The sequence below is a fragment of the Cervus elaphus genome, chromosome 15, assembly GCF_910594005.1.
Source record: "Cervus elaphus chromosome 15, mCerEla1.1, whole genome shotgun sequence".
Taxonomy (NCBI): Eukaryota; Metazoa; Chordata; class Mammalia; order Artiodactyla; family Cervidae; genus Cervus; species Cervus elaphus.
Window position 1 is genome coordinate 86417014 of NC_057829.1, and position 576716 is coordinate 86993729.

At 45.9% G+C, this 576716-nt stretch overlaps 3 protein-coding genes, 1 long non-coding RNA gene, 1 other non-coding gene and 1 pseudogene across 13 annotated transcripts; 3 read left to right on the top strand and 3 right to left on the bottom strand.

The window, feature by feature from the left end:
• The first annotated feature begins 2764 nt into the window (after positions 1 to 2764).
• On the top strand, positions 2765 to 75252 carry ZRANB1 (zinc finger RANBP2-type containing 1). 5 transcript variants are annotated; one of them, XM_043926087.1, is made up of 11 exons: positions 2765 to 3130; positions 5708 to 5852; positions 29697 to 30547; positions 52793 to 52980; positions 57575 to 57728; positions 60064 to 60135; positions 62950 to 63148; positions 68600 to 68720; positions 70482 to 70611; positions 70717 to 70946; positions 72064 to 75252. In XM_043926087.1, the coding sequence occupies exons 2-11, from the start codon at positions 5770 to 5772 to the stop codon at positions 72280 to 72282; spliced, it is 2247 nt and encodes a 748-aa protein (XP_043782022.1). In that variant the 5' UTR covers positions 2765 to 3130; positions 5708 to 5769; the 3' UTR covers positions 72283 to 75252. The 5 variants fall into 5 exon arrangements, with proteins under 5 accessions (XP_043782022.1, XP_043782026.1, XP_043782025.1 ...); XM_043926091.1 differs by having other exon boundaries at positions 72068 to 72204; XM_043926090.1 differs by lacking the exon at positions 5708 to 5852.
• LOC122709041 lies at positions 9463 to 9629 on the bottom strand (annotated as a pseudogene).
• Positions 75253 to 75490: 238 nt separating the features above from the next.
• On the bottom strand, positions 75491 to 246308 carry CTBP2 (C-terminal binding protein 2). Of its 5 annotated transcripts, XM_043926095.1 has the most exons (12): positions 246004 to 246308; positions 193447 to 193551; positions 124092 to 124251; positions 87817 to 87971; positions 87339 to 87483; positions 83377 to 83583; positions 79914 to 80128; positions 79605 to 79735; positions 78934 to 79061; positions 78295 to 78412; positions 76692 to 76888; positions 75491 to 76574 (listed from the first exon to the last, which is right to left on the bottom strand). In XM_043926095.1, exons 3-11 carry the CDS (start codon positions 124147 to 124149, stop codon positions 76708 to 76710), a joined length of 1338 nt encoding a protein of 445 aa, XP_043782030.1. In that variant the 5' UTR covers positions 124150 to 124251; positions 193447 to 193551; positions 246004 to 246308; the 3' UTR covers positions 75491 to 76574; positions 76692 to 76707. The 5 variants fall into 5 exon arrangements, with proteins under 5 accessions (XP_043782030.1, XP_043782028.1, XP_043782029.1 ...); XM_043926093.1 differs by having other exon boundaries at positions 75491 to 76888; positions 246004 to 246307; XM_043926094.1 differs by lacking the exon at positions 246004 to 246308 and adding an exon at positions 245523 to 245600 and having other exon boundaries at positions 75491 to 76888.
• Positions 191062 to 191168, top strand: LOC122709672. The gene has a single exon (XR_006345647.1). It is a non-coding gene; the product is annotated as a U6 spliceosomal RNA (small nuclear RNA).
• On the bottom strand, positions 237482 to 247848 carry LOC122708563 (collagen alpha-1(I) chain-like). Its single transcript, XM_043924774.1, has 10 exons — positions 247707 to 247848; positions 246923 to 247390; positions 246394 to 246545; positions 245669 to 246220; positions 245286 to 245551; positions 244525 to 245211; positions 238514 to 238568; positions 237990 to 238263; positions 237742 to 237797; positions 237482 to 237637 (listed from the first exon to the last, which is right to left on the bottom strand). The coding sequence occupies exons 1-10, from the start codon at positions 247846 to 247848 to the stop codon at positions 237482 to 237484; spliced, it is 2808 nt and encodes a 935-aa protein (XP_043780709.1).
• A 45239-nt stretch (positions 247849 to 293087) lies between these two features.
• Positions 293088 to 315430, top strand: LOC122709125. Its single transcript, XR_006345419.1, has 4 exons — positions 293088 to 293422; positions 313071 to 313135; positions 314229 to 314313; positions 314406 to 315430. It is a non-coding gene; the product is annotated as an uncharacterized LOC122709125 (long non-coding RNA).
• Positions 315431 to 576716: the final 261286 nt, after the last annotated feature.

Here is a 576716-nt window from a genome sequence, read left to right on the forward strand (position 1 = left end):
GGTTTACAACTTTTAAAGACTTGCTGTGTTTTTATGGTCATTCAAATTCTTGAAATACAATCTGAAGGAGAGAAAGCATAAGGTGAAGTCTCATTGAAAAAAGCAAATGGGGGAGACCTGGGTTCGATCCCTGGGTTGGGAAGATCCCCTGGAGAAGGGAAAGGCCACCCACTCCGGTATTCTGGCCTGGAGAATTCCATGGGCTCTATAGTCCATGGGATCGCAAAGAGGTGGACACGACTGAGAGACTCACTTTTCCAGCCAGAAAAATATGATATACTCATTGGGTTTTAGTAAATGACTAAATGACTTAGGCTATTTGACTACATTTACAGTAAAAGAGGAAAAGCTATGACAAATCTAGATGGTGTATTACAAAAGCAGAGACATCACTTTGCCGATAAAGATCCGTATAGTCAAAGCTATGGTTTTTCCAGTATTCCTGTATGGATGAGAGAGTTGGACCATAAAGAAGACTGAGCACCAAAGAATTGATGCTTTCGAACTGTGGTGCTGGAAAATACTCTTGAGAGTCCCTTGTACATCAAGGAGATCAGGTCAGTCAGTCCTAAAGGAAATCAACTCTGAACATTCATTGGAAGGACTAATGCTGAATCTGAATCTCCAATACTCTGGCCACCTGACGAGAAGAGCCGCCTCACTGGAAAAGACCCTTATTCTGGGAAAGATTGAGGTCAGGGGGAGAAGGGGGAGACAGAGAATGAGATGGTTGGATGACATCACCGACTCAATGGAAATGAGTTTGAGTCAACTCCAGGAGATAGTGAAGGACAGGGAAGCCTGGTGAGCTGCAGTGGGTGGGGTTGCAGAATCGGACACAACTTAGTGACTGAACAACAACAACAGTAAAAAAAAGAGAAAGAAAGATAGAAAGAAATATACAAAACACCACCATATAACATATTCTCTTTAGAACTTGGGTTCCTTACAACTTACAGAAAAGGCAGCCATTAGAAAATTAGGTTTTCCCCAAACTAGAGCTAGGAAGTAGAAGACAGCGAGAAGCAAACTCTCTATGGCTTTTTTTAAAAATTAATTTTGAGACATAATTGGCATATAAATCCATGCCTTCTCATCATGTATATATGTATGTACCTGAGTGATACACACTATAAATTTACACATACACAAATATAAATGGATAGCTGCCTGGAAGGCAGGGTGAAATGAAAATATCCCCTGCCATGTTAATCAGGAAGAATTATCACAGCCATCAGCTTTTCTGGCTTCCAAACGTGAAAGAGGGCTCCCAAAACTGAGATCCAGCAGATGCTGCCACCGCCACTGTGATTGCTGAGGAGCTGGGGGAATGCAAGCAGCAGCCACCTGCCACTCCCTAAGGTGAACAAGGAAACAGGATTGGCCCCAAACAGCTGAGGTACACAAGAAAGGAATGAAGTCAGGGAGCCCAGGGGCTGGCATTTTCTTGTACATAGAATGCTAAATTCCTTAACTTGGTACTTGATCTTTGATGTTCAGACTGCCTGCTCCCTTTGCTGCAAACTTGTATATAGCCTGACTTCCTCCCTGCCTCCTTGGAGCAGTTTTTTCAGAGTTACTGAGAAGAAAAGTTATGACCAACCTAGACAGCATACTAAAAAGCAGAGACATTACTTTGCCAACAAAGGTCCGTCTAGTCAAAGCTATGGTTTTTCCAGTGGTCATGTATGGATGTGAGAGTTCAACCACAAAGAAAACTGAGTGTTGAAAAATTGATGCTTTTGAACTGTGGTGTTGGAGAAGACTCTTGAGAGTCCCTTGGACTGTAAGGAGATTAAACTATTCCACCCTACAGGAAATCAGTCCTGAATGTTCATTGGAAGGACTGATGTTGAAGCTGAAACTCCAATACTTTGGCCACCTGATGCGAAGAGCTGACTCACTGGAAAAGACCCTGATGCTGGGAAAGATTGAAGGCAGGAGGAGAAGGGGATGACAGAGGATGAGATGGTTGGATGGCATCACCAAGTCAATGGACATCAGTTTGAGTAAACTCCGGGAGATGGAGATGGACAGGGAGGCCTGGCATGCTTCAGTCCATGGGGTCGCGAAGAGTCTGACAGGACTGAGCGATTGAACAGATGACTGAACTAAGACGCTCTCTCCCAGGCTCGGAGTGCTAAACATTCCCACCAAATAAAACAACTCTATCCTTTCAGATTGTGACATTTTTTTAGTCAGTAGCAGGAATAAAAATGGACGTGGTAAAAAGTAGCTACATAAAAATTAAATTACCTCAACCTAAACATTTATATATCAAGAATCTGAAACTGTGTTAATAAAAAGTGATGGCAGAATTGTTACTAAGAAGTTCACTTGGAGAGACGTGGGGGTTGACTTAAGACTACTGACGCGTCAGAGCACAGAGGCGACAGGAGGAGTTAAGCAGCCAGGAGAACCCCTCCCGGTCGCCCCGTCTGCGTCTCAGTATCCCGCACGGTCGCCTCTCTGCGTCCCGCTCCCGTCGCCGAGTTTCCGCAGCCCCGAGGCGGGCGGCCGCCGCAAAGTGGGCGGGGCTTGGGGGGGGTTGGTGCGCGCCGCTGCCTCACAATCGGGTCCGGCGCCTGCGTGACGTCAGCTCTCCACCGCCCGCCTCCCGCGCCTGGAAAGAGGCGGCCGCCCATTGGCTGCGCCGCTGGCGGCCTCGGGGCCAATGACAGAGCGACGAGCTGCGGGGTCCAGCCTTGACGTTGTGCGGCTACCCGCGGGGTTTATTTGGCTCCGGGGCCTCTCACCGCCGCCATTAAGAGCCCGCTGCGTCCGAGGCCGCCCCCCCTCCTCGCTCCCCCCTCCCCTCGGCGTCCCCCCGCCTCCGCGCCTGCTCTCCGCCCCTCTGCCCCCGCCTCCGGCTGCGGGAGCCGCGCGCGGGCCCGTGGAGACCATGTCCTGACTGTGGGGAGAGGGCGGAGGCGGCAGCAGCGGGGCGGGCGGAGGCGCGGAGGGAGGCGGAGAGGGGCCGGGCTCGGCTCGTCGCCGCGGGCTGCTCTGGGGGGAGTCGCCGCCGCCGCCGCCGCCGCCGCCGCCGCCGCCGCCGCCGCCGCCGCGGCTGCCGGGCGCCGAGCGTCGGACGGGGAGGAGGAGCAGGAGCTGGAGGAGGAGCCGCCGCCAGGTAACCGGGGCCCCCGGGGAGGGCGCCCTGCCTCAGGCCCCTGGCTGCCCCGCCGCGCGGCCTGGCCGGCCCCTCGCTCCCTCACAGCACCCTGGCCGCTGGGTCTCCTGGGCCGCCCCCCCTGCATCTACCACCACCCCACCCCCGGGGGCAGCGTCGCCGGCGAGGAGAGGGGAGGGGGGCACGGGCTGGCCTCGCCGCGCTTCCATCTTGGGCTTTCCTAGTGAGGGGACAGGCCCGGGGCTGTGAGAGGGTGTGGGTCCGCCCGGCTTGTTTACCGACCATCGGTCCGCCGCCTGGACGCGCTGCCTGCCCTGCCGCCTGTCTTCCGCCAGATTCCCGCACCCCCCCCCCCCCCACCTCATTCTCCACCCCCACCCCCAACTTCTTTTCCTGCCAGCTACGGGCTGGTCTCTGCAATAGGGCCCTCAATACTTGGGTCCGTCGCCACAAGTTGGTGCCGGTCCCCCCAAACTTGTATTTCAGCACCCCCCCCCCCCCCCCCGGCCCCCGGCGGCTTCCTCTCCGCCTCCCGCGATGGCCTCCCGTTGTTTCCCTTTTTCTCACAAAATAAAGGTGGGGGCCGACAGGGGTGGGCTGAGGGGCGGGGGGTGGTGGTTGCGGGGGAGAAGGTGGAACTAGTGCAAAGATTGTCTGGCACTCTAGCTCGCAATAAACGATGGTTCCATGCACGCTTACCTTGTTATTCCCTCGGCTGTGGCTTGGTGTATGGGGTCATTCCACAGACAAAAGGACCGTAATGAATACTTGCATGTTAAGCTCGAGGGGCCTGCAGTTGAGGTTCAGCCTGGAAGTTTGAGCCGACCCCATTTATCTTTGAGATAACCCTGGTGTTTGGAAACTTCTGGCAGAGAATTTGGTGTTTGTCAATTGATTCCGTAACTCCGTAGACTTGTATCAGGTTAAACGCCGTCCCCTTCCACCCAAGTATTGTGGTCTATGTGTTCCCCTTATGATGTTATGTTGTTGTCAATAAATTTAATGTACAAAAATGTTTTGGGAATCCAGTTGAAGAGAAATCTTTCCCTCTTGGAAACGTTATATAATGAGTGTTTTTTTTCTATCTGAGGTCTCTTTTTTTTAGTTGACTTTATCACTTGTGCGACCTCAAGGGTACCCATGTTTTGATCAAGCATGGATGACTCAGTGTTCAAACCATAAGCCAGGGGAAACCATGAGGAATTTTGATCTTGGCTTGTGCCAGGGGCCTTAGGAAAGTCATCTAAACTACGTTTGTGAAAAATAAAGCTGGATCTCTACTCCTGGTTATGAGTATTAATTAAATGAGGCAATTATAAAGAAATTTAGAACCCTGCTTCCCTGTTTGATTTTTAGCTCTTGACAAGATATGCAGTCACCTTCTTATGCTAAAATTTCATAACTTTTTTTTTTTTATAGGGCTGTTAGTGGCACTAAGAGGACAGTAATGGCATATTTTAATCTTTGAGGAGGATCCTATTTGAATGTCATGAGGGAATTTTATTTCTGTTGTTGTTTCAACCCCTTTTATTAATGCTTGGGAGCATTGAGACACCCATTTATTTACTTTTAAAATGTGCTTGGGTTAGTGGGGTGAACTCTTTCATGGTAGTGTATTTTAAAGCTTGTGGCCTTGATTCGGTTCTGTATGCTGATAAAGGTTTTGGCATATTACATTTCAAATCTGAGGGGCAGCATAGGTTTGGAACTCAGGACCCAGCTGTAGGGTATTTGAGGTAAGTTTCCTCCTGTGTGTAATTGATACAGTGAGAGCTGTTCCGTGTGCTTTTATACTTACCTTGCTTTTATAATAGGTGGAAACTTGAAACAAATGGGAATGGCAAAGGTAGACCTCTGTAGCTTTTTGTTTAACTTGGGTCAGTGTCATTATTTGCGCACTGCTGCTCACTCCCCTCCTTCCCCCAAAATAAGCTCTTGTACCCGGACTTTGAATACATGCTTCTCCTGGTGATGTGTTTCACCTGGAATATTTGTGCTTCACTAAAGCTTTGAGTAAATAATACCTTGCACATGTTAACACTCACCTTCTCACATGACAACATAAAAACTTACAGAAACTCCCTGTTACATGCAAAGTAAGGTTTTAACTCCTCCCTGTGGTTTTCAGGTTTCTCTATAATCTGGCCCTGATCCATTCTTCAGTCTTAACTCTTATTTCTTCCCTTTGTGAATCTTTAGTTCCAGCCAAACTAACTTGTGTGTTGTTCCTTTGAAATCCCTCCTCTTGGCCTTTCTTTGTGCCTTTGTTTCTGTTTGAAACACTCTTCTTGTGTTCATGGATATTCCCTTTATTCTGGCCTTGAGAAGCCTTTTTGGCTACTTCAACCCCAAGAGGTCTGTTCTCACCTCTGCTGTGTGAGACTGTTTTCCTTGTCTTTTTTTTTCTCCTCCTTAGAATATGCTGGCCTGGATTTCAGTTTATCTTTTTATTCTACTTCCCAATTAGATTTTTAAGATCTTTGAGAATTGGGTATGAACCCTAAGCCCTACATCTGTGCACCATATATTACGCTCTGAAAATATGGATACATGGTCTGACAGTGTTTTTGGTTTTAGAGATGTTCTAGAATATGAAGTTTGTACTTCTCTAAGTATTGGAGTTGCTGGAATTTTGATTTATGAGGCAAAATACTGGAAACTATCGGTTCAGTCACTCAGCTGTGTTCGACTCTTTGCGACCTCGTGGACTGCAGCACTCAAGGTAAGTCTGGCGTGCTGCAGTCTATTGGAAACTATGACAATCTCTAAAAATTTTTTTTTGGCTAGTATGTTTATATCTAAATGGCGTGGTGGTTTTGAAGAAAAAAAAAAAACAACCCCTCCTGCCAATGAGGAGACGTGGGTTCTATCCCTGGGTTGGGACGATTCCCTGGAGAAGGAAATGGCAACCCACTTCAGTATTCTTGCCTGGAGAATCCCATGGACAGAGGAGCCTGGTGGGCTACAGTCCATGAGGTCACACAAAGTTGGACACAGTTTAGAGACTAAGCAACATTATCAGCATAATTCTTTCTATAGAGGATACTTAACATTTTAATAATGATCATTGTGTTATTCAAATAAAAAAAAGCCTGTGATTTATTTCATCTTTGAGCCTGGGCCAGTTAACTTGGGTTTGAATTTGGCACCAGTGACACTAAGGGTTAGTCGTTGCATATCTGTATTGTTGTTGATGTTTAGTTGCTAAGTCGAGTCTGACTTTTTGTGACCCCATGGACTGTAGCCTACCAGGCTTCTCTGCCCATGAGATTTCTCAGGCAAGAATACTGGAGTGGGTTGCCATTTCCTTCTCCAGAAGATCTTCCCGATCCAGGGATTGAACCTATGTCAGCTGCATTGCAGGCGGGGTCTTTCCCGCTGAGCCACCGGGGAAGTAGATAGGTAGCATTTAGCATCCTGGGAGGGGAAGTTCACCTGTAGTATCAGTCTGCATCTTTAACCTCAGCTGTTGGCCGCATGTGTCACTGATCATGAGGCAGGTGAGGCTCAGGAGAGTGTGATTCACTGCTACCTGTCAACACTGTTGGAAGAAAAACACCAACAAACTGGTCCATAGTAGTTTTGTTTACCAAGAATAATATGTGTAATTATGCGGTACATGGGTGGTTGCTGATGCAGTTGGAAAATAGGTGTGTATGTTCCTGTTGTGTTGGGTGTGTGAGTGGGAGGCCTGATGGTTTGTGGATAGAGTCTCCTAGCAGTAAATCATCTTGATTTATCCACTGCATCTATATGGAAACTTGTGCTCCTCCTCCAGTTCATCAAAATACTTTTTTTCCCCTTAAAATTGATTGGTTTTTAGAAACTAGTTTACATAAAAACTTTTTTTAAGCTTCAGAAACCTTTTTAGCATAATTGAAGCTAAAATTAGTCTGTTAACTTTCCAGAAACACTAAGCATTTTTACTTAGGCTACTTCCATTTGTAAAAGGGACTTTCATAGAATTACATCAGTAGTTTCAGCACTTGAGAAGTCTGGATCAGTAAGCATTTTTTGCTCTCTGGTATTTTGGTTTGACAAGAGTCATTAGTTTGAATTTTAAAATGGACTTGGTTAGGTAAATTGAACATAAAATTAATAATTTTTCAGGTGCCTAATGAATTGAACTTTTTAGTAATGAAAACAAACACTGATTTCCTTTATTTTTATGGGTAATTTATTGAAGGCAGACTCCCCCACTCCCTCTCAAGCAACACAATGCAATTTTGGTTTTTTATTTTGTACTGTTTGGCAGATTTTTATGTGGACTGAATTTACATGAGTAAAAACTATTGAAATGGATAATAGCATTGTTGGAAATCAGTTGCACATCTCCAGGTGTTTCTTAATTTTAAAAAATATCAGCTTAGGGTATTCCCTGGCGGTCCAGAGATTAAGATTTAGCTTTCCAATGCATGGGGTCCAGGTTCGATCCCTGGTCAGGGAACTATAAGATCCCACATACCTTGTGGCAAAAAAACGAAAACATAAAGCAGACAGTGTTGTAACAAACTCAATAAAGACTTCAACAATGGTCCAAATTTAAAAAATCTTAAACAGCTTAAATTGAAGTTTAGTTCATATAATGTAAAATTCACCCTTTTAAAGTATTCATTAGTTTTTAGTGTATTCACAAAGTTATATAACCATCACCACTATTCAGAACATTTCTCTCACCCTCCAAAGAGACCCTGTACTCATTTGCAGTTATCTCTCTTTTCTCCAATTCCTGGCAACTGGAAATCTGCTTTCTCTGTGGATTTGCCTGTTCTATATAAATTGATGGTGGTTGACTCAGTCGTGTCCGACTCTTTGGAACCCTGTGGACTTGAAGCATGCCTGATTTCCCCGTCAGAGTTTGTTCAAACTCATGTGCATTGAGTCGATGATGCCATCTGACCGTCTCATCCACTGTTGTCCCCTTCTCTTCTTACCCTCAGTCTTTCCTAGCATCAGTCTTTTCCAACGAGTTGGTTGTATCAGGTGGCCAAAGTATTGGAATATCAGCATCAGTCCTTCCAGTGAATATTCAGAGTTGATTTCCTTTAGGATTGACTGATTTGGTCTCCTTGATGTCTAAGGGGGCTCTCAAGAGTCTTCTCCAGCACCTCAGTTCAAAAGCATTAATCTTCGATGCTCAGCCTTTTTATGGGCCAACTCTCCCATCATAAATGACTACTGGAAAAATCATAGCTTTGACTATACAGACCTTTGTTGGCAAAGTGATGTCTTTGATTTTTAATACGCGGTCTAGGTTTGTCATGGCTTTTCTTCCAAGGAGCAAGAGTCTTTTAATTTCATGGCTGCAGTCACTATCTCCAGTGATTTTGAAGCCCAAGAAAATAAAGTCTGTCACTGTTTCCATTTTCTGCCCATTTATTTGCCATGAAGGAATCATACAATATGGTTGTCCCTCAGTATCCATGGGGGATTTGTTCCAGGATCCCCCTCGAATATCAAAATCCAGGGGTACCCAGTTCCCTTATATGAAATAACCAAGTATTTTAGGTTTCTCGAGGTCGTAGGTTTATGCACATCCTTCTATACACTCTAAGTCATCTCTAGATTACTTATAAAACCTAATATAATATAAATGCTATGTAACTAGTTGTCAATGTGTGTAAATTCAAGTTTTGTTTTTTGGAACTTTCTGTGTCTGACCTTTTTTGTCTGGCTTTGTTCACTTAGCTTGATGTTTTAATGTTTATCCATCTTGTAGCATATATTAGTACTTCACTCCTTTTTACGGCTGAATAATGAATATTCCATATATGGGTATATATCACATTTTGTTTATATTTATCTATCTGAGGGGACATTTAGGTTTTTTCTATGTTTTGGCTTTTATGAAATAATGCTGCTATGAACATTGTGTACAAGCTTTTGTGTGGACATAAGTTTTCATTTTTCTTGGGTATATACCTAGGAGTGGAATTGCTGGGTTATATGGTGACTCAGTGCTTAACCTTTGAGGGACTTTGTGACTGTTCTCTTCCAGCAGTGCATTATGAGGATTCCATTTCTCTGCAGGCTCATTAACACTTGTTGTCTTTTTTTTTTTTTTTTTACAAAGCTACTTTTAATACTTTGGGGTGAGCCCCACAGGAATAAAAAACGCTGGGAGGGGGTAACCCCCTCACCCCCAGGCGAGGCCCAGCGGGAGAGAGGCTACCTGAGGGGCGGGAAGCACAGACGGGACCCGCGCAGACGCGGGGCGAAGGGCGTGCCCTCGGAGCCGGACCGTGAGCCCACAGGAGAGACCCGCGAGCGTGGTGGGGCTGGCTCCAGGCACACGGGCGAAGGGCGAGAGGGTTGGACACGAAGCCGCAAAGCTACTTGGGTTCCTCCTCCTCCTCGTTTGCCTTTTTCTTCTGCTGCTGCATGATCTCCGAGTCCCTCTGCTTCCGGGCGCAGCAGAAAGCCCGTCATCTCGGCGCTTTCCCTTAACCGAGTCGCCCTGCTTTTTCATATTCTTCTGGCGGGCGAGCTCGCGCTGGTTACCGCGGTCACCGCCTCCGTCGCGTCCCCTCGTCTAGTACTTGCTGTCTTTTATTATAGCCATCTGACTAAAGTGGCGTCTCCTGGTTTTTACTTGGGTTTCTCTAACGGCTGATGGTATTGAGTATGTTTTCACGTTCTTATTGGGCATTTGTGTAGCTTTAGAGAAGTGTTTATTCCAGTCCTTTGCCCGTTTTTCAATTGGATTATTTGTCTTTTTATTGTTGGGTTGTGAGAGTTCTTTATATATCCTGGATAGACGTCAGATGATTTGCAAGTGGTTTGCAAATACTTTCTCTTATTCCATAATTATCTCTTCACTTTCTTGGTGGCGTTCTTTCAAGTATAAAGATTTTAATTTTGATGTCCAGTTTATCTGTTTTCTTTTGTCATTTATGCTTTTGGTGTTATCTCTAAGAAGCCATTGTCTAATCCAAGGTCAAGAAGATTTGCATTTCTTATACAGATTTTACAGTTTTTGCTCTTACATTTAGCTCTTTGATAATTCTGAGTTTTGTATATAGTATGAGATAGAGATCCAACTTTACTCTTTTTGCAGATGGCTGTCTAGTAGTCCCAGCATCATTTGCTGAAATTCAGTTAGCTTTAGTAACATAATTTTTCTCAACTAAAATTGATTATTGCAAGACAGCATTCCCTGGGTGTCTGAAGAAATTATCCTGACGTTGCAGATAGAGAAACGGAGTTCTAGTGAGGGTTGCAGCAGTATCCTTGTGATTGGAGTTCTGAGGGCAAGACATCATTTCTGTAACTTTTAACAAGTCACTTTTAAATCCTTTTCTGATTGGGGTGGGTAATTTCATTTTTTGGTATTTAATGACACTAAAGTTTGTTTTTAAACTTGGGAATGATAACAATTTGCAGAACTTTTAACTAATCTTTGTTTGAAATACTATCCTTTGATACCAGTAGAATATTGAATTGCTTTTTGTTGACTAAATGATCAGTGAGTGGCTGTTTTATAGCAAACTCTGTTTATAGAGACATAAAAATGAGTTTTTTTTTGTTTTTTTTTTTTTGTCGTTATAAACAAACCTTAATCCACTAAACAAAGTACTGTGAAGTGGTAAAGAAATGACTAAATTAGCACAAGATTATGATTGGATCAAGAAGGGTTGTACAGGAGTGGAAACAGTTAAGCTAGGCTTTGAAGAAGGAGTAACAGATTTCTAGGTGTGTGTGTGTATGCATGTATGTGTGTATATATATATATATATATATACACGTCTGCACACACACACAAGCAGGTAAGAACGCAAGTGGGATGGGAGAACGTTGTGTGCAGAAGCAACCATATATAGTGAAGGGGTGGAGACGCGACAATTACATGTCACATATAAGGGCTAGCACAGGGTATAGTGTGGCTTAAGCACGTGGTTGAGGTTGGAGTATCGCTCCTAACACCTGGATGTGAGTGCCTTATTCTGCTCCAGTCCCTACTCCTCATTTTCCCTTAGAGCTAGTATTGTTGAGGAGCTGGAGAATAGAAAGGAGAAATGATCCTCTTCAGTGTAGATCGTCTTTACAGGTAGCAAGAAGGAAGGGTTGCCTCTGTGTGGGGAGGGGATATGATGAGGCTGTTTGTTGTATTAAGTTTAAAATCTTTATTTACATTCTAGTAAAGAGAGAAAGCAAACAAGGAAAAGACAGAAGCAAACAACCAGATACCCCAACCAAAGCCAGGTGGTGATGAGCGCTCTGCCAGTACTGTAATGAAAGTAGGATAATGTGGTAGAGAAGGACATCAGTGTGGTGAGGGGAGATTTTTGAGTAGGTGATATTTAAATCTAGTTTTTGATGACAAGAGCTGGCCGTATGAAAATCTAGGGAGAGAGAATTCTAGGCGGAGGAGATTGCTCCTAGAAAACTCTTACGGCGAGACTGAGCTTGCTTGTAAAAGGAACAGAACAAAATCCGCTTTTATGTAAAGATTTGCAAGAAAGACTGGAGAATTTTAATTTTATTCTTAGTGAGTAGGGTTTAAGACCTTGTGTGGTAACCTGGTTTACGTTTCTAAGGGATCCATCTGGCTTCTATGCGAGGATGGTGGTTAGAATAGAAGCAACAAGATTAGTGGGGAGGTTATGTAGTAATCCATGTGAGAGTTGGTGGTGGCTTGGAAGAGGGGCATGATAGGGTAATCTGGAGAAAAACTCAGATTTGGGGACTTGTTTGGAGGTAGTACCAATGCCTTGTAGTGGCCAGACACAGTGACTATACAGTCAGTCCGTCTTGTAATCTAATAGTCATGTTTTGTTCTGGGAAAATGTTTTTGTAACCCTGGAAGGCTGTCGTGTGTTAGTTAGGGAAAATAGGAGTCAGAATTTGGGCTTCACTTCCTGAAGTTTCGTAACCATGGACTAGTTCATTTTACCTTTCCTGAAGCCACAGATTTCTTGTCATTAAAATGAAGATACTTGTACCTCTGAGGGATTCTGTACCTGAGGGTTTGGAAAGTACCCGAGGGTTCTGAAGATGAAGAGAAAAAATATAAGTGTTCTGTGACCTGAAGCTTCTTGTAAAATCGAAGGTGTGTTACTTCAAACTGACATTTGTTCATATTATTTATAGAATGTAGATCTTGAGATTATTGGTTATTAGCCCCCAAGTAAAGGCAGATAAGGCATCATAATTTTTTCAGGTGAAGAGCCTTGGGTCTTAAGGATTTGGCAAAATCCCCGACTCAGTAACAGGTGGAGAGGGACATGAACTCACATCTAAGAAGTGCAGTACATTCTTCTCTATGTGAAATATCGAGAGATGGAACTCATCTTCCCAAAGTAAAGTACAGTACATTTTCCCTTAATAATGCTTTGGTGAAAGGCAGTAAATCACTGAAGGAAAATACTTCAGGATATTTTTGACGCACACGTGTTTGTGTTTGGAAGGATCTTTTATGTTCTTTTTAAGACTTTTAACTTTAGTAGGGTGTTGACATTTTTAAAGTTGCTGAATAGCAACACCAGATTTTTTTTGAACAGATTACTTTGGTGGAGATGTGAAGTATGAAGGTAGGAAGACCAGTTAAAATAATAGAATAGTTGAGAGAAATAATGAACTAAGACTTGGTGGAAGCGGTAGAAAGAGCTGACAGTTCTTGAGAGATATTTGGGATATAGGAGGCCACATTTGCTCTCATATAAAAGGACTGTTGTGTACCTGTTTCGTGGACTTCCCAGGTGGCTCAGTGGTAAAGACTCTGCTTGCCAATGCAGGAGACAAGAGATGTAAGTTTGATCACTGATCAGGAGGACTCCCTGGAGGAGGAAATGGTAACTCACTCCAGTATTCTTGCCTGGAAAACCCCATAGACAGAGGAGCCTGGTACGCTACAGTCCATGGGGTCGCAAAGAGTAGGATGCATGCACATGGACATATATAAATACAAGTATATTTTCCCACCAGAACTGTCTGAAAGTAAATTGCAGGCTTGGTATCCTTTAATCTCTAAATATTTCAGTGTATATTTTCTAAAAAAAAAAAAAAAAAAAAGTCTTTCTCCTATGTAACCACAATAGAGGTATCAAAGTCAGGAAATTAACATTGTGTGATTAATTCTTAAGAATAAGATTCTATAAGTCTTACTTAAATGTTGCCAATTGTTAATGTTTTTTATAAAGACAAAAGAAAATCTGAGGTCATGTGTTGCAGTCTGTTGCCATGTTTTTTATAAACTCCTTTAATTGGAACAATAAAGTCCTTGTTTTTCATGACACCTTTTGAAGAATATAGAACTAATAATTTTGTAGTTAGGGCTTCCGAAGTGGCACTAGTGGTAAAGAACCCGCCTGCCAATGCCGGAGACATAAGAGATGCGGATATTTGATCCTTGGGTCAGGAAGATCCCCTGGAGGAGGGCATGGTAACCCATTCTAGTATCCTTGCCTGGAGAATCCTGTGGACAGAGGAGCTTGACGGACTATAGTCCACAGGGTCACAAAGAACTGGACACGACTGAAGTGACTTAGCACACTCACGCAATTTTGTACAAAGTCGCTTCATACGATATTTCTGATGTTTTCTCATGATTGTAGTCAGAGGATGTACTTTTTGGCAAGAATACCACACAGTTTTGTTCTTAGTACAATATAACAAAAGGCAAATGATGTTTTTCCTGGTGTGGTTAACTTTGATGATTTGGTTAAGGTGTCTGCTGGCTTTGTAACATAACCAGTTATGATTTTGGGGAAATACTTGGAGACTATTTAAATATCCTGTTAATTCTCAAATTTTCACCCACTAGTTTTAATGTTCACTTGTGATCGTGTTTTGATTCTAGTGGGAAGATTGCCAAATGGTGAACTTTTAATCCAGTTTAGTCATTTTGCATTTATTTGATTTCTGTTGTAAGGAAGAACTTTTCTTCTCCATTATTTATTTGTTAGTTTGGAGACTTACGGAGTTTTCTTTTAGTCAGTACTTCAAAAGTCTTTTCCTATTTTTATGTGGATGCTTGAGTTGATTCACATTTAGCTAGTAGGAGCCCTTCATGCTAATTTCAGTATCTTTTTAAAATTTAAAATGATGGGTGTGAACGTATTTCAGATTTCATTTTTTATTTTTTTTTTTTTACAATTTTATTTATTTATCTTTGGCTGCACTGGGTTTTGGTTGCTTTGTGAGGGCTGCTCTCGGGTTGCAGTGTGCAGGTTTCTCATTCTGCTGGCTTCCCTTGCTGTGGATGGATCTCTAGGGCTCGAGGGCTGAGAGTTGGGGGGCGCATGGGCTCAGTTGCTCTGAGGTATGTGGTCTCTTTCCAGACTCGGGATCCAACCCGTGGCTCCTGCATTGCAAGGTGGACTCTGAACCACAGGGCTACCAGGGAAACCTAGATTTTATTTTTTAGAGCAGTTTTATTAATACGTTCACACCAAAAGTTACATAGTTTTTAAAACTTCCTGTCATTCTGAGGACTTTTTTTTTTTTTTTTTTTAAGAAAATGTTTCCTGGATATTCGTGACTAAAAACATTGTTAAGAAGTAGATTTTTAAAACAATATTTTTTAGAGCAATTTAGGTTCACTACAGAATTGAGCAGAAAGTAGTTTTTATACTCCTCACTCTACACATGCATAACCTCTTTTATTGTCAGCATCCTTCACCTGAGTGGTGCATTTGTTATGTTGATGAGTCTACTGTGATGCATAATTACCAATCAGAGTACATAGCTTTACATTAAGGTTCACTTTTGGTGTGTACATTTTATGGGTTTTGACAAATGTATATATATACATGTATATATATCCACCATTATAGTGTCATACAGAATAGTTTCATTGCCCTAAAAATCCTCTGTGTTCTCTCTGTTCATCCCTCTCTCTCACCAACCTCTGATCTTTTTTTAAAATCTCCATAGTTTTGCCTTTTCCAGAATATTATGTACTTGGAATCAAACAGAATATAGCCATTTCAGACTGGCTTCTTTCACTTAGTAATATGCCTTTAAGGTTCCTCCATGTTTTTTCATTGCTTGTTAGTTCATTTTTCTTTAGTGCTAAATATTTTCTTGTCTGGATGTACTACAGTTTATCCATTCACCTTCTGAACTTTGGTTGCTTGCAAGTTTTGGCAGTTATGAATAAAGCTGCTATAAACATCCATGTGCAGGTTTTTGTATGGACATATAATTTCAACTCCTTGGAACAAATTCCAAGATGCATAATTGCTCAGTCATATGGTAAGAGAGCCCCCTTGTTAGAAAAGACCCCGATGCTGGGCAAGACGGAGGGCAGAAGAAGGGGGTGACAAAGGACGAGAAGATAGGATGGCATCATCGCCTCAGTGGACATGAGTTTGAGCAAACTCTGGGAGATGGTGAAGGACAGGAGAGCCTGGCTTGCTGTAGTCCGTGCGGTTGCAAAGAGTTGGACACGACTTAGCGACTGAACAACAGCAATGTGGCGAGAATAGGGGCTTCCCTGGTGGCTCAAAGGTAAATGACCTGTGTGCCAGTGCAGAAAATGTGGGTCCATTCCCCGGGTCGGGAAGCTCCCCTGGAGAAGGATGTGGCAACCCACTCCAGTGTTCTTCCCTGGGAAATCGGACAGAGCAGTCTATTGGACTATAGTCCATTGGGTTGCAGAGAGTCAGACACAACTTAGTGACTAAACAACAATGAAACACCGGTGGTGGTTTAGTCGCTAAGTTGTGTCTGACCCTTGGGGCCCCATGAACTGTAGCCCACCAGGGTCCTCTGTCCATGGGATTTTCCAGGCAAAAATACTGGAGTGGGTTGACATTTCCTTCTCCAGGGGATCTTCCCAACCCAGGGCTCGAAACCCCGTCTCTTGCAATGCAGGTGGATTCTTTTTCTTTTCTTTCTTTTTTTTGGGGGGGTGGGGATAAGGACTTAAGGAAGGGTAAGTGACTTAGGCAACCATAGAGTGGAAAGGAAAAGAGCATAAAAGAGGGAAAAATAATACTTCCCTTTTCTTTACCGACTGAGCTACAAGAAAAGAAATTGCCAAACTCTTACTAACTTGGTTGTATCACTTTGCGTTCAGTCAGCAATGGATGAGAGTTCCTGTTGCTCTGTATCCTTTCTAGCATTTGTTGTTAGTGTTCTAAATTTTGGTCATTCTAAGAGCTGTGTAGTCGTATCTCGTTGCAGTCTTAATTTGCAATTCTCTAATGAGATATAACGTTGACTATCTTTTCATATGCTTGTTTGCCATATATATCTTCTTTGATGAAGTGTTTGTTCAGGTCTTTGCCCTTGTTTTAATTAGGGTGTTTTATGATTATTGAGTTTCAAGAGCTCTTTATAGTTTAGATAACAGTCTTTATCAGATATGTCTTTTGCAAATATTGTTTGCTGTTTTTTGGTTTATCTTGTCATTCTCTTGCTCATGTCTTTTGTAGAGCAGAAATTTTCAATTTTAATAAATCCAGTTTATCAAGTATATCTTTCATGGATTGTGTCTTTATCTGAAAAGTCATTGGCATAGTCAAGGTCATCTAGGTTTCCTTTCATATTATCTTCTGGGAATTTTATAGCTCTGCATTTAGTGAAGAGGACCTAAGAGCCTCATGATGAAGGTGAAAGAGGAGAGAGGAAAAAGCTAGCTTAAAACTCAGCATTCAAAAAACTAAGATCATGGCATCTGGTCCTACCACTTCATGGCAAATAGATGGGGAAAATGTGGAAAGTGTTAGATTTCATTTTCCTGGGCCCCAAAATCACTGCAGATGGTGACTGCAGCCCCGAAATTAAAAGACCCTTGCTCCTTGGAAGAATAGCTATAACAAACCTAAGTGGTGTATTAAAAAGCAGAGACATCACTCTGCCGATAAAGGTCTATATAGTCAAAGCTATGGTTTTTCCAGTAGTCATGTATGGATATGAGAGTTGGACTGTAAAGAAAGCTGAGCACAGAAGAATTGATGCTTTTGAACTGTCGTGTTGGAGAAGACTCTTGAGAGTTCCTTGGACTGCAAGGAGATCCAACTGGTCCATCCTAAAGATCAGTCCTGGGTGTTCATTGGAAGGACTGATGTTGAAGCTGAAGCTCCAATACTTTGGCCACCTGAAGAGCTGACTTATTTGAAAAGACCCTGATGCTGGGAAAGATTGAGGGCAGGAAGAGAAGGGGACGACAGAGGATGAGATGGTCAGATGGCATCACCGACTCAATGGACATGGGTTTGGGTAGACTCCGGCAGTTGGTGATGGATAGGGAGGCCTGGCGTACTGCGATTCATGGGGTTGCAAAGAGTCAGATATGCCTGGGCAACTGAACAACAACAACAATTTAACATTTGGTCTGTGATCCATTTTGAGGCAATTTTTGTGAGGGGTGTGAGGTCTCTGAGCTATTTTTGTTTTTGCATGTGGATGTCCAGTGGTTTCAGCACAATTTTTTGAAAAGATTTTTTTCTCCATTGTATTGCCTTTCCTTATTCAAGTCAAATATCAGTTGACTGTATATGTGTGGGTCAATTTCTGGGTTCTTTATTCTATTCCGTTGAGCTATTCTTTCACCAGTACCAGTGTTTTGATTACTGTAACTGTATGAAAGTGAAAGTTGCTTAGTCGTGTCCGACTCTGTGACCCCATGGACTGTAGCCTGCCAGGCTTCTCTGTCCATGGAGTTCTCTAGGCAAGAATACTGGGGTGGGTTGCCATTCCCTTCTCCAGGGGATCTTCCCAACCCAGAGATTGTTGAACCCAGGTCTCTTGCATTGTAGACGGATTCTTTACCATCTGAACCACCAGGGAAACCCAGTGTAGCTGTATAGTAAGTCAAGAAGTCAGAATACTAAGTTCTCTGACTTTAAGTAATCCGTTTTTGAGGGTGCTAATGTAAATGGTGATGTGTTTTGAATTTCAAATTCCATTTGTTTATTGCTGGTATATAGGAAAGCAACTGACTGACTTAACCTTTATCCTTCAACCCTGTTATAATCCTATAGTAGCTGTAGTTTTGTTGATTCTTTTTTGGATTTTCTTTGTAGACAATCCTGTCATCTGTGAATATAAATAATTTTATGTCTTATTTCCCAATCTGTACCCTTTTTATTTTCTTTTCTTATTTTACAATACTCACAGGAATTTCCAGTTTGACATTGAAAAGGAGTGGTGAGAGGGGACGACCTTGCTCTAATATGGCTATTAGCTGAAAAGTTTCTAGTTTATCAAGTATAAAGTTGATGTGCAGATTTATTGTACATGCTCTTTATTGCATTGAGAAGGTTCCCCTGAAATCTGCCGTTTGATTTTTTTAAATCATGTTGGGTTTTGTCAAGTACTTTTTCTGCATGTATGTATGTGGTCATGTGATTTTTTTTTTTAGCCTGTTGATATGATGTGTTATGTGTATTTATTTTTGAACATTGAACTAAGCTTGTATATCTGGAATAAACCCCACTTAGTTCTGATGTAGAATTCTTTTTATACATTGTTGGATTTGATTTGCTACTGTTTTGTTGAGAATTTTTGCCTGGGTTCTTAAGAGAAGACAGATTTTTGTCACTCCAATTTAAGTCTGTCTTGGTTTTCTGAAATGTGGTACTCAGAGTCTCCAAGTTTAGCATGAAAGAAGCTGGTTCATATTTTGATATGTTTTCTCTCTTTAATGAACCATACCTGTGAGTTGTAAAAAGATAAGTTTTTCAAATGTTTTAGCATTGCATCTCAAACACATGCTCAGATGTTTTACTAGTATTTTCAGCAATCATAAAATTATTCTTTAAAATTGCTAGTAAAATTACTCATTTTCTCTATGGACTAGTAAATTTGTACTAGACTACAGTTTGTAGAATATCTCAGGATCCTGGACCAAGTTTTGAGTAACAGTCTTAACAATATACAATATACTGCTTCTTGCTCCTTTTCTCGTCTTAGCAATCTAGTCTTAGAATTAAAGGCTTGATTCTTAGTCTGTAATAGCATTTGTTACCTTCTTGATAGATTTTAAAAACTTTTCATTGTGAAAAATTTCAAACAAATACATACAGAGAGACTGGGAGAATGAATTCTCATGTAAATCCATCACCCGGTTAGCAACACATGTCCAGTCTTGTTTCATTTATATTCTTCTTGCTTCTTCCCAGTGGATTATTTTAAAGCAAATTCGAGACATAATACTGTAAATAACTCAGCGTGTGTCTCTTAAGAGAGAAGTACTTCTTTAGAAACATAGATACTATACTGTTAATCACACCGTAAAAGTTTAATAACTTCTTAATATCAGTTCAGTGTTTAATTTTTAGCATGTATTTAAGTTTTTTTTTCTTTTTTTTTTTCATTTTTTTCATTTATTTTTATTAGTTGGAGGCCAATTACTTTACAGTATTGTAGTGGTTTTTATCATACATTGACATTAATCAGCCATGGATTTACATGTATTCCCCATCCCGATCCCCCCTCCCACCTCCCTCTCCACCCGATCCCTCTGGGTCTTCCCAGTGCACCAGGCCCGAGCACTTGTCTCATGCACCCAACCTGGACTGGTGATCTGTTTCACTAAGTTTTAATATGGGCTCCTCAGGTGGCTTAGATGGTAAAGAATCCGCTTGCAGTGTGGGAGACCTGGGTTCGATTCCTGGGTTGGGAAGATCCCCTGGAGGAGGGCATGGCAACCCTCTCCAGTATTCTTGCCTGGAGGATCCCCAGGACAGAGGAGCCTGGCGGGCTGCAGTCCATGGGGTCACAGAGAGTCAGACATGACTGAGCAACTAAGCACAAGTTTAATATACACATACCTATAGGAATTTACTGATTGCATCTCCATGGAATCAGTTTGAGTCTCTATCCCCTATGATCCTATAAACTGGTAGTTATATCTCAAAGCTCAGTCACATTAAGATTTGATAACTTATTATTTGGCACAAATAATTCATTCATGGTGTCGTGTATGGATGTATTGATATAGCTTTGTTTCAGAAGTAGAGTTTTGATACTGTTTAGGTATATTAAGTGATCATTAACTTAATATTAAGTACATATTTTAAAATTTGGGCTTGACTGTTGAAGTTTGTCACAGGTGGAGCAGGGAAAAGTTTAAAAGTTTTTATTTGCAAAATGAGTAAGATTTCAGAGTGAGTCTTTTTATTGGAGTGCAGTTGATTTTCAGTGTTGGTGCCAGGTGTACAGCAAAAGGAGGCAGTTACACGTATGCCCACTGCTTTTTAGATTCTTTCCCCATATGTACCATTAGAGATTAAAGATAGAGATGCAGTTCCATCCCTGGGTTGGGAAGATCCCCTGGAGACGGAAATGGCAACCCACTCCAGTATTCTTGCCGGAGAATCCCATGGACAGAGGAGCCTGGTGGGCTACAGTCCATGGGGTCCCAAAGAGTCGTACATGACTGAGCACACAGCATACCGTTAGAGAGTCCTGAATAGAGTTCCCTGTGCTGTAGAGTAATGGGTCCTCATTAGCTAGCTGTTTTATATATAGTAGTGTGCATATGTCTATCCCAAGCTCCCATTTTATCTCTCCCCCCTAAAGTGAGTCTCTACGTAGAAGAATGTGAGACTCTGCAAGTTAGGGTTTACACACTCTGCTGTATTTATTTATTTTTGGCAATGCTGGGTCTTCAATGCTGCATGGGGTTTTCTCTAGTTGCAGACAGCGAGGGCTGCTCTTGTTGCGGTGCATGGGCTGTACGGTGTGAGGGCTTTGGGAGTTGTGGCACAGGGCCTCATTGGTTGTGGCTCACGGACTCCAGAACATGGACTCAGTAGTTGTGGCATGTGGGCTTAGTTGCTCCGTGGCATGTGGAATTTTCCCGGATGAGGGGTCGAACCTATGTCCCCTGCATTGGCAGGCAGATTCTTAGCACTGTGCCACCAAGGGAGTCCCTGGAGAACATCTTAAGTCATTTTTTCACAGATGAGGAAACTAAGGCTCTTAGCAATAAAAATGATTTATTTACTGTCTCACAGGTAGTCATTCTTTGGTCTAATACAAGGCCATGGATAGGTAGTGAAATTCACACATGGCTGTCATTTGGGGAGACTTTTCCCTTTTTCAGTTGTCTCAATGAAAATGGAAGGTTTTCTGTTGTACTTTTAATTGAGGTACTTTGATTTCTTTAGTAGTTTGGATTAGTGTATTGGTTTAAGATGAGTCAAGCTGAGTTTTATATTTTCTCCATGGATTGCCTCCAGAATAAAAAATACTTAAAAAGCATTTTATAGTTGAAAATCATGATGTATATATCAGGTGTTTTTTTTTTTTTTTTTCTTTTCCCCACTCAGTTTTACATGAAAAACTTAGTGTTATCTTGTTTTTAGAAATAACTTTTTATGTCTTGCTTAGTTAACTTTTTAGGCATTTTTGCAGTAGTTCAATCTAGATAAGCTTTGGGAAGATTCTGTGTAACATTAAATTAAAAAGCTAGTAAAATTTGACCAAGTGTGTGTTTTCAAGTTTAGTTTGCTTGTTTAGAGATTGTCATAATGTTATTAGTTATCTAGGAAAGGTGTTTAGTGAGTCACTCAGTACAGTTTATTAGTTGTCCACATCCTGGATAACGGGAATAAGGGACTGTGGGCTGCAGTGTAAGTGTATCCTTATTACTTTGTCTGTTTGGTAGAGACTTGGAGTCAGAATGCCCAAGTTCAAATCCTGGCTCTGCCGCACAGCAGCTTTGTCACTTCCGGCAAGTTATTCAGCTTTCGTTTTCCTGTTTCCAGTCTTTAAAATGGGAGATTATATTAACAGTAGGGCTTGTTTGATAGAGTTCTGAGGATTAGTTAATAATATGTATGGTACTTAGAACAGTATCTGGCATATAGTAAATGCTTAAGTGTTAGCTGTTTTCTTTTCTTAGTTGGACAAGGCTGACCCTGGCAAAATTGTGAAATAGACAGAGTTGGCCTGTGCACTCATTCACCTCTAATAGTTGGGTAAGCAGTCCTTTTTCAGGCTGCTGCTGTCTTTGACATTCCTCCCCAGGTTGTCCTTTGCTAAACTTTTGTGTACTTGTTCTCCCGGCCTAAGCAATGAAAATGCAACTCACAAAATCCCCACCCTATTTTCCTGTTATTCATTATAGTAGGAATTGTGAGAAAAGTAATCTAATTGAATGACTTCACACTATTAATAAATAACGTTTGTTAATAACTTGTCTTTGTAATAGCTCTGAGTTGGTTTTGCCCTGGAATATTTCATTCATTTGCTTCTGCCTGATTTTCAACTTTTATATCAGAACTCAGTGGTTATTTAAAAATTTCTACACTTTCTTTCTCTGTCACACAGATAACACAGTGTTTGGTTAAAAAGATGACCTTTAGTTGGGCTAGGTTTGGTCGTGACTTTTGGTTCCTATCTGGGCTTCCCTGGTAGCTCAGACGGTAAAGAATCTACCCACAATGCAGGAGACCCAGGTTCAATCCCTGGGTTGGGAGGATCCCTTGGAGAAGGAAATGGCAGTCCACTCCAGTATTCTTGCCTGGAGAACCCCATGGATAGATATTGTTAATTGGGACTGATCTGTTCATTGTGAACAGAGAATGAATAGGATGATAGAAACCAAATTCTGAGTGAAGTAACATGTTCATAGCTTTTGTGAAAGTTGTTTTACTGTATTTTAAATGCTGGCTTGATGTGCACTCTTGAAGATAATCTCCCCACTTCTGTGTGCATTTAAGAAAGCCGTAGTCATCTTTTATCTAGTTAAATTGCAAGTGTCCTGAGCATAAGGACAGTATTTAATAGGTACATCTTTCCACATTTCCGAGTGTGTAGTAGACCTTCAGTAACTTGTCTTAGGTTGTTACATTAAATTAGTTTTGTTTATAAGGACTATAATTTGCGATCCATGATTGACCTGTGATGTGTCTGAAACTGTGTATAGGAAGCATGCTAAGATGGGTTCTACAGTAGCTCAAGATCAACCTGTGTGTCCATCTATCATTGTATTTATCACTTCTCCTCTCTTTTTTGTTACTGAGAACTGGAGAATACAGAGGAAGTTGGTGAAATTACAGATAAAGCCCTAGTATGTAAATAGAATTTCCCCTGAAATGACTGATACAGATTTTAAAAAGGAGCCTTACTATTGTTTGAGATTTGACATACCATAAATTAACCTTGTGTTTATGTATCAGTGGGGTACTAGTTATCTGGCGGTTTAAGAGAAACCATTAACATTATAGCTTTTATTAATTTTCCTAATTAACACAGTGTTGACTTACTGAAATGTAAACTTTATATTCTTTGTTATATTTTAAGGACTTGGGTTTGTTAGAATGAAGTTACATGTACTGGTTGTACGGGTAAGTGCCTTAGTTAATTAAGGCCTGGTGCCAGTAAGGCCAGAGTCACCATGACAGTGTTATTTGATTACTATTTTTAACTATTATTTTAACCAAAGTAATTTTGTCCAACTTATCCACACATTGCTTGGAAGGGATCTTCTTAGCAAATATGTTTAGTATACAGATGAGATAGAGAACAGTGATCTCTGAAGGAGGGGACGGTCAGCATATTTTTTGGGTCTCACTGACGCTTAATCATCTATACATGATCTGACACAGATTTAGGACTTTCAGAGGATGTTTAATGATCAGAAAAGTCTATGCACTTGTGCCCTTGCCACCTCAGGACTTGAATTCTTAACCAGCTCATGTGTGCCTTTGGCTTGGTACCTAATTGATAGTGGTAGGCATGTCTACTGAGGTCTTGCTGCAGGAGTGGATCCCATCCTCTAGAATCTCCTGTTTTTCCTGAAATTGCTCAAAAGCTCTGCTCATTTCTCTGTTCAGGTCACTCAACATGGTCTCCTCTCTGGATTTTTCTAGACATAGGACTGGTCCCCATTCCATACCATTAGAATCTCTGAGCCAGTTCTTGACAGCTTGGCTATACTGTGCACACTCACTCATGTCTCTTTGCAATACCGTGGACTGTACCCCGCCAGGCTCCTCTGTCTATGGGGTTTTCCAGGCAAGAGTACTGGAGCTGGTTGCCATTTCCTACTCGATGGGATCTTCCTAACCCAAGGATGGAACCAAAGTCCCAGGCGTCTCCTGCATTGGCAGGTGGATTCTTTACCACTAGTGCCACCTGGGAAGCTCTGATTGAAAACTTGAGTGTAGGAAATGATACGACACGATCAGTGTTCCACAAATCAGTATTCCAGAAACTAGACCTAAAGAAGACATACAGTAGGTGCCAAATGGGGATAGAAGTGTTGTGGTTGCTTGGAATGTATATACTTGAAATGATTTGAAAAACTTTATGAGAGAGATGAGATTTGAACTGAGCTTTAAAGGATGGGTAAGATTTGCCAGAACTGAGTGTTAAGTCTGTTGTGCTTGTTTTCCTCAGGTAATGTCTTCATGGCATGTTGTGGAGGGTGGTAGTACATGAGTGGGTCTGGGGTGTGTGCTGTGTTTGTGTGTTGGGAAGGAGCTGAGAGTGTGTACTGTTACAGAAGAGTTTCAGAAAGAGGGCCCTGTTATTAGGATTATTTTGGCAATGGTGAGCTGGATGGATTTAGAAAGGGAAGGCGCTTAGGAGGCTATTAGAGTAGTTCTGACCTGAACTGAAAAAGGGTTGATGGGCTCTGAAATAGAAAGAAAACTGATTGTACAGAAACCACTAGAAAAAATCTATGGGGTGAAGGCAGAATTCAAGATGAGTCTGCTGTGCTGGGTCCAGTAGTATCAGTGGCGTCCTTAATGGAAACTGGGGAGCGAAGTCAGGCTGGGGTTTGTTGCAGGTGGACGATAAGAGGTTTAATGTGGAATGCAGCAAGCTGTTGGAGTCCTGAAATGAGGTGAGATTTGTAGACAGAGGGTCCGCCGTATCGTGAAACTTTAGGATCTTGCTCAAGACCAGTTGTTTTTTCTGTTGACTGTTATGAGGAAGACAGTGATGTAGAAAGATGCTGAGGAGAAAAGAGGAAGTGACTATGTGGAATTTGGAGCTCAGGAGTTAAGGATAGTACTTTTTAAAAATATAAATATTGCCATTCAGAATTATCTTGCGCTAATATTTTAATAGAACCTGAAAATTTATCATGCTTGGAGTATCCTAGTTTTAGCTTTCATCGTTATTCCCCTAAAATAATTTCTGAGCATTTGTGAATCTCCACAGGTTTATGTTAATTAATATTTACATTAACAATTTACATTAAAAATCAATATTTGCATTACTGAATATAGGCTCACTAATAAAGCTAATATAAAACTTATATCTTAGACCTTCCTTTGGATAACTGCTTGTCATTTGACGCTAACTGGCAGTTAAGTTTCCGTCAGCTTGTTTCTCAAGGAGTTTGTGTTTGGTTAGGACCATTTCACTTCTCTCGTTCTTCAGAGGGTTTTAGTAGGTGGTTGGGGGAATTTGTAGTGTATTTACAATTTCGAGTAATTGACCTCAAAATATATATGTTTCTTCTGTAGTGTTTAGTAATGCTTTACAAGTACGGTCTAATTCGCTGCTAAGCATGACAGCATAAAAAATGTTTAGTTAGGAGCCCCTCCCTTTTGCTAGCCACTGACTCATGCATCATACTACTCACAGTTTTATTAGTGTTTGAACTTGGAAGTATATCAAAAGCAGTTGTGAATTTGATACTAGAAAATGGTTAATACACTTGGAGACATTATTCAGTCTGCAGGTAGGGTTTGATGTATAGATTCGAGGACTCTTTGGGCCACAAGATGGGAACTGCTGGTATTGCATTTCAATCAAGGAATATTTAAGAGTATTAGTTGTGGCTCATGCCCCTTGAAGGAGCACTTATTATATAGATTTTATTGTTACTTTGTGTATCAGTTAGCTGAAGTATGATTTACTGGATAGAATTTGGAAAGCTGTGTTTTATGCAAAAATAGGCTTGTAAGTTAAATTTATTTGGGTATATGAATATATGATTACTTGAAAGGTATTTAATAATGGTTTTATTTCAGTGTGCAGTATTAAATCTTAGAGCTGGTTGCTGTTAAAAATAATTTCATGTTCTTTTTGGGATTTTTTGACTTTGGTAGAACAAGTGTACTCAGTATTAATTTCATCTCAGTAATGCGAAATCACGTAGTTGAACTGATGTTATTTTTACTCTTCCATTCCATTTACTGTTACCACAGGAACAAATGATGCTCTCAGATAATTCTCTCCAGGATTTTAACTTTATAAAAAAGTTTTGTAGTATTAAATTCAAAACTGCTTTTTTTTTTTTTTTCAAAACTGCTTTTAATTATATACTTCCAAGTTCAAACACTAATAAAACTATGTATTATGATGCTTGGGTCAGTGGTTAGCGAAAAGGAGGGGCTCATAAGTAAACATTTTTTATACTGTCATGTTTAATAGTGAACTAGACCGTACTTGTGAAGCATTACTAAACACTACAGAAGAAATATATCTATTTTGAGGTCAATTACTCAAAATTGTAAATACACTACAAATTCCCCTGTAGTTAAAACTGAATTTTAACTTTCAGTTATGAAAAAACTATCTTACAACGTCTCAGTAGAGTGTATACTATATGTATCATTGTCTAATATAATGCACTTACCTCAGAATTCTTGAGCTTGGTTTTGATATTGCTTAGTTACGTGAATTTTGAGGAGGGGTGGGCTATGTACCGGGCTTCCTTGGCGGCTCCCACGGTAAAGAATCTGCCTGCGTTTGGGAGACCTGGGTTCAGTCCCTGGGTTGGGAAGACCCCCTGGAGGAGGGCATGGCAACCCACTCCAGTATTCTTGCCTGGAGCATGCCCATGGACAGAGGACCTGGCGGGCTACAGTCTATGAGGTCACAAAGAGTTGGCCATGACTGAGCGACTAAGCACGTAGCACATACAGGCTATTTACCAGGCTTACATGACGATTTTTTATTTTTTAATGGCAGGGTCTTTTGTTTGTATTTTGTGAGACATGGACATTTAAGTTATGCTGGCACAGTATTAATTCCATGAAGATTAGCTAAGGTAACGTAAGGCCATAAACTGTTTAGTTGAGACTATATCAAAGTAATACTTAACAAAGCAAGCGTGAATTTTTGAAGTGAATGTTTTAAATGAAATATTGAGATTATGTATCCTTGGATATGTACATTATGCCATTTGTTCTTGTCATGTTAAGTTTCTATTTGCTCATTTTAGTTTCCAGTAGCATGAGCAAGTAATTTATTTATATTTCATTCCTGAGAAACCAAAGGAAGAAACTGCCTAATGAATATGAAAGTTGCCATTAAATCTCGATTGTCCATTTTATGAATGCTTTTATGATTTTAGCCTTCGCCCTTCAACGCATTTTTGGATTGCTGTCAGATTGTGTATAATCAGTAGGTGCAAACTAAATTTAAAAATCTAAGTGCTGCTGCTAAGTCTCTTTAGTCGTGTCTGACTCTGTGCGACCCCATAGACGGCAACCCACCAGGCTCCACCGTCCCTGGGATTCTCCAGGCAAGAACACTGGAGTGGGTTGCCATTGCCTTCTCAGAAAAATCTTAAGTAGATAAATATAAATTACCTGGGTTTGAGAAAAACAAAGTTGCTGAACGAGAAAAGGATTTCAAAGTTAAATATAAGAGATATATATATATATATATATATACACACACACACATATATATTTGCTTTGTTCTGTTAACTTGGTTTATACCATCTTTCCCTCTTCAATAATAATAAGTAATACAGGTAGGAATTGACTTATTAGTACTGCCAACTTAAATTGTAAGTCACTCAGTTGTGTCTGACTCTTTGCGACCCCATGGACCCCAGTCCATGGAATTCTCCAGGCCAGAATACTGGAGTGGGTAGCCTTTCCTTTCTCCAGGGGATCTTCCCGACCCAGGAATCGAACCAGGGTCTCCTGCATTGCAGGCAGATTCTTTACCAACTGAGCTATGAGGGAAGCCCTACTACCAACTTAAGATGAATGATAATAATGCATACACACATAAGTTTAAGGTTGTAGGGGAAAAATATCTTTCCTGTACCTAATTTGACTGACCAACCCAATCAGCTGACCTTTTGCTGTATTAAAATTCTAAAGATCAGAGTCCATTATTAAAATAAATGAGTAGGATTAGAATAGAGAATTTATAAAAATAAAGCCTTTTTAAAACAATAAATACTTTTGGATAAAGTAGCAGGCTTCAAGTGAAATTCAGTTTTGGTCTCCTTTACAGGAATAGCTATTCACAATTCTGCAGAACCACTTACCACATTTTGCAGTGTCTCCTGAGGAAGTCAGAATCTGAGCCACCATGACGACTGAGTCTTGTCTTTGTTCTGATTTGTAAACTGTGCTTTCATTCTGACCATGTACAAGGTGGAGGTTATAGCATGGAAACTAAAATCTTAGTAAGTGTGATTTTTATTTTAGCTATTAAATAGTAGGCTCTCTTATAGTGAAATTGTCCTCTTAACAAAGTTTACGCTATTAAAAGAAGTGAGGACTTGGCAAGCAGGGACGTAATAATACACTTGTAAAATGAAAGATTTTGCTTTCCAGGTTCAAAAGGAAAAATCCTTGAGAAAGAGAAGGAAAAGCTTCTGTTACTTTTCCTAGATTTCTTTCACTTTTCTGGTTTCACATAGGTAGCAGGATGATACAAATTTAGTTGAGAAAGGGATTTAAGAAAAGGGAAAGGCTGGCTTTTGTGGCCAATGTCTAAATTCAAGCCATTAAAAAAATCTTTACATTTGCTGTGCAAGTTGCTTCATTTAAAAATTGGTTGTCATTAAATAATAAAGTCTTCATAGTATTGTAGTGTTAGTAAGTCCAGTGTAGACTCCTAGGAGCCTTTTAAATAGTTAATGTAATTGAGTGCATTTTAAATATTGAATATTTTGAGTATAAATATTCAGAATTATATTGGAGTGATTATGCTAGTGGTTATCTCAGGGATGTTTTGTCGATTGGTTGTCCCGAGAGTAGGTAATGTGCAGTTTTTATTTTTTGCACTCTAGACAGAGCAAGATTTTGAGGATATAGGTATCAAGGAACATTATTTTGTTTCACATAGTTATTTTGTTAATTGTATGCATTACTCCTCAACATCTTTTCTACCTGTGCTTATTAAGAGCAGTGGGTAATTAGCATATTTAGGCTGCTTTTCTCCCTTAGGAAGAACAATAGAGTTGAATGTTTGATCTTCTGAATTCTTTAGTGAAACAAACATTGTGGTCCTATGCCTCAGTAGCATAATAGTCTGTTGCTCATAATTTGAGAATGTTATGTGTTTAAGATACATGGTTTGTGTTCTATCCCTTACCTTTGAATCTTTTAACTACTGGTTATTTTTCTAAATTGATGGTGATGACCTGGCTGAGATGAAACGTTTCTGTGAGAGGCTTCCTGCTTTAACCTCCTTCCCTCTTAGAACAAACTTCCCTTTGCCTGTCTCTCTTGCATTCCAAAGTACATTTTCATTAAATCCCCAGGTCTAAGATTTTTCTTTGGGAACTATCTCTAGTGTCTGGGGGGAAAAAAAAAATTTAAGTATGCAATGTTACATGCATATCTTGAGAAATTGATGTTTTATAAGTTGAAGGTTACTTTTATATTTTGGGCATGTGTTCAGGGGTGGAATTATGTAGGTATTGTTTTAATAACCATATCCTAATTATTTATAGCTTCCTGCCTGACTTAACTCACTTCAAGAAGTGCACAATGTCAGAACGTGGAATTAAGTGGGCTTGTGAATACTGTACGTATGAAAACTGGCCATCTGCAATCAAGTGTACTATGTGTCGTGCCCAGAGACCTAGTGGAACAATTATTACAGAAGATCCATTTAAAAGTGGTTCAAGTGATGTTGGTAGAGATTGGGATCCTTCCAGCACCGAAGGAGGAAGTAGTCCTTTGATCTGTCCAGACTCTAGCGCAAGACCAAGGGTTAAATCTTCATATAGCATGGAAAATGCCAATAAATGGTCATGCCACATGTGCACATATTTGAATTGGCCAAGAGCAATCAGATGCACTCAGTGCTTATCCCAGCGTAGGACCAGGAGTCCCACAGAATCTCCTCAATCCTCAGGATCTGGCTCAAGACCAGTTGCTTTTTCTGTTGATCCTTGTGAGGAATACAATGATAGAAATAAACTGAACACAAGGACCCAGCATTGGACTTGTTCTATTTGCACATATGAAAACTGGGCCAAGGCTAAAAAATGTGTTGTTTGTGATCATCCCAGACCTAATAATATTGAAGCAATCGAGTTGGCAGAGACTGAAGAGGCTTCTTCAATAATTAATGAGCAAGACAGAGCTCGATGGAGAGGAAGCTGTAGCAGTGGCAACAGCCAGAGAAGATCACCGCCGACTATGAAACGGGACTCAGAGGTGAAAATGGATTTCCAGAGGATTGAGCTGGCTGGTGCTGTCGGCAGCAAGGAGGAACTTGAAGTGGACTTCAAAAAACTAAAGCAAATTAAAAACAGGATGAAAAAGACTGACTGGCTGTTCCTCAATGCTTGTGTGGGTAAGTTTCTGCGTTTTTTGAATGGGTTGGGAAAAGATATTAAAAGTAACATGAAAGATATAAGGAAGGTCAACATTATTTAGCATTTAGTTCATTCAGCATGATAGCTACACTCGCAGTATGCATGCATAAGAACCTCTGAATTTGTTTTTTTTTTTTTTTTAAGAACCTCTGAATTTGTGATCTTGTCGTAACATTGTCCTTTATTGCCTCCCATTTCATTGTGCATTCCATCTTTAGAAAAATGGAAAGTTATATAGCAGAGTTTTTTACATATCTGTAGTAAAATATATACCTGCAGTTTAGAACTGCTACTCTGCTTATTGTAATAAGATGTGACTGAGGAGCGCCAGCTGCAGCTTTGGAGTGTCTGTAAACAGTGTGAGCGTCTTGTGATGGTAGAAGCTTCAGTCAGATGTTAAAAATATCACAAAAATGTGTGACTCCAAGAAGTTGAACAGACATAATACTGACCTTGAAAATGCTGATGTTAATTTTTTGTGATGTCTTGTAGTGAATATTTGCAAACTTGGTGAAACTGATTTCATGTGGCCAGCTGATTCTGTAGTTCAAATTATGGTTTGTGTGTTTTGTGTTTTAGTACTTTCCTAAGGAAATGCTGGATATTAGTCTCAGTTACTGGCTCAGAGCTGTTAAGTGACAGAGACATGTTGTGAGAGTAGGATTTTCTCCAGTTACTGATCTTGTGAGTTTATTATTTATGATGTAAATTCACAAAAGCAGTTATTTCACTCCTCTGTATGCCCCCCACTGCTTTTGAGTAGATTAGCTATTTGAATTATATAAATTTAAATGATTTGGATTGGGTGCTTACTTTGACATTCAGTTTTGTAAAGAAAATTTTGAGTGACTGTTAAAGTTAAATCTTGTGTAGAATAATAGCTATGCCTTAAACATGGCTTAGGGGTGTGTGCGTGGGGGGTGTGGGGGGTGTGTGTGTGTGTATTTCCCAGTACCAGTTAATTTTGTTTATCCTCCTGAATATGGAGTACATAACTTACGAACCTACAAGTCCAAAGAGTGGATTTCAAGAAATCTGTTTCTTTGTTTTAGTTTGTCCTGGCCCCCCAAGAGCGCCCCAGCAGATGAGCCCTTGTGAACACCGGGCACAGCCAGCACTTGGTCACTGTTAGCCCCGTTTCCCCCTGTCCCGAGGACGAGGAGGGAAAGCACACTGAGCTGTCTGCAGCCATCTGTGCTGTCCCGTTGCCGCCCGCTGATTCTTCTCTCCCCAAATTGAGGTGCCACATATGGTGTGAATGTTTTTTTTTTTGAAACCCCGAGCTAAAAAAGGGTTTTATTTATTATGAATGTTTAAAAATTGAGGTCAAATTCACATAACATAAAACTCATCATTTTGAAAGTGAACAATTTGGTGGTATTTAGCACATCCACAGTGTTGTGAACCCACACCATCACCTGTATCTAGTCCTGAAACATTTTCATCATCCTGGAAGAAACCCATTACCCATTTAAGCAGTTGTTCCACACCTCCCAAGTCCCTGGGAATCAGCAGTCTGCTTTCTGTTTCAGTGACTATTATTGTGAATATTCCATACAAATGGAATCTTATGTGATCTTTTGTATCTATGTGTGATTGTCCTTTAATTACCCATCTGCCTTTTGGAACACTGTTAAGATTATTTTTGCAGGCAATAGTGTAATATGTTGGAGAAGGCAATGGCAGTCCACTCCAGTGCTCTTGCCTGGAGAATCCCATGGACGGAGGAGCCTGGTAGGCTGCAGTCCCTGGGGTCGAGAAGAGTTGGACATGACTGAGTGACTTCACTCTCACTTTTCACTTTCCTGCATTGGAGAAGGAAATGGCAACCCACTCCAGTGTTCTTGCCTGGAGAATCCCAAGGACGGGGGAGCCTGGTGGGCTGCCGTCTGTGGGGTCACACAGAGTCGGACACGACTGAAGCGACTTAGCAGCAGCAGCAGCAGCAGTATAATATGTTAATATTAACTGTAAGGTGGTGTTATAGTACCTGTACATTTATAGAAGGTAAGAAACTAGATTGCAGTGATTTTTTTTAATGTCTTTGGGGTCGGGTCACTGTTTCTTCAAGTTAGTGGATCTAATGATAAGAACTGCTTTGAAATATTTTTTCCCCTTGACATGCATAAGTTAGACCTGTCAGTATATCTCCGTCTTTATGGCTGTTATTTCTTGCATTTCTGACTACTGTGTCTTCTTGATGTTTGTCTTTCTTTCCATATATTGAGTTTTTTTGGATAACCATCTTTTTTGCCTCTTTGAATTCTTAGCAATTCTTAGCAAACTGAGCAAAGCCAAGTCCCCATTCCTACATACTCCAGAGTTTCTGGGTTCTTAGGGCTAGGAATTGATTGGTTCTTGGTACTGTGGATTCTCTTTCCTACCAGAAAGTATTTTTGAGTTTTCATTGTATAATACGGTTCTAAACAGTTGTATGAAAGATTTTGGTCCTGTCTTTGTTGGATAATCATATACTGATTTGTAAATATCATTGAAATATGTTAAAAAAAAGAACTTTTAGTTGTTTACATTGTGTTGGGTTAGCAGAAGTCCACATGTATTGAAAATTAATCTTCTCCTTTTCTGTCTGCCTTCTGCTTTCCAGATTTCATTAGATATGGTATATTATGGCTTACTGATTTAGACATTTAATAAAGCCATCTTAGTACTTGCTTTGGCAGCATATATACTAAAAATAAATCATCTCCAAAGTATGTACACTAAGTATAAAGTGTATGCTATGCATACTATGCAAGAGCACTGGAGTGGACTGCCATTGCCTTCTCCAACATATTACACTATTGCCGGCAAAAATGTGAGGCTTTCCATTTTAAATTGAAATAAAAAATCTCAACCTCAGGCCAGCATTTTAAAATGGGAATGAAGATTCAGTATTGAGAATGCCAAAGCTGAAGTTTCCACAGTATTAAGAAAGTATCTTTTATGTGACTATTGGGTATAAATTTCACCTCAGTATATTGTCTTGTGTGGTGAGGGGACGTGGGGGACAGCAGTGCCAAAGCCAGAAGAAAAGAAATCTGGGAGTGGGTGCTGAAATGGTAGAGGCAGAGATGTGGTTTAAATGTGCGCCTGTCTCTGGAACGTCTGCAGTTTAGTGCCAGGTTATCTTCTGGGAGCTCTGTCAGTTCTAATCATGGCCTACCTTTCCCACTGGATAGGTGATGATGTCCCTAGAATTAAGGCAGCACCACATAACACATTATTTTAGTGTTGCTCTTCTACCGAATCAGCTGCCCTTCAGAAGAACAACAAGGGACCCCCAGGTTGATCCCTTGAAAAGACCCAGGGTCAGATAAGAACCTCAGGTTGAATCTGTACGATAACTTCTTGTATGCCTGAGCCTTAGACTCTCTTACCCAGCTGCTGCCTCTGCAGCATTTTCCCTTGAATATGTAGTATTTCAAACTCAGTGAGGCTAAAACTGAGCCAGCCTCTCAAATCTGTTCTCTCACTCTCCCATGTTGGTTGATGACTCTGGACCCAGCAAGTTGATTATATTTGCTGTGTCCAAAGCTTTGGTCATCCTTGGTTTTCTCCTTTTTCTCTTATACTTTGTTCTCACTGGCTCTGTCTTCAAAGTATATCCAGAATCTGGCCACCTGTCATTACCCTGATCCAAGCCGTGATTCTCTTTGTTTGTATCCTTTACAAATTGTTCTCTGAAGAGGCGCTACTCCACTCAGAACCCTCCAGTGATTCCCTGTGAGCTCAGAGTAAAAGCCAGTTTTATAGGCCTCTCTTCTCTCTTATCCCACACCTGCTTCCCCCATTTTTAGACACATTTTCTTTCTCTCTTCCTCTCTCACTCCAGCAACTCTTGCAACCTTTCTTATCTGCAAATAAACCTCAAGCCTCTGCAGTATCTATTTCCTCTTCCTGAATTACTGTCTCTAGATTGCAGGATTAGCGAATGTACCTCCTGCAGGTATTTTCTCACATGTCATCTTCTCTGGGAGGCCTCCCTGACTGCTGCATCTGAAATTTCAGTCCTCTTGTATATCCTTTTCCCTCAACTTTCATTTTCTTCACAACACTTGTTAACCTCCAGTATACTTATTAGAAATCACCTCTTTTGTCTCTTTCTTAAAACTTTTTAAGCAAATTTATTTTTAACTGGAGGATAATTGCTTTACAATCTTCTGTTGGTCTCTACTGTACAACAGTGTGAATCAGCTGTAAGTATACGAGAACTTAAGCTTTATGACAACCAGGAATTTTTTCTGTTTTGTTCCCAGCTGTTTCCTAGTACCTTAAATGGTGCCTGATACATAGCAGACATTGAAATTTTTGTTAATCAGTGAATAAACTTTTGTGGAAACTGGGATCTGGACAAGTAGACCTTTCAGAGGCAAACGTTTTTTCTTCTCTCCTAAATTTCTCCATTCTTTGCTTTCTCCCCTCCTTTTTGTACTTTTCACCTTTTCACCTACTCTTGACCAACTTGGTTTCTTGTCAGGTTAAGACAGAGCAAGTAAGTTCCATGAATCTTATTTGAAGATGTCTCAGTTTATCACTGGGTGGTCTATGGATATGGAAGGTCAGATTTCTTTACATTTAATTTCTCCATCTTCCTGATGAGTATTTGATAGCTTGATGAATATATAAGGGAAAAAATTATTGTATGTGTTTTCTATACCTTGAGTCCTAAATCAAAGTTTTTTTCTTGAAAAGTTTTTATTCAGTTGCCATTGGACGTGTTGCTTCCTGTTTTGCATTTTGCCTTAAGCAGCTGCATATTTCTTACATTTAATTTGTCTAGTGGCCCTGCTAATGAAGATGGAAAGGATTTGATATTGGAGGACAGTGAGAAGGAGTGCTGTTGAAGGCGTAGGAGGAAGAGAATTGTGCTTGGCAATGGCATTAAAGAGAACATATGCGTTAGTAACATCTCTGTTGCCCCTAGGCTTTGGTGTGACCTACAGTATGTACTGGTGTGCCCCTGTTCTGTTGAGAATTAGACTTATGAGCTAACCCAGAATCTCATTATCATGGAGTATGTTGAAATGGAGTCACGAGGATTGTAATCTTATTACTGAGCAAAATTCTGATGTGTCTAAACATTGATGATTCTTAAAACATAGGAGATATATTAGATTTAATTTTTTCTTACATAGTGTAAACATTTTGTTGTATTTGATGGAATGTTTTTCCCGTTCTCATAACTTCTGTTGAAAAGTAATATTCGTGGCAGTTATATTCTGTGTTTATGCCGATTATATTTTGGCCCCCTTACTATATACAGTGTTACATGCATCTGTCCACTCCAGAGTGTTAGATGTTAACTGTAGAGTGTAGAAATGTCTAAAACTTGTGTGTTGTTAAACATGTCAGAATGTATTGCTTTCGTTAACACTTTTTTCATTTTAACAATAATTAGTGTATAGGCCTTTTGCATTTTAAAATGGTCTTTTCAATTTATTTTGGTACTGGTATTAAAAATCATGTGTATGATGGTTTTTCTCAAGGAAGTGAATTACTAAGGTTTTATTGGTGGTGTTTTCTTCCTTTTATGTAAAGCGTTTCAATTCCAACGTGTGTCTGTATTGGGGAGCTTCCTCATGTCTCAACAGGTAATTCTCAAAACACCAGCAGGGTGCCTGAGAGGTCAACTGAATTCTGATACTGTCTACCCTGTAGGATTTGCAGGTTGAATCAAATCCTGTAGGTGAAGGAGTCAGTCCCAGAAGACCTCCCTCCACTTCAGATGCCAGAAGTCAGCCCCAAGCCCAGGTTGTTAATCTGTACTTCTGACTGGCTATAAATCAGAGGTTCCCATGACACTCCCACCCTCACGCACCCTGGGTTTGATAAATTTGTTAGAATACCTCACATAGCTCAGAGAAGCAGTTTACTTACCGGGTCACTGGTTTATTATAAAAGGATATGATAAGGGATACAGATGAACATCTAGATGTAAGAGATGTGTAGAGAGTAAGGTTTGGAGAAGGGGCATGGAACTTCCATGATGCTCTTTCCAAGTATGCCACTCTACTCAAATCTCTGTGTGGTCACCAGTCTGGAGACTCTTGAAACCCTGGCCTTTTGGGGTTTTATGGAGGCCTTATTACATAGACATGGTTAATTAAATCATTGGTCACTGGGAGTCTCCCGCTTCTCTTCCCTCTCCCCTCTCTGGAGGTCAGGGTGGTATAGTGGGTGGAGCTGAACGTCACAACCCTCTGATCACATGGCTAGTTCCCCTGGCAGCCAGCTCCTACCTTGGGTGGGATCCAAAAGTCACCTACCCTGATGTGTTTTCAGGAGCTGAGGAAAAGAGACCAAATATTATTTCATTGCTTTATCACTCAGGAAGTTTAAGGGTTTGGGGAAGCTGTGAGCCAGGAACAGTGGATGAAGGTCCAATATATATGTTTATACATATATCAGTTCAGTTCAGTTGCTTAGTCATGCCAACACTCTGCGACCCCATGGACTGTAGCACGCCAGTCTTTGCTGTCCTTCACCAACTCCTGGAGCTTACTCAAGCTTGTGTCCATCGAGTTGGTGATGTCATCCCACCATCTCATCCTCTCTTGTCCCCTTCTCCTCCTGCCTTCAATCTTTCCCAGCATCAGGGTCTTTTCCAAGGAGTCAGTTCTTTGCATCAGGTCCCAAAGTATTGGAGATTCAGCATCAGTCCTTCCAATGAATATTCAGGACTGATGTTCTTTAGGATTGACTGGATAGATCTCCTTGCAGTCCAAGGGACTCTCAAGAGTCTTCTCCAACACCACAGTTCAAAAGCATCAATTCTTTGGCACTCAGCTTTCTTTGTGATCCAACTCTCAAATCCGTACATGACTACTGGAAAAACCATAGCTTTGACTAGATGGACCTTTGTTGGCAAAATAATGTCTCTGCTTTTTAATACGCTGTCTAGGTTTGTCATAGTTTTTCTTCCAAGGAGCAAGTGTCTTTTCATATTTCATGGCTGCAGTCACCATCTGCCATGATTTTGGAGCCCCCAAAATAGTCTCTCATTATTTCCATTGTTTCTCCGTCTGTTTGCCATGAAGTTCTGGGACCGGATGCCATGATCTTCGTTTTTTGAATGTTGAGTTTTAAGCCAACTTTTTCACTATCCTCTTTCACTTGCATCAAGAGGCTCTTGAGTTCTTCTTCGCTTTCTGCCCTAAAGGTGGTGTCGTCTGCATATCTGAGGTTATTGATACTTCTGGCAGTCTTGATTCCAGCTTGTGCTTCATCCAGCCCAGCATTTTCCACGATGTACTCTGCAAGTAAGTTAAATAAGCAGGGCGACAATAGACAGCTTTGACATACTCCTTTCCCAATTTGGAGCCAGTCCATTGTTCCATGTCTGGTTCTAACTGTTGCTTCTTGACCTGCATACAGTTTGCTCAGGAGGCAGGTCAGGTGGTCTGGTATTCCTGTATCTTGAAGGATTTTCCACTTTGTTGTGATCCACACAGTGAAATCTATGGCGTAGTCAATAAAACAGAAGTAGATGTTTTTCTGGAACTCTCTTCCTTTTTCCATGATCCAGTGGATGTTGGCAGTTTGATTCCTCTGCCTTTTCTAAATCCAACTTGAACATCTGGAAGTTCACAGTTCACGTATTGTTGAATCCTGGCTTGGAGAATTTTGAGCATTACTTTGCTAGCATGTGAGATGAGTGCAGTTGCGTGGTAGTTTGAACATTTTTTGACATTGCCTTTCTTTGGGATTGGAATGAAAACTGACTTTTTCCAGTCCTGTGGCCACTGTTGAGTTTCCCAAATTTGCTGGCATATTGAGTGCAGCACTTTCACAGCATCATCTTTTAGCATTCGATATAGCTCAACTGGAATTTCATCACCTCCACTAGCTTTGTTTGTAGTGATGCTTCCTAAGGCCCACTTGACTTCGCATTCTAGGATGTCTGGCTCTAGGTGAGTGATCACACCATTGTGATTTTTTTTGTAACAGTTCTTCTGTGTATTCTTGCCACCTCTTCTTAATATCTTCTGCTTCTGTTAGGTCCATACCATTTCTGTCCTTTTTCGAGCCCATCTTTGCATGAAATGTTCTCTTGGTATCTCTAATTTTCTTGAAGAGATCTTTAGCCTTTCCTGTTCTGTTGTTTTCCTCTATTTCTTTGCATTGATCAGTTAGGAAGGCTTTCTTATCTCTTTGCTATTCTTTGGAACTCGGCATTCAGATGGGTATATCTTTCCCTTTATCCTTTGCCTTTAAGCTTCTCTTTTTTTCTCAGCTATTTGTGAGGCCTCCTCAGACAGCCGTTTTGCCTTTTGCGTTTCTTTTTCTTGGGGATGGTCTTGCTCCCTGCCTCCTGTACAGCGTCACGGACCTCTGGTCCGTAGTACTTCAGGCTCTCTGACTGTCAGAGCTTGTCCCTTGAATCTATTTGTCACTTCCATTGTATCATCGTAAGGGGTTTGATTTAGGTCATACCTAATGGTTTAGTGGTTCTCCCTAATTTCTTCAATTTAAGTCTGAATTTTGCATATATATATGTATGTATATGGCATCTGAATGATTATTTTTTCCCTATAAATCACAGTGTTGCATCCAGAAATACCTGTTGCTATGTGTAATTTTCTATAATGACTTTTTCAATTCCTAATTTTGATGTACAGTGTCTGGTCAAATGGAAGGAGTGTTGTGTAATAAGCCAAACAAAATTAACTTCAATGGAAGAAAAAGTCATGTATTAGTTTTTGAGAGATGGTAGTGTTGTGTACTGGAATGGATTTATACTAATAAAATTACAACAGCAAAAGAGAAAAGGAAATTCCTGACATAACAGACCACAATGATTTTATCCATTTATTCAGACACCTCAGTGACTGACTTTTTAACTTTAGAGGTAATTCAGGGTGTATGTTATTGTAAACAAGAAAAATAGAAACTTGTGTTTTCTAGTTCAGTAAGTACTCCTTTAGCCTTAAAAATTATTAATTTACTCTACCGAGGTATTTTACTGATGAATTGTCTGAAAACACAGAACATTAGGTATCTTGGAAAAATACAATATTAATGATGAGTTAGTGTCCAAATTTGTATTTTTTACTTGCCTGATACTTGACTTACTTGTAGGCACTTACCCCAGCCCTCTGGGTTTTCTCTGATGTACATGATTGAGTTAAAAAGTTTGGCAGGCAGAACAATATCCTCAAGCCCTCCAAAAGGCCTAAATCCTAGTCCGCAGGATCTATGAATACGCTGCTTTACTTGGCAAAAGATGTAGTTCAAGGGCCTTGAGATGGAGAGATCATCCCAGATGATCCTGGCAAGCCCAGTGTAATATGGGTCCTTAACCAGTGAAGGAGAGAGATGGGAGAATGAGATGAGGTTGGGCAGTAGCAGAGGTTTTAAGTGGTGCAGGGCTCTTGGCTAAGGAATGCTGGCAGCCTCTAGAAGATGGAAAAGGCACAGCTACCCCAGATTCTCCCTGTGAAGTGCACCTTGATTTTAGCCCAGTGAGACCCCTGTGGTACTTCTGACCTCTCCTAAATTTTAAGATAAAAAATTTGTATTAAGTCACTAGTGAAATTCCCTCAGTTATGTCTGACTCTTTGTGACCGCATGGATAGTCCATGGAATCCTCCAGGCTAGAATACTGGAGTGGGTAGCCTTTCCCTTCTCCAGGGGATCTTCCCAAACCCAGGGATCGAACCCAGGTCTCCTGCATTGCATGTGGATTCTTTACCAGCTGAGCTAAGTCACTAAATTTATAGCGGTTTGTTAGAAGCAGCAATAGGAAATTAACACAAAGGACATTTAAAATGGTTTTCCATTGGTATGCCACTTCTATAGACACTGGGCACAAAGTTCAGAGTCTGTTGGGAGGGTGACCATGCGTGTAGCCTCATGTTCACAGCCTGGCCTAAGACAGAGTCCAGCTCGGTCGGTTTCCTCCTTCAGCACAGAGAGGCTTACTGACTCGCCAGATGTGATGTCGCTACCTTGTTATCCTTTTCTAGACAAAGGTAGCATATAGGTGTGTTTGTAAGAAAAAATTCACTTGTATGTATCTGTAACCTTAGGTTACATTTGTAGCATTAATGGCTACCAGATGTATATGGGGGGGTGGGGTGTGTGTGTGTGTGTGTGTGGTGTGTGTGGTGTGTGTGTGTTGTGTGATGGTGGAGGTGCAGCGGCAGATTTCCCAAGCCAGTCTGTTGTTCCATGTCCGATTCTAACTGTGGCTTCTTGACCTGCATACAGTTTGCTCAGGAAGCAGGTCAGGTGGTCTGGTATTCCCATCTCTTGAAGAATTTGCCACAGTTTATTGTGACCCACACAATCATAGGCTTTGGCTTGGTCAATAAAGCAGAACTAGATGTTTTTCTGAAACTCTTGCTTTTTTTCTGTGATCCAGCAGATATTAGCAATTTGATCTCTGACTCCTGTGCCATTTCTAAATCCAGCTTGAACATCTGGAAGTTCTCAGTTCATATACTGTTGAAGCCTGGCTTGGAGAATTTTGAGCATTACTTTGCTAGCACGCAGAATGAGTACAGTTGTGCAGTAGTTTGAGCATTCTTTGGCATTGCCTTTCTTTGGGAATGAAATGGACCTTGGAATGAAAACTGACCTTTTCCAGTCCTGTGGCCACTGTTGAGTTTTCCAAATTTGCTGGCCTATTGGGTGCAGCACTTTTACAGCATTATCTTTTAGGATTTGAAATAGCTCAACTGGAATTCCATCACCTCCACTAGCTTCGTATGTAGTGATGCTTTCTAAGGGCTACTTGACTTCTCACTTTAGGATGTCTGGCTCTAGGTGAGTGATCACACCATTGTGGCTGTCTGGGTCATTAAGATCTTTTCTGTATAGTTCTTCTGTGTATTCTTGCCACCTCTTAATATCTTCTGCTCTGTTAGGTCCATACCAGCTCTGTCCTTTACTGAGCCCATCTTTGCATGAAATGTTCCCTTTGTATCTCTAATTTTCTTGAAGAGATCTCTGGTCTTTCCCATTGTATTGTTTTCCTCTATTTCTTTGCATTGTTCACTGAGAAAGGCTTTCTTATCTCTTTGCTATTCTTTGGAACTCTACATTCAGATGAGTATATCTTTTCTTTTGTCCTTTGCATTTAGCTTCTCTTCTTTGCTCAGCTATTTATAAGGCCTCCTCAGACAGCCATTTTGCTTTTTTGCATTTCTTTTTCTTGTGGATGTCTACCTGGAAATAGCCTCAGATCCCACAGTTTAAGGGCTCAGTCCCACCAGATTGTCTCTCTTCTTTCCTTACCCCCTTCAGATGCCAGTACTAATCCAGGTTGTCACCTGTGTTTCTGACTGTAGACTATAAATCCTAGGTTTTGACAGTCACCTCCTTGAGTTCAATTTGTCGGAATGGCTTACAGAACTGGGGGGAAAATAGTTTACTTACTAGATTGCTGGTTTATTATAAAAAATATATGATTCAGGAATAGCCAGGTGGAGTAGATGCATATGGCATGGAATGGGAAGGGATTCTCACAGCACCTCCACAGGTTCACCAGCTTAGAAGCTCTCCAAACCCAGCACCAGGAATTTTTACGGAGGCACGATGGATTAAATCAACGGACACTGGTGATGGTTTCAACCTTCAGCCCATTCTCCGCCACCCCCCCCCCGCCCCGCCCCCAGGAGGTGGTAGTGGGGTGGGGCTGAACATTCCAACCTTCCTGTCACTGGGTTGGTTCCCCTGGCAACCAGCCTCCATCCTTAGGGGCTTTCCTAAAAGTCACCTTATTAACATAAGCTCAGAGGTGTTTGAAAGGGCTTGCTATATGAGTAACAAAAGACTCCTATTTATTTCATCTTTATCATTCTGGAACTATTTAGGAACTGAGAACAAAACTAAGGACTGTAACAAAAGATGCCCTTATGGCTCTTAATAGGAAATTACAAGGGTTTTAGGAGTTATATGCCAGGAGTAGTAGATGAAGACCATATACTTCTTATTCACAGTGTGGTGGTGTTTTTTGTTTTTTTTTCCCCCTTGATTTGGTTGAAAGAAATGCTGTTACTGGGACTTTTGAATGGCGTTTGATGCCAATGAATATTAATGTTTTCAGTCTTCTTTTTTGAGTCAGCTAAATAAGTATGCCTAAGTGAAGTTTTTTGCCGTTTCCTAATACTATCACTTGGTAGTATTTCTCAGCATTCCATAGCTAGGGCACATTATTTGAGCTTGATTTTTAGTATGGTATTTCACTAGTATTTGTTCTGTTTGCTTTGCTGTGTTTGCTTATGTCTGATAAACTGCAGCTATTTCCATCTTTAGAATTTTTCCTGCCCTGTGGAATTGCTTAATTTTAAGCTATGGTTATTCTTTAACTGCTGGACCATTTTATTTGCTTGTGAGGTTGCTTTTATTTTGATGCCAAGCTGTCCTCCTGAAAGATACTCTTATTTAGTATCCCTTTTTCCTTAATACATTGCTTTATGTATGAATGAATATGGAGCCTGCAAAAAAGGTCTTCTTAGTCTTTGGCATTCAAAACCATCACACTTTTTAAAAACATTAAAAAAATGATTTGAGTTGCAATATTCTATTAAAAGCTTTTAATAGAATCCAGAATATATGCAGACTCCTGCAGCAGATCTTTGGCACTACATCCTTAAAAGGAAAGCAGGCTGCTGCGATGCTGGCAGTGCCTTGTATGTCCTTGGTTAACTCTCTGTGATACTCTTAGTGTGAGATGTGTGTGTATCTATAAGGATGGTGGTGTCTTTTCACTTCATACACATTTTTGGTAGTGGATCTCCTTCCTGTCCTAGGTAGTTGATGTTACAGGTAATGGAATTCTTTTTGGCACTGTGAAAGTAGTATTGTCTTCAGCTAGTTCTGTCTTATTTTTCTTAAAGTTTCAAAGGATTTACTTTTGTGCTTTTGGAACTCTTATTTTAAAATAACATTTTAAGTCATGGTTTTTAAGTGAATCTTGGTAATTCTCCAATGTAAGATTGTAGTCTGGAGGGAATACACACTCATTTTAAGTATTTCCCCTGGCCAGTTCAGTGTGGCTTTTCATAGTGCTTCCTGACACCTGGGATAAGAAAGAAGCTTCCAGGAATGCGTGTGTCAAGGCAGATGGACGACAATGGCAGAAACAGAGCCCTGGCTGACTTTAGTCCCTGAGACGTGATTCTTGGCTTTTAGAAGTGATTGATTACACAGGCCTGCCAGCTAATAATGTGCCTCCTAATGGTGAGAAAGGGAATATGTCTAATGATTCTTGGTTGTATGATACTGACATTCGAATACGCGTCACTGATTTAGCAAAGGCTTTCTTTCTTTAAAAACATTATATTAAATGAACACATTGAACTATGAAATCCAAAAGTAGCATTTAAATATTAAGTATGAAAAGATATATTTAGACTCCAGGGAACTTTATTATTTACCATAAAATGACTTTAACTGTAAACAGTTAATAAGCTATGCACAGAGTTACAAAAATCAAGCAGTTATAGAAAGAATTTATAAAGAAAAGCAAATTTCCTTTTCTCCACTTTCAGTTCTTTGTGGAGATAACCACACTTTCGCCCATCAGTGTTTCATTCTGAGAAATTTCAAAACCAGTAGATAAGTTACAAATATAATACATTGAACACCAAATGCTTTTGAAATAGGTTTTCCAGTTCTTAGTACTTTGCCACATTTTGAGCTTTCTTTCTTTCTTTTTTTTTTGTCTCCGTCTCTCTGTATGACTTTTTCCTGAACAACTTGAGAGTGCTCCAGATGTCATGACATTTGCCCCTAAATATTTCAGCATTGTATGTTTTAAGAACACATTTCTCCTATATAGTCACACAATATAATAAGCCAGAAATTTTAATATTTGAAGTCCATATTCAGCTTCACCATTAGTTTCACTGATAACTTTTGTTCCAACTCCACTCAGTCAAGGTTATTTAGTTGTTTTATTGCCTGTAATCTAAACAGTGCCTCAGGTGGTTTTTATTTTTGTTTTTTGTTTACTCATGTCATTACCATTTTCAAAGACCAGACCATTTGTTTTACAGAATGAGCCTCAGTTTGATGTGATTAGGTGAAATATAAACATTTATCTTTTGAGAAGGAGGGAGGAACACTACATAGGTGATTTTTGAAGCAGGACCTCTAATATGTCTGAATATTGTCCTTCTGTTATTTTTTCTTTAAAAAAAATTTAATTGTGAAATATACATAATAAAATTTGCCGTCTTCACTGCCACTCTCCTGTCGCTGTGAATTGGACTACTCTGGGTGCCTCCTAGAGGTGGAGTCATATGCTGTTTGTCCATTTGTGACTGGTTTATTTCATTTAGTGTAATGTCTTCAAGATTTATCCATGTTGTAACATGTGTCAGAATTTCCTTTTTTTTTAAGTTGGAATAATTCCATTTTATTTATATGCCTCACTTTGTCTATTCATTTGTGGATGGACGTAGCAGTATCTTCTTGTTTTATCAAACTTGGCATTATATACTGACTTCCCTTATGAATTTAATTCATTTTTAAATAATAAAAGCAGAGCATCCTCATTGTAGAATATGTCAGAGGTAAGAGAAGCTGTGAAGAAAATACAGTTTATGCTATCTCTGTATAGAGGAAATCTTTCATGTATGTGTATTTTGTGCATCTTGAGTATTTTCAATTTTTAATATTTTTATGTAAATGAAATAGTGTACATTCTTTTGTTGAATTTTACACTTTGAAGTAATTAAAATATTTTCATCTTTAAAAAAATGAATGTGTGCTATGACTTTGAGTTGCCGTACTTTGTTAACCTAGCTCTTATTACTGGTCTTTTATTTATTTGGAAATTTTTTATTATAATGTTTGGAGGAATAAAATTGCCAGCATTTCTGATGCTTTTCTTAGGTTCCCAGGAATGGGATAATAGGATCAAATGATGTAGATGTGTCAAAGGTATTTTATGCATATTAGTAAATTGCTTCCTGGAAGGACTGAACTGATTATATTCTCATCACTGTAAGAGACTGCTTGTATAGCTGTACCTTTGCTGATGTTTGTTATTAAAAGAAGCAAGCTATCTCATGTAGTCATTTGTATTTTTTTTTTAATTAATTAATTAATTTTTTGTCATACATTGATATGAATCAGCCATAGGTCATTTGTATTTTTTTCTGTGAATTGATTTGTCTTTTGTCTATTTTTCTTTGTGATTTTATTAAGTAGTAAGAAGTCTTTGTGAATATAAATAATGTTTATATTACAGATATGATACCAGTTATATTTGTTGAACATTTTCTTTACCTTTTTTTGTGGGGAGAGTGACAACATTTTGTCTTTTCACTGTCTTTATTTTTTAAACAGGATTAAAATATTTCTTTCAAGTAATTTCCATTTTGATTTATTAAATTCTGCTTTGATTTGGGTGGTTCTGTCTTACATAAAATAGTTCGGCATTTGTTTTGAGGCTCTTTATTTTGATTTTTGTTTTTTATATCAGTATCGCACTTCTGCTTAAACAATTATGGCTTTATTAGGTATCTTAAAATCTCAAAGGCAAATGTCCAACCTGTTCCACCCTCCCATTGCTTTTCAGAGTTGTCTTAATTTTCACCTTTTCTTTGTCCATTCATTTACACATTCAGATGATCATTGAGTATGCTCCTAAGCACTCAGAAAGAAGTCAGGGCTCTCAGTAAGTTTGTGGTCTGGTCAGTGTAGTGTGATAATTTCAGGAGAGGAAATGAAGGAGGCTAGAGCAGTAAGTATGTACCCTAATCTCATTGGGAAATTTGGAGAGGACTTTCAGGAAGAGATGACATCTAAGCCAGAACCTTAGAAGAAGGAAAAAAGTGTTTCTGTTAGAGGGAATTGCTTTTGTTAATACCCCAGAGGCTAGAGAGCATGGGCCATCCATTCGGTTGAAGTCTGCAGGTTGGAGTGTAGAATGAGAGCTGTGAGAGAGATGGCTGCAGGGTAATGCTGGACCTTTCAAGGCCTTTTAATCTGGTTAAAGATTTTAGCTCTAAGTGTAAGGGCAGTGGTAAACATTTGGAAGGGGACTGCCTTCATCTGCTGTGTGGTTGGGAAGCTCATTCCAGTCATTGTCTAGAGACTAGATTGGGAGGGGGCAGCACTGGAGGCAGGCAGATCATTTAGAAGGAAATTATGGCAGTCCAGATAAGAAAGAGTGCAGGCTTGACATGAGGTTGAGACAGTGGTGGATGGAATAAGGGGGGTATATTTGAGAGGGACTTTAAAAAGGTAGGATGGATAAAACTTCAAAGAATTGATATTGGAGTTGAGGTGAGAACTAAGAAAGATACTCCGGTTTTTGGCTTGGGCACTTGGGTTGGCTATCAGTATCATTTTTCTGAGACATCGAAGACATGAAGTTCTGTTTTAGGCGTGCTGTAGTGAGGATGTCTAATGAGTTGTTGGACATATGGGCTTGAAACTTTGGGGGAAAATTTACCACTCAGTTTTATGTGGATTTTTCTGTGGATTGTTGTGGGGCCCTGAGTGTTCACTGAAGCTGTAGAACCTTCTCTTGCAGTAGCAAATTATAGCAACTTCCTTGTTTTGTGCCTCTTTCTGAGGACCTTATCAGGATGAAATGAAACCTTTTCCAATTTGATCATTCTGTTCTTAATTCTATCAATATTTTGGCTAGAAGAAGAGTTATGTGGACATAATCTGAAAAGTATAAAGTTATGCCATGAGAGCTTTTCTTTTTATCTGTCTGCCCCTTTTAAAATGCTTGTTTACCTGCTCATTTTCTCACTTGTAAAAGAGAGTAGCCAGATTGTTCAGTTCCTCTTAGAAGGCTGATCTAAAATGGTATAACTTTAAACATCTAATGATTAGTTTTAAATTTGGCCAGGATAGTTTGACAGTAGAGCAGATGAAATTTTTTCTTGAAGAACTTTAATATCCCTTCAGTTGACTTTTTGACAACATTTTAAGTAACCTTTCTAATTTGAACTCACATTCATCTTTAACCCATTAACGTTGATTCTCATCTCTGATCGCCTTCCCAAAATAACTTTGTGACATGTTCCTTTCTACCCTTCCATTGTGCTTTTAGCAGTAATTTCTTCCTGCATGGCAAGATCTTCTTTCTTATGTAGGTATCTGTCAACTTCAGGTATTCTTTATGGTGACTGTGGGGATTTATATTTCCACAGCAGTTAACAATGATCAAAGATGTAAGGGGGTAAAAGCTCGAAAGTGTAAACTGCATTTATCATCACTTGTGATTAATAATAGAACATTTAAAGGAGTTCCTTAGATATTATTTTGACTTCCCTATCATTTGAATTTATTTTTCTAAAGAGGATGTTTCTGGGAGTTCCCTGGTTAGTGATTAGGATTCTCAGTCTTCACTGCTATAGCCCGGGTTCAATCCTTGATTGGGAAATGGAGCCCACAGGCCACACGACGCAGACAAACGTAAATAGAGAGGATCTTTTCATAATGAAGTAAGTTTATTGAATGAATTGAATAGAAACTCATCTTGATACAGTGTAGGTTCAATTAAGAATTTGTTTCCAATTTATGATTTTCACATCTTGGTTTTTTGAAAAGGTATTATTGTTTATTAGCATTCTAGGAATAGAAATGGTAGATTTTAACTTGTTGCCATTGGTTATTATGCATTGGTGAAAAATGCATCTAGAAGGTGATTTCTTTGGTCTGCTCAAACTGTTTTTGGGATTGCCATGAGCTTGCATGTACTTAAGATACACCTAAAAATATTGAGGTCATTTTATTTAAAAAACAGCTTCTATTTGAGTATTGAAAGCGATGGCTGTGTCTGTCTTAAGTTCATCTTTGAACTGTAGCCAAATGGTTAGGAGTCTGTGAAGAACTGGGTGGTCAAGTTTCCTTTTTAGTATGCAAAGACAGTTAAGGGAATTAGACTCGGAGTAGAGGAAAACTGTCCAGACATTGTAGCCACCAACATCTGCACCTTTCTACTGACCAGAGTAACCGGCATTCTGAACATTACCACTTAAAACTAACTTTTCTCTTTAAGGGCTCCTGAAATTGTGCCAGCTGACTCCAAGTCCACCCTGACCCCACAGCATAAAGCATGCTGTGATGTCACAGCTACCATAGAACTCCAGGGTAGTGTTGAGCTGGCCCATGTGGGCTCAGGTAAGTCCTGGCTTTTTTTTTACCATTTGGCATTCTTTTCAAAGTTAGTTACCATTATGATTTTATGTCAAAAGAAACAAGGCAAAACTTTGAAAACTGTGCCATATATGGGGGAAAAAATAAGTCTGTTTTCTAAATATCTATGAGCCAGCTCCATATTCTAACCAACGGAGTTCCATAGTAGCTGTGAAGTCCTCCGTGAGTTGTGACCTGTGACTTCAAAATATGTTAAATTCTTCTCCTGGCCCACCTTATGGAACAGTATGAGGTTTTTTTTTTTTTTTTTTCTTTTTTTCATTTCACTTTTTCCAAGGTCTTTGTTTTTAAAAGTATTTTAACTTTATCAGTAACTGCACCACCACTTAGCTAGTTGTGTGTTTCAATCAATTTTGAATGCATAATGGTACAGCCGATTAGTTTTATAAAGTTAATCTTCTCAGAGTGCCTTCAGCTGTCTTTTTAATGGGTTTTCATAACATGGGCTTCCCTGGTGGCTCAGAAGGTAAAGAATCTGCCTGCAGTGCAGGAGATCTGGGTTCAGTCCCTGGGTTGGAAAGATCTCCTGGTGGAGGAGTGATTACCCACTCCAGTACTCTTGCCTGGAGAATTTTATGGACAGAGGAGCCTGGTGGGCTACAGTCCATGACGTCACAGAGTCAGACACGACTGAGTGACTAATGCTTTCACTTTCACTTGGAGTAGGAGGGGACAGAGCATGTAATATGTGTTCGTTAAATTTTCAGATCAACATATTACAGAGAAAGAAGCTTCCGTTAACTGTTGGAGTTAATGTGAGATGTCAGTAGCCTAGAAAGCTTGTATATGTTACCTCTTTCTCTTCTGCTGGAACTTTCCCATTTTTTCCAGGTCTTTGTTGCATTAAGTGAGGTTTTACCACTTAGATTTATTTACTGTATTTTCCTACCTACCACTTCTTTTACCTTTTTCCTGCTTTCCTTTTATTCCCTAATGTTAAAAGGTGGTAAAAATGTTATCTGAAGGACTCAAAGACATTTTCTTAGTTACTTTGCATATAATCTGATGCTTTTTTCTCCCTAAGAAAATATGTGGTAGCTAAAACTTAAATTATATCAGTATAGGCCAGATCCTTTAGACACCACGTTTACAGTGAAAACCCATCTGTGAAGAAACTTTCATCACTAGCTCCTCTTGAGCAGTGTGTAAGTGATACACAACAAACATTTGGACAGTTCATTGACATTCTCGTGAAATTTGATTTGTAATAAATTTACTGATCTTTTGGGGCCCAGAATTTACCAGTAACTGAAACTGTGAACTCTTAATTATGGTTAATGAAAAGAATGGAATTATGTATTCCTAAAATATTAGACAGTGAAGTATTTTTCTTTTAAATATTATTTTGTCCCTGTAGTTGAATTTGTGTTTTTCGTGTTCTGAAAAGTTTGGAGATTTATTTTATGCTGTGAAGAATAGAGAACAAGATCTCTGTTCACCTTCATTTTCTGCCCTCCTGTGTATGTTCCGTACTAAGGGCAGCAGCATTTCCTATTTGCAGTTTAATGCAGAGCTTGTGGTCAGGGGAAGTAATTGTTTTTGAGATCTTGGATTAGGCCAAATAGAAATTCGGTTTTTATGTATATATGTCAGCTTTATTGAGATGCAATTCACATACCATGCAGTTCATCATTTGAAGTCCTGTTTTTGATAAAATACACGAAGTTTGAAGGCAGACTGTAAGTCATAATTCCAAAGCACAACTGCTGAGTTTGTTGTGCTGTTTGGACTGTACCCCTCCCCACCTTTGACTGGCTAGTTAGTTTCTAGTTACAGAAATCCCTCAGAAACATTAGAGAGGAAATGAATTCTTGAGCAAGTATTTCTGAGGTGAGATCCTTCCAAACATCAGCTGTGTGATGAATTAACTAAAAATAGCGAAGACAGCAATTCTTCTTCAACCAAAAAAGCATAGTTTCTGTGCTTTTTTGGCCTTTACTTTTAGATTACCTCATCTTTGGGAAACAAAAAAATATGTGTGTATATATACACACACACACTATCTCTTATGCATATGTGTGTATGGTCTAGGTCTTCCTCTTTTATCTTTTCAGGTAAATCGATCAGACTTTTTGGTCCTTTTGCTGCTTTTCAAAGTGCTTAGAACATTTTTTATATCATACAAAATTTTATAGATGCATATAATTTTAGGTTGAAGCTAAAAACTAAAAGGTACAGTGATACTGCACCTTGGAGTAGTTAATAGCTTTGCTAGAGCTGAAGTGAAAAGTTGTTGCCTTCGTAAGGAAGTAGTGTATACATGAAAAGAAATGGAACAGGGCATGTTCAGTTTTTTAAAAAGCTGCATAAAAATTATTCGAAATGTTATGAACCCTACTAGATTATTCTCATCTGTTCATTAAAACAGGTAGATATTAGATTTCTGTGTCTGATCTCCAGGCTTGTGCTTTTGAGAAGTCCACCTCCTTTTATCTCATGCCAGCTACATTACGTTTCAGTTCTGATGACGTCTCCAAGGCGCTGTGCCTCATAAGGTTTTGTTGAAGTCCTTTATGTATTGCAGTGGGAGCTACAGCTGTCCTGAGGTGTTTATGTCGAGGAATGTATTAACTTATATTGCTGTGAAATAAAAATTTAGGAAGGTATTATCATTTGAAACCATGGGTTCTTAACCTGAAAAATGTTGTGTTTCACGGGTTGGGGTCATCTTTCTGGGGAGAGGATCTAGTTTTGCAGAAGGGATCTTTGGTCCCAGAGTTGCAAAACTTTGAAGCTGGCTTTTCATGGCTCACAAATATGATGAAGGGCTGTTTTGAGTATAGGAATCAGGTTTTTACATTTCTCACATTGCCTGGCATATTGCTCTGTGTGTCATGGGCATTCAGTGAATGTGGGAAATATCATTTTAAAGCTTTGTTATTTTCAATAACGGGAGATTGTTGCATTGAACCAGTCTATTACACTTTAAGGAATGTCTTATTTATTTTATTCCTAATTCAAGATAGCAGTTTAAAATGCAAGTATACTAAGAATATTTTTAGCTAGTAGTAGCATTTTATGTAACAAATTTCTCTTGATATAATTTAGGAAACAGTTATCTAGTCCTGCGGTCTTGGGGTGTGTGTATGTGTGTGTGTACCACGATTTGTGGTAAATGTGACGCTAACCTGCACCTTCATTTTTTTGCCAAGGTTATTTGCTTATTATTCACTGATGTACTGTACTTACTAAATAAGATTTCTGTTATTACCTAACATTAATTTGTGTTAAGAATAATAACATGGTTTAATGGGAACAGAAAGTTCTTTATGGATTTGGAAAAATTGGAAACTTGTTTTGTACCTCTACCCCCAACTGGCTTATCGCATTTTGTTTTAGCATATTTCTATTCAAAATTACCTAGCTCAAGTTTTGCTGTATTAATAATTTAATAATTCTTAATGGGTATAGGGAAGACTTGACTGTGAGAAATTCTGAAATCAGAGTATTGCTAACTTTTACTTACATTAAACATTTATTTTAACTGCTCTTAATTGTCTCAGTTAACAGCAATGTGGAAGGAAGGCTCAGCATTTACTTTGATTCAACTTTAAAAATGCAGCATAGGGACACCCCTGGTGGTCCAGTGGTTAGGATTTGGTGCTTTTACGGCCATGGACCGGGGTTTGATCCCTGGAGAGGAACTAAGGTCCTGCAAAGCCACTCGGTGCAGCCATAAAAAGGGAGGGGGCAGAATAAAGGGCAGAACTTGCCCAACAGCGGCAGCAGGCTCATCCTTGTCTCCTTGGTTTCTGCAGAACCAGGACTAGCAAACAGGGGCTTTAATGTCTTCACAGTAGATGGTTGATCTTTGATCCTCTTAATATATTCTAATAATTTCTCTGAACTTTACCAGAGCATGGAGCCAACACTAATGGGATGGTAAGTGTCCAGCTAGGCAGTTTAGTTCTGGAAGGAAATGAAAGGGAGAGGAATACACTGTAATTTTCTTTGTATTCTTTAGGACATTTGAATGATGCCCTGGGATCCAGGAAGCACAGAGAATCAGAGTTTTGAGTGACTGCTACAGGCTTGTGCTTTTTGAAGAAAAATAGAATTAAACTTGTTTTCTGTCCTGATGCTTGTTTTAGGTGTTGTAGAAGGTGATTTAGCTGCTATTGAAGCTTACAAATCGTCGGGAGGGGACATCGCCCGCCAGCTCACTGCAGATGAAGTCCGCTTGCTGAATCGCCCTTCTGCTTTCGATGTTGGCTATACTCTGGTACATCTGGCTATACGTTTTCAGAGGCAGGATATGCTAGCAATATTGCTTACAGAGGTGAGTGTGGCATTCTGATTAAATATTCTTTTATATGAAGGAAATGTGTTCTTTAGTTTTCATTTTTGATGTTTTAATATTTCTCAGTTCTTAAATGTTTTAGATTTGATCAGCCCTCTTTTAAAAATGACATTTAAAATTAAGAGACTAACAAGGGATTTGTGTTTTTTAAAACAGGACATTTTGCCACAATGATTGAGTCATATGTTTGATTTTGAAAAAACCGAAATGTATTAGTAATTCATTCAGCTAACATATTTATTGAGTACCTACCATGTTGAAGGCACTGGGCATAAAGAGGTGTAATGGTGAAGACATTGGCTCCTCCATCAGTGAATCTCCAGTTACAGTGATTCGGTACAGAGTGCAGTTTCATAGATGTAAGTGCCAGATGCTGTGGGGAGGACTTGAGAAAGTGTTTTGCGGTATCTTACTTACCTTCTTACCCACAGCAGGTAACGTTTTAGCTGAGATCTGAAGGAGTAGGATGAGTTAGCTTCAGAATAGGTAGAGATGAGAACGGCATTGAGGAAGCTATTCAGAGGCAGGGGTGGTGGTGTTTGTGTTGAATTCAGAGCTGGTGGGTAGCTCAGTGTGGTTGTATGGCGGATGGGAAGTGAGAGACAAGTAGGGGATGCAGTGTGAAAGATCTTCTAGGCCAAAGAATTGGAAGGTTTTTCTGAGGGCAGTTAAAGGCTTTGAACAGGGTTAGGCAGAGGGGCAGCAGAGTGACAAGGCCAGAGTGTTTTGGCTGCTGGAATTAGAGAGGGGCAGACCTGGTTAGGACGCTGCAGTGATGCTGGCAGGGATTCTGTTGGGACAGTAATGGCAGTGGCTGGTGTGAGGGAGATGCTGAAGATGCTAGCAGAATTACGTGGATGGATTGGCTGTGGGGAGTAACGGTGGGTAGGGGTCAAAGTGGCATCTGGGTTTTTAGAGTAGATAACCTGGTAGATGTTACAAGTAACAGGTTGGAGTGAATAATTAGAATGTGACTGTATCATCCAGGTAATTTTTTTTTTTTAATAAGAGAAATAGGGTAAAAGTGCAGAGCGCTCGATTAGTTGTGGATTCAAATCCATTATGGTCAGTATATGCCTTCTGTGTGTGCTTGTTTGCATATTTGAACTCTCCAGTATCTGGAAAATTTTATGCACAAAGCATAAAGTGGGAGGAGTGGTTAAGAAATATGAATGTTAGGTAGAAGCATGATTGAGACGGCTTGCCATTGTGTTTAGTTTGCCTAAGAGTCCAGTTAAACCAGGGGCAAGATAGGGCTTGAGAGACAGTCTTGGCTGAAAACAAAGGGCAGGCTTACTGAAGATAGGGCTTCCCTGGTGGCTCAGATGGTAAAGAATCTGCCTTTAATGCAGGAGACCTGACTTCGATCCCCAGGTTGGGAAGACTCCCTGGAGAAGGGCATGGCAACCCACTCCAGTATTCTTGCTTGGAGAATCCCATGGACAGAGGATCCTGGCGGGCTATAGTCCATGGGGTCACAGACAGTCAGACACGACTTAGTGACTAACACGCTACGGAGGATAAGGGAGAAGGGGACTGTTTGAAAGGCGGCTCTGTGATTAGAGAGACTAGTGTTCTGGAACATGGGATGGAACAGTTCGAGGTAGTTTCTGTAGTGTCTTGAGGCCTGGCTACACTTGTGTTGTGACACCCGGTTTTGTATCAGACGGGACGGTGTGTGGAGTTACAGTCGCTGGTGGTGGCTGGAGGCAAGAAGAAGGCAGCTGTGAACCAAGATGCAAGTCTTCAGTGGTGTGCTTCCTGGGTGGCTCAGTGGTGAAGAATCCGCCTGCCAATGCAGGAAACGTGGATTTGAGCCCTGGGTTGGGAAGATCCCCTGGAGAAGGAAATGGCAACTCCAGTATTCTTGCCTGAGGAATCCCATGGACAGAGGAGCCTGGCGGGCTACAGTCCGTGGGTTCCCAAGAAGCCGGACACAGCTTGGCGAGTAAGCAGCAACAGCAGCGGGTTGCACTCCGGCTGGCAGAGGTCTCTGAGGAGGCTCTGGGGGGCTGGTGCAAGCCATCAGCCTCCTGACAGCATTCTGAGGACTAACAGTGGGAAGACAGTAGGACCCCAGTGTATTTATTTACAACTGGGTAACAAATCCTCTCAAAGCTTAGCAGCTTACGACAACAAACACTAGTTATCACAGTTTCTGAGAGTAAGGAATCCAGGAGCAGCTTAGCTGAATGATTTTGGCTCAAGGTCTCATGAGGTTCCAGACTGCCAGGGCTGCCATTGTCAAGAGGCTCGACTGGGGCTAGAGGCTGTGGTTCTGAGTACACTCACATGGGTGTTGGCAGGAGGCTTCAGGGCCTTGTCCCGGGGGCCTGTCCACAGGGCTGCGTCTCATGTGCTGGCTGGTCTCTCCTTGCGCAAGTGAGCCGAGAGAGTGTGAGAGACTGAGTGAGGTGGAAACCACAGTGTCTTTTCTGTGTAGCCTAATGTAGGAAGTGATACTCCATCATTTCTGCCCTATTCTGCGGTGCACATGGACCAGCCCTGGCACACACCACGAGGGAGGTGGAAAGGACGCGTGTTCTAGGGAAAGAACAGAATCGGTGGTGGGATTTAGTCTCCGTGGTGTGGGCACTCCACAGGACAGAATCCAAGGGGCCAGAAGGGAGAGCATGAGTCTGGGCTGAGGGCTGTGTCTGCAGACAGGGCACAGAGCCAGCCAAGGACTTCAGGGATGAGACCAGGAGAGTGTTACATTTTGGGAACATGTGTCTGGGGCTGGGGGCTACTTAATTGGACTTTAAACCATGATCCCTGTATGTAGTCTGGTGGAATAAATGGACTTCTTTTCAAACTGTTGTTTTTAAATATATAAAATAGAAAGCAGGTTTGCAAAGGAAATTAGTTACATTGAAATATGTAGTTGTTAGAATATTAAATTTGTGATGTATAAGAACATGCATTTTAAATGCAGGCAAGTGAAATGAAAGATTTAAATTTAATTGAACTTCCTGTTCTAGTTCATGGACCCTTCCCAAGTTCATGGGCCCTAAATTAGCTAGTAGGCTAAGGAGCTGACAGAGAGTCATGAGGCCAAAGAGGCTAGGAGATGAGGGGCAGGCTTCAGGGGCGTGTGCTTAAGGATGGTGGCGGGAGGAGAAGGTTAGCAGTGAGTCACTAGCTGTAAGGTTTCTTTTGGGGTGTTCAGTGTTCAAAATCTCCCTGGGATTTTGCAAAGCGGCTGAGGGTTAGCAGTTTTGAAAAAGCTATTTTTTAGTTTACTTTTGAGATCTACTTTAATGCTGTTACTTGAGAAATAGTTATATTCTGAAAATACTTCATACTTTTCCACAGTTTGTTGCTTAGGTTGGGCTCGTGGAGTTCAGGTGTGGTGTCAACTTCACTGTCAGTGTTATTCCTGGCCAGTAACATTTAGAACTGAATTTTCATGCAGGCATTTTCCAAAGGGGATGTCTGATGGTTGTAATGGGTATGCAGGGTGTTCGCAACACTGTTTACTTACCTAAGTAGTAATTACAATTAAGTGTGTCCATGTATGTTATGTAGATGACAGTAGCATAAAACTGTGTGTGTGGCTTTACTGGAAGACCTGCTGCTCCAAGCCCCACCTGTGACTGACGTCTGCTCAGGAAGGTGGCCCAGGTTAGTGGCTGCTGCTGCAGTGACAGAGTGGAGGGTCACAGCACACTCATTTCCTCTCGAGTAGGTGGCCGCTCGCCGTGGGTTTCATAATTCTCTGTGTATAGATTTCTTGAACGCCACAGAGGAATACAACTTAAATGTAAGATGATGCCTTTTCATCCTTTGCTGTTGTTCATCGTTTAAAAGGACAGGAGAGTCCCTGCTCAGGTTTCTCCCTGTTGAATTCTACTACTACAGAGCTTTGTTGTCCGCTCCACACTTGGGGAAGCCAGATGCTTCTAAAAAAGTACAAAATTACAGGGACTGCCCTGGGGGTCCAGTGGCTGAGACACTTTGACTGCAAGCGCTGTGAGTTTGATCCCTGGTTGGGGAACTAAGATCCCGAATGCAGCTTGGAATGGCCAAAAAATAGAAGAAGAAAAAAAGACTTATAGCAAGTGGCGAGGGATTTAAGGTGATTGGGAACTAATCCTTTAAAAATGTCATGCTTTCTTTAAGTCCACGTACTTGAAGTAACTTCTTACACAGCAGGAGTTTCTACTTCCCTCTGTCTCGGTGAGCCGGAAGTCCCTGTTTAAGGATGTTTTTGTCAGGGTCCTGACGGTTATTCTTACTTTGTTTTCTGTCCTCATTCCCCCTCCGGTGGTGAACCTTTGTGAACAACTCTGTTTCACATACATTTTTATATGCTTGTTTGTTATTTCCTTGGGATAAACGCCACTAAAAAGTAGAATTACTGAATCGAGAGGGTAAAGCATTTTTATCACTTTTCCAGGAAAGTTGTACCGATATAGACTCCTACTGTTGAGGACATAACGCCAATATTTCATATATTTAAAACAAAAACACCTTAAGTTACTGGAAAGTTTTGGTAATTTCTTTTTAATGCTGTTGATTTCTGCTTCCAATGGTGAATGAGATGTAGAGGAAAGTTTCTTTTGTATTTAAGGTGTCTCAACAAGCTGCAAAGTGTATTCCCGCAATGGTGTGTCCTGAACTGACAGAGCAGATCCGTCGTGAGATCGCTGCCTCTCTTCACCAGAGAAAGGGGGACTTTGCTTGCTATTTCCTAACTGACCTTGTTACATTTACATTGCCAGCAGGTAACTCCACATCTCTTTGTGAAAACAAATTTCCACTTTATTATATTCTTTCAATGTCTGAATGAAAATGATTGTTAGAAAACAGATAGCCACAATTAGTAGATAGTAGCTATCTTACAGATATAACAGTATCCTATTTTACTGAAAGTAATCAATATATAGTCTGTTTATAAACTAATGCTATAGAGTTGAGAGGAAGACAGCAGCTGGTAATAACTGACTTCATTGTGGGCCTCAGCTATTTTTAAAAATCTGTTTATCCATTTCTTTTTCTCTTTGTTTGAGAGTGTTATGAATCAGCTTTTTTCTTTTTCTTTTCACTTGTGTTTATTATTTTTAAATTAGATAACTATTGGTTACCTGATACTAGGAGACAAGATCAGAACATGGGTTTTTGATGGGTAGATACAAATTATTTGAATCAAAGATACCGGCATTCTTTTGGAAGTGTCATTACTGTACTTCACTCATTATGTTAATTTCTACTATATTTGTGAAGCAACTTTTTATTTTCCAGTTCCATGACAAGTGGAAATGTTTTCCAGGTTGTTTTTCCTCAATTGACACTGAATAAATACACTGAACACTTAAAGTTTCTAAGTAAAACTTATATTTTGTTTTGGGTATTCCTAGCTTTCTATTTTAAGCTTATATTAAGATGTGAGCAGAGATATTTACAAAATCAGACAAATTTCATTTCAAATGCACTCTATATATTTAAACTTACTACACTGAGTGATTAGATTTTATTTTGAATTGAAAATAGTTCTGTAGTTTAAAAAAATGTTGTAAGGGTAATCATGCTTTTTATTGTAGACTACTCAATTAGTAAACCAAATAGAGCATAGAGAATTTCAGGAAGGTGAGAAAAACAGAAATTTGTGTGCCAAAATGAATGGTACATTGACTATCATAAGAAGATTCTTAAGTCTGCAAAAACAGTTCTGAGCAGAGATTGAGTGTTGGGGGGCGGGGGTGGGCAGAAAATAGACAAAATTTGTTTGTTGTTATTTTGAGTATCAGAGACTTCGGTTCTGTTTTTTTTTTTTTTTCTTTTCCTCCTTTTTCAGCTTTATTAAATTGTCATTAACATAGAAAATTGTAAGATTTTTAAGATACACATTGTGGTGATTTGGGGCTTCCCTGATAGCTCAGTTGGGAAAGACTCTGCCTGCAATGCAGGAGACCCCAGTCCGATTCCTGGGTTGGGAAGATCCCCTGGAGAAGGGATAGGTTACCCACTCCAGTATTCTTGGGCTTCCCTTGTGGCTTGGCTGGTAAAGAATCTGCCTGCAGTGTGGGAGATCTAGTTTGATCCCCTGGAGAAGGGAAAGGCTGCCCACTCCAGTATTCTGGCCTGGAGAATTCCATGGTGATTTGATTCACACATAAATTGTGAAAGGATTCCCCCCCCCCCCCCCCCCCCCCCCCCTGTTAGTTAACACACTTATTACCTCACACTGTATTTATCTGTTTATATTTTGGGTGAAAACATTTATGTTTTGTTCTCTTAGAGAATTTCAAGTGTACAATACAGTGTCACTGATTATCATCACTATGCTTTACATTAATTCCTATCCTTGTTCATCTTATGACTTATAGTTTGTACTTTTCACCAGTTTCTCCCTATCTTTTTTTTCTTTTTAAGATCCATATATAAGTGATGCTAAGCAGTATTTGTCTTCCTCTGTCGAACTTATTTCGCTTAGCATAACATCTCCCGAGGCCCTTCTATATATTGCAAATGGCACGATTTTTTCTTTCTCATGGCTTAGTAACCCATCTACTTTATATTTATTCACCCATTGATAGACACTTAGGTTGTTTTCATATGTTGGCTATTTTGAGTAACACTGCAGCTAGCATGGGGGTGGGTACAGGTTTGTCATTTCCGTTGTCTGTATACCCAGAAGTGAGTTTGCTGGATCATATGATAGTTTTATGTTTTTGAGGATCCTCCATAACATTTTCCATAGTGGCTTCTCCAGTTTACATTCCCACCAGTGGTGTGCAGGGGTTCCCCTTTCTCTGCATTCTTGTCAGTATTTTTTATCTCTTGTCTTTTTGATAATAGCTGATTATTATTACTGGTTCAGATGCTTTTCTTACTGTTTGTAGATAGATCACTGTTTTGATAATGAAGTACAGAAAGGAAATATTCTGCACCTCATATACACAACTCATGAGATACATGCATATTTTTTAAAGGATGCTACTTGACAGTCTTCAGTGGAAAGGGAGTTATTTTAGAGGAAGTTACTGTTCGATATTGGCATCAAGTTTTTTAAGTTATGAGGCATTTAAAGATTTTTTTAAATAAGGGTTTTCTTTGTAGATATTGAAGACTTGCCTCCAACAGTCCAAGAGAAATTATTTGATGAGGTGCTTGATAGAGATGTTCAGAAAGGTAAGCATGAAACTAATGAGTATAATTTAATTTTTAGTGATTTCAATAAATGTTTTGCTCTGCTCTGTAAGCTTTGTAGTAGTTTGGTGTATAGTCATCATATTTTATTTCTACTTTAAACTGAAAATGTATAAAGTCCTTAAGAACAGTATTGTATTATGCTGTTAAAACAGCTCATTCATTCACAGCTCATAATTGTGGTAGAGTGAATAAAGGTATGAAAGTTTTAAAATCTTGGTTTTGTGTTTCCTATTCTAGGATGAGTATTTTTTCATAGTAAACATTTTAAGAAAATAAATTATAAAGAATTTAAAAATTAAATAAGTTATTCTAGGGCCTCAAGATGTTTCCATTACTTAAAAGGTTTATGTTTCAATTGATCAAAATTTCTAGCTGTTATTAGTATATTGCATATACATTTTTTAACACTTTAGAGAATAGTTTTTCTTCCAAGGGCTTCCCTGGTGGCTCAGATGGTAAAGCGTCTGCCTGCAGTGTGGGAGACCCGGGTTCAATCCCTGGGTCGGGAAGATCCCCTGGAGAATGAAATGGCAACCCACTCCAGTATTCTTGCCTGGAAAATTCCGTGGTCTGAGGAGCCTGGTAGGCTACAGTCCATGGGGTCGCAAAGAGTTGGACATGACTGACTGACTTCACTTTCTTTCTTCCAAATAGAATATTTCTAAATTGCAGAAGAATGAAACTGAACATGTTACATTTATTTACTTACTTGTGTATTTATTTATATTGAAGTATAGTTGATTTACAATATTGTGTTAATTTCTGCTATATAGGGAAGTGATTCTATTATACTTCAACATATGTTCTTTTTTATATTCTTTTCCGTTATGGTTTATCACAAGATAATTGAATAAGTTCCCTATGCTATATAATGGGATCTTGTTTATCTGTTCTATATATACTAGTTCCCATCTGCTAACCCCAAACTTCCACTCTATCCCCCAACCAATCTTGGCAACCACAAGTCTATTCTCTGTCTGTGAATCTGTTTCCTGAATAATTTCATTTGTGTCATATTTTAGATTCTGCATTCTAAGTGATATCAAATGGTATTTGTCTTTCTGACTTCACTTAGTATGATAATCTCTAGGCCATCCATGTAGCGGCAAATGGCATTATTTCATTCTTTTTTATGACTAAGTAGTATTCCATTGTATATGTGTACCACATGTTTTTATCCATTCATCTGTCAATGGACATTTAGGTTGTTTTCATGTCTTGGCTATTGTGAATAGTGTTGCTATGAACATAGGAGGAGCATTTGTTTATTTGAATTACAGTTTTGTCCAGGTATATGCCCAGGAGTGGGATTGCTGAATCATATGGCAGCTCTGTTTTTTTTTAGTTTTTTCAAGAACCTCCATACTGTTTTCCATAGTGGCTGCACCAGTAGTGCACGAGGGTGTTCCCTTTTCTCCACACCCTCTCCAGCATTTGTATTTGTATACTTTTTAATGATTGTCACTCTGACCAATGTGAGGTGGTATCTCATTGTAGTTTTGATTTGCATAATTCTAGTAATTAGCGTTGTTAAGCATCTTTTCATGTGCCTTTTGGACATCTGTATGTCTTTGGAGAAATGCCTGGCTAGGTCTTTTTGCCCATTTTTCGGTTGGGTGGTTTTTCTGTGCTTGTGTTACATGAGAGCTGTTTGTATATTTTAGAAGTTAAGCCCTTTTTTGGTTGCATTGTTTGCAGATATTTTCTCCCTTCCGTACATTGTCATCTCTTTTTGTTTATGGTGTCCTTTGCTGTGCAAAAGCTTTTAAGTTTTATTAGGCCCCATTTGTTTATTTTGCTTTTTTCTATTGCCTTGGAAGACTGACCTAAGAAAACATTAGTATATGTTTATGTCAGAGAATGTTTTGCCTTTGTTCTTCTCTAGGAGTTTTCTGATGTCATGTATTTAAGTCTTTAAGTCATTTTGAGCATATTTTTGTATTTGGTGTGAAGATGTGTTCTAACTTCATTGATTGACATGAAGCTGTCCAACACCGCTTGTTGAAGAGGCTTTTTTCCCATTGTATATTCTTACTTCCTTTGTTGAAGATTAATTGACCGTAGGTGTGTGAGTTTATTTCTGGGCTCTCTGTTTTGTTCCATTGAGCCATGTGTCTTTTTTTGTGTGAATACCATGCTGTTTTGATTACTGTAGCTGTATAGTCTTAACTGAAGTTTGGGAGGGTTGGACCTCCTACTTTGTTCTTCTTTAAAATTTTATTTCTTTTTTTCTTTCTTGGCTGTGCTGAGTCTTGGTTGCTGTGCAGGCTTTTCTCTGTTGGAGAGCAGGGCTACTCTAGTTGTGGTGTGTGGACTTGTTGTGGTGCTTGCTCTGGTTGTGGCACGTGGGCTCAGTAGTTGTGGCTCCTGGTCTTTAGGGCACAGACTCGCTCGGTAGTTGTGGTGCATGGACTTAGTTGCTCCGTGGCGTGTGGGATCTTACAGATCAGCTCGAACCCACGTCTCCTGCACTGGCAGGCAGATTCTTTACCACTGAGACACCAAGGAAGCCCCTGCTTTGTTCTTTTTTCTCAGGAGTGCCTTGGCAATTCTGGATCTTTTATGGTTCCATATAAATTTTAGTTAGGATCATTTATTCTAGTTCTGTGAAAGATGTCTTGGGTAATTTCATAGGAATTGCCTTAAATCTGTAGGTTGCTTTATGTAGTGTGGCCATTTTAAGAATATTAATTCTTCGAGTCTTAAGAGCATGGGATATCTTTCCATTTCTTTGAATCATCTTCAGATTCCTGTATTTATGTTTTATATCAATATGTTAAATTCCTCATATAGAGTTAGAAGAAGAATCTCCAATTATAAACTGGTCATTGGAATTGGCTACACGTTTGGACAGTCGACTGTATGCACTTTGGAACCGGACTGCAGGAGACTGCTTACTTGATTCAGTGCTGCAAGCTACCTGGGGCATTTACGACAAGGACTCGGTGCTTCGGAAAGCCCTGCACGACAGCCTGCACGACTGTTCACATTGGTGAGCTGACATCCTTCCCTTTTGAAATCCAGAGAACACTTGCTGAAACCTGTCCTTAACAATGGTTGGATGCTTTTTGTCTGTTGTTTTTTTTTTTATGGAAACTGGCGGAGGGGGAACTTACATTTTAGACATTGAGACACTTTGAACATTGCAGTGGTTTTTATATGTTTTGCTAAGCTTTAAAATAGAAACATTTGAATTTTTGGTAGTGGTCTTATTAAATATAGGAAAGTCTTTGCTCATAAATTAAAGTAGCTATTATTTCGTGTTTTTGTTCAACTTTAAGATGTTATATTGATTATGTATTACGCGTTTTTCTTCCTGTGACAAATACTCTTAAGACCACATTTTTGTAATTCTGCAAATTTTCAAATCCACAGAAAAGTTAAATCAGTCTGGTGGACCCCAGCATCTTCTTCACTGGCTTGATCAGTTGTTGATGGTTAACATTTTCCTGTATGTGCTCCATCTCTATATATTAATATAGAAACAATTTGTTTTAGACACCATGATGCTTTCTCCTTCAGTGTTTTATCCTGTCTCTTTTAAGAACAAGGATGTTCTAGTATCCAATCACATCCTCATTACCACATGTAAGAAAGTCAACATTGACTCAGTTATCTGATGGTTTAGTCAGTTAACCTTTGTCCAGTGGAGAGAACTTTGCGCCCTTTAGTGGAGGGAAACTGCTGTGGATTGATTTGGTACTGTGGGGAATACCATTCCTTTTGTGGTGTGGACTCATCAGGCCAGGTAAGCCTGATGCCATTAAGTGTTGCCATTAAGTGTCCATCCTGTCTTACCTCTCTGGACTGGGTGGTGTGCTCATCAGACAACATCCTCGTGCTTTGCCTGTTTATGTGGGCCTGCCCACCCTGAGAGGTGATAATTGTTTGGGGTATTGTGGTTTTATAGGTCTGCCTTGTAGGTTTGATTAATGTGTCTCTGCCTTGGAAAGATGGATCTGTTCTTTGGGCGTGCTCAGTCTGGAAGCTAGATCTGGATTTTGGTAAATCTACCATTTTGCAAGTCCTTTAAAACAGGCAACCCTAGAGTCTTTCCTCTGGTGGTAATATCTTGCCTTTGTTGTAAGGTTGAAAGTGTACTGTAAATTTCAGCAGTGGTAACTAATGTTAGGACTGAAATTTCAGTTTTGAGTCATTTGAAGTCTCAAAAGTTTAATGTGAAAGTAGATGAGTGCCATAATCTTAGGTAGAAAATGGGTTCGATGGCTTGGTAGAGTGGGGAAGACCTGGGTCTTATGAGTGCAGCCATGGTAAGTGCTGTTGCAACAGATCTTTCAGGAATGGAGGCCTTAATTCTAAAAGGATATTTCAGCCAGCATATGAGCAGGCTTCTGAAAAGAATGTTTCTCTTGGTACCACCTCTTCCAGTCCTGGCCATATGGGGTCTTCACCTGATGTTTTACAGTTAAGGTGTAGGAAGCTGCAAGGGTTATAGTGATCACACAGACGACTTTTTCAGTATCTTAAGGTGGAGATAGGATGGAGAGGGAATGAAGATTATCGGATGGGGAGGGAGGACATGTTGCCATAGATTGAGAGCTTCAGTGACGTGGGTCAAATTTATTAGCCTTACTGAATAAGCATTACAATGGTGACTATTTTGAGTTGTGACGGGTTTGTTGATTGGGGTCTTATATGGCTATTACTATTAGAAGGTAGGATGACAAGGCCAACATGTCACTTGTGCAGTCCCCTTTTAAATCAGTTTTTTTTTTGCTAGGATTTCCTTTGCTTATAATCCAAATCAGGTGGGATGAGACATTCTCTTACATCATATAAAATATCTAAATGAGAATGAAGAAAGTAATTTTATTTAAACCCCTCCCCCATCGCTTCAAGATAGGCCATTTTTTTGGTAGTAGTAGCTGTGCTTTTCTGTTGAGTGCCTGTGATTTGAACTGACTCAGGTGCTCAAGATATGGAACATGGTACTTGTCTTTGATTGACATGTCAGTCCAAATAGAGAGCCAAGTGGGAGTAATACAAATGGGAAAAATCAGTTATTTTAGAAATATGATTTGTAGTTTAGTATTGTGCCTCTCTATAGATCAAGTTTTATACTTAATATATTGTTGCTGTTATTTTGAATAGACTAATATCTGTTAGATCAATTAAGAGTAAAAAATAAAATGTTTTAATTTTATCTTCAGTTTATTTCTTGATCAAGACCTTTATGTAGTTCAAAATTTCTGATTTGTGTTAACTTTCCTTCTTTCTAAAGAACTTCTTCGAGTATTTATGAAGCAGGTCTCTGGCAACAAGTTGCCTCCGTTTTTGTCTGAAAAAGGATGTATTTCTATTTTAGGTTTTTTTTTTTTAATAAAAATGATTTTATTTATTTTTGGCTGTCCTGGGTCTCTGTAGCTACATGCGGGCTTTCTCTGGCTGTGGCGAGAGGGGCCGCCTCCTCGTTGTGGTGGCCTCTCTTGCTGTGGAGCGCAGGCTCTGGGAGCAGGGGCCTCTGGTTGTGGCAGGCGGCTCTGGAGCACAGGCTCAGCTGCCCTGCGGCGTGTGGGGTCTTCCCCTACCAGGGGTCAGACCTGTGTCTCCTGCGGTGGCAGGTGGATTCTTATCTGCTGTGTCACGAGAGAAGTCCTCTCATTTACTTTTGAAGGATAATTTCACAGGGTATAGAATTCTAGGTTGCTGTTTTTCTTCTTTTTTCTCTCAACTTTAAAAAATATTTCACTTTATTCTCTTCTTTTATGCATGGTTTCCAAGAAGTTGTTTATACTTCTTTTATTTTTCTGTAGGTAGGTGTTTTTTATACTCTGTCTTCTTTCAGGACTTTTTTCTTTAATTTTCTGTCATTTGAATATGATATGCCTGCTGCTGCTGCTGCTGCCAGTCACTTCAGTTGTGTCCGACTCTGTGCGACCCCATAGATGGCAGCCCACCAGGCTCCCCCGTCCCTGGGATTCTCCAGGCAAGAACACTGGAGTGGGTTGCCATTTCCTCCTCCAATGCATGAAAGTGAAAAGTGAAAGTGAAGTCGCTCAGTCGTGTCCAACTTGTAGCGACCCCATGGACTGCACCTACCAGGCTCCTTCGTCCATGGGATTTTCCAGGCAAGAGTACTGGAGTGGGGTGCCATTGCCTTCTCCGATGATACGCCTAGGTGTGGTTTTTCTGGCGATTTTCCTTCTTGGTTTTCTCTGAGCTTCCTGGATCTGTGGTGTGGTGTCTGACATTAATTTGTGAAATTCTCAGTCCTTACTGTTCCAGGTATCTCTTCCTGTTACTTTTCCTCCCTCTTTACTGTCTGTGACGTCATATGTTGTGCCTTCTGTAGTTGTCCCACAGTTATTCTTCTGTTTTTTTGTCCATGTTATCTTCTCTTTTTAGATTTGAAGTTTTGTATTGATGTATCTTTAAGAGGTTCTTTCTTTAGCCAAGTCCAGTTTACTAATAAAGCTGTCAAAGATACTTTCATTTCTGTTAGTGCTTTTGCTCTCTGGAATTTCATTGTGGTTCTGTCTTAGGATTTCCATCTCTCTGTCTAAATTGCCCATCTGTTCTTGCATGCTGTCTTTTTCTACTAGAGAGCCCTTAACATATTATAGTTATTAACAGTTTTTAAATTTATTTTATTTTTTTCCATTCAAGTACTCAGTACTTTTGTTGAAAAATATTTTCATAAAATAAAGGTTTGTTTTTGGACTCTTGTTTTTTCCTGTTGATCTATATGTCTGTCTTTATGCCAGTGTTAGACTATCTTGATGATTATAGTTTTGTGTGGTAGGTTTTGAAATCAGGAGTATTAAGTCTTCCAACTTTATCCTTCTTTTCTTGAGATTCTTTTTGCTATTCTGAAGCCTTTGGACTTCTAGGTAAATTTTAGGTTCTAGCTTCTGCAGAAAAGCTCTCTGAGATTTTGATAGAAATTGCACTGAATGTGGAGATTAATTTGGGGAGTATTATCAAATAGATTGTTGAGTCTTATCATCCATGATCCTGAAGTTGACTTTTGAATGTTAAGCCAAACTTGTATTGCTGTCTCACTTAGTCTCATGTTCCTGGATTTGTGTGCATGTCTGAGCCAGGTAGATTGACAGTTTAGGTCTTTGTGTGGTGGGTATGATTTTAAAATATATTTTTGAACCCCTTTATTCTGCATCTTCTTTAGTTTGAGTGCAGTCATCATTTCTGGCAAACTTAGTTGTCTCAATATTAAAATGATTTTAGGAACTAACCAAGAAATTTCTTATCACATACATCTTTCAGTTTGTAATAACTTTCTGTTTCACAATAATTCTCCCGAACTGATATCAAAACAATGTATTTTGTCATTTTGTGCATTAAAATATATTTCTGTATATCTTAGGTATTTTAAAAGAGGGATATCCATATTTTATTTTTAAACATTTGGCATTGAAATTTACATTCCTGACTTATACAGAAAAAAACCTGTGGTTACTGGAAATAGAAAAAAGTTTTTTTCTAATCAAGAGTTAAGCCTCTAACATTCTATTTTAAATCTAAAATAACATTAATTTACTTTTTACAAAACCTTGCATTAAGTTAAAGAAACATGTGACACTAAGACATTTAATACCTTAACTTTTCAACAATAGCAAGAGAATGTTTTCTGATGTTTTGATTCTTTCACCTAGATTTCAAGTACAAAGAAGTATTGGGGATTTATAGTTCATTACATGTGAGAGGATTGTAATGTTACAAACTGGTAACAGTTTGTAATCTGTTACTGGTTAATCTGTCTTCAGAGGCTTTTGCTGGCTTGTTTGTAAGACAGTGGATCATAGTTTTCAATGTAATTATATCTGGCTTTATTTAATTGTATACTTGATGTTATAAAGAAAAAGAATGTTTTGTTTTAGTAATTCAGTCTACCAGTGGCCTAGTTTGATTTTTAATCTTCATGATTTATTAGGCTGAAGTATTAAAGAGGTATTAAGCATAAAGAGGGGATTATTTTTGTAGTTGCATTTTTTTATTATGTGATATTTGAATAATTTTATGTAATGAAATCTCAAGGAAGTGATTTTGATATTCTCGTAAACACATGGGCTATTTCTAAGTCTGTGACCAAGTAGTGGATACTATTCATTAATGGAGTAAAGTGTCTTTGATTTTATCCAAACTCTCAGATGATTTTGAGTGTTTTTCTTTTTCTTTTGTAAACCAGTAGTATACAGTTGAAATCAGCAGTTCTTGTCATTAGTGTTTGAAGTTCTGATGAAAGTTTGGTGGGTGGTGAATCAGATTATGTCTGAAGATATGTTAAAAAATGTCTGCTAGCAGAATGGAGGCATTTTTAATTTGAAAATTTTACTTCAAGCCAGGTAAAATGAATTATTAAATCTCTGCTTATGAAGTGCTTAAAGACTATGTTAAATAAATGATTAGAACATTAAATGAACTGTTTATAGAAAGGCTTCTTTTTTACTGTGTTGCTTTTTAGGTTTTACACACGTTGGAAAGATTGGGAGTCCTGGTATTCTCAGAGCTTTGGTTTACATTTTTCCTTGAGAGAAGAACAGTGGCAAGAAGACTGGGCATTTATACTGTCTCTTGCTAGTCAGGTAAGAATGCTTCCAGGCATGTTGCTTCTCTGAAGAAAGTGAGGCAGCTGCTCTGCATGCCGTGGTTTTACAGTGAGACCACGTCAGAGCAGGGTGTACAGAGGAGAGTCGTGGACTTGGCATCAGGTGACTCGGCTTCCACTGACTGCTGTTTATTAGCTCTGTGACCATAGGCCTCACTGCTGAACAGGGAGGGCAGTATGTTTTTATATTAAGTGATTAAAAAACTGTCAAAATGAAAGTTTTACTTGGTGATTCTAACCTCTTAACTATTTCCTCAGATTGCTCTTCAGTTATGTTGTCCTCACGGAGAGGTAGCTTTTGGGGATTGACATATACGCACTGCTACATATAAAATAGATAACTAAAGACCGACTGTATAGCATGGGGAACTCTGTAATGATCTTTATAGGAAAAGAATCTAAGAAAGAGTAGATGTATGTGTATGTATAAATGATTTCACTTTACCGCAGAAACTAGCACAACATTGTAAATAAACTATACTCAAATAAAAATTTAAAAAATGGCGGCTTTATGCCTGCTTTACCCACCTATGGTCAGTTCCCGTTCCATGTCAAGATCACTCACTGAAAATGGGCACTCCTGTGCTGATGGGGCTTTCTCAGGCCCCTGAGGATCAAGCTGTGGTCTTCGTAGGGCTCCCGCACTGATGCTCTGTCCACGTGAGGAAGGCCAAGGAGAAGGTTCCGTGGACAGAAGTGATTTGGAATGAACTTGTATAGATGTGTTGAGTTGTCCTCAGACTCATGCTAGTTTTGTGAAGTGTTATTAATATACTTCCCTCATAGCTCAATTGGTAAAGAATCTGCCTGCAATTCGGGAGACCCCAGTTTGACTCCTGGGTCGGGAAGATCCGCTGCAGAAGGGATAGGCTACCCACTCCAGTGTTCTTGGGCTTCCCTGGTGGCTTAGCTGGTGAAGAATCCACCTGCAGTGCGGGAGACCTGGGTTTGATCCCTAGGTTGGGAAGATCCCCTGGAGAAGGGAAAGGCTACCCACTCAAGTATTCTGGCCTGGAGAATTCGATGGACTATATATATATAGTCCATGGGGTCTCAAAGAGTTGGACACAACTGATCGACTTTCACTTTCATTAATATACTAAACTGTAAAGTTCATGTATATGCACAACAAATCACTTCTTTTCTTTGCAGAAAACACCATAATTCATTAGTACCATGTGAGGGAAGTCCCTTCTGTCTTTGGGCCATTTGGGCGGGGTTCACCCTTTGGTACATGTCTCAGACATGTACCTGCTATAAAGGTGCTGTCAGAACCCTTGCTGAGGGAAGGAGACCAGTTGAGTATTCTTGTGTTAGGTGATGTGGCCATTTGCAAGCTGTTTGTATTCCTGTGAGACAATCAAGCTCATCTTTTCACTTCCGGAGGTCCCTGTTGTAGGTAGTACTTTCATGAGGAACTTAACCGGAAGGCAGTTATATAAATAAAACTTCCTTTGCTGTCTTAATCTCTTATTCCTCAGATCAATATTTAACCAAATCTGTTCTTGAGTTTTGGATAGCAAAGGATATCTGTATATAAACTTTGCAGATTTCTTTTATTGGACTTTTCCTATTTGAGGAATCACTCTTCAGCTTGACAGTAGTATTATTGTATTTTTTTTTTTTAATGAATGGAGATAGTGTGCTGAAGGAGGGCAGCATTTTATACATGTCAGTTTTCCAGGGTGGTAGTGGATGTTTTAAAGAGAAATTCTTTCTTTTGTTTTGTTCTGTACAGCCTGGAGCAAGTTTGGAGCAGACCCACATTTTTGTACTTGCACATATTCTTAGACGACCAATTATAGTTTATGGAGTAAAATATTATAAAAGTTTTCGGGGAGAAACGTTAGGATATACTCGGTTTCAAGGTAAACCATTATCATTAGTATTTTGGAACTTTCTTGTTTATTATTTTAAGGCACATTGCAGTCACATCCTGAAAATCCCATTGTGATTTTCTTCCCTCTCTCCAGGTGTGTATTTGCCTTTGTTGTGGGAACAGAGTTTTTGTTGGAAAAGTCCGATTGCTCTGGGCTATACAAGGGGCCACTTCTCTGCTTTGGTTGCCATGGAAAATGATGGCTATGGTAACCGAGGTGCTGGTGCTAACCTGAACACCGATGATGATGTCACCATCACATTTCTGCCTCTGGTTGACAGTGAGAGGAAGTTACTCCATGTGCACTTCCTTTCTGCTCAGGAGGTAAGACACCTGTTTCTCGAATTAACTACTTAAAGTAGCAGCACTGTGCCAGAACCCGGCCTTGTGTGTCTTTCGGGTGCGGTGTTATCTGTACTACCACTTCAGTTTTGAATTTGAATTTGGCCATCACTTTCTGTAAATACTGGTCAGACAGACTGAAATGTACCTTTTCAGAACAGCTGTGTAGGGTGTGTTGTGTGGAGATAAAGCAGTGAAGATACAAGTCTATGCCTTCAGGTAGTGATGAGTGCTGAGGAGAAGGAAAAGATGGGGTGAGGGGGAAGGGAGGGATGGGGTGCAGGGTGTCTGTGCCTGTACTGGCTGGGGGTAAGGTAAGGTGTCCCTGAGGAGGTGGCACCTGAATTGAGACTTCAAGAGAAAGGAGTCTTGCAAAAACTGGGGGAGGAGAATTGTAGCAGAGGGAATTGAAAGGCCAGTGTGGCTTGTGGGGACTGGGCGAAGGGGGGGGAGAGGAGGCTGAGGCCATGGGGCGGCCGTCAGCAGTCTCTTAAATCTTTCTGACTTTTACTCTGGATGCTCAGGTGAGACTAGGTACCTGGGCAGTGGTGGAAGTGGCAGGTGGGAGCTCCCTGGAGCCGCAGGGAAGTGGTGAGGTGTGAAAGAACACTCGCAGAAAACCTATTTTCTTATAAAAAGCATTGCTCTTTTATTTAATATACTGGTAATTATTATAAAACTTTTATAAGCATTACATTAAGAAAAAAATTCATAGATAATTTCTGTAACTTCACCCTATACATAACTTTCTGAGCAAACTTACCTTGTTCTTTTTGAAGCTGCAGCTTTTCTTTCTAGTCTTTTCTTTGCCAGAATCAATTTATTGGATAACACTTGCTTTTTGCCGTTATATCAAAGGAACTTATCACTAGGCTGTTCTTCCCTCTAGGTTTGTCTGTGAATTTTCAAGTTGATATTTTTTTCCTGTTTAACCGTAAGGTTTTAAACATAAAATTGATGAGGGTAGAAACCATGTCGAAATACTTCGTTGCTCCGGCCCTTTGATTAATCATACCAGCTGTAGGTCTCTCTGAAGTTGTTGCTGCCAGGCCTCTGATCTGCCTCATTCCTTTCCCTTCTCTTCGCGTCCCCCTCAAAGCTAGGTAACGAGGAGCAGCAAGAGAAGCTGCTCCGGGAGTGGCTGGACTGCTGTGTGACGGAGGGGGGCGTTCTCGTGGCCATGCAGAAGAGCGCTCGGCGGCGGAGTCACCCCCTGGTCACGCAGATGGTGGAGAAGTGGCTTGACCGCTACCGGCAGATCCGGCCCTGTACATCCCTGTCTGATGGAGAGGAAGACGAAGATGATGAAGATGAATGAAAAAAAAAATCTGAGAACAGAAGACCAGGGTATCCGCTCTGTGGGGGACCCCACTTGAGTGTGTTGCTCCAAGCAGAGCACACAGCGTGGAGTGAAGCGAACCTGGCATCTGCTTGGAAGGGTTTCCTCTGATCCACACCCAACAGAGCCGATGTGTCTGCTGCAGAGGAGACAGAGAGCTTTGGACTACAGTTTGTAAAAAAGAAAAAAACTAATTTTATTAAGACAGAACTTTTTTCCTTTCAGATTGTAAATCTGTCTGTAAATGTAACGCATGTGGTTGTGTAAGAAGTTGTGTAATAGGACAAGTTGTACCAGCATCTTCATATTATTGAGAAGTTTTTCCAGCATGGGCACCTCCAAAAGCACATGGCAGGTCACTCTTTGTTCCTTTGAGATAATTCTTTTTAAAGTAGAACCTGGCATTCTACTTCCATCTTAAAAGATCCATTTTACATTCTGTCTCACTAGAGCTCATTAGAGATTTGGAAACTTTTTGTACAAATTATCCATAGCAAAACATAAAAATAAAAACAAGCTTTTATTTTTTATTAGTAATTTAGCTCCTGTTGTGCCCAATAAAATCAAATCTTTAAGGAACAAACTGTAAGGAAAGTCAGAATTTTTTATTGAGTGAACTTCATGTAGACATCGTTCCCTTGTTTGGAAAAGGGTTTTGGTTTCTCTTATTTTGTCTCTTTCAGTTTCTGATAAGCCGCCTTTCAGTATTTAGGTATTTATTTGTTTGGAAGAGTGCTCTTAAATTGAGGCTTCCTCCACCAGACTCTGGGCAGCAGTCTCCTTGTGAGTAGTTACCCCGTGGATGTACATTAGGGCAGCAGTTGGGGAGCTGGCCCACTCGAACTGAATGAATTATGTGAAATCTGCTCACTTGCCTCTGTGGACATTAGACTCCCAAGTTGCTGTGCAGAGGGTCTTTGGATTCTTTATCATCAACTCTGCTTTAAGCAAATTGTGTTAGAAAGGCATGCCTTTGCTTGGGCTAATTGCGAATTTCCGTTCAGAATAGAATAAAGATTTTAAGAATGCAGTAAGGTGGTTAAATGCATTGTATAATGAATTTCTCAGTGACTAGTCTGAGAATTTTTGCATGTTGGTTAATTGTGGCCATTCTTATTTAAAGTTATAACTATAATCTTAGGTAGAAAAACTTTCTATGAAAAGTATTATTTGACCACTTCAGGTATACATTCAATACTGGGTAAAAATTTCAGACTTATCTCAGGAACACAGAAAGACTTAGTGTCCTGATAAGCACTTTGTAGAGTATTGATGTGGCAAGGAATTTCAAACACACATACACACACACTCTTTCCCTTTGATAAAAAGGCTGTGAAAACCTTTAAATATTTGCTTCTTGTTTTCTTCTAAGTTCTATTTAGATGGTATTGAAATGTGCACAACCTCAGATTTGATGCTGAAATACTAAAACTAGTAAAATACCTGTGAGATGTCATTTCTTTAGTTCTTTCTTCCCTCCTTGAAAGGCGTTCCCAGGATGAAAGAATCGCTGCTGCTGCATGCTAAAACTTGCAGGAAAAATATTTGCATTTGGATTCCATATAAATGAATTTTGATATAATATTGGTATGTTACTGTTTCAAGGGGCCGATGTTTTCTTACAAAATTGACATTCTGGTTTGCTTTCGTTTTGGACAGTAATTAAGCAAGGATTTAGAAGGCTGCCATTCTGACTACTTAGCATAGCATCCCTATGAACTTTTTTTCATATATAGGGAGAATTCTGTAGTGGCCAGACAACCCATTCCGGTTGCGGTTAAGCCAGTTGAAGAAGCCAAAGAGAAAGGTCTGAGGGAGAAGCGTCTGGTGGCTAGGGTCTCCAGGACAGTCAGTGCTGTTCGGGGAGCTGCAGCTTGGGCTCCGGCCTCCGTGTGCTGTGTCTGCTGAGCGGTGTGTCCCCCGAGGTGCCTCTTTATTTATTTATTTATTTATAGACCAGGGACCCTGGCCATGTCTAGCCTAACAGGTACAGCATTCTTCCCTGTGGGAAAGAACTATATATGTGTGTGTGTGTGTGTATGTATGACTCCAGTTCCTAGGCTCCAGACGGGGTGGAGCTTTAAATGGTTTTCACAGCAGATTGGCTGGTAAAGGCTAACATTTTGGTGAGTCAGCGCTGTGCTAAGCTCTTGAACTATCAGCCATAACTATGGTCCCAAGACAGAATTTGCAGTCCTTTCTCAGATTCCATGTGGCGGGGTGACAGATGACTCTGGACAGTAACACCTTAACCGTATGGACTTGACTTTACGGTTCCTCTTCTTGGGAGAATGCAGTGTGGTGGTTTCTGTTCTAATTCAAAGCCATGGATTTGGACCTGCCTTTCCATGTTTTTGGCTCTTAGGCTCATCCTGTGACAGACTAGTCTGTGTTAAGGGAATACTGCTGTGCGTAGGCAGTTGGGGTCTCCTTGGTGTGCAAATGTCATCCCTGCACAGATTACCCGTTTGACAAGTGGTTATGAAGATGACAGTGAACCGCCGCTCCACTCCCTGGAGTGATGATATAGGTCAGTAACTATGCGCTCCACCTTGATCCACGTCAGTCAGGTGGTTTTAATGTAATTTTTCATGGGAGAGTTGGGATGGGACCACCACCTTAAAATGAGTGAGGAGGTTGATGTTTTCAGTTGCCATGACTTTTTTTTAATGGAAAGAGGCGGGGCAGTTGTAAAGGTGTTTGATATCTGGACTTGTTGGACTTAACCAGCATTTACAAAAGGGATTTAATGCTATTTAAGAAAGGAAGATTCATTAAATCAACTGAAAGTTCTTAACACATGAAAATGACTGATGTTAATTATTTTGCAACATTTCTTTGTAAATATCATTTACAAACAATTTTTTGAGATTCACCTCCCTTCCTGCATTAATGCTTGGGTCAGGTAATTTTACTTTTGGGTAAATTAAAATCAAAACTAAAACTTGACCAGTTTTGTTTCTTGAATTGACTTAGTTCTAACCCACCCATTTCTTCCTAAGGATGGACATGTGTGAAGTTTTGGTTTATCACATGAAGTAATTACCAGCATTCTTGAGTCTGGTTATGAAATAGATAGGAAAGTATTGTTAATCTTTGAACCTGGGAATAACGAGTTGGGAAGGGGCTAATTGAAAATGCAGTTAACATCTCGAGAGAACTTTTACATTAGTGAGATGTACTTGAATTTCAAAGCTTAACAGAAATTTTTATTACTTTTTATTGAAAACTGCACTGAACGCTAAATGTCCACCTTTACAATAAACAAATACAGTAACGGTAACTCACACTAAAACAAAACATATTTCTGATAGCCATTATTTTTCTGTTTGGGACAGTTTTAAAGGTTTTTTTTTTTTGTCACAAAAACAGGAATGTACCTATACAAAGGCTCAAAATAGGCCATCTTTTAAACAAAAAGGCGATGATTCACAAAAGACTATGAATATAACATGTAACTAGTTGATACAAATCTAATAGGATTTGTTAAAATCAGTCACATCTAATAACACACCTGAAGTGTTCTTGTATAAAATATCACGTGAAGAAAAGAAGACTTTATCAATGTCTAAAAAAGTGGGTTTGTTCATAGACAATCTGACAAGTTACCATAAAAAGTGTTTCCTGAGACATAAGGAAATGCAACATTATTCTTCTTGAACCCTTTCAGTTCAAGACTTTCCACTCAATAAAATAGCTGAGGATCTGAAACTGAGAAAATATATTTGAGTACAAACAGCTTGTGAAACTTAATACTTTTTTCTTTTTTTGCATCATCAGAGGGTTCTACTGAACTCACAATCAACGTGCCCGCTCAGTATGCAGTTCAGATGGGAGAGAATCCTCTGCACAGGAGCCTGTACTGTCTTCAATCCTGTGCTTGCGGTGTCTAACACAGGCAGACAGCTTCCTCCCCATTCTGCAGTAATTTAATCTTCCTATTAGCAAAAGAGGTAACCAGCCCCGTGGACCGAAGGGACTAGAGTCATAGGGTGGGGATTTCCTCTTAATATTTTATTTTGATGTTTGGAACTCTTGATGCAACATTCTAGAGCAAGGTGTTCAGGACCTCCTGTGCCCAAGGGACTGATAAAGGAAAAAGATCTATTTATTCTTTGTGATTTGATGCACAGATGAAAAACTTAACACACAATAACAGAAGTTGGTCGTTAATAAATCACGTCCTAGTCTCTTTCAGCGCTTCCGCAAGCAGACGACGACATCTTCAGTTTTCCCACGTCTCGGCTTCTAGCTCTTTTGTGGTTGTAACACTGCAACGTCAATGATGCATATGTCCAGAATCAGTTAAAAAGACTGTCAAAATTCCTTTTCTCTTAGTTCATTTATTTTTCACTGTCTCTTGGTCCCAGGTGTATCTGAATGATTACCTTTCGTCACTCGCTGCTATTGCTCGTTGGGGTGCTCTCGATTGTCCCCGTGTTTCGTGGGCTGGTTGGGAGAGGGAGCTTGGGAGGGATGTGCCACTGTGGGGAGGTTGTGGGTCACCGGGATGCCTCCGGGGATGATCCCTTCCATGGCAGCAGGAAGTCCTCCCGGAGCCACGCCCACGATGCCTGGCGGGTATCTGAGGAGCACACGAGAGAAAGGGCTGGTTAAGTTCAGGGTCAGGAAGCTGCCGACCTCTTGGGCTCTGCCTTTTTTATGGAATATATATCTATAAATATAATAATTTACCTCCAAAGCAAGGAGAAATCCACACAGATGTCAGTGTTTAAATTTCCTAATTCATAAACAGTGAAACACTAATTTTGTAGCTTTTAGACGACATAACCCATACTAACTGTTTTTGGGCAAACTGGGTTGCATTGGGTAAGCATTTTTGTATGAAACAGACTCGAGTTCTCGGGGTCTATTGTTATCAATGGATCTAATGATTTCCTAACAGCATGGGCTTCCCTTGTGGCTCAGCTGGTAGAGAATCTGCCTGCAATGCGGGAGACCTGGGTTCAATCCCTGGGTTGGGACAATCCTCGGGAGAAGGGAAAGGCCAACCACTCCAGTGTTCTGGCCTGGAGAATTCCATGGACTGTTTGACTATACAGAGTCAGACACCACTGAGCGACTTCCACTTCACTAACAGCATGAAGTACACTTACTAGGTGGGACGGTTGGTCATGTGTTCCTGGTAACCTGAGATGCGGAAGGGTAGCAGGGGAGATGGTGAGCTGGCCGTGGGCTGGAGGCCTGCCCCCCTGAAGGTAACCTGGAGGGCAGCTGAAGGTGGGTTCGTCTTATACTGCAGGCACAAGGATGGCTGTGTGTGTAAGCGGTGCACAAACGTGGCTCAGTACATTCACATTTTTTCAGGACAGAATGTACTTATGAGGCAGGGGCTTTAGTATTATCTGAGTAACGCAACCCTTCACACTTGGGGTGAAGGGGATGGTGTTTCCCTCTGGAAGCTATGCTACCCCTCATCTTATGGCCTGTGACAGTGACTCTGGTCATGGACCACCCAAGGGGACTCTTGACAGACAGGATCCCTGTGAGCTGCAAGCCCCTCCAGCACAAGCAGTTTTCCTAGGGGCCAAGGAGCCTTGCTGTGTCCAGAGGAATGATTAGGATGTGACCCTTAAAGGGTACTGGGGAATCCAATCTGGGGCTGGGCTCAAGTGAGGCTTGAAAATGCTTATGAGGATAAAACACAAGTGCGACTTTAATAGAACCTGTGAAATGTAAATAAAGCCATGGGGCCTGGGAAGAAATAGCTCCACCTGCCCAGAGCAGGAGCTTTCATGTACAGGTCCTGTTACACACACTAAATATTTAATCACATCCTGGCAGTGGTTCAAAGTCTGGATCCTTTAAAATAGGAATTCCAATTCTAGGCTCTGCCCCAAAATTTAAATTTGCTCCACAGAAACCAGGGATGAGGGGAAGGGACGGGGACCGGATTTCCCGCCAGTGCTTGGCTTTCTGCCCCCGATCCCCACCCCTGGGGAGCAGGGATCTGGCCATTCCTCTCCTCACCTGTATGTGGCACCATTGAGCTCTGGATGAATTGCTTGCTGATCTATTACTGACCAGGGAGCTGTTGTGACAAAGAATTCCTTGTTCACACAGTTTCTTAAGCTCTCTGGGATGCGACCTGGAATAAGATGATTGAAATTAATCATACAATGAAGTTTAAATATTATACTTAGCTGTTTTGGGGGAACAACTACCATGCTAGTCTCTCTACTTTTAAAAAAGACTTCGTGATGTGGACCATTTTAAAGGTCTTGGTTACAATACTGTGTATGTTTTGGTTTTCTGGCCACAAGGCACACGGGAATCTTTGCTCCCGACCAGGGATCAAACCCGCACACCCTACACTGGAAGGCAAAGTCTCAACCACTAAGTTTCTGACTCATTAATAGGCAGGGCTGGCTCTTAAAATTTCCCAACATATGACCTGTTCCAGGGTCTGAGCCATATGGGTCCCTCAGCCTAATAGAAGGGCGGCTTCCCCTCCAGGCCCGCAAAACTTCACATTGGCTAATACAAAAGGGGATTGGTTTCCTCTGAAAGAAGCACGGCCCAGTTCATTCACATTTTTTCGACTTGACCCCTAAAAGCAATTCCTGCCCACAGCAAGCCCTCTCACCCCTGCGTCTGAGGCCTGCTCACCTGTGATGGCCCGGCGGATCTCGGTGGCGGCTGCCTCCCGCATCTCCAGTGAGGCTTGCTCACTATACCAGGCTGTGTGGGGAGTACAGATGAGATTCGGTGCATCTTTCAAGGGACCCTGAGCAAAGCTGGGTGAAGGTACAAAAACACAGGAAATAAGATGAGTGCACATCACTCCCTGTCCGACTGGTCAAAAGGGAGCTTTTTGGCCATGGGGGATGTTAGCTAATGCAGATAAAACAGGGATTCTGCAGTCTGTTTTCTAGGGGTTTGGGACTTCCAGAACACACTCATACAACTGCTTTGTAATTACACTGTCAGGAGTACTCGGGAAGAGGAAACAGTGCTATGGAGGACTGGCCGGCCTGCCTCTCACCAGGACGGTCGGGCTGTGGACACAGCCTGCTCTCCATCACTCTTTTTCTGCCTGCCCCCTTTCTGGTGATCTTTGGGGAGAACTTCCAGCCCTTTTACCCTTAGTGAGAATACAGCACAGCCCTTAGAAGAACGGAGTCCTTTAGCCTCCGGTTAAAGCCTCCTCCCCAGGACGTGTCTGGGCAGCTGCCCCAAGTTCACAGCGAGGAGTCGGGTGAGGACCTGGGTCCTACAAGTCCGTGTGTGTGAGTCCTGAGGTCCAGCTGCAAACATCTCCACAGTCTCCCCAAACCAACCTGAAAGGCTCCGACTCGTGCACATCGAGGGCCGCCCCTCGTATCCTGCCTTCTTTGAGGGCTTGGGCTAAGGCTTTCTCATCCACCAGTCCGCCGCGGGCCGCGTTCACTAGGAAGGCGCCTTGCCTCATCTGGGGGGTGGGGGGGGGCGGGAGAGAAGCTGGTGAGCAGATGCTGCCCCCTCGGGAGGTGCCGGTACCGAGGTTTCAGGAGGAAAGTGGGGCTGCAGTGGAGGCTGGTGGGTCCAAGGACATTTCCCATTTCCCCTTTCATCCTGAGAGAAGTTCTCCAGTGTCTGTCCCCATTTACCTGCTTTATGGTGAAGTCATTGATGAGGTGGTGGTTATGTTCATTGAGATTGCAGTGCAGGGAGACGCAGTCGCTCTGGTACAGTAAGTCCTGCAGGGTATAGACCCTCTGCACGCCCAGGGACCGCTCCGTCCCATCCTGCAAGTAGGGGTCATAAAATAGGACGCTGAATCCAAAGGCCTTGGCTCGAACGGCAACCGCCTGCCCTGTGCGACCTGTGCGGAAAGAGAGCGTCCCGGTGAGTGAGGCTGGCCCCTCCTGCCGCTCCTCGTCGCCAGACTGGGGGGCCTTGCGGGGTGCGCCCCATCTCTGCTGCCTGCATTATTTCTGGGACCGGGAACCAGGGCTGGCCGTGCCTGCTGGCAGTGGGACCCAAGCAGTGGTGGCTGCTGGAGGAATCGAACACCCAAGGTTTGGCAGTGCCACGCCAGCACTTCTTCCTGGGTCACTTGGGCAGAAGCCCGGCCAGCTCCTTGGGTGAGCAATGCAATGCTTATCAACTGGGCTTACTCACAGATGTTGCTTTTTTTCAAAAGTCATTATTATGCACATTTTCAAACATAAACATAAGCAGAGCTAACAACCTAGTGGCCCCCACGTGCCTGTCTCCTGCCTCCCAACCACCAGCATCCTCTCCCCTTGTGTTTATCTTTCCCTCCTCGTTTGCTTACGCAGCAGCTTTCTTAAGCTGAGCGTCATCTCCTCATCGCTGTGTGTCACACGGGGACTGTTTTATGTAATTACCACTAGGTGTGTTTGCTCATGAAGGGGGTTAAAATGAGACTGATCACTGCACTCTGGCCTGAGTGCTCATCGCCATGGGGAACCGGTCTGGTGGGGCTGAGAGCTTGTGAGGAGCGCAGGCCGGACCCTCTGGCAAGTCAGCGACATCACCTAACAGGACGCGAAGGCTTCCCTGACTCCCACTGACCCCCCAGGGATGGAGCTTCTTTACTTCCCAGAGCAGTTTTCAGCTTAAACAAAACGGTGTGAATGACGCTTGAAGGGGCTGACGGTTCGGGGACAGCACAGAAGAGATCCTGGTGGGAAGACCACCGCTCCACTGTGCAGGGGGGTAAGGGGACAGGGAGGGCCCCCCCCAGAGGGCGGTGGGCGGTGGACTGGCTCCCCCTCCAGCGGGACCGTCGTCTCAACGGGCAGCACTGGGAACAGCGGCCGTGCTTTGGAGGCGAAGCTTTCAGAAGGTCCTTCAAGAGGGACAGCCGCAGGGGTCACCAGGATACCCCCATGTCAGCCCTCCCCAGGGTCACCACTTACGCTGAAGCAGGAACTACAGCCACACGCGGCAGAGGAGCTGGCGTGACAGGCCGGGAAGAACAAGGGTGACCTAAAGACTCTCCCCTGATGAACCTGATGCACGGACACCGACCCACCACGCGGCTGCCGGGAGCTCACACCCAGCCCTGCTTCGTGGATCCTCGGCCGCCACCCCCCCTCCCCGCCCCGCGTCCTGACGCTTTAAGGGGAGATGGGGTCTGGGTGGCGGCTCCAGGGGCTGAGGGTCACGGCCAGTTTCACCGTTACGTCTCACGGCTCTGCCGCTTGCAAATTCACAGACCCTCATCTTTCCACCGGGGGTTTTCCTGACTAAACTGTACAATACCTGATGATGAATTCTCTGACTGACTTGGTCAAAACCCAGTCTCAGAGAGAGCCCAACTGTCTTGGCCTTAGTGTGCACGTGTACACACACACACACACACGCTGTCACCGACGGCAGGCTTTCCCTCAGACGTTCATGCTCGTCCCCAACCTGGAGGCTGGCCTTGAGCACCGTCCTCAGGCCAGCCCGGGCCGGGGTCAAGCTCGGGACAGCCCGTCCAGGCCCCCACGTGGTGGCATGAACTGTGTTTGGCGGCACCCGCTCCACACTCGGGGGCCTGCTGCCGCAGCTGGGCAGAGTCTTAGGCAAGTGGGTGCTTCCAGCCCCAGACAGCGGGCAGCAGGGGGGCGAGGCTGCCCATGACCAAGTCCCCTCCTGTCTCGAGCCCGCCTGCAGTTCTGGGAAGCTACAGAGACCAGCAGAGTCAGCAGGGAGAAACAGTGTGTATGGGCCACTATGACCGGCAGGGGGGCTTGGTTTACAGCCTGGAGCAGGCGGGCTGGCATCACAAGACTGGCCTTCAGAAGGCTGATGGGGAAGGATACAGCGTGAGAAACAACCCCTCTAAAAACCTGCTGTGATGCCTGGAGTCAGAAGCCATGGAAACAAGTGTTCTTCCACGTGGCCGGGCCACTCACATGGTGAGGCTCTTAATGGTGGCCAGAGCCCACCCGGGGCCCATTCACCCGCTTGAGAACGCATGATGGTCTAAGAACCAGCTCCAAGACCCACCTCCTAGAGCGGCAGGAAGCCCTGCGGCACAAGCAGAGGGTGCTGCGGCTCAGCGCCAGCATTTCTTAGCCCTTTTCTGTCTTCCACTCAAGAAAAAATGAAGCTGGGCTCTTGTAACAAGTTTACCTCCTGAGAGAGTGGTCGATCACCCCTGACACCTGGGCTCTTAGACTCAAGACCCGGGTGCAGGATTCCTGGAAGATGCTCTCTCTCCCTGTTGAAGCTGGCACCATGGCCATCCCAGGGGTCCTGTTATTCAGACACACACAGCCTTCAGGGCTGAGGGTCAGCTTGGGGGAACCTTCTGGAAGCCAAGCCCTGCAGTCAGGACCGACCGCACGGGCTTCTCATGCCTCCTTTGAGTTCTAAGGGGGAGCTGCTGTATATCACTCATCCCCAGTGTACAGATGGGAAGACTGAGGCAGAGAGAGGTCCAGTCCTGGAAGATCTTTGAGACAGAGTTCTTGACCTTCCCTCCAAGGTCACAGAACCAGAAGGAGTAGGGTTGACGAGCAGCAGCAGCAAGCCAGAGCCCCCTCCTGTTTGACTTGGGCCCCTGTGCTGCCTACAGCCAGGCAGTCCGGCTGCTCTCCACCCAATGTGCCCCCCGCCCCCAGCTTCCCACCCGGCTAACCCACCCCAGGCCCGCCCAGAGCGGCCACCTGGGTCTCACGGTTCCCCTGGTGAGTCTTCCAAGCTGATGATCTGACCTGGCTGGAAATCCTTCAGAGACTCCTTGCTCCCACCCCCGCCTGGCACCTCTGGGTGCCCAGCCCACTGCCTAGGTTTCCACCTGGGCACCAGCTGCCATGCGTTCCCCTGCCCTTCACCCTCTGCTCCCTGGGGCGGTCAGGGAGCACGGCCCCTCCCTGGGGACGCCCTCCTGCCGCCTCCTCCCTTTCCCCACACCCATTAGGCGCCATCTTCCAGAAGCAGCCCCCCATCTTCCCTGGGAGTCAGCTCCTGAGCCAGCCTTGACCGCTGACCTCCCAGCCCGGGCAGCCACGGCCCTCCTCTGGCCCAAGAGGGCCTCCTACAGCTGCGGTGAAGCCTCCCAGAGGGTCCCTGCGGCAGCCCCTCCCCGGGCGGTGGGCGGGGCGCACGTACCGAAGCCAATGAGGCCCAGCGTCTCCCCGCGGATGCGCGCGGCCCCCGAGGCGACCTCCCGGATCTGCTCGACGCTCTGCACCCGCGTGCCTTCCCGCAGCGCCTGGTACAGCCAGGTGTTCCGCCGGTACAGGTTAAGGATGTGGCAGATGGTCGAGTCCGCCGTCTCCTCCACCGCCGCGGACGGGATGTTGCACACGGCGATCCCTGGGAAAGAGAAGGCCAGGCGCGCGGATCAGAGCCCTGCGTTCCGTGGGGAAGCGCCAGGGCTCCCAAGCCACCCAGGGTGGCAGCATCGGCCAGTGCAAGCCACTCAGTGCGCGTGTCGTCCCCGCGGGTCAGGTTCTCCAAGAAGACACAGACCCTCTGGCTCTGAGGCCCAGGGGTCTCCAGCCGAACGGTCATCCCAGGAAGATTGCTGTCCAGGGCCTGGCTCACCACCTCCCGCCCACCCAGTGCTTCCAGACCCACCTCTCTGCAGAGTGAGCAGCTGGCCAGCTCTGACCACCCCCCACGTCCAGTGCCACGAAGCCAGCACTGAGGGCCCGCTCCTGACAGGCTGCGGGGCCTGGAGACCCAGAGAGGTTCCTTGCCACGCACGAACTCCTAGATCCTGCTCTCGAGGTGAGGCTGGGATCATGGAGACTGGCCTTTTGTTAAAAATTGTGCTCTAAGAGTCTAAAGTCACGAATGTTTTATTACTTGTTTTTTTAAAACAGGCAAAACGGAAAGGAACACCTTCAAGGCCCGTGGGCTGATCTGTGGTCCAGCCCCACCTTTGTCCTGTGGACCCCAACCCCGTCCCACTCGGGCAGAAAGACCAAGCGACAGGTGCCCCCCGGCTTTTTCAAAGCGTTGCAGGGCAGAGAGCTGCGGCGGAAGACTGAGCCCTCCGGTCTGCGTGAGGCGCAGACGAAGGCCAGGGTCTGCCAGCACTGGGGGGCCTTCGGGGAGGCCTACCCCAGGTCTCAGGCGGGAAGGGCCTGGGCACTGACCTTCCTCACTGGCGGGAGAAGGAGAGGTCAGGTGGGGGAGGGACAGCCCCTCCAGCTGCCCAGCAGGCCTGCGACGACCCCCCGACCCCGTCCCAACAAAGGCCAGAGGCGGCCTCTTAAGCAGCTTTCCAGGAGGGACGCAGGTGTCCAAACGGCCCAGCATGGCGGCCTGGCTGCAAAGGTCCGCCCTGAATCCCAGGCGCAGGAACCCAGGAAACACCAGGGCTACGGCACCGGGCCCCTGCCCGCCTCTGTCTCCCTGGTCAGGGGTGGGGGCACAGGGCACCTGCAGCTGTCCTGCAGAAACAGGACGCGGGACCCACTCTGCGGAGCACCCCCTTCTGTGTCATCACCCCGAGAGGGCTGCCCCGAGCTCCAGGGTCTCGGTGACCCCCCTCCAGGAGGAGCTGCTTTTGCTCTTTGCTCTCACCTGCTGACCTGGGCTAGACTGGACACCAGATCAGCGAGCTTGCCAGAAAGGCTCAGAGGGATGGTGCGCGGTCTGGGCCCGGGCTCTCGCCAGCCGCCGTCCGCCTCATCCTGCTCCTTCCCGGACCCTGGGGTGACACGCCCACTATCTGCCCCAGCCCTAGGGCGCACTCGAGGGGAGCTGCCCTCCTGGGAACACACACCAGGAACCCGCGGCATCGTCTGGAGGGGCAGACCTGGGCCACCTGCTCTTCTGTCCTCATTACAGGTCAGCTGACCGAACAAGTGGCGAAGGGCACGTGGAGACAAAGGCTGGCTGGATGGAGGCCCGGGCTCCTTCTGCAGATTCCACATTTGAAAACGCCCCTTTTCCAACAGCCCAGCAGATGTCCCTGAAGCCGCGCTCTTATCAGATCGAAGAGGGGTCAGTGAAAACTCCACGGACAGGCAGTTTACATCCTCCAACCCAACATCACTGGCCCCTGGCTGGCCTCTGCGGTGGGGGTGGGGTAAGGGCCACGGAGCCCCACTCGAGCATAGCCCCTGCGACTGGCAGGTACCTCCCCCATCCAGCCCACCCCCACCCCAGAGGGATGGCCGGGTCCCGGCAAGGAAGCCCGATGGCACACACGTGCGGGTTGCCGCGCCACGAAGGGCCACGCCGTGGAGACGGGAGGAGGGGGCGCAGGGAAGGGTGCAGAACCCTCGGGGAGTTAGGCCCCACTTTCTCAGTCGCTGCTCAAACTTGGGATCTCAGCTCCATCCAGAGCACAAAGAACGTTTGTTTTCAAACAAAAACATTCTTCTGGCACCAGGGGAAAACGGAAAATTTTAGTTTACATTAGACATGCTTCTGGAGGCTCACGTCCTCCCCAAGCTTCTCTGTGGCGACAAAGAGGAGCTGAGAGTGACTCGGGGCGGACGTGGGAGCCCCCTAGGCCAGACCCCTATCGTGACCTTTCTCCCCTGTCAAGTGAACCCCAGCGAAGAGGGTTGAGATGCTGGAGACTTGCCAGGGGGCACCCAGAAAAAACCAAGATCGATCTTCTGAGCCACCTGCCACGAGGCACCCCACTCGGGATGGGGGAGGGGAGGAACAGAACCTGTGGGGCAGGGACCACCTCCTGCTTTTTCCTCGGGGGTCACCTGGGCGGCCAGTCCAACCTGCTGGGGCCCAAACTCCCAGACCACCTGCCAGGTCGCACAACAGGCCGGTGCCCTCATGAAGAATCAAATCAGACTCAGCACCACTCAGAACAGGCGCCCCTGGGGCCAGGTTTCCCGCTTCCTGCTCGTGCCCATAAAACTCCTCCTGCGGCTTAGGAACTGGGTGCGGCCCCGATGCACGCAGGGGAACTCACCGCTGGAACTAACCCGAGCCTGGGGCCTCATCGGGGAGCTGCAGCCCACTGGGTGCGCCCAGGTGAAGAGGCAGCAGGTGGGTGTCAGCGGGCTGCGGCCAGAGCCACCAGGTCCCATGTGTGTAGGTGGTCACATGCAGGTGTGATGCTGAGCTGACCGAGCCAGGCACCGCGTGTACCCTCCTGCCTGTTGCTGCAGCAGGCAGGGGCTCAGAGGCCTGGGTTCCTGGCCACTGCGGGGTTCCTGGCCACTGGGAGGTCCCTGCCTCAGCCTCATGGTCACAGAGCACCAGGCAGATCACAGCCTGCATGCTAGGTGCCGGGCTGACATGCTTCAAGACAGCAAGGACGCTGACTTCAGAAGGGCTTGTCCAGCAGGACCTTCCCGGCTCCTCCAGAGAACCCCGGGGACCCCTGTGATCAAAGCTTGGGCCCCTTGGTGGTGGTGATGATGATGGTGGTGGACGTGATGGAATTGCAGCTGAGCTATTTCAAATCCTAAAAGATGATGCTGTTCAGAATGCTGCACTCAATGTGCCAGCAAATCTGGAGACCTCAGCAGTGGCCATGGGACCTGAAAAGGTCAGTTTTCATTCCAATCCCAAAGAAGGGCAATGCTAAAGAATGTTCAAACTGGGCCCCTGAATCTCTGCCAATGCTCCAACATGCTTAGCGCCCACATCAGGTGCCAGGCCACCATGCCAATGCCCTCCCTCGGGGAGTGTGCAGCCAGCGGACTGGAAAGCAGCCGGGAGCCCCGCCTTCAGGTGCCCATCTGCTGCATGGGCAGGGGGACGCTGGGCAGTGGTCCCCCTGCACTGCCCTGACCCGGGAAGGTTCCCGTGCAGACAGCCGCCCTGGGGAGATGGCTCCACCCCAGGACTGGAGGAGACCTGGAAAAGGGTGCCCCCAACCCCAGGAACACCAAGCTGTGAGTCCAGCGAGAGTAACCTCAGGTTGGTGGGTCCTGGCCAGCGGGCACAGGGCTGTGGCCGCTCACACAGTCCCCTCTGCGGGGAAGGCTTGTGGCTTTGTTTGGCTCACGTCCTTCCCGAGTGAGACAACCTAGTACAGCCCCCAGGCCCCTCGATGGGGCCTCTGACCCCAGCAGGGAGCCGTCTCAGTTCTGGCCTTGTCTGCTCCAGTGGGCACCCGGCAGGCACTGCCGGGCACTTACCGAGTTCGCCCGCAGCCTTGATGTCGACGTTGTCGTAGCCGCTGCCTATCCGCACGATCACCCTCAGGGCCTTGAACTTCTCCAGGTCTTCCCTGGTGAGCGTGATGGTGTGATACATCATGGCGCCGACCGCCTCGTTTAAAACCTGTGATGGGGCAAGCAGGGTGCGGGTTGGAGGCCCCCATCACCCTTGAATTCTGGCAGGAAGATGACCAGCGAGGATGCGGCCTGGGTGTTCACAGCATCCCCCTCTAAGGGAGAGGGTCCTGGTGGGGCTCTGGGGGCCTGCTAATGACTCTGAGTGATGCCAGGGAGTGGGTGCAGGGGGCATGCTTAGGGAGGCGGTGTGAGGGACGGGCCAGCAGAAACCAGTGTGGAAAGAAGGGGAACTGGCAGGGGTGTTTGCTGAGTGCCAGCTGCTGCCACCTGATCTGGGGGGGGGGGCCCAGCTAGGCGGGCAGGATGGGGAGGGGCCCACCTTCTCGTGGATCTCCTGGGTGGACTGTGCGTCGCAGAAGGCCACGGTGGCCAGGTCCTTCAGGATGGGCATCTCCACGGTGCAGTCTCTGCCGTCGAGCAGCGCCACCAGGGGGCGGGGGTGCAGGGGGCCGTTCATGATCTGGGGGCGGATACCTGGGAGGAGGGAGGGGACAGGGTGTGTGTGCCAAGTGGCCGGGGCTCCCCCAGCTGTGGTGGGGGCGCCCAGGGAGGTGCCTCCCTCCTGGGAGGATTCTGGGACCAGCCCAGGAGACAGAGAAGGAACATCTGTGCAGCTTGTTTTGACAGAGGAGCTAAGATGCCCTCATAGGGGACCACATGTGGCCAACCCTACCACCATGTGGAACTGGGTCAAGTCCACACCTGCTGCTGCCACCAGGGACAGCCCGGCTGACCCTAAACCTCCAAGACCCAGAGACCTTCGGGACATCCAGGGGTCTAGCCCACGGCTCCTGAGGTACAGCAGACTTCACTTGGCTCCTCTGCCCTTCTAAACACGTGCGACATGCGCTGAAGTGAAACAAGAGGGGCACGTTCGAGTGCCAGCATCCTGTGGGATGAAGCTGAAGGTCCAATCCTTTGGTCACCTGATGCGGAGAGCCGACTCATTGGAAAAGAGCCTGATGCTGGTAAAGACTGAAGGCAGGAGGAGAAGGGGATGACAGAGGATGAGATGGTTGGATGGCATCACTGACTCGATGGACATGAACCTGAACAAACTCTGGGAGACAGCGGAGGACAGAGGAGCCTGGTGTGCTGCAGTCCATGGGGTTGCAAAGAGTTGGACACAACTGAGTGACTGAACAACATCCTGTAAGCGCTTCCTGGAGGAAACTGTGGGAGACATGCCGCCTGTGCCCATAGACCCTCTCACCTGGCCCAGGTGAGGAGAGGATGCCAGTCTGAGGGGGTGGGGAAGTGTGTGTGTGTGTAGGGGTGTGTGTGTGTGTGTGTATGGGTGTGTGTGTAGGGGTATGCCTGTGTATGTGTTGGGGTGGGTGTGTGTGTAGCGGTGTGCGTGTGTGTTGGGGTGTGTGAGGAGGGGATGCCAGTCTGAGAGGGTGGGGAAGTGTGTGTGTGTGTAGCGGTGTGTGTGTGTGTAGGGGTGTGTGTGTGTGTAGCGGTGTGTGTGTGTGTGTGTGTGTGTAGGGGTGTGTGTGTGTTGGGGTGGGGGTGGGGTGGTGTGCAGATGACCTGCTGGGGACTTGACGAATGAATCTTCCCAAAGGACCATAGTGCAAATCAGCTGCCTAGACCAGCCAGAGCTGTTTTCATGTGCCAATGCTTCCAATGGAGACAAAGGATGCTGGACCCCGCAGCTGGTGAGGGGAGCAGGCCTGCCTGCACGCTGCCTACGCCCACATTCTCCAGGGGCGCCATGCCTCCAACCCAAACGACAGAGGACTGCTCTGCCCTCCGCAGTGGGGCCCCAGCATCAGGGGCACACACACCAGCTCAGGGCAATTCATCCTCTCTCTATGACCAAACCGTTCCCTTCACTGGAAGGTCCTGGATTTTTGGCTTCCATGTTAAATCACCTTCTTGGGCTTCCCTGACAGCTCAGTTGGTAAAGAATCCACCTGCAATGCAGGAGACCCTGGTTCCATTCCTGGGTTGGGGAAGATCCTCTAGAGAAGGGATAGGCTACCCACTCCAGGATTCTTCGGCTTCCCTGGTGGCTCAGCTGGTAAAGGATCTGCCCACAATGCGGGACACCTGAGTTCGATCCCTGGGTTGGGAAGATCCCCTGGAGAAGGGAAAGGTACCCACTCCTGTGTTCTGGCCTGGAGAATTCCATGGACTGTTTAGTCCATGGGGTTGGAGACAGTCGGACATGACTGAGCGACCTTCACTATGTTAAATCACCATGACCCATCCCTGGGCTTCAGGAGGAACTGCAGCACCAGGTGGCCAGGACAGGGCCACTCCTGTTTTCTTACCAAATCACAAGTGTGTGTGTGTGTGTGGGGGGGGGGGGGTGTGGTGGTGCGGGGCGCAGGTGGCCTGCCAGGGACTTGACGAATGAATCTTCTCAAAGGACCACAGTGCAAGTCAGCTGGTGTCACAGATTACAAGTCACAAGACAGCTTTCCACACATCTGAGGTTCTCAGATGTTCAGATAAACTGACGATGGCCACTGCACCAGGGCCAGGCTGAGCACAGAGTTTACTTATCCTCTTCAGCACTGGGCTTGCTCAGGCTCCCGAAGGCCGAAGCAGGAGCCACTGACGTGCTCACCCACAGGGCCTCAGCCTCCCGGCAGCCATGAGACGGCCACGGGTGGGGCCTCTCCTCGGCCACCAGGGCTCAGGATCCGGCAGGCCACGTGCCCCTCAGCGATGTGAAGGGTGGGGGAGGGCGGCCCCCCAGCGCCCGAACGACCTGGACTTGTCCCGGACGGCGCTCCCACGCCACAGCTGCAGCCTCGGGGGACAATCGTCTCTTTGAACTCGACCAGACAAAAGCCTTTTGTTCTGGCCTGGGGAGAACAAGCCAGGGTGGCCGGGGGTGGGGGGAGCGGGCCACCTCTGGGCAGTGCTGGGCTGGGGCTCACGAATGATCAAGGTCCCTCCTGGCCCACAAGTGGCAGCCATACCCCTACCGCCTCCTGGGGACATGTACCCCTGAAGTGGGGCGGCCAAGTGAAGCTGAGTTCCCGAGTGGGGACAGGGTCCCCAGCTCTCAACCTGCAGCACTGAGGCCGGCCGCCTGTTGGGGGGGGTGGCACACGTCCCACGAACTTTGCCCAACAGAAGGGTCTGTTGGAGTCGAGGTGCTGTGTGCAGACGGGGAGAACACACCCCAAAGACCAAGAGTGACATCTGCAGACAGGACTCCTGGACACCCCACAGAGGGAGAAGTGGGAGCAGGGATGTCATCGGGTGCCCCACACCTTCTCCTTTCACCCTTGAGACGGCACCTGTCTCCTGTCTGCAGACCAGGAAACAGAACAAGATGCAAGCTGCTGAAAGCGGGGGGGGGGGGGGGGGGGGGCCGGTGCAAACATGGGGTCCACACCCACCCTGAGAGTGAGACGGCGAGACAAGCAAGTCCGAAAGGACCCATTCTCTTCCTCCAGCTTCTCCCCACCCCCAACACCTCCTACGAAGCCCAAGGTTGGGCTCCTGGAGGACCTCGTGGGCAAACGTGCTCACTTGGCCCAGGCTGTTCCCTCCCACTGGGTGAAGAAACACCCCAACTTCACTCCGGGGTGGGGGGTGCTGTCAGGAGGGTTAACCAGACAACATTTGTAAAGTTCACGATCATGACTAGAGATCCAAGCGGTTAATTAAAAAGTCATCACATGGGAAAACGACAGCGGGCACCAGGCAGGCATCTGGAGAGGCTGAGGGGCCATTGCCGCAACGTGTCCATCCGCAGCATCAGTGCATGCATCCCGTTACCTGGGAAACAAACTCCGGGTTGCCTAGCGATTGCCTCCCTCCCTGACTTGGGTCGTCTTTCTCTTTGGTGAAACCCACCCTTTGCCCTTGTTCAGGCTGGGCATGCAGAACGCACAAGACCCATGGGCTTCCTGAAGCCTGAGGCTCGGATACCGGCTTCAAGCTCTCTATGGTAAGGCAAGAGTCAGAGATGCAAGGGGGACCACAAGGCTCAGGTGCAAAGGCTGGGGAAGGATGCTGAGGGGGGCTGGCTGGCTGGCAGGTGGGAGTGGGCGAGATTCACAGATGTTCTGGATGAAGTGCAGGGGCCACACGAGGCCCCCAGCACTGAGAACAAGATGGCTTATCCAGGTCACTGCCAAGGTCGGCTTCTACAAAGGGGCCGCGCTGGATAGACAATGCTCCTTCAGTTCCAGATGGGACTCATCAAGCCGCATGACTCAGAATCCAGTTAATTTCAAGCCACTGTGCCCAGAACCCACTGTCCCTACAGTCTTGCTGAGGTACCCAAGAAGAACCCAAGAAATGCCTGGAAGATGAAGTTGCAATTAGACTTTACATCTCACCTCACATTAACTGAGACATTTCTCCAGTGCTTCTGGCAACCTGAAACATTTTTAACTGTATGAAATTAAAAGATGCTTACTCCTTGGAAGAAAAGTTATGACCAATCTAGACAGCATATTAAAAAGCAGAGATGTTACTTTGCCAACAAAGGTCCATCTAGTCAAGGCTATGGTTTTTCCAGTAGTCATGTATGGATGTGAGAGTTGGACTGTAAAGAAAGCTGAGTGCCAAAGAATTGATGCTTTTGAACTGTGGTGTTGAAGAAGACCCTTGAGAGTCCCTTGGAGTGCAAGGAGATCCAACCCATCCATCCTAAAGGAAATGAGTCCTGAATATTCATTGGAAGGACTGATGCTGAAGCTGAAACTCCAATACTTTGGCCACCTGATGCGAAGAACTGAATCATCTGAAAAGACCCTGATGCTGGGAGAGAGTGAAGATGGGAGGAGAAGGGGATGACAGAGGATGAGATGGTTGGATGGCATCACCGACTCAATGGACATGACTTCTGTGGAAAATGGGGTACCGACTCGGGCTGGCTCAGAGGCTGGAGGGAGGAAGGAGCCCTATTCCTGCTACCGTCAGGGGAACTGAGGGGAGAAATGCAAGGCACAATGTTTAATGAGAAGTCAATAAAGACAGGCTTGTGATTTAAAATCAAAATGGGCTGCCAACTAAGATTCACTGCTGAAACCCCACAAATTCCAAGACTGACAGGAATCATTCAGTGTTGATCTTATCCCTACTTTATAGCCAAGGAGATGAGCTAAGGGAATGATAAGGGGCGCTTCACATGGCACCAAAGAACCAGCAGAGGCCAAGAAGCACCTGAAGATGAGGATCAGAGGGTCCTGACAGCCCTCAAGTCAGACTGACCATTGCCCTTCTCCAGTCTCCCTTCCCGTTGATGAACTCACTCCACCCATTTCAGAATAATTCCAGCTGCACCTGGACACACCTCGGAAAGCGTATCAGTGCACTTTCAACAGCTCGTCCAGCATTAAGACTGCAGGGCAGAGAGAGCTCAGCCGACTCCCCTGGTGTCAATTACTTGCTGGTTTCAGGCTTGCTTCCTCACAAGCAGGGACGCAGCGCCCCAGCTCGAGGCTGCCTCTGACGTCCGCCCCTGGGCCTGGTGTTGCTTCGAGCTGCAGCTGCACACAAATGATTGTGCAATTAGACACACTTAGTGGAAAACAAAGACCACACCAGGCTGAGTTGCCGGAGGTTGGTTAAGAGTGACCAGCGGTCCAGTGAATGCCGAGTTCAAAGGACTCTGTGAATTCCAAGGTGGAAAGGGGAGGGCCCCAGGGAGACGTCAGTAAACTCCGGGCCCCCAGCCTTGATGCCACCTTATCTGGATAACAGCACCAGCTCCTTCCCCCAGGCGACAAGCTGATGGGGCTGCAGTCGAAGAAACGGGAAGACGTGCTCATGCCATACAGAGTGGCCCTGTGGTGTATTTCCTGGCCTTTCTGGACACCAAGTGAGTTCAGTGGACATCCTTCCTATAGGACCTTGCATCATTTTCTAAAGGTTGGCTTCTGTCGCTTGCAACTCAAGAACCAAACTGTCTGAGACGTGATTTTGCAGCTTTTGGGCTTTAGTTGGGCAATTTTACCCTAAAGATAGTGGCTGTAATAATCGTGTTTGACCTAGCAGGCAGAGAGGCCTCTTTTAACAATGGACCAGATTTTAGGACGTGTTCCCATACCGCAGCAACCTCAGAGGCCCCAAAGCCAGGCTGGCCAGGATAACGGATGACGATCACGGTGTGTGAACGGCCACACCTGTGCAGGGTCACCTCTCTGCTCACGGACGGGGTTGGGCAGGTACAGCGAGGCTGCCGTTTGAGGCCCCACAGGACGCACAGGTGGGGCTGGGATCCCTGAGGGAAGAGGACCTGCCAGGCATGCCAAGCCCATCCTAAGATCTCCCTTGCTGCCTGGGATTCTCTGCGCAGTACCACTGGTCTTGACAGCTGACACCTGAGCAAGCACCTGGAAAGGCTAGCCGACGGAGACCTGTGCGGGGCCGCAGAAAGACCCGAGACAAAACCCACTGCTCTGCCCAACTCATCAAGAGGATGGGGAGACGATCAACAAAGCTGGTCATCGGCTCCCAGGACCTCCATGGGTCCCGGAAGGTAGAGGGCAGCTCCCATCCTCAAGCGCAAGTGGCCCTGGGGAGAACGGGGAGAGGTGGCCACGCAGAGCCCAGAGGTCTGCAGCGGGCGGGGAGGGACACGTCAGGCCCACACCTGCAGCCCTGTAGCACAGACCAATTTGCAAGGATCTGATCGCGTCTCCCCTCCATCCCTTAAATGCAGCTGCTCCCCAATTAAAAGGCCACATCCCGCAACCCAGCACAGCCCAATCCTTCTTGGCTGGGCTCATCAGTTCCGAACCTCAGAAGGCCAGACCCAGAATCAGACCGCAGGTCTGACAAGCAGCATGTTTCACAGGCCAGCATTTCCATGACCCAGAGGTGCAGCTCCTGATTCATGGGACCAAGCAGGAACCAGATGCTGACCCTGGGACAGAAACGAGCCCTTATCCGAGATTCGGCTTTCAACTTGGAAACGTGGCTATGTCGAGGGGTCTACTTGTCTACCCGCGGCCTGGGGCAGCAGACTCCTCCTGCCTGGGGAAGAAGGCTGTGGAGCCTCGTGGGGGGCGGGCCTCCCTTGCTTTGTAAACATGTTTATCCACGTTACGAAAACTGTTCTACACTGTTAACAAATGTTCTTCAGTTGGCTGGAGCTTACCCAGAAAGCAGATCTGGAAAGCGAGTGAAGGCAGTGACTGTCCCCAACACCCCAGGAAGGTGCCTGCCCTGCACGAGCACCCCTCGCCTTTCATGGGAGGGACCACGGCCACAGGAGATGGTGACGGGGGGTTCAGAGAGCGGCTGCAAGGCAGAGATTTGCAGAACGATGTGTGTTGCTAAGTGTGGTGCTATTTTAAGGTTAAAAAAGAGTGCGGTTACTTTTGGAAATCTCATCTTTGTTCCCACACTGCTATCTGCCTTTTCATTTGGTAAAAGTGCTTTTCTCTGCGGTGTCCCTGGGCAGCTCTCCCAGGCCCAGGAAGCCGCGTCCGCTTTCTCCGGGCCTGTCTGAGATGCGGCCAGGCTGCAGTTTGATTTTGAAAACTTGGTCAAGTGCAGACATGCTCTCCCAGCACGGCGGAGAACCCAGTTTTTCTTTGGCGGCCTTGCTTTTCACGCCTAGTTTTTCATTGCAACACCACCCGATCCAGCACTCAGCCTCCATCCTGCGCCCTACCTGGCCCAAGTGGCAGTGAGCCCTTTCTCACTGGCCCGGGATCCCGAGCAGGAATGTCCTGGGATGGAGGCGATGACCAAGGAACGGTGCACCTACAGCTTGAGGGCTGAGAGCAATTTTGGGACCTGCTCGAACCACAGTGTCAGAAGCAAAGGGCAGTTACTGGAGTGGACACTGGTCCACAGGCTTCTGGCTGCCGTCGCCAAAGTGGACCTTCAGATCCAATCCATCCCCGCTCCTTCCTGATTCCTCACCTCCAAGCTCTGCCATGTGAGAGCCTGGCCTGGTTCTAGGGACCCAGTGAGGATGCAGGCATGGATGCTTTCCTCAGGGAACTCTACATGCACAGAGAATCTGAATTATAGGAGAAATAGCCTTCCTCAAGATACTTCAAAATCCAGAACAGGGGGGAATTCCCTGGCAGTCCAGTGGCTAGGACTCTGCAATTCCACTGCTGGGAGAGGACCCAGTGTTCAATCCCAGGTGGGGGAACCAAGATGCCACAAGCCATGTGGCACAGCCAAAAAATAAAATAAGAATGAAAACAAAATCAGAAACACGAAATCAGTTTCAATCTGGGCCTAGATGTGGAAGTCCAGTCGTCTAATACAGGGCAAGCAAGATCGGAACATCTTGCAATTCGATGCAGGCTGGAGCTGAATGGCCGTGTGCTCAGGGCTGAAGGAGAGGAAAGCAGACCTGGACAACAAATGCAGATACACAACCACTGCGCTCACGGCAGGCATGGCTAATCAATCCCAGCAGTCTTGGTCTCAGACTCCCTGCTGACCCCCGTGGGCCGCCCTGCAAGGCTAGCTGACATCTGCGGCCATGCCAAGTGCACCCAGGCCCCCTGTTGGATTGGGTTAGGAAAGTGAAGGTCAGTGTTCTACACGTGACACCACCACTGTGAGTGTGGAAAGAAGTAGGGAGACGTAGGGAGGCCCCAGGGGAAGGATGCAAAGGCCCCCCAGTGAGGCACAGCCCTCCACAGTCACTCTGGGACGGGCCTCTGTTCTGCTGGGGGCGGGGAGGGGCTTCTGGAGAGGAAGGGGAGAGACCCGCCCCCCAGGGTGGGGCTGGGCTCTGCTGCAGGTGCCTGGGTTTGCACCCAACTCCTTGCAGCAGGACCTCAGCTGTGCCTGGTACTGTTCCCGGTGGCCTCTGACACCCGCCCCATCCCAGGGTAACTCTGTCGCTCCCCCTCAATCCCAAGACGGGGAGTCCACATCCCCACTCCCGGGAAGTGGGTTGGCCTTGAACTTCAGTCTGAACCCCCCAGAGTGACAGAGGGGCTGCTGCACCGATTCCAAGCTGGGCCTCTGGGGTGGGCACCACGCCTTCCAAATTCACAGTGAAACAGACCAGCCATGAGCTGGGAAGCACTGGGAGGCAGGACCACATGTCCAGGGTCCAGCCATCCAGGCTGAGGAGGGGAGGGGTGCCCAGGCCATCCACCTCCGGCAGAGCCCCGCTGCCTGCAAGCCAGAAGTTCTGGGGTGATCGGCCACCCAGAGACAGCAAACCGACGTTTTCAGCAAGACAAGGCCAAGGCAGAGAGAGCCCATGTGTCCTCTGACCGGCAGGAACCCCCGGAGGCCATCCCCAGGCCAGATCAAGGCAAGAGATCTTGTGGAGGATGGACTTCCCCAGGTTAGGCGCCCCAAGCAGTATTCTTGCCTGGAAAATCCCATGGATGGAGGAGCCTGGCGGGCTACAGTCCCCGGGGTTGCAAAGAGTCGGACACGACTGAGCAACTTCACTTTCTTCTTTCTTTTCTTCGAAAACAGAGTGGGTTGCCGTTTCCTTCTCCAGGGGATCTTCCCAACACAGGGACTGAACCCCTGTGTCCTGCATTGCAGGTGGATTCTTTATCGACTAAGCCACCAGGGAACACCCTGGGAAACCAGAGAATCCGTGTAGATTGGGAGTTTGGGATGGACACGCATACACGGTAACCAACAAGGACCTACTGAAAAGCACGGGAACTCTGCTCGATATTGTGCAATAAGCTGAATGGGAAAAGAACTTGAAAAAGAATAGGTACATGGGTATGTATAACTGAACCATGGGTATGTACCCCTGAAACTAACACAACATTGTTAATCAACTGTATTCCAACATGAACTAGCTTTATTTGTGATGCTTTACTGGGGTGGTCGGGCACAGAACCCAAGTCATCTCTGAAGTATCCCTGTGTGGACACCGCCCACAGGTTGCCCTGGGATGAGCAGTACCATCGGGCAGGCAGGAAGCCCAGTGGTCACTGCATACACAGCCTTTTCCTGAAAGACCATCAGCAGCCTGGATGCCACTTGGTCTTCCAAAGCCAGGTTCCTCTACGCAGCTGTGAATACACTATAGTAACCAGCGCCCTGGCTTTGGAAAAGCCACAAGCATGGGGAATCTGGCCCTCCAAGTCCTCAGGAGCGGTGCTGTTGGGGGTGAACCGCACTAAGGGGCTCCCCAGAAGGCTGAGCGTGCTCCATGATGCAGGGGGGAGCTGGTTTGCAGACACTCCTCAGTCCTGATTTTAGTGATCTCTATAAAGGTAGCTGTAGGCTCGGTCCAGATGGCTACAGAGTGGCCCTATAAGTAGATTAGCTTCTTAAATAAAACATGGATCTTAATGAGTCATGGCCTCTGAGGGAGACGCTCTCAGGCCATCTCGCCTTAGCTCAGGTTAACAGCTGGACAGAGAGCTGGCAAGCTGGAGGCTCACAGGCTCTCCAGGGCCTCCACCACTGCCCACACCCCGCCCAAGGCTCACTGGGCAGACAGGCGAACCCAGGGTGCACACAAGGGTAGCTTCTGGAAGCAGAGGTCTCGACTTGTGGGAAGCACACCATCTAGTTTAAAAAACAGTACAACCTGGGACTTCCCTGGGGGTGCAGTGGTTAAGAACCTACCTTGCAGGGGACATGGGTTCGATCCCTGGTCAGGGAACTAAGATCCCACATGCCACGGAGCAGCCAAGCCCGCGCGCCCTGACTACCAAAGCCCACACACTCGGGAGTCCATGTGCCACAATCAAAGGTCCCACAGGACACAACGAGGTCCGGTGTGCCACGACTGAGACCCAATGCAGCCAGCTTCTGCACCTCCAGAAAGACCAGCACCGCTGGCGCTTTAAGTGACCCCTTACAGCCACCCGGGTGAACCGTCCTGGCAGCCCGAACTGTGCAGCGTCCACACCACACCGGGGAACTGTAGCTGAGAAAAAGAAGTGACAGACACTTCCGCTTTGCCCAACAGAGCTGAAGAACAAACCCGGGCCCATTTTGCACTTTCTTAGACACGCACACACGGGCCGGGCAAGCTGTCTGGCATCTAGATGCCCCAGGTCTTCAGGGTTCCCCCCAGTCCCCAGGGAGCCTCCTGTGGGCCTGGTGAACCCCACCGCCCAGAAACTGCACCTGATGCTCTGCTGGGAACCTACTGCTTTCGGTGGGGGAGGGGCAGACACCACCCACTTAGAGCACAAGAGACCCTCCCAGCTGACTGGTCCAGAGGAAACCACTCTGAGCGCCACCGAGGAGCAAACCCGCCGCCAAGAAACACGTCTGAAGCAGCCAAGGACGTGCGGCTCTGCTTCTGACTTCGGTCAAATGATCTAATGGTCTGTTTGTCCCCTGAAGGCTCAGTCTCACGTGGGTGGTCCCGCAGTGTCCGGGATGTGGCGTGGGGGCAGGGCTGCAGGCTCTGGGCTTGGGGAACAGCAGGTCTCCGGGTGCGAGGACCCACTGGCTCCCAGTCCAGGTGCCCCCAACATGGGGGAAGAGTCCCTGGAGGGGCAAGTGACCGGGTAGCTTACGCCTGGGGCGGGGATGACCTCAGTTGCCCCTTCAGGCTGGGAGCATATACACGCCACACCTCCTTTTCAATCAACGGCGTCTGTGGGAGCCTCTGGAGCCCCTGCTCTTAGTGTGGGGGATGCCACGGGTCCGAAGGCCGCCCCCCCCCCTTCCTGATGGCAGCTCCTCCAAGCCTCTGTCAAGGAGATGCGCCCACAGGGGGACCTTCTCAAGGACAAAAGGGGCTCCCAGGCCACAAGTGACAGTGACCCCGGTGAACTCACGCCACGTGTCTCAGCAGCCGGGCTCACCCACCGCTCCTCGCTCAGGGCCTGGCTTCCCTTCCCCGGGACCAGGGCTCCCGCAGCAGGAGGTGGGCGCTGGCTGAGAGGTGGGCATCCAGGGGCTGCTCCCCTGCGTGGTGCCAGCTGCCACTCTCTGGTCCCGGATCACAAGCTGGGGTGTTCAGGAACCCGTCGCCCACTCCTTGTCCCACCCTGCCTGGAGCCTCAACCCCGGGCGGGGGAAGCCGAATAGCCCAGGTTGGTGGTCTCCTCTTGGCTGGGGGCTGAGCCCCTGAGCCGTGGAGACTTCTAGGAAGGCTCTGCCCACGGCATGGGGCGGGGACCGCCCGTGGAAGCCACTCACTGTATATTTCACTTGAGTATTTCTCAAGGTCTAAAAATGTGCCCATAGCCATGACACAAGAGAGAAACACAAGTGAAGTAAAGATGAGAAAAGAACCGACAGGTGCCAGGAGTCTGGCAGAGGCAAGCGCTGCGCACCCATGCCCCAGCCCGAGCGCCGCCCGCCTCTGACGGGCTCGCGTGGGGCTGCCGGGACCCCGGGGGCAGGAAGACCCTCAGAGGGGTCCCCACCAGGCCGAGGACACCCCAGTCTTCTCGATTCCGGAAGGGCCACTCCTCCCAAAGCACAGGAAACAGCAGTGGAACAAGCCGGCTCTGCGAGCCCCCCAGTCAAGGTCAGGGGTCACAGCGGACACACCACGAGGAGGGCAGGGCTGCCTAGGGGTGCTGCCCGCCCGGGTCGCTGCCCCTGTGGTTGACTCGTCCCCTCTGATCAGAAGGACTGGCTTCACCAGGGCCCCTGAGGGACAGACAACGTGCCCTTCTCCCTAAAGGTCCCTGGAAGAGCCTGGCAGACTCGGGCTTATTTTTCTAACTGCACTGCCTGAGCCGAGGGCCCATAAAAACAAAACACCGCCCTGCTTCTTAGCCGTGGCAGCCACTAAGGCAAGGAAGGAGACAGAACAGGGACAAGGCTTTCAGTTTATTGCAGTTTTTCACGGGGCTCTAAAACCCGAAAGGAAAGTGATTCTTAAGCATCCTTTCACAGGCTTGTTGTCCGGTGGGCTGGAGGCCAAGCGAGCTGCCCTCGGGCCCCAGAGCAGCCAGGAAGTTCATTTTCCCAAGTGCGACAGCTGGCTGGACGTCCCCACCCTGCTCTTTTCCGCTATAATTTTTTTCTTAAAACTTAATGATGTCTTAAGCAATCCAGGCTCAAAGCCCAGTTCACAGGAAAACACTAGAACCCATCACAAAGCCATATTTATCCCTTCAAATAAAAAGCATCTCACAGAAAGCTCTCCAGCAGGGAAGCCGGTGGGGTGAAGAGGGGAGGTTGTAAGGACTGTGGCTGGAGGGGAAGGGACAGGCCCGGGCCGGGCTGCTGACGACAACATTCACCCCACCCCAGCCCCAGGCAGAGCACCCCCTCAAACGAGCAGAACCGCCCCTTCCCCTTGGCGATGCCAACCGAGGGCTGGATGAAGGAAGCAGCGGACACCCTGGGGAGGAAGCCAGCCACCGAAGCAGCCCAGCCAGGCCCCAAACCTGCGCCTGTGAGCTCAGCATTTTCGACTGGACGAGGCCCTGGGACAGATTTTGTCTGCAGTTTTAGAGAGGCAGGAAGCAGTCACAAGGCAGGACAGCCTGTCAATGGGAGGGTGCAGGCTGGGGCAGGCTGGGGAGAGGACGCCGCACAGATCGAGCCAGTGCTGACTTCTTTGGACATGTGGTGGAGGGCAGCAGAAATTCAGCCCTCGATTGCTCAGAGAAAGGTGCTTTGGAGCGATGGACTCGGTGGTCCCATCTTACGCACAACGTGAACCTTACAGCGATCTCATTTCCCTCTTTACTGTGGTGGCTAGGAAGCTCAGCATGCAATCCTTTCCTGTCCTTTGGGCACAGGACCATGGGGAGTCCTCTCTGAGTTCTGGCCTTACCCTCCAGCTTCATCTTCTCCTGCCCCTATTATTTCTCCATCTACTCAATTTTACCCTTGTGTGTGTGTGTCAGAGCCCTCTGAGAGCCAAGCTTAAATCCTCTTAGGACCATGGAACATTTGACACTCCATTTAATCACGCCGAAGAATTAATTTCGGTGACTCCCCTGGAAGGGAGCACAGTACGGAGGAGAGGGGCTTGGCTCAGCAGCAGAGATGTGCGGGTCCCAGAGCAGCTTGCGGGGCACCAGCAGGGAACAGGCAAGAGCCTGCAGGTGCCCTGGGAGCCACTCAGCACCGAGCTTCTGCTGTCCAAAGCCCGGGCCCGTCCACGTGACGGGGTCCCCAGAAGGCTGGGGAGGGGGGGCCCCAACTTGCCCTCAATGTCGCACCTGGGGAGGTGAACCTCATAGCACCTTGGGGCTCATGCTCCAGAATCACCCTCCTGACCACCTCTTGCTGGCGTGGACCCTGGCTTCCAGCACTGGGTGGGAGTTCCCGTACCCCAGTTCACAGTGCTACTGAATTCCCGCGCTGTGACGGGTGCTTCCTCCTGACACAGTGACCAACCACAGGCGGAGTCAGACAGGCTGGCCCAAGGTCCTTGTCCTGCTGTGCAACCTGGGGAAGAATCAAGCCTCTCTGAGCCTCAGATTTTTCATTTTAAAAGGGGAAATTGTCGAGCGTCTTCCTGGCAATCAGATGCGATCACTGCGCTCAGATGCTGCAGGAGGGTGGCAATGATGGGCTGGGTAGGTCCGGGAGGCACTCAGAGCTGGCTTCTCTGACCCCAGTCCTGGAGAGGGCAAGAGGTCTATCAGGGGAACGTGGGACCAGGAGGGCCCCCTGAGCCCTGCAGGGGGCTATGAGTTCTGATCAAGTCAGTATTGGGATGATTCGCTCCCCACGGGCCTCGCCAGCACTTCACAGGCGTCAGACATAGAGCCCCGACTCCCCTCCCGGCCCATCCAGAGACCTCGCTCGCGAGGACAAACTCAGCACCAGGGCTTTCTCACCTAGCTCTCCCATGGTTAAACAGTTGTTCCGCTCACATCTGCAAACCCTTCCTGGGATCAATTCTCAACTGAGCTTGGGAAAACACATCCCCAGGAGTCACCCAGCCCTCGGTGGGGACAAGTGTTTACAGGTTTGATTTTATGCTCTCCTAACAATTTGGCAAAGGGAGTTTTGTTCAGACGCTGAGCACCACCGTTGGGCTAAATTTAACTGCCTGTTAAATTGTCCCTGTTAAAGCTGTCCCTTCCTGTTCCTTGAGCAAGAGGGAGCAAGGAGAAGTCAACAGTCTTGTTTTTTCCCCCTTTACATGAAAAACAACTAAAAACGTCCTTTGTGTATAAGCCAGCTTCAGAGGAGGGTGAAACACACCTAAAAGCAGTACATTAAGTACATGTAGGTTCTATGTTGCTAATGTGGGCTATGTTATGGGTGAAAGCATTATTTCCCTTTCATAAACTAAAAAAAAAATAACCCCATGTACCAGCAAAGAACCTATGAAATGGCTTTAGAATTCTTGCCTTGTATAATCGTGGGGACAAAAAAAATAGGTTCCAAACACCTGAAAATCTTCCATGTTAAGGTATGTTGATTTTTCTCGTTTAAAAAATGGTGCTTGGGGCTTCCCTGGTAGCACGATGGTAAAGGCTCCACCTGCCAATGCAGGAGACGTGGGTTCGATTCCTGATCCAGGAAGATCCCACACGCCATGGAGCAACTAAGCCTGTGTGTCACAGCTACTGAGCCAAGGAGCCACAACGCCCGAGGCCCACGCGCCACAGCAAGAGAAGCCAGCGTGATGAGAAGCTCGCACACCACCACGAGAGAGCAGCCCCCATCCCCGCACCAGGGAAAAGCCCGCAGACAGCGACGAAGACCCAGCACGGCCAAAAGTAAACAATAGGATAAATAAAGTAGAAATGGTGCTTGGACAACCGGGTATGCACCAGCAAAATAACGCAGAGGAACCCCCACCTCCCTCTATATTCAAGTCAACTCAGCATGCTTCAAGGACTTAAATGGAAGAGCTAACACTCCAGACTTTTTAGGAAGAAAACACAGGCACAAAGCTTCATGACCTTGGATGTTGACACCAAACCCACAAGCAACCAGAGGGGAAAGAAATAAACTGGACTTTATCAAAATGAAGCCTTCTGTGCTTCAAGGTATCAAGAGAGTGAGTGGCAAGGCAACTGCACGATGGGAGAAAATGTTTGCCGATCAGGTGTCTGGTACCAAAAGCCAGTGAGGACTCTGGGTTTTGCTTCCTGGCCTACCCAGGTCCACCCAGAAGAACGTGAACTGGAGAAGCCCTGTGTGGACACTGGACACTCAAGGGCAAAGGTCACGTGAGGAAGTAACGTGGTGAGGGGGTGTGCTGGCTTTCTCTTCTCGGGCAGATAAACTCACCACGGCTCGCCCCGTCTTGGGGCTCATGTCCCTGGCAAAGTCTAACTGCTGCTCTGGACGAGACTCCCACTTCTCCAAGTTGCAGAGAGGAGTTGGGGGTTGGAAAGAGATGCTAACACACAAAACTGTTATCTGCAGACCAGAGCCACATGCGACAGGCTGCTTCCTGAAGGCAGTGGTTCTGGTGCACGGGCCCTACTCTTTTTACTCAGACCTCCTTTCCAGAACTGGAAGAGAAAATGCCTGAGACGAGGAGGCTCGGCCACCCTGTGCGGGGCAGCCTAGGCCACAAAAGAGGGCCTGGTGACGGGAACGCGGGCAGAGCTGGCTGGTGTCCAGCCATAGATCTGGCCCCACCTTCCCCTGTGAGAACACGGATCGATCCCTTTAAACTGAATGGCAGGAAAGCGCAGCAAGAATAACTTCATTAATCACGTTCTCTGTGTCCCCAAGCATGCCAGGTTAAAAAGCTATTAAACAAGGACCTCAGAGCCCTTCAAGCAGCCAGGGGCCCGCTCCCCCCACCCCTTATTGGATGGAGCATATTAGACAGTCCACTCCCACGTCCCCACATGGGATCTCCCTGGTGGCCCAGTGCTCCCAATGCAGGGGGCATGGGTTTGATCCCTGGTCAGGGAACTAAGATCCCACATGCTGCAGCCAAATAAAATAAATGTTTAAAAAAAACCACAAAAAACCCAAAGCCCAAGTCCCCACAGACACCACACTTCATACTATCACGGATATACACCCCTGGTGGGGCGTGGGGTGGGTCAGGGCTGACAGAGCTGGGAGTGGAACGCCGCAGAAGAGATGAATTGACAGAAGTGTCCAGAGACTTGGTTCTCTGAAAGGCCCGTTCAGCTCATCCTCACCCAGGCCTGGCAGCATCGCCCTCTGCCCCCTGCGTGGACAGCAACTGGAACACCGCCAGGCCATAGCTCACCTAGATGCCGTCCTCCATGGACAGAAGGACTCAGTCCACACCCGAGAAGTCAGAGTGGGCCATTCTGAAGGACAGAGAGCTCGGGATAAGGCCAGTCTCTGAGCCGAATGCCCCATGGCCAGACTCCCACCTCCGGCCTGGGAAGTGGCCCAGGACAATGACAATGACCAGAGCAGGCCTGGCTGATGGGGCACCCTGCGGGAGGAAGAAGAGTGAACCAAAGGGGGAGCTGGGACTCTCAACCCAGGTGCAAGTGGCCAGCCCCCCCAAAAGTCTCAAAGCGAAGTCACTCAGTCGTGTCCGACTCTTTGCGACCCCACAGACTGCAGCCCACCAGGCTCCTCCGTCCATGGGCTTCTCCAGGCACGAGGACTGGAGTGGCTGCCATTGCCTTCTCCATCTTTCCTTCTGCCAGCCCCAAACACCTACCAAATACAAAAGCAAAACAAAGCCTGTTGATTTCACTGACCTGGGACTTGTGTCAGTGTTCTCCTTGGAATGGCCTGCCAGCACCTTCAAAGCACACAGCTCCTTCCCGAGAGATCGATTCGGAAGTGACTGCTGGGGAAAAGAAGGGCTTTGGACGAACCCCCTTCCAGCTGAACTGAGGCTAGGATTTCCTGATCATGGAAGCTGATCAGCAGCTTCCACCTCCAAGGAAAGCCTGGCGATGCCCCAGGGAGCCCCAGGCAGCAGCCAGGACCTTAACAGCCTTCAAGGGGCTGCAAATACTGACACACACACAACCGCCCTCACGCTGGTCTGCACAGTGACCTCTCCCTCGGCCTGACCACCACGGCTGCAGTCTGACGGTCATCCTGGAGTCAGAGCCCTGCGCTCAGCGCCCCCTGCTAGCGCACAGGCTCTTCAGCGATGCATTCCAAGTGCTGCAGGCTCCCCACGTGCGTCCTGATCGCATTATGGTGACTGTCTTTTATTTACTAACTGGGTGGGCGGTGGTGGGAATGCCCCAGAAGCCCAGGCTGGGGTGCACCCTTGTCTCAGTGCCCAACACCTGACCCCAGGTCTGGAACACAGAGCGGGCTGGGGCAGTGCTGAGGGATCCAGCCCCGAGCTCTGGCCCTGCCCTGCTCAGCCAGGGCTCTGGGCTCAGGAACCCTCCCTGGCCCACAGCCCAAAGAGGCCTGCTCCCTTCACACATCTCCTGGGGTTAGGATGTAGGGTCTTAACAATCGAAGAGCCGGGGTCAGCATCCCACTGCTCTCTGCAGGGCCAGCTAGCTCCCAGGCTCGGTCCCCACACCCAGTCCCCAAGTATGGACATAAGGGGGGCTGGCTGAGCCCACCCTTCCTGGTCCAGCTCTGCTTTGAGGTTGGGGAGTGGGTGTGATCAGCTGGCTTGGTGGGGGATGTCTTTGGGGGTCTCATGGCACCCCTCTCCAGGCTGATGGTTTCCGGATCATCACTCTCAGAACCAGTGAATCATTTGGACCCCACTCTCCAGCACAGATCTTCCTGTGCAGAGGGAGCTTCAAACAAAGGCAGGGGCATGGGAGGAGTCACCAGGTGTGCGAGGGCTGGACAAGAACAAACCTCTACTCAGATCCAGTGGGACTTCCCACCCAGGGGACCCGGCATGCAAGCCTACGGTGCTAGAGACCACTGCTACGACGTGAGCAGTGAAGCAAGAGTAACCAGTTCCTGTTGACCTAACACTGCGACACCACCAGCCTCCCCCATGGCCCCCGTGTAAACGGGCTGCAGACACCCCTGTCCTGTCCTGAAGGGTCTCTGGGCAGTGTCCCCAGGAACTAGATGGGGATTACAGATGCACTTCATCAATTGAGCTCTATCTAGAAAAATGCCTGGACGAAAACCAAAAGGGGCCAGAAAAAGGTCGGGCTGGGGCTGTGCTTCTCACACTGGAGGCTCTGTGGCCCCTGCAGCCCACATGCGTGGCTGTGTTCAGGGGGACAAACCCGTGAAGATGGCTGCGGAGCTGCTGTTTACGCGATGCGTCCGGCTGCACCAGCTCAGGGAGGGCTCGGGCGACAGCAAATCCTTGGCTGCAGTCAATGCCACGTGAGACGGGGGAGGGGGCAGCGCTGGGTGACGGCCACTGCCAGAAGGTTCCGCGGCCTGTGCCCCAGTCGAGCAGGTCAGCGTGTAAACAGCAGCAGAAGCAGGTACCGCCACTCACGTGGGTCTGACACGTAGCCCCAGTAATCCCGCATCACAGGAGCTGGGGGCTGCTCTGGGGGCCTGTCCTCACCTGGCCACCCTCCACTGCCCAATCCACAGGAGCCAGTTATTTATACCAACAAAGCCAACCAAGATGGAGCAGGTAGTACACGGACGGAGAAAAGCAAATACCAATTAAAATATGTACTCAGGGATGTGCCGTACAACACGGGGAATATAGCCAATACTTTGTAATAACTGCAAAGGGAAAGTCACTTGGAAAAACATACAAAAGATGAAAAAGATGAAAATACCCAAAGCACATAAAACAAAACCAAGTGCTCAGAAACAAGCCACCCACTGCAAGCATTCGGATCACCACCCCGGAGGGAGAGAGGAGAGAGGCCTCCTCCCGGCACCCCTGCCCCGCCAGATCAGAAGCAAATGTGTGAATTAGACGAAAACCAGAATGAAGATTTATTCATGCTGGTTGTGCCGCAAAGGACTGAGGCGGCGGGATCTGGATTGAAAGATCGCCGGCTCCCGTTTCAGCTCAGGGCGGTGGGGCTGCCCCCGTGAGCATCAGGTTTCCGGACCTGAGGTCTGCGGTGCATCCCTGAAACGTCAGTGTTATCCTCCCCCGGGGGGCAGAGTGACCACCTGGCGTAGCACTGCAGGCTCCAACAGATCTGCTATTGCCTTTAGGAAACCTGCCTCACAAAATGTCTCGTATCCAGGCTCAACGCTCCCGGGGCCAGCCAAGCGCCTACCCCCACCCCACTCCCCGTCCTTGACACACCGCTTTTGGGGGAGGGCCATGATGACACAGTCAACATTCGAGAAGGAATGAGAGGAAACACTGCTACGGGACAGATCATCTGACAGAGAAATTTATTTCCTGGCAGACTTCCGACTGCAGGCTTCTTGGCACAGGCTTGCTGCCATGCAAATGAAACAAAAATCAATATCCCCAGGTCTGCAAAACCACGTGTTAACAATCGCACTCCAAACAACTTAAATAAGATCCCTAGCCCCGTCCCCAAATAACAGCGACTGTTTTTGTTAGAAGGCAGTGCAAAATAAACAGAAATGAAAAGAAGAAAAGAAGGCAATTTAACAGGTCCTCCTTCAGCAAAACCTTTCCAGGACTTCAGCATGCAGATAATCTTTCTGTGATTATGACCAAACCCTCCCGTTGCTTAGCAACACATAATTAAGGAATATGTTTTCAGATCCGCTTTGCAAGCCCAGCCATTATCAGATGAAATTACTGAAGCAACAAATGTCATCGCCATGCAAATTAGTTGGTTGCAAAGAAAGAATGTTTGACGGTGAGGGGGAAGACGCAGGCCCTGGGAAACATTATCTGACTTTTCTCCTGCCACACACCGATTTTAAAAAGTCAAATAAATTTTATGATAGGACTGAAAAAGAAAATCTATACACGAGGCAAAACTAGAATGTATAGAGGGAGACAACAGAGAAATTCAACCAGTGCTTGTCTGGAAATAAGAAAGAAACAAGTGTGAAGGTCAACTTGTAAAGCAACAGTCCCACTTCAGTCTACAAGTAGCCTAACCATCACCAGCTTCACCAACACAGCAGATAAACCTAATGCTTATCTCAGGGCTATCACATTAGGCTCCCAGGCCCCATCCACAGCTATTTAAGAGGTATTTTCAAAAAGGTCTCTCACTTTTACCACAATTCTCATCCCACTATATCCACCCTATAATGCTAGTAATTCATTAAAATAAAAAAAGTCATTGAAAAAAGATGCAGTTTCCTAAACTATGTTGAGGGCAACAGGGAAAGAAAAGAAGAAAGTTGATTTACAGCTTAAATGGTCAGTAAGGATTCTAGGGTCGAAATGACAATTCTGAAGTGTGGCTCTCAGGGTGTCCACCTGGAACTCTATCCAGGTGCCCAGGGACACACACACACACTCAATTCCACTTGGCTTGTGATGAAAACGAGCTAGGATCATTCTCTCTTTCCTCCACATGGAAATACATTCTTCCCTACAAGCAAGCAGAATCCCCAACTGTGTTTTCCAACATGCGAGACTGAGTCTGTTTTTGAAACAGGGAGTTCTAACGGATTTCAACATCTTTGTTTAACACACAAGTCTGGAAGCACACCCGTTTTTAGCTCACCAGTGATTAACCCTACCTCTGATACTGTGTAGACCCTTCAGAGGGGCGTTTCCACACGGGAAAGCACTTCTGATGGCAAGTGAACGCTGCCCACTGTACGGGGAGACGCTGGACAAACACCCAGCCTTTTCCAAAGCCACTGAACGTGAGCTGGAGAAAATGCCACTGCCCGTGAGCTGAGGGCTGCATCCAGTTCTGAATGATTTCTGTTTTTTTTTCCCCCCTCATAAACAGTTGTGCTTCCTCCCCATAAAGGGAAACCCACAAATCAGCTTGAGCTCAACCGGAGAAAAATGAAGGTAATGCCATTCTCAGGGGGTCAGCCCAAACCACACACACCAGTTTCACCCAGGAGAACCCTCCTGTGTGTTGGCCAGCTGGCTGGGGTGCCCTGTTTGGATGAGGGGGTGTATACGTGGGTCTGAGTTGGGGGTGGGTTGGTCTCTCCAGGTCTGGCCGGAGAGCAACAGGAACCCAACGGGCCCGCTGTCCCGAGTTCAGACCTCGGGCCCCACCGTCCGTCCCCTCAATGTCCCCCGCGAGGAAAAGGCAAGGAGGGGTGAATTACTTGGTTCCGGGGCCAGCATGGTGGACACGATGATGGGGGCCCCTGTCCGCCGGGCCACCTTCTGGTAGGGCGAGTGAGGCGTGTGGAGGCTCTGGCTGGCTGGCGGCAGGGCAGGGGGCTCCAGGGGTGCGCCAGGCTTCCGCAGGAGCTGGGGGCTGCCGTGGGGGCTGGGCACGGGGGAGGCCGCCGCGCCCCGCTCCCGTTTCAGCAGTTCCATTGGTACCGTGTACGCCGTCGAGTAGGCAGTCCTGGGGCCCGGGTGAGTCAAGGGCACGCCAGCCTGCAGCGGGTATGCGGGGCCCAGGCGCGCGGTCAGGGCGCAAGGGGTCGGGGAGCTGTACCCCGAGTTGGACGGGAAGTGGGCGGCTTGGGCGCCTACCCCGGGGGCAGAGTAGGTAGCGGCGGTCTCCAGGAGGTGCTGGGAAGGTGCGCTGGAGGGGCGGCGGTGAGCAGGGTCTGCAGCCCGAGGGGACGCCGTCTGCAGGGGCCCCGCTTGGGGCTGGGGCTGCAGGATTGCGGCGCCCAGGCTGGCCGGGTCGCCCTGGAGCTCGCTGCGGTGGCTGAAGCTGCTGGAGCGCGTGCGGGGCAGGGACGCCCCCCGGCCCTGCCTGCGCAGCTGCATCTCCGTCCGGCAGCCGCTGGCCAGGCGGCTCAGCACGCGGGCCTGGCCCAGGTTGGGCGCCACGCACTTGATGTCCGCGTCCTCCATGGTGGCCAGGACCGCCGGGGAGTCGAAGCCTTGTTGTAACAGGGCCACCAGCGTGGCCTCCGCCACGCCTTCCGCCCGCAGGAGGGCCAGGAACTCCGGCATCACGCTCCTCTTGCTGCCCCCAGGCCCCTGGAAGGCGGGCGGGTCGGCTTCACACCTCTCGTAAGCCATCCTGGGGTGAACGCCTTCGCGGGCCGGCCCGTAGCCTCGGGGTGGGGCGCCAGGGGCGGTCCCCATGCCGATCCCAGAGGCAGCTGCCGCTCCCGGTTCCACAACCAGGCACGTGGGTGCCGCCTGCCTGGAGGTGGCGGAATCCACCGGCCTCTCGCTCGCATCGTTGTAGACCTGACTGGTGGGGTAAGCGGGCGCCTCTGCCCCGTACCTGCTGTCGGCCGGCTCCCCGACATACCGCACGGGCGAAGCGGCCCTGCTGTGTGATCGCTGCCCCTGGGGGATCATTTTACCTCCAGGGTCCCGGTACAGGTGACCGGTGTCCTGCAGGACAGGGCCCCGGCCTGCCACTGGCTCCCACGTCATCCTGCTGCCCGGCGCTCCGTAACCGGGCAGCGGCTGGCCAGCTCCCGGGTGGCGATGGTGTGGAGGCTCACCGGGCGCCCGGGCGGCTCCAGCCGGGTCACTGTAGTAATCTCCCGGCAGCAGGGCCCCACGGGCCGACATCACCGCCTGTCTGCTGTCGTAAAAGGCGAAGTCGGGGACGGAGCTCTTCCTTCCGGCCGCCGTGCTGTAGAAGGCCTCCCGGTAGAGGCAGGGCTCAGCTGCCCCGGGCATAGCGACATCCCGCAGCCCAGGGTACCAAGGGCCCTCTCCGCCTCCGTCCGTCAGAGAGCTTCTCCTCCCGGGAGCCTCAGCGACCTCCCAGGGGCCCTCGTACCACCCGGCTGCATCCCAGCTCTGAGATCGACCAATATTTATATGCCTGCTGGGAACCGGCATTGGAAAAGGAAAAAAAAAAAAAGACTGCGGCCAGAGGCAGAGGAGGAAGGCTTTCTTTATAAATCTTCAATTACATGCATCCAAACCAGACCTGGCTGTATTCTAACCCTTCCGAGATGGCAAGAAGGACCAACTGGGGGTTTTCGATTTCAAAGTACGGACTGAATTATTAATTCTCCGAAACCTTAGTAGACAAAACACTCACGGTAACTTTGCCTCACTCTCCAACGGTAGCACCAGAGGTCTTTTCTTTACCGCTCAGTCCCAGAAAGGAGGCTGCAGCCAGCCAGCCGGGCACCCCCGCCCCCCTTCCTGGCTGGAGCACTCACATGGACCTCTGCTCTCTCAGCCTGCCGATTAGGAGCTAAATAAAACCCCTAAAGCTTTTGTTCCATGTGACATCTCGTTAGACCGATGAAACCGGCTGCGGGCTCCATCCAGGCCTCCCGACCTGCAACTGGGAATTCTTTTCACGCTGAAACCCTGGCTTATCTCCCCCGTCCTCACCAGGGCACTTTTTGGATGAGCCTGCCTCCCCCTCCTGAAGGTGCGCCCCCCCACCCGCCCAGATCAGGATCACCTAAAAGTGACAGGAGGAAAATAGAAAAAGACTGCTTTAATGTCGATGCAATCTTAATCCACCCTGATGAAATGTTAATCCATTGCATACGGCTAAGAACAAATTAAATGTGAACAGGCGGGCGGGATAAGAAAGAAAAAGCCTCACGCGTAGTTCTAGAGCAGGAGGTGCCAGAGAGATGGGCCAGGTCTGCCACCCGACGCTTTGCCAATATTGAAATCTGGCTCCGAGATGACTCTGGTTACAAATCAAACGAGTTATTAACATTGCTTAAGCCCAAATGGATTCTTTCCCGTATTCTCACACAACACAGACCCTTTCATACTGCCTGGAAAAACCACAGCGACAGAAATACAGCCCACGCGTGTAGCCTAGAATTGAACATTTTAAGAGGGCAACAGAGGTCAGCGACTAAACCCCAATGTTATGAAGCAGAGCCGGGAGGGGGGAGGCTGCGTCTGAGGCATGTTTGCCTTTAAATCTGTTTGCAAAGGAAGCATTAATTCTAGCAGGCTTGGCCTGGCTCAGATCTCTTGGATCATCTCCCATATTCCCATGGATTAAGATTTTACGGAGCCCACCAGGGACATGAGGTATATTAACGCAGAGAATGGCAGTTACCTGCATGCAGGAAAGCCCCACAGAAGAGCATTAAAACATTTCCTCAAACGTACAGACAGGGCCCTGGGAAGTGCCACCACAGACGGAACCAGGGTCCTCCAACTGTAGGTTCCAAGACACAGAATTCACAGTGAAACCGAAAGCTGGGAATCCCATGCTTACAAGGGCTGTGTGTAGTCAAAACATATAAAAACGAGACAATATACATATTTGCAGCCATTAAACTTAACAAGGTTTAGTCTTCACCCAATGTACCTTAACTGAAGATTCCATTAGAATCTCTAAAGATAATTACCAGTTAAAAAAAAATTTTTTTTGGAATGAGAAATACTGAAAACATAAGAGAGAAGGAAAGTGAGTGCAAATTCCTGTGCAGAAACTGGAGACAGAGGGAAACACGAGGGCAGCGCCCCCTCGTCCTGACCAGTACTTATTAAACTTTGGGACAAGCTCTGTTGAAACCAACATGACTCCCCAAACAGGGCTTGGTCCCCCAAAGCCAAAACTCTGGGAAAAGCCTGACTGACTACAGAGGAACTGAGCCAAAAGCACTGCCTGGGGGCACAGCCCTGGGACCCCAGGCTGTGACTTAAACACCACTTCTGACCAAAATGCCAGTAAGGCCTCAAGTTAACTGGGAAAAAGCCCTGGCAGATGGCAAAGCAATTGTGATCCTCCCCCAATCCCCTCCACCTCTTAGGATGCATGACAGAGAGGGGGAAAAAAAAAAGAAAAAGCCACACTGTAAAATGCTGGGTTTCCATCTATGAAAGCAGCCTGCTGGCGCCAATTTTTCTCATTTCTCTTCTGGCACACTCACCGTCATGGGCTCAAAGGCCTGGGCAGGGGAGACAGAGACAACGGGCCTGGCCACACACAAGACAATATTTACACATCTCGCCAACAGCCCGAGGATGTGTTCACTTCGAAGATACATCAAAAAGGACAGGAAAACGTTAGAGCCCCAAACTAAACGGAAACAGCACTATCTGGATGCAGCAGATCGTCTCCCAGCTCTGCGGGGCAGGCGAGCCCAATTTCCGCAGGTCTTCTCTTTGGAACGTCCTTCCCTCCGGAAAGGAGAGGGCAGGGAAGCGTGGGGCGGTTTCATGGTAAGAAGGACCGCAAGGACACGGAACTGTGAAAACGGGCCTGCTGTATCTAACAGGACACATCCTCACCCCGGAAAGGATGCTAACCTGAGGACCTCGGGCAGCCCCAGCCCACCCAAACCTGTCACCCCCTTCTCCCAGTCTTGGCTCTTTTGGCCAAGAGGGGCCTTTGTGGCCTCCCAGCGGGGGTCCCCGCCCCCCACTGCCACTGTCGCCCCTGCCACCTCCATCCTTCCCCCACTGGTCAGAGGACACTGGCTGGCTGAGTGAGAAGGGTTGCAATGGTCCTGGTGACCCTTCAGTGTAACCATAAACAGGGCAGCGTTGACATCATGTTTTTCTTCCAGGATCCTCATTACAGGGGCCTCAACATGTGTTCAACGTCTGCACCAGGCCTTGCTCTGGGTGTTCGCCCATCCCCCAGATGTGGGGATGGAGAAGTTGGGTACCAAGATGCACAGGACCCAGGTCAAACTCCAAGAGCCAGCGCCCTGCTTTCTGGAATTCCCTGTGTCGACCTGGGGAAACTAACAGCCCTGCTGAAACGGCAAAAGGGGAACCTCTTTAACAAAGTAATCCTGTTATTTTCTTAAGGTTTCCCCAAACCCCAAATATAATATGCATCACTTACAAAAATCAGCCACTTGAGTATCCAACAGTAATTCCTGAACAGATGATTGCTCCAGCTCCTTGAAACAAGGTGCAGTGGGCCCCTGTCAGAGCCAGGGCCCCCAGCCTTCAGCGAACGGACTGCACCAGCCCAAGGCATCAATATTATGCCATCTCACTGTTTCCTTTCCCTTCCTTCCTGTCGTAAAGAAAAACTTAACAAACATGAACGTGGTGTTGATGCTGCAAAACTCTACTTGTGGTGCAGTCACTCCCTTCAGAGACACATATATGAGCTTTGTACCAAATCTTTTTGCAGTGGGGTGGCTGGCGGTAACTCACCCAGCTTACAAATAACTGGTCTTCGGTTGGGTCCTCTACTTCGGCAGGACCACCTAGGACCACACGTGCTCCACAGCCCTGGTTTATTAGGTGCGAAGGTGTAATGCCAGGAGCAGGTCAGCAGTGGGCAGGAGAGCTTCAGGGAGGCTTCACGCTACGCCCCAGAATGAGGAGGCCCAGATTTGTCTCCATCAATTTCTGACCCATTCTGCTTGGAAGCCACCCAAACTCACGCAGCCTCAGCTCTGCAACCTGCCAAATATTATGACAGATGTTTTCCTGTGTTAGGTAAAAACACCTGTAACTGGACTTGCACTTTTCTGAACACCCTGGAAGATTAAACAACAACAACAAAACTCTCTGCAGTCTTTAGACTGCAAGGGGGGATTTTTCTGAAAAAAATCTCATGTTAACTAAATAAAGTGAGACGGGACCAATTTCTGAAAGATTACTAAGTCTTGCAGACTTCATTTTTAATCCTGCAAAGAATCTCTCACTACAGAAAATTGCATAAAGGAAAAAGCCATCTTCTGAAAAGTGAGAAGAATCAGGCAAGCCAAATCCTCCTGCAGACAAAACAAACCCAAAAGAAAGCTGACCCTGCAGCATCATCTGAATGGGAACCTCCACATTATACACGACATTCCCCCAGAGCCAAGGCTTCAATTCCCTATGCAACGTAAGGCATCAGCTGGAAACTGTAGAGACCTGAAAATTGAGATGATTTAGACAGTGCAGAAGAGCAGGGAAAAAACGGAGGCGGACAAGCAGAGGGACGACCAACGATCCCCTCCACGGAGCAGTCCTCGGACAGATCTCCTACAAGTGTTTTCTGCTTTCATCAACACAATGACTTGGGAAACTGCCTGAAAAGAATGGGAAACAGAAGTACTGCTCTGGGTATAGTCCTCACATTTTTCTTTTTTTAAATTTGTTTATCTATTTGGCTGCTGTCAGTCTTAGTTGCATCATGCGGGATCCTTCACTGTGGCATGCCCGCTTCTCCAGCTGTGGTGCAGGGACTAAGTTAGTTGTCCCTTGACATGTGGGATCTTACTCAGTTCCCCAACCAGGGATTGAACTACATCCCATGCATTGCAAGGCAGATTCTTAACTACTGGGCCACCAGTGAAGTCCCTTCATGCCTTTAAAAAAATTTCAGGTATATGGTGGACTGTGTGAATCTAAAGACTGGATTTGCATGAAGCTCGCTGGGTTGGGCAGTCCCCCTGAGAGCTGTGCTGTTTCTGCCGAACTGGCCTCAAGGGATGCTCACTCCTTTCTCGGGAGGAGACTCTGGAGCATCGGTCACCTTGGCTGGCCTTCGTCCCTGTGCTGGACCAGCACTAGCCTGGGCTTTCCATCTCCTGGGACTCCCTTGGTGGCTCAGATGGCCAAGAACCCATCTGTAATGCAGGACACCCAGGTTTTCATTCCTGGGTCGGGAGGATTCCCCTGGAAGACGAAATGGCAACCCATTCTCGTATTCTTGTCTGGGAAACCCCATGGACAGAGTAGCCTGGCGGACTACAATCCATGGGGTTGCAAAGAGTTGGAAACAACTGAGTGACTTTTTCCCCCATCTCCTGGTTCTCCAGTCCTTGGGGCCAGGAGCCCAAGGCAGCTCTGAAAGCCAAGGTGGAAATCAGAAGTCCCCGGAGACGCTTCCCTGCGCCTGCTGTTGGCCAGAAAGAGGCCACAGCATTGCCCTTGCCCCCATGTCTCCCACGGGCACTGCAGGGGTTAGCGGGTCACACTTGTTTCCGGCAGCGACAGCTAAAAATAGGCCTGTGACATCCCACTTCCTACTTTTTAAATGTGTACAGGCTGTGTTGGGTTGTTGCTTGTTTCTGTCACATGTTTGAAAATATATGTTTAAAAACAGCTGTCTTTAAAAGTTTTTTTTTTCTTTCTTTCTGTCTCCAAAGTATCCCCTACCAAAGCGACTGACTTGACTAATCTAAATCAGAGAGGGGGAAATAAACCTCATATACACTAGAAAAACAGCAAACAGGGTCTGGCAGGGCTTTAAGACCGCCTTCGTCGAAGTGACAAAGTACAGAGACAAAATGAGCAGAACCGACCAGACGTCTCGGTCATCCCAGGATGGACGCAGCCCCAGAGGCCCCTGGAGGCAGGCTCTGGGCTCCTGCCTCCCAACCTGGAGCTGGAGGCTTTGTCATCAGCACAACTCTCCAGAGAAAACCCAGGACCCGAGGTGGAGCCTTGCAAACAAATCAGCTGCCCGCTGACCAGTCCCAGGTTGCCCGCAACTTACGATTTAGCCATTTAAATGAAAACTGAGGCTTGGGCATGGCTCCTGACTCAATTTCTCAACTAGATGATGATACAGCTTAACGAGAGCCATGTTATGAAAATTAAGACTTGACTCCCACAGGTTATGGGATTAAAAAGTCTCTTTTATGGCATATTTTGGCTGTGCCAGTTAAGCAGGAAACATGAGCTGGGACCGCACCTCACATGCAGGGCCTGCGAAAAGCACGGGGCAGAATCTACTTGGAAAGACCTGGCTGGATCCCTGACACAAGGTCTGTAGGTGCTCAGAGAACTCTGCCTCCTTCCTCTCCATAAAATCCTCCAATAACAGCCGTTCCTGCAAAGTACATCCCAGGGTCTCAGGTGACGCCCACTCATCTCGACGCCGCGACCCTCACCCCGACACACTCCCGTGTTACGTCTCCTCCTCATTGGTTTTATCAGGAGTGGGTTCACGCCCCCTTGGCTGATCATCTCCAAATCCTCTCCACCTGCCTGGCTCCAGCTCAAATAACCCACCTCCAAGAAGCGTCCTCAATCCCCCTCTGTCACGTGTTCCCAGTCCAAAGAAACCTGCCAGCTCTCGAGGTGAGAACACATCATACACGATCACATCCATCTGCAATCCCCTGGAAACAGAGACATCCCCTGGTTTCCTTGGGAAGGTGACAGCGGCCCCTCCCTCCAGACATGCCCTTCCTCCCTTCGTCACGTGCTCGCTGGCTGGACACACACAGGTTGTAAAAATGAACCCGTAGAACAAGACTCTGCATGAGAAACAAGACTTTGTGGCAACAGTCTTTGCTCTCAAGGAGAGTATGTTGTGATGGGGAAATAGGACAGAGGTGCACATGATCACCAGGAGCTGTGACCGACGGTGCCCTGCTCTCCGAGCCCAGGTCCAAGCTAAAGCAAGCGCAGTCCCTCACTTGCAAGGCCCCGGGCACAGTGGGCATCAAACGAAGGTGGCAGAGGAATTCGACTGCTCGCAGCACCTGAGCCTGCCGGCGGGGACCCAGCTGTCCCGGCTGCTCCCACGTGAGACCGGGCTCTCGGGTAAGAGGAAGGGCCATAAAGAACCTTCTGCAGGCAAGAGAGGACTGACCACCATCACACTCGCTTCACTCCCTGCAGGGTGCGGACCAGAAGGGGACACCCTCTAGGCACATTGCTGTCATTGTTTAATCGCTAACTTGTGTCCAACTCTCTTGCCACCCCATGGACTGCAGCCCGTCAGGCTCCTCTGTCCATGGGATGCTCCAGGCAACAATACCCTAGTGGGTTGCCATCCCCTCCTCCAGGGGATCTTTCTGACCCAGGGATTGAACCTGCCTCTCCTGCTTGCCAGGTGAATTCTTTACCACTGAGTCCACAGGGAAGCCCCCTCCAGGCACATACATCTCTCCAACCAGAACCCAGGAAGCAAGCTGGTGGATGTTCCAGGCCCTCTGATGCCCGTGCAAGGAACACAGGCAGTGTGGAGCCGGTGGTGAGCAGGCCCGTGGCCATGTCCAGAATGCTCCCCCGGCCGCTGCACAGCCCTGCTGCCGCCACCCCTGAGCCAGGTTCCAGCCCAGACCTGAAGGAGAACCGGCATCTCAGAAAGCCTCTGGGGAGACCGAGAGTCTGCCTGCGCTCTGGAACCAGGGAATCAACCAATGTCCAGGATGCTCATCAAATAGTAATGGTTTGATGCAATGAGTGTAAGTCAGTTGGGACTTACTCCCACATGTCTTTTGGGAGGAAGTCTTACTCCACCCAAACGTGTCATTTGTAAAAGGAATCAGAGGGTGGGAGGCAGGCAGCAGAGCCCTGTATCTTGGGGTGCTGGTAGCAGGGTTGTCCCAGACACTGGTGATCAGGTTGAGCTGTGTGGGACAAGATGCTCCAAGTTTGTAGGGGGCCCCGTCTGCAGGCCTCCAGCCTTGCAAAGCCAGGCAACCCTACTGTCCTCAGGCCTGCTCTGACCAAGGAGGCCTGGCCTGACGTGTGGGAACCCTGCTTCCTGGGAGGAGTTCACTGGGCCTGGAGCAGACACTCTTCCTTCAAAGGTGCCACTGACCAAAATGAAACACACCCAGGGCAAAGCAGGCTGGGAAGATGAGGCAGGCGGCTCAGGCCTAGGAGGTGTGACCCCAAACCCCAGAGACAGGTGCTGCCCACCTCGGCGGGGAGCGTGACCCGTCGTGGTGGGGGTGAGAGGCGGAGCAGCAGTCACAAGACAATACCCAGACGCTGATCAACAGCCACACCCGGCCATGGACTAAAGTCACCACACCCAAACCCCAAAATGGAAGCAGCCCTAACACGCTGCTTTTAGAAATGTGGGGAGTTTAAAAAAAGTCTGCCAGGCCTGGTGAGAGTACATCAACAAACGCAGAGAGTAGCTTGGGTCTGCATTTCATAGATGAGAGACAACTGAAAAATAATAACAACGCTGAACCCGGTTTTCATCTGCAGTAAGTGGGGGCCTGAGTGCGGGCAGTTCTACAAACCCAATCCCTAAGTGACAGGGGGCATCCCAGGGGAGGGGCCGCTGCTCCAAACATATCTTCGAACCATTTATCCCGGGGACATTTATCCTTCGCAAACAAAGCTGCAACTTGACCATTCTCCCCCTTCCTCTCCTGATCCTTTACCTGAGTACCATGTTGCTTCATTCTATTCATTTATACTAGAGTTTTAAGTCATGTCTGGTTGACTATTGTATATTTACATACCTAATGTAATTATCACTAATCACATAATTACTGGAAATGTACATAATTGCCTGATCCAAACATATAATTATAATGTATAGCAACATTATGAATCCTATTTTTAAGGTCTACATTTTGGGGCTATTTAAAGATATTTATTAGAAATGATTGTGGACCAACATAGGTGGCCAGTTTTGACACAGCTTCTTGATAAGGTGCTTCCAAGTGCTTTATAAAACAAAACAATAATTCTACAATGCCTTTTCTTAAAAGAGGTCAAAGAAAAAGCATACACACGAAAGATAAAATGACTCGGGTCCGAGTCTACAGATGAGGCTCTTCCTGTGGGGGAATACAGGTCAATCCTTCTGCTCTGTGGGCACTGAAGGGTGTGAGCCAGGCAATGAGATGCTCCCCCGTCCTCCCTGCTGGGGGCTCTCCCCTGGCCCAGACACCCTCACCACTTCTGCCACCTCGAAGACGAAGAAGCTCTTAAGACAATGTTTTTGCTCCTTGAACACTCTGGGACCATGAATGAGCTTCCCTGGGGGAACGGTCCACGGAGACCTGCTTTCATAATGGCAAGCTCATCCAATTAAGAAGAGCATGACAGAGGTGAAACAGTCTTCCTCACTTCATCCCTATAGTATTCTCTCTCTCTGACTTTTCTTGTGCTCCTCAGGGACAAGGTTGATCTAGATCAAGATTTCCAAGATGTATAACTAACTATATGTTCAACGGACACCGGATGACCTTTGTCTCCTTCTCCATGTCCACCCAACCAACCTGCCCATCTTCCTCACTGCCTTCTATTCCCTGTTTCCATGAGAGCATCCCAGAGGTGAAACAGAAGTGTTAGTCACTAAGTCGTGTTTGACTTTTGCGACCCTGTGGACTATATAGCCCACCAGGCTGCTCTGTCAATAGAATTCTTCAGGCAAGAATACTGGAGTGGGTTGCCATGCCCTTTCTCCAGGGGATCTTCCTGAAGCAGGGATCGAATCTGGGTCTCCTGCATTGCAGACAGATTCTTTACCAATTGAGACACCAGGGAAGCTAACTCAGGGGTAAGGAATGTTGAATTCGATTGTTTATATAATAGGAGGTCCCTAACATTTCTTTTTCTCCTGTAGAGGAAAGGAGAAGTCTTCTCCTGAATTATGTTATGAAGGCGACTTAGTTCAGCTGATATAATCCTCAGGACCATTTTTCCACATGTATAAGACATTCAAACAAAATGAAGTAAAATGAAATATCTACTTTTCCCCAAATTACATTTTCAACAGCCACAGGAAAGGATGGTGTTTAGTGATTTATTGTACCATAACCCACAATAAGATGTTCTAACAAAAAGTCATCAGCAAGGCCATTGTGGTATATTACAGTTCTATAGACCCAGGGCCCCAGAAAATGCTCTTCTGGGTTACTTCTGCCATAATAAGGGACGGCAAGCTCTCTTCTCTGGCCAACAAATACCTGGGGCAAATCAAACTAGTTCTGCCACGATGCCATTAGGTCCCAAAACACTCTGAATGGTGCAATTCACAAACGCAATGTGTCAATTAAGCCAGAAAGGAAAATCCAGACCTATACCATACACCAAGAGGAGGAGACTGCAATCTGGTCGATCTGTTCACAGACCCTGCTCCACACAACGCGTACACAACAGCACTCCAGGAGTATTTGAGAGCAGGCGTCGAGGAAGAGCAGAGAATAAATGACAAATATCAAAACAGAAGAATAGCTTTCTGGAAAAAAAAAAAAGAAAGAAAACCTGGCTTTTAAGTCAGCTTGAAAGACCATTATTCTCTAATGGATTTTGATGGAGCCCCCAAGACAGGAGGAGAAGGGGACGACAGAGGATGAGATGGTTGGATGGCATCACCGACTCAATGGACATGAGTCTGAGTTGGTGATGGACGGGGAGGCGTGGCATGCTGCAGTCCGTGGGGTCGCCAAGAGTAGGACACGACTGAGCGACTGAACTGAACTGAACCCGAGACTCTGGGTGGTGAGACGCAAAGCCGTGCTCTGTACTTGGCTCAATCTCGAGCAGGAACATCCCCTTTGAGGCGCACAGGTGCAGATTCTGGGCGCATGAGGGTCGACAGCGAGGTCCCAAAGGGACTGCGGCTCAGGAGGAAGAGACCCCAAGGTCCGGTGTGAAAGGTTTCAGGGAGAAACGGGCTGGGCTCTGGGAGGAAGAGACAGAATGTGGGAGAAGTACGTTTGCAGAGGTGATTCCCCCCCAGTCGGGCTCGGCTGGAGAAAAGGGGCTCACTGCGGAAGGTGGAGGGCTGGGAGGGACCCTTGGGGCCATCTGAAGGCTTGTCTGGCTTGGGGTTGGCAGCAGGTTGGAGGGAAGAATTGGAAGGAATGTGTGTTCCCAGACACCCAGTAAGAAAACAACGTTCCTACGAGTGAGCGCAGAGCAGGGCAGCTTCACGCTTTAAATCATAAAACAATGAGAGATACTGGAAGTCCTCGGGGGTAGGGAGGGGCAGTGGGAAGGAGAGAATCATTTGCTGGACTTCCAAGGAGAACATTCGAACGGTTAGTTTAGGTTTCCAGAACAGAGCCTGGTGAGAATCCAAAGCCAGGGATGGAGATGTCAGGAGGAAGAAAGTTCAGAATCCCCAGGGCTGACTGGAGGGCAAGGCCAAATGCAGAACAGTAGACGACCTGGGTGCCCAAGCTGCTCACCGACTGCCCTGTACCACGCCAGCAGCACCTGGGAAACGGGGACCCCCAGTCCCTGACCTTTAAAGGCACTGCAACAGCTTGTAAATGCAAGGAGCACCAATGAAGCATCTTGAAACAGCTCGGATACTTCATGGGACACCACATGAATGTGAGGGATCATGGATTATAAATTACACCTGGGTAGCTTCACGTCAAGCATCTACCTTGACAATGGATAGTGAAAAATTAAAACAAACCATTGCAACTGTCTCCTGGCGTGCGGCAGTCCAAGGGGTCGCAAAGAGTCGGACTGAAAGACTGAACTGAACTGTCTCAGGAACACTGTTCATGAATAAAGGAGATGCTGGAATTTGTTATTAAAAAAAAAAAAAAAACAGCTTGGGGACTGGTGGACTATGACTGAGAAAGAGGGTTTGAAAGAAACTTCAATGGTTTTTTTGCTGCCACCGCTGCCCTGCACACGGAGAGGAAAGGCCACTGGCGCTTCGATCCCATTCTGCTCTCCCATGTGGTATCTCGAGATGAACACTGGGGCTCAGGGGGTGCAATCAGCCCGCAGACATTCCTGATAACCAACCTTAGAAAGCTGATCCACCGGGGCTTTCTGGAATGGGGACTCGGTACCAAAAACGAAGGACCGAAGTAAAACTTTAAAATCCCCCAAACAACCAGGTGAACCTAGACGGTGAGACGTTGTACAAACCTACTGGCTTGGGTTCTGGAATGATGTCAAGGTTTCTGAAAGTCGAAAGGCCAGGGAATTATTTTCAACTAAGAAGACCAAAGAGATGTGACAACTAAACGCCACGTATGTCCATTCATTGATTTCTGCACAGAGGCAAACAAACCAGCTAAAACAGATGTGTGGGGGAGACACGACCACACCATCTAGGTCAGATAAGGGTGCAATGAGCTCCAGTTCCCTGGGGGTGATGGTGGTGGTGTGTTTATGTAGGAAAGGAGACTATCATACCTGCCGCCAAAGGTACTTAAGAATAAACTGGAGCATCTGCAACTGTCTCTCAGATAGTTCTGGAACAGTCCACCCATCCATCCTCCATTCATTCATTCATTCTCTCTCTTACACACACACACACGCATCTCTATCTATATACCTCGGTATATAAGGAAGCAAGTGATAATGAATGCTACTGACTGGTGAATATAGTTGAAGGGCATTATCAGTGTCCATCGTACTGGATCCATCTTTCTGTAGGTTTGAAAAATTATATTTAAAAATATCCCTAAATCCCCAAACCTCTTTATACCCAGGGGTGTGGGGGACAGCGGGTGCTTTTCAGTTCTTTCAGGTGGGAGCCATTGCGGGGCAGAGAGTCCCAGAGCAGAACACGACGTCTAAGGCCTCCACACCACCAGCTTGAGCCACATCTACAGGCAATTCCACGCAGACAGCTGTGGGAGGCATATTCCTGGGCCCGAGTCGGCTGGCCAACTAGTGCGCTAGCACGTTTGGGGGCTGCTGAGCCCACCCTGCCCAGGGGCTCCCCTCCATGGCCCCTGAGAGAAACCCTGCACCGAAGTCACCAGTGACCACACCAAGCCAAACCACCCAGCCCGGCAGTGTGGAAGCAGCTGGCAAGGGACACTTCACACACAGCCCAGGCCTACTCCCTAGACTTACCACTTCCTCAAGGAGAGGATGGTCCTTAACCCACATTTGAGAGGTCTGTCCCTTGTTTCCATAAGATTTGAATTCTGTTCACTTTCCTTTCATGACCAGAACAACTTCCAGAACATTTTCAAAGATAACCAGGGACATGAACGTATCATGAGGGGCTACGCTGGGCTCTGGGTATTTGTGGAGGCAACTGTTTCCATTTCAAGTGGAGAAAAGTCCAGAAATTTCAGGAAGTAGGTTGTCTTTCATATGCAAAATGATTTTGGGACCACAGACCCCCCACCAGCTGCCCTCCTAGCACCACCCCTGCCCTTGAGCCCCCTTCAGCCTACTCGAAGGGCAGGCCAAGGTCACTGCAGACAGAGGCGCCTCGGACTGCCGGTGGGGATGGGACAACAGCCTGGCTGGGAGACCGGGTCCAGGATTCCAGGGCCAGTCTGCACATCTGTTTAAAAACCGCCAACCACGCTGGCTCTTACCTTCGCAAATTCTGTCCAATCGCTGTCGCTTGACTTTGTGCTTATCCACAAGGGCCATTCTTTATCGAACTTTGCACCTCTCTGATTCAAAAGGCAAAGCGGTCCTCTAAGAACTTAGGGGCCCTCGCAGGAGTCTGCGGGCATTACGCCACTACGCGCCCTGAAACGAGGAGAAAAGAAGCCTTACTCTCTGGACACCCTGGGGGCAAGGACAACCGGTCATTCAGGCTTGGCTGCCACTTGTGACAAGGGGACCTGCCCTGGGGGACTTGTTCTCCTCCAAGGCTGGAGACAGGGTTTGCTGTCCCTGGACAGTCTCCTGCCTCCATGAGAAGCGGGTGGACAAAAGGTCATCGGTTCCTGAAAGCGGTCAGCGGCACCATCTGTGGCTCTTGCTATTGATGGCCAGCGCCAAATCACTGACCAGCCTGGGACCGGCGACTTCGTCCTCCAGTGCCAGAAACCGAGTGACAGGCAGTGGCGCTGCTCTGCAACCTCTGAAGCTGCAAAGGGACAGAGGCAGAGAGCAGCAGGACTGCCTGGGAGCCCACCCCCGCGTCTGGAGAGACGCAGGCACCCAGCTGGGGCTGCTCTCCCACCGCCACCCCCCAGGCGGTTTCCAAAACTGCCCTTTGGCCACCGCTCAGCCCCTTTCAACCCTTCCCCCACTGCCCAAGGAAGGGGCAGGAATGGATGCCCCACCTAACCAAGGCTTGCCCAATTCCACCTTCCGAAGTCTTGCTGGCTTCCAGGGGGGCCGCCACTGGGGTCCGCAGCCTGTGGCTGTCCCACTCCCGTGGTGTTTCAAGCAGGTGAGGCAGAGGAGGAGGGGTCTCCCATTTGGGTTGGGTTATTTGGGCCACTCGGAGGAGGCAATGGCAGCCCACTCCAGTACTCTTGTCTGGAGAATCCCATGGATGGAGGAGCCTGGTAGGCTGCAGTCCATGGGGTCATGGAGAGTTGGACATGCCTGGGCAACTTCACTTTCACTTTTCACTTTCATGCATTGGAGAAGGAAATGGCAACCCACTCCAGTGTTCTTGCCTGGAGAATCCCAGGGACAGGGGAGCCTGGTGGGCTGCTGTCTATGGGGTCGCACAGAGTCAGACACGACTGAAGCGACTTAGCAGCAGCAGCATTTGAGCTGCTCCCGAGGCACCCCACTGCCCAGTTTGTGGAGAAGAGTCAGGGCTGCCTGTTTGGGGAGGCCCTGACCTTCATCCCCTGCTCAGCCAACCTGCCAGTTGAGGCCATAAATCATCATCTGTAACCTCCAAAGCCCTAGAGCTTCTGATTCATTGCTGTGGTTATCCTAATACCACCACCAACTGCAACACACACACACACACAACACCACCAGCTGTAACACACACCCCCCACCCCCCAGTTATCCAGCAAATGAGGAGGGGGCAGGAGACAAACACCAGGCTCCAGGGTTAATAATGAGCATTTTTATGGGTGGTCATCAATTATGCAGAATGCTGGGAGTTACTTTATCAAAGGTCAGAAAATGCAGGTCTGACTATGAAAAGGTAGGTGACTTCCTGGAAGTTAATGGCTACTTTCTCAGCAATGAGGCTGAAAAGGCACCCCAAAGATTTATGGCAATAATTATGTGATTTAAAAAAAAAAGCACAAGGAAACAAAAAAGCACAAGGGGGAAAAAAAAAAAGCACAACTTCTAATCACATAAATAATTAAGGCAACATCCAAGAGATACTAAATCCTTTCCCAACCTAGGATGACCCTGTTGGACAGGCAAGGAGATGAAGGTGGTCCTGAAGTAAGCCAGGGCATTGCTGGAAACACCTGGGTAAACGGAGATGGAGAAGACAGATTTCTAAAATCCTCGGGACTCCCCTGGTGGTCCAGTGGTTAAGACTCCGTGCCTCCAATGCAGGGGGCGCAGGTTTGATCCCTGGTCAGGGAATTAAGATCCCTCATACCATGAATTCAAAAAAGTGTCTTCACTTTTGCTGGGCTTTGTGAAAGGTAATTATGCAAAGTGGGGAAGGTGGTTCCTTACTGGCCAACTTGAGACAGACAGACGAGGGAGCCGGAACTCTGGAGCAAGGGTCTGTGCCTGAGAGAGGCCAGCTGGCAATTTTCATCTGCTTGGGTCCTGGGGTCTGATCAAGAGATGGCCCTTCCTCCCTCAGCTCCGGAGACACACCCCAAGTTAGCCGTGACATCCAGGGGTGGGAGAATTAATTAGTTAATATTTGTGAAGTGCCGTGGAGATGAGAAATGACAGCATTATCATCCCAGGCAAGACGGGTTTCACACCCTCCTCCTCCTCCTCCAATTCCCCGAGTGAGGCATAATCATTCTTTTTGCTTTCCTTTGAATTTTAATTTGTATAATTAGATGGCTTCCTGAAAAATTGATAAGTAGAATCTCGATTATGCAATCAAAGGAAAGATCAGGCATCAGCTTACACAAATTGTGTGCGTCCTAGTATTATTATTAAAAAAAAAAAGAGGCAACTGACTTCTGCATCTTGCTAGGGGGGGAGGGTGGGGTGGGGGTACTCAGACCAGCTCTTGCATGGGGTTCCCTCCAGGTCTGGTACCTCTCATGACCCAGACTGGCCCTGCTGATAGAGAATTCAGTCGTGGGGCCACCAGGAGGAGGCGGGACACCATGGCAGTGACCACTGCTTCCGGGAGCCTCTACCCCCGCCCCCCAGGACTCCCCTCTCCCCAGTATTTCTTTTGAAGCAAGGTTGTATGCAATGTGACATTTTCCCCCTTCACCCTCTGAAGGAGTGAGCTATTTATGCGGACTTAATGAGCACGACCCTCTTCCTAATGACAGGGACAGGCCCTGCTCAGAACTGGGCTGTAAGCAGTGGTCCCCAGCTGGTGTCCCCTGCAAGCCAACCTCTGCCTTTACCGTACGCCAGTCTGCGGTCTCCACACATACATCACAAACTCTGGGCCACTGAGGTTATTAGTACTATCACCAATTGACACCATTTGATCAATATTTAACTACCAATAGATAAAAGGTCCACATAGGGAAGAAAAACCAAAAGGAGGATGTATTACGTTGCCCACTTTGAAATGATAAACCTTCAAACCATGGTGGTGTGGGTGGAAAGAGAGTTCTAGAACCCACTTGCAAAATGACTGTGAACGAGCCAGCTCCATGCTTGCACAACAGGGATGAGTGTTGCAAAGAAGCTGTGAGGATCAGACGAGAACACGGAGGAAAACATCTGGAGCCCAAGGGCAGGCCTCTAAGAACGGCTCGCGACTTCCTCTGGCGAGAGAGAGGCCTACTTGGACAAGGGCCGCGGTCACACTGGATCACCCGCCTCCTGGCGAGCTGGAGATAAATCCCAGCGAAACTTAAGAAAGGTCAAGAGGAAATTCAGGTCTTTTCACAAGTAGGAGGGGCACACTGCTCACAAGCCTTACAAGAAAAAAACACTGCCTCTTCCCCCACCCCAACGGGAAAAGATCTGCCTAAAGTCTCTTAGCTTGAGATGAGGGGTGTGATCGGGAAGCTGAAAGATGCTTGCATGAGAAAGCTACTTGGGGGAATTCCCTGGAGATCCACAGGTTAGGACTCCCTATACTCTCACTGCCAAGGGCTGGGGTTCGATACCTGGCCAGGGAACTATGATTCCACAGTCTGCATAGCGCACACCCCCACCCCCCCAAATATAAAAAAATACATTGACTAAATAAGGAAAGAAAGCTACATGGAGATTCTAGAAGGAAGCTACAGGCACGGGAGATTTGTCAAGACAAACCTGAGTTAGCAAAAGGGAGAAAAGTAAGGAAGGCATCCCTTTACACACAAATGCGAAACACCCAAAATTGAGACCCAGGAAAAGAAAAGGTTCCCCACTCACCCCTCCGGGACTAAAATCTGGGCGGATTAACTAAATGACCACAAGCAGCCCTGCTGGTCAGGACCGAACCACCATAACGACCAAAACCTAGCCATCACTAATTGGCATTCTCAACATCTCAAATAAGTTTCTAAGACCCCCTCAGTTTCTTTCTTCCAGTTTCAAGTCTTCTTAAAGAACAGGCAGAGGAAGGAATTTATCTTCAATGATGTCTCTGAAAATGAAAAGTCCTCTAAAACCAGTTAAAGGTGATGGCAGCCTTCAATTCTTTTAAGGAAATCTACGTAAACATTACACTAATAAAGAGAGACCAAATTTTACAATTTGTGAACCCCTGGAGTCTGCAGAATGCATTCCACTGTTAAATCTGCAACCTGAACAGATCTGCAGGGGTGGGTGGCAGGGATTTGAAGTCTGAGAGGCCGGACTTCCCTGGTGGCAGCGCTGTGGATAAGAACCCATCTGCCAATGCAGGTATGATGCCTGGTCCTGAAAGATTCCACATGCCCAGGGGCAACTAAGCCCACGTGCCACAACTACTGAAGTTTGCACACTCGAGGGTCCGAAAGCCGTAAGTAATGAGCCCCTGTGTTGCAACTAGAGCCAGCCATGTGCCCTAGAGCCAGCAAGCCACAACTGAGCCTGCGTGCTGGAACTACTGAAGCCCATACACCACAGCCTGTGCTCTGCAACAAGAGAAGTCACCGCAATGAGAAGCCCTTGCCCTGCAACTAGAGAGTAGCTTCTACTCTCTGCAACTCTCTGAAAAGCCCAATGCAGCAACAACAACCAAGCGCAGCCAAAAATAGTCTGAGAGCTTGCCCTGATCCAAGCAGAAGAGACGCCTGCGGCCCCAGCAGCATTGGTTCATGAGGTCTCTTGCCTTTCTGAGCCTGGGATCCCTAAAGGAATGACACCACTCCTTGGGTCTCCTTTATCGTGGCCAACAAGGGTCCCCTGAAGTGGCAACAGGGTCATCTCACCAACTTGTGCATGACCAGCAAGTCGGCACCATCCAGGTAAAGGCAACACCAATGACCAAAAAACCCTCTGCTTCTTCAGTTCAGTTCAGTCGCTCAGTCGTGTCCGACTCTTTGCGACCCCGTGAATCGCAGCACGCCAGGCCTCCCTGTCCATCACAAACTCCCGGAGTTTACTCAAACTCATGTCCATTAACTCGGTGATGCCATCCAGCCATCTCATCCTCTGTCGTCCCCTTCTCCTCCTGCCCCCAATCCCTCCCAGCATCAGGGTCTTTTCCAATGAGTCAACTCTTCGAATGAGGTGGCCAAAGTATTGGAGTTTGAGCTTCAGCATCAGTCCTTCCAATGAACACCCAGGACTGATCTCCTTCAGGATGGACTGGTTGGATCTCCTTGCAGTCCAAGGGACTCTCAAGAGTCTTCTCCAACACCACAGTTCAAAAGCATCAATTTTTCAACGCTCAGCTTTCTTCACAGTCCAACTCTTACATCCACACATGACCACTGGAAAAACCAAAGCCCTGACCAGACGGACCTTTGTTGGCAAAGTAATGTCTCTGCTTTTTAATGTGCTATCTAGGTTGGTCATAACTTTCCTTCCAAGGAGTAAGTGTCTTTTAATTTCATGGCTGCAGTCACCATCAGCAGTGATTTTGGAGCCCCCAAAATAAAGTCTGACCCTGTTTCTACTGTCTCCCCATCTATTTCCCATGAGGTGATGGGACCAGATGCCATGATATTAGTTTTCTGAATGTTGAGCTTTAAGCCAACTTTTTCACTCTCCTCTTTCACTTTCATCAAGAGGCTTTTTAGTTCCTCTTCACTTTCTGCCATAAGGGTGGTATCATCTGCATATCTGAGGTTATTGATATTTCTCCTGGCAATCTTAATTCCAGCTTGTGCTTCTTCCAGCCCAGCGTTTCTCATGATGTACCCTGCATATAAGTTAAATAAGCAGGGTGACAATATACAGCCTTGATGTACTCCTTTTCCTATTTGGAACCAGTCTGTTGTTCCATGTCCAGTTCTAACTGTTGCTTCCTCACCTGCATACATACAGGCTTCTCAAGAGGCAGGTCAGGTGGTCTGGTATTCCCATCTCCTGCAGAATTTTCCACAGTTTATTGTGATCCACACAGTCGAAGGCTTTGGCGCAGTCAATAAAGCAGAAATAGATGTTTTTCTGGAACTCTCTTGCTTTTTCGATGATTCAGCGGATATTGGCAATTTGATCTCTGGTTCCTCTGCCTTTTCTAAAACCAGCTTGAACATCTGGAAGTTCTCGATTCACGTATTGCTGAAGCCTGGCTTGGAGAATTTTGAGCATTATTTTGCTAGCATGTGAGATGAGTGCAATTGTGTGGCAGTTTGAGCATTCTTTGGGATTGGAATGAAAACTGACCTTTTCCAGTTCTGTGGCCACTGCTGAGTTTTCCAAATTTGCTGGCATATTGAGTGCAGTACTTTCACAGCATCATCTTTCAGGATTTGAAATAGCTCAATTGGAATTCCATCACATCCACTAGCTTTGTTTGTAGTGATGCTTTCTAAGGCCCACTTGACTTCATATTCCAGGATGTCTGGCTCTAGGTGAGTCTGCTTCTTCACATTGTACCAAATAAAGCCAAGGGCTTCAGGTTACCTTGAAAAAAATCCTCTTCCAAAATCTTTAGAAGCCAAACAAACATGAACAGTAGATGGTAAGCTGGGTAGAATCCTTGGGGCTTTCCAGGTGGTGCTAGTGGTAAAGAATCTGCCTGCCAATGCAGGAGTAGTAAGAGACTCAGGTTCGATCCCTGGGTTGGGAAGATTCCTTGGAGAAAGGCACAGCAACCCACTCCAGTATTCTTGCCTGGAGAATTCCATGGACAGAGGAGCCTGGGGGGCTAAAGTCCATAGAATCACAAAGAGTTGGACACAACTGAAGCAACTTAGCATGCAAGAATCCTCATAACAGGCTGATGTGGGTTTTGTCAACTATGCCTGAAGGACCAGTTAAAATCCAGATAGAACAAAAGAAACTTCCTACAGGAGTGAGAACTGACTCACTGGAAAAGACCCTGATGCTGGGAAAGATGGAAGGTGGGAGGAGAAGGGGACGACAGAGGACGAGATGGTCGGATGGCATCACCGACTCGATGGACATGAGTTTGAGCAAGCTTCAGGTGTTGGTGATGGACAGGGAAGCCTGGGGTGCTGCAGTCCGTGGGTTCCCAAGAGTCGGACACAACTGAGAGACTGAACTAAACTGAACTGACAGGAGTGAGGAATCAGTGGGAAAAACACTGGCTTAGCCTTTGGTCAAATGGTTGACATAATACCCCAGTTAATAACAAAAATGACTAAAATTGCACTTTATTCAACAAAATAACCTATGGCTAGAATCTAAAAGAGTGGATATGTGTATACATATGACTACTGATTCACTTTGCTGTATACTGGAAACTAACACAACATTGCAAATTAACTAGACTCCAATAAAATGTAATAAATAAATACATGTTAAAAAAACAAAACAAAACAATGCACTTTAAGAAAGAAAAAGCAGCTTTGGGGGAAGTTCAGTTGTGGGAAATGAGTTTATTGAAGTCAGTTTTATCCATGTCCAAAAACTACTGCTGCTCCCTGATTATTACTTAGTAGCTTTGGGGCATATTTGGGTTTTGAGGGAAAGAGGGGAAAGCATCGTTCAAACATCTAGTAGCAATGAAAGTCCTCAGGGACACTGACTCTCCACCGCCCCCCCACCCCAGGAGTAACCAGAAAGACCCTTCAATACCCACTGAGGCTTCATCTGATTCCTGGAGTCTCCCACACTGGGCAAGTTAGTGTTAGTCGCTCACTCGTGTCTGACTCTCTGCAACTCCTTGGACTGTGGCTAGCCTGCCGGGCTCCTCTGTCCATGGGATTCTCCAGGCAAGAAGGCTGGAGCAGGTTGCCACGCTCTTCTCTGGGTTATCTTCCCTACTCAGGGATTGAACTGGGGTGTCCTGCGTTGCAGGTGGTTGCTTTAAGGTCTCAGCCACCAGGGAAGAGCTAGGTGGTTTGTATTTCCCCAGGGAATGCAGGGCTGCCCAAACCCAGGGTGACAAGGTCACACCCTGGTCACATGCCCGCCATCTGATCCATGGGCCCCACCGCTGAGGCCTGGGGCTGACGCAACACCAGTGTCCCAGAGAGAACTGCAGGTGACTCCAGAGCTGTGAGCAGAGGGCCACCACCCTCTCCAACACCGGAGGCCAGGCAGGGTTCAGAATCCAGATGGGATTTTAAAAAGGCAATCAGTGCTTCTGCCTTGTTATCACAGACCCCCAAAACAGGCACTAACATTTCTACGCTAGGACACAGGAACACGCTTATGCAACTGGATTAACAGAATATACAAAAATATCCCCTCAACAATTCAGGCCAGGTCAAAATCTGCCACCGAATGAGTTACAAAGAATTTAAGTTATGGGTTACAAAGAATTTAAGTTTTCAGAGCTTTTTACAATCTGGATGTGAGGTTAAGGAATTGTGGGTCTATGATCCCCCACCCCGCACCCCACCATCTAAACTCCACCAAACCATTTTCTGGGGCTTTGAAGGAGAAAAAGAGAGTCTATGATCTATGTCAGGTGTGTGACAGCAGAGAAACATAGAAAGTGACTCTTTTAGCAGGGGGAATGCCAGCGCGTCCTGTGAGGGCTGAGGCTGCCCATGTGAAAACCACACTTCCGCTGAGACAACCTCCTTGGCCAGCAAGTAATTTCTGAATGCATCCTTTTGCCTGGTTTAGATTTAGAACACATTATCTCCTGGTGCTCAACGTAAAACTCAAGAATTCTAAATATTTTCACTTGCTAAAAAGCTTTCATCAAGAACAGAGGACTGGAGCAAAAACAATTCATGATTTTCCTAATTGGTTGTTTTATTTGTGTCATGATGAAAATTAAGTGTTGGTGAAGAAAATGAGACATTTCTCTGTTAAGAATTTTCACACATTTTTAAAGCACCTGACTGGACAAATATGCTCAATATAAACATATTCGTTCTAATACTAGAGAATTCTTTAAAAAACAAAATGAAACCGAAAGGGTAAAGGCAATTAAGCAAACTTTCACCCAGATTGGGAAGAGTCAAATGACACCTTTTATTTCCATTGTATTGAGACTGGGGAAATCATAAGACACACAAGTGAATATTCCCGTTCCATCTTTCTGACCCCTTCCTCCTTTGGCAGTTTTGATTGATCGCTGAGAGTCTAGCTGAGCACGGTGAAGGGATGAGCACCCTCAATTTCTCCGTGGACAGAGGAAGCCCCATCCTGACTGGAGGACTGATCCTTTTTCACTTATTACATGCAAGAAATTATTGAAACAAGTTTATATCTGAGCGAGTAAAAGTGAACAGAGGAAGAAGCTAGAACGTTGGAAAGTTTGGAAAGGTCTCACGAAATGCCTGCAGAGGAACCTTGGCCATGGTGCAGCTTTTGGGGTGGCCCCTCTGTGCCCCGAAGAATGCCTGAAGGTGATGCCTACAGGCTATGAAGGAACTGGGCGCCCATGTTCACTTGCTGTGGTCCAGTGCGGAGTAAAAGCATGGATAACTGACGTCCACTGGGGCTTGGGCCTGGGGGGCCGCCGAGGCAGGAGCCACCTGGAGACAGCTAATGGGAGGTCATATGATAAACTCGTGCTAGACTTTAAAAACAGACTATAGAAGGGAGCTGGAGGTGCCAGGTGGGGAGTAAAGAAGATCTAACCTTTGAAAGGCAACTCTGCGGAGTATTTGGTTTATTCTAACATACATGAGTTGCACTTGCATTTACAGCAATTCATTGGTTATCAAATAGCAATGATGAGATCTTAAATGTTTAAAAAGCTTGATGGGAGATTTTGCAAACGTCTGCTTCTTGATTTCTTGCCACTGGGAGGCCCCAGAACCTAGACTGGCTTCGCTGCGTCCAGCTTCCATCGGGGACACAACTGCTTTGCTGCCCTTGTGAGGTCCCAGTCCACGTGTTCGTGACACTGTGCAGTCTGGAAACAACGTACATGGGGAGGAGGTCTGCATTCTCAAAGCCGATGGAAACACCAGGAGGTCCGACCTCCTGTTCTGGTCCTTCTTGGAGCAGGCCCACCCAGAGGAGGCCGGGCGCCCAGCAGTGGGGCCCTTCGGCCAGCAGAGGGCGCTGCACACCCTGCAGGGCCTTTCCGAGGCGGCAGAGGCCAGAGCTGCTTTGCTGGGACTCATCCTGGCTCCTTTCAATCCTAACTTGGACTCTGTGAGAATCTGGAGAAAGTGAGACCTGACACCTCCAAAAGGGAAAGTCTGAGATGGCTTCAGGATGACGCGCTGCACGTCCCCTCAATCTCAGGATGCAAAAGGGACAGAAGAGGCCTCCAATCTCCCTTTGAGCAACAGGTGTTAGCCTTTAGGAAACACGACCAGCCAGGGGACAGGAACGGCGTAAGGATCAACCACCCCACCCCGCGCCAAGCTCTCCCCTGGGCTGGTAGCCAAGGTTTCCCTTTGAGGGCTGAGGGAGCTGGAGAGGCGGTGCTCAAGGCCCTGGGCTTGGGGGTCCTGATCCAAGGAAGGCCATGGACCACCCCGAAGCATGCCCTTCCATTCTATCCGTGCTTCTCGTGTAAAGACAGCAGTACGTCAACAAGGAAGGAGCCACGGTGGTGAACGATGAAGACAAATCAGAGACTTAATTCATAACGAGTGGCAAGGACTGAGGTGGGCCTGGGCAAAGGGCACCAGGGTTTCCATTACAAACCACAGCTCCTGGGGCACCCGCACGCCCGCTTAGCTGGAGGCTGCTCCACTGTCCCCAACCCCCGGATCCGTTTGTTGTGAAACACGGATGACTTCAGGACACGTGACTTTTTTAGTAGATGGTAATTTGGAAAGGAAGGTGGAAAAAGGGGGATTTTTCCAACCTTATTCAGGAAATGATTTTGGCTAGAGGCACCAGCTGGGAGGTGGGGGCCTTCGCTCTGGGCCCCTGAATCCGAAAGCGGCAAGCTTTATGGATGCGGACTTCTACTTGCCAGGCTGATCACCACGTTCTAAAAAAGCTGACATTCGGATGCAGGAAAGCAGCTCCCTTCTCTGTACCTGCAGGGCACCCAGATGGTTCCTGCTGGAGAAGCAAAGGAGAGGCTGGGGTGGTCCATCAGTGCTGAAGCAGGGGGACACACACCCCACCCACCCCCTGCACCTCTGTAGGACCAGCATCCTTTCTCACCACCCCTTCAAAGCCAATGTTGCCATAGCAACAGATGCCACTGGACAACGCGGCTTAGTCTTGGCCTGACTTGGCAAGTGACACCTTTGGAAGGACTACACACAGATCCTGGGGGATTCTGTTGGCTCCAGGAAGCCCCCGCATAAGCCTCTCTGCCCTTCTTCTCGCCCTGCCTCTGACACCACAACCCAGTCCCCAGCTTGTTCCAAAGCCACATTAAGTGGGATTCTCGCTGACCTCGTGGAGGAGAGTAATCTGTACAGCCCACTTCAAGGTGGACAAAACTGAGGCATGTGAGCTACCTCATGGCTGAGGAAAGGCTGAGAGAGGCCAACAGGTGAGGCCCAGGTCAGGGTCACAGGAGAGATGGGGGTTCAAGCTGCTCCAGTAGAGATGAGGTTATCATCCATGTGAAAGATGGATGGCTGGCGTTCTTTGTCCCTGTTCAGAAACCAAGTGTCCGGAAAGATCATCTCAAAAACAAACAGCAGAGCTTTCTCCAAAAGTGAAGGAGTCAGGACCCACCTTCCCAAGTTCGGTGCCGGATAGATCACAGGGTCACCAGTCAAGAACCAAAGGCAAGCAAGGCTTTTGAGCAGCCCTGCTCCGCAAGCCTGCAGCCTGGACTAAGGCGCGCAGGTTGGGAGGAGCGCTTCTGGGGACCCGGGCTTAACTCCCACGCAGCTCAGCTCACCCCATCCCAGGTCATCACTCAAGGGTATGGCCAGGGCAGGAGCGCTCCACGTGCCTGGGGCCAGCCCATCCTTTATTGCAAAGGATGCGCTGCTTGCGCAAAGGCAGACATGCAGGAAAGCCAACTCAGGCCTTGGGATCAGAGTAAGAACCCTGTATCATGACAGATACTCTGCGTCTGGATCTTTACAAATATCCAAACCCCATCGTCAGGTTGCTCTACAAGGAAAGGCACCAGGCTGCAGCTGGGAGGCACGGGGAAGCCCACACGACACCGTGTTCTGAAGCAAGCATTTTTTAGAAATGTTAGCAGCGAATCAGACATGTCGAATCCCAGAGAGTCTTTGCAATAGAAAGGTTCTTCCCAGACCTTATCTTTTCAACCTGAGTCACAGAAGGGAAAATCTTTATCTTCTATGTAGCTATTTAACAACATGAAATAAAACAGCTTGGGGCTATTTATTTTGCTTCGCACGGTTTTAAGGTGGAGGAGGGGGTGTAACGGCCCCCGGGGATGGGAAGGGTGGGGGTGAGGCCAGCTTTGTTCGTATCCACGACAGAGGGGGAGAGGCAGTAAGAGGTTGGGGGTGGGGGGGAGCAGGTTACACTCGTGTGTCACATGAATCCATCTTTGCTTATCAAATTGAGAAAAAAGAAGGGAGTCCCTAACTAGCTGCTTTTGTTTTGCTGTTCATTTCAGGGTATTCCTGAGGTTAACCAGTCTTCTTGGATTTTTTTCACTCTGCGGACTCCTGGCTGGCTTCCACGGCTTTGGGGGTAAACGATGCCATTTCTGCACTGTGTGAAGCTCCGCATCTTCTGGGCTGTGGCTAAAATGTCACTTGGTATTTGAGTGGTTGCTGGGAATGGGGAGAGGAGGTGGCCGCAAGGTTCCCCCCTCCCCAGGAATTTTCTAGGTGTGAATCCTTGTCACGATCAGTTGGGTTCTTCGCAGACAGGGTGAACGCTGGGCTGGTTCAAATGGGCTGGTGGGGAAGGATGGGCGACTGAGTAGAGGCGCCCGTTTATACAATTACGGCTGACAGTGTGCTTAACACCCAAGGAGCCTCATTTCACATGAAATCCTACCAAAGAAGTCTTGACAAGGTGATGGCCATTTAAAAGTCTGCTGGGCTAATGTACGCGGGTGCTCTACAAGGACAGGGGAAGGAGCCTCCAAGGGGCTGGACATCTGGACACCACGTTCATGTCCCCAGACCAGACAACCCATAGGGATGACAAGATGATCTTCTGGGGGAAGGCAGGCTCCTGAGTACCCACTCCTGGCAGCACTGGGCCTCCTGCCTGAGAAGCCCAGACTGCTCAGCTGTGGGCTGAGTATATGGACCCCCAAAGGCTTAACACAGTTCCTACTAACTGCCCACAGCCATACCACCCTGTCGTGGACTGAGTTATGCACTTATCACCATTTATGTTGAAGTCCCAAGCCTTAATACCTCAGTGGCTTTTTATTCGGAGATAGTCTTTACAGAGGTAGTGAAGTTAAACTAAGGCCCTAATCAGAGGATGGCATCGTCTAATCCAAGGTGATGGACGGCACCACCGACTCAACGGACAAGAGCTTGAGCAAACTTCGGGAGATGGTGAAGGACAGGGAAGCCTGGCGAGCTGCAGTCCAGGGGGTCGTAAAGAGTCAGGTGTGACTTACTCAGTGACTGAACAACAATAACCCAAGGTGAGTGAGGATCCTTCTAAAAGGGGAAATTTGGACACAGAGACATGAAGAGAAGACCACATGATGCAAAGGATGAGGACGGCTATTTACAAACCAAGAAAAGAAACATGGAATAGAGCCTCCTTCCCAGCCCATATGGTGTACTCTGAATATTCACTGCAAGGACTGATGTGGAAACTGAAGCTCCAATACCTTGGCCACCTGATGCGAAGAGCCGACTCGACTGGAAAAGACCCTGATGCTGGGAAAGATTGAGGGCAGGAGGAGAAGGGGACAAGAGAAGATGAGATGGTTGGGCGGTATCACCGACTCAATGGACATGAGTTTGAGCAAGCTCAGGGAGATGGTGATGGACAGGGAAGCCTGGTGCGCTGCAGTTGATGGGGTCACAGAGTCAGCCACAATTTAGCGACTGAACAACACTGCAGTCCTCAGAAGAAGCCCGCCTGACACCCTGCTCTCAGGTCTCTGCCTCCAGAACCGTGTGACAATATGTTTCTGCTGTTTAAATGGCCTGCAGTAGTGCTCTGTCATGGCAGCCCTAGCAAATCACGCCTAGGGATGATATTGGGGTGACTGCCCCCTGAAACCTGTCTGGGGCTGAGGGAAGTGCGGGACCAGCTTGGTGGGAAGCCTGGCTGTAGTGAAGAGGCAGCCTCTACAGGTCCTGGCCACACTGCAGACTGCCACGGCAAACCACGTCCAGCCATGACTTTGAACGCACAACTGATATGACATGCCCGTGGCTGTGCCCCAGGGGCTGTTCTGCCAGGCAGCGGGGTCTGGCTGGGGGCCCGAGGGGCTGTGGGCCCAACACAAACTCCCATAGCCCTTGAGACCAGCCTCCTGCAAGACACACCAGTGTTTCCAAGGGAGACACACAAACGGTGCCAACCTTACTTCACTTTCAACTGTGTTCTGCTTCCCAAATCCAAAGTCCCTTCTGAACACCCTGGCTCTGTGTCCCTGCATTAGCAGCAGGTGGACATGCCCAGCCGGGTGCCAGGGGCGGGGAAGGGTGTCCCACACCACTGCCCTGTCCCTTCTCCTCGGTCCCGCACAGGCGGACCTTGTTTCCGAGACGGCAGGAATCTGCCCAGGGTCTGCATGGCCCCTCGAGGTGCCAGCAAGCAGATGACTCGGCTGTGTCTTGCACACCAGGGTATGGGTGGTAACAGTCTGGAGCCAGGTTCCGTGAGGGATCTGCATTCTGTACACAGTGACGAGATGTTGCTTCTGCTTTGGAGCCAGGGTTCCCAGGCTCAGGGTGAACACTGAGGCTCCAATTGCCTCCATTAACACGCCATCAGGGCAGCTCGGACATCTCCACGCTCCCAAACTTCCTGGGAAATTCTGAATGGAAGTCACTTCTGACTCTATGAACACACACCCCCCAGCACACAATTGGCAGGTGCTGGCCAGGGCCGCCCTTCACGCCCAACGACACGATGAGCCAAAGAGCCAGCACAGGACGTGCTGCTGCCCGGGACTCCGAAGAAGGTGGCAGGGACAGGTCGGTGTGATCTACCCCGCTCCCTCAGGGGCTGCCTGGACCCAGAACCCCAGTGACGTGGCAGCTTTGCACGGCCCCCTGCTGCTGGCATAGAGGTGCCCAGGGAACAGTGAGGAAGGGGCGTGAGCTGTCAGGGGACCGTGGAGGATTTTCAGACCCTTCTTAAGAGGTTGATGACCTTCCCCCTTCTCTGCTCGGGATAGACTCCATCTTTGCCATGGAGACCAGAAAAATAAACACGCATGGCCCCCAGTGACCCCACCTCCTGTCTAATCTCTGCTGCTAAAGAACAGACTTGATAACAGCAACGGGCAGGTGGGTGGGATGCATTGCTGAGACCCTGCCATCTTGGGCATCTTCTCTTGCCCTCCCCTGCCCTCCCTCTCCCCACTTCTTTCTCTCCCTCCTGGGAATCCAGCTGCCAAGTTGTGAGCTGCTTTATGGAGCTTCCCAAATACCCAAGGTGGCCAGTGAGGAACCAAAACCCACTAACTAGCACCCAAAAGGCCTCCCCTGGTCGAGCCTGCAGATGAGGTGGTAACTCGGGTGGACACGCTGCTGGCAATTAGCATGAGACCGCGGTCAGGGCACCCAGCTGAGCTGCGTTGGATTCCTGACCTGAGAAGACGCCAAGGTAAGGTTTCGCTGTTTTAAGACTCGTAAGTTTTGAGGCAGTCTGTCGCAGAGCCATAGACAACTAATACAACACTCTGTGGTGGGATGGCATCGCTGACTCAATGGACAGACACGAGTTTGGAAAAAGCTCCGGGAGTTGGTGTTGGACAGGGAGGCCTGGCGTGCTGCAGTCCCTGGGGTCGCAAAGAGTCGGACACGACTGAGCGACTGAACCGAACGGAACCACATCTGTCAAACTCACCAGTACGGTCGTTCAACACAAAGACAAAAGCAGTAATACATCTGTACCACAAAGGCGCCAAGTTTCTATTACCTACAGGACAGAGAATGCTAACAAGAGGCCAGCCGGCTGCTGTAAATCCCCGGCTGCCCACGCTGACACGAGGGGTGTCTGTGATATATCCGGCTATGTAAACCCTAGGCGAGCCCTGTTCTGTGCACATCCGCGATGCCCACAGGCCTGCAGAACGGGGCGGCTCGCGGTGTTTTCACTTACCCCAGATGCGTCCATCAATTCCAGGCCTGCGCTCAATGTGCACAGAGTTAACTTGAGCACCGTGGGGTCTCCACTCTGACGCATACGCACCCATAAATCTGGGACATTAAAAAGATCTCCCCAGGACGGGGCCCCACATTAAGAATGCAGCCTTGGAGGCCACCCCTCTGCATGGGAATGCACTGGATAAACAGGCCCTCATGCTTTCTAATTCTTAGAAGAAGTCCTTGAACTGCAACTGCTATTTAAGCGCAGAGCAAAAAGGAGGCAGGTGAGATGAAAGGCAATCAGCAGAGTGTTTCTGAGTTTCCCGCATGCGAAAGGGCAGAGGGGAGCTTAAGATACCAGCAAGCCTGCCCGGAACCCGAGGGGCAAAAAAAGGGGGCATGGAGTGTAACACACAATCGTCCACGTATGCTCACATGGTCCTTGGTGATTTCTTGGAACCATGGCATTTCTGGAACATTCTTTGGCCCTCACAGAGAGAGACTCAGCCCCTAGCTCGTATTTCTGTTCACCCCCTGCAACTCCCCAGTCACCCCAGCTTCAGTTAGCCACTGCCCCAGTCCTAAACTCTATCTAACATGACTCCCTGCCGTGGGAGAGCTAGCTCCCAGACCCTGAGGGAGGGAGCAGCCATAGCAGGAAGCCAAGAGCCAGATCAGCAAAAGGGAAAAACTGGTCTGTAAACACAGTAAGCCAAGTCCAGACGGAAGGGACCCAGCCCCCAGAAGGGCTCCTCGGGGGAGTGGGACCGTGCGGGAGGAAGGCCTCCCACAGTACAGTTTGCACCCACACCTGTTGATTTAACCACAGCAACCACTCAGGGAGGATTTAGTATGCTGCAGGCTCGGCTCCAAGCGCTTGGGGAGGGTTAACTCAAGCACACAGATAGCCCGAAAACTCCCTGCAGCACTGAATTCAACACTGAAGGTGTCTAGCAGCACAGAACACGCCCCACACAATCACCCACTTTGGTTACCACATGGCCTCTGGGTGAGGCTTTAGGCAAGTCCCCGACACCCCAGGTGTCAAGGGCAGAGGTGCCACCCCGACCCCAGGCACTTTCAGAATAGTGAGCCCAGAGGAAGCCTAAATCCTTCCAGATAAAGTCACAACCCGGGGCCCCACGACGGCTGGAAACACCTTCTCAGGATCTGCTGGTCTCTAAGCTATTGTGTAAAACCCGAAACAGCAGCATCACCTTCCAGCCTCCAGAACAGACCTGGCCTCCGGTCAGATGGTGGTGGGCTGTTCTCCCGGAGGAGGGGTGTCAGTTCCAGAAACTTCCACGGGCCTGGGACCCCAGCTTGATCCCTCCCAGCCCCACCACAGGGAAGGGCTTGTCCGAGTCCCATAGGTGAGGTGCACCTACTGGGGACCTGCCTCCCGGTCACCCTGTGCCCCCAGGGATTGATGAGCTGTGATCACACCCAGACCCACATACAAAGCCAGCAGATCCTAGAACGTTCCCTCACAGTGAGATGGTTGGGTCCTTCAGTGCAATCTTGGGTTATTAGTCTTCATTATACCTCTCTTTTTCAAGGTTTTTTTTTTTTTTTTAAAATGTGGACCATTTATAAAGTCTTTACTAAATTTTCTTTTTTACAATACTTCTTTTTAAAATGAATACTTCGCCATACATCAACATGAATCAGCCACAGGTATACATTCCAATGTCCCTTCTTAAACCCCCTTCCACTTCCCACCCCATCCCACCCACCCAGGTTGTCACAAGCCCTGGATTTGAGCTCCCTGAAGCATACAGCAAATTTCCACTGCCTATCTGATTCTACATGTGGTAGCGTGTATGTTTCAATGCTACTCTCTCAATTCGTCCACCCTCTCCTTCCCTCACTGTGTCCCCAAGTCTGTTGCTATATCTGTGTCTCTGCTCCTGCCCTGCAAACAGGTTCATCTGTTTTATGTTTTGTCCCCAAGAGGCAAGTGAATCTTAGCTCCCTGATGAGGATCGGACCCACCACACCCCCTGCATTGGAAGGCAAAGCCTTGACCACTGGACGCCAGGAAAAGGCCCTACATTACACCTCAAGGTGGAAGCCGTAGCTCGCCAGGGTGGATCTACCCAGCTCTATGGGACCCAGGGTGGGCTCAGCTCCCCCCGACTAGGTCTGGGGGTAGAAGAGAGACCTGCTGAAACAGGAGGCAGTGCTCTTATTCTCAGAGGGGAACTCAGCAAGGGTTAAATGAAATTTTAGCAACAAAACTTATGAAAACAGGCCCAATACAATTTGATGAGGTCAGCGAGTAGAGAGGCCTAATGACACTTGTAAGAAAAAACATCTGTCGGTGTCGAAAGGTCGGCAGGAAGTGAGTGGAACTGACGCGGCTCTGATTGGCCAGACCTACACTCCTAGAAAGAGAGAGACACATGGCTTAACTTAGCCCAGAGGAACAAAAAGCCCCTTTCAATTGTCCTTGGACCAACCCCGCCCCCCCGCTAAACAAGAGGCCAGCCCCTGAGCTAAGAAATCAGTCCAGGACCCTGACTGGCAATTAGGTCTTTGTTCACCCGCTGGCTGATCAGCCAGAGAGGCCAAAATATTCCTGAAGGAGCAGTCATCTTTAAAGGGAATGGGGTTCTTACAAAATCCCCAGTTTTACTTTTTGGTTGGAAAACAACAGGGGTCAGTCGAATAGCAAATATTTCGATAATCCATCACTGTGAAAACAAGGGGTTTTGGAAAACAGGAAATCTTGGTACATAACACGGCTTAAACTAGGCCCCAAATCATCTGTTGACAAAACCTCATCCTCCCAAGCCTCTTGGCCTGATCCATCCAGATTGAGTGTACCCCCTAAGCCTCCTCAGGACCCTGTCCTATTCCCTTGGGTGACAGGCTGGCCTGGCCTTTGTCCCTCTGACTCAGGACACAGGGCTGGGCGGCCTGTTTCCTGTCCACAAGCTCAGAGGAGGGTCTCGGGAGGAGCTGGCCCCCTGCCCTGCCACTGCAGGAACCAGGCCTGGGGCTTTTCACGAACCGGGGCCCTTTCAGGCGTCTCACTGGAGTCACATAAAACGAGGAGGCCTTCTGGAATTAGTGTTCTGTTTATCCTTTGTAGACAGTCAGCAGAGCTGGGTTACACAGAAGCCCGGACTCTTGAGCAGACAGCCCACGGGTATTACCTGAACTCAAACCCCTGTGCAGCCCGCAAAGTCTGTACCCGGCTCCATCCACGTCCAGAAGACCGAGCCTCCTTCCTCCTACCAGGCAGGAGAGGAGTCAGGAATTTACAGTTTCCAATCTTCCCAAAGACATCTACTTTCAAGAGGACAGGCACAAGGAAAGTTTCAAAGAAAAGTACTAAAAGTTCTTCAGTTGACAGGTAAAGCTAACCCTCCACCGCCAACTCCACTCCATTCCCACGAATTTCTGTCTTGTCTTTACTAGCCACCAAACACCAGGAGGATGGTGTGAGCTCATATCATAGCCTTACGTTTGTTAAAACGTGAAACCACACACTGTACGCTGAAAGATCACAGAATCGAGTCAGCCAGATTGAGATACCTCACCACCACCGAACTCCATTTCCCAGGGCACGCTGATTTTCTAGGACCTGCAAAATGTCTCTTTATCAATAGGAAAGACAGAAGCAGGTTTCTGTATTCTAATGATATAAAAACGGTCTGGTATGTTGCATTACATAACTTTTCTACACAGTTGGTAACCCAAAGGAGAATTTTTCTAAAAGTCCAGACTTAAGTAGAAAATGCTAGCTGTTTCAGGATTCCAGTGGGTTTTGTTGGTTTATGGAGAAGAAAATCACCTGCAGCTCTGTGAAGAGTTAACAGTCATGCAATCTCATGTAAGAAATGAGAACTTAAAATTCAGCCCCTAAGTTTGTTCCTTGGGAGGAAAACTATATGACAAACCTAGACAGCGTATTAAAAAGCAGAGATATCACTCTGCCGACAATGGTCCACCTAGAGAAAGTTATAGTTTCTCCAGTAGGCATGTACGTATGTAAGAGCTGGACCATAAAGAAAGCTGAGCACCAAAGAACTGATGCTTTCAAACCGTGGTGCTGGAGGACTCCTGAGAGTCCTTTGGACAGCAAGATCGAACCAGTCAATCCTAAAAGGAAATCAACCCAGAATATCCATTGGAAGGACTGATGCGAACGCTCCAATTCTTTGGTTACCTGATATGAAGAGCCAACTCACTGGAAAAGACCTTGATGCTGGGAAAGATTGAAGGCAAAAGGAGAAGGGGAAGGCAGAGGATGAGCTGGTTGGATGGCATCACCGATTCAATGGACCTGAGTTTGAGCAAGCTCCGGGAGTCAGTGAAGGACAGGGGAGCCTGGTGTGCTGCGGTCCATGGGGTCCCAAAGAGTTGGACATGACTTAGTCACTGAACAACAATAACAACTCTAATATGTGGCCAACTGTAGTGGAAAATTGGGGGAAACAGAATTCACGAAACTTTGAACAATAATGGGATATAGATAAAATTTCGTTTGGGGCCGAGACTTGCCTGATTCACAGATTCCTGAACCCTAAGAAGGGCTCCGGGCTTCCCTCGTGGCTCAGAGGTTAAAGTGTCTGCCTGCAATGCAGGAGACCCGGGTTCGATCCCTGGGTCAGGAAGATCCCCTGGAGAAGGAAATGGCAACCCACTCCAGTATTCTTGCCTGGAGAATCCCATGGACGGAGGAGCCTGGTAGGCTACAGTCCACAGGGTTGCCTAGAGTAGGAACGACTGAGCGACTTCACTCACTCACTCAAGAAGGGCTCCAGCCTGAGGCCAGTATGCTGTGCCAGCTGACCATCCCCCAGGGCACCGAGGCTGGAGGGAACCCTGCAAGGGAGGGGCCTGGCTACCGGCTTGAGACACGCTTCCAGGGCTTAGAGAATCTACCAGCCTCTGGGCTCATCGGGGAAGGATGAGCCCACGTGGGGTCTGACTGAGCTGCTCTCTTGGGGGAGACCCTTAGGATGAGATGGTGTTTGGGTCCTAAGCAGCTCACCCAGGCCTCACAAGTGAACCGCAAGACTGTCACCCCGCTGAACACAGACCCCTGCCCGGACGGAAACCCTCAGGTCCTTCCTGCCCCGGGGCCACAGGCAGGGAGGTCTCTTCCCCAGAACCAGACTGTTGGCAGAGGGCGGCCGCTGCGAACCACGTCGCCAAGTCACTCTCTGGAGTGAACAGTATGGAGAATTTGAACATATGTGACAGCACGCAGCTGACGCACACAGGCATTCCACGCAGCCTTTATTTCAGGGCCTCGTGAGCTATTTTTATTCTCCATCGAAACACTGCCAAGGGGATCCACAAAGGAAAACGGGTACACGAGAGAGCCGGTCTGGCTACTCTGGCCGCACACGGTTACAAAAGGAACCAGCGCTAGGCACACGGTCTGCTGCCTTTCCTGAGACAAAGGTCATCAAACAAATCACTCGAAATTATTTGAGTTCAAGCACTTTTTAAATAAAAAAGAAAAGGACACAAGTGGCCTTTAAATGGAAATGCAATTTTCTTACTCACCTCTCCTGACTGTGATATTCTGCAACCCTTGTGTGTGTGTGTCACAGCCCACCTGCAATACTGATTCTGAGCAAGTAACCTGCTTGAAACTCCACCTTGGAAAGAAGTGGTCATGCTTAAGGAAAAGTGAAAGTTCTGGAGCCACAATCTCTGCTTGCAATTACGTGCTGGGCAGTCATGCAAAAGATCGCATGTGTCCTGTGTAGGCAGAGCCGTGACCAAGGAGGGCGAGGAAGCCAGGAGAGATTTCAGATGGATAAAGGAGTTTCTCACAGTTAAGGACGGGCTGTTTGTGGATGTGAGCCAGACGCCCCCCTCCCTCAACCTAAGGGGCACAGTCCAGTCAGGAGACCCCCTCGAGCAATGCGGCACAGGGGCGCTAAAAGGTGAAGGCGGGGGGAGGGACATTCGGTCTCAAACCTGTAGATGCTTTTCCCCTGCTCTAGAACCTTCTGGCCTGCCCCAGAGGTGTGCCCCTAGGATAGCCCACCTCCAGCCCCTACTGGCCCCAGGTTGCCTGAGGCCCTCGTAATTCTGAACTGTCACGGGATTCCTGCGGAGGGAAACAGCCCTGGTATGATCCACTTTATTTTCACTCAAAACATCCTTCCTGGGACCATCCCAATAAGCTGAGCATACTATTTTCAACTGAGGCCTTGGCATTGTTTAGGAATGTTTTCAGGACTAAGTAAATTGCTAAAGCAAACATCTTATTTTTGTCTCCTAGGACAGCCAAGCTGGGTAAAAATATTTCCTGCCGGGACTTCCAGTGGAACGGCCCCCTCTGCTGGAACCGTCTAAGCAGACATTCTGATCAGGGAAAAAGGCTCTCACTCTGGACACGGGGGTGCAGGACACCATGTTCCCTGGGGGTGCTGTCTGCTTCTGGTGTGCACCCTCACCCCCCACCCCCGCCCCAGGAGCTTGATCCCTCTCCTGCCAGCAACCTGCTCCGAGGCACAGCCAATGTGTGAAACCAGAAACCAACTCTCTTGCTCTCTGCTGGAGAAGACAGACCCCAGGCCTTTATCAGGGCAGCCTGGGACTCAGCTCCACAGTGACCGGGATGTGGGAGAGGAGAAAAGGGTCCAGAGAAGCAGAGCGGTGAGACCGGACACTCCCCAACCAGGGCCAACGGCACCGAGGCTGGCACTCTGGGGCCTGACGCACGCCGAAGCCGGGCCCAGCCGCTCGGGCCACGGGAATGTGGGCAGCAATACTGGGAGCAGAGCTGCAGCGGAACCAGCATCCCCCGTCCAAGCACCGTTCTCGGCGTTTGCGGCATCACCTCCTCCTTTTTCACAGTCTTGGGAAATAGGTTATTAGCATCAGGGTCCCCACTCCCTACACGTTATGGCAATGTAGTCCCCACACTGGCCTCTGCGGCAGAGACAAAGCTCACGGGCGTCTGTTAGTATTTTCAAAGGGCTGGATGGGGTGGTGGTGAGAGGGGTGGGGGTGTGCCGCTGAGGCCTGCAGTCTACACCCCCCAGCTGTGGATAATCAGAGAGAAGGTGGCCCTGAACTGGAAGTGGGGGCGCCGCAGGAGTGACTCAATCAAGGTCGAAAACTTGAATTTTCTTTAGGTGCCCTAATGCAATAGCTACATTTTAAAATGAAGGGGTCCTTATCATTTAGGAATATAAACCGAACATGTTTATTGATGCCAGGAAATAATGGCAAGGCTTTCTTTAACGTGGCCTGCATAGGAAATGGGACTGGCCCTTCATGGACGATATGGATGTCTGGTACAAATTTTCTCTGCTTTTGTATATGTGAGGTCCTCCATCTGTAACATGCAAGGGCTTCCCCTGCTGGCTCAGATGCTAAAGAATCCGCCTGCAGTATGGGAGACCCAGGTTCGATACCTGGGTCGGGAAGATCCCGTGGAGAAGGGAATAGCTACCCATCCCAGTATTCTTGCCTGGAGAATTCTACGGACAGAGGAGCCTGGCGGACTACGGGTCTGTGGAGTCGCAAAGAGTCGGACAAGACTGAGCAACTACCACCTTCACTGCCATCTGTAAAATGGGGACAGTGTCATCCACTTTGCGGAGAACTGGTTGGTGAAGCAAATTCTTAGCACACGGGGGAGCTCCTGCCGAGTGACGTCTCAGACGGAGCACCCTCAGGGCAGAGGTGGGCCGCCAGCTGGGCTCCAGAGAGCAGGCCAGCACCCTGGAGAGAAGGACGCCGCCCGCCGCAGTGTTGAGCACCCCACATCGTATCAGATGCACCCGGACTTCACCACCACAGACTGTGCTCAACAGACAAGATGGCCTGACCCAAGATGCAACACACCATCCTCCGCCGTGGGACGAGGTCTGGAAAGCTGATCACGTGTTATTCCAAGCACATCTCTGACACGGAACGAGGGTGGGAGACTGATCTACTGGGCCGAAACATCCCATCTAGGAAATTCATGTGATCTCCTCCTCCGTAAGCCTTCTGTAGGCCCAGCACACACACATCGTGAGGCCCAGCACACCCAAATGGAGTGGCCATTTGCTCACGGGCCTGACTCTGGCCACACAAGAACCCATAAGAGGCAGCAAGGGCCTCAACATGGACACCCTCTGGGCGGTCCTCAAATGGAATCCTTTCTCACGGTGGCGACCCCTTTAAGTTCTTCTCAATACACACAAAAACTGGGGTTAAAAAATCTAGGCCCTTGGCTCCCCGCCAGTAGTAAAAAAATTAATTGCCACATAAAATTGCTGATTCCTACCAAATGAAGCTCTACAATTTATCAACTCCTGGATGGCACAAACTCGATAGTGGTTTAACTACATCACCTAAGTTATTGCTGTGTTTTGTATCAGCGACAGCTTTACTGGGAATGAAAGTTTCGCAAATTCATTCTCGCAGGACAAACTTCGAAAGTAAACAAAGGCGTTAAGCAGATCCAGGTCCCCTCACCCCCTGCAGCTGTTGTCACACAGATCCTCAAAGCCAGAGGGTGTCTGGAAGGACAAGCTTTTCCTAGCACCGGCCTGGGGTGGGGACTCACGAAGCTCACTTGCACCAGAATCACCCCCTATCCCCTCCCAGGGGAGCGGCCCTCTGACTTTTAGAACCCATTGTAATATTTCAATTGCGCCTACCTGTAGGAACTCCAGAATTAAAAATTCATGGAAATAAATCATTGCTGATTTTATTTTCAGCCGGGACAATAAATCTATAAATAGCGTATCTGCTGCATCAGACAATTAGGTGAAGACCAAGACTGGGGCTTCCCAGGTGGCACTAGTGATAAAGAATCTGTCTGCCAATGCAGGAGACCCAGGTTGGATTCCTGGGTTGGGAAGATCTCCTGGAGAAAGGCATGGCAACCCACTCCAGTGTTCTTGCCTGGGAAATCCCATGGAGAGAGGAGCCTGGTGGGCTACAGTCCAGGGGGGTCACAAAAAGTCAGACATGACGGAGCACACGAGCAATGCAACACTGTGAAAATCAAATGACAGCAATGCCAGGCTCTTCAAGACACTTTGCTCCAGTTACTTCCCACCACTTCATGGGTTACTATTACTGCCTTCCTCACCTGATACCATACTTGTTGGACTGAAATGGGCTGATCCTTTTCGGATTTGAATCAGGCCAGAGACACAAACAGGTAAAGTACTTTCCTGTTTATCCACAATCGGTGGAACATGCAAGTTTCACTGAAGTTTCAAGTTTAGTTCCTCCCAACTCCTGAAAATGAGGTCTTTGGAGGAAAAAAATCTTTCCTTTTTTTGGGGGCGGGGGGAGGGGGCAAACTTGGGGTAGGGGGTTCTTAAGGAAAATTCTGTTACAGTCACTGATACTTCTTCACAGCCTTCACTCTCAGAAGAGAAGCTTCCCAAATTAAATTCAAGAATTCGAATTACATTAAAAACACACCAGAATTGGGACTTCCCTGGCAGTACAGTGGTTAAGACTCTGCCTTCCAATGCAGGGTGTGCACGTTTCATCCCCGGTTGGAGAACTAGGATCCCACATGCTACAAGGCATGGTCCAAAAAACCCAGACAACAAACAAGAAACACCAGTGTCACAACCCGCTGTATAGATGGGCTTTATTTTCTATCTGTATATTCAGAACAGAGGCTCTGAATCCATTTTAGAATCTTATTCTTAGGGAAACTGTGAAATACAAAGCAGAGGCTGGTTTCTCAAAAAAAAAAAAAAATTCAGAGAAGTTACTAGTGTCCAGGCTGTTGATTTTTCCCACTTCTGGCCACACTCCAATTTGTCCCTTTGTCACCCTCAGCCCCTCCCTGCCCAGGGACTGAGGAAGCATTGGGGGGCGGGTGGTGGTGTTGGGGGGGGGGGGTAGGCGCAGAGATACAGCCTGGGTTTGTGGTCAAGGTCACAGGAAGAAGAAAGAATGAAAACTTTCTGGTTTGGTCACTTGGCTCAAAGCTGGTTTTGTTCTTTTCTTCTTTCTTGGCCAAGTTTTGCATATTTCGGGTTTTAGTTTCACAACCTTCCCTTCCTCACTGGTTTTACTACTAAGCAGAGAACACTCTCTAATGATGATCTTCAAACACCCCCACAGGTAACCACAGCTGTTTCATGTGTCAACGCAAGACGCTCGGAGGACGCGAGCTGTCTGAGTGGTGATGCAGTGTTCACCACGAGAAATACACGAGTCATCCCCAGTGTCACAGGGGCTGGACGCCGCTCGCTACATAAACTGCAGATCAATCAGGAGGCGCTTCAGAGAACACCCGGGTCCGGCGGCTGGGAGGGGAAACCAGGTCTTGGGAGAACACAAACAAAATGCCCATGAATATCCGCTCTCCCTGCCACGAGCTACAATCTGGAATGTTCTCTGACCCTGGCGTCTGATCCTTCCAGGAAGGCCAAGCCATCCTGAGAGCCCAGATGGAAATCCTGCAACCTCAGGGCTATGCTGAGCTCATGACCCTGCAGGGCTTGCATTAAATGCAGCAGCTGGACACAGCTGGCTGCCCCTCTGCCAGGCCATGGCCAAGACCCTCTCTCAGCAGAAAGGACCAGTGCAACAGTCTGCAAAACCTCTAGTCCAGAATGATCTCTGCCTCCTCAATTGTTAGGTACATGCATGGGGCTGGGTGGTACCAGACAGACACACCAGGCAAGGAAGCAGGGCTCCCTGTCCTTGGGGAGAAGTCCAAGGGGGAGGCAGATACACGAAGAGGCTGTAAGAGTGGGGGTGAGGAACTTCCCTGGTGGTCCAGGGGCTAAGACTCCATGCTCCCAATGCAGGGGGCTGAGGTTTGATTCCTGGTCAGGGAACTAGATCCCACATGCCACAATTAAGCCCTAGAACAGCCAAATAAACAAATTAAAAAAAAAAAAACAAAAAACCCACAGTGTGGTGATGCTGCTAAGCGTGGGGGCTAGTGACACAGCCTGGGGACAGGCTTTGGGGCAGTCCCACTGCTGGAGGTGTGAACAGTGGGGAAGGGTGACCCCTGAGGACAGAGGGCTGACTCTCGTCCCTTACGGACAAGCTATGAGACTCCTCGGCCCTCCACACCTCGATTCCTCATCCATCAAAGGAGGCACCTCTCTGGGATTTCAACAACAGAATGAGGAAGGGTCCAGGATGTGGCGGCCCTCAGTAACACTTCATTTATGCCTCAGGGTGACCTGAGGGGATTCCAGAAGCTTCCAGAAGAGACCACTCTGTGCCTGTGAACGTCCATGGTCAGTGAGCAGTGACTGCCTCTAACTCCCTGGATGGTCTTCCCAGCTCCATGGAAAAGTCTGTGGTGAACAGAACGCCAGCAGAGCCCGAGACTCTTGTGAGGTCAGACCCAGTCAACGCCGAGGTCTGAGGGACAGAACTGTGTACCCAAGTACACCAACTCCATGGGGTGGCTTGTCACTTGCTGGCCAAGTTTCACCTTTAAAGCATCTTTCGTTTTAAAAAGCCCACAAGAAATGGCTCCCACACAATCTATAACCCCGTCTACTCATGAGGAAACCATCAGACAAACCACAACAGAGGGACAAAAAACACATGACTGAATACTTCAAGACTGCCGTGGTCATCAAAAACACGGCAAGTCTGAGACTGTCACAGCCAAGAGGGGCTGTGAAGAAGCCACAAGGAATAAATGTCATGTGGTGTCCCAGATAGGGGCTCTGGGACAGAAGGACATCAGGTAACCTGGACATAAGATGGACCTCAGAGAGTAACACGTCGACACTGGCTCGTTTGCTGGAATAAATGCACGGCAGTAACATAAGGCGCGTTAGGAACAGGGAAATGGGGTGGGAACTCTATGCCAATCCCCACCTTCTCTAAAAGTGTTCTAGAAAACAATGAGCATTTAAAAAGGAAAAAAAAAAAATCGCTCCTGTATGTGCCCTTTCTCACCATGTCAACAACTGCCTCTCACCATCTCGGTAACTGTGTTTCAGCCACCAAAACGTGGTGCGTGCGTCCTAAAACCTGGGGCGCACCCGCCCAGGTCACCCTAGCCCTACCTGGGAAGCCACCAGGCGCGGGGTCAGCCCCCAGGAGCCGGAGAGCTGCAGGCCCCTCAGTATCTGACGGGTGCCTGGTCAGGCCTCGCAGCGCCCACTCGCTCAGAACCCACATCTCAGCAACATCAGGCGACCCCCAACATCTGGGTGCGTCTCACCTCGGCCGGCGTGTCCAACGGGGCAGCAACCCCAAGGATGAGACTCCAGATGGTCTGGGGCGAGGGTCCTGCCCCAGCGACCTTCCTGCCATGTGGACAAGTCCTGTCCACCAACGTCCCCAGAGCCTCTGCTGGGCAGAGGGCAAGTGCCACAGAACGACCCTCCCAGTTCAGGCATCCAAACTTACATCTGCACTTTTTACCACCAAAATAAAAATAATGTACAGAGGGAACAACAGAAAATAAAGGAAACAGTTAATCTGCAGTTATAATCCCACCATCCTGTTTCTCTCAAAGCAATAAGGTGCTTTAGCAAGCAAAGAAAATGGTATGTATACTCTAAATGGGCTTCCCAAGTGGCTCAGATGGTAAAGAATCTGCCTGCCAGTGCAGGAGACTCAGGTTCAGCCCCTGGGTCGGGAAGATCCCCTGGAGAAGGAAACAGCAACCCACTCCAGTATTCTTGTCTGGTGGGCTACGGCCCAAAGGATCTCAAAAGAGGCGGACAGGACTGAAGGAATGAACCACAACATTTTAAATAACTAAGCTTTAGTGATCAATGAAAAAGAAAACTTTCCTCCTAGAAGAGAGTCTATAAGCCCTGACGGCTCATGACGCACAGTGGAAGGAAGATCAGAGTCACAGGCTCATCTCAGGGGGGCGCTGAGAACGGCCAGCCTCTTGGACAGAGGAGTGGGGGGCTCCCAGGGCCCTGGGGTCCTGGCCCAGACAGCTGCCCTGGTTCCTCAGACCGGCTGGAAGAGTCCCCTGTGCCCACCCCCGACACAGAGGGCTTTCTGAGCCATCACTCTCGGCCCCGAGGGAGTCTGAGATGCTCAGGGTTTCAGGGAGGCATCCATCGCGTCACCAAGTCTCTCGCAACCTGGAGGCTGGGCTGTCTTGGCCCCCAGGGGAGGCCCAGGGCCTGCCCGTCCCTGTGACCCCAGCTCCCCCTCAGCAAACACTCCAGGCCCATCTCTTTCTGCGTGAGGCTCAGGTTCCCTCTGGGCTCCCAAGGCTTGACCTTGGACTGTGCACTTCATCTCTGTTCCTTCAGCTCCTGATCAGCGAGATAAGCCCCCAAGGATGAAATGGAGTGATGCCCACGAAGAGCCTGGGCAATGTGGGTACCTACCACCCTCCCAGCAAATGGATGCCAGGGCGGCCGCTTCCACTCAACCGTGCCACGGCTGAGGCTCCCTGGTCCCCTGCCTCGTCACCGAGTGAAGGCCTCCTCCAGGAGCTCCAACAGTGGGGGCCCTCCGGCTGGCAACACCGGCCCCGCAGAGCAACGGCATCCCAGTTCTGGAAGGTTTTAAATTCCAGAATCAGGGTAAGTCTAATCTACAGAACATCGACAACAATGAGTTTCACCCAGCACGTACTTGCTCAAAGTTTCCATGTAGGCGATTCTATTTTCCAGTATTAAATTCCTAAGCTACGACACGGTCACTTCTGTTTGTTTTGCTATTTAATCAGGAAATGGAGACTTTTGCTGACTAAACCTCCTTTTTAATGGAGGTTTTACACAGAATATTTTGTTTGCCTGCCCCTCTGACACTCGCCCCAAAATTGAACAGAAACCGAAGATGTGTAATTATTTCCTTTACTGCATCATTTCAAAAAGACAAAAACAGAACACTAAAAAGAAATTGAGTGCTGTAGAAAGATAAAAGAAGTTAACCATTTCTAAATTAACTATGGAGAAATCTATCAGTATTGGTTCATTAATTGTAAAAATCACACTAACGTCAGGTGTGAATGATAGGGAAAACTGGGTACAGGGCATATGGCACTCTTTGTATTATCTTCTCAACTTTTCTGTAAAACTTTAAAAAAAATACATAAACGTAAAATTGACTGAAAAATATTAAATCAAAGAAAAAAAGTTACCCATCCTTTACCCTGACGCTGCATTCCTGTAAAGAATAATCCCACATTGGCAGGGATCACCTGCTTTCTACCCTCCTGAGCACACATGCTCTGTGGGTTAAAGCACTGTTCCATCAGCGTCCAGAAGATTCTATGGACGGAGCTGGGGGTGGGGAGGAGGGGGGAGGCATGGTCAGGGTAGCAGCAGGCAGGCTGGCAGAAACCAGGTGATGGGGGAGGGTGTCCACAAACCTCAGAGCTTGTTGGAGGCTGACAGACTTTGGCATCGGACTAGAGGGGCCAACCAGGGATTCGGGGGAAAAACGAGGAAATACATGCAGAACGCCACCGACGGAGGAAGTGGAGAAGCCTGCTAACAAATGGGTCATTTATGTAGTAAGCGTGAGCCGGTGTGGGGCAGGAAATTAATCCAACATGCTGAAGACTCGCGTTTCAATTTCTGGAACAAGGCAGGAGGAACCCACCCACCCCCAAAAGTGAAGTCAGACCAGAAAGATGGCAGTAAAAACTTACAAGACTCAAATTGAAACAGAGCTAATGGTGATGACAGCCGGCCAAGGAGCCAGAGAAGGGACCCGTCAAGCCAGGTTTTTAAGAGCCCTTCAGAGCAGCCAGGCTAACAGGAACAGCAAAACAAAAACCCTTAACAGATCAGACAATAAATCTCTGAAACCAGAGCAAGCGCTCCAACATTTTCCCCTCAACAAGAAAACCATCAGCAGAAAGCGACTCCCTAGAAACGGACACCGCGCTGTCCACTGCTCCCCACAACAGATACCACACCTTCCCAAAGATGTCCACCGACGCTGCGACTTCAGAATGAGAGCAGGAAACGGAATCTGGCAACATTTATGGGGAGAAGGAGCCAAAACAGTCGGCTGCGTACAGATGTAGAAGCTGGAGCACTTGGGAGAAGGAAGACGGGCGGTCAGGACCGGCGCCTCCCCTCAAAGCTGCGAGGGTGGCCAGGCCAGGCCATGCCCACAATGCATAGCTGCCTCGGGGCTGGGCACTGGCTTTTATAGCCAGATGCTGGACACCAGGACAGAACCTGGGCCTGGCGAGAAAAGGCCCCAGGAGAAAAGCTCAGGAAGTAATAGATGCCAATTCCTGGGCCCGTAACACACCAGCCTCCCTCTCCCCATGGTAAGTGGGGAGGGCCCACCAACACCGCCCACCAGTAGGGGCCGGGTGACCATCTGGGACTCTCAGAGGGACATGCAAAACAGACTGGGGGTGACAGGTCTCCCCACCTGGCCTTGAAGGGCCTGAAAGCTCAAATCATTAAAAAGCTGCTCTCAGAGCTTTGGTGTATTCCCCTTGATAGGTGCTTCAGGACCAAATATTTTATAAGCAAGGCCCCCAGTCATGAGCAGAATCGCTGCCTGCAGTTTTGGCAATCACTACCAAAGCCATTACTTAAACTGTTGGATGCAATAAATAGAGTCAGGACAGAACAGCGAGCCACCGAGATCCACCTCCGGAGCCCAAGAACACTGCGTCAGAAAAGGAACATGGCACCGCTGGCTCCAAACGAGCTGGCCAGGTCTTCAGTCAAACCCCACCTGAGAAATCACCCTGAAGACTCCATCCCATGTTTGCATTTATGGGGGCCACTGCAGTTAAATTTTGATATTGTTTTTTTCCTTAATCTCAAGTTGATGATACCCCCTTAGAAGCTCCAGAGCATCACATTTCTCCAATGGCTTCCGCATCGCTTTCAAATTGGCACTTTTCCATAAAGTAAACGTATTGATGGGATTGGAAACCAATCTTTACACGGGCAACAATTTTCATGTGGCAAGCCAAACGTCTTGATTCCTACATTTGTGTGTGTGTGCTAAGTTGCTTTGTGCACATGTGCGTGATCGCTCAGTGTTCAACTCGAGGCAACCTCATGGAGCTGCTCTTTCCGTGGGATTATCTAGGCAAGAATAGTGGGTTGCCATTTCCTCCTCCGGGGGTCTTCCCAACCCAAGGATCAAACCTAGGTCTCGTGTCTCCTGAGTCGCTTCAGTCATGGCCAACTCTTTCCAACACTATGGACTGTGGCCCGCCAGGCTCCTCTGTCCATGGGATTCTCCAGGAAAGAGTAATACTAGAGCGGGTTGCCACGTCTTCCTTCAGGAGCCCTTCCAGAACAGGGAATGGAAGCCAAGTCTCTCAGGTCTCCTGCACTGGCGGGCGGGTTCTCACCACTAGTGCTATCTGGGAAGCCCTTGATTCCTATAGGGGTTACCTAATATTACGGCGACCACAGATTTTTTTCCCCCCCAAAGAAAGATAAAATTAAGTTTCTTTTAGAATACAGGTTCAGTACAACTTGCAATCCGCAACAGGCTTGCTGGCGTGGACACGAGTGACCCAAGAGAGAACATTTCCCCCAGCCAGGGCCAGGTGCTGGGCTGGGAGGCTGGGAAATGCCCTCTCACCCAGGCCACAGGACGCTCTGTTCTTGACCACAGGCCACACATGGGTTCTCAGGGACTTGCCCAAGTCCAGCCTCCAGCCCGAGTCTCCTGGACCCTGATCCTGAAACGTGTCCAACAACATAGGATGCTGAGTGTCACCCGGGCATCTTCAGGCTTCCCCAACCCTGGCACTGTTCACATTCGGCCGGGGAATCCTTTCCTGTGGCGGGCTGGTCTGCACATCATTGTATGTTTAGCCGCATTCCTGACTCTAAGTATCCGTAGCACCGCTCCGGGCATCGAATCAGTACCAGGGGGGACAACACTGTCAGCCTTGAGAAATTCTGTGATGGAGGTGAGCCCAGACTTTCTCACCAGGGCACGTGGCTGTGGTCAGAGGGCGACAGGCAAAATGCCAGTTTACCTGTGGCCTCTCTGTGGGGCCAGCAAGGACCCTGCAAGGCTAAGTGGGACCACCCCCCTCCCCGCCCCCGTTCTGAGACCCTCTGGCTCTGCAGGGCTCCCACGACCACCAGGCCCTTGGGGCAGGCGTGCTGATGACGCTGCAGTGGGAGGGCACCCAGCTGGAAACAGGGTCACCTCCTCATTATCGCTATATTTAGACTACAGAAAATTCTGACCCTGTGTGATCATCATTTGTCTCAGGAGGCATTCCGTAAGAAGCTACACACGTATTTTCAGTGCTGAGGGTCTAGAGATACCTTCTACTCTGCGGAACTTTCTGGCAAGACGATGGATCTTTCTTTCCAACAGAATTTCCTTTTAACTTCAGGAATTTCCCTGGTGTTCCAGTGGTTAAGAGTCCACCTTGCAATGCAAGGGATGTCGGTTAGATCCCCGGTCTGGGAAGATTCTACATGGCGCAGAGCAGCTAAGCCAGTGGAATGCAACTACTGAGCCCACACTGCTTTAACTACTGAAGCCTGGGGACCCAGAGCCCACGCTCCTCTGCGATGAGGAGCCCTCTCACTGCAACTGGAGACTAGCCCCCGCTCGCCGCAACGAGAGAAAGCCCACTGTGCAGCAAGGAAGACCCACGACAGCCAAAAAACAAAAATAAAGAAATCTTAAAAAACAAGAACAACCTCAACACTGTTCATGGGACTGAGGGGCCAATGTACAAATCACCACCTTGGCCCAAGCTGAGGAAAACAAAGTCTTGGACCGCTGATTCCCGGGGGCATGTAGCATCACCTAAGCATCAGGGTGGGGTGGGTCACCCTGTATCACTCGCTACCATGGTGACTGAGGGGAGGAGCTGGGCCCGGATTTTCAGGTGTGGTCTTGAGGACAGGCTGTCCATTTGGGAGAATGAGCCTCCAATTCACAGTGGAATCACTCCTTTCCACTCCTCACTCCCCTAAAAGGAAACTTGGAAGGTAACTGTTCTCCCCAAAATTCCCCTCCCAATACCTCCCTGAGAATCTTAATGAAAAGGCTCAGCAATCTAAAGCAATCTAAAGCCACATAAAGAGTGCAGATGCTTTTCTCTCCCTGGAAATAGGCATTTCAGGCCTCATTTCTCATCTGAAAAAGAAAGCTAACCAGTGGCCTCCAAAAGGTTCCATCCAAGCCTTGCATGTTGTGACTTTAAGCCTGTGGGTCACTTTGCAATTCTGAATGAGAGGAATACAGCCAGAATCGCTAAAAGAACAAGCCTAAAGCACCCGCAAACAATTTCATGGGACAATATTCTGTATAACTCAGATCCTGCTCAGGATAAATAATGGAGAGAGGGGGAACGTTCTTAGGCTGTAATGGTCATGAGCCAAAGTAACTGCCAGCAAACACACTGATCATAAAGCAGCAGTGTTTTCGTTAGGAAAACAGTGACTACAGGGAGGAGCACAGTGGAACAGCCCAGGGAGAGGAGGGGGTCCGTATGGTTGGCCGCAAGGGGGACATGGGGTCTCGTTGGCGAGTTCATGGCGAGCACTGCCCTTTGGACACTGACGTCAGGGGGGCCCAGGGGTACGTTCTGAAACACACAGCACTTGCTCATGCTAGTTCTCCCGTGGTTTTTTCTGTGCCTTGAAGCACTTATGTACCTCCTCATTGCCCTGACCCTTTCTATATATTAACCAGCTTAAATCCCCATCACCCAGGGGCAGCTCCTCCTCATGGGCTACAGGTTCACAGAGGCAGAGAAGGCTAACCAGGTGAGCTGCCTGAACCAGAGAGGCCTCTCACGCCCGGGACAGCCCGAGGCTGTATAAAGCCCCAGATGTCCGGCAGCAGTAAGACGCATATAGTCACTGACGTCTGTTCACACAGTGGAGTATTACCGAGCAGTGGGTAAAACAAACTACTGCCTATACGAAACACAGATGAATCTCACAGACGGAACACAAAAATACAGAGCACAAACCGATCCCATTGTAAGTCAAAAACAAAGCTAATATAAGTTGGAAGAGTAACTTTGGGGAGAGAGAGACGTGGCTTGCTGGGGCAGGGGGGGCGGTCTTCAAAAGAGACCTCTGAGGGACTTGCCCTAGGTGGGGGTTAAACAGTATATTTGCTGTGTAACCTCATCAAGTTGTACACTTCAATTTGTCCACTCTTTGCATAGTCTGTCTTCCTGAAAAATTTACAGATGTATAAGCAGTCGAGTCCCTTCACGTATCCTAGACCTTCCTTTCCTCCCCGCAATGAACATCTGCCTTCTTTCTCAAGCTCCAAATTCCCATAACCCAGACGCTACATCCCAACACCAGAGGGAGGACCCACTTCTGGGCCGCGTCCCACTGCCCCAGTCCCAAGGGTGATGATCCTGAGCCAGTGTGTCGAGGACTCAGCCATGTGGCTTCCACTCAGGGGACCGGAGTCCCATGTTCCCCGGAGGGTGGTATAGGTAGAATTCACGGGGTCCAGCCCCACCTCCACAGCCCCCTGGCGGATGCCCTCACCAAATCCACCCCGCCTTGCTCAGCTCACACACCATGGGCAGCTTAACCCGGAGGAAGAAGAGTTAACCTTTCTTCCAGGTCTGGAAGCTTCCGCCCTGCCCAGGATCGCCGTCATGATGCTGCCCAAGTCCCAGGACCTCTGCCTCCCTCCTGTCTTTACGCATCCACATCCTTCAGCTCTCTCCAGTCCTCGCCAAGGGAAACCCGGGGAACTGAGAGGCAAGAACCTCTCTGCGAAGCGCCAGCTCATTTTTACAAGCTCCCCCCCGCCAACGACTGCACGTAAAAGGCATATTTAAGCACAGACAAGCCTCACAAAACCAAATGCCAGCCAGGTCAGTGCGGCTCTGAGAAGACAGAAGGAAGAGAAATTGAGTTGTAGCAGGGGTTAAGAATCTGACATCTCTGCTGGCCAGAGGCAGCTCATTTCTCAGGACTGTCTGCGCATTTCCAGATTTCTTCCCATGAGAGTTTGAACATCCAGAAAGGTTTCCTCCTTCCCAGACCCTCTTCTCATCCTTCCCCCTTTAAAGGATCACTTCTGCCAAGAATCATCTGTCTCGCTACTTCCTGCTGCTCCATTAATTACAATAACAAGAAATAACCCTGCAGTGATGTCATCCAAACTTTTACTTCCTGAAGTGAACCAACAGGTCAGCTCAGAGGCCAGCTGCATCACGCCTCCATTTTGCAAACAACAAAATTATGACTCTTGCCCTCCATGAAAGCTTGTATGTTTTTAGAGGCACTCACCCCCAAAGGTTTTACAAGTTAAATAAAAATCAAACGGGTGTCAGGCGCTGCTACCACCAAAATGTAGCTATTGTAAGGGGGACAACAAGCTATCGATTGCGTAAAGCTGTGAATGTAGGTTTACACACATACAGAAAAGCCACATTTTCGAGACACGTGGAATGAGAGGGCGGGCACAGAAACATTCAGTGATTCCAGCATGAGCGGAGAAGAGGTGGCGGTCTTAGATTCCGGCATCTGCAGGGACATGAAGGCACCTGTGGGTGACGTGGACACCCGTGGGGCAGGAAATGCTTCCTCGATGGTTTTGGTTAGACTGACAGGACAGCACTGGAGAGCAGGAAGGAAGGATCAGCTTGCCGTTCACTCCAAGCTCCCCAATTTCAGAGAACAGAGTGACCTGCCTCCTTCACAAGGACTGGCAGCCAACACTGACAGCCATTCTTTTTTTTTTTTTTATTTTTGGTTGTGCTTGGGTCTTCACTGCTGTGGGGGCTTCTCCCTGTGGCGGTTTCTCTCGTTGCAGAAAACAGGCTCTTGGGCACATGGGCTCCAGTAGTCTCAGCCAGAGGATGAGATGGTTGGATGGCATCACCGACTCGATGGGCATGAGTTGGTGACGGACAGGGAAGCCTGGCGCGCTGCAGTCCATGGGGTCACAGAGTCGGACATGACTGTGTGACTGAACTGAACTGGGCTCTGGAGCACAAGCTCAGAAATCGTGTGACACAATCTTAGTTGCTCTGTGGCACGTGGGATCTTCCCAGATCACGGATGGAACCCGTGTCTCCTGCACTGGCAGGAGGATTCTTTACCACCGAGCCACCAGAGAAGCCCTGACAGGCATTTCTAATTTTCCGAAGGGATCAAAGACTAAAGCTGTGGCCCAATGGCACATGGTGGAAAAGTTCTGTGCTTGGGATTTCTTAGGAAAAGGGTTCTCTGGGGCAGACAAGTGGGAAACTCCCTGGAAGAAAGGAACCCAGGTGAGCTGCAGAAATCACCCCTGAAATAGCTGTGTCCAAGTTAACTGCATTCCACAGGCTCAGTATCACTTTGAACACTGCATCATCCGCCTCATCCGCTCTGCACCATCCTGTCTAAATGGGGCCACCACCTGGAGTCTCTCCTGTGACTTCTGTGACTTCAACATTTGGTTACCTTGGGTTACTGCTTCAAGGGCCAAGTCTGAATCCAGACACAGGCGACATCCCTGGATGTAACGTCGGGGGAGGCAGTGGAGGAAACTTACTCTGACTTCATCGTCACATTGCCTGTAAGAACCAAAACAGAGCCCTTCTCATGGGAGGTCACTCCTGCGCGCTGAAATCAACAATCAAGGCAACACCTAGGGCTCATTTCCTGGGGCAAGGACAGCACTGTGTATCACAAGAGGAGAGTTACTTTTTGTCCCTAGCAACTGAAAGTAAGGTCTTATTATCAAATATATAAATTATTTGGAGCTGAACCTGTTGTGGTCCACAGGGACACTCTGTTACTAACAATTAGATATTCTAGAGGCAGAGGATGAGATGGTTGGATGGCATCACCGACTCGATGGACATGAGTTTGAGCAAACTCCGGAGGATAGGGGAGGACACAGGAGTCTGGAGTGCTGCAGTCCATGGGGTCTCAAAGAGTCGGACATGACCTAGTGACTGAACAGTAACAGAAGAACCGATCCACGAGTCTTCAATTTCTGCAGCTGTTTTAATCCAAAGTGCCTTGGACAGGTCTTCATAAGCTCCACCAGGATCAATCCCAAGTCTGTGGGGAAAGTGTTAAGGAGACATGGGGGCAGAGGCAGGTTGGACTGTAAAGGTGAAGCCTGGGCAGGAGGCAGGTGGGGGGAGTCCGTCTTTATTGGAGGCAACTCTGGAGCTGCAGCCAGTGTTAGTTCATATGGGGGCACCCAGGAGCATTTTTTTTTTAATATACCGGGGAGCAAGCCCCACAACTCAATTTGACCCATACCAGTGATAACATTTCTTTTTTTTTTTTTTTGCCTTATCTCGAGGCTTATGGGATCTCAGTTCCCTAACTAGGGATTAAATTCACACCCCCTGAAGTGGAACTGTGGGGTCTTACCACTATGCTTCCCTATAGCTCAGACGGTAAAAAAAATCTGCCCGCGATGCAGGAGACCCAGGTTCCATCCCCAGGCAGGGAAGATCCTCTGGAGAAGGTAATGGCAACCCACTCCGGTACTCTTGCCTGGAGAATCCCATGGACAGAGGAGCCTGGAGGGCTACAGTCCACGGGGTCAGAGAGAGTCAGACATGACTGAGCGACTAACGCCACATTACCACTGGACAGTCAGTAAAGAATCTGCCCGCGATGCAGGAGACCAGGGTTCAATCCCTGGGTCGGAAAGATCCCCTGGAGAAGGAAATAGCAACCCACTCCAGTATTCTTGCCTGGGAAATCCCATGGACAGAGGAGCCTGGCGGGCTACTCCATGGGTCGCCCAGAATCGGATATGACTTAGCAACTAAACCACCACCACCACCAACCACTGGACCACTGGGGAAGTCCCTATAACGTTCTTTCTTGAATTCTGTCTTCCTACTGTGGATCATGGCCAGGAAATTTCTTCCAGGCCAACCAGAAAACTGGGGGAAGAGCATCCCAACCTTCAACCCAAGTGGGTCAATTTTCCCCACCCTCCACCCAGAGTCCAGAAGCTGCGGGCGGGGCTCCTGGCTTGTGGAGTCCCCCGGTCCCTTGTAGGCGGAAGACTGGAGGAGCAGCACCTTCCACGGTGGATGCTGCCTCTGACATCGGCCGGCATCCCCCACAGGGCCAGGCACCCTCGGGGAGTCTTGATTGATCCAAACTTGGAGGGGGGCATGCTCAGTTTCGTGGGTGCCACACCCTCCGGGCTCTCCTCCCACATCAAACAGTGGACTGGTTTCAATAAGATGTGAAGAAACAATGAGGAAAGACTATTTTTAAACAGCCTATTATACACAGAAAATTAAAGCAGGCCCTGACTCCAAACAGAAGGGTGGGCCGCGCACTAGCAGGCGTTAATTATTAATTCTCCAGAGCATCCCAGTGTGAGCCCAGGGGCCCGTTCCCAGAGGGCAACGCTCTCATTGACAGAAGAAGACTGGAATACCTCTTACGGGCGTCAATCTGAATAGGGTCAGTTCCAAAATAAGGAGGAGCAATTACTTCAATGGTGAGTTTATTTACAGGGCATTTTCTCCAATGAAACCAGGGAGACTGATTTTGGAAACCACAGCCTTTCTCCCGTGACAAAAACCACTTCCGGTATTAAGTGCTCTGCGGAGAAGTACTGACTTACATTCTTTCCCTTGGATTTTGAATATTTTAGGCAGAAGTTTAAAATCCCAGTAACTGTGCTAAAAGGTTTCAATGGTGTACCTGAGCATCTGAGTGATCCTGTCAAATAAAATGTTCTTCCGAGTTAACTGTGCTGTATATTTATGCATTTAATATCACGGCTTACTGCAAAGTGCACAAATCATTTTAACAGAGCGTAAATTTAACTACCATGAAGGCATTTTATCCTCCGCTTAACTTCTCTGAGGGGCCCATATTTTTTGGAGCAGATAAATCAAGCTTCCATATAACTCTACTTAAGGGAACAGCAGTCAAAACTTCTAAAGAGAAATATACCCCTCAAGGCTCCTTGGCTTCAGGGGTAAACACACACACAAGTCTACACCCTCAGTCAAGTCGCCTACTTCTGGCCCCTGCCTCCTTTTCTTACCAAGGACCAGTGGCCAGCAGCACACCTGGGTCCGGCAGGTGTGGGGAAGCGACAGGCTGGCTTGTCAGGGCGCAGCCTGCTCCTTGCCTCTGGTCACTCTCCCCTGACCATTCTGGAAGGACAGGGATTGACCCCTGTTGACTGGAGAACACCCCTAACATCATGGGGCTGCCATCTGTGCCACATTGACTGTCGTCATTAGAAACACGATCTCTTAGGGATCCTTTCTCAAATGAACTCCAAGCCCCAACACCACAAAGGTCTCCAGATGCACGGAAGAAATAAACAAGGGGTCCAAAAAAAGAAATCCATGCCTATGGCAGCTGAAGTCGTAAATTATTTACCGAATGGAGGGAACCCTAGCCATGGTCCATCTGGGAGGGCCAGACTTGGGTCTCAAAAGGTCGACACTGAGAGACTCTGCCAGCCCCAGGGAAGCCTGAGGCAGCAGCCTCTGAACTCACGGGCACAGAAGTGCACTTCTATGCTCCGAGTGTGCAGTCACAGACGTGTCCTACTCACAAACTAGAAATACTCAACACTGCCTTCCTAACCCCACCCAGTTCATACCCACACATGGTACGTAGGAGAAAGATACACAAAATCATGTGTAGGATGACATGGGGGAGAAAAGGAGGTTGAGTCAGAAAGAATGGAAATGCTCCAAGAAATAAAGAGACACTTCAAAAATACGAGATAATATTGCAGCCAGCCGGACACCCACTGGCCGAATCTGAAGCGATTCGAACATCACAATGAATGACAATCATAATCCATTAGGTGAAATAAGAACTTGAGGCTTTACATATACACAAATAAAGTACTTTATCTTATTATACATAAGGGAAAGGGGGAAGCGTCTTTTTAAAAAAGTAGAACATAAACAAATAAGTGTATGTAGAAGAAAGGATGGAGTTGGAAAATTGTAACCTGGCAACCATCATAATAATTCATTTGGGTGAGAATCATCAATGGACATTGAGATCAGTGACTGAGAAAGTGTGACGATCAAACAGCATATCTCCATAGACCCAAAATATCTCCCCACAACGTGCTTATTAATCACAAAGCGAAAGAGGAGAGCTTAACAGTGGGGAAAGGAGAAACAGTACTGAAACTCAGTGTTTGAAGTTAACCTCGCCAGGGATGCGATATACTGACTCCTGAGTCAGATAAACTCCTGAGAGCAGGCGGAGAAACACATCACACCTCAAGTAGTCCTGCCCAAAGCACATAAGCTGACTTTAATAAGGAGAAAACCTGAGACAGAACCAGATGGAGGACATACAACATGACTGGTCTGTTCTTGTTTAAGAAAAAAAATAAATAAATAAATACTATGGACCAAAGGCAGATTAGGGATCACTCCGGGATTAAAGATGACCAAGGTGACTTTCACTTTCTTTCTCTTTCTTTCAAGGAGACACAGCAACTAAACTTTCTTCAGCCATAAAAAACATTGTTGTGACAATTGGCAAAATCTATATACATACTCTAAAGACTAGATAATATTATCATCAGTGTTAATTTACTGATTTTGATACTTGGTGTTGTAAAAGAATGTGCTGGGATTTAGGAAAAACTTTTTTTAAAATCCTTAAACATATCTGAATTAGGTATTTAGAATCTCAGAGAGTTCAAGAAAAATAATGCTTCTGTGTCTGTATGTATGAAAGAAGAACTGAGCAAATATGGTAAACTATTATTTGGGGGTGTCTCGGTAATTAGAAATTCTTTGTCTCATTCTTGCAACTCTTCTGTAAGCCTGAAGTTATATCGACTATAAAACTGAAGGGGAAAAAAAAAAAAAAGAAATGAGCATAAATATCCACAGCAGTTGTGACCAAGTTGAAGGATTATCTGCTATTTCAGGGTTATCCTGACGGCTCAGTGGTAAAGAATCTGCCTGCCAGTGCCGGAGACACAGGTTGGATCCCTGGGCCGGTAAGATCCCACATGCTACCATGCAAGTAAGCCCCTATGCCAAAACTACGGAGCCTGCGCTCCAGAACCCGGGAACTGCATTTACTGGGCCCACGTGCCGCCACTACTGAAGCCCGCACGCCGGGGAGGACGCGAGTCACAGTGAGAAGCCAGTGCAGTGAGAAGCCTGAGCACCATAACCAGAGAGTAAGCCCCACGCACAGCAACCAGAGAAAAGCCCGCACCGCAGCGAAGACCCAGGGCAGCCAAAAATAAATAAATTATGGAAAAAAAGGGAAAAACTGTTGATTGACATTCCAACACAGGACCCAAATCATTGCAATGTGATTTTGTGACTCCTGAAGGTAAAACGATCAAAAAAAAAAAAAAAGCACGATTCACATGTCAGGAGCCCTGGGTGACAGGCAGACAGAGGGGCCAAGGAGGACTCTAGGGTCCCGTTCTCCACCTGCCCCACGGTGGGCTAAGGGGGAGCTAAGACAAGGGCAGATGAGGCCTCCCCACTCTGCCCTCAAACAAACCGCAGAGCTCTAGAAAGGCAGGAGAGACCAAGCGGAAAAGAGGGCTTTCTGACCCTTCCCTGCCTGTCTTCTATCTGCGCAGGGGCAGCTCCGAGTGAAGAACCGGACGTTGAAACACCAAGCCCAGGCCTGCACGGCCCCTCAGGCGTCTCTGGACCCACAACCACTTCCTGTCTCTGGCTTCAGCTCAAGGCCCCCGGCGTGAGAAGGATCAAGCGTTCACACACCCCTCCCTGTTCTCAAACTCCACCGGACAGGGATGACTTAGGCAGCAATGGCAAGGACCCCCCGCGGCAGGACGTGGGGTCCTCACTCGTCCTTTCTGGTGGCCCAGGGGCCAGGCCTGCCCGGGGTCCCCGCCAGAGCCGGGTGGGCTGACCGTGGTAGCTGTTCATGGGCCCCGGGGCAAGGCCGCCTCTTCAAAACCCCGTGTTCCTCACAGTTAAAACAGACTTCCTCCCCATGGAAACACAGCCTGACCCGTCAGTCTCTCTAGAGAAAGCAGAAGACTGTCAGGAGCTTCCACAAAAAAATTTTTTTCTGTAACTCCTCTCGACTTTTTCCATCATTCATCAATCCTTATAAAAATTTCCTATCCCTCTTGCCTCAGGTAAGGTTTTCAGCTAAATTTCCCTCTCCCCTGCGACTCGATTGCCGCGGCCGGTGCAGACAGCCACGCTCATCCTCCTCTGGCCTGTTTTCAAAGGACAAGGCCAGCCAGCTTCAGCACTACCTTCCACTCTTCACGTGCTTGCTGCTAGAAAATTCAGTTCTGGAAGCGCCTTCTCCAGGAGAGGGCTTCCAGGAGCCCAGAACACAGGATTTATGTGTTCCTGCCTCTGAGCCACAGGGAGCGGGGCCTGCCTGGGACCCAGGGGCAGAGCCCATCTCCCTGGGTGGCCGTCCCCACCATCCTCTGAGGATGTGATCCAGGAGGACAGGGACAGTGGTTGGCTAAAGCCCGCGCCAACAAAGTCAGACCCCAAAGCCGTGGCCGGGTGTGAGACCGCCGGGGCTGGCTAGCACACAGTCCCAACAGAGTTCCCCAAACGGGAGCAAAGCACCGCCAGGTCCCTAGGGAAAAGCTCTTGATCTGATGGGAGACTGAGCTCCCTCAGTGCGGAAGGTGAGGAGGACGGCCGGGGCCGGCACAGAGGAGGACCATGCCCTCTAGGTTCGCAGTCCAAACTGGTACTGAGCCAGAAGCCAGGATGCCCCGGCGGCTCCTTCGCAGCAGGGATCGAGGTGGCCTGTGACCCTGCCCTGGCCCACAGCACAGGAGGCCACGGCAGGGAAGGCCAGCCCAGGGTCCTTCTAGTAGGAGCCCAGGGCAGCTGGGCAGGGAAAGGCAACTAAGGAATAAGAGCCTGGCCTGCGGGTGTGTTCCTACAGCCCTACTTGCCACACACCCTGCCCTGCCCCATACCCTGCCCCTCCCTGCCCCTCCCTGCCCCTCCGGGCGGGGTACCCTCCCCAGGCTCTTGTCTTGGCATCCCTCGCTGGTGGCCCCAGTCTGGCAGGATTTCTCAGGCCACTGGGATTCTCAGAAGCGCCCACAAGCCTCTCTCCTTCCATCCTGGGTTCCTTGGCAGAGAGGGTGGGCCTTCGGATCACAGGGCAGGTTGTGACCGCCCCACCCAGGAAGCAAGGTCACAGGCTTCCCGCTCCCTGTTACCTTCCCTCCTTCAGCCTGGCCTTGCTGACCATCAGGGCCTCCTTTCCGCCCAGGCTCCTCGTGATCCCTGAAACCCTGCCCCGCTGCTGACCCCGGACACGCCAGCTTCTCCACCTGACAGTGGGTGCTTGACACACGAGCCCAGAAAGCGCTGCCTCCGACAAGTCGGCCAATCTGCAAATCTTCACTAAAGTGCACTTGTCCTTGAACATCCCCTAGGCTCCATAAAACAAAGCCCTCTCCTTAGCAACAGCTCTGGGGGCAAAACCCCAAAGCAACCTAACCTGAAGCTGCCCCGGCAACCCGGGCTCCTGGCCACCAGGACGGCAGTCACCTTCCACCCCCTGCGCCCCCATCGCCTGAGCCGGGACACCGATACATCCCGAGGAAACAGGAGGCAGGGTGTGCCCAGCTCCAGGATAAAGTTTCGTTTTAGTGGCTAAGAGGGAAAGTGGAGAAAAGGCGCCAAAATTTTTACTAGCAGCATAATTATATCAGAGAAAACCCCCCTCCTTGTCTAAGATTCCTACAGGCAGGCTCTGACAGCAATTTAAGCAGCTGAGAAAAGACGGTGAAGACAAAGTCCTTACAGCAGGATCTCGTCTCTTTCTGACACACACGTCTGACGCTTTTTAATGACAATGAAAGCAAGCTCTGAGGACATATGGCAGGATCGCTACCCCGTGTGCACTGGCAGTTTCAGAAAGTGTTCAAATGGGGGATTCTGCTGTTTTAAAGGTGTGTGTGTGTGTGTGTGTGTGTGTGTGTGGACTCCATTGTGTCTGACTCTGCAACCCCATGTACTGTAGCCTGCTGTTTTAAAGGTGTGTGTGTGTGTGTGTGTGGACTCCATTGTGTCTGACTCTGCAACCCCATGTACTGTAGCCTGCCAGGCTCCGTCCATGGAATTCTCCAGGCAAGAGCACTGGAGTGGGTTGCCATTCCCTTCTTCAGGGGATCTTCCCCACCCACGAATCAATCTTGGGTCTCTTGTACTGTGGGCGGATTCTTTACCATCTGAGCCACCAGGGAAACCCGAGGATCCCATGGACCAGAAACAACTCCATCTCAGACTCCAGGCAGAGCTGTGAGCTTTACTTCTGAGATCGGGGTGGGGGTGGGGGGATCTCAAAAGTTATTCTGGGGGCATGCTACCATCCAGCAGGAAACTTTCGGGAACCTACTCCGGTTGATTTCAAACTCACCACACCTCCAAGTTAACTCAGACATTCTTGGCTAAAGTATGAGTAATCTTAATAGATATATGGACCACGATCTTTACAGGCCCACTTAAATGGTCTCCATCTATTCTGGCCTCTTTTGAAACCATCTTCCAGAGACACCAAGGGGTCTCAGTTTTTTTGGCTTAAGGGGGTAGGACTTTTTCCAAAACTTAAATCTGACCACACCACGCTGTCCTTGAAATCACAGCTCTCACTGCCGTGATGGTCACGAGCAGGACTCTGACGGCCGGGCCTCCCCTGCTGCGCCCTCTTGTGCAGCCCCAGACACGCTGGCTGTTGTCCTGCGCACACTGTGCAGAGGCCCTTCCCCAGATCTCCACCACCCTAACCTCGGCTCCATCCCGGGGGGCCTGCTCTCTACACTCCCGCTGAAGTGGCTACTCTGTCCAAGACAGACTGTATTCCCAGTCTGACACTCACACACCTCGCAGGAAGACCATCAGCAGGGGCTTATTATCCTCTAGAACACAAGCTCTGTGTCAGCTTGTCGGCGGTACACACAAGTCCTAGGACAGCCTTTGGCATGTACACGCACACGATGTTTTAAGTGTGAACTGACACACATGATTTTTGAACGGATGTGTGGTTGAGTCTGTAGGGAGCACAGGCTGACCAGCCTCCACCTCCATCCTGCAAAGAGGGGCATGGGTCGCTTTCTTGCTATGGACAGAAGCATCTGTGAGGGTCAGTTGGTCAAATGAAAGCAAGCCCTGGGGATGGACTATCCACTCATTCACACCAGAGCACATCCTGCCAGCCCCTAGAGGGTGAGGTCTGTCTGCTAAAGGAGCCCAGCCTTCCAGCGCTGCAAAGCTACTGACCCATCACCCCACATCTTGCATCTCTCTTTGCATCTGTTTTCTCTTGGAGTTCTTCTGTTGGCTGACAAGCAAGAACCCCCTCCCACGGCCCCCCGCCCCTGGTCTAGAAGGGTGTGGGCCTCTCCCATGTGTTGCCTCTAGGGTATCTTTGGGAGGCAGATGCTCTTGACATGCAGTGACCCTGCAGGCTTGAACAGATGGCCTGTCAGGCAGTCCACCACTCTGACTCATGACTGGACAATGTGTTAATCTTAAGAATTCCTTAGGTTTAGGGACTTCCTGGTGGCCAAGTGGTTAGAACTCTGCCAAGGGCCCTGGGTTTAATCCCTGGTTGGGGAACTAAGGATCTGAAAGTGAAGTGAAGTAACTCAGTCGTGTCCGACTCTTTGCAACCCCGTGGGCTGTAGCCTGCCAGGCTCCTCCATCCATTGGATTCTCCAGGCAAGAATACTGGAGTGGGCTGCCGTTTCCTTCTCCAGGGGATCTTCCCGACCCAGGGATTGAACCGAGAGGTCTCCCATGTTGCAGGCAGACCCCTTAATGTCTGAGCCACCAGGGAAGGGATCCCAAGGGCGAGGCCAAAAAAGAAACATTCCTTTGGGTTTAAAAGACCTAGACTTCCCGCCTCCCCGCCCAGCTCTGCCCTCTGGGCCTGGTGGCCTCCTCCCTTGAGGAGGTAACACTCCTGCTCCAGAGCCCAGTTCCTAGGCTCAACTTGCTTCTGTCAGCTCTGCAAGGGGTGGAGGTGCGGCCGCACCCAGCCCTGGAATCTGACCCCAGCACCCCAGGCTGCGGGCCTGCTGGGGACACACCCCGCACTCTCCTTCTGCACCCCCACTCCTTCTGCCTGCTGGGTCTAAAGGTCACACGCATTCCTGGGCAGACAAACGTCATGGGCACCTCCCGGGGTCAAGTGCGTACCGCAGGATCCCTCACGCTGCTCCCGGAATCGGGCAGCAGGCAGTGAGTAATGAAACCAAAGTCAGCAAAGCAGGCAGCTGGCAAGGGGCACCGGTTTCCTTGTTACAGGGGAGGAACTGGGATGGGGGCGGGGACAACAAGGGATACCAGGGCTGGTCATGAGCCACCACCCAAAGGGAAGTTATAAACCATTCCCTCTCCACCAACGGCTGCAAGCATCCACGCTGCCGTCTAGTAACCTTCCATGCCCTTTAAGGTTCCACCTGGATAGTGTTGGATAGGCTTCCCAGGTGGCTCAGCGGTAAAGAGTCCGCCTGCCAAGGCAGGAGACCTGGGGTTTGATCCCTGGGGTCGGGAAGAAGGAAACGGCAACCCACTCCAGTACTCTTGCCTGGAGAATTCCATGGACAGAGGAGCCTGGCGGGCTACAGTCCATGGGGTCGCGAAGAGACACAACTGAGCACACAGTCATTCAAGACATTCATTTGACGGTGCCCGCCACTCGGCCATGGCCAAAGAACCCGAGCAGTGTTGGCACGCCAGCACCATTCTCAGCGGACACAGTGGAAAAGCCCACACCCTTGATGACCTCTGCATTTCCTCTGGCGCCGTTATCTTCTGGACTGTGCGGTGTGGGTATGACTCAAAGGCATGTGAGGATGTCTCTTTCCTGGGAATTACTTACTGTTTCCAATTGTTGGAAAACAAGGGTCCTGCCTAAGGTGTGTAAGAGTGTTGATTTTCCTTAAAATACACGCCAGGGGCTGCATCCGTTGCAGGGGGCACAGGTCGATCCCTGCTCTGGGAATTAAGTTCACACCAAGTCGCGTAGTACACTCCCCACCAAAATTAACATACCCACCAAAAGAAGGAGCACATAATATCACATCACCCTTAATTCTGCTTCTGACCATTGTGCAAACCTACCTTAAAGAAACGCTCCAAAAAGGAGATCTAGTTGGAAGGGAGATAAATATCGAGTGTCAGCTCTGCCCAAACCCCGTGATTCAGTGATGAATTCTACCAAGCAAATCAATCAAGACAAGATAAAATATCAAACCGAACCATTTAAATTTTGTAGCCTATCAGATGTGCCTTCTACTCTAGCTGGGACTCATCAATTTGGTTCCTGAGATGTAAAATTGGTATCAGAGACCCAAAGGCCAGATTCTAATTTCTTCCCCCAAATAAGCAGTAAAATATGAGTAAGAGTTCTCACAGAGCACATTTCTCATGTGTGTCCCCCAAAGCAGAGGATACTCCTGAGCCTGATAACATGATGCAAAACATTCTCTCTTTAACTTTCAGATATTTGCTCTTGGCAACAGATTTTAGACGAAGAATAAAAACTGTTTTCCCTTTCAACATTCTTGTGAAAAAGCAAACACAACTAAAGAGATTTCTGACGTAGGAGCAGGTTGATGCAAAAAAACAATTTTAAGTAGGGGCAACAAAATTACCTGATGGAAAATCAGTGAAATTATTCTTCAAAAAGCTGAGCACAGAGGTGAAGTAGAGAAGAAACAGCCTGAGCAGGGAGAGCCTGACTCCAGGAGGACGCGTCATCCCGGGGTTACTGAATGACAGCTTTAATTCTGTCCACCGAGGGAGGTGGGGGGGGGGCGGGAATCGGGATGGGGAACACATGTACACCCACGGCTGATTCATGTCACTGTATGGCAAAAACCACCACAATATTGTAAAGTAATTAGCCTCCAATTAAAATAAATAAATTTAAAAAAAATAAAAAGGAGAAATCAAACAAATGAAAAGAAAAAAATGTTGTCCACCGAAAGCCCCAGGAGCCAGCACACAGGTCTCAGGACCTGTCCCATCCTGGATGGACTCAACTGGTAGGAGGATTCCCACCTTGGCCGCCGCTGGTTGTTCTCACACACCCCTGCCCTGGTCACCCCCATAAGTCAGCGGTCATTTTTTTGTCCCTGGAAACACTTTTCCAGCCGGGTCCACCCCTGAATTTCTCCTGGTTCCAGGAGGCAGCTCCAATGCCACAGTTCTCGGAGACCACGACCCAAACGTGCTTGCTCCAGACAGATAACGTCTGCTTGTGGCGGGGAGGGGAAGGAACAGGAGTAACCCAGGAAGGATTTTCCTTTAAACACAGAACCTGTAAAAGCCTCTGAGGAGAGGGATAGAGTTTGGCCGCTCTATTAGGGCCGTTAAATGCAAAGGACGTGTGTTACGAACTGAGTTCTGTGCTTTTTAAAGTGTTACGTGTGTGTGATTACAAATATGGGGAGGATGTGAACTAATGCAGGTTGTTAAAAACACTGGGAAACAACACTGTAAATCAACTATACGCCAATAAAAATTAAAACCAACCAACACTGGGAAGATGAGAGTTGCACCAACCAAGACAGCAGGCTGGTACTGGGACCAAGCTCTAGAGTCAGGGGTAGTTCACCCGGCGGACAAACGCCGACTCGTTGAGTCCTTCCAGTCCTGTCGGACAGGCACTCCTGCCCCTGTTTTTAAGGAGGAAACTGAGGCACAAGGAAGCACGAACCATTTCCCCAAAGTCACATAGTGAGCAAAGGGCAGCTGGATACCAGCGCACGTGGCTCCGCCAAGAAAGACAAAGACGGCAGGGCTGGGTGGTGTTGCAAAAACCTGAAGACAAAGCAAGCACACAGACCCACTGACATAGAGCACCCTGTGTCCACTCATGTGACCAAAGACAATCACAGGGAAATTCGGGGATGGCTGGGTGCTTTGGATAAGTCAACAGAAACCCTTGTGTTTATACACACTTTATACAGAACTTCAGGAAAAGCCCGGAGAAAAAACCCTGACATTTTATCTTGAGTTGGAACAACTGACTTTGCTTTTATAAATCTTGTATTGCCTTTCTTCCCTCTTCATTAAGCATATGACCCTTCTGGAAACATCAAGATGACCAGCAAATTTTTTCCCTACTTAAAAACAAAACAAAACAAAAAAGACAACATATATTCATTCGAGAACACTGACTGGAATGAGAAGAGAGTGGGGGGAGAAAACACACACCCAAATTCTACCAGCTAAAGATAAGCACTATAAAATATTCATCATCAGATTTCCCCTGTGAGTATTTCTCTGGCTTTATTCATAAATGTACATTCAATATTGGATCTTTCCACTTCAAGACAAGCCTTCTACTTATGTTATTTCAAACTGTGAAAGCATCATTTTAAAACGAACGAGCTATTCTCCCAGTGTCGGCTGCTTGAGGCAATCTGTCTTTTTGCCATCAAATAACACCATCTTAGTGTATGAAAGCTTTCCTGGCAATGGGTGGGGAAGGGAGAATTAGGAGGTCAAAGGGCACACATGGCCATTTTTGGTGGCAACACTGGTTTCCACGTCTGAAGAGTCTGACTCATCACTTTATACTCACAATCTCTGAGAGTGTCTTACTAACCTTCCTCCCTCAGATACATGGACACGGACGGCCCCCGCCCGCCAGGAAGGACAGACGGACGGACACACAGGACAGAGTCTCGTTCCACTGGGTTTAATTCTGAAGCAGAGGGCAAAGGTGGCGACACCGCCAGCAGGTGCCAGCCTCCAACGAGCCCGCATCGGAACACACTGGAGCCGACCGCTCTCCCCCATCGAGCGCTGGGCTATGTTTAGGAGCCAGCATGCTCGAAAAACGCCCCCACGCACGCACTGGAGTGACATTCGGTGAGATGCTCGGCAAACCAGCGGCCACAGGGACACAGCCCACCTTCTGCAGGGGCAGCCCCCACTCCTGGAGCTTAAGGGCGGCCCACGGCCCAGCTGGGACAGCTGGGTGGGGCATGACCAGCGCCCACAGCTGGGCGACGCTGCATGGACCCAGCAGCCGGGGACTCAGGGCCCCAGCTGGCGAGGCTCTGTCCTGCCTTGGTGTCCCGGCTCCTGCCTTTTCCTGGAAAAACCTGCAAGTCAGAGTCATCGTCACCTGGCCTGCTTTCTCAGTAAGCATCTGACACCCCGAGTACTGGGTTAAAAACACCCTCCAGAAACAAGGGATTCCCTGGGAGCTCAGCTGGTAAAGAATCCGCCTGCAATGCAAGAGACTTATTCTATTCCTGGGTCGGGAAGATCCCCTGGAGAAGCGACAGGCTACCCCACTCCAGTATTCATGGACTTCCCTGGAGGCTCAGACGGTAAAGAATCCGCCTGCAATGCAGGAGACCTGGGTTCGATCCCTGGGTTGGGAAGATCCCCTGGAGAAGGAAATGGCAACCCTCTCCAGGAAAACAGCTTCCCGGTGTCCTGTGACCTGAAGCCAGGTCCATGGGCACCCTGGGGCCCCCGAGGAAAACCAGCTCGGTCACCGAGTTCTCGCCAAAAACAGGCAGACCCCAGTGCCCGCCGTCACCCCCGTGCTGCGCTGGTCCCAGTGTCTGATCCAGCCTCTGTGGACAATCACGGCAGTAGGTCCTATTTTAGGCAGATTTTCCACATTAGAAAGCAAATTGGTTAAAGTGATTGTCCGACACACCTTCCACTCGTGACGCTTTGTTTAATTCCCAAATAGCAGAGCAGGAGGGGGGCCTGTTTCGCCCATTTATAGATTTACAAACGGCCTTCCTGACCAGCACCCAGGCCGCCCCTCCCCCTCCCCGCCTTTCAGACACACAGCTGGGTAGGAATTCACTGACCTAATATTACTGGACAGATAATTCCTCGCCTGGGGAAAGACTGGCAAAGCCCATGGCATCTGCCATTTCCAATCTTTGTTTTGAGATGGTAAACAGGGGCTCGTGCCAGGCGGCGGGGGGAGCGGCGGGCAGGGAAGGTGCTCCTCTGCTAAGTGACAGCCGGGAGCACCCCCCGACCGCCTCGGTGGTGTCCCTGCTCTGCGCTGGAAAACCAGGAGTCCGGCTCCACTAAATCATCTCCAAGCCAGCGCTGGGGAAAATAATTGAATTAAAGAGTTGCCGTGACTCATTCAAGTGAGATAACAACCATCATCCAGGGGGAAGCAGAGACAGGGCTGTTCAAACCCGCCGTCTTCTGGAGATAGCGCGGAGAAGGCAATAGAACGCGGTTCAAAGGACAGATGGGACTTCCCTAATTGTCCCCAGATTCCTAGCAGCAGGGGTGGTAACTAAACGGCTTCAATTAAAAGTTAAAGAAACAGGGAAAAGCAGGCAGTAAGTTATGCCTGGCGCTGAGAAGGCTCCTCCAGTTCAGACTGAGGGATGCCGAGGCCCAGCGTCCGAGGGCCGGGGGCCCATCCCGACAGATCACGGTGACAAGGTGACAGCTCTTGTCTGCCGGCTGTACTGTCGGGGTGTTGAGTCTGCGGGGTGAGCGGGGGGAGGGCCGCATCTCAGAGTGGGGCCTCCTCCTCCACCGGACCACCGCGCAAGCCGCCAACACAGGCGCGCAGGCCGTGTGTTCCCAGAGACGCAGAACCAGCTAGAAGGTGATACCCCGACAGGCATGGAGCAGACATCAGCCCGGGAAGATGAGTGATCTCGGTGGGGACACCTATACCTAAGGCACCCCGGGTGATGTGTCTGGACACCGGCTGCCGGAAAGCAGATAGGAAGGGCGAGCCTGGCACTTGGTGGGTGGGGCCAGGACTCACAGGACAGCTCCCCAGCAGGGACTCAGTAGGGGTCCCAAATAGCAACAGCCCTGAGCTGAAAAGAATCCTACATTGAAGCTTCTGAAGCTTCAAAGGAACTGGAACGTTTAAAAATGGCCAGGGTCGAGTCACAAGTTAATTTTCCACCGACGTGGGACAGAAGAGACATCACTGATGTGACATCATGGGAGACGACCTGACCGTGTCCAACCCACAGCTGCGTGCGGTGGAAGCAGAAGCCGGGAGCGCAAAGGGCACATGTGGGGACCAGAAGATGAAAGCAGACTCCCAGGGCGAGTCTCTCAATGGGCTCCAAGTTCACGTTCCATTTCCCAGCTGAGCCACTGACTGCTCTGGAAGCCAAAGCTGGACACACACCTACCAACCCATCTCAGGAAAAAAGACCAAACACCTAAATGTTAGAAGGTCCCTATACCGACAAAGGTAAAGAGGGGGATGGAAGGATTCAGAAAGCCTACTTTAACAGGTAAGAGCCTCAGACCCGATAAACAGAATCCATAAGACCACTCTCAGGACATAACCACATCTGGGCCCAGTGGTCACTGACTGAGTAGGGGGTGGAGTGGAAGGCAGCGGTCCCTGTGTGCCCCTGGCAGCTGAAAGTCTTGGGACTTCCCTGATGCTTCTGTGGTTAAAACTCTGCACTCCCAGTGCAAGGATGCAGGAGCTACGGGTTTGATCCCTGGTTGAGGAGCTCAGATCCCACATGCTTCGTGGCAAAGCCCTCTCTCCACCCGTAAAAAATCAGTCTTCCCAGGTCTTCACTTCCCCAGCCCTAATGGAGTCCTTTCTAGGAAGCCCTCTGAACACGGCATCCACCGTGGATGGCAAACCAGGAAAACGGAGAGGAGGGTGGAGTCATCTTTTCCCTCCCTTTTTATGAACACTTTGGTTTGTTTTCTGTCCTCATTGTAAAACAAACAAATCAAAACCCAAAGCAAAACAACAGCCACACTCAAAAACAAATACATGCAAAAAAACTGGGAATAAATATGAAGATTTGAATACCCCTTAATTACAGAGCATGACTATTACTCGATTTTCTGTTTGCTGTTGTTTAGTCACTAAGTCATGTCCAGCTCTTTTTTGAGACCCCATGGACTGTAGGCTGCCAGGCTCCTCTGTCCACAGGATCTCCCAGGCAAGAATACTGGAGTGGATTGCCACTTCCTTCTCCAGGGGATCTTCCCAACCCAAGGATGGAACCCCACATCTCCTACATTGCAGTTGGATTCTTTTACCACTGAACCACTTGGAAAGCCCAAATTTTTGTTACTATAGTTAATACTTCCTACTCACTTTTTCTGAGAATAGGTTAAAGAGTAAGAAAAGACACTGAATTCAGTTTTGAATCAGCTCCATGGGAATAAAAAGCCCAGCATTACAAAAAGTGAAAAAGAAAACAAAAACGCAAAAAAAACATGGTGATGATGAAAAATTCCTGCATGATTTGAGACAAAGCCTCAGGAATTAAATACGGTCTGATCAAGTTTTCTTACTTTCCAGCTCAAAAACAGGGACAATACACCTACTCAGCCAAAACCACAGTCAAACAAAAAGCAAAGCAAAGCAAAGTTATTAGTCACTGAAATACAGAACGTCATGTTCACGAATCTCCATGTAGGGGGATCCTCCACTGAGACAAATAATGTAGATACAGCTCTGCCCAACAAATTCTCTCATTTAAGACGATCAAGTATGTAACGGTTTAAAAAAAACGAAAGTAAGCTAACTCAGGTAGGAAATACAAAAGTCTATGTAGCATGAAATATCTCCAGGAGACTTGTTTAGTGAAATTAACTAGCGGTTTAATAGGGGGGAAAGCCTGATATACAAGGGTGCCCCAATTTCTTCAGAGGAATTAACATTTCAATCCTGTTTTTATCTAGAAGTCATTAAACTGTGCAACATGAATTATTGGAACTGTAGCAAAGAATTAACTCTATTCATCAACTAAGTCCAAACACTTTCGAGTGCATCTGTAATGAAAAAATAGCTCTACATTTCTATCTCTTCTCATTAAAGTAAACCGGTTTTCCCCCTCTCAGTATATAAAACTGTCTTCTCTTCATATAATTTATATTACCATAAGCTGGCTCACACTCTAAACTATTACACGCCTCCAATTAATTTTTGCAGCTTTTGCCTGAAAATTTAATGAGATAGTAGTGTATGAACCTGCTGACTCTAGATTACGTGTGTGCGCCCAATATTAATGTTGGCATAATAAAATCATCTGATCCATACGCGAGGAGAGGCTCCGGTGGCCACAGTGGGAAAGCTAACGTGCCAGCCAGGGCGACGCAGCTTCCTCTTTTAAATCCATTATAACGTTTACTAGTCTCAGATGAAATTGCCCCTACGCATCAAGCTGGGAAAGATGGAGAAAGAAGCTGCAGCATCTAATTACCCCCAACTCCACTTCTATAAACATTTCAGCCAACAGTGTAGATAGATGACTTTGTCTAAGACCTCTGCTCGCCACCATGGAAGCAGAGAGCCTGTACGCGTTTGAGCCGAACCCAAGAGTCAGCCACAGCGAGCACCCAGGGATGGGCCTGAGAAGCCCCTCCATCATGGGGTACACCACAAGAGGGCCACACCCCATGTGTGCATGTAGGAGTGTGTCCACATGTGTGTGCATGTGAGTGTGCGTGTGTATCTGAATGTGTGCAGTTGTGTGTACATCTAAGTGCACCTGAATGGACAAGCTCAGCCAGAAATGAATAGGTCACGGGTGCTGGTAACTCAGCGGTCTCAAGGACAACCCCTCTGCAGTGATTTTGCCAAAGGATCTAGGTTCAAACAAGAGAAAAGAAGGACTTCCCTGGTGGTCCGGGGGCTAAGACTCTGCACTCCAGTGCGGGGAGCCCGGGTTCAACCCCTGCTTGGGACCCTACATCCCACGCGCCACAACTAAAGATGCTACATGTGGCATCTAAAACACCCTGCAAGCTGCAACGAAGATCGAAGATTCCGTGTGCTGTACTAAGACCCAGTGCAGCCAAATGGCTTTTTAAAATATTTTTTTAAAAAAGAAGCCAACAGTAAAGTCACTAACCACCCTCGTGAAGGCCGTACTATGCACTGCGACTTCTCAGCTGCCAGTCCCTGGGCAGGTGTGAAGTAGGAAGTGTTCAGCCCAGGGAACGGACTGTAGGGTCTTGGACAGAAACCCTCAGATGGCACAGCCCATTTCCCTACCTGTGCTGGAAATGACGACACCTACGCACCATCACAGGTGGCTGAGCATCAGGGCTCACAGGAGGATACACTGCACTGAGCAGTGCCCAGCACATGGCAGCCCTTAATACATCACTTGGCTGGAGTCTCTGTGGTCAGCAGCCCGCAGGAAGACAAGGACCTGCGGGTGAGAGGGCCAGGCTTCCGGGGAGGGGGCGAGAAGACCTGCTGTTCATCCCTCTCCCCGGCCCGGCCCCCACCCCAGCTACATCTTCAAAGTGCCAGCGTGGCGGCACGGGGGCTGCTTCCGCTAAACAGAGAGATAAAAACAGCAGGGACAGACCCTCTGAGGTTAGAGCGCCCCTCCCTGCACTGGTCCAGCCCGGGGGCTTGACTACTGCGAAGTCTGAGGGGCTTGTCCTGGTCTGGGGCCACCCCCAGCCAGGTTGGGTCCTCGGAGCTCTGGATCCCAAACAGAATGCAACAAGTGCGGCTGTCTGGGGAGCATTTCGGTCAAGAAGCCCCTGATCAGAGGTTGTCTGCAAACAAACTTGGGAATCTGCAGTGAGAGGACAGCCATCAGATCAGCTGGCCAGGTACACTCAACATCAAGCCCTTTACACCCAGTGTCCAAAGGCTTCTGGGAGATGGTGATGGGGCACAATAGGCTGTCTGTGCAGGTAGAACCCAGACCTGGGTTCAAACCCCACCTCTGCTCCTGCCAGAAGCCAAAAGCAGGCAACTCACCTCCATTTATCCACTACAGGGAAAGTGAAAGATGCTCAGTCGTGTCCGCCTCTTTGTGACCCCGTGGACTTACAGTCCATGGAATTCTCCAGGCCAGAACACTGAAGTGAGTAGCCTTTCCGTCCTCCAGGGGATCTTCCCAACCCAGGGGTCAAACCCAGGTCTCCTGCACTGCAGGCGGATTCTTTGCCAGCTGAGTCACAAGGGAAGCCCAAGAATACTGGAGTGGGTAGCCTATCCCTTCTCCAAGGGATTACCCCAGCCCAGGAATCGAACCAAGGTCTCCTGCATTGCAGGCGGATTCTTTACCAACTGAGCTATCAGGGAAGCCCCTAAGATAATAAGAACAAAGATTCCCTGTTCCCCAACGTCACAGGGCCAGCCACATGCATAAGACCTAATGAGGCTGAGAGCCCAGGAGGGACAGGCTTGCTCAGAACACTGGACTCAACCTACCTCCTTTTGCGGGCAAGTGCTGAATCACTTCAAGCCTCCAAATACAAGTGCCCCTTCAACTCTGTGCTCCGTGGCCAAGACAGGCCTGCAACACAAGCCCCAGTGCCCAGGCACACTGGAGGGACGCCTCCCCTGCCCAACCTGGTGCATCTGCCACCAACTGCTGGAGAAACTCTCCTTTTCCAGGAGGCAGCATTTATAGGGTGCAGCTCCTCACACCCAGCAGGAAGAGACAGGACACTTCCTAGCTACCGGTTTGTAAGAAAAAAAAAACCTAACATTTTTGAGTTGCCAAAACCACTGCCTAAGGGAAAATACAAGGGTACCCAGCGACCAGAGAAGGTGGCATCTCCAAGGAGGACAGAAAGGTTCTGAGGGCTGCCCAAGCCCAAGGTCACTTGCTCCAAATGCATCCCTCCAGCCAGTCTGGCCTAGGCTGGGGTGTGGGGTGAGGACACAAGACTATAGCTGTCTGTCCTCTTTATCAGGGGTCCCCAACCTCCAGGCCACAGACCAGTACCTCCTGTCGGATCAGCGGTGGCATTAGATTACGAATAAAAGTGCACAACGTGGGACTTCCCTGGTGGCGCGGTGGGTAAGAATCCCCACCTGCCAATGCAGGGGACTTGGGTTCGAACCCTGGTCCAGGAAGATCCCACATGCTGCGGAGTGACCAAGCTGAGCTCAGCTGTTGAGCCCGCGCGTGGAGAGCCCGCACTCTGCAAAGAGAAGTCACTGCAGTGAGAAGCCCGAGCAGCATAACCAGGAGGAGCCCCTGCTCGCTGCAACTAAAGAAATCCTGAGCAAAGCCATGAAAACCCAACAAGGCTCCAAAAAAAAAAAAAAAAACAGTACCAAATAAATGTAACACGCTTGAATCATGCCAAAACCACTACCACTCCTTCCTGGTCTGTGGAAAAATCATCTTCCATGAAACCTGTCTTTGGTGCCAAAAAGGTTGGGGACCGCTGCCATGGTCTCAGGCCCCAGATTCCACAGGGCCAAGCCCTGGGGAGGACACAGTATGTCTCAGCGAGGTCGCATACGGTGAGAACCTTTTCTTCTGTGGAAGATCGGAAGCTATTAACTGTGTTACTGGCAAGCACAGATGTTGTCTATATCTGAAAACTCCCAAATAGATCAATTAGCATATTATAAAGAATTTACTTTCATTTTCCCTTGACAGGGCATAAAAGCCAAAACACAACTCTCAGTTTGAAACTGACACGTGCGTATAGCAGGAGATGCTCTGTTAAATGGAGACAACAGCAAAAGAAAATGGTATTTATAATGATTAGCCACCTAATTAATTCTAAGAGTAGAATGTCAAAAGCTATAAATCCATTTCTTTGGTAACTGAAGCTCAACATCAAATACATCGCTCTTGCACTTGGAAGGGAAGCCCTCGTCTCTTCCTGACATCTGCACCCGGCAATATGGCTGTTCTATTCGTTTTCCAGGTAACGAGCTTTAAATGCATGTGGAAAAAAGCCATGGAAGGACAGAACTCAGTGGGAATAAAAACACATGCACACACACAGAATTAGAAGCAATACATCCTAGAAAGAAATTAGGTTAACCAGAGTTCTTGGATATGTGTTCACTTCCTGTGAATCAGTTCAAGCCTCTGCCCTCTGATGAAATCTGTGGGCCTTTTGTGTTTCTTCAACTTGTGGTGGGATGTGTATGGAGGAAAATTCTAAGGAAGACAAAGATATTACAACGTTATTATCCTTTGAAACTTTATGCACTTTCCTAAACTTGTATGTTTACAGATTACCCTTTGGGTTAGAAGGTAAGGGCGAAAAAGGCAGAGAGCTACATGAAACCGGAATTGATTTAATAGATGCAGAGTTGTCCTTCTTCCCATACTTCTCTTCCTAGATTGCAAATCAAATCTGCATTTAAATAGAGTATTTTTAATGTAAAAAAAGGAAGCCCTAGGGTACAGAGGTATTACCTTCAGTATCTAAGGGCACAACATTGCATTTTAAATGAGATGTGGCATCTTGAAATTTACCGAATAGATTACACATTCCAAATGGTCTCATTATTACTACTATTTTTACTAAATTCTCCTGTCCTAATAGCTGTGTTTCTTTTATGACCAGGACTGTTAATAAAAGTAATGTGATATTACATCATGCTATCAATTGAATCTTGAGAAAAGATTACACCGATCCAAGGATCTCATAAGCCCCCGGCTCTGATAATTCCAGCCATTATTCAGTGTGAAATTCAAACAGTCTGAATTCATTAACGTTGGTTGTTACAAATCTGCATTTTTAGACTTTGCCATAAAACGCAGGAGTCCAAACCCGGTGACCTGAATCTAACAGCCTTTCATGTGAAGTGGCCGTGCTAACCAGCCTCTCCCGGCTCCTCTCAGGATAAAGCCCCGTGTGCTGGGCCCTCTCCACGGCTGACCGGGTCACCGCTGGGGAGAGACCAGGGCCCAGTCGGCCTCAGCCCTGCTGGTCACACTCAATGTTCGGGCAAACTGCAGAGACCCGAGCCTCTGACAGGAGAGTGGGGGACCGCTCCCAGGACACGCATCATCAGACAGGTATCCAGGCACGCCTGGGCGCAGTTCCCAGCCGCCAGCACCTCGCCTCTGCTATGGCTGCAATCAGCTCCTCCTCATGAAAATAAAAGCTCAAACTCAATGTGCAACACGTGGGGAATGCCTCAGGGAACCCTACATTACAAGGTTGGTGGGAAGGGGGGCTGCATTCCACTTCAACATCCCAGGAGGAAAGCCAGACAGAGCTGCCATGAACAAGGGCGTCTATGGAGTTCACCTCAATGCTCACATCACCCAGAGCACGTGTGTTGCCTTCAAGGGGCGCCCTAGGCTCTGTGCTCCTCCAGCCGTGGGCGGGTCACCGGGGCTCCCCTCCAAGCTGAGGGACCATCTCATTTGCAGATTCTGCTAATGACGACGACAACGGTGATGACAACAGTCATTCTCTATGAAGCCCTCACGATGCACCTCACGATGCATCACCTCCTCGATGATGTTTCACTGAACCCCCATAACTCTGATTTAGTACTGACTCACCCGCATTTCTAGAGAAGGCAATGGCACCCCACTCCAGTACTCTAGCCGGGAAAATCCCATGGACGGAGGAGCCTGGTAGGCTGCAGTCCACAGAGTCGCGCAGAGTCAGACACGACTGAGTGACTTCACTTTCACGCATTGGAGAAGGAAATGGCAACCCACTCCAGTGTTCTTGCCTGGAGAATCCCAGGGATGGCGGAGCCTGGTGGGCTGCCGTCTGTGGGGACGCACAGAGTCGGACACGACTGAAGCGACTTAGCAGCAGCAGCAGCAGCACCTGCATTTGGCAGAGAGATCCCGAGGCACTGAGTAAAGAGGGGTTTAGTCTGCCCAAGGCTGACGCCACTGGCGGTGGTCCAGGGCACCCTGCATCTCCTGGCTTCGCCTTCAGGACCCTGCCCCCCACCATCACCAAGGCCTTGGCCACTGCGATCGATCTTAACCTTCCCCATGGAAACCCAAGGAGGAGGTGCCAGGGCCGTGAGTGAGGATTGCCCCCTGCTCACGCAGTCCCAGACTAAAGAGCTGGGCAGCTTTCCGGCCAAGCCTAAGGCCACAACCCTCTGCCTCGTTTAGACACGCCAGCAGAAGTCTCTCCAGCCTTAAACAGGCCTCTGCGGAGCTGCCAGTGGAGCCCGTGGGGGATCCGAGTACCAGTCAATAAGGACCCTCTTTCGAGAGGAAGTTCAACCCTGCGTGGCGGTTTGGAGGTCCTCTTCTGCTGTAATTAGGAAGTGGCGGTGAGCCTGACTGAATTATGAAAAGTCAGGAGCACTGGATTCTCGAAGTTCGGGTTTTTAACAAACAAGATCCACATGCACAGAATCCCAGCCTCCAGATCTCCAAAGGCGGGCGGGGCAGGCCGCTGCCACAGTGTCCATGAAGGAATCGGATACGCACACCATCTGTCCTTCGGCCCCAAGGGACCTGGGGCGACGTCCGGGTCCTCGTAATCCCAGCTCAGACGCAATCAAGGCGGCTGAATCACAACCCCCTCCTGCCCACGAAGCACAGGCCCAGCACAGCTGGGTCCCCCAGACACGCAGAATTCAAACTCCCTGCCCTACGCATGCCCACCTGCACGCAGGGAGGCACAGACATGCTCTCCTGCTGCGGAAAGTTCAGGAACGCGGATTTATCATTTCAGGGCACACACACACCTCCTCCAAACAGGTAGCGGAGCACATGCTGGTTTGCCTTCTGCCAGCAGAAAACACTCCTGACGCAGTCAACCCTTCCTTTGGGACAGATGCTGGGATGGGCCGACTCCAGCATGGGCTCAGCCACCCCGCACCTCCCTGGTCTCTCCACAGCCTGGGATTCATTTATTCAAAAAGCAGTCCTGGGACGTCCCTGGTGGTCCAGGGGCTAAGACTCCATGCTCTCAATTGCAGGAGGCATGAGTTCAAGCCCTGGTCAGTGAAGCGGATCCTGCATGCCACAAGTAAGACCTGGTGCACCCAAATAAATAGTTTAAAAAAAAAAAAGTAGTCCTGTGGCATCTGTAACGTGTGGACCACGTACAGAAAATCAAAGAGATCATGAGGGCATCATTGGATGTGGCCTCTGCTTCGGAAAGCTTGCAGAAATCACTCTGGAAGGTTCTATGCTAACAGAGCGCCTCTTCCGAATCTGAGTCTCTTACAAAATCTTTGTCTCCTCTCGCCTGATGGCGTCAGAAGAGACTCAAGTTCTGGGTTTCTACGTTAACAATGACTGGGCAACTCTCCAGCACCCAGGAAACACAAGTGACGACCCACATGAGCTGGGGCGGCGATGGGCGTCCAGAAAAGGTTATCAATATTCATCAAGAGACGCAGATGGGGCCAAGGGCAACCTGAGTCAATACCTCGCAGGACGCAGAACCCACCTTCCCATGGAGCTTCTTCCCACATGTCCGTTCCTGAGTTGTGGACACCTGTCCGCAGTATGCAGAGGGGCTGGCACGCAGGTGGTCATGACCTGATGAACCAGGGGCACCCCATAAACCTGCATCGCAAGGCCTGTTCTGAGGCTCCAATACCTGGAATGAAAGCCCCACCCAGCCAACAACAGCCTCACTCTGGACCCCACGAACCCAAGTGCTGCCCTGTACTGCTTCAGCTGAATTTTTCAAGGAGTTGCAGGTTACACCCTGCTCTGGCCAACAAAGGTTTCCTTTGAGTTCAAAAACGTACACGATGAACCGGAAAAGGGGAGGCGACCACAGACCAGGTGTTGAGTTACAAGACACAGGAACCAGATATCTTTGCACCTAGACTCATTTTCTGCAAACTGCCTATACTAAAGGACAGCACAATACTGTCCGACAAATCAAGGCTGCCCTAAGCAGATCTGAGGAAGCTCACGAGGACATCTGATCCATCCGTCAGCCTGCAGAAAGGCTGGAAAGCGGGTCCCGGGTGGGAGCCACCGCGGCCGATCGGTAGACGCATGAAGAGATGGAAATTAAATACCAGGATCTAAGGCTCGGAAATGCTCCTTGCCCATGGTCTGTTTTTTAACCCCGTATATTCACATTTTTCTCTGAACATTCTATCTTTTTGACAAATATAATTAATTTTAACAGCTTCTGTAACTTACCCCACAGGTTGCTGCTGTTGCCTTTAAACAGTAGACTGCTGAGAAATTGATTTGTTTGAGCCCTCTGCTTAAAGAAACCACGTTATAAAATATGTATAAATGTCACTGTTCGGGCTGCTGCTTCAGAGAAGTACAGAAAAATGTTGCATTTTACCCCCTTTCACAAGAGTCCACTCACAGCGGACATTCTCAAGTATTACCCATCTGCTCGCACACACAAACCGACGGATTACAAGGCATTTTCTTTTAAAACCTCCTATTTATTTTTAACTGGTACAGAGTCTAAGGGAATTATCTTAATTGCTACGTGGAAGAATGAATTGCAAATGCCTTTAGTTAACCAGAAAGACTATTTTTAACAGCACGGGGCCAGGTGGGAGTTGCCAAGTTTGCCAAAAATAAAAGAATCAACCGTCAATAAAGCAAATGTGTTCGGCCACGTGTTAAGATAGCAGGGAGAGCAGGGGGAAGCCACTTCCACCTCGGCCAACTGAAGTCCAGCCATTTCCTAAAGCCTTACTTCAGAAAGTATACGGTGTCCTGGATCTTTCCGCGTCATGTGGACTGGTTCTTGGGCTGTGGAGTATTTCCTTGGCGTTTACAGCTGAGAAGCTGAAAGCAGGGCCAGATGTACACTTGAACCTGGGGAGGTGCTGTGTGTTCCTCCACAAAGATCTAGATGGAATGACCACCAAAGGGGCCCAAAACTAAGACTGTATTTTAAAAAGATGTTTAACAATGCATTCTAGAAATAGTTACAGCAGCAGTGGTAACATAAATGCTCGACAAAAATATCTATACAAAGAAATAACCTCTTCCTCTCCGATTGATCACAACACAAAATGCTTGCCTGAGACCCAAACAAGTTTATACGAGAAAGTCCATTTCCCCACCCATTCACATATTGACATGCACCCACTCAACCTGAAACTTACAGTCAACATGAAGTATTTCCATCAGCGGGCCTGGCCTTAACCCTGTCGCAAGTCCTTACCTCCATCCACTTTTCCCTCCCACACACATCTGGCTCCCAGTTCCAGAATGATAAGGATCAGACCCATGACCACTGCTGGCGGTCCCAAAACCTGGGGCTGCTACTCCTGTCTATCAGGGAGGCCAGGGGCAGGAATCCCCGTGTGCGGGCTTGTCCAGATCCCCATCACGGCTGTCCTCATAGGGGTTTTCCCCGCACACAGTCACGCCCCTGGGGACAGCCAGCCAGCCCACGGTCAGCCCCCGCTTCCCAGGGACCAAGTGCCTGGGGCAGGAACAGACTCCAGCATGCACATGAGAACATGAACTTCCCAGAGAGCCACGGACCCCAGGAGCGATCCTGACAGAGTCATCGCTACAGAGGGATCCTGTATGCTGGGAGGGAGCAGGTCACAGGACTCAAGTGTTTCAGCAGGGACCTAGGGAACCCTGAATCGGGGTTACACCATCGGAGTCTGAGCACCAGGTCTACTCGTGGGTGCCACGTGCTGGCGTACCATCTCAGCATCACTTAACAAATTAATACTATTATTACTCACTAATAAAATAAGGATCTCAGCCAAGGCCACAGGGTCTTGGGAAGAGAGGGCCAATACCTAGCCTGTCCCTGCATAACACTGGATAGCGTGCCTGGTGATGACCCAACCCGTGTCCCTCCCAGGACAGAGGGCTGCAAGAAGCAGTCTCTCCCAGCCAGGCCCTACCCCGTTCCCCCCTCTGCCCGGCAGAACAGCCCAGGAGAGTCCCTCCCCGGCCGGGAACCCCAGGAAGTGCAGGAGGCAGACTGCCTATATTCCAGACACACGGATGCCAAAGTTCCATGCCTCCCTGGCTGGGGAAGAGACTTGGATTAGAACCAGCCATCAATCCGGAGGGGTGGGAGGTGGGGAACAGCACCAACAGAGCAGAGAAATTACCTACTAGAACGAGAGGGCCGGGGACTTGACCCCGTGTGAGCAGGACATGGACAGTCTTTGAAAACAGAACAAGGGGACTGGCTGGCTGATCTCCCCGGGGCTGCCCAAGAAGCCTTGCAGGAATCTGGAAATTTTAGGAGGAAAGGACAAGGGCTGAGCCAACACCTTCCAGAGAAGGCCCCTCAGGAGCTTGGATCCGCGGCTCAGGAAGAAACACAGACAAGAAGCAGGAACCCAGAGCTCCAGCGGGGCCCTCCCCTCTCTCCACGGAGAGCGGGCTGCAGTTCCATCGGCATCATCCCCGCTGCCCGATCGCAGCCTCCTGGCTGTTTCTCATCTTAGAGTCCCCGGAGATGAAAGGCCCAGCGAATCTTGCTCTGGTTTGTGGTTTCCGATGTTGGCAGCCGTGCCTCTAGCCTAGAAGTTGGAGGAGGATCACACGCCCCTTGTGCAGACCCAGAGCTCAAGGGGGACCCTGGAGGCCATGACCGAAGACCAGCGTGACCAGAGCCGGGTCCCTCCAGTGCCCCAGGGAAGCAGCAGTCAGGGTGGCTGTAGGGCGGAGGCATTTGCTTCTGGGGTAAGGCAGTCCTTTCCCCTTCTGTCGGGGGAGAGGGAAGCTGTGTTGGCAGAAACGGGGCAGAGACCCTAACGACTGGGGACGACGTCACTGAAGCCGCACTTGGGTCAGAGCTGCCTGGTCCCCAGGGCAGAGCTCGCGAGGCCCTCCCCTCTGAGTCACCAGCGCCTGGAGAACCTCAGATCACCTTTCCCTGGGGCTTTGTGAGGCCGGTCAAGCTTCTCCTACCGCATTATCCCAATCTGTCAAAATAAAGCAGCGCACGCGCCTCTCTGGGTGCAGGCAGCCGGATACCCCGCCGTGTCTGCCAAACCACAGCCACCACTACCCCACCATCACTTTACAGAATAAAAGCTGAGGGCTGTGATTTGTGTTTCCACTTGGTTGTAGACATTTGACAACAAGCACTTATTTCTTTCCCCGACACTTTTGTTGAAATTACAAGGTTACCTGGCACCACTACAAATATTAACGCTTAATGACAAAATGGCACAAGAAGAAACAACGGACCCATCCGAACCACGGGAGAACTAACGCTGGTTCCAGAAATCAGCAAACTGAGGGCATGTGGGGTTTTCACCGAAACAAGCAACAACTGCAGGCTGGATAGTAAAAGCAGGACAAAGTACAACACATCTCAATGTAGTGGGGAGTTGTTCATTACGGATGACAGAGGAGCCTCTTTGGGGAGAAAGTGGAAATGTCTGGTTTGAAGTTAGGAAAAGAAAAATCCACAAGAGCCAGAGTAGCAAGTCTAGAAATATTAAGAGAAATATTAATGCTCTTACATGAGAACACGCACAAATGTACCAAGAAGACAAGAAAGACCTACAAAGGGTTCTAGCACCACACAGATTGGCCATTCCAAGACGGGCTTTCTATGAACTGTGTTCTTCATCTATTTCCTTCTCCCCTTCCCACATAAAAAAAGACATGTCTAGAAGGAGATCTCAACAGGTAAGCTCTCAGGTTGAAATCGACATGGGGTCCCTTTCTCGGCTGCAATTCAAGATGCTGCCCCAAATGGGCTACAGGTGGGACTGAGTACATAACCGCCCGAAAAGTGGGGTACAGTGTACTGGGCGCAGGAATGAGCCGGAGAGAAAAGAGCCCAGAGCTAACACATGCTTCTGGGACAGGGACGAACCCCACCCTGCGGAGTGGTCGGGGGCAAAGGTTAATCCGCTGGCAGGGTGCCCAGTGCTGGGGAGGAGCCAGGCCGACAGGGCCACAGTTGCCATGGGTGAGGTCGTGGACACCATGGGGCATCCTCTAGGCATGGTGGCCATGCGCCAATTAGGGCCAACTCCAGGGTCACCCTGAGCTTCTTGAGCTTTTCCAGAGTGCTGCCAAAAACCTGTTCCCCCAAATTATGCTAAAAACATGTAAGTCGAGAACCATCATATGAGGAGGACTGTCTGAGCATGCTAGGTGCCCAGGAAAAGTTTGTTATCAGGAAGTGTGTTGCCATCTCATTCTAACATTGGATGCATTTATCCCATGTTAATATTCCTCAATGGTTGGATGGCATCACCGACTCAATGGACATGGGTTTGGGTGGACTCCGGGAGTTGGTGATGGAGAGGGAGGCATGGTGTGCTGCGGTTCATGGGGTCACAGAGTCGGACACGACTGAGCGATTGAACTGAACTGAGTGTTCCTCTCTCCGACATAGAGATCATGGATCAACAGGATCCCACAGCGGTACAATTATTAGGTTGAGTCAAATTAAAACGCTGTTACTGTGCTCGCTTCGGCAGCACATATACTAAAATTGGAACGATACAGAGAAGATTAGCATGGCCCCTGCGCAAGGATGACACGCAAATTCGTGAAGCGTTCCATATTTTTAAAAAAAAAACAAAAACAAACAAAAAAAAAATAAATAAAACGCTGTTACTTAACCATTTTTTTGATGTTTGGGTTGGGTGCTGCCCATGCTTGGATGTGGAACTGGACGTGCGTGGGAGCCTGAAGGATTTCCATTGCTGTGAGCCGCTGAACACATCTTCAGCCCCAGAGCCCTGTCTTGGAACTTTCCCAGGTCCACAAAGAATGTGTGCAATGACGTCCCTGCCCGAGAACCCGGGGCAGATTACAGCACATGGGGTCTTTAAAACAAAGGCTTCTTTGAGAAGAATGAGTGGTGGCCAGAAAAGAAAGAAATATTGGCTTTAAAAGGCAAAATTGAGCGTATATGGTTGAGAGAGGCCTCCATGACTAAAACAGACACACTCGTGGTCCCACTGTCCCAAAGGAGGCTCACCAATTATTTCTAGCTTCTCATCCCCTCAATACAAAGACTCAGACTTGTTCAAAGATTAAGGAGCCCTCTCTGCTAAGTCACCCTCTGTCACTCTGCTATGACCTTCAGCCGGGCAGCCTCCTCAGACGACTCTTGGCAAAGGTTTCTGGATGTCTATTGGGTTGGTCAAAAAGTGCGTTCGGATATTTCCATAAGATGTTATGGAAGAATATCCGAACAAACGTTCCGACCAACCCAATACAAGGCGGGGGCTCACGGGGACCACTGCAGTAGAACTACTCATTTCACAAATAAAGGCCTTTAAGAGGGACCTGCTGGGGAGCAGGTTCTGCAGGCCCAGGGCCCACAAGTGACTCTCCTCCACGGGAAATGGGGGGAAACTATACAGGGAGACCCTCCCTGGGCCACACCTCCGTGGCTGGCTTGAGACTGAGGGTCAGTTCCTCACGCCCAGGCAGGACCACCCATCAAAGCCAGGCCGCCTAAGGCTAACATTTTAAAGGCAGCATGTATTTCTGTGTTATTACTAATATTTACTCCAGAGCCGCATGCAGGGACCTGCTTAGGAGTCCCAGGCAGGGATGCTGCTGCACAAATTCTTTGTGAGCCTCTGACTCACAGCTGAGAGACGGTCTGTCCTACTCAATACTGCAGGGAGTAAGCCCAGGGCCTCCACAGAAAGAACACCAAGAAAGTTTGCTCACCTTCTTTTTTCTTCTGGCTTTAAAATGACACTGTCAGCTCAAGGAACAATCCCCCCCCACCCCCAAGCAGGATGAAAATCAATCATTTCTGAGAAGTTGGCACTTTGAGACTCTGTAAAGGTTTTGTGGTAAATGGCTAAAGGCACGTTGAAATTAACTCAGGATGCCCTCACCCCACTCCAAGTCCTTGCTCTGGTGGTGGGAAGGGGACTGAAGTCTGTCCATCAATATTTTCTCAACCACACGCCACATGAGGGCTCACAACTGAAGGCTCTCCTCACAACACACCCACATCCCTAATCCATTCCATCAGAAAGAAATCATTCTATGTTCAGGACATCCTACAGGGGACTCCCCTGGTGGTCCAACGGTTAAGACTACTGCACACGTCCACGGCAGGGGGCATGGGTTTAATCCCTGGCCAGGTAACGGTAAAGCATCCACTTGCAACGTAGGAGACACGGGTTCAATCCCTGGGTCTGGAAGGGAATGGCTACCCACTCCAGTATTCTTGCCTGGAGAATTCCGTGGACAGAAGAGCCTGGTGGGCTACAGTCCATGGGGGCTCAAAGAGTCAGACACGACTGAGTGACTAACACTTCCTGTTTCAGGTAACTAAGATCCTGCAGGTCTGTGAGGTTGTGGCAAAAAATTAAGAAAGGACATCCTAGAGGTTTGTAACTCTCAGACTCTTGGCTCATTAAAGATGCACCAGCATCAGCAAGCTGCTTTCTTCCTAAAGACGTCCATCTACCATTTTGCTCGAGCCACTCGGCATGGCATGGGACTATTTCCCTAATTCATTTTTATTCTTTGTAATTAATATGTCGAGAAGCCCTAACACGGCTCCATCCTGACTCGAGTTTCCTAGTGTAATTTCCGTTGACTTATCTCTATAGCAGCAGCGACAGCAGCAACATCACTTTACACTGAACTGTATTTTGCTTCAGAGTTAATTACATGTATTTTGCTTTTGATAAATGAAAATACCAGATGCAATTAATTGAAAGACAATCAATATGATCCCGCTATTAAACGTCCCAATGAAATATCCAGAGGCTGCTGGAGATCCATAGTCATCAACAAATTGAAAACACATTCCAAAGGGGATTTTTGAAAAACCTGAACTTTTACCTGGAGCCATTTTATAATAACTCACCAACATAAATTTGTCCACAAACTCTATAGTTCACACGATGGGCTGTCCGTCTTTTTTAAGAGAATCCAGCTTCATTGGTTCAAAACCATTTAAGGCGATGAAACCCTGAAAGCAAAATGAAATGGGTCAGTAGAGCTGAGGCAGTGATTTCTCTCTTTGTTGTTTACATCTAGCCATCCTTTAATTGCATTTTTCCAATGCCTTCGATTCTAAGCTACCAGAGGTTATTAAATGGTTTCATTAAAAATACTATTTGTCTTGCTTTAGTCACACACCAGATCAAATTAAACAGTAGAGCACCAGAACAAATGATCTCTTTCCATCTATTTTGACACGAAGCCAAGTGTGCAAAACCAGAAGGTGATATTGTGTCATCGCCGTGAAAATGTCATTTAACTTCTTTACATCTCCAAGTAGCAAGCAGAGGGACAAAACAATCAATACCTTCAAGCAAACCATCTTACCAGTAGTTTGAGAAATATGGAATTATAAAGTGCAAACCAGAATCCCATGGTTTATAAGTGCCATTAGCATAAATGCTGACAACTGTTAATCCACTGTAACTGATTAACGGTTGCAGTTGTCATTAATAGAAGGCATTTTAACTTACTACTGAAATTGATTACTCAGTTAAGAATTCAATCCTAATGTTCAATAAAACTGCACTTTCTTGGCAAATGCAATATGAAACGAGGTGATGCATTAAACAGCACTCACATTTATTTTACTACACGTGGAACGAAGAGGAAATATATGGGACCTTCCACATTATCTGAACCACTTCCTGCGCACTCAGAGCAGAAAGAGGGGGTGGTCGCAGAAGTTACAACTCCCAGGGCTGATAGGAAAGGCAAACACCTGGGCGGCAGGCGTGTCTTTTCTGCGCCTTTCCCAGGAAGGGCAGAAAACAACGGCAACATTGGAGGTGCCAGGCAGCAGGGTGTTCATGTTTTCAGGCAGTCAGTCCTTCTCAATTCCCGTGAGAGAGAACTGTTGCAGCTGACCTGACCATTTCCAGGCTCACCTTACAATCAAGCAGGATTCAAACGGCTGATTGATGTTTTTTTAAAAATGTATGAAATTACTGTAACCTGCTTCCCAGCTGCACTCTACTTTTCAAACCATTCAAAAGAAACCACACTCCTGAGACTTCCCTGGTGGTCATACGGCTAAGACGCCACGTTCCCAATACAGGGGGCCCAGGTTCAATCCCTGATCGGGGAATTAGTTCCCAGTGCTACAAATAACAATTCCACATGCTGCAACTAAGGCCCAACACAGCCAAATAAATAAAGACTCTTTTAATTAAAAGAAAAAGAAAGAAAGAACGCCATATTCCTGTCTCTTTCTAATGTAAGGAAGGGTTCAAACCCTGACACCAGCCAGCTTTTGCTTAACTCAGTCCATTAGTACTGAGTCAAGAACAGGAACATGGTGGTCTCTATGGTCAGGGTTAGCATATACCCAAACTCAAGAAGTAATTCACTCCCACTGTGCCCCACACTACCTTACACCCAAACTTTCCAATTCAAGGGAGTGGGTGGGGAGAGCAGAGACATCCAATCTCTGAAGTGCTAGGAAGGGACAGTCACAGGTCACAAGCCTCTAACGACAGTTTCCTGTTGACTAAGTATCTATTACAGCCAAGGAAACATCCTTTGGAGGCAGCGAGAACCTGCCTAACAAACTCTCATCCACCCTTCAAATCCCATCGCCTGCACATCGTCTGTAACACCTTCATGTCTGCCTGCCATGCTGCAACATACTCTGCACATCCTCAGGTCTCTAAAATATTTTAATGTCTTGATTACATATCATTCATCTCCAAATCCCTCCAGGTCTGGAACACAGTGGGAAATTAAACATGGAAAACAGTGGGAAATCAAACATCTAACTGAAAAAAAAAATTACTTATATAAAATACTTTATCATATATAGAATATATTTACACACACACACATGTTTAAAAGGCTTCCCAGGTGGCTCAGTGGTAAAGAATCTGCCTGCCAATGCAGGAGATGCCGATCTTCCAATCCCCGGGTCAGGAAGACCTCTGGAGAAGGAAATCGGAACCCACTCCAGTACTCTTGCCTGGGAAATCCCATGGACAGAGAAGTCTGACAGGCTACAGTTCATGGAGCTACAAAAGAGTCGGACGTGACTGAGCCACTAAACAAGAACATACAAGTGTGTGTGTACACACATGCATGTCAGCAACATTCTTTTCAACTAAGGCCTGACGACAAAGGTGACATGTTAAATCTACCTGATCTTAGTGGTGGGTACAGACTCTCTCCTTGATACTTCACAGTAAAATTAATTAAATAGGGAACAGACAACCTCACCTGTGTAGAAGGCCTCACAGAGGAGGTGACCTTCCATGGAATTTCAAGCCAAAAATTTGGAAGAGCCTGCAGTCTACCCAAGTGAACAGTGACAGCTCCTTTAGCGGATTAAGAACATTAAAAAGCTTGGAAGACTGTCAGAATCTTTAAAGCGAGTGCCCATTGTTACTTGAAGGTGGAAAAGAAGTACTTAAAAAGGCTGGAGCCACAGAAAGGCTAAAAATTCAAGAACACTTTGTTTCCGTAGATACTCGATGACAGTACAACGGGGAGCCGTGCCCTGTGGATTCGCCAGGGGAAATTTTCCTGGCAGGATTCCTCTAAGAACTTCCAGGAGTATACAACAAGACACAGAAATGACTGGGCTGATTAAAATCACCACCACTCCTAAACCAGCAACCCCAGGAACCTGAGCGGGCTGTTCCACCAAGTACATGACTCGGCCTCGGCCAGTAAATGCCAGGAAGCTCCAAGTTGACTCGCCTTCATCTGGCCAAGGGAAAGGGCATCTATTTTTGTACGATAACCTGGGTGAATCTACTAAACATCACTTGGCAAATGTGTTCTGTGCACAGTCGATAATGATGAAGGTGTGAGCGTGTGTGTGCACACACGCGCATACGGGAGGTGAGGGATCACACACACACACACACACACACACACACACACACACCCGAGAAGGGGCAGCCCCCAGGGCCAGAGGGGAGGGAACACACACACACACACACACACGAGAAGGGGCAGCCCCCAGGGCCAGAGGGGAGGGAACACACACACACACACACACACGAGAAGGGGCAGCCCCCAGGGCCAGAGGGGAACACACACACACACACACGAGAAGGGGCAGCCCCCAGGGCCAGAGGGGAGGGAACACACACACACACACACACCCACACACACACACACACGAGAAGGGGCAGCCCCCAGGGCCAGAGGGGAGGGAACACACACACACACACACACACACACACACACACACCCACACCCGAGAAGGGGCAGCCCCCAGGGCCAGAGGGGAGGGAACACACACACACACACACACACGAGAAGGGGCAGCCCCCAGGGCCAGAGGGGAGGGAACACACACACACACACACACACGAGAAGGGGCAGCCCCCAGGGCCAGAGGGGAACACACACACACACACACGAGAAGGGGCAGCCCCCAGGGCCAGAGGGGAGGGAACACACACACACACACACACCCACACACACACACACACGAGAAGGGGCAGCCCCCAGGGCCAGAGGGGAGGGAACACACACACACACACACACACACACACACACACACCCACACCCGAGAAGGGGCAGCCCCCAGGGCCAGAGGGGAGGGAACACACACACACACACACACACACACACACACACACACACACACACGAGAAGGGGCAGCCCCCAGGGCCAGAGGGGAGGGAACACACACACACACACACACACACACACACACACACCCACACCCGAGAAGGGGCAGCCCCCAGGGCCAGAGGGGAGGGAACACACACACACACACACACACACACACACACGAGAAGGGGCAGCCCCCAGGGCCAGAGGGGAGGGAACACACACACACACACACACACACACACACACGAGAAGGGGCAGCCCCCAGGGCCAGAGGGGAGGGAACACACACACACACACACACACACACCCACACCCGAGAAGGGGCAGCCCCCAGGGCCAGAGGGGAGGGAACACACACACACACACACACACACACACACACACGAGAAGGGGCAGCCCCCAGGGCCAGAGGGGAGGGAACACACACACACACACACACACACACCCACACCCGAGAAGGGGCAGCCCCCAGGGCCAGAGGGGAGGGAACACACACACACACACACACACACACGAGAAGGGGCAGCCCCCAGGGCCAGAGGGGAGGGAACACACACACACACACACACACGAGAAGGGGCAGCCCCCAGGGCCAGAGGGGAGGGAACACACACACACACACACACACACACACACACACACACACACACACACACACACACACACACGAGAAGGGGCAGCCCCCAGGGCCAGAGGGGAGGGAACACACACACACACACACACACACACACACACACACACACACACACACGAGAAGGGGCAGCCCCCAGGGCCAGAGGGGAGGGATCACACACACACACACACACACACACACACACACACACACACACACGAAGGGGCAGCCCCCAGGGCCTGCCGGAGTCTGAGCCAAGGCTGGGATTTTCATGCAGGAAACTTACAAATTGAGACGCATTGCCTAGCAGGGTCCCCACCACCTGGACTTTTAGTTTCTTCTTACACTGAATTGAGCATATGAAAATTACCTTTTAGGTCTACAGTGTGTGTGCGTGTGTGTTAAAACTGAATGAGATGCACTCTAAAAAGGTCTGCAAGGGGGCCTGAGAGGCTCTGCCCTGGCTCGTTCCAGGAGGACCAGCCTGCTCCCACCTGAACTTCGCGCTCTCAGGAGCATCTGCTGAGCTCTGCTCTGTGGCCTGCAGGAAGGCCCTGCCCCGTCCACACTCCACAGAGAAGACGGGCTCGCGGGTAGCCCAGCGTGGGCTCCCTGGGACCACCACCCCCCAACACTACCCGTGGCAGGTATCACAAAGTGCCCACTTACCGGCACTGACTCTGGATGAAGTATTTCTAATGCCTCTAAAGCTTTGATGCGTCAGCTCTGCTACCAGCCGGGGCCTGCCTGGACCCCACCTGGATTCTCTGCTCTGTCAGACTCACATTTGGGTCACTGAGGCTTTGAAATGCCCGTCCTCTGTCCTGCCATGGGCGGCGGGGGCAGGCTTCCAAGGAAAGCACCTCTGTTCCTCTCCCTCTGGCTGGGAGGAACAGGGTGGCCAGTGAGCAAAAGCAAGGCCTGGACATCTGTGAGCAGAAGAGGTCCTCAAGGGGTAACTGTGGACAGATGCAGGAAACCCTGGTGCAGAGAGAACACTGGTCTTGTCTGGAACCTGCCCTCCTTCACGCTGTGCTTATCTCAGATCCAGGGGGCCCCCTTCACATTTAGTATTTCCGGACTTCCCTGCTGGTCCAGTGGTTAAGAATCCGCCCACCAATGCGGGGGACAGAGGTTCGATTCCTGGTCCACATGCTGCGGAACAAGTAGGACCCCTGCGCTGCAACCAGTGGGTGCGATGAGAAGTCACTGCAATGAGAAGCCCCCGCACCGCGACCAGAGTAGCCCCTGCTCGCTGCCAACTAGAGAGAGGCTGTGGGCGGCCACAAAGACCCAGTGTCCCCAAAAATGAATTTAAAAAATTTAGTACTGCAACAGAAAACCAGAAAGTAGTCCAGACTCTTCCCTCAGGCAATCACGAATTTACTGCAGTTAGAGGGGTGAGTGGTAAGGAACGGAGCGGGGAGCGTGGTGTTAACAGGACACCACGGAGAATCCCAGGATCCGCGGGTCAAGGTGACCAATGCCCTGGGACTCTGTTCCATCTGAGATGGAGGTGACAGCGTCTGCTTCACGGCTGATCAGGTCCTTTAGAAGCGGTCATGCCTGGGGGGATCGGCACAGGGCCAGGGTCCAGCGAGTGCTCAGTAAATGCTAGTGGTCATCGGGTGCTGGCACGCGACTCTGACGTGAGCGTGTCATCACCAGCCTCCGCGAAGGACCAAACCAGTCTCTGCTCGCATCATGAGATCAATGGTTCCCGTTTGGCCTAAGAGTCCAGTACCCTCGCCAGGTCACGAAGGGACCCACACGCTCCCCATGCAGGGTGGGTCTCCGCCCTCCCCATGGGGAGAGTCCTGAGGCGAGGCTGTGCTCAGGAAAGGAACAAGAGACTGGGTGGAGAACCGTCCAGAATCCCGGGCTTCGTGCTCGTCAACATTCTCTTGGCTAAGGGGGTGCCTACTGTTATCACATTGACAACTGAACATCCTGAGTGAAGTCAGAGACAGAGAACTATCGCATGACAACCCTTAGATGTGGAATCTAAAAAGAAACGACACACGTGAACTTATCTACACAACAGAATCAGACTCACAGACGTAAGAGGATGGACCCAGGGTTGCCAGGAGGGAAGGATGAGGGGAAGGGGCAGTTAGGGGAGTTCGGGATGGACAGGTACACACGGCTGTATTTAAAATGGATAACCAACAAAGACCTGCACAGCACAGGGAACTCCGCTCAATGTTACGTGGCAGGCAGGATGGGAGGGGAGTTTGGGGGAGAATGGATACATGTGTAGGTGCGGCCGAGTCCCTTTGCTGTCCACCTCAAACTATCACAGCCATCGTTAACTGGCTATACCAAAACAAAAGAAAAAGTTTTTTAAAATAAGTATGACTGAAGTGATGCACAGTTACTCTCGGAAATGCTGGTCAGCTGCCCACAGCTGCAGGGCCCCACCCCGGGGCATCCAGCGGCCCACCTGCGCCCCAGGCAGAAGGAACCCACTCACTTGCCCATGGGCTGCAGTAAGAGGATCTTACAGACAGGGAACCGGAGCCCCAGCTCTAGACAAAAGCCGGTCCTGGGGAGCCGTGGTGACCTGGATGTCACCCCAGGCCAGCCCTGTGTCGGACTGTTCACTGTTCCCACTGCACACACCAGCCACACAGCACGTGTCAATCTGTGCAAAAGGGGAGTGACCCTCCGGGATGGGGTCACAGTAAGGATGTGAGGGCATGGGAAGTGGGTGCCAGGGGCTTTCCCGTGTATCCACAGCAGGGCCTCGGAACTGTCTCAAGTTCAAGGGTGGTGGGCGGGGAAAAGCCTCAAGCAGACATGGAACCCAGAAGTCCACAGAGAAACCAAATGTCTGCCCTGCAGAACTGACCTGCCCCTATCAGCAAAATGAAGTCCTCTGGCCAGAGAGGCACACCCAGACAGAGGTGTCAATCTGAGGCCACGGGCTCCTGGAGCACAGCTCATGGGACCCCTGAACAGCCTGGACCCCTCCCCCAACCCCCACCAGCTCCTGGTTCACACCTGACCACCCTCAGCAGCTCTCCCCCACATCCAGGGACCTACGATCATCCACAACAGAAAGAGATGATCTCGGACTTTGGGCCAGGGGGCCAGAGCTGCATCCGTGGGGGGCTGCTGGGAGCACAGATGGGCATCTCTGAGCAGCAGGGGGTGAGGTGGGTTGACTGGGAGGAGCCAGGAGCTGCTGGGATGTAGCCCCCCCCCCACCTCTGCCCCTGGGCTCAGAACTTGGGGGCCACTCAAGTGTGATCTGACCCCAACCAGGACCTCAGGCTGACCCAAGTCGCCGAGGGTGGGGCCGAGCCTCTCAATAGTAACACAGCCCCCAGAAAGACCTGGCCCACCAGGCATAAAACAGTGTGGAATTCTGCACTGGTTGCCACCAGGGAAGGACTACGTCCTCCAAAGATGGAAAAGCTGGGCAAGATGGGAGTTAACACGGTGACCCGAGATGCCTTCCCCTTCTACAGCCATGTCGTTCCTTCCCAGGATTCAATTCCATGTACGATTGCCTAATAATGAATAAACCGTATTAATTAGCTTGGAAACAATTACCCTTTATTGAGGGGGGATGGGGACCCTGAAAGTTAATTTTCCATGTCCCGATACAATTACGCTAGTATCAAGACACCTAAGGTCAAATCAACACTTCATGATTACCTCTAAGTCCAAGAGTTTCAACTTCAAGAAGAAACATGCCCTCCAGGCACAAACTTTACACCCAGTCTTTGTAGAGGGAATGTTTATGGAAATTTTGTAATATTAAATATCTTCAGCTGGATTTAAGCTTTAAGAACATGAAGAGGCCCAACAGCCAAGATTTCAGAACTCTGTCTTCAAATATAAGGACAGCAGTGGAAAACTGTAAGGGAAGTCTTGGAACCCAGCCACTTTCTTAAGGAAAACAAAATAGGATATTTTCTCAGCGTTGTCTCAGATGTAGTCAATTAATGTGTCCATTCCTCGGCTGTCTTTGAGCTTTTTGCTTTCGCACCCACCCTACAGAGCCAGCAGCTTTGAGCCGGGCTAGGTGACCGGGAGGAGCCTAGCCTCATAGCATTAGCTGGGCTTCAACGCCTCCGCTGTCAGTGACTCCAGAGATGGAGGAATAAACAAGGGCGTCAGGATGCCAGATTGGGGGATGGGGGTGGGGTTGCATACAGCTGGAAAAATGAACATGGGAAGCAAATCGACGGGTGCTCAGGCCGGATGTGAGCCAAGTTTTGAAAGAAAGAAAAAAAAAAAAAAGTGGAGCCGTGAGCAGCAACCCACTCACACGACGACGTCATCCTGTGAATTCAAGCAGTGTTCCCACACCCTAAACTGCCCAGCTAGCTGTGGAAGTGCTGGTCTGAGCAGTCTGACCCCCAGCTCCCAGAAGCCTGGCTGAGACCCCAAGCGTCTGTCCCAGTGTCAGACAAGCCATAAAGCCGCCTTGTTAACTGTGAAATGCCCGGGGTAGAGACTCCTTTCTGGGGGAGGACCCCCTTACAGTCAGCCTGGCTCGATGCATTAGGCAACAGGGGGCTAAGTCCACAGGGCAGAGCAGAGATACTGTAGGTGGTCTCCTGTGGATCCAGACAGCAAGTGAACCAGAAAGCTATAGGCCCAGGCACTTCCACCTCTAGGAGAGGTTCCAGAACCTGCCAGGACCGGGAGAGAGATGGGCTGGCCCACGAAGAGAACACAGCAAGTAGCAACCACTAACCAGCAGAGCATCTTGAAAGAAGGCCCTGGCCTCGGCTTCCTCCCTGTTAAGACTGCAGGGTGCAGAAGAGGTGTGCTGAGCTCCTGTCCATCAGACACCCCGCTGACCCCCCACTGACCAGGCCCACAGGGTCAGACAGTAAGCACGTCTCCTGATGCTCAACACACAGACATAAAACCCACTGAGCCGAGGATCTTTAACGTGAAATCCACGGATGACAGAGTAGGACGTTTTAAGAGTTGGTGAGACCAACACCCCCCCACTCCCACCACTTCAGTGGGAGTATGAACGGGCACCTTTTCTGAAAAGTTAGATTTCATCCCCCAGCTCATTCTAGCCCTAGGCAGTAAGTAGAGGAGGAGCCAAGATTTAGATAAAAATAAATCATCTCAGGGATTTCCCTGGCAGTCCAGTGGTTTAGACTCTGCACTTCCAATGCAAATGGCGTGGGTTTGATCTCTGGTCAGAGAACCAAGATTCCACATACCACGCTAAAAATATAAACCATCTAAGATGATCCCTAAAACAGAAAAGAGTTGGATAACTACTTCTGCTACATTATAGACGTGACAAACAGCCATCATGGTATACCTACATATATTATGATAGCTGTAATCTCAACAGATTATTTATTCAGTTTTAAAAATTCAAAAATACTTCATAACGTAGGAAAAACACTTGTAGGTCAAATGGAAAAACAAATAAAAAACAGACTCCAAATCTTATAAATTAAAAAAATATTCCTTAAACAGTGAATTTCACTTGTTAGTGTACGCATATATGCACAAGACAGAAAATACACCCGAAGTGTTAAGAGAAATTATTTTTCCATGCTAAGGTGATTTTTAAAACAGAAGTCCTTTGGATCATAAAAATAAGTCTTCACATTTTCCTCGATTTCTCCATTTTCTGTAAAGGGCAGGTTTCTTACAATCTGGAAAATGCACAGTGAGTGTGTGTGGGCTTCTACATCAGGAGAGGGAGCTGAGGCTGGGAATACAGAAACGGAGCCCGGCCGCAGCGTCACTGCAGAACGGCTCTATCCAGGATCTAAGTCTCTAAGTAACTGTTGCACTGTCCAGGTGAGTCCAAAAGGAAGTAGTAAGTAAGTATACCCTGCAAGCTCATGAAGTTTAATCTAAAAACAGGGTGATGGGACTTCCTTGGCGGCCCGGTGGTTAAGACTTCACCTTCCAATGCAGAGGGTGTGGGTTGGATCCCACATGCCTCAGGGCCAAAAACCCAAAACATAAAATATGGAAGCAATATTGTAACAAACTCAATAAAGACTTTTAAAAAGTGGGCTAAAAAAAAAATAAATAAATGAAAAAGTCTTAAAAAACAACAAAACAAAAAGGTGTCCCTAGTATGGATGCCAACACATCAATCTGAATTCCAGTGGCCAGTCGACCTGGGAGAAGCTCAGGGGGGCAGGGGAAGGGGCACCAATGCAGCGGGGATCCCTCGACTCCCATGGGGAGCTCAGAACCCACTCTCCCCAGGGCCTGCAGGACAGGATGGTACCGTCACCAAGTGGGACTTGGCAGGCTCCGGCCACGTTCTTGGCTACAGACTAGACTGCAGAAGAATGAGCAGAGCGAAGCATAAAATACAAACATACACACACACACATATATATATATGACTAGAGAGTCAAACAGCTGAGTTCACAAGTCCTGGAAAAATTACTCACAAAAACAGTGACTAGATTTAGATACCAACTGCTACTGATCATGGGACTATAGGCAGAATATCGAGCTGGGAGGAAGCTGGGTAAAAATGAATTCAGCTAGTTAACAGCCCCTCAGACCCCAGCTCTCACCAGCTGTTTCCCCATCTCCAACTCTATCATATACTGTAAGGGCAGCGACCATTTTACCAGGTTTGTCACTGGTTTAGTTGGTCAGCTCCAGGTAAGCAGTGAAGAACGTAAATCCCTCCGTCGCGTCCGACTCTTTGTAGCCTCAGGGACTGTACCCTGCCAGGCTCCTCTGTCCATGGAATTTCCCAAGCAAGAATACTGGAGTGGGTTGCTATTTCCTCCTCCAGGGGATCTTCCTAACCCAGGGATCGAACCCGTGTCTCTTGCACTGCAAGCGATTCTTTACCATCTGAGCCACAGGGAAGCTTCCATTAGGGAAGGCGAGCAGGGACAAAATAATTTTTTTCTTGGAGAACTTGGAGACCAGCCACTAGTGAGGAGCACTGAAGAAGGCTGTGAGTAGCCCCAGAAAAGTTGCCTGATCCCTTGTTTCGCTCCTTCACCAATAAACCAAGGGCATGACCATTCTTACCTAGAATGAGGGGCCGCAATGGGGTGACGTGTGATGCCACAGATGAAGCGCTCAGCTCTAACATGTATCTGTGAACACTTCTACTGTGTGACAAATGCTTTTCTAACAGGACTAGGGTAATTCAAGAATCCAGACTCCTGGGGAGAAGAAAGGCCTAGAGGAAATTCCGTTTTATTTCAAAACAAAGGTATTCAAACCCAAACCTACAGGTTCAGGGGAGATTCCGGTATGAAGTGAAGTGCTTCACTGCCATCAAATGGACCAGCTGCTGCACCTGCAACCAGAGAGATGACTTCACTTTTAGAATCCATTTAAGGCCTGTCGCAGGGAGCAGGACGCAATGCAACTCCGCAAACACAAACGTGAGTGAAGACTCCCAAGGTCGAACGGAAAGGAAGTTCACAGGTCCAAAGTAAGTTTCCTCTGCACGCAACAAATTCTAGTCTTCAGAATGAATCCCAGGGACTTCCCTGGTGTTCCAGCAGTTAAAGACTCCGCACTTCCCATGCAAGGCTGTAGAGGACACGGTTTCGATCCCTGGTCGGAGAACTAAGATCCCACATTCTCACTATGGCACGCGGTGCAGGGAAAAAAAGAAAGAATAAATCCCAGAGCCAGATGAGACCTCAGAGAGCATCTTACCAGGAAAGGGAACCTCCCCCTACAAACGGCCTGATGATACAAACCTGATTCATATGTATCAGGCTAAGTAACACTGGGGATCGTCAAGGAACTTCCTCACATACCAAATTACTCCGTTGCACTCATTAATTTTGAAAGTATAGACGACCTTGCATGGGGGTAATAACTTCATAAATGCTGTCCTCACTGACAGGACACGTGTGTAAATACACAAGCATGTATGTTTTTAACACAGTGTAAATACATCTGCTTTCTGAGGAAACAGCAGCTCTAAACTTTCCCTGTGAAATCAGATTCTGGGGCTATGTCATTTCACAGCTCTCATGAGGGCATGCCAATGCCAGTGAGGTGGTCAGGGCTTCCTCTAAAGAAATCATGCTCACGCAGTTTTTAACTTCTCTCGTGCACCAGACCAGAACTCCCGTCTGTTATTTTTCCAGCAGCAGCGCTAATAAGCCATCAAAATCCAGTCACCTTTTATCCCAACTTTTGTTTCACTCCGTGTGCACTGTTCAAAAACACAACGGCGCAGACGAACAAAACTCACACAGTGAAGGCAGGCTTTTCCGCTGGTTTCCCGAACCAGCCAAGCCATCAGAGCACGCAAGCTTCTTCAAACAACACCCCATGGACACCTGCTGCAAGATGCGGGTAAGCTAAGCAGAGGCCAGAGGTGCCTCGCTCCTTCCTCTCATTTTGCAACTCTCAGGTTTCCGCGATGGGATTCCTCTTACCCGGGGTTGCAGTCTAAGACTGGGTTAAAAAATCTTGGGATGGAACAGTCCTCAGCAACAAAAAGGAACCAGCCGGCAATATAAGAACCTGAATGAATTTCAAAGGGAACTGTGCGGAGTGAAAACACTGCCCCCAAAAAGCTACATATCATCTGATTCCATTTCTATAACATTCTTAAGGGAACATTATACAGAAAATTACAGAAATGGAGAACAGATTAGAGGCGGTCAGGCTTTAGGGCCTGGGGAGGAGGCCGGACACTCTAGCTCCAGAACTTTCTCTGAGTGAGCAGGGTCTTGGAAGTCAGCCAGCCCTGCTGACGAGCCTGTATGTTGGCCATGAACTGTCTGCGCCACCTAAAGTGGGTGTGGCTGGAAATGGGAACAGGGAACACCGTTGTGGGTTGTGACACTGTTGTGTATCTTCACTGTGGTATCATGTTCCATGTGCCCCCACAACTGCAGGAGAAGTGAATGCACCCAAACAAATACATGTAACACTGGGGAAATCTGAACAGTATCTGTGGATTATATCAATTTCCTGGTCATGTTAGTGTCACTATGTTTTGCAAGATGTTGCCAACTGGGGGAGGACCAGGTAAAGGGTCTGAACAACTTACATGTGATTCTATGATTACGTCACAATGACAAGCTTAATTACAAAAATAACAAGTAGCTTTGTCCTGTTTTGTCTGCTCCTTTGGCGCATGTTGACCAATAAACAGGGCGATTCCTTTTTGTGGTGGACCCGGGTGTGTTTACAAGGAGCCACGAGGAGCCGAGCCTGTTGACGCGCTTCACGCTCTGAACTGGGATCAGTTTCCTCTGGCTGCCGGGGTACATGGCTCCTGAACCCTGACCTTCTCCGCTGGAGCTGGCAAAGATGCTTGCTATGTAAGATCTTTCCTGGGAACAGGCACAACTGACTGGTTTCTCTTGCCCAGCTGCTGCCAGCTGCCCAGGGCTCCCCAGGTCACATCTCACAAAACAGCTCCAGAGAGGACAGAAGAAAACCAGCCCCCGCGGCTGCTCCATGTGGATGAGTGGGCGAGGAGCCCCAGGACTCCCGGACCCCACTGGGCTGCCTCAAAACACCAGGCGGCAGGCTGGAACAGGGCAAGACCGTCCCTGGCTGACACATGCAGTTGTACGCTGGGCTGGCCGCCTTCCAACACCCAGCTCGCTCAGAGAAAGTTCTGGAGCTGGTGAGTCCTAGCAGATTGCCAGAACCAGCGAGCCACCTGTCTGAGCTGACCCACAGCTTACATTCCTGCTTTTCCAGCAGCCTGGGGACCTTGAGGCTGCCCTCGAACTCCCCATCAGCCTCTTGTGACCCAACTTAATCACACTGTATCAACCTCAAGGTCTTTGGTGGTGTTCGGAGCCTGTCCCCCGAGATCGCCTGTTGTCTCCCTTTTAAGGAGAGCTGGCAGTCAGTCCCAATACTCCCCGGCACCTCCCTGCTGATTCAAAGAACCCAGAAGGAGAAAATTACAGGAGCGTCTTTGCTGTCTCGCCTTTATTGTCTTCAGGGTCACAATTCTTTCAATCCATTCAACAGGAGTTTATCCTTAATGCCTCCCAGAAACAATCATGAAAGTAGTCCCCCTCTCCCCAAAATGTGCCATTCGGTACGGTGTACAGATAAAACATATTTCCATCATAATACTATCTTTTCAGATTCCATAAACCCTTAAATAGCCATTTACTCAAAAAAGCTGAACGCTTTCAAGCACTGCCCAGCTTCAAAGCTGATAAAGAAATAACCAGCAACTCCTCCACGGGAATAAAAATTACATTCTACATAAATTAAATATATAATTTGATTAAACATGTTTATGTCTTTGTGATGACATTTAAAATAGAAGTAATCATTTTCTTTCTCAAAAGAAAAACTCTTTCAAATATAATTCGAAGCTGTCAAACCTATCGCCTGCTACAGATCTTTTAAATGTCACGTACCTTCAAAGGGGGATGGCAGTTTCCTTTTAAATATGCAACTCCAAACAGTGCGTTCTGAATCAAGCATGTATTAAAATACACCGCTGGCATTTACCCTGATTAAGTAGAGCCCTCTCCCCTTGTTCCGGAGGATCTGCTCCGGAGAGCAGCACTGAGCACGTCTCCTCCCCAAACAACCCAGAGGGGTTAATCCTTCCACACTGGCTGCGATGCACCTGGCCACTGGGACCAACACCAAGTCACACCCTGGAATGCCTTAAGGGGGCAAAGGTATTTCTTATGATTTCTGCAGTTTCCCTTCCAGGTATCTCATTGAACTCTGTGTAACCCAATTATGGCACAGCATCAAGGGCCCAATTGTAAGATGGTGTTAATCAGATGCAAAGAAAAACTCCATACTCATTCTTCTAAGTCAATGACCTACATATTCAATTGCTTCTTCTCCAACTCAGCAGCAAACACCATGCTATATTTAAACACAGAGCACAGATATATCCTTCTTCTGAAATGCTTAGAGATACAGATAAAGCCTTACACTGTAGCCCTCCTCTTCTTCTCAACTTCAGGAATGCAAGCCTTTGTCAACATCAACTGTTTGGGGAACTCAAGACAACACACATGGTCCATGGCACTACTGTTTTAATAAGAAGGTACCAAGGGTTGGGTTTTTTGTAAAAAGTAAAGATGAAGCTCCAATACTTTGGCCACTTGATGCAAAGAGCTGACTCAACTGGAAAAGACCCTAATGCTGGGAAAGATTGAGGGCAGGAGGAGAAGGTGACGACAGAGGATGAGATGGTTGAATGGCATCATCGACTCAACGGACATGAGTTTGAGCAAACTCTGGGAGATAGTGAAGGACAGGGAAGCCTGGCGCGCTGCAGTCCACGGGGTCGCAAAGAGTCAGACACGACTTAGCGACTGAACAACAAAAGGTAAAAAGCATCTTCACTGGAAGGCAAGCAGAATGCAGCCTGCCTCCCCAGCCTCTGGCCAAACTACAAGTGCTCACAAAGAAAACAGACCAAAGGACTTCAAGTCAGTTAAGCATGTCACATACCAAGTGTCCAAAGGAGGTGCAAACTCTTCATAACTGCTCAACCTCAGAACTAGGGACCAGCATGGGAATCATCTAGGAGTCAGCAGAGACGACAGCAGAAGGAACACAGAGCTCTCAGAGTCTAAGACCAGGGAAAGGGGACTTTTCACTGCCAATCTCTTTGTATCTCAGCCAAACATGATGAAATGTGGGTAAGTCAACTGCCTCACCGCCACCCTCTCCAACCACTGTTGCAGAAGGATCCTAAAGTTATCTCAAGAAGCATCAAGGCAGAGGCTGGGGAGACCACCCAGCCCAGCTCTGCACCTGCTGCCTTCCTCCTGGGGAAGGGGCGCTGCCCATGGAGGAGGGAGGTGAGCGGAGGCCAGACCCGTGCCCACATAACTCAGGGAGCCTTGGAGACAGATTACCTACTGTCTGGTGGGCAGCCTGGGAGAGGACCAAGGTTGGGGGGTGGGGGGGAGATACGCTTCACAACCAAATCTGGGCTGGAGTTGGGAAACCTCAGCTGTGGATACCTTGCTGTCTCATCCTACACTGTGACCTCAGGAAAGTCGCTTTGCCTCTAGGAAACCAACTTCTCTCGGGGATGGGACAGGAAAGCTCCAGAGCCACCAAGTCTCTGTAACTCCAGTTCCAATTCCATTTAAAACAGGCAACTCCCGAGACGGAGAGCCAATTCTCTACTCACTGGGGCTTGACAGAGAACAAGCATGTGGCAACAAGCGTTATGACGGGAACTTCTCTTTCTCTTTGGATTCTGGTGTACGTCCTTCCTTGGGCGTTGGACCCCTCCCGCACCCCCCCACTGCGTGGAGAAGGGCCAGTAAGCACCACCCATGAGGCCAGACCCTGCAAACTGACCTTGGCACCCATGCAGAAGCCAGAAAGCACAGCTGAGTCTACACATGTATGTGTCACAGGGGACCTTCTGCGTGCTTCCTGCACCCCTGGTCTCCTCGTAAGAGGTGGGCCTTTCCAGTTAACACCACATGTGCTCCCGTCTCCCCACATCTGGGGCCCACAGAAGTCATCCGGCCAGCACCCCCGCCCCAGTAGACTCTTCCAGCTTCAGTGCTATTTTTTGAGCCTTGCTATCTATCAAGCTTAATGAACCCGGTGCATACACACATATCTGTAGCTGTAGCCATATATACACGCACCCACACATCCAGAAAGTGGACTTCTTCCTGATGGTCAGAGTCAACAGCCCCTTCTCATCTGCCGTCCACCCTTCCCAGCTGGACCCCACACCCACACCACTCCATCCATTCTGCTACAGCGCCAATGGAGGGGCAGGGGCTGCTGAGAGGCAGATTTGGGGACAGACATAACCTTGTCTTCAAGGAGTTCCAGAACGAGCAAGAACAGAACACCAAGCGCTAGAGAAGCAGATATGGAAGGAGGAGGGACAGCAACTTCGCCTGAACTCCCACTCAGACGCTCCCAAATCACTGTCTTCCTCAGTCCCTCCAAGGAGCGCCAGATGCACCTCACCACGCTCCCCCCTCCGCCTACCAGATACTGGACTGCAAGTCCCTGCCACCCACACTCAGATTGTTCACTAGCATGGACACCACTGCATTACCCCGCTGGAGTCCGAGACTCAACCAAGTCCACACCCTGACTTAAGTTTCTGATCCTGGAACTGACCATGCCTGCCCCTACATTTGTCCACCTCCACGTTGGAATCACATCAATTCCCGGGCAAGAATGAAAGCTCCAGTCATCTTGTCTAAAAACACCTAGAAAAAAATCCAGTTGAGACAAATGTCATTTTGGGAGAATGACCCAGTCCAACTCAACTGGTCTAGTCCTTGAAGTATTGTAAAATGTAAAAAAAAAGGGAAAAAAAAGTGTTAGTCACTCAGTCTCGTCTGACTCTTTGCCACCCCATGGACTGTAGCCCACCAGGCTCCTCTGTCCATGGAATTCTCCAGGCAAGGATACTGGAGCGGGTTGCTAGTCTCTTCTTCAGGGGATATTCCTGACCCAGGGATCGAACTCAGGTCTCTGGCATTGCAGGCAGATTCTTCACTGTCTGAGACACCAGGGAAGCCCGAAGTATTTAAAACTCCATCCCAATCAAACGATACCCTTAGAAGGGCTTCTCGCAGAATGGCTTCCCCTAAATTCTCCCTCAACACGGTGCTTCTAAGCTTACCCGCGGACCAGGCCCAAGCAGCAGCCTGCATCACCAGACCTCAATCACTGGTAGAACCCTCAGCTCCCGTTTGTCGTTGCTGTTCAGTTGCTAAGTCGTGTCCGATGCTGAGACCCCATGGACTGCAGCATGCCAGGCTCCCCTGTCGTTCACTGTCGGTGATGCCGTCCAACCATCTCATCCTCTGTCTCCCCCTTCTCCTCCTGCCCTCCATCTTTCCCACCATCAGGGTCTTTTCCACTGAGTCGGTGCTTCACATCAGGTAGCCAAAGTATTGGAGCTTCAGCTTTAGCACCAGGCCTTCCAATGAATATTCAGGGTTGATTTCCTGAATATGATGGGCTGGTTTGATCTCCCTGCGGTCCAAGGGACTCTCAAGAGTCTTCTCCGGCACCACAATTTGAAAACATCAATTCCGTGGCGCTCAGCCTTCTTTATGGCCCAACTCTCACATCCGTACATGACTACTGGAAAGACCATAGCTTTGACTATATGGACCTTTGTCATTACAGGACCCCTACCCCTATAACTCCCTCTAACGAAGCATTTCTCTTTAGGATGAGCTCAAGGACACACCGTCTCTCTGAACTCAGAGAAAGAGAACTGCTTGTAGCCAACTGTCCTGAAATCTGTGGTCGGTGTATGTCCATTTTTTAATCAACTCTAGTCCTTCCCAACCTCATCCCTTCTTATAGTATCCTTTTTTTCTTTTTTAAATCCTCGAAGTATTGGGTTGGTCAAAATGTTTGCTTGGGTTTTTCTAGCTCATGGGGAAACCTGCATGACTTTTTGGCCAGCCAACACTTTCTCCAAAAAGACAAGATATAAAAAGAGGTAACCCACTCATTAGGACCTACTAGCAGCCCTACAAACCACATCCCCAAAAGCACTGGCCCTGAAGAGCCTTGGAGAGGCTGCGGTAGCCTCCCCAAGGCCAGCACACGCCAGCCCACCGGGTCCCTGGCTGGCCCGGCCCGCAGGGTGGCTGGTCTGCAGCTGGCGAGAGCGCTGTGCAACGCACTGCTCAGCCAGCTTCCCACGAAGCAAACCGGGAATGCACACGCTACCGCGCGGTGATCAGCGGGCTCCAAAAATCAGCTGCTGTCAGCTGTGAAGGTAAAACCGTGGGCACAGATGTTAAGAAACACCAGGGACCAAGGCCCCGACCCTTACGCTTCACTGGAGGCCACAGTTACCTGAGAGGGAGGGACGGGGGTGGGAGATGGCGTGGGAATGGGAGCAGGGACAGACGCGGCCTAGGAAAAATCATCGATTGTCCTACATCGCCAGGGAAAGCCACGAGAAGCAGGCCTCGAAATAAAACAAAAAGGTTCCTTTTTCCAAAGCAGGTACACTTCACGACCCACCCCCAGCAGAGCAGTGGGGCAAACTTTGCATCTATCTCGCTAGCGGAGGGACCAAGGGAGAAGAAGGTGTCCCCCACCCCGTTATACTGCCCTCAAGCAGAAAGCCAATGTTCTGCTAAGTGGTTTAAAAAATAGCTCCATCTTCCATACATGATTGGCAGCAGTGTAAAACTTTATTATAACTGCTTTATAAAACTAAACATACACCTATTCCATGACCCAACATTCCACCTCTAGGAATTTACCCAAGAGAAATGAAAACATATGTCCATAAAAAGGCATGTATGAGACTGGTTCACTCCAACTTTACTTAGGATAGCCAAAGTGTCCATCAACAGGTGCATGGATACACTCACATGGTGGATGCTGCATTGGAATACTACACAGCAAGGAAAAAGGAACAAGCAATTGTTCCAGGCTAGAACACCCCAAAATTTCAACAAACATGTTATGGTGAACTTAGAAAGCTTTTGCTGACAGGTATATGTGGTATAATACACGTGTGTGATATTGCATGTGTACATATACATGTATGTATAACGTGTGTACACATATATTATGTAGCATATTAAATGCTAGAATGTGAAAAATTAATCAGGCAGGAGTAGAGAGTATTTGCCGGAGATGATCAGGGAGACTGGAATGGGAGCTACCTGGCAAGGGCCATGAAGGAAGTTTCGGATTGGTGCTAAGCTGTATATAGTGATATACTTGGGGGTACCCAGGTATGTGAATCTGCCAAAACAAATGGATTGGCACACCTAGGATCTACCTCCATTCCCATCCCCCTGAACACCTCCCCCAAGTCCTATCTCAAAGGAAAAACTAAACTAAAGGAATCACAAAAGTCAGCTTCAGAAATGAGACGCATGCTGAAGGACCCAGGCAGGGGTGGAGCTGAGCAAGGACTGAGAACCACTGCCAAGTCAAGATGGACTGATGGGCAGGGGGTGGAGAGCGCAGGGCCTGGGGTCTGGGGGGGTTCACTGTACCCTGCGCCCACTCGAGGGGGGGACCTCCGGCTCTGGCCCACCTGCAGAATGATGACCACAGACACACCCACAAGGCCAGGGCCATTCCCCCACCAAGAGCTGAAACCCCTGGGGCCCAGACGGATCATCGCCCCAAACCAGAGTGTAGGAGCAGCAGGCAGGTCTAAGTAACAGCCATTCTCTCCAGGAACAGACCTGTGAATTCAAGGGGGCCCAGGACAGGCTAAGGGCTGGATGTACAAATGCAGGCTGATAAAACAGGAGGTCCCAACCCAACGAGAATAAACCCACAGGGCAGTCACATTTGCATCCAGTAGGTTCCAGTGCTTCGAGGCAGAACCCAAGAGCAGCCTTTTATTGACCACAGTTCAGTTCCGTTCAGTCGCTCAGTCGTCTCCGAGTCGTTGCGACCCCATGAATCGCAGCACGCCAGGCCTCCTTGTCCATCACCAGCTCCCAGAGCTTGCTCAAACTCATGTCCATCTAGTCGGTGATGCCATCCAACCATCTCATCCTCTGTTGTCCCCTTCTCCTCCCGCCTTCAGTCTCTCCCCGCTGTTTGGCCACAAACAGTTCCCACAGAGCACACAGGCACGTTTGGAAACAAGCCACTACACGCCATGTGACGTTTAACGGGGCCGCCCCCAGATGCTGAGTCCTACAGGTCAGACCTCTCAGCCTCAGTTGTGTTCCCAGTGCCAGGTCACACATGGACTGGGCCTACCAGACTCTCTATCACCCAAGAGGTTTTAAAGTATCAAGTACTGAAAATACATGCAACTTTCCCATTAAAAGCTAGGGCGTGGACACTCCAAAAGGTCAACATGGCACCCGCTACAGTTTCATTACTAATGCTTCACCCAGATGGCAGGAAAGCTACAACAAAAGCACCCTTAAAGAGTCGCAGCTGTCAAGCAAGAGGAACAGAAACCAACTCCTGACGGAATCCTAGACCTTGGATCTGGGCAGGTCCCAGCTATCAGCAAGCACAGACCTGGCACTGTGGAGGCAGGCAAACTTGCTTCCCAAACTGGAAGAAATTCCTGGGCACTGACCCTTTGACCTATGTGTGGGCCATAATGAACTGGCTAGAGGCCAGCTCATTCAATGTGTGTTAGTTCAGATCCTCCAAAAAAAGACACAGGAGAAGATGAATAACAGACTGTACCAGAGACTTCTTAGGAAACGTGAAACAGGGGGCAGAGGGAGACGCTGGTCTGACTCTTCTAGAGGAGACAGGGAAGGTGAAATCTTGGCCTGCTGTGCAGTTCAAGGTCAGAGGGGAGTCTCTGGGCCCAGAGGACAGGCTGTTGGGAGAAGTCCCGGGTCTCGCGGGGACAGGCCTGTGGAACGAGGGCCTGACAGGCCGAGCTAGGAGAGGCCTGTGGAATGAGGGCTCTGTGAATGCGGTGCTGGAGTCCACTTGTGGAAGGTGTTTGGGGCCACCAGTTACATTCCCAGAAGGAAAAGATCAGGGGTGTCTTTTCATGACAGCCACACAATGCCAAGTCACTGCAACACTTTTTCCCATCCAAGGCTTGCTTCTGAGCTTTTCCAACAACTGACAGCCAGACTTCCAGGGCCACCTGGCCACACCCCGTGTTTAGGTGGCTGTCATTTGGCAGGTGTGAGGCAGGAAGCCCTGCAGGGACGCTCACCCTCAGGGAGCCGCCATCCCCCCCCGCCCCACCCCGCCAGCCAACAAGAGAGTGGAGGGTGATGGGATCTCCAGGACGCAGTGATAAATGGACGCGGCAGGTGGAGAAGTGAAAGGTATGATGCTGAGGCTGGGGACCTGGAGAAGTGGCCGCCTGCTCACTGAAGCAGAGCATGAGGCAGGAGTTGGTTTGGTGGATGAGCAAGTTAATCAAGTACCCAAACTCAGCGTTATTAGTTAACACTATCTGCTTTAACAAATGAACCCAAAACTGAGTATCAACTCAACACAATAAAAGCTTATTTCTGTATCACAAAATGATCAGTGTTCCCGATGGGTGGGCAACTCTTCACATGGTGATTCAACGGTCCAGGACCCTCACTTTCTCTCCTGGGCTGGCCATGCCCGGGTGATAATCCAGGTAAGAAAGACTGGATAAAGCACAGGTGCTTCCAAACCACTTCTTCCAGGAAGTGACACCTACTCCCACCCGGGTTCCACTGGCAACAACCACCCGGGGTCTCCAGGAGCTGCCCGGGTGGTGGCGAGGCGGCCACCAGAGCAGACGTCCCCACCAGTGACGCGAAGCACACACCTCTGGTGGACATCTGGTCGTCTCCCCCACACTTACACGTTCCAACTCGATCTCAAGATAGGCTTATTTGGAAGCAACATAGGCCTTCAGCTCTCTCTGAACACCATAATCCAAGGCTACCTGACTACTGAACCAAATCTGAAAAGAGATACCAACAATTCTGGAAATACATCTATTAACTTCTCTTGTTGCCACACAGCTGTAGTATTCACGTGGAAATCTGGTCACAACTCGACTCTCACTGATCAAGTAAAAAAGTTGAGCAACTGTCCTTTTATTGGAAAATGTTTGCAAAATGGTTTCATGGCCATCAACTCTAAAAACATCATCAAGTCTTAGACCCAGCATTGTTTAATAAGCCTACTAAGAATGGGGAAAAAATAAATTAAATCAATTAAACTATATCATATTATCAGTTTTTATGACAGAACTCAATCCCAAAATGTTGAAAACCAATGAAATAACAGTGCTCTTGTTGAAGTCTTCAAACCAACCTTGTAAAAGAAAAACAAGAATTGCAATTTCACAGAGCCTAGGCCAGGACTGGCTGACTTGCCAGAGGTCACCCAGCTGGCGAGGGACAGCTGGGTGAGGGGGGTTTCCAACCAGTTTGAATCAGCACCTGGATCTGGGTCAAGATCCCAGTAAGTTCTGAAAACTCTCCAAGGCCAGGTCAAGCTCCCAACATCCTCACATCCACACAGATTCCGCTTCAAATGGCAAATTGAGCACCTTGGGTATAATATTCTTATAAATGCATCCAAATTAAAAAAAAAAAAAAAAACTCCACTAAAACATGAGTTTTCATCTGCATAACACTTAACCAACTAATTCCACGACATTCAAGTGAGAACAGATGATGTACTGAAATATCAAAAACAAGAATCCGATTTGGTAAACAGTTGAGCGCTATTTTCACATCACCCTAATGAATTTAGTTTCAGTGAACACAAATCAGCAAACACTCTGAAAATTTTAATGGTATGGTACAAAATGATGCTTTGAATGACAGCCCCAGAAAACAAACTCTTCCCAGCAAGTGACAGATACCACAAGAAAAAAATCAGAAAGGATGAGTTAGTTCAAATCCACTTTCGGCCCCTGGATCTGCACTTGACCCTGGGCTTGCTTCTCACACAGAGCTCTTCCGACTGTGAGTGAAGCAGCAGGAGAGGCGCTCTGGGTCCCTGGACCTGGCTCAAACGGCCAGGCACAACCTGCCACCAGGTGCTGCTTTCGTTCCGATAGCTGTACAACAGCTGGGTCAGTACCCACAAAAGATGGTGCGTAGATTTGGGGTCAAATTCTTGCCCAGGGCAGGCACCTGCCTCTAGCCAGCTCATTATGGCCCTCAGGGTCAAGGGCACTGCTGGGAATTATCTGGATGTTTGGGAAGTGTCTGGGATGGTAGGATACAGGCCAAGGTAGGTCCAGACTCCTCCAGAGCTCTGCTCACATGCCCACCCATCCTCTCCTCTGTGTCTCCATCCTGTCATTACTCTGTAAGTGGTACCCAAGTTAAATCTTGGCAGTGAGTTTACATCCACTTAGCTTTTAAAAAAGCATGCAATGACCAGGAGACGAGGAAACACACTGACACCCCCAGAGAATGCAGAGGGCCACCACATTCACCTGAGCCCTGCATGTTTTTTTCATCTGAAAACCGAGGTTGCTGTTAGGAGGCTGTAATTAGAACATATCAGAACACGGTTGTAAACTCTAAGTCACTATAAAAAGAGTGGACTGGACTGGTCTTTTGAAATGACATTTCTGCCTTGGATATAGTAAACCAAAATTAAAATACTCAGTTGTCTTTAGGAAGAATTCTGAAGCCTACCTTCAAACCCAAGTGAACCCCATAACTACGTGGGGACAAGGAAGCACCTCCTTCCTGCCGGATCCTCCCTGAGCCTGACCTGGGGGAACCAGGGCTGCTTAACTGAATTCTGAGTCCAACACACACTTCCTGGCCGCAGCCCCGAGACTGATCTAGCTTTCTGTTTTCCACAGGCAATGAAGTTTGCTTTCAAAAACAAAGGCACACAAAGGCATTTAAGACAACACCTGTATGATGTTAAAGAAACAAAGGACTACAGATGAGATTTTAAAAGCTTGTGATCAGAAGGAAGGAAGGCAAGCATTCAAAAGCCACATCCTGGGCTCTCAATCGCTATGGGTGCGAAGACTAAGGAGGCTCCCCAAAACCAGCCCTACACAGCCCAACTCCTAAACCCGTCACCTCTTTTCAGTCCAACAGCCACGCCATCAAGTAACTGTTACTACTCCCAACTCATGGGCAAGCGGCCACTGAGGCTTTGAGCCTCGCATCAGAGTCCACAGCAGAAAAAGCAGAGGCGGAACCCAAGTGCACCCGTGGAGGCCACCTGGCACCTACAGCAGAGGCCAGCAGGGCAGGAGGGATTCAGCAAAATGAGACCACACGTCAGGACAGAATGCCTCCCCGGGGCGTCAGGACCCTCTGCTTCCGGCTACCCTCTTCACCCATGCGGGCAGAGGGGGTGTCAGAGCATGGTCTGCCCGCTGGTCTGGTCAGTCTCCTTATTAACCACCCCACCCCCAGCAATGGATTCACCCCAACACTCAGCACTCAGTCCCCCAGGATCTGATGTGTGATTTTTCAACTCTCAGACCCTCTTCTTTCCATAACTCAGAGGAAGCAGCCAGGTGGCATCACACACAAAGGGTCCTGGGGCACCCCCAACCCACTTGGTCCAGCTAAAGGGACCCTTTCCCGGGTCCCAGTATCACACGAGTGTTTGCTTCCTCCTACCTGGGGGCACCAAAACCCCTCCCCCAGCGCCTTCCACAGCAACCCACTGCCTCTGAAGGAGACAATTCCCTGGAACTCCTCCAGGTCTCCTTCACTTCCCCTTCAGCACTCCCCAGCCCCCTGGTCCCCTCTCTCCCTCCTGAGTTCACAGAACACACCCCCCACCCAGCCTTTGCAGGCCAAGAAATCTCACCCAGGGGTGCTGAACGCCCTAGATTCCCATGAGACACGGCTGAGCGCTGGATTCTTTCCCTACAAAAAGAAAACAACACACACGGGACCCTCCCCGCCCCACCCTCCCCTAGACTCATACCATTCCTGGGGTTCACACCCCCAACCCAGGCATGGAGCCCAAGCAGGTCCACGGGCCTGAGTCAGGCCCTCCGGCTTTGTTTCCTAGGCAACAGCCGCTCTCTCCTTTGCAGCCACACACTGACCACGGCAGGAAGATTCTAGCACTCCTGGAGTTTCTTCTCGAGGGTGGGAGACGCCCGCTTTCCCTCCCAAGGGGCCCTGGGGAAGATGGGACCCCGGCAGCTAGCTCTCCCGCGGGCACCTGTGACGCCAAACTGAGGGCACGTTGGCTCCAGGAGAGACTGGTGAAGGAAACAGCCCCACAGACCCGCACCGGGTGATGGGTAGCCAGGCCACCCAGGGCCCTCTGCCCTCACCGCGAGCGGCTCTGGTCACCTGGCCTGGCGGCAGAGGCCTACCTGTCCCAGCCGACATGTGGCTGAGGGGCCGGACCTCCCAAGAAGCCCCTCTCTGCCCCTGCCTCCAGTGTGTGGGGCAGGGAACTCAGGAGTTGCCCGACTCTCGGAGGCCCTACCTTCCAGCCCCCGGGCTTGGAAAGGGCCAAGTGGCCTCAGCTGGGCGGGGAAGGGCCTTTCTAACCGACTGCCCATCAGAATCACCTGGGAGCTTGTTAATCTACCAGGCGGGTTCCACCCCGCAACCAGGGACTCAGAACCTCCGGAGGGGCTGGGCTCGTTTTCAAAGCTTCCCCACGTGATCTCAGGTCCAGGCAATGATGAAAAGGATGGGGGCAGAGCACGTGATGGCCTCCAAGGGAGAGGGGGGAGCTGGAGGGAGCCCACAGCGCCCAGGGGTCTGGGCACCCCCAACCCACTTGGTCCAGTTAAAGGGACCCTTTCCCGGGTACAAGTATCACACGTGTATTTGCTTCCTCCTACCTGGGGGCGCTTCCCCAGCGCCTTCCACAGCAACCCACTGCCTCTAAAGACAATTCCCTGGAACTCCTCCAGGGTCTCCTTCACTCCCCCCCGTTAGCACAACCCACTCCGGTGTTCTCGCCTAGAGAATCCCACGGATGGAGGAGCCTGGCAGGCTACGGTCCCTGGGGCCACAAGAGCCGGACACGACTCAGTGACTAAACCACCATCACCATGGCACTGCCCAGCAGACCTGGTCCCCTCTCCCCTCCTGGCCTGGTGAGTTCATGGGGCCGCCGTGCGTCCTCCCTCGCCGGCTCACCTGTGCGTCCACTGCCCTTTGGCTACGTTGCCTGCTCCTTGCGGGCCAGACCAGGTCAGGCTGGTTCAGGCCACCACCCTAGCTTGGGACACAGTCCTGCCACCCCCCCCCCCCCCCAAGGCTCATTAGCTGCAAGAATACAGAAGGCCCATCAGAGAGGAGGCGCCGCGGAGGAAGTGGGCAGGAAGGAAGACGAACTCCGCGGAGCCCATTCTCACAGGATTCTCACCCGGGGCATCTTTCCAAGCCTCCCTGCCTTGGGTCCAATTGACTCCTGGCCCGCCCCCCCCGCAGCTCCTGGAGAGCTAAATCCACCCGACTTACAACAGACACCTACCACCTGCCGGGGGCCGAGGACCTCGGGCCGACCGCGCGGTCTGTGACAAGACACCCTCCGAAACGCTATTAGTCCCCCCCAAAATAGCATCACTAGGCCACAGACATACAGGCACAGACACATAAAACACATTCTCCCAAAATGGCAACAGGGCGTCTCCCGGGAGGCACTGCCTACAGCCTGGACAGGGCTCTGACTTCAAATGCGCTCCGGGCAGGGGAAGGGAGGGGGGAGCTACAGTTGGGAGGCCTCAGGTCAAAATTTTCCCCACCCAGACCTTTAGCCCTGACATCACCACCAGGAAACGAGATGTTTGTTTTATTACAAGGTCTCATGTTCCCGCTGCTTCTTTACCTAGAAGAAAAAAAATTTTCCATCTGAGTCTTCACATACCAATGTCACCAAAATCACAATTCACCGAAATATCAAAACCACCCACAACTGCAGAGAAGGAGATTAAAACGGGAAAGGAATGAGGAAATTAAGCAGACACGAAGAAAAGTGGAGGAAAAGTTCCGTTTGACCAGAACAGATTTTGCTCTTTTCTACAAAGTGCTATACTGTCTGCAGACCCAGAGTCCCTTCTGGTGCTACAGAGGTGACCGATCTCAGAGCAGGAGGTTGGTTCGGGGGCCTGCGAGGCCTTGCTGACCGTGGTGGGCTCAATTGCCAGCGCCCCCCACCCACGGTCCCCTGCCGGAGCTCAGCCAGCTCTCAAGCATGGGGAACAGCACACACAATATCAAGGGTCAGACTTTATCTTTTAAATGCACAATGTGCTCGAGCCAAAAACAAAACAAAAAGCCTTCCCAAGATGCTTTCCAAATTCCAGAACACACTGGACTGGGAAAAAAAAAAAAAAATGGAGCCCTATTTCCTCTTATTTTTAATCTTACTTTGGCGAGGTTCATAATAAAAGAGAATAACCTATTTATTTGCTTACCTTACTTGGAAAGACAATAAATTGGAAAGGCTTCATAAATCTCACAGGGAATTCCTTTAAACAAGGACTGTCAGCAAAAATCCGTAAATAACCCTCTGCCAGTCTCCAGCAATCACCTCCACCACACATTCTTTTTCCTTCCTGCTTTTGTACTAATCTTCCAGCAAACAAATCAAATCAAGCACTAAAACGTTTTTATTCTTTATCAAGGTGAGGCTCAGAAAACATCCGGCAGTCCACTGGGACTGTTGACTTACTTAGGTGGCCTCTGAGAAGAATCAGATGCAGCAAAGGCCCCCCCAGGACCAGATGAGAGAGACCCCTGAGCCCCCAAACCCTGCCACACTGCTCTCACCGATTTACAAAGCCCGGGCTGGCAGTGGGCTTTTGCACACAGAGCCAGGCACAGGCATCAATTTGACCTGGAGCAAAGCTTGAACCTTATGAAACAGGTCCTATCCAGGTGGGGGACAGGCCCTCTCAGGTTTCCTCCTCTGAGCTCACTCTCCGGCCCTTGTGATCCCACCGTCGTAGACCTTCCAGATCCATCCAGGCGGCTACTGGTCAAGTTCACTCATCCCCATGTTGACCAAGATGAAGAAAGACAGCTCAGAACTTGGAGATGTCCAGAGCAAGCCCACGGCTCACCCAGCAGCCCAGGCCTTGCTCCCACCACGTTGACTTGTGAGGCACCTGATTAAAACGACCTTCAAAAACAGCAGAAGATGGACAGTCTCACGCTGAGGTTTCAAGGACTGTGCTAAAAATAAGCCTAAATAAGAGGCAGAGGGAGGCTCGTGGATAATCAAATGTGTAATCAATTTACATGTCAGGGAAGGATGATTACCATAACCAAAAAGAAAAGTTCTCCAAGCCAAAAGGTTAAGAAAGAAAATTAAACCAGCAAACCACCACTACCCACACAGAAACAAAAACTGTACGTTTTCGGAAAAGACAAGCCTCTTGTGTTCCCGGCAGTTTCCAGAGCCTTGTAACTTCCCTCCAGGACCAAGATTCTTGGGTGTGAGACACAAGAATAGCGAAACCCAAACAACCTGTCAGACTCGTGCCCAGCCAGCAATACACGCAGTTGGTGAGCTGTGCCAGGGTGAGTCGATCGTGGTGTCCGACTCTGTGCGATCCTGTGGACCGTAGCCTGCCAGGCTCCTCTGTCCGTGGGATCCTCCAGGCAAGAATACTGGAGTGGGTTGCCGTGCCCTCCTCCAGGGGATCTTCCTGACCCAGGGGTGGAACCCGCGGTCTCTTCTGTCTCCTGCATTGGCAGACGGGTTCTTTACCACTAGTGCCACCTGGGAAGCTGTGCAAAGGCATCGGCTTTTGATTCAAATCCCACCAAGATTTCAAAGGGCCGTGTCCCTGCAGGCGACTAAGCTGCCCAGAAAGAACCTCATGCGCTGAAGATCAACCTCCAGCCGGAAGGGCGCCTCAGCTGTTTCTACTATGAAGGCACCAAATTCACCTTTTCTTATTGTCTCCCCTCCTGGCTCACTCCCGGTGCTCAAGAAAAATTATTATTATAGACCCACCAAATTAACATATTCCTAGTGTTTCTAAGTGAAGGCAAAGGCCTTTCTTAACGGGCACTCTCTGAAATAGTCGCTTGACAATTGCCACACCTCAGGCACGATTGCCCGCCAAGGCCAGTGGGGCCCGTGCACTCAGCAGCGGTTGCCTACTCCCTTCCCTCCAAGACCGCTGCGATTTCAGGATCCACTTCAAGTGAAGTGGCTTCCTGCCTGTTACTTGTGTTAACCTGGGGAGCTATCCTACAGAGACAGGAGTGGAGCCCGGGAGGGCGCGGGGGAGGCACCCCAGGTGCAGGAGGGACACGGCCAGGCCCTGGGGCCACCTAGAACTGCAGTCCTCCTGTGCTCCCCAGGACTCAGCCAGCCGCCGCCTGGGTAGGAAGGTCATGTGTACATGGGACCACCGAAGATGCTTCCAGAGCCCCTCTGGACAGAACCCACTTCCGTGCTGTTTAAATAAAATCCAGCCTTTGACTTTTTCTGTTAATAAATTCCAGTGTTTGGGCAACTTTTCTCCCCTGGGCAAGGATGGGGAGGACAACGCAGTCTCAGGGTGGTCGTGGCAGCTTCTGGACCCCAGAACCTCCTGGCAGCCGGATCTCCAGGCTGGGAGGACTCGGGTCTCCCGACAGGCTAGCACTGTCCACCCCTCCCCCCACCAAGGAAGACGTGTCAGAGTGTGGAAGCCACCCACGGACAAGCAGCTCAAAATGCTGCTTCAAACAGCCCTTGTCCCACTGTGGCGCCAACCTTTCAGCGACTAACCCCAGGCTCCAACCTCTTTGCAACTGAAAGTTCCCCTAAATCTTCTAAGCATGTGGTCACGTCTCCACTGCACTCACAGCATGCATGTCAGCTCATGGATGACCACCCCAAAGAGGCCAAGGATGCTTAGATGGGAATCTCAGGCCAGGAATCAAGGTCAGGGTGAGTCTGAGCTCACAGGCATCAGAGGGTTTGCTAACAGTGAATGCAGGCAAAACGCACTGGGAGTCACTCCGCCCAGTGAGCGCCCTCCCTGCCCTGAGCGCCCTCCCTGCCCTGAGCGCCGGAGCATCGGGCGGGCCAAACAGCGAGCCCTGAAAAGACAGCTCCAGCAACAACCAGAACGCTAATAAGTGCAGCGATCCCCATTTAACAATTTCAAAAATTCAAAGACTCATTTCATAAAAATTTCCCCCAAATGAACAGACACAGAGAATATTTTAAGATTATGAAGAGTGAGCTCGTGGTGGCTTCCTTCCCAAAATGCAACAGAGACCACTCACAAGCAAGTCCTCTGGGCACAGAGGGGCTGGCCCCTTCATCACACACCTCCTCCTGAGAGAAACCAGGGTCCCCGAGACACAAAGGAGGAGCTGGCAAGGGTGGCCGTGGAACCCAGGAGGAGGAGGAGGAACCCAGGCAGTGGAACCCAGTGGAGCCGGAGGCCTCCGGGGTGGGATGCCGACCCAGGTGACCCACCGCTGACCCTCCCACAGGAAAGGGCGCTGGTCCCTGCAAGCTGCCCGCCAACCAGCCTCCTCAACCAGACTCGAGGCTGGCCTCTACCTGCGGGAAGCCGGACTAGGCTGTGAGGGATGCCCTGCACCCCTAGAGGCACGGGGACCAGCCTGGGCATGCAGGAACCCGAGAGCAAACACTGCCTGGCTCTCCGCTCAGCCACTTCCCGACTGAGGGAACAGGAAGGAGCCAGCAGCCCGCAGTCACTCCCAGGCCCTCTGGACCTGGAGCCAGCGGCCATGGTGGGCAGAGGAGGTACCTGTCCCCAGGCACCTTCCAAGAGGGGCTGGTGGAACCCCGGGAGGAAGGGGAGCAGCTGTTTGTTGTGTGAGTGTCCCTGCAAAGTCCAAGGACAATGGCCAGGGGTGTACCCAGGCCCGAGGTGTGGGCACGGAACTGCCCGCTTGGGGGAGGAAGGGACCCCTTGGGGGGCCGGGGGAATTAGTGGAGCAGATAAAGATTCCAACCACAGAGTCTGCCCAGCCTGGGCCAACTTCCTTAAGTGTCCTTAACTTCCTTAAGTGCTCCTCCCTGGGATGACACGGTGGGACCCCTTCAGGCAAGTCTGTCTGCTGAGCCTGGAGTCCCCCTGAGCCAGCGGAACCCTCGGACATGACAGACATCCAAGAAAACCCTGGCACCTCACACGAACACCCACGGACTTCCCCATGCTTCCCAGGCTGGCCTTGCTACCGTCAAAGAGGGACAAACTGCAGCGGTGGTGGGCGGGGTGAGGCAGGGCAGAACCACAAGGGGCTCCTGGGACCTCCCTTGCTGACGGAACTGGTCTGCAACCACACGGCTTTTGCACAGCGTTGGACAAAACATGCAGAATTGCATGCTGAAAGCATGAATTTTACTGTATAAAAAGTATATCTATATAGAATTCTTAAAAAGTTGATCCTGGGACTTCCCGATGGTTAAGTGGTTAAGACCCTGAACTCCTGGGGCATGGATTAAATCCCTGATAGGGGAACTAAGATCCCACAAGCCACGCTGTGCAGTCAAAAATAAGTAAATAAAATAAAGGGGTTTTCAGGAAACACAGTGGGAAAGAATCCACCTGCCAATGCAGGAGATGCAAGAGACTCGGGTTCGAACCCCTGGAGAAAGACATGGCAACCCACTCCAGGGTTCCTGCCTGGAGAACCCCATGAACAGAGGAGCCTGGCGGCTACAGTCCATGGGGTCACAAAGAGTCAGATACCCCTGAGTACAAACACAATAACAAACGAAAAGATAAAATGCCGTGTCTGGTGGCGGTAAATCTGGCCCTCTCTTGGCATCCCCAGCCCCACCGACTGCCCCACACCTTATACTCTTTACTCCAACAAAGAGAGAATAAGAATAATGATAAAAACAATACAGCCCACACTGGTGCAATGTTGAGGGTTTGTCACGTGTTGACTCACTGAGTCCTCACACACGCCAGAGGTGGATACGAGGAACGCCCACCCCCCAAGGACACAGGGAGGTAGGGACCTTCCCCAGGCTTGCAGTTGAGCCCCAGGGTCGCGGGATGCGAGGTGGACGTCTGTAGGCTCCATTACTCAAAGTGTCAGTCACTCAGTCATGCCCCTAGGATTCTTTGCAACCCCACGGACTGTAGCCCACCAGGCTCCTCTGTCCATGGGATTTTTCCAGAGAAGAATACTGCAGTGGGTTGCCATTTCCTTCTCCAGGGGATCTTCCCGCCCCAGGGATCAAAGCTGGGTCTCCCACACTGCAGGCAGACTCTTTACCATCTGAGTTACCAGAGTTACACAACACAGCGCCAGGAGAACACCAAGAATGCCTGTCCCTGACCCCCTGGCCTGGAGAGGACCCACCCTCCACCCCTGCTATGTACCCTGCCCCCATCCCAGCTCTCTGAAATCCAGAACCTCCTTGCTCCTGCTTGCAGCCCTGGCATCGGTCACACAGTAGGAGCTCTCTTTGCTAAAGAAGCAGATCTTTGTTCAACAGGCAATTTTCAGAAGAAGCAAATGCATCTCAATGTCACAGCATCAATTTCCACAAATCAATCCCAATTGAGCTACCTTAGCATACGCTGTAAAAATTTTAAACCCTATGCATAAAATATTATACATCCATTTTTATTTGATCTACTAAGTTATAAAGCTTTCCTCAATCTCTTAAAGGTGGTTTTCCCAGTAATGCATAACTGCTTAATTGGGAAGTGTACAAAACATAATTACACTGCCTAACACTACAACATTGCTTATGGGAATATCTCTGTTCATGCATTCTGCTTTATTTTGTATTTAATCTCTATTAAGATGTCTATATGAAAATAGATAGGTATGCTAGTCTTCATAAACACCATAAATCATAAAGTCATTTCCTTGCTAACCCAGGTCCAAAAGCAGCCCCCAAAGAGACTGCTGGGGCCCCAAAGGCTCCCACTTCTCATATTTAAGCACAGTTGGTAAGCTTTCAACGTGTGGCCTACTTAGCTCTGTGCCACTTTGCCAGGTAAGGGTGACGGTAATGGCTATCATTTCTCTCACAGCAAGTGGCTTGGCCCGCAACTCAAAAAGTACCCCAAACTGCCCCCCAGAAACCAGTTACTCAAACCAGAAAGGGCAAATTCTTTCTTGTGCCCAAGACCACAGTTGCCAACCTCACATCAAGAGGCAGGTGGAGACCCCTTAAATCCTAGGTGGACACTGTGCATGGCCTTTCTCGTTCTAGTTCACTCTTCAGCTGGCAGAGGGAACGTGCCACAGGCTCCTCCAGACCTCAACACGGGGGTACCACCCTGCACATTTCTCTGCCTTTGAATGTGTACACACACACACCCCATCCCTAGAACTATCTGAATACACAGCCATTCTCTAAGCAGCCTGGTGTTGGAAAAAAGAACCAGTTCAGATTCTGTGCCATCGTTTATTAACTGTGAGCCCACCCCTGTATTGGGAAAGCCTCACCACCTCCTACCGAGGTCCATCACTAAAAATACAACAAGCAAGTGTGTAAGGTGTTCCTACAAACGGACTAAAGGGAAGGTGTCCTTGACACAGCAACATAAGCGATCAGCCTCACTGAAGCTTACTAATCAATAAATTCACCAAGGTAAAAAAGGATTTGCCACAAAACGTGTTTATCTGCATTTCTGAAACAGTCAAGTGTCATCCCCAAATCTGCTCGGCAACACGGATGAAATAATGCACGCGTGAGATTAAAAAGTTGATGCAGACTTCACTCGCCCACGTGGTGAGGTGGAAGGGCCTCGAGCTGATCTCTGCCTTCAAAGACAGTCACCAGCTCCGCTGCACCCGTCCTTGGCTTGTGTATACAGACTTTCAAAGTGCACCCCACTGCCAGCGCGGCTCACACCTTACTAAAATGTAATTTGCAAAAACAATTTCTCTTCTTTCCACTAGGCTATGACGCTCAGACCAGCCTCCTCCCCATGAGCACTGCTGACTGGTCAAGAGAGACAGTTAAATGTCAAATGCATCCTAACAGACCCAGCTCCACCTTTTAACGGGCGCGCGCACGCGCGCACACACACACACACACAAAATTTCCGTCAAGTCCCTCGGAATGCTGAGTGCTGGTTGAGGGGGTAGAACCCCCACTTAAACAAAAAAAAAAAAAAAAATGAGACTGGGTCAGGCAGAAATCCAGATTTCCACCTCAAGATCTATTCATTCAGATGGGGGAAGAGTATTCAAATATAAAACCCTTCAATCATCGGTCATGCCAAATGTTCAAAAACTAGACTCAAGTTGTGTGGGTGTGTGTTGGGGGTGTGGTTTGTTTTTAAAGAAAGACGGTCTGCATGCAGTTGGCAGGCTCCGGACTGGCTGTGTTGAGAAGCCTCTCCTGGCGGTTCTCAGTCCAGATGTTTCTTAGGTGGAGCCCCAGGAAACTGACTGCCCTGGGGCTCCACCTGCTCCAGATGCCACCCTCTCCGGGGACCTGGGCAGCCAGCAGCCCTCCCCGGGGACCGTGAGTCACTCATGTGAAAACCACCAAGCCCACAGCCAGCTTCTTGCCACTGAACGTGTGCCCAACTCACCTGCTCCCTTCCCATATCAACAGTGCACAGAAGACCCCTCCCTATTCCTCTGTGTGTGTGTGCGTGTGTGTGCACGCGTGTATGTGTGTGTGAGCATGTGTGTGTGCATGTGTGCGTGTGTGTGAGCGTGTATGTGTGCGTGTGAGTGCATGTGTGTGTGTGTGTGTGCATGGGAGTGTGTGTACGAGTGTCTGTGAGAGTGAGTATATGTGAGTGTGTGTGTATGTGTGTGTGTGCGTGCATGTGTGTGTTATGTGTGTGTGTATGTGTATATGTGAGTGTGTGTGTATGTGAGTGTGTGTCTGTGCTTGTGTGAGCGGGTGCACATGCTTGTCTGCCTAGTCGCTCAGTTGTGTCCGACTCTCTGCAACCCCATGGTCTGTAGCCTGTCAGGCTCCCCTGTCTCTGGACTTCTCCAGGCAAGAATACTGGAGTGGGAAGCCTTTCTCTTCTCCAGGGGATCTTCTGGACCCAGGGATGGAGCCTGGGTTTCCTGCATTGCAGGTGAACTCTTTACAGTCTGAGCCACCAGAGGAAGACCCCAATCCCAACTCCTTTCTAGATGAAGCGAGACAGCGAGCAGAGGGGCAGGGCAGGACACTTACTGTTACCTAAGAACCACCGAATCTGCAGATATTGCCACTCTTTTCCTCTTCCTCCATCACCACCACAAACAAGAGTACCAAACAGCTCATGTTTGAACCCTTCCCACCTACATCAGCCTTCCTTGCTGTGCACCTTTGCAAACATGGCAATCGGGCATTCTGGCCCCTGACCCCTGAAATGCCCTTGCATTCCATCACTGGCTGGCTCCCAAGGGCATTTGCAAGGATCATCTCGTTTTACAAGTGAGGTTTCTTTTAACAGTATGAATTAAGCCCGAAGAAACTGCTGGTCCATGAAACGAACAGCCACCCTGCAGGTGACGATTGGTCTCTTCCACAGACTCCAGAAGGACATGTTCCCTAACCCCAGTCCCCCGCCCCCAACCGTTTCTCGCTGACCTGACCCAATGGGGCAGCTGGGAGCAGCGGGGCAGCTGGGGGTGGGGGTAACCGGTCACGTCACACCCGATGTGCGCCTGGCCCGAGGGGGGCAGCCAGCCCACTTCTGGGAGTGGGCGACTGCCCCGAGAGGAGATGATTTCCTGGGCCCAGATGGGGACACATGAACACCCACGGCACACCGGACCCCCAGCTGGACCCAGGCCGGTCACCGACGCTGTGGCTGACCGAATGCCCACCACGTGCCAGGAAGACAAGCCCAACACGTGGTTCTCTGGGAAGCGAGTTCACTGCTGCTGCGCTCCAGATGCTCGGACGCTCCCACTCCAGCCCCAGGAAGGGGGCACATGAAGGCAGATGCATGCGGGGAAGGGGACAGAGAGAGGGCCTTGTCCCAGACAAACCCCCCAGGGACGTGGCCGGTCAGGCGCTCCTCCGCTGGGAGAGGGAGCTGAGCGCCATCACCAGCAGACCCCCCTGGTCCAGGGCGCCGCCTGTGCTCGGGCAAAGGGGGCGCAGCACCCAACCACTCACTCGTTCTTCCTTCTCTGGGAAGGGGAAGTAGGTCTTAAATAGAAAGCAGATATTTTAGTGGGCATCCCTCAGAGGGACCTAATACCAAGTCACATTCCACCATCTAAAAACAACCTCCCGAACAGCTTTCAGTTCATCGCTTAGGTCCCAGGAATCGCTCCCTACCCGAGCCAGCCTCCCCCCCACCCTCCCTGCCCTGTTTAGGTCGGTATTTTTTTTTTCCTTTGTAGACAGTTTCATTTTATTTATTTTTTTATTAATTTATTTTTTACTGAAGGATAATTGCTTTATAGAATTTTGCTGTTTTCTGTCAAACCTCAACATGAATCAGCCACAGGTATACATACAACCCCTCCCTTTTGAAACTCCCTCCCAGTTCCCTCCCCACCCCTCCCCTCTAGGCTGATACAGAGCCCCTGTTTGAGTTTCCTCAGCCATACAGCAAATTCCCATTGCAGGTCAGTACTTTTTTAAGAGCACCAGGACCTGGAACTCACCCCAAACACTTCTTCCTGAGCCCCGCCCCCTTCACCTGGGGCTTCCCCTGACTCTGGGCGACTCATCCACCTCTTTCGTGCAAAGGATCAAGTCTCCCTCCCCTAGAGGACCCATTCCCCTAGGACAGGACCCACCCACCATCTTGCCTAGCAAGCCCATCTCCTACACTGCACAGCCAAAGCAATCAAGCCCCAAGGAGCCTTCTCGGATGTCCCCTGAGGGCAACCCCTCCCCTTCCAGTGCCTCCATCAAGATTCCCTGAGCTCTTTCCAGGAATGAACAAGGAAATCTGCTCCTCAGGGCACACAGCACCTCAGTTCAGTTCAGTTCAGTCACTCAGTCGTGACTTTTGCGATCCCACAGACTGCAGCACGCCAGGCTTCCCTGTCCGTCACCAACTCCCGGAGTTGACACAAACTCATGTCCATTGAATCCATGATGCCATCCAACCATTTCATCCTCTGTCATCCCCTTCTCCCACCTTCAATCTTTCCCAGCATCAGGGTCTTTTCCAATGAGTCGGTTCTTCGCATCAGGTGGCCAAAGTATTGCAGTTTCAGCTTCAGCATCAGTCCTTCCATTGAATATTCAGGACTGATTTCCTTTAGGAAGGACTGGTGGGATCTCCCTGCAGTCCAAGGGACTCGAAAGTCTTCTCCAACACCACACTTCAAAAGCATCAATTCCTCACGGCAAGAGCAACTAATTTACTTCTCTGTTTATTTTGTATTTATGAATTTAACAAGGTGGCACAGTGGTAAAGAATCTGCCTGCAATGCAGGAGATGCAAGAGATTCGGGTTCCATCCCTGGGTGGGGAAGATCCCCCTGGAAGAGGAAGATCCCCCTGGAAGAGGAAATGGCTACCTACTCCAGTATCCTTGCCTGAAAAACTCCAAGGACAGAGGAGCCTGGCTGGCTACAGTCCATGGGGTCACAAAAGAGTCGACTGAGTGATTGCACACACACACACACAGGGAGCATTAGGACAAAATGTGTGTGGAAGTAAAGTAGATGGTGATTCGTGAAAAATTGAAATTGGACTTCGCTGGTGGCTCAGTGGTAAAGAATCCGCCTGCCAGTGCAAGAGACTTGGGTTTGATCCTTTGGTCTGGAAGATCCCCAGGGCCTTGTTTTTATTGGAGAGCAGGACGGGGTCAGTGAAGGGACCACTTTTTGACCATGCCTGTAGCTGGGAGAAGGAAATGGCAACCCACTCCAATATTCTTGCTAGGAGAATCCCATGAACAGAGGAGCCTGGTGGGCTATAGTCCATGGGATCACAAAAGAATCAGACACTACTTAGCAACTCGGTAACAACAACATCAGGCCTGATCTAAGTGCTTTATTCCAGTTGAGCTATTTCAAATCCTAAAAGATGCTGCTGTGAAAGTGCTACACTCAATATGCCAGCAATTTTGGAAAACTCAGCAGTGGCCACAAGACTGGAAAAGGTCAGTTTTCAATCCAATCCCAAAAAAAGGCAACCCCAAAGAATGTTCAAACTACTGCACAATTGCACTCATCTCACACACTAGCAAAGTAATGTTCAAAATTCTCCAAGCCAGGCTTCAACAGTACGTGAACCATGAACTTCCAGATGTTAAAGCTGGATTTAGAAAAAGTAGAGGAACCAGAGATCAAATTACCAACATCAGTTGGATCACTGAAAAAGCGAGAGAGTTCCAGAAAAACATCTACTTCTGCTTTATTGACTACACCAAAGCCTTTGTCTGTGTGGATAACAACAAACTGGAAAATTCTTCCAGAGATGGGAATACCAGACCACCTGACCTGCCTCCTGAGAAATCTGTATGTATGCAGGTCAAGAAGCTACAGTTAGAACTGGACAGGAAACAAAAGACTGGTTCCAAATAGGGAAAGGAGTACGTCAAAGCTGTTTATTGTCACCCTGCCTATTTAACTTATATGTAGACTACATCATGAGAAACGCCGGGCTGGATAAAGCCTGCCGGGAGAAATATCAATAACTTCAGATATGCAGATGACACCACTCTTATGTCAGAAAGCGAAGAAGCACTAAAGAGCCTCTTGATGAAAGTGAAAGAGGAGAGTGAAAAAGTTGGCTTAAAACTCAACATTCAGAAAACTAAGATCACGGCATCCAGTCCCATCACTTCATGGCAAATAGATGGGTAAACAATGGAAACAGTGACAGACTTTATTTTCTGAGGCTCCAAAATCACTGCAGATGGTGACTGTAGCCAAGAAATTAAAAGACGCTTGCTCCTTGGAAGAAAAGTTATGACCAACCTAGATAGCATATTAAAAAGCAGAGACATTACTTTGTTAACAAAAATCCTTCTAGTCAAAGCTAGGGTTTTTCCAGTAGTCACATATGGATGTGAGAGGTGGACTATAAAGAAAGCTGAGCGCCAAAGAATTGATGCTTTTGAACTGTGGTATTGGAGAAGACTCTCAAGAATCCCTTGGACTGCAAGGAGATCCATCCAGTCCACCCTAAAGGAAATCAGTCCTGAATATTCATTGGAAGGACTGATGCTGAAGCTGAAACTGCAATACTTTGCCCACCTGATGCGAAGAACCAACTCTGGAAAAGACCCTGATATGCTGGGCAAGATTGAAGGCAGGAGGGGAAGGGGACGACAGAAGAGGATGAGACAGTTGGATGGCATCACCAACTGGGTGGACATGAGTTTGAGTAAGTTCCGGAGTTGGTGATAGACAGGGAAGCTTGGCGTGCTGCAGTCCATGGGGGTCACAAAGAGTCGGACACGACTGAGCGACTGAACTGAACTGAAACGCTTTATAATATTACCTCATCAGACTCTCGCAGCCCACCCTATTCTTACCCTTGCTTCAGAGTGAGCAACACAGCCCTTTGCGAGGGCTCAGGAGATTCCGAATGCACTCATGTCTCATGTCATCCCTCCTTTTTCCCCACGCTTTCTAGAACAGTCTGTCACATCTGATGCCTCCTCCCCTGCTGGTGCGGATGGGTGTTAACTTTGAATGCAGGGCCCTTCCTCCCTCGGCCAGCCTCAGTCCTGGGAAAGGAGACCTTTTGCTGGGGCCTCTCCCATGCCATCAGAGAAAGTGCCCAGGTAACACTGAGATCCGCCCAGTGTTCCAAAGTGGGCTGCTGGGGTGGCCCAGAAAAAAGCTTTTGGATCCAAGCCTGGAGCCGGATGTGCCGAGTAATCACCAGGTTGCAAAACTCCCAGCGATGAGCATGGTCAAAAAGTGGTCCCTGCCCTGACCCTGCCCTGCTCTCCACTAACAACGACACCCAGAGCCGACTCCCACCATCAGTCATTCCCCCTCCAAGACCTCAGCCCACCCACTGCTGCTCAAGAGGTTGAAATAAATTAGGAAAAAATCCTTTAATCTCCCCTGCAGAGAAACCTTTCCAGGAACCAGACTTATACTTGCAACGTGCATTTCAAGTGGTTCTGCTGAGCTGTGAGTGGCGTCTGTGCTCTGGGCCATCTGAGATGCACATCAGGAGCACAACCCAAACAACTGTTAGTCACAACCCCTCTTCCCTTCCTGCCCCTGGGACACGGGGGACTCAAATAAGGCAAGCTCACAATTATCGCAAAGAAAACTCAAACCACTTTGAGCCGCTTCCCCTGCCCACTACTTGGGGGAGTACGTCTGGCCAGTTTTAGGGAAGGAAAAAAATTATCCACTGTTCAAAGCCCTCCTTAAATACCCAGGAAGACATCATTACAGATAGAATTCCAACGTTAATTCTGAAATCTCCTGGCTTTTGTCAGATGAAGCCACATTCTAAATCCCAGGCTTAGTTGAGAAATGAGAAGAAAGGATGTTTGAGTGTGGAAGAAAAAAAAAAAAAAACCAAAACCAAAAACTCAGCCTTGAGCAAAAAGCAGCAAACATCTTGGAGGAAGGGGGAGAATAAACAGAACTCTGCACAAGGCGGAGAAAAACTGGGTCTTGGGAAACCTGGTGTACTCACCAACACGGGCGTGTGGAAACTGATCTGATTTCCTTGTGCTGTGCTGGAGGGCCTAGCCCAGGGGGCCTTTCTGCGGAGCCAGGGGTCCCTAAGGCCGGGGCAGGACAACGATACACATCTGAAGACCCGAAAGATGTTCTGGGGCTGTCCACAAATCTGGCTGTCTACTGGCCCCGGCTGACAAAACTGTGAGAGCCCCCATAACTTTCCTGGGTTGTTTAGTTGCCCTAAGATCCAGCCACATCCACCCTCCAGACTGAACGACCCTAAGGAAGCAGCTTCTCCACTAAGCATTGCAGAGGCCTAAGAGGTGATGAGCTGGCCCAAGGCTGATCCCCGCACGGCTGCAGCCCGCCACGCACCCCCACTTTCCCATGGGGAGAACTTGTTTGTAAACGGCAGGGGGGATGGGGGGGCTTAAACAGACAGAATCACGGAGCATAACTGTGACCCAAGCTGGCGCTGAGCCAGCACACTGGGGCTAACCAGACAAATTGGTAAAAGAACCCACCCCGAGCTGCCCATAATCCTCCAGGAACAGGCAGAACCCCAACTTTGAAACAGGCAGTCTTTAGCATCCCTGACCACCACCCCCCGCCCACCCTACCGGAGCCCTGGGGCATCAGCAAAGAATTCAGGGATCTATTTCCCAAGCACACACGTGTCTGCAAGCACACACGTGTTCAACTAAAGGAAGAGAGGCGTTGCAGGGCAGGAAGATAATCTCATAATTAAAGGAAAGCCTGTTTTTCAGGAAAATCTCCATCTCGTGGGGACCTTACCCTAAAGGAAGCCAAGGTCAGTCGGAGCGCTCCCACATCACCTGCTCCGGGTGCCTTTCAGGTGAGTTAATCACTCAAGGCAGGGCCAGTCTCCAGATTTCAGGACACACCCAACTTTGTGCCATTCCCTTTCAATTCTCTGATAGCCTCTGTGAAAAGAAAGCTGCTCCTTTTGTTCGGGAGTATTCATTCAAATTCCTTTCCAAGGCCAACACAAATGCAGGGCAGCAACCCAAAGGAGGTTTACCCAGCAGAATCAAGTTTCTGGCCAGTTTTTACAGGAGTGGTGCAAACAAGACTATTCCGATTAGGTGAAATCCTCACCCTCTCCCTGGTCTCTTCTCCCAGATTCCCCCCACGATGAACACGGGGGCTCACTCTCACTGGAAGACGTGCATAATGAATCCAGCAGGAAAGGGAACAGCCAGAGGGAGGGAGGGGAGCGCCCCAACCACCTCCAGCCCCTCCGCCAAGAGAGGGAAACCCGCCGGGAAGGAGGCTCTGAGCTCACTCACCCGGACCACAGACTTGTAAATCCGACCCTTACCTACTGGTAGAGAAGGTACCTGGCCACTAAATCCAACTTTACCACCAAAAAACCCCAAACACTGAAAGCTATCCACATAATCTCAGGGCCAGTGTGTGCGTGCTCATGCACACACATGCGTGTTTGGGGGAGGGCTGCCCTTCAGCGACATCCCCCAGAGACAAGGCAAAACGGGATCAGGAGGACAGAAGGGGTCGGACGTGGGGACCACTGCAAAGCCACCCCCAAAGGCACCCAAGTCCCAAATCAAAAGCCAGAAGAAGCCTCAATCAACCACAGAGAAACCAGAGCCAGGTGGAGCTGGCTTCTGGCCCTCTAGTGGCCTAACCCCCGCCCCCTCTGTTTCTTGATTGGTGAAACAGTGACCATCACTTCTGCCTGGGAGAGGCCAGACCAAAGGCACTGTGCCCAGCCCTCGGGGTCCTTCTGGTGTCTGGTCTTTGCCCGGACAGTGAGTTTATGGTCCAGAGGGAGAATTCTCCCCCCACTGCACCCAATGCCCGCCCCCCCCCCCGGGTCTACTGAGCCTCAGGCTTCTGCTCAGCAGCCATGCTGTTCATTAACTCAGAAAGCGGAGTGAATTTAAAACAGGCCTGGTCCAGGAAACCATCTAGAAACCCTTCGTTGGCATTAGATCGTGAGATCCCAACAAAAGACCACTAATCAAAGGCGGAAATTAAAACAAGCCAGACTTCTCATAGCCCCATGTGATCTGGAAGGCAACTCTGGGCCTGAGAAAGATCATTGTTTCGGAGAAGCCATCTGAACCCTGGGGAGAAAGTGCCAGATGTGGGGCAAGCGTGAACGCTCACCTCCCCTGTGCTCTCAGCGCGGCGGGGAAGAGCCCCTCCCCAGGGACTCCGGCCTGGTCCTCAGCTCCAGGAGCTTCAAGTCCCAGCTCTGCCACCTGGAGGGCGGGAGAGCGCCCTGTTCCCAACACCTCACCCACCTTGTTGTGAAGGTTCAATGCAAACAGGGGCCGAGCGTCTTAGTGAGAAAGATACTAAGAGGCTCAATAAAGGGCAGTCCGCAGTGTTATCATCACAAAAACAGAACGACTTAAACTGCCTGCAAGCACTACTTGGGTACCAAGTTAAGCCTGCGGGGCCAGTGAGCGCCAAACACAGAGAAATCCCTCCTCCAAGAAGAGGGGTGCAGAAAGGAAAAGTCATCCCGGCTCTTCACTTACTGGCCGCAGCCTCTGGTCACATGGCCCATCCGGCTCCCAGCCTGGAGAAGCCTGCAAAGGCCCGGGAGCCCTCGGAGCTACGACCGCGCTCTGCGCGTTTCAAGCGAAATACCCCCGATTTGAAGGTGGCGGCGGAAACCGCGGCCTCAACACCGCCCCGGGGACAGGATGCCGAGCCGGCCAGGCCGCGGCCAGGCATTGGACCGTCTACCAGCTCGTTGCATCTGAGCCACCATCGTGCAATGGACGAACCTCCCTGGCCGGCGGGGGGTGGCGGGCGGGACGACACACGACTCCAGCTCTAAGGTCCCCGGAGCCTGCGATCGTCGTCGGGGGGGCGGGGGGGGGGGGTGTTCCCTGGGGCACCGTCGAGCGGAATACCTGCTTCTACTCCGAGCCTCGCTCGCGGGTTCGGGGCCCACCTCCGGATCGTACGTCCTCTCCCGGCTCCTTCCAGGTACCGGCCGGGGGGGGCGGGGTATGGGAAGGGCGCGGGTCAGTCCCAGGGTGGGCGGCCGCGAAGGGGAGGGACTCCGCACGGGGCTGCGGGAGGGAGGCGGAGGAGGAAGTGGGCACCGCGGGGGGGAAGGGCCATCTCCATCACCTCTCCACAGCGGCCCCGCAGCGGGAAGCGGCTCCCTATCTACAAGTGAAAGGGCGAAGCGCCGGGGGAGGGGCGCTTCCGGCTGAGTCGGGGGCCGTGCTGTGGATGGGGTGGGGGTGGGGGTGGCAGGTACACCAGATAGCCGAGGGCCCCCCGGGGGGCAGGGTAGGATCGCCCGGGCGAGGCCGCAGGTAGGCGGTCTTCGGAGGCGGAGCCTCCAGGTAAGCCAGTCTGGAGGGGAAGGAAGGAGCCGCCGGGTCCGCGGGCCCCTGAGGGTCAGGAGGGCCTCACCTTCGGGGCTGGGGTCGCAGAAGCCCCGAACCCCAGACGCCAGGAGACTCCGTCCTTCCAGCAGGGCCCAGCACCCCAGCTGGCGGGGCGGGGCAGCTGCAGACCACGCCCCCTCCAGGTAGCGCGTGGCCAGGTAGGGCGGGTTGGCCTTCACCCAGGCCCCAGCGTTGCCCTCCCCGCAGCACAAAGTCGAGCAGGAGCCCGGAAGTCGCCCTGTGGTCAGTCTGGGCGGGACGATGGGGTTCCCGGGCGCCCGGGGGCCCCCAAACTCCAGCTACGGAAACAGGAGGCGGAGATCGGCCTCTTTATGACTTGGCAGAGGCAATTCAACATTTCTTCCTCGCATAAAATAGGAATTGCTCTATTTACCTAGCCCGCAGGAGCGTCGTGAAGATTAATGACTGTGAAATGTTCTTAAGATCAAAAACATTCTGAGATTTTACTTGTAGGCACTTATATGTCCATATTGCTATCTGCACCAGGAAAACATACTCTATGCCCCCCTGGAGTGACTTTTAGCCCACGACCACAAAGCGCTGAGGAAATGGAATCAGGTAGGACGCTGTGTCCTCCCGGTATCTGTTATAGGGGCAGAAACCGTGGCATCCACACTGGGCCCCAAGGGGCGGCTGGAGGAATCAGCCAGCATTGCAGCCCACACAGTTCACTGTCTGAAGAGGGCCTGGAAAGAAACTTTTCAAAACATTTATCACACCACCAGGAAAAAGTCGCAGCATTCCTACCCCTCCAAGCGTGGGCCGCCCTTGGGGGGGGGGGGTCTCTGCTGTTTGAAAAGCCTCTGCCCCACCCTGGGGGCCCAGTGGTCAGTCAAGTTCAGCCAGTGCTAGGAGCCCACGCAGCCCATCTGGCCTGGCCGCTCCCACAGCAAGGCCTCCCTGGTCTCACTAGCCCTCTGTCCCTCCCAGCAAAGCACACCCATGAGACCAGGCAAGGCCACTCCAGTCCCCTCGACCATCCCTGGACAGGGTTTGCAGAGCTCTGAGCCCACCCCCATCCCACTCCCCTAGCTAGCTGCTGGCCCTGGCTGCCCTCCAGGTGGGCAGACCCGGAAGCTGCAACACCCTACGGGCTTCTCACCATCCAAATGGGTGTGCGGCTCACCTGGGCCTGAACAAGCAGACTTTGTTTGCACTTCTGGACCAACCGCACTAAACACATCCATCAGCCAAAGAATCAAGTCCCGGCCAGGGTTCCTTCAGCAGGAAAGGTACACACAAGGCTTCCTTCCTGTCCTCCACCCAGGACAGCCAAGGAAATTCACCTGCAGCTCCTCCTGCCCCCTACCCCCGTCCCCCTATCCATCCCTCCCCCCAACCTCCCCCTACACAGACTCACACACCTGGGGCCGCTACAAACACCACAATCACTTCCAGGTTGGATGCAGGGCATTTTCACCCATCAAGCTTTTTAAATTGCCATGCCTGGGGAATCAGGCCAGAGGATCTCTAGTTTATCTCGGTCTCCAGTTCTTTCCAAAGAAACTTCCTGGGATTCCATGACTCCATAATGAAGTTTTTGTTTGTCCTGTGCTGAAGGCCAGATTTCAGGCATGGCGGGAGCAGAGCAGTGAGTTTACAACCCCATGGCCAGCCTGGGCACTGCAGAGAGACCCACACATTCCCCATTCTGTTCAAAGGCCCTTCCAAGATTCTGCCACAACCTGGGCTGGGATGAGACACAGAAAAGTGTCCATGACTTGGAACCAATCTTCAAGCCAATTAATAGCACCTCAAGTCATAACTAAGGATTTACTTTAATGCAAAAAGCACCTTTCTGAGCACTTTTGAGAGGGAGGGAAAGTAACAATGTAAAGTTTCATTGTTGTTGGGTTTTTTACCTTACAAGCCCAAAGGATTTTAAGAATCACAGGGTTCTGTTGAAAAGCACCACCTCCCCCCATCCCAGGGACTCTAAGTGAACAACACCCAAAGGCAGGCTGCCTACCAAGTTCAAGCAACAACAGCTATTTGGGATTAACATCCCCTAAATACCATCTGATGGTCCTGCAGATAATGAAGGCTCTGTTAATACCCAGAAGCGAAGTCACAATTCTCCATGAAAGGAAAAGCATCCCCTACACGCATCCATGAGTAAGAACCCAAGTGTCTTATCATTGTTGTTGTGAATATTAAGCCAACCTTAAGCAACCATCTGTTACATTTCGTTACAGAAACAGTTAAAGCAGATCATTTCTAAAACATTCACTCAAGGAGGAACCAGACTAGATACAGGTAGAAAGTCAACTGGCCCCCAAAGTTGTAACCAAAGCACCTCACTCCAATCAAAAGGGGCATCAATCAGGCCTCAACAGGGAGCCAGGGCTACACTGACCCCAGTTCTGGGAGGGGCGAAAAAGAAGGTTGACAGGAGCGCCCGCCCCGTAGCAAGAGTTTTGGCCCCACTTGGGAACCTCAGCTTCCATGTGCAAGCAGGAAGCTTGGTGAATGGAGGAAGAAGATCCAACTCAGAGGAACGTTTCCAGAAATAGCAGCAGCTGCGCAGCAAAATACGAAAATCCAACAAATACTCATTTTCACTGCACTTTCCCTAACACCACCAACAAACCCAAAATGACTTTAATGTGAGGAAAATATTAAAAATAAACACCATTGCTTCCTGTGACTTCAGATGCCTCGATTTCTGGTAAGGGTTGAGTATGATTTCTGAAAATTGCATTCCAGGGAGACAAAAAGTTTGCTTCGTGTACACTTTCTTTGAAGAACCCTGTTATCTGCTTTCAGAATCTTGCCTCCAAAAAAGTAGACGACTGAGGAGAGAAAGCACACCAAGTTCCCCAGAAGTCCAGAAAAGACCACCTTCTAAGAAAAAGTCTGGAAAGGGAACAGGCCGGCGGCTGGGCAAAGACGATGACTGCAAGTCTGGTTCCCACCGCCGTCTGCAGCTCCTGAAGTTTCTGTGTTCCCCAGCAGTTAGAGAATGAAGCTGCCCCTTGGCTCCCATTGTCAACATTCCACACAAACAATGGCCTGGCTCGCTCATATTGTACATTCTGTATTCATCTGCGAATCCCGGTTTTTAGCACAATGCGCAAAGCCCTTCTTTTCACTGGTGCAGTCCTGAAGGCCCAAGTGTAGCTGTAATTTCGGCTGGAAACACTAATAATGATGCTAAGAGCAAACTACACATGAAGCTGAGACATTAATTTGTTCAGATTATTAGAGTCACATTGATGGCATTTGGATACTACTGTCCATTAAATCATGATCAAAAGAAAGGCTGAACACCTTAAAAATGGTTCTGAAGTTTTTAGCAATTATTAAGTATAATTTTCCAAACCCAGAGATAGGTATGTTTAAAAAAAAAAAAAAATCCCTTTCATGAGTCTTTGATACATATTCCATCAAACACACACTTGAACAAAAATTAACTTCAAAAGATTAAGTGAGGGTGGTGGGGTGGGGAGTTTCATATTTTTCCTTCTTTCCCAGGACGCTGTAACTTTAACTGTAGCAGCGTAAATTAGGACATGCTTACCAGCTGGAAAGGAGAAAACTGATACTGCCCAGGCAGTATAGCCTCTGAGAGCATATCCATTCCAGCATTTTCACGTGCCTGCTAAAAGTCTGCAGTAGGGGAAGTCCACACAAGCATTCCTTAGCTAGCGAATCGCACAGAAACCTTCTTGGAGAACAAGGCACAGTGTTTCAATACGCAGTGTTAAGTATGGTACATCTATTGGAAGGGTCAAGCAAACTGCACTCCCGTTTTTTTAATTACTACGAAAATGTGTTCCACCCGCTGTAACTGAACTATCAGCCAGGCGGTGGAAATACTACCAGAGCTGTGCTCTGCCGAACAGATAAATTTCCCTTCCCAATCATGTCCTATATGGACATATATTTGTGGCCAGTATCGGGAACATGAGACACGTGGACTGCTGCTTTTCGCCGATAGAAAGATCATTAACAGAGGGCCCCAGGCTTGTACTCACATACGTTATGGTGACAGCCCTTCTGTACCGAAATGACAGAGGTAAAAAATGACAGCTGGGGTGGCCCTTCTATGGTTGCTGTAAACGCTTTACATTTTTTCCATTTAGGGAAAAGTGTTAAGTGCAAAGGGGATAACTTTGCCTTCAAAAATGATTCATGATGGAGAGAACTGTTGGCCAACGGCTTTGGTGCGCTAGACCCCAGCGGGGCCACCCTTTTGGTTTTGAACCTCAAGGCTTTCCAATGGTGTGCGCCATCCTGAGCTCCCTTTGCCAGAGTATAACAGTTCCCAGCAATAAAATTCTTTCCCACCGTTGCAGTGTGCATGCCACACTGCTACACTATGTCCACACTCATCCTGTACCTGGTCGCTAGCCACTCACACCACTAAAAAAGTTCCAGGTTAATTTTGCAGTTTTGTTTGTTGTTGTTGCTATTTGTCTCTCATTAAAACACTTTTCAGACTTATGAATAGGATTTCCTTCTGGAGTTTTACAAGTCAAGAGTAAATGTATTGATTATTCCCTGAAAGGGTAACTGATGGCTAGTTAATCATTATACAGATAGCAAGTTTTCCTGTTTCATCTTGTGTACACGACCAGATTAACAATGCCAGGGAAAGCAAACTCGACTCTGCAGGAACAGGTGCGCCCTGAGTCTTAAAAGGCCAAAATATCTCACAAAGTATGTCACTGGTGTATTTTTACAATGCTAGTAGTATTCGTTTTTAAGTAGCCAAACTTTTTAACTTTTTTAACTTTAAAGAGACACACTTTGCAAATATTTCTTCACCTAGTCAATGACTAAGTGCCAGACCCAAGTTGCAATTCCAGCCCGGAAAAGAGACCCTCTTAGGGACAAAGAGGTTTTTTTGTTGTTGTTTTCTTTTTGCTCTTGTTGCTGTTGTTGCTTAAATCACAGATAAGAGATGGGAATTCGCCTTGCCCCTCCCCCAAGGAGAACATCCAGTTAAGGGACAGTTTCCAAGATTCCAACTGAAATCTTAAATAGCAGGGCTCTGAGCTCAAATCCACACAGCTACAGAGAGCACCCACCACCCAGCTGTTATTAACCCACCATCAGAAAACAGGACAAAAACAAACCTAGCTGTATCTTCCCCACCTTGCTTTATCAACAGGAAAAAGAAATAAACCAAAAGCCACCTAGTTAGGTCCAAAACAAGCTCCAAACCCAAGATTCGTAAATTTCCTCTAATAACTGTTTTCTACAGGGACAAACAGGGGTCCCTACCCCTCGGGCACAGAAAACCAATCAGGGTCATAAATTCCCTTTGCCTTCAACCCTCACTCCCTTCTACCAGGGACAGACTGGGGGGAGGGGGTGACCCAGCATCAACACTTGCGCTAAACCCCCCAATGCTCTACAGAAATATGCTGGCTTATTTCCTTTGTTTGGTCCTGTTATACTTGATCAAGTGTGAACTATTAAACTGGTTTCATTAAAGGCAAGTACATTCACAGCTAGCATCTAACTTCAGTGGCAACTGGAAGCATATTTTGCAAGAAGGAGGGCCTGGTTTTTTGCTTGAAATCTACCATCTCATTAACTTTTCTTTTGGGGGCAATAAAAAGGGCACTAGGGTTTTTACAGGAGAGTGTCAGAGCCGCACAGAGATCTGATGCTAGACAAAAGGATATTTAGTGTTTCAACTCTGGGATAGGGTCCCTGGTACTTAAAAAAGAGAAAAGAAATCCTGTTTCAATATGAAAGCTGCTCTGACTGAAAGTGTTTAATTAGCATTTTGAATATTACTTTGTAATTGCTCTACGAAGTACTCTTTGAAATCAAATGATTATAAAAACAAGATCCTTACAAGTCCCATTACTTCAAAATGTAGGGGGAAAAAAAATTTTTTTTTTTTAAAAAATCAAAACAGTGGAATTCTCCTAAGCACATGAAAACTGAAGTTCTACTTTGAGAACCGTAGAGGCAGAACAGCAGTTAAAAACAACACGAGGTAAATTTTAAACTTGTCTTTGAACCCAAGCACCTAGCAGAGAAGAGTGTCTTCTTTGAAGGAACAGTAGGAGAGTTTGATTTATTTCACCAAAGTCGGGAGGCAGAATCACTTAGTAAACTAACCAAAATAAACGTCCCCTCCAAATTATCCATGTCAGATAAAAATATACCAGTCTCTACAATATCCAACAGAATTGCAAATAAGGCACTTAGCATTTTAAATTCCCAATGCATATTTATAGAATAGAATTCTCTGGTCTACCCTTCGAGCCACTCACGTCTGACTCTCTAAGAACTTAACCCGATCTCCAGTCTTGAAAGAAAAAAAAAAAAAAAAAACGGGGAAAAATCCAGAAAAATCTGTTTACCCGGGAGAGAGCAAGTGAGCCCGGCGTGACGACGCAGGCCACCGCCAGCAGCCTCCACCGCCAAGGACGCAGATCAAGCGGGGATTTCTACGAAAAATTCCTTTCACTTGTTAAATACTAAGGACGGGGACCCTTGGAGCCAACTGCTGCTTGGGCCGCCTCCGGGAAAAGTATTCCGGGGGCTGGGAGCACTACATACACTCGCGCGCGCACTCACACTCGCTGTCCGTGACCATCGGCGGCGGCGGAAAGCGAGCCGCCGGAGGGAGTGTGTGCGCGTGTGTCTCGACGCGGCCGGCGGTGACCGCGCCGAGCTCCCGGGCCCGCGGCCTCCCAGCACCCGGGCGCTGCGTGGGCAGCAGGCGACCGGCCACGCCGTGGGCCTCTCCAGCTGGTGAAGGGCCCCCGCGCGCCCCGGATCTCGCGCGTCCGTGTCCAACTTGCCCCGGGGCGCTGGGAAGAGCGCCAGGCAGAGAAAGAAAGGCGCTTCCCCTCGGCCGCGCGGGTCGGTCCGGCGCCGCGGAGGACAAGGAGGAAGAGGCGATCGCGGCCGCCCGGCTGTCGCTGCGCCGCGCCGAGTCCCCGCCGCCCGGGGCGCGCCCTCGCCAGCCCCTCCTGCGAAACTTTTTCTTTTGGGTTCGCCCCACCCGAAAAGTGCGGCCAGGGCGGGGGAGGCGGGGGAGGCGGGCGGGCGGGCAGGGTTCGCGGCGGCCGCGGCAGCGGCGGGCGAGGAGGAAGTGGTGCCGGCGGGAGCGCGGCCGGGCAGAGGAAATGCCCGGCCAGCTCGGTCCCCGCCCGCGCCCGTCGCCCGGCTCGCCCCTGGCCCCCGCCCCGCTGCGACTTTGGCGGGCCGAGCCCGGCGCGGCAGTGGCGGCGGCGGCGGCAGCAGATGTGGCCCGGCTGCCCGGAGGAGCCAACAATGCGGGGCCGGCAAAACAAAAGGGTTCCACTTCGCCTGCGTTCCCGTCTCTCACTTGCGCTCCTGGGGCGCCGCGCGGGATCCCCTGCCAGCAGGGGCCGCTCCCCTGGGGGCCCGGAGCCGCGCGCGCCCCGTTTTCCCAGTGGACCCCCCGTTCCCCTCCCCCGCCCCGCAGGCCCCAGGCCCCGCGCGCTCGGACTCCTGGTCCCGGGGGATCCGGCCGTATTGTCCCCGCGGCGCGTCGCGCGCTCGGCCTGGGTCGCTGGCGGCCCCCGCGCGCGCGCGCACCCACCGGCCTCGGGGAACGGGAGCCGGGGGCGCCTAGGAAACCGTCGCCGAGACGCCGCCGCCGCCGCTGCCCTCCGGACGCCGCCGCGCTCGGGGTTTCTTTTTTTTTTTTTTTTGCCAATCCTGATGGGAAGGAAGGTGACCGCCTACTTCGCATTCATCAACTCTCATCACAACAACAAAAATCCTGGCGCAAACAGCGGCCAGCGGGCGCGATCGGCGGCGGGGGGGGGGAGGAGGGACGGCAGGCAGGGACCCCCGGGCCTGCGCCCACCCCCCGAGCGCCGAGCGGGGACACCGGGCCGGGGGGGGTGGGGGGCGCAGACCAAAGATGTCCTCGGATGCCGGCTCGGTGTCCTTCGCCCTCCTCCTCCTCCTCCCCCAGTGGCGCAGTGAGGCGCGGGCGCGGCGCCCCCCAGCCCGCGGCCGCAGGTGAGGCGGGGGCGGCGGCGGCCCCAGCCCTCCCCCGGGCCCCCCCCCCTTACCTCGTCCCGGGCCGCCGGCGTCCACGGCGAAGGGCGCCCACCCGGGAGGCGGCGGCGGCGGCGGCAGCGGCGGCGGCTCCCGCCCCTTCCACCCCACCCGGCGGCGGTGGCGGCGGCGGCGGCTGTGCGGGCCCCCCGGGTCAGCGCGGCATGGCTCCCGGCTCCGTCCCTCGCTCCTCGGGCCGCCGCCGGCTCCTCTGGGCCGCTCCCGGGCCACCTTAAAATGACACACGCACACAGGGACACACACACAAAAACTTAATCTCTCCAGCTCCCCGCCCCTCCCCCTCCCGGCCTCCCCTCCCCTCCGCTCCCCACCCCAGCCCTCCCCTCCCCTTCCTCCTCCTCCCCTCGCCGCCGAGCCTCTTCCTACTTCCCCACCCACCCCACCCCCTTCCTCCGCCCACCCGGCTCCCGATCCTCCCCAGCCCGGTCCTGGCCCCGCGCCCGGCCGCCCGGCCGCCGGGAGGGGGCCGCGCTGGGGGTCCCCGGCCCGCACCCGCCCCGCGCCGCGCTCACCCCCGAGAGGATGCTGCTTCCAACTTGGATCGGGGTGGGTGGGGGGGCGGGGGAAGGGAGCGTCCGGGAAGCTGAGCGCCTCCCGGCTATTTGCTCTTCTTTATTTGTTTTCTCCTCCGGGGAAGGAGGAGGAAAACGGAGAGAAAAGGAAAGGGGAAGAAGCGGCGCGGCCGCGTCTCGCGGTGGCCGCCGGCTGCGCAGGAGCGAGGCGGGAGGCGAGGTGAGGGTCGCAGCTCGCTCACTCCTCGCTCCCTTTTTTTTTTTTTTCCTTTTGGGCAAAGGCGGGGTCTCTCTTTGCAAACCAATGACACAACCCCACATGGGCCGGCCTCGCCCCCTACAGATACTCTTCACTACAAATCGGCTCTCTCGGGGGATTAGTGGCTCCGCGAAAGTGCACACGGGCGCGGCGGGCGGGCGAGGGGGCCGGGCGCGGCGGGCACTCCCCGGCCTGGCCCCGCCCGGGAGGCCCTGGAGACTCGCTGGGGCCTCGGGGGCAGGGGCCGGGCCGGGCCGGGTTGGGGCGGGGGTGGGGGTGTCCGGCGGCCGCGGCCGGGAGCCCGGCCCTCCAGCCGCCCTCCTTCCTCCTCCGCCCCTTCCACGTGGGGCCCCGGGCGGCCGGCCACGTGGGGGGACTCGAGTGCGCGCGGGCTTTGGCGCGGCGCCCCAGGGTGGCCCTGGCTCCGGCGGGCCCCCAGCCAGGCCCGCGGCGCCGACCTGCCCCCTTCCCGGCCCCGCGGCTCCAACTTCCTCCCGGGCCCCTCCGCCGGCCGCTTCTGCCTTCTTAGGCCCGCGGGGTCAGGCGCGGGCCGGCCACAGGGGGCACTTGCGCTCCCCAAATCCGGATCCGGGAGACGCTTGCCCGCGCCTGGCCCGAGGGGCGGCGGATGGCTGTGGGTGCGCGCGGAGGGAGCCCGATGTGCTGGAACTCGCAGCGGTTGTGTTCCCTACGAGAAGCAAAACATTTTTTACACATTAAAAAAAAAATGTTCTTCCTGTTGCCTGGATCTCGCTGGGGCTATTTTTAAAGCCTCGCCTTTGGGTGGGAGCTCCGGGCCCCGCGGGACGGAGGCGCTCTGCGGCTGGGTTCCCCCACCATCACCCCGCCCCGCCCCGCCCCAGAGTCGGGGACCTGGGCTGGCGCGCCGTCCCGAGGCCCCGAGGTTGGTGTCTCTACACCAAACCTGGGATCCAGGCCGAGCGCCGGCTGCAGCTACATCCCACGCCCGTGGCCCGCGGCGTTGGAGCGCGGTTTGCTGGAGGGACTCCGCGATGCGGGCTGGGAGGGCTCTTCTCCTTGCGACCCAGAAGCCCACCGACTGTCATCTCTCGTCCCCGAGATCGGCCGCGCGTCCTCCGAGGGCCCCCGGTGTGGGCTGAACGGAGCCCTTCGTCTCGATCTGTTTAAAAACCATATTGAGATGTTACGAAGTGGATTGAGATGTTGAGCTGGAAAGGCGTGGGGAGGGGTGTGAGGCCCGGCCTCTGCAGGCCTCCGGGGCAGCGGTTCCCGGAGCCGAGTCCCCGGGTTTGGCTTCCCGCGTACCCGGGAGTGCACCACGCCCTACGAATCGGAGGCAATTTCAGCCGGGGGCTGGGGGTCAGAGAAAGGGCCCCCAAACCGTGGAGTCCTATTCTGTCTCCCCAAGAGCGCAGCTCTAGGCCTCTCGGTCTATTAACATTTTTAAAACCCCTACTCAGGCCCGCAGCGTGTGCTAAAGTGCGCCCAGGTTGGCAGGCGCGACCGGCCTTGTGGGGGTCCTGACTGCTCAAGGTTGCTTTATCATCCAACAATAGGTTTTCGAACCCTACTGAAGACCTCCTAGAAGTGGCGGCTGGGCGGGACGAGGCTTTTCACACCCTCTAGATCACAAAATTCTGTTACTAGGATGTCCGAAGCTCGTTTTCTGCTTGACACTACTAGGCCCCGGAGGGCCAGCTGGAATGGCTCCGGTTCCGCTGAAAAACCGCCAGAGCCGCACTCTTAACGGTCCCCATCTTCTGACCACTCCGCACCCCCAGAAACATTTTCGAGGCTCTCCTCTCCCCAGCAGTTTTGCCTCAAGGTCATGGCGCCCAAGATAGTTCTAGGTTATACCCCGACCCCACCCACCCCAGACTACTGCACTACTGTCATCTGCTTTTTAGGCATAAACTATAATAACCAGAAAGATTTTCTGCTTGCGTATTTCAGTGATGATCTTTGGTTCTGAGTGGCCCTCTTTTCACCCAGAAAGCACAGAAAGTCAGTTGGTTTTTTAGATCACTTGTTCAACTTTTATGTCTACATGAATTTGACCTAAACTTAGAAAATACTGTGTTCATTGTTTTAAGAATGTTTAAAAAAGAAAATGGTATCCTCAGAACCAGAACCTATTTCTCATTTCAACTTGATACCCTGTATTTTGAAATAGAGTCCATTTGCCCACAACACAAATTATTTGCCCCCAATAATTTGAGTTACTTCAAATTCCAATTTTCTAAAGATATTTATTTATTTATTTATTTTTTCTGTTTAGTTGCGGTGTGTGCGATCTTCTTATTCCAGGGACTGAACCCTTGTCCCCTGCACTGGCAGGCAGATTCTTAACCACTGGACCGCCAGGGAACTTCCTCAAACTCCAGTTTTTAAAAAGATGTTCTAGACAGCAACAGGAATATTTAAATGGGCAAAGAGTTGAATAGACATTTCTCAAAGGAAGAGATATACAAATGCCCAACAAGGAGATTTCCCTAACATAAGGAAAATATGAATCAATATCACAGAAAGATACCACATCATATTCATCAAGATGGCTATTATTTAAAAAAAAAAAAAAACAGAAAATATCAAATATTGGTAATGATGTCAGAAATTAGAAATTAAATATAAATTGGTGCAGCCACTGTGGAAAACAGTTTGGTAGTTCCTCAAAAAGTACTGTAGAGTTTACTAGATGATCAACAATTCCAATTCTAGATATATACACAGAACAATGGAAAGTAGGGTCTCAAACAAGTATTTGTATGCCAGTGTTCATAATAGTAGCCAAAAGGTGGAAATAACCCAAATATCTCTCAAAGGATGAATGGATGAAATGTGGTCTATACACACGATAGAATATTATTCAGCCTTTAAAAAGGAGAGAATTCCAACACATGCTAAACATGGACCAGCCTTGAGGACATTATGCTAAGTGAGATAAACCAGAGACTAAAGGATAAATATTATGATTCCACTGATATCAGGTGTTTGGAATAAGCAAAATCATGGAGACAAATGGAAAGAGATGACCAAGGGCAGGGAGGTAGGGAGAAAGGGGAGTTATTGCTTAATGGGCACAGAGTTTCTGTTTGGAATGATAGAAAAGTTCTGGAAATGGATGATGGTGACAGATTCCACAATAATTGTGAATGTGCCTAATGCCGCACAACTGTACACCTCAAAATGGTAAGTTTTATGCACGGCTTACTGCAATATAAATGTTGTAAAGTAGCTTTTGTTTTACAAACCTTAGTTTATACTTACAATTATATAAAGGTATTTTTTCAATAAGAAAAAAATCAAGATAAAATGTTTTAAAATATATTTCAGTTAATTTTCTGAATAAATGCCTTTTACTAATTTTGATCTATGCCACTTACCTTTACAGTATATAGTACAGAAATGCTAATTTTTTAGTACTCTCTGTGCTCTCTTCCCATCTAATCCTATTTAATTGGTCAGGTTTAATTTCTGGTGTCCCAACATAGATTTTGAAAGACACAAAAAAGAGTCACAAAAATAACAATAGCAGCAACAAATGTTGGTCCTTGACTCACTAGGATGCCTGGCACTGGGTTAAGCCCTTGACATGCATCTTTAATCCTCATAGCAACCCCTGAAGAGACAGGCTAGTATTATCCCCATTTTACAGTTGAGAGAACGTGAGATTCAAAGACTTCATGTGACTTCCCCAAGGTCACACTGCTGGTGAGAGAGGAGCTGGGGTTAGAGCCCTGTCTGTCTAATTTTGTTTATATACACATATCTTCATTATTAGTGTGGATTCAAAAAAGGCGAACTTAGTTACTTTAAAAACATATTTTTAGCTTCCTATATGACAGATTTTTCATTCTTCATTTTTTAGTAATAAACCTTCCATCTAATCTTTAAAGGAAGAAAAAATAAGGAACGTCCCAAAATAAATGTGCCGTCAGACACTGGTTATAAAATAAAAAGACAGAGATGGGTATGGTATGGTGGATTTTAAGACTCCTGAGGATCAATTTCAGAACAACAAACAAAAGCTGTAATAGTGAAAGTAAAAAATAAATGATTACTGAGAATCAGGATTCCACATATTACTTTCATGTTAAGGAAGAAGTAATATAAATAGTTCAGAAATGTTGCATCTAACACTTTTTTTTTCTTTTTTGCCTTGCAAAAGAGCCATAATCACTTTTTCCTGATGATCTGAGTTAAATAGAAAAATCCATTCACCCAGAATATTTCATTTGTTCAGGTAATCTAATGATAAAGAAACTGCCTGCCAATGCAGGAGATCTAAGAGAAGATGGTTTGATCCATGGGTAGGTAAGATCCCCTGGAGGAGGGCATGGAAATCCACTCCAATATTCTTGCCTGGAAAATCTCATGGACAGAGGAGCCTGGTGGATTACATTCTATAGGGTCGCTATGAACCAGACATGACTGAAGTGATGTGGCAGCAGCAATCTTGTTAATCAAGCTTCTGAAGTGGGAGGAGTTGGAAACGTACACACTGCCCAGAGATGCGCTGTAGAAGAGGCTTTTCCTTTATTCCGGGGAACTCAGTTTACTGGCCTGGGGAGCCTCCAGTCCTGGGAGATGTTGCCAATAAAAGGCAGCTTTGTGCCTTCTGGTTTGATTCTGTTTCTTCCGGGTTATCAGGTCTCCTTTGGTACTTAAAGTCCTTAGCAGAGTGACTTCTCCCCTTGTTCAAGAAGTCTCCTTCTTTCCAGGTACTAGAATTTGGGGTTCAAAGCAGGGGTGTTTTCCAACCCCGAGGCTCTGGGGAAAGGGCTTCTCTCTCCAGTTGAGGGGTCTGGCCCAGAGGAGCCCCGGCGCTGCGGCGTGTGGGAGGGTGTATAGTTCTCAGCACGCACGGAGCAGGGGCATTTTTCCTGTGGACTCGGCCATCCCCCGCTGACCAGGCCTGGCACAGCTGACCCTTGGAGATGCTGCTTTTCCTCCAGAGCACACACCACCCACCCCAGGCCCTCCCACAGGGCCACCTTCCCCCATGGATGCACTGTGCGTGTTAGTCACTCAGCAGTGTCTGAGTCTTTGCGACCCCATGGACAGTGCCCGACCCAGGGATCGAACTCACACCTCTTGTTACTTATGTCTCCTACATTAGCAGGTAGGTTCTTCACCACTTGCACCTCCCGGGAAGCCTCGCATACATACATACACATGAAAGAAAGTGAAAGTTGCTCGGTTGTGTCCGACTATTTACCACCCCATGGACTGTAGCCCACCAGGCTCCTCTGTCCGTGGAATTCTCCAGGCAAGAATACTGGAGTGGGTAGCCGTTCCCTTCCCCAGGGAATCTTCCCAACCCAGGGATTGAACCCAAGTCTCCCGCATTGCAGGCAGATTTTTTTCCCGTCTGAGCCATGAGAAAAGCCAGTACATAAACATACATGTGTATAAATAAACAAACAAATGGCATCTTTCATGAAGATCTAATGGTTTGCTTTTAACAGATAATTGAAAAGTGTAAACCCACTGCTATGTTTAAAATGGATAGCCGACAAGGACCTACTGTCCAGCCGTGGGGCTCTGCCCAGAGTTGTGTAGTGACCTGGATGGAAGCAGAGTTTGGGGGAGAATGGGTACATGTATATGTATGTCTGTGTGTGTATCGCCGAGTCCTTCACTTGTTTACCTGAAACTGTCACATTGTTAATTGGCTATATCCCCGGTACAAAAGGAAGAGTTTAAAAAAGAAATTCAAAACTGTAAACCATGATTCCTTGTTGCCATGATTCCGTCCAAGTCAAGACGAAGCTAAAGTCAAATGTGAATGCCCAAGGATGCCACGTTCCAGGAATTAACTTTTGCCTTCCTCCGTGAAAAGTGATCTTGAACTTGCTATGAGAGAGGGCTGGTTTGTGTTGTTTGAAAAGGCATATGAAATCTTTTCATACAATTTTATGTCTGGATAGCAAAATACCAAGTGTTTGATAGTACATATTGTGGAAAATAAAGCTCAGTAAAATCTCCTTGCTTGGCACTGATGTGCTGTGACACAGGATCGCTTCCTGGATTTGGAAAAACTAGTCAGACACTGTGGAAAAGAGTTTCCAGTTCACATGTTGACTTTTTGATTTACTGTGGGGTTGCTTATATGTTCTTACTATAACCAACTAAAATATTTTTTCTTTTGGAAGTTGGTGGGAAAATATTAATAAATACCACAAAAGCCCCAGCCATATCAACATCCCTGAGTCAGGGCAAGGGACTTTTCCTTTGGAGAAAATTGCAAGAATTGCTCTTAATAGCAGCTATCACATTTTGTAACATGAAATTACATGATGGTTTGACTGGTTTTGTAGGGCCTGGACTGAAGGAGGTACTTACTCGGTTAAGTATTTCTTGGATGGATGAATGAATGAATCATTCAGGGAATATATTTCAAGAGGTCTGAGCTGTACGAAAATCATATATGCAAACTGACAAAGAGAATCAAGTCATTTTTAATTGAACCTAGGATTAGTATTAGGGAGGTAGGATTGGGGGTTATCTTGAAAGCTTTTTTTTTTTAAATCTTCATTCTGTTATGTTATTTTTAACTTAAAAAAAGTGAAAGGGCAAAAGAAAACGATATATGCAACAAACAGTTTAGAAAAAAATAATAGGTATATAAAACCCATGTGCCAAATGTTAAAAACTGGTAAATCAGAGTCATGGATATATAGGAGGACTAACCACGTTCTCTGTTCATTTAAGAATTATTTCAAAATAAAAAGTTTTTTAAAAAGTAGTGGAAAAAATGGGATCCATAGCCACAGTGTGAAGTGTTGAGTTTGAAAGGCACTTATTTTCTCCTGTTTGGCAGTCTTTAAACAGGAAGGCATAATTCCTTCCCCGCTTTGTGTCTCCCTGAGAGCGGCTTTGATGTCTCTGGACCCTGGGGCCTGTAAAAGGCCTCCGGGACCGGCCACTGGTGGAGGGCGGGAGCTTTCTCCTGGCCCTGCCTTCATCAAAGACTTCTAACTGAGGGCCTTATTTTTCCTCTCCCTATCTCTCTCCTGTTTCATTTCTAGGAACCAACGGTTGTAGAAAAAAGATAGTGGCCCTAGATAATAGTGGGTTCTTTTATTGTGACTGTTTTGTGCAATAAAATGGACTAGTTGCGTGCACTTGAGTATTTCAAGGGTCTGTGTGGCGAGAGTTGCTGGGAGTTGGACTTGACTGTATTGTCACTCACCTATCTGTGTTGTTGAGGGTTCAGCTCACTTCAGAACCACATTATCTGAAGCTCTCAGTTGCTGTCTTGAATGGAGGTGGGAATTTTGCCGGGTTGTTTTCCGTGGAGTAGCTGTGTTCCTGGTGGCTATGATACAATCAGGATGTGCTTCGTAATTACTTCAGATCAGTGAGTACATTTTGCCTTTGCAGATGCTGTGGCCCTTTGCAAACACGTGTTAAAACTCCTATGCTCACACTCTATGCAGTGAGGGGTACAGATCGAAGTGGATGAAGCTCTCAGTTTCAGGATTTAATTGGCAGTTGGGTTTAAGCCCATCACTTTTATTTTTTAATTAAACACACACACATACACACAAACACTGCCTGAATCCTTTGAAAAACAGTGACTCCAGTCCTAGGAAAACAAAAACAAGCCTGCTGATTGCGGAAGTGAGTGAATCTGTAGTGTAACATACGGAGGAAATAAACAAACATATTGAGGTACTACTATTCAACAAACATTAAAGGAAGGTCTGCTCTGTGCCTGGCCTGGGCTGGACCCTTGGTACGAGATTAACCTGAGCTGGTTGCTGCTTCCCAGGAGAGAGGACCCCATGCAAACTGCATTGGCACAAGTATTACATGTTTCAATCCTCACCATAGTTTGAGGTAGAGTATAAACCCCAAATCAGGCTGTCTGTGAAAAATGAAGGAGGAGTTGGTGCAAGACTGGTTCCATGGGCTGTGACCCATGTAGTCACACAGGCTCACGTTCAGGAGGGCCCTGAGCTTGCTTTAATGCTCTGTAGTTGCTGTCTTGAAATTCTGAATAATTTGAACAAGGACCTTGCATCTTCATTTTACCCTGAACCCCACAGATTAGTAGCTGGTCCTATTTCAGTCTCTTGCCTAAAGGTCCCTCAGTCAGCAAGTGGCAGATCTAGAATGCAGGGTCATATGTCTAACCCCCAAGTACAGCGTACTTCATTTGCTTTGGGAAACTGATTGAAATATGTGATAAAACATGTCCAATCCCTGTGCAGTGGGAAAGTTTGGAATTCTCTGTTAGTGTCCCATACAGTCAAACAGAGTTAACATCAATCTCAAAAGTCCCCTGGTCTCTTAAGAGGCCACCTTATCACACACCCTGCTTGAAACCCTACACTTGGAATGTTAATTTAAAAAAAAAATTTATTTACTTATTTGCACTGAGTCTTACTTGCAGTATATGGGATCTAGTTTCTTGACCAGGGATCGAACCTGGGCCCTTTGCAGATTCTTAACTGCTGAATCACCAGGGAAGTCCCAGAATGTTAATTTTAAAGTTAGCTTTTCTGTGACATGCAGATGTCCAGACATGTCAGCAACCATGACTAACACCAGAGTCATACAGGCCACTGATGTGACTCAGCCCACAGTCCGTGGTGGGACAGCTGCTGGAATGGCCAAGGGGGTGGCCAGCCCCGTGGAACTGCCTCACGCAGGGAAAGGAACACCATCGTCAGGGTGTGTTACTCAGCTCCAAGCAGAATTGGGTTTGGGGTCTAAAACTTGTCATGCAACCTGCAGTTCCATCACCTGCAAAAGGCCCTAAACTGGAACTGACGTCAGTGAGTCCCTCCTCCTTGGGGAACTCTGTACTTTAAAAAAAAACAACGGTGCATCCCTGAAAATCCACAAATAAGGCCCATCTTCATCAGGTCAGCTGACCTGGGAAGCCTAGGCTTGCCAATTCCCACCATTCACGGCGCACTCATTTGTCCCAGCATCATTTGTCTCATATTAGCAAGGGCGGCTCTTACATTTCGGATGAAGATGCTGAGGCTGCAAGTTTGGATCACTTGTCAAAGCCTCTCGGCAGACAAGCTAGGAGGTCCAGGATGAAACTGCACTTCTGGGCTTCCCTGGGGGTGGCGTGGATAAGAATCTGCCTGCCAACGCAGGGAACATGGGTTCAATCCCTGGTCCAGGAAGATCCCACATGCCATGGAGCAACTAAGCCTGTGAGCCGCAACTACTGAACCTTTGGGTTGCAACTACTGAGCCCGCATCCTACAACTACCGAAGCCTGTGCATCTAGAGCCTGTGCTCTGTAACAGGAGAGTAGCTCCCGCTCTCTGCAGCTAGAGAAAACCTACACAGCAGCAGAGACCCAGCACAGCCAAAAAAAAGAAAGAAGACAGCCTCGGGTCTGAGGGCTTCCCAGGCTCTCCCCGACTCTGCGGTCTGCCTGCCCAGTGCTCCCCGGGATGTGGACAGTAAGTGCCCCTGGTCCCCCGCCTGTGCATCTCTGGAGACTTGCCCTCACATTTAATTTGTGCTGGGAAGAAGCAAAGCAGTGGTCTGCTAGTTTTCCTTCCCAGCTCCAACTTTTCAAGATTGCTCACATCTGTAGAGAACTTGATTTAAGAATACAGTGAATACCCACAGACTCACCACTTGTTGTTATATTACAACAGTTCGTTCACATTTTGTCACATTTGCTTTCACTTTTTTTTTCTATCCTCGTTGCTCAGTCACTCAGTCGTGTCCAATCCTTTGTGACCCCATGGACTGCAGCACGCCAGGCTTCCCTGTCCATCACCGACTCCTGGAGCTTGCTCAAACTCATGTCTATTGAGTTGGTGATGCCATCCAACCAACTCATCCTCTGTTGCCCACTTTTCATCCTGCCCTCAATCTTTCCCAGCTTCAGGGTCTTTTCCAATGAGGCTGCTCTTCGCATCAGGTGGCCAAAGTATTGGAGTTTCAGCTTCACCATCAGTCCTTCCAATGAACACCCAGGACTGATCTCCTTCAGGATGGACTGGTTGGATCTCCTTGTAGTCCAAGGGACTCTCAAGTCTTCTCCAACACCACAGTTCAAAAGCATCAATTCTTTGGCATTCAGCCTTCTTTATGGTCCAGCTGTCACATACATATATGAGTACTGGAAAAGCCATAGCTTTGACTATATAGGCCTTTTCATTATAGACACTTTTTTTTCTTGAACCATTTGAGAGCCAGTTGCAGATGTCCTGATGTTTTCTCCCTGACTACTTCAGCATGTGTCTCCTTTTAAGAAAGCTCTTCTACTCCAGAAGCCTAATATCTTATCACACCTGTGAAAACGAACAATCCCTCTTACTATCAAGGCTGCCAGTTCAGTACTGTTGAGTGTGTGGTCAGCCCACTGGGGTCATCTGGCAAACTATCAGGGACAAGATAAATACCAAAAGTGAGAGCAAGCTTTCAGAAACTTTTACAAGGATTTTTCTAAAAATATATTTATCTGTTTTGTTGCACCAGATCTCAGCTGTGGCAAGAGGGATCTTTAGTTGTAGCACGTGGGATCTAGTTCCCTGACAGGGATCTAACCTGGGCCCCTTGCACTGGGAGCGCAGAGTCTACGCCACTGGACCACCAGGGAAATCCCACGTTCACAGTAACTTGACAGGGTACTTTTAGACCTCATAAGTTTAATAATAAAAAAACCTGGGCTTGCATTTTTGCATATTTTATTTTCAAGAAATTCACTTTTATTATATTTTATAAAAGCATCTGCTGCTGCTGCTGCTGCTAAGTCGCTTCAGTCGTGTCCGACTCTGTGCGACCCCATAGACGGCAGCCCACCAGGCTCCGCCGTCCCTGGGATTCTCCAGGCAAGAACACTGGAGTGGGTTGCCATTTCCTTCTCCAATGCAGGAAAGTGAAAAGTGAAGTCGCTCAGTCGTGTCCGACTCTTAGCGATCCCATGGACTGTAGCCTACCAGGCTCCTCCATCCATGGGATTTTCCAGTCAAGAGTACTGGAGTGGGGTGCTATTGCCTTCTCCAAAAAGCATCTGAGAAACACGAAAAAAATAAAAACAAAAACTGGTTCTTCACTGCAGAGAGTTTGAGAAGCTCTGCTTAATTCCCAGACGGTTTTTCAAATTTCCTCAACTTTTCAAAACATCTTTTACTAGATTTTTTTGAGAGGGATCGAGGACCCAGCTGCAGTGCACAGATTCTGTCCGGTGGTCATGAGCTCTACCCACCCTTCTGAGCAGAGACTAGGCCTTCCTCCTGCTCTTCTTTGGAACTTGAGGGTGAGCTTCCTTAGAGACAGCAACTTCAGTATTTAGGGGGTCTGCCGCTCTCTGAGGCCCCTGCAAATTACTGTTCATAAAACTATAATCATGGAAGCCCAATGACCTGACAAGCCATTTTCAAATTTTCCTTGAATGTCTTCGTGATGACAGGAAGAAAGTGTTGACGTGTCTGTGGCATTGCTGCAGAGTTATGCGGGGTAAGGCAGAAAAGCTGTGTTCGTGTTCAGCGTCAGCTCTTTGTGACGCGCTGATGTCGGAGACGGTCGGCGGGTAAACCACACAACAGCATGCGGTGCTCAGGCTTTGGCCAGACTCCTTTGCACGTGAATTGGAAGTTGTCAGGTTTGGGCTCAAGGTTGTCAGCAAGGAGGTGGTAGACCACGTGTGGGCTTAGGGACTCCCAGCTGGGAAGGGATGTGTGTGTGTCTAAATTCATGCCCACGAAAGAGAAATATTCAGCGTGACTGATGTAAGGCAGGATGCAAATAAATACCACTTGCTGCGTGTGTGAAGCATTGAATATGGCGCCCGGGACATAGTCGCTCATAGTGCAAATGCTGCTGGGCTCTGCGCCACTGGCCAGCATCACGGCTGCAAAACGAGCAGTTACACAGGCCCTGGGCTTAGAAGGGCCCTGTGTTGGGTTTTAATGCTCTGCGGCTGCCCTCAGAAAACGCTTTAATAATTGTTAACAAGGTGCCCTGCATTTGCATTTTGCACTGGGTCCTGCAAATTATGTAGCCAGTCTCATCCCTCCAATCTATTGACCTGCCTCTGATTTCATAGCAAGATGGGCTGGATGGCTGAGTGCAAGCTCAGGCTCCCCCGACACTGACAGACACACCACACACACACACACACACACACACACGCACATACACAAACAGCACAGCTTTCCATGTTCTGCCCTGAGCCTTCTCTAACACCAAAGGATTGCCTTCGTCCCCGCTGAGCTACAACTCAGAAGGTAGGGGAAATGAAGTGTGTGTGGCGAGGGGTTCCTACAAGTGATGGTCAGTATTGGGAGTGGGAGTGGTGGGTCGAAGTTCTGGGCTCCAGCTCTCTGGACATGCACTTCTGATGTGTGTTCTGCATACTTCTTAGAGTTCCCAGGATAAGTGAGCCCCTGCTGCTCTATTTCCACTCTCAATACCCTTACTCCTGCTTCCTGGGACCACCTCCCAAGGAAACCTCTTGCACCCAAGACCTTGCCTGGGATCCTGCTTCTGGGGAAACTCATGCTAAGACAGTCTCACTAGGAGGTGTTCTATAAGCGTGTGTTATATGAACAAGTGCGTGCTTAGCTCACTAGGATTATTGACAGGAGTCAATGAAACAAACTGTGGAAACCTCTGGTTCAGAGCTTGGAACATAGTAGGAGGTAACTAAGTGGTGTATGTGTCTGCGTGTGCAAACTCGGTCATGTCTGACTCCGCGGCCCCATGGGCTGTAGCCTGCTAGGCTCCTCAGCCCATGGAATTCTCCCGGCAGGAATACTGGAGTGGGTGCCTATTCCCTTCTCCAGGGAATCTTCCCAGCCCGGGATCGAACCTGTGTCTCTTGTGTCTTTTGCCCTGGCAGGAGTATCCTTTACCACTAGCAGAGCCTGGGAAGCCCTCAGTCAGTATAACTGCTTTTCTAGCCTGTTCAGAGCTTCTTGTCCAGCAGAAACCGACAGGAAACATAAAAGCAAGAGTGACAGGGATGGACCACAGACCCGGCGGCTTAAAACGTCAGGAAAATATCCCCTCCCAGTTCTGGAGGCCAGAGATCTGAATCAAGGTGTTGGCAGGGCCACGCTGTTTCTGAAGCTTGCAGGGGAGGCTCCTTCCTCGCCTCTCCAGTTTCTGGTGGTTGCTGGCACTCTTTGGCTTGGAGACACATCACTGCCCCCTCTGCTTCAGTCTTCCTCTGTGTCTACATCTGCACCTCTGTTTTCTCTTCTTATAAGGACACCAGTCATGGGGTCAGTGCTGCGTTCAGTCGCTTAAGTCATGTCCCCATGGACTGTAGTCCGCCAGGCTCCTCTGTCCTTGGGATTCTCCAGGCAAGAATATAGGAGTGGGTTGCCATGTCCTCCTTCAGGGGATCTTCCCAACCCTGGGATCAAACCAATAGGTCTCCCACATTGCAGGTGGATTCTTTACCATCTGAGCCACCAGGGAAACCCAAGAACACTTGAGTGGGTAGCCTATCCATTCTCCAGGGGATCTTCCCAACCCAGGAATTGAACCAGGGTCTCCTGCATTGTTGGAGAAGGAAATGGCAACCCACTCCAGTATTCTTGTCTGGAGAATCCCATGGACAGAGGAGCCTGGAGGGCTACAGTCCATGGGATCGCATGAGTCGGACACGACTTAGCAACTAAACCACAAGCACCACCACCTCCTACATTGCAGGCAGATTCTTTACCAGCTGAGCTACCAGGGAAGTCTGTCATAGGGTCAGAGCCCACCCTAATCCAATGTAACCTTACCTGACCTTAGTTACATGTGCAAAGACATCTACATTTCCAAGCAAGGTCACATTCATAGGTGCCAGGGTTGAGGACTTGTCGAATCATTTGATATAGCGATACCCACTAGAGAGGGAGAATGGAATTTTATTTAAAATAAATGCATAACCTAGGGCCTAGGGGCTTGTTTTTTTTTTTTCTTTTTTCTTGGATCAGCTGGCAGAGGCTAGCCAGAGGATAATTTGTAACTCTGGGATCAGTTCACGTGTTCCCTTGAATGGCATTTTCACTTTTATGTCGTTATGAGGAAGCCAGACTTCCTGGGTGGATTACAGCTGTGTTTTGACGTGGCTCTTTGGAAGTGGGCTGAGAATTTAACCTCTGATACAGGTCGTAATCCCAACTGGGCTTTTCCCACATAGCTGTTTATAAATAGCCTCAGATGTTAATAATTAATACATGTAAAATATTTATTAAGCACTTAATTTATGCCAGGCTCCTGTGCCAGGCACTAGAAAGACAAGGACGATTTGGGAACAGACCCTGCGCTCAAAGAATGCGTGGCGGGGGCCAGGCGATGGTTACAAAAATTCACAAATTCATGCCAGGAGCATTAGCTGAATGTCCACTACATGTAAAGCACAACCTGGGTTCTGATATTTTTGCTCTCTTTGGTTCAAATGGGCTGCCAGGGACTGTTTTGAGGCAAAGTACAAACACAAGAGCCGCTACTGAGAGTAACCGTGGTGTGGGGAGACTGGAAGTTGGCTTCTTGTCTTGACTTTGTCTTTTTTCTGACCATGTGACTTTGGATTGATCATGCCCCTCTCGGGGCCTCCTTCCCCTCTTCTGTAAAAATGAGCAAATGAGATCAGATGGTGGTGCAGGGCTTGCCAACTCTCATGTCACCGTTTCAGTCAAGAGCCAACCTGGGGACTTCCCTGGTGGTCCAGTGGCTAAGACTTCAAGTTCCCAATTCAGGGGGCCTGGGTTTGATTCCTGGCCAGGGAACTAGATCCTACATGCTGCAACTAAAGAAACCTTCCATGCCACAACGAAGATCAAAGATCCTGCATGCCAAAACTAACACCTGGAAAAGCCAAATAAATAAACATTTTAAAAAATGATCAGATCCTAAAAGATGATGCTGTTAAAGTGTTGCACTCAGTATGCCAGCAAATTGGGAAAACTCAGCAGTGGCCACAGAGCTGGAAAAGGTTGGTTTTCATTCCAATCTCAAAGAAAGGCAATGCCAAAGAATGCTCAGACTACTACACAATTACACTTATTTCACATGCTAGTAAAGTGATGCTCAAAATTCTCCTAGCTAGGCTTCAATAGTACATGAACCAAGAACTTCCAGATGTTCAAGCTGGATTTAGAAAAGGCAGAGGAACCAGAGATCAAATTGCCAACATCCATTGGATCACAGAAAAAGCAAGAGAGTTCCAGAAAAACATCTACTTCTGCTTCCTTGACTAACACTAAAGCGTTTGACTATGTGGATCACAGCAAACTGTGGAAAACTCTTAAAGAGATGGGAATACCAGACCATCTGACCTGCCTCCTGAGAAATCTATATGCAGACCAAGAAGCAACAGCTAGAACAGGACAGGGGACAACAGGACTGGTTCCAAATTGGGAAAGGTTGTATATTGTCATCCTGCTTATTTAACTTATATGCAGAGTACATCATGAGAAACACCAGGCTGGATGAAGCACAACCTGGAATCAAGATTGCCAGGAGAAATATCAAAAACCTCAGATACAAAAGCAAAAACAAAACCTCAGATACGCAGATGACACCACCCTTATGGCAGAAAGTGAAGAGGAACTAAAGAGCCTCTTGATGAAAGTGAAAGAGGAGAGTGAAAAAGTTGGCTTAAAGCTCAACATTCAGAAAACTAAGAACATGGCATCCGGTCCCATCACTTCATGGCAAATAGATGGGGAAATAATGGAAACAGTGACATAACATATTTTTTTGGGCTCCAAAATCACTGCAGATGGTGACTGCAACCATGAAATTAAAGGATGCTTGCTCCTTGGAAGGAAAGCTCTGACAAACCTAAACAGCATATTAAAAAGCAGAGATATTACTTTGCCAACCAATGCCGTCTAGTCAAGGCTATGGTTTTTCCAGTAGCCATCTTTGGATGTGAGAGTTGGACCATAAACAAGGCTGAGTGTGGAAGAACTGATGCTTTTGAACTGTGGTGTTGGAGAAGACTCCTGAGAGTCCCTTGGATCACAAGGAGATCAAACCAGTCAATCCTAAAGGAACTAAGTCCTGAATATTCATTGGAAGGACTGATGCTGAAGCTGAAGCTCCAATAGTTTGGCCCCCTGATGTGAAGAGCTGACTCATTAGAAAAGACCCTGATGCTGGCAAAGATTGAAGGCAGGAGGAGAAGGGGACACCAGAGGATGAGGCGGTTGGATGGCATCACCAACTCAATAGGCATAAATTTGAGCATGCTCTGGGAGATGGTGATGGACTGGGAAGCCTGGTGTGCTGCAGTCCATGGGGTCGCAAAGAGTCAGACACGACTGAGCGACTGAACAACAATAACAAAAAATGAATCAGTCGGGACATTTATTAAGAAATTATGGTGTGCCAGGGCAGCACCAAACCCTTGCCACGTAATATTTCATTTACTTTCACAACAACCTCATGTAGTGTGGATTTTAATTATTCCTATTTTAGAGGCTAAGAAACCAAGGCTTAGGGTGACTGAGTCCACAGGTCATAGAAGAGTAACTGTTAGAAGAGGGGTTTTCACTCGGGTGGTCTCCAACCCCAGTGCCGAGGCCTTATCAAGTGCCCTGGACCATCTTCTGGTGTAGTGTGGCATCCTGTGATTTTCTGGTGTCAGAAGTCTTTTCAAGGGAGCAGCACCCCACCAGCCAAGTGGAGGGAGGGAAGTCTTTACGAATCTTGAGCCAGTGCAGAAGAACAACAGTTTTTTGGTCCACTTTCCTGGTGCATCTTTCCTGCACCATCTCTGCAAGCCAGTCAACACAAAGCGTGCAGTGTCCATCCTTCAGTCTTCCCCTCGAGCTTGTTTTTACCCACAGGACACCCCATGTCTCCTTTCTGGTAGGTTTCCTTTCTGTGATAGTTGCTTGCTCACTTACACCCAAGTCTGAACTAACTCTTGCAACTAGGGAGTCTCTTATAGGACAGCTTTTAAACTCTCTCATCAGTTTTAGCTTCATTTCATTTATGTATTCTTCTTTAAAGATTTTTTGGATGTGGACCATTTTTAAAGTCTTTTTTTTTTTATTTTTTTTTTTAATTTTTTATTAGTTGGAGGCTAATTACTTCACAACATTTCAGTGGGTTTTGTCATACATTGATATGAATCAGCCATAGATTTACACGTATTCCCCATCCCGATTCCCCCTCCCACCTCCCTCTCCACCCGCTTCCTCTGTGTCTTCCCAGTGCACCAGGCCCGAGCACTTGTCTCATGCATCCCACCTGGGCTGGGGATCTGTTTCACCATAGATAGTATACATGCTGTTCTTTTGAAATATCCCACCCTCACATTCTCCCACAGAGTTCAATAGTCTGTTCTGTATTTCTGTGTCTCTTTTTCTGTTTTGCATATAGGGTTATCGTTACCATCTTTCTAAATTCCATATATATGCGTTAGTATGCTGTAATGTTCTTTATCTTTCTGGCTTACTTCACTCTGTATAAGGGGCTCCAGTTTCATCCATCTCATTAGGACTGGTTCAAATGAATTCTTTTTAATGGCTGAGTAATATTCCATGGTGTATATGTACCACAGCTTCCTTATCCATTCATCTGCTGATGGGCATCTAGGTTGCTTCCATGTCCTGGCTATTATAAACAGTGCTGCAATGAACATTGGGGTGCACGTGTCTCTTTCAGATCTGGTTTCCTCAGTGTGTATGCCCAGAAGTGGGATTTCTGGGTCATATGGCAGTTCTATTTCCAGTTTTTTAAGAAATCTCCACACTGTTTTCCATAGCGGCTGTACTAGCTTGCATTCCCACCAACAGTGTAAGAGGGTTCCCTTTTCTCCACACCCTCTCCAGCATTTATTGCTTGTAGACTTTTGGATAGCAGCCATCCTGACTGGCGTGTAATGGTACCTCATTGTGGTTTTGATTTGCATTTCTCTAATAATGAGTGATGTTGAGCATCTTTTCATGTGTTTGTTAGCCATCCGTATGTCTTCTTTAGAGAAATGTCTGTTTAGTTCTTTGGCCCATTTTTGAATTGGGTCATTTATTTTTCTGGAATTGAGCTTCAGGAGTTGCTTGTATATTTTTGAGATTAATCCTTTGTCTGTTTCTTCATTTGCTATTATTTTCTCCCAATCTGAGGGCTGTCTTTTCACCTTCCTTATAGTTTCCTTTGTAGTGCAAAAGCTTTTAAGTTTCATTAGGTCCCATTTGTTTAGTTTTGCTTTTATTTCCAATATTCTGGGAGGTGGGTCATAGAGGATCTTGCTGTGATTTATGTCGGAGAGTGTTTTGCCTATGTTCTCCTCTAGGAGTTTTATAGTTTCTGGTCTTACATTTAGATCTTTAATCCATTTTGAGTTTATTTTTGTGTATGGTGTTAGAAAGTGTTCTAGTTTCATTCTTTTACAAGTGGTTGACCAGTTTTCCCAGCACCACTTGTTAAAGAGGTTGTCTTTTTTCCATTGTATATCCTTGCCTCCTTTGTCAAAGATAAGGTGTCCATAGGTTCGTGGATTTATCTCTGGGCTTTCTATTCTGTTCCATTGGTCTATATTTCTGTCTTTGTGCCAGTACCATACTGTCTTGATGACTGTGGCTTTGTAGTAGAGTCTGAAGTCAGGCAGGTTGATTCCTCCAGTTCCATTCTTCTTTCTCAAGATTACTTTGGCTATTCGAGGTTTTTTGTATTTCCATACAAATTGTGAAATTATTTGGTCTAGTTCTGTGAAAAATACCATTGGTAGCTTGATAGGGATTGCATTGAATCTATAGATTGCTTTGGGTAGAATAGCCATTTTGACAATATTGATTCTTCCAATCCATGAACACGGTATGTTTCTCCATCTGTTTGTGTCCTCTTTGATTTCTTTCATCAGTGTTTTATAGTTTCCTATGTATAGGTCTTTTGTTTCTTTAGGTAGATATACTCCTAAGTATTTTATTCTTTTTGTTGCAATGGTGAATGGTATTGTTTCCTTAATTTCTCTTTCTGTTTTTTCATTGTTAGTATATAGGAATGCAAGGGATTTCTGTGTGTTAATTTTATATCCTGCAACTTTACTATATTCATTGATTAGCTCTAGTAATTTTCTGGTAGAGTCTTTAGGGTTTTCTATGTAGAGGATCATGTCATCTGCAAACAGTGAGAGTTTCACTTCTTCTTTTCCTATCTGGATTCCTTTTACTTCTTTTTCTGCTCTGATTGCTGTGGCCAAAACTTCCAACACTATGTTGAATAGTAGTGGTGAGAGTGGGCACCCTTGTCTTGTTCCTGATTTCAGGGGAAATGCTTTCAATTTTTCACCATTGAGGGTGATGCTTGCTGTGGGTTTGTCATATATAGCTTTTATTATGTTGAGGTATGTTCCTTCTATTCCTGCTTTTTGGAGAGTTTTAATCATAAATGAGTGTTGAATTTTGTCAAAGGCTTTCTCTGCATCTATTGAGATAAGCATATGGTTTTTATCTTTCAATTTGTTAATGTGGTGTATTACATTGATTGATTTGCGGATATTAAAGAATCCTTGCATTCCTGGGATAAAGCCCACTTGGTCGTGGTGTATGATTTTTTTAATATGTTGTTGGATTCTGTTTGCTAGAATTTTGTTAAGGATTTTTGCATCTATGTTCATCAGTGATATTGGTCTGTAGTTTTCTTTTTTTGTGGCATCTTTGTCTGGTTTTGGAATAAGGGTGATGGTGGCCTCATAGAATGAGTTTGGAAGCTTACCTTCATCTGCAATTTTCTGGAAGAGTTTGAGTAAGATAGGTGTTAGCTCTTCTCTAAATTTTTGGTAGAATTCAGCTGTGAAGCCATCTGGTCCTGGGCTTTTGTTTGCTGGAAGATTTTTGATTACAGTTTCGATTTCCTTGCTTGTGATGGGTCTGTTAAGATCTTCTATTTCTTCCTGGTTCAGTTTTGGAAGGTTATACTTTTCTAAGAATTTGTCCATTTCATCCAAGTTGTCCATTTTATTGGCATAGAGCTGCTGGTAGTAGTCTCTTATGATCCTTTGTATTTCAGTGTTGTCTGTTGTGATCTCTCCATTTTCATTTCTAATTTTGTTAATTTGGTTCTTCTCTCTTTGCTTCTTAATGAGTCTTGCTAATGGTTTGTCAATTTTGTTTATTTTTTCAAAAAACCAGCTTTTAGCTTTGTTGATTTTTGCTATGGTCTCTTTAGTTTCTTTTGCATTTATTTCTGCCTTAATTTTTAAGATTTCTTTCCTTCTGCTAACCCTGGGGTTCTTCATTTCTTCCTTCTCTAATTGCTTTAGGTGTAGAGTTAGGTTATTTATTTGGTTTTTTTCTTGTTTCTTGATATAAGCCTGTAATGCTATGAACCTTCCCCTTAGCACTGCTTTTACAGTGTCCCATAGGTTTTGGGTTGTTGTGTTTTCATTTTCATTCATTTCTATACATATTTTGATTTCTTTTTTGGTTTCTTCTATGATTTGTTGGTTATTCAGAAGCGTGTTATTTAGCCTCCATATGTTTGAATTTTTAACAATTTTTTTCCTGTAATTGAGATCTAATCTTACTGCACTGTGGTCAGAAAAGATGACTGGAATGATTTCAATTTTTTTGAATTTTCCAAGACCAGATTTATGGCCCAGGATGTGATCTATTCTGGAGAAGGTTCCGTGTGCACTTGAGAAAAAGGTGAAGTTGATTGTTTTGGGGTGAAATGTCCTATAGATATCAATTAGGTCTAGCTGGTCCATTGTGTCAGTTAAGGTTTGTGTTTCCTTGTTAATTTTCTGTTTAGTTGATCTATCCATAGTTGTGAGTGGGGTATTAAAGTCTCCCACTATTATTGTGTTACTATTAATTTCCTCTTTCATACTCGTTAGTGTTTGCCGTACATATTGCGGTGCTCCTATGTTGGGTGCATATATATTTATAATTGTTATATCTTCTTCTTTGATTGATCCTTTGATCATTATGTAGTGTCCTTCTTTGTCTCTTTTCACATCCTTTATTTGAAAGTCTATTTTATCTGATATGAGTATTGCGACTCCTGCTTTCTTTTGGTCTCCGTTTGCATGAAATATTTTTTTCCAGCCCTTCACTTTCAGTCTGTATGTGTCTCTTGTTTTGAGGTGGGTCTCTTGTAGACAGCATATATAGGGGTGTTGTTTTTGTATCCATTCAGCCAATCTTTGTCTTTTGGTTGGGGCATTCAACCCATTTACATTTAGGGTAATTATTGATAGGTGTGGTCCCATTGCCATTTACTTTGTTGTTTTGGGTTCACGGTTATACAACCTTTCTGCATTTCCTGTCTAGAGAAGATCCTTTAGCATTTGTTGAAGAGCTGGTTTGGTGGTGCTGAATTCTCTCAGCTTTTGCTTATCTGTAAAGCTTTTAAATTCTCCTTCATATCTGAATGAGATCCTTGCTGGATACAGTAATCTAGGTTGTAGGTTATTCTCTTTCATTACTTTCAGTACGTCCTGCCATTCCCTTCTGGCCTGGAGGGTTTCTATTGATAGATCAGCTGTTATCCTTATGGGAATCCCTTTGTGTGTTATTTGTTGTTTCTCCCTTGCTGCTTTTAATATTTGTTCTTTGTGTTTGATCTTTGTTAATTTGATTAATATGTGTCTTGGGGTGTTTCGCCTTGGGTTTATCCTGTTTGGGACTCTCTGGGTTTCTTGGACTTGGGTGGCTATTTCCTTCCCCATTTTAGGGAAGTTTTCAGCTATTATCTCCTCGAGTATTTTCTCATGGCCTTTCTTTTTGTCTTCTTCTTCTGGGACTCCTATGATTCGAATGTTGGGGCGTTTCACATTGTCCCAGAGGTCCCTGAGGTTGTCCTCATTTCTTTTGATCCTTTTTTCTTTTTTCCTCTCTGCTTCATTTATTTCCACCATTTTATCTTCTATCTCACTTATCCTATCTTCTGCCTCCGTTATTCTACTCTTGGTTCCCTCCAAAGTGTTTTTGATCTCATTCATTGCATTATTCATTTTTAACTGAGTCTTTTTTATTTCTTCTAGGTCTTTATTAAACATTTCTTGTATCTTTTCAATTTTTGTTTCCAGGCTATTTATCTGTAACTCCATTTTGTTTTCAAGATTTTGGATCATTTTTATTATCATTGTTCTAAATTCTTTTTCAGGTAGATTCCCTATCTCCTCCTCTTTTGTTTGACTTGGTGGGCATTTTTCATGTTCCTTTACCTGTTGGGTATTTCTCTGCCTTTTCATCTTGTTTAGATTGCTATGTCTGGAGTGGGCTTTCTGTATTCTGGAGGTCTGTGGTTCCTTTTTATTGTGGAAGATTTACCCAGTGGGTGGGGTTAGACGATTGGCTTGTCAAGGTTTCCTGGTTAGGGAAGCTTGCGTCAGTGTTCTGGTGCGTGGAACTTGATTTCTTCTCTTTGGAGAGCAATGGAGTGCCCAGTAATGAGTTTTGAGATGGGTCTATGTGTTAGGTGTGACCTTGGGCAGCCTGTATGTTGACGTTCAGGGCTATGTTCCTGCGTTGCTGGAGAATTTGCGTGGTATGTCTTGCTCTATAACTTATTGGCTCTTGGGTGGTGGTTGGTTTCAGTGTAGGTATGGAGGCTTTTGGACAGTCACTTATTACTTAAAGTTCCATGTAGTCAGGAGTTTTCTGGTGTTCTCAGGTTTTGGGCTTAAGTCTCCTGCCTCTGGATTTCAGTTTTATTCTTCCTGTAGTCTCAGGACTTCTCCAGCTATACAGCACTGATAAGAAAACTTCTAGGTTAATGGCGAAAAGATTCTCCCCTGTTAGGCATACCCAGAGAGGTTCACAGAGTTACATGAAGAAGAGGAGAGGGAGGAGGGAGATAGAGATGAGCAGGAGGAGAAAAAGGGGGACTCAAGAGGAGAGAGACAGATCTATGCAGCTGTCTGTTCCCAGAGTGTTCTCCGTAGCCCAGTCACCTACAAAGATTCACAGAATTGGATTGGGAAGAGAAGGGGAAAGGAGGAAATAGAGGTGTTCTGAGGTAGAAAACAGAGAGTCAAGATTGGGAGAGAATAATCTTCAGTTTAAAAATAGGGCTTCTCTTTTTTTTTTTTTTTTGTAAGGTTATAGTGTGTTGAAAATGAAAATTAAGGAGTAGTAGAGGAGTACTAGAGGACTTTCGAAGAAATAAGAGGAAAAGAAAAATAGAAAATAGAAGAGAAAAAGGAAAGAAAAAGAAAAAAAAAAGAAGAAAAAAGAAAAAAAAAGAAGAAAAAAAAAAAAGAAAAAAAAATTTTTTTTCCCCTAATTAAAAAAATGGTAAAAATCTATGAAAATGAAAGTTAAGGAGTAATGGGGGAGTAATAGGGGATTTTAAAGGAAGATAAAAGAGAAAAAATAAAAAATAAAAAAAAGAAAAAAAAAGAAAAAAAAAAAGAGAAAAAAGTAAAATTATATCTAGGAGTTTCTCTAGAGCTGTTGTGGTCAGTGTGGGTTCGGCTCAGTTTCAGATAGCTCCTCGTTCCAGCTTACACTTCTCGGTATCTACAGGCCCCTTACGGTGTAGTCGGTGTTTTCTAGAGGGATTTTAATCTGTTGCACCAGTCCCTTCTGAAGCGGTTCCCTTTGTTTATTTGACTTCTGTTTGCCGGTCTCTTCAGAGCCTCATTTCCGCCCTGACACAGGCGGGCGGAGGTGGACTCTTATTCAGGTAGCTAGTTCCGTCGCTCTGCGGGGAGGGGCTGACGCTGCGGGGAGGGGCTGGCGCTGCGGGGAGGGGCTGGCGCTGCTGGGAGGGGCTGACGCTGCTTTCTCTGTCCGCGCTGCTCAGGCTCCCGGCTGTTCTATATGGAGCGCGCCCCGCACTGCACGAGGTTCCAGCACTCGGGTGTTCCACAAAAGCGCGGAACGAAAAGCTGCGCCTGCTCTCTGTGCCTTCCCCGTCAGAGCGGTCCAGGCAGCCAGGGGCTTGGTGGGCGCACTCTCCCCAGGTGTGGCGCGCCCACTCCCTTCCGCGGACCCAGTCTCAGTTTCCGCTGGCGCCAGTCGGGTGCGTGCGCCTTCTGCCCTCCGCGTCCCCAGCCCCAGTCCCCACCCGCGCCGGTCGGGTGCCTGCGCCCTGTGTCTCGCCGCGACCTTCCCCTCCCCCCTGCCTCCTGCCTCCGGCGGGGCTGGGCCGGTCCGCAGCCTGCGAGCTCTTCTCTGGACTTTCTCGGTCTCTTTGTTCTGCGAACGGCCGGCAGTGTGTTCGGGCCGGTTAATGTACTCTCTCTCTTTTGGTCTCCCACAGTTCAAGTTGGCACCTCACAGAAGCTCCCTCCAGTTGTCCTCAGGGCACTCAGGCCCAGACCCTACCCCAAGCAATGCCGCCCAAGACTCCCTTCCCGGGACGAATCTCCGTCCTCAGCTCTTTTGTCTCACTTTTTATCTTTTATATTTTGTCCTACCTCCTTTCGAAGACAATGGGCTGCTTTTCTGGGCGCCTGATGACCTCAGCTAGCGATCAGAAGTTGTTCTGTGAAGTTTGCTCTGCGTTTAGTTATTCTTTCCATGAATTTGTAGGAGATAAAGTGGTCTCCCCGTCCTACTCCTCCGCCATCTTGGCTCCTCCCCCTAAAGTCTTTATTGAATTAATTTGTTACAAAACTGCTTCTGTTTTACATTTTGGTTTTTTGGCAGTGAGGCATGTGGGATCTTAGTTCCCAGATCAGGGATCAAACCTGCACCCCCTGCATTGAAAGGCAAAGTCTGAACCACTTTACCACCAGGGAAGTCCCGTCATATACGTATTCTTATTTTCCTTTTATTCTGGTGTCCAGATGGCTCCATTCGCCCTCCAGCCCCACTCTGCATCCTTTCCCACCTGTGGTCTGTCGTGGAGGCTGACGTGTATAGAGGACACCAACATTTGCTCACTCATTGGCTTCCAGTTGGGTTTGGCCAATGAGGAGGCATCGTCAACCAGAGGAGAAAGGAGAGGAAAGTCAGTGCATTTGTTCCCTAGTCTCCTCTCTCCTCCTTCCTCCTACCACCCTCACCTGGTTGCCTTGAACAGACTGCTTTTTCACCAAAGGTTACGCTCCAGGCCCCCTTTTAAATATTTCTTGAGATATAATTCACATACCATAAATGTCACCATCTTTAAAAAAGTACCATTTCAGTGGCTTATAGTGTATTCATAGGGTTGTGCAATGGCCACTTCTATTTAATTCCATCATTTTCATCACCCCCAAAAGAAACCTGGAATCCATTAGGAGTCATTCTTTTTTCCTCCCCTCTCTTAACCCTAGGCAGCCACTAATCTATTAGTTGTGTCTGTGGATTTGCCTATTCTGGACATTTCCTATAAATGAAGTCATGTAATAAGTGGCCTTTGGTCTGGCTTCTTTCATTTGGCATAATGTTTCCAAGGTTCCTCCTATAGTAGCATGCATCAGTATGTCACTTCTTTCAATGTTCGCTGTGACACGCTACATGTCTCTCTGTCTGTGTTGTAGTAACTTCTTCCTTTCCCAGCCCTTTGGACCTAGAGCTGATAACAGCTCAGCGTCCTCTAGCCCCAGGTTGCGGGACTAGTTGGTGGAGTTTTCCTGTACCCGCGCTTTACAAAATTTACCCTGTTCAGAACGACCCTGGTGGTTCAGTGGTTAAGAATCCAGCTGCCAATGCAGGGGACACAGGTTCCATCCCTGGATCAGGAAGACTCCACTTGCTTCAGGGCAACTAAGCCTGTTCACCGCAACTATTGAGCCTGAGTGCCTAGAGCCTGTGCTCTGCAACAAGAGAAGCCACTGTAGTGAGATGCTCGCACGCGGCAATGAAGAGCAGCCCCCGCTTGCCGACACTAGAGAAAGCCTGTGTGTAGCAATGAAGACCCAGAACAACCAAAAAGTAAATTTAAAAAATCGACCTGCCTTAAATGGTTCTATTTGGAGTGTGGCTTTGTCTTCTGGTGGGACTTGACATCCAGTATCGTGGTGCAGTGTTGTATGAATTTCCATAGCATGACTCCCATTCTTCTTCGTGATGAGTTCAGACCAAAATAAATACCCGATAGGTTTGCTGATAACATGGAAATTGGTGGTTGGCATTTCCTTACAGCCCTTGCCTGGTACCAAGTCCCTGAGTGATTCTAAGAACCCTTGGGGGTCTTACATCCTCCAACCGTGTCACTTCTGGAAATACACAGTGGGAGAAGCCTGGCACTTGGCTGCATTCTGGAAGCGGCTGCACTCACTTGGCTCAAGTGACGATGGACAGAACTCCTAGCCAATGCCCAGACTGAAAAGTGGCTGTAACCTCTAAGTTCACGTGAAGATACACTTGGGAAATGTGCAAAACTCTGATTTTCAAAAGAGGGTTCTTTGGGAGGAGCTTTAGTAGTCGACAGAGAGCCATTTTCTTTTTCTTCTTGTCACCACTGGTGGCTGGGAACAGACTGTCCAGCCTCTGCTACTCATGAGGATTCTCTAAAGAGTTTTCAATAAATTTCATTTATTAACAAGGAACTGCTCTACTTAAACAACAAAAAAAAGAATACGATTTGCAAATAACCTCCTATTACTTAAGGCTTTGATTTTTTTACTGTATTATGGAGGAGTTGGCAGGAGCAGCAGAGTCAGACAATGGGCCCTGGAGTAGAAGACCAAGAATAACAAGGCAAGATTTGCTTAAGCTTGTCACTCAAACCCGAGGGCTTCTTTTTGGAGCAGTCTTTCGTGTGAATGCTCCAAATGCCCACAACCCAAAGGCCATTTAAATCTTAATGATAAGACTCGGGAGCAATGCAACTGTTTAGAACAGAAAATGATTCTGAAAGACCGATAAAACAAAGACTTGAATCCCAGTATTCCTGGTAGCAGAAAATTGAGGTCAGCCTTGCCCAGCTCAAGGAAATTCTATTTTCAAAGGTAGTGTTTACTTCTTACCATCACAAGGCAAATGTGAATGGCTTTCTTAACATTTCATCTACATCTTTTGGAGAATGTTTAAAACCTGAGGGGCATAGAACATTGTCTAGAAGCAAGGAGGATTGCTCTCACATTCCTGGTGGGAGTTTCAACTGTCCCCACTTTCTGGAAGAAGTTTTGGTACTATGTATTGAAAATCTCAAAAAATGGCCAACTAGCAAATGAAAAGATGCTCAACATCTAAATGTTAGAAAAAATGCAAACCAAAACCACTGTTCACTGGCAATAGTTCTGTGACAAAAGACGCCCATTCGGATGGCTAGTTTTTTGTGTTTTTTTTTTTTCCCCACTTCTCTCTTAATTCGTCCCACACTCTCCTTCCCCCACTGTTTCCACAAGTTTGTTCTACATTTGTGTCTCTGTTCCTGCCCTGCAAGTAGTTTCATCAGTACCATTTTTCTAGATTCTGTATAAATGCATTAATATACAATATTTGTTTTTCTCTTTCTGACTTACTCTGTATGACAGGCTCTAGGTTCATCCACATCGCTAGAACGGACTCAATTTTGTTCCTATTTATGGCTGAGGAATATTCCATTGCATATATGTACAACTTCTTTATTCATTCATCTGCTGATGGGCATTGAGGTTGCTTCTATGTCCTAGCTATTGTAAATAGTGCTGCCATGAGCATTGGGGTACATGTGTCTTTTTGAATTATGGTTTTCTCAGGGTGTGTGCCAAAAGTGGGATTAGATGGCCACAATTGAAAGAACAAAAAACGAGTATTGGTGAGGATGTTGGGAGGCTGGAACCCTTGTGTGTCGTTTTGTTGGTGAGAGTGTAAAATAATGCAGCCACTATGGAATGCAGTATGAAGGTTCCTCAAAAAATTTAAAAATTATGATCCCATAATTCCACTTCTGGGTATTAACACAAAAGAACTGACAGCGGGACCTTAGCACTATTCACGGTAGCCAAGAGGTGGAAACAACCCAGATGTCCGCTGATGGATGATTGATGATTGCATAAACAAAATATGATTGTACACTTATGATGGAATATTATCCAGCCTTAAAAAAGAAGGAAATTTTGATATATGCTGCAGCATGGGTGAACCTTGAGGACATCGTGCTCTGTGAGATAAACTAGTCATGAAAGGGCAAACATTGTATGCTTCCACTGATGTGAAGTCTCTGAAGTGGACAAAACCATAAAACACTAAGTCGAAAGAGGGTTACCAAGGGCTGGGGGAAGGGGAAAGAGGAAATAACGTTTGGTGGGCATGGAGTTTTCAGTTTCACAAGATAAAAATATTCTAGATATTTGTTGCACAACAATGTGAATATACTTTACTGAACTGGATACAAAAATATTTTCAGATGGTAGAAAAGGCAGAGGAACCAGAGATCAAATTGCCAACATCCGTTGAATCATAGAAAAAGCAAGAGAATTCCAGAAAAACATCTACTTCTGCTTTACTGATTACGCCAAAGCCTTTGACAGTGGAGATCACAACAGACTGTGGACAATTCTTCAAGAGATGGGACTACCAGACCACCTTACCTGCCTCCTGAGAAACCTGTATGCGGGTCAAGAAGCAACAGTTAGAAGCTGACATGGAACAACAGACTGGTTCCAAATTGGGAAAGGAGTACGTCAAGGTTGTATATTGTCACCCTGCTTATTTAACTTATATATAATGAGTCCATAGTGTTGCAAAGAGTTGGACAGAGCTGAGAGACAGAGCATGCAAATTAAATGGTATGTGTTTGTAAGTACAAGAAGTAAAATAAAAAAGATTTAAAATCCTCAGAAATGTTTCTACCCTTCTCCAAAGAATTCCATTTCTGGAAATGTATCTTGAGAAGCTCCAGGGACTTTTACACACATAGTTTGTCAGTGTGAGATATGACAGTGAAAAAATAGAAGCAACGTAAATATTCAGCAGTAGGGGATTGGACAAGTAAAGGATTATGTATCACCCAATGGAATATTCTGTAGCCAGTAAGAATTTTGTCATAAAGAATAGTTAGTGGCATTGGAAAATGATCATGACATATTAAGTTAAAAAGGCATGCTAGAATTCAGTACTATAATGTGATTCCCAAAGTTACAAGAATTCAGGCACATATGCATAGACTAAAGACTGGAAGATACATATCAAAATGTTAACAGGGGTTATCTTTGGGGCATCAGGATTTCACTGGACTTCTATGTATTCCTGTGTGTTTGTCTCTATTCCCTGAGGTGGACATGAACCATTTTGTAATCAGATATAAGCAATTTTTAAAAAAGAGAGAGAAAGAGAAAAAAAGAATGAATTCCCCAAAGAACTATGTCACACTCTGGAGCCGAGATTGGAAGGGTGGAGAAGTGGCTTTCATTGTTTACTTTATGTATGTTTTATACTTTTTCTCTTTAAATTAGTTATCTGTTTATTTTATTTTTGGCTGCGCTGGGTCTTCATTGCTGTGTGAAGGCTTTCTCAAGCTCTGGAGAGCGGGCGCTACTCTGCAGGTGGGGTGTGCGGGCTTCTGATCGCGGAGGCGTCTCTTGTGGTGGAGCAGGGGCTCTAGGCAGGCGGGTTTCAGTGGTGCATCACGGGGGCTCAGTCATCGCAGCTCCTGGGCTCGAGAGCACAGGCTCAGTGGTTGTGGTTGCATGGATTAGCTGCTTGGCAGCACGTGGAATCTCCCTGGACCAGGATACATTTTTTTCTATATAAAAAATAAACACATTAGTTTTACAACTAAAAAGAATAGTGAAGGCACAACAGAGTGTGGTCCGCATCATCTTCTTTTCCAATCCAGTCCCTCCAAATGTCTTTTCAGGGTCACGACTTAGGAGAGAGTAAATATAAAAAGCAACTGCCAACAGGGCAGGTTTAGAAAGTCCCGTGCCTGGCACTGTCCGTTCTGTAAGCGCCAGGGAGTGCGATGGTGCCTCCCAGGCACAGAGGCACGGAAGTGAGGTGACAGCTCAAGTGGGCAGGGATTGGGCAATGTCACCTTCCCAAGGGAGACGGGACCAGAGGGAAGGGCCTCACCCCCTTTCCCTGCCGCCAGTGACCTAAACTGTACGTCTTCGATGGCAGAGCGTTCCCGGTGAGAGCAAGCTCCTACCGTTGGGCGCAACTGTCCATTTCCAGGATCTAGCTTCTGTTCAGTGGCAAAACACTCAGGGTGATGCTTCTGTTTTGTCTAAGGAGGCATTTGGGGTTTGGAGTGTTGCCCAAGTGTTCGGAGAAGCTTTTTGTATTTATTCACAACTGCATCGTCAGAACACTCAGGAAGCCACTCAGCACCCGGACGCGGAGTCACCCCTGCTTCTACCTGTGAAGGAGGAAGTCTCCACGAGTCTGTGGACGGCGCTGCAGGAACGTCAGGCTCCGGCAACATTCTCTGTGATCATTTTGAGGGAAATCTGAGGCGGGGCGGGGTCTGTTTCGACTTGTCTAGGCATTTAATTTGCTTTTTAAGGTTGCTTCTGTATTTTTCTAAATGGTTCTTCATTCTTAGGGTAAATTTGGTTCCTTTCCTTTTGCTTTCCACTTATAATTCTGATATAACTATGCTTCTCATGTTAATACGACGTCTTCAAAAATCTCCAAAATGGTATAAAATATCCCATCTTCTGACTGTGCCATAAATTACTCCTTTGGTTGCCATTGAGATTTTTTGGCAATTTTGTTAATATCAGTACTACTGTGGTTAATAATTTTGTGTCATTCAGCTTTGTTTGCACTTCAGATTATTTCCTTAGGACTGATTCCAAAAGTGAAACCACTAGGTCAAAGGCATGCACATTTTCAGAGGTTTTTTTTTTTGTCAAATTTTATTTCATGTTGTTTGTATATTTTTTTCTTTTCTTTTTTCAAGATGGAAATAGTTTTTTCCGTAATTATAAAAGATATACCCACTCAATGTAAATGATTTAGGTAAAAAAAGATATAAAGAAATGAAAATTACCAGGCAAATTCATCACCAATAACTGTTAATGTTCCTTCCAGATCTTTCCTTATGTGCATATGTATAAAAAATACGTAATAACTCTACATGTTCATCTTTAATTTATTCTTCCTTAACATAGCATGAACATCTTTCTAATAATTTAGTCAAGGACTATATAATTTTTTTGGCTGCAGAGTGTGCTGCTGTATGGAGATATATTTGATGAAACTGAGTTTGGAAATTTTTTAGGCTTGGACTCCTATTGGCAAAACACTTTCCAAATGGCTTATACCAATAATATCTACTCCTGCTGTCAGCACTGGACAATCCATCTCATGACCAATGAAAACCATTTACAATGTCCTACTTTTTTTTTTTTTTTACTGAGCCATTTCTAGCCAGGAGTAGTGCCAAGAGTTTTGATGGGTATGTGTGGTGGTTTGGGTTATTTTCTGAGAAAGAATGGGAAAGAATCTCTGTGGCTTACCTACCACGGCAGCTGCTGGCTTCTGAAGAGTGGGCTGAGACAGTGTTGAAGAAGTGGGCAGCTGAGAGGACCCTGCTGAGTCGCTCAGTCGTGTCTGATTCTTTGTGACACCATGGACTGTAGCCCACCTGGCTCCTCTGTCCATAGGATTTCCCAGGCAAGGATACGGGAGTGGGTTGCCATTTCCTTCTCCAGGGCATCCTCCCAACCCAGGAATCGAACCTGCATTTCTTACATCTCCTGCACTTGCATGTGGATTCTTTCCCACTGGAAGCCCTGGCTTTCTGTAAATATAATTATGTATTTGTAAAACCTCTGGTCATGTCTCTGAATTCAGATGGGAAGTTTATTTACTATAATGTAAAGTATCTTGGGGGAACACTGTATACAGATATTAGCAATTAACTCAATCTAAGAATCACAATTTTTGCAGTTAATAGAGCACCACTCTAACACTCTAATTGCGAATTCTGCCCAAAAGGCCAATATGGCAGGGAGCAGGAAGTCTCTTAATGAGGCAGGACTTCCAACAGAGACTAAAAACTGAGATGGTAAGGGTCAGACAGGGAGACCCAAGCATCTGAACTGTATCACCAAGGCTAGGGCTTTGCCACACACGGTGGCAGGGACAGCCTCCCCAGCTCTGCCCATGAGAACATCGGGCTCACACCCCTGCAGCGTCCATTCCCTGGTCTGGAGGGGCCTCTGATAACCTGCTCTCGCTGGCCCTTGGGGCCAGGGGTGAGTCACCCGCCGAAGTGCAACCTCTGTGTCTGTAACCCAGGTACACAGGGCTGTCCCAGAAGGGGAGCTCAGGATGCTGTGGGAGCGATGCGGGTGGGGGGCTCGGGAGCTCTGGAGGAGCCTTCCCTTGGTCCCACTTGAAGGCTGGGGCTGGTCTGTGAACTCTGTTGATCTGCACTGAAGCACACCTTCTCCTGCAGACAGAGCGCTGTGTGCCTTGGGTTGCTTCTTAATCCTCTCTGTTAAGGTCCTGGAGGCAACGTGGGGAGCTAGAAGCATCAGCAAATCATGGTTTTCTCTTATACTCCTGTGACATTTCTTTTTTGTATTCTGTTTTGTGGGAAAGCGATAGCAACTAAGGAAATAAAGTCCTGCAGACCCGTAGCTGATGGCCAGGGTGCCAAAAGAGACAGTTGGTTGGCAAAACCATTGACTCTTGTTCTGATTCATGAGCTCAGACCTCTCTCTGCCTCTGTCTCTCTCTCTCACACACCACTGCGTCTCTCCTTCCCCAGTACTTCTCTTATAGAACTCTTCTCCCCTGGTGGGAGGGGAGTGTTTCCTGCCTGGGGCTTCTCTGCCTCCCGACAGTTCCCAGTGCGTTGGTATTCTCCCCTCAAGCCTGGAAGCCTCTGGAGAGAGATTTTTGTCTTACCGTCTCTGGATCTAGAGCATGCTAGTCCAGGGCCCGCCACCTGGAAGGTGTGTCCTGGGTGATGGTGAATGGCAGAGTGTCACAGAGCATCAGGCTTTTGTGAGCGGCTGGCCCCTTTCTGCACTCAAACCTGTACCGGGGATTCATTAAGCCTTCTCAGTGCCCTGAAACTGCAAGCAAGGAACACAGCAGATGGCTCCCCCTGCAGTTAGTCCCTCCAGGGGCTTCTAGGCACGGCTTACTGAGGGACTGTCAAGAAGAAAATCTAATAAAGAAACGCAAATCTTTTAAACTATAGAGACCCAGGGCATGAAAAGTTTGTGCCCTCAAAGGGGCTTCACTTCCCAGAAATAATACGAAAATAACCAGGATAAAGCATTCAATTTTGTAAAACTGTTCTCATCAGCTGTTCCTCCCTTGCAGCTGGGCTAGAGGCAGCGCAAGGAATGCCACCCTCTTTGACTACACTCGTTTGCTTCCAGCTTTGCTGTCACAAATGTCTGCGTCTTACCGATCATCGGTTGGCCCAGGGGAGAGAACGTGAGGAAGTTTTCTCCTTCCCAAGGTCTGGAGCAGAAAGCTCAGAAGAACCAGTGCAGCAAGCATAGGTTCTGAGACACTCCCAGAGGGGCATCCATTGTCCTGGAAGGGCAAAAGGCTTCTTAGGGGCTGTGGCATCTGAGTGAAATCTGGAAGGATTAATAGAATTTCAAGCGAATTGATGGGGCTTCCCAGGGGGCGCTAGTGGTAAAGAACAGGGCCAATGCAGGAGATGTGAGAGAAGGGGTGGGTTTGATCTCTGTGTTGGAAAGATCTCCTGGAGGAGGAAATGGCAGCCCACTCCAGTATTCTTGCCTAGGAAACCCCATGGACAGAGGAGCCTGGTGGGCTACAGTCCGTGGGGTCGCACAGAGGCGGCCATGACTTAGTGACTGGTCAACGATGGCCAGAGCAGGTCTGACACCAGCACCAAGCCCTACATCTGAAGGCTTCTCCAAGAGGTGGCCCCTGGGCAAGACCCGGAAGGCTGACGATCTCCTCCAGTTTGGGATGACCTTGGCTGAGAAGTTGAAGGAGGCAAAGAAGGCAGGTTTGTGCTTTAACTCTTGGCTCTTCCTTGCTGCTCTCCCATCTGCACGACTCTGTACTAAACAGACCTTTCCGAGTCACGAGCCAAAGCCCTGCTCTGTGGAGTAGCCAGCTGGGGGTTCCCACAGCGGTGGAAGCTCCGAGCTCTGGGGACCCCCATGCTGGGGGAGGGGCGGCCTCCCACGGAGACCCCAGGGCACATCTGGAGCCGGGGGAACTCACCACAGGACCCTTTAAAAAACTAACGGCCTGGATTCTGAACAAACTCTTTTCGTGGGAATGATTTTTATGTTCCTGAGTATTTGTGAGTTTAATTTTGCACACAATTAATTGTACTTAACAAATGCCTCCTTGAGGGCACAATTAGTCACTGGCAACTCATTCAAAAGGTGCCAGAGGCTAATTGTACCCCCAAGTGAGAAGTTTCAGGTGTAATTAATTATTCTTTAATTATTAAATTTATTATTCGTCGGTTGGATGCACAGAGTTGTGCTCGGGTGAACTGCTGGCGCAGGGATGGCTGGAACAAGGGGTCCACGCCACCCTCTGTGCAGACCTCTGCCAAGGCGCTGTGGGAAAGAGAGGCTGGGCTTCTTGGCTGCTGGGTCAGCTTGGGAAATTCCTCCAGTGACAGTCAAGAGCCCTCTGTGCTGGGCAGACAGTGGGGGCGCTGGCCCAGAAAGCTGCTGGCCTTGGGTCCCCTTGGTCAGGCAGAGGGAAGGGCTGGGGTCTGAAGTTGTCCAAGTTGACCCTGGAGCCACGTGGTGGGGCAGATGACAACTCGTCTGTGAGCCTCACATGCAGGGCAGGCAGACAGCGCCGACCCACACGTTCTGCTGTGCTGAGGAAGGCTCTGGGATCACATGAAATGAGGTCAGCTTGGCAGCTTCCCTGAGGAGCAGCCAGCAGCGGTGGTGACCCCAGGAAGGTCCTCTGCAGCCTGACTTCAGTTCAGTTCAGTCACTCGGTTGTGTCCAACTCTTTGTGACCCCATGGACTGCAGCACGCCAGGCCTCCCTGTCCGTCACCAACTCCCAGAGTTTACTCAAACTCATGTCCATTGAGTCAGTGATGTCATTCAATCATCTCATCCTCTGTCGTCCGCTTCTCCTCCCGCCTTCAATCTTTCCCAGAATCAGGAACTTTTCCAAAGAGTCAGTTCTTCCCATCAGGTGGCCAAAGTATTGGAGTTTCAACTTCAACATCAGTCCTTCCAATGAATATTCAGGACTGATTTCCTTTAGGATTGACTGGTTTGATCTCCTTGCAGTCTAAGGATCTCTCAAGAGTCTTCTCCAGTACCACAAGTTCAAAAGCATCAGTTCTTCGGCGCTCAGCTTTCTTTCTTTTTTTTTTTTTCAGCTTTTTTTATAGTCCAACTCTCAACATCCATACATGAAAACTGGGAAAACCATAGCTTTGGCTAGACGGACCTTTGTCAGCAAAGTAATGTCTGTGCTTTTCAACATGATGTCTAGATTAGTCATAGCTTTTCTTCCAAGGAGCAAGTGTCTTTTAATCTCATGGCTGCAGTCACCATCTGCAGTAATTTTGGCCCCCCCCAAAAAAAGTTTATCACTGTTTCCATTGTTTCCCCATCTATTTGCCATGCAGTGATGGGACCGGATGCCATGATCTTGGTTTTCTGAATGTTGAGTTTTAAGCCAACTTTTTCACTTGCCTCTTTCACTTTCATTAAGAGGCTCTTTAGTCTCTCTTCACTTTTTGCCATAAGGGTGGTATCATCTGCATATCTGAGGTTATTGATATTTTTCCTAGAAATCTTGATTCCAGCTTATGCTTCATCCAGCCTGACATTTCATATGATGTACTCTGCATATAAGTTAAATAAGCAGGGTGACAATATATAGCCTTGATGTACTCCTTTCCCTATTTGGAACCAGTCTGTTGTTTGTGTCTGGTTCTAACTGTTGCTTCTTGACCTGCATACAGACCTGCATACTTCTCAGGAGGCAGATAAGGTGGTCTGGTATTCCCATCTCTTTAAGAATTTCCCACAGTTTGTTGTGATCTACACAGTCAAAAGTTTTGGCATAGTCAAAATCTTGACTTACCAGTTGTGAAACCCAGATATAAACATCTCCATGAGCCTCACTTTTCTCATCTGTAAAATGGGAATTTATAATAACGACCTACTTCTTTGGGTTGGGAGGATTTAGTGAATTAGTGTATGCAGAGCATTTTGGGCAGTGTCCCTCTGAATATAAATTGGTGCAGCCACTATGGAAAATGTGGAAGTTCCTCAAAAAACCAAAAATAGAGTTGCTCTACCAAAAATAGAGTGCATTCCTGGGCATGCACTCAGACAAAGCTATAATTAAAAAAGATACACGCACCCTTGTGTTCACTATTTATGTAGTGAACAAAATACTAGCACTGTTTACAAAAAGCCAAGACCTGTAAACAGTCTAAATGTCCATTGACAGATGAATGGATAAAGAAGATGTGGTACGTATATATACAAATGGAATACTCCTCAGCCATCAAAAAAGAATGAAATAATGCCGTTTGCAGCAACATGGATGACCTAGAGATGATCATACTAAGTGAAGAAAGTCAGAAAGAGAAAGACAAATACCACTTGATGTCACTTATAGTTGGAATATAAACTACAACACAAATGAACATACCTATTAAACAGAAACAGACTCGACAGACACAGAGAATACTCATAGTTACCAAGTGGGTAGAGGGTTAGGGAGGGAAAGACTGGGAATTTGGGATTAGCAGATGCCAACTATTACATATAGGATGGATAAACAGGGTCCTGCTGCATAGCACAGGGAACTGTACCGAATATCCTGTGATAAGCCAAAACGGAAAAAATATGAAAAAGAATATATATGTATAACTGAGTCTCTTTGCTGTCCAGCAGAAATGAAACACAACTCTGTAAAAAAAAAATGCCCTTCCATCGAAAACATTGTGGCTATTTACTATTTATAGTTATTTACATTATAATTATTTGCTATTATTACTATTATTTCTTTTGTTCCCCATGACCATAAGCCTGTTTCCAAAGGGAAAGCTATTGCACCAATAGTCACCCACGTACTTTGTTTAAAATACTATGTGTGCTACTTCCTGACTTAGGAAGAAAAATCTATCTTTTTGTAGCCAAGACTGGAGGAGCCTCACTGAAACGTTCAAAGTGATTACTTCTGTGTGATGAGATTTTGGGTGGTCATTTTCTTGTCTTTTTCACATTTTTTACTTTTCCTTGTGTGTGTTAAGTCACTTCAGTCGTGTCCTACTTTTTGCTAGCCCATGGACCATAGCCTGCCAGACTCCTCTGTCTGTGGGTTTCTCTTGGCAAGAATACTGGAGTGGGTTGCCGTGCCCGCCTCCAGGGGATCTTCCTTGGTTTTTACTTTTAAAATGTGCAATGTTAAAGCAAAGACAAGGGAATAATGTGTATGTGTATTTGTCTGTCTTCTTCTGCAGACCAATCTACATATCCATACCTTAGGTGTCCTTCAGGCTATGATCATGCTGTCGAGGTGACGTGTCCTAGCCCCTTACTCACCCACCTTCCAGTGATGAGTGGTCCTCTCACCCCAGCTCCTGGATGACACGCACACAGCCATGCCTCCTGGTTTACCCCGGCTTGATCGTCACTGCTTGTGCTCTGAGCTGCCAAGGACCAGGGTGTCCTGCGCCCACCAGTCACCCCTCCCCACCAAGGGCTCAGCCAAAATCTCAACCCAGGTGCCCGTGCCCCTGAGAGCTGGGGCATGTTTAATTTTTCGTTTCATTAGGGCACAGAGTCGGAGAAGTTCCTCCCCGACTCTGTTTCCCCTCCTCCCCTTCCCAGAGGTAACCGTGGACGTGAACTTGATGTGCTGCCTTTCCATTCCGTTTTAGTGATTTTTCTACATGTGTATGCACCTGTGAACAATTTGCAGTGTTCTGTATGTTTCGAAACTGTATGTCAGTGCTATCGTGCTGCAACATGCTTTTTTCCCCTCAGCTGTCTGTCTTTGAGCTCTGTCCACAGAGATGCCTGTGGATCCAGGGCTGCTGATGGACCAGGTGACTGAGGTCCTGGGGCCCTGCAGCCTAAGAGAGCACGCAAGAGCCCAGTGAAGGAGCCGAGGACTGTCCCCACTGACCGCCTCTATGTTATATCCGGCATCTCTGGTCACGGCAACAGAAGCCAACACCCAGCTATCAATAAGCAGAAAATGAACTTATTGTCAGATTCTCACATAGCGCGAATTATTAAAGGGAGGCTAGAGAACCAGGTTTAAGAAAAGATGTAAATGTACAGTAACGGCAGTTCTAGGAACCTGGGGTGGCAGGCAGGAACTAACCCTTCATAACCTTGTCATGAAGACACTGGAATGAAGGCCCTCTAGCTGAACTTTTTTGTCATTTCACTTAAGATGCAAGATCTCTGAGAGAGCACTTCACTCAAACTGGCTTGAGCAAAGACCATAAGCAAAGACCGACTATATGGCTCACGTAACTAAAAAGTCCCACGTTGGGAAGCAGGGCTGGCTTCAGGTGTGGCTTGACTCAGGGCCCAGATGTTGCAGCAGGACGGTCTCTCTCTTCCATCTCGGGGGTCCCCCGTGGTTCTTGGCTGTTCTCCCCTTGTGCTGGCTTGAGGGTTCCCACGGCTCAGCCTTTTCCTGTCTCAGCCTTCCCAGTGGGGAGGAGAAGCGCTAGCTTGTCAGCCTTTCAAGGAAAAGACAGCATGGCCCTGGCCCGGATGAGGTCGTGTGTCTGTTCTGCGTCAGTCCCTGTGGCCGGAGGGATGCAGCGGTCTCACAGGCCAACACCCGGTCACAAGCTCTTCCCGAGGCGCCTCACCTGAAGCTCAGAGACACAGCTCCTCCAAGGGAAGTTGGCTGTCTTACCCAAAGAAGGGCAAGGAGATGCCCAGTTGTCAAAAAAAAAATGCCCACTCTACTGAGCAAACATAAATAAACAAGAGATCTGAATAAAATAAAACAGGGCAGCAGGCTGGCCACAAGAGGACTCACCCAAACCCCTGCTGGGAGCAGGGGGACCCCAAGAAGCAGTGCTGACAGAACCTAATGAGCAGCTTCTTCCCACACCCGGGCGCCATTGCCTGTGGCGGGTCAGGCGCTGAGGTGCTGCCTTGAGATTCCTTCCTTCTCCCCTCCCTGCGATTACTGTCAAATGATGAACTTCCACCGCATGCTACATTTTCTCGGGATCATCCCCTCAAATGAATTATATGAATAATAAAGTTTCAATATTTTTCCTTCAGCAATTAATCTTGGTGAGCAAACTTCATTTGGTGGCTGGAATCCATATCCATCAGAGTGACGAAGGAGCCAGCCAGGCACAGGATCAGCCGGGGTGATGAAATACGGGTGCTCCTCAAAACCGGGGTCTTCTCCAGCGTGAGACGTGTCACATTTGAGGCCCAGCTGTCCCCGGAGACGGCGGAGCCTGCCCGGCCTGTAGCGCCTTTCGATTCCGATATGTGGGAAAGCCTCCGAATTGGACTTAAACATTCACAAGCGGTGTTCACGAGAGGAAAAAGACGATCGAAAAAATAGTTCATAAACCCAAACCAGTCGTTATTAGAGTGGCAAAAACACCGTGCTTATGCACAGAATAGTTTACATTAAATTAAAAACCATAACTTATCTCCAAGACACTCCATTTAGTACATCTGAGGTTAAATATGGTTCATAGCAGCTCTTTCAATTAAATTGTTCTTCCTTTGCTCTAGTAAAGTATATTAAACATAATTTCCTGAAAAGTAACAGAGATCATTACTCTGTTTGCAAATTGATACCATGTTATTAAAAATAGGAAATATTTGCAGGGATATTTCAGATCACCGAGAACCTCATATTGGCAGCAGGGATACACCTGAGATCTGGGATTCGGGCTTCCTGATCAAGGAGCGGGGAGGCCGGGGTTGGGGGATGGGATGGGGTCGTGGAAGCGTCAGGATGAGGGGGCGTCCTGGAGGAGTTTCCCAGAGGGCTGTGTCTTTCCGGTCTGTATCCCAACATTCTCAGGGCTGAGAGCTTCAGCCTGTTAAGCTGCGGGGTGATCCGAGCCAGGTACTTGCCTTTGACTTTAAGGGTTCCTCTCACATAAATGGACTTTAGGCCTGGGCTGGCCTTTAGCTTTGCCCATCATGCTGGAAAGGCCCATCACACTCACAAGGAGTAAGGCGTCCACCTCTGTCCCCTGATATCACGGGATCACCTCAAGTTCATAAATGAAGACCCCAAACGGCTTTTCCAAGGTCTGACGTGTCTCAGGGGAGCGCGGTGTGGGTGCAACTCTGTCGTCGGGGGTCCAGGCTGGACCACCAGCCTCCCAGGCCTCAGCAAGGTGAGGATGGGACGGAATTCACTGGTGGCAAAGCCCAGGCTCAAGGCCTCTGTTAGAGGCCAGAGTCTCTGGGAGCCGGGTGGGCCGTGAGGTCAAAGCCACCTGTCTGTGGAGGTCAGGTGTGATGTCAGACCTCCCACAGGGGTGTACCCCCCGCACCCCGACACTGAGAAGGCTTCAGGAACCGGGGAGCCCTGCTCTGACTGGAGTGTGGGCTTAATACTTGCTGCTCTGGCCACAGTTTGGCTGTGTGTGCAAGGCAGCAGCATTCTAGGTTCAATAAGAACATGCGAGAAAGATCACTGTGGGAGCTCCCGGGTGGTCCAGTGGCTAATACTCCAAGCTCCTGATGCAGGGAGCGCGGGTTCAATGCCTGGCCAGGGAACTAGATCCCGCAAGCCACAGCTAAGATCAGGTGCAGCCAAATAAATAAATAAATAAATAAATAAATAAATATTTTTTAAAAAGGAAAGATCATTGTGTGTGTGGGGGGGCGGGCAGGGATTCTTCAGAAACACCTAACCTACCCCGGGAAACGCCTCTCCCAACCCCTCGTGGCCCTGTCCCTGCTTTCACTCAGAGGCCCAGGGCCCCGAATGCAGGGTAGAAAATGCTGCTGCCGTCCCACCTGGGGAGGGTGGAGGAGCCCTGGAGTCACGGGCCCCCTCCTGTCTCGCCAAGCACGCAGGCTTCTGAGGCTCTGTTCCAGGCCCCTCTGGGGCCCGAGTCTGACCTGGACGGCAGGCCTGTGTATGTGACTACACGAGCCTGCAAGAGCTGCCGACTCCGCTGTTGTGTAAAGTGAACTCAGGAAGGGAAGTTACGGGGCTGCTGGGCAGGCACACGTGGAAGTGTAAAGGCGCTTCTAAACCGCCCCCGGAAGGACCGGCTCGGGCTGCACCCTGACTGCACGCCATGGCGCCAGCTCCCCAAACTCTGGCCCGTGGCCGACGTCATTCAGCCAAAAACGTGGGCTAATCTGGGGAGTGAACAGGGTCTTACGGGAGCTTTTATGTGCTGTTCCCTGATTACCACTGAGGTGCACGACTGTCCTTAATGCCTCCTAGCCATTTTCATTTCTTCTACGAACTGCCTCTTCGTATTCTTTGCCCATTTTTAAAATTTGGCTTTTTTTGTCTTTTCATTATTAAATTGACGCAGTTTTTCATATAAACTGATTATTAATAGTGTTTTGTACATGTCACAACTATTTTCTCCCAGTCGAGAATTAAAATTCTCTTTTAATTTAGTTTATGGTTTCTTTTTTTCTACAGAAATACTCAGTTTTCTCCAGAGAAATAGCCTGTCGAGCGTAAGAAGCCAAGACAGAATGCCCACTGCAGCACTGTTTTTAATAGTGAGATGTTGGAAGAAACCCACATGTCCATCAATAAGGGACTAGTTAAACAAACCGCAACACATCCATACTAAGTACTGGACAACTAGGCTGCAGGAAAAAGACAAATGAGGCCAATATGTGCATGCTGATTTAGAGCATTTTGTAAGCAAGTTGCAGAAAGATGTGTGTGGCATGATACCACTTAAATTAATAACATCCCAGCAGATAAAACCCCTCAACTCCACTTTCCTTTATATAATATTTTATATGCATATATTCATAAATGCATACATATAGATCTGGAAGGATCCACACTACGCAAATGCCAATAGTTACTTTGGGCAGGAGGCTTTGGGGTGATCAGGGGACTTGAGCTAAATTTTTTGTATTATTTATTATTATGATAATTTGTATTATTTTGTCCATATTATTTGAATATTTCATAAAGAGACAATGTTATGGACTGAACATTTACACCTCCCCAAAATTCATATGTTGAAACCCTACACCCAGTGTGATAATGGCATTAGAAGGTGGAGCCTTTGGGAAGTGATTAAGTCATGAGGGTGGAGCCCTCATGATAGGCATTAGTGTCCCTGAAAGAAGAGAGCTTGTTGGGACTTCCCTGGTGGTCTAGTGGCCAGACCCAGTGCAGGGGATCTGGGTTCGATCCCTGGTCAGGGGGTCTGGGTTCGATCCCTGGTCAGGAAGCTAGCTCCCACATGCCACAACTGAAGATCCCACACACTTCAACGAAGACTGAAGATCCCTCATGCTGCAAATAAGGGCCAGTGCAGTCAAGTAAACAGATAAACATCAGTATAAAAAGAATAGCAGAGAGCTTGTTTTCACTCTGCTTTCTTCTACCATGGGAGAATACAACAAGCAGTTGGCATCTGAGACCAGGAAGAAGGCTCTTGTGGGACTTTGACCAGGCAGGCACCTTGGTATCAGGACGCCAGCCTCCAGATATGTGAGCAGGACATTTCTGTTGTTTATAAGCCACTGGGTCTGTGATACTTTGTTAGGGCCTGAGCTGACCGAGATGGACGATATTCTTATTTTCATGTGGGTTATTGAAAGAGAAAAGCTGTAAGATTGGTGAGGAGTCTGCACAAGACTCATTGATCTCTGCCAAATCTGCAGAGGCAGCCCAGACCCGGGGGAGAGTCTGGATGAGAGGAGGTGGGAAGAGCTGGTGCATGCGGGGTGTCACTGGTGTGTTGGCCCCGTCTGTCTTGTGTGGGCATTCCCCTTGGAACCCTCTGGGTCAAGTTCAAGTGTTGACTGTGTCCTTTATTCCCGCTGTGACCCTGGGTGGGTCGTGTGACCCCTGGGCCCCTTTGGGCCTCACCTTCTTCATCTGTAAAATGGGTGCAGCATCACCTGGCCTGTCTTACTGTGCCGGGAAGGTTGTGAGGTGTGAGCCAACCAAAGCAGTCTTGAGGAAGAGAGAGCACGTGAGAGGGTGACCCGAACAGCAGCTGGATGTGTCCTCTGCCCTTGCAAGGGCAGAGGAAGCATTTGAGGACTATTCTGTAAAGACGCTCATCTTCAATAAGGTGTCTGTTATTCTCGGGGGGAGGGGGCTGAGCCTTCTCCAGCAAAGGACTGGAGGTCTCCCGAAGCTTCCCCACTGGAAGCTTTGAACCTTCGATCTATGAGAGGCCTTGGGATGACAGGAATACAGCGGGTGGCTTCCCTGGCATGGCATTCGTAGAGTTAAACCCACGGAGGACACCAGGGAAGATTCCGAAAGGAGAAGACCCTGAGGGTGGTGGGGGCATTAAGATGAGAAGAGCCATCCATTAGGGGTGCGTCTGCCTCTCTGGGACCATCTCTGAGGCGATTCATCAGTGTCAAGGCCAATGAAAAAGACCTGCAAAGATCAATTCCTTTGTGCAAGATAAATAGTTTAAAATAATTGTATATATGTAAGGGGTTTGCCTTCTCATAATTGAAGAGAACAGAGGGAGGCAAGAATGTTCCAGGGAGAATGTTTCTGCTCCGCAGCGCAGAGTCTGCAGCATCAGGCAGACTGGTTAACAGTTGGCAAAAAGCCAGGGAGCTTAATCAATCTCCAAAGTTTATTATGAATAACCCCCGGAGCTAATGGATCATTCTTAGCAAGAGCATCATCCTGGTTATTTCCTCATTTTTATAAATTGATCTATAACTTTGAATCCTGGTCCTAGAGAGAGCAGCAAGGGACATTAGAAACCAGCAAACCCAGCAGAATTCTTTTATTTCCACAAAGATCAAGTGAGACCGCTTTTGTGGAACTGGGAGCAGGATTCCACCTCCTCAGACTTCACTTTCCTGGCCCTCACGGTGGCCCCACAGTGGCCTCCGAGGCATCTCCTTGAAACCCAAGGGCTGTGGGGACTTAGAGAGACCGCTGGGCTCACCAGACTCTCCTATTTTTCAGATGAGGAAACTGAGGCCCAGAGAGAGGAAATTTCTTAACCACAATCGCAAACCACGTACTGGGGTGGACGTGGTTGGTTACTCACTCACCAGCCATTGCGCAACTCCCTTTTGCTTGCTTGATGAGCCCGTCTCCCATTACAGGTGGATTGCTCACTTTTCTAATCTCTCTTCCAGCTAGAGTATTGGTATTGACTCAATTCTGCCCAGTTCTGGGAAGGGTTTACCTCCCTGGCAAGAAGAAGCAAGCAGGAGAAATTGTCTTTCTTCTCGACTTTTGGTGTGGTTGTGGTGAGGATGTAATGACTGGAGCTGCAGCAGCTATCTTGTAACCATGAAGATACAAAGAAACAAAACTTGAGGACGACTGTTATGTTAGCTGGGATCCAGCCAGGAAATATGAGTCACTCTGAGTGATTAAAAGAGAGGAAGCCAATGCAGGGATAGCTTGTGTAGGTGATGCAAGAGCTGATGCAAAGGGAACCAGGAGGCCCCACACCCCTACCCACCCTGCTCTAGAAGTTAGCAATCGTGGGACACTGTTCACACTCCTAGCTCCTGGAGGGACAGGGGAGGAAAGACTGTTATGAGAGCCCAGAAGTGATCTAGAATCATGGCAAGAACTTGGAAGGAGCTGGGGGTGGGGAGGAGGAGAAGAAAGTTGTTTGGTCAGAGCTTAAGCCGCACAGAGCCTCAACCAGTCAGGGATGTCCTGGGACACACACACATAGATACCCAATCCCCTCCCTCCATCTGCCCTCCGGTCCTCTATTAGTGCTTCCCGTTGCCCAAGCCGCCCCAGGATCCCAGGCACCGCGGGTCCCCAAGATGCAAGCAGAGCATGGAATGGGAGTGACCCCATCACCACACTGAAGATGATTGGGTAGGAAGACGGAAAGCCCCCACGCCTACGACAACCTTGCTGGGCCATGCGCCAGTGTGCCCTTCACCTTGTCCTGGGGAGAAGAGAGATTTGAATTCTTCAAGTCACTGGGACTTGGGGCAGATCTGATTCATGGGATTGAAGCAGCCTCTCTGTTGCAGCTGAGTCGGAGCCAGACCCCATGTCTTCCAACCCACAGTCCTGAGACCAGCCTCCACCATCTGAAGACCACAACAGACAACTGAGACCTGATCCTGCTCCTCAAAAAGTAGGTGACGGGGCAGAGCAGAGAAAGCAGGAATGTCAGGGTGGAACCCTGGTCTAGAGCCACATGCCCCTGTGCTCTGAGTAGCTCACAGCAGGGAGGAAGAGGAAGGGGAAGGGAGCTCGGCGGCCCCATGAAGAACAAGAGCCACTGGTGGGAGGGTCCCTGGGGCTAAATCTCAGGATTTTCTCAGGGCCAGTATGTGAATATAGAAAGGATGTCAGCTGGATGGGTTGCCTGGGCCAGTTGCTTTCCTACTTTGTTGAGACTCAGTATCAAATATGACTTTTTTTGGAAACTCAAAGTGGGGGTGGGAGCCCCAGGTTCCCCCTCTCCATCCTACACCACAGCCCTGCCGGTCTTCCCAGCGGTCTGCGGACAGTTTGAAAACAACTGATCTCGTCCACCCAGGTCCACGCACAGCCGAGGACACCAGGGCTTCGCTTCCCCCTCAGCTGGCTGCAAGGATAGCTACCCTACTCAGCCTCTCCAGCAGCCTGCATGGTGGGGCCCTGGTTTATTGAGTCATCTGATAAAATTGATTCCCTGGTGGCTCAGTGGTAAAGAGTCCACATGCCAATGCAGGGGATGAAGGTTCGATCCCTGGGTCAAGAAGATCCCCTGGAGAAGGAAATGGCAACCTGTTCCAGTATTCTTGCCTGGAAAATTTCCATGGACAAAGGAGCCTGGTGGGCTACAGTCCATGGGGTTGCAAGAGTTGGACATGATGGAACTCTCACGCACCTGATAAAACTGGCAGAGTCGGGACAGAGTGGGTCTCAGGGTCATCTGGGTCAGGGCATCCTCAGGTTACCACCAGGCCTCTCTCTCTTCCTCTCCCCCCCACAGCCTGCCTGGAGCATGGTGGCTCCATCAAATCTTATTGCTTTCTCTCTCAGTGTGGCTGCGGTGATCACTAAGTTGGCCTCTCCAGCTTAGTCCAAGGACAAAGTTCCAAATGCCTCTTTCATTTTTTTTTTTTGCTGTGTTGGCTCTCCGTTTCAGCGAGTTGCCCCACGGCATGTGGAATCTTAGTTCCCCAACCAGGGATGGAACCTATGTCCCCTGCATTGGAAGGCAGATTCTTAACCACTGGACCATCAGGGAAGTCCTCCAAATGTCTCTTTTTTTCAGTTTCAGGATGGAGACTTTTGGGGACACTCTTGGATCCTTTGCCCATGGTTGGGGCCTCTCACAGCACCAGGGGACCGGGTCTGATGGCCCAGTCTTAACCACAAACTCAGTTAAGAGCCTGGGGGAGGGGGGTTGACATCAGAACATTTGCAGGCGGCACAGTGCTGAGCCCTGGGAAAGCCTGAGGAATGGGACAGCCCCACACACATCTGTGCCTGTTCTAGGGTCAGAGCTGGAGGGAGAGGGGCCTGATGAGGCCCCCACTGGACCACGGGCTGCCCTGCGATCTTGGCGGCAGCCCCAGAATCTCTCTGGCTGCTCTTGGTGTCCCCAGCTACGGAACAAGGAGACCACTTCCCATCACGAGACTTCCTGTGCCCGTCAAGCAAGATAAGAAGTTCAGAAATGCTTCGTAATGAAACCAACAAGGAGCATCTACAGCTACTGGCTGGGTTTGGGAACGGAGCCCCCGACTCCCACTGTCATGACCTCGCTGGGCTGTCTTGCATTTCCTCTCAGAGCTTGGGAGGGGGACGAATACCCAGCCCGGCCCCTTCCCCTCCAGGTAAGCCCCTGACCCAGGGCCCCAGCTGACAGGCCTCCGGGAAGCAAGTCTTCCCTGGGACTTGAGAATCTTTATTTCTTGGGGCTGTGATTCTTATTTGGTTAAATAACACATTTAAAAAAATTGTTGTGATTCCATACTGAAGCTTCCCATATGGTTAATTGGAAGTGTTCTCACCAATATTGCAGGCTGTAAAAACTAATGAGGTAAATGGAAAATTTATCAAGTGCCACAGTTAGAAATTAACTTATTGCTTGATGCCACGCTCATGACTAATGAAGTTAGAGGGAGCTCTTCATAGAGAGTGAGAACAGAGCCCTTGCTGTCGGGGAAAACCCTTCTGTTTGCCCCTTTCTACCTCTCTCCCCACCTCTCCTACCGCAGATGGATCAGATGAGCACAGCAAAAGACCAAACTAAGTCTCCATCATCTCAACACGGTGTCTGCATTGGATTATGTATTATATCACCAATAACAACAACTGGTGCTTGGAACTTTGTATACCTTATCTTGTGTGCTTCTCACATCAGGGCTGAGAGGGAGGTACTGTGATTGTGTACAATTCACAGATGAGAAAACTGAGGCTCAGAGACATGAAGTCACACTGTACTAGGTGGTGAAGCTGCAAATCAAATCTGATTCCAGTATGCATGTGCATTTCACTCACTGATTCACCCATTCATTCATTCAATCAGAATGACAAAGAGGCATGGAATGCCTACCAAGCGCCAGGCACCAGGTGTTCCTGGAGATGCTAGGGTGGAGTGGGGCAGGGATGAAGGACCTGGATGCAAACCTGGGTCCTTCTGCCACTTGCTGAGTGTGGGAAGGCGCTGGACCTTCCAGCCGGCTCTCCAGATTTACTCCATTCTTCTGCACTCAGCTCTGTGCCCTGGGAGCCCACATCCATGGGCTCCTTTGTTCTCTGGCTTCTGATGGATCCTATTTACGAGAGGTGCTGACCAGAGAGGACATGGGAGGTGAGTGGGGGAGGGGAGTTTCTACAGGGGGGAGTGTTTCTTCAGCTTCCCCCTCGCTGGTTGCTGGTGGTTGGTGCCACATCTTCCCACACCTCCTTCCTCTTAGACTGCACCTCCCTTCCAGAGGCTTCCTGCATATACTTGCTCTCCATGGGTCCCAGTGGCCCTTACCCCTCGCTTCTCCAGGCGCGGGGATCAGGGATCCTGGCCACCACTAGCCAGAAAGACGATTTCCTTCAGTCTTGCCTCCACTTTGGGAAATTGCCCCTTTAATAAACTCCCCTGTAATGATTTTTTTTTAAGACCTTGACATTCAGCTTGTGGGATCTTAGTTCCCTGACCAGGGATTGAACCCACACCCTCTTCTGTGAAAGCATGGAGTCCTAACCGCTAGACCAGCAGGGAATTATTCCTTGAAATGACCACTTTGCATGGCATCTCTTCCCAGCTGAGGTGTGACACAGTGATTTTACTCAAGTTATTGGCCTGAGCCTCAGTTTCCTCACCTGTAAATTGGTGAAGAAGAAATTAATTAATAATAAATTACCAAAACTAATTTGTGAGAAGTGATTGGTACAATGCTCAGGAGATAATAACTACTCAATAGATGCTTTTCTTATTGTTAAGACAGGATTCTGCCTTTCAGGACAAACTGCAGCTTCCCATGGAATCCATGGAGATGTTTGTTAAGTGTGCAGAGTCTGGCCGCAGCTGTGGGCCCAGGAGGAGGCCTGCAGGTGACTGGCAAGGCCTTGGGGATGAACTGTGACTGCACGATGGGAGGGAAGGGTTGGCACGGGGTGGGGTCTTCATCGGCCTGCGGGCGGGTCTGGGAAGGCTTTCTGGAGGAGCCGTGCTGACCTGAGACCTCCGTGGAAGCTTGTGGAACAGGGCTGCTCGATGCCCAGGACAGGGGCGGCATGAGGTGGGGAGAGGCGGAGCTGTGGTTGGCTGTCTACTGGAGCTCAGATGTCATCTCTCAGGGAGCAGAGTTCCCGCAGGGTTTTCTCTAAAGAAGTGGTCCAATGAGGGGAGACCAGGAAAGTGCCTCTCCGAGGGGACATCACCCGCCTTATTAAAAGCAGCAGACTCCTGGGACCTCCCTGGTGGTCCGGCGGCTAAGATGCCACACTCCCAATGCAAGCGCCCTGGGTGTGATCCCTGGTCAGGGAGCTGGATCCCACATGTCTTAGCTAAGCGTTTGCATGCCTCAAATGAAGATCCTGCATGCTGCAACTAAGACCCAGTGCGGCCAAAGAAGTAAATAAATATTTTAAATACTTGGCAGACTCCTGATGATGGTGGACGGCAGGAAGGGATCTGACCTTTCCCCAAAATCGAGGCGATTCTGACCCACGTTACAATTCCACGTCCCTAGCACATCCCCACGTGCTTCCTGCACCCACCTCCACTGAAGAGATGCTTCCTCCTCCTTTCTTTTCTTCTCTGCAGCTCATCCCCTCCTCCCACCTTCTCTTCCTCCTCCTGTGTCAGCCTTCTCCATTCTGCCCACTGCTGTGGCCCCAGCCTTCAGGGCCCTGAGAAGGACTGCCTGCGTCTAGGACCGTCTAAATACCAACTAACACCTTCTCCTCTCAAACTGCCCTCTGATTCCTTTCTCTGACCTTGGCTCTGACCCTGAGAAAGAACGCATGCATGGCCGATGACCAGAGTCACCACGCTAAGGGTCCAGCCAGTCAGATCCCTTCCCACTCTCCGCTCTAGTCTGCCTGTCTTGAGCTCGTGGTAGCAGGCGTGAGAAGCAGACTTGCAGGCCTGGCAGAGGCCACCTCCCCTGCCGGCTCCCAGAGCAGAGGCTGTGCCTGTGTCCTCAGACGTCCAGGTACAGTGTCTGGCTTGTCTGGGGTTTCTTCCGTGTTCGTTGAGTCAATGAAACCAGATGGAGTGATCATTTACAATTCAGTGTGGATGTACTGAGTGCGTCCTGCCAGCACAGGCTAGGAACTCTATAAAAGAGAGTGAGACTCAGTCCCCGACCCAAGGGAGTTAACAGCTTTGTGGCAGAGAGAAAGCAACCCATATCGATCCACCACGGGGTCGGCATGCTGGACACCACGCTCCCCAGCGCTGTGCATCCCTGAAGCCTCGGTAGTCATCACCTCCTCCCCGGACCACTGCAGCGCTCAGAATGGGTCTCTGTGCTGTTGGCTCCTCTCCTGCCCAGTCCTGCAGCACAAATGCCCAGATGAGAGTCCTCCTGGATGAAGGGCAATCATAGCGTGCTCCCCTCCTCCAGGCTTCATGTTTCCCATTATCTGTGATAAACTGCAAGTTGCCTGCTTACGCTGGCATTTGAGGCCCTTCTTACTTGTCCAGCTTATCTTTCCGGTCCATCCTGCAGCCCTTCCTCAACACGGCTAAACAGGACTGCACACCAACCTTGGACTTCTAAAGGCCCATCCTTGCCCTCGACATTTTGCTCAGCGTTTCTTCTACGGGAGCATCGTTGCCCCATCCTCTCCACCACTCTTTAGGCTCCACTGCAAATCCTACTTCCTCCAGGAAAACTCCTGATGAAACCTACTGGGAAGTACCCCTTCTACTTTAAACATTTCACAGTTCAGTCGCTCAGTCGTGTCCGACTCTTTGCAACCCCATGGACTGCAGCACGCCAGGCCTCCCTGTCCATCACCAACTCCTGGAGTTTACTCAAACTCATGTCCATTGAGCCGATGATGCCATCCAACCATCTTATCCTCTGTCATTCCCTTCTCCTCCTGCTTTCAATCTTTCCTAGCATCAGGGTCTTTTCTTTGCATTAGGTGGACAAAATATTGGAGTTTCAGCTTCAGCAACAGTCCTACCATTGAATATTCAGGACTGATTTCCTTGAGGATGGACTGAGGAACTCTAAAAAAAAAAAAAAAGGCACTCCAAATTGGCCGGCAGACAGGAAGTAGATAATCTCTTCTCCATCCTGGGAGGGAACCCCAGTCTCCTGCATGGCAGGTAGATTCTTTACTGTCTTGGCCACCGGGGAGACCCTTGTACATTGCCAGTAGAGTCTAAATTGACACAATCATTCGGAAATCCAATTTGGCGTATGTATCAGAGATTATAGAACTCTCTCCTTAAACCCAGTAAATCTACTTGTAAGAATCTGTATTATGGACGTTCCTTACAAAGGAACTTCTGTATTTCAGTATTACTTACTTGTTCCCTAGAATCTAGATTTTAGAAGCTCATGGAGAGAGTCATTGGCTCCATGTATTACAGCATGGCCACATGATGAAATATGAACCATTTACAAACTGTGTTTTCCAGTGGCACGGGAAACTGCTTGTGATATAATATCTGGATAATGTAGGCAATTTATAAAACATAAATGTTTTATGTCTGTTCAAAGGCTGGAAGGAGATAGGTCAGAAGGTGTGGATGGTGATTATTTCTAGTTGGTGGTTTATAGATTATTTAAAATTTCTTCTTTATGTTCTGTATTTTCCTAGCTTTCTGTTTGTATTCCTTGATAATGGAAGTGAAGCTCCTTTCTCTTCAGAAGAAAGTACAGAACTTTGCATTTCTCTTAGGGAGGAATTCTCCTGCTGTGATTTGTAATTTGGAGGGCACTTGTCTTCAATTTCTTATTAGACATTGTACCCCCCCAAAGGACAAGGACTAGCTTGCTAGCTCACTTTTGCAGCCTCTGAAAGCTGAGTGGATGTTTGGACATAGTAGGACATTGTTGAAAAGGATGGGACTGACTTGGTTTGAAAGCAGCCCTGGTGCCCTGGGGTCCCTGGTCTCAGGAGGACACGGGGGGGCTCAGTGTCCAGGAGGCGCCGAGAGAGTACAGGTGCTGGGGGAAGGGCCCTCAGCGCTTGGTGGGAACTCAATTCTGGCCATTCCATTTACTCGTCTGGAAACGGTTCCATCAATTGAGTAGATGATTGCTATACAAAATCTTTTTGTTCTGTAAGAACTTACTCTTGTTTTTGCTTAACCATCTATTTTTGTTTCTTGCTGATTTTTTGGGGTCTATTAATAGACTCTGCTCTGGAGAGTAAACTTTTTTCCCCATAAAACCCTCAGACTACCTTCCTCTTCCATTCCTCTTTCATGTTTATAATTTTGCTCACCGGATGGATCTTAGTTGTATCACTTCAGAATCTGGTGAAGTTGGAAGTGGAACATACACAGGCAACCCTCAATTTATGGTTAAACATTTTAAATAAATTTGCTACAAAGAAAACAAGGATCCCCATGGACTTGAAAAGTTTCCTGCCCTCTGCTCTCCTCGCGGGGCTCTGTTCACGAGAGTCATCACTTCTAGTTGCTGTTCTGGGCCCCAGGAGCAACGAAGTGTGTGTCTTTCTTTTGCACATTTTCTGAAATTCTGAAGAAAATGAACCCCTCCCCTCCCAGCAAGACCACTGCTCCCTGGCAGTAGACCTTCCAGCTCAGGAATTCACAGAGACCGAGAAAACACAGAGGTCATTGATTTCTGGATTCGTGGTCCTTCCCACAGTGGGATAAGCAAGCCCCCCAAGAACAGTATGAAAAGGCAAAAAGATATGACTCTGAAAGATGAACTCCCCCGGTTGGTAGATGCCCAATATGCTATTGGAGAAGAGTGGAGAAATAACTCCAGAAAGAATGAAGAGATGGAGCCAAAGCAAAAACAACACCCAGTTGTGGATGTGACTGGTGATGGAAGTTAAGCCCGATGCTGTAAAGAACAATATCGCGTAGGAACCTGGAACGTTAGGCCCATGAACCGAGGCAAATTGAAAGTGGTTAAACAGGAGATGGCAAGAGTGAAAATCGACGTCTTAGGAATCAGTGAACTAAAATGGACTGGAATGGGCGAATTTAATTCAGATGACCATGATATCTACTACTGTGGGCAAGAATCCCTTAGAAGAAATGGAGAAGCCCTCTTAGTCAACAAAAGAGTCTGAAGTGTAGTGCTTGGGTGCAATCTCAAAAATAGCAGGATGATTTCTGTTTGTTTCCAAGGCAAACCATTCAATATCACAGTCATCTAAGTCTATGCCCCAACCACTAATGCTGAAGAAGCTAAAGTTGAATGGTTCTATGAAGACCTATAAGATCTTCTAGCACTAACATCCAAAAAAGATGTCCTTTTCATTACAAGGGACTGGAATGCAAAAGTAGGAAGTCAAGAAATACCCGGAGTAACAGGCTAGTTTGGCCTTGGAGTACAAAATTGGGGCAAAGGCTAATAGAGTTTTGCCAAGAGAATGCAATGGTCCTAGCAAACACCCTCTTCCAAAAACACAAGAGAAGACTCTACACACGGACATCACCAAATGGTCAATATCAAAATAAGATTGATTATATCGTTGCAGCCAAAGATGGAGAAGCTCTATACAGTCAGCAAAAACAAGATGGGGAGCTGACTGTGGCTCAGATCATGAACTCCTTATTGCCAAATTCAGACTTAAATTGAAGAAAGTGGGGAAAACCACTAGACCATTCAGGTATGACCTAAATCAAATCCCTTACAATTATACAGTGGAAGTGACAAATAGATTCAAGGGATTAGATCTGATAGACAGAGTGCCTGAAGAACTATGGATGGAGGTTTGTGACACTGTACAGGAGGCAATGATTGAGACCATCCCAAGAAAAAAGAAATGCAAAAAGGCAAAATGGTTGTCTGAGGAGGCCTTACAAATAGCTGAGAAAAGAAGAGAAACTGAAAGCAAAGGAGAAAAGGAAAGATACACCCATTTGCATGCAGAGTTCCAAAGCATAGCAAGGAGAGATGAGAAAGCCTTCCTCAGTGATCAGTGCAAAGAGAGGAAAAGAATGGAATGGGAAAGACTAGAGAGCTCTTCAAGAAAATTAGTGATACCAAGGGAACGTTTCATGCAAAGATGGGCACAATAAAGGACAGAAACTGTATGAACCTAACAGAAGCAGAAGATATTAAGAAGAGATGGCAAGAATATACAAAAGAACTATACAAAAGAAATCTTCATGACCCAGATAATCACAATGGTGTGATCACTCACCTAGAGCCAGGCATCCTGGAATGCAAAGTCAAGTGGGCCTTAGGAAACATCACTACGAACAAAGCTGGTGGAGGTGACAGAATTCCAGTTGAGCTACTTCATATCCTAAAAGATGATGCTGTGAAAGTGCTGCACTCTATAGTGCAGGAAATAGGCCAGGAAATTTGGAAAACTCAGCAGTGTCCACAGGACTGGAAAAGGTCAGTTTTCTTTCCAGTCCCTAAGAAAGGCAATGCCAAAGAATGTTCAAACTATTGCACAATTGCACTCATCTCACACGCTGGTAAAGTAATGCTCAAAATTCTCCAAGCCAGACTTCAATAGTACGTGAACCAAGAATTTCTCGATGTTCAAGCTGGATTTAGAAAAGGCAGAGGAACCAGAAATCAAGTTGCCGACATCCATTGGATCATCAAAAAAGCAAGAGAGTTCTGGAAAAACATTTACTTCTGCTTTATTGACTACACAAAAGCCTTTGACTGTGTGGATCACAACAAACTGGAAAATTCTTCAAAAGATGGGAATACCAGACCCCCTGACCTGCCTCCTGAGAAATCTGTATGCAGGCCAAGAAGCAACAGTTAGAACCAGACATGGAACAACAGACTGGTTCCAAATAGGAAAAGGACTACGTCAAGGTTGTATATTGTCACTATGCTAATTTAACTTATATGCAGAGTATATAATGTGAAATGCTGGGCTGGATGAAGCACAAGCTGGAATCAAGTTTGCTGGGAGAAATATCAATAACCTCAGATATACAGATGATACCACCCTTATGGCAGAAAGCAAAGAGGAATTGAAGAGCCTCTTGATGAAAGTGAAAGAGGAGAGTGAAAAAGTTGGCGTCAAACTCAGCATTCAGAAAACTAAGATCATGGCGTCCAGTCCCATCATTTCATGGGAAATAGATGGGGAAATAATGGAATCAGTGAGAGAGTTTATTTTTGGGGGCTCCAAAATAACTGCAGATGGTGACTGCAGCCATGAAGTTAAAAGACGCTTGCTCCTTGGAAGAAAAGCTATGACCAACCTAGACATATTGAAAAGCAGAGACATTACTTTGCCGATTAAAGGTCCATTTAGTCAAAACTATGGTTTTTCCAGTAGTCATGTATGGATGTGAGAGTTGGACTGTAAAGAAAGCTAAATGCCGAAGAATTGATGCTTTTGAACTGTGGTGTTGGAGAAGGCTCTTGAGAGTCCCTTGGACTGCAAGGAGATCCATCCAGTCAATCCTAAAGAACATCAGTCCTGAATATTCATTGGAAGGACTGATGCTGAAGATGAAACTCCAATACTTTGGCTACCTGATGTGAAGAACTGATTCATTGGAAAAGACTCTGATGCTGGGAAAGATTGAAGGCAGGAGAAAGGGACGATGGAGGACCAGATGGTTGGATGGCATTCCCAACTCAATAGATATGAGTTTGACCAAGCTTTGGGAGTTGGTGATGGACAGGGAGGCCTGGTGTGCTGCAGTCGTAGAGAGTCAGACACGACTGAGCAACTGAACTAAGCCTAACTAACTCTGCTTTTTGGGAAGGTGGAAGGAAATTGGCTTCTGAGTGTCAAGCTGGGGGCACTTGTGAGATTTCTGCTCCGTCTGTGACTCAGGTGATAGGAGGGTCTCTGTTCCTCTCTTTAACCACACCAGCGAAGTCGCTCAGGCTGACCATTCATACCTGCACATATTCATTCATTCCATAAATGTTTGCTGAGCACTTACTTGCTGCCAGGTGCTGCCTGGGCTCTGGGAGGAAGTGGCACACGAAGGTTAACTGCCTTCTGGCCTCGTGGAGTGGGACACAGAGACAGGCATGGTCTCTCAGGGGTGCGGTCACTCATCACAAACCACACAAGTTATATTTTGGATGCTGGAAGCACTCCCACGGCATCGTGTGGACCAGGTCAAGGACCCAGGTTATGAGCTTGGTAAAATGGGGATGAATGCCAGCTGCTTTCTGAGGCACACAGCCTGCTCCGAGGTTGGAGAAAGGGGCACACACCAGAGGTCTTTGCCCTTTCCACCCACTTCCAACCCGCCTCTGAAGACATCTGCCTTCCTGGACAGGATCCATCTGCGTGGGCTACAGGAGGGCTGAGATGGGCCCGGGCTTGGAGCCCTGGCTCGGCGGGAGTGTGGCAGGGGACCTGTCTGGGGAAGGCAGAGCTCAGTCACCCTGAGATTAGGAGGCAGAGCCAGGAAGAACAGCCAGGCTGCGGAGACTACCTGTCCCAGCGCCTCTGGAAGCCTTGCATCTAGAGGGGCATCCACCCAAGGCTCCCCCATCCTCAGGCCTCACAGGGGAAGGAGACTCGGGGGCCGTCACCAACCTCAGGCCAGAGAAACAGAACAGGAGGGAGACAGAGCATCCTTGTCCACAGTCACGGCCACACAGCGATCAGAGCCAGATCTAAGATTAGAACGGGGAGGTCTCTGACTCCCAGATACACAGCCAAGCCCCAGAGCCATGCTGATTCTTGGCAAGGCCCCTTCCACATTCCCCTCTCTCAGATCCACCCTAGTTTGTTTCTGGAAAGATTGTAGCTGTCATAGTCGTTGTTCTAATAAAACACTCATCTGACGACCTATTAGTAAGGCATGCTGTTGACAGGAAATGTGCATTTGCCATATTTCCCATTATATTGTCTATTTCCTGCCTCATTTTTCTCAGGAGGGCAGGAGTCACGGGAGATAATAGCATATTGACAGAAAGAGAAAGCTAGGGAAAGAGATCATTGAGAGAGGGGGGAATTCAGCTCTAGTTGGCGGCAAAGGTTTCCAGCAGGAAATCTACGCTCATTTCCTGTCGGCCTGCTCCAAACACCATCTGCCCCTTCCTCCTTGTCCCCTCAACAAATCATCCTCTGGTCCTGGGAGGCTGTGTCTGGTCCTCTGATGGAGGCCTGGCCTGTTGTTTCTGGGGGCTGCGGTTGGGGGAAGACTTTAAGTGTCTGACTCTTTGCAACTCCAAGGACTGTAACCTGCCAGACTCCTCTGTCCGCAGGATTCTCCAGGCAAGAACACTGGATTGGGTTGCCATTTCCTCCTCCAGTGCATCTTTCCAACCCAGGGATCAAATCCATGTGTCTCCTGCTTTGGTAGGCGGGTTCTTTACCTCTAGCACCACCTGGGAGCTCAAAGAATCCAGAGGAAGGTGTGAAATGAACCCTTGGTCACCATCAACAGGACTTTGTGGCGGCTGGTGGACCATAAAGGCAGAGAGCCTTGTTTTCTAGAATCTTCTTGCCCCAAACCTTTTCTCTTTCAACATCAAATTGCAAATAGCATATCACCAGGGAAGAATCACTCACTGCTTGCGCAAACACCAATGGCAGGACCGGAGACTGCAGTGAGGGGCTCTTTCTGGAGCCCCCACCCGTGGGTGGGGATGGTGCTGGATTGCCGCCCTTTCGGGGACCTGCCTTGGTCCACCACACCCTGCACACACCTCCGAGGCTCTGGTTTGCAGGGTCCTGGACATTGCCAGTTGCGGGTCACTGGGATGGAGCGGGCTCAGACCTGGCCGCGGATTCAGTGTCTTCACTGGCCGGGATGAGGGATGGAGGGCCCAACTCTGGCTTCCTCTCGGCCACTGCTGTTCCCACTGCTGCTGATCCAGAAATTCTGGGAATGTGGGGAGAGGGAGAGAAACGAGTAAATCTAGTTTGCCTGTGTCTGTCTTGGTTTGAGCACCAAAACCCCTCAGTACCAGAAAAACCAGGAAGGCTGGTGACCTTACAGATGTGAGCGAGTGGTAAACAATTGTTGCGATGCTTTCTACCTCCACGGCCCCAGGCTAGTCCCCAGGGGTGAAGAAACAGGATCGGGAGGGAAGAGACGCAGATATTGATTGACATGTTATGGGGCTTCCCAGGTGGCGTTGTAGTGTCCAGTCGCTCAGTTGTGTCCCACTGTTTGTGACCCCATGGACTGCAGCATGCCAGGCCTCCCTGTCCGTCACCAACTCCTGGAATTTACTCAGACTCACGTCCATTGAGTCGGTGATGCCATCCAACCTTCTCATTCTCTGTCTTCCCCTTCTCCTTCCGTCTTCAATCTTTCCCAGCAACACAGTCTTCTCTAATGAGTCAGCTCTCTGCATCAGGTGGCCAAAGTATTGGAGCTTCAGCTTCAGCATCAGTCCTGAAGGTCAGTGGTAAAGAACCCTCCTGCCAATGCAAGAGACACAAGAGATGCGGGTTCAATCCCTGGGTTGAGAAGACTCGCTGAAGGAGGGCATGGGAACCCACCTCAGTATTCCTGCCTAGAGAATCCCATGGACAGAGGAACCTGGTGGCTATGGCTGAAGTAGCTTAGCTTGCATAGAAACTCTAAACAGTCTTTGGCAAAAGGGTGGGTTGGCTGGCTCAGGTAACCCAAAGCAGAGGGGGAGGGATCTTGCTTCTTTCAGGCAGGGCTGGACGGGTGGGGACAGCTGGCTGCCCGCAGCTCTGGGCTTGCATTCCTGTGAGGACAGTGCCCCCTGTGGAAGGAGACCCTCCGTATCCTCACAGGCCTGGCAAGGCTTCTGGAAGCCAGACTCCCTACCTGACTGCCCAGGCCTGGGCCCCACATCCGGGGAAGCGGTCAGCTCCACGTGGCTGGGGGGGGGGCGGGGCTGGTGAGTCCCCAGGTTTGGCTGGGGTGCTTTGCTGGAGGTGAGGATGCTGGTGGCTCTAGATGACCCGGCTCATGTGTCAGGAACCCTGGCTTCCTTGGCCCCCACCCCAGTCCCCCCCCAGGCTGGGCTCGATCCCCTCTTGGCGTGCTGTTCCCCCTTGACGTATTTTCCCACAGCATTTCATTGTTCCTCCTGCTCTATGAGACCTCGAGAGCAGGGTGGATGCAGTGATGGGCCTTTCATGCCTCTCTCCTCCCAGGAGATTCTCAGCCCTGAATCAGGGGGGGTTTTTGCAGTCCACTTGTCTTTGTATATTGATGTGTTTATCTGGCTTTTCCCTCCAGAGCTCTACCTTGAAGATTTAAATCTTGCTTTTAGGGAATGTCACAAGCCGGAGAACTCTGTGAGGCCGGCAGAGAAGGAAATGGAGAGAGAAACCCTTTAGGGCGACTGCTGTCTCCACGGTGCTGGGCTGGGGCTGGGACACACGGCTGAGAAGGACGCCTGGCCCGTCTGCCTCAGGACCTGCGCAGGTGACTGCACACTGAGGTTTCAGCAGGAGAGTCCCAGACCCAAGGCTGAGTTAGAAGCTTCCGGCCCTCCCTGCTGCCTCCCTCCCAGGGGATCACAGGCTGTGGCTGATGCACTGGCCGGGCCCTCCGCCCTCCCCACCCCGGCACGGTGAATGCAGAGAAGCTCTGGTTCACCACTGTATCCCCAGAACTCAGCATGGTGCCAGGCACATAGTAGGCACTTCTTGTATATAATAATTGCCACTTATCAAGAGTTTTAATTTTGCTGCTACACTCTGTGCTAAGCACTCTACATGCATTATTTGATTTGATATTCACATGAACCCCATAACATCAGGATTAAAAAAAAAACCAGTGGTAGAATGTATAAAACATAAAATTTACTTTCAACCCTTTAGGCAATTCACTACCATCCATCTCAGAACTCTTTTCGCTGTCTTAAATAGAGAACTCTGTACCTACTAAATATTAATAATACTCCCCGTTTCCCCTTCCCCACCCCCTGGCAACCACTATTCTACTTTCTGTCTCTAGGACTCTGGGGACTCTACATACATCATATAAGTGGAATCACACAATATTAGTCCTTTTGTATTCGGCTTATTTCACTGAGCGTAATGTCCTCAGGGCTCATCCGTGGTGTAGCATGCATCAGAATTTTATTCTTTTTTATGGCTGCATAATATTCTATTGTAAGTGCACTGCATCTTCTTTATCCGTCATCTGCTGATGGACTCTTGAGGGCTTCCACTTTGTGGTTATTGTGAATAAGGATCAGGATTAAAATTTTTTTTTAAAATTTTAAAATGTTTTTTAAAAATTAAATTTTAACTAGAAGCTAATTACTTTACAATATTGTGGTGATTTTTGCCATACATCAACATGAATCAGCCACAGATGTACAGGTTAATACAGTAAACAATACAAAAGGAAAATACAAAATACAAAGCAGAGACTGAGACCAATATAACTAGATGAGAAAATGGGAAATGGGAAATAAAATGAACTGAAGAACAAAGAAGGATTAAGAACTATTGATATATCCAGCAAAGGAGTTACAACCAGAGGACTAATAGACAAAAGAGTTAAAATAATAAAACAAGTGATAAAAAAGAATAAAATCTTGTCATTTGTAGCATACTAAGTGAAGAAAGCCAGAAGGAGAAAGACACATACTCTATGATATCACTTCTATGTGGAATCTAAACTATGACACCCTTGAGCTTATCTATGAAGCAGATTCATAGACAAAGAGAATAGATGTGTGGTTGCCAAGAGAGAGGGGGTGGGGAGACGGAGTGGGATTTTGGGGTTAGCAGATGGAGACTACTACATATAGAATGGATAAACAACAAGGTCCTACTGTATAGCATAGGAAACTGTATCCAATATGCAGTGACAAGCCATAATGGAAAAAAAATGAAAAAGAATGTATGTATACGTATAACTGAATTACTTTGTTGCACAGCAGAAATTAACATGACATTGTAAATCAACTATACTTCAATAAAAAAATAAATAAAACAGGTTGAAATGGTATGAATGTGTCACCGATGTGTGATTTTTAGGAAGAGCTGATAGAAAAATAAAAACCACATAAATTAAAGAAAGGGATTATTGGGCTTCCCTGGTGGTGCGGTGGATAAGAAACCCGCCTGCCAATGCAGGGGACATGGGTTTGATCCCTGGTCTGGGAAGATCCCACGTGCCACGGAGCAGCTAAGCTCGTGGGCCACGACTGCTGAGCCTATGCTCTAGCGCCTTCGAGCCACAACTACCGAGCCCGTGTGTCAAAACCGCTGAAGCCCATGCGCCCTAGAGCCCGTGGTCCACACGAGGAGAAGCCACGGCAATGAGGAGCATGTGTACTGCAACAAAGTAACCCCTGTGCATCGCAACTATCAACAGTCCGCACGCAGCAACGAAGACCCAGTGCAACAAGAAGAATTAAGTAAAAATTTAAGAAAGGGATAATAAGTCAGCACTAACGGTTAAAAAGGTAGCAGGAGGTTTCAAGAGAAAGTGGATATAATGTCTGGAAAATCTCACCTACTTCTTTCTTCCTAGGTTTTCCTCCTAGATGCCTTAGGAAATGGCAATTCCAGTATTCTGGCCTGGAAAATCCCATGGATGGTGGAACCTGGTAGGCTACAGTCCATGGGGCTGCAAAGAGTCGGACACGACTGAGCAGCTTCACCACCCTCAGAACACAGACCAACATTCCCCGACCCTGTTTCATGCATTATGCCTTTTAAACTACAGCCACGAATGCACATGCCTCCAAATTCTTTCCTCCAGAACAGCAAAACTCAGATGGTTTCCCTCACTTGGGGTCAGAGTTTTTAAAATCTTCAGTTTACAATAAAGGACAAAGAAGTGGAGAGAAAGTAAGCAATTTTCCCAAGTTACCTGAAGTCACAAAACTGGTCAATGCCAAAGCAGGCCTATAGGCCTATAGGAGGGTGCTGGACCCTCTTTCCTGTTCATTAAATGAATGATAGGTAACTGAATGAATTAGATCTTCAGAAAGGTAGTAAATTGCATCACTGAGGACCGCACTAGCTGCTGTAACAAACCAACCACTAAATTTCCATTGGCTTAGCGGTGAGATAGAACTTCACTTCTCGTTTATGTTCAGCGCAGTTCCTCCCAGGTCCCTCAGGGTTCTTAGGTGTTGTAATTCCACCATTCCCAGAGGGCCTGTGACTCTTCTGTCTCCAGGCATCGAAAGGAAAGAGAAGTTGTGGAAGAAGCTCAGCTGCTTCTAAAGAAAGTGAGGCCTGGAAGGGACCACATTTCCACTCGTATTTCCTTGACGTAAACCATCCGGATGGTCATGCCTGAAGCAAGGGGGCTGAGGAATGCGGTCTCCAACTGGGTTGATGTTTCCGGCAACCTCTCTGCCTTCTGAAAGCAGTGGAGGGCAGTGAGGGTGGAGACGAATATTTTTTGTTGTTGGATCATGTGAATCTGTCGCACTGAATGCTGTAAGATTTGAGTGGGTAATGCGTAAGAAGCGTGAAAAACACTCGTGTGTTCAGCAGGTTAAGGCATGGGGGCAGGGAGCAGACACGTAATTGGGATGCTGCTCTGTCTCTGATGGTTCATCTCACTTTCCTGCTCCCCCAATGTCATGGGTTATCTGGAAGGTTATTTCATGTACCCGCCTTGTGGAAGCACATTTCCATAGACAGCAGATAAAGATCTCTTAACCTTGTATTTTCCCTCGTATTGTCATAAATAGTTTCTGCAATGCCATTTCAGTGAGCCTGACAGTTTCTACAATGAGATCTGGATGCAGCAGCATATCTTCTTGTTATATATAAGAAAGAGTGACAGCATTCATCGTTTACGGTGACATCAATGAAGTCTGCTTGCAGAGGTTCCCCATCCATCCATTCATAATACCTTTTATGACTTTAGGCTTTTAAACATGGCACTCTGGTCTATTTTTCAAATGTACTCCCATTATCAGCTCAGGGAGCCATTCTTCAATATTTCATTTTCCTAAGAATATCTAGAATATCTTAATTTTTATGAGGCTTCTCCATGGGGTAAGCTGTCAGGTATGACTTTATTGTGCAAAAGGGGTTAGGGGCCTGCTACTGGGTCACCCCTCCTCTGTGATGCCTGAGGACCTGTTTCCCATTTTTGTTCCTTCCTGGAATACTCCCCCAAATAACGGCCCCATAAGGAGATGTGGTTCCCGAGCACAGCTGTCCACTCTGAAAGGGGAAGCTAGAAAGGTTAGAAAGAGGGCAATTAGGACATAGATTGGGGGACTTCTCTGGTTGTCTAGTGGTTAGGGCTCTGTGCTTCTACTGCAAGGGGATGGATTTGATCCCTGGTTGGGAAACTAAAAGAAAAAATAAAGGAACACAGATGGGGTCTCATCATGGGTCAGCCCCAACCTTGAGATGTAGTAGCTCTTCAAAACCTGTGAGTTTGACCCCAGAAGAACAGGGCCATCCAAGGCAAAGCAGAGTTCCTGTGCCAACAAGCGTTCAAGGCAATGACACTCCTCTCTGCTCCCCAGGAGATCCAGCTGTGAGGAGAAGAGACCTCTGGGCCCCTGAGGAAGAGACCAGTGGACACATCTGGGCTTGCGTTCCCACACTGCTTCCCCAGCGTGGCGCCACCCCGCTGCCCTTGGCCACAGGGTCCTGGCTTCCTTCTTGCAGGCGAATCTTCTTCTCGGGTTGGCAAGATCCATCTTAGACGTCATCCTAGTGGGTTGGGAACAATGGTCTCTCCATCCATGGATCCCTCAGACAGGCTGGGGGCAGTGGAGACTCTTCCTAAGTGACACGGATAGGAAAAATAATGTTGGATATTGATTTATGGAAGGAAGGAGATGAACAGCCTGAGACTGCCCACAGTCAGCGATCCGGGGCATGTTACAAACATGCCAGACACTCCAAGGATGAGAACGTTTGACCTAATTTAGCAACAACAAATCCGCTCCTGCACACGCACTTCTCTAATTACAAATGAGATCCTGGTAGGCTCAGCAAGGGTAAATAAAATTGATTCTCTCCACATAGATTTGGAGATGATAAATGTGTTCAAGAAAGAGCTTCAAAAGCCTGCTTGCTGATTAGGAAAGGCAAAATAATTGTGAGAGAGTGACTAATAGATGGAAGGCATCGCGGCAGAATCAGTCTCCTTGCAGAAATGTCACAGGTCTGATCTTTTTGAGATAATTACCATCAGATGTCTGTGTGTTTCATGTCTGCCCTTCGGTGGGTGGGGGCATGGCAAGGATCCCCGAATCGACTCTGCTCTGGGCCATTCTGGTTTGAAGCCTGTTTGAAGCCTGTTGTGGAGCTCCTCGGGTTTCCTAGGAGCAATGACTCTACCCCATTCATTTGTTCCTTGGTGCCCAGCATGATTCTTGGCACAGAGGAGGTGGGCTGTGTGGGATATAATATGTAACGAACAGGATAAAGTGTTCAGTTTGACCCACAGGAAGTTGATGATATTTAGCTATTTTTAAAATTTGATAAATAGCAACTTCAAGTGTTTCTACTCACTGTGTATTCATGATTTATTATTGCATAATAAACTGCCCCCACATTTAGCAACTGAGAGCAACAACCATTCATTATTTCATAATTTCCATGAGTCAGGGATCCAGGCGCCTCTGCCTCAAGGTCTCCAACAAGACGTCAGTTAAACAGTTGCCAAGGGCTGTGGTTTCATCTGAAGGCTTGACTGAGGGTGGGTGGGGATCCAAGGCTCAACTTCGGCATCAGCTACTCACGTAGCTCTCGGTAGGAGCTGAGGGAGTGAGGGCCCAGGCTTTTGCTGGTTGTTGGCTGGAGGCCCCCTCCAGTTCCCCACCGTGTCGACCTCTCCGTGGGGCTGCCTGGTAACATGGGACCCGGCTTCCCTCAGAGTCAGCAGTGGGAAACAGAGAGCCCAAGGCGGGAGCCACAGTCGCTTTATAACCTAATCTTGGAAGTGACGTTTCATCATCCCTGCCACGTTCTATCTGTTAGAAGCAAAGTTTCCAGACCAGCCCACACTCAGAGGGAGGGTATTATCCAAGGGTGTGAGAAACTATAGTGGGGGCACTGGGGCCCATCGAAGGAGCTTCCTATAACATGTGACACCCCATAGAGTCTGGCACACAGATCTCAAGAGATGGTAATTAAAGAAGATTTAAAGGGAAAGGCAAATAGCACAAAAATTTTTCCATCTGCATCTTTTTTTTTTTTAAGTAATTTTATTTATTTATTTTTGGCTGTGCTGCGTCTTTGCTACTCCATGGGCTTTTCTCTGTTTGTGGTGACCAGGGGCTACTCTTTGTGTGGTGTGTGGGCTTCTCACTGCTATTGATTCTCTTACTGTGGAGCATAGGCTCCGGGTGCTCGGGGCCCAGCAGTTTTGGCACATGGGCTCAGTAGTTGTGACTTCTGGGCTCCAGAGCACAGGCTCAGTAGCTATGGAGCCCAGGGTAAGTTGCTCCATGGCATGTGGGATCTTCCCAGATCAAGGATTTGAACCTGTGTCTCCTGCATGGGCAGGTGGATTCTTTACCACTGAACCACCAGGGAAGCCCCAATCTGCATCTTAATTCAGTTGGTATAAAACTCTTTTCTCTTGAGGATTCATGTGGACAGAATAATCTGGAATAAATGTCCAGCAGCAGCAGTCCCAGGAAATTCCTTTCCTACAGAACACCTTTGGCCTCTTCTACCTTATAACCTGGACTCTTGCTGTTGTCATCAAATTCCAAGCCCCTGGCTTCTGGGATGCTTGAGGAGCTGTGAACTTGGCAGTTTGAGGAGCCTTCCAATGCCTGGAGGCCAAAACTTGAGTTGTGAGGTCTGCAAAGCGCAAGTGGGGACAAGGATGTGGACTTCTAAAGAGATAAACAAGGGCTGATCTTGGAACTGGGGGAGGTGGGTGGGCAGTGCTATCCCTAATTGGAAGTCGCGGCTCAGGGACAGGCCCCCCTGGGAGATGCTGGAGGATGGGGGGAAGAAAGAGAAGCAGACTCGTCACCTCTGAGAGCACCTGCTTTGACTCTCGTTTATATCAAGGAAGAAGCATCTGGGATGGAGCTGGTTGGAGTCAATGAGTTAGGAAAACTATTATGGTTGATGGTTTGGCACTTATTAAAGCCACTATTTATTGAACACTTACTGTGTGGCAGGCTCTGTGTCGAGTTCTTTAGAGCAAGCTCTTTTCTGTTCTCAACAGTGTTAGGAATTGAGAGCTGTTGTTTCCCCTTTGCAGGTAAGGCTCAGAGTAATGAAGTCAACAGCCCAAGGTCACTCAGAGACCGCAAAGCCAAATTCATCTGAGAAGTTCTCGGGGTGGAGTCGGGGCGGGGGGCAGACCTTCCCACACATTTCATCGATGAAGAAATCACTGGCTTGTCCTGTGGGTGCCTGGACTGTCCCTCCTGGAGGCATTATCTTCTCTGGCCACTGAAATTTGAGTTGTCTTGTTGCTGATACCTTCAATTACAACTGATGGCATTCCTACCCAAGCGCACATGCCAGGTGGAGCCAGGTGAAGTGTGGGGGTGTGAGGAGACACAAGAAGTCACAGAGATTAGGGAACGGGAGCTGGGCTGGTAACTGCAGGATCCAGGCTTGAAACTTGACTTCTGCCAACTGGGTCACCCGGGCAGCCTCCTAGCCTTTCTGAGATAGTATTGTCTCACTTTTTCTGATGGCAACGATCATACCCATCCTAAAGGCTGATACCACTGGGTTTCATTGCCTGTGTAGACTCCTGTGGATGGAGGCAGCCTCCTGGAGTCTTGGGTTGGAAAGGACTGGGCGTTTGATTCCAGGCTCTGCTGGAAGGAGTTCTGGCAGTGAGTAGTCATGTCTGCCACAGGTGAGGGGAGGGCGTGAGGGTGTGTACACTGGGCTTCTGTCAACATCGTTTGAGGACTTCCTGTGAGGTTTAAAGTGATGATGCATGTGAAAGTTCCTCATACCTAGCTGGTACTCAATATATCTCTAATATATTTCTATTGGTTCATTCAGGTACAGTCGATGCTCAAGCTGGCATTTCAATTGGAAAATGCTGACTGGCTCGTAGTAGATGCTCAGTAAGTATGCCCAGAGCGTTGACAGGATCAGAGGCCCACCCAGCTCTTCCTAAGCCCACACTCACTCCCATCGTGGCTCCCAGACCCACAGAGCTGGTAGAGGTAACCAACCCAGGACTCCAGGGCCGCCCGAGCAAAGAGACGGAAAAGGCATCAAAACATCAAAGGTATTAACTCAGTGTATTTACACCCCCAAGTGCTTCGCTGTCATCAGGAGCGGCCCCTTCATGAGATATAAGTAATTTGTGCAGGCTGATCCTGGTTTTCTCATTAATATGCAAATGAGGCATGCCAGTTGTTAGGTTAGAAGAAAGCTGTCATGTTTATTGTGACAGATTTAATGGATGTGTTTGGATTGTGCATTCAATGTGTTTTCAAGAGCATGTCTTATCTTTGTTTAGGCAGTAAATCAAAAATGTAAACAACAATTCATTAGCATCTGTCAGAAGCTCAAAGCCACATTGTTTCATTTGACAATCTTCCCAGAGGTGGAGGGACAAAAATCCTATATCTGACTTATTCAAGATTCTTTAGGAATTGCACTGGCTTTTCCCCTTTTTGCTCAGCAATGTCGAAGCAGTAACTGAAGAATGTCAGCTCAGCTTGTCGGAGAGCTTTGGGGGTCAAGGGACGCAAGCAGGGACAGACAGCCCCACCCTGACACCTTGGCACCTTGCAGCAACCTGGGAAAACTCAGGGCCTCTGGGCACTGTGGAGACCAGGGCGCTGCTGGAAACCAAATCACCTAGGTGTGTTGCCGCATTCCTCAGGATGTTTGAAGCAGCCTGCTAGAAGAAAACAATGGAACATTAGACAGAAATTTAAAGATAAAAAGTAGAATTCCGGGATCACAGAAAATGCAGGCGGAGGAGTGGAAAAAGGGTTAGGGGAGAAAATCATTCCAATCTTCCATATAGTTTTAAAATTTGGCCTGAAGATTTAGCTCTGAGCTTCCTGGGGGCCAAAGCAAAAAGAAGGACATTTTGAATTTTAAAATTTACTCTGTCTCCAGGAAGAAAAAAAATAAAGGGAGGGCATATTACTTAGGAGAAGCACATCTTTCCATGAGACTCATCTCTCTGGCTTCACACAGCACTGCTGAGCCGAACAGTCCAGAACCGAGCAGGGGTGCGTTGCTTTAACATCCTCTGGTCTAAGATGAAGATCATCACATCCAGGTACGCAACTTGCCCTTCACCTGGTCTCTTCTTTCTCTCCTGGCTTTTCACCAGCCTTTGTACCTGACCTTCAACTTCCTTTTGTTTCACAGGCAAGCTTCCGGAAGGAGCTGTCTGGCGTGTCCTGAATCCGTCCCTCACCTCCTGCTGAAGACTTCTCCAACATGGTCCAGCCCCCAGCCTCCTCAGTGCTGGCACAGGGGACGCCTCATCTGAGTTTGCGGGGCCTGGGCCTCCCTGCCCCTTCCTTTGGCGAAGGTCCCTTTCCTGACATCACTTAACTGGCTTTCCTTCATTTCCGAGAGCTGCTCTGGGTCACAGCCCCACTTCCCTAGCCTTCTTTCCCTGCCTGCACCTTGGGTGGGTCTTTCTCACCTGCCCTTTCTTCTGAGTTTTGACCCTGCCTGCCCATGAGGTCTCGGCACTTGAGCTGGAGCCTGGAGGCATCTGGTCTCCTTGCTCGTGGAGGTGCCCTCACCTGGCTCACGCACACCTCCTCTGTAGCCCCTCAGACCCTGCTCACCTGGATGGGGGCACAGCCTTTCCTGCCCCCTCCGTTTCTACTCTGTTCTGGAGCAAGCTCTTTCCAAGATGCCCCTTTGAGCAGCCCCGTTACAAGAGGATGGTCCCTTCGGCCCTCAGGAGGCCCTGGGTCCCTGTCCTGCTCCATAGCTCTGCAGAGCCAGTCATGAGCCCCTAGCACTCCAGCTGCGACCCCCAGTTTACTCTGCGCCTGGATGCAGACTGTCCTTCTCCAGGTCCTCATTGACCTTGAACCTCTGTCTGAGTCTCACCTCCTTCGAGAAGCCTTCCTGGATACCTCCTTGGGGTTGACTTCATCTGTTCCAGGTTTGCAACTTCACTGCTTCTTCTTCTCCAGAAGGGCCAGGATTTTCCCACATCTTTAACTGCCCATGCTCTAAACCAGGGCCCCACTGCAAGCAGAGAAGTGTTTTTACAGATGAACATTTGCAATCAATACAATGATAGGGAACAACTTTGAACCTCAATTAAGCAAAAAGCTGTCCTCCCAAAAAAGAATTTCTTTCTTTCAGTAGTAGACCTGTGCTACAAAAATTCATCAATAAAAAGTGTAGGCATTTGTTTTTTCTCGTTATATTTGTCCCTGTATAATATACTTGACTTTGTCTCTTGGCCCATAAAGCCCAAATATTGACTAATTGGTCCTTCACAGAAAAAAGCGTGCTGCCTCCTGGTCTAAGAGACACGGATGGTGTCATTTTGTATCTAAACCCTCAGCTGGTTCTGGTTCAAGTCAGTTGCGTTGGTGATGCTATCTAACCATCTCATCCTCTGCCGCCTTCTTCTCCTTTTGCCTTCAATCTTTCCCAGATTCAGGGTCTTTTTCAAAGAGTCAGCTCTCTCTCTCTTTTTAAAAAAATATTTACTTATTTGGCTGCATCGGGTCTTAGTTGATTGTGGCATGTGGGCTCTTTCATTGTGGAGCATGGATTCTTTAGTTGAGGCGTGCCAGCTCAGTAGTTGCTGCACACAGGCTTAGTTCCTCCATGGCATGTGGGATCTTAGTTCCCTGACTAGGGATCGAACCCTCGTCCCCTGCATTGCAAGGCAGATTCTTAGCCACTGGACCACCAGGGAAGTCCAATGAGTCAGCTCTCTTTGCAGTCCTGATTACCTGACTTTCATCCCCACCTGCACGCACTGTGGGTTCTGTGCAGGCAGCAACTGTGTCATTCCCCACCTGCTGCCCTCACGTAGGTGAATGTGACCAAAGACCTGAGTGAATGAATGAATGAAGGCAAAGTTCTGAGGTTCTCAGGGGATTGGAGAGGCAGCCCATCTTTCAGGCAAACTGTAGGTCAAGTTGCTTGTGCTTCACTGGTGACCAGGTAGTTCAAGGGTCAGTTCTCCAGTAATGATCCCAGGTGGACCACCCTTGGAAACAGACAGCTTGAGTTATTTCTGGACTTGAAGTACCACCAGCGCCTAAAGGGAGAGGACCCAAATTCTGGCAGAAGCCCTTTTCACCTTCTGCAATTTGCTCAGGACATCACTATCCATCAGGATACTTCATCCTTGTCACGCCTCTCAGGGTGCACATGTGAAGCCCAGCTTGCAGAAGAGGAAACTGAGGCTGGGAGGGTTGCAGCAGCCTAGCTGGGGGATGGGGGGGGACCCGCTTGTGATAAATGGTGCCAGAGCCCTGCTTCTTGGACTCCTGGTCCAGCACTTGTTGCACCCTCCTGCCATACTAAAAACTGCTGGAGAAAAAAATCTTCCCACAGTCACTAGAGTCAGAAATGGCACTCAGGGTGGTTCCTTGCTCATCCAGTTCACATTCCTCCTCTGTTTTGGGTTTTCCCAGACGGCTCCCGTGGCTCCCGTGACACTGCAACAGAGGCCTCACCACCCACTTCATAGTGGAAGTGAGGTCCACAGGTGGGGACCCCTTTAATACTCACCCACCTTTCTCTCCATTGCCTTAAACGCTCCTTGAAGAGCATTTCCCAAAACTGTCATCTACAGAACACTAATCTCCAGCAACAGGTTACCAAATAAAAAACAGCCTTAGTTCAACCAGTCCGGAAGCTGCTGAACACCCCCCAGCCTCTCTTAAACATAGACATGAGCTTTAGCCTGTGACAGGGACCCATCTCAGTGGGACCGCCTGCAAACCGATGTCCTAGCCCCAACTCCTCCATGCCACCATCTGAGGAAGAGTCCATTGATCTAACCCCCTGCTCTGCTGTCAAGTCATGATGGGGTGAGAAAGGGAAAGAGCCAGAAAAAGGCTGGATGAGTAAGGTTAGGAGGGGCTCAGAAACTCACGAAGAAGAGATCAGAGAGCCCACTGGGATGGAACATGGGGGAGTGAGTGCAGGGTGGTAGAGGGGGAAAGAGAGGAAAAGAGGCTTTGGAGTGGGAGAGGACAAGAGGCTCTTTAGAGCTTTTGCCACTAATGCCTCTACCTCTTCAAGACTTTCTAGAGAGTAACAGTCCTCCCTCCCTCCCTTCCCTCTGTCCATCCATCCATCCATTATCCACTTCCCTCAATCCCTCTGTCTTCCTCCCTCCCTCCTTTCTTTCCCTGCTTCCATCCATCCATCCATCCATCCACCCATCCATCCATCCACCCATCCATCCATCCATCCATCCATCCATCCACCTACCCACCCATCCTTCCATCCATTCATTCATCCATCCATCCATTCATCCACCCACCCATCCATCCATCCATCCATTCATCCATCCATCTGCATTCATCCACCCACCCATCCATCCATCCATCCATCCATCCATCCATCCATCCATCCATCCACCCACCCACCCATCCATCCATCCATTCACCCATCCATCCATTATCCACCTCCCTCCCTCCCTCTTTCCCTCCCTCCCTCCCTTCCTTCCTTCAGCCTTCTCCCTGACTGTCCCTGAGTCAAGTCCTGCCCTCCCTGAGGGATTAGGGAGACACATGGGCTTGGACCCTGGGACTGGCGACGAGCTAAAGGAGAGGAAGGTTAAGAACCACCACCTCCTACCCTCGTCAAGATTTAAACCGAAGCTAAAAGCATGCATTAACCTTCCAGCACCACTCGAAATCCGGCTTCACATTTAGTGGGAATTAAAGTAATTGATGAACTTGTACTTGAGATATAGGTTCCCATAAATAAAAAGCTATGAGCTCTAAAAATAACACTCAGGTTTTTTTTTTTTTTTTAATAAGGTAAAGATCAACATGCAACACACCCCAGGAGGCTCCACGTCAAGCAATTAGGAAGCTGGAGAGGATGGATAAATGAAAATGTTTATTCAAAAATCAATATATTTACCCTAAAAGGAGTCAGAGAACCACACGAGTAAAATCTGGTCCCACTGCAGCCCCCAGGGTCACTCTGGGGTAAGGTACTTCTAGGCAGTAAAGGGTTAAGATATGGATTTTTTTTTTTTTACTCAGAAGCTGAAGGGAGACCCCTGGGTGAGCTTTTCATTGTGTCGACTAAAAATGTTTTTAAAATCAATAAAACAGTGTATAAAAGGATCTTCTAAAGATCGAGTTAGTCCCATCCACAGCCAAGTGGGTTGCGGTGAGCGGCAGAAAAGACAAATGTATAAGCCTCCCTGGCTTGCTCCTAATGAGGCAGGAGTACCTAGGTGATGCGTGACGCAAGTGGAAAAGCTGTTTCTAAAGAGTTCTAATTGCTTCTGCAGGAACAGATAGTAAAGACCCAGACCACCCCATCAGCTGAGACAGTAACTGTACACTTTCCCTGACCTCAAACTGTCCAACTTGTAAGTTCTTGCAGTAATATAGTAAGTGTAGTAACAAAGGTGCATTCAACAAACGCATGTTGGGCTCATGATGCGAATCAAGGGCTGGGCTCTTCGCCACGAGGAGGCACATAAAGGTCACCTGGCATGACGGGGGTGCCCTCAGGGAGCTCTTTGTTGATACAGTGGCTTTCATACTTTTTAACTGAGACCCATCAGAAGAGTATATATGACATTGTGATCCAGTGTACATTCATGTACTGTCTGGAAAAATAAATTCATGAAACAGTATTTGTTTTTACTTTGCATGATGCATTTCTTACTCTAGCTTATTTTACTGAAAAAGAAAATGTGTTAGCTGCAACCATCAAAACTGGTCTCATGACACACTGCTAACAGACAGTGACCGGGAGTTTGGAAATTATGATCTAATAGAAGAAAGAGGTGAAAAGTGATTCTAGAGAAAGAAAGTGCCATGTGTGGCAGTAGAGAGGAGAGCAGATCCTTCTGGCTGGGATTCAGGCAGGGCCTCATGGAGGAGGTGACTTTTGAGCTGGGCTCTGAGTGATAGAGTGAAGCCTGTGGTTTGGACAGGCTGAGTTGGGAAGAGTGATTATATTTGTAATAGTGTCTGCATTATTATATTATTGCTATTTCTTTCCTATCCATAGCTTTAATGGATCATCCCAGCAAACTTGTGACCGTGTTAGAGGAGGTATTAGCTGCGTTGTATCCATGGGAAACTGAGGGTCAGAGAGGTAGAGGACTTTGTCCAAGGACACACAGCTCCTAGACTTCGGCAGACCCAAGTTTGCCCTTGGGTCTGGCTAGCAGTAGCCCCCGTGGAGCTCCCATAGCAGGAAGGCACCAGGCTGAGCTCTGCCTCACTTCTGGTGATGGGAGGCTGGGGGTCATGTTTGAGAGTTATCGCTGGGCACCGACCCACACAGCTCTTCTCCTTAGCTCCTCTCTCAGTGGCTCTTCCTTCCCTTCCCCAGTGCTCCTGCTGGTGCCTTTCTAGCTGATGCCCTGGGTACCTTGGTGGGCATGAGGGGACTGTGTCCCCCTCCAAGAGACTGAGTTGGCTCTCCTGAGTCACAACCAGATGGTCCCTCTTCTGGGGGTCTCAACTGGGAGAAATGAATTTGGTGACCTCAAGCACCCCACCCAGACTCATGGTTGACTGTCCCCACCCCCTCTCCTCCTAGCCCCCAACCCAAAAAATCCCTGGCTCTCTGCGAATCTAACCTCCAGTCCGGAGGCCAGGGCTAAAGCCACATCTTTCTGGTCTCCCAAGTACAGGATCTGCTCTCTCCCAGCCAGCAAGCTGAATCCCCAGCTTCATCTATTTGACTTCCTTTCTCTCAAGGAACTTACAATTTAATCAGGAGTCCCTAATAGTACACGCATTCTAAATTGCAATCATTTATTGCATCTAGCCCGGGGCTTTTCTGTCTGTTAGAAATATCAGGGTTATTTCCTTCTTTTAAGAGTTTACGTTAAAAAAAAACTTTACAAATAATGTTTGCTGTTTAATGTTCTCCCCTGAAATATCAATCTGCAAAAATAGAAATCCTTTTTTACAATTCATCTTAAGGATAGAGTTCCAGTTTCTTATAATGTAATGAATGTACTGCAGATAATGGTCCAATAGTGCAAATGAAAGGCGCATATAATCAAAATGATAATGGAGCGTATTGTACTGCTTGTATAATAAAATCCATACCAATATGGAAATCATATCTCAAGGCAACATTCCTCTCTTTGATTTTTGTAATAATTGTACATGTAAGAGCAGGGCAGCGAGAAGTGGGAAGAACAAAGGCCTTTATTGCTTCATTAGGCAGCTGGCGTTCTGATGGTCCGGCCTGTCAACAGCCGTCCCTTAATTTCCAAGGGAAGCTTCTCCCCTGCCCGCAGAAATGATTTACTGTTCACGTCAGCTCCCTCCTCAGCCCTTCCTCTGCGAAGATTCACAATTAGACTAAGTGAGCTGTGATGGCCATTTTGATTGGCACCTTCTGCCTCCTGGGTCTCTGGGGCTCAGGGTGTGGGTTAGATGGGAGCCAGGCCCCCAGAAGCTTTGGCCAGAAGTGGAGAGGAGGCCATGGTGGGGCTATGATAGAGCCTCAGAGCTGAGTACCTTTCTGCCCCATCCCTGAATTCTTACAGAAGTCACCCTGCCTCAGTTTACCAAGCCTTTGATAAGATGTTCCTTGCGACAGGCCGAGTGTGAAGGAGTCCACAGGAAGGGACAGAGGTCCTGGCCACGTGGCCTCAGAGTATAGATGACGGGTTAGTGCAGGCCAACGACCCTGGTGGGAAGGCCATTCTGGAGTCGGCCGAGGCAGGTCTCAGTTTATGCAATGACTCGAGTATGGCCTTTGGCCTTGGTCTCCCAGGTCCCCCGTGGCTGTGTTGACTGCTCTTTCTACTATCCTCAGGGCTTTGTCTGTGCATGCGCAGTCTGGGAGGGGAGCGGTGGAGAGGAGGATCTGATGGAAGGCCTGAATGGCAGCCTTCAGAGGCTGGGCACTGGCAGGGTCTCAGTGACCGGTGGGCCAACCTCAGTGTCTGTCCTGGTGCAACCTTGCCCCAGGCTCTCCTCCCTAATCCTTCTTCTTTGGCTTCTGACCTCAGCCTGCCCTGGTCTGACCATCCAGGCTTTTACGTGACCTTTTGTTCATGCCTCCGTCCCCTCCAGACTTGGGACATGGATGACATGGTAACCCTGCCCTATAGGACCTATATGGGTTGGTTAACATCTGCTTCCTTCTGGGCCAGTGTGGGGTGAAGTTAATAGCAGTCATTGACAAATGTGGAGCATGATTTGGCATCATCCTGGTGGATTCTTCAACAGCCATTTTAGCGGGGTGCTTTGTTATCCCTTTTTTACAAATAAAGCTGCCATAGACTTCATGTGCAGGCTTTTGTGTGGACATCAACTCCTTTATGTAAATATAAAGGAGCTTGATTGCTGGATCATGTGATAAGAAAATGTTAAGTTTTGTAAGAAACTGCGAAACTGTCTGCCATTGTGACTGTGTCATTTTGCATTCCCACCGGCAATGAAAGTTCTCACTACTCCATATGCTCATCAGCATTTGATGGTGTCAAGATCCCAGATTTGGCCATTTCTAATAGGTGTGTGGTGGTACCTCATTGCTGTTTTAATTTGTGTTCCCCAATGACGTATGTTGTGGAGCAACTCTTCACAAGCTTATTTGTCATCTGTATATCTTCTTTGGTGAAGTGTCTGTTAAGACTTTTGGCCTGTTTTTAAATTAGGTTGGTTGTTTTCTTATTGTTTAGTTTCAAGAGCTCTTTGCATGTTTTGAATAACTGTCCTTTATCACATGTGTCTTTTGCAAAAATTTTCTCCCAGTTCTGTGGCTTATCTGTTTATTCTCTTGACAGTGTCTTTCACAGAGAAGAATTTTATAATTTTGATGATGCTCCTCTTATCAATTTTTTTCTTTCATAGGCTGTGCCTTTGGTGCCATGTCTATAAAGTCATTGCCAAACCTAAATGTATCTAGATTTTCTCCTATATTGATTGAATATATGTGGTTCTATTCTCTCTCTATTCTATTCTATTGGTCTATTTGCTTATTCAAAGAAATTGACAGTGACTACACTGTCTTGATTACTGTAGCTTTATATAAGTCTTTTAAAAAATATTTATTTATCTATTTAATTGGCTGCACCAGGTCTTAGTAATGGCACACAAGATCTTCAGTTGGGGCATGCAAACTCTTAGTTGAGGCATGTGGGACCTAATTCCTTGGTCAGGGATTGAACCTGGGTCCTCTGTTTGGGGAGCACAGAGTCCTAGCCACTGGGCCACCAGGGAAGTTCCCTACAGTAAGTCTTGAAGTCAGTAGTGTCAGTCCTCTGACTTTTTAAAAAAGTTTTATTTATTTTTAATTAGAGGATAATTGCTTTACAATATTGTGTTGGATCTGACTTCAATACTATGTTAGTTATTCTGGGTATTATGTTTCTCCATACAAACTTTAGAATCAGTTTGTCAAGACCCACAAAATAACTTGCTGGGATTTTGACTGAGATTGCACTGAAATTTCTAGATGACGTTGGGGAGAACTGATATCTTCACAATATTGGGTCTTCCTATTCACGAGCATGGAATATCTCTCCATTTATTTAGTTCTTTGATTTTGTTCATTGGAGCTTTATAATTTTCCTTGTATAAATATTACACATATTTTGTTAGATGTAAAACTAAGTGTTTCATTTTGGGGGTGCTAATGTAAATATTATTGTGCTTTTAAAGTCCAAAAAAAAAAATTTCAAAGTCCACTTGTTCTCTGCTGTTAAAAAGGAAAGCAATCAATTTCTGATTGCTGACCTTGTACCTGTAAACTAGCTATAATTGCTTATTAGTTTCAGAAGATTTTGTTGTTGTTGAGTTTTTTTTGCATTTTCTACATAGATAATCAAGTCATCTGCAGACAGCTTTATTTCTTCCTCCCCGATAAATTTACCTTTGATTTCCCTGTCTTATTACATTAGTTATGACTTACAATATGATGTTGAAAAGGAGTGATGAGAGGTGATATCTTTGCCCTGTTCTTAATCTTAGTGGAAAATCTTCAAATTTCTCATTACTGAGAATGAAGTTAGCTGTAGGTTTTTATAGATATTCTTCATCAAGTTGAGGAAATTTCATTATATTCCTAGTTTACTAAGTTTTTAACATGAATGGGTATTTTGTTTTATTAAATGCTTTTTATGCAGTTGTTGATATAATCATGTTATTTTTCCTCTTTAGCCTGTTGATGTGATGGACTGCATTAATTGACTTTGGATATTGAACCAGCCTTGCATACCTGGGATAAATACCACTTTGTTATGGTGTATAATTCTTTTCATATATAGTTTGATTCAATTTACTAATTTTTTTGAGAATCTTTGCCTCTATGTTCATGAGAGATATTGATCTGTAGTTTTCTTTTTGTGTAATGTCTTTGTTTTGGTATTGGGGTGATGCAGATCTCATAAAATGAGTTACAAAGTGTTCCTCATGCTTATATCTTCTGAAAAAGATTGTAGAAAATGGATATATCCTTAAATATTCGGTAAGTTCACAGTGAACACATCTGTGTCTGGTGCTTTCTGTTTGTGAAGGTTATTAATTATTGCTTTAATGTCTTTCACAGACACAGGACTATTCAGATTGTCTATTCCTTTTTCTTGTGTGAGTGTTGGCAGACTGTGTCTTTAAAGGTATCAGTCCTTGCATTTAGGTTATCAGATTCCTAGGCATAGTGCTGTTCATAGTGTTTCTTTTATTATACTTTAAAGTATATTATTTTATTTATATTATATTAATTATTATATATTTTAATTATTACTTATTTAATTATTCTTTAATAATATTTCTTTGTTTATCTTTTTAATATCTATGGGATCTGTAGTGAAGTCCCCTCTTTAATTTCTGATATTAGTAATTTGGGCCCTCTCGTTCTCTCTTATTTTCTTCCTGGCTAAAAACTTATTGATTACATTGATCTTTTCAGAGAATTAGCCTTTGTTTCCCTTGATTTTCTCTATTGATTTCTTGTTTTCAATTTCATTGACTTCTAGTCTAATTTTTTATTATTTCTTTTCTTCTGCTTATTTCTGGCTCTTTCTTTTCTAGTTTCCCAAGATGGAAACTTAGACAAGTGATATTTAATCTTTCTTCTTGTCTAGAGATATACTCCTGATGTTATAAATTTCCCTCTAAGCATTAGTTCCACTGTATTTCATGAATTTTGACTAGTTGTGTTTTCATTTCCATCTACTTCAAAATACTTCTAATTTCTCTTGATATTTCTTTGACTCCTGTGTTGTTTCTTTCTTGACCAATATGCTGTTTTATCTCCACATATGTTGAGATTTTCCAGTTTTATTTCTTTTTATTGCTTTCTAGTTTAACTCAGTTGTGGTCTGAGAGCAGATATTATGTGATGTCAATTTATTTAAATTTTTTAAAGTGCTTCATGGTCCAGAATGTGGTCTATCTTGATAAACAATCCATGTAAACTTGAGAAGAATGTGGATGAAGAAATAGATGTCCATTATATCCAGTTAATTGATGGTATTCAACTATGTCCTTGCTAATTTTCTGTCTGCTGAATTTGCTCATTTCTGATAGATGGGTACTGAAGTCTCCAGCTATTAATATACTAGTGGATTCATCTATTTCTTCTTGCAGTGCTATCCGTTCTTGCCACACGTATTTTGATTCTGTATTGTTAGGCGCATACACATTAAGGATTGTTACGTCCTCTTGGAGAATTGACTCCTTTTCTTTATGTAATGTCCTCTTTAACCCTGATAACTTTCATTGCTTTGAAGTCTTCTTTGTTTGAAATTACTATAGCTACTCTGGTTTTCTTCTAAGTTGTATTAACATAATATATCTTTCTCCATCCACTTACTTTGGATCTATATGTGTTTTTATAAAATGGGTTTCTTATAGATGAAATGTACTTTGGTCTTCTTTTTTGATTCACTCTGATAATCTCTTTTATTTCGTTCATTTAGACCATTGACATTCAATGTGTTTATTCATATACCTGAATTAATATCTACTGTATGTACTGCTTTTTCTATGTTTTGTCTTTGTTCTTTGTTCCTATTTTAATCTTTCACTATTTTTTTCTGTCTTTTGTGGTTGAGCATTTTATATTATTTCATTTTCTCTCCTTTCTTACTGTGTCAGTTAAAATTTGGGAATGACTTTTTTTTATGGTTACATCAGTTTGTGTTATGCATTTATTTACAGCTAATCCCAGCCCTCTTTCCTATAACATTATATTGCTTTATGGGTAGTGCAGATACTTAATGGTAACAAAATAATTCTAATTCAAATGTGTGTTTAAATTAGGATGAGAAAGTGAAAGTGAAGGTCACTCAGTCGTGTCTGACTCCTTGCAACCCCATGGACTATATAGTCCACGGAATTCTCCATGCCAGAATACTGGAGTGGGTAGCTGTTCCCTTCTCCAGGGGATCTTCCCAACCCAGGGATCAAATCCAGGTCTCCCAAATTGCAGGCGGATTCTTTACCAGCTGAGCCACCTGGGAAGCCCCCAAATTAGGATGAGAGCTGTGTCATCATTTCTACTCATGATGGGGATATAGTAGTTTCATACTCTAGTCCTCATCATTTTTAAAAATTGAGGTATAAGTGACATATTATATTAGTTTCAAGTAATATGATTAGTCTCAGGTAATACAACATAATGATTTGATATTTGCATACAGTTCACCCTTGAAAAACATAGATTTGAACTGCATGGGTCCACTTATACAGAGATATTTTTTGCAACATATACTATCACATAAATATGTTTACTCAATGGCTGGTTGGCAGAACCTGTAGTTTCAGGGTGCTGACTATAGGACTTGAGCATTAATGGATTTTGGTATCTGTGGCAGGTCCTAGATCCAGTCCCTGTGGACACTGAAAGATGACTGTATACTGTGCAATGATCACTACAATAAATCTAAGTCAGCATCTGTCACTATAGATGGTTACAAAAAGGTTTTTTGGTTTTTTTTTTTTTTGGTATGTGTGGTAAGGACTTCTAAGATCTAGTCTCTTCAGTTCAGTTCAGTCACTCAGTCGTGTCTGACTCTTTGCGACCCCATGGACTGCAGCACGCCAGGCCTCCCTGTCCATCACCAACTCTCGGAATTTAATCAGACTCATGCCCATGAAGTCGGTGATGCCATCCAACCATCTCATCCTCTGTCGTCCCCTTCTCCTCCTGCCTTCAATCTTGCCCAGCATCAGCGTCTTTTCCAATGAGGCAGTTCTTTGCATCAGGTGGCCAAAGTATTGGAGTTTCAGCTTCAACATCAGTCCTTCCAATGAATATTCAGGACTGATCTCCTTTAGGATGGACTGATTGGATCTCCTTGCAGTCCAAGGGACTCTCAAGAGTCTTCTCCAACACCATAGTTCAAAAGCACCAATTCTTCAGCGCTCAGCTTTCTTTATAGTCCAACTCTAACATCCATACATGACCACTGGAAAAACCATAGCCTTGAATAGATGGACCTTTGCTGGCAAAGTAATGACTCTGCTTTTTAATATGCTGTCTAGGTTGGTCATAACTTTTCTTCCAAGGAGCAAGCATCTTTTAATTTCATGGCTGCAGTCACCATCTGCAGTGATTTTGGAGCCCCCAAAAATAAAGTCAGCCACTGTTTCCCCATCTATTTGCATTGAAGTGACGGGACCAGATGCCGTGATCTTAGTTTTCTGAATGTTGAGCTTTACACCAACCTTTTCACTCTCCTCCTTCACTTTCATCAAGAGGCTTTTTAGTCCTTCACTTTCTGCCATAAGGGTGGTGTCATCTGCATATCTGAGGTTATTGATATTTCTCTCAGCAATCTTGATTCCAGCTTGTACTTCATCCAGCCCAGCGTTTCTCATGAGATACTCTGCATGTAAATTAAATAAGCAGGGTGACAATAGACAGCCTTGATGTACTCCTTTTCCTATTTGGAACCAGTCTGTTGTCCCATGTCCAGTTCTAACTGTTGCTTCCTGACTTGCATACAGATTTCTCAGGAGGCAGGTCAGGTGGTCTGGTATTCCCATCTCTTAAAGAATTTTTCACAGTTCATTGTGATCCACACAGTCAAAGGCTTTGGCATAGTCAATAAAGCAGAAATAAATGTTTTTCTGGAACTCTTTTGCCTTTTTGATGATCCAACAGATGCTGGCAATTTGATCTCTGGTTCCTCTGCCTTTTCTAAAACCAGCTTGAATATCTGGAAGTTCACAGTTCGCATACTGTTGAAGCCTGGCTTGGAGAATTTTGAGCATTACTCTACTAGTGTGTGAGATGAGTGCAATTGTGCAGTAGTTTGAGCATTCTTTGGCATTGCCTTTCTTAGGGATTGGAATGAAAACTGATCTTTTCCAGTCCTGTGGCCACAGTTTTCCAAATTTGCTGGCCTATTGAGTGCAGCACTTTCATATCATCTTTTAGGATTTGAAATAGCTCAACTGGAATTCCATCACCTCCACTAGCTTTGTTTGTAGTGATGCTTCCTAAGGCCTACTTGACTTCGCATTCCAGGATGCCTGGCTCTAGGTGAGTGATCACACCATTGTGATTAACTGGGTCATGAAGATCTTTTTTGTACAGTTCTTCTGTGTATTCTTGCCACTTCTTATCTTCTGTTTCTGTTAGGTCCATACCATTTCTGTCATTTTTTGCGGCCACCTTAGCATGAAATGTTCCCTTGGTATCTCTAATTTTCTTGAAGAGATCTCTAGTCTTTCCCATTCCATTATTTTCCTCTATTTCTTTGCACTGATCACTGAGGAAGGCTTTCTTATCTCTCCTTGCTCTTCTTTGGAACTCTGCATTCAGATGGCTGTATCTTTCCTTTTCTCCTTTGCCTTTTGCTTCTCTTCTTTTTCACAGCTATTTGTAAGCCCTCCTCAGACAACCATTTTGCCTTTTTACATTTCTTTTTCTTGGGGATGGTCTCAATCACTGCCTCCTGTACAATGTCACAAACCTCCATTCATAGTTCTTCAGGTACTCTGTCTATCAGATCCAATCCCTTGAATCTATTTGTTACTTCCACTGTAAAATCGTAAGGGGTTTTGATTTAGGTCATACCTGAATGGTCTAGTGGTTTTCCCTATTTTCTTCAATTTAAGTCTGAAGTTTGCAATAAGGAGTTCATGATCTGAGCCACAGTCAACTCCCCGTCTTGTTTTTGCTGACTGTATAGAGCTTCTCCATCTTTGGCTGCAAAGAATATAATCAATCTGATTTTGGTATTGACCATTTGGTGATGTCCATGTGTAGAATCTTCTCTTATGTTGTTGGAAGAGGGTGTTTGCTATGACCAGTACGTTCTCATGGCAAAACCCTATTAGCCTTTGCCCTGCTTCATTCTGTATCCAAGGCCAAATTTGCTTTTTACCCCAGGTATTTCTCGCCTTCTTACTTTTGCATTCCTGTCCACTATAATGAAAAGGACATCTGTTTTAGTGCTAGAAGGTCTCGTAGGTCTTCATAGAACCATTCACCAGCTTCTTCGGCGTTAGTGGTTGGGGCATAGACTTGGATTACTGTGATATTGAATGGTTTGCCTGGAAACGAACAGAGATCATTCTGTCATTTTTGAGACTGCACCCAAGTACTGCATTTCAGACTCTTCTGTTGACTATGAGGGCTATTCCATTTCTTCTAAGGGATTCTTGCTCACAGTGGTAGATATAATGGTCATCTGAGTTAAATTCACCCATTTCAGTCCATTTTAGCTCACTGATTCCTAGAATGTCGATTTTCACTCTTGCCATCTCCTGTTTGACCACTTACAATTTGCCTTGATTCATGGACCTAACATTCCAGGTTCCCATGCAATATTGCTCTTTACAGCATCAGACTTTACTCCATCACCCTTCACATCCGCAACTGGGTGTTGTGTTTGCTGTGGCTCCATCTCTTCATTCTGTCTGGAGTTTTTTCTCCACTGATCTCCAGTATCATATTGGGTACCTACTGTCCTGGGGAGTTCATCTTTCAGTGTCCTATCTTTTTGCCTTTTCATACTCTTCATGGGGTTCTCAAGGCAAGAATACTGAAGTGGTTTGCCATCCCCTTCTCCAGTGGACCACATTTTTTCAGAAACTTTTGAAAGTATGATTGTCTCTAAAAAATATTTTTTGGCCAGGATGTTTATATCTGGGCTTCCCTGGTGGCTCAGGTGATAAAGAATCTGCCTGCAATGCAGGAGACCCAGGTTTAACCCCTGGGTTGGGAAGATCACCTGGAGAAGGAAATGGCAACCCAATCCAGTGTTCTAGCCTGGAAATCCGGTGAACAGAGGGGCCTGACGGGCTATAGTCTAGGGGGTCACAAAAGAGTCAAACACGACTTAGCAACTGAACAAAGAAGAACAACCATCACAGTCTTATTCTGTCCTGTTTTTTCCAATCATTTTTTCTCTTTGATTTTCAGTTTTGGAAGTTTCTGTTATCATATCCTCAAGCTCAGGGATTCTTTCCTCAATCTGTGTCCAATCTATTAATAAGTCCTTCTGAGGCATTCTTCATTTCTGTTACAGTGTTCTTGATTGAATGCATTTCATTTGATTCTTTCTCCGGATCTCCATCTCTCTGCTCACATTGCCCATCTGTTCCTGCATGCTCTCTTATGTATCCATTAAAGCCCTTAGCATATTAATCATAGTTGATGTATTAAACTAAAACATTTTATTTATTTAGCTGCACAGGTCTTATTTGCATCACATGGGATCTTTCATTTAGTTCCCTGGGAGCATGTGGGATCTTAGTTCCCTGATTAGGGATCAAACCTATGTTCCCTGCATTGCAAGGCAGACTCTTAACCTCTGGACCACCAGGGAAATCTCTATTAAATTTTTAAAATTTATTTCTAAAATTTGTTTTATGCAAGTATATTTGACTTTTGTTTTAATTTCTGCTGTATAGCAAAGTGATTCAGTTATACATATATATGTGTATATATATATACATTTTCATGTACCTTTGGTTTATCACAGGATATTGACTATAGTTGCCTGTGCTATGCAGTAGGACCTTATTGTTTATAATCAGACTTGTTTTCAATTCTCAGTCTGATAACGTCAGACTGCCATGTTTGGTTTTGACACTTGCTTTGTCTCTTCAGACTGTGCTTTTTGTAGCTTGCCTTATAATTTTTTTGTTGATATTTGGACATGATGTACTGGGTCAGAACAACTGCTGTAAATAGGCTCTGGGGTGTGGAGGGAGGTTCTCGTAGGGAGCCTGTGCCTGTGAACTTCACAAGTGTTTCTCACTTTGTTTCTCCTCCTTCAGGTGGGACAGGATGGCTCAAGAGGATTGGTGTGGACTATTTCCCTTCCTGCAGGTCACTTAGGCTCTGATCAGCCCCTAACAGGTTAGATTCTGGTTAACTAGTTTCTCCTGAGGGGCAGGCCTTGTTAAGAGGGATAGAACGCTCTGGTATATTTTATAAAAACTCATTTTCCCCTCCCCACAGTGAAAGCATGAGATTTTTCTGATATTTACTGGGAGCTTCTAGAGGAGCACCTGGAGCTAAAACTTACAAAGACTGGGGCTCCTCCCTGAATTGGGTCTCCCCAGAGTTTTAAACGCCCTGACTTGCCCTCTTGGAGCCTCCAGCAATTTGTTCAGGTTTTTCCAGCCTGGCAGCGGTTCCCGTGGAGGTTTCTGCTCCATCAAGCTGTGATTCTCTGTGTCTGTCGTCTCTCCATCTCTCCAGTTCCAGGGGCAGCAGCTTGCCCCGTGACCCCACTTCTCTTACAGATCTCAGAAGAGCTGGTGACAGTTCATTCAGTGTTTTGCTTGTTAGGATGGAGTGGGGACTTCCAAGCTCCTTACCTGTGGAACTGGAAATCTTTTTAGGTGTTTTAAAAATCTAGCATTTGTGCCTTTTTGTTGTGGTAAAACATATGTAGTGAAAATCTGCCATTTAGAAAAGTTAGTTCAGAGACTTCCCTGGTGGTCCAGGGGCTAAGACTCTGCGTGCTCCCAATGCAGGGGGGACCCAGATTCAACCTCTGGTCAGGGAGCTAGATCCCCACGTGCTACCACTATGATCTGGGTACAGCCAAATAAATAAATAAATAAAAATAAAATACGTCAGTTCAGCAGTCCTAAGTACACTCACATTGTTGTGTAACCATGGCCAGCCTGGGGTCTGCCCTCAGGTAACTCCTGCTGCCACCTGCAGGAGAGCTGGGGCCAGCGGCAGGAGTGGGGTGTCCTCCCTGGGCCGTCCCAGTGGTGGCTGGACAGCGTTTCTGAGCTCCAGGTCTCTGGGGCCCCCCCACCAGCCACCCGGCCTGGGCCAGGGCCACGTGCCACACGTGACCGAACACCGCCCCAAACCCCCTGCCCGTGGCTTCTTTTTTCTCCTTTGCGCCGAAGGGAACAGCCAAGAAGACTGACCAGATTCTGCTCCTGGGCCGTCACTCTGGCCCATGGGACTGTCTGCCAGGCCGCGATCCACCAAACCTCAGTTTCCTCTTCTGTAAAATGGGGCGATGCTGCCTACCCGTGGGGCTGTAGGGAACCCACACTAGCGGCTCCGTGTGCAAACGCTTTGTGCATGGGAAAGAGACACGTGTGCTACTTATTAATCAAGAGTTCATGTTGTAAAACATAATTGCCTTCTTGTTTTTAAAGTTGGGGTATTTACACAGAAGCCCTCTCCCTTGCATGATCATTTTAGTGCCTCATTTATTTGCCTTGCTGTGTGAAGAAAAAGAAAGTCATAGGCCCCCGTGGAACCACCTGCACTCTTCACAGGTCTGAAAGTTGGTTTCCTTTGTCATCCTTACGTTTCTCAAGGGTTAGCACAGTCATCCAGGATCAGGATGACAGCTTTGAGTTAAAAGTTAATTATTCTTCTTTATTGCATCAAGAACACAGTTTTTTTTAAAAAGTGATTTACTCTTCTTTGTAATTATAGACGCGGTGATTAGGAAGTCTTGTATATCACATTGCAGATTTTTTATATATGATTTATCCCCAGTCTTGGTTTAAAACTCTTCATTTACAAGTTTTTATTCCTATTTCTGAGACACTGTTTAGGGACTACAACTGGGCCCAGTGCCTCTGTGGGGGCTATTAGAGTCACTGTGTACATATATAATTAAGGAATTTCAAAACACAAATTACTGCCTTTGGGGCCCTAGCCAGCGCAGTTACCGTCTATCATGTCAGCTCTCAAGACGACTCTGTGTGTGTTTGGTAAAGTAAATTAACATACAACAACTTTGCTTGAAATAATGTTCAAATTTAAGATGTAGCAAGAAGCAGGAAAACAAACAACTGAGGATCCAGGGAGAGTCCAAATCACATGTTTAAATGAGGCGGAAACTCTGGCCAGGCACCTGTCATCACCTGTAGATTATGCACAAAGCTGTCTAAATACCGAGTCCCTCTTCACCTGCTCCTATTTTCTGGCCAAACTTCTGTTGGATCTGAATCATCTCTGAGCAGACCTTGGGTTTCCCTGGTGGCTCAGATGGTAAAGAATCTGCCTGAAAAGGCAGGAGACTCAGGTTCTATCTCTGGGTCAGGAAGATTCCGCTGAAGAAGGGCCAGGATTCTTGCCTGGAGAACTCCATGGACAGAGGAGCCTGGTGGGCTACCGTCCAGGGGGTTGCAGAAAGTCACAACTGAGTGACTGACACACACACTGAGCCCATCTTGGGCTTAGAAGGGGCCTTAGGAGCCTCATCCATGTCACGTATTTTAGCCTTTGGAAATGCGTTACTGTTATTATTTTGAAGTATTTATTTATTTTTGGCCGTGTGAGGTCTTAGTTATGGCTTGCAGAATCTTCGTTGCTGTGTCCTTGTGGTGGGCAGTCTTCTCTCTTGCGGTGGGCTTAGTTGCTCTGATTCATGTGGGATCTTAGTTCTCCCACTGTGGATCGAACCTGTGTTCCCTGCATTGGAAGGCAGATTCTTAACCACTGGACCACCAGCGAAGTCCCTGGAAATGTGTTGTTGGAGAGATAATGGAACAGCATTTCAGAGTTTGGAAAACGGGAAGGAAAACATCCGTCTGTCAGTTGAGCAGCTGAGGATGAGCCGTCTCAAATGCCAGCCCGATGGGAGACCTGACTCTGAATTTTTAGGTCCACACTGGGAGTGCCGGCCTCAAAAACCTGCTTCTGGTTTTGAAGGTTGGTCCTTTCCCAACATTTTAGTATTAAACATTTTTTTCGCTACCAATAAAACCATGTTCAGGACTAATATTAATGCTTTAAAATCTACAATGGTTCTTTGGAGCCCAGTTAACAGAAGCCGATTCTTGAAAACAGATGTGTTTGTGGTCTGATGCTGATGTGGATGAGGCTCTAGCTATTCGGATGGGTGACAAGTTTCCTCGTCTCCTAACAAGGGAATGAAATGATGGCTTTTCACACAAGAAAACCAAAAACCAACCACCGTTATCCTGCCCAGTGGTAACCATTGGTAATATTTTGGTGGAGTCCTTTTAGATCTGCTTGATGCACACCTTATACACCAAGTTCAGTCTTTTAAAAAGAACTTGACTTAATACTTTTCACTCTGTTTTTCTCACTTATTCTACTTTGACCACTTTCACAAGTCAGCGAATACTGAGCACATGATTTTTAGAGGCTGCAAACAGTTCTATCACTCAGCTGAGACCACTGTTTCTGTAGTCTTTTCACAACTAATGAATTTAGGGTTCCCATTTTTTTGCTATCAAGTATGATGCTTCATTGAATATCCTCTTATGTGCATCTTTGTGTATGTCTACTATAATTCCTTTAAGATGGTTTCTTAGAAATGGGATACTGTGTCAAATGTTACGCACATGGACGTTACCATTTATTCCTCTTAAAGATAGCATTTTCCTTGGTAAAAGGAGCAAACTGCTTTAAGACAGATCTACTGCCATGGTAGCATTCATGTAGAACATCTTGGCAAAAAGGCTGAAGGTGAGTGCTGGCCAGACCCTATACCAGAGCAGAGACAGAAAATGATGAAAGAGACACAGGGACTGCTACCTCCTCCCCAAAGCACAGGTAACCCCTCAGTGGGGAGGAGGGAAAGCCAAGATTCTTCATCTGTTGAAGATGATTCAGTCAAGATAGGGTAACAGGATTTGGAGTTTTGTAAAAAGAGTGGCTGTTGCATAGAACTGATTGGACTGTAGCTTTGTGGTAGGACCCATGATCACAGAAGGTTCTAGAAGCTTTATTTAGTCCGTCAGGTTACAGAATGTCAGGTTTACACTGGGCGGAATTCTCTGGATTATCTGCACTCGAAAGTGAGCAGTACATTGGCTACAAAACTGTTTCTTTTCAATTTATTAGAGACCAGCTGGGTCTCCAGGAGTAATTCACAAACTGATTTTGACAATATATTGTATTTCCTTATGTCCCTTACCATTGCTAAAGAAAGCTGAGCGCCAAAGAACTGATGCTTTTAAACTGTGGTCTTGGAGAAGACTCTTGAGTGTCCCTGGGGCTGCAAGGAGATCCAACAAGTCCATCCTAAAGGAGATTAGTCCTGAATATTCATTGAAAGGACTGATGCTGAAGCTGAAACTCCAATACTTTGGCCACCTGATGTGAAGAACTGACTTCTTGGAAAAGACCCTGATGCTGGGAAAGATTGAAGATGGGAGGAGAAGGGGATGACAGGGGATGAGATAGTTGGATGGCATCACCAACTTGATGGACATGAGTTTGAGCAAGCTTTGGGAGTTGGTGATGGACAGGGAGGCCTGGCGTGTTGCAGTCCCTGGGGTTGCAAAGAGTCAGACATGACTGAGCTACTGAACTGAACTCATCATTGCTATTAATTATAATGGTTCAGTGAATATCCTCTGACATGCGTATTTGTGTATGTCTATTATAATTCCTTTAAGATGAATTCTTTTCCTTTTACCTAGGAAACTCCTTAGTAGGAGTCTGTGGTTCCTGCCTTCTCAGAATGCATCCACCTGTGTCTTATAGTAACAGCACTCTAATTTTTCTCTTCTCACTAGTAGGCAGACCACTGTCCCCCACTCTCAGTCTATGTAATGTAAATGATTACATAGATGATTACTGTGGAATCCTGGAGATGACACGTCACCTAGACCAGATAATCAGAGTATGTTATCTCTGACCACCATAATCAAAGGAGGAACAGGACCTGGCCAGCTTCACCAGCTCAGAATGAATCTCAGCACCTCTGCTTAAGCAACGGTTGGAAGGTGCCCCTTTTTTGAAATTATAGTTAATTATATTATAAATAATATATTTTTTTCACCAAAGAGGGTACCAATAAGGGTATCCATCTAAAAGAAGCATAATACACATTCTTTTGAAGTACACACACAGAATAGTCTCAGGATAGACTACGTGTTGGGACATAAAACAAGTGTCAATAAATTTAAGAAGATTGAAATCATAACAAGTATCTTTTCCTATTATAACAGTATGAAATGAAATAGGCTCCAAGAAAACAGTTGTAAAAATTACAAATATGTGGAGACCAAACAACACACTGCTCAATAACCTTTGGGTCAATGAAGAAATCAAAGAGTAAATTTAAAAAATACATGAAGACAAATGAAAATGAAAATAGGATATACCAGAATCTATGAGGCAGTAAAAATGGTTCTAAAAGAAAGTTTATAGTGATACAGGCTTACCTCAAGAAATAAGAAAAATTTCAAATAAACAATCTAATCTTCCAGCTAGGAACTAGAAAAAGAACAAATGAAGCCTAAAGTAAGAAGATGGAAGGAAGTAAAAAGAAAAAGAATCAGAGTGGAAATAAAAGAAATAGAGACTAAAAAAAGATAAAAGGAAAGATCAATAAAACTAAGGGCTTTTTGAAAATATAAACAGAATCAACAAATCTTTAGCTAGACTCACTAAGCAAAATAGAGAAAGGCTCAAAAATCAGAAATAAAGGAGTTTACTACAGATATCATAGAAATACAAAGGATTATAAAAGACTTCTGTGAATACCTATAAACTAACACACTTGACAATCTAGAAGAAATGGATAAATTCTTAGAATCATACAATCTTTCAGGGCTGAATTATGAAAAAAAAAAATAGAAAATCTGAATAGACTGATCACTAGTAAGGAGCTTGAAACTGTAATCAAAAACCTTCCCCAAAACATGTGTCCAGGACCAGATGGCTTAACTAGTGAATTCTACCAAACTCTAAGATGATTTAATACCTACCTTCTGAAACTCTTCCAAAAAAATCAAAGGAGTGGGAATACTTTCTAGCTCATTTTACAAGGCTGATATTACCCTAATACCAAAACCAGACAAGGAGAACATAGAAAAGAAAATTAAGAGTCAATGTCCGTGATGAACACAGATGTAAAAATCCTCAACAAAATATTAGCAAATCTAATACAACAATACATTTAAAGTGTCATATACCATGATCAAGTGGGATTTATTCCAGGGATGCAAGGTTGATTCAGCACTCACAAATCAATCTGCATGCTGCATCACATGAACAAAATAAGGATAAAAATAACATGATCACCTCAATACTTGCAGAAAAAGCATTTGACGAAATATAGCATTAATTTATGATTAAAAATTCTCAATAAAATGGGTGAGGAAGGAACACACCTCAACATAATATATTAATAGGTATTGGCACAAGGATAAACAAATAGTCCAATGGAAGAGAATAGAGTCCAGAAACAGACCCATATGTATAAGGTTAGTTGATTTATATTGAAGTTGAAAGGCGCTGCACTGAACTAAGGAAAGAACAGCCTTTGCAACAAGTAAGTGGCACCAGCTCCACTAGATATCCGTATGGAACAGAATGAAACCTGAATCCTATCTTACACCATTCATAAGAAACACTTCCAGTTGAATCAAAGATGTACATGTGAAAAATAAATCCATAAATCTTCTGGAAGAGTCTGTAGGGAATATTTTACTGATCTTTGGGCTAGGCAAAGATTTCTAAAACAGGACACACACCAACAGCGCTCATTATAAAGGATGAGATTTGTAAGTTGGACATACATATATGTATGTATACATATACATGTATATACACATTATTTGGCTATATTATAATTAAGATTATATGTATGTATATATGTATACTTATGTACGTAATGTCTGTATACAAATATATGACTATATTATAATTAAGATTTTTTTAACCAAAAGACACCAATGAGGGGATAAGAAGAGTGACTTATGTTTGCAATAAACATATTTGACTTAAGACTCTACTAGAATTATCAAAAAAGGAAACCCACAAACCAATAAGAAAAAGACAAACAACCCAATAGAAAAATGGGCAAAAAACTTGAATAAATGTTTTACAAAAGAGCAATAAATAGGCAAGTAATGAATAAATATCTGAAAAGGTGCTCAACCTCATTAATCACAAGGCAAGTGCATATTAAAGCCACAGTTAAATATCCATTTGAATGGTTAAGATTAAAAAAAGAGATTCACGTTACCACACATTGAAGAGTATGTGAAACAGACATCTTATTTACCATTGGTGGAAATGTAAATTGGGACATACATGTTGGAAAACATTTTGGAATTATCTACTAAATTTGAACATATGCATACCCTGTGACTCAGTACTTCAACTGCTAGATATATACTCAAAATAGTTAAGTACATTTATTCATCAAAACGGTATTTATGAGACAGACTTCCCTGGTGGTCCAGTGGTTAAGAATCTGCCTGCCAACGCAGGGGACATAGACATGATCTTAGTCCAGGAAAATCCCACATGCTGCAGAGCAACTAAGCCCTGTGTACCCCAACTACCGACCCCCGTCCCGGAGTCTGTGCTCCACAGAAAGAGAAGCCACCCTATTGGGAAGCCCGCCTTCTGCAGCTGAAGAGCAGCGCCTGCTCGCTGCAACCAGAGAAAGTCCTCGTGCAGCAGCAAAGACCCAGCATAGCCAAAAATAAATGAATAAATAAATAAAATACTAAAAAAAGAGGAAAAAAAAGACATTTTTGAGAAAGCTCATAGCAACACTGTAATAGCCTCCAGCTGGAAATAACCCAGATGTCCATCAACAATAGGATAGACAATTGAACTGTGATCTGTTCATACCATGGAACACTCTACCATGATGAAGAAGAGCAAATTATTGATACAATTATATATAATGATACAGATGAGTCTCCTGAACGTAATTTTGAGTGAAAGAATCCAGATACAAAGGGGTATGTCCTCTTTGCTTCCGTTTATATAAAGTTCAAAATTAAGCAAGACAAATGAAGGTACTAGAAGTCTTTGTGGACGGGGTGACTGTCAGGGGCATAAGGAAGGATGATCTGAGTGTGTGGTGTGTTGATTTGGTTGGTGTGCCCCCTTGGTAAGTATTTATTGAACTGTGTTCATTTCATTATGTGTATTATTCTTCACGGAAAAACTTAATGAATGACCCCATGTGTGATCATAAAGGAAATCAACCCTGAATATTCAGGGGAAGGACTGATGCTGAAGCTGCAGCTCCAACACTTGGGCCACCTGATGCAAGAACCAACTCATTGGAAAAGACCCTGCTGCTGGGAAAGATTGAGGGCAGGCGGAGAAGGAGGTGATGGAGGATGAGATGGCTGGATGGCATCCCCAACTCAATGAACATGAATTTGAGCAAACTCTGGGAGATTGGAAAGGACAGGGCAGCCTGGTGTTCTGCAGTCCATGGGGTTGCAGAGTCAGACACAACTTAGTGACTGAACAACAACATGCATGATCATGAGAAAGGCGTGCCTTATTCAGCATGAGGGCAGCGTGAGCGGGTTGCCAGCAAGAGGGACCATGGGAGGAACGGGGCGGGGCATGGAGCAGATTTACTTGAACTGCCCAAAAGATGCAGGACCTGATTTTTGCCTCATTTCTGCCCTTGGCTGTAGGATTTGGGCCAATTGTGATGGTTTTCTGGGCCTTTCTGGGACTGGATCATGGATTCTCCTCCATGGGCTTCATTGGATGGGCTTTGTAGGTCAGTAGACTCCTTGACACGGTGAGTCTGTGTGTATGTGCACTTTCTTGGAGACAGAGCCAGAGCTGTTTATCTATACAGGTTGAGATTCATCAAAGTGATTATCTCCAAGGCTCCTGTGGCTTGGTCCGCCATGCTTTTCTGGGCCACAGGCAATCTGGCAGAGGGCACGTTTTATACTGGATGGCACCAGATTTAAGTCATCGGGCTTAGAGCAGCTGGTGGCAGAGAGACAGTGGGTGGGAAAGCTGAGAGCACTCTTCAGTCCACAATCACGGGGTTACATCGTATCAGAGAATGTGCACAGGGAGGGGGGTGAGGGCCTTCTGTGTCAGAGATGAGGCAGTTTCTTTGTTAAAATTATGATTTCCTTTTTCCTGACAGCTATGAAACCCTTTGCAGTAAGCATTCCTGGTTTCTGTAATGTATCGCTTTGGGGGCACCGAGGGGTTGTCACAATGGATCACGTCACTCCTGAGTACCAGGGACAATAGGGCCTATAAGACTCCATCCCAAAAGGGCATCTTTTCTCTTAGGAAACAGGTCACACTTGCCATTAACATCAGGAGGGATTAGAAACAAGTTTCTGAGGCCAGCACTTAGCCTGAGGATCAACTGAACCGTTTTCTTTTGCTTGAGACAAGAAGTGACGGGTTTTTTCGGGGAGGAGAGTGGGGGTGTCTTGCTGTGATGGATAAACAAACACATTTGATTAATACTGATTTAGGGTACCATTTTAGAACCTTTAGAAAGTTTCACATTTGCCTATTTAATGTGGTAATGTCTAAATGGGAACAGGTCCATGGGGGGAGCCTGGGGGGAGGTCCTGCCCACTTTGTGTAGTGAATTGGGGAGGGGGTCCACACTGCCCATGGAGGTGCCAGGCTGTGGCCATGGTGACCCTCCTCCTCTGTTTGGGAGCTTTCAGACCCTTCTCTCTCTCAGCACTGCCAAGGGCTTTCCATTAACTATTTTTTTAATTTTTATTGGAGGACAGTTACTTCACAATGCTGTGTTAGTTTCCACTGTACTCCACTGGGTTTTATGAGAAGGAAGATTTTCCAAGTGTTTGAACCCACAACTCACTCAGCCCTCTTAATAACTGTGTGGACTTGAGCACATCACTCAAGTTCTCTGAATCTGGGCTTCCTTGTCTATCAAATGACACAGCTGATTCGGCAGCTCAGATCTGTCGTGATAACACCTGCGCTTGGCCACTGGCGTACTCAGCAAACAGTGGTTGTTCCCATCTTCATACAAAGCAGGATGAAACCAAGGCTTCAATGGCAAGGACCGTGTGAGCCTAGGAAGGGGCGAGGCGTTCTACAAGGGAGTGGGCGAAGACTTCAGGGACAAGACATTTTGAAGCAGGAGGTCGATACCCTCCGCCCCCAGGGTAAAGTGATAGGAGATCCATTCCCTGTGAACTGAAATCCCAAGATGAGAATAGTGGGACAACTAAGAGAAGAGGTTGGACCCTGCCATCCTTGTTATTCTCCAAGTCAGGAGACCTCCCTGACCACATGCGTGCAGAAAGGCTCCTTGGAGGTCAAAGGGGGAGTGATGCCAAGGGATGCTCTACCCATAGGCCTCTTCAGCAGAATCCGTTTTGGCTAAGAGATGCGTGCACACACATGGGAGGATCCTGAGATACACCACATATGGACCGTGATACCAGGCACACCAAAATGACTGGCCAAGGGAAACCCAGAAAAAAATGCACCATAAAAGTGATTTAAACTGCCATGAGGTGTGACTCAAGGACTCACCCCTGAGTGCCGTGTGCCTATCAGCATGTACTATACTCCTTCACCTCTTAATAAGTACTTTTCTTTCTTCTCTGCTTTCCGTCTTTGTGGGAATTCTTTTCTGCAAAGCTGAATGGCCAGGGCCTTGTCACTGACCCCTGGTCTAGTGGCTAGGATCTGGTGCTCTCACCGCCATGACCCAGCCACAATCTCTGGCCAGGGAACTGAAGCCCTGCTTCAAGATGCTGCAGGCCGAGGCCACCGAGATCAATATGAGATGAACTTTAAAGGGTAAATAGAATTTTGATGGAAGACAGGGAGAAGGCAACTGGGCAAAAGGGAAATGTCTCAAGAAGAGATGTGGAAATGCGAGGATAACATTGGATATTTTGGGGAAAAGGAACTGCCTGGTGTGGCTGGATGCCAAGAAAGGTGAGAAGGTCAAGGTCAGCTCACAGGAGGCCTTGATTTGTTGGGTTAAGCCAACATTTCCAGTGAGGACCCAAATTCTCTAGTCACTCTCCATGATGGTCCTGTCTTTTTAATGCACCGGCAGTACCTGGAGATGAGGAAGGTTGATGCCTGGGGCCCCTCTGAGAGGACATGGCATCACTCTTTTGCTTCATTGGCCAATTTTATCCTAATGCTAAAGCAAAGGCTAAATTAGACTGTGAAGGTAAATATACATAGAGAAAGCCACAAAATTAAAACTATAAGGGAGGGATTGAGTTGTTAATCATATTGCAGCATTTCACAAAGAATAGGCTGAGTTTTCCAATGAAACGATGACTCCAGCATATAAATTAATCTTTTGTATGGAAAGAAATGAAAGTCATTAAATGTCATTGTCTTATTTTAAAAGCAGCAATATCCTGCCTGATTGCAAGCGCTTAGAGGAGGATGATTAAACAGAAACCTTATCTTCACTGTTCCAAGGAGAAAATTGGAGAAAAGTTATCCAATTATGGATGATAAAGCAGAGAAAAGAACCCGAGAAGAGGCCAACGTGGGTCGGTAGGTTATAAAGAACATGTTCCCGCCTTGGTACTGTGATCCCCTCATGGTCAATACCAGAAACTCGTGCAGCCATGGAAATTATTGCATTGCTTTAACGTGCTGTCAGACATCAGAAGTATTTGTAAATTCTTTCTTTAACTCATTTCTAGGTTCCTGCTATCGGTAAATGATTGTTATTTAGTTACCTATCCCCTATAGAGGAAACTAAGGATTTTTAATCTTGCCTTGGGGATGTGGGCAATTTTTGTATTGTCCCTGAAACTCAGTCTTCCCATCTGTAGGTTGGGTCTATTGGGCATCCTTGGTGGGGTTGAATGGGAGCAAGTAGACCAGGGTTTCTCACCATCACACTACCGACTTTCAGGGCTGGACCTTTCCTTGTGGTGGTGGTGGGGGGGCTGTTGTAGACAGTTTAGCAGCATCTGTGACCTTGACCCACAACACTGTCCCCGCTCCTGACCCTGCAGTTGTGACATCCAAAAATGTCTCTGGACATCGTCAGATAGGCCCTGGGGACAAAGTCACCCCCCAGTCATGAAGCACTTACACAGGTAGAGCATCTGGCTTTGCACTTTGCAGAGTCCACACTCAATTCATAGGAGCTATTAATATTACTGATACTCTGTCGAGGCTGGCTTACTTTTGTTATTGCTGAAACAATCTTCTAACAGTTGCTTCAAGCCTAATATTGTTGCTAAATATACCCAATGCATGATGACTTAGAAATTATCCCCAGATTTCTTTCCTTTTTATTTTTTGCCAAATCAAAGTATTTAATTTCTAAGTTGGAAATCATGGGTCTGGTAACATAAGATTGTTTTACTCCAAAAGAATAAATATTTTCCCTCAGTTTTAAATTAAAATTCTAGATTCTCTCTTTTCCTGGTAAATAAGGTAATGGGGGTAGGTGCCATCTTTGAAGTGAACATCACTTAAACCACACCTGGGAGAATAAAGGGTTATTGAGTAATTATCATGTAAAAGATACCATGTGGTGTGCAGTTACTCTATAAGAATATGTTTTATTAGATACAATAATATGAATGCACATGTCAGATAATTACATGGATATGAAAGTGGGACCAAGGCTACATAGGAACATCCGGCAAAGTTAGGGACAGAACCACTTTCCCCAAATGTTTACATTTGTCTAGCTAATAGGGATTTTATTTCCTGCAGGAAGAAGGAATTTAATCACAATTAGCATTTTACTTGGATCATTTCCATTCCCTTTAGACAGGTATTTTATCACCAAAGGAGACTTTTGAGGAGGAGGAAAGACGGTTTTCTTTTTGGGTCAACTAAGAAAAAGTATCTATATTAGTTTTCTAGGGTTGCAGCAATCAATACCACAAACTAGGTGGCTTAAAACAACAGAAATCTATTCTTTCACAGTCATGGCGGCTGAAAGTCTGAAATCATAGTGTCGGCGGAGATGCACCCTTTCTAAAAAGGAGGCATCCTTCCTTGCCTCTTCCAGCTTCTGGTGGCCTGGGCTTCCCTGGGCTTGTGGCCACATCATTCCGATCTCTGCCTCCGTTTCCACAGGGTCTTCTTCCTTGTGTCTCTGTGTCTTCTTCTGTTTGTTTTTGTTTTGTTTTCTACTTATTGGCCACACTGTGTGACCTGTGTGGTCTTAGCTCCCTGACCAGTGATCAAACCCAAGCCCTATGCAGTGGATGCTCAAGGTCTTAACCACTGGACCACCAGGAACGTCCCCCTCTGTCTTCTTTTCTGTCTATGGACACTTGTCATTGGATTTAGGGCCACTCTCATCCAGGATGATCTCATCTTGAGAGCCTTGCCTTAATTATATCTGCGTGCACGCTAAATCACTTTGGTCATGTCGGTCTCTATGTGACCCCATGGACCATAGCCCACCAGGCTCCTCTGTCCATGGCATTCTCCAGGCAAGAATACTGGAATGGGTTGCCATGACCTCCTCCAGGGGATCTTCCCAACCCAGGTATTGAACCTGCATTTCTTATGTCTCCTGCATTGGCAGGCAGGTTCTTTACTGCTAGCGCCAGCTGGGAAGCCCAGTCGTATCTGCAAATATTCCAAGTATGGTCACATTTCAGGTTCTGGTGGACACACTTTGTGGGGCCACACCTCAGGCCACTAAAGCATATTTCTTCCATGTGAAGCTTTTGAAGGTTAAACTGGATGGCTGATCACCGTTAAAATTTTATTAACACCAACTCTTGCCAAATGAGGGGTCTTCCATCCTTCTCTCATCTCAAGATGAGATCATCAGATTTCCTCTCAAAGCTGAGGGGCAGAGACTTCCCTGGTGGTCCAGTGATTGAGAGTTCATCTTGCAATTCAGAGGACATGGGTTCGATCCTTGGCTGGGGAGTGAGGATCCCACATGCCGCAGGACAACTGGGCCCACCTGCCATGACTACTGAGCCCATACCACTACGAGAGAGAGTCCACGTGCTGTAACAAAAGATCCCGATTGCTGCAACTAAGACCCGATGCAACCAACCAAACAAACAAATTGCAAAAAACCCTGAGGGGTGATGGGCAAAATGACCAGAGAAGAACATTCAGGCATTGTAGGTCCTGCCTTTGGCTCAACTGTTGGCTGTTGGTTATGGCTCCACTAGAAATGTCAACAAGATAGACTCCCAAGGCCTTGCTATGCCATCGTAGGCTGGAGAGAGAAAACGCTGTTTTTGAAATTCAAGCACTTCTAAATTTGTTGATGGTGGTCAATGATCTCATAAAGATGGAACTTTGAAAATAAACAGTTAACCTTGAAACTTGGAATATAAACAGAACATGTAGTTTGTTTTTCCTGCTTTGAATATCAGTTGATGTTTTTATCTGTGGCTGTGGAGCACTCTCTGTAAGCACTTCTCTCTTTGTGGGTGGTTCTTTACTGGAAATTCTCTACTACATGAAGTTCTTGGTATTTTCATGTGTAGAAATGGAGGGATTTGAGTTGCCTGAATTTTGAGCTCCTTTTCAGCTACCAGTTAAGCTAGAACCCTTCCCCTTTAGTCAAAAGCTTTCAATTTCTCTTCAGTTCTAACTTGGCTATCACTATTACACCTACACCTCTTCTCCCTTCACTTCATCCACCTATTCATCCATCCATCTTCCCACTCATCCATCCACCCAACCATCCAGTCATCCATCCACCCATCCAGTCATCCATCCATCCATCCATGCTGCATCCATCCATTCATCCGCCTCCCACTCGCCCACCCATCTGTCCATCCAACTGTTCATTCAGCCACATTTTCTCCTTCCGTCCTTCTCTGCTTCCCTTCATCCAGCTCTCCATTTATCCATCCACCATCCATCGCCCCTCTATCCATCCCTCGCTCCATCCAACCATGCATTCGTCTATGTTTGCTCCCTTCCTCTCCCCAACTGTCTTACCTATTCATATATCTTCTTCCTAGTCACTTGCCCGTCTACCCGCAGCGTTAAGTCTCACACCGTGTGTCAGGCACAGTGTGAATAGCCTTTGGGGACACAGTGGTGAACAAGGCAGTTGAGCTGGGGTGGCCCAGGTTTGTGTGATCTGAAGCTTATCCAATTTGGGGAGCCCTCTTCGAAAGAACACAAGCTCACAAATACAAGATTGCTAGAGTGGTCCCACTGCCTCAGCAGGGGCCCTGCAAGCGAGGAGCCCTGAGGTTTGCGATCTGCTGGCTTCTTGGTGCTCAGTTTCTGCTGCCCATCTATGAGGGATCGGCTTCTCTGCCAGTGGGGATTTAGGCAAACCTGGCATGAACCGCTCAGACCATGCCTGGGAGCTCCGAGAAAGCAGAGACCACCTCTGCAAGGGAGGGTTTGCTAGAAAGGGGGAGTTCTGGTTAGGGCTCCCCTCAGTTTCCCCATCCATACAAATGGGAGCAACTCAGATGAAGCTCACGGGGTCCACGGAGAGCAGCCTTGAGAGCAACAAAAGGCTTCTTGTTTCAGATGCTTCTCACGCCATGGAGTCCAGGCAATGAGCGCTCCTGGATGGCCTGAGGCTCTGTGAGTCCCCAGGGTCCTGCAGATTTCCAGCCGTCAAGCTCAGAAGGGTCTGATTCATCTGCACTGCATTTTGCTGGTGTTTTGTTTTGTCTTTGCTATTGTGCTGGAATCTTCCAAAGGCGCTGGGGCAGGACTCTGTTCTTTGTTTAAGGCTCACCATCACCCACAGGGCTGCGGAGCATGGTCTGTGCAGCATTATATCCCTAGCAGCAGAAACAACCACAGAAACTTAGCTCCAGAGCAGCTCTTTTCATCTTCAAAGCATTTTGAAGATGCTAACTAATTAATAAACAAGACAGAATGCCATCGTTAATAAGTATCTTTTGAGCAAAGCAGCTCCAGCACTTCAGGGTGGGAGTCCTGGGTGGTATTGCTGTCACTTTAGCTGGCTCTGGTCTTTGGGGGTCAGAGGGGAAGTTGCCTTGCCCACCTCTGGGCATGTACAGTGATTCTCTCCACTGTACCCCAGACAGGACTCCAACACCTGTGTGCCCTGACACTGCCAGGGCATATTTTTTCCATCTCCTGCGGCACAAGTTTGGAGTTCCCAAATGGGGCCAAATGACCGGCTCCAGACTGCTCCCGAACCATACAGCTCCCAGCCTGAAACTCACAGATGGTGCGGCTTAACCTGACCAGGCCTCCAGGAGGGCTCAGCTGAGAGCTGAGAGCAGACCTGTTTCTTTCCAACTCGATTTACCTGGTATCCGGTCCCATTACCTTTCTGACAAGGCCTCTGGATCAGGCTCAGATATCTTCCAGTTGCCTGGAAGATATTAGCAACAGACACATGCGTGGCTTAAAGACTGCCGTGAGGGCCACTGTGACTGTCTCTGCCACTAGGCAGGGGGCGGACGCCTGATGGTCCTGCCAGCTAGGATGTGGGGGGAGGGTCTCCAGCCTGTTCTTGATGGCCCAGTCGAAGGCTCCTGCTTTCACAATGAACTGATGATTCTTAGAATCAATCCTGTCCCCACCCTATTTGGCTTATAAAAAATGCACATAATACAAAATAAATCAACACCCACCAAAACACAGCACCCTCAACTCCTCAATTTTACTGTGGATGCTAATTTCCAAGAGTTTGCTGTGCTACCATACTCAAGTCAAGCAATGAAAGGAACCGTTAAACTATTAAGAAACATTCAATGTCAGCATCTTTATAATCTAACGTTATAGCAACCCCTCAGAAAGCCACACCTGCATTTGTAGAGGGTGTTTTCTCTATACGAATCTCATCAGCTGTACACACATCTGTACAGTCTTGCACCGAAGCTGTTGTGATGCTGAGCCGCACGGCTGTCTCTCCAGATGTGGTTTTTGCCCTGGCACACACTCCACTGCCATGAAACGAAATTCGAAACGTGGGGGCCTCTATCTGGACTGTCCCTATGTAGGGTCCCAGCCTTCCGGCAGCACCCAGCTGAAGGTCCGCATCCCTGAACCTGCAGACCTCACAGCTCCACCCCTGTCCTGGCACTGGCCACGCCTCCTTGAGTGAGGGTGATTCACACTCACTCCAGTGGCTCTTTCTGGACCAGGAGCCTCCTGAGGGCTGAGCCCCAAGCCTCCTTCTCGGTTACCTCACGCAGGGACCCAGGAAGGAGGCGCCCTGGTGGGGACTGCAGGTCACATTGTCGCTGCCGAGTTTCTGCCTCTCCTTGTCCTCACCCGCCCAGCTGGTCGCTCAGATGCCTGGGGCCATGTTGCCTCACGGGTCCAGAGGGTGAGCTCCTGTTTCCATGACAACCCCTTCACACGTGGATATTCGAGGTCAGGCCTGCCTGAAGGATGGAGCAAGCCCAAAACACTGACATGCGTGTCTCCGGCACCTGTAACATCACCGTTTTGTTGCCATAACATCCAAAAGTGTATCATCTAATACCTCAGCTGAAGCACTTTCGGCTGTCTTCTGACCTCTGAATGCAGTTTTACAGGGTCTATTCATAACAATTTCTTACCTCTCCCTTTCTGGAAAAATGGAAGTATGGTCCTTTAAGTATCTCTTAGTTTTTACTATTTTCAAAAAAGGAATCAGAAAAGTGAAAATAGGATGACACCCCCCTGCCTTAGTTATATGGATAATGGGAATAGAAGTCTACCTTCTAGACAAGGTTTCTGGGTTTTCCCGGTGAGTATCTGTCACCACGAGATGCTATGAAGAAGCAGGGCTCCATGCTGTTGTTGAATGAAGATGATTTAGCTTCCCTTTTATCTCATGGCAACCCTGCCCCCCACCACCCTACCCCCACCAGCTTCACATCTACTTGCGAATGGTATCTTCTCACTCTTTCATCTTTGCCAATTTGCTTGTCAAAAAAAAAAATAAAGTTAAAAAGATAATCTGTATAGCTTTAAAAGTGTATCTATGTAAAACGAGCACTGTCTTAAATTGTGGTTCCAGTGATCAGCTCTGAAAAGTTCCTTCTCAAGCCAGTGCGTGATGTTCCTCCTTCTCCCTGACTGTGTGTTATGGGCTAGCAATTTCTGCCTACTGGTTTTCTTCAAAAGAGGAAAATTCATGGCTGTACTTATAAAAGTAGACAGCAGTTTTCCAAAGGAAATAAATTATGCAAACCTCCTAAAAGTCCTCTAATCTGAAAGTCAACCTCACTTCTTACACATTACTCACCTTGTATCTCATCGTGTCCCTGCTCCTGTGGCCACAGTTCCCTTCCCTCTTTGAACATGCAGGCTCCTTTCCATCTTAGGGGCGCTTTCTACCCCCTCAGTTCTCAGAACAGGGATTGCCATCGAGTAGTTACTTGGAACTTTTTGCTCAGTGGTGGAGTGAAAGTCACTCAGTTGTGTCCGACTCTTTGCGGCCCCATGGACTGCAGCCCGACAGGCCCCTCCTGTCCACGGGATTCTCCAGGCAAAAATATTGGAGTGGGTTGCCATTCCCTTCTCCAGGGGATCCTCCTGACCCAGGGATAGAACCCAGGTCTCCTGCATTGCAGGCAGATTCTTTACCATCTGAGCCACCAGGGAAGCCCCAAAGAGAAATCTATTTCTGCCCGGTTTTGAACTGGGGACTTTTCACGTGTGAGACAAGCATGGTGACCACTACACTACAGAAACAGGACTTTTGTGCAGGGATGGGTGGATTTCACAGATTCTAGAGAAGCATGTGGAACATAGGCAAGCAAATGTGCTCAGCTGTCTAAGACCTGGGTTCAAGAACTGACCCCAGCTCTTCCTGCGAAGTACTTGGATAAATCTCTCAACATCAAGGAGCATCCACTTTCTCCATCTGAAAAGTGGGATAACCATACCAGGTCTAATGTGAAGCCTTATAGAACCAATGGCAAAATTTCCTGCCAAGGGGAGGCCCTGATTACTCACAGATAACTGAATCCTCAGCCAAGTGTCACAGTTAAGGTCTTTGGGGAAAATGATGAGTTATTGCCTGGCAGATTATATTTCATCTTAGATGTTTTAATAAAAGTACATTTTGGGGTCAGTGACAGAACGAGAAGTGCCAGTCCTTGGTCTTAGCTGTCTAGCAAAATGGGCTGGTTGAAGACGAGAAGGGTTTGTTGTGCTGTCCAAGGGTGGGCATGGATGGTGTACCCCGGGAGGGGCAGAGGCAGGGTCCCCGGCAGCTCCGTGTGACCTGGTAAGCCTGGGGCAGCCTGGCTCCATCCAGACTCCACTGAGTGCACTCACTTTGTGCTGGGCACTGCTGGGAACAGAGGTCAGCCCAACCTGGGCCTGGCTGGGCTTCCGGGGCAGACACAGAAGCAGGGCTGGCATGTAGCCAGTCCACCTCTAACTATATCTCCAGCATCAGTCCCATTTGTCCAGGTGGGTGCCACATGGGTTGTTAGAGATGTTGAATATCACCCTGCATGTAGGTAATGCCCATGTTCTAAAAGCATCAGGTGCCCAGTTGATAACGGTGTGTGTGTGCTGGACCCAGAGGGACAGGAGGAGTGGGCTGAGTGGGGTGGGAGGGGCCTCCAAGGACAGTGTAGTGAAAGGGATAGAAGTACCTGCACCACTGCCTGTCAGTCAAAGAGAAGATGGGAGGCGTCCTAATAGAAATGCCAAGTACTGTCCCTTCATCTAGCCACCTGTCTGTCTTCATGCGTTCATCTGTCTGTCCTGCAAATATGGCCGGAGTGTCTACTGCATGCCAAGCGTTACGTCCAATGTTCACACCAAAAAATACAGACCCCGTCCTCACCCTTGACAACTCACAACTCAGTGGATGGAGGCCGTCACCTCTGTGATGTCATCAATGAAGATGACATCAGAGCTCAAAGTCAAGGGGAGCCTGTTGTTGGCAAGGGTGGGAAGAGGGAAGCAGAGGATTTGGGGGAGTCCAGGAGAAGGGCCTGGAGACATGAGGGTGGGCAGGATTCAGGTTGGAGAAAAATGAAGGAAGGGAGGACAGTCCAGAAGGAAGGCACATATGAGCAGAGGCAGGAAAGTGGCACCCCATGGGCATGTCTGGGGGCTGGAGGGGAGTTGGGCTTCTGCAGAGAAAGGGTACAAGGGTCCCTAAAAAGGAGGAATGGGAGATAATGGCTAACCCCTAAGTGGGGCATACCGTGTGCTAAATCCTTTGTATCCATTAGCTCACATGAGTCTTGCTCCAGCTCTATGAGGGGGAGCTACTGATCACCCTTTCCCCACTTTACAAAGAGAGTGAGTGAAAGTTGCTCAGTCGTGTCCGACTCTTTGCGACCCCATGGACTGTACGGACCATGGAATTCTCCAGGCCAGAGTCCTGGAGTGGGTAGCCTCTCCCTTCTCCAGGGGATCTTCCCAACCCAGGGATTGAACCCAGGTCTCTCTCATTGCAGGCGGATTCTTTAGCAGCTGAGGCACCAGGGAAGCCAAAAGAGAACCCAAGGCAAATAGCTGGTGAGACCCCGGTGACTGAGATTTAAACACAGGTGCTATGGACTGGATTGTCTCTCCAAAAGCCCTAACACCCAGCATGTTGGTATTTGGAGATGGGGCCTTTGGGAGGTAATTAGGATTAGATGAGTTCATGAGGGTGGGGCCCCTATGATGGGATTAGTGGCTTTATAGGCAGAGGAAAAACAGAGATTGTTCTCTCCTACATATGGGGATACAGTGTGAAGGCAAGCCAGGAAGTGGGCCCTAACTGGGAACCTAACTGGCTACACCTTGCTCTTGGACTTTCCAGCCTATGCAACTGGGAGGAACAAATGTGTGTTTAAGCCTGCCAGTCTGTGATCTTTTGTTATGGAAGCCCAAGCTGACTGATCCACCAGGTTTGTCTGGGCCTTCGGACTCCTCTTCACCCACCTGGGGCCACCCCAGGTGCAGGCCCTCAACATGTGTTTCCCAGGCTTCTTCACTGATGCCCACCAGAGAAAGAGCCATTCATCCTCCTTCTTGGGAAGCATTTGGCTTCGGGATTTCTCTGAGCTCTTGGCCCAACCCCAGATGAAGATGAGTACTTCCTCATGGCAGAACCCAGGCTGCAAAAGTTCAGCCCCTCCCCTGGGCTCCTCTCCCCCCAGAGAACACACCACTTCCTTGAAAAAGGATCCTTTCTCCTTGTTACCTTCGCGCCAAGGTTATCTACTCAAGTATGTACCGAGTAAATGAGGTTGTTTGGCTTATGGATACAAATAGATACTGCTTTTTTGACTTGCAAAATGAATTCCACCGTGACTGGCTCAAACTTAAGTATGCTAATGCTCAATGAACCAGTTGTCTATTTATTTCTGTTTATGCCTGCAGACCCATTAGCAACTTTTTCTTGTTTTCTTTTAGAATATTAAACGGTTCCAACATATTCTAAAAATTAGTTGATTAGCTTGTTAGGGCACATTTTAACTGCTAGCTCTGCCGAACCAAAGGAGAAAATGAAGGTAATTTTGTTTGCAAGGAATGTATGATTCGGAGCTGACTGTTGAAAGATGTGCCACGTCAACGTAATGAGGGAGTGTAATATCTTAGTTTGCATCAATATGGAAATAACCACGCGCTTTGACAGACCTGATGCTAAAGGCATCACCCGCCTGCTCATTACACATTCCAGCTCTGATTATGAAAAATAGTGTGTTTTCTTTTAAAGAGGAATCTGCATTATCAATCAAACCACACCAATTATTTCAGAAAGGGATCACGCTGAAACAGACATGGGGGCTTTTCAGCTAGGACAGCGCCTGATCGGCAGGCTGATCTTAAAGGGTGTGATATTTTTATTCCATGACAGTTGTTAGTATTAATTAGGAACACTAACGAACTATTTTGTGCCGTGGCACCCAGACAACCTGCTTTCCCTGCTATCATCTGGATCTTTATTATTTTGTTTTAATGAGCCCTGTCTTAAATAGTATCAATGCACTTCTAATGATAGCTCTCATCCAGCCTGATTTTCCGATGCTCTTCAGGCAGGGTTGTCATATCAGGGAAATAAAGAGAGGAAAGGAGAAAGGAAAAAAAGACAACAGGAAAACCCTAGCCTGTGACGAGCAAAACCAAAACAGAGGTGTGAAAACATAGCTCATTGCAACAGGGTATGTTTCCTTGTGTGCATGTGTGTGTATGGCATTTGATGATTACCTAGTTATTTTTACTCTAACCTTGCAGATAGGTTAGAAGGAAAGTCCAAGGCCAGAACAATGGCTCATGGGCCATCCTTAGGATGTGATCACTACTGTTTGCACTGATCCCCACTGGACTGCTGGCTGCGTGGGGCGGGCACAGGACTCACTAATGTCAGGAGGTGTTCTCAGATGGTTATCGCTGAGATCTGATGCAAAGTTGGCATCAGAAACTGTTTGCTAATTGAATGACTGAAAGGAAGGAAAGCGTCTAGTTTGACACTTCCATCTAGATATACTTGGAGAGCTTATAGGAGCCCGTGACTTTCTTGAACAAAACATGATGAAAAACCACAAAGAGGCCTGGGGGACACTGATTAAATGTGCAGGAATCAGACAGACCTGCATGCACTGAAGGTGTGATATTGGGCATGTTGCATCAGTTTCCTATGGAGCAGGCGGGGGCATGAGTCAGCGATAGAACAGAGGAGGTGTTGGCAGAGGACAGCATTCCATCCCTGGCGGGTCACTGCTCAGCAAACACTTATTGGATGAATAGGTTGGGAAAGAACAGCCCTGTTCGGTGCTCTTGCCCTTGGATTCTCAGCACAGGGGCGATCCTGATGGCTGTGCTGTTCCAGCAGTGGGACTGCTGGGTGGTCTGGGTGTGGGTGTGGATTTGCACAGACCTGTGCGTGCATTCCGTCGGCACTCCAGGATGGCACAGAAGGAGCCCAGGGAGACACGTACCCTCATTGAGCCTTCAGCTGTGGGCACGGAACACCAGCCTGGCTCCCACTCACGCTGCTTCCCTGAGTCAGACCTGTGTTGGCCACCACAGAGGAGCCGGAGAAGGCGGCTGAACAGTGGGTCCTTGCAGTTTTGGGGGCTGCAGAGGCCGTGGAGTCTCTGGCAGTGGGTGCTGAGCGGGGAACAGCTCCTGAGCACTGGTGTTTGGGGGATTCCTGAGACCAGTTCCTGGAGAAAGCCTTCCTTCTGCACAGTGACACCCCTTCCTTCCTGCTCCAGAAAGTACTACAGTGGTTCCAATGAACCAAATTGATCTTCACTTATTGCTGGTTCCCTCTCTGCTCCATCTTGTACCAAAACCTGCTTAAAGTCAGCTGTGGGGTCACAAAGGTAGTATTAGACCAGGCCAACAAGTGCCATGAGAAATCCCATGGGAAGGGGAGCCTGGGGGCTACAGTCCACGGGAATGCAAAAGGGTCGGACATGACTGAGCAGCTAACACAGCCATGGCCAAAATGCCAGGGTTGTGGAGTGGATGAAGTCGCGGTTGTGCACATTCACTCTAATTTTCACAGCAACCCTCTGGCTGTAATTATGCCCATTTTGCACATGAGGAAACTAAAGGAGAAATGTTTTTTTTTCTCTTTTCCCTTGGGGATTGTGATCTGGTGGGAGGCACTGACAGATACCAGTTCCTATAAATGAGAGCAAGCTGGTGAGCCCATCAGAGGACTACAGAGGCACTGGGAGAAAGCAGGGTGGGATCCTCTTAGACTAGGGGTGGTGGGAAGGCTCCTTGGCAGTGGTGGGTTTTAACGGGGCTGTGAGAGACCAAAAGAACGTTGCCAAGTGGAGAGAGAAGAGGGTGGTTTGGACGGAGGGGAAGCAGTGGCTGAGGGCAGGGGAGTGAGGACGTGTGGGAGGAGCAGCATCCCGCTGGGGTGCAGCTGGGTGCCGGCTGTGTGTGTGTGCATGAGTGTGTTCATATATGTGCATGGGAGTGTGTGTGTGTGCACTCATGAGGGACAGAGGAGGATAAAAGCTCGGCCCAGCCCTTTGAGATTGACTCTGCAGGAAGCAGTCCTATCTACCAGGTGCAGACTGAACCTAAACCCCATTTCAATTCTCTATTATTGAATCTGTCCATCTTTTTAATAAGATGTTTTTAATGGCAGTGAAAGCTTGCCCTTTCTGATCAAGAGGGACCATTGGACTTGACATTTAATGGAAAACAGAGACCAGGTCTGCAAGAGATGGTGAGCAAGATGAGCACACGTTCTTACAGAAAAGATCCTGTGACGAAGGCAGCCAGGCCCGGCTCCTGCTTCGGGGACTTTGTCGGCGCCCAGCTGCATCTATCTATAGGTACAGCCAGATCGCCGCACACTGGCCACCCTGGCAGGCAGCAGGACAAGGCAGGGAGGTCGCAGTTTCTCTGACAGTCCACTGATACATCACTCCTGTCAGTAAATTTAAGGGACATCTGTGGATGTGGCTGTAATAGAAGGTCGAGTGTGCTAAGGACCCTGAAAGGGGTATGGGGAGTGCTGGGAAGCAGGGGGCACAGTTGTTTCCCTCTGGGGTCCAAGCGAACAGTGCTGTGGGGCAGGTGGTCCCCCAGCATGGGAGTGGTCGTTCTACCCATGGAAGCAGCCTGAGGAAGACTGGCTGGCCAAACAGAGGGACCGTCAGCCAGCAGAGATCACGGGTGCTGATGGGATGGGGAGGGAGAAGCAAGGTTGGGAAGATTGGAGGGGGTCCTGAGGAGGGGTGCTCTTTGAGGGGATGCCACTCCAATGCAGGAGAAAAAGGCTTCATCATGCCTGTCTCCAGGTTCAGGATTTCTCAGCTGCCTCTGAGGACCCTGGGGAAAAAGGGAAGAACAAATGAGTTGGCCAGCGTGCTCAGGCTGTAGGCAACAGAAACTGACTCTGGACCTAAGCAAAAGGAGCTTATTGCAAAAGTATTGGAATCAATGGGAAGACTGGAGACCTGGCTCAGAAACAGGCAGAAACTAAGGAAGCTTGATGGGGGTGGCAAGGGAGGAGGGAAGTAGAACCGTGGAAAGAACTTTATGGTGGGAAGGCTGGGGTTGCCATCATTCCTGGACAGCTGGTCTACCTGCTCAAGGCTTGCACTCAGCGAGGGCCCAGTCTCAGCCTTGTATGAGCCACAGGTCTGCCCCTTGGCTTGGGGAAGTGAAGTCACTTAGTCACGTCCGACTCTTTGCAACCCCATGGACTGTAGCCTATTAGGCTTCTCCGTCCATGGGATTTTTCAGGCAAGAATACTGGAGTGGGTTGCCTTTTCCTTCTCCAGGGGATCTTCCTGACCCAGGGATCGAACCCAGGTCTCCTGAATTGTAGGCAGACGCTTTACCCTCTGAGCCACCAGGGAAGCCCTTGGCTTGGGAAGGGACTTGTCTACAGTCCCACTGATGACGTGAGCTCCCACAAGGAGACAGGAATGCTGTTAGAAAGGGGAGTTAATGAGGGGCCCAGAGCTGAACACTTGGTTGATGAGGCTGTGGTCCTCACTTGGCCCCTGGGGTATTGTCAACAAGGACGGGTTGTCCTTTGCCCTGGTGACCCGTGAAGTATCCATGTGCCTCACATGGGTTGGTGGCCTGGGCCAGGGTGTCCCAGTGCCCCTACCCTGCAGACCGCTCACCTCCTAGCTGCAGTAGACCCATGTCAAACAGGAGACCACCATTCCCAAGCCTTTGCAGGAATAAAGGCAGGACAATATTTCAGTAGCTTTTTTAAAAAAATTCTTCTAGCATAAGCTATTACTCTACCAGGATTACTGCAATAAAAGCTGGGAAAATATGACACGTTCTGATAGACTGAGCCATGCAAAAGTGACAAACCACGTGATATGGTATTTTGGGGTTGGGGATAGAGTTAGAAATAATTACAGTATAACTGAGCACAGCTTTCCCACCCCTCTCACTGTGCTGCTGGGGTCTTGTATGTGTAGACTGAAGAGAAAAGGGAATCATTTGACTCTAATTTCAAGCCTTGTTCCTCTAATGGTTCCTTGTGGAATGATGTTAAATAATGATAATTATTACAGAGCCCTGTGCTTCAAGCTACTCTTGTCAACGGCAGCTGTGGCCTGTGGGGGTTGCCATTTCTCTCCAAGACTGGTTGATAGGGCCAGTCTACAGATGTTTGCAAATGATTTCCTCTTCAACTTGGGCACTATAATGTGGGCAGTATCACCTGATGAACACAAATAACTTGAGCTTCGCATTATATGTCCAGCAGTTTGGACTTTTCATAGTCATGGAAAACTAGGAGAGCACAGATTAGCACACAGCCAAGCCCCTAGAGATAGTCCATGAAAATATTATTCATTCCTCTGCTCCATCCCATAAACTCTTCCTTTCAAACATGTCTGAGACCCTTAGTGAAGCTCAGTTTTCACCTGGCACCTAATCTGGGGCTGAGGATGTAAGGTAAATGGGACAATGTTTCTCCCTCCAGAAGTTCATAGAAAACAAAACCATTGGTTATAATAGTGTGGGAGGCTTTCTAATAAAGATGTGCACATGGGGCTTAGGAATTAGAGAATAGACTCCCAAGCCAGCGTGGGGTGGACAGGAATCTAGGAGAGGATGATGCTAGAGCTGGGCACTGAGGGGTATGTAGCAGTTTGCCAGAAAAGGAGTCTGTTTTGGGCAGGGGCTTCATGAGTCATGGTGTGGAGGCATGCAAGCAAATTGCAAGTTTAGGGAGAAATGACAAGGCAGCTGGAACAAGGCAAGACCCTCTTTAATTTTAAAGGAATTATGCTTTTCTGATTGTTGTAATAAATGAATAAAATAGCTAAAAATTGTCTAAATTCTTGGTGTTCCTGCACAGTCTCCTTCTCCACATTTCCCCTTCTCTCGGCCCCCTCCTCCTCCTAGTCATTTCTCTCTCTCTATCCCTCTTGCTCCAAAATTGGGATGAAATTGAACATACAATTTTATTCCCTTTTATCCATTATTGAACGTGCCATGAACATGTTCCTTGTCATTAAATATTCTTCATACATATTATTTTTAATGATGTTTAATATTTCCTCATATGGATGTACCATCATTTTAAAAAACCATTTCTCTATTGTGGAGCATTTAGGTTGTTTTGAGTTTTTTGCCTTATAAATAACACTGCAATGAACATTGAGATGAAAAGTTTTGCCCATATTTCTGGTGATTTCTTTAGGATAAATTCCTAGAAGTCTAGATGTGGAATTATAGGGTATGAATCTTTCTAACCTTAGATCTATATCATTAATTGCTTTCTTAAAAAAAAAATGTACACCAACTTCTAGGTAAAGATGGCAGATTGAAGACACTAATTTTGCCCCCTCGCCCCAGCTACAGAAAGGGGACTTTTTTTAAAAAGGCAAAAACTTGCAAGAACATGAAAGGAGAACAGCAGTACCATCTGGGAATCTGGGAAACAGATGGACGAGTGGTAACTGCTTTAGCAGATTTGAGAAGACTGCCTCCCCAGCCGGTTGTGGAAAAAACAGAAAACCAACTTGATGTACGCAGCCAAGTTCTCAAAACACGCAGGAGCTGGGGCATCAGTGAGTCTCTGGGAAGCTGCGAGTTGTTCCAGAAGCTGTCAGATCCCTAGATCTACCCCCTTACTCTGTTGGCTGGGTGCACAGTGAATCCCCTCACCTCTCTACCTTGCCTAAGTTTGGACACTATTCTCTGCAGAAGGTAAAACTGAGAAACTCTGCTTGGGCCATCAGACGCAATAAGGATGTGAGTGCTTATGACACCTGATGGGCTATGTGAACCTATGAGGGGTGGCTCCTGGAACCCCCAGATCTCACCTCCCTTGACCCCTGGAACACTGATAGTCAGGCTGGGATCTCTAGGATGGAGACTGAAGGAATCTTCTTTAGGGAGTTCAGAACAAGAGGAAAGACTGTAAATACACTAATGCATGGATATTCTAGATGAATCTATAGAGAAGTTCGTGTTTGACATTCCCTACCTGTGTGGAATGTCAGAATTTCTAAACTGATTTTTTAGCTCCTCATGTTTAAGAATCTGAAGGCAACTAAGGATTGCCTGCATGCTCAGTCACACAGTCATGTCTGACTCTGCAACCCCATGGAGTGTAGCCTGCCAGGCTGCTTTGTCCATGGGATTTTTCAGGCAAGAATATTGGAATGGGTTGCCATGCTCTTCTCCAGGGGATCTTCCCTACTTAGGGATCAAATCCGCGTCTCCTGCATCTCCTGCATTGGCAGATAGATTCTTTTACCACTGAACCACTTGGAAAGCCCCTAAGGACTACCTAAAATAAAGACACCCCAAAAAAGAGGCCAAAGCAAACTATCAGACACATTAACCCCTACCTCACACCACACACAAAAAACCAAATTGGGATCAATCATAAATCCAAATGCAAAAGGTACAATGATAAAACTCCCCAAACAAAACAGGAGACTATTGTCATGACCTTGAGGTAGGCAAAAGTTTCTTAAAAAGAATACAAAAAAACCCACTAATTATAAAATAAAAAATTAATTGGAGTTCATTAAAATTTAGAATTTCTGCTCTTCAAAAGTTATCAGTTAGAAAATGAAAAGGTAAGTCACTGTGAGACTAGATTTTTGCAATTCATACATTACACACAGGACTTCAATCCAGATTATACAAAGAGCTTCCACAAATCAATAATTAAAAGCTAATCAATAAAAAAAATGCTTGGAGATTAAAAGTCTTTTGGAAATAAATAAGGACTGGAAGATAAAGTTGAGGAATCTTACAAAAATAAAGTGAAAAGAATAATGGTTGAAAAATTAAAAAGAAGAGGAGCAGACCAGTTCAGAGAGTGGGAAGACAGAAAATAGGAGAAAATAACAAGTGAACTAATTCAAGAAAAATTTCCCAAACAAAAGGACATAGGTTTCAGATCGAAAGAACTCATGAAATTACTGTGAATCAAAAGAGAACGACATCAAAAAATTTCAAGGCATTGAGGACAAACAAGCTATGAGCTGTCACAGAGAGTAGAAATAAAATAAACCCACTACAAGAAAACAAATCACATTCAGAGGGACAGGTGTCAAACTGGCTTTAGACTTATCAGCCTGGAAGCAACCTGGAAGCTAAAACATAATGAGCAAAGCCTTTGAAAAAGATGGTAAGAAAATGATTTCCAACCCCCACTCCTACTCAGCCTATCAATCAAATCTGAGAGTAGAGTAAACATTTTCAGAGTTGCGAAATCTTAAAAACTTTACATCCCATACACTCCTTTCTCAGGAAGCTTTTGCAGTTTATATTTTACCAAAATGATAGAGTTGACATAGGGAAGACTGGGAGGCAAGAAACTGGAAAAGCACCAAGGTGAGAGGCAAAAGGGCCCCCCAGTGATGGAGAAGGATGAGCTCTGGCTTCAGCTGAGGATCAGACGTAGAGGGCAACAGAGCAAAGCAGTGTGAGATGAGACAAAGGTGCGGCATTGTCACCACAAGGATGCCTGCTTCCCTTTCACTATCTTTTTATTTTTTGCACTAAAACTATTTTAAAAATTGTGGCAAAATTTATATAACATAAAATTTGTCATTTTAACCATTTTTAAGTGTACAATTCAGTGACATTGATTACATTCAGAATGTGGTGCAACCCTCACTTTATTACCTGTTTCTAAGATTTGTCATCACTCCAAACAGAAAATCTGTACCCTTTAAACAATTCTCTGGTATTCCCATGGTTGTGTTCTGTTGTGTCCCCATGGACTGCAGCCCACCAGGCTCCTCTGTCCATGGGACTTTTCAGGCAAGAATACTAGAGTGGGTAGCCATGCCCTCCACCAGGGGGGATCTTCCCAACCCAGAGAGTGAATCCACATCTCCTGCATCTCCTGCATTGCAGGCAGATTCTTTACTGCTGAGCCACTGGGAAGCCCTCATTAAGCAATTACCCCTAGTCCCTGGCAACCTCCATTCTATTTTCTGCCTATGAATTTGACTATTCTAGGTACCTCATATAAATGGACTCATACAACATTTGTCCTTCTGTGTCCGGCTTGTTTCATTTAGCATATTGCTAGAAGTTTTACTACTAGTTTCACTTCTAGCATATTGCTAGAAGTTTTTTTATGGCTGAATAATACTCCGTTGTGTGGACATCCTATATTTGTTGGTTCCCATCCTTGCAAATCAGCTGATGCCTGATGGACCTTACCTGTGTTTGGTGTCTTGAGTCATCTCTGCTTCTTGCATCAGCTCAGAGTATTCATTGCATTTCACAGAAGAGTCCTGCTTCAACCTCTTCATCAAGAAGATGATAGGGGTGAGTCATGATGAGCTCAGGGGCAGGAAAATAGAGCAGCCCACTCCCCCAGACATGTTCCTGCTGGGTCCCTAATATGTGTCCACACCCACACCCTTCCTAATACCCTGGCCTGGGGGTGAGACCCCCTGCCGTGAGTTTCTCATGGACTCTCTCACTGACATCCCCAAAGGGCTTCTTAATAACTCTCAGAGAAGTTGTAGACAGACAATGACCCAGAGACTTGTTCATCTTATCATTTCTTGGGAGCCTTCCCATAGCAGTGAGAATATTGCCCTTCCAATACATGGTGAGCTCGATGACTGCCATTCAGTTTTGTATTAATTGCTGTTGGATTAATTTATATCTAAGTAGTTGTCGATAAAACAGTAAAAATACTTGAGAAAAAAGAAAGGTGAAACTAGCCTACACCCAGTCTAAGATGGATCACCACACCATCACCACACAATATACATTTTTAGCATTTGCTAATTTGATGTGAGACATAAAGACATTACTGTTTTGTTTTCCTTTGTTTTGATTATTGGTGAGACCGGCCAATTTTTCTCATGTCCGTAGCTGCTTACATTCTTCAGTCCATGCATTTAATATTTTTCACATTGAGAACATGCTGAGTGGGTAGGGACAACTTTTTATAACAATTCCCACTTCCTTGTGTATTTTTCCCCGCCCACTAGCACACTTGTAGGGAGATAAAGGCTGTAAAACGGGGTTAGGCGCCTGGACCCCGTGATCACCATCAAAAGTACAATGCTGGTCATCCAGAAAGCCAAAGATGCCAAAGAAACTAAGAAGCAAAATGTGGAATTGCTACAAAAGCAGATGGAGTGTTTGTTTGTCCTATGACTGCATCCATAGCAAGCACAGGGGTTCATGAAAACCCAGCCCCGGTGTGTTGGAGACAGGGATGCTCCTGGGACCCCAGGTGGGAGTCCCTGACAGATATGCTTACCTGCTGTCTTGCAGCTCTGGGCCCTGTGATTTTGTCAAGATCCTGCTGGAAAACTCTCAAGATTGCATCCGCTGGTGTGGTGGATGACCCATTTGTCCCCTCACTTGACTCTTTGCCAAGGAAGTCAGCATCTCTAAATGTGCCCTTTTTCCAAACTAAATTCCTCAGTTCAGTTATCATCATATGTGTTTAAAGTAAGGTGTTTGGAACTGACACATACATACTGCTCTATTTAAAATGGATAACCAATGGATAAAATGGATCTCCATTTGGTTAAAATGGATAAGGGTCTGCTGCTCAGCCCAGGGAACTCTGCTCAATATTCTATAACAAACTAACTGGGAAAAGAATTTGAAAAAAGAATAGATACACATATAAGCATGACTGAGTCACTTTGTGGTATACCTGAAACTAACACAACATTGTTTATCAACTATATTCTAATACGAAATTAAAAGTTAAAAAAAGAGAATACATATGGACAAGTGCCAACGTTTGTGCCATGTGGCTGTTAATAACCTTGAATGTAACTAAGGTATCTGACAGGGAAAGGATAAGTCGTCTCATTCACTTGAAGGAACATTACACATTTGTTAAAATTGGCTTACTAGGAATTTGTAATAAGATAGAAAAGCGCTTATAAAATGTTGGTAAGAAAAGAAAACAGGACACACTGCCACATGACTGTAGTATCACAACCATATAAAAGAAATAATCCATCCCAGAAAAAAAAAAATCCTGGAAGGAAATGCTCTGAAATGTTCCACTGGTTGTCCCTGGAAGGGAAACTCTAGGTAAATACCCACACTTCAATTCTTTCCATGTCCACATTTTCCTTAATGTGAAAATGACTACTTTTATGACGATGATCATTTATCACAAACAAGAGATGGGTGTAGGCTGACTATCCCACATTCTCCCAGGAGCCGCCTCCACTCCCTGGGCTTCAGTCTGCCTTCACGCACCAGTTATGCAGACATATTTGAGAGCATCGCAACTTGTTTCTATGTTTGTTTTTAAAACCAGGGCAGGTGCGTGTGCTGGACATGTGGATTCTGTTACTCTGCCAGGAGGCATGTGAATTAGCACAGTCTTTCTAGAGGACAATCTGGCAACACTCGAGAAAAGCCTTGTGATTCCGCATAGTCTTTGATGGAGCAATTCTACAAGCAAGGATTTCTTCTAAGGAAATAATCCTGGCTGTTTCATAGAGTTGTGAGGTTGTCCATCACAACAGAGCTTATAATAATGAACAACTGGAAACAACAAAAGGAGGCTGGTTAAATAAATTATGCTACATTCACATAATGGCATCTTATGTTTTTGAAGGCTATTGAATAAAATGAAAATTATTCAAAATATATTGTTATATGAAATAGCTGATTATAAAGTGGTATATCACAGCGTGATCCACTTTGTACTGAAATACACATGTGCTAATTAAAAGTAATAGAAAAGTATACACAAAATGGGAAACTGTGGATCTGTTTCTGTATGGCAGAAATAGAGGTGATTATTTACATTTTGCTGGATAGGTTTCATTGTTCTTCCAACAACTACATCTTAACCTGTCTTCCTCCATGCAGTAGCTTTTGTCAGTAGGGTGTGTCCTGGGTGAGGAACTTGCTGAGTGAGGTCTGTTGTGCTTGTTGAGTGGGGTAACTGTTGTGCTCAGCACACAGGGCCCCAGCCATGCTGAGAATCCTTCAGAATCAAGGTGACCAGCATAAGTCCTGGGGAAGCAAGCAACACAATAGATCGGTCAGTGCCAAGGGGTCTTTGAGGTGGCTCACTGCTTACTTTACAGGGGTTGTGGAAAAGAAAAAAGCCTTTGTTCTGGCCTCCTTGAAAACTGTGCATCCTGAGGAGTCTTTCAAATCACCTCCACCCATCTATTCATCCATCAACCCACCCATCCAACCACGCATTCATTTACCTTACCCGTCTCTCCATCTATCTATCCGCCCATAAACACAACCACTCATTTATCCACTTACCCACCCCATCCAGTCATCTAGCCATTCATCCATCCATCTATCTGACCATTTTCTACTCATCCACCCAAACACCCATTCACGCATCCACTCACTCACCCATCTATCCATTGACATGAACAGATATCCACCTATCTAGCCATCTACCCACCTAGCTATCTATTCACCCACCCATGCATCCATCCAACTGTCCTTCTTATGGCTTCATTCACTTTAAAAACACTGACTGGGCATCTACAACTTGCTAGACCCTGTGTTTGGTTGGTGCCAATGTAAAGGACACGTGCCCCACCCTCAGGGAGTTCCCAATGGAGGCTGTCTCCATTACACACAAACAAAGACTGTCGGCAGCCTTGCTGCGGCCTAGTGACCAGGTGGCAACCTTGGGGTCCCCACCCAGACTTGGCTGAGAGGATGTGTGGGGACAGGGGAAGCACACTTCCTGGGGGTGGAAGCATTTGGGAGTTTCCTCTGACATTAGGACAGGGAAAAAGGCTTTGTCCTGGGACCTGGACTCCATTCCTTTAGACTTGCTGGGGGGTGGCTGGTCCTCAGGGTGGATGGGAGTGTGGGGTACTGGGGAGGCCACACTGAGCCCTTTGTGTCTAAGCTCTTTTTTTCTGGGCCCACCAGCTGTGCTGTGGACAGCAACCTGATCTGGAGAGCAGGTGGTTCTTCCAGAAATGTTCTGATGATGCTAGATTTCTAGGGCCTTGCTGATGCTACAAAGGGGGTCAGAACCCCCCAAAATGACTGAAATTGAATTACCAGCTAACTCAGTCCATGGGTTTCTGACAAGGTTCAATTTAACTTAGAAGAGTAAAGGTGATGACATTTATTGAGTTTTTGTTGCTATGGACTGAAATTCTACCACTTATGCCTGGTTTTTTGGCATCTTTCTTGATCTCAGGGAGTGATTTATATAGAGACATGGGTCAAAATCCTTTGATGTTTGAAATTTTAGGAGATCTGCGAGATTCCCCTCCAAAGAGGTAATGGTAAACACTCTCACCAACTTCCCTGTACCCTCATTGGCCCTGGATGTGACCAACAGTTTTAAGATTTGATGCTCTGATGGGTGAAGAATACTATTCTGACATGAATTTCTCTGACCACTGATGAGACTGGACATCTTTTCATGTTTATTGATTATTTGCACCTTTTCTTCTGTGACTAGCTGGTTATAATTGCAGGTGATTTGCCCAGAGACCCTTTGCATTTATGGTAAGTCCCTGAGAAATCATTCTCAATCATCACATCTGGAATTAGAGGTACCCCTTGGTAGCTGCAGTTAGCCTGGACCTTTACTATAACATCCAGCTTGTTTGATTTTGTGTGGGGCAAGTTCATGAATCTGTTCACTTCCTGCTTCCTTTCTCAAATGACCGTCTCAAATGACATCATAGACAGTGTTAGTCTGTCTGTGTTCTATGCCAGATAGAACTCCTCGATGGCAGAGATTGAGACCCATTTAACTCTGTGTTTACCCCTTCCACTATTTAGCGGAAAACTCTGAATTGAGGTCTCAAAGCTTTTCCCCATACATTGTTTATAAATTAGAATTTTAAAAAATTATAATTTCATTTTCCCCTTCCCTTTAAAAAATGTATGTATTTACTTATTTGGCCCCACCAGGTCTTCGCTGTGGCATGCTAACTCTTAGTTGCGGCATGTGGGATCTATTTCCCTGACCAGGAATTGAACCTGGGCCCCCTGCATTGGGAGCGTGGAGTTTTAGCCAGTAGACCACCAGGGAAGCTCATAACTTATAGTCTGTGTTTTTAAAAAAGAGTACCGTTAAGGTACAGTGGAGAAATGTGGCAGATCGTGCCCTACCTAAGTGGGGGTTCCCGGGCGGCTCAGGGGTAAAGAATCCGCCGGCCAGTGCAGGAGACATAGGAGACGCTGGTTCGATCCCTGAATAGGAAAGATTCCCTGGAGGAGGAAAGGGCAACCCACCCCAGTATTCTGGCTTGGGAAATCCCATGGACAGAGGAGCCTCGCGGACTACAGTCCTTGGCGTTGCAGGAGTCGGAGATGACGGAGTAACTGAACACGCAGCCATGCGCACTCCACCCAGGTGGTCAGCGTCAACACCGCCGACAGAGGACTGAACTGATGTGGGTACTTAGGACCCATTGTCACTCGTGTGGCGGTTCTGCTCAGTGTGCACGGCCCAGATTTAATGACTAAATGCGCTGCAAAACAACTGGCCTGTTCTCTTCAAAGCCTCAGTGTCACAGGAGGCAGGCTGGCAACAGATTTGGTCCGTGTTAGTTCATGGAAACCAGAGCCACGCAGTTCCTGCCACATGTGCCTGTGGCTTAAATCCTGAGTCAGAAAAACGCTGCTTCAAAAGACAGTCTTGGAGCAACTGAGAATTTGGGTCTGGGCTCTGTGATAGTAACTTTGTGTCAAGGTTAAATTTCTCAAATTTGATAATACATTTGTGGTTACATGAGAGATTGTTTTGTTCTTATGAATCTATGCTGAAATATTTAAAGGCAACAGGTCATGGTTCTGTAATTTCTAAACTAGTTCAGCAAAAAAAAAAAAATTCATTACATATGAAAGGGGGTGGGGGGAAAAAGGAGGAAGGAGGAAACGAGAACATACAAATGTGGCTAAACATGAAAAATAATGGATGAACACAGTAGTGTAGCTGAAATGTATATGAGCACTTAGCGTTGTACTACTGTAACTGTTTTAAGAAAGCAGCTTTGGCATTTTCCAAAACAAAAGATTATTTCTTTTGCTGGGTGAGGACACCAACCCCCTCTCAAGCTATACTGAAATCAAGTGTCTTTGGACCTAGAGTCTGTCATACAGCGTGAAATAAAAGAAAGAGAAAAACAAAGATCATACACAAACACATGTACAGGGGATCTGAAAAAATTGGTACGGATGATCTTATTTACAAAGCAGAAATAGAGACACAGATGTAGAAAACAAATGTATGGATACTGAGGGGGAAAGTGGGTGAGTGGGATGAATTGGGAGATCGAGATTGACCTGTATACACTATGGATCCTATGCATAAAATAGATAACTAGTGAAAACCTACCATATAGGCCAGGGAACACTGCTCAATGCTCCTTGGTGACCTAAGTGAAAGTCGCTCAGTCGTGTCTGACTCTTTGTGACTCCCATGGACTATACAGTCCATGGAATTCTCCAGGCCAGGATACTGGAGTGGGTAGCCTTTCCCTTCTCCAGGGGATCTTCCCAACCCAGGGACCGAACCTAAAGGCAAAGGAACTCCAAAAAAGACGGGATATTTGTATAGGGTAGCTGATTCACTTTGCCTTACAGTAGAAACTGGCACAACGTTATAAAGCAACTATAGGCCAATAAAAATGAAAAGAAAAGAAAGAAATCAAGCGTCTTTTCTTGGGGAGGTCCAGGGCTGGGGTTGGGCTCCAGCACCTCCCAGAGCACATTGTAACATGAAAGCAGGTTCGTAGCAAAGTCTCCGTATGAACTTCCATGAACTTCAGAGGGAAGGCGGGTCTCGATGTTTCTAATACTTCTTTCATCTCATCTCATACTCTATCAGCCCAGCATTGATTTATCCCCAAGCCGAACTCAAACACAAGGCAGTTGTTTAAAGAGAAGCAGACCCTTGGCCACTTTCCAGGGCATCTGATCAGCTCAGGTGGTCATTCCAGAAGCGACCCTGCCCCAGCGGGAAGATCTGAGTCACGTACTGGTTCTGTTTTCAGTTACTCTCAGGGGAGGTCTATGCTGAGCAAGTTAACTGGATAATCTCCTTCCCTTTTATCCTGAGTTCTGCAGATAGGATCCATAGGGAGACTTTTGCTTGCCAGGCATGGAATGGAATTAAGATTGGTGAAAGAAGTGATTGACAGGGGCCCCAGAGCGGTGGGCGGCTGACAGGTGACAGGTGTAAGATGGAGAACAGTAAGCCCAGAATCCACGTGCCTCTCACCTTGATGTGAATCGGATCCTCACTGGGAACACATAGCACATTCTTGGCAACATTTGCTTGGGTCGTTGCTGTTCAGTCACCCAGTCATGTCCAACCCTTTGCAACCCCATGGACTGCGGCATACCAGGCCTCCCTGTCCCTCACCATCTCCCGAAGTTTGCCCAAGTTCACGTCCATGGCATCGGTGACACCATCCAGCCATCTCATCCTCATGCTTGGGTTAGCAGGGCTGTTTCTAGAATCGAGAGACTGTGCCTGCATCTTGAGCACTTTCAAGGACATGGCTGGAGAGCAGAGTCACCTTTCAGAGGCCTTCTCCTTAGGGTCAGGAAGGCTGGGGATACCAAAGGGAGAGAGGAGCAGACCAACGGGGCATGGGTCAGGGGGCCTGGCTGTTCAGGCAGTGCCGAGGAGGAAGTTTCACGAGGCAGGGTTGGGATGAGGCAGAGGAGGAGCTGGAGGTGATGGTGCGGGCAGTGGGGGAGGCAGGGAGGGCGGCACTGCCCCAGGGCACCTGCACGGGCTGAGCTCAGCGGGCATTCCAGCTCCCCCAGGAGCAAGGGATGGCTCTGCAGCGAGGGCTGGAACATAAGAACCTGAGTCCACGGTCCCGGGCGTGACATTAGTCTGGAGAAGAGGTGAGTGTAGGTTTGGTCAGATAGGTCAGTACGTGAGCTGAGCCTGTTCAGATGCAGAGAACACAGGTGGTCACTTCAGAGTCCCTGCCATTGGGGGACAGAGGGACCCAAGTGACGTTTTTCCTGCATAGAGGGTAGGCTCCATTAGCAGGTCCAGATGAGTGGATTTCAGAGTCTAGTTTGATCAGGAACACGAGATCCTGGGCACTGACCTTGAGTCACCAGCTCGTCCTTTCTTTGAGTCAGGAAGACATCTAGAAACCACCTTCTCCACTCAGCATCACTTTCGGAAACCAAGGACTCCCCACCATCCTGAGGGAGGAAGGAACAGCGCCCAGAGGCGAAGCCAGCACTTTACCTTTAGTAGGAACACATGTCTTCTTTACTTTTCTCATTTTGCTTCAAAACCAACGCAAACTCCATGGAGCAGCAGCTGCCCGGAGCCTGTGGCTTCAAGGCGGCAATTAACCCAAGGCCCGGCAACGCTCACCTGTTGGCCGCGTGGCCGCCCTCCGGAGGGCCCTGGCCTTCTAATTAATGGGGACATAGATGCCTTTGTGGCTCCCTCACAGAGGGGCTGAGGTGATTGGAGGCAGGTGACTGCTGGACTTAACGCAGTGATTTGATGTGTGACCTTTACTCCTCATTTTAAGCAGAAGAACGAACAGCTATAATTGTGTACTGTGTTATTTTCTCTGTATTTAACCTTCGACATTACCTCTGGGCAAATACCTGCTCTTCCCCGGGAGGTAGGACAGGGCTTCCTTGTTTACCCATTTAATTCTCAGTGCAACACCCTCCCCTGCCCAGCACCCCGTCTCCCTGAGTTGACATTTTCAGCTGAAATGGAAGAAGGGAGGGAAGGGTAGGTGGTAAGCCTCTATATGTCTTGATTCTGAGCTGAAGACTTCCTCTCCTGTTTCAGAGGACCTGAGCGATCTGGCCCGTATCCTTCAGCTGGATGCTAGGGATGCCCTGGGGTGACTCCCCTGTGCCTGCTGCACCCTCTCACAGGGCCCAGCAGCAAATAGTGTTGGGAACTGGCGTAGTCCGAGGCAAGATGGACCTGGGCGGGCTGTGCCTCCGGTTGGTGACCGGGGACTCAGTTCTGGCCAATGAGACTTTTTTTCCTCCCCCAGCAGCTTCTGTGAAAGTTCTTCCCTACTTGTGAGAGAGCCAGGATTTCTTTTTCTCTCTGAAGGAGAACAAAGAGTGCTTCGAATGTCACAGTTTCGCTGTCCCAGAACCAGGAGTGAAGCTTGAGGGAAGATGATGAACATAGCAGACTCCAGATTTGGGTGCTGCTGTCGGGCTGCCTGGTCAACATTTCCTGGTGTCCCATCTGCCCTGAGTTTGGGGTCCTGTGAGCCTGTGACTTCCAGTGTGTGCAGGAGTTTTGTTTCTTGCAACCCAAAGCCTCTGGACAGATGCCATGCCCTACTGCTTTCCTCAGGTTTAACTTGAGTAGAGGTTCTCCTGCTTCTCATGAATTCCTCCACCATTCTTTCTTGCATTCTTCGGGGACTTGTGTGTGTGTCCAGAACTGATGGAAAAAACTGTTGAATGAATTGTCCCTCCTCCTTCCTGGGTCTCCCAATTTCTTCCTTGCCTACAGTTGGGTGTTCTGAGCTCCACATCCTCCAAGATCCAGTTCCAATGTCATCTCCCTGACTCCCAGGAAGATGCCTGCATTGTGCAGTGGTTAGGTGGGGACCAGTTAGGCAGCTTCTAAGGGATCAGCATTGTTAGGAATGGTTTGAGCTTGTACTGGTATTACGAGAATCTAATACCAGTGGCTTAATGGAGACAGGCGTCTATTTCTCACTCATGTGAAAGTCTGAGCAGGAATGTGGCTCTGCTCCAGGAAGTCATCAGGGTATAAGCTCCTCCTCCCTTGTGGCTCCACAATCCCTCATGTGTTGTCTTTGCTTCATCCAAGAGGGTTAACCACCATGTCCTCACTGTGACCAGCAGGAGAGACTAAAGGGAAAGAGGAGCTTGTCCCTTCCTTTTAAGATGCACCCTTTCTCTGGGTCACATCCTACTTGGCTGTTGCTGTTTAGTCACTAAGTCGTGTCCAACTCTGCAACCCCATGGACTGTAGCATGCCAGGCTCACCTGTTCTTCACATTCTCCCAGAGTTTGCTCATAGTCATGTCCATTGAGTCAGTGATCCTGTCTAACCATCTCATCTTCTGCCATCCCCTTCTTCTCCTGCCCTCAATCTTTCCCAGCATCAGGGTCTTTTCTAATGAGTTGGCTCTTCACGTCAGGTGGCCAAATTATCAGAGCTTCAACTTCAGCATCAGTCCATCCAATGAATATTTAGGGTTGATTTCCTTTAAGATTGGCTGGTTTGATCTCCTAGCAGTTCAAGGGACTCTTAAGAGTCTTCTCCAGCACCACAATTCAAAAGCATCAATTCTCTGATGCTCAGCCTTCTTGATGGTCCAACTCTCACATGACTACTGGGAAAACCATAGCTTTGACTATGTGGACCTTTGTTGGCAAAGTGATGTCTCTGCTATTTAATATGCTGTCTAGGTTGGTCATAGCTTTCCTTCCAAGGAGCAAGCATCTTTTAATTTCATGGCTTTTGCCCCTGTCAGTAATAGACAGACTCCCCTGGTGGGTATCGTCACTCCATTATGGGGACTTTAACAACAGAAAGGAACTTTCCTCTCTCTCACCAACCATAACCTTTCTTTGCCCTCTGGTGTTAGAAGAAGCCATCAATGGGCCAGGGACATAGGGTTACATTTAACATGAACACCAGCCTTACGGAGATAACTAAGGCTTATACCTCATATATGAGAATTAAAGAGGAAAAGGGCTCCCTAACAAAAGGGGGACAGGCCTCCCGGTGCCTTGAGCAATACTACCAGGTCTGGGATGAATATTTCTGGATGACTCCTGAGAAAGGACAGTTGATTGCCCCTGCTACTATTTGCTGGGAACAAAAAGAACAGAAAGTTGGATTTGGAGACCATCCCCTAGACCCAAAAGAATTGTTATTTGTGCCCTGAGCAATGTAAACAAATCTTGGAAGTTACCTATCACCCCAATTAGTCTGCTCAGTGGCCTGGTTCCGACTGGAAATATAATCCTGGAATCCACTGGGTAGCCCCCAGTGGGACCCAGTGGCTCTGTGGGCTTAACTTATGACCATGGTTACCAGTTGGCTGGGTGTGGCGTTGCACATTAGGATTTGCTTTCGCTCATGGCAGAATTAAGCCTAGCCTACACCAGCCTCCAGTAAACCTGCCTTATCTGCAGGTTGGACTGCAGGTTGGACTTATCATGCAAGATGGACACGATCTGTGTTCCAATGGTATGACTATCTTGCTGCCTTGTTTATACCCTCTGTAGGGACAACGGATATCATGGTTAAGGTAGAGGCCTTAACTAATTTCATTAAACAGGCCCTCTTAGACAGTACTAAAGCCATTCAAGCTTTGAACGAAGAACAGATTCAGATGAGGAAGGCAGTAATTCAAAATAGGATGGCATTAGACATACTCACAGCAGCCCAAGGAGGGACTTTGGCGAATGGTGTGTACATCCCTGACCTGTCTGAAGATGTATCTGCTGCCTTGGAGGATATGCAAAATGAAGTGAAAGCCATGTCTAATGAACTGTTGTTAGAGTAATCTTGATCATACTGCTTTGTGGGCCCTGCTTCCTACAATGCCTTGTGAATTTTGTAACCCAGAGATTGATAGCATTCTCTCATGTGGGTGGCAGGAGGGCTAAGATACAATATATCTCAATAAATGATGCTCGTTATGGAAACTAAGAGCATCAAGACGGGGGAATGAAGAAGGAATTCATAGGGCCTGGACTCCATCTCAGGCCTGTCTGTGCTGATCGTGCGCGGCCACCTCTCCAGTGGACTCTGAACTCTGTGCTTAGTGCCTGTGGGAATGACAATGGAAGGATAAGACCCCCCTCTGGGCAGGGCAATCTTGAAGAAGAGAAAACAGACACTAATCACCCCTGCCTCCGGACACTATCTATCAGAATGTAAGCACAGGCTTATCAGTTATTAACGATCTGGAATGTAACTGCGGGCTTATTGATTATTGACTGTTTGAACACATAACACGTGAATGATGGCGTTATTGTAGTTGTATTTACCCTTCCTTTGTTTATGTAAGTCTCAAGGGAATTGGGGTAGTGGGTTCGGACACATGGGGTATAAAAGATTTTCACAAATGCTGGTCAGGTCCTTGGCTAAGAGGAGACTCTGCCTTGGGCCCGCCGGTGTAATAAACTGCACTCCACTAAAAAAAAAAAAAAAAAAAAAAAAAAAAACTGAATTAAATTAATTAAATTTAATTAATTAAATTAAATTAAAACTCCTTAGCCAGCTGCAAAGGAGCCTGGGAAATGTAGTCTTTAAATTCTCAGTGGCTCTGAGTCCAGCTAAAAGTTTGATTACAGTGAAGGCAGGTGGGATTAGGCACAAGGGCAACTTCCAGTTTCTGCAGGACATTACTGCCTCCATCACAGATGGGTGCCTAGTAATGCACGTTTCCACATATGACTCTACACAACACATGAAATGTAGCTTGGTCCCATTCCCACTAAAGGAGAAAGAAACCCAGTGAGTGATCATGCAGCTGGCCCAGCAAGACACAGAGCAACCTCAAGCCACACTCTCTAGCTTAAATATAACCCTAACACCAACACCCCCCCACCCCCACCAACAATGCTCACCTGGTTTGGTAAATCACAGAATGTACAAAACACACCCCACAGCAACATAAGAAACTTCCCCTGTGCCTGCCGAGCAAAGCCTAGACGAGAACTCTCCAACTGGCTGCCATCTCGATGCAGGACACCTCTATCCTGAGTGCCTGATGCCTTTCAGCCTTGGGGTCTCAGAGACTGGCTGAAGGAGAGGCTGTGCCAAATGAGCTGTAACATTATGTTCAGGACATGCAATAAACTGCTTATTTCAACCATAGAAATCTAGGCTATTCTTATTAATAGAAGAGGAACTTCTACCCCTCCAATTGTTACACAAATATTTTTAAATGTGTTGCCTTCAAGGAGGCCTGAATAATCAGCCTGCTCCCAGGTAAGCCACATCCTTATTGGATCCTGATAGATTCTGAATTTGCATTCTTTCTTTTTGAGTTTCAAAATTAGATTTTATTTATCATTTTTTAAATGTACTTATTTTTTAATTGGAAGATAATTGCTTTACAGAATTTTGTTTTTTCTGTGAAACATCAACATGAATCAGCCATAAGTATACATGAAGAGTCCCTCCCCATCCTGGCCTCTAAGTCTTGAGGACAAGACTGTGCCTTCAGCGTCAGCATCCTCAGATACTGGAAGAAACTTGAGAAGGCAGACCACTGGTCCAGGCTCATCAGTATTGGGATCTGGAAGAAGGCTTCTGTGGTTGAGTCAGCTGGACCATCACTGCCTACGATCTTCATCTTTGGGAAATTCGTAGCCCACATTTGACTCCCAGAGGTCCTGTGAAGGGTTGCTATAAATAACTCAGTTTAACTTTGTTCACTCCAGTCTGTCTCAAACTTACTTAATCATCCTTTTTAGGGTTATAGTTTTGTTTCTTTAAAAATTATGACTGTGATGTATTTGCGCATATGGGAAGTTGAGAGACTAGAGTAAGTACCCTGGCACCTCTGGGTTTTTTTTTTGGGGGGGGGGCACTGTGTAGCAGGATCTTAGTTTCCTGACCTAGTATTGAACCTGTGCCCCCCGAAATGGAAACGCAGAGTCTTAACCATGGGACTGCCAGGGAAGTACCCTGGTGCCTATCACCCTCTACATTCAGTGTTAACATTTTGTCTACTTGTTTCAACTTCAAAAAAATTCAGCACCTTTTCCACATAACACTTATGACGATCATAAGCAGCGCCCAATGGGGATGCTTGCCTACTAGGTGGGTTCCCCCATGAGGCTTGGCCTCCACATTCATGCTCCCCACCAATACTAATTAGTCCTCTGGAAGCACTTAAATTAAAAAGAGGCTGGAGTTTGGGAATCCTGGCCCGGGGACGATGGCTCCTGTCAAGGCAGCATCGAGAGGAGAAGTGACTGGGGGGGATCTGGCGGTGCCCGGAGAAGCTGAATGTCCAGAGGAGTAGAGGAGAAGCCCGAGGCCCACGGCCCCAGGAGCTGCGGAGGGAGGTGAGTGTGGAGCGCGTGGCCAGCCGTGCTCAGCGGGGCTGAGCTGCTGAAGAAACAGACGCTGCCCTAAAGGTCACTCGGCTTAATTATCCAGCGTCTTTACTGCGTTCCTGAGATGTTTTGTGCAGGTGACGACATTTCAGTTCTGTTTGAGGAAGTAGCTCAGTGCTGGGGAGGGAAGCCAGGTCTCAGTACTTCAGTGGGGGAAGGGAGCACCATGTGCAGAGGAACCGGAAACCGGATGTGGGTCTGGACGGGCCTCAGGGTCAATGTCCGTGTTAAGATGGCGGATCAAGAGAATTATTGGAGACGGAGGAGAAAAGATCTCAAAAAGAAGAGTGAAGGAGCTAGAGGGGGAAGGGTTGATTCAGAGCTGGGGGAAGGGGCGCGAATGAGTGGCAACCAAGGCCTTCGGAACCCCACTCACATGGAGCCGATGGGCCCCCCTTGAGGGTTGCGACTAATATTTTGGACGACGTAAGTAGCTGGCAATCACAGCTTCACTGATTTCTGACCATGGAAGAAGTGGCCCTGAAGGATGTGTTGAACATCAAACTTTCTCAACTGCGTGGGGCTCCTTCTCAATTACTGTCTGCCAATCCTACGTTCTCTCCCTATGCTATCCAACCTGAGGGGCACCTGGCAACTCGTAACCATTTCTATCGGATCCCTGGGGCCCAAATCAAGCCCAAGGGATTGAAGATAGCCATGATCGTGCTGATGCCTCTCGGCCACCACTCTACTGGCCAACGAGTATTGGCATATGCGACTCCGTTCTGTCCAAAACGAATTCGGTTCTTCAGAACGCAAGCACTTTCCAAAGACCATCTGTTTGCTCTTCTGCTTAAGGAACTCCGTTCTCCTGCAGCCTCCTAGGACTGGATTCAATAAATTCTGACACGGAGGGGCATTTGTTTGGCGGGCCTAGACATTGAATGTTTTCCAAATGGTACATTATTGATATTAAAACCGATTCGTGCATCACCAGCCGTCCAAGAAATGTACTAAATAATATCTCCAGGAATGAAAAGGGTATTGAGGAGCCTGTCCACACACATTTATCAACAGAAACACTAGGCTCAACCATAAAGCTCAGCAAGAGAGAAATCTATGGATCCAGACATACAAACAAAGCCTCCTTACATATACTCAGAATTATTGTTTTCATTTAGTTGCTAAGTCGTGTCCAACTCTTTTGCGACCCCATGGACTGTAGACCACCAGGCTCCTCTGTCATCCATGGGCTTTCCCAGGCAACAACTCTGGAGTGGGTTGCCATTTCCTTCTCCAGGGGATCCTCCCAACCCAGGGAGGGAACTGGGGTCTCCTGCTTGGCAGGCAGATTCTTTACTATCTGAGACACCGGGGAAACCCATATTCAGACCTAAACCCACCTCAAAACAGCCAACAAAAAGCAAGCTGTCCCAGGCAGCCCCAGCTTCACTCCCTTCTCCCAGCTGTTGGCCGCTGAACACAAAGGGAAGATTTATGATGAGAGAGGCTCGGATACGGTTCCCAGTCCCCACCTCACTGAACACAGGAACTGTGTTTGATCTTGAAGAAGTTATTTCAACTCGCCAAAGCCTCAGTTTCCTCGTAAAATGTCCTCCTCATAAGATCAGGTAAATCAGTTCAGTTCAGTCGCTCAGTTGTGTCTGACTGTTTGTCACCCCATGGACTGCAGCACGCCAGGCCTCCCTGTCCATCACCAACTCCCAGAGCATACTCAAACTCATGTCCATTGAGTTGGTGATGCCATCCAACCATCTCATCCTCTGTCATCCCCTTCTCCTCCCAGCTTCAATCTTTCCCAGCATCAGGGTCTTTTCCAACGAGTCAGTTCTTCCCATCGGTGGCCAAAGTGTTGGAGCTTCAGCTTTAGCACGTCCTCCCAATGAATATTCAGGGCTGATTTCCCAATGACAGACAGCACACAGTAGGTCAGTACATCTTACTTTATCTCCTTTCCTGTCTACAGCTCTGTCCCCAGCCTGCACGTGGATACTGAGAAGTAAGTCAGATTATCCTGCCTTCACTGGGGTGGGTTTGCTCGCTGGCTGTTTGCTGTCTCCAAGAATGTAATTTCCTAACACACAACACTAAACAGAGTAGTGGATATTTAATCAACGTTTTGTTGAATGCACAAGGATCCCGTACAATATAATTCAGTGAGTAACTTAAGTAAAGTAATGGCATAAATATTTAAAGTCTCACTGAGGATGCAGCTGTAAATCTGTATTGATTGCTGCTGCATGTTTTATAGAACGTTATGAATTTCTGTACATCACCACAATGAAGAAGGACAGGCCTCCCCGTGACTGAAGGCGGGCTTGGTTTTTATTGGTCATGGAGGGTGGAATCTATAGTCTGCTTTGTCATCATTAGGGGTTTCCAGGCCAGTCAAGGGGCTTCCAAGGGTGATTGCAGCAGATTTCTTCTGAATTTTATAACATTATTTAAATATTAGGACTGTAGTTTTCAAACAGAATCACCAGTGGTACATGAAATAATTGACTTAAATATTGTGGAATACTTTGGTGACAAGTCTTTGAGGACTGTAATGAAAAAAAATCAAGTCTTTCCAAATGTGTTACAGTCCAATTTTAACCAGGTGGGGCTACCAGTCCAGTCACATGAACTGACCCTGGAATAAGGCTTCTGGAATTATCTCTGTGCACAGGTCTGAACTTCCAATAAATGTGTGGCTGTGAAGGAGATTGTGGTTCTACCCTGGCCTTTTTCTGAGTTAAGCATGTATACACTTAATCATAGGGCTTCCCTGATAGCTCAGCTGGTAAAGAATCCACCTGCAATGCTGGAGACCCTGGTTTGATTCCTGGGTTGGAAAGATCCCCTGGAGAAGGGATAGGCTACCCACTCCAGTATTCCTGGGCTTCCCTTGTAGCTCAGCTGGTAAAGAATCCACCTGCAATGCGGAAGACCTGAGTATAATCCCTGGGTTGGGAAGATCCCTTGGAGAAGGGAAAGTCTACCTACTCCAGTATTCTAGCCTGGAGAATTCCATGGACTGTATAGTCCATGGGGTCTCAAAGAGTCAGACATGACTGAGTGACTTTCACTTCACACTTAATCATAGAACCCATATGTTGTGCCCAGTTAAAGGCTAGGCAGACTCAAATGCATCTTCTTGGCACATGTTCCCGTAATAGACAATCTCTCAGGTGGGCAGTTACATTTGTGCTATGATAATGCTGTCTTACGTGGTTTTAGAACTTGTGCAATTAGAGCTTTTGCTCATCAAAATACACTGTTAAAGAGTGAAAAGGCACATCAAAGACCCAAGAAGAGACTTGCTACACATGTATCTAACAAAGGACGTGTATCCAAATTATATAAAGAGCTCCTACAAGTCAATTAAAAAAAGATGACCCAATAAAAATGGGAAAAGACTTGAAGAAATGTTTTACCAAAAAAAGGGTATTCAGATGGCAAATACGAATGTAAAAGGCATTAGACATTATTCATCAGGAAATGCAAATTCATTTATTTATTTGTTTTTGGTTATGTTAGTCTTCCTTGCTGCATGTGGGCATTCTCTCGTTGCAGAGAGCAGGGCTACTCTCTAGTTGAAGCGTGTGCATCTCACTACAGTGTTTTTTCTTGTTGCAGAGCACATGCTCTCGGTCCTGGGGCCTCAGTAGTCGAAGTATGGAGGCTCAGTAGTTGCAGCTCCCATGATCTAGAGCACAGGCCCAATATTTGTGGCACATGGACTTAGCTGCTCTGGTGTGGCCTGTGGGATCTTCCAGGAACAGGGATCAAACCTGTGTCTCCTACACTGGCAGACAGATTCTTTACCACTGAGCCACGAGGGAAGCCCCAGGAAATGCAATTTTATATCATAATAAGACATCACTGTGCAATCTCCAGAATAGCTAAAGCTGAGAAGATTGTGAATACTAAGTGTTGGTGACAATATGTGGAGCTATTAGAGCTCTCATCCATTGCTGGTGGGAGAGTTAATTTCTGTAATCTCTTTGGAAACCTGTTTGACAGAATCTAGTACAGTTGTGCAAGCATATATCCTATAACCTAGAAATCAGAGTCTTAGATACATACCCAGGACATGTGAAGTGCATATATCCCCCCAAGGAATGTACAGAAGTGTTCATCCCAGCTTTATTTTAAAACTGAAAACAACTCAGCATTCATCAAGAGTAGACATACAACAGACTACTACACAGAAATGAAAAAGAACAAACTACGGCTGTAGGCAACAGCATGACTGATGCTCACAGATGTAATGAAAAAAAGCCAGGCACAGAAGAGTGTACACAATGCAACTGTTTATAAGCTGTTTCTGACTCTTTGTGACACCATGGTCTGTATAGTCCACGGAATTCTCCAAGTCTAGGATACTGGAGTGGGTAGCCTATCCCTTCTTGAGCGAATCTTCCCAACCTAGGAATTGAACCCAGGTCTCCTGCATTGCAGGCAGATTCTTTACGAACTGAGCTATCAGGGAAGCCCCTTACAAGATGTTTAAGAACAGGCAAAACAAACGTGCAAGAGAAGAGGTCAAAATAGTGATTCTGTGAGTGTGTGTTGTTTGTACAGTGTGCTTAAGTAAAGAAGAATGTGGGAGTATTCCAGGGTGTCATAACCATTCTATTTCTTGATCAGGGTTGATGATTATTTGGGTGCAGAAATATATAAAACACTCGACTAGAAACCAGAGTGGAAATTTTTCTCCATAGACGGTTGGTTGTTAAGTATTTGCCAGCACACCACTAGATCCCATTTCTTTTCCATCTTTATTATAATGTTACATATATATAGTAAGAGAGGGTGTACATCTTAAGTTTTCTCTCAATGGATTTTTTTACATATTTTTTGAGACTCAGGAATTGCAGAGACCTGTAAGAATCTACTTTTAGAATTCTTGAGTGTTCAAGGCAGAAGACAGGGAATATTTTAGGTATAATGGATGATAATGAAATTTTGTTCTTGTTGGACTTATTCACGAAAAGTACCTGCATGGTTAAAATGTTAAAGTTTTTTAAAATCACTTTATATATGGCATAAGATAAACATCTTATAACCCACTCAGTCTCTGTTAGTTTATTTAAAAAATCCTTCTCCTTCTTATAATTGCCTTGCTTAATATACCGTATATTTTAATTATCCAACTTAGAGGGTTTGGGAAGACCTAAAAAATTGTCATGCATCAGATCATTAACAACCTATTTAGCAGTAGTTTTTAAAACCAAAGTCCTAGAGGATAAATTTATCAAGTGTATATTACACATATGATTTCTTTAAGTGTTTGTTTCTGCTTCATTTCAAACATCCTCATTGTCTAAGCTGATGGATTTTTATTTTAATTAGTCTTAAATTCCAGGAGAGCGATCTTAATGTCTTAAGATGTTGGCAGTTGACCAGTGATAAACCATGAGCCCAGTTCTGTCAGTGTGGAGCTGACAGCTACACAATGGCCTCTGGAGACCTAGCCTCGGCCTCAAATGTGTACCAAATCAACGCCAATAAAAAAAAAAGTTCTTGCTTTGGCAAGAAATGGGAAGAGCCTGGCACCTTCTTCAAAAGTGGCTTTTTTTAAAAAAGGAGGCAAGTAAAAAGAAAAAAAACAAAACACATTTGCCATGGACGTCAAAATCCCAGCAAGTTATTTTGTGACTGGCAGCAAACTGATGATAGATTTTACATGGAGAGACAAAAGATCCAGAGCAGCCGACGCAACACTGAGGAAGGAAGTTGGAAGACAGCAGCTGACTGCAAGACTTCTTATAAAGCTACAGACAGTGTGGTACTGGTGTGAGGACAGACACGTAGATCAACAGAACAGGGGAAGAAATAGAGAAGTAGACCCACGTAAACAGAGTCAACTGGTCTTTGACAGAGGACAAAGACAAACAAAACAACGAAGAAAAGATAGTCTTTTCAACAAATGGGCAGCTGAACATCCGCATGCAAAAAATAAAAAGAATTTATAGACATTTGCAGTGGATGCAACAAGCTGATTAGTTGCTGGGAGGCAGAAATGTTGGATGACGTGCCAGAGCAGGGCTACCGAGGGGAGCGAGGACTTCTTTCCTGAAAACGCTAATAGGAAGAAATCTTGCCTAATTAGGAAGGTCAGCGCCGCCTGCCAAGGTTGCTGGAATTCTGCATTTTTCACCCCCTGACTCGGCTGCCTCTGCTGCTCTTTCTTTATCATGCCCAGGGGTGACGCAGAGCAATCAAAATGTGTTGAGGCTTATTACACCCAACCAGGGGCTTCCGCTTCAAGCAAACAGGAGAACAGAATAAATACTCATTGGCTTTTTCCTGGCTTATCTAAACAGGCTCATTAATGGTCACTTCCAAAAAAATATATTTTGCCTCTTTGAGTAGGAGAAAATCAATAATAATACTAGGTTTATGTGAAGGTCAGTCGGTTCAGCACTTAGCATCTCTCATCCTCAGATTTTAAAGGGAGTGATGAAGGAACATTATTTCTGACAATCTTGCATGGGAAATGTCTTGACTGAGATTCTTAGACTTAATAAAAGATTTATGGTGGAAATTCTGCAAGTAATATCTTGTTAAAATAACTTCTGTGCTAACCTCAAGTGACAAGTGATTGCTCAAACTTGTTCCTAAGGCTCCTGGGCCTTCTCTTTAATCTTTTATTAGCTCTGTTCTCCAAACTTCAAATACAAGGGCCGACAATTGTTTTGGTCCATTATCTTTGATTCAAGTGTCTCTTTGCTATATTTGGAGATGTGTTTTCTTTTTCTGAATTACAAATGAAGTAAATGTCACCATTTGATGGTAATGGACGGCATTTAAATACACTCTGAATGTCATCTTGCTTAAAAGTCAAGACCCCTGTAAGCAATGTTAAGTGATCGGCAGAGGGTGTTTTCTGGGATGGAGCAGACGGTGGAATGAGTTCACAGTTCTGGTGGTGAAAACCAGAAGCACTGGCTGCCCTTGGCTTTCCAGGAAATCTGTTGTACTAAGAGCTTCATTGTTATAAAATTAACAGTGAAGTTAAAAAAGCATAGCACAAGTTCTGGATATTTCAGAGAGGAAGAGAAGCCAGAATCAGTCTGTTGAGTGTGGGAAGGTGTTCCTAGTTGTCTATATTATGGACTGAATTGTTTGCCCAGAAATTCACATGTTGAAGTTCTAATCCTCAATATTATTACATTTGGAGACGGGGCCTTTACGGAAGTCAAAATGAGGTCAGAAGGGTGGCCTTTCGCCCAGGATGATTTGTGACCTTGTTAAGAACAGGACGGGACCCCAGGACTGTGCATACACAGAGCAACGGCTGCGTGAAAACACAGTGAGAAGGTGACCGTCTGTGAGCCTGGCAGAGTCCCCACTGAAAACCAGTCCTGCTGGCACCTTACCTGGCCTTTCCAGCTCCCAGAATCGTGAGAAAATATATTTCTGCTGCTTGAGCCACCCAGGTTGTGACACTTTGTTATGGCAGCCCTAGCAGATGAATACACCCACCCATCAGCAAGCCTGGTCCCCCTTGCAGCTCAGCCGTGGCTATGTGGCCCAGCCTAGCTACTGAGGGATAAAGAGAAGCCTCCTGGGAGCTTCTGGAGGGGAGTTCCTCTTTAAGAGAGAGAGACAGACAGGTGAGTAGAACCCTTCACCCTTCTCTTCCTGCTCTTGAATGTTATTGTGTGAGGATGCCTGGAGCCGCTGCTTCACCTTAAGGCCCTCTGGGGCAGGCCAACAGGATCTCCAGGGCATGGGCCCAGAGCCCCAATGCCGTGGAGCCATGGGCCAACCCGGGAAACTGCTCATCCCTACACTCTGAGAGCTGAGGAAAAATAAATCCTGTATCTAAACCACTTCACTCGAAAACACAAACCTGGGTTGAAATATGCTCAATGACACTGTGATGAAAACCAATAGGGCTTCCCTGGCACTCCGGTGACTAAGAATTCGTGCTTCCACTGCAGGGGACGCAAGTTTGATCCCTGCTTGCGGAAGTTCCACTTGCCTCTTGGCATGGCCAAAAAGCAAAACAAAACAGAAAAGAGAAAACGAAACAACAACAACAAAGGAAGTCGATGGAAAAGTCTCATTCCTGATGGTACCATACGAGAGGAGTTATCTCATTCTGGAGAATGGTAATGAACCTAGGCCATTAGAAACTTGAATCTTCAGCCTAGAGTTTCTCAGTGTTGGCATTACCTACTGACTGTGAGCAATTGTAATGGCTGTGTTTCCAGCATAATTGGCATGGATTGACACTCTGCAGTTCTCAGTTTTGTTTTTTTTTCTCTAAGTATCCTCCTTAAATATCACTAGAATTTGTTGTTGTGCAGTCGCTAAGCTGCATCCAACTCTTTGGACCCCATGGACTGCATCATGCCAGGCTCCTCAGTCCTTCATTATCTCCCAGAGTTTGCTCAAACTCATGTCCATTGAGTTGGTGATGCCATCCAACCATCTCATCCTCTGCCACCTCCTTCCCCTCCTGCCCTCAATCTTTCCCAGCATCAGGGTCTTCTCCAATGAGCTGGCTCTTCGCATCAGGTGGCCAGAGTACTGGAGATTTAAGTTCAGTGTCACTAGAATTTGCCTTCCTTAAATTTCTTCCACGAGCATCCAACCTATCATCTTGCTTTTGTATAGTCCTCATGGCCTCCCTCAAGAGCAATGGGAAGTGCTAAAACAACAACTAGAGAAACCCTGTGCACAATGAAGAAGACTCCGCATAGCCAAAAGTGAATAAATAATAAATAAATAAAAATTAAAAAAATTCAAATCACAGTAACACATGTGCATGGTTAGAAAAGAAGGTTGTGCCGAGGGCCTTACAATGGGTCTCTTACCCCACTGTTCCTCTCCCAATCTGCTCCTTAAAGATAATCATTTAAACCATTAAATCATTTGTTAATTTTGTATTTGCATTTTCCCCTTCCCATTTAATTATAATCATTATTTTATTAAAAAAGTAGTTTGTACCTATACTTAATTATCTACAGTTTGGCAGCTTCTTAAAAAGTTAAACATAAATTTACTGTATGCCCTAGTAATAATTCACTCTTAGATATTTACCCAAAAGAAACAAACACATATGTTCACACAAAGATTTGCATGAGAATGTCCACAGCAGCATTATTTATTACAGCCAACCAAATGGTGGAAACAACCCAATGTAGACCAACGTTTTTGTTGTTGTTGTCTAGTTGCTAAATTGTGTCTGACTCTGTTGCGACCCCATGGACCGTAGCCAGGCTCCTCCATCCATGGGATTTCCCAGACAAGAGTACTGGAGTGGGTTGCCATTTTCTTCTCCAGGGGATCTTCCCGACCTGGGGATCAAACCTGCGTCTCCTACATTGCAGGCAGATTCTATGCCACTTCTACTACATTCACACAAAAATGTTTCCACTGGTGAACAGTGGAAAGGAATGAAGTACTGGCACATGCTACAACATGGATGGACCTTAAAAACATTAAGCTATGTGAAAGAAGCCAGAAACAAAAGACCACATATTGTATGATTCCATGTGTGCAAAATGTCTGGAAAAGGCAAATCTATACAGACAGGAATGTTCGTGGTTGCCAGGAGCTGGGGGTGGGAAGAGGGAATAATTGCAAATGGGCACAGAGGCTCTTCCTGTGGCAACAGAAACGCTGCTCGGCTCTGTGAATTTACTAATAAGCGTTGTATTGTACGTTAAAAGAGTGAATTTTATGGTATGTAAATTACACCTCAAGAAAGCTGGTAAAATATAAAAAGTGACATAATTATTTCTTGTTCCATCAAGTAGAAACAGTGCCCTCCACTTTCTCTTTTGTGAGCTGAGACTGTTACCGCTCCATCTCCCACCCCCTCGCTTCTCCCCTTCCACTTTCCAACTTCTCCTAGTTGTTTATTTACTTTGGTTTTGCAGAGAAGGCCATCATTTTATTTTGTTTCTCTTCAAATAAACTTTATAGAATTAAAGCTAATAACCAGCATTTATGTTAACATGATTATGCAAATATTTTTCAGAAAAGAACTTATATTGTGACTGCATTTCCTTCTCAACGGTTCCAATGTCATTTTTCCTGGACCACTCAAAAGGGGACTGTCTAAATGGATTCTGCATTTTTGCTTTTCATCAATTCATTAAAATAATGTCACATCTTACTCTTTTGCTATATCTGAGCAATGCTTCTCTTATCTTTGAACACTTCCCCTGCTCCTGGATTTAAGCAAAAAAAGCTATTTCAGAATAGCTTTAGATTTATAGAACAATATATATATATATGTTAGTTGCTCAGTCGTGTCCAACTCTTTGCGACCCCATGGACTGTAGCTCACCAGGCTTCTCTGTCCATGGAATTCTCCAGGCAAGAATACTGGAGTGTATAGCCATTCCATTCTCCAGAGGAACTTCCCAACCCAGAGACTGAACCCTGGTCTCCTGCACTGCAGGCAGATTCTTCACTGTTTGAGCTACAGGGAAGTCCTTCAAATGTGAAGGTAATCCAAGAGAGTTCTAGTATACCCTACACCCAGTTTCTGCTGTCATCAACCATGTACGTTAGTATAGTACATTTGTCTCTATTAATGAACTGACATTGCTATGTCATTATTAACTAAAGTCCATCCTTTATTCAGATTGCCTTAGTTTTAAAGTAATGTCCTTTTTTGATTCCATTCTGGAAACTGCAGTACATTGAGTCATCTCCTCCTCAGGATCCTCTTGGCTGCGACAGTTTCTCCGACTTCCCTTGTTTTGATGACCTTGACAGTTTCCAGGAGGACTGATTAGGTATTTTATAGGGTGCCCTTCAATTGGAATTTGTCTGATGTTTTTCTCATGATTAGATGGAGGTTATGGGCTTTGGGGAGGAAGGTCAGAGGGGTAAAGGGCCACGCTGACTGTATCTTATCAAGGGTACAGACCATCAGTTTGACTTATCACTGTTGATGTTGACCTTGATCACCTGGCTGTGGTTGGATCATCAGTTTCTCTGCTGTAAAGTGACCTTCCCACTTCCCTTGATGTCCTCTTGGGAGGAAGTCACCATGGACAGCCCATGCTTCCCTAGTGAGAGTCAGGCTCTACCTCATGAAAAGCAGAACATTTATGTCAGTTGTTTGCAATTCTTCTGCACAGAAACTTTGTCTATTCTCTCCTATTTATTTATCTAATCATTCATTTTTATTAGCATGGACTCATGAATACTGCATTGTTTTTACATCTTCTTAAATCTCTGTGAAAATAGAGAAGGTACATCGGAAAAGCCCAAATCCATGGACATTTACAACAAAACTAGGTAACACTGTGTGTGTGTGCTAAGTCCCTTCAGTCGTGTCTGACTCTTTACAGCCCCATTGACTGTATCCCACCAGGCTCCTCTGTCCATGAGATTCTCCAGGAAAGAATACTGGAGTGGGTTGCCATTTCTTCTCCATCCCAGGGATTGAACCCTTGTCTCTTACATCTCCTGCATTGGCAGGTGGATTCTTTACCACTAGCATCATCTGGGAAGCCAGGGAAAAATAGAGGGAGACACTATATAGCAAAATCCCAAATCGATGACATTTACAACAAAACTAGTGACACCAGATTGTCTCTATCCACTCCAAAATAAGAGTGAGTGGGAGAAACACAAACAGCCATAAAACTTGTGTGTTATTCATGCCTGTGCAGGACAGAGGTGGAAGAGAAGATGGAGAGGCACTGAATGAATCTACATATAGGAGATCCCAGATACCGGGGGCACTCATGGGAAGTACGCAGTAGCAGCTGGAATGGGATGACAGTGTTCTGTCCTCTCTCAATAACAGTCAAGTGCAAGGAACCCATGGGAAGCACTGAAGGGTCCCTCATGAGGAAGAAAATGCTAGAAATGCAATAAAAATTGAGCAGGAAAGGGACAAGAGAAAGGAGGGAAAGAAACGTCCAGGTTAAAAGAGAGCAGAGGAACAGATGCAGGATATTTTGAGCATCACAGACAAACAACAGAAGAGGGAACTCTGACAAGTTAGGAGAGCTTTTTAGGGTACTCCTTCATTCCTCATTGCTGACAAAAGTCCGTCTAGTCAAAGCTATGGTTTTTCCAGTAGTCATGTACTGATGTGAGATTGGACCATAAAGAAGGCTGAGTGCCCAAGAATTGATGCTTTTGAACTATGACTCTTAAGAGCCCCTTGGACAGCAAGGAGATCAAACCAGTCAAAACTAAAGGAAATTAACCTGAATATTCATTCATTGGAAGGACTGATACTGAAGTTGAAGCTCCAATACTTTGGCCATCTGCTGTGAAGGGCTGACTCATTGGAAAAAACCCTGATGCTGAGAAAGATTGAGGTCAGGAGGAGAAGGGGGTGGCAGAGGAAGGGATAGTTGGATGGCATCGACATGACATGAGTTTGAGCAAATTTTGGGAGATAATGAAGGACAGGGAAGCCTGTAGTCCATGGGATCGCAAAGGGTTGGACATGACTGAGCAACTGAACAGCAACAAACTGGTGGTAGTATTAATTTTACTGTTGTGGGGTGCTTGTATGTGCAACACGGGATGAAATAAATTATTAATTATAGAGCATTCTAATTCTTTTTTGAAAAATATTTATCTATTTGGCTGTGTTGGGTCTTAGTTGCTGCATGTGGGACCTTAGTTTCCCTGACCGGGGATTGAACACACACCCCTGCATTGGAGAGCAGATTCTTAACCACAGAACCACCTGGGAAGTCCCTAGGGCATTCTGATTCTGTCATTCCCTATGACTTTGAAAACCAGGGGTTTCAGTGAGGAAGAAAGGAGATAGAGAGGTAAGAGAGAAGAAGCAATAGCAGTAAGAATTAATGAGATAGTTTACTTCCATATATGTGTGCGTTTGTGTGCTTGTTTATTTGTTTTCTAGCTCTGTCTGCTGAAAAGATCCAGATATAATGACCAACACTATGATAGTCTCCTAGGGCTATCATTACCAAGTACCACTGTCTGGGGGGCTTAAACAAAAGAAGCGGACTTTCTCATAGTTCTGGAGGCTGAAGTCTGAGATCAGTATGTTAGAAGCAGGCCCTCACCAAATGCAGAACTTCCTAGCACCTTGGTTTTTGGACTTCCTAACCTCAAGAATGATGAGAAATAAATTTCTGTTGTTTATAAGCCACCCAAATTCATGGTATTCAGTTATTGCAGCCTAAGTCAATTAAGACAATAGAAGAATTGGGAGAATTGTAAGGGGAAAAATGGAAAGACTAGCGATTTGATTAAATTTGTAAAAATAAGAAAAATGTAAAAGAGGACACAGTACTTTAAGTAATAAAGTAAGACAGAAATAAAATCAAGCATATCAACCATCATAGTAAATATGAACAAACTAAATTCTACATTAAAGACAGAGGCTGTCATTTGTTGTTGTTGTTGTCTAGTAGATAAGTTGTGTCTGACTCTTTACGACTCCAAGGACTATAGGCTGCCAGGCTCCTCTGTTCATGGGATTTCCCAGGCAAGAATATTGGAGTGGGTTGCCATTTCTTTCTCTAGAGAATCTTTCTGACCCAGGGATTGAGCTGGTATTTTTTTTTTTTTAACACCTAATGAAAGTTGTTATATTAGGTGTCAAAAACCAATACTAACTCAATAAAATATGCATATATTAAAAGGTAAGTGGTCAGAAAAGGTTGAAAACAATAAATTGATAAAGTGATACTGAGCAAATACAGCAAAAAGAAAGACTAGAGTATCAAAACCAAGTGAAGTAGAATTTAAACCCATGGCATCACAAAGGGCAGGATCTCCTCCCTTTTCGTGGCTGAGGAATATTCTCGGTGCACAGGTGAGCTGATGGACACACGTTATCCATTCACTTGTCAATGGACACTCACTTGTCTCTATGTCTTAGCTATTGTCAGTAACGCTACAGGGAACATGGGGGTGCAGATACCTCTTTGATATAGTGATTTTATTTCCTTCAGATATGTACCCAGAAGTGTGGTTGCTGGATCATATGGTAGTCATGTACGGCTGTGAGAGCTGGACCGTAAAGAAGGCTGTGAGCCCGAGAACTGATGCTTTGAGCTGTGGTGCTGGGGGAGACTCTTGAGAGTCCCTCGGACTGCAAGGAGACCCAGCCAGCCCGTCCTAAAGGAGATCAACCTGGAATATTCACTGGAAGGACTGATGCTGGAGCTGAAGCTCCGATACTTTGGCCACCTGATATGAAAAGCCGACTAACTGGAAAAGACCCTGATGCTGGGAAAGATTGAGGGCAGGAGGAGAAGGGGACGACAGTGGATGAGATGGTTGGATGGCATCACAGACTCAACGGACATGAGTTTGAGCAAACTCGGGGGGATAGCGAAGGACAGGGGAGCCTGGCGTGCTGTAGTCCATGGAGTTGCAAAGAGTCGGACATGACTTAGTGACTGAAAACAAACGGCAGTTCTAGTTTTTTGAGGAACCTCCTCATCATTTTCCATAGTGGCTGTGCCAGTTTACTTTCCCACCAAGAGCACACAGGCTTCCGTTTCTCCATCTCCTTGCTGGTACTTGTTAGCTCTTGTCTTCTTGATAATAGCCATTCTAACAGGTGTGAGGGGATAGCTCCTTGTGGATTTGATTTTCATTTTCCTGGTGTGGAGCGTCTTTCCATGTACTGATTGGCCATTTGAATATCTTCTTTGGAAAAATGTTTATTCATGTCCTTTTTCCATTTTACATCAGATTATTTAGTTTTTTGCTCTTGAGTTGTATGAATTTGTTATAAACTTTGGATATTAACTCCTTATTAGATGTATGGTTTACAAATATTTTCTCCCACTCTGTAGGTTGCCTTTCCAATTTTGTTGATGATTTTCTTTGCTGTGCAGATGCCTTTTCAGTTTGATGTGGCTTCACTTGGTTATTTTTGCTTTTATTGATGTGCTTTTGGCGTCACATCCATAAAATCATTGCCAAGACCAATGTCAAGGAGCTCTTTTCCTATGTTTTATTTCAGGAGTTTTATGGTCTTACATTTAAGTCGTTAATCCATTTTGAGTTAATTTTTGTGAGTAATGTAAGATAAGCATCCAGTATCATTCTTCTGCACGTAAATGTTTCGTTTTCCCAGCACCATTTATTTACTTTTTTCAGCTTTTAAAGACAGCAATTTTATTTATTTTTTAATTTTTTGGCTGTACAGCGAGGCAAGCAGGATCTTTCTGACCAGGGACTGAACCCATGCTCCCTGCAGGGGAAGCACAGAGTCTGAACTGCTAGACCACCAGGGAAGTTCCCCAGCACCGTGTACTGAAGAGGCTGTCTTTTCTTCGTTGGACGGTCTTAGTTTCCTGGCTAAGTCTCAGTTGGTGATAGATGAACGGGTCTGTGCCTGGGCCCTCGTTGCCCTTGCACTTGTCTGTGCGCCTGTGTTTACGCGCACACCATACTGATTTGGTCACTATCACCACAGCTTCGTAGGATAGTTTAAATCAGGATGTGTGATGCCTCCATCGTTGTTCTTTTTCAGAAATGTTTTGGCGCTTTGAGGTCTTTTGCACCTTCATGTAATTTTAGGGTTGTCTTTTTCTATTCCTATAAAAGCATGTCACTGGAATTTTTATAGTGAAAATCCTAAAAAGTCTATAAAAGAATAAATGTTATAGCATAATGAAGAATCTATGAGAGAGAAGCTTAATGAGGGGACATTTGTCTTATCAGGTACCATGCAATAAAGGCACTGCAGTAAAATCAATATGGTATTTATATCAGAACAGACAGATTGATCAGTGGAATTATATATTAATAGAACTGGGAGAGAATTTAATAAATGAGAAGTGATTGTTCACTTCAGTGGGAAAAGAGATTATTTAATAAGTTTTGCTGGCATGATTTATCATATATCTAGAAGAAAATAAAAGTGAATTCTTATGTTTTATTTAATAAGAAATTACAGGTGAATTATAGAATTAAAAACAAGAAGCAAAACTTAGCAGACTCCAAGTATAAAGGAGACTTTATTTACCAGGCTGAAAATGCAAAAACTTTAACAGAAAAGATAGACATATTTGAGTATATAAAAATTAAAAACCTTTGTATGATGAATGGTATTACAAAGTCAAACAACAGATTTGAAAAAGTATTTAATACTGATGAGAAAGGTTATTTCTATATATTACACACAAAGAGCTTTTACAGACTGACAATAAAAAGCTCAAAGAGGCAACCCAAGAGAAAAATGGATGAGTAATGTGAGCAGGGAGTTCATGAAGGTGAAAATCAGACAGGCCAGCAAACATAAGAACTAGTGGTAAAGGGAACTACAGATTAAAACAATACTTTGATATTATTTAAGCCCATCAGAATATTTAAAATTGAAATAATATGATGCATGTAAAAGAACCTGTCAACCTCTCCACATGTGTATATATGTAAATGTGTCTATCCATGGGTTTATTTCCATCTGCATATGATTTGATGAGCATAGAAAATAAAAAAAGTCATCATTTGAGATCATTGGTATTGGTGGTGGGTAACAGCTGTAGCTCCTCCAGCATTTCGGGGATCCAGACCCACCTGATCTTACCAATGCTGCCTTTTCCTTAATGGGTTTTGATCATGTTTACTAAGATTTTGCTTTTCTAGACCAAAGAGGCCCACAGCTTGCAGCCTGTTCTCAGCAGCTCCAGCACCACCTTTGTGGCCCTTCCACAGGCAGCCTAGCTGAGATCAGGGGTTTACAAATGTGTAGATGGGTGAATGCTGCACACTCTTATTTCATTGCTTACATACATTGAATGCCCTTGGTTGAAAATAACAGAAAACCCAATTAGGAGTGACTTAAAAGAATATTTATTATCTTGTGTACTGAGGATTCTGGAGATAGTCTGGTTCAGGCAGGATTAATTAAGCAGCTTAGATATTATCAGAGACCCAGGTTGTATTTTCCACTCTGCCATAACCCTCTTGTTTCCTGTTTTTCTCAGGCTTGTTCCCTAACATTACAAATAGGTGCCCCCGCGCCCAGCTCCTTGGGCAGACACATGACTTGAGCAGCAGAGGAAGAGCCTTCCTCTTTCATGGGTTTCCTTTTACCAGTGGGGAAGACCTCTTTTGGAGCTTTCTAGAAGTTTCCCTGAATATCTCACAAGCTGGAATTTCGTCTTACATCCAACCCTAACTGATCATTGACAAAGAGAATGCATTGACCATGAATGAGGTAAACTCATATTTATTCTTCCAAGCTGCCTGCCTGAAGCACATCGCCATCTCATAGTAAAGAAAACTGGGGTTAGTTAGCAAAGTGAGTGGGGAGACATGGTTTTAGGGCAAACAACTAATCATGTCTATAGCTTCACGTGTCTGATCACAGCAGTGCACTCAAGAAACACATATATCCTGCACATGGAAAGATGCTCTGCACCACTGATGGTTAGAGAAATGCAAACCAAAACTACAATGAGGTATCACCTCACACTGGTCAGAAGGATGATCATCAAAAAGTCTACAAATCATAAATGCTGGAGAGGGTGTGAAGAAAGGGGAACACTCCTACAGTCTTGGTGGGCATGTAAATTGATGCAACCATTATGGAAAACAATATGGAGGCTCTTTAGAAAAACTAAAAATAGAATTGTCATGTGATCCAGCAATCCAACTCCTTGGGAACATATCTGGAAAAGATGAAGACTAATTTAAAAAGATATATGAACCCCAATGTTTATGCTCCTCTATGCATGGAATTCTCCTGGTAAAGACACTGGCGTGGGTTGCCATTCCCTTCTCGAGGAGATCTTCCAACCCACCTGGTCTGCCAGTACCGCAGGCAGATTCTTTACCATCTGAGCCACAAGGAAAGCCCGAGTGTTTTTAGCAGCGCTATTTACAATAACCAAAGCATGGAGCAACCTAAATGTCCATCAACAGATGAATGGATAAAGAAGATGTGGTATATATATACAATGGAATATTCCTCAGCCACAAGAAAGAATGAAATAATGCCATTTGCAGCAACATGGATGGACCTAGAGATGATCATACTAAGTGAAGTCAGTTGGACAGAGAAAGGCAAATACTTCATCATTTACATGGAATATAAAAAAGTACAAATTGACTTATTTACAAAACAGAAGCAGTCTCACAGACAAAGAAAAAACTTACAGTTACCAAAGGGGAAAATGAAGGGGAGGGATAAATTAGGAGTACGGGATTAACAGATACCTACTACTATGTAAAAATATATATGAACAACGAGGATTTGCTGTATAGCACAGGGAATGATACTCTGTATCCTACAATAACCTATAATGAAAAAGAATCTGAGGCTGTACGCCTGAAACTTACACAATACTGTGAATCAACTTAGTTAACTTTTTTAGAAAATTAAAAAGATACAATTAAAAACTAAAAGGAAGGGAGAAAGAGACATGACTCTCTGATTCTCAGGAACTTTCCTGAGATCTTCATTTTATTGTACACATCATATATTGCTGACTCCGGGTGTATCCAAAGGACTCTTTCTTTGCCCCTGTGTTTCACTGATGGGTTGATGGTGCATAGACTTTCAAATCAAAAGCATTTTACAGCAGAACTTTGAGATCCTGTGCCACCATTTTCCATGACTTTGGGGGCTGAAGAAAAGTCTGAGTCAGTGAGACTCTCATGCTGAACCAGAGGAAATATTTTCTTCTTTCCAGAACAATTCTGAATTTCCTCTTTACCTTTACAGGTCTGAAACCATGTGGTCCTTCCTTTGTTCATCTTGCTGGGCACTTGGTGGGTCCTTGGAGTCTGAATAGTGGCCTTGACATCCACCTGCATTTTACTCTTATTCTGTCTACTTCTGGAAGACTGATGAAAGAAATATTTTACCTTTTATCATTCCCCTTTTCTGACTTTTTAACTGCTAGTGTCTGCTATAAATTATCTGAGATTTCCTTGGCTCATCTTCTAGGCCAGGAGTCAGCAAAGAGCAACTTAAGGGGCAAATTTGGTCCACTGCCTATTTCTGCATGGCTCTGGGCTAAGAATGGATTTTATATTTTTAAATGGTAGAGAAAAAGAAAATGAATAATAATATTTCAAAGCGGGGGGGGGGGAATTGAACAAAATTCAAGTTTCGGTGTTTATAAATCAAGTTTTATTGATGCACCGACTTGCTCATTCATTTACACATTGTCCTTGGCTGCTCTGGGGTACAATGGCAGAGTGAAGTGGGTGTGACAGGGTCTGCAGCACTTGCAGTGCCTAAAATGCTAACTATTTGGCTCTTACAGAGAAAGTTTGCTGATTCCCGATTGAGAATACCAGCTTGGGCTTTAGCCATGCTCATTCTGCTGTTTCACTGAATTTTTTGATAATCATTATTTTCAATTTCTGAGAACTTTATCTCTCTGGTATTCTTTTATCAGATGGATCGATGATTTCATTATGGGCTTAATATTCATTTTTGTTTTAAGTGTGTTTTTCACACAAGTACAACATAGAGCACAAAGTGTAAAACTCAATACATTTTCACAAAGTCAGCACACTCACTTAACCAGCTAAAAGATAAATAAAATTAGGAGCACCCCCAAACCCCCTTCAATTCTAAAGGAAATCAACCCTGACTATTCATCAGAAGGACTGATGCTAAAGTTGAAGCTCCAATACTTTAGTCACCTGATGCAAAGAGCCTACTCATTGGAAAAGACCCTGACGCTGGGAATGATTGAGGGCAAGAGGAGTAGGGGGCAACAGAAGAAGAGACGGTTGGATGGCATCGACACAAAGGACATGGGTTTGAGCAAGCTCCAGGAGTTGGTGATGGACAGGGAAGCCTGGCGTGCTGCAGTCCATGGGGTCGCAAAGGGTTGGACACGACTCAGTGACAACAACAAACAAAAGCCCCCATTGTAACCACTCCTTTGATTTCTAACCTGGCTAGATATGAAGGTTTATCGCAACACTGGAGCAAAGCAACCAGTGTGGTATTGGCAACAGAGCAGTGAGACAGAGCGCACGATCCAGGAAGAGACCCGCACATACGTAAGCACTGCACTTAGGACAGAGGAGACGCATCGGCGCCACAGAATACGATGGACCTCGAAATAGATAAAGCTGAGTCAACTGGATATCCACGGAGGGAGAATGAATCACCATCACCACCTCACATCAATCAGTTCAGTCGCTCAGTCATGTCTGACGCTTTGCCACCCCATGGACTGCAGCACGCCAGGCCTCCCTGTCCATCACCAACTCCCGGAGCTTACCCAAACTCATGTCCATCGAGTCAGTGATGCCATCCAACCACCTCATCGTCTATTGCCCCCTTCTCCTCCTGCCTTCAATCTTTCCCCAGGATCTTTTCAAATGAGTCAACTCTTTGCATCAGGTGGCCAAAGTTTCAGCTTCAACATTAGTCCTTCCAATGAACATTCAGGACTGATTTCCTTTAGGATGGGCTGTTTGGATCTCTTTGCAGTCCAAGGGACTCTCAAGCGTCTTCTCCAACACCACAGTTCAAAAGCATCAATTCTTCTGCACTCAGCTGTCTTTATAGTCCAACTTTCACATCCATATATGACTACTGGAAAAACCATAGCCTTGACTAGACAGACCTTTGTTGGCAAAGTAACATCTCTGCTTTTTAATATGATGCCTAGGTTGGTCATAGCTTTTCTTCCAAGGAGCAAGCATCTTTTAATTTCATGGCTGCAATCAAAATCTGCAGTGATTTTGGAGCCGAAAAATAAAAGTCTCTCACTGTTTCCATTTTTTCCCCATCTATCTGTCATGAAGTGATGGGACTGAATGCCATGATCTTAGTTTTCTGAATGTTGAGTTTTAAGCCAACTTTTTCATGCTCCTCTTTCACCTTCATCAAAAGGCTCTTTAGTTCTTCTTTGCTTTCTGCCATAAGGGTGGTGTCATCTGCATATCTGAGGTTATCAATATTTCTCCCAGGAATCTTGATTCCAGCTTGTGCTTCATCCAGCCCAGCATTTTGCATGATGTATTCTGCATATAAGTTAAATAAACAGGGTGACAATATATAGCCTTGATGTATTCATTTCCTGATTTGGAACCAGTCTGTGGTTACATGTCCAGTTCTCACTGTTTCTTCTTGACCTGCATACAGTTTTCTCAGGAGGCAGCCAAGGTGATCTGGTACTCCATCTCTTTAAGAATTTTCCACAGTTTCTTGTGATCCACACAATCAAAGGCTTTGGCATAGTCAATAAAGCAGAAGTAGATGTTTTTCTGGAACTCTTGCTTTTTTGATGATTCAACGGATGTTGGCAATTTGATTTCTGGTTCCTTTGCCTTTTCTAAATCCAGCTTGAACATCTGGAAGTTCATGGTTCACATACTGGCAAAACGTGGTCCACTGGAGAAGGGAATAACAAACCACTTCAGTATTCTTGCCTTGAGAACCCCATGAACAGTATGAAAGGGCAAAAAGATATGACTCTGAAAGATGAACTCCTCAGGTTAGTAGGTGCCCAATATGCTACTGGAGATCACTGGAGAAATAACTCCAGAAAGAATGAGGAGATGGAGCCAAAGCAAAAGCAATGCCCAGTTGTGGATGTGACTGGTGATGGAAGTAAATTCCAATGCTGCAAAGAACAATATTGCATAGGAACCTGGAATGTTAGGTCCATGAATCAAGGCAAACTGGAAGTGGTCAAATGAGATGGCAAGAGTGAACATCGACATTCTAGGAATCAGTGAACTAAAATGGACTGGAATGGGCGAGTTTAACTCAGATGACCATTATATCTACCACTGTGGGCAAGAATCCCTTAGAAAAATGGAATAGCTCTCATAGTCAACAAAAGAGTCTGAAATGCAGCACTTGGGTGCAATTTCAAAAATGACAGAATGATATCTGTTTGTTTCCAAGGCAAACCATTCAGTGTCAGAGTAATCCAAGTCTATGCCTCAACCATTATAATGCCAAAGAAGTAGGTGAATGGGTCTATGAAGACCTACAAGACCTTCTAGAACTAACATCCCAAAAAGATGTCCTTTTCATTATAGGGAACTGGAATGCAAAAGTAGGAAGTCAAGAGATACCTGGAGTAACACGCACATTTGGCCTTGGAGTACAGAATGAAGCAGGGCAAAGGCTAACAGAGTTTTGCCAAGAGAACGCACTGGTCATAGCAAACACCCTCTTCCAACAACACAAGAGAAGACTCTACACATGGACATCACCAGATGGCCAACACCGAAATCAGATTGATTATATTCTTTGCAGCCAAAGATGGAGAAGCTCTATACAGTCAGCAAAAACAAGACCAGGAGCTGACTGTGGCTCAGATCTTTCCCAGCATCAGGGTCATTATTGTATTGACCTTTTAAATTCATGAGTATGGTCGTCCTTTCTCTTTCTCTTCTGTTGTCTTCTTTCATTTCCATGGATATCGTTTGCCTTTTGTTATGTTTATCAATTTTGTAACAGCTTTTGTTAAACTTAGTCCTGGATATTCTGTTTTCTGATGCTGTTGTAAATGATATCAATTTTGAATATAATTTACTATGTGTTGCTGTTGCAACTGATTCCTGTATCTTCACCTTATATCCACTGATCTTAAATTTACTTATTTGTATCATCTTTTACATTTCTAAGATTCTAACTTGTCTGTGAATAATGGCAGTTTAGTTTTTCTTTCTCTGTACTTACTGGTGAAGATCTCTAGTACAATGTTAAAAAAAAAAAGTTAATGACAGTGAGCAACCTTGTCTCATTCCTAATATCAAAGGTAAGGGGAGGATCTCAATATTTCACCATTAATTATGATGCTTGTTTTAGCTTTTCTAGGGGGTACTGTTTCTCAGCTTAAAGAAGTTTCCTACTACTCTTGTTTTTGTTATGAATGGATATTGAATTCTATTAAATACTTGTTCTGCATCTATTGAGATGATTATATCATTTGAAAATGTGGTGCATTATGTTGATTAAATTTAGCATGTTAAACAACTTTGCAGTCTTAGAATAAACTCTACTTAATAATGATGGATTATCCTTTTAATCTGTTATTGAATTTGATATATTTAGCTGGATTAATATCTACCACTAGACATTAATGATTTCTAACAGTTTCCATTTATTGCCCTTGTTCTTTGTTCCTATTTTTTTTGAGACTTTTAACTTTTGCTTTTCCTGAGCATTCAAGCATTTAATTAAAAAATTAAAAAATTTTTTTCTGAAATTTTTAAAGATTACTTTCCATTTATAGTGATTTCAAAATATTTACTATATTCCCTGTATTGTACAATATATCCTTGAGCCTGTGTTATACCCAGTATTTTGGGCTTACTCCTCCTCCACCCCCATATGGCCCCCTTCCTCATTGGTAACCCCTAGTTTGTACTCCACATCCATGAGTCTGCTTCTTTTTTGTTATATTGACTAATTTGTTGTATTTCTTAGATGCCACATGTAAGTGATATCACACAGTACTTGTCTTTCTCTGTCTGACTTATTTCACTTTAGCATAATTCTCTTTAAGTCCATCCATGTTGCTGCAAATAGCAAAATTTTGTTTTTTAGTATGGCTGAGTAGTATTATGGAATACTATATGTATTCCAATACTATGTGTATTCCAGGCAAGTGTATACATTCTTTGATCCTATTCACGTAGCAGAGGACTATTATGATCTAACTTCTATTTTGAGAGGGTTTCTCTGGTGCTGTGTTGGGAGGAGGCTCTAGGAGGGCAAAGAAGAAAACAAAAGATCTATTTGGAAATTAGTGTGGTGTTCCCACCTGCCATTTTTACAGGGTTATTTTAACATCTCCATTTGACTATATCCATTTTAACAATGGAGGTGGTAAGGTATGATTAGATTCTAGAAATGTATGCTTTTGATATTTTCCTATGGGTTATTGCAAACAGTTTTTAAATACAGAAAAAGTAGTCTTTTAAAAAGCATCCTTTCTCTTGAAAAATGCATTGCATTTTTCTGTCTCCTTGTATGTTAAGTGATTTTGGATTGTGCAGGTTGTGAATGTTATGTTGTAGATGGAGGGCAGGAGGAGAAGGGGGTGAAAGAGGATGAGATGGTTGGATGGCATCACTGACTCAATCGATATGAGAGAGCCTTCCTGATGGAGTGCTGGAGGGGGACATCTAACTACAGTGGATTTAAGAGAGAATTGGGGGATAGGACTGGGTTTATCAAAGGGTTTATTTAAAAGGGGCTTGTCAGGAGGTGTGATGTAAGCATAAGGATGAGGGTGTTATCAGGGTGGTGCTTAGAAGAACCTGCTGCCTAATTGTCGGGGTAAAGGGAAGCCAGAAAGAGACTCATAATGAGAGCACAGCTGCCCCCAAGGTTCTCAAAATGTGGAAGAAGCTACGAGGCGGGATGATGGAGTGAGAAGGCCAGGAGGAGGAGAGGCGAGAGTGGTCAGAGAATGGGACCTGACCTCGTGATGTCCACCCCGGAGTGGTCAGTGTGGTGAAGAGGGCCGGAGTTTAGCCACGGAGTGGATGGGGGCAGATGGGGTCAGTGGAGCGGAGGCAGCTGAGAAGTCATAAGGCCTGAGACGGATGGAGCGCGCATGCTGATGACAGTCATCCGCGGGTTGGAAAGGTCTCAAGGGGAGACAGACTGGCTCGCTGGATCCAGTCGTCAGCGCTGGACGAAAGAGGGCAAGGAAGCAGGAGATGAGAAGATGCCAGTGAGGAGGTATGGTGGAGGCTGGCGCTGCTGGATGGCGAGAGTCCCGTGAGAATGGGACTTACACATCGGTAAAGGGGTGGTAGTCTTGAAGTTTTGCGCCCACCACTCTTGTCCCTGTGGTGTTGCATGTGGGAAGGAACAGTCCCAAGAGATCGGAGCTTTGAGGAGGGCAAGGCTTCGGCTTTCTTAGTCTTCAAAGCATTAGGGGGATCATTTCTGCCCCAGCATTCAAACCTTCAATAAAATAGTCGATTCCAAATACTTTTCAGTCCCAGAGCTACTGTTGCTTGGCATCTGGTGCTCATAATGTTTTTTGCAAATTGATTGCTCATTGTTTTGTCTTAACTTATCAGGGTTAGTGGTAAGCCAATGAACAAGCTCGTTCTCTCCACAAAGCCTTCTCCGCTCCCCCTCAGTGTGAAGTATCGCTGCCTCCCACCTTCTCCCCTGTCCCGTCTCCCCAGTTGCCTTCAGTCCAAAGCTCCTCTGAGCGTCCAGGTCTCGGCTTAGTGCCCTTGCACTGGATGGTCCCCCATCCTTCTCCCTAATCCGTTCATCATTTCAGCACCCTCTGCTTTTGCTTCATAGAACTGTGTCCAGTTTGTAATCAATTTATTGATATGTTTCATTTTAAAATAATCTCTCTGATTAGAACATTGTTTCACTAGAAGCACCACCATCTGTCTTGTTCACCACCTTATATATCTGGTATCAGTCACAGTACCTGGCACACTAGGCATCTACCTTGTTGGGCAGATAATAGCGTCTCCATTTTATAAATGACAAAAATAAAACTTGGAGAAAGTGGTGAAACCTGGGTTCCAGCCCAGGTCACCCAAACTTCCTATTTCCATGATCCCTCCTGGCATTCAGTCAGTCAGTTCAGTTGCTCAGTCGTGTCCGGCTCTTTGCAACCCCATGGACTGCAGCATGCCAGGCTTCCCTGTCCATCACCAACTCCCAGAGTTTACTCAAACTCATGTCCACTGAGTCGGTGATGCCATCCAACCACCTCATCGTCTGTTGCCTCCTTCTCCTCCCGCCTTCAATCTTTTCCAGCATCAGGATCTTTTCAAATGAGTCAACTCTTTGCATCAGGTGGCCAAAGTATTGGAGTTTCAGCTTTAACATCAGTCCTTCCAATGAACATTCAGGACTGATTTCCTTTAGGATGGACTGTTTGGATCTCCTTGTGGTCCAAGGGACTCTCAAGCATCTTCTCCAACACCACAGTTCAAAAGCATAAATTCTGCACTCAGCTTTCTTTATAGTCCAACTCTCACATCCATACATGACTACTGGAAAAACCATAGCCTTGACTAGACAGACCTTTGTTGGCAAAGTAACATCTCTGCTTTTTAATATGATGTCTAGGTTGGTCATAGCTTTTCTTCCAAGGAGCAAGTGTCTTTTAATTTTGTGACAGCAGTCACCATCTTCAGTGATGCCATCCAACCATCTCATCCTCTGTCATCCCCTTCTCCTCCTGCCTTCAATCTTTCCCACCATCAGGATCTTTTCCAATGAGTCAGCTCTTCGTATCAGGTGGTCAAAGTATTGGAGTTTCAGCTTCGGCATCAGTCCTTTCAATGAGTATTCAGGACTGATTTCCTTTAGGATGGACTGGTTGGATCTCCTTGCTGTCCAAGGGACTCCTGGAAATAGGGAATGGCTTATTCTCTAATTCTTCATGGGGGGTTAAAATGGGCACACATTCTTCACCACACTGAGAGGTGGTATGTATGTCTCACTCCTCTGATCTTGGCTGGTCCTGAATTGACGATAAGGATATTACAGAAAGGAAGCTGCCCCAGTTCTGGGCTCGGCCTCCCCAGCGTCTGGGGCTCTGTGTTCCCCAGTCTTGGGATACTCTTGGGGTGCCTGAACTGCCACGTGAGCCTGACCATCCCTCTGGAGAGACCACGTGGCAACACCATGTGGGGAGGGAGAGTGGCCCGGGTGCACCAGCATTTCAGCGGAACCCCTGGATGACTCCAGCCCCAGATTCCAACCTGCTGCAACTCCATGAGACCTCAGGTGGGAGCAGCAGGAGAGCCTCCCTGATGAGCCTGTAGCCCCAGCTCCACGAGATGCAATGGTTGCTGTCTTAGGGCAGGGACTGCAGTGAGGCCAGAAGGCACCTCGGGCAGAGGCATAAGGAAGTGCCCAGCCTGTACTTGTTGGGCCTTGAGAATGAAGGTCTTAAACCTGGTGCCCTAGGGGCCTCACTTAGTCCTGGGCTCTTGTTTTCAGCCATTTGTTTCGGTGGTTTTTTCTGCCAAAGAATTAATGCTTTCGAACTGTGGTGATGAAGAAGACTCTTGAGAGTCACTTGAACAGCAAGGAGATCAAACCAGTCAATCCTAAAGGATATCAACTCTGAATATTCACTGGAAGGACTGATGCTGAAGCTGAAGCTCCAATACTTTGGCCACCTGATGCAAAGAGCCAACTCATTGGAAAAGACCCTGATGCTAGGAAAGATTGAGGGCAAGAGGAGAAGGGGGCGACAGAGGATGAGACGGTTGGATGGCATCACCAACTCAATGGACAAGAGTTTTAGCAAACGCTGGGAGATAGTGAAGGAGAGGGAAGTCTGAGAGTCTGGAGGTGTGCTGAAGTCCACAGGGTCCCAAAGAGTCAGACAGGACTTAGCAGCTGAACAATAAAGAGAGCTGAACTTGGAGGAGGGCATGGCAACGCACTCCAGTATTCTTGCCTAGAAAATCCCATGGACAGAGGACCCTGGTGGGCTACAGTCCATAGGGTCTCAAAGAGTCGGACACGACTGAAGTGACTTAGCGTGGCACGACAGAGTTGAAACACTTGTGGTACCTGGCACAGAGCAGGTGATCAGGGACGCAGAGTAACTGAATCAATGAAGGTACAAATCACAACTTCCAAATGAGGTCACTTCCATAGGAATCCCTGGCCCTGGAATATTCTGTAATCAAACTTTCTTTGACACATCATAACGTATATTTCCCTGCCATACTAAACTCAGTCATTTCCTCCACTTGAGCAAACATTTTTGAGCATCTGCTTTGGGCTCGGCACCGTCAGAGACGCTCGGGAAGTGTGGGGAGAGGGTGGAGGAGACAGATGAGCAAGCCGTTTCCGCCTCCAGGGAGCCGAGCTCAGAGCAGGGCGGCCCTGTGCGGATGCTGAGGTGGCGGAGTAGACTGAGATGGGACAGGTGGGAGCCAGGGCTGGGGGGTGACGGCTGCAGGAGGGCCCAGGGCTGTAAGGTTTGAGCTGTGAGGCTAGGGGAAGCCTGTGGGGCGGGGAACGGGGCTGTTGGAGGGTGGAGCGGGGCTGCAGGAGCCTGAAGGATGAACAGGGCTCTGGGACCTCCTGCCCAGCGGTGATCCTGTCCATTTTTAGGACACTCAAAGGGCAAGAGGACACTGCCCTTGGTCCTTTTGTTCTGTTGCTTCAGCCCCTTCCCTCACCCCCTCTGTAAGGATGACATGCAAATGGAATTTATGGAGGTCTCACCTCCGTGGTCCTTTAGATTGGCTCTAGGGCTGCTGCCTTTCTGGGCAGGATGGTGACCGTTTCCGGTCAATGACTGGCGTGAAGTCTCTATTGCCCCCAGTCCAGCTACATCGCCCTTTACTAAAACAGTCTTGAGCCCGGCGCTTCTTTTTGCAGATGTTCTGAAAAACCCGACTCATTCAGAGTAAATGTGGGGAAGACTGTCTGGGTTCAAGGCACCACCTCACGTCTGAGAAAGGAGGGGCTGTGGGGACAGTCAGGGCTGGGCCTGATTTAATGTAATTCTTTATACTCAGCACGTGGACTGTCTGCAGAAAAGCGCCGCTAAAGCATCTTCAGAGGGCTGTCCTCCAGAGTTAAACATTTACCGTCTGCTCTGCTAGCACGGTTAATTTGCAGAATGAAAAAGAGTCAAGGTAAATTCCTGTCTGAACTTCCAACGAATGCAGCCAAAGACTCCAGACCCTCCTAGGCAATGGACTGTTTTGGGGGAGTGGGGAAAGCATGGGGAGAAGTTGGCTCAGTCCCTGGGGGAGGAGGGAGCGGGTCCCAGCTGGCAAAGGGAGTGGGAGACGGTAGGCTGCCTCTCCGTGGTGGGGAGAAAGACCGAGAAAAACCCTTTTAAATCTTTGTGGACACTGGGGATATCAAGGTCCTCTGGGAAAGAAGACCCCAATTTTTTTTTCCCCCAGGATTAAGCTTTTATTTCTGTCAGTCTGGATAAGAAGTCCCCAAATTCTGGGACCCATGGCGTCAGGCCAAGTGAAAAGTCCCCACGGCTCATATAGCTTGCTCATAACGTGAGTGCAAATAAGTCAGTCATACGTCTTCATTTTAACCTCGATATAACCATCCTTTTCTTGCTGGAATAAGTCAGTCATACGTCTTCATTTTAACCTCGATATGACCATCCTTTTCTTGCTGGAACCGAGTTCTGCCCCCCGAGGGCTCCTTGGGCACCTGGCTGGCCGCCCGTCGCTGTTTGCGGGTCTGGGCGGGGAAGATGTCATTGGTGCTTCTCTTTCTTGCAGTCTCTTCTCCCTCAGGCAGGGATGCAAACTCTCATCCCAGGGGCCAGGCAGGTGATGTAAACGCAGGCCAAGCGGAGGGCAGGCTCGTGGCCAAGCGAGGCCCCCGCTTCCTTTGAAGGGAGGAAGGCCTCAGCAGATCCTGCCTGTGGGAGACACAGCCCCGGTGTCCTCTGTGGTCAGATCTTAGTAAGAAGATTAATTTTTTTTTCCCCTTGAAATTGGCAAAAGAACCTTGGTAGATGAAACAAAACTTGTCTGTGATCCCTGCTGGACAGGGGTGCGGAGGGGTGGACACCTGGCCGCTAGCTCTCTCAAGCCACTGGCTGTGTAACATCAGTTGAGTCACATCTCTTCTTGGGTCTCATTCTCCTCACCTGGAGAATCATGAGTCTGGAAGGTTCCATCTCTAAAGAGTGGTTCAGCTTCAGGATTTTGAGCCCCCAGAATGATGTGACATATACTATACTCGGTGGTCAATAAACTGATGTTGAATTAGTAAAAAAGAATTAATTATTCATCATGCCTTTTTGCAAAGATAACCTCCAAATAAAGTCTTAGACAAGTTTCTTTTCTGCACAAATTCTCCATTGCTTTCTAAATGCTTCCTTTGATGCTGTTTGCCCACTAGTTATCAGTTTCTTTTTTTCCATGCAACCTCAGCTTTTGGAAAAGTAGATCCCCAGAGATCTGCAAATCTCTGGTATAGGAGTCCCAGGTGGGCTGGCCACTGGCCCCTTGGCAAAGCTGCTAGGGTGGTCTTGTTATTCTCCTCTGGTTCAGGGCCACTGGTGGAAGGACCAGACCCCTTCCACATGAGGTGGGTGTGAATCTCTGAGAACTCAGGTCAGTTCAGTCACTCAGTCATGTTTGACTCTTTGCAACTCCATGGACTGCAGCACGCCAGGCTTCCCTGTCCATCACCAACTCCTGGAGATGACTCAAACTCATGTCCATCAAGTCGGTGATGCCATCCCACCATCTCATCCTCTGTCATCCCCTTCTCCTCCTGCCTTCAATCTTTCCCAGCATCAGGGTCTTTTTTAGTGAGTCAGTTCTTCGAATCAGGTGGCCAAGACTTCCATGAAGAAGCAGCCCAGGGCTGAGGATGACACCGGGCCTGTGGGAAATGCTGAGTGGTTCAGCAGCCGGAAGGGAAATCGCTGATGGGGCTCACTGCTGGTGGGACGAGTGATTTCCTCAGTCTGTCTCCAGTCCAGGTGATTGCATGGCAGCCGTGCGTTCTCCTTATGGAGAAGGTGTCTGTGCAAAGGTGTCATCTCCTATCTGTGCAAGAAAGTCAGTCCTGACAGGATAGGATCCCAGAGATGTTGCAGATTAAGATGGGGTTTTCCAGCATATATAGAATCACAGAATTTTTAAACCGAAGAGACCTTCAGAAAGAGATCAGCCGGAAGAGGAGACAACTATGTGTCACCCACTCCTCTGAGAGCTTTGTTCCACTCATGCTCAGATTAGATGAGGCTTTGTTGTACCATTTCACCAATGAGAGACTGAAGGCTCAGGTGAGACAGGTAATTCCTCCAAGATCAAGTAATGCGTGAGTGATAGAGCCAGGACCCAAGCTCAGAATTGTCTGGCTGCAAAGTCCTCATTCCTCCCGAGGAATCTAGAGACAATCTACCAGATTCGTCTCCCTCTCTTGATAAGTGAAGAAATGAATGTGAGCTCAAGGGCTTTGCAAGGTCAAGAGAGATTGTACAAATGACCGCGGCTGCCCCTGCCCCAGGTGTTTTCCACGTCCTTTGGCAAAGCAGCCAGGTTGGTGGAAACAGGTCGCCAGGCACCAGGGATGGAAACCCTTGTGCCACTGCGTCCTCAAGCCCAAGTCACCTGGGATCAGGCCAAGTCAGTCACCTTCCAAAAGAAGCTATCGGAACGGTCATTAAGGGCCACTTTGAACATGGCTTGGGACACACAAGATTGTGGGCGGTGGTCCATGTATAGGGACCCCCAAAATCCCTCCCGCTCTCACGGCCCCTGGTCCTCTCCCCTCCCCTTGGGTGCTGGCAGGCTTGTGGTCCAGGGATTTTGCTCAGGGCCATGCGAGGTCATCAGCAGTGGGGGCGACCCCTTTCCTGGGGGCTGACCTTTGCCCTCCACCATCCACCTTGACCCTGAGGGTGCTGTGAGCTCCATGGCCGTCCTCAGATTTGTTTCAGCCTGGAAAGTTCTCCCGCCGCTAAGCCACCTGTCAGCCAGCACCTCCCACGCCAGATGGCCACCCCCTCCCGCCCTTTGTGCAGCCCGGCCAAGCACAGGCCCGGCATGGACAAAAGAGATCCCGTGTGGCCACGGCCAAGGTCAAAGTGTCCATCTGGACACAGGTATCATGGAGCCGCGATGCTGCCACAGAAGCGGCTTTGGCAGAAGAGAGGGACCCTGGCTTCCGGTTCTTGGTTCCCCATCAGACTTGCTTCAAAACTCAACACTGTGTCCAGCTGTCCGGCTCCTCCGGCAGGCAGGCAAGCTGCCTGGAAAGAGCCTTCCAGAGGACTCCTCCATGGGCTGGGCTGCCCTCAGCCCCCACCAAGGGCAAACCACGCCGTCCCTCTGCCAGAGATAAGCCTGACTACAGATGGCTGCCCGCTCTTCCCGCGCAGGCCCCGTGGGCCTGGTGCTCTGGGGCTGCGGCCAGCGGCCCCTTCCTGATCCCCCCTCCCCACAGATCCCCAAGCCCCTCCTGGGAGAGCCCTGAATTCCAAGCCTTTTTTCAGTGCCATTCCTCCTCAAGACTTTTTTTTAACTCTTCAACTTGACCTCATACTGTGAGCTGGTCAAATAAAAACGGGAGGCGATGTTATTGTGCCAAATTGTTTACAAAATGGAAAACGGAAGAGGAAACTGTGCTTTGTTTTCCAGTGAGAAACCTAAGGAACCAACTTCTTTTCAATTCTTTCATTTTTCTTTGTGAACATAAGCAGGCTGCCGAAATACCCTTGGGAGAAGCTTGTTTTTACTTTCAACCAGACCCCGTCCCTTCAAATCCCACTGTGAAAGTGAAAGTCGCTCAGTCATGTTCAACTCTTTGGGACCCCATGGACTATACAGTCCATGGAATGCTCCAGGCCAGAATACTGGACTGGGTAGCCATTCCCTTCTCCAGGGGATGTTCTCAGCCCAGGGATTGAACCCAGGTCTCCTGCATTGCAGGGGGATTCTTTACCAGCTGAGCCACTAGGGAAGCCCAAGAATACTGGAGTGGGTAGCCTATCTCTTCTCCTGCGGCTCTTCCTGACCCAGGAATTGAACCGGAGTCTCCTGCATTGCAGGTGATTCTTTACCAGCTGAGATACCAGGGAAGCCCCTCGAATCCCACTGGTAGGTAATATATTCTGAATTAAAAAAAAAAAAATCCCACTTCATTGTGCATTTGTGCATGCTAAGTCACTTCAGTAGTGTCTGACTCTGTGAGACCCCATGCACTGTAGCCCGCCAGGCTCCTCTGTCCATGGAATTCTCCAGGCAAGAATACCGGAGTGGGTTGCTGTTTCCTCCTCCAGGGGTTGAACCCGCGTCTCTTGGGTCCCCTGGATTGGTGGGTAGGTTCTTTACCACCAACGCCACCTGGGAAGCCCCTACAAACCAGCGTAACCTATTTCTTTTTCTAAACAAGTGGACAAACATTTGTCTTCAGTGCTGAGATGTCAGTGTTAAAGAAAAACAAGAAAGCATAAGTCCAAATCTAGGTAAGGCTGACCACATTTAATAGCTGATAACTGCCAGGTATCCGCAATGTTTTACTAACATCTTTTATTTTGTTTTTTCCCTCAAGTGGTAGTTTCAGGTAGGCATCTTTGTTTTCATTCCATTGGATTCAACTTTTCAAAATAGCACCAGAAATATCTCACCAGTTTCCCCAATCACTGGGGGGACACATAAGAATGATCATTTTCTTTTATGACATACATGTTGGACCAGGGCAATCTTACTGATATTAAGCCTGTCTGGGATGGTGGGTGGATTTGGTGTAAGTGAATTAAATGTTGGTCTTGCAGTTCTATCGGACTTCAGACAAACATTCTTGTCGATTGAACACGATTTGCTGGCACTCCTCAAATCATTGTTCTGCCATCTCAGCATCCCAGCTCTTGCGATCCTTTCCATTTGCTTCTTTATGGATGGGCAAGTCACCTGACTGGCCGCCTGGATGAGGCTGGCGTTGCAGTTTTGCCACTCTCGTTCGGCTGTCATCTGATGCCTGCCATCACTTGCCAGCCTCACTTACACATTGCCAATTCTAGGGGGAGAATCAGATCTAATTTGAGCACCATTTTATCTGCTTATTTTACACACAGATGTGAGTACGTCCCTCTATTACATAAGTATTTAAGCTTTCATTCCAACTGTCTTTAAACAGTTACTACAGCAAACATCCCCCACAGTGCCAGAAATACCTTTTCATGGTCCTCATTCTCCAAAGGCTCTCAAAAATAGAATCTTGTGAAATAAAGCAAGACTAGCGCAGGTTACCATAAAGTCACCCCAAGTCAGCCACATGTCTCTCTGAACTCTTGCATATATTCTGCAAGTGTGTGCTGAGAAGTGGTGGGTGGAGGGTGTCTTCTATGTTCTCAGTTTTGGCTCCTCCATATGAAATATTAATAATATTACTACTGCTACATTTGGCAATGTAGAGAAGCTTCCAGTAATAAGTTGTTTGTATTCATTGCAGGTTAGCAGAACCACAATTTATATGGTATAATAGGTGTGTATTCCCCAGGTTCATAAATTGATCAGGGAGTTACTGAAACCCTGGAGGATAATTCATTCACCCCAATGAAGTCTCACCAGGAGAAGCACTGCCTCAGCAAAACCTTGCTCCCCTGAGTCAGGACTCAGCTATTTATTTTGTCTGGATGATCTCAGATGCAAACGACTCACTGGTGGTGTCCATGCAGTCAATAGATATAAAAAAGCCATTTTATGGATGCGAAGAATGTGTCTCTGAGTGCATAGAATTTCAGTCTGACTGATGACTGTGGCTGTCCTGGTGGGCTTCGTAGAGAGGGCTGCCATGTAATATTGGGGTTTAGAGGCAGGAAGCCCCCCACAAGGGTGGGGAAGATGAGTTGGCTCAAGGCTGCTACAATAAATACCATAGACTGAGGTGCGTGCAAAGTCACTTCAGTCATGTCTGACTCTTTGCGACTCCATGGACTGTAGCCCGTCAGGCTCCTCTGTCCACGGGAGTCTCCAGGCAAGAATACGGGGTTGCCATGCTCTCCCCCAGGGAAATCTTCCCGACCCAGGGATCAAACCAGCCTCTCTCATGTCTCCTCCATCGGCAGATGGGTTCTTTACCACCAGTGCTGTGTGGGAAGCATAGACTGAAGAGTCAGGGCTTAAACAACAGACATTTCTTGCTCAGAGTTCTGGAGGCTAGAAGTCCAATGTCAGAGTTCTAGCACAGCTGGGTTCTGGGGAAGGTCCAGTTCCCCGCCTGTTGATGACCACCTTCTTGGATCCTCAATGGCAGAGACCACACACTAAGTGTTTTCTGTTTTGTGGGCCATACGATCTTGTAGCACTAATCCCAGTCAGGAAGGCTCCACCATCACAACCTAATTATTTTCCAAGAGCTCCACCTCTAAATCTCATCACATCAGACATTAGGGCTTCAAGATGTTGATTTTAAGAGAGACACAGACATTCAGTCCATGGCAGAAAGTGATGATTGTAGATGCCTTTTTTGAGAGGGAGACTAAGAGGATAGCTGATAAAGGATCGGCAGGGGAATGAGGCATGCAGAAGCAGTCACTGTGATGGACTCTGGGGGCTTAGAACAGTTAGAAGGCTTCCCCACTGAAGGTTCTTTGGAAATTTGAACTGCCCCATGCTCCATAGCCTTCACCTTGCCTTCCCCAAAGTTAAATACTGGAGCTGCAGTTTGTGGTTCTAGGTCTAAAACTGAGGGGGAAAATGTGGTTCATGGTTAAGCTCAAACCTTATGGAGACTCTAGAAGAAGAGAGTTCTGGTGAGCAGAGGGCATGCAGGAGGGCAAGAGTGACACCATCCTTCTCTGCTTGACCCAAGAAGTCTGGCAAATGGAAGCTCTTTGGGTAGACCCATCTTTAGGCCGCTCTTCATTACATAAGTCACCAGGGTTAATGGGATGAGAACTCACTGAAGCCCCTCAGATAAAGCCTCTATTCATGGATGGCATCATTAGCTTCACCTGTGGATGAGATGTCTTTGTGAAGGAGTTTTCTTCTACGTAAGAAGACTTGCTTCTTCAGGCTCATGTGGGGTTTGTGCAGAGGTAATGCACTAACCGGAACTCAGGCTCAGAAATTATTCCCCATCACAACCTGCTCAGGTCTTGACATGCAATAACTCCTGAGGCCTGGCTCTTTATTTTCTCCAAGTCCTACAACCAGAGAGGTCAGCAAACTTTTCCTGGAAAGGACTAGACAGTAACCTGTTTTCAGTTTTGCAGGCTCTCTAATCTGGCAGCACCTGCTTAATTCTTCTGCTGTCGCTTAAAAGTAGCTGTAGACAATATGTAAACAGATGGGCATGGCTGTTTCAATAAAACTTTATTTACAAAAAACAGGAAGAGGGCAGGATTTGGTCCCTGCCATAGTCTGCTGACTCCTAACCTAAATGATGTTGGCTGGTCAGTTGACTCTGGAAAGAAATCATTCATTTATTTAACAAATGTTTACTATGCATCTACTCTGTGTCAGAAACTATTCTAGGTGTTTGGGATATATCAGTGAATAACAGTAACAAAAGTCCATACAACTCTGTGCTTTTAGAAATTATATCTTGGTTGGGGAGAGAGATGGCAAACAAGTGTGATGGTTCTCTTCTATAAACTCACTCTCCACCTTCTCCACCCCACTCCAGAGATGCTCTGTGCCCTGGTGGCCCACATGGGCTGTGTCAATGCACTCTCTTGCTTCCACCTTCCTCCCATTGCACCCAGCCCATGGGAGGCACAGGCAAGCAGGATTGTTATTCCTCCAGCTTCTCAAATATTCAGTCTAGAAGATCTACTTGGCTGTTTATCTGTATACAGATATCCGTAGCTGCATACATATGTGTATTTCCAAGTAGCACAATTGCTCTCAAGAGAACATATTTGAAGCCCAATAGCAGAATGGTTAACAGTCTAGAGTTAGATTGGGAGACTTCTTGGAGCTTCTGTCATGTGTTGAATGAAAATAGTAATAAACTGACATACTCACAGGGTTGCCATGAGTATGTAATGTGAAAATGGAGGTAATGTGCTTGGCACAGTCAGCCCATAGAAAAGCCTCAGTAAATGATGGCACTGATCAATATATAATACATGGTACATTGCAGGTCATGCTGGTGAGTTACTTTAAATATTGTGCTTACTATAAACACCATTTGTGTCATGAATAGAGTAGAACTAAGGGCAGGTACATGGATAGAGACTCAGTTGACTTTGGTACAAATATGTCTTCTTTGATCTGCAAAGGGGCCTTTCAGAGACCCCACCACCATCACCACTGCCGTCACAAAAATCTAACCAATCAAACAAAAACCCAGTAGGTTCCACGGCCACCAACCCTTGGACCACAACACTCAACTTGAGCCCACCCCCATAACTCCTGGGTGGGTGACAGACCGAGGACCATTTCTGAAGTGAATAGTGTCACCTGCTTCGTGTGCAAGAGGAAGCAGCGAGAGTGGGAATGTACGCAGATTCCTGAGCGGCCACTGACCTAGGCAGCTGGTTGGGACTGGAAGGTCAGAGGCCAGGCAGTAGGGTAGAGGCACATGGGTGGACACATGTGAGTGAGCACAAGGTGTGGTGACTTTTATATCACACATTAATGCTCACTGCGGGCACTTACTACAGATGAAGAACTGAACAGCAAAGGAGACAACATCACTCAGCCAGTTGACATTAACCAGGCTTCATCACTGACCACCTAGAAGGGACAATATAGGCACATCAGTTAAGGCGCCATGATGGCAGAGATGAGGGCTATGTGTGGGCTCAACAGCACGGACACCCACCTACCAGAATCAGTCTAACTGTCCCTGCCTCCAAATGTCCAACCTGCAGCAACACAGACCCACGAGAAACCTTTGATATGGCACAATTTCTTGAAGACGTCAACCAGTCAGTTGGTGGCAAATCAAATTCACTGGGCCCTTGCATTCTGAAATGGCCAATGGTTCATCCTCAAGGGGATAGATACCTATTCCAGGTATGGATTTACCTTTCCTGCCACAAAGGCTCAGCCAGCACTATGAACTGGTGGTTTATGGAATGCCTGATCTGTAGGCATGGAATCGCATGTACTATACATTCAACCAGGGGACCTACTTCTCAGTGAGGAAGGTGCGGGATGGAGCCACTGACCACGGGACTCACTGCTCACATCATACACCGCACCGCCCTGCACCAGCCAGCCTCAGTGAGTGCTGCAACAGCCTTCTAAAGGCTGTGCCAGCTCAGACACAACACTCTTGAAAGGCTGGCGTGCCAACCTTGGGGACACAGTGTAGGCATTAAGTCAGAGGCCTCTCTATGGCTGGCCCTGCCTCTCTAGCAGGGAGAAGGCATGGTGCCTGAACTGAAGGAGTGGAAGCAGGTATGGTCCTGTTTACTGTCATGCCCAACAACTTACTGGGGGGTTTGTGTTTCCTATCTCCACAGCTCTGGACTCTGCTTTAAAAAAAAGTGCTAACCAGACAAATACTATCGCAGTCAGGTAATCAAGGTTAACCCCAACAGTGATGTCATACTGATAGCCTACACCCTTGAAACGATGTGATGAGAATGACACTTTACCGCTGTCAAAATACACACACCTTCTGAAGATGAGAAGAACATCAGGCGAAGTCCAACAGAGGAACATCCTATGAAACCCTTGACCTCAGAGCTGTCAAGGTCATCCCAAATGAGGAAAGTCTTAGGAACTGTCACAACTCGGAGGGAGACAGGATGACAAAATGTAGAATCCTGGATAGGATCCTAGAACAGAAGAAAGACATTAGGGAAAAACTAAGGAAATCTGAATAATTATTATAATTTAGTAAACTATATTTTAATTTGATTATCCTTTAATAAATCACTGTATTATTATTTAGTTGATAATAATGGAGGAATGTTGATATATTAATTGTGACAAGGGCGCCATACTAATGAAAGATGCTGACAAAGGGGGAGACTGGGTGGGGTATACGGGAACTCTGTGTTATCTTCTCAGTTGTTCTGAAAATCTACAGCTATTCTCAAGTAAGAAGTTTATAAAGGAAAGTTTTTTTGCCCTCAAAGGGAACGCACTCTTGTTGGGGAACTCAGCAAGGGTCTCACTGAACTAGCAGCTTCAGCGATTTCCCAGGAGCTTTGGACTACTGTGCCAGGGACCAGCAGATGAGGAATTGCCATCTTGGCAAGGAAGGTATCACCATCAGCAAAAGAAAGCGCATTTCTTTTCCTGTCCTTCTTTTTGATGATGCTTGGGAATTTTGTGCCACGGTGTGAACATCCTGCTGTCTGGGTTCTCTGTTGTCCCTATTTCCCACTTCCAGCAGACCTGCGTCCAAAGACACTGGACCTCCAGCCAGATCTCAGGACCCCATAGAACAAGCTTCACTAACTTTCTATAGGCTGCTGTGTCTAGGAGCCACAACTCTTTCAAAAACTCAGTGTTTCAAATTCATTTTCTCAAAGAACAGTGTTATCTTTGTAAGATATTCCCAGGGTACCCCTAGGAAACTGTTTAATAAATAATGGTGGAGTAGAATCAGAACTGGACTTACCAGGGTGTTAGTTAGGTGAGACGTAGTGGAGTTTTGAGTTGGGAACGAGTTCCAAGCCCAGCTCTGCCAGTCACTCACTATGACCTTGGGCAAATTGCTTCATATCTCCAAGCCTCAACTTTCCTGTAAATTAAATGGGAATTAGCTAACTATATTTTAATCTAATTAAAATATAGTTTAGAGACTGTTTCACAATCTCTAAGTATTAAGTGAGATGACAAATCCAGGCAGGCACTTAATGTTACTTTCTTCTCCTCCTTAAATTGAATTATAGTCCCCCTCCTGCCAGGCTGGCAAAAATCTCTATGTTAGTAATTATTGAGGGCCCCTCCCTTCCTTAAGGGTTTCCCTTGTGGCTCAGCTGGTAAAGAATCCGCCTGCAATGCAGGAGACCCTGGTTCTATTCCTGGGTCAAGAGGATCCGCAGGAGAAGGGATAGGCTACCCACTCCAGCATTCTTGGGCTTCCCTGACGGCTCAGCTGGTAAAGAATCTGCCTGCAATGTGGGAGACCTGGGTTCCATCCCTGGGTTGGGAAGATCCCCTGGAGAAGGGAATGGCTACCCACTCCAGTATACTGGCCTGGAGAATTCCATGGACCGTATAGTCCATGGAGTCGCAGAGAGTTGGACACAACTGAGCCTTCCTTAAATCACTGACATTTCTTGGTGGTAAGAAAACTAAGAAAATTTCCAGCATTTTCCAGTCTTCCCATCTTCACAGACCTGCCAGAACCTTTAAGTGCAAGGGGCAGGTAGGGGTGCTGCTCACCTCCTCATTTGCCGTTTGTTGATTCACTTATTCATTCATTCATTCATTCAGTCAACAAAATTGGTTAACACCCAACTGCATGTTATGCGTCCGACGTATTTCTAGGCAGCATAAGAAGCAGTCAAGAAAAGAGTACAATGGATCTGGTGGCCAGGCTCTGGACAGTGAGATACTGACCCCTGGACATTTGCTATGATCTGAATGTTTGTGTTCCCACAGATTCTTATGTTGAACCCTAACCCCCAAAATAATTAGGAGGTGATTAAGCTGAAGCTCCAATACTTTGGCCACCTGATGTGAAGAGCACTCTTTGGAAAAGACCCTGATGTTGGGAAAGATTGAGGGCAGAAGGAGAAGGGGGCAACAGAGGATGAGATGGTTGGATGGCATCACCGACTCAGTGGACAAGAATTTGAGCAAACTCCAGGAGACAGTTATGGACTGGGAAGCCTGGCGTGCTGCAGTCCATGGGATCGCATAGAATTGGACAAGACTTAGCGACTGAACAGCAACAACAAAGTATCAGCAGATGGGGCCTTTGGGAGGTGATTAGGTCATGAGAATAAAGCCTTCAGGAATGGGATTAGTGCCCTTATAAATGGACTCCACAGAGCTCTACTGCCCCATCCACCATGTGAAGACACAGCAAGTCAGCTGTCCGCAACCTGGAAGAAAGCCTTCACCACAGCCCAACCATGCGAACTTCCAGCCTCCAGAACTGTGCAAAACAGGTGCTTGTTGCTTGTAAGACACCCAGTCAGTGTTGTTTTGTTATAGCCTGAACAGACTAGGACAGCACTTGCTGGTGAAAGACAGTATAATTTGTTACAGTTGGTTAAGACCAATTACAGGCTTCCTAGTTGACTCAGTGGTAAAGAACCTGCCTGCTGAGGCAGGAGTCACAGTGGATGCAGGTTCAATCCCTGGGTCGGGAAGATCCTCTGGAGGTGAAAACAGCAACCCACTCCAGTATCCTTGCCTGGAAAAATCCCATGGACGGAGGAGCCTGGTGGGCTACAGTCCACGGGAATGCAAAGAGTGAGACACAACTGAAGGGACTGAGCATGCACACCAAGACCAATTAAAACCCACTTCCTGGGGCTGGAAGGGGTGCACATTTCCTGAGGTCACAGGCTGTCTGCCTGCTGCCTCGGCCCCAAATTGGGGCACTGTCAGCAGGAAAGAAAGAGGGAAATTGTTTTGAGGTCACGCTATAGAAGGTGTCTGCTTCCTATGTTTAGATGTGGCCTTTTTACTTTCACACTTTTAATTTGAAGTCTCCCTTTTTCTTTTACCCTGGGAATTTTTTTTCCCCATTATTTCTTCAATAGTTTTCTCCTGTCTCTTCTATTCTTTCTTTTCAGAATGCTTCAAAATGAATATTGGACTTACTGGATTCATCCATCATACTTATTAACTTTTCTGCTAATGCCCTATACCTCTGTCCATTTTTCAGCTTTGTTTTCAGATTTCCTTGGCATCATTTTCCAACTCTTGTATTTTTTTCTTTTTTGGCTGATCAGTGTGACATGTGGGATGTTAGTTCCCCAACTAGGGATTGAATCCCTGCCCCCTGCATTGGAAATGCAGAGTCCCAACCACTGGACCCTCAGGGAAGCCCCTAATCCTTGTCTTTTTAATTTATTATTTTATTTCAGATCTATTATGTATATGTATAAGCTTCCCTGGTGGCTCAGATGGTAAAGAATCTGCCTGCAACGTGGGAGACTCAGGTTTGATCCCTGAGTTGGGAAGGTCCCCTGGAGGAGGAAATGGTAACCCACTCCAGTATTCTTGCCTGCAGAATTCCATGGACAGAGGAGCCTGGTAGGCTACAGTCCATGAGGTTGCAAAGAGTCGGACACGACTGAAGTGACTTGGCACATTGTGTATATATATTTCAGCTTTGGTTCTCTTTTCCTTTTTTACAGCATCTTGTTCTTATTTTAATGATGCAGTAAAATCTCAGATCTCTTTGAGGATATTAGAGAGTTTTAAAAAAAATCCCTCCTCTGTTTCTTCAGTTATTTCTGTTTCTTGCAGAGTTATTTTTGCTGATGTTGCTTATTTATTTTTCTCTTTTGTGTTGCAGATACTCCTCAAATGTCTGGTGCATTTGAAACAGAGGGGATAAAAATGCCTGCTTGGGGGCCTGAGGCTGTGCTTGGGGTTTGCTGACCTGAAGGTGTAGCATTCTCTAGGGTACAGAGACCTAAGAGTCAGCTTCCACGACGGGCCTGCCCCACCTGCCAGACTGAGTGCTTTGTTCTGGGCTAAGAGCTCACTCCCCAGCTGCCCTTCCTCACCCTTTTGTTGTTCAGTTGCTCAGTCGTGTCCGACCCCATGGACGGCAACACGCCAGGCTTCCCTGTCCTTCACCATCTCCTGGAGCTTGCTCAACCTCTTGTCCATTGAGTTGGTGATGCCATCCAACCATCTCATCCTCTGTTGTCCCCTTCTCCTCCTGCCTTCAATCTTTTGCAGCATCAGGGTCTTTTCTAATGAGTCAGCTCTTCGCATCAGGTGGCCAAAGTATTGGCGCTTCAGTATCAGTCCTTCCAATGAACAGTCAGGACTGATCTCCTTTAGGATGGACTGGTTTGCTCTCTGTGCTGTCCAAGGGACTCTCAAGAGTCTTCTCCAACACCACAGTTCAAAAGGATCAATTCTTCAGTGCTTAGCCTTCTTTATGGTCCAACTCTCACATCCATACATGACCACTGGGAAAAACCATAGCTTTGACTATACGGACCTTTGTCGGCAAAGTAGTATCTCTATTTTTAATATGCTGTCTAGGTTGGTCATAGCTTTTCTTCCAAGGAGCAAGCATCTTTTAATTTCACGACAGCAGTCACCATCTTCAGTGATTTTGGAGCCCAAGAAAAAGTCTGTCACTGTTTCCATTGTCTCCTCATCTATTTCCCATGAAGTGATGGGACCAGATGCCATGACCTTTGTTTTCTGAATGTTCAGTTATAAGCCAGAATTTTCACTCTCCTCTTTCACATTCTTCAAGAGGCTCTTTAGTTCCTCTTTGCTTTCTGCCATAGAGTGGTGTCATCTGCAAATCTGAGGTTACTGATATTTCTCCTGGCTGTCTTGATTCCAGCTTGTGCTTCATCCAGCCTGGCATTTCTTATGATGTACTCTGCATAGAAGTTAAATAAGCAGGGTGAGAATATACAGCTTTGATGTATTCCTTTCCCAATTTGGAACCAGTCTGTTGTTCCATGTCCAATTCTAATTGTTGTTTCTTGACCAGCATAGAGGTCACTTTAGATTTTTATTAAATAAGTTGACATAGGGAAAATCTCTCCATTTTCTTCCACTTAGGTAGTAATGCCTGGCCAACCCCTGATAGGTCTACAGAGAAACAGACATGTGAGTGTGTGTGGGGACTTGACCATTCAGAACAGAGTGTGTGTGTGTGTGTGTGTGTGTGTGTGTGTGTGTGTGGCCGCTCAGTTGCTCAGTCGTGTCTGACTCTCCATGGACTTTTCCAGGCAAGAATATTGGAGCAGGTTGCCATTTCCTTCTCTAGGGGATCTTCCCTACCCAGGAATCAAACCAGAGTCTCCTGTGTCTCATGCATGGGCTGGCAGATTCTTTACCACTGTGCCACCTTCAGAATAGAAGAAAAGAACACCTTTCACAAATGCATATTTTCAGCCCGGCTTCTCACTGCTGCTCCCTGGAGGTCTGCAGTTTTCAAGTTTGGGGACTCTGGGTACTTCTACGCCAACTGAACACTCTTGCCCACCAGCTTCTGCCTCACTCTGCTCTGTTTCAATAACATTACCTTTATATCATCTAGAAACCCGTTTATTTTCTGATGGCTCTCTTCAGTTCTCTTTACTGCTGTGTGAGCCTACATTTTAAAACTTTTTCAGTATTATTTTAATGGGGTCTCAGGAGAAAGGAGAATGCTGGGGTCTCAATCTTGACCTATAAAACTACTGTGGAGGTGTTTTTTTGGGGGGCATAGGTTAATTGCCTAATTTAAAAAAATTAAATTGTGGTAAAATACATGTAGTATAAAATTTACTATCTTAACCATTTGAGTGTACAGCTCAGTAGTGTTAAGTACATTTACATTGCTACACAAACATCATTACCATCCATCTCCAGAACTCTTTTCATCTTAAAAAAACCTGCAGTTTCATACTCCTTAAACAACAGCTCCCCATTCCCTTCACCACTTCCTGGAAACCACATTTCTACTTCCTGTCTCTATATATTTGACCGCTGTAGGTATCTCATATAAGTGGAAATATACAATATTTGTCTTTTTGTAACAGGCTTAATGTTCTCAAGATTCACACATTTTAGCACATGCCAGAATTTCCTTCTTTTTAAAGGCTGAATAATATTCCATTTCATGTACATACCACATTCTACTTATTTATGTATTCATCAATAAACACTTGGGTTGCTTCTGCATTTTTGCTGTTGTGAAGAATGCAGCTTTGAACATGGGTGTACAACATGAGTTGTAAAAGGGCTGCTATGCAGGAGATCCACAGCCAGTGAACTGCAGATTAGATGTATTGGTGTGCCAGCCTCCTACTGCACCTGGATGAGATTGTCACCATCATCACATTGTCATCTATGAAAGACTAGTGTCTGGAGGTTTACTTGATGTATCTTTTCTAGGTCCATCATCATAACTCCCAGGGTGGCTAATGCAGATAGCATCATTTCTGCACTATAGTTGAAGAGTTTGAGCTACAGAGAGGTTAAGTGACTTGCCTAAGCTGGTGAGAAATACAGATAAAACTACTGAAAAATTCTGTCCGCCTGAAAGACCTTGTTGAGTTGTTGTATCTGCACAGCCTCTGTTGTGGGCTGTCGATGTAGACACAGCCATGGACTGATTGTCTCTAATCTAGCAAATTTAATGCAACTTTTCCTAACTGATAAGACAGGTTGACATCGTAAATTTCATGTGAAAAGAAGAAATCTGTCTGAAGCTCTGCCAGCTAAAATAAGACAGAATATCAGATATGATTTAACTATTAACATGATACAGATTCATGTCTTTTTAATTTTCATGAAGGGGAACAAGGTAAATGCTTGTGGGCTGTTGGTGCTGTTTCCTATTTGTGTATTCCTTCAAAACATGAACATTATGTTGTTTATTCATCTGTTAATGACAGCTGATTATCAAACCATAAATATACATGTTGGATCTAATGGTTTGTGAACGTGAAGCATCAGACAGTAATATTGGTGGATATTTAGGGAACTCTAAGGCTTCATCCCAACCACTATTGAGCTTGTCAGTTTCCTGTGGAATTATCTGATTCTATTTGCTGTCAGCCAAATCAAGTGTTAGTCAGAAAGCAGATTTCCTCCCCCCCTCTTTATTGCTATTTTTTTCTTTCTGTCAGTAAACAGATTAAAAAAAGAAAGAAACATAACTCTCTTGTGTAATCTAGGCTATAGATATCACATTTTTTCTATTTCTTTTGGAAAAAAGCAAATGTGATTACTTAAGGCTTTCCATTCTCAAACCATTTCAGGAAGATTAGTAAATACATATGCACCCAATATTTTTGTACCGTATATAGGAGATAAAGAACAGATAGGAAGATGCTAATTCAAATTAAAGAGGCGTCATCCTTCAGCCCTAAAGTCCCATGGTACTTATTTAAAATTAAAAACTATTTAGCCACGAGCAGTTTGCTCCCTTAATGCCAAGATACATTCATTTACTTTCTAAGCAGAGCCAGAGCATCCTGGTGTTTAAGCTCCGACAGTATACTAATATGTGCCGGAGAAAGACACACCGTTCCCCAGGGTACAGCCAGGAGCCTCGGAGAACTTTTCTTAAAACGTCTTCATCCTTCCACTCACCCAGTATACAGTGACATGCACCTACTAGTGCCAGGCCTGCACTGGTGCTGGGGAAATAGAAGTCTGTGCTGGAGGTTCTTGAGGCTGGTAGGAAGGAAGGTGACATGGCAGAGAGGAGAGGCTTGGTCAGAATCCCGTACTTAACTGCGAAGGGTGTGGCTTTGACCTCTTCAAGTCCTTCTTTGGCGGGATGGGAAGGTCCACCCAAGGAACTGGGAGATAACTGGTTCACCCACAGCTGGCTCAAGGAGCAGAGCAGCAGCACTCAGGAAACCCCTGGCTTATTTCCGCTTCTTTTATTCCCCGAGTCCCTTCAAGGGGGCTTTTACTCTACATGTTCTACCAGCTATGCTTTCTCATCTTCCTCCTTTTTTGCTGCTGCGTTGGACCCTACCGACCCTCAAAATCTTGCTTTCCCTCCTGTCAACACTGCCCTGGTCTCTTATTTCTCTGGTCTCTTCTCTTCTGGGGCCCTTGCACTTTCTTTTCTTTCTCAAATAGTAGATTTTGACGAAGTCTCTGCTTATTTATCCCTTCATAATAGTGCACTTTCAGCATCAACCATTTCTTCAAAGAGGGGCTTCCCAGGTGGTGCTAGTGGTCAAAGAACCCATCTGCCAATGCAGGAGACATAAGAGACTTGGGTTCGATCCTCGGGTCGTGAAGATCCTCTGGAGTAGGAAATGGCAACCCACTCATGTTCCTGCCTGGAGAATCCCATGGACAGAGGAGCCTGACAGACTACAGTCCATGGGGTTGCAAAGAATAGGACACGACTAGGACACTTTCACTTTCCTCACTCTGAAGCCCCCCAGATTGACATCTGTTATTTTCATATCCAGACCTGTAGTTTGAATTTTCAACTAAATAGCCAACTTGGATGTTTACCTTCTACTCAAAGTCTCTATTGTTATATGTATCATCTCTCACCCAAACCAACTTCCCTACTAGAACTTTCTATTTCCCCCACTGCCTCTGTCAGTAGCATCATTTCTCAATTATCTGCAAAGGAAATATTAGAGTCAAATATATTTTTTCTTTTCTTTAATTGCTTTTTAATTTACTTATACAAATTTTTTATGGGCTCGTCTTTCAAAACTTCCAGCAGAAAAGCATTAGATTAAATCACAGAAGACAATAGCATTTTTAAAACCTGTAAATAAATAAGCCTATAAACTTATAAAGCAGCGTATACAGCATGACTCCAGTTTTGTTTTAGCTGTATTGCTTGTGTCTCTCTCATCTGCCAATCTAACCTATCTACAAATTTGCATAAAAATGGACTGAAAGGGACTTCCCTGCTGGTCCAGTGGTTAAGAATCTGCCTTGCAGCACAAGTGATGCGGGTTTGATTCCTGGTCTGGGAACTAAGATCACAGACCACGGAGCAGCTAAGCCCAGGTGCCACACCCAAGACTTGAGGTAGCAAGGTGAATAAGTAAAATAAATATTCTAAAAAGTAGGCTGAAAGAATGTTTGGAAAATGTCTACAGTAATAGTAACTAAGTCTCTCAGTAATGGGATTATGAAGGAATTTAACTTTCTTTTTTATGTTGCATTTCCTTTTTTATTTTTTGGACTTTTGATGCATAGAACAGGATTAATTTTAAGCCTTAGTTTAAGGTACACACTCAGAATTAGTCCCTCTTATTTTCCCTTTGGTTTACTTATTTGATGATTGCAGTCAGCATCTATGCCCACCATCTAACCCAAACTGTCAAACAATAACACAAGCTTACATTTCCTGTGTGCTGGGCCCCTATCCCCAATATCTCCTGGGTCCTACCAGCAAGGCCTAAAGGATCCCACTGGTTCCACTCTGTGTCCAACATGTGGGATGTCACGCTTCTTAATTCGAATGGGAATAAAATAGCATTTTATCGTTGTCTTGGCTTGCACTTCCTCAGTACCAACAAAATTGAATAATTCGTTGTGTATTTATAGGTTGTATCTTTTCCCTCCTCTGTGAATTTATGGGCTTATGGCTTTTCCATTTTTCAAATAGTTTGTTTGCTTTTGTCATATTGATTTGTAGGAATAAGACAAGGCTGCCCACTAATGCCACTGCTATTCAATACTTTCCTGGAGGTCCCTGTCAAAGAATAATAAAGACATGAAAAATAAAGACATTATGGCTGGAAAGGAAGAAATATATGACTTTCGTTATTTGTAGATAACATTACTGAGTACACAGAACATTCAAAATAATCTACACGTTTTTAGAATTAAAGGTGACTTTAGCAAGGCGATTGAATATGAAATCAAAAGACAAATGTCAGTGGCATTTCTATATACCAGCAATAAAATTAGAAAATGTAATATTAAGAAGGTCATCATTGTAATAGCAAGACAATACTATACAATACCTATAGTTAAACCCATAAAAAGACACAAGATGAAACCTTAAAATTATGAAATTCTTCAATGAGACACATTTAGAAGATCTAAATAAACCAAGAGAAATTTTATATTTGGGAATAGAATTTTCACCGCCCCCCCCCACCCCACCCCCAATCAGCACAACACTTCCATGTTTCCTGTGAAACTTGAGAAACATATTCTATTTATGTGGAATAGCAAGAACCAGGAGTATTAGTAGTTAGGATTTCTCAGAAGAGGAGAGAGAGTAAGGTACACTCACCCTAACAGATCTCAAGCCATATTTTACACATACGGTAATTAAGAGAGTGGCATCGGTGCAGGGAAAGGCAAACCGTGAGTGAAGCGAACAGAGAGACGAAGAACAGATGTGGGACTTCGACATACAGCAGAGGTGCCACGAGGACTCATGGGGAGAAAGGGACGACTCAGTAAATGAAGCTAAGAAGTTGTTTGTCCACATGAAACATCAAATGGGTCTCTATAAACTCCAAAAGAATTAAAGTCTTAACTGTCATAAGTGAAACTTCTAAAATACAGGTGAATATCATTCTGATCTTGAGCGAGGAAGACTTCTTAAACAAAACCCAAACAAGCTGATCACAATACAAAAGAAGGCTAAATTTGGCCAAATGAAAATGAAAGGCTTCTTTTTCTTTTCTTTTTTTCTTAATAAAAAACACTTAAAAAAGTGAAATAGCCAACAAACTGAAAGATACCTGTGAAAAAGATAATGATATGTGTCAAGAAATATGAAAAACTCCTATAAGTTCTTTAAAAAAGATAATAAACCCAATAGAAACATGTTTTTACATTTTCATAGCAAAAACCTTCTACTTGTGTAATAAAAATGCATATTTTAATGATAATTTAAAAAGAAGTCTTATCTATGGTCATATGCTTTCTCTCCATTTGGTTATTCTTTAATGTCTCTCATTAAAAGACTTTTTTTTAATGTTTTTCATGTTTAGACCTTGTATATTTATGGGATATTTCCTGTTATATAAAAGAAAAAGAGACTAAATGTTAAAACAATTAATATTGAAATAGTCCTTATGACCCAATAAGAAACGTACTCAACACAGTAGAACAATAGGTGAAGGGTAAGAACCTGATGAAAGAAAAATACAAATGGAGAATAAACATAAAATGTTCTGTGCTACTAACAATCAAATAAAATAATGAAATAACACTTCCACTTCCAAAGATTCCGAGGATGATTATGGCCAGACAAGATAATCATTCTCATCTACTGAAGCTGGGTGTCTAGAATAATTCAATATTTCTGGAAAGCAATTTGTTAGTATGCATCAAGAGCCTTTAAAATGTTCATACTTTTTAACCAAGTAAGCCAATTAAAAAATTCATGCTAGAAACAATTAGAGATATGGTCAAAATTTATAAATAACAATGTTTACTATACTGTGGTGTCACTGACTCAATGGACATGAATCTGGGTAAGCTCTGGGAGATGGTGGAGGACAGGGAAGCCTGGCATGCTACAGTTCATGGGTCACAGAGCTGGACACTGCTTAGCGATGGAACAACAATATACATAGAGCAACACTATACTATTACTTATAATAGCACAAGACTGGAAACAAAAATACAAAAAGTGAAATAAAATGAATTTCATTCATTGAACGGACTGTTGTACAAACTTAAATTTTTTTTAATGCTGAAACAAGCTCATAAAGTCATATAATAATAAAACAATCACATGATACCAATCTTTACCTGTAAGATTAAAAAGATTGATAATACTAATTGATGAGAAGGATATAATGAAACAAGCAGTATCACTTTGGGTATAAGTTCTACGGCATTGCTGTTTTGGTGGGAAATCTGGCAGCACTAATTAGATTTTAAATGTATAATTCTAGCAATTTTACTTTTGAAAATTTTTCTATAAATATATTTGTATAAGAGCACAGAGACTTTTAAAAAATGATTTCCACCAGACCGTAATTTGAAACACTCTAAATGCTTATCAGTAGATGACTAGTTAAATAAATCAAGGAATGGCTACCCACTCCAGTATTCTTGCCTGAGAAGTCCATGGACAGAGGAGCCTGATGGGTTACAGTCCATGGGGTCGCAAAGAGTTTGACATGACTGAGCACAAAACAGCACACTTGTTACTGTAACCACGTAATTTAATTGAATGTCAAATGAACTGATGAAATGTGGGAGCAGAGAAAAATACATGTCTGTAAACTATGAGTTGAATGCCATTGAAAAGATTTAACATAGAGAAGTCAGTGAAAAGTTGCTATAGAATTAGGAGTGGTCAAGACAATGGCTGTCTTTTCCCTGGTGGCTCAGATGGTAAGGAATCTGCCTGCAGTGCAAGAGATCTGCACTTGATCCCCGGGTCAGGAAGATCCCCTGGAGAAGAGAACGGCTACCCACTCCAGTATTCTTGCCTGGAGAATTCCACAGACTGAGGAACCTCGTGGGCTGCATACAGTCCATGGAGTAGAGTCTGACAAAGAGTCAGACACCTCTTGGCAACTAACACTTTCACTTTCAAGATAATGATCAAAGAATCAATAATTGAAAATGAAAAATAGAATATTGTTCAAAAAGATTATTTGCAAATATCTTTTAGTTCTTGCTCCATTATAAAGTATTTCAAAATAAAAACATATGAGTATATTAACTGGGTGATCTATGTAAAAAGTACAGCTGACATTACACTTAAAGAGGCGTTGTATGTATAATATTGTCAAATATGTATAAATTTGTTTTAACTTAAATGTAGAGTTTAAGATACTTACAAATTTTTTTCTGGTTCCCTGCTTGCACTATTTTGATCAACTGACCTGCCCTTATCTGATTGAATGAGAGCGCTTCCATAAAGCACTTCCCACTGCCCCCCACCTGGCATAAAGCTGGAAACTGGAAATTCCAGTGAGGACTCCTCAATGTCCTAAATAGTATTTTGTTATTAAAAATGTCAATTCAATGTTTTAAATTGACAGCAATGTATAAAATGCACAATTCTGGGCAATCTATTAGAATCATCACTGTGTGATGTACCCCCAAGTACATACAGAATGAAATCCAAATTCTTGGTGTGGCATTCAAGGGTTATCTCTGATCTGATCAACATCTGTGTGTCACTCCCTGTCACTTCATTCTTCTCCCCTTCATATCCCTTGAATCACACATGAATTATATTTCCTAATTATGCAACATGTACCTTGTTTAATGAGCTCTTTCCTCTGATTATCCATCTAGAGACTCCTATCTATCTTTTAAAGCCCAGCCCATATATCCCATTCCAGGGAAGTCTTTCCCCAATCCCTCCTTTATTCTAATAGTTCTTTATGCATGGTCTTTGATGGTACACGTCAGATTGCTTTGGTTTCAGTGGAACCCATAGAAACTTAGCTTCCAATGCCCAGGACATGAAAATCTTTCACCACATTTTACTTTACCACTTTACCATAGGCTTGTTCCAGTTCTAACACTTGAAGTGCTCAGTGACATTGTTGAAAAATATGAATTAATCAATGGACACTCGTGACCTCTTATCTTTTTGATACTTCTTACTCAACCACTTGTAGACATAAAGAGCCATTATACATATAAATACTGGAGTGGGTAGCCTTTCCTTCTAAAGGGAATCTTACCAACTCACGGATCGAACCCAGGTCTCCCGCATTGCAGGCAGGTTCTTTACCAGCTAGCCCCAAGGGAAGCCCAAGAATACTGGAGTGGGTAGCCTTATCCCTTCTCCAGCAGATCGTCCCAATCCAGGAATCAAACCAGGGTCTCCTGCATTGCAGGAGAATTCTTTACCAACTGAGCTATGAGGGAAGCACCAAATATAAATAACTTAAAAGCATATTTTGTCTTGAATTATATCACTCACTCTCTTAAATGCTCAGTAATCTCTTTTGTATTCATAAGTCCATCCCTCTTCTAAAAACTGTCTTAAAAATAGGAATGAAACTCAAACACACAATGTGTGCTCCTCAGTTTCTTCAGCTTCAAAATGGGGCAATAATAGAACTGCATCTGAGGGTCTCGGGGGCTTTAGGGAGATCATTTACGTAAAGTGTCTGAACACAGCAGAGACCCGAGAAATGAACTGCTTACACTTTTTGTTAAATTGAATTTAAAAACACTTAAAAACTGTATAGCTGTAGACACCAGAGCCAACTACATGCATAACCTAGGACCCAGGAATCTCACTCCTAGGTATTTACATAGAAAAGGTCACATAGGTGCAACAAAAGACAGGACAAGGGTATTGACAGCATCTGTATTCATCATCATCCCAAACTGGAAACAATCCAAATGTCAGCATTAGAATAGATAAATGCACTGTGTTACAGTCACACAATAGAATACTATCCAGCAAGGAGAACAATAAAGAGCTGCAACATGAAAAACGTGGTTGAATCTCATCAGCACAATGTCAGGGAAAGAAGTCAGATGGGAAAGACCATGTGCAGCATATCCAGGTGATATAGACTTGATCAAGCAAACTATCCTGCCGTGATAGAAATCACAAGCAGTCATCCCTGGGGGGCAGACACTGGAAGGATCTGAAGGGGCTCTGGGATGCTGTGATCTAAATCTTGAACCAGGTGGTTACCTGGGTGTGCCCAACTTGTCAAACTTCATAAAGCTATTTCTGACCTGTGTGCTTTTCTGTATGATGTCACACTTCAGTAAGAAGCTTAATTAAAAAGACAAAAGACAGGGCTTCCCTGGTTAAGAACCTGCCTGCCGATGCAGGAGACACGGGTTTGACCCCCGCTCGGGGACGATCCTACATGCCACGCAGCAACTAAGCCCATGCGTCACAACTTCTGAGCCGCTGCTCTCCAATGAGAAGCCGTGGCCACTAGAGAGTCGCCCCTGCTGGCCACAACTAGAGAAAAGCCCTCTCCAGCAACGAAGACCCAACACAGCCAAATAAATAAATACAATTTAAAAAATAACTTAAAAGACAAAACTGCTTGGGTGATTGGAAGGATGGTTTTGACAAACACGGTGATTAGGAATTTATGATGTTCGACCACATGGCAGAGGTGCAGGGAAGCAGCTAAGGGAACTATCAAGAACATATCCTCAAGTCTCTACGTGAGTCCAGGGATGAAAACAAAACTGCTGACAGTAATGACTTATTTTCTGTTGTCATCTTTTCTGGATGATACAGCAAAGATGCTTTCACCAGATGAGATGGCAGAGTAGTCATCTGGAAAAATAAATAATAATCTACACTTCACACTGTCCATCAGGATAAATTCTAAATGAATTGAAGATTTATACGCAAAATAGAAAACTGTAAGTTTACTGCAAGAGAAATGAGAATTCCTTTTTAATCTTGGAGTGGACAAGGCTTTTCTAAACCATGACAAAAGCAAGAAAACACTGATAAATTTGACAGCACAGTAGTGAAAGTCTTCTCCCGCAAAACAACCACAGCCACAGCATATACAAAAAAGACAGCAAACAAAAAACTTACAAAGTAAAAGCAACAGACAAATTAAAACTGGGCAGATAAATTGCAACTCATGCCATAGGAAGAGGACAAATCCCCTGAACATGTAAAGAGCTCCTAAAAATTGGTAAGGAAAAAAAAAAAACCTCAAAATCTCAATAGAAAAATAGGCAAGCAATATGAACAAATAGAAAAAGAAATACAAATTTTTCTTAAACATATGAAAAGATGGTTAACTTCTCTCAAAATAAGAGAAGGGCAAATAAAAATGGAGATGCTATTTTTCACTCATTTTTGTTGTTGTTCAATCCCTAAGTCATGTCTGACTCTTTTTGACCCCATGGACTGCAGCATGCCAGGCTCCTCTCTCCTCCACTGTTTCCCAGAGTTTGCTCAAATTCATGTCCATTAAGTCAGTGGTGATGCCATCCAATCATCTCATCCTCGGTCACCCTCCTCTCCTCCTGCCCTCAATCTTTCCCAGCATCAGGGTCTTTTCCAATGAGTCAGTTCTTCACATCAGGTGGCCAAATTATTGGAGCTTCAGCTTTAGCATCGGCCCTTCCAATGAATATTCAGGGTTGATTTCCTTTAGGATTGACTGTTTTGATTTCCTTGCAGCCCAAGGAGTCTCAAGAGTCTTCTCTAGCACTACAATTCGAAAGCATCAATTCTTTGGTGCTCAGCCTTCTTTATGGTCCAACTCTCATGTCCATATGCAACTACTGGAAAAATCATAACTGACTATATGGACCTTTGTTGGCAAAGTAATGTCTCTGCTTTTTATTTATTTATTTTTTCCATTTATTTTTATTTGTTGGAGGCTAATTACTTTATAATATTGTAGTGGTTTTTGCCATACATTGACATGAATCAGCCATGGATTTACATGTGTTCCCCATCCCGATCCCCGCTCCAGCCTCCCTCTCCATCCCATCCCTCTGGGTCTTCCCAGTGCACCAGCCCTGAGCACCCGTCTCATGCATCCAACCTGGGCTGGTGGTCTGTTTCACCCTTGATAGTATACTTGTTTCAATGCTGTTCTCTCTGAACATCCCACCCTCGCCTTCTCCCACAGCGTCCAAAAGTCTGTTCTGTACATCTGTGTCTCTTTTTCTGTTTTGCATATAGGGTTATTGTTACTCAGCCATTAAAAAGAATTCATTTGAATCAGTTCTAATGAGATGGATGAAATTGGAGCCCATTACACAGAGTGAAGTAAGCCAGAAAGATAAAGACCAATACAGTATACTAATGCATATATATGGAATTTAAAAAGATGGTAATGATAACTCTATGTCTCTGCTTTTTAATATGCTGTCTAGGTTTGCCATAGTTTTTCTTCCAAGGAGCAATTTCCCTAATTACCTTTTTACATTAAAAGGTGTTCGATCTTTGTGAATGTGTTAGCTATTTAAATAATTTAAAACAAATCAGGTGTCACATGTTAGCCTGCACTGGTATGGTTTGAGGTAGAATGCCTTGCCTCCTTCTTAGGCTGGTGATCTCGCAAAAGGAAATTAGAATTCATGTCCTTTTGTGGTTTGAATCTTTCCGTTAAAAAAAGAGGAGGTAGAAGTGATATACTAATCCCGGACTCATGTTTTCCTACAGTGGTGTTTAGTGAAATAAAGGGATTTAAATGTGTGGTCCAACCTACTTTTGAGACTCATCTTAAAAAGAGGTTTGGAAGTCTAGAACCAAGCAAACAGAACTACAGGAAGGGTCTTTTGGATTGCTCATTTGTAGCCGTGACAGCAGAGACAAAGAAGAAGCAGTGAGCTGTAGGGTTTGGTGAAAAACTCAGTACATGCCAATTTTATCGGATTGCCTGGATCTTTCAAACAGAAGGGGCCTTTAGGTAAAACTAATTCTCAACAAAGTAACATGATTTTTAAAATTTTATTTTGTCCAACTCAACAGAGAAGTATGACTCAAACTCACAGCCCGTCCATGTCTAAACTCCACAGACTCTTCAGGGCAACTGGTGCCCTACCTCTTCATGCAGTACCTCCTGAGTGAATAACTGAGTGCACTGAGGCTTTGTGTCTCAAACGTTTGAGAAGCACTTGCACCAGACAGCCGGCAGGGTAAAAAGAAATTAAGATGCATGTGGCCAGTGGACCAGCTTGATCAGCGGCTCTCCTTTAATTAAAGAGAACGTGAGGTGAAGTCGTCGTCTGCAAGTTACAGACTTTGAGAAATTGTCTCAATAAAGGAGAACTTCATTTGGCCTTAGGTAAAAGCAATCAATAAATTAGTTGGCTGAGGGCAGAGACGTGAAGAGAGAGAAAATAAGGGTCAGGCGAGGGATCTGTGCAAAAACAGGGTGGTGGGTGAAGAATCAAGGCGCGGGGCGGGGTGGGGGTGGTGGGCACAAAGCAATTTACAAAAGGGAACAAAATAAAAAGGGAAGGAAAAGCCGCTCCATCTCCAGTGTGCATTTCCCTGTGATGTATGAACTAGCCGATGCTCGTTAGCGGTGCTTAGCCTTGGGGGAGGCAGACAGTGGCGGGAAGGACATCCCCAACCCCATCATCTATTCTCCGCATGTAATTGTTTTCATTAGAATAGAGGGGAGAGCCATCAGCAAGTCACCGTTTTCGAGGTGTCCGGGCCCTGTTTTTTTTTTTTTTTTTTTTCTGCCCTGAGCGGTTGCTGATGCCATTCCCTGGTTCTGAGGGGTGTCCTGGCCGAGTCCGGATGGACCCCGCCGCATAGGCGGGGCGGGGAGCGATGCGCTCCATCACCTGGCGGGCGGGGCGGGCGCCGCGAGGGCCCCGCTGGCCTTGTAAAGCCTGAGTCACGGTGACAGGCTTCTTTCCATCACCGTTTATGCCGCGCCTTCCCGGCTGCATTACGTTACTTAGCATCCTTCCGCCGTCCATAAAGCACTTCCCCGCGGTGTGTTGGCTATTTCTCACCCTCCTGAGGTTCGCGGTTCTCATTCGCTGTCTTGAGGGGAGGAGAGGAGTCTGTCTCAGGCTGCTGCCCCCGCAAGCCCTCCTGGGCAGGGACCGGGGGGCAGGGGGTGGGGGCTGGCTTCCCTCGGAAGGGCCCTCCCACCTTTGGAGGTGGCACCTGTCAGGTGAGTGCCGCAGGGCTTGAAGGATGAGGCCTGACCTCTGGCCCTCTCTCCCCCATTATTCCAGTTTATAACTGTGGGCAAATCTTTCAGGCTCTTTTGTGTGTGTTGAGCTACAAAATAGACAAAATGACGGTGGCCCCTTTGCTCCCCATAGCCATGGAAGGCCAGATCTTTTGTTTCCCCTAAAATAATAAGTTGGGGAGACCAAATATGATAATCAAGATGAAAATTCACTGTGCTCCGAAGAAGGGCTCCTTTCTGCGCTCTTTGGCTCACCTGCATCCTTTGCTGAAAAGCCAACCTCTGGGGAGGTATCCCCTCCCCCGCCCCGCCCCAACTCTCCAATGGCTCCTGCCTCACACGAAGTCAAAACGGGAGTGGCCTGGGGCCCGCAGGGGCCTGCCCTCTCTCCTCTCTCTCAGCTGTGGCCTCCTGGCCCCACTTCCCCGCCTCCTCTCTCGGGCCCAGCCACACCTCCCTCCATGTGTTTCCCAAACCCACCTGCAGGACCCCCCCTGTAGGCACCTTTGTCTCAGCACTTGCTGGTCCGCCCCTCCTGGGCTTGGCGCAGGCGTCACCCTCTCCTGGAGGCCTTCCCTGACCATCCCTGGCACCTCTGCCCCGATTCCTCCTTTGCACTTACACCAGCCCGTGTGCTCAGCGCCACCTGCACGGGTTTGCTTGTGTCTGTCTCCCCAGACCAGACAGGGAGCCCCTTGGGGGCGAGGAGTTTATGCTTTCTTCCCTTTAGCATCTTCATATGTTCACTGCTGCCTAGTACATGGTAGACAATAAGTATTTACCAAATAAGTGAATATAGCTTGATTGTAGCAGTTAATAATAATAACAAACGAGTAACAAGCGTTTCTATTTGTTGTTTCTGATTTGCTCAGTTGTGTCTGACTCTTTGGCTTCAGTTTCAGCATCAGTCCTTCCAATGAATATTCAGGATTGATTTCCTTTAGGATTGACTGATTTGATGTCCTTGCTGTCCAAGGGACTCTCAAGAGTCTTCTCCAGCACCAGAGTTCAAAAGCATCAGTTCTTTGGCGCTCAGTCTTTATGATCCAACTCTCACATCTGTACATGACTACTGAAAAAACCATACCTTTGACTATACAAACCTTTGTTGGCAAAATGATGTCTCTGCTTTTTAATATACTGTCTAGGTTTGTCATCGCTTTTCTTCCAAGGAGCAAATGTCTTTTAATTTCACAGCTGCAGTCACTGTCTGCAGTGATTTTGGAGTCCAAGAAAATAAGGTCTGTCATTGTTTCCATTTTTTTCCCTATTTGCCATGCAGTGATGGGACTGGATGCTATAATCTTAGTGTTTTTTATATTGAGTTTTAAGCCAGCTTTTTCACTCTCCTCTTTCACCTTCATCAAGAGGCATGGACAATTTGCAAATGCAAAGCCCCGTAGTATTCATGTATTTTCATGCATTGCAGGCATATTTTTCAGTCACAGATTCGACTGTGGAAAGGTGATGACTTTGTGTATAGTAGGAGTTCCTAAGTCCACCTGAGGACAGAATATTCTAGCTTGTCAATAAAGGGGCATTCAGCCTTTTCACGTGTCCCCTTCCACCTCCATGGCTGACTCCAGGGAACCGGCCTCTGCCCTGTTGTGGCCTCGCAGGCTGGGCTGGGTGGGGAAGCAGCGGTCTCCTGGTGTGCCTCACCCCTACCCAGATCTCCTGAGGTGCTCGGCCTGGGCTCATGGGAAGGAGCCCACCCACAGCCTCACCCTGGAGCCCCTAGTTGGGCCCCAGGCCTTCTTTTGCCCTCACTCAGGCATGAGATGACTCTGCTGTCTCCTCTGATGCCCTGAGGAAGCATAGGCTGGTTCCCTCTGCCTATGGTGTCTGTAGTCATTATTCACCTGTGATTCTCTTTAAGGCTGTCTCTTCTCAGAGTTCCAGTGGGGGAATAGCTTTGGATCTTCTGACCCATTGGGGGCCTCTCTGATGCCAGTCTAGGCATCGGGAGAGAAGATAATGTTTGGACCCAGCCTCTCAAAGCAACCATCAGAAGGGAAGAGATGTTGAATAATACTTGGAAACTGTATCAGCATTCAGATGTCCTGCTGAAATCATTTACCCAGACATTTCTACCTGCATAAGAGCCTGTGACCATACAGTCCTATTGTGGAGACAAAAGAGAGGCCTCCCAGGGAGGAAGGACACTGCCATCTTGAAGCCCATATTTTGGTTCTAAAACTTGGGTTTTTTTTCTATGTCAGTTTGCCTCTTTGGGCTCAAACTGGGCTCCATGGTAAATATTTGATGACCTGTTGCCCTCACTGGGGCTTCCCAGGTGGCGCTAGTGGTAAAGAACCTGACGCCAACCAGGAGATAGAGGAGATGCGAGTTCGATCCCTGTGTGGCGAAGCTCCCCGGAGGAGGGCACGGCAACCCACTCCAGTATTCTTGCCTGGAGAGTCCCATGAACAGAGGAACTTGGTGGGCTACAGTCCATAGGGTTGCAAAGAGTCAGACACAACTGAAGCTAGAGACCATATCTGATTAAATTCTGTGTCTTAAATCTAACAGACCTCATTAGGTATGGACTGAATACAAATTTCCATGCCCCAAAGGCAGCTCCCCTAGAAATCACTCCTTTTCTGGTGTCTGCTCCTCTTTTCCATCTCTGTAGTGTACCTTGCTATATAATTTTAGGGGGTATATTTTCTTGCCCAATGCCAGGTTAATGGTGCTTTATAACATTTTAGAGTAATAAAAGTCTTCTTAGTTTTTCCTCTAATAAATGTAAAACAGATAATAAAATTACTCTTGCAAACAAACGTTTCACAGACAAAAATCCCGAGGCCCTTTGGTTCCCAAGGTGGATTTTCAAAACTGCTAAAGATATACAGTCATCCAATTATTTCATAGAGGACTACCTCTTTTTAGGCTAAGTAAATGATATGTGTTTGTGTATACAAGGATTTTAAAGACACGTTTTTGTTTTTTTTTCATCACTGTCGAGCAAATTTCATTGACTAATCTGAATGTTTATTCTCCTCACCGTCTGTTGGTGAGGGGTTGGGTTAGAAGTTCTCTTTAATTGCCTGAAAAGTCTTACTGCATTTCTCCGGTTGTTAAATAGCCATATTTATTCTGGTAGTAGCATGCTTAACACATTTGAAAGGTGCCAAAATTTGGTTTTCCAATAGATAAAATAAATTAATTTCTAATTTTAAGGGACAGTGACAAACTAAGGTCACTTTTAACAGTCAGTTGTGTTGTAAAAGCACGAAAACTGGCAAATGCAGTATCGAAAGTAAATGTTTAATTTCCTGGTTTTTCTCTGTATCTCTCCCCTCTTTCCGTATTCAGTCAATCCTTTGACAATTCATTCATTGAACAAGTATTTATTGAGCAGCTGCTATGTGCCAAGGGCTGCCCAGCCACCTGTTGGGTGCTGGAAGACAAGTCTTCTGCTCATATAGTGTCTGCTTTCAGGGAGCCAGTGGTGGAGGAGGACGTGGGGGCATGGGAGGCTTCCCCAAGGAGAAGACCCTCGAGGTGGCCTTTGAGGAGATGATCAGGTGAGAGAGGGCTAGTGGTGAGAACCTTGCTCCAACTTCTTAAAATGCTCCTTATTGGAGAAGGAAATGGCAAGCCACTCTAGTACTCTTGCCTGGAAAATCCCATGGACGGAGAAGCCTGATAGGCTACAGTCCATGGGGTCGCAAAGAGTCGGACATGACTGAGCAACTTCACTTTCTTTCTTTCTTTTTCCCTCATATTACTAGTCCCTGGGATTTGGGTGATCCCATGTGGTTTTGCTTCTCCATGATCACACCTTCAATATCATCCCTTTGATAAAATCTCCTAAGATAAAATAATTAAAACCAGCCTTTTGTTCCCTACCAAGCCCCCGACCCATACAAGGGCTTGGGAAGTTGTTTGATTGCTTTCTCCAGGCTGCAAGCCAAGATCCAAGTGTGTGCTTGGGTCTGAGTAAGGGGAGAGATGGGGGTGGGTTCCCTGGGCTCTCCCGGATGGAGCTGGATGGAACGGAATGCTGGACAAGACCCCAAGGATAAGAAGCAGAGAGAAGGAGGAGAAGGTCCTCAAGGGTGGGACTCAGTCCCACATGACTCCAAAGGGAGGCCGTGAGATGGCCTGAGAACCCAAGTCAGGGGCTGGTGCCTGGCAAGGAGCTGCAGGTGAGCTGAAGATGAGGCCTTTCCAGCCCCCGGAGCCCTGAATGGGGTTCTGAGCCCTCTGTGCAGACTTGACCAATGCTAAAGCTGTCAGATGAGGGGATCTGTACCCCTTCCACTTAAGAGAACACAGTAGTGGGATTTTTTCCTAAAAGACAAGAATAATTGGAAACACCTGAATGTTCAACAACTGGGGACAGGTTTAGTTTGTTTAGTGAAATATTATCTAGGCCCCACAGATGATAGTTATGAAGATAACAGGTAAACATGGAAAATACTTCAGTATACGTTTAAAAATAAATAAAACTGGTTTGTCCACTATGCTTACAACTCTGTAAAAATGAATGCATGTTGATAAGAATTTGAAGGGAATATGTAAAAGATAAAAACAACTTTGAGATTGGGGTGATTATATTCAGTAAGATAATGCAGGTACTTGTAAATGACAAACTCTGAAATCTCAGTGTCTTAATGTATTAGAAGTGAAGCTTTGCTCACAGCAAGTTCAGTTCAGGTACTCAGGGCCCAGGGCTCCTTCCAGCCCATGTTTTGTGACAGCATAGAGACGAGGTGGCTGTCTGCAAGACAGGAAGAGAGTCTTCAGGAGAAACCAACCTGCTGATACCTTGATCCTGTACTTTCAGCTTCTAGAATTGTAAGAAAATAAATCTGTGTTTTCTAAGCCACCCAGTCTGTTATATTTTGTCACAGTAGCCCAAGCAGACTAATATATGGCCCCTCCTCCCACCAACTTCTTAGCAAAACTCTTTGTCCCTTTGAAGCTCAGGTAGGATGCCTCCTCTGGGAATCCCATCCCTGCCTCAAGCTTCACTGAATGTCTCTCTCTTGGGCTTTCCCAGTATCCTGATGCTACTCTGCCCACGCCGCTTGTGAAACCTTATTGAGAAGGTGAGTCCACATCAGGAAGGACCATATCTTATCTCTCCATTCACCTGACTAGCATCTGTCACACAGTGAGTACTCAAATGTATAGTAAATGAATGAAGGAATAAATTTTTCTAAACTAACAACAGTAGAACAAGTAAATAACCATTTTGACTGGTTAAGTAAGACTGGCCAGTGGCAGGCTTTGAGCTGTGTGGCAAAGAGTTAGAGATGTTTCTGTCCAAAGGCTGTCTGGAAAGACTTTATTATGCTTGACTGTGTCAAGCTTAATAGTACGAAAGGGCAATTATGAATGTATTGAATGAGAAATAGGCCCCTCTCTTTAGCATGGAATTTCATCTGGCATAGGTTCAGAGGCTGGCAGGATTTGGAAGTCTAATTGTTTTTCTGTAATTTTTGATATTGAGTCAGTAGTGACTTTCTTGGCTAAACTGAAAACATCAAGTTTCCTAAAACAATAAATACCACAGCACTTTATCTTTCTGGAAGGTTCTGTTGTCTCCTCCCTCCTTAATTAGGTAGGCTATTTAAAATTCTGTCTTTAAGATCTCTTCAAGTCCCCCCTGTTCTCTGAAACCTGCCTTGTCCACTGCAACCTCAAGATCAGAGCTCTCACTGTTGATTTCAGGTCCATAAATCATACTTTCTTCTTGAAGTCACCATAGGATGGTGGCATTCAAGAGCCCCTGCGTTGAGGTGATGCCAACAACAAGAAAAGAAAGCAGACTAAGGAACTCTGAAAATCATGTCCTCTATAAAACCAATGAGAACAGCAGGAGAAATGGTAAACATCAGTGTTTTTTTTTTCAGAATTCTGGAAATTAACCAAAGTCTTGCAGTAACCCGAGAAGCATTTATTCAAGAAAAATGACTGAATCTCAGCATGAAAAGCAAGACTTATGGCAATTTTATTTGCCTTATTCTCACTGTTCCTTTCTCAGTTCTACAGTAACCTTGAAAACCAACATCTTGTAATCACAATGAAAACCAGCATCCTGGCTGCCACTGGAAGGGTCAAAACAGGGTTGCATCTCCTTCAAAGCCCCGTTACCATAGACTTGTCACTGTGTGACCACTCTAGTGATTTCCTGGAAGACTTCACTCATATTTGTATGTATTTGCTCTGACTCAGAGCTCTCCCTATATGAACAGCCTTTTCCTTGGTGGCATTTGTCAGAAACAATTAGAGGTAATTGTTTAACATTCTAGCTTCCTAAGGTGGTAGATAACATTTGGGCAAACAATATACAAACCAAAAAGTTTAAAGGGAAAAATGGAAAATGAGATATACATAGGGATCTTGGGGAAAAGCTAACATCACCTTAGGAATCTAAAAGGCCATGTACATGTTTAGGGGTGTGAACGTGCCCCGTGCTATGTATATGACCAGGAAAGACCTAAGGAGGCCCCAGGTTCTCAGCTTTGGCGAACTTTGAGGTTTTGTACAAGCAGGAAATGAAGGCTAAGATGGAGTTGAGATCTGATTGAGTGTTCAGGAGTGCCCAACATATCTATAGAGACTCCCAGCAAAGACTGGAAGACTAATTGTTTCCAGGCATTGAAGGAAATCTCTGTCCAGTCGTTAGCTGACCACTGAGACAGCTGAGCAGAGCTTTCAGCGGCCACAAACACAAAGAAAAAGACTTTGCAGAATTGGTTCAGAAAAGTCTCTAAGAAACCAACAGCGATGACAACAAACAGCAATTGAAACTCTGGGGAAGGGGGAGAGTCTGATTCCCAGAGTTGTCACGTTATATTACTTTAAATATCTAGTTTTCAGCAAAACAAAACCACAAAAACAGAACAAACCATAAGACGTGCAAATAAATGAGAAATTATAGTAAAGTCCATACAAAGGGAAGAAAAAGTCAGCAGAAATTGTTTCTGAGGAAGTCCAGACACTGAATTTACTAGGTAAGGATTTTAAATCATTTATTTAAAATACATTCAAAAACTAAAGGAAATCATATATAAAAAACTAAATGAAAGTATGAGAATGATACCTAACCACATTGAGAACATCAATAAGAGAAGAGACATTATGAGGGGAAAAAACCAAATAGAAATTCTAGATTTGAAAAGTACAATGATTGAAATGAAGAATTTACTCAGTTCAGTTCAGTCGCTCAGTCGTGTCTGACTCTTTGTGACCCCATGGACTGCAGCACATCAGGCCTCCCTGTCCATCACCAACTCCCGGAGTTTACCCGAACTCATGTCCATTGAGTTGGTGATGCCATCCAACCATCTCATCCTCTGTTGTCCCCTTCTCCTCCCGCCTTCCATCTTTCCCAGCATCAAGATCTTTTCCAATGGGTCAGTTCTTTGCATCAGGTGCCCAAAGTATTGGAGCTTCAACTTCAGCATCAGTCCTTCTAATGAATATTCAGGACTGATCTCCTTTAGGATGGACTGATTGGCTCTCCTTGCAGTCCAAGGGACTCTCAAGAGTCTTCTCCAACACCACTGTTCAAAAGCATCAATTGTTCAGCACTCAGCTTTCTTTATAATCCAACTCTCACATCCATACGTGACTACTGGAAAAACCATAGCCTTGACTAGGTGACCCTACAGAGAGTCCACAGAATTCTCCAGGCCAGAATACTGGAGTGGGTAGTCTTTCCCTTCTCCAGGGGATCTTCCCAACCCAGGGATCTAACTCAGGTCTCCTGTATTGCAGGCGGATTCTTTACCAGCTGAGCCACAAGGGAAGCCCAAGAATACTGGAGTGGGTTGCCATTTCCTTCTCCAGGGCATCTTCCCGACCCAGGAATCGAACCAGGGGCTCTTGCATTGCAGGCAGATTCTTTACCAACTGAGCTATGAGGGAAATTCTTGAAGAATTTACTAGAGGAGCTCAATCACAGATTTGAGCAAGTAGAGGAAAGAATCAGAAAAGTCAACTGAGATTTTCAGGTCTGAGGACAGGAAAAAAAAAAAAAGAATAAAGAAAGATAAACAGATCTGTGGAACTCCATGAAACATACCAAAATATACATCCTCAGCATCCCAGAAGGAGAGGAAAGAGAGAAAAGAGCAGAAAGAATATTTGAAGAAATAATGGCCAAAAACTTCCCAAATTTGATGAAATATATTCATCTACGCATTCAAGATCAACAAATTTCAAACAGAATAAACTCAGAGATTCACACCTAAATACATCACAATCCAACTGTTGAAAGACAAAGACAGACTCTTAAATGCAGCAAGAAAAAGCTCATCATGTATTAAGGAATCCTCAGTAAGATTAATCCAAGTTCTCATCAGAAACTATGGAGGCCAGAAGAGAGTGGGATGACAATATTCAAAGTGCCAAAAGAAAGATGGCCAAGCAAGAATTAAATTCAGAAAATTATCCTCTGAAAATGAAATTAAAACATTTCCAGAAAAAAACTGAGTAATTTCATTGCTAACAGACCTGCCCTACAGGACATATTAAAGGGATTCCTTAAGGCTGAAATGAAAGGACACGGAGCAGCAACTTTTATCCATATGAAGAAATAAGGAATACCAGTTAAAGGTATTTACATAGGTAAATATAAAGGACGATATTAATGTATTTTTATTTGTAATTCTTGCTTCCTATCTAATTTAAGAGACAAGAAGGTAATACTTGCAAATTTCTGTTAAATGACATACAATATATAAAAATGTAATTTGTATGTCAGTAACAGCAGAAGGGATGAGGGAGAGAATGGAAATGTATAGGAATATAGTTTTGGTATAATATTAAAACTAAGTTGGTATTTCTGTGAACTGTATTGCTATAAATTAAGATGTTAATTGTGATCTCTAGGTCCACCCCTAAGAAACTAGTTATATTTAAAAAAAGAGGTGACAATGGAATTAAAGTGGTACATGAAAAAATATTTAACACAAAAAAGCTATAATGGATGAACAGAGGTATAGAAGACAGAAGGTATAGAAAGCAAACAGAAAAATCATATGCATGAATCTTATCCTACCAGTAATTACAAAATATAAATAGATTAAAATTTTTAAAAGGCAGATATTGATCAAATTGATTTTAAAAATGATTCAATTACATGCTGTCCATGAGAGATGCGTTTTAGATTCAACTACAAAAATAGGTTGAAAATGAAGGAATAGAAAAGACAGACCATGCAAATATTAATCAAAAAAAGAACTGGAGTGGCTATATTAACATCAAACAGATTTTAAGACAAAAATTATTAATAGAGAAGGACATTTTGTAATGATAAAATATATCAAAAGTATATAGCAATAATAAATATTTATGTATCTAAAACATTTACAAAATGCATAAAGCAAACAAAAACTGACAGAACTGAAGGAAGAAATAGACAATTCAACAATAATAGTTGGACACTTCAACACCTAACTGTCAATAAGAAAGACAACCAGAGATAAGACAAACAAGGAAATGGAAGACTTGTGGAAACAAGTCTCAATAAGTTTCCAGGGTTGAAGTCACACAAAGTATGTCCTCCAACCAAAATAGGATGAAATTAGAAATCAATAACAGAAGAAATTTGGGAAATTCACAAATATGTGGAAATTAAACAACATATTTTTAAATAACCAATGGACCAAAGAAGAAATCATAAGTGGAATTAGAAAACTCTTTGAATGAATGAAAATGAAAGCACAGCATTCTAAAACTTATGGGACACAGCAAAAACAGTGCTTAGATGAAAATATATAGCTTTAAATAATTATAGTAAAAAAAGAATATCCTGAAAAAAAAAAAAAAAAGAATATCCTGAATCAATAATATAAAATTCCGCCTTAGCAAACTAGAAAAAGAAGAGCAAACTAAATTCAAAGCTAGCAGAAGGAGGGCTATAATAAAGATTCAAGGTGAAATAAATGAGATAGAGAATATAAAAACAGAGAAAATCAGTAAAAAGCAACAAGATAAAAAAAATGAAAAGTCTTTAAACTGATCAGGAGAAAAGAGAGCAGGATTACTAAAAGCAGGATTGGAAGAGGGAATGTTACTGCTAAATACAAAGGGTGAAGATGCAGTGTTAATACTATGAATAACTGCACACCAACAAATTAGAGCTGACTCCTTGGAAAGGACCCTGATGCTGGGAAAGATTGAAGGCGGGAGGAGAAGGGGACCACAGAGGATGAGGTGGTTGGATGGCATCGCCCACTCGATGGACATGAGTTTGAGTAAGCTCTGGGAGCTGGCGATGGACAGGGAAGCCTCGCGTGCTGCAGTCCATGGGGTCACAAACAGTCGGACACGACTGAGTGACTTAACTGAACTGAACCGAACAAATTAGATAGAAATAGACAAATTCCTCTAAAGACAGAAATTACCAAAACTGACTTAAGAAGAAATAGAAAATTTGAATAGAAGCAAAGAGATTGAATTAGCAATCAAAAAGCTTGCTACAAAGTAAAGCCCAGGGCCAGATGGTTTCACTGATAATTTCTACCAAACTTTAAAGAAGAATTAGCATCGATTCTTCACTAAATCTTCCAAACATAGGAGAGGAGGGACTACTGCCCAAGTCATTCCAGATGTCAATATTGCCCTAATATTGACAAGACAAAGACCTCAGAAGAAAACACACCAGTGTCCTCTATGAATACAGGCACAAATGTCTTCAGTGAAATACTAGGAAACTGAATCCAGCAACATATGCAAAGGATTATATTTCACGTGTAAGTGGAGTTTATCCTAGGAATGCAAGGTTGGTTCGACCTATAAAAATCAGTGTAACATACTACACTAATGGAATAATGGACAGATCCCACCATTTATCTCAATAGATGGAGAGACTTTGTGTCCATATCTGGTCTCAGCCACTCGCAGAGTTTGTTGTCTTAAGCAAATGCCTTGGCAGCTCTCAGCCTTAGTTTCCCGAGTGGTAAAGAATTAAATCAGTTAATGGAACCAGTATAATTGGTATATCCTGGTAATTTTCTTACTTGAGAATGTGGGAGATTCCAATGCAGTAGACTGGGAGGAGGCTCAGATATGTGTAGGTGCATCTGATTAAGAAGCTTTGACTAAAAAGAAAATACATGAGATAATGTAAAAAATTATAAAAACACATAAGATAAAAGTCCTCTCCCTGTGGCAAAAAGTTTTGCATTTTTGGGGGGCATGTACATTTTCCCTTGCCTCTTGGGTGTGTGCCATGGGTTGCCTCTGGGAGCCACATTTGCTGAGATTGATACTTACTGTGTACATGCATGCATGGTCAGCTGTGTCCAACTCTTTTGTGACTTCATGGACTGCAGCTTGCCAGACTCCTGTCCATGGGATTTCCCCGGCAAGAATACTGGAGTGGGCTGCCATTTCCTCCTCTAGGGGATCCTCCCAAGCCAGGGATCAAACTCACATCTCCTGAAATGGCAGGTGGATTGTTTATCATTGAGCCACCTTTAACAGGTGTGAAACATCCCAGCACATAGTAGGGGCTCAATGAATTTTATTTCTTCTTCTCTGGATACATACATTGTGCCTCTGGTGTGACTTTTATGGCATTCATTATTATTCACATTGTTGTGGACTGAATGGTTTGTCTTCTGAACTAGTTTATGAGCTCTTTCAGAGGAGAGGCCTGTGTCTTCTGTCACTTTTATGCTCACCAAAGGGTCATGCAGATAACAGGTGTGTAGACTTGCTTTTCAAAAATATGTTATTGAGACCATAGTAGAATTGATAGGCTAAATGAGACAATTTTGCAAGGTCACTTGGAAGTGTTATAATCTAGCTATGATGCACTAGACACACCATTTTCTTTTCCCTGGTGGCACTTGATTTATCACAATGGTACTGCCTGGACCCTGCAGAGTACTATTACTACCCTGAGCAGCATAGCACTGGGCAAATAGTAGGTGCTTAAACAGCTGTTGAATTCAAGGAACAGTGGCGCAATATGGACTCCCCGATGAGACAACAAAGAAAAACACAGAGCCTGTTCACGACATGAAAGATGGTAGTGTCAGGATAAGCAATGAGTTCTTACCTATATCAAATGTGCAAAGCAGCTTTTTGGAGACAAAAACAAAAGGTTGTTTTGAAGGCAATCAATTTTGTTTAATTTTAACACGGCCACATTTATGCCAGATGATTAGCATTTTCTCGTTAGCTTAGCAACTGTGATATGGCTAAAATATTTGGCAAAATGCTGATTTCAGAAGTCAGATGTTGTGCCAACCTTGCTAAATGATCTAGATATAATTTTTAAACCACTCAACCACTTCACAATTTTTTAAATGGGCCATAATAGCTTTTCATCAAAAGAATGATATTTTCCTTGGTGGAAAGAAAGATATTTAAAGTACTGAAAATAATGTTGAAAAATAGGAGAAAAAAAAAGAAAAGTATTTGAGGCATTTGTAAGGTAGAGATATTGGATATTAAAGAAAAATCACCCCTGGAGGAATCTACCACTGTGGTTTTCCTAAGGTCAGAAGCCAGGAATGAGGTCCTGGTTTCTTGCTCTCCTAGACTGTGTTCCGTGATGGCGAGTAAAAATGAAGAGCCTGTACTGCTCACATTAAAATTCATTTTTATTTTGATTTTGCCTTTTCATGTCAATTAGAGACTCTTTGTTAAAATGATTACATAATTTTCGCAGAACTATGTTATTGCAGACTGGAGGATATAAAGCCTCTTAAATGTGACTAATGTACTCACAAATTCCTGCCCAGAGCACAATTTCTCAAGGGGGCCTTCTGCATACCATCTTTTTAAAGTGCAGCGGAAAGAGAGATGTAAATGCCCAAGAGATACGAGTGAGGCTTTTGGCTGAGATGGGGGATAAACTCCTTGTTCAAACAGCTGACAGAGGTTCCAAGAACTAAAGCATCCTTTGCTTTGGAACTCATCTCCTCGCTCTGTTCCTGTCTTGTGATAAGGTTACACTGAATGGGGCTGGCATCCTTCAAGGTTACTGTTCCAGAAAATATTTGCAAATAATTTGACGTGCTGTCAGCTAGCAGGCTGCAGTGAATTCTTATAATTCAACATACTAATGTGGGTTTTCATGCCTTAAGCTATAAATAAGTTGGATATGCAAAAGTTTCTGTAATGTTTATTTAATAACAATATTTAAAAAATAAATCTTGATTATTCCATCGCGCTTGGATGGAAGTCTTCCACTCTGACGGTTGCCTGTGACCTCGGGCAGTTTCCTCCTTTCTTTGTCTCATTTGATATCACTAAAGAAACAAGCTTGTTTTTCTTTTCAGGCTTTTGGAAGTAGCACTCTGATGCTTCTGCCTACATGCTCTCCAGTCAAGTCTCTGCTTGTGTGAAATGACCGAACTCAATTCAAGTTGAATATTCCCAGTGGGATGGCGCTTCCATGGGCACAGGGCCCAGAGCTGGGCCACAAGGAGTGGAAGCAGGCACTCCTGGACCTGGAGCCCCAGGCTCATAAAAGGCTGATCATATCATAACATCAGTGCTCCTAGACTCTAGGAGAAGTGCTCTAGGAGAACACAGAAGGGAATCACTGATCGGTTTGTGGATTAGGTGATCCTGAGTGATCCTTGCAGAGATGAATATAAGCTTTCATCAGGTGGAGGCACAGAAGCCAGGCTGTGGGCAGAACCACCCCTCTGCACAAGGATAGGGAGGCGGAAAGAGTGTGGCTCTCATGAAAGTGTCCAAGTGTTATTTGCTTAGTCGTGTCTGACTCTTTGTGACCTCATGGACTGGGACCTGCCAGGCTTCTCTGTCCATGGAATTCTTCAGGTAAGAATACTGGAGTGGGTAGCCCTTCTCTTCTCCAGGGCATGTGGCCTTAATAGGCACGACAATTTGTAGTGACTATTTTTCTACCAAGCATCTGCAATGAGGTCATTTAACTATGAATCAGCTGAGTATATATGCATGGCCTGAGGTGTGCCTTGCAGGAGACCTCTGGGAACTTTCTGAAGCTGGGCACAGCCAAGACCAGTGGGTTTGGGGGTCAGCACCTGGGGGACTGAAGTGCATCTGTCTGAGTTGGGGACACTCTTCCGGGGACCCATGGCTACAGGCCCTTCTTGTGGGGTTGCTATCACTGGTCCTAAAGCAGTCTGGCCTCTGACAGTGAAAAGACAACTAACGTGGTGCTTCTGCCTAGCTGATTCACACATGCCCCAATGTGCCCCACACGCTCATCAAGGTTGGAGTGGTGGACGCTGCATGGTGGCAGAGGCAGGAGGGAGGCAGGAGTGGGGAACAACTTTGCGGCTTCACATTGTCCCCAGGGCTGTTGCTGGAGCCAGGGTGGGTCCCGCATTTGAGGAACTTGGCCTGTGTGCAGAGGCGACCAGTGCCAAGGGCACAGTCCAGAAGGAGTAGGCTAACATCCACCTTCTCCATGGCAGGAGGTGTGGCTTCTCAAGCTGCTGGGTCTATTTTCTTAAAAAATAACTTTATCAAAATAAAGTTTATACACCATTTTGTCACTGTTGTTCAGTCGTTCAGTCGTGGTCTGACTCATTGCAACCCCAGCAGCACACCAGGTTTCCCTGTCCTTCACCATCTGCCGGAGCTTGCTCAAACTCACGTCCGTGGAGTTGATGATACCATCCATCCATCTCATCCTCTGTTGTCCCCTTCTCTTCCTGCCCTCAATCTTTTCCAACATCACGGTCTTTTCCAATGAGTGGGCTTTTCACATCAAGTGGTACAATATGCCCATTTAAAGTGCACAATTCAATGGTTTTACAATAAATTCACAGAGTTGTGTACTCAACCACTACAATCAATTTTAGATTACTTTCATTACCTCCAAAAGAAACCTGTCACTCCCTGTTCCATCCCTCTCCATCTCTTCTTTATCCCAGCCCTAGGCAACTACTAGTCTACTTTGTTCTCCCTAGAGTTTCCTGCTCTAGACATTTCATTTAAGTGGAATCATAATATGTGATCTTTGTGTTGGCTTCTTTCACTTGGCACTATGTTTTCTAGGCTCATTCCTGTTGTAGCTATAAGCTTTCTAAGTATCTGATGTGTAATAGGTGCTAAGACATACATGTTAAATGAAACAAAGCATATGTGGGGCATGTCATAGCCCCCATAGCCATATGACTGTGGGGCAGTCATAGCCTTGGACTTGCCATGTGAAGACCCGGGTTTCTTCCCAGCTCAGATCAGCCACATGCTGCCCTAGGAGCCTGGGCTCTTATTCCACCTCGCTTTGGAGCTCATCTGTACAACCAGGAAAGCTGACTCTGGTTAACAAAGACTTGAATGACTCAGACAATGAAAATTATCTTTGAAAATCTTAATGTCACATCTACATTTAGGAAAATATTTTGAACAGAGCAGTTAAAGAATATAAAACAATTTTGGACTCTGGTGCAGGCCAATAGTCAATAGCTTAGCAGCACAGATAACAATTTTATTAATACTTTTCTCCTTCCTCTCCTGCCCCACAATAAAATAAATAGGTAAAGTAAAGTAAACTAGCCTTGAAAATATTTCTGTTGCTTTTTGAGCATGTACAATTTGGTGGGGGGGGGGACTTACTCATTATAATCATACTCTACTAAGCAGAAATATATCTACAGCTATGATTTCTTGTTATATTTTAAGTAAGTAGACTGGCTTTTTTTTCTCAAGCAAAGTCATAATTGTATTTATTTTAAATTTATATCCTGTCTGCTTCAAAAAGAAATTTGAGGCAGCCAGGAAAATCATAAGCTATAAAATGAGCAAGCTCCATTTTATACTAATAAAATAAAAGTTAGGATCTCATCAGTGAAACAACTTCTCTTTGTGCTGTACTGTGTGCAAATATTTGGATTACTAAAGTGAATTTATGAAGCAATTACTTTTAATGCTATAAGAGGAAATTAAGTACTCATTGATTCTTGATTTATAAGCTAGAGCTAAAGATCATGAAAAAGCAAATATAACTTAATTAAATGTCCCTTGGCTTTGCTACTCTTGAGGTCTTCACTCATAAAGTTAGTAAAACAAACCATTCCTAGAACATAAATGTATATTGGTTCTTCCAGTTGGGAAGGCAAATAATTTACTGGTTAAATATATTCAGCAAAGTTAACCCAAGTGAGAGATTTTCCCAGTGTCCTCTGGGGCTTGAAGAGATAAAAGCTATTGTTGTAGTTTTAAGGAAGCTATTGTCCTGGGAATGATAGGCACTAACTTGCTGTAAAAAGGAGTAAACAAAGGGCATCTCATTTTTTTTCCTATTAGAAAATATATTTTAATATGCTCACAAAATAAACTATAGATCTGTGAAAGAAATAGAGCTTTATAGTCTATTCATTGGCTACACACTTGTGGTTATTCATTGCTGACAGTGAACACATTAACCTGGGATAATTTAATTGAATCGTCGAGTAATGTTGCTATTTTTCTACTCTGAAGTGTAAATGATTTTTAAAAATTGGGTTCTAAAATGTAACACTTCAAGTGATGTATACAGCAAATCAAAGAGCCAGTGCAAGTCCCCTTTTGTGCTTCATGAGTTATTGATTAGAACAGAAAGGAAAAAGAAAGAAAAAAACACAGCAGCAAAAGAGTGTTCAATGGAAATAAAACCCACTGGCCAAAGAGGGCTCAGCGTGAGGAAGCTTCTGTTACATCCATGGGTTCTTTACCACTAGCATCACCGGGGAAGCCCCAAGATGAGCAGAGTCGAAGTTTTGTCTTCCTGTCTAGTTGAAAAAGGAGAGTGGTAAAAATCAGTGGTAAATGAGCAAGAACATTAGGAATCTCAAAGTTTCTCATGGGAAATAAAGGTTTTAATAAATTCTCTTCTTCATTGGGGTAGATTGGAATCTCATCCTCAATGGTACATGAAGCTGGCTTGAGGAAGAAAGTTCAAAGAGAATTGGTTGTTTTAGATTCTAGTCAAGAAGCGTTAGGATAACAGTTATCCTAACTGTTGGAATGTTCCAAGAAGATGAAATTGCCACCAGCAGGACCTAGACTTTAGAGGTACTTTTTAAGGAAGTATTCACGGGCTAGCAGACTTTTCTCTTGGGTTGATCTTTTGATTAGGCAAACATTTATGTGTCGTGGTCAGTTGGCACTAGGGGCCTTCTGAAGTGATGGGGAAGTTTTCCTCCTCTTTTCCACCCTATGACTAAGCCCATGACCTTGGCTTCACTATGTTCTGATCACAGATACCAATTGGTCCAGATTTTCATATTGGGTGCACTAAGAAATGCACTAAGAATAAGAAAATCAAAGTGAAAACATATCAGTTTGCTAGGGCGGCCATAACTACAAACTGGGTTGCTTAAATAACAGAGATGAATTTTCTCGCAGTTCTGGGGGCTGGAAGCCTGGGATCAAGGTGTCCTCAGGGTTGATTTCTTCTGAGGCCTCTCTCCTTGGCTTTCAGGTGGCCGTGTCCTCCAGTGTCTCCACGTGCTCCTCCCTCGTGTGTGTCTGCACCTTAATCTCTTCTTATAAGGAGATCAGCCACATTGGATTAGGGCCAGTCTACCCCAAGGACCCCATTTTAACTTAATTACCACTTAAAAAACTCTGTCTTCAAATACAGTCATATTTTTAGGTCTGCAACATATGAATTTGGGTGGATACAACCCAACCCATAACGGAAGAGAAAGTTGGGATAGATATGTGTCTGTGTTAGTTGTTCAGTCATGTCTGGCTCCATGCAACCCCATGGACTATAGCCCACCAGACTCTTTTGTCCATGGAATCCTCCAGGCAAGAATACTCTTATGGGTTTCCATTTCCTTCTCTAGGGGATCTTCCCGACCCAGGAACCGAATCCAGGTCTCCTGCATTGCAGGTGCATTCTTTACCATCACCACCGTCTGAGCCATCAGGGTAGACACACAGTCAAGGCAATAAAAAAGAACTAAAGGAGAGACTATAGTCTTTATTACATTTTTTGGGTCCATTTCTGTTAGTAGTGTGCTACTAAAGGCTGGCCCAACAACTCTGAGAAATAAGAAACCCGATTTGTAGCATTTGCTGATTTCCATGGTGTAAATACTCCCAAGGAGGCCTGTTTTCAATGTAGCAAAATGACTTCACTGAATGTGGATGTGAGAGGGAAGCTGCCAAGTCAGCTCTGCTGAGCCGTATAAGCTGGCTCCAGAAAGCCACTGGTTTCAGGAACCAAGACAAAAAAGTAAAGGGGGAATAAATGGAAGCACAATTTTGGTAATCTGAAAGCTCTTCCTATAATGGCTCATAATGGAGGGAGGTTTAAAAATGTTGATTAAAATCAATTATCTGTAATTTTCATTTTGCTCTTATTTTCCTGTTAAAGGTAAGAATTTGATAGAAGTAAGGAGAATGAGGACTGGGTGAAAAGAAATAAGAAAAAGAATGCTAAAATAGCTCCCATTTCTGGTAATGTGGCAGACTGGGAATTCTGAGATACTCACCCATATGTGCAGACACCCCTTTTAAGAGTATCGGTGATGAGAAAAATAGGACACTGAAGTAGGTTGTTTTCTTCTTGAGAGCATTTGGTGAACAGGATAACCTTGAATTTTGATTTTCATGGCTCCATGCACCCAGGAGACAAAGCTCAAAACCTGTGTACGCTGGGAGTATAAAGGGAGAACCCATGCTGCTACCATACAGCAATAGCTGGCTTAACTGAGGGTGATTCTGCCTACCAGGGCACACTTGGCAGTGTCTGGAGACGTTTTTGATTGCTATAGCCGGTGAGTTGCTACTGGCACCTACTGGGCAGAGGCTAAGGATGCTGCAAAACCCTCTGCAATGCACAGAACAACCTCCACAATAAAGAATCATCTGGTCCAAAATGTCAATAGGGATGAGGCTGCGAAACCCAGCTCTGAAGGCTTACATCATCAGTATATCACTTTTATGTGGAATTTTAAAAATGGTACAAGTGAACCTATTTGTAAAACAGAAATAGTCACAGATGTGGAAAACAAACTTGTGGTTAATAAGAAGAAGGGGGGGGAGGGATAAATTGGGAGTTGGGATTGACATCTACACACTATGATATAGAAAATAGATAAATAATAAGAACTTGCTAGATTGCACAGGGAACCCTACTCAGTACTTTGTAATGACCTATATGGGAACAGAATCTAAAAAAGAGTGAATATGTATACAATTGATTCACTTAGCTGTACAGCAGAAACTAACAGCATTGTAAATCAACTATACTTCAATAAAAATTAATTTAAATAAAAGAGTGTACCATTTAAATTTCCCACTAGCAGTGTGTGAGAGGTCCAGTTGTTTCACATGATCACTGATACTTAAAATAATCAGCATTCTTAATTTAAAAAATTAAAAAAATTTTTATTGGCGTATGATTGATTTCAAATTGTCAACATCCGTTGGATCATAGAAAAAACAAGAGAATTCCAGAAAAACATCTACTTCTGCTTCATTGACTAAGCTAAAGCCTTTGACTATGTGGATCACAACAAACTGGAAAATTCTTAAAGAGATGAGAATACCAGACCACCTTAGCTGCCTCCTGAGAAACCTGTATGCAGTTGAAGAAGCAACAGTTAGAACCAGACATGGAACAATGGACTGGTTCCAAATTGGGAAAGGAGTACATCAAGTCTGTATATTGTCACCCTGCTTATTTAATTTACATCCAGAGTACATCATGTGAAATACCAGGCTGGGTGAAGCACAAGCTAGAATCAAGATTTCCAGGAGAAATATCAATAACCTCAGATACACAGATGCTATCACCCTTATGGCAGACAGCGAAGAGGAACTAAAAAACCTCTTGATGAAGGGGAAAGAGGAGTGTGAAAAATCTGGCTTAAAATTCAACATTCAAAAGATGAAGATCATCGCATCCAGTCTCATCATTTCATGGCAAATAGATGGGGAGACGGAAACGGTGACAGAATTTATTTTTGGGGGCTTCAAAATCATTGTAGATGGTGACTGCAGCCATGAAATTAGAAGACACTCCTTGGAAGAAAAGCTATGACCAACCTAGACATATTAAAAAGCAGAGACATTACTTTGCAAACAAAAGTCTGTATAGTCAAAACTATGGTTTTTCCAGTAGTCATGTGTGGATGTGAGAGTTGGACCATGAAGAAAGCTGATCGCTGAAGAATTGATGCTTTTGCACTGTGGTGTTGGAGAAGACTCTTGAGAGTCCCTTGGACTGCAAGGAGATCAAACCAGTCAATCCTAAAAAAAAATCAATCCTGGATATTCATTGGAGTACTGATGCTGAAGCTGAAGTTCCAGTACTTTGGCCACCTGATGTGAAGAGCTGGCTCATTAGAAAAGACCCTGATACTGGGAAAGACTGAAGGCAGGAGGAGAAGGGGAAGACAGAGGATGAGATGGTTAGATGGCATCACTGACTCAATGGACATGAGTTTGAGCAAGTTCTGGGAGTTGGTGGTGGGCAGGGAAACCTGGCATGCTGCAGCCCATGGGGCCGCAAAAAGTCGGACACGACTGAGCGACTGAACTAACTGTGTGATGGTTGATTTCAGTCTTTCTAATATTAGCATTCTAGTGGATATATAGTGGTATCTTATTGGAGTTTCAATTCTCATTTTCCTAGTGAGTAATGATGTGGACCATCATGTCATATATATTTTTTTGTGTGCCATTCATGTGTCTTCTTTGGTGAAGAACCACTTAACTCTTCTTTTGCCTGTTAGACAAAAAACTGGATTGAGTTTCATCTTTTTTAAAAGAGTAAAATAGAAATTAAACCATCTCTCCCACTCCCCCCAGTTGCTAGCAAACCTATGTTTTTGAACCATGGGGCTGGTGTGGTGTGCCTCCATGAGAATTCATAAGCACAGGTTGCCCCATCCAGATTTGCCTCTCACTCAAATTCATTCCAACTGATGCTGACTTCTCTCATTTACTTCAGGCTAATTTAAAGTGGTTACAGGCCTGTTGTCCTCCCAGAAGCAAACCACCTAGGCAAATCCACCTTCTACCTGGGCCTCAAATAACCCATACATATAAATTTTGGAGAAATAAACACACATAGTAAAAGACATGAGAAAGTAATGTATCAATAGTGAATGCCAGAAGATAGAGAGAGGAGAATCAGCTTCCCAAAGACTCCAGTTGTTGAAATCAACACAGGGGATGCAAAATAAAAATACATGTTTAAAGAAAAAAATGAGTGAAAGAAAATATGATTAATGAATAAGAGATTATAATGTCCAAGCAGATATGAAAGAAGTAGAACTTTAAAAATGAAAAGCAGAATGATTGCTTTAGACACAGCTGATGAAAGTCAGTAAAACAAAAGGTAGTTCTAAAAACTTTCCCATAGGGAAGCACAGAGAGATTAAGATATGCAACAGAAGAGTGATAAAGAGATATGGAGGCAGGAATGAGAAGGTCCAGCACATGTCTGATCAGGGTTTCTGAACAAGAGAAGAGAAAGTAGTGCAGAGGCAATATTTGGAGAGAGGATGACCTGTCATTTCCCACGAGTCATAAAAGAGGCCAGTCCAGTGTTTGAGGAACACCGGTGAATCCCAAGCAAGACAAATAAAAGGAAGTTCTACATATAGATCTATTACAGTGTGAAACAGATAAAATCTTTAAAAAAAAAAAAACCCAGAATGAAATTACCTTCAAAAATATGATAATTAGGCTGACCACTGACTTCTTAATAGGAAGAACAAAAGCCCAAATATGGTGGCATGGTATTATCATCATCTAAAGAAAAAATAGCTATCAATCTAGAGTAATGTACCCAGTAAAACATCTTTCAAGAAAACAGGGAGACTCTGCAATCTCTTAGTAGAGCTTCAAGTAAAGGAAATTCTAAAAGATGGAAGAAGGAAGGATTCAGGCAGAAGGAAAGTGGTCCAGATGGAAGTGCTGAGATGTAAGGAAGAACAAAGACTAAAGAAAGCATCTGAAGCTTACCAAGCAGAGACTGAATAAAACAATATTAACAATTCCTCTGGGCTGAAAAAACATAAATAAGAACATTTACAAAACAGCATTAACGTCTGGAGGGGGTGATCAGAATTAAAGAGTTATTAGGTCTTGTATTGTTTGAGGGGAGAGTAAAGATAGTCATCAGTTGTATATTTTAGTACAAGTGTAGATGTTACTATCTGCAGGATAATGATTAAAACAAGAAAATGAGATTCATACTTTGTAAGCAAAGAGGGAAAAGGGACGAGGCCAGGGATTAAAAGTTTAAAAACAAACAAAACTAAAACATATTTTGTTCAGGGATACAAACGCACAGCAGAATTATTAAAAGTGAGAATGATAAACAGAGAACTCAGGATCATGGTCAGTTGGCAGGCAGTGGGAGAAATTCGAAGATCTGGGAGGGACATACAGGGGCTGACTTCAATCATAAGTTGAAATTTTTTTTCTTAAACTGAGTGATGGGTACATGATCACTGAATTGCTGTTACTTACATGTTAAATGTATTATAATTCATAATTTTTTTGTATATTTTCAGGTTTGATTACAAAAATCAGATTTTCAAAAGGAAAAGAAATACTCCTAAATGCTTTCCATTTTTGTAAACAGTAATTACTCTCAGGAGTTGAGAGATGTGTGTAAATATTCAAATTCCTCCTCTAAGCCCTTTGTGGGCAGATACCATCCCTCCAGCTCCATTGGTACCTCACTAAGCACATTGCACATAGGTGTTCAACACATGCTGTCGTGTCTGAGTTTATATAAGAGATATAACTATCAGTAGGATGACTATACTTAGAAGTTAAAGGGACACTTTGTTCAAATTGTTTAAATAAACATTTTCATAGCAAAGCTTAGTGCCTTTCATCTCTCTAGGGAGTGTCTTGATTTGGGTTTCCCTAAAAGCAGATATTAAGCTAAGGATGGAAGGAGTAAGTAATTTATTTGGGAAGTAGTCCCAGGAAATACTGACAGGGGCATGGGGAAGGAAGACAGGAACGGAAGGAAGCCACAGAGGAGGGATTACAGAGCCTGTCACTGGGGTGGGCTCAGTCTCTCTGTGTGTGCTCTAACCCTTTGAGACCCTTTGGACTGTAACCCACCAGGCTCTTCTGTCCATGGGATTTTTCAGGCAAGAATACTGGAGTGCGTTGCCATGTCCCTCCTCCAGGGGATCTTCCTGATCCAGGGACTGAACCCAGCTCTCCTGTATCTTCTGCATTGCAGGTGGAATCTTTATGTGGCCTTGCAGAAAGGGAGCAACATGCTTCAGAGCGAACCCAACCAGGGGACTTGGCAGCCAGGTAGTTCTTACCATCGTCCATGTCTCCAGGCAAAGCTGCTTCCCAAACATTCCCTCTTCCAAACACTGGAGCTAAAACCCTTGGCAGTGAGTCCCAGTGTTTGCAGGAAGCCTCCTTCGGCATAGCGCAGCACCAGGTTATTTACTTTTGGGGGACTTCCCTGGTGGCTTAGATGGTAAAGAATCCACCTGCAGTGCAGGAGACTCGAGTTCGATCCCTGGGTCAGGAATATTCCTTGGAGGAGGAAATGGCAGCCCACTCCAGTACCTTGCCTGATGAACCCCAGGGACAGAGGAGCCTGGTGGGCTACAGTCCACGGGGTCGCAGAGTCGGACACAACTGAGCATAGTGCAGAACCAGGTCCTTTGGCTTGTAGAGGTGAGAGGTGCGGAGGCATGGGCGGGACACCCACAGCATCTGCAAGAGCACTAGAGGACTTCTGGGTAGAAAGCTGGGACGCATGAGCCCAGGGAGGAGTGGGAGAATTTACCTTTGAGGAACCAAGTTAGAGAAAAGCTTTGAGATCGTAAAAGGGATCGAAAAAACGGGGACAACTGCAGTAAGTAAATGGTCTCAGTGGCAGGAAATGACTAGAGGTGCTTGGACACAGCTTGGACAGTGAGGGCTCTGACAGTAATTGGGGCTTGTCTGAACACAGAGGCAGAGAATTAGTGGTGTTACAAGCGCCGGCATTTCACATAATGACCAGGGTAAAGTGATAAATAGTCAGCGCTGATATTGCCATGAAGAAAGGTGAACCTGTTCATGCAGGGCAGGTATGAGATGATTTAAGCCTGCCTATCTTTCTTAAGGGTGAATCAGTGGATGTGGTTTCACCTCCACAGGACACATATAATGTATTGAAACATACTGTACAGGGTAGGCAAAGATACAGCCAGCAGAATTTTGAAAAAGCAGATTTTAGTATGAATATCAAAGAAGAATTCAAGGAAAAAGTCATTGACCAAGGCCATAGTTAGGAAGGTATTGAATGGGCATTTCTCGGTTGCCTTTCCGGAACGTATTCCCCCCATATTATCCTGACTCCCTCCCCTTCTTGAGGAATTTATGTTTTCCATCATTAGCCATGCATTTTAAGGTGACAGTGACTCAGTTTCAGCCTTGGGATGAGCCCCAAAAGAAAACAGATGCTCCACAAAAGTAGGAGGGAGAGAAACCAGATCTTGGTAGCTTGCTGAGCAAGGGCCCTCCATCCAACCAATGCACACGGGAGCAAGGGCTACGGTGCCTGCTTTTGCAGAAAGAAAGTGTTTTGTTGCCAGGTTGGGCGGCAAGGAGATGGGTGACCAGGCTCCAAACCTGTCTCTATATCCAGGGCTCAGGGTGAAATATAAGGGGTGAGAGGCAGAAGCTGATTGGCTAGCCTTAAATCAACCCTGAATATTCACTGAAAGGACTGATGCTAAAGCTGAAGCTTCGATATTTTGGCCACCTGATGCAAAGAGCCAACTCAAATGGAAAACAGGCTGATGCTGGGAAAAATTGAAGGCAAGAGAAGAAGAGGGTGAAAGAGGATGAGATGGTTGGATGGCATCACTGACTCAGTGGACAAGAGTTTGAGCAAACTCTGGGAGATAGTGAAAGACAGGGATGCCTGGTGTGCTGCAGTTCATGAGGTCGCAAAGAGTTGGACACAACTGAGCAAACGAACAACAAATCAGTCCATATAAGTTACTCTGGGTGCGGGAGGCCAGCTTTTCCGTATTGAATGACCTCTCTTGTAAAGGGCTCTGGCGGCAATATTTCTATTCTTTGAGCTCCCATCCTAGAGGCATGGGATCCTGTCTCTGTTAAATAACTCAAGGTTTGATTAATCAACAACCTGTGTTAAGGGAGCAAATCTGGTTTAAGCTGGGCATTGCTTTATGTGCTCTTTTAGCATCATTGGGGCTGCTAAATCAGGCCCCACTTCTTTGATTTGTTAGGAACAAGAACCAGTACATTCCATTCATTGTTTAAACAAGTTTAATTGGGTTTTCTATCACTTACAATGTGAAGAGATTTTACTAACTCAAAGAGTATAGTATACAAGATAAACTTGTCATAATCTTTATTGACTAAAAAAACCTAATTATTGAACTGTATAAAGAATATTCAAGAAATGCAGGAGAGATAAAATTGCAGTGAAGACTTTGAAAGTCCTCTTTAGGAGTGAACTAGGAAACAAAGATGAGCATGTTTAAGTCTGAACACTGTAATTAATAAGGCAGGTCTAATAGATGTATTAACTTCACCCAGGATACCTGTGCAACTGCCAATGGTACCTTTACAGAGTTTTCACAAACTGCAACAAAATTTGATGTGTTCCCCAAAGAAGAAAAAGTACCACGTCTTTGCTAAATATTTTGGGAGCTCATAACAAAAGTGGACAAGAAACAAACCTCCCAAGCCTCTAAACCAAACAAGCGTCCTCCTTTCTCACCCATTTTTTAAGTCAAAGAGGAAATAAAATGAATAACTATAGGATATCTGGGAAATGACTACAATAAAAATGTGACTTTAAAACCTTTGAGATATAGCTGAAGTTGGACTCTAATGGCATTTTCCATTAAGCACTTTGTTAAAAAAAAATACATAACTCAAGTATCCAAGTAATAAAAAGAATCTGTGTTTTCTGCTCAGTTTTTCTGTGAATCTGAAAGTGCTCTAAAAAAATTAAATCTGTTAAAAGATTTCATAAATCTTAGGAAAATGGAAGTAAAAAATTGAGATAAAATTAAATACTGATAAATTATGAGATGGTATCACTAATAAATAAACCCAAGAGCTAGTTCTTGAGAGGTGGTGATCAATGCATTGTATTAATCTACTAACTAGCTTAGTCAAGAACTAAAAGAGAAAGCCTAAATATACAAAACAAGGAATCACCCAGGGAAATGAAGCATGGAGACTGATAAAATTTGAAGATTTTAAGATAATACTTTGCTTAATTTATGCTGATTCACTTAAATATAAGAATGCAATAAATGATTTCCAAGGAAAATACCCAAGTCAACAATCAATGGAAGGGTAACTAGAAAATCTAAATGGACTGATAACCAAAGAAAGAGGAAGTAGTTATAAGAAGTCTTGGCCTACAAAGATTCCAGAGGGTTTCATGGGTGATTTATTTAGACTTTCAAAGAACAGATAATTCCTATGCTTTGTGAGCTCTTTCAGGTCATAGAAAAGCAAGAAAAACCTATGAAATCTGGTTAGAAAGCCAGAATTTGTAAATGAAAGCATGCAGCAAACCAAAAGGCCTACTGACAGACGAACAGCAGGACAACTGCCCTCAATACCCAGGTGAAAATCAGAATCCTCTATTGAAATACAGTCTGTACTTCTGCTCAGTCATGTCCAACTCTTTGGGACCCCATGGACTGTAGCCCACCAGGCTCCTCTGTCCATGGAATTTTCAGGCAAGAATACTGGAGTGGGCTGCCATTTATTCTATAGGGATCTTCCTGACCTAGGGATTGAACCTGAGTCTCTTGCATCTCCTGCGTTGGTGGATGGATTTTTTACCACTAGTTCTATGGAATATTAAAGGAATTATGACCAAGAGGAGTTCTTCGTAGAAAAGTAAAGACGGTTTAATATTATGAAATCTAATAATATATTCCACCATATATTAGCAGTAGGTACCAAAAATTCTTTTGATACATTTTGATAGCTATCCCTTACTTTTAAAAGCCCATAGTAAAATAGAAATAAATGATTACTTCCTAGATATATCTTTATGTGTGTGTGTGGTGTGTGCATTTCATAATGCAAAACAGTAGCCAATATCCTGCTTACTAATAGAATATGAGAAGTAATGCCCATTAAAGTCAATAAAAGATGAGTGCTAGTTACTACTACTATTATTTGAGAGTTATCACTAAATTCCCATGCAACAAGCTTTTGACAGTTTATACTAACATCAACTGAACAAGAAAGTGCCTGTTAAGCTACACTGTTGTCTACACTGTGTTATCACCCTTTTAAATCTTTGTCAACTTGATGTAGAAAATAATATTTTATAGTTTTAATGATCATTTCCTTAAATGTCAGTAAACTGAATTTTTACAAGTTTAAGAGCCATTTTTACTTTTGTGAATAATCTACTCAGTTGTCTTTCTGATATTCTGTTTTATATTATTGCATATGCAAATTAACATTATTAACCCTTTGTCATAGAGCTTATAAATATCGTTCTCTGTCTTTAATCTTGTTGATGTTTTTGACATGAAATTTAAGTGTTTTTATATAATAAAATAGTCAATCATTTCTCTAAAGTTTTCTGTCCCTGGTGTTTTTATTGAGAAAAGATCTCTTCCAAGAGCATGAAAATATTCTCCATTTTTTTTTCTAACAATTTTATAGTTATAGTTACAATTTTTCATTGAAACCTTTGGACTCAAAAATCACTAAGGATGTTGACTGCAGCCATGAAATTAAAAGACACTTGCTCCTTGGAAGAAGAGCTATGACAAACCTAGGCAACATATTAAGAAGCAGAGATATCACTTTGCCAACAAAGATCCATATGGTCAAAGCTACGGTTTTTCCAGTAGTCACGTACAGATGTGAGAGATGGAGCTTAAAGAAGGCTGAGCACTGAAGAACTGATGCTTTCAAATTCTTGAGCTGGAGAAGACTCTTGAGAATTCCTTGGACACCACGGAGATCAAACCAGTCCATCCTAAAGGAAATCAACCCTGGATATTCATTGGAAGGACTGATGCTGAAGCTGAAGCTTCAATACTTTGGCCACATGATGTTAAGAGCCAACTTATTGGAAAAGACCCTGATGCTGGGAAAGATTGAAGGCAGGAGGAGAAGGGTATGACAGAAGATGAGATGGTTGGATGGTATCACCGACTCAATGGACATGAGTTTGAGCAGACTCCAGGAGATGGTGACGGACAGGGAAGCCTGGCGCGCTGCAGTTCATGGGGGAAAGAGTTGGACACGACTTAGTGACTGAACAACAACAACAATTTCACATTGAGCTCTTTGAACCACTTGTAATTCATTTGGGCCTCCCTGGTGGATCACTGGTAAAGAATCCACCTGCCAATGCAGGAGATGCAGGTTCAATCCCTGGGTCTGGAAGATCCCCTAGAGAAGGAAATGGCACCCCACTCCACTATTCTTGCCTGGGAAATCCCCTGGACAGAGGATCCTGGTGGATTACAGTCCCTGTGGTCGCAAAAGAGTCAGACTCACCTTAGCGACTAAACAACAACAAACAAGGAGAGATAAGGTTACAAATAGCTAGCAAATTTCCCCATCTCCACTTAGTAAGTAATTCATCCTTCACTCATTGATGCCGGGCATTGTCGTTAAACACTGTTTTCTTTTGTAACTTCAGGTTTGCTTGTGCGTATTCCCACTTGTCTGTTTATTGCTGTGTCAGTACATATTGTTTTAGAAACCAGCATTATTGACTCTAATACTTGCCAGAGAAAGTGCTCCATTATTTTTGTATTTCAGATTTTTCTTGTTATTTTCACAAGTTATTCTTTTAGATGAGCCCTAAAATGATTTTTTTTTCAAGTTCCAGAAAAAGTTCTGTTGGCATTATGACTGAGACTCTATTGAAGTCTAGTTAGATTTAGAAAAAAGTACTGAGTATTTCTACCTAAGAGTAAAATATGTTTCTCTATCTTAAAAATCATTTTTATGTTCCTCAGTGGAGTTGTATACAGTTATTCATGTACATCCTATGCATTCTTCACTAACTTTATTCTTAGATGTATTATATTTTTGAGACTAGCATGGACTTTCCATTATATTTCTTTAAATCATGCTTTGAAGATGGTTATTGATTATATATTAAAAACTATCTGTATAGTAATTTTAATTGGTAATTGATATGGTGTTATAAATAATATAATATTATGAAAAATTACTATATTTGCTAAAAACATTATAGTAAATATAGAGGCATTGTTTTACACTTTTGCAAATCTCTTTAATGTTTGGCTTAATGCAAGATAACTTATTTGCTCCTGCATTAAATCTATTGTATTATGACACAGATGTAGCCTCTGGAAAACTCTGTACTACATGCTAGTAAAAAACTGAGAGTGAAAGAAAGCAGATAACACCTTTATGTTATTATAAAATTCTCAGGGACCTCCAGAGGCCCCCCAGACACATTTTGAGAACCGCTGCTCATAACCACTATTATTAATATTGTTTCACTATCTATAGAACATCATTTTTAGAAGAATTCCACTGTCTGTTGAATGTCTACTCTGTGCTAGATCCTCTCTTGAAGTCTTCAGGACAATCATTCAGGGTAGCATTATTACCTCCTCCCCTCAACTTAGAGATGAGCAAACTAAGACAGAGACTCAACCATTTTTCCAGAATCATACATGGGACGATAATGGTACTAGAATTCAAACCCAAGTCTCTCTGACTTCAACACTCAAACCCTTTGCATCTCCCCTGTCTCTCAACATTTTTTATTAAAAACACTGTTACGGTGAATTAAATGAGAGCCATTTCTTTGCTCTCCTCCCTGAGTGCTCTGTTTAAATGCAGCATGGTATTACAGTACTTGGTGTGGCCAGGACCCAAGCTGACCTAAGTCCTTCCCTGGCCACTGTCTACTCATGACAACCAAAGCTCCTCCTTGTGTTTTGCTGCCATTAATTCTGATGAATGGCTCAGAACACACGTTTAGCATATTGTATCACACGCTTTGGCGTTAAGGACGATTATTCTGTAATAAATGAAAGGATCACATCCTCTCATGAAGAATAGGCAGCAGTGGTAGATCAATTTCTTAAAAAGATTTTCTCTTTATGACTGTCAAGGGGTTAGATCTAGGATAGTATAGCACACAGATAATAAAGGTGAAATACAGGATACTTTGCAGATAACTACTATCCACTTCCTTTTTTTCTGACAGTTATGGAGGGAAAGGAAAACCACAGATGTCTGATAAGACCTAGAGACATCCTTTCATTATGTGTCTTAAGAGACAGGGATAAGTGAGAGCAGACGAAAAAGACACAGGGAAAAATTAGGAGGATAGAGAAAAAAAGTGAAACAGTCCTATATTATATGGGTGGCTTCTGATTATTGCACATCTGCAAACAATATTTGAGATTTATTTCTTCTCTCTGGGGATTCGTTGCTGGGCTAAAGTTGATGTCTGGAGCTATGTATAGCTTCTGTGAAAGGATCCCTTGGCAAATTAAATTCTACGGTTTTGTCTTCATTCATAATACATACTTTATACATCTCTGCAAATAACCATTGGAATTTAAACTAGAAAGCGACAAAATAGTCCTGGTGGTGGGTCTAAATGAAATTGGAACATTTCAGTATTCTGAAGTCATCCCTGATCATCTTTTTCTTTTAACTCTAAACTTATCTTTTTCCGTTGAAATGGTTCTTTCTCGCTTTTAGAATGATCAACAGTCAAGAATGAAAACAAAAGATGCTACAGCACAATTTCTCAAAATAAGTCTCTACGCTAACATCATCCATATGAAAATAGGGAGAAAATCACCACAAACGTTTGAAAGGAAAAAAGAAAAATACAAACTCATCTGCACTTCCTGCCTGTATTGGCCTACCCTCGAGAACACAGTAAAAGTCCTTTACAAATGACCACAAGTCACTGTGTGCAGGTTCAACTTTTTCATGGCGTTATGTCAAGACCTGAAGTTAAGGTTCTCATAAACACAATTCCCAATCTCAAAGAACTCCAAAGCCCTTCACCCCAGTCAAGCAGGGTAAGCATGACACTCCTGACAGTCGAGATCACTAAGACAGAAACATTCCACGCTGCAGTGTGGAAGGTGGGGTTCCCCACTGGTTATGACTGATGAACTGACCCAGCCCTTCAAGTCAGCTTGAGATCTGGGCATGTTCTTAGATACACTTTGAAAGTGAAAGTGAAAGTCGCCCAGTCTTGTCTGACTCTTTGCGACCCCATGGTCTACATAGTCCATGGAATTCTCTAGGCCAGAATACTGGAGTGGGTAGCCGTTCCCTTCTCTAGGGGATCTTCCCAGCACAGAGATTGAACCCAGGTCTCCCACATTGCAGGTGGATTCTTTACCACCGGAGCCTCCAGGAAAGTCCAGATACACTTTAAGTTTAGGTAAAACTTTATTCTTTTCCTACATTTATTTGTAAGTGATCAGTTAACCAAAAGAGAAGAGCATAGTTTACAAAGAAATTCTGAAACAGAATACATGAAAATAAATATATAAACATAAATGTAACAGTAAATAGAGAGAAAAGGGGAAAACAATTGCCCATAATCTCACCATTCTAACACTACTATTTGCAGCACTTCAATTTTTTTTCTCTTCTGGTCTTTTTTCCTATGTGCTTATGTATGTATACACACTCTCTTTTTAAAAAATAGTCATAATCATATTATGATATAATTTGTATCTGTTTTTTAAAAAATTTAGCATTTAGTATCATTAGCATTCACAAAGTTCCTACATAATTTTAATAATTCATTCAGTGATGTACCATAATTGATTATTTCCTTATGACTATAAACACATGTTGGGTCTAAATTTTGTGTGCATATACAAAATATCTTCAGGCATACTGATTTCCCTTTTTCTCTTTCTCTTTTCTGGTTTTTCATCTTTGTTTTCTTTTATCTCTGATTCCCACTTCCCCATTTCTCACTTTCCTCACTGAGCACCAAATTTAAGGTCCATCCACGTTGCTATGGTATTTTTCTGGCTGCAGTAAACATTCCTTTGTGCACGATTACCCCCCTCTGTGTGAGCTGTCCACTCTCCAGGTCTGGGACCCTGGGTTACCTTCAATTCCCCTCCACTACCTGTAACCCTGTTCCTCACATGTCCCTTTTGGGAACTTACTTGTACATGTCCCTTTTTGGATCCGTTTGAGAATTTCTTGGGGCAGTATAAACAGGGTGAGATTGCTGGATAATAGGGATTGTAATAGTAACATTGACTAAGAACAGCTGAGGTTGTTTTCAGAATGGTTGTAACTTTTCATGTTCTTATCAGTAGTCCATGGAAATTTCATATCTCCGTATCTTTTCCAACACTTGAAGTCATCTCACTTTCTAATTTTTGCCAACCTCGTAGATGTAAAGTGGTATCTCATTGCTGGTTTAACTGTCACTTTCTGAGTTTTAGTAAATTTGAGTTTCTTTAAATTGGCCTGCTAGCCTTTTAGGATTCCTCTTCTGTGAGTTGACTTTCCGTGTCTTTCCCCTATTTTTCTATTGGGGCTGTCCTTTTCTTTAGATTTGCCGGACATCCTTTGCTATACCAGATATCTTTTGTTGGTTTTAGACAATGCAGATAAATTCCATGCTTTCATCTTACTTTAATCTTTATCTATAATGTCTTTCATGGACCAGAAATCCTTACTTTTGATGTAATTAAATTCATACAGCTTATGCTTTATGATTTGTGCGACTGAAGTTTCATTATGAAAGTCATTCCCTTCTCCTGGATCATAAATACACTGATCATAAAATACTTTATTGAATGGACTTTATGATTTCATATTTACAATTATGTTTCATTTGCCTGTAGTTTGCCTTTGAATATGGTGATAGGTATGAATTTGATTTTTTTTCTCCTACCATTTACTTTGTGCTTAATTTGTTTTTCTTTTTTCCATATTCTCAAAGGAGAAGCATAGATCATTAAGATTAGACTATCATTCCTTTCTAAAACAAGTATTTAAAGTTATAGATTTCTCTCTAACCACTACTTTAACTTCAACCCCCAAAATTTGACATGTTGCATTTTCATTATCATTCAGTTTAAACATTTTCTAATTTTTCCTGTGATTGTTTCTTTGTCTCATAGGTTATTTAGAAGTGTATTGTTTAATTTCAAAATATTGAAGTATTTTATATTTGCAAACCGTGCAACTGACAAGGGCTTAATTTCCAAAATATACAAATAGTTCATATAACTCAATAAACCAAACAACCCAATTGAAAAATGGGCAGAAGACCTAACGACATTGCTCCAAAGAAGAAATACAAATGGCCAATAGGCACATGAAAAGATGCTCAACATTGCTAATTATTGGGCTTCCCTGATAATTCAGTTGGTAAAGAATCTGCCTGCAATGCAGGAGACCCTGGTTCAATTTCTGGGTCAGGAGAATCTGCTGGAGAAGGGATAGGCTACCCACTCCAGTATTCTTGGCCTTCCCTTGTGAAAGGGGCTTAACTTCCAAAATGTACAAGGCTTAATTTCCAAAATATACAAATAGCTCATATAACTCAAAAAACCAAACAACCCAATTGAAAAATGGGCAGAAGACCGAAATTGACATTTCTCCAAAGAAATACAAACGGCTAATAGGCACATGAAAAGATGCTCAACATTGTTAATTATTAGAGAAATGAGGTAACCACCTCACACTAGTCAGAATAGCCATTATTAAAAATTCTACAAATAAATGCTGGAGAGGATATAACCCTCCTACACTACTGGTGGGAATGTAAGTTGGGAAACCCACTATGAAAAACGTATAGAAGTTCCTCAGAAAACTGAAAATAGAGTCACCATATGTTCCAGCAATCCCACTCCTGAGTATATATCCAGACAGAATCCTAATTCAAAAAGACACATGCACCCCTATGTTCATAGCAGGAACTATTCACAAAAGCCAAGACATGGAAACAACCTGGATGTCCATTAACAGATGAATGGATAAAGAAGATGTGGTAAATAAACAATATATACAATGGAGTACTGGGACTTCCCACGTGGTGCTAGTGATAAAGAACCTGCTTGCCACTGCAGGAGACGTAAGAGACTTGGGTTCAGTCCCTGGGTTGGGAAGATCCCTTGGAAGATGGCATGGCAACATACCCCAGTGTTCTTGCCTGGAGAATCCCATGGACAGAGGAGCCTGGTGGGCTATAGTCCATGGGGTCAACAGAGTCGGACATGACCTAGTGACTAAACAACAACAAGCTTATAGATAATGCAATTCTCTTAGTGTCTGACTTTTTGTCTACTGGTCCATCAGTTACTAAGAGTGGAGTGTTAAAATCACCAGCTGCTACTTCTCCCTACAGTTATTTTTTAATGTGTTCTCATGCCGTGATTGGGTGAGTACACATTTAACATTGTTAGCTCTTCCCAATTAGTGAACCTTTTTTCATTAAAAACCTCCTTCTTGATCTCTTGTAGTACTCTTCATCTTTCATTTTATGTTAATAGAGCCACATTAGTTTCTCCATAATTTATAATATATAGTTAAGATTTCAATATCTTTTTCTATCCTTTTACTTTTAACCTAATAATTCCTTTATAGCCTTTATATTTAAGGTGAAACTCTTGTAAACATCAAATAGATCTTCCTTTTTTTTTAATCCAGTGGAATTAAGCTAAATAAAGTGTCCTGAGCCTACAGAATATACTTTACTGAGATGTTATGGACATCGATTTGAGCAAGTCTGGGAGGCAGCCGAAGACAGAGGAGCCTGCGTGCTGCGTCCCATGGGGCCGCCAAGAGCTGGACGTGGTTTAGTGACTGGACAGCAGCTACACCGAGACGGGCCCAGGAAACTAGGAGAAAAGCAGGAATTGTTTTAGTGACCAGGAAGGTGCCTGGTTAATACGGAAGGAAGAACATTTTAAATCCAGTTATCTGGGTGGCCTGAATTTACTAAGCTATTTCCTAACCTCTAGTTTTATGCTTTGTTGACAGTCCTGATCCTAGAATGTATTACAAGAGGGAGGAAGGAACTTAATTTCAGCCTCTTAGGGGAAAAAAACAGCAAGCCAAAAAATCAAGTAAGAAATTTTTGATTGTTTCTCTTTAGAACTCTGCCTGTTACTGGAGATGTGCTTGCTGGATAATTAAGTACTCTAGCGATAATCAGGGGAGTTAAAACGCTGGAGCAGAAAGACGAGATTTCATTATTTTTCAATAACCTGGAGTCTTTAGGCTGTGGTGCCCCTACAATCAATATTTTTATCTCTGTGAGGGCAGTGTACATTCATTTTGGTACACATCTAGCATTTCCAAAGAGGCCATTGTCTCACACAAATAGAGTCAGCCCAGTACTCTGTTATTATAATGAATTCTCCTCCAAGAGGCATAAAGTGCTCGGAAAACGGCAAACTCCTGTTTTAACCAGCAAGATTTCCAGCAGTTTTAATGAATGTTTTTTTTAAAGAAGAAAAAAATCACCCTGACAACAAATGGTTGTGTTTATCATCTCTGCCACAAAATAGTAAGGATCTGACTGCTGTCCAGGTAATCAATTTCCATGAATTACTAATAATAGTTATAAGACGGAGTGAGTCTCCCAGGCTCAGCAACTCAACAGTTGTGTGTAAGCTATAATTTGTATTAAAAATAGTCATCTCATGATATAAATCCTGGGACCATACTAACTGCTAACTTCTATGTAAAAGATATAGTTTGTTATTTATACAATGTGTGCTTGCTATAAGGCACCTAATCGCACAATTAAGGCTTATTGCAGAATTCTTATATGTCAAACATTAACTTAACCTCCAAATTTAGTTTTTCAGCTCTCAACCTACCACGGAAATCATGTTTTTAAAATTTGCAATTGTAACGTAGTACAGACTGACCTTTTTGCTAAATAATGAGAATAGTCATTTTAAATTCAGATTTTAAGAAATACATTGGATCCTAAACTGAAGTGCTGTTTATAAAACCCTCCCTGAATTGAAGTTCACTTCATGAAATACATTCTATGCCTTGCTGCCTTTGAAATCTGAAAGAGGAAGACTTTGTCTCTGACTTTGATTCACTCTGTTCTCTGAATGTGAAAAATGAAAAGGCCGTTATCAATGTGACACTTGTTAGGATGGTGGCCGAGGTCCCTCTTGGCAGCTGAAAATCTAGATTATGAATCTCGATGGAGAAAGATGTCACTCCATAAATATGTAAGATGTCCTTAAGCCGAGAGATCGATCATGCTGGCCTTGTTTGTCAGCTGCTGAGGAGCAAAGCTGTTCTCCTGAGATGCCGGGGTCCCAGCAGAAGCTCCCTTCAGAAAGAAGCTGGCCTGAGGATTGTTTTCTTTCTGGTTGTGCTTCTCAGAGAATGTCCACCAATGTGGAGACCAGAGAAGCATTATTCAAACTGCAGACAGGAAACCCCAGTAATCAACATCAACCACAACTCTAATCTCTTATGGGTTACGCTGAGAAATTTGGGTGGAAGATCAATTTAGGTATGATTTCCGTTTAGGTGTGAGGTGTTGCTTTATCTTGACAGTGTGGAATTTCACCTTTTGCTGTTAGATATGAATACACATCATACTATTCCTTGGGTTCTCAAGGCAAGAATACTGAAGTGGTTTGCCATTCCCTTCTCCAGTGGACCACGTTCTGTCCGAACTCTCCAATGATAGACAGGGAAGCCTGGCGTGCTGCAGTCCATGGGGTTGCAGAGAGTCGGACACGACTGAGAGACTGAATTGAACTGAACTGAATGAATATACATCAGAGGTCAGGGCTGAAAATTTGGGCTTGAAATAATTTCCCCGTTAGTTCCACGTAATGCCTGCCTTCCAAACCTTTAAGCATTTTGAGATAACATACAAAACGTGCAGCATAAATTTTTAAAGCTCTCCTTCTATGAAAATGATAACACATAATACCAAATAAATACAATTTATGGTTCTCTGGGAAAACAGGAGGAATCGAATTATTCATGAAGTTGGATTTCACATGGTTATCAATGGGCTATATGAGACCAACTGACAGGTAAAAAATACCTTCACCACCAAGAAGATAATGTGACCTTAAGTTCCTTTCTACTCCATGCACTGCTATATTTGAGCATGTTTTCTGAACTCTAAAGTAGAAAGGCCACAAGAATATACTGTGCCAATAACTCAAGTTATATTTAGGGAAATGTTACTTTTTGCTACTGTATGCATTTGTGAATGTGTAGGGGAATATTTATCAGGGAGGTGTGGGTGAGGTGAGGGGAGTCTTTTGGAAAATGAAATTGTACAAGTTAAAAAAAAATTAAAAAGACCAACCAGTCATCTGTATTCTAAAGAAAGGTTGTATATATCTTTGCTTTTTACTAATGAATGTTGGATGCAACAGTTGTAACTTAGACGCAGTTACAGCAAATTTTTTTTTGTCTGTTTTTATTTCAAAGTCTTAAAATGCTAATGCAGAGTGGGATGACTGAAACTGTGTAGGCCAGTTTCCCTCAAGGCAAGAATTTCTTAGAGAGCAAACATTCTGACAAATAGTTATCGAGAAGCCTCGGGAACCTTCTGTGAGTCCCGCTGTTGAGTTCTGCACTTCTCTCCCGGGGAGCAGTCTGCACAGTCACTGCTGGGAGAACGCCCTCATCTGCGGTGGAAGGGTCCCTCTCAGTGACACGCGTTCTTTCACGTCACCACATCCTCCTTATGACGGAGAGCAGCTCTTCACCCGAGCGTCCTTCAACCTCGGGAGAAGGGATTCTAGCACCTTCAAACCTCCCCTCCTCCAGGCTGAAGAGTGTTTCACACTCTTTCCTTTAGAAAGCACAGGCAAGGTAGCAAAGCCAGCCCTCTGCCGTGCTGGAGTCACTGTTCCCTTGGAAAATCAGGGCAAGCTGGCTCCTCTTCTCTTCCTAAAGCGAACAGACGCAGGCCTTTGTCCTTAAACGTGGACGGAGACCTCGCAGGTTGTCGGAGCGCAGGTTGAGAACCGACGGGTCTCGCGGGGGTGTTCCAGGTGTCACAGAGAATATCGGAGAGCGGTGGACACAATGGGTGTGGAGGGATAAGAGGGGAGTGACATGTTGAGGGGGTTCTGGGCAGGGGGAGGCAAGGGGACGTTTGTTTTTATTTTGATTCTTTTCCAATGAAACCATTGACATCAGAGTATTTTGAAAAACTGAACGCAGATGAATTCTGGTGCACGAAGGGTGTGGATCGGAGAAGGCAATGGCAACCTACTCCAGTGCTCTTGCCTGGAAAATCCCATGGACAGAAGAGCCTGGTGGGCTGCAGTCCATGGGGTCGTGAAGAGTCGGACACAACTGAGCGACTTCACTTTCACTTTTCACTTTCATGCACTGGAGAAGGAAATGGCCGCCCACTCCAGTGTTCTTGCCTGGAGAATCCCAGGGACGGCGGAGCCTGGTGGGCTGCCGTCTATGGGGTCGCACAGAGTCGGACACGGCTGAAGTGACTTAGCAGCAGCAGCAGCAGCAGAAGTAGCAAGGGTGTGGATGGGCTTCCCAGGTGGCTCAGTGGGTAACGAATTTGCCTGCAGTGCAAGAGACTTGGGTTCAATCCCTGGGCTGGGAAGACCCCCCTGGAGGAAGGCATAGCAACTCACTCCAGTATTCTTGCCTGGAGAGTCCCATGGACAGAGGAGCCTGGTGAGCTACAGTCCATGGGGTCACAAAGAGTCAGACGCGACTGAAGCGACTGAGCACGCTCGCAAGGGTGTGGATATGTCAAGGATCTGATTATGAAGGCAGATGCCTGTTAGTGTCCTCTTTTCCTGGGGACCACTGGCACCGCCAGCATCACATAGTAACCTCGTGGGAGGCCCCGGTGACTGGGAGCCCCCTCCCTTCCCGTCACCATCCTGCTAGACGGCCACTGTCATTGAAAGAGTCTCTCCTCAGTACAGCACCTTTTACTTTAGCATTAACCACAGTGGTGCTGCAGCCTCAGAAAAATGAGTAGGAAACAACTTCATTCTCTTTTTACAGACAGGGAAACCAAGCCCGCAAGAAGATAAATGACTCGCTCAGGGTCACGGGGGTGAATGTGTCCAGGACCCAGCTGGCCAGACTCCCTGTGACCCCCACCAAGCTCCTTCATCACCTACTAACTTAGTGAGCTGGACAACAATCTCAGTAAAACAGGACGAGGGACTTCCCTGTGTGGTCCAGTGGTTAGGAATCCACCTTGCAGCTCAGCGGACTCAGGCTCCACCCCTGGCTGAGGATCTCAGATCCCTGATGCCTTGGGGCCACAGAGCCCACTGCTGCAACTACTGAGCCTGTGTGCCCTGGAGCCCGCATGCGACAGTGAGGATCCCGAGGGCCGCGACTAAGACCCAAGGAGCCAAATAAACAAATAGCTTAAAAAAAATAGAATGAAAGTGTCCCATCCTCGCCTTCACAAGCCTCACTTGTCTCAGGCTGTATCTTCATGCAAGGGGGTTTGAATCCCCAGGAGTGAATCCTGCACTGCGGTCCCAGAGGACTCAGGGGAGACCAGAGGGGAGGAGCAGTCTTTGCAAGGTGGGCGGACCCGGGGAAGGAGGCGAGCTGTCCCCTGCAAGGAGGGGATGCGATCAACCTTCAGCTTTAGGAGAAGAAAATCCCTGAGATTTTGTTCAGGGGCCAGACAACATCTGACAGTAAACAAAATCCTTAAGAAATCACATCTTGCCTTGGCCCCATCCAAGAAAATGTTGAGGATGACAACCAGCCCCTGAGAGCTCCACAGAGAAACACACTTAAACACACACACACACACAATCACACACGCGGGCAGATGCGTTAGGTTGGCGGCCAGCTGTGTGTAGCTAATCCCTGCTTTTGGGTGTCTTATGCCAGTGTCTGTTTGACTCCAGCAAAGCCTGCTCCATATTGATGCTCTTTTCTTTCTTTTCTGACCTTGAAAATGCATGGAAATATTTTCCTCTGAACCACCGTTCTGAGCTTCAGAAGTAAAGCCCATTCGTGACAAGGGGGGAGCGCCGGTTGTTCAGACTTGGTGCTGGCGAGCTCTGTAGTAAATCAAGTCCCCTGCGTCCCCCCGATGTGAGGCAGAACGCATATGCCAGAGAGGCTGTTAGGCTGGCCAGAGAGCAGAAGTGTGTGCCCCTGTGTGCGTCTGTTCAGGCTCTCTAAGCCGCTCGACGACACACGACCAGGAGGCCCAGCAGGGCGTGTGTGCCAGTCAAACAGAAACCAAACCATCAGGTTCTGCGGCAGAGACTCTGAAGGGACCCTGTGTTTTGTTTGCTGTGGGCTTGTCCTGCCTCACCCCACACAATGCTGGACACTGGGGATGCTGAGGGAGGACTTCTAGAAAAGCTGATAGCAGTGGGTTGTAGGTGGGCCCCAGTGCAAGACCCCACTCATTGCCAGCGTGTGGCCTCGGGCACATCTCATGGAAGGGGAGGATTGCCCACCGTCCAGAAGTGCCAGCTCCCGGGCTGCTGTGCACCCTGCTTCCTCGTCCTGAGCTTCTGTGGGAGACGCGAGCTGAGCCTTGGAGGACCAGATGGCTGATTTTATGCGTCACCTTGACTGGCCACAGCGTGCCCAGATGAGATATCATTGTCTGAGGGTGTTTCTGGGTGAGATTAGCACTTACACTGGTGGACTCAGGAAAGCAGGTTGCCCTTCCCATGTGTGTGGGCATCTGCCAATCCATTGAGGGCTTCCTGGCTCACTGACTGAACCAGGATACCCATCTTCTCCTGGTCGTGTACTGGAATTTCCACCATTGGCTCCTCTGGTTCTCAGGGTTTGGGGCTCGGACTGGAACTAAAGAAAGCTGAGCACGGAAGAATTGATGCTTTTGAACTGTGGTGTTGGAGAAGACTCTTGAGAGTCCCTTGGACTGCAAGGAGATCCAACCAGTCCATCCTAAAGGTGATCAGTCCTGGGTGTTCATTGGAAGGACTGATGTTGAAGCTGAAACTCCAATATTTTGGCCACCTGATGTAAAGAGCTGACTCATCTGAAAAGACCCTGATGTTGGAAAAGATCGAAGGCAGGAGGAAAAGGGGACGACAGAGGATGAGATGGTTAGATGGCATCACCAACTCAATGGACATGAGTTTGGGTAAACTCCGGGAGTTGGTGATAGACAGGGAGGTCTGGTGTGCTGCGGTTCATGGGGTCGCAAAGAGTCGGACATGACTGAGCGACTGAACTGAACTGAACTGGAACTATATCACTGGCTTCCTTGGGTCTCCAGCTGCAGACGGCAGATCATGTGATTTTTCTCAGCCTCCACAGTCATATAACTCCTCTTAGTAGATAGAAGATAGATAGATAGATAGATAATCTCCTTCTGGTTCTGTTTTCCTGGAGAGCCTGAGTAACACAGAGGACCAGGGCCACAAGACTATTTTGAGAGTCAGAGCTCAGACCTGAGTCTTCAAAACACAAAGCCAGGACTTCCCTGATGCTACTGTGGATGAGAATCTTCCTGCTAAAGCAGGGAACATGGGCTCAATCCCTGGCCCGGGAAGATTCCATATGCCGAGCAGCAACTAAGCCCATGAGCCACAGCTAACGAGCCTGAGTGCCCCAGCTTTGCTCTGCAATGAGAGAAGCCATCGCAATTAGCCCTCGCATCACAGCAAAGAGTAACCCCGCTCCCTGCAACTAGAGAAAGCCCGCGCGGCGACGAAGACCCTGTGCAGTCAAAAATTAGTTAATTAATTAATTTAAAAAACCACAAAGCCAGCACTCTTCTGACTGGCCATACTGGCCCAGAACCGGTAAGATGGCAACATTCAAGACAGGACAGCCTCCCCCGCCTGCTCACAGGGCTCGAGATGACTGGAGAGGTGTCTGAACCTGGCGTACAAAGCCCCTGAGAGGGTTTTAGGTGGCACCAAGACGGGCAATAACTCTCAATGGACTTATGCCAGTTATTCCCTTTGAGTCAATCTAGTTCCAGCCAGGAACAAAATCCCAGTTGGGTATCAGTCTTTAATGCCTTTCCAATGCCCCAGGCTTAGAGCCTTCTGCAGACAACAGCTTCAGGCCAGCTGCTAATAATATTGTTGTGTATTCACTGTATTTGCTTTTATAGTCACTTTTCCCTGTTTGTGACAAGTGATACGTATTTTTTTATTTGCAAAAGTGATATGACATTTAAAACTCAATGTATTATTTTACAAAAGGTAATCAGCTTAAGGAAAAATACTAATTAATTGAGAGGACAAATAGTGCACGAATTTCACCAAGATTTGGAAAACACTGGTACAAGACCTAGGGGACAATCTTGGTTTTGAAGCCCGGCTCTGCTGTTCTCTAATCATGGAAATTTGTGCAATCATCTCATTATTGTTAGTAATGAGACTATGAAAATAGAGTAACCCTTGGAGTATAAAATAATAATCAATTATCATTATTATTGAATAGTTATATTTAATAAGAGTATCACACCTCAGTAATGTTTGTAGTTGTCATTTGTTGCTATGACAACTATGGGTGGACAAAGTGTATGCAGAAGGTGCCCAGATACTGTAAGATCTTGGATGGAGGCCTAAGGGCTGATGCCTGGGGAGGGAGGGAAGAGGTTGTCAGTTCTGCTCAGTAGGAGGAATTGCAGAGCTATTTGTCAGAGAAAGGATTCCTGCTGGTGTCACAAGGGCAACAGGATGCTTGTCACCTGGGCCAGGGACACAAGCTCCTGCTCTTGGGGGGAATGAAAGGGTCTCTGCCAATGGGGGAATCCAGAGAGGGGGCTTTAGGGGTACCCAGAGCTGGGTGCCCGTTGCTGTGTTCCAGATAGGGGCACGTCAGCCAACAGCAGAGAAGCCAGCCCTTCACTGAGGGGATCCCAGTGTCCTTCAGAGGTCACACTGAGATGCTTGGATCCACTTCTCCAGGTGCCTCTGGGCAAGGCTCCTGCACGGTTCCTGTTGGCCTTGTTTAGGGAGAAACTTGAAAGAGGAAGGACCATGGGATGTTGCATAGCTCCTCCTACAGTTTTGGGGCCACGAGTGATACTATTTTTCTCACTCTACTGCTTTGTTTCACTTAAAAAAAAAAATCAGCTTTTTGAGTTAACATTGACATACAATAAACTGTGCATGTTTAAAGTATATGATTCGATGGATTGGGGGGTATGTATACATCCACGAAATCATCCCCAGAGTCAAGACAATGAACAGACCTGTGTCCCCCAAAGTTTCCCTAGTTATCCATTCCCCCATCCTCTCTGCACCCACATCCCCAGAGAGGTTTTTCTGTCATTATAGATGAATGTGCATCTCATAGAATTTTATATAAACAGACACACACAGTATGCATTCTTTGTCTTTCTTGTTTCAGCGTGAAAAATCATCAAAGCTGTTGTAATAGTTCATTCCACTGTATTGCTTAGTCCAACACATATGGACTGTAAGTCCACCTGTTGATGGACATTTGTATTTTTTTCCATCTTTTGACTATTACACATAAAGCTGCTCTAAAGTTTTGAGTATGGTCTTTGTATGAGCATATGCTTTCATTTCTTTTGGGTAAACACTTCGGAATGGGATGGCGAGTTCGTATGGTAGGTCTATGTTTAGCTTTCTAGGAAACTGCCAAAATGTTTTCAGAAGTAGCTGTATCATTTTATATTCCAATTAGCCATGTGTGAGGATTCATTCCAAATCCTCCCCAACACTTGGTGTGGTCAGTCTTTTCCTGTTAGCCATTCTAACGGATATGTAATGATTTCACATAGTGGTTTTAATCTGTACTCCCTAATTGAGTACTTACGCTAAGCACTTTTTCACATGCTTATTTGTCATCTACAGGTCTTTTTTCATAAAGTGTCAATTCAAATATTTTCCCATTTTAAAACTGGGTTGTCTTATCATTCAATTATAGAAGTTCTTTATGTATTTAGATACAAGTCCTTTGTCAGATAAATTTTTAGAAATATTTTCTCCCAGTTTATGGCTTGCCTTTTCATGTTAAAAACAAAGACTTCTGAAGGTTTAATTCTTGATAATTTTCTTTCTTTATTTTGGCTGTGCTGGGTCTTCATTGTTGAGAGGGCTTTTCTCCAGTTTTGGGGAGTGGGGGCTACTTTCTAGTTGTGGTGTGCAAGCTCCTCACTGTGGGGGCTTCCGCTTGCTGTGGGGAAGGACAACAAGCTTCCGTGTTGTAGGACACACGGGCTCCAGAGTGTGCGGCCGTCAGTAGTTGTGGCTCGTAGACTCAGGAGCTGCAGCTCCCGGCTCCAGAGCAAAGCTCAGCCGTTGTGACCACAGGCTTAGTGGCTCCCAGGTGTGTGGGATCTTCCCAGATCAGGGACTGAACCGTGTCTCCTGTGTTGGCAGAAGGATTCTTCACCACTGAGCCACCAGGGAAGCCTTCAAGTTTTAATTGTAATGAAATCAATGTAACAGCTTTTTTATTATATGGTTTGTGATTTTTGTTTGTTTTTGTTACATTTTAGAAATCTTTGTCAAATTTGCTTCAATGTTTTCTCTAGGAGTTTTATAATCTTAGCTCTCACATTTAGATATATGGTCTATTTCATCTTCATTCTTGTATATGGTGTGAGGTAAGGGGTTGTTCGTTTGTTTGTTTTTCTTTTTTTGCATGTAAATCCAATTACTCCAGCACGATTATCCTTTTCCTATTAAATTGCTCTGGCCTCTTTGTTGAAAAGCAATTAATTGTGTATATGTGGATTGATTTCTGGACTCTATTCTGTTCCACTGATCTCTGTCTTTATGGCAGTACCACACTGTCTTGATGACTATATCTTTTTAACGAGTCTTGGAATCAAGTAGCGTACATTCTCCAATTTTGTTCTTCTTTTTCAAAATTGTTTTGGATAAATTATGCCCTTTCCATTTCCATGTACATTTAAGAGTTTGTTTTCCGGTTTTAACTTGCCTCCCTGCATGATGAGGGGTCTGGGCACATTCAGTTTACCCGAGCACCTAGGGAAGGTGGTGCGTGCAGCCCCTCTGGTGCACGAAACAATAGGCTGGGGAAAATGCCTGCGTGTCTCTCTCCCTGCACCCCTTCCCCTAACTTGTATACTTATTTAAGGAAGACTTCTGGCAATTAAAATTCCTGTTATATAGTCATAGTCCATGTCAAGCATGTCTTCATGGTTGAGTCTCTTTCTCTCATCTGGATGCCAGCAATCAGGAATCACAGCAGAGATGAAGACAGAGGAGCACTTATTTTAATAGGCTAGGAGACTTCCTGGCATGTTTGGAGTAAATTGTGCTACAGTCATGCAGAACTGGATTAATGTCTGTTTTATAAATAAGACCCAAATGTTATCACTTTGTCTGCAAAGTGTAACAGCCAGTGTTACCCGGTTACATCTCCGTCTGCTGTGTTAGGAAGCATTCTCATCCTTACTGTTTTATGTTTCTCTCTGAAGTACTAGGAAAGGCCTTTATGTGACTCAGTCCAAGAGAGCTTTGTACCATAGCCCAGAGCTGAAAAACACAGAATCCGGCCCCCTTGGCCACAGCACACAGGGCTGGGTCCAGGGTAAAGATGTGAGGTGCCTAGAGCATCACAGGTACCAGCCATCGGGAGTCCTGAGAGTGAGTGATCCATGAGATCTGTACCCTGGGTGCCTCCTCCTCCCCCTAGTCCTGACCTTGCAGGACAGGTGGCAGGGGAATGCTTTGAAAACCTGCAGTGGATCTTCGCCATCAAGGACTCTCATCTTCAGCTGAGTGTCATGCATTTTCTATACTCTTTTAAATTAAAAAAATAATCTTGGCCTCCTTATGCTACTCCCATCTTCCAAATCAAACCAAACCAAACCAAACCAAAAAAGACACAACACATTCCTTGAATTGAGTTTACATAGTAGGTTTTAACCAATTTGATTTTTTTCATAAATCATACTTTTCTTTTGAGAGCTTTCTTCTTTGTGCCATGGGGACAGGAATAAATCTGTACATCATTAAAGGCAAAAAGGAGCTGGGAGATGCTGCAAGAGAGGGGTGGGGGCCCTCTGTGGCTGCTCAGGGCAAGGAGGAACACTTCTGCCTCCAGGGAGAGACTCGGGGTAGACAGGCATTTGACCTGGGCCTGAAGGTTGACACCTGTCAGTTTTTATCACCTTGTCAAAGGCAAACAATGACAACACCACCGCATAACAGGTAAGGAACACTTATAGGAGCCGGGTATCCACTAAGTGGTTTTGACATTTTCCCCTTTAATCTCCCCCCAGATCTGATATGCACACTCATATATACACCTATATATACATACATTATATTATATATAATGCATTGTGCATGTATATTGCCCCTATTTCACAGATAAGAACACTAAGGCTTGGAGAGAGGCTAAGTCACTTAATTTAGGTTTATCATTATTAGCAGCTAATAAGCATAAAAGTCAAGACTTGAACTCAAGCAGTCTCATATCTTAGCCCAAACATTAGCAGAGAAAAATCTTTCTTTACATTAAATGGACTTGACTTGACGTTAAATGGAGTCTTGAGTGGAACTATTTCGGTCTTTTTTATTTGCACTGTTTCAGTATTGAAGTGTGTTGAAAAGAATAGCTCAAAGAATACTTTCCATCCTAAAGCACTGTGCGCTAACGGTCGTGAGGCTTCTGCTCACAAGCAGGGGTGCGGGGACAACCGACCACACCACCCCTGTGCCCTTACACGCTTTCATGGAGCTAAATAAGACTTTACCAGCCACAGTAACACCCATCAGTCATCCGTGCTGTAGTGTAAACAATGAAGTTCTTATTATGTACTCAGAATCCACAAAGCCATTTCCATGGAAACTCTGTTTTCATGTCATATCTTTAATGAATAGGTAATGAAAGAAATGCTGCATTTACAACTTCATTACTAGTTTAAAAAAACCCAGAAAGCACACACACACACAAACCTAGCCATAAATATGAATTATGGTCGCTGTCATGTTTTAGAACATGGTGAACATCACAGAGGAATTTTCAAGGCTGTCATTTTGGATTGAAAGGATGGAGGGAAGACAAAAAGAAAAAATATGTCGCCAAAACCCTACCCACCACGCCAATAACTTACAGCATTAGTCTCACTCTATCTCATTATGATTTTAATAATTTGGGGGCAGAGTGTGTCCCAAGCATGCTTGGGAGTGGAGAAGGGAAATGTCAAATGAAGCCCTTGTTTCCTTCAGATATTCCCAGATGACCCGCCTCTTATTTGAGAAGTTATGTTAAAAATGGTTGTCTTCTTCAAGACTCTCCCATCGCGAGAAGGTTGATGAGATGGGAAACTGATTTGCTATTAAAGGACTGCTTTAATGGAACATAAAAGATCATTTAATCACCGAGGGGAATCAGTTCTGTGACATCAGGGCAAGCATCTTAAAAAAAAGCCTGTCATAAGTATTCTTAACAAAGAATGTGTAGTCTCCTTTCTGATGGTCTGATCAGGACACATGAGCAGGTCTGAAGGGACAGAGGTAGAACGGCAGGAAAACAGGCAAGAGGAAGAGGCCAGGACATTGTCTCCATGTGCACACCTGCCTGCCAGATTCTGGGCAAGCAGGGGGGGCTTCTCCGCCGCTGCCCAACCCCTCTCCACCCTGTGCCATGGCTGGAATGTGCAGATGGGATAAAACCTCTCAGGGACCATTCAACTGGCACAGAAAATTACATGAAACCTATTCCCACTCCAGCAAGTCATCCTGTCTTCCCATCCTTGCCCAGGTTAAGTGTCTGATGGCTTAGGAAATGTCTTTTATTTCCCTGCAAGGTTATGTACCATCAGGAGACCAAGGAGTGATGCCCAATAGTTCACAGAGCAGCAGGTCCTCATTCACTGGATCCCACCATTTGAAGTCTCTGATAATCTCAATGATAACTGGCTAAAGCCCATCTTTGTCCATTACTAAGGGAGCGTGCTAAGAAAATCCACAGGGAAAGAAAGATTCAGAGATTTGTAGACTTCTTTCAAATGCCCTTGGGGGGGTGCCCATTTGTCTAGAAAACATAATTTATCTATTCATTAAAGTTGCTTCCCTGAGAGCTTTGGACAGGTGATTTTTTTTAGTGCAACTCTAAGTACTTGAGAATCATAAAGCTGCATTTCTTTAATAATACTCTACGGATGAGAGGCATCATGCTGTAATAAAGAAAAATATTGTTTGGGCTCCCTTCTAACTTGCTGTGTGGCCTTGGAAATTCGCTTCTCCAGATGGTTTCCTTATCTATACATTAAATGGGGAGGACAAGGTGATCTCTGAACTTCTTTCAGCTTTAATGTTTTATGAATTCATGTGCTTTTTACTAAACCCCAGGCTGACCCACCTTTTCTAGGCTGAAGCACAAGAGTTGCCTGTGTGAGAAGCATCTGCAACGACCCAAACGCTGCCACTGGAAGGACCCTCAGGGCTCCTGGCCTGATGGAGGTTCCCGCTCATTATCTCTGCCCATGGTCACTGCAACCTGAGTCCACGAAAGCCCCTGGGTAAATGACAGCTTTGGCCTCCCTGGGGGATGTTGTCCTGTGTCTTTGTCTTTGAGGGGCCCTTGATGTGAACTCGTGAGGGCTCCAATGCCAGGATCTTACCCGAGCCCGCCTCTAACACACCTTCCAAACCTGGGATAATCCATCCAGCCATTTCGGCCTGATGGACTGGAGCACTGACTCTGCACTGGGAGGGAGAAGGTCATGGCCCTGGGCTCACTGTCAGACCTTTTGGGCTTGGGGTCCACCTCTGTGATCCTGGGCAAATTAGTCCAAGTTTCCCTCTGCAAGGGAGAACACCTGCCCCCGAATCTCCCTCCAGGTGGATCTGAGGACCACCGAGAAAATGACAGAACTGATTGATAAACTATTAATGTGCAATACAAGGATTACAGAGGAAACTGAGCAGAAGCACTCGCTTCCTTCTAAGACTCAACAGGCTCCCAGCTTCTGTCGGTCCCGCGGCTGGGCCCCTGCTGGCACCAATGGTTTTCACGTTAGCTCAGGTCAAGGTCAAGGCTATGTTCTGCCATGTTCCTTTTTTTTTTTAAAAAAAGAGATTAGGCATTTTCTTTCCTTATTTCTACTTATAGTACCTTTCACAGTGTTGGGCTTCCCTCAAAACTCAGTCGGTAAAGAATCTGCCTACAATGCAGGAGACCCAGGTTCGATTCCTGGGTCGGGAAGATCCCCTGGAGAAGGAAATGGCCACCCACTCCAGTATTCTTGCCTGGAGAATCCCATGGACAGAGGAGCCTGGTGAGCTACAGTTCATGGGGTCGCAAGAGTCGGACATGACTTAGCAACTAAACCAAAACAGTACTGGGCAGAAAGTACTCCATGATCATAATACTTTATATATGCTTGGGTCATCTACACAAAACACAAAGGGACTTTTTCCCTGTAGATGTCATCTTCTAAAGGACAAAAGATCCTTTTGATGAACATTTCCATTTCTGGAATTCTACCCTAAGGATATAATCTGAAAAACATAAAAAGTTTCATATGTAAAGATGTTCACTGAAGACTTGTTTATAATAGGGAAAAACTTCAATTTATACACATGTCCAAAAGAAGAAAAGGAGTCGATGCATCTGAGTGTTTCAGCTACGGAGACTATAGTGCGGCCACTGGAAACAGTATCTGAAAAAGTGGAGGTCTACAAACACATCCAGGCAGGGAAGAAACAACAGTGCAGAACTACAGCCTCGCCACTAATCCGTTTACTCAGCAAATACCTCTTGAGCAGGTGCCATGTACTGTCACAGGCCTGGAAGCAGAGCCATGCCCAAGACATGCGAGCTCCGGGCTCTAGTGGAATGAACACACCAGTGGTAACAGGGAAGGGGTGGAGAACTATGATAAGCCAGCAAATAAGCAAACAAGAAATCCTGGATGAGACAGAAAGGACTGGGGCCCTCAGGGAAAGCCTGTCTGTGGATGAGGTATTTGAGCCAAGGTCTGAATTCTAAGATAGAAACAACCTGTGAGAAGGTCAATGGGATGAGCGCTCCAGCAGTAGAGGCGTCAGTGCAAAGGTCCTGAGGCAGGAGCAAGGGTGGCTCGTGTGCAGAGCAGACAGGGCACAGTGTGGCAGGGGGACAGCAGGAGAGAAGTTTGGAAGGGATGCAGGGCCAGGTTCTCAGGCCTGATAAGGAGGGGAGTCAGCCAGGAGGCTGAGATGAAGACAGAAGGAATCCCAGGAGAGGGCGGTATGTGAGACTCCAAGAGAAGGGTGGAATACTCAGCTGAGGGCCATGCAGCAAGGCGTCAGAAAGGTGGGATCAGAGACGAGCAGATTTCCAAAACACGGAGATTGATGGGGGCACCACTAAGAGACGGGTGTCTCCCTGACCCCAACCAGAAGCCTGGTTGGAGCAGGTCAAGGAAGTGGAGACAGAGACTGCAGTCAGTTCTTCCAAGGAGTTCTGATGCGATGGGAGTAGAAAACGGGGTGAGAGCTAGAGTGCTGGGGGCCCAGGGAGGCCTCCCCCAAAAGTTACAGTCTGTGACTTGGTTTATAGTAATGGCCGATGACAGTTTCTTAATTTTGACAAAGACGGCATGTTTATGTAAGATGTTGTCAATTTCTGGAATCTGGGTGAACGGTATCTAGAAACTCTCTGACTATCTCTGCAACTTGTCTTTAAATCTCAAAGCACTGGTGAAGCCCTTTAATGCTGTAGGGAGTGAGGAGGGAGATGCTAACGATTCAGGAGAGGAGAAGCAAGTCTCTGAGGAGGTGCTCAGGTAGAAGCAGGACCAGCCCGGACCCACATGGTGGGGGCGGGGCAGGGACCTCGGGACTGGAGGTGCTGGTCATGGGAAGAGGGGCATGTGCCTTTTGCTGCTCCTACTTCCCCAACTAAGAACAGTTGCCAGGTGAGACAGAACACTGTGCGCTTGTGTGGTGTGAGTGCATGTGTGTTTGTGCATGCATGTGATTTCAGAAGTTCTGAAACAGGAACGTGTTGGGTGCATGAGGGTTCGTGGCTGTGAGTTTTACATACTGGTCAGGATGGGCATTGTCAAAAAGTCTATAAACAATAAATTCTGGAGAGTATGTGGAAAAAAGGGAACCCTCCCACACTGTTGGTGGGCTTTCCAGATGGTGCCAGTGGTAAAGAACCCACCTGCCAAAGCAGGAGACTTACGACACATGGGTTTGATCCCTGGGTTGGGAAGATCCCTTGGAGGAGGGCGTGGCAACCCACTCCAGTATTCTTGCCTGGAGAATCCCATGGACAGAGGAGCCTAGCAGGCCACAGTCCGTAGGGTTGCAAAGAGTCAGATACCACTAAAGTGATTTAGCACAGTACACAGCACCATGAAGATCAGTATGGAGGTTCCTTAAAAAACTAAAAATAAAGTTGGCAAATGATCCAGTCATTCCATTTATGGGCATATACCTGGAGAAAACCACATTTCAAAAAGATCCATGCATCCCAGTGTTCATTGCAGCACTATTCACAATAGCCAAGACATGTAAACAGAACTTAAATGTCCATCAGGAGATGACTGGATAAAGAAAATGTGGTACACATAGATAATGGAATATCATAGTTCAGTTCAGTTCAGTTCAGTCGCTCAGTCGTGTCCGACTCTTTGCGACCTCATGAATTGCAGCACGCCAGGCCTCCCTGTCCATCACAAACTCCCGGAGTTTACTCAAACTCATGCCCATCGAGTCGGTGATACCATCCAGCCATCTCATCCTCTGTCGTCCTCTTCTCCTCCTGCCCCCAATCCCTCCCAGCATGAGGGTCTTTTCCAATGAGTCAACTCTTCGCATGAGGTGGCCAAAGTATTGGAGTTTCAGCTTCAGCATCAGTCCTTCCAATGAACACCCAGGACTGATCTCCTTTAGGATGGACTGGTTGGATCTCCTTGCAGTCCAAGGGACTCTCAAGAGTCTTCTCCAACACCACAGTTCAAAAGCATCAATTTTTCTGTGCTCAGCTTTCTTCACAGTGCAACTCTCACATCCATACATGATCACTGGAAAAACCATAGCCTTGACTACACAGACCTTTGTTGGCAAAGTAATGTCTCTGCTTTTTAATATGCTATCTAGGTTGGTCATAACTTTCCTTCCAAGGAGTAAGTGTCTTTTAATTTCATGGCTGCAGTCACCATCCGCAGTGATTTTGGAGCCCCCCAAAATAAAGTCTGATACTGTTTCCACTGTCTCCCCATCTATTTCCCATGAGGTGATGGGACCAGATGCCATGATCTTAGTTTTCTGAATGTTGAGCTTTAAGTCAACTTTTTCACTCTCCTCTTTCACTTTCATCAAGAGGCTTTTTAGTTCCACTTCACTTTCTGCCATGGAATATTACTCAGCCATATAAAGAATGAAATAGTACCATTTGCAGTGACATGGTTGGTTGGACCTAGAGACTGTCATACTGTGTGAAGTAAGCCACATAGAGAAAGACAAATATCATATGATATCACTTATATGTGGAATCTAAAAAAAATGATACAAATGAACTTATTTATAAATAGAAACAGATTCACCGACTTAGAAAACAAACTTATGGCTACCAAAGGGGAAAGACTGGGGGGAGGGATAAATTAGGAGATTGGGATTAACATATACACGCCACTATAAATAAAATAGATAATCAATAAGGGCCTATCATATAACACAAGGAATTCTACTCGATACTGTGTAATAACCTATATGGGAAAAGAAGCTGAAAACGAATAGCTGGATATATACATATAACTAAATCACTCTGCTATACACCTGAAACCAACACAACATTGTAAATCAAATATACTCCAATATAAAAGAAAGATTCATGGCTGTGAGTTTTAAAGTCTCCTCCACCCGTGACTGAGTTTCTCTCAAGAACATACACCTGCCCAGGTGGGTGGAGGGTGACCAGGGGGTTTGCAAGCACCTAAAGCCCAAAACAAAAAGATGATGAAGGACAGAACAAAACATTCACGGGGGAGTGCTTTTCAGTGTCAAGATCATGGTGAGATTTCTTTCCCTGTTTCAATTTTATGTATCTTCCAAATTTTCTATATGGAGTTTTAATAAAGGAGACATCGTTTTTAAAAGAAAAAAAATATGGATGCAGAGATAAAGGTCACAACTTTGTCAGATTTTTTTTTTTTATCTGCTAGGGTTGCTCAGTGACAGTTAATGTAATATTCAAATCAGCTGGAGAGTATCTCCAATATACTGTTTAAAAGTCAACTTTTAACTTTGTATAATTTGAGATTTAAAGACAAGTTGCAGAGATAGAGAGTTTCTATATACCACTCACCCAGATTCCATAAATTGACAACATCTTACATAAACATGCTGCATTTGTCAAAATTAAGAAACTGTCACTGGTGCATTACTATAAACCAAGTCACTGACTGTAATTGAATTTTGCCGGTTTTCCCACTAACATCCTTTTTCTCTTCCAGGATCTAATCTGGGAAACCACATTGCATTTAGCCAATTAGCTCTAAAAGATTCCTTGGCCAATGTGCAAAAATTGTTAATTTTATCTACTCCATAGTGTCATGGTGAGAATTAACTGAAAAAAATCTGTAGGAAAAAGCTTTGTAAAATGAAAAGTGCGGCACTGTGCTGAATATTGATGATGATACATGCTTCACGTGGGGGCTAAACCTGTGGGCTGAAACCAAAGGGGGAGATGAGAATAGAAACTTGGGTTTGGGGACTTCCCTGGTGGTCTAGTGGTTAAGATCCGCCTCGCAATGCAGGAGGTGCAGGTTTGATCCTTGGTGAGGGAACTAAGATTCCACATGCCACAGGGCAACAGAGCCCGTGCACCCCAACTACCAAGTCTAAGCACTGCGATGAAGATCCCAAGTGCTGCAACCAAGACTCAATGCAGCCAAATAAATAAATAAACCAAACTAAAAAAAAAAAAAAAGAAAGAAACTTGCATTTGTAAACCATCTTTAACTTCTTTAAGTGCCTGGAATTCTCATCTGCTAATGACAAGCTACCATATATTGTTTATGGCATTTGTCAAACACTGTGTTGTATATCTATTAGCTTCCAAAGGGTGCAGTAATGAAGTGTCACCCAATGGATGGCGTAAGACAGTGTAAGTTTGTTGTCTCACAGTTCTGGAGGCTGAAGTCCAAAACGAAGGTGTTAGCATGGTTTAATGAAGGGTCACCAAACGGATGGTGTAAGACAGTGTGAGTTTGCTGTCTCACAATTCTGGAGGCTGAAGTCCAAAACGAAGGTGTTAGTATGGTTTAATGAAGGGTCACCAAACGGATGGTGTAAGACAGTGTGAGTTTGCTGTCTCACAGTTCTGGTGGCTGAAGTCCAAAACGAAGGTGTTAGTATGGTTTAATGAAGGGTCACCAAACGGATGGTGTAAGACAGTGTGAGTTTGCTGTCTCACAGTTCTGGAGGCTGAAGTCCAAAACGAAGGTTAGTGTGGTTGGATCCTTTTTGATGTCTCTGAGGGGAGAATCTGTACCATGTCTCTCTTCTAGCTTCCTGAGGCTGCCAGAAATCCCTGGCACTTTTTGTGTTGTAGAAACATCACTGCAATCTTTGCCTCTGTCATCCCAGGTGTCTCCCCACCTCCACCCCGACTCTATACTTCTGTATCCAAATTGCTCACTTCTTATAAAGGGCACCAGGCACTGAACAGGACCCACCCTTATACAGTGTGACTTTATCTTAAATCAATTACATCTGCAAAGACCTTACTTCCAAGCAAGGTCATGTTCACAGGTTCTGAATGGGCCTGAATTTTAGGGGGACACTTGTCAACCCAGTAGAGAGCCCTAATTCATTAGCTCATCTCACATGACTCATCAACTTTGCGAGGCAGATACTCTTATTGCTCCCAATTTTCAGACAGAAAAACTGAGACTTAGAAAGGTTAAAAAGACTTGCCCAAAGCCCACCAGCTTTAAACGGCCATTTGCAAACCTGGTCTCTCAAGCTCCATTTCTGTCACCACCATCCTAGGGTTTCTCAGCCTGCAGTTCAAGGTCATATTCTTGGGATTCTTCTAAGTGCCAATGATAACTTGAAATTTTTGTGCTTTTATTCTGACAATACTATCCTAAAATCTATGTCAGCATAGTATGGAACCTTGCCATGTAACCAAGTGTCATGCCCAGCCTTGTAACTGTGGGTAGGATGGAGTTGGAGTCAGGTCAGCCGTAAGCAGAGGACAGCACATGTTAGGAATGCCCCTCACCAGGTGAAGCCCGGATGAAGTCATGCTGGGTAGATGCAGGGTCCCCAGGAGATGAATTGGGAAAAGTTCCTACCACAGAGGGAGGTAGGGGGCGTCAGAGGCAGACACTGGGGAGTTGAGACCCTGGAACACCCAACCCTACCCACCCAGCAGCACCCCAAGGAGAGGGTGAGAGGCGGTTTAATTCTAGTGCAGCAGCATCATCTGTCACATTAAACTCATGCTTTTAATTGGACTTTGACAACTTTATGCTTTGGTTTGTATGTAATCTTTAAACTTGTTTCGGTTTTTATAGATGTAGAAGAGCTATAACCATAAGGAAATTCTACCTAATTTATGTTTGCACATATTTGAGTAGTATTATAATAAAAAAGAATTAAGGTCAACCCAAGAAACTCACAAAGTTTTGTTCTAGTTGGAGAAATACCAGCCTCTGCGCTCTCATCTCCTGGCTCAACTCTCACTGGCACCTACTAAGGATGAGGTGACCTCATCCTTCTCTAGGGGGAGAGAACCTGGTCCCCATGAAGGCAGGTAAGTTCCCAATGAGAGGTCCATGTCAGGCATGCATGCATGCTTAGTCACTCAGTCGAGTCTGACTCTTTGTGACCCCATGCACTGTAGCCCACCAGGCTCCTCTGTCCATGGAATTCTCCAGGCAGGAACACTGGAGTGGATTGCCATTCCCTTTTCCAGGGGATCTTCCCAACCCAGGGATCAAACCTGTATCTCCTGCATTGCAGGCAGATTCTTTACGCTCTGAGCCACCAAACAAATCAAACTTAAACTGAAAAGCTTTTCAACCTAGATGCCTATCAGCAGATGAATGGATAAGGAAGCTGTGGTACATATACACCATGGAATATTACTCAGCCATTAAAAAGAATTCATTTGAATCAGTTCTAATGAGATGGATGAAACTGGAGCCCATTATACAGAGTGAGTAAGCCATAAAAATAAAGACCAATACAGTATACTAACGCATATATATGGAATTTTAAAAGATGGTAACGATAACCCTATATGCAAAACAGAAAAAGAGACACAGATGTACAGAACAGACTTTTGGACTCTGTGGGAGAAGGAGAGGGTGGGATATTCTGAAAGAACAGCATTGAAACAAATATACTATCAAGGGTGAAACAGATCACCAGCCCAGGTTGGATGCATGAGACAAGTGCTCGGGCCTGGTGCACTGGGAAGACCCAGAGGGACGGGGTGGGGAGGGAGGCGGGAGGGGGGATTGGGATGGGGAACACATGTAAATCCATGGCTGATTCATGTCAATGTATGCCAAAACCACTACAATATTGTAAAGTAATTAGCCTCCAACTAATAAAAATAAATGGAAGAAAAAACCAACACAAAACACACACACACACAAATAAACTGAAAAGCTTCTGCACAGCAAAAGCTGTGGAAAGCAAAGGAAGGCACTAACATAATGAAAAGACAACCTACCAAATGGGAGAAAATACTTGAAAATGATATGACCAATAAGGGGTTAATAGCCAAAGTATATAAACAGCTCATAAAACTCAACATCAAAAAACCAAACAACCCAGATAAAAACTAGGCAGAAGATCTGCATAGACATTTTTCCAAAGAAGACATACAGATGGCCAACAGGTACATGAAAATATGTTCAACATCGCATATCATCAGAGAAATGCAAATCAAAACCACAATGAGGTCTCACCTCACACCAGTCAGAATGACCATCATCACAGAGTCAAGAAATAACAAATGATACAGAGGATGTGAGGAAAGCAAACCCTCCTACGCTGTTGATGGGACTGTGAATTTGTGCGGCCCCTATGAAAACTGTATGGAGGTTCCTCAAAAACTGAGTACAAAACCACCAGCAATTCCACTCCTGGGTACATAGCTGAAGAAGATGAAAACACTGATTTGAAAAAATACATGAGAGATGGATGCAAAAAATACTTGAGGTCTTTGGGATGAGATTCCTTGAACCCTAGAGACTGCCAGAGGCAAAGGTGTGGCTCGGGGACCCCTAGACTTCACCTTTGTCCCTACCAGTGAGACTGCTCTTGCTGCTAACGACTCTGGTTCAAGAACCAGGAGGACCCCTGGTGTAGAACTGTCCCTTAGAGGCAAGAGCCCGGAAAGAATGTGTGAGTCTCTCAGCATGTGGCGGAAATCTGAGCATACACAGGCAGTAGAGTAGCCAGAATTCCTGTTCTCTCTGAAACTCTGGGGGGACTCAGCTGTGTGTGGGGGGAATGAGGGGAAGGGGAAAGGCCAAAACCAACCAAAACAAACAGCAAAATCCTTGCCAGCACACACTCCTCCTGCTCCTGCTCTATGGATCTGTCTGGTCCTCCCACCAAGTTCTGAATCCTGGGGACTTTTACCAGGGGTGTGTGTGTGTGCATGTGTGTGTGTGTGTGTGTGTGCATGTGTGTGTGTGTGTGTGTGTGTGTGTGTGTGTGTGTGTGTGTGTGTGTGTGTGTGTGTGTGTAACTCCCTTGGCTGCCCAGGCAGTGTCTTTCCCGGCCTGGTATGATAACAGCCCTTCCAGTGGGTGTTAGGCTGCGTGGGGTGATGGGCCGATGGGCGGTGCTCCTTAGGACGGGGACAGAGAACACCGTTCAACCTCATTCATCTGCAGAGTGGGTGTTCTGTTTCAAACCGTTCCAGGTGATCAGAAATTCACCAAGGTGATTTAGATGCCCTAAACATTCTGTTAAAAGTTTTGGTTTTTATAGATAGGGTTCTAATTCAAGACCACGTTGAAAATTTAATTAAAAACCGTGAAAAGGAAATGCAGGGAATAAATCAGTGAGGGAGCCGTTCAGGCGAGAACATTTTTTTTTTAAACGGCAGGTTTCTTTCTGATAGGCAATCTGAGGATCTGCAGCGTGAAGGGTGGAGAATCGTTTTTAAAGATGAAACTGCAAAAAAAAGAATGGTGTAGTGATGCCTTCTCAGAACTGTCTGATTCATAACCAGGGTAAAAGTGGAATGGTATAAGAACTGATGTACATCAAAATTTATGTAAAGACTCGGACACGACTTGGCGACTAAAAAACAACAAAAAATATGCACATATCACATATATAATGTGATATAAATATTATATATATGTCACAGTTATAATCAGAAGGCAATTTTGAAGATATTCAGTTCAGCTCAGTTCAGTCGCTCAGTTGTGTCTGACTCTTTGCAATTCCATGAACCGCAGCATGACAGGCCTCCCTGTCTAACTCCTGGAGCTTACTCAAACTCATGCCCATTGAATCGGTGATGCCATCCAACCATCTGTTGTCCCCTTCTCCTCCTGCCCTCAATCTTTCCCAGCATCAGGGTCTTTTCAAATGAGTCAGCTCTTCGCATGAGGTGGCCAAAGTATTGGAGTTTCAGCTCCAGCATCATCCTTCCAATGAACACCCAGGACTGATCTCCTTTAGGATGGACTGGTTGGATCTCCTTGAAGTCCAAGGGACTCTCAAGAGTCTTCTCCAACACCACAGTTCAAAAGCATCAATTCTTCTGCACTCAGCTTTCTTTATAGTCCAAGTCTCACATCCATATATGACTACTAGAAAAACCATAGCCTTGACTAGATGGACCTTTGTTGGCAAAGTAATGTCTCTGCTTTTTCATATGCTGACTAGGTTGGTCATAACTTTCCTTCCAAGGAGTAAGCCTCTTTAAATTTCATGGCTGCAGTCACCATCTATAGTGATTTTGCAGCCCCCCGAAATTAAGTCAGCCACTGTTTCCACTATTTCCCTATTTATTTGCCATGAAGTGATGGGACCAGATGCCATGATCTTAGTTTTCTGAATGTTGAGCTTTAAGCCAACTTTTTCACTCTCCTTCACTTTCATCAAGAGGCTCTTCAGTTCTTCACTTTCTGCCATAAGGGTGGTGTCATCTGCATATCTGAGGTTATTGATATTTCTCCCAGCAATCTTGATTCCAGCTTGTGCTTCTTCCAGCTCAGCGTTTCTCGTGATGTACTCCACATATAAGTTAAATAAGCAGGGTGACAATATACAGCCTTGACGTACTCCTTTTCCTATTTGGAACCAGTCTGTTGTTCCATGTCCAGTTCTAACTGTTGCTTCCTGACCTGCCTACAGGGTTTTCAAGAGGCAGGTCAGGTAGTCTGGTATGCCCATCTCTTTCAGAATTTTCCAGTTTATTGTGATCCACACAGTCAAAGGCTTTGGCATAGTCAATAAAGCAGAAATAGATGTTTTTCTGGAACTCTCTTGCTTTTTTGGTGAAGATATTCAGAATAATAGGAAACAGACATTGGGGCTACAAGTGTACATTGCCAGTAGATTAGGAACTTGAACAGTTGTCTTGAGGATCCTCACTGAACTGTGAGTCGCTCAGTCACATCCAACTCTTTGCGGCCCCATGGACTATAACCCCCCAGGTTCCTCTGTCCATGGGATTCTCCAGGCAAGAACACTGAAGTTTGTTCCATGCCTTTCTCCAGGGGATCTTCCCAACCCAGGGATCAAACTTGTGTCTCCCGCATCTCCTGCATTGCAGGTGGATTCTTTAGCTAAATCAAGTCTTTCTGATTCTAAAAACAAAGCTCTTCCCTTTGCCCCACCGCTCTGCTGATGGCTGCAGACTTCTGTCTTCCTTCTCTTTTCACAGCCTTGTTGAGCTTCCCTCGTGTGCCCTCTCTCTGACCTCTGATCCTCTGTCCTGATGATGACCTGACTTCTACTCCTCAGCTCCTGGACAGTCTTCTCCTTTAGAACCCTGGCGACCTCCTGATGTTTAAACCCCCACTGACTTAGCTTGGGCTGCCATAACCATGGCCTGGGGGCATTCCACAGCAGATGCTGGTTCCCACGCAGTGCTGGAGGCTGGATGTTCAAGATCAAGGTACTGGCAGGTTGGTTTCCGGTGAGACCTCTCTCCCTGGTTTGCAGATGGCCACCATCTATCTCCCTGTGTCCTCACACGGCCTTTCCTTTGTACATGCACATTCTTTGTGTATCTTTCTCTTCTTTTTAAAAATATTGATTTACTCATTTGGCTGCACCAGGTCCTGGTTTTGGTGCCTGGAATCTTTAGTTGTGGCATGCGGGATCTAGTTCCCTGCTCAGGGATTGCACAGGGGCCCCTGCATGGGGAGCCTGGAGTCTTAGCCACTGGACCACTAGGGAAGTCCTTCTTAGAAGGGCACCAGTCCTACTGGCTTAGGGGCCCACCCTTACTTTAACTTTACCTCCTTAAAAGCCTTGTTTCCAAATGCAGTTACGCTGGGAGTTAGGGCTTTAGCATCATTCAGCTCATAACACCATCCTGCCAACGCTGACAGCTCTGTGTCCCCCACCTTCCACTCAGCTTTCAGGGACCATGCTCTCCTGCTTTTGTCTGCCTCTCTGGTATTTCTTCTCTGGCTTATTCTGCTTAAACTGTTACACCTTTTGAATTTGCTTCTCCAATGTTCATGCACCTGAGGCGCTCCTTGGCCTCCGTGCTGTCTTATCCTGAGTGCTCTCATCAAGCTCCAGAGATGGTGTGTGGATGGAGCCCAGAGTGCCACTTCTGACTCTCAGCTTCTCTCCCCATGTCCTGCCCCATCATTTATATCGTCTACACCACTAATTCTTTTTTTTTTAATTCAGATCTTCTTTAAACTTTGTTGGAAGATCTTATCCATGAATTCAGTTTTTAAAAAACTTTTTATTTGGCATTGGAGTATAGCCTATGAACAATGTTGTGAAAGTTTCAGGTGATCAGTGATGGGACTCAGCCTACATGTACATGTATCCATTCTCCCCCAAACTCCCCTCACATCCAGGCTGGCACACGACACATGCTATGCAGAAGATTCTCATTGGTTATCCATTTTGAATGTAACAGTGTGTACAAGACCTTCCTGGGGCTTCCCTGGTGGCTCAGTGGTACAGAATCCACCTGCAATGCAGGAGCTACGGGAGACCTGGGTTTGATCCCTGGGTTGGGAAGATCCCCTAGAGAAGGGCATGGCAACCCAACCCAGTATTCTTGTTTGAAGAATCCCATGGACAGGGGAGCCTGGGGGGCTACAGTCCATGGGGTCACAAAGAGTCAGACATGACTGAGGTGACTTAGCACACATGCACACGCATGACCTTCCCAAACTCCCTAACCATCTCTTCACTCTCAGCAACCGTAAGTTTGTTTCCTGAGTCTGTGAGTCTCTTTCTGTTTTGTAAGTAAGTTCATTTGTATCATTTCTTTTTAGATTCCACACATAAGGGATGTCATGTGATATTTCTCCTTCTCTGACTTACTTCACTCAGGATGACACTTTCTAGGTCCATCCATGTTGCTGCCAATGGCACTATTTCATTCTTTTTAATGGCCGAGTAATATTCCACTGTATATATGTACCACATCTTCCTTTCCATTCCTCTGTCGATGGATATTTAGGTTGCTTCCATGTTGGCTACTGTATACAGTGCTGCAATGAACACTGGGGTGCGTGTATCCTTACGGATCATGTTGTTCTTTGGATACATGCCTAGGACTGGGATTGCAGGGTCATATGGTAGGTCTATTTTTAGCTTTTTAGGGAACCTCCATACTGTTCTCCATAGTGGCTGTACCAAGTCACACCCCCACCGGCCGTGTAGGAGGGTTCCCTTCTCTCCACACCCTCTCCAGCATTTACCGTTCTATACTAGTCATTCTTGAGTGAGAACGGCCTGCCTCCCAGGGAACACTTGGCCGGGTCTGGAGAGGCTTTGGGTCATCTCAGTGGGGTTGGCGGCGCTACTGGCAGCTACTGGTTGCTGCAGGACAGAACGATCCAGCCCCAGGGCCAATGGGACTGAGGCGGAGAAACCCCGGCTACGGCTTGGTGAAGCTGTCCCCAGCTCCTTTGCTTCCGAGCTGTGCCCCTCACACCCAGGTGGTCCAGATGAATCCCCATGGATTCATCTCCTCTCCTCAGCTAGGGGATCCTTTAATCTCCTTGATACAGCAGGTGCTTTGGGCTCAAGACTCACTCCTCTCTTCCTATTGTTTTTCTTCTTCTGGAAGATTTTTTTCTTTAATTTGAACACCCTGGGAAAAAAAAAATCATCACCACCTCACACTTGATCTGTGAAGTAGAAAGCCCTTTCTAGCCCCTCTAGTTATCCCCCTGAGAGATAACCGCTGATGATAGTTTGGCGTGCACACTCCTAGCTATTTTTTTTCTGAAAGGATATGAATACAGACATGTACACTTAAAAAAAAAAAGTAAAATGGAATCATGCTATATGTACTGTTCTGCAAATCGCTTTTGTCTTTTAAAATTCTATCAATCCCCAGGTCATTATATATAGCTTTTCCTCATTCTTTTTAATGATATATGGTGGTACTGGTCTGCCCTTGTAATACTAAAAACTTTTGCAATATAAAACAACATGTTCATGGTTAGGGCTAATAAATTATTTTGTAGGAATTATATCCCCAGTAAAGAGCTATGGGCCTAAACTATTGGCTAAGTCAGAAAAGGTATGAAAATAATGCCATTTGCAGCACATGGATGAACCTAGAGAGGGGTCATACTGCGTGAAGTTAAGTGAGACAGAGAAGGGAAAATACCATATGACATACTTTACATGTGGAATCTAAAAAGAAATGATACAAATGAACTTACATACAAAATAGAAAGAGACTCACAGACTTAGAAAATGAACTTATAGTTGTTGGGGGGAGGAGATAATTAGGGAGCTTAGGAAGGTCATGTACACACGGATATATTTTAAATGGATAACCAATAAGCACTCATTGTATGGCAAACACGTGGAACTCTGCTCAATGTCATGTGGCAGGCTGGACGGGAGAGGGGGCTTGGGGGGAGAGTGGATCCATGTACATGTATGGCTAAGTCCCTCAGTTGTTCACCTGAAACTATCACAACATTGCTAATCGGCTGTACCCCAATACAAAATAAAAAGGTTTTAAAAAAGAAAAGGTGTCAAAATGCATTATCACTTGCAAAAAATTGACTTGAATTGAATATTAAACCTTCCCCCCATCACCCGTCGGCCCTGAGCTTTTTTAAAGCTCATGTGCTACCTGTTGGAGACTACTGTGATATTTTTACATTTATCAACAAAGTTTACAAAACTTGGAATCAAAAATTCTCTCCCTGAGAGAGCCTGCTAAAGAGGAGGCAAGCCTCACTCCCCTCAGTCCGGTCCACTCTTTCCCAACCCATGAAACATAAGCAAAATTCTGCCTTCAGTGCACTACCAAATAAAGGTCATTTCAACTCATTTGAGAAGACTGGGTGGATGGCCTTCTGAATTGTTTTGGAATTTTTGAGTTATGAGTCCCTGACATACACAAATACTACAAATAAATTATCAAACAAGCCCGAAGCACTCAGAATCTTTTGCCTCCAGGTATGTTTGTTTATAAACAGTGATATTCAGCAGAACCACAGAAAGCTATTTTCATTCTGTTCTACTGAATGCAACAATGAAGTCTGGTGAAATAAAGAAGCCCTTACTCCATATAAAAAAATAACAAAAGCCCAGTGTACCGCAGTGATGCTTTTCTTAATACGGTTCCTGGAATTTGTATTGTTAATGATGGGAACACACTGCTCAGTTTATTTATAAAGTCAGCTAACCAGTGGCCATGAGAAAAACAGTAGCCCAAAGAATTTTTTTGACTAAATTTCTTTCAGAAGATATGTGGAGGTTATTGAATCTCAGAGACCCAAAGTAGCAGATTAACAGAACAACACTACCTAGCATGTACAGTTGAAGCGACAAAATATCCTAGGAATTTGGATTATGCACTTGAACCTAAAGGATCTTTCAGGCTAATCTCCTCCTTTCGCCTCAGTGGTCTTAATCCATGAGGGTAATTGAAGCAATCTGCATTTTGACTACGAGTGGTCTGAGAAATGAAGTGACTGCAAGTGAGAAATAAGACCATGCAGGATCAGGTGGTCTTTAATACATCAGGTGATGAAATGAGATCTTTGTTCATCTTGAAGGCATGTTGTTCAGTTGCTAAGTTGTCTGACTCGTTTTGACCCCATGGACTGCAGCACTCCAGGCTCCTCTGTCCTTCACTATCTCCCCGAGTTTGCTCAAGTTCATGTCCATTCAGTTGGTGATGCTTGAGGGCATACATGTTTATTTAGAGTTTACTTAGACCCGGAAGGGCTCTGGGGGCGTCACCTGGTTCTACTCCCAACGCCTGACTTTACAAATGGGGAACCTGAAGGCCGAGTGTCGGCAAGTCACCCGGCTGCTCAAAGGTAGAAATGAGCTTGCTGTGAGTCTGCTGAGGCAGGTTCAGTACTCACAGAAGGGCAGAACATGAACTTGGCAGAGAAACTGGAAGTGTAGTGGCTGTGAGGGGGAAGGGTCTGAGCACAAACTGTGTCTAAATCCTTGGGTGAAGTTGCTGAACTTTAGATAGTGAGGGACAGAGGAGCCTGGTGTGCTGCAGTCCATGGGGTCGAAATGAGTCGGCCATGACTGAGCAACTGAACAACATGCCCTCAAGATCAAGAAAGCTCTCATTTCATCACCTGATGTATTAATGTATGACAAGAGTGTTCTCTGAACATTTGGAAGGTGAGTACAGGGGCCCTAGGCACTGTTGCAGCTCATACACACTCATACACACAGGTGAGCTGGCTGATTGAGCAGCCCACCTTGCTGATGGGGTGGGGGTAGCTAGGTCTGCAGCTGTATCTCTCCTGCCAGGTCCCCTCAGCCTCTCTGCTCCAAGCCCATGCTGAGATGCAGAGGCAGCAAATGGACAGAAACCATCTAATGCTCTCCCATAATGACTCAAAGTCAAATCCCTTAGAAAAATTGCATATTCTCCATCATTCTTAGTGGTTCTTATTGTTGTTTTAAAATCACATGCTGGCTGATATAGCAGAATAAGAAAGCTGTGATGATTCTATTAATGTTAGATAAAATAAGTTTTAAGTCAAAGAGAATTATTGGAGACCAAGATGGATAATTCATAATGACAACAAGGTTGGTACAGCAGGAAGATACAACAATGACACTTGTAATTACACACTAAATTTGGGTCCTTGTAGTAGCAGCTACAAAATACATGAAGCACAATGGACAGAACTAAAAAATGAAATAGATAATCCATAATGATAGCGGGAGATTTCAATGCTTACATTTTAGTGTTGGTTTTAAAAAAAGCAGTAACGATGGAGGAGACTTGTTAGCAATACCAATCAATCAATGTTGGACCAGTTGACATTTATTCTGTTCAGTAAGAGCAGAACACACATTTTTTTTTCCAAGGACACCTGGAACATTTACTGAGATAAACTGTAGAACAAGTCTCAATAAATTTAAAAAGTGTTAAAGCAGTACCCTAATCGCAATAGAATTATGCTAGCAACCAAAAATGGGACTTCCCAGGTGGCATAGTGGTGAAGAATCCACCTGCCAATGGAGAAGACGCTGGAGCCTGGGGTTCAGTCTCTGGGTTGGGAAGATCCCCTGGAGTAGGAAATGGAAACTCATTCCAGTATTCTTGCCTAGAAAATTCCACGGGCAGAGGAGACTTGCGGGCTACAGTCCATGAGATCGCAAAGAACTGGACACGACAGAGCACACACATAGACGGCAATCAAAAGCAGAATGATTTCGGGAACACCCCCAGGTATTTGGAAATTGCTGTTGCTGCTGTTCAGTCACTCAGCCGTGTTTGACTATTTGTCACCCCAAGGACTGCAGCACGCCAGGCTTCCTGGCCTTCACCAATCTTCTGGAGCTTGCTCAAACTCACGTCCATTGAGTCAGTGAACCCATCCAACCATCTCATCTTCTGTTGCCCCCTTCTCCTCCCACCTTCAGTCTTTCCCAGCATCAGGGTCTTTTCTAAGGAGTCAGCTCTTCGTGTCACGTGGCCAAAGTATTGGAGCTTCACCTTCAGCATCACTCCTTCTAACGAATATTCAGGATTGATTTCCTTTAGGATTGACTGGTTTGATCTTCTTGTGGTCCAAGGGACTCTCAAGGGTCTCCTCCAACAACACAGTTCAAAAGTATCAATTCTTCAGCATTCCCCCTTCATTATGATGCAACTCTCATATCCGTGCATGACTACTGGAAAAACCACAGCTTTGACTATACAGACCTTTGTCGGCAAAGCAATGCTTCTGGTTTTTTTGGAAATTAAACACTTCTAGATAACCCGTGGATCATGAAAAAAATTTCAATATTTTAAGTTAAATGAAAATGAAAACACGATTTATCAAAATTAGTGAGGTAGAGTAAAATCAGTGCAGAAAGTAAAATGAGTATCTTTTATCTTCTTAAAAGACTTCTTCGAATGTGGACCATTTTAAAGCCTATATTGAATTTGTTACAACATGCTTCTGTTTTATGTTTTGGGTTTTTGGCCACAAGGCACATGGGATCTTCACTCCTTAAGCAGTGATGGAACCCACATCCCCTGCATTGGAAGGTGAGGTTTTAACCACTGACCACCAGTGAAGTCCCCAAATGAATGTCTTTAAATTCTTATGTTAAGTAATAAGCAGTGAAAGTCACTCAGTTGTGTCCGACTCTTTGTGACCCCATGGACTATACAGTCCATGGAATTCTCTAGGCCAGAATACTGGAGTGGGCAGCCTTTCCCTTCTCCAGGGGTCGAACCCAGGTCTCTCACATTGCAGGCGGATTCTTTACCAGCTGAGCCACAAGGGAAGCCCAAGAATACTGGAGTGGGTAGCCTAACCCTTCTCCAGCAGATCTTCCCAACCCAGGAATCAAACTGGGGTCTCCTGCATTACAGGAGGATTCTTTACCAACTGAGCTATCAGGAAAACCTAGAAAAGCAAAATGTTTTCAAGTCAGTAATTGAAACTCCCATTTTAAAAGGGTAGAACTAGATAAGCAAATTAAATCCAAAGTAAGGAGAAAGCATGAAATAATGAAGAGTGGAAATCAATAAAACAGAAAATAAAATACACAGAAAAAATAATTAAAACCAAAAGTTTGCTTTTTGAAAAGTATCAATAAATTTAATAGACATTTACCTAGACTGATTAAGAAAGAAAGAAGACAAAATGTACCAATATCATGATGCACGAGAAAAGGAATTCTACAGTCATTTTTTAAAAAGAATTATTATGAAGAACTTTATGCCAATGAATGCAGTAACTTAGATGAAATGACAAATCCCTTGAAAGATACGGATTATCAAAATGAACACAAGAATAAATAAAACACTGAATAAAGAAATTGAGTTATCTATTAAAATCAATCTAGACATTCATGACTTTATTGGTGAATTCTATAAATATTTAAGGTAGAAATAGTACCAATCCTATAGAAAGTTCTTTCAGAAAGCACAGAAAGATCATGTCCAACTTATTTTATGAAGTCAGAATTACCCTGATACCAACATCAGAAAAAGACATCAGAAGAAAAAATTTTAGAAAATCAAATCTAAAGCAACAACAACAACAAAACAAATACCAGGAATGCAAGGTTGGTTTATCATTAAAAAGTTAACCACCATAAACCTTTATATTAACAGAATAGCAAGAAGAGCATACAATTATCTTAACAGAATCAGGAAAAGTATTTGGTAAAATACAACATCTGTTGTTGAAAACTCTCTGCAAACCAGCAGTAAGATAAAACTTCCTCAAACTGATAAACAGAATTTACATTTTAAAAAACCTATAGAAAAGACCATACTTGAAATAATGAACACTTTTCCCCCTGAGATTGGGAATGGTCAAAGGATGCCCACTCTCACCACATCTGTTCAGCCTTACATGGGACATCCTAGCAAGTGCAATAGGGTACACACACACACATACACACACACACACACACACACACACACACACACACACTCATTTATACAGATTGAAAGGGAAGAAGTAAAACTATTTTTCATTCTCAGGACACATGCTTGTGTACATAGAAAATGATTCCCAAGGAATTTCCAAAAAGGCATTAGAACTAATCAGTGATTTTAGTAAGATCCTCAATATAAAGTTAGTTTAAATCTCAGTGATACCTTTATGTATCAGCAATGAACAACTGGAAAGTAAAATTTTAAAATATCATTCACAGTAGTATAAAATATGAATTATTTAGGGATGAATTTAATAAAATATGTGCAAGAGCTGTGCACTTCAAAATATTGGTGGATAAATTGAAAAACATAAAGAAAAGGTGAGATGTAATATGTGCATGAATTGGAGGACTGAATATTGTGAAGAGTTCCCCAAACTGGTCAACAGATTCAACAGAATCCTAATCAAATTCTTAGGAGTTCTTTCTGTAGAAACTGATAATCTAAACTAAAATTTACATGGAAATTCAAAGGACCTAGAACAGCCAAAATAATTATTTAGAAAGAGCAAGTTTGGAGGATTCACACTACCTTATCTCAAGGTTTAATATAAAATCACAGTAATGAAGGCAGTACAGTATTGGCATAAGAATAGACATATAGGCTAAGACTCTGATTTATGTGATCAATTGTTTTGCATAAGGTAATTCCATGTGAACTGGTCTTTTCAAAAGAACAATTGGATAGCCATAGGAAAACTGAACCCAAATCCTTATTTCTCACCATATTAAAAAATTAATGTAAAATAGATCATAGACATAACTGCAGGACTTTAAAACTATGAAGTCTCTGTAAGTCAATATCAGGAAAAACCTTTGTGACCATTGGTTTAAAAGATTTCTCAAAAAGCAAAGCAAAAACAAAATCAAACAAACAAAAAACCCTTTTGCTTTTCATCAAAGTTAAGAAAGAAAAGGTAAGCTACAGCTCAGGAGAACATGTTTGTAAAACAAATATGACAAGGGGCTGGTGTTAAGAATATAGAGAGTACTCTTACAACTCAATTAATAATTTAAAAAAGATGAACGGCCCATTTAAAAAAAAAAGAGCAAAAGATTTTAACAGAAATTTCACAAAAGGAGATCTACAAATGGTCAATAGGCAAATGAAAAAGATGCTCACAGAAACAAGCTTTAATATACTGCTGACAATTAAAAAAACAGTGCAGCCACTCTGAAAACAACTTGACAGGTTTATCAAAGTTAAACAAGCTCCTCAAACAGCTCTATCAATGCTGCTTATAGGTGTCTATACAAAATGAAATATGTCTGCACAAAGACTGGTACATGAACGTTTGTAGCAGCATTATTCATGACAGCCCCAAACTAGAAACAACCCAGATGTCTTCAAATGGTTAATGGATAAACATATTGTTGCTTATCCAGTCAATGAAATATTACCCAGCAGTGTAAAAGAACAAGTCAGTGATACAATACAGATTTATCTCAAAAATATCATGCAAAATGAAAGAAGCCAGACATAGAAGACTACAGGCTGACAATTCAATTTATATAAAATTCTAGAAAAGATGAAACTATAGTAACACCAAATAGGTTGTCAGGGTTGGGGGAAGGGACTGACTGCAGCAGAGAACTCTGGAGTGATGAAACCATTCTATGTCATGATTGTGGTGGAGGTTATGTGATAGTGTACATTTGCCCGAACTCAACCAACTGTGCACGTAACTTGGGTGAATGTTACTGTATGTAAATTAGGCTCCCCAAATGTGTCCCCGAAAAAGAGCAAGAATAATTTCTGGACACACACAGACTTTAACAGGAAATTTGCACACACAAAAAATTTACATGGTTTCCTCCCTTGTACATACATAGTCTATACCTAAGGAAGCAGTAAGCTGATACTTGCTTAAGATTAAAAAACACCAGGCAGAGTTTATGAATCTCATCATTACGGGGGATATCAGAAGGCTTTTGCCGTGGATACTCCCCTGTGCAGTAAGCGTGGCTGTCTTTTCCCTTTTTCCTCCACTCGCTTCAAATCTCAGAGACCTTGGCTCATAGTGAGTTGTACACCTGCAATGTTTTCCCTCTTGTCCAGCACACTTTCAGGCAGGACCAACCCAATGAGACTATTTTATTTTCACAATTTACCAATGGGGGTTGGAACTTCCCTGGTACCTGGTTTCACTGCCAATTCCTCCTTCTCTACTCCAAATCCTTAATGCCTCCATTGTCTCTCATTCTCTTCCTTTTCTTCCCTGAGAATTGATGAATCAAAGCTTATGACCATCTTCTGTAAAACAACCGTGCACAAGCTTGAGGTGTGATCATCCACTCCCACACCATCCTTGCACACTGAGCTCTTCATGTTTGTTCTTTTCATATTTGCCCATTATTTCTCCCCAGAGAAAGGCACCCTGGGCCTCTGACTGAAAGTGCACTGTGGGAAAAGTCATTGTTTTCCAGGAGCTCAGGATCTCGTGTTCCAGGAAGTAGGGGAATGGGTTCTGATACTTATTCACTCTACAACCTCGGGGCAGGTAGCCTCTGTGAAGCTCAGTCTCTTCATCTGATTATTGAGCATCATATTTACGAAGGGTGCTGCTAATGAGCAGATGTTCACTAACTTCCCTCCCCCACCCTTGCTCCCCAGTACAGAAATCTGCTAGATCCCCTCATACCTTGAAAAGCATCCCTTGGCAAGTACTATGACTGAACTCCACTTATCTGGGTGATTAAGATATTGCTTAGACACTATATTTTTGAAAATTAATGAAGCAAGATAATAATACCTAGTATTGATATAGTCTTTGGTCTGTTATCTTAATTATGCTTTATGACGCTACTATAAAAATGTTAAGTAAGACTACTGCAAGTTAATTAATATTTATTATACTCCTGGAAGCAAAGTAGAACCTTTATAAATCAGGTACAGTGAACTAAATAAATTTCTCCCTGAATTTGCAGGATTCAGTGCCATGGATGCTGTTGATTTGCAGCTAAATTAACCCTCAATTTCAGCCAGCACTGCTGAAACCAGCAGGGACTCCCATGTATGAGACCTGGTGTGAGCTGAGAACCAAGGAGAAAGAACTAAGAAGTCGTTGAGGACCTGTAGCCCATTTGAAAGTACAGGGCTTGAGATAATGCCTGTAAAATGATAATAACAGTCCTTTTTTCCCTTTTATCTCCTACTTTTCTTATAGTCTTGTCACCAACTTCCCACTTTGTTGTCTTTCCATTAGGGCATACCTATTCTTTCAGGGGAAAGGAAAGGAGGGGGTGGCAGGAGTAGGGAGGGAATAAAAGATGCGAAAGCACTGAACTAAAAGTGGCTATTGACTTGTCAGTCAAACTTGGATTCTCTGCTGCATCAACGTCTCCTTTACCTGTCTGTGCTCTACGCCATGTGGCCTGGTCGTGTTTGTGATTTGATGACCCAGTCAGTAGTCACATTTGGTGTCCATATGTGCTTTTATTTACATGGTCTTATTGATGCCTTTGGTTTTTCCAGTGGTCAGGGATGGATGTGAGAGTTGGACCATAAAGAGAGCTGAGTGCTGAAGAATTGATGCTTTTGAACTATGGTGTTGGAGAAGGCTCTTGAGAGTTCCTTGCACAGCAAGGAGATCCAACCAGTCCATCCTAAAGGAAATCAGTCCTGAATATTCATTGGAAGGACTGATGCTGAAGCTGAAGCTTTAATACTTTGGCCACCTGATATGAAAAACTGACTCCTTAGAAGACCCTGATGTTGGGAAAGATTGAAGGCAGGAGGAGAAGAGGACGACAGAGGATGAGATGGTTGGATGGCATACCAACTTGATGGACATGAGTTTGAGCAAACTCCAGGAGTTGGTGATGGACAGGGAGGCCTGGTGTGCTGCAGTCCATGGGGTCACAAAGAGTCAGACACGACTGAGTGACTGAACTGAACTGATAGATGCCTTTGATAAAGCTAAGCATGCTTTACAAATTAGCCTTTCTCATCCTTATCATCACAAATTTGTCATTCAAGTTTGTTTCAGAATTGGTTTACATTTAAGTATTTAATGGAATAGTGACCAATCTTAGGACAGAGGGGTTGATTACCTTGTATCTAAAAGCCTACCCTGGACTTCCCTGGTGGTCCAGTGGTAAAGAATACGCCTGCTAATGCAGAGGACACGGGTTCGATCCCTGGTCTGGAAAGATTCCACATGCCCCATGGCAACTAAGTCTGTGTGCTGCAACTGCTGAGCCCATTCTCCACAACAAGAGAGGCCACCACATTGAGAAGCCTGCACACCGTAACTAGAGAGTAGCCCCTGCTTGCAGCAACTACAGAAAGCTGGCACATGCAAATGAAGACCTAGGGCAGCCAAAATAAATAAATAAATAAATTTTTAAAAACCCTACCCTACACCCAGAATAGAAAGGTGTGTGTATGTATACTAACATACATAGGTAAGTCATTTATAAATATTTACATAGCACCATATGTACAAACCATATTTCGAGCATTTGTTTAGATGCCGAGGTTTACCTACAGTGTGATATCGGGGAAGGAACGGGACATGGAGTAGAGCAGCCCTGAGAGCAAGTCCTGCCTCTAACCCTCACTAACAGTGTGACGTTGGAAAGTCATTGCGTTCTCTTGCTGTCTAGTTTCCTCTTCTTTAAAATGAGGACCATAACAATACAACAGTAATAATCCCACCCATCCCTCTGGTCTGATACCTTATTGTATTTTCCAGGCACAAAACCCATGCATTTGACAGCTGCAAAATTCTGCCCAAGCCTAGTTATTGCATCCAGATTTTATGAAAACAAGGATATCCAGACTCTCAGGCTAGAACTGAATTTCATTTGACCTGAACAAACCAAAATTTCTCTAATGATTTTAAAAGACATAAATTCCATGCTTTTCTAAGATAAGTTTCTATTTCACATCTACTGCTGTTAGTCGCTAAATCCTGTCTGACTCTCTGACTCTAGGAACCGGAGCCCGCTAGGCTCCTCTGTCCATGGGATTCTCCAGGCAAGAATACTGGAGTGGGTTGTCATTCCCTTCTCCAGGGGATCTTTTCGACCCAGGGATCAAACCCGGGTCTCCCACATTGCAGGCAGAGTCTTTATTGTCTGAGCCACCAGGGAAGCCCTTCTCACCCTCAGCTGGGCTAATTTATCATGCACTACTTACAAGGAAATGGCAACCCATTCCAGTATTCTTGCCTGGAGAATCCCATGGACAGAGGAGCCTGGAGGGCTACAGTCCATGGGGTCGCAAAGAGTCAGACACAACTGAGCGACTTCACTTCACTTCACTTACAACTGACAACCTTCCTCCTGAATCATACTTTCAGACAATCCCACATCTGCCCAGTTTTCTTCCAAGGAACCTGTAACTCACCGCCACCACACATCTGCGCCGTGTTAGCTCTCCTCCTACTGGAAGGTGCTATCTCCCCACAACCTAGACACATTCCACAATAGGTCCCCATTCACCTCTGGGAATGAAGCACTTACTCATTCCTTGGTACATTTTCTTGTTTCTGCCTCTGCCCTGGAAGAGTGCTTTCCCAATGCTGTTCACTCAGGTTGAATGCATCGCAACCTGCATGTGTTTTGGGCGCCTTTTCTCTCCTCCTGCCAAGAAGTTCTTGCATCCTGCCTCTTCTCAAGTTCATTTTCACTTCCCTTTGCTGGTGCTAACTCTTTACATAATGTTTCTAAATAGGAATTGGAAACTTAAGAATGTTTTCTATGTTCTTTTTTTCCCTCACATGACATCGTAGCATGAGAAACACCTGATTCCCAAGAAAACCTCCGAGTTTCATGATGGCTCTTCTCCACTGTTGGTCTAATTTCAGCGTCTTTTCATCACCCTGGCATTTAGACACGTCAGCCTTATTGTTCCATGAGATGATTTCAATCTCTGCCCTGCCTTTCAATTGGCTCTGGTCTCCAGCAGGCTTCATGGGACGGTGGACTTGAACGTGGTGGTCTGCTGTGCCCCAGGCAAGGAGGCAGCTCAGCATGGCAGTTCTAAAGGTGGCTCTGAGCTGGACACGTATGTCTGGGCCCTCCGTCCACTGTTGCTGCACCATGGTCAGCTGTGTGACCTTGGTGGGTAACTCCGCCTCTGTAAGCCTCTGCTTCCTCATCTGTAACATGGAGGGGAATCATAGCATCTTCCTCACTGTGGGAATGGATGAGCTGATACACACAAAGTCCGGGCCACGTGGTGACAATCACCCAGCATCTAGCCTGCATGCTCCCCAGACAGGACCTCACTTTCCCCATCTTGTCCCTGCGCCCCGCACCCGGCCTGGCTAGCACAGAGTCACATGTGAATGGGAGCGGGCGGGGGACCGAGACAGGCAATGCTCTCATGGTGCCATGCCTGCCCAACTTCCAGGCCCCCAATGGCGGGAGCCTCATTCACGAGCCCACACTAGAAACACACACACCCTTATCCTGCAGCCTCTTCTCTTTGGTTTTGGCATGTTCTTCATATCAGGCTTCACTTTTCTTCTCAGTTTGGACAGCGTCATGCTTTTCTATGGTCTCATCCCGACAAAGCTTGACCCATCCTGCCGGATTCCCACCCCAGTCCCCAATCCTGGCTCACCCAGTGCTCACCTCTCCTCTGAATTCAGTTCAGTTGCTTGTGTCCAACTCTTTGCAGCCCCATGGACTGCAGCACGCCAGACCTCCCTGGCCATCACCAACTCCTAGAGCTTACTCAAACTCATGTCCATTGAGTCGGTGATGCCTTCCAACCATCTCATCCTCTGTCATCCCCTTTTCCTCCTGCCCTCAATCTTTCCCAGCATCAGGGTCTTTTCAAATGGGTCAGTTCTTTGCATCAGGTAACCAAAGTATTGGAGTTTCAGCTTCAGCATCAGTCCTTCCAATGAATATTCAGGACTGATTTCCTTTAGGGTGGACTGGTTGGATGTCCTTGCAGTCCAAGGGACCCTCAAGAGTCTTCTCCAACGCCACAGTTCAGAAGCATCAATTCCTTGGCGCTCAGCCTTCTTTATGGTCCAGCTCTCACGTCCATACATGAGCACCTCTTCTCTCACCTCTTTCATAAACCCAGGTCTCTCTCTCAGAAGGAGATCTATGCTCAGCGTGACTCAAATTGTTTGCAGACCATGTCAGCCTTTATAATGAAAGGCCTATGCACTATCATAATCTGTTTTTAAGAACATGAGGGTTTCCAGTCTTGGAGGGAAGACTTTTCCCATTTTAATACGTGCCTCAGCCACTGCCCTTCCTGTTAAGGTCCCATCAGATGCAGGCTCTGGTGCTGGAAGCCTGAGTTTGAATCCAGCTCTCTACTCTTTAGCTGTGTAACCCTGTGCAAGTGGCTGAGCCTCTCTGTGTTTCATCTGTATGAGGATAACAGCTTTTATATCTCACAGGGTTGTCGTGGGGATTAAATGAGATAACACCTATAGGAGGCTTAGTGTTTAGAAGGTAGTAAGGGTCCCAGGGAAATAGATGGGGAGACAGTGGAAACAGTGTCAGAATTCATTTTTTGGGGCTCCAAAATCACTGCAGATGGTGACAGCAGCCATGAAATTAAAAGACGCTTACTCCTTGGAAGGAAAGTGATGACCAACCTAGATAGCATATTAAAAAGCACAGACATTACTTTGCCAACAAAGGTCCATCTGGTCAAGGCTATGGTTTTTCCAGTGGTCATGTATGGATGTGAGAGTTGGACTGTGAAGAAAGCTGAGCACAGAAAAATTGATGCTTTTGAACTGTGGTGTTGGAGAAGACTCTTGAGAGTCCCTTGGACTGCAAGGAATCCAACCAGTCCATCCTAAAGGAGATCAGTCCTGGGTGTTCATTGGAAGGACTGATGCTGAAGCTCAAACTCCAATACTTTGGCCACCTCATGTGAAGAGTTGACTCATTGGAAAAGACCCTGATGCTGGGAAGGATTGGGGGCAGGAGGAGAAAGGGACGACAGAGGATGAGATGGCTGGATGGCATCACCGACTCGATGGGCATGAGTTTGAGTAAACTCCGGGAGTTTGTGATGGACAGGGAGGCCTGGCGTGCTGTGATTCATGGGGTCGCAAAGAGTCAGACACAACTGAGCGACTGAACTGAACTGAAGGTTCCCAGGGACTATTTCTATGAGACGCCTACCACCAGGAGCAAGTCTCCCCATGCTTTTTAATTTCTGGCTTTTGCTTGGCTGAGCCCCCTGGAATTGCAAGGAGACGCTCACCTCCAGTTCCTGCCCTGGTCTGCACTCATATCCCTCCTCCCGCCCTGCTGTGCCCGCCGGGGTGTTCCCACAGAGCAGGCGGCACTTTGTCAGGAGTCAGAGATGCTTCCTCCTGGCATCCAGGGCAGGTGATCAGCTCGGCTGAAGTCTGTCCTCCTATCTTTGTCTCCAGCAACGGCCACTCTTGGTTTCTCGACTGTCACTCGGAGCCGGCCCAGGGCCAGTGGCACAGAGGGACTCTGAAGCAGTAACATGTAGTGATGACAGATACATACATGAAACCTCCAAACTTGACACGTAAGCTCAGCCAGAGAGAGGGGTGGGTCCTGGGGAAGGCTGGGACCCGCCAGGGGGAGGAGGCGGGGGGAGTGGAGCCACAGAGGGCCCCCCGGGAGGAAGTGATGCGGAGGTGGGCCTTGAGGCTGAGGAGGGTGGGCCGGGGGCTCGGTGGGCCGGGGGACAGGTGGGCGGTGAGTTCCAGGCAGCGGGAAGAATCCAAGGGAAGCCCAGACCGAGGTGCCGCTGAGTGCTGCTGGGGTGTGAGGAACAGAACGCTGTGACTACGGCAACACCCCAGCTTAATGCTTGAGAAAAGCCTGCTGGAGAACAAAGCTTGATCCTTGGGCCCAGGCGGGCTCCCTAATAAGGAAGACCCCCCCCCCCCAATAAACTTACCTCCCCAAGTTTCTGGCTTCCTGCCCAGGGCAGGACCTGCCAGTGTCACACCACATGGGACAAGACGGGTCCAGATGGGCCCTGTCCTGTGAGGGGCTCCCCTCACCACCGTCCTGTGGGCACGAGGAGGAGGGGAGAGGCGGCCCTGGCACTGACCTGACCATCGCCCGCTTTGCTCCACGCTGCCCTCCCTTGCTGCCTGCGGAGCCCAGGGTGCTCCCTCTGTGGAAGCTTTGCCTGGGAATTACACTGGGAATTCTTGCCTGTCCTGCCAACCCTGGGTGCCAGAATCCTGCCTGCGGGGCCCACTGCTGTGTATCAGCAGCAGACACACATGTGTGTGTAACGCTACTTGCACTAATTTCACTAATTTCAGAACTTTATACAAAGAAAACCAAAGGAGGCGTTGAAATATCATGCAGACATCCCGAAGTCACGGTCTTTCTCTGTAACCAGGTCCTCTTTCAGGGCCGCCTGTTTCCATAAACTGTCGCAGCAGCCAAGCTCGTCAGAGCCGTCCTTACCACGGCCTCTCCCGTCCACTACCAAGTCCTGCCCACCCTACCTCCCCGGCGTCCTCTCAATCCACGCACATCTCTTTCTCTCCCTCCAAACCCTCAGTCCGAGCTACCACCACTACCTTCCTGTACTCCTAAAGAAGCCTTCTGACTGGGCCACCCTCACGCCATCTGGAACATCCCCAACCTATTCTCCAGCCAAATCCAGGGTGACTGCTTTCAAGCTAGAAATCTGGTCGTGTCTTCACTGTCCACTCCCTTCTCCACCTCCCTCTGCTCCCAGGATGGAGATCCTTGCTTCCTTCTTCCACTTGTTCCCACACGGGCTTCCCCTCTCCCTCCTCCTCCCCCATCTCCTGGGATGCTGCTCACCTTTGACCTGGGAGCTTCCTCAGGCTGGCTTCCACTCCCATGCACCCTCCGGCATTCAGTCCACGAGGAAGTCCCTCCGGGACACCACAGTGACCTCGGTGCCTGGTCGCCTGTCCTGGGAGCCCCGCCCCGTCCAGCCCTCACCAGGGTCTTGTCTCTACCATCAGCACATCATCATTTCTATGTCTCTCACTGGCTTGCAGGCTCTCTGAGGAGGGTTTTTGTTCCCCTCAGTCTCCCCAGGGCCTAGGACAGGAGTAGAAATGCAATATAAATTAATGAAGTCCTCATTACTAATTTAGAGGCCATCAAGCAGAGTCCTACCAGTGGGCTTCTTAAGTGTGGAATTTAATGCCAAATCCCCATGTAATTTTAAACATTTCTTTCACTAAAATTTGGGGAGAAATGTCATAATGAGAGCCACATGGGGAGGGCACCTCTTGCATATATTTGCAGAAGTGGAGATGTGTGTAAAATGACTTTCTCAGGAAAAATTCTCAGACTGTTAATATTAACCCAAGGTTAAAATGAAAAGTTATTTCCCTGGTGGATTACACTGAACAGGAAAGAAACACGTGAAGGGAGAGCATCACCTCACAGACCTCTGAGCTCTTGATGACTTTGGAGGAAGGAAAAGAAACTTCTCAGAGCAGGCAGGAGTGAGACAGGAGATGTGTCTGCAGTGACTGCTCTAACAGATTCGTTTGTGGTTATAAGGTGGTACAACGCAGACATGGAATTCGCCGTATCTATCATTAGGGAGCTAATGAGAAAACATCATACACATATCACCTGAAAGCTGCAATTGAAAGAATCGCTGTATCACTGGAAGGAGCTAGAAATGGAGTAATCAACATCAACAAAATCTATTGTTCCCAGGTTGCAAAACTGAGGGATTATTTCTACCGCAAGTCAGAATGAAACCTGTTTACATTTGTCAGCAAAATGATCACATTTTACACCATTAACATTTGGCAAGACGGAGCACCCTCCATTAGCTAATCTGCAGATGCCCCAGCCATGGATTCGGGAAAACAAAGGGCCTGGCAGTGCTGGTCCCCACCGAGCCGAAAGGATGAGTGAGGGCTGCCTCTGGGTCATGGCTCAGGTAAGGCAGCAGCCGGGTGGGCAAAACGGAACGGTTCATTGAAACAATTCAGGATCTTGTGGCTGCTGGGGAAAATGTCACCAGGATGCATTAAATGTCAGATGGTACCCAGGTGGCGACCACTGGCACATTAAGATATGCGTGGGGTGGCCATAAAAGGCTTGGGACATAGCAGTAAATAAAATAAACACCCCTCATTAACTTATGTCCCAAGGATGGAGGGTGGGCTCCATGTACTTGCCTCTAAACATGGCTGCTGAGGGCTTCCTGGGCAGCTCAGCAATGCAGAAGATGCAGGAGACACCATGAGTTTGATCCCTGGGAAGATTCCCTGGAGGAGGGCATGGCAGCCCACTCCAGTATTCTTGCCTTGGAGAATCCCATGGATAGACGAGCCTGGCAGGCTCGGGTCCCTAGCGTCGCACAGAGCTGGACATGACTGCATCGACTGAGTACACGCATGGCTGCTTCAGCCGCCAGCGCTCAAGGCTTAGCTGGGACCCCTCCCCATCCTCCGCCCTGGCTTCTTCCTGGGGATGTGGCCACTTGACACTGTCCTCTGGTTTCAGGTCTTCCTGGTGGAATCTAGCTCATGACTTTTCCTAGCTTCACCTGCCGTCCACTCCCAGCTGTCCTTTTTGACTCAAAACGCATTGGCCACCTAGGAAAGAAGGTTCACAGGGGCCACCCGATGGCCAGCGGACATTCTCCCCGGGGAGAGAAGCCCCTCACAAGAGGCTCCAAGCCAAACCTGCCTGGTGTGGGGACAGGTGCAGCTGAACGGTTGAGCAGTGCACCCAACACGGAAGATGTGCCTAGGGATTTGCTGGAAATTCTCCAACAGATCCATCAACAGTGCTGAGACTGAAAACCAACAGTTGGTCCCCAAATTTTCCTTGATAAATGGATTTGTGGAGTTGTATACAAGTGAATCTAAGAAAATATTTTGAAATAGAAACACTGCAAGATTTTATGAAGAAAGAATCATAGCTTGGAATTTGTGTTGATACACAGGTTTTTATGGAACAAATGAATGAATGAATGAGTGAATCCTCATTCCAAGGACGGATGTGTTACCATGGAGTAAGGTAAAGCATTCCTGCTTATTCCTCAGACTGTTCTTCTTAGCAGAAATATGATAACCAATCCATACAAAGCAAATAAATATAAGGCTCTGGGAGCAGGTCTGCACAGGTATTTTTATGCAAAAAGATGAGCAACAGTAGAAATGAAGAGCCATCAAAGCAAACAATCTTTATTCAGCAAACAGGGACATTTAATATGGACTAGTGGAGCAGCTTACAATTGTCATGGTTGCGCTAGAATCCGAACTGGAATCTTCTAGCCCAGAAGACTCCACTAATGGATTTTCCAGTGTGACCCCTGCTACCATGATAATATATCAGATTGGTCTGAGCTTCCGACAATGGTATCACTATTTTGCATTTGCATGGTGCTTTGAAAAAGTACTTCTATCCATTATTTCATGTATACACACAGTACCTCTGGAGGAGTGAGGCGGATATTTTTCTCTGTGAAGATGGAAAACCGACACTCTGGGAAGCTCCTCTTACCCTTGGTGGCCCAGGAGTCAAGGGTGAGCCGGACAGAAGCCCCCCCCCGCCCAGGCCCCACCCCCCGACCCCTCCTCTCAGTTCAGACTGTGTTACAGCATGTGGGTAGCTAGATATGAATAGAGAAAGGAGAACCTGGGCCAAATGGCAGGAAACCACTCATCTTATAAACAGCAAGTGTCCATGGGCAGACAAAGGAAAGCGGGGACCTCCAGACTGACAGGAAACCATATATTCTGGGGTGATGAGTGTCCTGGAGGCAGACAAAGAAAGGTAGGAAAAGGCATTCATCTCTAGCATCTGAAAGTAGCCTGTTACTCATTATGCTTTCATTACAATAAAGTTAGCTTCGCAGATAAGAAGTGCCTATCATACACCGAGGCTGTGACACTTCCAATCAAAGCTGAATAAGGACCAAAAGCTCCCTACCCTAGAACCTCATGCATGCGTGCTCAGTCATGTCTGACTCTTTGAGACCCCATGGACTGTAGCCCACCAGGTTCCTCTGTCCACGGGATTTGCCAAGCAAGAAGACTGGAGTGAGTTGCCATTTCCTACTCTAGGGGAGCTTCCTGACCCAGGCATCAAACCTGCATCTCCTGCTTTGGCAGCGAGTTCCTTACCACTAGCGCCACCTGGGAAGCCTTCCCTAGAACTACTCAGCTGCTGAGGTCAGGGAAGCGGGGAGCACTCAGTATGGGAGGTGGAGCCAGGGATGACCTCGGGTGGTCCCTGCAGGGATGTGTTGACTATCACGTAACTTTTTTGCACGGCTCTTGCTTCTGCCTCACAAAGCCCTGGAGGGCCATGAGGAAGGGAAGGGTGCTAACTGGGAACATGGTGAGGGATGAGGCTTCCAATTGTCGGTAGATTCCCGGCACCGAAGAGGAGTTCCACTGTGGGAGAGTGGTTGTTCGGGGTTACTTTGCTGTGCCCAGGACTGAGGGTGCTCTGGAACACGAAGAAGCTCTCCTCCATTCTGCAGTATAATTACTTCAATTTCCTTCACTCACATGGATGTTTAATTTTATAACATTGTTATTGGACCCCGGGAAAAAAATCCCCTCAGAGCCCATTATTAACATCCTGAAAATGGAAAGCATCATCTCAGAACAAATAGCTAAAATAATATTTTGCCAGGGTTTTATTTTTGCGTTGTGAGGGGGGCACGCTGAGCAGTCTTTTGGAGTCTGGTGTGTTAGAACCAAGTGCTTTAGAAACAGAGGAAACTGAACAGAATGGGATGGGAGATGGCGGGGGGGGGGACTTCATTCCTCCCCACAACCTTGGAGGGCAGTCATCACACGCCTGCAGAGAGAGGGGCAGAGTGGACTGGGGCCGAGGTGAGACCTGCCCCCTGAGGAGACCCCAGCCTCCTGCACTGTGCCTGGTGCTCCTGTGTGATGGTTTGGACCCTGGGCTGTTCCCCACCCACTCTGCCTCTTGCATCTGCAAGCTCAGAATTTGGCATCTCTCAGTTATAGACGCAGGAGATGTGGGTTCATTCCCTGGGTCGAGAAGATTCCCTGGAGGAGGGAATGACAACTTGCTCCAGCACTCTTGCCTGGGAAATCCCATGGACAGAGGAATCAGGTGGGCTACAGATGGAAGCGTCATCTGTGTTTATAGCTGCTCCCCATTGATTGTGTCTTCTTTATTGACAGGCTGATTCTTTACCACTAGCACCACCTGGAAGCCCCTGGGTTTCCCGCTCCTTGGGTTGGGAAGATCCCCTGGAGGAGGAAATCACAACCCCCTCCAGTATTCTTGCCTGGAAAGTTCCATGGACAGAGGTGGAGCCTGGTGGGCTACAGTCCATGGGGTCACAAAGAGTCAGACATGACTGAGCGACTAAGCATACCCCATCACTTGCATTACTGCCTAAGCACCTCCTTTATCAGACCAATGGTGGCATTAGATTCTCATAGGAGCTCGGACCCCACTGAGAACTGCATGTGAGGGATCCAGGTATCGTGCTCCTTATGAGAATCCAGTGCCTGATGATCTCAGGTGGAGCTGACGTGGTGATGCTGGGGAGCGGCTGCAAAGGCAAATTATCATTAGCAAAGAGGTCTGACTGCACAGAGACTATAATACAGCAACTGCTTGCAGACTCACATCAAAATTCGATCAGTGAATGGCAAGTGACAATTGTATAATTATTTCATTATATATGACATTGTAATAATAGTAGAAATAAGAAAGAAAGAAAGTCGCTCAGTCGTGTCCAACTCTTCGACTCCAGGGACTGTTGCCTACCAGGCTCCTCTGTCCGTGGGACTTTTCCAGGCAAGAGTACTGGAGTGCATCGCCATTTCCTTCCCCAGGGGATCTTCCCGACCCAGGGATTGAAGCCGGGTCTCCTGCATTGTAGGCAGACGCTTCACTGTCTGAGCCACCAGGGAAGTGACACCACAGAAATGAAGCGCACAATAAATGCAGTGCACTCGGACCATCCCGAAACCATCCCTCCCTCCCCTGTCTTCCCCAAAACGGGCCCCTGGTGCCCCAAGGCTGGGACTGCTGGGGTGATGCATGGCACTCTCAGCTGCAGCTGGGCTGAGCATCTACCCACCCTGGGCCTACCAGCTGGCTAATGGTTTGGGATTCTTTTCCAATACCCAGACTGAGGGTTGGGATCAGGCTTACCCCAGGGCCGGTGACAACTCGGTTCACAAACCATCCTGAAAACAGAGGCAGTGACGGTGGCTTTCTCCCCGCCCTAGTTCCCTTACTTCCATGCACTCATGGCTTCACTCATCACCGGTCACCAGTCACTGAGGAATTGTCAAGGGGCTTCCCGGCCTACCTCTGCCCCAGCACCTGTGAGTGCTGGGTGTCCGGTCCTACAGCCTGAGCCCCCCAGGGCAGCACACTTGACTAACCTGGCATCATCTTGAGGAAAGGCATTTAATAATTTACTGGTACAGGAAGCACTCACTCTGAGACTTATTCAAAAACATGTTTTAAGACTATAATCCAGAAATGTAATGTAAACTTGAAATATACACTAAACAGTGCAATTTGAAGAAAGCTACAATGTATTGAATTTAGGACTCAGTGCTGACATTGATCTTAGAATTCCAGTCCCCTCCATGGCTCAGATGATAACGAATCTGCCTGCAATGCAAGAGACCTGGGTTTGATCTGTGGGTTGGGAAGATCTCCTGGAGAAGGGAAGGGCTACCCACTCCAGTATTCTTGTCTGGAGAATCCCATGGACAGAGGAGCCTGGCAGGCTACAGTCCGTGGGGTTCAGAAGAGTTGGACCTGACAGAGAGACCAACACAGTCACCCCCAAAATGCCTGAGCTGTGGGTCGGACGAACTGGAGACTGTGCTGGAACGTCCTGTGGATGCAGAAAGCTGGGTCCAGCAGACTTCTCTTGCAAGCAGAGGCCGAGAGAAAAGGACTGGGCGGGCCTGCAGCGGGAATATGCGTGCTAATGCAGATGCTGATTTTAATTATACCTTCTGTGTTAGGTACTGATAGGTTAGATCTCGAGCTAAACAGTCCCCTCCGGAGAAACTCCCCTCCCTCCTCGCCAGCCTCCTCCCCGCCTCCGACTCTCCCATCCCCAAAGCCTCTTCCACACATGCTTCAAGCTTTATTTCATCCACTTAATGCACTCTGCTCTGTGCTCAGGTACTTAAAATCTCCCATTACTATCACTCTGGCTCTTTTACGGCTTTTTTTATTTGCTCTATCATTTCACAGTCCAGTTGCTCTTTTCGGTCAGGTGGACTATAAAATACTCCGATAACAAGTTCACACCAGGAGCCCGTGGCGGGCTCAATCCATAATGACCGCAGACTCTTCTATTACTGGCGTGTCCCAGATCAACACTTTGCGAAGGCTGCACATTCTCGTCCTACCCGGAGAGCTGACGTCCTCACTCCTCTGTCGGCTGTTTGAGGGTATCTCCTTTCATACGAACAATTTTTCTTTTAAATAATCCAGCCTTGCTCCTTAATTAGCTCTCTCCTCTAAAGGTCTTTTTTATCTATTGCTATACATTTAATATTATTTCTCACTACACTGGCGTTGATAACTATAAAATAGAATCGATGATGTAGCTCACCTCTGTGGAATGTCTTCATTGGCATGCTAGCTCTGCCTGTACGGTCAGAACACACCTTGGCGGGCTCAGCACGCACCTGGGGAGGGACAAGGCTGACAGAACACACCCCCACCCTGCAGGGGTCAAACCTTACACTGCTTGTTCTGTGTCCCTGAGCCTCTCTGAGGCTTATCTGTGAGACGGAAATAGTAATAGTTCCTTAGGGGTTGTCCTGAGGACAGAAGGAGGTGTCCCTCTGTCCTTCAGGAGTTAAACACCTGGTGTACACAGGTCTTATTACCAGGGGTTACATGGAGTTTACAGAATGACGGAATGAGGTTCACTGGAGAAGGGAATGGCAAACCACTTCAGTATTCTTGCCTTGAGAACCCCATGAAAAGTATGAGAAGGCAAAAAGATAGGACACTGAAAGATGAACTCCCCAGGTCGGTAGGTGCCCAATATGCTACTGGAGATCAGTGGAGAAATAACTCCAGAAAGAATGAAGGGATGGAGCCAAAGCAAAAACAATACCCAGTTGTGGATGTGATTGGTGATAGAAGCAAGGTCCAACGCTGTAAAGAGCAATATTGCATAGGAACCTGGAATGTTAGGTCCATGAATCAAGGCAAATTGGAAGTGGTCAAACAGGAGATGGCAAGAGTGAACTTCGACATTCTAGGAATCAGCGAACTAAGATGGACTTAGTGAATCCCACCATTCACTGGGAATGGGTGAATTTAACTCAGATGACCAATATATCTACTACTGTGGGCAGGAATCTCTTAGAAGAAATGGAGTAGCCATCATGACCAACAAAAGAGTCCAAAATGCAGTACTTGGATGCAATCTCAAAAACGACAGAATGATCTCTGTTCATTTCCAAGGCAAACCATTCAATATCATGGTAATCCAAGCCTATGCCCCAACCAGTAATGCTGAAGAAGCTGAAGTTGAATGGTTCTATGAAGACCTACAAGATCTTTTAGAACTAACACCCGAAAAAGATGTCCTTTTCATTATAGGGGACTGGAATGAAAAAGTAGGAAGCCAAGAAACACCTGGAGTAACAGGCAAATTTGGCCTTGGAGTACAGAACGGAGCAGGGCAAAGGCTAATAGAGTTTTGCCAAGAGAACGCACTGGTCATAGCAAACACCCTCTTCCAACAACACAAGAGAAGACTCTACACATGGACATCACCAGATGGGCAACACCGAAATCAGATTGATTATATTCTTTGCAGCCAAAGATGAAGAGGCTCTATACAGTCAGCAAAGACAAGACTGGGAGCTGACTATGGCTCAGATCATGAACTCTTTATTGCCAAATTCAGACTTAAATTGAAGAAACAGGGGAAAACCACTAGACCATTCAGGTATGACCTAAATCAAATCCCTTATGATTATACAGTGGAAGTGAGAAATAGATTTAAGGGACTAGATCTGATAGACAGAGTGCCTGATGAACTATGGATGGAGGTTCGTGACGCTGTACAGGAGACAGGGATTAAGAACATCCCCATGGAAAAGAAATGCAAAAAGGCAAAATGGTTGTCTGAGGAGGCCTTACAAATAGCTGTGAAAAGAAGAGACATGAAAAGCAAAGGAGAAAAGGAAATATATTCCCATTTGAATGCAGAGTTCCAAAGAATAGCCAGGAGAGATAAGAAAGCCTTCCTCAGGGATCAATGCAAAGAAATAGAGGAAAACAACAGAATGGGAAAGACTAGAGATCTCTTCAAGAAAATTAGAGATACCAAGGGAACATTTCATGCAAAGATGGGTTCAATAAAGGACAGAAATGGTATGGACCTAACAGAAGCAGAAGACATTAAGAAGAGGTGCCAAGAATACACAGAAGAACTGTACAAAAAAGATCTTCACGACCCAGATAATCACGATGGTGTAATCACTCACCTAGAGCCAGACATCCTGGAATGTGAATTCAAGTGGGCCTTAGAAAGCATCACTACAAACAAAGCTAGTGGAGGTGATGGAATTCCAGTTGAGCTATTTCAAATCCTGAAAGATGATGCTGTGAAAGTGCTGCACTCAATATGCCAGCAAATTTGGAGAACTCAGCAGTCGCCACAGGACTGGAAAAGGTCAGTTTTCATTCCAATCCCAAAGAAAGGAAATGCCAAAGAATGCTCGAACTACCACACAATTGCACTCATCTCACACGCTAATAAAGTAATGCTCAAAATTCTCCAAGCCAGGCTTCAGCAATATGTGAACCGTGAACTTCCAGATATTCAAGCTGGTTTTAGAAAAGGCAGAGGAACCAGAGATCAAATTGCCAACATCCCCTGGATCATCAAAAAAGCAAGAGAGTTCCAGAAAAACATCCAGAAAACATTTTACTTTATTGACTATGCCAAAGCCTTTGACTGTGTGGATCACAATAAACTGTGGAAAATTCAGAAAGAGATGGGCATACCAGACCATCTGAGCTGTCTCTTGAGAAACCTGTATGCAGGTCAGGAAGCAACAGTTAGAACTGGACATGGAACAACAGACTGGTTCCAAATAGGAAAAGGAGTACGTCAAGGCTGTATATTGTCACCCTGCTTATTTAACTTATATGCAGAGTACATCATGAGAAACACTGGGCTGGAAGAAGCACAAGCTGGAATCAAGATTGCTGGGAGAAATATCAATAACCTCAGATATGCAGACGACACCACCCTTGTGGCAGAAAGTGAAGAGGAACTAAAAAGCCTCTTGATGAAAGTGAAAGAGGAGAGTGAAAAAGTTGGCTTAAAGCTCAACATTCAGAAAACTAAGATCATGGCATCTGGTCCCATCACTTCATGGCAAATAGATGGGCAAAGGGTGGAAACAGGGTCAGACTTTATTTTTTTGGGCTCCAAAATGACTGCTGATGGTGATTGTAGCCATGAAATTAAAAGACACTTACTCCTTGGAAGGAAAGTTATGACTAACCTAGATAGCATATTAAAAAGCAGAGACATTACTTTGCCAACAAAGGTCCATCTAGTCAAGGCTATGGTTTTTCCAGTAGTCATGTATGGATATGAGAGGTGGACGGTGAAGAAAGCTGAGTGCTGAAAATTGATGCTTTTGAACTGTGGTGTTGGAGAAGACTCTTGAGAGTTCCTTGGACTGCAAGAAGATCCAACCAGTCCATCCTAAAGGAGATCAGTCCTGGGTGTTCATTGGAAGGATGATGCTGGAGCTGAAACTCCAATACTTTGGCCACCTCATGTGAAGAGCTGACTCATTGGAAAAAACCCTAATGCTGGGAAGGATTGGGGGCAGGAGGAGGAGGGGACGACAGAGGATGAGATGGCTGGCTGGCATCACCGACTCGATCAACATGGGTTTAGGTACACTCCGGGAGTTGGTGATGGACAGGGAAGCCTGGCATGCTGTGATTCATGGGGTCGCAGAGTCGGACCCGACTGAGCGACTGAACTGAACTGAGATGGAGTTTTTCTCTACCCTGGGGGCACACCTGGTAGAAGAACACAGTCCTTGATGATTCCCTTCTTGCCTCAGTCTCACCCAAGAATGGCCCAACCAAAATTCAAAACCTACCATCCTTGCTGCCCGGGCCAAGGCCAAACCTGCATCAGCTAAATGCATCTGGTCCTGAGTGATTACCGCCTGCACAAGGACGCAGGCTGTCCACTCACTACTTCAGATCCAAGATAACTAGGGCGTCCATCACCTCGTTTCATTAATTCAAATTTGCTTTACAGTGTTTTTTCTAAAGACATCTCCAGGGACTTCCCTGGTGGTCCAGTGGCTAAGACTCTGTGCTCCCAATGCAAGGGTCCTGGGTTCAGTCCCTGGTTAGAGAACTAGATCCTACAAGCTGCAACTCAGAGTTCGCATGCCTCAACTAAAGATGCCATGTGCTGCAACAAAGATCAAAGGTCCCGAGTGCCTCAACTAAGACCCAGGACAGCCAAACAAATATCTTTAAAAAAAAAAAAAAAAGACATCTCCATAGCTTCTAATATGAGTAGAAATCTGCTATCAACCAGGACAAATTCAGGAGTATTATTATTACCATCTTTCTTCAAAAGAATGCTTTTATTACATATTAACTGTATACCAGAGTAAGGATGAGGAGCTCAGCAAGGATCTTAACTCCACCTTTGAGGTGGGTGTTATTGTCACCCATTTTACAGATGGGGAAACTGGAGGCTGAGAGAGGATTTAGCCTCTTCAGTCCTTCTTAGCAAGGTCATGCCCCTGGACAGCGAGTGGCAGATGGGACACAAGCTTAAGCTTGCCTTGTCCCTGCTCTTGGTCACTCCCTCCCAAGCCCACCCTCTAGGAGAATACATCTCTTGGGACCCACTCTTGGGTACCATATAGGCTGGCCCCCTCATTGCCCAGAGCCACCTGGAGTCTTGATCTCATGGGTCAGAAAGTGCCAGTGGATCCAAGTGTTGGCAGGCCCCAGTATCAGCTCTGGGTATGAAGGATGGAGTATTTATTACCTGAAATCACTCTTCACATCTAACCCCTGCCACGCTGATTGCTGGCTAGAACGTAACACGGCTTCATCCAATGATAGCAGTACATTCATAGCACATCCATCTCATTGTGCATAAAATCTGTGTACTTTTTCCTATCAGTTCATCCAACTGAAATAATAATCTACAATTGAGATTCTTCTGTCTTCCATCTTATTTTTCTCTCAGGCATTTTATCTTTTTCTGACTAGAAAGCACCTTGAAAATAAGATGAATGGATCAATTCATCAGAAGGACATGAAATCTACTTATTATCCCAGATAACTCTATTTACTATGTACCCCCATTCATTTCTAAATATTATTTGAGCTGACTTATGGTAAATATACAGATGCCAAGGTCATTAAGACAAATCTAAGAAATTAAATAGTGTAGAGATGGAGAGGAATATATGGTATTTGGCCAAGTGAGAGTCTCATGAAACTGCTACGTCCAGTGGAGACTAATTATAACAGTATCAGTCATTACATCTGTCATTTGTTAGCATATCCTCTTTTATACTTGCTTTATATACACTATTTCATTACAGCCACCCAACCAGTCTCTTGTCAGGAATTATTGTCCCTGGTTTCAAGACAGAGTGGCAGTGGTTACAGTAATTTGCCTAATGCTCCAACTTCCACAGGCCCTAGGAATGCTCTGATTGTCTTCCTGGCCTGGTCTGGTCAAAGAAGTTGGCATTGCCTCCTCTGGTCACAGGGCTGCTCAGGCCACCCCTCCACACCACATCTCTGCAGCATTCCCTCCCAGCACTCAAACCAAGCCTCCAGTGCCCTGAGCAGGCCTCGGTTTAGTCCTTAGTCCACTTCCCAGCCACAGCCTGATGTTACGGCTGAGTGTGTCCCCCACCCCAGATTCATATGTTGAAATACAAGCCTCTAGGGGAGTTCTTGGGCAGTCCAATGGTCGGGACTCCATGCTTTTACTGTCCATGAGTTCAATGTGGCGCTAGTCGTAAATAACCTGTCTGCAGTGCAAGAGATGTAAGAGATCTGGGTTTGATCCCTGCGTCGGGAAGATACCCTGGAGAAGGGCTTGACAACCCGCTCCAGTATTCTTGCCTGGAGAATTGCACGGACAGGGAAGCCTGGCAGACTACGGTTCATGGGATCACAAAGAGTTGGACACGACTGAAGTGACTTAGCATTCATGCATACAGGTGAACTAAGATCCTAAGTTGCAGAGTGCGGCCAAAATAAGAGAAAAAGAAATACAAGTCTCTCATGTGAGGAGAGGCTTTGGGGCATGATTAGTTCTTAAGGATGGAGCCAATAGGAATGGGGTTAGTGTCCTTATAAAAGAGACCCCAGAGAGCTCCCTTCCCCTTCCTCCATGTAAGGAAAGGTGAAAATGGCTATCTGCATCCCAGAAGAGGACCTTAGCCTGACTATGCCGGCTATAGTCCTGAGCTATAATACCTGAGCAGGTATTACAGTATCAAGAGCTGAAAGAAATAAGTTTCTGTTGTGTATCGGTTACCCAGTCTGCATCATCTTGCAACAGCAGCCCAAACTGACTAAACACGTGCCAACTCATTCTCCTTTCCACTGGGCCACCAGCTCTCCCCAGTTGCCCCAGGTGACTGGTGTATTGGGAGGATCTAGTGAACATGTATTGAATAACTGAATGAATCACTTCAGTTTAGTCCCTCAGTCATGTCCGACTCTTTGAGACCCCATGGACTGCAGCATGCCAGGCCTCCCCGTCCATCACCAACTCCCGGAGTTTACTCAAACTCATGCCCATTGCATCAGTGACGCCATCCAGCTATCTCATCAGCTGTCGCCTCCTTCTCCTCCCGCCTTCAATCTTTCCCAGCAGCAGGGTCTTTTCCAATGAGTCGGCTCTTTGCATCAGGTGGCCAAAGTATTGGAGTTTCAGCTTCAGCATCAGTGCTTCCAATGAATATTCAGGACTGATTTCCTTTAGGATGGACTGGTTGGATCTCCTTGCAGCCCAAGGGACTCTCAAGAGTCTTCTCCAACACCACAGTTCAAAAGCATCGATTCTTTGGCGCCCAGCTTTCTTTATGGTCCAGCTCTCACATTCAGACATGACCACTGGAAAGAATCACTAAGTGAGGGAAAGATGAGTGGACGACTGGTAGAAGCCATAGCGTTACTACCCTGGATCCAGACCCATGTACACCAGAGTCTCTAAGGTTCAGGCTTTCCCCTCTGTACCCTGGCCTGCTTGGCATGCCTGACCTCTTGAACTTTACACAGATCTGCCAGAGCTCTGAGTGCATTGCACAGCCTCAGGCCACTGATGTGTTCAGATTCCCTGGGACATGTCTCCTGGAGCTATGCAATACCCCAGCCCTACTCGCCCTTGTCCACCACCTCCACATTGTGCAGAGGCTCCCCAGCGGCAGAGAAGTCTAGACTCTGCAATTCCAGAAGGCTAGATGTGCCCTGCTGCCCTGATACCTACAGCAAAGTCATGGATCTTGCTAAGGCACTGCCAAAGGGAAAACCATGGGGCTTAGAGCGGGACCAAACTTGACTCTCTCGCAGGTTTCAGCTGCTGTCTTTGTCTTGGGAAGTAACAATGGAATATTCCATGAGAGTCACACTTGGTTTCCTTATAATGCCCATTCAATACATTGTTTTGATGGAAACATCACAAATCCATTTTGTGAAAAGCCAATGATATTTGCACCCAAGATTCAATAAAAGAGGACATGAAACTCTGGGAAAGAAATAATCAAATTGTCCACCCAGAGTGGAGTTAAAATTATCGTAAACATTGATCCGTCATTGCAGGGAACAGAAATAATAAACAGTTGCTGAAATTGCATAGCTGCAGAGACTTCATTCTCTAATTGTCAAAAGGCATTAAACATCAACTATTTATTCTGCAGCCGAAGAAGCGAAAACAGACTTCAGTGCCTCCCCTCACCAGAGGTTGTCCCTGATTGTCATGCATAGATTGCAACAGAGGTTACTGAGAAAAATTGTTTGCATTTATTAATCAAAAGGAGTCAAAGGCATATAAGATATCATCAAGGCTCCCTTGTGCTGGGGGTATGCTGACAACTAACATTCCTGATGAAGTGTTTGCAGAGTGTTTGCAATCTGTTCAGAGCCTTTTTTCTTTGCAGGTGCAAATCTTTCTATCTGAGACATCAAAGAAACAATTGAAAATTAAACATAGTAAACATCGCGATACACGTTTCAATCTTCCATTTTTTTAAGGCAATGGAAGAGGTATCACTAATTTCAAAGAAATGTTTGTGTTCTTTCAAAATTTATTTGTGTGTGTTAGCATTTCATTAGTTGGATATTAAGCACTGTGGCTCCACTCCCCCCTGTCTTTTGCCCCTTTTGTTTTTAAAAATTAGAAAGTTGAACTGCTCCCGAGATGTCTTTTACACCGAAGCATCCATGCATAGATAATCATCTTGCTCAGCCTGTTTGATCAGTAGAATAAGTCACAACTGCTTGGGTAAAGTCAGGCAGCAGACGACAGATTAAGGGAGAAAGCATTCTTTCTGGTAAGAACTTCAGAAGCAAATACAGCCTCGCTAACTTGCTGCTGAATAATGTATTTACTGCACTCATGGTAGGTGCCTTTTAATATGTTGATTTTCTTAAATTGCTTCTCCCCACTCTCACTCCATTTGGTTTTAAACTCATCCCTACGCAAAATAAACCAAATGAAAATACAATCAGCATGTATTATCCTGTTTGACATCTAAATATTAGAAGTGATTTTTAAAATATTTTGTATTTAACCAATATCTGGCTTTGGGACATTACATTTAACTTGTGATATTTCTTGCACCATATGAGTTAGATACTAATAAGCTTATTCCTCAGGGATTTGCCAGGCGGCTCAGTAGGGATAGAATTTACCTGCAATGCAGAAGACACAGGTTCAATCCCTGGGTCGGGAAGATCCCCTGGAGAAGGAAATGGCAGCCCATTCCAGTTTCGTTCCTGGAGAAACCCACAGACAGAGGAGCCTGGAGGACTGCAGTCCATGGGGTCGCACAGAGGGAGACAAGACCGAGTGACTCAGCAGGCACACACGCACACACAACCTTCTTCCTTAAGGTCTGTTAAATTTATAATTCTGGACAGGAAACTGACTTCCTTAAACAAATGCAAGGTCACTCACGTTAATAAAAATACAACCCTTTACTGTGCTCCATAAAATGGTACACGTTAACATGAATTCTGTGGCTACTTTTTTAGTAAATAAGAATAATGCTTAAGGTTTCGGTTGAACATATTTATGGAGATAATGTATTAATCAGTTACTGTCCATTATTCAAGTATAAAATATAATTACTTTATTTGCATTTAAAATCTTTAATTTGTATAGCTCCAGTGGGTGGGGAGCAGAATATTTGCTAACCTTTGTGGGCTGCCTCAACCCCCACCTCCTGGGTGAGCTGTATGTGATACTTGTTCTATGCACGACAGGTGCAACAGGACAGGTTGTGACCCATGGTCTATCTACTCAGTGCCAACTGCACAAGCATTTAGTGAACAGCTACTCTGTGTCCAGCATCAGCCTTGTAATAAGCTAGGATACCATGGGATTCCACAGCATTGAAATGTGCTCATAAATATCATGCCCATCTGCTGTAGCACCCCTTTCCAAAACTAAGACTGGACAAATAGAAATTTGTTTCTAAATTATCCTTGACCATCACAGAGTGTTTTAGAAGCGCTGTAACCAGAAATTCATAAATATTTTATTTGGGTGACGTCAAAGTAGTGATTTAGGATGACATGTCCCCCTATCCAGCACTGAAAATGACTGGGGGAACTGATATTGCAAAATACAGAGTGTTATCAAACTAAGAGCGAGCAAACTCGTCCACTGATTGCCTGGACAGATGGTCACAGCCTTGGAGACACAGTTGCATGTACGCAGTTCCTTGACTTCATCTCTCAGATTTGGGGATGTGCTATTATCTCGCCACTTGTGCCTTTGAGAAACCTGTATTCACGTCAGGAAGCAACAGTTAGAACTGGACATGGAACAACAGACTGGTTCCAAATAACCAGTACGTCAAGGTTGTATACTGTCACCCTGATTATTTAACTTATATGCAGAGTACATCGTGAGAAACACTGGGCTGGAAGAAGCACAAGCTGGAATCAAGATTGCTGGGAGAAATATCAATAACCTCAGATATGCAGACGACACCACCCTTGTAGCAGAAAGTGAAGAGGAACTAAAAAGCCTCTTGATGAAAGTGAAGGAGGAGAGTGAAAAAGTTGGCTTAAAGCTCAACATTCAGAAAACTAAGATCATGGCATCTGGTCCCATCACTTCATGGCAAATAGATGGGCAAAGGGTGGAAACAGGGTCAGACTTTATTTTTTTGGGCTCCAAAATGACTGCTGATGGTGATCGCAGCCATGAAATTAAAAGACACTTACTCCTTGGAAGGAAAGTTATGACCAACCTGGATAGCATATTTAAAAGCAGAGACATTACTTTGCCAACAAAGGTCTAGTCAAGGCTATGGTTTTTCCAGTGGTCATGTATGGATGTGAGAGTTGGACAGTGAAGAAAGCTGAGTGCCGAGGAATTGATGCTTTTGAACTGTGGTGTTGGAGAAGACTCTTGAGAGTTCCTTGGACTGCAAGGAAATCCAACCAGTCCATCCTAAAGGAGATCAGTCCTGGGTGTTCATTGGAAGGACTGATGTTGAAGTTGAAACTCCAATACTTTGGCCACTTCATGTGAAGAGTTGACTCATTGGAAAAGACCCTAATGCTGGGAAGGATTGGGGGCAGGAGGAGGAGGGGACGACAGAGGATGAGATGGTTGGGTGGCATCACCAACTCGATGGACATGGGTGATGGACAGGGAGGCCTGGTGTGCTGGGATTCATGGGGTCGCAAAGAGTCGGATACGACTGAGCGACTGAACCGAACTGACTGGGTCGAGATCCAGAGACCCTAGCAACCATCATTAGTTAGATGGTTAATTAGTTAGCCACTGGCACGTTTTTAGTTAACCTCATACCCTAAGGAAGAGAGAAGCAAGGCTCAATTAGTGACTAGTTCACCTTGTCTTTGAGTCTGGCCAGTTTCTTTGGGTTGAGAATGCTAACTAAATCTGAATGGGAATAAGCCAAGGTGGTCTGATCATTAAACCAGGATGAGAAGTTTCTGACTTCTTCACACTTAGCAGTTTTGAAGAGTTTTCTTTTTAAAAAACTGGAAGTAAGGTTTGAGTCTTCCCAAGAGTGGCATGAAATGCCCTCTCTTCTTCTGGAGCCTCTGCTCTCCTGCTGAGATCTTAAACATTAAGCCCCTGATGTTCAAGTAGCAGGAGGAGAAAGTAAAAGAAATCGAGATGGAAGAGAGAGGATCATGTTTTTTGAAAACTCATCTTATCACTTTAGGAAAACTTCTGACTAGGAGCGATATTAACTCCTCAGATGAGGAAGAGCCAGGGTTCTGTAGAATCACAGAAAAACCCAAAAGAAACATGTTCCAAAGAGCGACTTTCCGTGCCAGTGGGGCTCCCTTCAGGTGTGTGCATCAGCCCTTGTCCTCGGCGGGGCAGCCTGGGTGCTCCTCACACTTGCTCTGCGGGCTCCTTGGACTCGAGGCTGCTTACATCTTCATGGAAACATCTGATGAGGTCACTTGGAAATGCACCCGTTTAAAACTGTCAGCTTCTCTCGAGCAAGTAGTTGTTAAAGAACATACTCAGGCTCCCCAGTAATTTACTTGTTCAAGACATCTCGGAGTCTGCGTTTTGATGCTGGAGACAGTGGGCAGATATTAACAGCTGAAGGCCTGCTCTCTGGAGGGCTCACAGCTGGAAGGGCATTAACATCCTGTGAGCCTTCCCAGACAATAGGGAATGCAGGCTTTATGCACCCAGTAATGAAGGTTAAGTCTAGGGTAGCTCTGTTTATTTGCTAGGTCAGTAATTTCAATGACTTCTTTTCAAAGACTTCCTTCAGAGAGGAGAGGAGTGGTTCCGCTCAGATGTAGAGTTAAAGTGTCTTCAGTGAGAGATGTCATGTTTTTCTTTTGAGAGCCTAAGTCCCCATACTGATCAAGAAATACAAATTCCATTTTACATGGAGCACGGTGATTTGAACTGTGATGAAAACTCAAAGCAGTGAACTTCCAAAAGTTTCATATGCCTGCTGAGACTTGAAAATGATGAAATTCTGGAGAGATTAAAAATTTCTATTCAAGTCAAGTAAAAGAACACAGGATTATTTCACTCCCTTTACATGGTTCTAAAATGATTTATTGCGTGATCAAAGGGAAAATGTGCACTCACTCATTTTATAGGAAATAGAGAGTACCTACTATGTGACCACTTCTGGGCCAGTTTCTGGACATAGAGATGAAAATACATGGAATGCTTCTTCAGGGGCAGGTATCTGAGTGGGGAGGTGAGCATGCAGTCAAGAAGACATTTGTCTACATCAGGGATCAACTGAGTGTCAATCAGTGTCCCCACCATGCCAGGCATCATGGGGCTGGGGTGGACATGACAGACCATCTCTGTCTTCACGGGGCATGTGAAGGTGTCCTGCATGAGACAGACATGAAACAAATGACTCCACTCTCTGAACTGCTGAGTGTGGCTGGTGCTCTGAGCCCAGGGGATGGGGAGACAGCCCCCTTGCAAGGATCCAGGGGGGTCACAAAGAGTCGGACATGACTTAGCAACAGAACAACAATTTGGGTATTAGCAAGCTCATCCTGGGGACAATAAGGAGGAGAATGGGAGGTAGATACAGCTGGACTGCTCTGTTAGTTCTGTTGAGAGACCATTTCAGTTCATAACCAGGGCAATGGCTGTGGGGCTGCCTTTTTAATTTCACCATCACAAACATTTCTGATGGGTGGAAGGGGTGCAGCAGATGTTAACAATTAGGACTACAGCCTGGTTACAAAGTGGGGACAAATCACCTTCAGTAATGTGTCCCTCTTCCCTGGCCCTCTCTTGCTAACCTTTTGAGAGGAGGAGAACATCTCATATTCCCTGCTACATTCCCAATACCTACTATGGGGTCAGCCATATAGTTTTTATTTAAGAAAGTGAAGCTCAGCCCTGTGATGGGAAGACTGTGATGTTTCCAATGAAATACAAGCAGTGTTTCCAACTGGTCATGACAACGCTGCATAATAAGGTTTCTATCCACGGCTGTGTTTCAGCCCCCAAGACTTCTGCCTGGTGATTCTGGGCGATTGCTGCTCTCTTGCTTCTGACAGTCCCCACCCCACTTTAGTCCTTCCCGCTGAACAGAGATGGTGGGGTACTAGCTGCTGACTGCCCCATATCTTGACAGTGAGCACCCGAACCTGGCTCCCCTTCTGTGATCTATCTTTACAATCCCCCAGCATAAGCTCTTCTTTCCCTGTTGAGAGGGTCCCCGAACTTCGGAGGCATGAACACCTTTGCATCAGGATAAGTAGACCCAGACCTGACTGTGTTGATGACAGACGTGTCCCTGATCGTCCAGGGCTCCTGGGCCCTAGGCACTCAGGGGTGGGTGCTGAAGAAGCAGGCAGCACAGAGTTTGGGACTCTGCCAGACTGGGTCCACTTTGGTCACTCACTAGCTGGGGAGGTTTTAGCGAGTTACTTGGCTTCTCTAAATTTCAGCCTCTGTGTGTGTGTGTGTGTGTGTGTGTGTGTGTGTGTGTGCATGTGCATGCTTTGTTGCTCAGTCATGTCTGATTCTTTGAGACGCCATAGCCATTCCCTTTTCCAGGGGATCTTCCCGACCCAGGGACCGAACCTGGGTCTCCTGCATTGCAGGCAGATTCTCTACCATTTGAGCCACCAGGGAAGCCCACATTTCAGCCTCCTCTTCCTTAAATCAGGACAATACCTTCCACTCAGGGTGGTTAATGAGGGCAACATGCTATAACTCGTAAGAAGAATCCAGCACGTGGCTCACAGCAAGGAAGCTCTGCTCAATAAGCAGCGGATATGTGGACGTGGTGCTGGAAGGTCCTTCAGCCCTCCTGTGACTCTGAAATAAGGGCACACACAGTAAATAATTTGGTAACCTTCCCAGGTGATAGTTTGAAGTCGGCATGGATGGAAGTTTCTGGAAGTCTAGACATCTTCCACCCAAAGTGTCTTATTCTTTCAGACTGATACACAAAAGAGAAGCACATCACAGACAGGATGAGGAGTGTTCTCGTCCAGCGTGAGAGACAAGAGCTCAACATTAAAGCCATGTCTTTTTTTTTTTTTTAAATAGTTGAATTCCAGAGTGATCAATTACTACTGCCTGGAAAAACCATTCCAGATGTATTCTGTGCCTTCAAATAAGTGGCTGTAATAGCAAAAAGTTACATCCACTGAAATGGATGTGGCGTGGAACAACTTCTGAGAGCTCGGTACACGCTGACACAGGCTCCAATTGTTCCTCAACACCAGAAGTGAAAAGAGGTTTGGACCACCTGGGGATCTGAGGTTGCCAGGAATCTCCAGGGTGGATTGTGTTAGGCTCCCTGGAGTTGGTAAGTTTCCTTAGCCTGTAAAAAGCTGAGAGGTTGGACTTCCCTGGTGGTCCAGTGGTTAAGAATCCGCCTGCCAATGCAGGGGACATGGGTTCGATCCCTGGTCTGGGAAGATTCCACATGCCGCGGGGCAGCTAGGCCCTTGTGCCACAACTATCGAGCCTGCTTGTCTAGAGCCCGTACTCTGCAACAAAAGAAGCCACCGCAATAAGGAGCCTGCACACTTCAGTGAACAGTAGTCCCTACTCGCCGCAACTAGAGAAAACCTGCACATGGCAACAAAGACCCAGTGAGACCTAAAATCAATCAATCAAGTTTTTAAAAGAGCTGATAGCTTAAGAAGGATCCCAGTTCCTGCTGTTTCACACGTGACTGGCTTGGTGCTTCTTCAAAGAAAGTCCCCACATGGACTGAATATTTCTGTCAGCCCCCAAATTCATGTGCTGAAACCTAACCCCCAGTGAGATGGTATTAGGAGAAGGGGTCTTCGGGGGGTGATTAGGCTACCTAATCATTAATGGCATTAGCGCCCTGGTAAAAGGAACCCATGAGAGCTCCCTCCGTTCCTCTGCCACGTGAAGACACGGCAAGAAGACACCAGCTATGAAGCAGGAAGCAAATTCTTATCAGACAGCAAAGCTGCCAGTGCCTTGATCTTTGTCTTCAAAATGGTGAGAAATAAATGTCTGTTGTTTATAAGCCATCTAGTTTATGGACTGTGTTCTAACAGCCTGAAGAGAGACCCAACAGAATATAGACCAAACAGAAGTAGTTTTAAAAACAGGACAGACACCCTATCCCTGTTTCATCTCATTTTAGGCCACGTTTAAAATATGCAGTGGCATTATCCACTGAAACTCATGAACATTAGTAATCACCTACTTTAATGGCCAACTAAATTCTAGATTTTTCACTAGATGTTCCATATTGGGGTGGACATGTTTGGAGCTACAAAATATTGGAATCTCAGGTGTCAAATACTATTTCAGCCAAGTTCTAAAGCATATGAAGCAAGACTTTCTGAATTGAAATCCTAGGTACAAAAAGACAAGATATATCCACAAGCAATGGAGGTAGAGAGAGAAAATGCTGGAAAAGTTTGATTTGCCAAATTCCATGGACACTTTTGCAAAAGATGTCATTACTTCCAGATTCTCACTGGTTCCTTAAGGATATATTTTTGGAATAAAATTACTGAGGATTTGAAATATACAGTAAAATAGAAAAAAAAAAAAAGGGAAAAACACATATAATCTCAGTTTTGTGGGATTTTCCCCACTCCATTCCTGGTGTACAGTTTTTTCCCCCCTCCATAATTTAGATTTTATTGTGTACACAAGTTTGCATTTTCAATGAACAATACAGGATATAATTTTACTATTGTTATTATACATCTTTTGTAGATATCATTTTATACATTTCCAAAAATTCCCTGCAGGGGGTGTTCCATAGCTTATATGGCCATTCCCCTGTTCCTCTAGGCATGTTGTTTGCTTTTTTTTTTTCCTATTATAACTTGCATGGCAACTTAACTTGTTCATTAAGAGGTTTTAAATATGTGCTTTAAATTATTCACTTGATTCAAGTATGAGATATGGGGTTATTGGGTTTAAAGAAGGTAAGAAGTCAGGGCTCTTGAGACCTACAGTGCATTTAGGTGATGCTTATCTCATAAGTCACTAACCATGTGTAGTGGAGGCAGCCTGAGCACTTAATCACATCAACTATCTGATTGGGTCCAGCATTTGCTGGGTCTTTACATGAAGTACCCTGTGCTAAACTTCCTGAGAGGAAAACAATTGACGACACCATTCTCAGCCTCAAACAGCATGTCTTCTATCAGCTGGGGGTTGTCACTAGGATACTTGTGCATCGTCCATAATGTTCCTCCTGCCCATTCTCTCTTCCTGGGCTAGTTCTTTCCTTAACCCTCTCCCCCAACCTCCTGCTCTGTGATCTGACCTCTGGGGAGCACATATTTGGCTTCCTTGCCTTCTGATTCCCAGTTGGGTCAATGGACAGGATGTTTGAGAGACGAGAGAGAGGTAAAGGGCAGGAGAGGCCTCGCCCCATCCCTGCCTCATCACAGTTCTGGTGGCGTCTGTGGTTGCAGCTGCCATGGGACGTCCCTCTTCCAAGCTCTTGCCGGGCCTGATGGCATCAATCCTCCGTCTGCCCCAACAGCTCTAGAGGTAGGAGTGGTTTTTGACTGGAGCTGGTCTCACCCCTTGTGGTTTTGACCATCCCATCTCTGCAAATAGTACATTCATTATACTCTCCTCCAGCTGGATTCTCTGAGCTTCATCTGTTTGCTCTGGAGGCAGATACACCTCCCACCCAGCTTAGGTTGCACTTGCTCCCTGCCTCACTTCCGCATCTTCTCACCTGCCTGGCCAATCACAAACTCTGGTGATGCTCAGCCATTGGCTCACCCCAGGCCAACACTCAACAGCTGAAACGTGCTCTTGGGTTTAGTTCCACCCTCAAAATCAGCACTCCCTGATGACCCTTCTAAGCTTCCTGGGCATTTCACCTTTCCTCATCTCCAAAGTAACCATCTCATGCTACTCTTTCTTTTCTCAACTCCCTCAGTACTCTTCCCTGTTCACTATGTCAGCTCTTCACTATCCATTATCTGCTACCCTCCACATCTTTGACCTCATCTACTAATACTCTCCCACTTGCTGACAATATTCTGGCTATACTGGTTTTTCTTCTGATCCTTAAATGCATTAAACTCCTAAGTGCCTCCTGCTTCCCTGAAAAAAAGGCACACCCCCTGGTCCCCGGCAGTTCCCTGCACAGGGACCCACTCTGCCCTCCCCTCTTCCACTGTGAGAGAAGTGCCCTTGCTTCGACAGAAAGCTACTCTCCTCCTCATGTTTTGCCTCCCCGCCCCTCTCACCTCATCACAGAATTCCACTCCCTTACCCCTGCAGGACCACTTTCTCTATCGGAACATCTTCATGAGCACTTAGGCATGTTTGATGAATATCTCCCATGGTAAACACCACCTCTTAGAGCCCTCCCCTACTCCCCAGACTCCTTGCTCTGCTCCGATCACATTCAAGCTTCTTAGACATGTCAATGCATGTGTCTACTTCCTCCCACCCCATCCTCTCCCTGGTTATCTCCCCAGCTGTGTTTGTGCCCCAGTGATCCCCTAAGGTTGCTCATGTCAGGGCCGCCAAAGACCTTCCAAACTTCCAACACAATGATCTTTTTTGTCTTCATTTCACCCAACCAGTTGTTATTGTTCAGTCACTAAGTCAACTCATTGCAACCCCATGGACTACAGCATGCCAGGCTTCCCTGTTCTTCACTATTTCCCAGAGTTTGCTCAAACTCATGCCCACTAAGCCGATACTATCCAACCATCTCATCCTCTGTCGCCCTCTTCTCCTCCTGTCCCCAATCTTTCCCAGCATCAGGGCTTTTCCAATGAGTTGGCCCTTTGCATCAGGTGGCCAAAGGATTGGACCTGTCAGCAGCATCTAAGAGTTAACCACTCTCTCCTGGAAAGCGTCTTTCCTCTTCTTGAGGCTTCTGGGTCACCTCACTCATTGATGGCTTCTTCCCAGTCTCCTTGGCTGGTTCTCCCTCCTCCACTAGAAACCACAGTCTCAGCACACTGTCTTCTTTACCTACTTGCTGCTGCTGCTGCTGCTAAGTTGCTTCAGTCGTGTCCGACTCTGTGCGACCCCATAGACGGCAGCCCACCAGGCTCCGCCGTCCCTGGGATTCTCCAGGCAAGAACACTGGAGTGGGCTGCCATTTCCTTCTCCAACTCTTTACCTACTTACCCCTTGCTAATGTCACCTAGTTTTGTGGCTTTCAGTGCTGCCTGGGGGCTGATGAGATACTGGGCTTATATGTTTGGCCCTGACCTCTCCCCTTGTGCTCATGCACTGGGCTTGGCATCTCCAGGCATCTCAGACTTACTATGACCACACAGAACTCTTGAATCTGCATCATCCTTCCCCAACTCATCCACCCAGTGTCATATGAAGGAAGAAACTCATGTGGTTCTTCTCCTGCTTTTACCACTTGGAGAATTGCTCCACCCTCTACCACCTGCTCAAGCTAAACCCAGCTCACTCTTTCTCTCATCTTTCACCTGCCTCTCCTGCACAAACAGCTCCACCTCCTAACTACGCTCTCAATCCACACATCTCTTTCCATCTTGCTGTTCCCAGCTGGTCCCAGTTGCCTTTATTTCTTCCCAGATTGGGGAAAGAGCCTCCTAACTAGTCCTTCTATGTCCACAGTTGCCTCTTGCAGTACTTCATAACACACTGGCTAGTGTTGTCTTTTAAAAATCTTTCTACATCACTTTCTTGCTTTAAACCCTCCAGCAGGTGCCAGTGTACTGGGAATAAAACCCAACCCTTTAGTCTGAGCTACAAGACCCTACATGAACTGCCAGCCTTCCCCGTCTCTATAGTACCCGTGTCTCGGATCTCAGTTACCAATGCTCTCTGCCAGCTGACCATATTCTAACCAGCATGCTGTTTTTCTTCTCTTTCTGGTGTCCATTCAGCTCTTCGATGTCTCAGGGCTTCTGCACCTGAGGTCCCCTCTGCTGGGAATACAGCCCTGGGAGCATCTCCAGGCTGGCTCCTCCCTCCTGTTCACAGGACAGCTCAGATATCACCTCTTCCCTGAGGCCTCCAACCAGCTCACCTGCTCCTGCCTCTATCCCACTGTCTTGAGGTATCTTCTTTACAGCCCCGATCTCTTTAAGTTGTCTTGTTTACTTGTTTGTTGTTGGTCTAATCTGCCCTCCCCCGCCCCACTGGAGCGTACTCTACAGAGAGTGGAGCTCTGCTTTGTGTATTCACAATACTAGGTCCCCCACCCAGAACAGCGCCTGGCACATAGTATGTGCTCAAAAACGATGTGTGTAATAGCAAATGAATTCAGCAGAAACCAAAATAACTGTAACAACTATAACTTAAATAACTGCAACAGGCAGACGGGAAAACACATGCTCTGTGCCCTGAAAAGGAGCTCAAATGTATTTCAGCTCTGAGCCAGCTGTATTATATAAGGCTCTCAGTGACTCTGAGGAGTAGAGATTGTTCCCCGCCTTTTAAAAATGAGGAAACTGAGGCACACAGTGATTGAGTGGCTTGTCCAGGGTCACACAGGGCAGCTGAGCTGGCTGGTTATGACCTGAGACCACTTCTGACTTGGGATGCCAGTGACATCACCGCTATCAGATGTTTGACTATCACCCCACAGTGGTTAATTTTATGTGGCAAGTTGACTGTGCCACAGTGCCCAGATAATTGGGCAAAGATTGTTCTGGATATTTCTGTGAATGTGACTTTTGGATCAAATTGACATTTTACTTGGTAGACACTGAATAAAGCAGATTGCCCTCTGTAACGTGGAGAGCCTCATCTAATCAGTTGAAGGCTTGACTAGAACAATGACCAATGTCCCCCAAGCAAGAGGGAATTCTGCCAGTGGTTTGCCTTTGGACTTGACCTGAGACTCTTCCCTGAGTCTGCAGCTTGTTGGTTTACCCTATTTGAAGGGAAATAGGATTTGAATCTGGCTTATGAGATTCAGAATCTGTATTCTTTCCACTAGACTATGGTGCCTCCCAGAAAATATAAAAGGAAATGGGCACATGAACAAGAGAGATACAAAGATGTGTGTGCTGTGGGCTGTGCTTATTCGCTCAGTCATGTCCAACTCTGTAACCCCATGGACTGCAGACCTCCAGGCTCCTCCGTCCATGGGATTCTCCAGGCAGGAATACTGGAATGGGTTGCCATACCTTCCTCCAGGAGATCAAAGACGTGTAGAGGTACAAACAAGGAGTGACTCTCTCCTGCCACAGTGGCAGTGATTGGGGACCAGGCTCAGCCCTTCTCTGAGCCTGATATGCTGGTCAGGTTCCTAACAAGAGAATTTCTGAGCCCACTGATGCTGATGATTTCTGGTAAGGGTACAAGAGGGCTAAAAAAATTCTTGCTAAAACCTGAATGTTTTCAAACTCCAAATTATAAGTTGATGAAATCTAACATCACAATACCGTACAATTTCCCAGCACAACCCATGAAGCCTCTGCCTTAGGACTCTAACTTTCAGATAAGCCTTTATCCCAGACAGGCAAAGCGGGTTTGATGAGGTTCTTGTCACTCAAATTGCTGCATTATTTCTGTGAAGATATGGCCAAGAGGCACTTGGTTGAGAAATGCAGAGTACTTAATCCAATTAGTAACTCAAGCTCTTAATGTGCTATTACATCCAAAAATGCTTTTAAATTGCCATGTTTTAAAATAGAAAGATGAAAACAGAGATATTTTATTAAATATTTATCTCATTAATAAACACAAGATAATCATTGCTTTTTATTTTGAATTAACTTTTCCATTTGGGTTCAATGCACATTTCATAGACAGGTTCTTTTCTCCTGATGGGAGGGAACTTAATTACAAAAGCACAATGGGTCTTCTACTCTGTATGAAAATGAAGCAAATGAAATTGCTTTTTCCCCCCCAAAGGTTGTTGCAATGAAGAAACACAATTGAATATGACAGTTCTCTGCTACCCAGGAATTGTTTTTGGATGAAGTTCGAGGATTATATACAATTATACTACAGTAAATTTTCCATGACCATTCATGTTCAAGGACTCATTTTAAAAATAAAAGGAAAGCCTAAGTACAGAATAAGCAGAGTCATGATAAGAATAAACAGGTCCATGATAAAAAGTGCCCTTTATACCTCTGTTATATGGGTATAACAGCATTAGACTTGTGTATCAGAAATCAGTATAATGAAAAATGTGCAGCAGAAAGCGAATTGAGTCTGTGGGAAAATCATGTCAGTAAGGCATGGCATCTGCATAGCTCCTTTTCCATGTCCCCAGGATTCGTTCTTCCTTCTTGTTACAAAGTTCTTTCTCCCTCATTCCGTGGCCAGATAAGACAAAGTGAAAGATAAGTCAATGTGGTGTCTGGCCGCTTGGCACTGCCTGTCGCCTGTGGATGGATGGAGCTCTGGTTCCTGACTTGCTTCCCGATTTGCCAGCAATTAGGTCTGCAGATGGCTTCTCCCAGCAGGTACCATGGACCAGGAACACTGCCTAAAGCCTGCAAAGTTGTGTGCTGCACGACAGCAGGGGATGGGCTGGGGAGAGGTGGACACAATTCACACGGACTGCAGTGAGGACACAGCCTCAGAGTTGTGTGATGCAGTGGTGCACCCCACGCTCCAAACCAGCCCCCCTCAGAGGAGAGCCAGCCCCTCTCTGGCTGGCCTCTGTGGGCTGGCCTTTGGGGGTGGTCTCTGGGGGCTGGCCTGTGGGTTCTTATCAACACTAACAGCAGCTGTACAAAGGGGCCTTTGTGGCCTCCAGCCCCAGAGCCCTTTGGCCCTGAGTAGAACTCTGGGTCCACGCAGCTTCTGAGCTGCAGCACCCCTTCCCCCGTCACTGTGGTTGGCACGAGGCTCTCTGAATAGGCTGCTGACTCAGTTTCCCTACTGGGTGACAGCCGGTTGCCCTGCTCCACAGCCTAGTTCCTCGCTCTAGGGTGGCACTTTGGCACTCTGGCTTCATAGCTCTTGCTGACCTCCCTTCCACGGGGCCTGCATCTTGCCCTAATCCTACCCTGGAGTTCATGGTAAGATCTCCTGGACAAGGACCACTGCCTTCCAGGCTTTGACTGGAACCCATCCTCCTGGCTGGATACCCCAAAATTCCCAAATCTGGAGTGAGCAAGCATGGTTGCCCCCCAGACACACTGGGGTTGCCAGGCTGTTCTCTTTATACACCCTCCCCCAAAGCTCTTCCTCTCAGTGGTGACTGAGTTCTCCGACCTGCCTTCCGTCTCATTCTGGGAAGTGAGCAAGTCTCCATCCAATCCAGTATGCTGCTCCATCTCTGACAAGTGTCCCTTGAGAAATATTTCAGGAAGAATTTTATCTGATCACTACAGGCAACGATCAAAGAAAACTAATTCCACTGTTTGTTACAACATCAGTGAAAGAAGTCAAGAATATAGTCTCAGAAGGAGCATAAAGTATGCAATAAGGACTAATACACAATTAATGAATATCATGTCTCTAACATGGCGCTCTTCAAAACCAAGCACGCAGTGTGTAATTATTCCTCACTTCATCGTAAAGTCGGGAGTGGGCAGATGCTAGTTGCCTCTTATAAATAAGGAAACAGGAGAAAAGCCAAATAATTTTTTTTTTTTTCCAAATAATTTTCCAAAGGAAACCACCACTAGAAAGTAGAATGAAACCCAACAACCTTGAAACCCAGTTGTGATGAACTTAAAATGTCAGTGTATATCTCCATTTTGAATTCCCCCTCATCTAAGACAATCACTGGGCATATCTGTTTTACGGCGTCTGCTGTTGAGAATCCCAGCGCTGCCACAAGGTTGAACCAGTCTACGATTCACACAGGAAAATCAGTCTAATTACTTACAAATAATTACAGTCTTATCATGGCTAAGAGCACAGAGTTTGTGTCATGTTTCTTCTGCTTTAATCCCAGTTCTGCTGCTCACTAACATAGCTCTTTCATAAAGATTAATTAAATTAGTATTTAGGCAGATAAACTGATGTTTTGATTAATATCTATGTTTAGTATATAGTGAGCATTATATAATGAGAAGATTTTATGATCACATTATAAATGTTTCATTTTGACCCCTAAATGGAATTAATTATCATCTTGATCATGTGTTATTCACCACAGTTGATTAGAAAGATCTCTGGTTTTAAAAAATATCAAAGGGAATTCCCTGGTGGTTCATGGTTAGGACTCTGGGCTTTCACTTCTGGGGCCTGGGCTCCATCCCTGGTCGGGGAACTAAGATTCTGCAAGCAGCGCAGCCAAAAAAAAAAAAAATTCTCTGGATGAAGATCAAACTGAAATCAAGATTGCAGGGGGAAGTATCAATAACCTCAGATATGCAGATGACACCACCCTTATGGCAGAAAGCAAACAGGAACTAAAGAGCCTCTGGTTGAAAGTGAAAGAGGAGAGTGAAAAAGCTGACTTAAAACTCAACATTCAGAAAACTAAGATCATGGCATTTGGTCACATCACTTCATGGCAAATAGATGGGGAAACAATGGCTACAGTGACAGACTTTATTTTCTTGGGGCTCCAAAATCACTGCAGATGGTGACTGCAGCCATGAAGTTAAAAGACGCTTGCTCCTTGAAAGAAAAACTATGACCAACCTAGACAGCATATTAAAAAGCAGACAAAGCTCCATCTAGTCAATGCTATGGTTTTTCCAGTAGTCATGTATGGACATGAGAGTTGGGCCATAAAGAAAGCTGACCACCAAAGAATTTTGAACAGTGGTGTTGGAGAAGACTCTTGAGAGTTTCTTGGACTGCAAGGAGATCAAACCAGTCAATCCTAAAGGAAATCAGTCCTGAATATTCATTGAAAGGACTGATGCTGAAGCTGAAGCTCCAATACTTTGGCCACCTGATGCGAAAAACTGACTCACTGGAAAAGACCCTGATGATGGGAAAGATTAAAGGCAGGAGGAGAAGGGGATGACAGAGGATGAGCTGGCTGGATGGCATCACTGACTTGATGGACGTGAGTTTGAGTAAGCTCTGGAAGTCGGTGATGGACAGGGAGGCCTGGAGTGCTATAGTCCCTAGGGTCGCAAAGAGTCGGACACAACTGAGCGACTGAACTGGACTGAAGATAAGCTGAATATATTCAACAGAATGATTCTACAAGTTCTAAAGGGAATGAAGGCAACTTCAGAATAGTTTGAAGGGGCCACAGATTCAAATGTCTCCAGGTAGCTTGTATGAAATTGAGAAGTAACTTGGTATAGGACAAGAGGAAAATGTCTCAAAGTAACACTGGCCAAACAAAGCGTGCCTTCAGGTGCTGCTGAGGGAGTGCTGGTTCATGACGGAACTGTTCTAATATATTGATTAAAGACACCTTTTTGGTGTCTTCTCTCTCACACTCATAAAACAAAGTTTTAAATAAATGTACATATTAAATTATATCCCATGTGCAGGCCTTCTTTTATCTTTATATTTTAAAAGAACCTATAACGGATTCTAGGTTGGAGGTGAATTTACAGAGCCAATCCTTTTTTGTTTGGATTATTTTAATTATTCTAGCAACCCCTCAGACTGTAACTGGTACAATATATTTGTGCCTATTTATGTAAATCTAATTTGTGTTCCTGGGAATTGGGGTTTTTGTTTGTTCTCTTTTCTCCATTAGAGTGGAAATTCCTCAAGTGTAAGAACTATATTTCTACTCAGCCTAATAATCAAACATATCTATTAAGCATCTAATGGTATTCAGCGCTGAGCTAGGCAGAGAGGAAGAGATCTCAGAGCACTAGCTTGCCTCTTGTTCTTGTATTCTCATTGCTTGGTGAAATGCTCTGGAGAACTCTCTCTCTGAGATATTTACCAGGGGTTTGATTGTGCCTGATCTCTTCTAAGTGCCTCCTACCTATTATTTCATGAAATCCCACAACCCTGTAAGGCCATTGCTATTATTACCCCCATTTTACAGACCAGGAAACTGAGCTTGTTGTTGTTTGAAATACCTTGCTAAGGTGGCCCAGCTGATGAATTCAGACCTAGGCTAAGAACCATAATCTAAACCCCAGTGTGGGGGCTTCCCATAGGTGGCTCAGTGGTAAAGAATTCGCCTGCCAGTGCAGGAGATGCAGGTTCAATCCTTGATCCAGGAAGATCCCACATGCTGTTGAGCAACTAAGCCCAAGAACCACAACTATGGAGCCTGTGCTCTGGAGCCCAGAAACCACAACTACTGAAGCCCTTCTGCCATAGAGCTTGTGCTCCACAACAAGAGAAGCTACCACAATGAGAAGCTGGTGCATCGCAACTAGGGACTACCTCCCATTTGCGACAACTAGAAAAAAACAACAAAGGCCCAGTATAGCCAAAAATAAAGAAATAAACTACTAAAAGAAAAAAAAAAAACAACCCAAACTCAGCCTGCCTTCTGCATACCACAAGTGTGCACAGAGGACCTGCAGCGCCTCTTCTAGGATTCTTGGGCAGACCTCCTCACCGCCCCTTCCCAAACACAGGACCTTTCTATGATATGAGTTTTGGACCCATATAATACTAATAGAAGGGAAGTTTCATTGGGTATAGGTATCTATTTTTCATCTTGCCCCTAAGCCCTAGACATAGTAGGTAAAATAATTTTAAAAATATTAACTCTATAACACTGAGGAGAAAAAGCAGTGATAGTGATTTCCTGGATAAAAGGAAGCAGATGAGATAGGATATATGGAAAAATGAGAGTAGACATTTCTCAGAAATTTATAGATCAAGTTGACAAAAGTGAGCCCAAAGGTTATTAGAACAGCACAACTTGTAAGTTTGACCTAATAGGTATATAGAATTTACTAAACAAAAGTAGAGAACTGTCATTCTCTTCAAACATTCAAAAAGCATGCATAAAATTAAAGATTAATTATGCTAAAAAATAATATCTCGAATTGCAAAAGGCATAAATCTCAGAGGCCACCTTTGCTGCCTGCACTGCATTAAAATCTGAAACTGGCAATAAAAGAAAACATTGGAAATGAGGGTAAAAATACAACTTTTTAATTTCTTATTATTCATGATTATTATTTAGAAATGAATGGTAAATGCCATGTAATTAAGTAGTAGCAAAAATATAGTGAGGGCGGTTTTACTAGGGTAGTGGATAAAGGTGGTAAGAACAGGGTGGATGGAGAAGTTCTTTAGAAACAGAACCTGGGAACACATTTGACTGGTCCCCCTCGACCTCTGCTGACCCGCCTTTTGGGCCCACAGCCTTGCTTTGTCTGAGTAAGACTCTGTCAGCCTGTTCAGCACTGGATCCCAGGGCCTAGTACAGACCCAGACCCGAGCCCAATGATTCATATGTTTTTGGTGAAAATCTTTTTCAGGACTGTCTACTCAGCATGGAATACCACCCAGTGAGGTCACTAAGATTTAGTTACAATCTTTTCCCATCTCCAGCAAATACCATGCCTGGCTGAAGCTTTGAGGGAGAAAGACCATCTCACCTTCACAAATGCTCTGTGACTGATGAAACTCTTCAGTGTAAATATCTTGTTTTGATCCTTAAAACAAGATTATTCTCACTTTTCAGATTCTGAAACTGAGACCCACCTTATCCAAGTCACAGCTGGCAAGCAGCAGAGCTAATATTTGCTACTCTAAATGAAAATGGAATAATCTATGAAAATAAGTAAATAAGCTAACATTTATTGATTTGTCTTTTCATACTGTTCATGGGGTTCTCAAGGCAAGAATACTGAAGGGGTTTGCCATTCCCTTTTCCAGCTATGGTTTTCCAGTAGTCATGTATGGATGTGAACATTGGACTATAAAGAAAGTTGAGCACCAAAGAATTGATGCTTTTGAACTGTGGTGTTGAAGAAGACTCTTGAGAGTCCCTTGGACTGCAAGGAGATCCAACCAGTCCATCCTAAAAGAAATCAATCCTGAATATTCATTGGAAGGACTGATGCTGAAGCTGAAACTCCAATATTTTGGTCACCTAATGCGAAGAACTGACTTCATCAGAGAAAAGATCCTGATGCTGGGAAAGATTGAAGGCAGGAGGAGAAGAGGATGAGTTCAATGGTATCACTGACCCGATGAACATGAGTTTAAGGAAGCTCTGGGAGTTGGTGAAGGACTGGGAAGACTGGCATGCTGCAGTCCACGGGGTTGCAAAGAGTTGGACACAACTGAGCAACTGAATTGAACTGTTTGATTTGTCGGGTGCCTACTCTGTACTCTATACTAGGTTTCCCAGGTGGCTCAGAGGTAAAGAATCTGCCTGCCAATGCAAGAGACCTGGGTTTGATTCCTGGGTCGGAAAGATCCCCTGGAGAAGGAAATAGCTGCCCACTCCAGTATTCTTGCCTGGAGAATTCCATGATCAGAGGAGCCTGGCAGTCTACAGTCTATGGGGTCACAAAGAGTCAGACACAACTAAGCACACATTCTTTCAAGACATTCATTCTGGGCTTCCCTCATACCTCAGTTGGTAAAGAATCTGCCTGAAATGCAGGAGACCTGGGTTCGATTTTGGGTCAGGAAGATCCCCTGGAGAAGGAAATGGCAACCCACTCCAGTATTCTTGCCTTGAGAATCCCATGCACAGAGGAGCCTAGTGTACAGTCTATGGGGTCACAAGAGTCGGACATGACTTAGCGACTAAACCATCACCACTCTATACTAAGCACCATGCTGGTATTTTAAAATAATTTTTATCTTCTTCTTTAAAAGAACTTTGCAAGGTATTTATGATATATATCCATTTTCTAAACTAACAAGGAAACCAGATGGAGATCTGTCTAAGGTAACAAGTAGAGGAGCCACTTTGAACCCAGGTCATGAGTTCAAGGCTCATGCTCTTTTGCAAAGGCAAACTGCCTCTCATCAGATCCTGTGGATTCAACTCATCAGTGTCAGGTCAGTGGCAAATAAAAATGTCAGTGTAATTTAATTATGATCTGGATCTTTTCTCAAGGAGGATGCTGTTTTTGTAGCATGGAAGTGATGCTTTATGAAACTAAGCTAAGGGACCGTTTGAGAAATTTAAATCCTATTGATTGCTTAATAGCTGCTACATAAATAAGCTTAGTAGTTTTCTTTAGCTTACTTAGCTTGGGTTTCTCTTGTAGCTCACTCAGTAAAAGAATCTGCCTGCAGTGCAGGAGACCTGGGTTTGATCCCTGGGTTGGGAAGATCCCCTGGAGAAGGAAATGGCAACCCCCTCCAGTATTCTTGCCTGGAAAATCTCATGGACAGAGTAGCCTGGTGGGCTGCAGTCCTTGGGGTCGCAAAGAGTCGGGCATGACTGAGCGACTAACACTTACTTACACTTAACACTTAAATAAGCTTAGGCTCAAATCATCTGTTACTCTTTAAAGAGCAGGGGCCCAATATCTGGAAGAAGCTGGACAAAGGATAGCACATGTATATTAAAATCCAGTAGAAAACACCCACAATAAAGACAGTTTATAAATATTTCATAGGCTCAATAGCTACTTGTCCTAGGGTTCTAGTTTGTATAACCATCATAATCAGTTATTTTTAAGACAATACCTGGAATAGAACCTTAAATCCTGACAGGTAACTAAAGCAATATTATAAAAGCACAAATCATCTGGATTAATCTTATGTGAACTGTAGTCTAAAAGATATCAATTAATTGATTTAAGAAATAGGGTTGGAGGCAGAAGCAATTCTTGGATACCTTCATATGCTAAAATGAACAGCTCTAATCACTGAGTGTGACACTCTCTTTGTGTTTGCTACGAATTTTAGAGCCATAAATTGTAAAGCTACTTTGTGTCTCATATCTTAAGTGTTCTGAAATTGGAATCAATGTCTAGCTACACATGAAAATTGTCCTGAAAGAATAAACTGTTTGTTCCCATTTTTTCAGCAGGAATTGAAAATACTGAGGCATTTATGTTAGGATAAATAACAGGTTGGTAACTGGGCTCATTTACTCATTCTTTTACTCATTCATAAGTTTAAGGAGCATTTAAGGGATAGCTACTAGATTGTTGTTGTTTTAATCACTAAGTTGTGTCCGACTCTTGCCACCCCATGGACCACAGCCCACCAGGCTCCTCTGTCCTTAGGATTTTCCAGAAGAATACTAGAGTGGGTTACCATTTCCTTCTCCAGGGGATCTTCCCAACCCAGAAACTGAACCCATGTCTCCTGCATTGGCAGGCAGATTCTTTACCACTGAGCTACCAGGGAAGCCCAGAAACTTTCGGTTAATTGTTTTGGGGAAGGACAAAGGTGTAGGTAAGCTAGAGGCAGAATACTTCATTGATTAGCATTTCTTAAAAAAAATTTTTTTTGAGATATTATTGACATACAGTAAACATGTTTAGGAGTACAATTTGATATTTTGACATTTATATACGATTGCAACATTATCACAATTAAGATAATGAACATATCCATTACCCTAAAACTTTCCTTAGGTCCCTTTGCAATCTTTCTCTCCCACCTCTCTTCACCAGCTCACCAGCTCAGTTCTCCAGGCAATCACTGATCTACTTCTGTCTCTGCAGATTAGTGTACATTTTGTATAATTTCATATAATTGGAATCACACAGTATGTACTCTTTTTTAGTTTGGTCTGGCTTCTTTAACATTCATCCATGTTGTTACACGTATCAGTAGCTTATTCCTTTTATTTCTGAGTTGTTGTTGTTCAGTGGCTGAATTGTGTGCGACTCTTTGTGACCCCATGAACTGCAGCACGCCAGTCTTCCCTGTCCTTCACTATCTCCCAGAGTTTGTTCAAACTCATGTCCATTGAGTCGGCGATGCTATCCAACCATCTCATCCTCTGTCGCTCCCTTCTCCTCCTGCCCTCCATCTTTCCCAACATCAGGGGCTTTTCCAATGAGTTAGCTCTTTGTATCAGTGGAAACAACACAAATGTCTATCAGGTGAATGGAAAAATAAGCTGTATATCTTCACCATAATCCATTTACCTTTTGATAGACAACTATGTTGTTTCCAGTTTTGTCCACTACAAACAGAGCTGTGAACATTCGTGTACAAAGCTTTGTGTAGATTTAAGTTTTCAGTTCTCTTAGATAAATATATAGCAGTGTAATGACTGATTTATATGGTAGATATAATTTTAACTTTGTAAGAAATGACTGAACTGTTTTCCAAACTGGTTGTACCATGTTACATTCCATGTGAGAAAGTGAGAGTTCCAGTTTTTCCTTATCCTGTCCAACACTTCTTATGGTCAGTCTTTTTTATTTTAGCCATATGTGATTTGTAAATATTTTTTCCAAGTCCATAATTTATTTTTTCATTCTCTTATCACTATCTTCTGAAGAGTAGAAGGACATATACAGTTGGATCTTGTTTTTTTTTGTTTTTGTATTTGCTTTTAATCCCATCAGATATTCTCTGTCTTTTGATTGGAATGTTTTAATCTATTCATATTTAATGTAATTATTATGTGGTTTAATTTATAGCTGCCATTTTGCTATTTGCTTTCTATGTCTCATAGCCTTTTTGTTTCCCCATTTCTTCTTTACTGCATTCTTTTCTATGTGACCCCATGGACTATAGCCTGTCAGGCTCCTCTGTCCATGGGATTTTCCAGGTAATAATACTGGAGTGGGTTGCCAGTTCCTTCTCCATGAGATCTCCCTACCCAGGGATCAAACCTGGGTCTCCTGCACTGCAGGCAGATTCTTTACCAACTGAGCTACCATGGAATAATCAGATATTTCCTAGTATAAATTAAGTATTAAGTATTTGTATTAAGTATTTGTACTAAGTAATACAAAGTATTAATTCCTTTGTTTATTTTAAACTATTTCTGAATTATTTGCTTAGTGGTTTCTCTGAGGATTACAATGCATATTTTAATTTATTATAATATACTTCAGATTAATATCAACTTAATTTCATGAAAACAGAAAAAATTTTCTCCAGTATAGCTCCATTCCTTTCTCCTTTCTTTGTTTGACTGACAGCATATAATTTCATCTATATCTATTACAGATTCAACAATATAGTTTTGTACGTACTGCTTTTTACAATCTTTTAAAGAAGTTAACAGAAGAAGAAAAATGTATGCATAAAATCTTCTATATTAACCTGTATACTTATCATGTAGTTATTCTTCATTTCTTCATATGGATTGGAATTACCATTCAGAGTCATTTCCTTGCTCCAATATCCTCCATTTCCTATCCCCTCCATTGTGCTTTTATTGTCACATGTCACATAGCTATATGCTGTAAGCTCAATAATATAGTATTAGAATTGCTGTTTGTGTAACTGTCTTTTTAATAAGTTAATAAGAGAAAAATTTATTTATACTTTTATAATTACCTTTACTAGTTTTATTCTTTTGTGTGGATTTGAGCTACAGTTGTTATTATTTCCTTTCAGTCTGAAGAACTTCCTTCAGTATTTCTTGAGCATAGATTTTGCTGCATTTTGTTTGAAGTAAAGCCAGCCTCTCTGCCACATCCTGGTAGAACTACCACACAGTTGAACTGGGTGGAAAGAGGAAGAGGGCAGTAGCCCTCGGCTAAAATTCCACAGACTCCCACTGTTCCTTTCAAGGTTCAGTAATTTTACTGAATAACTTCTCAATCTGCTGTCTGCCTTTTGGTCAATTCCTAGAGACCTGAAATGATTCTTTGTGACTATTTTTCTGGTTTTATTTTGCTTTTGGGGGAGAGGATTTGCTGAGACCCTCATTCAAACATTTGGGAGTCTAAAGCTACCATCTAGCTTTTTTTTTTTTTTTGGTCCTATCATATTTTGGTTCTCTTTTTCCTCTTTATATGCCATCTTTTGGATTAAATAATTGTTTTTAAAATTCCATTTTATCTGCTTTGTTGGTGTATTAGTTATAGCTCTTTATTGTGTTGTTTTAGCATTTGCTTTAGGGTTTTGTGTACATATTTGACTTCGCACAGTCCATCTTTAAATGGTATTATACTGCACCCCATTTGTCATAGGAAGTTAACAAGAATATACTTCTATTTCTCTCCTTCTAGCCTTTGTGCTATTGTTATATATTTCACATCTGCGTGTATTATCAACACATCATACTTTGTTATTTTTTATTTAAGTAGTGGATTAGCTTTTTAAAAAATTAAAATGATATTTAAAAAAAACTTAATGTTTATACTTGTAGTTACCATTTCTGGTACTCTTCATTTCCTTGTGTATTTCCATTTTGTATCATTTTCCTTCTGCCTGAAGGACTTCATTAACATTTCTTGCTATTCAGATCTGCTGGTGATGAACTGATCCAGCTTTTGTATATAGATGTATGTATTGCCTTTATTTTAAAAGATATTTTTGCTGGGTAGAGATTTTGGATTGAGGCTTTTTTCCCTTTTTTCCCCAGTATATTAAAGATGTTGCTTCATTGTCTTATTTCCACCAAGAAATCTGTTGTCATTCTCTCTTTGTTCCTCTGTGTGATGTCCCTTTTCCTGTTTCTTATTTAAGATTTCTTCTTATCACTTGTGTTAAGTGATTTGGTTATGATGTGCAGTGGTATGCTTCTTGAGCTTGGATTTGTTGAGCTTCTTCTACCTATGGGTTTATAGTTTTCATCAAATTTGAGAAAATTCTAATTTCTGTTGTTTCAAATATTTTTCCTTCTCTGCTCTTTCCTCTTCTTTGAAAGTAAAAGTGTTAGTCACTCAGTCATGCCCAACTCTTTGTAACCCCATGGACTGTAGCCCTCCAGGCTCCTGTGTCCATGGAATTCTCCAGGCAAGAATACTGGGGTGGATAACCATTCCCTTCTCCAGCAGATCTTTCCAACCCAGGGATTGATCTGGAGTCTCTTGCATTGCAGGCAGATTCTTTACCATCTGGGACATCAGGGCAGCCTTCTCCTTTAGAGACTCCAATGATAGGAAAATTAAGTTAGCTGGGGTTGTATTTTTACCTTTGATGTTATAGTTTTCAACCATAGAAGTTTGACTTGATTCATTTTTTATGCCTTCCATGTTTCTATTTAACACGTTCACTCTTTTTCTATCTTCTTTATATAGAATATGGTAATGATTGTTTTAACATCCTTGTCTACTAATTCTATCATTGATGTCATTTCTCCATCAGTTTCAATGGATTGAATTGTACTTTTCAGCTTCTTTGTATACTTGGCAATTTTTTAATTATGCAGATGGTGATTGCAGCCATGAAATTAAAAGACGCTTACTCCTTGGAGGGAAAATTATGACCAACCTAGACAGCATATTAAAAAGCAGAGACATTACTTTGCCAACAAAGTTTCATCTGGTCAAGGCTATGGTTTTTCTAGTGGTCATGTATGGATGTGAGAGTTGGACTATACAGAAAGCTGAGCGCCAAAGAATTGATGCTTTTGAACTGTGGTGTTGGAGAAGACTCTTGAGAGTCCCTTGGACTGCAGGGAGATCCAACACCAGTCCATCCTAAAGGAGATCAGTCCTGGGTGTTCATTGATAGGACTGATGTTGAAGCTGAAACTCCAATACTTTGGCCACCTGATGTGAAGAAATGATTCATTTGAAAAGACCCTGATGCTGGGAAAGATTGAGGGCAGGAGGAGAAGCGGACAACAGAGGATGAGATGGTTGGATGGCATCACCGACTCAATGGATATGGGTTTGGGTGAACTCCGGGAGTTGGTGATAGACAGGAAGGCCTGGCGTGCCGCGGTTCATGGGATCGCAAAGAGTTGGACACGACTGAGCGACTGAACTGAACTGATTCATTTATTCCTAAAAATATTCCTGTGCTTTGATCTGGGACCCAGTTAAATTATTTGGAGACAGTTTGATATTTTTGGCTCTTGCTTTCAAGCTGCACTAGGTGGAAAAAGAAATGTGCTTAGTCCAGGGTTGATAACCCCACTTCTGAGGCAAGACCCTTCATAGTGCTCTATTACTCCATGAATTATGAAGTTTTTCACTGTAACTGTTGAGAACATGCACTATTTTCTGCCCTCCATGAACTTTAGGCACTATTCTCTATAACCCTTCCTGGTGACTCCTTCCCTTTCCTTGAGCAGTTTCCTCATACGGATACATTCATTGATCAGTTCTTGTTTGGATATTCAAGTGGGACCTTCTGGAGAGCTTCAGCGCTCTCTTTTTGCGCAGCTCTTTTCTCTACAACACTCCTCTCTGACTGTCTCTTAGTTACCTTGGCAACTCAAGACTCCCTGCCTGTCTCCTAAAATCAGGGAGTCCACTGCCCTCTGCAGATTCCCTGTTCTGTGCTGTGGCCTGGAAACTTCCTCCAAGCAGAAATTTGGGGGCAAATATAGAACTCATCTCAGGGGAGGAGATGGAGAGGGTGGGACAAATGGAGAGAGTAGCATGGAAACATATACATTACTTTGTGTAAAATGGATAGCCACTGGGAATTTGTTGTATGACTCAGGGAACTCAAACCAGGGCTCTGTGACAACCCAGAGGGGTGGGATGGGGTGGGAGGTTGGAGGGAGGTTCAGGAGGAAAGGGACATATGTATACCTATAGCTGATTTGTGCTGATGTATGGCAGAAACCAATACAATATTGTAAAGCAATTACCCTTCAATTAAAAATAAATTTAAAAATTTTTAAAGTTTATTGAGAAAAACTAAACTGAAATATCACATAGAAATAAATATCCAACTAATATAGAATGGTCATTTTTTTTTTTTTAAAGAACTCACTTCATTAGTTCTTTATCTCTCAGGAACCTATTTTCTTTTTTTTTTAGTTATTTTTTTATGTTTTTAAGCTTTTTATTTTGTATTTGGGTATAGCCACATAACAATGTTGTGATAGTTTCAGGTGAACAATGAAGAGGATTAGCCATACATACACATGTATCCATTCTTCAATCTCCCATCCCATCCAGGCTACCACATAACATTGAGCCAAGTTCCATGTGCTATACAGTAGGTCCTTGTTGGTTATCTATTTGAAATATAGCAGTTGTACATGTCCATCCCAAATTCCCTAACTCTCTCTCCCACCTCATCCTTCTCCCCAGTAACCATAAGTACTTTCTCTAAGTCTGTGAGTCTCTTTCTGTTTTGTAAGTAAGCTCATTTGTATCATTTATAGTTTAGGAATTTCTTTTCTTAACTATTCAATGTACAATGTCTTAAAAGTCATTGCTTCTAATAGCTTGTCTTGCTTTTTTAGTTGTTCTGATGGAAAAGTAAATCTGTTGCTTCATCTTGGTCAGAAGCAGAAGTCTGATTAATATTCTTTTTGAAAGGACTCATTACAACACTTTATTCAACATCCACTATGCACCAGGAACTCTGCCTACTATGTTTATGATCCCATGAGGTTTTTATTTATTTATTTTGGGGAGGGGCAAGAGGGATGAAATGGGGGGAGGTAGAATGCAAAAGTGATAAGACACAGTCACCCCCTATCCTCCCAACAAAGGAACTCACAATCTAGACATCATACATTCACAGTTCAGCGTAAAGACAACTACAAAGGAGACAATAAGGACCCAGGAACATTTATTCAACAAATACACTTTGAGGGTCTATTCCAGGTGCTGTGAAGCTGAGTGGTGAACCAGACAGATAAAATCTTTCACCTCATGAAGTTTACTTTTTAGTGGAAGATTAAAAAGTATAAAGGGATAGAAAATGATCGGGGTGCTATTTTAAAAGGGAAAGGCTTTCTGAAGCAGGACCATTGGAGTAGAGACCTGAATTCAATGAAGCAAGTAGTAAGAATAAGTGACCTATAAATTAATTTCAATGGAAGATGTTCCTCTTTTAACTGGGGTGATCAAGGAAAGCTCATGAAGGTTACATCTGAATTTTCACAGGATTTTCATGAAGAATGACTCATTGCTGGTGGGGGGCAATGATAAGAAAGTGAAAGGCATTTTTGTAGGACTGAGAATAAAGATGCTTGCCTGAAACTAAGTGTTCCAGGATTGCAGGTAAATGAAACATGGAGAAGAAAATCAGTCTTAGGGCCCAAATTCAGAAGGCCTGCATGGGCAAGCTAGAGGGATTTTGGTCTTTGTTTTTCTGATATTTGCAAGAAGTGAGGCAATCGAAGTTTTAAGATGACCACTCAGGCCTAAAATACAGCGTACATTAAGGATGGCACAACAGGCGGGAGCCAGCCCAGCAGTGGCTGTGTAGGAAGATGCATCAGACCTGGAGGCGGAAGATGGCATCACAGTTCAGAGGAAGAAACACCAGTTCCTGGACATGCAGTGGGATGCTGGGCAGCCAAGGGTGCAGGGTCCACAAGGCCACTGGTGTCCAAACTCACTTTAAATTACAGGCTTAAACTCAGGGACCACAGAGGTAGGTGGTGACAGAGCCTTTCTGCAAAGTAAAGACCCAACTTGAAAATATTAGACTGTTGGTTTTAGTTTTTTGCTGTGCCTTTTCTTAAGCCACAGAAAGGACAGAGATGCCAATGGGTCCTGTGCTGTAACAGACTTGATATTCAAGTGAACAGCTCTAACTCAACATCTTTGAAAATCCTAAATGTCCCACTTTCCCTGCTAACTAAAGGCATTGCATCAAACAACAACAACACCATTTTGAGAAAGTCTTTTTAGTTTTCCCATCAGGACAAAGATTTCTGAAAAGACAGAGGCGAGTTTCTTTAGACAGCACTGAAAGCAAACGACGCTCGAGGGACAGTCGCAAATGAATTAAGGGAAGCTGCGGCCAAACGAAATGCGACAAACAACTGTCATATTCCAAATGGTCAATCAAAGGCTGGAAGAACTGGAATGTAACAGAAGTCTATTATGATGAAAATAATGATCTCGGGACAAGGGATACTTAATGATTTGCAAGTTTAAGTACAAAATAAATATTCATCCATGTCCAACAGTAACTTTCAAGCTCTAACTGTTTCATATGGCTGAGAGTGTTACCTGAAACGGTGGGGGCACTTTTAAAGTGAAAGGGGAAACAAATAATTCATCTTCATTTTAATTTCAATACAATTGCAGAATACACTGCTATGCTAGAAATGAGAATGATACACTGAGGGGTATCTTTTTTACATTCCAGAGTATCTCACTGTTTGGGCAGAATGGTTCTCTTACTGGAATTGTTCACAAAGCAACCTATTATATGGTGAGAGGTACCCTCCGGGCACCATTGAAATTAATATGAAAGGAACAATCAAGAATGCCAAGTGCAGTGCATAAAACGCAGGTAGGTGGTGGAAGACAGATAAGCAGCCTAGGAGGTTTAAGTTGCGGAATCTGAAGCTGCAGAGAGATGTGTTATACAATTTACATTACAACCAGTCACGATTTTAGAATGGGCAATGAAAAGCTCATATAGTTAAGTCCATAAAAAAAAACACACACACAAAAAGCTTCATAACACAAGGGAACTAAATGATGGGTAAATAGACAAAAGAAGATAATCAGAGAGCAGGGGGAGAAAGCTGGACTCGCTTTCACAAAATTCCTCTGGTTTTGGCAACTTAGCCCCCACATCACAGGTAGCACTGTCTCTACAGTGGGATTATTTTAAAAGAGGCTTTCTCAACCTTGGAACTGGTGACATTTGGGGCCAGATAATTCTTTGTTGTGTGGGCTATGCTATGCATCACGGGATGTTTAGCAGTGTCCCTGGCCTCTGTCCATTAGTTGTTGATAGCACCTGCTTCCTCGGTTATGACAACCAAAAATGTCTCCAGACATTGCCAAAGTCCCCCAGGGGGAGAACTGCCCCCATTTGAGAACCACTATCTTAGAGAAAACAACAGGATAAACTACTCCAGTGAACTATTTCCTCCATAATCATATGCACTTCATGCTTTAAAGAGCATTATTTATAACCAAATGCCAACTTTGGTCAAAAAGCCCTATTATACACCAAATTAATCTGGTGGATAAACCTAATAGTAGTTTAAAATAACCAAGTTCCATGAAGTCTAAAAAGTCTCTTTGCTGCTTTCTCCCTCAATCTATCTTAAAAAACAAAAACAAAAACAAAAAACTGGGAAAGTGCTTGGTTTCCTATCCATTTGTGCAGTGAACAATATTTTCTGGTCACAAAATAAAACCACAGACAGCACCCTCCTAGGATAGAGCAGCTAAATAGTAGTTCAACACTCTTTCCACTTGATGAGATATAAACAGAAATCCAGGTATATTCTATCAATGAGAGACTGAGGGAGAGAGGTTTGCATTTACCTTGAGACACTGAAGCAGCAGCAACAGTTTCATGGTCATCAGGCTATGAGAGATTGGAAGGAGTCATTTTGATTTTTCCTTGAAGGTTATTTTTTAAAACTGCATGCTGCCTGCATGGTTAGTGCTGTAAATTAAGCTAGTTTCTGCTGCATCTTTTTCTAACCTAGAAAAAGGGCTAGATTTTAACTATAAAGGTGGGGACCATGTCTTGTGTGCCTCACTCACCACTGCATCCACAACACCTAGCCCAGTGCCTGGCCTACAGCAAGGACACAACACATGTTTCCTGAATGAATGAATGAATGAGGACAGAAATGCCAGATTTCAAGCTAATAGATTAGGATGCCAGCTCCTTACAGGAGTCTTTTCTTATTTCTGTACCACAGCCAGTTCTGTGGTGGTTGGTACACAGTAGGTGGTCAAGGAATGTTTGTGGAACTCATCTGGATGTCATCCTTAGGGCAGCAAAGCCCATCAGGCCAGCACAGAACTGAGGCAGATGCGCTGCCTGAATCTGGTGACATGCTCATGCACTAGGTTCTGTCCAAGGACAACACCAAGACACATTCCACCATGAGGAAACAAATCAAGACATCTGTACGGAAAGATTTCAGTACGTGCCTTGCAAACTGACCTTGTCACCCCTCTGAGAGACAAGGCATATTTGGTCTCTCAGGGTCATGGTCAGCCCACTGGAGAATTTTCTCAAGGCCCACAACAGCCACCCATATGGGACGGGCTGTCGTCAGCGGTGCTGTGTCTAGGCTGAGGCTGGGAACATACCGTGCAAATTATATCATCACAGACATCAGGGAGTTTATCCTCATCTTAAAAGGCATTATCTCTCATGTTGAAACTTTAACAACTCATCTAGAATAAAAAATTTAAAGTGTGCCAAAAGGCAGAGCTGCTGGAGGTATAAGATGTGGCTTGCAGGGAAGGCATGAGATTCTCTCTAAGCACAGAGGGCCGGGTGAGTAGTACTGGGTACCTGAGAGGCTGCTGGAATGCAGTGCCCCGAAGTTACTGTGAAAGGTAATGACAGGCAATAAAATATCCTCTTAAAAACCCAGCAAAAGATAAAGACAGTAGATTATAGAAACACTTCAAAACCCAAGCATGAGTAGATTAGCTCAGACACTGCGGAACACACACACACACACAATTATCCGATTTTACCAAATACTTGCAGGGAAACTAGGCCAAGCAAGCAATCAAAATCAAATAGAAGCAAGGTGTGTTTACGTAATTCAGAAGCTCAAAAAAAATCGAGTAATGCGTTGCAAAGATTTCTCAAGAAAAAAATTAATGACACCTTCATTCAGATGAAGAAAGAACACAGTGCTTCTCTATTTCTTGCCCCCAACCAGTGTAACTAGGGGATGTCATATCTTGTGTGAGAATTCCAGGACGCAAGCATCAAACACAACACACGTTTCTACAATTTGAGTTAAATGTGGTTATACAACACATGTGGTAGACCTCTTGAATTAACTGCATCAAATGTTTTCAGTTATAGAAAGAAGATCCGTGACTCACAGAGACCATAAATGAAATACGGCGTAGGTAGTAATTACGTGAATTGCATTCTTGAGTCTTTAAAGATAAATTAACCAACAATGAGAATTTGATAGCTAATGTTGCGGTTAGTTACAGGTATAACGCGGTGACCTATATAACTTACTATTTTTAAAAAGTCTAAAATTTACACAGGTTAATAGCATAAACGATTCTTCACAGTGACTCATGGCAGCAACACAGTTCTATAAATGCACTAGTGTGGCCTTACAGTAATTGCTTAACTCCTCCAATGGAAGGAGAAATACTCACGGAAACGCTCTGACTAGGAAAGGCGCAGAGCAAGCGAACATCCACGGAGCATCTGCGCGTTCTAGGCACTTGGACAAAGAATATCTCACTCTATCTTCCCACTGTTCCTGTGTGGTTATGTCACCAGCAAAGTCCATTAACAATTCCTAGAAAATAAAACTAGAATCTGGGTAATAAAGTCTAACATTTTCTTTTTCTCCTTGGGCTCAGTCTGCTGTCACTCTCTCACAGGGGGCCACGTGCAGAGGCCTCAAACTCTGCTCTTCAGACCAGAGCTCCCGGTTAGACACGGGCTGCGCTGACACCTCAGCCCTTAGGCTGTGGGCGGAAGGCTGCGGCTGGACACCTCAGAAGGCTGCACGCGACCCTCAGTTCAAGATGGTGGCGGCGAAGGGCCGTGTGCAGAGAAGCTGCACCTGGTGCTGGATCTAGACAGTCCCGCCCCCTGGAGGGCCCCACCCCTGGAGAGCCCCGCCCCTAGAGGGCCCCGCCCCTGGAAAGCCCCGCCCCCTGGAGAGCCCCGCCCCTGGAGGCCCAGCTCTCTCCCCTCCCCACTGATGAAGCCCCTGAACAGTGGTCCCGCCCACGGCCTGCCTGGTAGAGCCTGTCCTCTAGAGAGAGCTCATCCCTCTCCATTCTGAGATCAGCAACAGAGTTTTCCTTTTGCTCCTGAACCAAACTCGGCCTGGTTCTAATGGCACCAGCAGTACCAGGCGGAAGGACCCTTGTTGGGGACCGACTGGGGAGGGTCGGTAAGAGTTAGAGACACTTCCATCCCACAAATGAGGCTGCGGGGGTGGTGGGGTAGGGGTGGTGGTGACGCGGCTTCCCCAGGCCATGTGTAGCTGCCCTTCAAGCCCTCTTGTCACTGGGCTGGAGTTGGGTTGGGTCATAAGACGTCCCTCCTCCTGGGAAACCCGCTATCCCTCAGTCTCTAGTAATCTTCCTGGTCTATGGGGTTTGAGAGTGACTGACGGCTAATCTTAGTCCCGGAAGTAACACTTGACCCAGGCAGGGTGATGTCCGGTCGACTGGAGAAACTCTTTTGGGTTCTCAAGGGGTGGAAGCTGCAGCATCCTCATTGCTCTAAGATGAGTCTGCCTGAGAGATGATCAACACAGGAAGAGGATGGAGAGAGAAACATGAACAACGAAGGCAACTCCATCTCAAAAAAAAAGTGTTAACAAAATTCTCTTCTCTATCACAATTTCATTAATTTTCCTCTAATACCCCTTGTCTTTCTTAGGATCCATCCAAGATAGTACATTGTAGTTAGCCTTCAGGTCTTGGACCTCTCTGGGCTGTGACAGTGTCCCAGACTTTCCTTGCTTTTTGTTGGCCTTGACAGTGTTGAGGAGGACTGGTCAGGCATTTTGTAGCATGTCTCTCAATTTGGGTTTGTCTGATCCTCTTCTTATGCTTAGTCTGGGGTTTGTGAGGTTTGGGGAGGGAGACTGCAGACTCGTCACATTATCAGGGGCACATGACTATCAGTGGTGATGCTGTGAATGTGGTTTGGTCAACAGCCTCCAAGAACACTGCTGCAGTGAAATTCATTAGGTTTGTTACTCGCTGCACTAAGAGTATACAGATCAAGGGAGCTGTGGGAGTCTTTGCAGAGGGTACTAGAAAGAACGTTTTGGTTTTTTGAGCTTTGGTGATGGTTTAGGGCTGATTGAAGAAAATAAGGGTTTCCCAGGCAGTGCAGTAGTAAAGAATCTGCCTGCCAATGCAGGAGACGCAGGAGATGCAGGTTCAATCCCTGGGTCAGAAAGATCCCCTGGAGTAGGAAATGGCAACCCACTCCAGTATTTTTGCCTGGGAAATCCCATGGACAGAGGAGCCTGGCAGGCTACAGTCCATGAGGTTGCAAAGAGTCAGACACGACTGAGCACACATGGAAGAAGAAATGAAGGTTTCCTCTGCACTGTAAGCTCTAGATGGTCAGAGAGCAGAGCAGTTCTATGACTGGTAAGGAATCTTGCACAACATTTTTCCTCCCCATAATTAATACTTGTTGAAAAACTGACACCAAAATAGAAGATCGGTGCTATATACCTTACAAGATAAAACTGCACTATCTGGTTTGATTAACTAGAATTACTGAACTGATGAATCTCTCTGTGACAGAATGCAGTCAGGAAGGTGTGTGGATGGCCAGTGTCACTTTCTCCTAAGTGAACATCCTTCCTCAAGCCCGGCTTTTCCTACTTCTGGACACACAACACTGCTGGACACCCTGCACAAAGAACTTCTGCCTGAACATGGCTGGAAGCCGTGTTCATCTTGTAGCAGCCTGAACATTACACATCTATAAAATCAGAATATGGACTTTAAACTAGCTATGTCTTTTTATGCTTTTCCTTTTCCTCTTCCAAAGCTGGATATACTAAAAGGAAAGTGAAAGTCACTGAGTCATGTCTGACTCATTGCAACCCCATGGACAGTAGCCTGCCGGGCTCCTCTGTCCGTGGGATTCTCCAGGCAAGAATACTGAAGTGGGAGTCTCTTCTCCAGGGGATCTTCCTGACCCAGGGATTGAACCAAGGTCTCCTGGATTGCAGGTGGATTCTTTATCTCCTGAGCTACCAGGGAAGATCTTTAGCCAAAGGCTATTGATCCTTCTCTATATTTGTCTACCTACACAGATACCACTTTATCTAAATCTTATCTATGGGAGGCCAAGTTGCACATTGAAAAACTGTCATGGTGAAGAGGGGCACTCATTCTGGCTGAGACAGCGGGTATGTGGGATTTTGTGGGTGACATAGTGACCTCATTTTTGCCTGGGCTTGGATAAAAGCATAGAGTGGCCTTGTTTTGTCTCATTTAATCATGGTCTCAGAATAAGGGAGTTTGGTTCCTGTGAGATGGGGACTCATCAGAGAAGAGCACGGTTAACTGTGAGCACCAGATCAACTTCTGAACCTTAGGGGCATTTTCTCTGGCAGTGCTAACTTCCATCAACTCTGTTTGCCGAGTTCCTCTGCTGCATCATTACTTCCCACCCCACCTCCATGCTGTGTTTTTTGGAAGGACGTCACAAAGGGTAGGGCTTCTCTGGTGGCTCAGTCAGTAGAGAATCCACCTGCAATGCAGGAGACCTGGGTTCAATCCCTGGGTCAGGAAGATTCCCTGAAGAAGAAAATGGCAAGCCACCCCAGTATTCTTGCCTGAAAATTCCCATGGACAGAGGAACCTAGCAGGATACAATCCATGGGGTTGCAAAGAGTAGACTTAAGCATGCACAAAGAGTAGCCGGCATTTAAGGGGTGGGAGTTACACTCCCCTCCTTGGGAAGGAGATATCCTTGAACTTTTAAATCTTTTTCACTTAAGCTGGTTGGAGAACTCTGAACAGCTCTGATGAGTGTTCTCAGGTCTCCATGTTCTCATTATTAGGGCTGTTGTGATTATTTCAGGCCTTCTTCTTCATGAAAACTTCATAGTGAAGTCACCCAGGAGAATTCTTTGAAAACAGATTAAGGAAGATGATATGTCTCAACCAATGGATTGGATTCTAGGTTTTTCCAGGTTTTCTGTTGGCAGGGCCCCTGCATAAACTAAGAACCAACTGTGCTCCTGTGAGGCTGGGGGTCCACTATGCTCAGAAAGAGACTTAGTTTGAAAATTCAACTTGAACAGAAAACCAAGTGCTACTCAATGCATCTGTCTAGAAACAACAGAATACCATCCTATAGGGAGAAGAGTTTCTCACAAATGAATGAAGCAGCATTCTGGCCCTGAGCTGGGATGATCTCAAAACAGGTTGCTTTTTTTTTTTTTTTAAGGCACTTTTGTTCTGCGCTAAAAAAGATAGGGTTCTTTCACTTCAGCAGTCAGTTTTTATTCACCGCAAGCATACTCCTGTGTAGGAAAATCAATAAAGACAATAAATAAATGGCAATCCCATTGAGGGCTGCTTACTAAGTGATTAAATGTTTCAAACCCCAAATACTTGCATGCTTCAGGGATACAAATCTGAATGAACATATGTAAATGGAATTAATGCTCAAATAATTTTCTAGTTACTTAGCACAAATGTGCAATTATTAATACTGCCATAATTTATGTTTGAATATTTATCCCCGTTTTCCTAAGCATAAAACCTTTAATCTACTTTTCTGACATAATTTGAAAATAGACGTGGGAATCTTTTTAATCATCTTATCCTTTTCAGTGGAGAGAAAAAACAGACCAAAAAAAAGAAGCCTTCCAGGAAAGTTCTTTCTGAGAGGGGATCATTTCTGATGTCTGTACTCCCCCAACCCAAAAGGGAAGCAGTCTTCCCAAACCCAAGATGAATTTGGTACTGGGATATCAGTTTATACTCTTTGTTGCAAGTGAGTGAGTGAGTGCTCAGTCACTCAGTTGTGTCCAATTCTTTGAGACCCCATGGACTGTAGCCTGCCAGGCTCCTCTGACCAGGGGATTTTCCAGGTAAAAATACTGTGAGTGCATTGCCATTTCCTCCTCCAGGGGATCTTCCCCACCCACGGATTGAACCTATATTTGTCTCCTGCATTCCAGGCAGATTCTTTACCACTGAGCCACAGGGGAAGGAAGCCCTCTTTGCTGCACAGACCATACAAGTGAGGGCTTTTACAAGTCATTTTCAAGAAAGGCTCTTTGAGTTACAGTGAGGTGCCTGCAGGAGGGATACAGTATGGAGATGGCATATTTGAGTCTTCCAACATATTAACACTGAGAGGAGGGTTTACACCTGAGCTGGGGAGGTGTCTTCTGTTTGCTCTCACCCCTCCTATCCACCTCCGCTCTTTTTTAGCATGAAACCAAGTAGGACCCCTGGGCATGGAAGCTTTTCTGTGTCCCCCATTCCTTATTTGTTGGGGACAGACTTCAGCCTCCACAATCTTCCCTGAGTTCCAAAGGACAGATTTGAACAGTTGCTACACAGGAAAGGCAGAGGATGCAGAGACAAGGGAGGGGCAGCCAAGAAACAATAGTGCAGCCTTGGAGCGGGGTCCTGGCTCAGTCTCAAGCGATACACATCACAATATCTTTGAACTCCTTATAGATCCTAGTGTCGTGTTATTCGCTCAGTCGTGTCCGACTCTCTGCGACCCCATGGACTGTAGCCCACCTGGCTCCTCTATCCATGGAGTTCTCCAGGCAAGAGTACTGGAGTGGGTTGCCATTTGCTTCTCCAGGGGACCTTCCTGACCCAGGGATTGAACCTAGGTCTCCTATGTTGCAGGCAGATTCTTTAACATCTGAGCCATCAGGGAAGTCCTTATAGAACTAAAGCCCCCCCAACACATGGAAGACATCAGCGTTCTTCGTTCCAGAGAAGATCACCTGAGACCAGATTAAAGACGTGTAGGCCCCGCACACACTCTGATCTTATCAGCAACCCTGCCCTTGAACCATTGGTATAAAAACTCCTCACCAAATCCTCCCTAGTGGGGAGGGCAGTTTTCAAGGGCAGGAGCCCACCGTGTCCCCCTTTGCCTGTCAAAGCAATAAAGCTATTCTTTTCTACTTCACGCAAAACTCCATGTCCAAGATTCAATTTGGCACCAGTGCAAAGAGGTTGAATGTTCGGCATCCAGCGCAGGTGTGCCTTGACCTTCTCAATTTGCATCATGATTCGCGCCAGCAGGAGCTTGTGTTCTGTCTGTCACTCCCAGCCTGTAGTCTCATTGCCACGGCTTGAAAACTATCGTCCTTCAGGTGCTACCCAAGCGTTTTTTAGACTTTGACGCAGGACAGAGACGCCTCTGTGCTCAAGCTCCTCACCTACCTTGCTTCTCTGCCATCCACAGTGGGAAGGAAATAAAGCAGACACTGAGAAAAGCTGAGAAGACCAGGGAATGGTCTCTTACATCTGCACTGTTTTTCCAAAAGAAGACTTGGGTCTGATTTCTAGTTGTGCCACTCACTTGCTGGATGATGTTGGAGGAAGTTCTTCTTTGAACCTGTTTCATCATTTCTTAATGAAGGAAGGAGGGAGGGAAGGGAGAGGGAGAAGATGGAAGGACAGAAGAGGGAAGCAGGGTGGTGGGGGAGGAGAGAAGAGGAGTAACATGAATAGTCTCTAAAGCTTCCTCCCTGAGAGTCTGTGGTCCTGAATTTTCCAGATGCTTCAGTCCTTGTTTGCTACACCTTCTGTGTTTCTCATGTGTCCTGCCAGCCTCATCTCTCCCATCTACTGGCTGCATGGTGACCATACTCTTTAGGAAGGCCCAACACATTGAGATTACTATGCAGAATTATCACTGTCTACAAGTCTGCAAAGTCCCAGGCACCTAAGGATTGGAGGAAGTGAACTGGGTTTGAATGTCAATGAGATAAATGTAGTTCTAGTTTAATGAAAATTAAACTATACAGGATTAGGAGGTATTGTTGACATTGACTTTAATAACAGGTAATGGAGAACTGAGTAAGAAGAGAAAATCTACATAAAGTCGGCTTGGTTGTAGAAAGTAAATAGTATTGTCATTTACGGAAACTCTTCATATTTCATTACAACACAGAATCTTGTTATCCTAAAGTATATGTTAAATTGTTTAAATTTTTAAAAATATGTATTATTTATTTTGAATTAGGCATTTCCTTCACTTTGTTCAGAGTATCAAAGCTTCAGAGTGGTTATGGTGAAAAGTCTTCCTCTGATGCTCTCTCTCAGGAATGCAGTTCCTCTTTCCAGGGGCAAACAAATCCTTGTTTATAAATGCAAATATATAGGTTAAATAGGTATTCTTCCTCTCTTTTCACACAAATGATTACACTTCATAACTTGTGTACATTTTATTAAGTTCTAAAAAATTTTTTATGTTTCCAGTTTTTATTCATCTTATTTCTTTTATTATTTATTTATTTAGTTAATTTTTGACTGCACTGGGGATGTTAGTTCCCCAAGCAGGGACTGAACCTGAGCCACTTGTAGTGGAAACTCTGAGTATTAACCATTGGGCCACCAGGGAAGACCCTGTGTACATTTTATACCATTAAAAAAATCAGCAGGTCCCCTGGGCTCAGCCCTCATACTTGTCTGCTGATTAACTTAAGAAAAACCTGGCATATTTTTATTGGCATTGACTCTACTTATTTATGTATATAATAAATGCATATACAGAGCTTACAACATGCCAAGCATTGTTCTCAGCTCTTTAAAGTATTAACTCGTTTGATGGTCCTCGATGCTGTGATCTATTAAAGGTTTCATGAAGGAGGGCTCAGTTTATTTAATCAGTAGCTCTTGAGGGAGTTGCACCACCCTCTAGGGGTATTTTAGAAATTTGCAGTGGTGATTTTTGGTCATTGCAGTGCTTGTTTGGTACCATGGGCAGGCTTAACCAAATGGTCGGGATGGTCCCACTTGACAAAACTATCGTTGATACAACCACTAAATGCCTCATTCAGGTAGGTAAATACCCTACTCATAGTTATCTCATCCTGCAACCTAGCCCAATGTTCAATGCATAAGCACAAAATACTTCTTGCATGGTTTTTGTATAACAATGCAATGTCCAAGAATGCAACAATGATGATGGAAGACTGTATTTTATTTCATTGTTCACTTTATCACGTTTCCCCTTATTTTAGAAAAATTGTATCACTGACAGTAATTTCTTCTGAGAACTGAGTCCTCCATGTGGCACACTTGTATCAGATCAGACCATGTCCTTGCTGGTCAGCCTGCATCATCAGTTGGCTTGGGTTCACTTTTCTCTCTAACCATGATTTGGAATCAAGATACCTAGACATAAGTGTCAGAATATGCTTTCAAATACCTGTCAAGCTATTTTAATTCAGCAGACTGTGACAATACCAAAACCAAGAGTCACGGAAGAACTGCTGAATGAGCGCGGCTTTTATCTTAGGACTCATGGTGAGTCTTGCATTGCTCCTGAGGGCCTGCCTCACCTCTGCACAAGTGAGAACCTGGGGCCTGGCGCAGGCAGGACTTATAAAAACCAGGGTGTGGGAGGTGGGAGGACCCCGTAAGTTTATCTCCTTGGCAAGAGCTGGCCCAGGAAGAAATGATGGACCCAAACATTCACAGTGGATGGACTGGGAAAAAAGAAGAGAAACTGTTGAATCAGGAAGCAGAGCTGAAGAGACTCTGGGAGAAAGCAAGGGTAGGGTGACCTTTGTGGTAACCCGAGGAGGAGCCAGGGAACAGGAAGGAGTCGCAAGGACCCTGGGGCGGTTCCCCTTCTGGAACCAGCCTGGTATCAGCCAGCTGTAAGGATGAACATGGCCACTTGCTGAAACTAGCTAAAGTCAAGGTTAAAGACTTCACAGCTTGTTTTTGCAGAGGGCTAGGTTGTAGGATGAGATAACTATGAGTGGGGTGTTTACTCAGTGGGGTGGTTTAATTACCATCCACTACATGGACATTCCTACTGCTTGAATTTGACAAAACACTGGAGACAAAGGAAACAAACATTTAACATAAGAGGAATTAGACAATTTTTAATTGACCCTTTAGGGATTTAAATGTAGGATGAGCTATTTAGCCAAGAGTAAATATATATTTCTGGTAAATTTAACCTAAAAGAGGCTGGACGATTTGCCTTGAATGTGAGATTGAAGACAAGGTTAGCACCCCTACTGCTTCCATCTCATTCTCACTTTCCTCTCCAATCCATCCCCCATGTTCAATAACAGCAAATTTGTAAAAATGTGCATCAGATCATGTCTTTTGCTTAACATCATTCGGTGGTTTCCTATTGAACTTAAAACCAAAACAAAACACAACTCCTTAGCAGGATCTGTAAGTCCTTGTACAATCTGTCCCCTGCTTCCCTCTCAAGGCTCAAATTATACTGTTCTTTCACTCACCATTTTCCAGTTATATAAGCAGCCATCACCTCTATTCATATGTTCCACAAATGTTCCAAGCTTTCTTCCACCTTGTGCCTCCCCATGATTTGCCATCTACAAGCTGGAGAACCAAGACAGCTGGTGGGATAATTTAGTCCAAGGCCTGAGAATCAGGAGTGTTGGTGTTCAAGGGCAGGAGAAAATGGATGTCCAGTTCAAGCAAAGAACAAGTTTTGCCCTTCGTCCACCTTTTTGTTCTATTCAGGAATTCAACAGATTGAATTCAACAGATTGGTGAGGGTGGTCTCACCTGCTCAGTCTGATTCAGATGCTAATCTCCTTTGGAGAGACCCTCACAGACACATCTAGAAATACTTTACCAGTTGTCTGGGCACCCTTAACCCAGACAAGTTGATACGTAAGTTGATATTATTTGTTGTTGTCCAATGGCCAAATCATGTCCGACTTTTCACGACCCCATGGACTGCAGCATGCCAGGCTTCCCTGTCCCTCACCATCTCCCAGAGTTTGCCCAAGTTCATGTCTTTGAATACGTGATGCCATCCACCACCTCATCCTCTGTCGCCCTCTTCTCCTTCTACCTTCAATCTTTCCCAGCATCAGGGTCTTTTCCAATGAGTCAGCTATTCATATTAGGTGGCCAAAGTATCAGGACTGACGTTTCAGCTTCAGCATCAGTCCTTCCAAAGAGTATTCAGGGTTGATTTCCTTTAAGATTGACTGGTTTGATCTATCTCCTTGCTTTCCAAGCGACTCTCACTGTCTATCAAATCAGCTCACAAAATATAATGAAAAAACAATGATCAACAATAGGAAGACAAACCGGGGGAGTTTATTGAACTTTAGAAATAAAGAACATTCCACACAGAGAAAAAGACAGGACAAGTCTCTTTGAATGTGAAAAGCTAAGCTGGTCTCAAAAACTCTGGGACTTCCCTGATGGTTCAGATGGTAAAGAATCTGCCTGCAGTGAAGGAGACGTGGGTTTGATTCCTGGGTTGAGAAGATCCCCTGGAGAAGAGAATGGCAACTCAGGGGTTGAACCCTCATCCCCTGCATCTCCTGCATTGGCAGGCAGATCCTTTACCACTGAGCCACCAGGGAAGCCCAATGATATTAAATACAGAATGCAAATTTATATATAAAACTTTTTAAATTTTTACTGAAAAAATTATACAAAAATTGTTGTTACAAAAAGGATGTAAATGTTCCATGCAAATATAAAAACATAATAATACACTGAGATTTAAAAATATATACCAGTTAAATATATTAGAATGTACCAATTAAAATTAGGAAGAAAAGAAGTGAAGCAAGCAAAAGAAATGTAAGGGTACTAATTTCACCATAGTATTTCATTTTCTAAATTGAAGTGAAGATTTTAAAATATTGTTTAAAATTATAAAGATAACCATTTGCTGGAAATTGAAACAGGCTGTGTGTCTTCTATATGATTCCCAGGGCAAGAAATAATAAAAAATATGCCAAAACATATAGCAAAAGAAAGAACACAAAGAAAAAAAAACAAGGAAACAAAAAAGCCATAAAATATTAGATAGAATTACAAAATGGAAATGATACATAGTTATTATAAAAATCAATGCAAATGGAATAAAAAACTAAAGGCAGCTATATCTTAGTGACAAATTTTGAAAGCAAAAGAATGGCCAGAGATACACCAGGCAGCCACAAACAAAATAAAGGAAAGCAGGGTTTGCAATGTTACTATTAAGTTGAATTCAAGGACAAAAGTATTATATTGTTGAGGTACAAAATTCAAAATGAAAATACATGTTTTATTCATCTCTGTATACCAGACAATATAGCATCAAAATAGATAAAGTAAAAATCGTAGGAAATAAAAGTATAAACTAATTGAAGCAAGATAGTAAGGAGAGACTTTAATACACTCTTCTTCATAACTAGTGACTTCCATAGACTAATAAAAGTAAATAAACATGCACACATTGCATCTGACTAATATAATTAACAACAGTTTCTATTTAAATGTCTATATATTTTTCAAAAATTTGGTAACAGAAAAAATCTCAGCAAATTCTAAGAAAAATAAAAGGTACAGACTTTCTGATCATAATTCAACAAAGCTAAAATTAAACAGCAAAGGAGAACAATAAAAATAAAAAAACTCTTTGCTATTAGTAAATGTACAGTTATCTCCTAAACTACTCCTAAGCCAAAGAAGAAATAAAAACCATAAATGTAGAGTAGTTAAAAATAATGATAATAGCAACAGTGCAAAATTAATCCCAAAGCTGTTCCCAGATGATAATATCCCTTTCAAATTCTTTCACTACCAACTGTTAAACATAGAAGCAAATGAATTAGGCTTCCAAATCAGGTATTTAGGAAAATAACAACAAAATGTACACAAACAGCAAAAGCAAGGAATTAATAAAGATAAACACAGATATAAGTGAATTAGCAAACAAAACTGGAAGAACTGATACTATAAAATCAAGAGCTGGTTCTTTAAAAGGAAAGCTCCGGAGTAAAATAAACAAACAACTTGGTAGACTAACCGACAAAAAAAGTGAGAAAGCATAAAAACACAAAATCAGAAAAAAAGAATAGAAAAATAACCATAGATATAAAGGGAGTTAAAAGAATTCAAAACAATAGCTTGTACAACTCTGGCTAATACATTTGAAAACCTCGATGAAAAGACAATCATCATATTTCTGTCCTCCCAGGTTCCCAGCCTCCCTTGCCAAAGGGCACCTGCTGGGGGCTTTTGGGAAAGCATCTGCATTACAGATAAAAAGCAAACATGAATGTTGTGGCTCTTCTGTGTGTTTCATGCTATTTATATTTTATATTAATCTTTTTATTTATATTAATATTTATATATTAATGTGTTAATGCTGTGTTTAAAACACAGATATGCTCCAGAGCTGCCGCATGACTCAGACGCTGGACAGGGTTGAGCCACCAAATAAACTGACATTTTCTACCTCCAGCCTTCCTGCTATACATTCATCATTATGCTAGAAGTTTTAGACAATGTAATTAGACAAGTGAATCAAATAAGAAACAGACAAGAAACAGGAGAAGGACAATTATCTTGTTTTTAGATGCTATGACTGATAGTGTACACAAGTGAAATAAAAACTAGTATAAAAATATAAGTTAATAAGGTAGCTGGTTATGACATTGATAAACCCAAATGGTTTTTATCACCTGAATATAATCACTATTAGAAAGTATAATGAAAGAAAATATCCCATTTATAATAGCAACAAGTTGATAAAATAACTAAGAACACATTTGCAAAAACAGGACTTATAACTGCAAAAATTTACTTGATATATGCAGAAGCATGTGCCCAACAAAATGGAAAACAGTCATTCTACTCAAAACCATTTCAAATGTTCAAGTATTATATCAAAGAAATCTCAATTCTCAAAGGTAGAAACCGTAAATACCACTCTGATTATAATTCAATTAAACTAGAAATTGACTAAACTAGAAAATTCTAAAACCCTAGACATTAAAATTTCTCTTCTACATAACATAATTTAAAAAGAAGATAAGCATAAAATTATAGAACAGTTAGCTCAGTTGGCAAAGAATCCGCCTGCAAAGCAGGAGACCCCAGTTCAATTCCTGGGTTGGGAAGATCCGCTGGAGAAGGGAAAGGCTACCCACTCCAATATTCTGGCCTGGAGAATTCCATTGACTCTACAGAACAGTTAGAAACTGATAAAAACCAAGATACTACAAATTAAAGTTACGGAGATGTGGCCAACAATACTATTAAAAAGAAACTATATTGACTTAGACACATTTATTAGAAAACAGTGAAGACTAAAAAGAAAAGAAATGATTAAGTTCTCAACTCAAGTAGTTTGAAAAAGAACAGTAATATAAAATAAGGAAAGACTTTTTTTATTCATAACTCATCTCCAGAATAAAATTAGAAATTATTGAAATAGAGAGCAAAGAGGCATACTTGATCAACATAATCAATAGTTGTTTCCTCCAAACAGCTGATAAAAGAAATCTCTGGCAGTTATAACTGTAAAAAATATAGAAAACATACATTAAAATATTAGGAAAGAAATATGTGTTTGCATGCTCAGCCACGTCTGACTCTTTGCTATCCCGTGGACTGTAGCCCACCTGGCTCCTCTGTCCATGGAATTTTCCAGGCAAGAATACTGAAGTGGCTTGCCATGCCATCCTCCAGGGGATCTTCCAGACTTAGGGATCAAACCTGTGTCTCTTATGTCTTCTACATTGGCAGGCAGATTCTTTACCACTGCACCACCTGGAAAGTCCTAGAAAAGAAATACAAGACATAATCAAAGTCATGGAAAAAATTTAATAAGAGAATAGCTGCCTACTTACTGTCTTGTAAGAAAATGTTTTAATAAATCTTAAAAGTTATATTAAGAGAAATGCAACAACTGCCAGGCAGAGGGGGGTATTGTGGCAGTTATCACTGCCCACACTCAGTAGAACTTAGCTTTGCTTAGAAGCTCTCTCTTCACTCCATCTTCACCTCAATAAAGTTACTTACACTGGCAAAAACATGAGCTGAATTTTTGACTTAAATTGAGATCCTTTGGTGTTCCATAAAATGTCTTCAAGACTGATCCCACTATCATAAAACACTGAAGGGGTGGGGCTGTTTGTTCAGGGCGAGCTCTTAAGTCTAAGTCTAATGACCTCCAGGTCACTGCAAGACTTGGAAGAGACATCTTAGCAGCCAGAGAGGGGCCCTTGCCTTCATTTGTTTCCTAGGAGAGTCCACTAAATTGGAAAGATCTAGCTATGAAAATAGCATAGTTGACATAACTACAGGCAGGTATCTAGTTAAAAGAAAACTAAAAAAGAAACAACATCCCAGTAGCAAAAAGCATGCCAAATGCCCAGATCTTGTTTACGGATACCCTACTTCACAGAGATCTCTTCAAGAAAATTGGAGATATCCAGGGAACATGTCATGCGAGTATGGGCATGATAAAGGACAGAAATGGTATGGATCTAACAGAAGCTGAAGAGATTAAGAAGAGGTGTCAAGAATATACAGAAGAACTAGACAACAAAGGTCTTAATGACCCAGATAAATATGATGGTGTGATCACTCTCCTAGAGCCAGACATCCTGGAGTGTGAAGCCAAGTGGGCCTAAGGAAGTATCACTAGGAACAAGGGTAGTGGAGGGGACGGAATTCCAGCTGAGCTGTTTCAAATCCTAAAAGATTATGCCATGAAAGTGCTGCACTCAACATGTCAGCAAATTTGGAAAACTCAGCAGTGGCCACAGGACTGGAAAAGGTCAGTTTTCATTCCAGCCCCAAAGAAGGGCAATGCCAAAGAATGTTCAAACTACTGTACAATTGGGCTCATGTCACAGCTAGCAAGGTTATGTTCAAAATGGCTTCAACAATACATGAACTGAGAACGTCCAGATATACACGCTGGGTTTCGAAGAGGCAGAGGAACCAGAGTTCAAATTGCCAACACTCGTTGGATTATGGAGAAAGCAAGGGAGTCCCAGAAAAAACATATACTTCTGCTTCACTGACTACACGAAAGGCTTTGAATGAGATCACAGCAAACTGTGGGAAATTCTTAAAGAGATGGGAATACTGGACCACTTTACCTGGCTTCCCTCATGGCTCAGCTGGTAAAGAATCCGCCTGCAGTGTGGGAGTCCTGAGTTAGATCTCTGGGTTGGGAAGATCCCCTGGAGAAGGGAAAGGCTACCCACTCCAGGATTCTGGCCTGGAGAATTCCATGAAGTATACAGTCCATGGGGTGGCAAAGAATCGGACATAAATGAGCAACTTTCACTTTCACCTGACTCCTGAGAGGCACACTCCAAGATGCAGGTCAAGAAACAACAGTTAGAACTGGACATGGAACAACAGACTGGTTCCAAATTGGGACAGGAGTACAAGGCTGTCTATTGTTACCATGCTTATTTAGCTTATACATAGAGTACATCATGTGAAATGCCAGGCTGGATGAATCATAAGGTGGAATCAAGACTGCCAGGAGAAATATCAGCAACCTCAGGTATGCAGATGATACCATTCTAATGACAGAAAGTGAAGAGGAACTAAAGAACCTCTTGATGAAGGTGAAAGAGGAGAGTGAAAAACCTGGCTTAAAACTCAAATTCAAAAAAACTAAGATCATGGCATCTGGTCCCATCACTTCATGGCAAATAGAAGGGGAACAAGTGGAAACAGTGGCTGACTTTATTTTTCTGGGCTCCAAAATCACTGCAGATGGTGATTGCAGCCATGAAATTAAAAAATGCTTACTCCTTGGAAAGAAAGTTATGACCAGCCTAGTCAGCATATTAAAAAGCAGAGACATTACTTTGTAAACAAAAGTCCATATAATCAAAATTATGGCTTTTCCAGTAGTCATGTATGGATGTAAGAGTTGGGCCATAAAAAAAAAAAAAAAAAGGAGTTGGGCCATAAAGAAGGCTGATCACCAAAGAACTGATACTTTCAAATTGTGGTGCTGGAGAAGACTCTTGAAGTCCCTTGGACTGTACAGAAATCAAACTAGTCAATCCTAAAGGAAATCAACCCTGAATATTCATTGGAAGGACTGACGCTGAAGCTCCAATACTTTGGCCACCTGATGCAAAGAGCCGACACATTGGAAAAGACCCTGATACTGGCAAAGGTTAAAGGCAAAAGGAGAAGGGGGTGCTCGTGGTTAGACAGCATCATCGACTCAATGGACATGCATTTAAGCAAACTCCGGGAGACAGTGGAGGACAGAGGAGCCTGGCATGCTGCAGTCCCTGGGGTTGCAAAGAGTCAGGCACGACTTACAATGACTGAACAATAGCAACTCCACTGAAAGGAATCGAGGTTCTTTGGAGAAAGTGACGATTCTAGCACTAGGGTAGGAAATATACAAGATGAGCTTGGAACATCTTGGAGGGCTAGAAAGTATGCTAGTGCTTAAAAAACTAACAAATAGAAAACAAACAGAAAAGCCTCTCTAAAATAGGGATATGTCCAAGAGACACAGGAGCCAGCTGAGAGAACTTCCAAAGGCTGAAGATGGAGCAATTAAAGCCACAAAATAAGGTCGTATTAGATTATAATTCAAAGTATAAAATAACTATCCATGGGTCCATGCTGATAAAATCAATGACTGAATAGAATAAAAATGGGGGCAAACAGACAAATCTTCTTACAGAAGAATTCCAGTAATTTATGTGTATACTCAACCCTCAAAAAGGTGGAGCATAACTCCCTATTCCTTAACTGTTTTCCTTCCAAGATGTACAAGATGGAACAGGTGCAAAGAAGAGTAGTTTTAAGTGGAGACCCCTCCCAAGCACTGCCTCAGTCACATGGTCAACAGTAGCATCCATGATCAAAAACCACACGAAGAAGATGTACTCTTGACATGATAAGATGAACATGGCACTTGATCTCTATGATCTTCCTCGCACGACCACTCCAGTCTTATCATGAAAAAACTTCACACAAATTTCCATAGAGGGATACCTACAGGATGCCCAACCCATACTCCTCAAAACTACAGAGGACAGGACTTCCCTGGTGGGCCAGTGGTAAACTGCAATGGAGGGGACATGGGTTCAACCAAGCTCCCACATGACACAGGGCAACTAAGGTCACAATGAAGACCCAGCACAGTCAGAATACAAAAATTGTAGAGGGCATCAAAAACAAGGAAAGTCTGAGAAACCACCACAGTCAAGAGGAACCCAAGGAGACACAATGACTACATGTCATGTGATGTCCTAGATGGGATCCTGGAACAGAAGAACAACATTTGGAAAAAACTAAAGGATTCTGAATAAACTAGGATCTTTAATACAAAGGCATCAACAGGGACTTCCCGGGTGGTACAGTGGTTAAGACTTTGTCTTCCAATGCAGGAGGTGTGGGTTCTATCCCTGGTTGGGGAGCAAAGATCCCACATGCCTCTCGGTCAAAAACCATAAAATAGAAACAATATTGTAATAAATTCAATAAAGATTTTTTAAAAACCTTATAAAAAAGTGCCAATATTGGTTCTTTAATTGTTACAAGTGTACCATACTACATTAAGGATAGGGGAACCTGGGTGCCAGGTATAAGGGAAATTTCAATCTTTCTGCAAACCTAAACTGTAATAAAAAGCGAAGTCTATTTCAAAAGATATGGTAATTGATGGAGTTAGACTCCATTGCTCATACTATTAACAGAAAATTACTTCCTGGAAAAATTAAAATTATCACAATTTTCTTAACAAAGGCAATAAAAAACCTAAATAGAACACTAAGCCCAGATAAATGCAACACTCTGTCCAAATTGTCTATCTTCATGTTCCTCCCCCACTTCAAAAAGGACAACAGGCCCAAAAGGTTTAATAAACAAGTTTTTCCAAAGGAACCAATGACTCCCGTGGCATTTAGTTTGTTCCAAAGAATTAACAAAAAAGACTGCAGGTTTCTCAACTGATTCAGTAGAGTTAGTAAAATCCTCACACCAAACATGACAAAAATAACAGATATACACAAAATAAACCAATGCTATTTGTGAACACATATGCAACATGTGATATAATAATAGATTTTATGCTGGGAAGGAGCAAAAGCAGTCCAGGATGAGTTAGTAGAGAGACCTGGAGGCTACTGCTGTTCACCAACTATTATGGAACTAGTAGCTTCCCAAGTGCACCTGCCTGCCAATGCAAGAGACACAAGAGACGCAGGTTCGATCCCTGGGTCAGGAAGATCTCCTGGAGGACGGCGTGGCAAGCCACTCCAGTATCCTTGCCTGGAGAATTCCACAGACAGAGGAGCCTGGCAGGCTACAGTTCATGGGGTTGCAAAAGAGTCAGACACGGTTAAGAGACTGAGTTCAATATTTAATAGTTCAATATTTAATAGCTTTCCTTATAGTCTGGCTGACCATCAGCCCCGGTGTCAGCCTTTTGTTGTTGTATACCTGAGCATACCTGTGTTTTCAAGTCTGTAAATACATATGTAAATACATAGATCAGGGTCTTGAAGGACACAGACCAAACTGCTAACAGGGGTAAGAAGGCTGAGACCACAGCCATGGCTGACAAGAAAGGAAACTTTTGCTTTAACTTAGTAATCTTCTGCTATTTGGGGAGTACAGAACTTGCCCTAACAGATATTAAAGTATATTATGAAACTCAGTATTTTAAGAAGTGTCATACTGACTCAGGAATTGGTAGAGACGTCAACAGATCAGAATACAGCACCCAGAATATACTCGAGCATCTACAGAAATTCAGTGTATGATAAAAGTGGCATTTCAAATCAATGAGGAGATGACGGATAACTCAGATGTTTAGCCATTTGGAAAACATAAAGTTAAATCTTTATTACATTGTTTACATTGAAATAGATTAGATGCTTCAAAGGCTTAAATGTAGAAATCTAAAACCATGAAAGTACTAAAAGAAATCATGAATGACTTGCATCACATTGGCATGGGGAAAGTTTTTTTGATATGGCAAGGAAAATCAAAACCACAGACAGTGAGGCTCCCTAAAAATTAAACACATTTGCACAATAAAGAATAGTATAAACAAAATCAAAGACAAAAGATAAGCTGGGGAATGTGCTTGCCACATATGTAGGATAAAAATGTATATCCACTGCTGCTTTTGTCCAGTAGCTAAGTTGTGTCCGACTCTTTGCTACCCCATGGACATGTCAGGCTTCCCAGTCTTTCACCATCTCTCCCGGAGTTGGCTCAAACTCATGTCCATTGAGTTGGTATCCATCGTAGAAAACAAGAAAAAGTGAAAAATCCCAAGACAAACTGGAAAAAGGAAGCGGTGCAAGGAAAAACAGGCAAAATCCTGCTGGAGAGCCATTTAGTGATTCTTCCTCATATATAAAATGTACATGTTCTTTGGTCTAGGCATCCCACTTCTAGGAATTAATTCTCTAGACACACTCACAGAAATTGAAGCATTGCTTGTAAAAAGAAAAATATGTAGAAAAACCCAATGTACACTAATAGGGTACTGATTAAAGAAATTGTGGTATATCAATACAATGAAATACACTGTAACCATCAAAAATAAAGGGTAAATCTATGTGTATTGACATGAAAGTCTCCAAGATAATTATTTAAGTGAAAAAAAGTTGCAAAGTGCACACCACAATTTTATAAAATAATTACAATGCATATATTTGCATAATTATAAAAAAAGCTCTTGGAGGAATATATACCAATCTGATGGGGCTTCCCTGGTGGCTCAGATGGCAGAGAATCCGCCTGTAATGCAGGAAACCCAGGTTCAATACCTGGGTTGAGGAGATCCCCTGAAGAAGGAAATGGCAACCCAATCCAGTATTCCTGCCTAGAGAATCCCGCGGACAGAGGAGCCAGGTAGGCTCCACTCCATGGGGTCGCAAAGAGCCAGACGCAACTAACACTTTCGCTTCTTTTCACATACCATCTGATACAAGGATGGTTTCTGTGAAGAGAGAAAAAAGCAGAGTAGGGACATCTGCATTCTGTTTCTTACACTTACGCATGGTTTGACTGTTTTTACAGTCTGCATTATACAATGAAGGAAAATGACAATTAAAATTGTGAAATATTAACAATTAAACAAATGCTAGGGTTCTTTTCTCACTTCCATCGTCTGCATTATTAGCAAAATAAAAATTTCTAGAACAACGACAAAAAAAGGCAATCGACCTCATTGATCAGCTAGCTTAAACAGCTCAGCGTCACAGGCAATTTCAAACTTTCAGCCAGAGTGCTAGTTCATTCATAAAGAACACTGAGAAACGAGAGTAGGAGGAGCGTCGCAGGGAAACCCGTCCCAATCTCCCCTACACAGTGGTCCCGGGCTCTCCACCCTCCACACAGCGGATGGTGGCATCAGCCAGGGACAGTGAGTGCAGAGTAAACAGCTCTGGGCCGGGAGCTGCCATTCCAGTGTGAAAGCTGGCAGGAGATCTGAACAAATGGAAGCTTTGTGAAGTGGAGAAAGCGACCCAGCTGTGGAACACTGCTAACTGTGGGGTATGCAAAAACACTGGACTTGAGAGTCACATTTGGGCTCAGGATCTCATGGATGCTTGAGTTAGAAAATTAGATAGTCTCTTTGAGCCTTCTTTTCTTCATCTGACAAGTGGGATTAATATCCATCTCACAGGGCTGTAGTGAAAGATTAAATTTAAATATGTGTATGGGACACTTTGTGAATAGTAAGGCAGGGTGCGTGTGAAAACTGTTTCTTTCCTAGGTGGGGGATGTATAAGCCAGTAGAAAGCAGCATTGGGACCATAGCTCTCATGAAGATGATGCATCACGGAAAGGCTAGGCATGCTGGATAAAATACAGGATGTCCAGTTAAGTTTGACTTTTAGATAAACAAGATTTTTTTCTTAAGGTAAGTGTGTCTAATGCTAACTAAGCCCAAGTTAGCACTTAGTTTTAACTGCTCTCTAGGGTTCTCTCCTCATTTCAAATAAATTAGATGCATCTCCCCAAGCATGTGATAAGCTCTATGGGAATACAGAGCACACCATATATTTATCTTCCATCTTCCAGGATGCTAGAACACTGTCATGCATGTAAACTGGTGTGAAATAAATGATGATAAGAGCCAGGGTTTGTTTTGGGTGTCATTAGTTCCACGAATACCTTCAGGGTTTGAATACATGTGCTAATATCCTCTGGGTCCCCCCCTTCTCATATGGCTGCCCCCAAAACCTGTGAATCAGCGAGCGCTCGAGGGCTCAAGTACTGGCCCATTTCTGAGTTAAGGAAAGAAGGTCTCAGAAACACCTGCTGTTGTCCGGTCACCCAGTTGTGTCCAACTCTTGGCAACCCCACGGACTGCAGCACTCCAGGCCTCCCTGTCCCAGAAACTGAGTATGACAGAAATGGCAGTGAGCCCGTTCTCACCATGCTTCCGTGCCACACAGGACGAGACGGTGGGTGGCATCACCGACTCCGGGAGTTGGTGATGGACAGGGAGACCTGGCACACTGCGGTTCATGGGGTCGCAAAGAGTCGGACACGACTGAGCAACTGAACTGAACGGAACTGATACCATTGCCTAATGTGGGTGTGAGTGGAGTTATCCACACTTGCCTTAAAATCTTAAATTCCTCCTATATTTTGTTTTAGTGTTTCCACACGGTCATGCTTCACTAAGAGATAAATAGAAACTTTAAGACTGTTTGATTTGTTGAAACAGAAGAAGGATAATTTATACTTTTAAACATGGAGACTACATCATTTGGCTGGTTTTTAGGCTACCAGATTTTGAAAAGAAGACAGTTTTCCTAAATACTGGTCCCTGTTATTGTCTTATTTGGCTCTTTCTTGCTAAGCTTTTCAATGAGTTTTTGGAGCTGCCACCAAGGTCCCTGGGTTAAAAGAACATATTAAATCAGTGTTTGGTTAGAAGAAGCGTAAAAAACCAAAGAATATAAGAGTTAGTCTATCCACAGACATGATAATCTGGATGCACTCTACATAACACATGGTGGTTTCTTTGTTTTTGGGGGGTTTTGGTTGTTTTTATTTTTTGTTTTTGAGAGAAGATACAGAACTTTCTCTGGAATTCTTTGATAAAATATACACTTGAATCACACAAAAAGAAAATGTGACAGGGAAATACTTTGCATACTGAGTTGTGGCCATGATTATGTAGGAGTATGCACCATTCCCAATTAAACAAAGGAATAGGCAGCAGAAAACACTTTTTGAAAACCAGAGAGTCTCTTTGAAAGAAGAGTGGAATTTGTGCTCTACCTTATTCATTAAAGTTAGAAACTGCCATCCCTTTAATGAGCAGCCTGAGGGTGGAGAAAGTGTCTTGAATAGCTATATTCCAGGGAGTACTTGGCATCATCACTGAAACATAATGTGGGATTGCAATTGTATGGGGGTTTTTCCCAGTGAATAGGAAGTGATCAAAGATAACACTGCCTGAGAAAGAATTAAAATAGTGTAACATTGCATCAAGTTATAGCCAATGCCAATCATTATATGGATGAATGAACAAGATTCTTTAAATAATGGTATAGACGTGCTGTGGCATTCAAAATATAATGACCAACTTCAGTGGGGTTTAAATAAAAATGCAAAAGCATGTGCCCACTCATCTGGCTAGAACCATGAAGGATAAGCACGTCTCTTTAAATAGATCTGTAAGCCACATCCTTCATTTACATCATCTATAAAACACTGGACAACAGGAAGTAAATTAATTCTAAAAAACTGCCTTAGGAATTTTATCTTAGCAAAGGGAAGTGCTATCTACTAGGAGATTGGAAAAAACTAGGGGCACAATC

What these genes read in the sequence shown, in the direction of transcription:
- CTBP2 (XM_043926097.1), bottom strand. Translation starts at nt 111,030, where the DNA reads ATGCCGGTTCCCAGCAGGCATATAAATATTGGTCGATCTCAGAGCTGG. An exon ending in CACGAGTCGGAGCCTTTCAG is followed by an intron (nt 79,062 to 79,604) that starts GTTGGTTTGGGG and finishes ACCTTCACCCAG; the next exon opens with CTTTGCTCAGGGTCCCTTGA. An exon ending in CTCAATGGTGCCACATACAG is followed by an intron (nt 76,889 to 78,294) that starts GTGAGGAGAGGA and finishes TGTGCTCCTCAG; the next exon opens with ATACCCGCCAGGCATCGTGG.
- ZRANB1 (XM_043926087.1), top strand. Translation starts at nt 5,770, where the DNA reads ATGAGGCAAAATACTGGAAACTATCGGTTCAGTCACTCAGCTGTGTTC. An exon ending in GTTCCTCAATGCTTGTGTGG is followed by an intron (nt 30,548 to 52,792) that starts GTAAGTTTCTGC and finishes TGCTTGTTTTAG; the next exon opens with GTGTTGTAGAAGGTGATTTA. An exon ending in TAGCAATATTGCTTACAGAG is followed by an intron (nt 52,981 to 57,574) that starts GTGAGTGTGGCA and finishes TTTGTATTTAAG; the next exon opens with GTGTCTCAACAAGCTGCAAA.
- LOC122708563 (XM_043924774.1), bottom strand. Translation starts at nt 247,848, where the DNA reads ATGACAGTCGGTGGGCTTCTGGGTCGCAAGGAGAAGAGCCCTCCCAGC. An exon ending in TGAGAGTTGATGAATGCGAA is followed by an intron (nt 245,552 to 245,668) that starts GTAGGCGGTCAC and finishes ACGGTTTCCTAG; the next exon opens with GCGCCCCCGGCTCCCGTTCC. An exon ending in CTGCGACCCCAGCCCCGAAG is followed by an intron (nt 237,798 to 237,989) that starts GTGAGGCCCTCC and finishes CCCCATCCACAG; the next exon opens with CACGGCCCCCGACTCAGCCG.